General features: G+C 45.0%; 3 protein-coding genes, 1 non-coding gene and 1 pseudogene across 7 annotated transcripts; 3 read left to right on the plus strand and 2 right to left on the minus strand.

The window, feature by feature from the left end:
• The first annotated feature begins 17250 nt into the window (after positions 1-17250).
• On the plus strand, positions 17251-465020 carry FNDC3B (fibronectin type III domain containing 3B). Of its 3 annotated transcripts, XM_053308093.1 has the most exons (27): positions 17253-17467; positions 120735-120873; positions 156549-156624; positions 272623-272699; positions 286860-287103; positions 291425-291712; positions 293806-293856; positions 326218-326276; positions 339952-340109; positions 342519-342578; positions 349816-349954; positions 351864-351917; positions 357041-357165; positions 359620-359794; positions 361542-361628; positions 364487-364625; positions 365345-365416; positions 369380-369498; positions 370274-370379; positions 371643-371818; positions 373282-373395; positions 376905-377054; positions 384778-385058; positions 398411-398623; positions 426552-426718; positions 429229-429356; positions 459951-465020. In XM_053308093.1, the coding sequence occupies exons 2-27, from the start codon at positions 120763-120765 to the stop codon at positions 460260-460262; spliced, it is 3681 nt and encodes a 1226-aa protein (XP_053164068.1). In that variant the 5' UTR covers positions 17253-17467; positions 120735-120762; the 3' UTR covers positions 460263-465020. The 3 variants fall into 3 exon arrangements, with proteins under 3 accessions (XP_053164071.1, XP_053164068.1, XP_053164069.1); XM_053308094.1 differs by lacking the exon at positions 293806-293856; XM_053308096.1 differs by lacking the exons at positions 426552-426718; positions 429229-429356; positions 459951-465020 and adding an exon at positions 405438-406089 and having other exon boundaries at positions 17251-17467.
• TRNAA-UGC (transfer RNA alanine (anticodon UGC)) lies at positions 177780-177851 on the plus strand. Its single transcript has one exon. It is a non-coding gene; the product is annotated as a tRNA-Ala (tRNA).
• Positions 465021-469961: 4941 nt separating the features above from the next.
• On the plus strand, positions 469962-470080 carry LOC128352614 (uncharacterized; annotated as a pseudogene).
• A 12969-nt stretch (positions 470081-483049) lies between these two features.
• GHSR (growth hormone secretagogue receptor) lies at positions 483050-506114 on the minus strand. The gene is made up of 3 exons (XM_053310120.1): positions 505848-506114; positions 501972-502866; positions 483050-486382 (listed from the first exon to the last, which is right to left on the minus strand). The coding sequence occupies exons 2-3, from the start codon at positions 502735-502737 to the stop codon at positions 486075-486077; spliced, it is 1074 nt and encodes a 357-aa protein (XP_053166095.1). The 5' UTR covers positions 502738-502866; positions 505848-506114; the 3' UTR covers positions 483050-486074.
• Positions 506115-522089: 15975 nt separating this feature from the next.
• On the minus strand, positions 522090-552313 carry TNFSF10 (TNF superfamily member 10). 2 transcript variants are annotated; one of them, XR_008319672.1, is made up of 6 exons: positions 551972-552313; positions 534355-534495; positions 530793-530838; positions 529340-529441; positions 524307-527134; positions 522090-524245 (listed from the first exon to the last, which is right to left on the minus strand). XR_008319672.1 is itself a non-coding variant. In XM_053310639.1 (5 exons), the coding sequence occupies exons 1-5, from the start codon at positions 552095-552097 to the stop codon at positions 526674-526676; spliced, it is 876 nt and encodes a 291-aa protein (XP_053166614.1). In that variant the 5' UTR covers positions 552098-552313; the 3' UTR covers positions 522090-526673. The 2 variants fall into 2 exon arrangements, 1 of the variants encoding a protein (XP_053166614.1); XM_053310639.1 differs by having other exon boundaries at positions 522090-527134.
• Positions 552314-576716: the final 24403 nt, after the last annotated feature.

Here is a 576716-nt window from a genome sequence, read left to right on the forward strand (position 1 = left end):
TTTTTAAAACAATGAAGGAGGGAGCATGGCGAAGCTCTTCAGGGAGGGCATTCCAAAGCCGAGGGGCCACCACCAAAAAGGTCGTGTCTCTAGTCCCCACCAACCGGATCTGTTAGTGGTGGGGCCATGAGCAACTCCTGAGATGATGTATGCAAGGGCAATGCAGAAGAGTGGAATCAGGAATGTTAATAGTTTAATGAAGTAGATATAGATAGATAGGCTGGTCTCTGGGTCATCTAGGAGAGACCATATTACTCCTGTATTGAAGGAGTTACACTGCCTGCCGATATGTTTCTGGGCAAAATACAAGGTGTTAGTTATAACCTATAAAGCCCAAAGCAGCTCGGGCCCTGGGTATTTAAGAGAATGTCTTCTTCGTTATGAACCCCACTGCCCATTGAGATAATCAGGAGAGGTCCGTCTGCATTTACCACCAGCTAGTCTGTTGGCTACTCAGGCACTGGCCTTCTCCGCTGCTGCCCTGAGGCTTTGGAATGCGCTCCCTGGTGAAATAAGAGCCTCCCCATCTCTGACAATTTTTAAAAAGTCTTTAAAGATGCATCTGTTCACCCAGGCTTTTAACTGATACTGTTTTGATTGTTTTAAATGTTTTAGAATACTGCTTTAAAAAATTTAAATGGTTGTGTTTTAAATTTCTTGGTTTTGTTTTTAATTAATGTTTTAATGTTGGTTTTATCTTCTTGTAAACCGCCCAGAGACGTAAGTTTTGGGCGGTATAAAAATATGTTAAATAAATAAATAAATAAATAAAATTAATATTATGTACAGAGAGGCAAGTGTGGTCTGCTTTTCCACACTCTTGCTGAAGGCTGTTTTGTTAGCCCCACCTCTACTTCAGGACAGGAATACAGGTAACTAAAGCCCCATTCAAAAGCTGGCCTGGATCAAGGAATGAATCAACCAAAAACACCACAGGTGGCAGTGTTTTTGCCGGTGTGGGGGGCTGGACCAGAAAAGGGGGCAGGACATCTCATTGCCATTTGAATCAAGTTGCAAATAACAGCGAGCCAGTGCTGAATCTCCCTCTATCATGTATATATTTTTTTCTGCCTATTTGATCAGGAGAAGCTTCCTTTCATAGAGGCTGGCACAATTTATTCCATTTTTTCCTGTTGCTTGCTAGATAGAACTAATAACTGCAACAGGCAGCCAGTGTCAAAAGAAACATTTTTTTAAAAAACCATGGAAGTGATGAAAGGAAAGATGGCAGCTTGATCACAGGTCTTATTTGGTTTGTGCTGGTTATTAACATGTTGCTGAGGTAGATGTTGCGTTTACTCACCATTTTACTCACCAGTCTTCCATTTTCCAGGGCCAGGAAGCAAGGCTGAGTCATGCTGTTGTTTCTGTGGCCTACCGCTGCAGAGCTTAGTCACCATCAGAATTTTGGATTCCACGGCAAGATATTCGGCATGATGAGTCTCTATATACCACCAATTCAGGCCTACCTTTGATCCATCTTCACCACTGCTGTGATGCCTTGAACATAGAATGGAATAAGAAAATAAAACACTTTTGGAATTATTACATTGAAATATTGACTACTGAAATATTTTTAGGGCGTGGGGGATTTATGCAAGCACAATTAGACATGAAGAGGACAAGTGTAAGAAAAGAATGTGTGTATTTAATTTCCAGCTGCTAAATAGATAAATCTTCACAGTGTGATGGCTGTCCAGCAGTGGGAATAGTAGCCCACAAGGGAAATTGCATTTCCCCTGATATCATCATCAAAGTGCTAGAGTGCTAGAAGCAGTCTCTCTCTCTCTCTCTCTCTCTCTCTCTCTATATATATATATATATATATAGAACATTATCCTAAATTATTTTTTTAAAGGTTTTGTAAATTGTGGACGATGCAAGTCATTTAATGGTACTAGAGAAAGACATGCTGTTCTGGTAGCTCCAGGTCTTAACACTCACATCAATTATGGATGATGAATACAACTGGAGGAAGCCCGGGCAGGTGTGCAGCTGGGGGAGTCAGTCATGTGACTTGCCTCGGGGGGGGGCAAGGCAGTGGGTCCCCAGACAACTGTCTCCCCTTGCCCTATTATAGTTATGCCTCTGCCCCAGATACTGTAGCCTAAAGGCTTTTACGGCCCTTATGTGGTTAGAATGTTGGACTAGGAATGGGGAGAGCTAGGTTCAAATCCTAGTTCAGCCATGAAGTTCCCTGGGTGACCTTGGGCCACTGCACAGTCTCAGCCTAAACTACCTCACAGGGTTGTTGTGGGGATAATGGGGCCAGGTATTCTATATGTGCTGCTCTGAGCTCCTTGGACTAAGAGTGGGGTATAAGAAGTCACCAAGTAAGTCGGGCTCCAGAGGTTTCACCCTGCCTGACTCAGAACTAAATGTATCTTTTTCATTGCTGCAGCACATGTAAATTGATATTTTGAGTGAGCTTTTTATTTTGACTCCAAGATTACAAGCTATTTTGTCTTTCAGATAATTTCCCCTCATTGTTTGGCTCAGAATTATTATCCTTGGAGCCATCTTGGAGAGGACCTGGGGAGAGGTAAAGTGGCATGTAAAAGTGTGTGTGTGTGTGTGTGTGTGTGTGTGTGTGTGCGCGCGCGTGCGTGGATAGATAGATAGATAGATAGTTAGATAGATAGATAGATAGAAAATTTATTATATGCATACACTGCCCCAAACCTACATCACTGGGCGGTTTGCAACATAAAACAATAATTTAAATATTAAAATAATTTAAAACCATAAATCCAGTTTAAATGTTTGGGTGAATAAATTCATCTAAAGACTTTTTAAGAGCTGTCAGAGATGGGGAGTCATGGAGCACATTCCAAAGTGTGCGTACATACAAATATTTATTTTTACATACCTCTCTTTTCCCCACCTCCAGATAGAAATAAATACACACAACAATCTTGAATAATATTTGAGATATTATTTCAAAATATATTGTGTTGATAGGGAGGGCTGTCACTCGATTATGCTTCATTTATTTAACAGATTTGTATCTTTCTTGTGTACTGGAGTACCCAAAACAGCTCACAACACTCTAAAACCCAAAAGACACATTAAGAACATTTTTTTAAAAAACCTGTCCAGTTGCAGCAGGAGCAGGTATATGATATTGTCTCTGCCTGCCTCCGGCTCTCATAGGTTAAATAAATCCTAGCTGTGATTACTCATATATGTTCAAGGTGAGCCCATTCATGAGGCGTTGTCAGGCAGTTTCCTCTGGTGGCGGATTGGTGGAAGTGGCAGACTGGCTACCTCCACAAATCTTCAGCCACCTCTACCTATCTGGGCCCACTCGTCTAAGTATTATTTCATTGCAGTGCACTATCCACGGCCAGTGTCCTCCTCCTCCTCCTGCCCTGCCACACTCAGCCCTTGGCCTCTTCAGGGCAGAGGGTGGAGAAGCTGGAGCAGCAGCAAGGGATGAAACACACTTCCTACCACCCAGGGGCAGAGACACCATTGGGCGAACGGGTTCAAAGAACCCGGGCCGCCACCAATCAGGGGCCATGAGCGCAGCCCCAGATACGTGCCCCGCATCTGACATCAAACATGGGGGGTGTTATTTTGGTCCCAAATGGGGCTGCACGGTCCCGTTTGGAGCCCAAATTGGCCCATGCTGCATTGGCAGTGCAGCCGGAGTGACTCTCCCTGAAGGCAGGGAGAGCCACTCCTGGTCTTGCTGCCAACGCAGCGGGGCCGATCGATCTCCCTCCCAAATGGGGTCATGCAGCCCTGTTTAGGAGAAAGATCGGCCCACACTGCACTGGCAAGCATGGCCGGAACGGTTCTCCCTGCCTTTACAGCAGGGAGAAAGTGGTGTGGGGGGGGGGGCGGGGGGTGGATTCAGATCACGAAAAAGGATGGAGGGGAGGGTAAAAAAAATCAGGATTTTTTTTGTTGGTGGTGATGTCACAACTTTGGAACTCCATCCCTGGGGGAATTTGCCTCAAACCCCTCTTCTCTTTGTTTTCAAACACATTGTAAAGACGCTTCTGTTTCTTAAGGCTGGCTGGCTGACATCCAGAGCAATGGAGTGTGGATGCATCCATGCTGCAGAGAGTTTTCCCATTACTGTTGTATCTGCACGTGCAATGGGGAAAGTGAATTTTGATGGATTGCTCTGACTCTGGAAGTGGTGCCCTGTGTCACCTGAAAATATGTCCCTTAGGGCAGTGTAACTCTCAGGGACATATTTTCAGGTGATACAGGGCACCACTTCCAGAACCAGAACAAATTGTTGAAATAAGCTTTCCCCTGCTCCATGCCTGACCCTGCACCACTCCCTGCAGCATGGGTGTGTCTTCCTGGTCCGTCCATGCTCTTTTGCTCTGGATGTGTCAGCCACTGATTTTAACTGAGTCTCCGTTCTGGCTGCTGTTTTTAGTTGTTCTATTAGGGCAGGGGTGGCCAACCTAAGAATCTCCAGCTGTATTTAGAATGCAACTCCCATCATTCCCAGTTGCAATTTATATCGGTTAGGGATGATGGGGGTGGTAGTCCAGCAACAGCTGGATGGCCTCAGATTGTTTTAGGGAGTCTTTATTCTGTTATTGCGTGTTTATATATTTTGTTATTTTTATCTTATTTTGTCAACTGCAGTGGGAACACCAGAAAAAACTGAGGTGGGGGAGGTGGATTCAGAAGGGCAAAGTGCATTTCTAGGCGGGTGAGCCATGTCCCACTTTAGATTTCAGAAATAGGGAGTTGGTGGAGGTGATTGTACCCCACCTTGTCCCCACTCTGGAGCCGCCCTTGGTTAAGTGCCTTCTTTTAAAAAACTGTTTCTGTTTTTATTAAATAAGATTTTTTAAATAAGAAGTTTCAATAAACAGAGGGTTAATTGCCTTCTGAGGAGACGCTCCTCAGAAAAGAGTGTAGCACATTTTACAGTTTTCTAAAGAAAAAGAAAGAAAGAAAAAGAGAAAAATATATATTTCAGGGGTGGCCATCGTGAGGTTCTCCAGCTGTTGTTGGTCCACAGCTCCCATCATCCCCTGCCTCAATGGAAGATGATGAGAGTTGTAGTCCAACAACATCTGCATCAGGAGGGTCACCCCACTTTATTATCTCTCTATATTTATCTAAGGCATACCTGTCGCTAATCCCATGTGTGGCAGCTCTCGCAAGAGTTCGTGAGCAAGCTGCTGGCAAGGTGAGAGGGAAGTGGCGGTGCTGGTGGAAGCAAGGCAAGAAACAAAATGGGGTGGGGGGTGGCGGTGGTGATGGCGATGGCGATGGTAGCAGGCGGGCAGGTGGGGAAGAAAACGGCAATGGCGGTGGGGGCGGGTGGTGAAAGAAAATGGCAGCGGGCAGGTGTGTGGGTGGGAGCACTAAAGGCACAGATGCTTTGTGCCTGGCCCAGCTAGTTATTGTTATTACATTAAAAACAGCAACAACAACACACTTTCAGCAAATTCCTGGGGCACATTATCAATCCGGAAGTGTGCTTCAGCCCCTTGGCGGTCTATGCAATTGGTCTTCAGACTTCAGCTGCCAGGCTGTGACCTAAAAGTGGGTTATACACTCATTCAGGTTGCTTAGCAGAAGCAGAAAGACTGATGACATACACAGGAAAACATAGAGAGGGGATCCCCTGTTGCAGGTTGTGGTTAAATTTTAGTGTATCACAGGTCTGAAGACCACATCTTCTGGTCTGTAAAGTGTGCTGTCGAATTGGTGTCAACTCGACTCCTGGAGACCACAGAGCCCTGTCGTTGTCTTTGGTAGAATACAGGAGGGGTTTATCATTGCCATCTCCTGCACAGGTTGAGATGATGCCTTTCAGCATCTTCATATATCACTGCTGCCCGATATAGGTATTTCCCATAGTCTGGGAAACATATCAGCAGGGATTCAAACTGGCAACCTCTGGCTTGATAGTCAAGTAATTTGCCTGCTGCAATGTGACTAAATGTTTTAGCAAACAAGCTGGATGGATCAAGGTATATAAGGCAGCTTCCTATCTTCCTGTGTACTCAAGTCTGCTTTAATAGAGGGAATGCAATGCACAGGTGGGATGTGGCATTCGTAGGGGCGAAATAGCAAACGGGAGAGAAAGAGTACTTAACCTTCTTCTTGCATGCTAATTCTCCTTCAGCCTGTCCCCCGCCCCTTTGTCAGGCATTTGAGGTCGCTAGTCCCAGCTGAGGGCGCAATGGTCGAAAGGGCTGGATAATATTTCTGGGGGGAACTGAGGAGGGAAAGGGTTGAATATACCCCAGGACTGTCCTCAGAGAGTCTTGGCAGGGTGTCCGGCCTGGGGCAAATCAGCCAGTGTGGGGTGGCGGCGGTGGCTTTCAGTTAATTTTAATGGGGATTAAAAGAGCGGGGCCAGGGGTGGTTGCCCTGCTCGCGCTGCTCCGCTGACTGATTTCCCCCCTACAAATGTCCCTCCCCCCCACATTAGTGTTATGGGGGAAACACAGAGTTGGGAATCCTCCTGTTTCCCTGATTATGTCTAGTTCCACCCTTAGTTATGCAGATTTGAGATAAGGGCTGGTGGTGGGGGGGAGGAAATGTACAAACAAGAGCAGAAGTTGTAAGGGTGGGAAGGAGGCCTCAGGGGTGTGCTTTCCTTATCTGTATCCCCTTTAACCTGATTCACCATTTGAAAACCGTAAAACTAATCTATGATGCTCCTAGACCAGGCCTGCACAACATAAGGCCTGGGGCCGCAGAGACTATTTTACTGGCCCCTCAGGTATTCTGCAGCAACACAAGAGCTGGAAACTGCCTTATAGCACCATCCTGTGCGTGCGTTCTCAGAAATATGCTCCATGATGTGTCCAGTGAGGCTTACTCCCATGTAAGCATGCCTAGCATTGCAGCCCGAAAGCAACAACAACTAGGGAGAGAAGAGGACTTGGCATTTGTTTGGGGCTGACATGCACTCTAGAGGCCCCACTCATTGAGCACAAGGACAGCACCTATTCTCTGACCACCATCCTTGGTTAAAAGAGGGCACGCCCTCAACTCCTGCCTGTGGCTTCCAGTGGCATCTGGTGGGCCACTGTGGGCCACTGTGCGAAACAGGATGCTGGACTAGATGGGCCTTGAGCCTGATCCAGCAGGGCTGTTCTTATGTTCTTATGAGTCCATTGACGGGGGGATAGATCCACAAGTAACTAATATATTAATTTTAATTTTAATGTAATAATGTGCTAAAAATTTGATCTCGGCCCCTGCACTCCATATTGTGGATGGTTCCGGCCCACCAGGGCATTTGAGTTGTGCAGCCCTGTCCTAGACTCTGGCAGTAGCCCGGGTTGGTTGCTCCCTTCTCTCCCGCCCCGCCTGAGAGCCATTCTGCCTGCTGGCTGGCCATTCATCAAATGTACAGCTCTACCTGCTGTTCATCCGGTTAACCGCATAGCTCTACCTGACAGATGGCTAGCCTACAGACAGTGTGGCTCTCAGGAGAGGCGGGAGAGACAGGAGCAACCAACCTGAGCTGCTGCCAGGGAGCAGAGGCACCTGCACCCCCTGGCTCCTTAGGATGAGCCACCACTGATGAGCCACCACCGAAGCACCTTTTATGTGGATGGGGTGGTTTAATTAATTCTTTATAGTTTTAACCTGGCTTTCAAAAATAGCCAGTTACTAGCTGGGCCGGGCGCAGAGCATCTGAGCCTCCGACTGGCGCACCACCTTTTTCTTCCCCCTGCCGCCCCTCTCTCCCCTCCCACTTTCTGGACAGCCAGCCCGCTTCCCCACTTATCCTCCCCCGCCCACTTCTCCCCCGCCCACTGCTTTCTGGGTGGCTGGCCCACTTCTCCCCCCCCTCCTGCCCACTTCTCCTCCCCTCACAAACTTCTCCCCCCCCGTGCTTTCTAGCCGGCTGGCTGGCTTCTTCCTCTCTGCCCACTTCTCCCCACCCCCGCCGATGCTTTCTGGCTAGCTGGCCAGCCTGCTTCTTCTCTCCGCTGCCCAGGTGGCCACACCCCCCCCCCACTGCTTTCTGGTCAGCCGGCCGCTGTTTTTTTCACCGGCCGCCGTGTTCTTCCCTCCCACCCATCCCGTGGCTATCCGGCAGCTCTCCAAACTCTCGCGAGAGTTGCCACACGTGGGATTAGAAACGGGTATGCCTTAGAGAATGAAATATATAGATTCTCCGAAGGCAAGCTAAAGGAGGAATAATACTACATGAATAAAAAATAAATTAAAAGAAGGTAACAATTATTCAAATATTCTGATATTGTAGATGTGGTAGATTAGTTTGGCACAATACACACAACACCTTATGTCTGTTAAAGAGCCAGCATTGTGTAGTGGTGTTGGACTAGAACCAGGGAGATCCAAATTCAAATTCCCATTCAGCCGTGATTGAACCACTGGGTCACTTACCTCTCAGCCTAGCCTACCCTCCCCCCCGCCCCGCTTTTTATACATTTATATCCTAATCTTCCTCCAAGGAGCCCAGAGCGGTTTACTACATACTTGAGTTTCTCTTTCACAACAACCCTGTGAAGTAGGTTAGGCTAAGAGAGAAGTGACTGGCCCAGAGTCACCCAGCTAGTATCATGGCTGAATGGGGATTTGAACTCGGGTCTCCCCGGTCCTAGTCCAGCACTCTAACCAGATTGTTGTGAGGATAATCATAACCATGTACACTGCTCTGGGCTCCTTGGAGGAGGAGTCGGATATAAATGTAAATGAATAATAATAAATGAAAAACAAACCTAATTATCATCGTATCGACCAATCTAAAGGCAGATCAGTATCTCGCTCCAAATTCTGTTATCTGAATAAATGACACATGCTGAACAAAACTGCAGGTTATATGTGTGCCAATTTTACTTTTGCCAGCCACAAGGGAGAGTAAATATGCGGTATAGGTCACTGTGGCTACAGAGGCCTCAGGAGTACTAGTCATACTTTTTCTTTCCCTGTCTGTCTGGCTCCTGAGCATCCACAAAACACTTGCTGAATGATTTCAGGCTTTTCTCTGCAACAAAGAGGGCTAGAAATGTATTTATTTATGTTTATTTATTAAAACCCTTAAAGCACTTTTTATTAAAACTTTTTTTAAAAAAACAGGACTGCTGAGGTTTGTGGGACGCTGCGTCCTATGCCACAGAGCAAATTCTGTTTGTGTGATCAGCCACAGACATAAAAACCACACTGACAGATTGAAATGCGCCAATTATTTGTTGTAGTAGCCAGCGTGGTGTAGTGGTTAGAGTGCTGGACTAGGACTGGGGAGACACGAGTTCAAATCCCCATTCAGCCATGAGACTTGCTGGGTGACTCTGGGCCAGTCACTTCTCTCTCAGCCTAACCTACTTCACAGGGTTGTTGTGAAGAGAAACCTAAGTATGTAGTACACCCCTCTGGGCTCCTTGGAGGAAGAGCAGGATATAAAATGTTAAAAAAATAAATTTTAAAAAAAATAGTGCTGTTGGGTAAGCTATACTAATAGGTAAGCTGATGTATTGCAGTCGTTCCTCTTCTTGTTAATGAAACCGTATAGGCACACATTTGAGTTGCACAGGACTCTTCATCAGGCTCAGGAGTTAAAATATTTCTATAGTCACAGGCAATGACACTATAGTGTTGATTCCTTCCACGGCACCAGTTTTTCTTGTAAAGATCAATGTCTCTGATAGCAGTCTTTAACTCAACTGCACAGCTTTCAGAAAGGGCCAAATGCATATTTCGTTTCCTGCCAGCCGTGTGAATGGCATTGGCAATCCTCACAAAACGGTGTTTACATTAGCGTGGTGGCTAGGGAACTTATTAATTAATTATTATTATTATTTTACATTTATATTCCTCTCTTCCTCCAAGGAGCCCAGAGCGGTGTACTACATATTTAAATTTCTCCTCACAACAGCCCTGTGAAGTAGGTTAGGCTGAGAGAGAAGTGACTGGCCCAGAGTCATCCAGCTAGTATCATGGCTCAATGGGGATTTCAACTTGGTTCTCCCTGGTCCTAGTCCAGCACTTATAACTGCTTCCCTTGTAAATACAACACAATTTTAGGTTTGTTTATCTAAGATTGTATTCCAGAAACAACTCAATTTTCTCCTTCCCCTTCCCCTCCCATTTCCTTTCTGACTCTGACCCCCACACCCTCTACATTACAGGATCACCTCCGGGACAAACTTGTAATTAACAAAACATAAAAGACTGCTCGATAGAGTACATCTCTCCCTTTTATAACAAACAGACTTGAATTGATTAAAATTTGGTGACAACATCCTAAAATCTTTTAGGTGGCCTCCTGTCAAACACACTTATCCTAATTCTTGGGGTCTCTGGCACTGAAGCTGTTAGTAATTTGTTTTCTGGTATAGAGGATTGACCATCACTTTCATCAGCTTCATCCATGAGGTCAAAACTGGAGACAAGATCAAATTCCTCTTCAGTTCCTCTCTTGAGATCAGAATCCCTTCCCTCTTGTCTCATAGCATGCATGCTTGAAAGTCTCAAATTGTTTCATTCATTTCCATCATCCAATATGACAGTATCTCCTTGGATTTTGATTATTTGTTTTGGTCCAGAATATCGGGAACATCCCTTTCTCACTTTATAAGGCAGCCGTACTCAAACAAAGTCACCCACTTGAAATGTTCGCTGTTTTGCAAGCCATTTCTGATCCACATACAAGAATTTATATTTTTTTGTTGTTTCTCCCTTACCTAGTCACGTATTTCTGTATCCTCAGGGTAAGATGGTATGGAAAGCCCTATCATTAGTTGCTATTGGGTAAGTTTGATGGTAGCTTTGCTTCCTCTCAGTAGTTCAAAACGTGATTTTCCTGTTGTAGAATGAGGAGTAGTTCGATCAGCAAATAGAGTTTCACGGATCGCCTCTTTCCAGGGTTGTTGTTGCGTAGTAGCCAGTTGTAAACTTCCTTTCACTAATCTGTTCATTCTTTCCACTGAGCTATTCCCTCAAGAATGCTACAAGGAAATAGTCTTGTATTTTATTCCATGGTTATACAAATATTGCTCCATTTCAAATGAGGTTAGCTGTGTCTCATTGTCAGTCACTAGTTCTTTAGGAAGACCTTGAGGCGCTTCACACGATTGCTGTGAAGCACCTCAATGTGGTCTGCGGGGAGAGTGGACTTAGCAGACGCTCATAGCTGGGCAGCTGGATTGGCTGCCCACACGGCTGCTGGCTCCATCATGGAGCCAGCAGGGGCTGCGGGGATCGGGGGCCGCAGGAACAGGGATCGGGGGCTGCAGGGTATCAGGGGTCGGAGGCCGCAGGGGATTGGGGGAACCAGAAGTTCCAGGATGCCCCACGCAAGCGCACAGGGCATCTTGGAGAGACCCTCGAACCTGGGAGGCTGCTTGCCTCAGGGGTCAACTTGTGTGTTGCTGCGTGCTGCGGCGACTCATGAGCAAAAAAAAAAAAAAAAGGTTAATGGAGCGATTGCTATGAGGCTAGCTGCTGGGAACTGCATGGCTCCCATTTCAGCACACGATTGCCCCAAAGCGGGCTGGGCTCCCTTAGCCCACTTTTGGGCGATCGTAGGAATAGCCTCTTTATCTCACAAAAACTGCAGCCACAAACTGGATCACCTTGGTTGTAGTAATGTTGTCAGTAAATGAGATTTCTGGCCACCTGGAATACTAACCCACCATCACTATAACAAATATTTGTTTTGTGAGTTGGTTATCAAAAGGCCCCAGTTTATCCAGAGCATGTTTTCCCCAGGGGCCATTGCGATTCTCTACTGGAGTCAAGGGGGTGGTAAAATCTTCTGTGATTCATCACATACAGCACAAGCCATAAAGTGCTAGATTACATCTTCAATGTGTTTCTCAATACCTGGCCACAAAAAACTTTCTCTGATTCACCTTCTAGACAAGCTCAGGTGACCTTTGTGGGCAATTTTGATCACTTTTGCTTGTAAAGATGTTGGTACCACCAAACGATCAGTCCTCAGCACCAACTCATTGAGAAGAGACCGCTTACTCGCTACGTGCATGTGTGCTTGAAGATGTTCAGGTACCTTGTTGTTGCATGGTGATCCTTTAGTTATGTAAGGTTTACGTTCAGTAAGTACTTGATCAGCACTGAGGGCCGTTGTCTACTCAGAAGACATGATCATTCCATGAGTGGATAAAGCTATTTGCACAATGACTACTCTTTCATCCTCTTCTTCTGTGATCTCCTCTTGGACTGGAAGTGGAAGCTGAGATAATCAATCTGCAGTTGTATTCCAATTACCTGGCAGATATTCCACCTGGAAATCAAAGTCCAGAAGTCTGATGATCCATTTGGCTATTCTTGGGGTCGCTCAGTTTGATGCCTGGAAAGAAAATAAAGCAGATAGGGGTTTATGGTCTGACTGTAAAGTGAATTTTCTGCCCCACAAGTAAGTCCTGAAGTGCCTCACCCCGCAGAAACATATTAGAGCTTCTTTTTAAATGACACAATACATCTTCTCTGATACAGTAAGCACTCTGGAAGCAAAGGCAAATGTAACTTTGCTATCCCCTTTTTCTGGGTCAAGACAGAACCCAACCCATATTCAGAAGCATCAGTGGTTACAATAGTGTGCCTATTGGTGTCAAAAGAAGTGAGAGCAGGGCTTTCAGCAATGGCTGATTTGATAGTCTGAAAACTAGCCTTGCAGGATGAATCCCAGTTGAATGCTACATTCTTTTTAAAAATAAGATGCAATAGAATAACTTTTGAAGTGAACTGTCTAACAAATAGGGATGTGCATGAAATGTGATTCAAGCTCCGAATCGTGGCACATTCCCTGCACATTTAACAGGGAGAAGAGCAGGTCCATACCTGCTCCTGCAGGACGTTTGGCAGTGCTTCCCCCAGGCAAGATGACGTGCAGGTGGGGTGTCTTCCAGCTGTCCTCATGTGATGCTGGCATGCACATGGCCTCCAGCATGCATTCTTAGCTGTGGGGAATGCTGCCAAAATTCCTGCGGCTGTGAGTGGAATAGGAGCAGCTCTCCTCCCTATTAAAGGTGCAGGGAATGTGCCATGATTCGGAGCTCAAATCGCATTTCATGCACATCCCTACTAACAAATTTGGAGTAATACTCACAGAGTCCTAAGAATGAGCAAAGTGCATCCTTCTTGTGTGGCTCTGGTGCTTCCCGAATAGCTTTCACCACGTCTGTCTTGGGATGCACGCCACTCTGAAATATTGTGTGTCCCAAATACATCACTGAGTGTGTTCAAAATTGATATTTCTCTGCAGAGATAGTAAGTCTGTGTTGTCAGAGTTTTCTGAAGACTTATGTCAGTTTAGCATCATACTCCTCAATGATTTGACATGCAATAAAATGTCATCCTGAAAGTAAGTGATGCCATCCATAGTCCCAAAAATTGTGTGCATCATTCTTTGAAATACTGAAGTTGCAAAGGCTATTCCAATGGGCAGTCTTCTGAATGGAAAAAGACCCTCTGGGGTAATGAAGGCTGTGTATTTGCAAGAACTTTTGAGCAGAGGAATTTAATGGTAGGCTGAAGACAAGTCCAAAGTTTTGAACACTGAGGCCTCTTTCAGAGTAAACAGCATTTCATTCATACTGGGTAGTGGAAGACAATCCACTACCATATTGGGGTTCACATCTCTTAAATCTATGCACACTGAAAATGTAGCATTTGATTTTCATACAAGAACAATGGGAGAGGCCCAGTCTGATGAATCAACAGGTTCTATGATGTCAGCATGCTGTAGTCTTGAAAGCTCCTCTTTAAGTGGTTGGTGTAATGCTATGGGTATGTTCCTCACTTTGTGTTGTACAGGTATTGCATTTGCCTTCATCTGAATTTTATGTTTGAAATGTATGGCAGTAGCAGAAGTATCAGCAAAAACATCCAAGAAATCAGCAATCCTATCAGCATATGGCTGCTCCATCATCTGTAATAAAGGTTCTGTGCTGTTTGGATCTAACATTATCTGTAGATCTTTCTGATGTTTCCAGCCCAATATACCCCCCCCCACCACTTTTCACTTTATTGCAACGAGATTACTAATACATTGCATAAAACATAATCGAGGATAGTAATAATATATGTGGGTATAACTAAAAAAGAAAAAGAAAGACCCCTTAAACATAATTTGTACATAATAAGATACAGTAAACACAGGAGAAAGAGAAAGAAAGTGTGGGGGGGAGCCACACCTTCTTCTAAAGATATATATCATATGTTTCAAAGCAACAGAGAGCCAGTGTGGTATAGTGGTTAGAGTGCTGGACTAGGACTGGGGAGATCCGAGTTCAAATCCCCATTCAGCCATGAGACTTGCTGGGTGACTCTGGGCCAGTTACTTCTCTCTCAGTCTATGTAGTCAGAGGCGTATCTAGGGAAAATAGCGCCTAGGGCAAGCACTGAAATTGCACCCCCTGTCCAAACATCTGACACCCATCTTTCAGATAACTTTACTATAATATCAGCTGAAAAATACAAGTCAAGCTCATTAATCTTTTAATATTTCAAAAACTATTTAGCAGTGGATGTAGCCAGACCAAAAAATGCTGGAAAACTACAAATTTCAGGATGCTGGGGCTCATGAAATACCCAAATACTATGTGGAGGTGTACTTGGAAAACGAAACAGAAGTGCCTGTCTAATTCTCTGCTATGAATTGTAGCATCACTATTACATAAGTTTTAGAAATAAATGGAGAATTTGACTTTCCCCAGATACTCTGAAAATAAAGGATATGCAGAGTAAACTGTGTCACTGCTTGGAATATATTCTAGTATTTCAGAAAGATAGTTAAAATGAGAGAAAGAGAGCAAGAAACTCCCAGTGGGCCTTAATACTAAGGATTTCACACTGATTAAAAAACAAACTCACCATTAATAGCCATATTATTAAGATATCACATTTAACTCACTTATCACAAGAAGCAAAATAAGAGCAAATGAATATAGTCCTAGCTCATAAGTTTCAGCTCAGTATTCACAAGCCCTGATTCTCTGTACTTAGTGCCAATCTGAATATGTGTACAGTGACTTATATTAAATTAATTTAAAAAAAATTACCTGTAGCCCCTTTGGGGGGCCTTCCTAAAGGCTGGGGGGGGTCTGAAAAGGTTCCCCCTCCCCCCACTGGCCTCTAGGGCCTCACAGGGACCATTTGAGCATGTGTGGTGGCCATTTTAAAAAATATTTTTTTAAAAAAAACCTGCTCGCTGAAAACAAAATGGCTGCCATGCATGCTCAAATGGCCTGTGAGGCATGGCATGGCCTAGGGCCTCACAGAGGCCATGTGAGCATGCATGGTGGCCATTTTGTTTTGGGCAGCCATTTTTAATTTTTTTTTAATTTAAAAAATTGGCACCCCCCTTCAAGTGGTGCCCGGGGCACATGCCCTGCCTGCCCCACCCTAAATACGCCCCTGGAAACAATCATCAGCAGCAATAGTAGAATGCAGCAGTTCAGGAATGTACGCCCAGTGCTGCAGTGAAATGAAGATGCAGGAACATTCATAAGCTTTGCAAGCCCACATGCATAACTGGTTCAAAATCTCATCGCCAAATGTTTTATACCCAAGCAATCTTATGTTTGTTTAACTAACACTTTCCGTTCCCTTCCTTTTCTTTCTGATTCCACCCTCCACACTCTCTATGATCCCCACTGGGACAAACTTCTGATCAACAAAACATAAAGGACTGCTAGATAGAATACAACAAGAACCCAATTGCTTTTGAAAGACCTGTTTTCATATAAGAACACAAGGCTCTGTGCTCAAGATATGGAAAGTGATTGGATGCACAGGCCTTTATTGTCTCAGACCAATCATATTTTGTTTCTGGGTGTTCATAGGCCACCCTCCTGGAAATGATTTTGAATATCAGAATATCAGTGTTTCCTTTTTAAAAAATATTAGAAGAATATAAAGTATAGTATGTCATTAAAGCTTTTAAACAACCCTTTAGAAAGTTAACTTAAGAGTGCCAAGATATTCACACTTACCTGACCATAAGCACCATTAAACACCATGGAATTGCTTCTGAGCAAAGAGGCATAGGAACTTGCTACATTACTGCTTCTCAACTTCCTTGGGTTTCCCAGATGTTGTCAGACTACAACTCTCATCATCCCCAGTGTGGTTGGGGATGATGGGAATTGTAGTCTGACATCTGGAGACCTAAGGAGGAGGAGAAGCTCTGGGCTACAATATTATACACACACCTAATCAAACTCTTTGGGATTAATTATTTTGAAAGAACTATCACAATCTGGTTCGGCAACTGCAATCACTAATGCATATGAATGAATCCTAATTTTATCTCTAGAATCCTAATTTTATCTCTAAATTAAGGCACTGACAGAGGGATGGATGGGAAAGAGAAATCGATCCTGTTACCACCCTTCACTCACCTGCTTGGGATTTCAGTAGGATGATTAAAGAGTGTTAAGAGGCATAACTAACCTCTGTTAATTGAGCTTGCTTATGTTTTCTCAGAGGAGTATTATGAGATCAGCAGACAGGGTGTGGGGAAGATATACAACTTCAGCCCCCAACTCATCACTAAGGAGAGAAGAAAAGATTTCTGGCTAGATCTTCTCACGGTTTCCTCTCGTTGCTTACCGTCTGATCCCATGCACGTTTATATGATGGAAGTAAGGCTCAATAGCGCTTACTCTGTTATGTAATATAGGATTGCAGCCCGATCCTATAATATTCAGAAGTCCCACTCCCACCGATTTCAATATGGCTTACTCTCTAGTAAGTGCATTCTAGGATTGCAACCTTGCAGCGCGAGCATATGCATGTTTACTCGGAAATAAGTCCAACCTATTTCAAATGGGGCTTACTCTCTAGTAAGTGTATTAACGTCGCAACCTTGCAGCGCGATCCTATGCATGCTTTCTCGAAAGTAAGTTCTACTGAGTCAAGCAGGACTTACACTGCACTCTAGCTAAGAGTGTTTAGGTTGTAGCCGTGCAGTGCGACTCTACGCATGCTTACTCGGAAGTAAACCCCATTAACTTCATTGGGGCTTACTCTCTAGTAAGACGTTAGGATTCAGTCTAAAAAGACCGTCAGAGTGCCTTGGTCCTAGAGCAGCTGATATTAATCCTCCAGCCTTAAAGAGGGAGAAAGTCGGTATAAAGTGGGCAGTGTTCTGTTTCGTGTAAAGCTAATTTAAAATGTAAGACTTTTGAGGGACATTTTTGGGTTTTCCTTCTCCCGGGTCTGACTGTGCGGCTGCCTTCGTTCTCTTCCTCCACCTCCGCCCCACCCCCCCGCTCCACTTCTCAGCTGATTCTCTTTTTTTCCACAGTAGCTTCTAATCCAGGCTGTATGGTATGTGGGCTGGTCACATATCCCCATGTGGTCCCGACATCATTGACATGGCGGAATCCCCCTCCAAGCCCTTCTGGTAGTTATTCCAGCTAACTCGCTAGCGAAGCTAGGCGGGGATTTACCGGACTGCTTCCTTGATTGCCTCCCTCCCTGGGAAGAACAAGCCCGGCTCTTCTCTTGGGTACCCCGTTTCCAGCACAAGGTACGCGAATCGCCTTCTCTGTCTTTTCCCACCACCAAACACTGAACTGGAAAAAGCCATGCATAGAACTGGATTTCTCTCTTTCTCTCCCCCCGCCCCCCCGCCTGTGGAAATGCAAAGAAAAAGGATTCGTATTTGCTTCTAACTCAAGACTCTCGGGTTAGCATTTTGGTTGCAGATCGTAAGTTAGTCTGTGGCTTTAAAAGATCATACTTCTCCCCTTCCCATTTCTCTCTCTCTCTTTTAAAGTCGTTCTCTCTCTCCGCTCCCTCCCTCCCCGTTTTTCATCAATCCGGATTCCTTTTGTTTCCTAGTGTGAACTGGGAGTAGGGGGTGTGCGCGCGCCTAATTCTGCTGTCTGGATCCACACGCCTATGGTTTGGAGAAAGTGGGGAAGGCGCATCTTTGCGGGGGGGGGATGTGGGCTAAGGGGTTTTTGCATGTGTGGGTGTTAGAACTGCTGACCCGAAAGTTTTTGAGTGTTCTTCCTCTTGCTCCTTCCTTGCCGGTGCCTTAAAATCTAGCAACCCCCCCACTCTCGACTCTTTCTCCTCCTTGATTCTTGACTTGGATCCAGACGTCCCCCTTCTCCCCCAATCCTGAATGCTTCCCTCTAGCTTCACGTCGGGACTGAGGCAGCCGTGGGGAAAGGAAATCCTTGCCTCTCTAGCCCCAACCGTAGGGTGCTGCTGGGTCGCAAGTCTGGGGTCGGCGAAGACGAAAGGAGGGCAGCAAGAATGGAAACCCTAAAAATGCAGAGGCTTCTCGGTTGCTCCGACGCGCCAGGCTGGGCGCTGTGGGCGTCCAAAGCGGCGAGAGAAGTTTCCCCCCAATTTCCTGGGCGCTTGGCTGGGAGGGAGGTGGGGCTGGCTGCAAGAGATGCCTCCTGTGTGGGGTGGAGTGGGGGGCAGGAAAGGGCTCGCTGGTGTCGGAGCTCTACTGTAAGGGAGCCAGGCGGAGAGCTGCGGCAGTTGCCTCTCTCTGGGAGGGAAGGCGGGCGGAGAGCCATACACCATCATAACCTAGTAATCCAGGCAGGCTCCTCTCCTCCGGCGTCCCTGCCCCGCTGCTCTGCCCTTTCCTTGACACCTCCCAGCCATGCTCGGCAGAGGCTCCCATCCCCGCCTCTGCCGGGCTCATGTGGGGCTCTCCTGCTCCTTGCTCAACCTTAAAGGTTGCGGGCAAAACCCTCCGAGGAGGATTCGGAGCGGAGTTCTATTCTTCCAAGGAACGGTGGGCGAATGCGAAATCTCGTCCTCTCTGCTCTCCCGGCCAACGCCGGTCGGTTTCCGTGGGGCCGGGAGGGCCAGCGAGCCGCTCGGGGGGCGAAAGGAGCGAATGGATAGGCGCTCGCAGTCGGAGGAGAGAGAGCTCTGGCGGGGAGGGCCGGCAGCACGTACGGCTGTCTAGCTCCTGTGACCGGCTGGCTGGTGGGAAGGATGTCGCTCAGGTGACGGGAGAAGCCGCAGCCTTCGCCGTCGCAAGAGAGCCGGAGGGCTCGGCGAACTATTTCCAAAATGTCTGGATCCAGGGGGCACGTTGGAGAAAGGAGCGCCAGACACAGACGTTCTCCTCCTCCAGCCCATCCTCCGAGCGCCCCTCCCTTCCTCGCTGACGCCACTGGGAAGAAAAAATGTTGGAAACTTTTGATTTCCCTTGCCAGACACTCTTTCTCCTCCCGCCCCCCACCATCCACCGCCGGCCTGCTCCCCCCCCCACGCCCCATGGCATATTACCAGGAAACGGAATACTCTTTAAAAACACACGCACACGCACAACACCCAACCTTTTAAAGTGAAACTCCCCCATCTCCGCTTTTTCTTTCCCCCTCTTTTAAAAGATTTCACTTAATTAGAAAAATATTTGAGAGATTTTTGCTCTCTGGTTATGTGTCCTGTAACTTCGATTAAAGATAAATTCATTCCACTCAGATAAGTCCAGAACGGGGGGGGGGGGAGAGGATGAGGCATTTTCTCTGAAGGCAGAATACTAATTGCTTAACCCCCACCAGACACACCCAGTTATCTGCTGGCATTTATTCAGTGGAGATTTTGTCTTTTGGATGGAAGGGGTCGGTTGGGTTGTGGCTTGGAGGGAAAGAGAAGACTCCAGTGTCAAGAATGTGCTTTCTCGAAACCACATACATCGGAGGCATGTGATGCTGCTGAAATCTAGGAGAACCATCTGTGTTGGAACGGATTCCTATGGCTGTAAAGTTGGAAGCTGCTGCCTTCTCCTGAGTCAAGCCATTGCTCTGTCTAACCCACTATTATCTGCTCTGACTGGCAGCTGCTTTCCCAGTGCTGCTACCTGCTAAAGGAACTTTCCCAGTATTGCTACTGGAGAACCTCTTAAACTGGCAGTGCCAAGATTTAAACCTGGGACTCTTGGAATGGAAAGCATGTGCATCAATATTATGATGAATATTTTAGGGGATGGAGCTGTGCTTCGGTGGTAGAACATCTGCTTTGCATGCCTAAAACCTTGCAGAGTTGCTACTGAGACAATGCTGAGCTAGATGGACCAGGAGTCTGACTTGGTATGAGGTGGTGTCCTATATTCCTCTGTAATATTTATATACCACTTTTCAGAAAAATAAATAAAATCCTGAAGCAGTTTACACAGAAAAAGAAATAGGACGGCTGCCTGTCCCCAGAAAGACTCGCAATCGAAAAAGAAACCCAAGATAGATACTAGCAACAGCCACTGGTAAGCCATAGCGGTGACCATAACGTTAAAAGGTGTCGCTTTGCCCAGTTAGCAGGGGCATACTTACCACTTCTATGGGCCATCCCCATAAAAAGATTTCCCAACCTTGTTTAGTACCTCTGTGTGTTGGAGCATAATATCAACTCCTTTTGCTCTGCCCAGTATTATCCCCAATTGAACAAATAATTCGAAGTGCACTTCTATTAGAAGTTTACCACTAGGATACTGCTGGAACAAATGCTGTTGCCTCTAAAGCACACCTTGGAAGCCTTGTGCTCAGTAGCAGCTTCTAAGGGTTAATTCACACTGGCAGATTTGTGTGCATCACAATCCTTTCCATGTTTACTTCCAAGTTGGCCCCATTGGCTTCAGTTGGGCTTACTCTGAAGTCGGTGTGCATGGGATTGCAGCTTTAAAGGTTTGTCGTAGTTGGTTCCAAACATATCAGTGTCGTAGGCATTGAGTTGGACCTGGAACTAGATTTAAATCCTATCTCAGTTGTACACTTGCTGATTAAGTTACTTATTTGTCTAACCACAAGTACCCATTTTTAAAGATACAAATAATAGGAACATGCCTGATGGGAATGTGGTGAAATAACCATAAAGAGCTGTATAGAAATTAAGCATCCTTGTGCAACTGATGGTGTTCTGCTTCTGTCTGCTGTACAGAACCATTGTGGCTGGGGATGATGGGTGTTGGAGTCAGACAACATCTGGGGACCCAGGATTGAGAATCTCTGGCATAGAGCATATTCGTTAAATGTGGCACCTTCCCAATTCACTGCAAAGGAGCTTGGGAAAGGCAATTTCAATGGGAAATGGGAAAAGTAGCGACACTGGTGTCAATTGGAAGTAATTGCAGCACGTGGACAGGAAGCAAAGTAATAGTAGAGAGGTAAATCTATTGGGGATTGATGAACTGAGCAGGAGGGGTGGACTAGAAGATCTCAGTGGTCCCTCTCAGCTCTAGGACTCTTAAGTGTTTCAAACCTAGCTTTTCTTGATGGTCATGTTGGTGAAAGGGGAATGTCTCTGAGATACTAGTGCTATTATTTATATACTGCTTTTCAACAACAACAACAAAAAGGTCTTAAAGCGGCTTACATGGAGAGAGAGAAAATGCATTCCCTGTCCCTAGAGGGCTCACAGTGAAGTCTAAAAAGAAACGCATAGTAAAAGCCACTGGAAGGATGCTGTGCTGTGGCTGTATAGAGTCAGTTGATCTTGCCTTGCAAAATATAAGATATCTATCCACTTTGAAAGGTGATTGGATTAAGAATTGCTGTTTTAAGTCTAATTCTCATTGAGGTGGTAAACTAGTTGTAACAAAGGAGGGGGATACAAAAATACAAAAACACTCCTCTAGCGGTGAGGAGTCCTGTGTAGGCTGCCACCATCCACTTTTTAGCCTACTTCTCAGGAGGCTTATGAGATCACCTGGCATATTGTGTGTGTGTCCCTGTGTCTCCCACCCCACCATCAACTGTGCAACACCTGGACCAATATGAACCAAATCAGGTACAGTTGTAGGGACACATAGGGACACCTCAACAGTGTAGTTTGTGATGATGTCATCCACCCCAATCCAAGATGGTGGACATGTGAACATTTGAGGCGCAAGTGGGCTAACTTGTGGACTGTCTAGCTGATTTGAACCAAATTAAGTACAGTTGTAGTGAGTGACACACAGGGACACCTCAGTGGTGTTGTGTTGCTGATGTTATCCACCCTGATTCAAGATGGCAGAACCATAAAATTTTGAGGCACAAGTGAGCTTACTTGTGAACTGCTTAACTGATTTGAATCAAATTTGCTACAGCTGAAAGGACACATAGGGATTCCTCAATGGTGTGGTTTGTGATGATGTCACCCACCCCGATCCAAGATGCAGATGCATAAACTTTTGAGGCACAAGGGCACTAATTTGAGGACTGTCTAACCAATTTGAACTAAATTTGGAACAGCTGTAGCAAGTTACACACAGGGACACCTGAATGGTGCAGTTTGTAATGATGACTTCCACCCCAATCCAAGATGGCGGACACATGAACATTTGAGGCACAAGACATGTAACTTGTGGACCTTGATTTGCACCAGATTTAGTCCAGATGTAGAGACAGTGAAAGGAAAGTAGGCTGATTAGTTCTTACTAGAACAACTTATTTTATATGAGCAGATTCACCCTTCTGAGGGAATATTCTGGGAGAGTAAAGTGGAAAATCCCTCCCTACTGAAAGGCTTGAGCAGTCTTAGGCCTTCAGGAGCGTGTGACTAGGGTAGGACCCAATAAGGAGTGACACTTTATAATGGGGCTACTCAGCTTTGGCCCTCCTGCAGATGTTGGCCTACAACTCCCATAATCCCTGGTTATTCGTTACTGTGGTTGGAGATTATGGGTGCTGTAGTCCAAAAACAGCTGGGGCCCCAAAGTTGAGCAGGCCTGCTCTATAACAACAAAGATTTATTAATAATTGGATGATAAGGAAAAGTATAGAGGTGTCAACAATCACTGTTTCCATTCAAGTAAAACCCTTCCCCCCCAGGAACTACAAGAAACATGCTGTCAGATCCAAGCATTTAAACAATAATAAATTCCCTGATGTGTCTAGCTAAACTGGCTCTTACCCTTCCTACTTACTTCCAGGTAAGGAGATTCCAGTTGATTCCCAGCCCAAGGCTGTTGACTCCCCTTTTCTTACAGTACTGATCAGACCTGACTCTGAGGCCTCTAGAGAAGAACTGAACTCACCCCTCCTGTACTCCTGTATAGGCCATAAACCCTGCCCCTCACTCTGGATTGGGGCACAGGCATTTGATTATCCCGGGCTTCCTTTGTTAATTTAGAGAGGCCCACCTTCCAAGCAGTTATTCTTAATTGAGGTCTCGTCCTCCCTCAAGCCTGACTATGACTACACTACTGTATGGACTGTACTGCTTCAGATGATGGCTTATATGGTGGGGATGCTCCTTAATAGAAGGGAGGGGGGAACCCTGCATGAAGCAAACTAGAGGTCGGGAGAGAGATTCTAGCCCGGCCACCACCGCTCTGATATATTACTTTTTATTTTTGTTTATGAGAAGGCATTCCATCATGTGAGTGTCCGTCTGCAACTGGAGAGTTTGCAATCCAGATGCAGACTGGTGGGCATTGGGCCTCAGTCAGATTCTGACTTGCAGGCAGAGGGAGGAATGCTCTGCGGAATTCTGAAGAGGATTGTGGAATAACTTGTGCATTGTAGGTGGTGGCCCCAAGGAAGGTTTTGTGAGGCAGGCAGTGCTTTGTGTGAGGTAGACAGGAGCTGGGTTTGGAGTAAACTAAAAATATGCTATGACGGCATGTTCCTATGTTACTTAAATTATTCTCCCATAATATTTGTGGGTGGCTGCTTCGAGAGAGTGTAAATGCATGTGCGGTAGCAGCAGGGATATCACTATTTTGCATATGGTGGGAAATTGTCTATGTCAACCTTTAATGGAGTCCTTAAGTCTTACATGCTAAAATAAATTTGGGCATTGTTTTTCATCGGAGTTTTCCTGTCTTGCAGTTAGGCCAGTTAGGGTGATGATAGCCTTACGGCATGTTGATTGATTGGACTCCTTACCCTCCCCACACATGGTGTTACACACTTTCTGAGATAAGAGGGCAGGTTTGATGGGGCTCAACTGCACCCTTGTTTCCCTTCCAGGATAGTGTTTCCAGGTTTCCTCTGGCCTCTCCTAGTTCCAACAGGCAATGTCCAAGGAGGGAAGGGAAGGGGCCTTGGTGGTGGTGAAAGGTGGTTGTGTGTTGTTGCACAAAGACGGTTCCAAGGCTAGAAAAAACTTCAGATTGAGTTAACCTCAGTGCCTGGGAAATTAAAACACTTTTACATGAGCTGGTTTAGAACTTGCTTTGCATAGAGGAAAGTACCTGTTGCTAGTAAATGGCAAAGTGATAGTCTTCTTGCGTTAAAACATAAGATCACCAAAACATGGTGGGTAGACAAAATGGTGCAAGAAACAGAGTGCATTGCGAAGAACAGCCCTGCTGGATCAGGCCCAAGGCCTATCTAGTCCAGCATCCTTTTTCACACAGTGGCCAGCCACATGCCTCTGAGAAGCCCACAGGCAAGAGATGAGGGCATGCCCTCTCTTTTGCTCTTGCTCCCCTACAACTGGGGAGGCATCTTGCTACTGAGGCTGGAGGTGGCCTATAGCCATCAGGACAGTAGCAACTGATAGGCCTGTCCTCCATGCATTTGTCTAAGCCCCGTTTAAGGCCATCTAAGCTGGTGGCCACTACCACATCCTGTGGCAAAGAATTCCATAGATTAATTATGTGCTCTGTGAAAAAGTACTTCCTTTTTTAGTCCTAAATGTTCCAGCCCTCAGTTTCACGGGATGTTCCCTTGTTCTAGTGTTGTGAGAGAGGGAGAAAAATTTCTCCCTGTCCACTCACTACTCAGTGCATAATTTTATACACCTCGTTCATGTCTCCTCTTAGTTGCCTCTTTTCCAAACTAAAAAGCCCCAGATGCTGTTGCCTTGCCTCATAAGGAAAATGCTCCAGGCCCCTGATCAGTTTGGTTGCCGGCAACCTTCTGCTTGTTAGTCAAGCATTTCCCCGCTGCGCCATTAGGTGGCCACTATTTAGCATTTAGCAGTCTAGAAATTTGGCCTCTCTGTCAATACCTGAATGTGAATTTGCCCAGTCTATCTGTGGGTGATCGAATTCACTCATTATTTCAGCTCTGTCTCTTTGACGCCTCTCAACTCCAGGTCACTCTCGGTGTTTTGATCTGGAGGGCGATAGCATGTTCCTAGTAACACATTTCCTTTCAGTCCTTGTATTGTCATCCATATTGATTTTGTGGAGGACTCTGGTCCTCCTAGGTTTTCTATCTTGTTGGATTCTACCCCTTCTTTAATATACAGTGCTGCTGCAACCTCAATCTCCCGCTCCCTGTCCTTTCTCTATCCAGAAACAAGTGTCCCAGTGGTTCACACAGTTCCACCAGGTTTCTGTTATGCCCACTATATCTATGTTTTCATAGATAGCAAACAAGCACTCCAGCTTGCCCATCTTGGCTCAGAGGCTTCATCTTGGTATATACACACCTAAACGCTGGTGTATATATACGTTGGTATATACACCCCTATACTCTGAGTCTCTTACCTGTCGTTAGCGTCTCCCTTACTGTCATTTGACCTTTTTGACCAGCTGTCATGTGCTAATTCAGTTGAGGCATGGTAGGAGAAATAGAGACATTTTAGGAGGCATGGTCCCTTATGGAGATAGAGATCAAATTTACTTTGGAGATTTATTTGTATTGGTCTTTTGCTCTAGTTTAATGTGTTCTTTAAATGTCTGCATTTAACATGCCCTTCACTCCTCTTTGATGAATTAAATTATTACAAAAGCCTTGTCTGTTACAACTGGGAGCTGAAAGTCCATAGCCCTATTCACACATTATGTATAATGAGTGTAAAGTGTGTGCAGGTACAGATCTGTACAGAGGTACCCTGTTGAACATGGATACAACAGTGAACTTCCTGTCTGTACCATGCCCTTGAAAGACCTGTATCCAGATTCATTTTTAAAATGAATGTGGGTGATGGCCACAGGAACTAATGGTGCTCTACAGAGGGGTGAATTTGGCCACCTAATGGCACATTGGGGAAATGGCTTGACTACCATGCCAGAGGCTGCTGGTTCAAATCCCTGCTAGTATGTTTCCCAGACTATGGGAAACACTTATATCAGGCAGCAGCGATATAGGAAGATGCTGAGATGCATCATTTCATACTGTGCGGGAGAAGGCAATGGTAAATCCCTCCTGTATTCTACTAAAGACAACCACAGTGCTCTGTGGTCACCAGGAGTTGACACCTACTCGACGGCACACTTTACCTAATCAGACCTGCATAGAACCTGTTCTGGATGAGCGGTAGCCTGGTTGATTCCCTTCTGTTTTGGGGATGTGGGAAGTGGTAGCGAGAAAATGCAGAGTCCTTCTCAGAAATGTATGTGTGTTTACTCTGGTCCCTTTCCTGTGCTCCCCCAATCCAACACCCTTTCCAAAAATTCCAAGAGTCAAGTCCATTTATTGTAATACAACAATTCACCATTATACAAAGTATACCCTAAACCACGGAAACAAAGCCTACATGTTGAGCATTTGGAGGCATTGCAAATTATTATAAAAATATGACACCAGGGAAATACCAAAAACTATAATAGTCCACAGTTATCCATAGCATTTTCTTTAGCCCTAGAATGCAATAACAAGTGCTCATCCTAAATGTTGACATGCTTGAACAAAAACATTAACCAACTGCTGATTTTATTTTATTTTATTTTATTTTATTTTATTTTATTTGGTTAAACATACCTTTTAAAGAAGAACAGGTAACCTGTTCTTACAGGCTAGTCAGCTTAACTTTGGTGCCGGGTAAATTGATGGAAAGTATACTTAAGGACAAAACTGTTAAACATATAGAAGAAAAGGCCTTGCTGAAGGAGAACCAGCATGGCTTCTGCAAGGGCAAGTCTTGATTGACTAACTTTTTGGAGTTCTTTGAGAGTGTCAACAGGCATGTGGATAAAGGGGATCCGGTTGACATAGTCTATTTGGACTTCCAAAAAGCTTTTGATTTCACTAAAGGCTCTAGAGTTAACTTAGCAGTTGTGGGATAAGGGGACAGGTTCATGTGTGGATCGGTAACTGGTTGAAGGACAGGAAACAGAGAGTAGGAATAAATGGACAGTTTTCACAATGGAGGGAAGTAGGAAGTGGGGTCCCCCAAGTATTGGTACTGGGACCAGTGCTCTTGTTCATAAGTGATCTAGACGTTGTGGTAAGCAGCAAAGTGGCTAGATTGCAGATGACACAACTATTTAGAGGAGTGAAATCCACAACAGATTTTGAGGAGCTGCAAAAAGATCTCTCCAAACTGGGGGAGTAGGTGACAAAATGGCAAAGGCGGTTCAGTGTAAGCAAGTGTAAAGTGATGCAAATTGGGGCAAAAATCCAACTTAACATATAAACTGATGGGATCTGAGCTCTAAGTGACTGACCAGTAGAGAGATCTTGGGGTTGTGGTGGACAGCTCACTGAAAGTATCGGCTCAGTTAATGGCAGCTTTGAAAAAAGGCTAATTCCATGCCAGGAATCATTAGGAAGGGGATTGAAAATAAAAATGCTAATATGATTATGCCTTTATACAAATCTGTGGTGCGGCCACATCTGGAGTACTGTGTCCAGCTTTGGTCACCGTATCTTAAAAAGGAAATTGTAGAACTAGAAAAGGTGCAGAAGAGGACAACCAAAATGATCAGGGGCATGGATCACCGTCCTTATGAGGCTAGACTACAGCATCTGGGGCTCTTTACCTTAAAAAAAAAAAAAGACAACTAAGGGGAGATATGATCGAAGTGTATAAAATTATGCATGGAATGGAGTGGGTGGTCAGAAAGAAATTTTTCTCCTTCTCTCACAACACTAGAACTAGGGGTCACCCGATGAAACTGAAGGTTGGGAAATTTAGGACCGACAAGAAGTAGTACTTTTTCACACAGCATATAATCTATGGAATTATTTGCCATGGGATGTGGTGATGGTCAACAGCTCGGATGGCTTTAAAAGGGTCTTACACAGATTCATGGTGGATAGGTCTATCAATGGCTACTAGTGTGGTGGCTGTGAGCCACCTCCAGCCTTGGAGGCATGATACTTCTCAATACCAGTTGCAGGGGAGCAACAGCAGGAGAGAGGGCATGCACATACCTCTTGCCAGCAGGCTCCCCGGAGGCATCTTGTGGACCACTGTGTGAAACAGGATGCTGGACTAGATAGGCCTTGGCCCTGATCCAGCAGGGCTGCTCTTATGATCTTATGCCTTGAGGAAACTATCCCATATTTGAAGCCAAGACCCTTTCATGACTCTCGAGGGACCAAGGGCTGAATGTTCACTTGTGGCCCTCTCTTCTGTTCCCACTTAGGGTGTGATATTCATCAAGTCTCTTTCCCTTACTCAGGTATGTACACCATGGTTCCATACAATAAACTTGTAGCATGTGGTAATGTGTTTAGAACTTGGTTTTCTAAGGAGCTTTGACAAATTCATAGAGGACAGGTCTGTCAATGGATATTGGTCTCTGAATACCAGTTGCAGGGGAGCAACAGTAGGAGAGAGGGCATGCCCTCAGCTCTTGCCTGTGGGCTTCCCAGAGGGAGCGGGTGAAACAGGATGCTGGACTACTTTGTGAAATGGGGCTGGACTAGATAGGCCTTGGGCCTGATCTAGCAGGGCTGCTCTTTTGTTCCATTTAAAAACAATAACAAAAGATCAAGTTCCTAGAGCTCGTCATTGCGACAATGTGTTCAAAATGTGTGGGCTTGTGAAATCCTGAAAGTTGCTGAAGGATCACCTTCAGAGAATGGAAGCTCAGGTCCCTGTAGAACTCCTTGCTTCTCTTTGCGACACATAGAAACAGCAGAGAAATGATGTATAGGTGAGTCATTTATACATATGTGCAGCAGAGGAGCAGGCTGCTATCACCTTGATCCCAGCCTTTCTCTAAATATCTGCTTCAGCGTTGCACTTTTCACCATCTTCTTTTCTTGAGGGCCTGGGTATTTGCCAGTGTTTACAACATAGGCCTATTCTGGTAAAACTCACAGACAGTGATCCAGAAGCACCATGCTTAATTCTTCCAAGTGTGTGGTTGGATAGCTAACACTTCTAGCATAGCTCATGTCTGGTCCCTGATGGAAACTGAGTCACTTGCCATTTTTAAAATGGGTGAGCTCATTCATTGGTCTGAGGTCATTGCTGGGACACTAATGAAGCTGTTCTTTAGAAAGTTATCCAAGCCCATACCTGAAATATACATCTTTTTATAGGTTTTTGTCTTCCTTGCATAACTGACCTGCTTATTGAGGTCTTATTAATAGTGGCTTTTGGAGAAGCTTGGAAGAATTTGTGGTGTATTCAAGGCAAGACGCTTCTCTTCTTCAGCTAGCTACTTTTTAAACTGAAGTTTTAGGATCAGGGAAGGTTCTTGGCACTTCTCACAGGAGCAGGGATTCCCAGATGTCGTTGACTACAATTCCCATCCCCGGCTGTGATAGCCTTTGGCTGGTGATTATGCAACTTGTAGTCAACATCTGGAAATCCCAGTTACAGGGAACACTGCACAGGAGTGAAAAAGGCCACCCAGTAACTATCTTGCAGACAAAGTTAATACAGATTGAAAGAAACTGATGTATTGGAAAGACTTGACACCCTATTGTTATCTCCATACTATTATGAAAATCCTGTGGCTCCATGGCAGCTTATTGGGATTTTTCAATGGGAGGACAAATCATGGCAGACAAGCTTCCCTGGAAGATAGCTTGCTACAGTAGATAGCTGCAACTGAACATAGTAGGGCTGTAACTTAGGGGTAGAGTGTCTGCTTTGCATGCATAAGGTTCCAGGTTCAGTTCCTGGTAGGCGTTTAGCAATAGCAATAGCAATAGCACTTACATTTATATACCGCTCTATAGCTGGAAGCTCTCTAAGCGGTTTACAATGATTTAGCATATTGCCCCCAACATTCTGGGTACTCATTTTACCGACCTCGGAAGGATGGAAGGCTGAGTCATCCTTGAGCCCCTGGTCAGGATCGAACTTGCAACCTTCTGGTTACAGGGCGGCAGTTTTACCACTGCGCCACCAGGGGCTCATTTGAGGTAGGGCTGTGCGTGATTGCAAATTTCAGATTGGATCAGGCCCGATCCAGAACCACAAAAGTCAGTTTGGGGTCCTCTGGACCCTTCAGAATGTTGGGGTCATCTTTGGAAGCCAATTCTTTTAATCGGTGAAATTCCGATTGAAGTCTAAGGGAGGAAATTTAAAAATCACGCCCCCCCCCCATCAAAGGTTGGACAGGGTGTTCTGAAAGTTGCCCCACAAGTAGGTAAGGATGGCTGAACTCTGTAGCTAATTACAGGAGAATCTGACCATATGTTGTATTTAAATGGTTTTTTTTAAAGTAACCCAGAATTGTATTTGCAGTAACATCAGAATTTTTGGGGAAGTGATGTAACATCAGAAAAGCTTCCAGGTTATTCTGTAAATTGTAAGTAAAATAATCAGCGTAAAACGTTAAATAATTTTTTAAAAATGCATGTGTGGGCAGATAGATGCCAGAAGGTGTGCCCCCACCCCGGCTTTGATGGGGGTGGATGGGGAGCGGACTGCCACTGTGTCTTTCCCAGGCAGACTACACAAAACTCAGGTTGCATAACTAGACCAGGGCTTCACAAAATCTAGGCGCGGGGAGACATGGTGCCTAGAAAAGTGACCATGGGATCTAGACTAGGATATTCAGAGGCAGGGTTGTTTAATAACGTCTATATTTGACCCAGGCAGCCCTGTTTCTGTTCTATATATCTTACTTGTAGGGGGTATAAAGAGAAGCCAATTTACTCTCCCCTTCCACAATGTCTGTCACTAAGCCTGGTAACATTATCAAGTGTCAATTGTCTGGCTGGCAGATTTGGGGGATGGCTCCTAGAGTTTTTTTTTTTTTTTTAAAGTCAAGGCTTGGGCAAGGCTATTTTTGGTTCAAATGGAGACTTGCCTTCATAGAGCAACATAGGAAGCTGCCTTATACTGAGTCAGACATTGGTCCATCTAGCTCAGTATTGTCTACACCAGGGATTCTCAAAGTTGGGTCCCCAGATGTTATTGGACTTCAGCTCCCATAATCCCCAACCTTTGGTTGGGAATTATGGGAGTTGAAGTCCAATAACATCTGGGGACCCAACGTTGAGAATCCCTGGTCTACACAGACTGGCAGTGGCTTCTCCAAGGTTTCAGACAGGAGTCTCTCTCAGCTGATCTTGGAGATGCCAGGGAGGGAACTTGGAACCTTCTGCATGCAGATGTTCTTCCCAGAGCAGCTCCATCCCCTAAGGGGAATATCTTACAGTACACACACATGTAGCCTCCCATTCAAATGCAACCATGGCAGACCTTGCTTAGCAAATGGAACAATTAATGCTTGCTACCAGAAGACCAGGTCACCTTAAGTGGCGCAGCGGGGAAATGCTTGACTAGCAAGCAGAAGGTTGCCAGATCGAATCCCCACTGGTACTATATTGGGCAGCAGCGATATAGGACAATGCTGAAAGACATCATCTCAGACTGTGCCGGAGGAGGCAATGGTAGACCCCGCCTGTATTCTACCAAAGAAAACCACAAGGCTCTGTAGGTGTCAGGAATCGAAATTGACTTGATGGCACACTTTACTTTCATTACCCCAAGACCAGCTCTCTTCCCATAGATCAGCTCTTCTCTGCTTGCCACCGTACTTTTGTCTGCAACCATCTCATTCAGGGTCGAGATTCAATTCCCAAATGGGGGCAAGTCTGTCTCATAGCAACTAGTAACTGGTGAAGCTTTCGCAGAACAGTGGACCAAAGCTGTTTCAACACTGTAGCCAGATTGGAAGGGATGCAAAAAATTGGTTTCACCTGGACCTGAGCTGCCACCACATGCTACTCATGCTCAACTGCTGGTTTTATTAACTTGTCATTTGTTTTGATTATTTGTGTATCTATGCTTGGTTGCCTTGAATTCCCCTGTGGAAGAAAAAATGGAAATTGATATTTGAACAATATGACTTTTATTGGGTTTTGGTCCTACTCATCTTCTTGTTTGGAAGTTAAATAAATTCCATTGTCATCTGTGGGATATCAAAGTAAAAGTCTTCTAGGTTTGAGAGATAAGGTGGCAATAAAATAACATTTACTCACAAGCAACTCCCACATGAAATCAATAGGATTTATGAATAATTGTGGGGGTTGCGGCCAGCAACCTGTCGCCCATTATCCAAATGACGTAGAATAAAATCAATTGGTTCTGACAGAACTTTATTCTGTGTGGGTGTATTTAAGGTGGCAGCCTGTGTGGAAATACGCCCGAAATGCGTACAGAGATGCTACTGGCACTGGAAATGCCACTGGTGACCAGTCTTAATTAAAATCTCCTTAGAAACCTGCACAATGTAAATTTGTGAATTGTTTGTTTTTTAGCAAGTGATTTATGCCTTTTCTTAAATGGTGATCATTGAATTGTTTTGTGTAACTCTGCAAATGTGCTTCTTTGCTTAAGTTGTGTTAAAGTTACCTTAATTTTCATTTGTTCTTTAAGAGGCAGATTGTATGTAAACACATACAACGTAAAGGATGAGCTTTAATGTTTGAAATACTAATTTAGTGAACAAAATGCCCAGTTTACCTCTGTTCATTTAAGTTGGGCTTACCTGGGAGCAATCTGAGGTACTGTTGAAGCACTGATGTGAAAAAATCTAACTAAGTTCTTTGAGCAGACTACATTCACTAATTCAGGATTGCTCATGTTGTGTGAAGATCGAGCAATGTGGAATCCTTTCTAATAAGAGTCTAGTGTATCAAAAGCTGGGTTGTTTATGGCTGAAGTTTAGTGTCATTGTGTGATCTGCCCCTAGAGACCAAAGGTATGTGGGAAGATGGAAGCTTTTCAAACAACAAAGGGAAATAGGAGCCGATAGATATACAATAACAGGCCATCTACAGGCAGGAGTGTTTGTCTAGTTGAAAACAGATAAAGTCTTTCAACATCCTCTCTCTTCTCTTCTCCCCGACTGCAGTTTGGTAGCTGACAACCTTTTTTAAAGCCTTTACTGATGTATGAGTTTTCAAAATTGTAAATTCTTCAGGGAGATGGATATCCAGGAGAGAGAGAAATTGCGCACACACACACACACACACACACACACACACACACACACACACACACACACATTGCATTTGTTAACCTGGCAAAGAGGCCCCCTTTAAAAGTAGTGGCTTTCTTAAATTCAGCAGGGGGAGAGAAACCCCAGTGCAGTCTGTTGCTGATATCTCCCTGGTCTGTCTTTTAAATCGTGAGCCCTCTTGGGAAAGGAAACCAACACCACTTTGAAAAGTGGCAGTTGAATATTCATGATGATAATTGTGTTCCTGAATTTGTCACATCACCCAGGAGGAAATGCTCAAGAAATCATACTTATGTGGAAGTAAGTTCCTCTGCAAACTGCAAGACTCTATAATGGGCATGGTCTACTAGGAATTCCTGTGAAGTGGTGCCCAAGGATATGCTTCCATGCAAACTTTGTTTATTTCAGTGGGGCTCAGGGCTTAAGATGCTCTTAGTGGGTTCTGGCCAATGTCCATAGCAATGGTTTCAAACTGGTGAACCTAGGGAGCCTTCTACTGAGTCAGAGCATTGGTCTTTCTAGCCCAGGATTGTTTACACTGATTGGCAGTTGTTCTCCAGGATTCAGACAGGAACTTTTTTTAGCCTTACCTGGAGATGGGCAGGGATTGAAATGGAGATGACTTAACACAGTATGCTTACAGCTGTTAACCTTTCTTGCAATGTGCACTTTCAGAGGAGTGTGTGAATGTACTTTCAGGGTGCATTCTGATATGAAGTGACAATGAAGCCCAGCATGGGTTGAGCAGGGAGTTGAACAGAGGGTGCGCATATATATATATATATGTGTGTGTGTGTGTGTGTGTGTTCCAGTTCACTGGAACTGAACCTACATCTCTTGGTTGACCAGAACCAAACTCCTATGGGCTCTGATAGTGGATTTTTAAACTGAGATTGGAAACTGCTCATGTTTCCTTGACATTACAGTTCCTCCATTCATCCTAAACAGAATATTTTTCTGACTTTTGCTTTGTTATGTATATGTTGTTTCGAAATACCATTTAAAAAGAAAAGAAAAGCAGTTATGTTTTCCTCAAGTGAAATAGTTATGTTCAATACTTTGCATTGACAATATGTTCTGTATTCTGTATAATATGTATCTAACAGGCTTTAAGGTGGTGGGATGGACTAGCATTCCTTCAATGGCCCTTCCAGCATGAGGATTCTAGGAACATAGGAAGCTGCCTTATCCCAGTTCAGACCATTGGTCCATCTAGCTCAGTATAGTCTACCCAGACTGACAGTGACTTCTCCAAGGTTGCAGACAGGAGTCTCTTTCAGCCCTATCTTGGAGATGCCAGGGATTGAACCCGGGACCTTCTGTATGCATAGCAGGTGCGCTAGAACTGAGCCACGGCCCCATCCCCAGACTGATCACTGACCAAGACCTGCTTAACTTCAGCAAGGTATCATGTGCCTTCAGCAAAGTATCATGGTCCCTGACCATGCTCTGGGGCCTCAGATGGCAAATCGCTTATGTTTTGCCCACTGAACATTTGAAAGTTCAGACCATGGCACGGGTTCTTAATTATGCTGAACACAAAGCACAGTTCCATATTCTGTCTGAACTCTGTATTTGATCCAGTGACCGAGCCTGGATCAAATTAAATATTGATGAACATGATCCAGAACCAAACCCACCTCTTTTAAGGCTTCAATCCCAGGTATTTGAGTGTATGCGCATGCCTAGAACATACCCAAGAATCTCTGCAACTTGTAGAGGTCCCATGTCCAATGTGCAGGAGTTCCTCGGGAAGCAAGTTTGTGTGGAAGGAGATCTCTGTCGGTTGAAAGTCTGAAAGTGACCAGTCTGTAGGATCAGGCTGCAGTACTAAGCAGACTTTCCGGGAAGCAAGGTCAGTCGAAATCAGGGGGAAATCGGTTCCAGGTAAATATTTGTGGTGCTGGTGTACTGTAATTGGAACAAACTGTTAGATATGCATGAGGCTGCTCCAGAAGCAAAAACCAAAAACTTCAGTTGGAGGAACTGTGCACATTCCTGTCTCTTGCATAGGTATGTAGAATTTTCTAATGGCATGGTACAGAAGGATAATTGGTAGCCTTTTGATCTGTAAGAATGGATTGCTAGAATGTGTGGTGCCGGGGGATTTTAAGGATTTAAATGTGCTGTTATTTGAGCGACGTGTGTGTTCTATGTTTCGGATGGTTATTTTACCAATAGGGAGTCTAAATATGCCCAGAAAAGCTGGTGCCAGAATAACTTGGTCTTCAGGGTGTCACAGATCTTTGTGTATGTGTATCTGCTGTAACAAAATATTGGGACTACCTCTCTGGCATGTGTGTTCTTTTTCGAGCAGTAACCGCAACAATGAAATCCTATGCATATTTACTTGGAGCATTTCCCACTGTGTTCAGTGGGGCTTACTTCCAGGAAAGTATGCATATGATTGCAGCCTAGGAAGAAAATGAGAAAGTGTTGTTGGCTGACATTCAGAATAACGACGCATACATGCAGAGATGCTGTGTGCATACTGCAGCGAGGGGTAATTTTAGCCTATCTTCTCTTCTCTCTTTGTAGCTGACTGTGGCTCCCAAAAATATGTCCCTGAGGGTCGCACAACCCTCAGCAACATATTCTTAGTAGTTGCAGTTGGCTATAGAGGGAAGGGGAGATGATGAAAATTGCTTCTTTCCTGGAACGTATTCACTCCATGCATGCTTAGTTGTTGTATTCCACTAGAGCAGGGCTGCACAACTTCAGTTCTCCAGCTGTTTTTAGACTATAACTCCCATCATCCCCAGCCACAGTAACCAATAGTTAGGGATGATGGGAGTTGTAGTCCAGCATCTGAAGGAGGCTCGAATTTGTGCAGCCTTGCATTAGAAATATCTCTCTGTGTCTTCCTCTGCTTCTGTTGCCTATGAGCAATTCACACAGAACTTCACATTTATCGGCAGTTAAATGGTGTCTAAAGTAGTAATCAAGATTATTTAGAAAATTTATTTTATTTTTATTTTTTACATTTATATTCTGCTCTTCCAAGGCGCCCAGAGCGTTGTACATAGTTAAGTTTCTCCTCACAACACCCCTGTGAAGTAGGTTAGGCTGAGAGAGAAGTGACTGGCCCAGAGTCACCCAGCAAGTGTCATGGCTGAATGGGGATTTGAACTTGGGTCTCCCCTGTCCTAGTCCAGCACTCTAACCACTACACCTGTTGCACTTTTAAATCATGTTTAGTGCATGTAGTACATAGCTAGTAGATTCCATTCTTGTTGCTCGAAGTAGGCCTCTTGTGTCTGAATGAAACTGGTAGAGATCTTCTGTTTCCCGTTCAGGGATCTGCTACTCCAAGCATTCCCAACCTGTTGTCCTCCAGATGTTGAAGAAGCTCAGCAACATCTGGAGGACCACAGGTTGTGAGCCCCTGTTCTACTGCAAACCTCATTTTCTTTAATGTCGTTGTGTCTGTCATCATGCTAATGATTATCCTGCTTTATTGTATTTAGCCACAGGCCATCACAATGCATCAAAATCACAGTATGGGCAATCTCTGTTTGTCAAACATGTGTAATAAATGAGATACGTCTGCTTGGTGGGTTTAGCACATCCTAAAAACGCAACCAACATTTCCCTCCACACATTGGGGAAGAGCAGTAATAATGGCCAGTTCTTGATTTCAGGGAAAAATTCTCTTCCCATTTACTGAACAACTTCTTTAAATGTAGTTTTGAAAACCGCTGCAATAGGTGAATGTGCGAGTGCACGTGGCATTTTGCAGAGTATTAGGGCATGCTTGTTTTCTGGCATAATTTATCAGTAAAGCATCAGTGCATCCCTTCCCTCATGTTCTGCATGGGGCAGGAGTGGGCAAAAACACCTCCAGCTGTTTTTGAACTACAACTCCCAGCATCCCCAGCTATTATTTATTGTGGCTGGGGGAGATGGGAGTCAGCCCTCCAGCTTTTGTTGAAAAAACAAGTTTGCCCATCCCTGGCTTAGGCACCACAGTGATCATGCTACTCTGTGTGTGTGTGTGTGTGTGTGTATAAAAAATATTAATTTACTACATTTCTATTCCCCTCTAAATCCAAGGAGCCCAAAGAAGTGCACATGACTATCTTTATCCTCACAACAACCCTGTGAGGTAAACTAGGCTGAGACAGAAATGACTGGTCCAGAGTCACCCAGGGAGTTTCATGGCTGAATGGGGATTTGAACTTGGATCTCTCCATTCCTAGTCCAGCACTCTAACCGCAACACTACCCTGGCTCGTTATATGCTGTGGCTTTTTTTAAAATGAAGGTATCATACCCTTCCTGCACCATAATATGCAGCCCTTGCCTTTATTCTAGTTTTGTAGATGAAAACCAACTGAATGAAAACATTTGATTAATACAGTGGAACTGTAGGAAACTAATCTATTGGGCTGCAAAAATACCATTTGCTGATGTCTTCTTAACTTGCTCTGCCTGAGTGGATGTATTTGAGACAGCAGTTTGAGGCTTTAATGGAAGGTGAGAAATTTGCTCCTATGCAGGAACGACAGCAAGATTTTCATCTGCCAGTTTCCACTGAGTCATTTGTAGAGTTCAGAAAGGGAGCGCTTGCTAACTGGTGTCATGCACTGGCAAGCTGACTAGGAAATCTTTGTTTTTAAAGTCTGTCTTTTTTTCCAAGGAAGCTCAGGCAAATCATATTCTGTAAGGTGTTATCTGGAAATAAAGGCATCTTGAACACTCTAAAGCAAGTGCAGGGTGATTAAAATGCCTGAGTGAGAAAACATGGATAAAATGTCTCTGTGGGATTATCACTTGCTTCCTTATAGAGCTTGCTTAGTCTCTGCCCTACTGAGGTTTATGCCTCCATTGCAACTCAGGGTACTTAACTTGTATCCTAGATATTCTTAACCTTGGTTCCCCAGATCTTGTTGGACTTCAACTCCCATCATGGCCAAATATGATGTGAGTTGCAGTCCAGCAACATCTGGGGAGCCAGTTTGAGAACCCCACGTATCTTTTCCAGTGCATGCACTGAAGAAGGATCATAACCAATCCCCTGCTCCTGCCCTGCCTTACATATTAGGACTGGTTCTAGTGTTAACGTTTCTTTATTTGCATATTTGATGTGATTATTGAATTGGGGGCAAAACTGAAAAAGATGAGAATGAGTGTGCATCCTGCAAGAAAAAGCCAGATGTGGGCCAGGCACGCATGATATGCTGCAGCTGGATAGAAATGCAGTGTAAGAAGGGGCTTTTTAAATTAAGAATACCTACTATTTACAAAGATTAGAGTGGCCAAAGTGCTTCTTTACACACATGAACTTTCTAGGTGGTCTTAGGGAAACCATTTTCTCCTTGCTTCACTTCTAGAACATGGGGACATGGGCCTACCCAGCCTGTAAGCAGGGTGGATTTGAATTAAATCAAATCGATTTAAATCACTAGTCAGTAAGACTAAATTTAAATAATGGTTTTTTACATAAAGACTCATTCTTGCTGGTATAATCTTAATATTTACAACCAGATGGAGGTTTCATTTTTGGTCCTCTTCTAGATAAAAAAATTGCCCAAAATAATCTTATAGAAACCTCTGGAAGAACATGACATAGTGAATGGATTAATGGATTCATTTACCCAAAAATTTAAACATTGCATATATACAGCCTCATGCTACATAATTAAAAATGAATCCTTATTTCATGATGAATAACCTTTGGACTATAATCTTAAATAGAAAACTATCTTTAGATTGATTTTTTCCTCAAAAAGCATTTTATTTAAAAATCTGATTTAAATTTTTAAAAAATCATTGATTTTTATCCACCCTGCCTGTAAGGTAGGACAGTGTTCCCATATTACAGAGGTCCATTCACACATTGTGTTCAACACTCATCCAATGACTGTACAGTGTATCCAGGTACAAATCTGTGCACAGGTACAGTCATTCACATGTTATGTTGAATGCAGGCGCAGAAGTATGCTCCTTATCTGTACCACGCATTTGAAGGGCCTGCATTCAGATTCGCTTTTAAAATGAACAGAGATACAGTCATTCCCACAAACACTTGTACAAGTATTCAGACATCTGTACACTTGTACAGCATAATGTCTGAATCTGGCTCAGAAGTGAGGCTGCGAGAGAGAGAGAGAGAGAGAGAGAGAGAGAATTATTTCCCCAAGACTACCTAGTAAGTTCATACATAAGACTACTCAGTGTTAATAACTTTAGCCCACAGCCTGCAACTGGTACTTGGCGATACAAGTCAACCCTATCCTTATTAAACAGGGGGCAGGAAAGAAAAAGAGATATTAAAAAGAAAGTGGGCTCCCCCCCCCACCAGTAAAGCCTTCAGGTGCTTTTTAAAAACTAGGGATATGGTGTAAAGGGGAACCCATGCCTAGTTCAGTGGTCTGCTGGTGTTGTAAGTTGCTAGAAACTGTAATCACTAGAGTAAGATTTCCAGAGGAATGCAGGTGATGGGGCTGTAGCTCAGTGGGAGAGCATGTGCTTTGTGTGCAGAAGGTCCCAGCTTCAGTCGTTGGCCTCTCGGGGCTGAGAAATATCCCTTTCTGAAATCCTGAAGAACTACTGCCTGACACTGTGGATGGTAAGGAGCTGACAGACCAATGGTCTGATCTGATATAAGGCAGCTTCCTATATTCCTAAGACTATTAAATATTGCATCTACATTGTTAATGGTTATAAAAACAACTGGCACCACCTTGAACCCAAAGTAGCAAAAGTCTTCATTCAACTCATTCTGCCAAGTTAAGCCTGGTTTCTAATATTTAGCTCCCAGATATAGAGGACAGGCAAGCAGGAGGCTTGTGGTATACCTAGTCAAGTTATCTAGGTACATTGGCTGTACCTAGTCAATCAATGTTCTCCCCTGCTTCCTTAGTGGGCTGAGCCATATAGGCTAGTAATGGGATTGTGTGTGCCACACAGAGTTACTGAGAATGAAGGAGAGGCAAATCCGCAAAAGCACACAGTAACCAAGCAATCTATGTGTATTGTGATCTTAAGCAGTTCCTTCTCGGAAAGAGTTTCCAAGTTGCCCTTGCGGAAGACTCCACTCTTTGGGCCTTAATAAACTGAATGGTTTCTTGTGGGCCCAACTGGGGTTTTCCCCCTCTTTCACCTATCAGTTGGCCTTGGTTCTGTTTCTTTTTGACATCATGCCAAATCATAGCAGATGAAGTTTTCCCCAGCATAGAAACAAAATGATTTATTTCTATGCTGATTCCCAACATGTGAAGACAAGCCTTGATGGGCTGGTCCTGTGAGGCCTCATGTTGCTTCTCTCCATGATGATTTTTGACTAATAACTTTGCTACACTATAGCTGTAAGTTCTTATACAATGCCAACTATGCAAATCTTCACTGGAACAAGCAACTCCCCCTCCCCAAAATGTTCTATTTATGTATTAGTGAACTAATAGTGAATTCTGGTTGAGTGCCTATCAGATGAGAAGCAAAATGGGACCACCTCCCACAAGTTAGGTTGTGGTTTCTATGTTCACTCCCTCCTTAAGTTGTGGAGACTTCAAACCAAACTCACAAACCAGTTCAGAGAGGTTTTTTGAGTGAAGCAAAACTGAAATTGAATCTAAAAATTTCTTGATTGACTTAACCAGTACTGAATGTAAGTGTTGTGAGGTCTGAGGTGGTTCCTGCCCTTGCCTGCAAAAGAATTGCAAGGCCCCTGTTCTAGGTTGGCCTCAGAATGCCAGGTGGGGGTTTCCCACCTAGGGCGATTTCACAGCCTCCTTTCCTTGTCTCCCCTACTGGCCTTGTCTCTGCTTTCCTGGGCTTCCTCTCAGATGGTTTGCTAGCTGCCTTCTTGTGCTCCTCGGCCCTCTGTCCATCACTTCTCTCTTCATTGTCTGGGGCTTTAAATGGTTCCTGACAGTTGCCTCAGAGTTTGTGAAAACCCGAGACCCATTTGGGGGGACTCATGCTCCTGCAAGACCATCGCACCCCAGGAACCTGTGAGACTCTCCCTGCTTCCCCCTGGACTCGGCCAGCCAGAGCAATCACCACTGTATTGTCAGTCTGCTTCTGGGCTGCCCCTGGACTTCTGCCTTCCAACCATTGGCAAGGACACACATGGCCTTTTTTCAGACGCCTCCCACCTGGTCAGTTCTGTTGAGGGATCTACAGGGCCCCTGTCTACTCCAGGTATGCTTGGATAAACTATATTTCCCAGTGAGCCATCTGACAAGAGGAGCAGCAGGAGAAATTGATAGGAAGGGGCAAGGACAAGGTAGTCCTCAAGCAGGAACTCGCCCACCCACAGTCAGCAGCAAAACAGTGTGGAGAATTCTCAAACGGAGGCTGGAAGCGGCTTGGGTTTCCTTGGCATTTCAGTTCCTCCTTGCTGCCATTCTGCCATTCATCTTAAACATCCTTTTTCTCTTTCCCCCCTCCATATTCCAGATGTTTGTTTTTTGTGGAGATTTTTTTTCTAATTTCAAAAATAAACAGTTCAAGTGAATTGGTCACTCTGTTCTTTCTATAGGGCTTCATTGCAAGCGAAAGAGTTTGTTCTTCTTTATGAAATGTAGCTGAATCGGTTATTGAACAACTTAAAGTTAGCATCTGGATGAGGAAGTTAAATACTCATGAATCCGAACAGGAGAGGGTGGAATTGGCCTACTTGAGCCTTTTTGAGTATCCTGGAGTATCTTCCCCACTATGGTTGGGGAGATAAAGTATTTTGTTGCATGTCCCATAATTAAATGTGACTATATAAAATGGCCTTGCAGTGAGCTAGACCATTGGTCATTCTTAAGAACATTAAAAACAGCCCTGCTGGATCAGGCCCATGACCTATCGAGTCCAGCATCCTGTTTCATACAGTGGCCCACCTGACGCCCCTGAGAAGCCCACAGGCAAGACGTTGAGGGCATGCCCTCTCTCCTGCTGTTGCTTCCCTGCAACTGGTACGGAGAGGCATTGTGCCTCTGAGGCTTGCCCAGTTTTGGCCACTCTAGATGGAAGGTGGAAAGCCAGAGGCTTCCTAAGGCCTGGTAGCTGAGATCCTTACCCCTGGCAACACTGGTTCCAGGAGGACTGAACCTTCCACCTTCTAAATGCAAAGAAGTTGCTCTGCTAACTTTTGTGTCTGAGACTGTGCAGTCCTTCCAGCGTAGAAGTTAAGGACATAAGAAACTGCCTTCTGCCAACTGTTTCCTCTAGCACACTGTTGTCTACATTGATTGGCAGTGGCTTTCCAAGGTTTCAGGCAGGAGCCTCACTCAGCCCTGTCTTAGAGATGCCAGGGATTGAACCTGGGACCTTCTGCATGCCAAGCATGAGCTCTACTACTGATCCACGACCCCATCCTCAGTTCAAGTGGAGGAAATGTAGACCATTGTTGTTTAGCTCTAGAATATGGTTTTGCGGAAGACCATGTGCAGGAATTGACAAGAATGCCCCCTGCTATATCAGTGCTCCAGTAGCAGAGGAAAATCCTACTTGCGCTCTGTGGGTGGAGCTTCCAGCTGAAAGTGGGCAAAGCTGCACTTGCTTCCTGCAATCCTAGGCACTACCCTGTTTATTCTACTGTTTGCACCAAGCTGAATAAGTGGGTTGAGGCTTACTATCTTGCCCCAATGGCCCTGCCTTAGTTCTTCACAGCTCTCTTCTTGCTGCTGTAGTTGGCTTTCATCCATGTGGTGAGGGGAACTGGAGTAGAAGAATAGGACTTTTGCAGTAAATAGCCAAAGATGTATCTTAGATGACCATCCTACCAATCTAATTTGTATCATGCTTCTCTTTGTCTAGAGACTGATCAAGGCATTTGGATGCTTGAGCCTGAAAACTGAAATAGTGTTTTGTTATCACCGTGGCCAAGATATAATTATAAACTAGCAGGTCAAGTTTTCAGTGTTGCCTTCAAAACCTGCTACCTGAGGTGGGCCATTTCACCCTGCCTAATGACAGGGATGGCCCGCCTTCAGATGCTGCTGAATGCATTCGCATTTTCATGAAATACTCTGGGTAACCTTTGGTGCTTTTTGCTCTTGCTTACTGAGGCATGGTGCCCACTCGACTGCCTTCCTCTCTTCCCCCGCATTGTTGTCACAGACTGAAGCCAGTTTCTTGTGCAAATGCTCAGTTCTGCAGAACTGTTTACCAGCCCTCTCGCCCGTCCTGTCCGCCCACCTGCTGAAATCTGCAATATGTTAAAAGTCATGGACACTGGGAAAAAAGAGACCGATGGAAAAACCAGGAATCTGATCACAGACTTGTACTGCCTGTGATGAAATGCATAGCCTTGGATCCCATGCATGTAATATTGTGGGCAGGGGAAGGAAGATAATCTCTGTGGTGCATACATCCTTGAGAAGAGAGGGGCAATGCCAGTGGAGAAGAGAGCAAAGCCTCTAACTGGTTCTCTAAAAATAATGTGATTTACCATATTTAATGGAATACCTTGAGAGCAGTAAATAGTCTTTTTATTGTATTGTCTTTTTCAAATAAGGGAAACTAGCAGAAGTTCATTCAGGCTGCAGTTCTATTCATGCTTACTTTGGAATAAGCTCTATTTGATACAGTGAAGCTTGCTTCTGAGTAAATGTGCCAAGGATTGTGCTAAAAGAACCTGTCCTTTCCACACCTTCCTTAACCTCTGGCTCTAAGAATCCCTAGGCTGTGAGCAAAATAGCTTTTGCAAATTTAATATCTTGTGCATGTGTTGTATTGCTGTCATTGTGCTTTCAAGATTCAGGGGTTTTTAGATATATATATGAGAGAGAGAGAGAGAGAGAGAGAGAAATGAAATGGGGCTGGGTAGTATTCCCTTTAACAGGGATTCCTGGATGCCATTGACTACAACTCCCAGCATCTCCAGCCAAAAGCCATCTGCCCCTGCTTACTGAGCAAAGAGGCATCTTTTAACGTGGTGATTCTCTTTATTTATCGGGGGAGAGTAACTGGCCGTATCCACCCCCAGCACAGTACCCCTCCAGTGGCTGTTGCTGGTATCTGCTCTATGTTTCTTTTTAGACTGTGAGGCCTTTGGGAACAGGGAGCCATCTTATTTTATTTATTATTTCTCTGTGTAAACCGCCCTGAGCCATTTTTGGAAGGGCGGTATAGAAATAGAATAAATAAAATAAAATAACAACATCCGGGAATCCCTGTTACCAGGATCACTGATGCTGGGTCTGTTTCTTGTGTGGGGAAAAATCCCATCAAACCCGCGACAAGTTTCAAACTGTGATGAAGCCCCTCATGAGAGGCATTATAAAATAGCACACGAAGCATTGCAGCATGTTTTGAAAATGTCAGCATTTATTAAGATGTATGTGCAGCTTGTCAAAACACGTTCTTCAGATATAAAAAGGTCTATAATTAGACTAATTTCCTCTAGAATAATGGTGAATGAGCCGGGCTTTTCCTAGAGGTGTGTGGAGCCCAGGGCAGATCAGAGTGTGCAGAGGTCCTTCATATATTTCCTCCTCTGCCTTGCCTTTAGGCTGGAGGACTCTCTCGCTTCCCCACCACACCTCTGTGTGTGCTCTTCTGCCTCTCTTGCTCTGGCTGAACTGGTGACGGATCCACTTATTAAAGTCTAAACGGGAGAGTTAAACAAAGAATAGTGGCCGACATGCCGCACAGTGTCAAGTGTGTGAGTTGCAACACAACATTTCCGTAGTTGTGCAAGAGTGCTCTAGTGAAAGTGCAAACCTTGCACAAATGCAGTTGTGTGATGGTAAAGCCATTTGGAATAATGGCCTTACCATCGCACAACTGCATTTGTGCAAGGTTTGCACTTGCACTAGAGCACTCTTGCCCAAGGCCGTGCCATTGCACAACTCCGCCTGTACAATTTGTGCCCTTGCGCAAGAGCGTTCTTGTGCAAATTCAATGTTAATAGGCACATAACATGGGTCCCCAACTGCTGTTGGATTACAGCTCCCAACATTCCCAGTCATGTGGCAATTGTGGCTGGGAATGGTGGGAGTTGTAGCCCAGCACTGTCCGGGGACCCAGTTCTGAGAACCCCTGGGCTACACCAGCTCAAGACTGCAGGGGAAGGGTGTTTTTTTAATGCTTCTTTATGAGGGAAAACTCCCTGCAAAAGGAAAACTAGCATGACATGGAAAGAGCTGGGTTAGAATCTTCCTTCTGGGTGTGACATTTTTACTGCCAGGGAGGTATTTACTTGTGGGGGGCAGGTGCATTCAAAACTGGTGCTTTTATTTGTCACCTGAAATTCTATGGTCCACTCTGCCACCTCAGAATTCTTCCTACCCCATTCTGCTGCACACATGGCTGGCTTGAGACCTGACCTGTACCTGCAGTAGAATGGGGGCGGGGTGTCCAACCTTGGCTCTCCAGCTGCTGTGGCCATCAGTTGGGCATGCTGGGGCCTGGCAACCCATAAAGGGTAAACAAACAAAAAGATCTTTAGTTGTGTTTTTTTTAAAGCAACCACAGATGTCCAAGAGCAAACATTCACAGGGAGAGCATTCCAGAATCTGGGGGCAACAACAAAGAAGATCCTGTCCTGTGTGCTCAACAATTTTTCCTGGCAGCTGCATTCTGCACCAACTGAAGTTTCCAAATATTCTTCAAGGGCAGCCCTACCTAAAGCCCATTGCAATAATCCAACTGCGACGTGGCTAAGGCATGGGTAATTGGCTAGATCTGCCTCCTTGAGAAAGGGGCACAGCTGGAGCACTAGCCAAAGCTGTGAAAAGGCCTCCACTTGAGCATCCAAAACACAGCTGAGTCCAGCAACACCCCCAAGGTGCACACTTGCTATTTCAAGGGGAGTACAACCCCATCCAGAGCTGGTTGAATCGCTCTATCCTGATTGGCTTTTTCTACTGACCAGCCGCACCTCAGTCTTGTCTGGATTTAACCTCTGTTTGCTAGCCCACATCCAGCCCATTACCGCCTCCCACCCCTGGTTCAGTACATCCACTGCTTCCCTAGAAATTTTACTTTCCAGGGAATGGAGGGACAGGACAGCAGAGGCCCGGAGTAGTCATCCAATATAGGCAAAGCGGTGGGGTGAAATAATTGATAGATTTTGCTAGGCTCCTTTTTAGCCTTGGTCTTTCTAGGGCTCCTATGGTTTGTACGAATGGGTTGAAACTCAATATATAAAGAATTATATATAATGTAACCTTAGTGCCACGGTGACATAATAATGCTGTCAAACGGAGCCTGCAGGGATTTGTATCATACAGTGGAGTGAAACCCTGTAGGGGGGGAAATAGCTTACTGTGCAAATACCGACAGATGTTAGTCAGCTTAGGACATGCTGTGTTTAATAGGTATTCTATTAGATGTTCATAGAGCAGTTATTGTGTTAGGGTGTTAAATCATGTTAGCCAGCGAAGTACTTGTGGTGAATTCAGTTTTTGTCAGGATTCAATATGTTCCAGCGTTTGTTCATTCACAAACGTCTAGAACCTTAAATTCCTCTAAATATGATTCTTAGCTGCACACATGGTGGTGAAGGGGCTGCTTGATAACTGATGTACTGATGTTATACTTTAAAAGCAGTGTAGGACAGTAAACCAACAAAACAAATCCTCTAGGATTTGTTCTGAACTCAGCAAATCATATGTTTAATCCAGCACAGAATGAAAAGGAGATCTGAGCTGCTGGGTAAATAACTGTTCCCTTTGTGACTTTAAACTTGGAACTCAAAAATAAAAACATTTTCACCTGGGCTATCATTTATTATTAAAACAATCCACCATATGCTTTATGAAATATTATTGATGCTCATGTTGCCGCAAAAGCCGAGGGAGCTACTTTTTAAATTTATCTACCTATTTCTGTCTGCCAGCAAGGAGTTGGTTATCTGGATCCTGAGAAGCATGTGTGGAAATCTGCTTGTGCTAGAGGGATTTCCTGTCCTCAACATCTGCTTGCACAAGGTGCCTCTGCCTGGTTCTTCCCTACCTGCTGAATGTCCTCACCCCACCCCCATCCCATCCCATGTCATTTCAGAAGGTCCCACAAACAGATTTTGGAATCTAACCTGATCGTTTTGGCTTGACCAATAAGACTTATAGCTATCAGGGCCTTCTCTGCTCCTAAATAGGACAAATCAACAAGTGGTGAGGAAAATCCTCAGTTGCCTCACCACCAATCCATCACTTCATAAGAAAAGCCCGCTGGGTCAGGCCCAAGGCCCATCTAGTCCAGGATCCTGCTTCACACATTGGCCTACCAGGTGTCTCTGGGAAGCCCACAGGCAAGAGGTATGTGCATGCCTTCTCTCTTGCTGTTGCTCCCCTGCAGCTGGTATTGAGAGCAGAGGTCTCTTGCCTTTGAGGCTGGAGATGGCCTATATTCATCAAACTAGTAGCCACTGATAGACCTGTCTTCCATGAATTTATCTAAACCCCTCTTAAAGCCATCCAGGCTGTCACCACATCTTGTGGCAGAGAATTCCATAGGAAGCAATATAATCCTTAAATCGGCCGTCTCAAAATGCAGAAGGTTTCTGGCAAAAGGGCCATAAAACATCATCAAAATACATTACCTGGTTTTAAGATCTTCTTCTCAGGCATGCGTAAGCATAGATCACTGTCTGTGATTCACTGCAAGTGGATTCATCTGGGTGAGCAATGCAGTGAATGGCCATGATTTTCTTCATTGGGCAAACATCCTTTTCTTCAGATCTAGCCTTGAGAAGCTTTACTGGGCCTCTCTCCTTTGATTTCCCCCCTTTCTCTGGCTTTAAATCGCGTTTTGAAGCAAAACAGCTTTCCGACAGCCAAGTTTGGGTGGTTTTGTTTCTTCCCCTCCCCCAGCGATCTCGGCGTGATTACCTTCGAGGGCTGCGAAACTGCTTGGCGCAGCAGACAGGAAATGGATCTGTTTGTATAAGTTATGCAACCCTGTTTGAAAAAAGGACCTCAGAGCCACGTGGGTGATGGAGCCAAAGGGATATCTCCGATAGCTTGAGCAGGGGCTATCTACTGCAGGAAAATAGCCTGAAGGAGGTGGGGAAGGAGAGGCAAATTGTTCAAAATCACTGCAGCAGTGGGAATGGCTTTAGAACAGTGGGTCAGACATCACCCCCATCTTGCTGGGGGTAACCATGTAACTATGTAACATAGTCTTGTATTACTGCATCACTTGCAGCTCTGAAATTTGGCTTTGGGGCAGAATGTATAACAGGCGTTAACTTCAAGATTGGGGTGGATGGAAGTCTGCCTTGTGCCTTTAAGGGCAGCTTAGTCTGCAGAAATCAGCAGGTAGAACTTTTCATGGCATGCATAGAGAAGAGCACTCTCACCTGCTAATGCTTGAAGATCAAGCTGCAGTTAAAGGCATGGGAGGGAGCCCGTAAAGAAGTTGGCAATCCTAGATGGAGGCAAAGAAAGGCAAGGTTTCTTTTTCAGCGGGGGGGGGGCATGATTCACAGCAAGGGTCAAAGGGCCACGCGTTGACGTATATTTCCAGAAAGCAGTGGCTAACGTTCTAGCCAAGTGCTTGCGGAAAGGCAGTGCACTAGTGCCAGGTTTCCCAACCTGTGCTCCTCCAGATGTTGCTGAACTACAACGCCCATGGTCCCCAACCACAGATGATGGGAGCTGTAGTTCAGCAACATCTGGGAACGGCAGTTTGGGAACCTTGGCACTAGTGGAAAGGCTGGTGGGCAAGCAAGAATTGCCCCTTTGCTAAGCAGGGTCCATCATGGTTTGCATTTGAATGGGGAACTACATGTGTGAGCACTGTAAAATCCTTAAGGGCTGGGGCCGCCCTAGGAGGAGCACCTACATGCGTGCATGCAGAAGGTTCCAAGTTCCTTCCCTGGCTTCTCCAAGATAGGGCTGAGTGAGATTCCTGCCTGTAACCTTGGAGAAGCTGCTGCTAGTCTGTGTAGACAATACTGAGCTAGTTGGACCTATGGTCTGACTACGATAGCTATAATAAATATGATATGATAGCTTCCTAACTCCTTAGCAGTGCAACGCTGTGGCACTTCTGAATTGTCTGAAGTGGAATGTTTCTAAAACTGCAGTTCCCTGGTTTTTTAGTGCAACTATGCAATCATCTTGCTCTATCACAACCTTGCTTGATGCAGAAACCCTTCATTAGTTTGTCAAGCAGTGTGTGTTAAGAGTCTTTGCACAAAAAGAGGTCTGCCTTAGTAGGGGTGCCCTATCTTTGGATGATGTTTCATGCACCCATCCTTATGTCCTTTCCATGCTGCACAGCATCTCTCTTATTTTCTCAGGATTTAGCATCAGTCGACCTGGCTTTTACACTGCTTGCTTTGTGCTGCTGTCAGACTTTGTTTGGGTTCTCACCTGTTTCTATTGTTGAAAACTGTCCTGAGAGCAAATATTTAATTAATACTTTTAAATACCACCCCATACAAAAAAAAGTCCCTGGGCAGTTGACGTTCTAAATATTTATTACATTTCTATAGAGGGACACCTAATGGCGCAGCAGGGAAATGACTTGAATAGCAAGCCAGAAGTTGCAGGTTTGAATTCCCGCTGGTATGTTTCCCAGATTATGGGAAACACTTCTATCAGGCTGCAGTGATATGGGAAGACGCTGAAAGGCATCATCTCATACTGAGCAGGAGATGGCAATGGTAACCTCCTCCTGTGTTCTACCAAAGACAACCACAGGGCTCTGTGGGCGCCAGGAGTCGACACTGACTCGACGACATGCTTTACCTGTGCATTTCTATACCGCCCCATCCAAAGGCTCTGGGCAGTGCACAAAAGGTAAAATACTACAACAAACAGCATTTAAAACAAGCAGGTTAAAACAATATAAAAACAAATCTAATTAAACATACTTTAAAACAATTTAAAAACCTTGGAAGGCCAGGCCAAACAAGCAAGTCTTTAGGGCTCTCTTGAAGGCCAGCAATGAGCCCACACTAGGAATATTTGCCAGGAGTGCATTCCATAGGTTAGGAGCTGAAGGCCCGTCTCAGAGTCACCAGCAGACATGCTGGTGGTAACTGGAGACGGACCTCTCCAAATGCCCTCAACATGCAATGGGGATCATACAGAAGAAGGCGCCCTCTAAGGTAACCCAGACCTAAGCCATTTGGGTATTACCTTTAAAGGTAATAACCAGCACTTTGCATTTTGCCCGGAAACATATTGGCAGCCAGTGCTACTGTTTGATACACAAAGACAACATTTTAAAAACACACAAAATTGGCTGTAACTTAAAAAAAAAAAACACCCTCAAAATTTGGGCTCATGAATAGCTTGGCTTACTAGCCAAGGATGCTAAACACAGTACATATATGCCATCCACAAGAAGAAAAAAATCTTGCTGCTCAGTTAAGTTTGGCTTCCAGGGAAGGCATTTTATCCATTTGTGTACCTTTTGGGGATGAAAGTAGAGGCAGATTAGGATTGCTTGGTAGTATCAGGGTGGAAGAGAGAGGAACTCTCAGCCTTAAGCCTACCCAGCCATCCTGGAATCTCCTGTGGATTTGCTGATCTGCTGCCCTGGCTGAGGCCAGCCCATTGGCACAGACAGGAAAGAGGGAATGGTGCTGGCACACACAGGAGAGCTGTGTGTCTTGGCACCCAAATCATGCCGGGGCTGATGGAAAACAAACGTGTGTGTGTGTGTGTGTGTGTGTGTGTGTGTGTGTGTGTGTGTAGATGCAATGGGGCCTTCTCTCCTAAAGAAGAGAAGGCCGTCCACCTTTTCTTCCCCAGTTGTCAGTGAAGAAAAGGAAAGGTAATTTTCTCCTTTTCTCTCTGGCTGGACCTTTGCAGGAGAATACGTAACTGGGGAACACAGATTCCTTCCTCTCTTCCCAGAATCCAGGCCTGGTTTTTTCCAGCTCCCATCCAACAGTAGTGAGGACATTTTCCTCTTTCCAGAGAAGAGAAGGATTATTGCCCTGGGAGGAGGTGACTGAGTTCATTGAAATCAGTCACCCTAAATCTAGGTGTTCCAGAGGGATAATTACATACTGGCTGAGTTCAGACAGAACAGGGAACTCAGCTTTGTGCTCAGCATAATTAAGAACCCATGGCATGGTCTGAACTTGCAGATGTTCAGTGGGCAAACCCATAAGCTATGTGCCTGCTTTTGTCTTGCCATCTGAGGTTCCAGAGCGTGGTCTACGGGCACATGATACTCTGCTGAAGTTAAGCAGGTTTTAGTGTGCTCAGTGCCTGGATGGGAGACCCAAGTATGCCACCTTTGGGGATGGGACCATAACTCAGTTCTAGAGCACCTGTTGTTCACGTAGAAGGTCCCAAGTTCAATCCCTGGCATCTCCAAGGCAGGGCTGAGAGAGATTCCTGTCTGCAACCTTGAAGAAACCATAGCCAGTCTGTGTAGACCAGGGATTCTCAACGTTGTGTCCCCAGATGTTATTAGACTTCAACTCCCATAATACCTAGCCCCAGTAGGCTTTAGTTGGGGATTATGGGAGTTGAAGTCCAATAACATCTGGGCACCCAATGCTGAGAATCCCTGGTGTAGACAATACTGAGCTAAATGGACCAGTGGCCTGCCTTAGTATAAGGCAGCTTCCTATGTTCCTGTTTGCTCGATACTCTTTCCATATGTTCTCTCCTTTCTCCATGGTGCAGCAGTCTTCAGTGGGGTGTGTATGCGTGTGTGTGTGTGCGCAAATGTTCAGAACTAGGGTTTGTCCAATAGTCTGTAAATTCAGACATACAGCCAACCCTGGTTTGCAAATCTGCTTCAAACTGTGGTTTCAGGTTCTGGTTTGTCAGCCCCAAACAACTGTTTGTGGGGGGGCTTGAGTCCAGCCAATAAACCCAAACCATGATTTCACATTATATCTGAACCCAGCTATTGTATGACACTTGGTGGTTAGAGGAACAACTTCTTCTTAAAACCCTTGTCCACTGCGTTGGGGTAGATGTGTATCCCAGAGGCATATCTCTTGCAAAAGCTTGCAAGTTAGTAGCTGTGCAACTTTGCCTTTTTAAGTCGGTTGTCATGAGAACCTTGTTACACAACATAGCCAAGTGTCACTGATTTTCTGAGAATAAAAATACACTCTCGGAGCGAAGTGTATCCTGACAATAGAAGAAGTAAATTCTGTATCCCACTCAATATATAAGTCATTGGCTACAGAACAACCCTAGCTAATTTTTAAAGTTTTATTGCAAACTGAAGCGGCCTTGAAGGGTGCTGCTTACAGTAGCCTCATGATCATCTACCACAATAGATTTGGGGGGTCTTTAACTGTGTACCTGGAGGGTTGCAATTCACCCCACCTCCATTTCAGTACAAGACGCAAATAGAGTCTATGAGTGTTTTTATATCGCTTTTCAACAAAACGTTCTCAAAGTGGTTCGCACAGGAAAAGCAAAAAAGGATATGCTTCTGAGTCCCCAAAGGGCTCACAATCTAAAAATAAATGTAAGTGAGACACCATTAACCACCACTGGAAGGATGCTGTGCTGGGGTTGGATAGGACCAGTTGCTTCCCTCCTGTTAAACATAAGAGAATTGCCACTTAAAAAGTGCCTCTTTGCGCAGTTGTAACATTGGTTATGTTCTGACAAGACTATAGACTGATCCAGACTATACTTTTCTGACCCATGCAAATAAAAAAAGGATGCTCTGAGAACATGTCCATCCTGGTCTTTTGTTGATGTTTTGACATCTTTCCGGCGTGTTCCTTTATCCCATGGGGGTGGGTGGGTTAGAGTTGCCATGCCCCCCAAAATTCTGGGCTTCACCCAGATTGCTTAGCCCACCCAGATTCACCTGGATTTCAGCTTTCATTAAAAAAAGAAAGAAAAGGGGAGGAGAAGCTAAGTTCTAGCCCCTGTAGAAGCAGACTTTTGAAGCAAAATGTGCAGTCACCATCTTGCTCAAAAATTATTTTCAAGCCAATTTACATAATATGTAAATTAAGTCCTCAGATTTGGAAAGCCAGAATATGGCAGCCCGAGAGTGGGAGGAATGGTTAATCCAAATTGCACTCTATACATGATCCAAATAAATATTTAGGTCATGTGTAGAATGGAGATTTTGAACCCACCCCACCCCCATAATAGAGTGCACTTGAATGATGTCTATGAAAAATGTCAGGCTGGATGTGTGGTGCTTTCAGCACAATTTCTTTTTAATTGTGAGGACTGGAAAAGTATCAGCAGAGTGAGGTTACTCAGCCATTTCTTTCCTGCAGTAAGGAGGGCTAATGTGCATGCCTTGGGCCTTCCAAAAGTTCGACGCAGTGCTTTCATTTTCTCAGATCATGGGCTGTTGCATAATCTTTTTTGACACTGGCCAAGTCTGTTGTTTTCACAGTGCCTATCTGAGCTGGCTGTTCTGTCCTCTTCATCCATCCATCCGTTCTTCCTTCCTTAAGCTTATTTGTGAGGCTCGGATTTGAATCATGTGATTTCTCTTTAAAAGGTCATTAACCTTGAGAAGGCAGGCCAAAGGAGGTAGCACTTCCTGATCTTTCTCTGTATGCACTGGAGAAGGCAGAACAGAAAACTGAAAGGACAGCCGGAATCGTGCTCAAAGTGGAGACGTTCTGCAAGGAATAATAACAATAAAGCTATTATGATGCCCAATTATAGCAGGCCTTGACAAATTTTCTTTGGATCTAGGAGCCAGCCCAAAAGCTTAGGAGCCAGACAGTGGATGCTTGACAAAATTACTGGACTTAATAATGGATTGTGGAGGGAGAGGGTAAATGATCGTCTCTTCATTCCCTTTACAAGTAATGTACTTAGAACAGATACAGGGCTGCCTGGGACAAGTAAATATTTTATTTAATTACCTCTGAATATCCCAGTCTAGGCACCACAGTTAAATTTCTAGGTGCCATGGCTCCCTGGTGCCTGGGATTTGTCAAGGCCTACATTACAGAGTTGGCTGGATCTAGATTGTGTTGCATTTCCTAGAATTGGTACAATGTAAATAGATGTTGAGCACCAGCTAAGATCTCCTCTTGTAATAGGTAAGAGCCCGTGTAATAGAACAGCTAATGCCACACTGAGCTCCTTAGAGGGAGGTATACAAGAGCGGAGCCATCGAGTCTGGCTTTCAAGAACCCATCGTGTCTGGCTTTCAGGAGCTGCCGGGCTGTCCGCTCCCCTGACTAGGGGTCCTGCCTCCAGACACCTCCTTCCATGGTTTGCCTGGCTTAATCCATCCTCCTTCCATCAGCTGGGAGCCCAGCCTATGGAAGGATGAGGAGCAGTGCCAGGCAAGCTGTGAAGGAGGTGGCTGGCAGCGTGTACCCCACTTGCCCAGCTCTGTTCATCTGGCCAATGGACGGACCATGGGCAGAACTGGGTGAGCTGCCAAAGGAGGTGGCTGTCAGCACCCTCCATGGCTTGCCTGTCTCTACTCATGGTCCTTCCATCAGTCAGGCTCCAGGCTGATGGAAGGTAGGCATGCATGTGACCCCTGCTAACTGGGCAAAGAGGCACCTTTTAAATGTGATGATTCTCTTTATTTAGCGGGGGAGAGTAACTGGCCCTCTCCACCCCCAGCACAGCACCCCTCCAGTGACTGTTGCTGCTGGTGTCTATCTTATGTTTCTTTTTAGATTGTGAGCCCTTTGGGGACAGGGAACCATTTTATTTATTTGTTTGTTTATTTCTCTCTGTAACCCACTTTGGAAACCATTGTTGAAAAGCGGTATGTAAATGTTGTTGTTGTGTGTGTGTGCCAGTGTTCCCTCTAATAGGGATTCCCAGATGACGTTCACTACAATTCCCAGCACCCCCCATCTGCGATGGCCTTGGAATGGGAATTATGGGAGTTGTAGTCAGCAACATCAGGGAATCCCTGTTAGAGGGAACACTGGTGGTGTGCGCCCTCCTTCCATTGGCCAGGAGCCCAGCTGATGGAAGGAGGGTGGGCAGAGTTGGGGGAGCAGGGGTGGGTGCTGCCAGCTGCTGCCTCCGGTAGCTCTGCCCATTGTCATTCCATCGGCTGGGCTGCCAACTGATGGAAGGATGATTGGCAGGGCCTGACAAGTAGTGGTGCGCATGAGCCCATGTGCCACACAGGGGAGGCTGCCCGTGCTTGAACACGGGCAGCCTCTTCCCCACCCCCCCGCACCCCTGGAGATATAATCAAATGCTGGGAGTTGAAATTCAACAGAGAAAGCTTTCCCGATTGCCGTATCGCCATGCTCAGAATTTCCAGCTATTTACATTCTGCTCCTTTAGAATTGTTGACAGCCCAAGAGCTCTGCTCAGCCAAAGATGGGAACCTAGAATTGTAGTGTGCTAACTAAAATATAAAAAGTGCTTGACCTGCCTAGCAGATAAACGATGCACACTTTCAGAATCCACAGGTCATACTCAATCCATTGAATGAAATATGAATAAACATACTAATATCCATGACTCATGGACTCCTTGACCATAGAGGTTTGCTAATGTTTTACAATACATAATTAAAATCTAAAGCGTTAGTCTACATGGAAGAACCTTAAAACTTTCTCTTTTGGGCGGGGGCATGTCCCTGCCATTTATATGGCCATGATTAAGCTTAATTTAGCTGAGAATATTTTTATCATCTATATTTACTTTATTGTTTAACAGTTGTTACTCCCCCACCCACCCCTGGAGCCTAATAGCGAGGTAGGAAGGGGCAGGATCCAGACCTAGTTAATCATGACTAAGCACCAATGGGGGAAAAGAGACAAGTTAGTAACGACTACTTTCCCATTAATTGAATAGCACTTAGTCATGCCTACCTTAGACTGTCCAATGTCTTTAGTTCGTTAAAAATCTCTTCTACGCATTCGTTATTCAAAATGGATGTTCTCACTGGTCAGCTTTAATACAAAGAGGGCAAACTTAATTGGAAACGCTCTCTCTCTTTCTTTTTGACAGCATCTGTAAAAACTCCGCTGAAGAGTTTGTTTTGTATTGCTCGTTTGTTAGTGAAACTAGCATTGTGGCATGTAACAGATCTATCACTTTTTTTTCTTGGAGATGTGGCTACAATGTCCCAACCTGATGATCTCCAGATGGTCAGAAAATAATTTTGCACAAGGGGAAGTAAGAATGTGTAAGCCACCTAATGGCACAGCGGGGAAGTAACTTGCCTAGCAAGCCAGAGGTTGCCGGTTCTTTGGGAAACACCTGTATCGGGCAGCAGCGATATAGGAAGATGCTGAAAGGCATCATCTCATACTACACAAGAGGAGGCAATGGTAAACCCCTCCTGTATTCTACCAAAGAAAACCACAGGGCTCTGTGGGTGCTAGGAGTCGACACCGACTCGACGGCACAACTTTAAGGTCAGGATAGATGGGATTCCCCTTCCTTTCTTTTCCTGTCTTCCAGTGTGAAAGACAAACTCTCTTGAAACAGCTTTGTAGTGTTGGGGAAAAAATATTCTACAAAAAAGGGACCTGAGAGAACACTTACGAAAAAAATAAGGAATTCCAGAGTGTTTCAACCACACACCCTTTCTGGGGGCTCTTGGAGCATTGCTCTTTCTCTAGGGAACTGTGAATTTGACTCAGTAAGGATAACGGCCCCACTGTGTGCAAGACTACTTATTGTGGAAGAGAGGCAATATGAGAGCCTCTGATCTTGCCAGAGGTTGTTGAATTTTAGTTCACATTAACCTCTGATTCATCCCTTCGACATGCAAACAGAAGGAAATAAATTCAGAAGTTGCTGTGTCATAAACCGATGGTAGAATTTCAGCCAGCAGATCAGTGCCTCTCTTCTTGGCAGGTGTGCCATAAGCCCCAACTGAGAGACTATACTTTGTGTGCATGTGTGTGCGCATTGAGCTGGGCTTGTGGTAGCAAGCATAAATTGTCTCCTTTGCTAAGTGGGGTTTACCCTGCTTTGCTTTTCAATGGGAGACTAAATATGTGAGCACATTTAAGATATTCTCCTTAGGGAATGCGGCCACTCTGGGAAGAGTAGCTGCATGCTTGCATGCTGAAAGTTCACACCCTGGCATCTCCAAGACAGCGCTGAGAGAGACTCCTGCCTGTAACCTTGGAGAAGCCGCTACTACCTGTAGTCTGTGTAGACCATGGATTCTCAATGTTGGGTCACCAAATGTTATTGGACTTCAACTCCCATAATCCCTAGCCCCAGTGGCCTTTAGTTGGGCATTATGGGAGCTGAAATCCAAAAACATCTGGGCACCCAACGTTGAGAATCCCTGGTGTAGACAATACTGAGCTAGATGGACCAAGGATATGATTTAGTATAAGGCAGCTTCCTATGTTTCTATGTATATGAATATGCGGTATGTTGTTTATATCATAGTGGTGTGGCAGAGGTAAGTTGGGTGTTGTAGATCTGATACCAGGTCAGAGCCAGGGTTGGGGGGTCTTTACTGCTACCATCAGAGCTGTCTCTAGCTTTTGCTGAGTGAGCAGAGTTTCCCCTGAAGAATCAATATTGTTTCAGCCCTCCTGGAACCAGAAACGTCTCTGTTGCATGGGGGCCCTGTAATAGGAGGATGAGTGAGAGCTGGAGAGTGAGATGGAATCTTAGGCAGGGTAGAATCGGCCTTGGCAAATCTTCTTCAGATCTAGGAGCCAGTCCTAAGATTTAGGAGCCAGACAATGGACACTTGACACACTTACCAGGCTTCGTGACGGACATGTTCTAAGTAATATACATAGAACAGAAATGGGACTGCCTGGGACAAATGAAGATCTTATTAAATACCTCTACCTCTGAATATTTGAATCTTATTTATTTGTTATTTGCCACCTCTGAATCTTATTTATTTGTTATTTCTCTGTGTAAACCGCCCTGAGCCATTTTTGGAAGGGTGGTATAGAAATCGAATGAATGAATGAATGAATATCCTAGTCTAGGCACTACAGTTAAATTTCTAGGTGCCACGGCTCCCTGGCGCCTGGAGTTTGTCAAGCCCTGAAGTACAGTGAGTTTATTTTGTAATTTTTTTTATTTGTATACCTACCACCCTTCCTAAAGTTACAGGTGGGAATGACAGTCGAGCGTGGTAGTTGGAGAGAGGTTGACTGAAAGAAGCTGGTGAGAAAGATGGTTGATAGAGGAAGAATAATGATTATAGTATGAGTGTTAATAACTTTATTGTCTTTTATTAGTTACGTGACACCAGGAACCAGCAGTCAGTTATTTTGAAGTAAAACAATTTATTCGGTTAAAACATTGTGTGTTCTGGCCTGGGTTATCTGGAGTTCCATCCCAAGTTCCTGCCTTGCCTGTGCTCAGGCAGAGAGATTACAAGAGATTTTTATTTTATTGATTTATTTACAATTGTATATCCTGCCCCTCCAGTACAATATGGCTCTGGGCGACTCTCACAACATGCGGCGGGTGCATGCATGGTGGTGCGTACACGCACAGCTCTTACTTCCGGTGTTTCCGGGCAACAAAGGGGGCAGGGGCAGCAAGGAGGAATGCTGCCGCCCCAAAAACTTTCTTTAAAAACAATGCCGGCAGGGGAAAAGCAGTGGGAGGGGTAAGTGCAAAACCCCCCCACCCTTAAAGGGAGACACACACACCCCGCCGGCATCGAAGTTCGAACTGGCAGCAGGAGGAACCATTTCGAAGGCCTCTTGCATGGCCTTCAGACCAGTTCGTGCACAACCCTAGAATGCGGTCTGACGAATACCCCAGCCCAATGCCGTTTAGGGCTTTAAAGGTCAAGACCAGCATTTCCCATAGTTTCTTGCAGATTCCTACTGATCTCTAATGCAATTGGTGCTGTTTGAAGTCTTCATTGACCCCTAGAATGATGAGCAAATAGATAGCTGATGTTCTGGAAGTGTCAGTAATACATTTATTCTGAGTCTTGGATAGAAGGCTGTTAAATCATAGCTGGTCGTGGAATGTCATTTGAATGAACTTAATCAACTTGGTTCAATTCTGCGGAAGAAACAGCCCGACAAGAGCTTTGCTATGGTGTCAAGTTCTCCTCAGAGTTCCAGAGCCGGATAATCACTGCAAAAATATATTTTTCACATCCCCACTAATTGCACTAACAAATGCAGCCTTTGATTCTTTTTCCGTTGTGCTGAACTGAGCCACCCCACTGTTCCTTTGAATGGAATTAGTAAGGTGTGGAAGAACAAGGTTACATGAAAATGCTCTTAGCACTGTGTTGTGTGCGTGTATGGATGTGTAATAGAGAAACCATAGGCTGTCCAGCACCAAGTCACACAGAAAAGGGACCCATGCTGTTAAAGGAGCAACATTTCATCCATTGGTCCTGTTCTCAAAACTGCTACATAACTCTTCTAATTAATTCAGGTTTGTTTGTTTTTTAAAGTGAAACTACGTTTCAAGCAATTTCCTTGTCCTGTGATTTATTTCCCCTTTTCAGATTGGAACAAGATCTCTCACTTCTAAGCTTGATCTAATTGTGGTGAATATTAATAGAATTATGTAATGCAAACAAGTCAATATTTATTGACTCATTGCAAAACAGCTGGTAAATGGCACTAAAGATCTGAAATGCATTATAGTTCCATCAGGCTGGAAAGGAATAAGAAGCCCTGCTGGATCAGACCAAAGGTCCATTTCATCCAGCATCCTGTTTCCAAGCAAATGTTTCCAGGAAGTCCACAAGTGGAGTCTAAAAGCAAGAGCCTGCCCTCAGATCTTCAGTGAGCCATCTCTCACGATCCGTGAGAAGGGCTTAACGGGTGAGGGGAGGAACCCTGGAAAAGCTTACCTCCTCTGCAGATGATCGTCTCTTTGTTGCTGGGTGAGTGGATCGCCTGCCCAGATGATTACCACTTTCTGCTGACAGCAGGGAGGTTTGGGGGCAAGAGGACCCTGGAACTCCTAGTGCACAGTGCATTATGGGGAGTTGTATGACGCTGAACAGGAGGCTGCTGGTGTGTGGGACCGACACATGCATGGCACCGGCACATGATAAGTTAGCCAAGGTGAATGGTGCATTTGCACCTTTTTAACCTGGGTTAACAGCTGGGGGTCCCTTTCGGGTTTGTTGCCATGCCACTGTAGGGAGCTGTGCGCTTCCCAGCGTTTCTCATGTGCAGGCAAAACCAGGCTGGGCTAGCCCAGTTTTGCCTGTGTGTGTGAAAACAGCCTCTATGTTAGAGGCATTCTGCCCATTTACCTATCATAGTTGTTGCTAGGCTGTCCTCCCATAAACCTATCTAACTCTTCTTATAAAACAACTACTAAGATAGGGGCTGTAACTGTAACCCGGTTCAGACACCATGCAGAGCTAGGACTGATCTCTGGCTGTGTGTGTGTGGAACACTGGCTGGTCTGTTGTGGCTGACTTGCTGATTCAGCTCCAAAAGTGGGGAGTTTAAACCTGTCCTTTCCAGTGCATAAGGGAGTTTAAACTTCCTTAAGCACCAAAAGTCATGCATACTTCCTGGAGCATTATGCGGTGAACCGCCTCTGGCTGGGACAAGAGGGGTGGATATGAATAAGAATAAAAAATACAAAAGAATAAAGAGGAAGGAAACTACAATAAAAATTGCATGGCAGCTTTGTTGGCACACAAAAACAGTACGGTGTATTCGTTAGTTGCCTTGGATTTTGTTTAAAAGGTGGGATATTAATCTTTTAAATAAACAACTTCTTGAAGTAATATACTATTCCAAGTATATAATGTCTACCTATCCATGTACTTGCTGATATTCTTAATAACACTATTCAGATATTGTTGTATGAGCGTACACTCCTGCATGGTGTTTGTGTGTACCTTCATTCATCTAAAAGTGAGCTACTGACCCAGATAAAACTCATTAAAAATCCCCTGATTGCTTTGGGTGATAGGTAGGTAGGGTCATGCCTTACCACACAACCCACTTTGGTGTCTCTAGGGCCTACCCATGGAGAACAATGGGGTGATTCAAGTTCCCCATTGTTCCTTAGGGGCTGAGCAGTACACATTTTGCAGCCCTGCCTAGTGCCTTAAAAACAACACCACAGAACAGATCACCACATTTTGGCAAAAAATGCAGTCCAAAGATGGCCAAAAAAAGAGAATCCACTGCCTGGCAGCCGCAGTGTGCCTGCGCAGCAGTAACATCTCAAGTTTGCTCTCACAAGAAATAGGACTCCTTACAACAGCTGCCGCAGCAGCACCCTTAGCAGCCGGCAACCAAGCTCAGCTAGAACAACCTCTTCAGCCGCATTTTGACTGAGCGAATACACCTTACCATTAGAAGATGTATTCTAGGGATGTGCGCAAAACATCTCTGTGGCGAAACAATTTGGGTTGCTGTTGCCTAAACGTTTTGCCTAAACGTGTTGCCTAAATGTTGCCTAAACGTTTTGCCTAAACGTGTTGCCTAAATGTTGCCTAAACGTTTTGGCGGGGAGTGAGTGAGGTAGCTTTAAGTAGCAGGTCTGCAGGTCCTTACCTGCTCCCCTGCCCTACTGGTGTTCCGGCCGTAGCCCTGTGATTCTCAAAAGGGAAACACACACAGCTGCTTCCGTCTCCCCAGCAGCCTCTGCGTGGTGTTGGCATGTACATGGTGTTTCGTGCATGCGCAGGTGCCATTTGCGTGGTCAGCAATACCATGCTGACCAACAAGATGAGTTTGGGATGCAGATGAATCTTTCCACAAGTGAGCTCGGCATACCTGAGCTACAGTGAGCAGCAGGTCCTGCACAGGATTTGGTCCTTTATTCAGGCCTTGACCATTTTTCTTTTGAAGTTGGCTCCAGATAATGGATACTTGACAATATTACCTGACTTAGTGATGGATGTCAGGTGGTGAGGTAGATGGTAAATGTAGATGATAGATGTTACTTTTACAAGTAACATATTTGGAACAGAAACAGCTGCCTGGGACAAAGAAGTATTTTATTAAACTACTCTCTCTCTCTATCAGAATAGTCTCTTTTTATGCTATTTTTCTTTTTCTGATTGTCATATGTACCACTGTTTTCATGTTATTCACATCCAGAAATGGGTGTCACTGACGTATCAGCTGAAGCTGATAAAAGCACTGCTGGCCACTGCCACAGTCTGAGAAACCAGAGAGAGTCTGGGACCCAGGAACACTCCCAAGCTGTGTACTTGTCCTTTCTGGGGGAGTGCAACCCCCTCCAGAACAGGCAGAGCCCACTGACACACTGGGGGGTGTGGTGTTTTTGTGATTAATATGAGTCTCTTTTTGCTACTCTTCTAATATTAATCTAAGGCTTAATCTATTAATATTAATCTATTGGTCTCTTGACCCAACTATTTTCTGATCAGTCAAATGCCTAGCTGTAGGTGATGGGATCCCCTCAGATCTTTTGTATTTTAAATCAGCAAATGTTCTTGTAGTATACATTTTTTTTAAAAAGCCCTTCTTAGCTGAAAAGCATGCCAAACTGTTAATGCAGCATAAAGTGATGCAATTATTCCACTGGCTGAATGACACTCTGTTACACAGGAAATATCTATTGGAGACAAAAAAACATATTATGTTAGCTGATTGTGTTGAACTAATTGGTTGCACAGTAAGCAGTTGTCTTTAATTCCAGCCACTTCTAACTTTTCTGATGTTCTGCTGCTGGCTCTGTGAGTGGTGGTTATGCAGGCTCTTTGGGAACCCCTCTCGTCATGTACTACACTGCCCCCCCCACCCCCCAAACACACAATGCCCCCATTTGCTGCTGTTTTGTTTTTTCCTGCCCCTTTACTTGTGGACAGGAGACCTCCTCAACTCCCTGTGCTTCTGTGTAGGGAACTAGGAACATGTATACAAATGTTATGCTAGTCCCATGTGCCAGGGACACATTTTGGGTTTTGGAAGGGCAGAAGGCAAGACTCTCTGCAGCGTTCAAAGCTCTGCTCTCCAATACATGCAAGCAGAAATTGCAAAGAGTGATGGTTTCATATCTAATGATGATGATTGAATATTTATATGCCGCCCTTCAACCAAAGTTCCCGAAGCAGTTTACATAGAAAAATTAAAAAGACATAAATAAGATGGCCCCCTGTCCCCAAAGGGCTGACAATCTAAAAAGAAACATAAGGCAACAGCCACTGGAGGGATGCTGTGCTGGGGATGGATAGGGCCAGTTGCTCTCCCCCTGCTTAATATAAGAGAATCACCACTTGAAAAAGTGTCTCTTTGCTCAGTTAGCAGGGGTAGTAGATGATTGGACCACACGTAATTTCTATTTTTCAAAAGACGCGGGATTGTTATAGAACCAGTTTGGACGATACAGTGCTGAGGATGTGCTGAGAGTGCGCCTGGCCCAATGTCCTCTGTGGATGTCTCAGTGCCCACTTGGCATGCCCCATTATCTTGTGGAGGGGCTATTCATCCAAACGGCTCCTACGCAGGTGACTCAAGCACTTCTTTAAGCCTTCCAGGCTCTTCTGTAAAAGGGGAAGTATCCCCATCACTTGAGGGATGGAGCTATGCATTCTCTCTGTTTTGATCTGGTGGCTATTCCCTCCATCTGGCCTCATATCATTGTTGGGGCAGCACCGGTGTGTCATGTTGCTGTGTGCATATCCTCTTCAATGGAGACCCACAGCCTTGCCTCACTGACTTCAGATGGTGGCAAAGGAAGAGTGGGGCTGGCACGTTTCCTCACGTATTATCCAGCACTCTTCAGTAATATGCGTGGTGTTTTACAATTCATCACCAACATCGTAAGCACATCCTTTGGAAACTCATCCCATTGACTTCAATACAGCACATGGCAATATATTGTGATTAAAAAAAATAAACTTGTGCAAGTGCCACCCAAATTCTATGGGTTTTGATGGGAGCACGCACTACAATGAGGTGGTATTGGCTGTTCCTCTTTTATGCATATTATGATATCCTTTTAACCTTGAATACATTGGTGTGTGCAAAAAAGCGCAGTGTATAAATAGTGCTGTTGCTTCTGCTTATATACTGTGGCCAGCAAAAGCCATACAGTGCATTGTTATGCAAACTGTCTACATACCATATGCTAGTGTTACTTTCAAAAAGACATGTTGCAAAACTAAATCTAAAAATACATTAACTACTGTTGTTCCTGGTGTCAGGCATGAGTAGAATGCATGATCTATATAAAGCTTTTTGGGGTCTCCCTGTACAGTTGGGATTATTAAGGCAACTGCATAACAGAGAAGAAACTGAAATTTGATGTGCACGTAGCTCAGAGCAGTCTGGAAGTCTTTAATGGGGTGTTTTTACACATCTTGTTTCAAACTAAACACATGAAGTTACCTCTGAACAATGAGTATGTCAAACCACATATGGGGGGGGGGATGGAGAGGGGAGAAGGGTTTTTGCTATGTGTTGTGATTTGCAATGGTAGCTAGGGATGTACATCTGAAACCTGGGAAAACATTAAATAGTGAACACCTTGGAAATTTGTGTTATAAAATCTTTGAAAACTTCTACAAAATGCAGTAGGTAGTTGGGAATCGGATGGGTTGTTGGGGCTGTGCTTGACCTCCATCAACAAAGCATTTGACGGGGTGCATTGGGCCAGCAATCAGTGGATGGTAGTGTAGGCCAGGGCTTGATGAATCCTAGGCGGGGCGGAACTGTGGTGCCTAGAGGAGGATAATCAGAGGTAGACCTATTTAATAAAATCTCTGTATGTGTTCCATGTATGTTATTTGTAAAGGGGATAAAGAGAAGCCCATTTATCCTCCCCTTCCACAACGCCTGTCATTACACCCAGTCATTTTGTCAAGTGTCCATTGTGTGGCTTCTAAAGTTTGGGCTGTCTTCTAAATCCAAATAATATTTGTAGAGGCCTGGTGTAGGCCATGGCATCCCCATTGCAGGAGCATTGAAGCCACTCTCTCAAGATTCCTGGCTCTGAGCGGTCTTGCAAGACCCGTAACAACTGGCAGATGCTGATGATGAAGGGGTGATTAACATGGAGGGCATGGGTTGAGGCGATGCCTTCCCCTTTTTGTTCTCCTCCTTCATAGTGTACAGAAGGGCCAAGAGAGAAAGCGCTTACAGGGATAAATGCAATGTAAATTTTATTCAATGTGCATAACCATAGGCCATAGCACCAAACAAAACCAATCCATCACAGTCACATGCAGCTCAATACAACGCCAGGTTACATATAACTTAATATATGAACCACTAAATAAAAAGGTCCCTCTTGCAGTCAATTGCCGTTGTCATTTGGTAATTAGCCTGTATCTTTCAGACTACCAAGGCATATGATGCTGCACATTAAGGTCGTGCATACGACCGTTTCTGCGGCAGGGAGGGCAGGTGGGCAAGGTTGAAACTACCTTGCCCCCAGTTACGATTGGTGTGTGTGTGTGTGTGTGTGTGTGTGTGTGTGTGTGTGTGTGTGTATGGTACATGGCCCTCAAGATCTCTGAGGGCCGGGAAAATGAGTTCCAGCCTCCAGGTATTCCACAGTGCACTGTATGATGAGCACAGTGCATTAGGGGAATTCCCTGTGAGTTGTGCACTCTCTAGGTGCCTGACTCTGTATGTGCTCAGGCTGTGTGCAGCCCAAGAACACTCACAACTCTGGCCCTGGGGTTAAGGGCACACTCATACCCTCTAAACCCAGTTAAGGGCCCAGGTTAAATTTTGGGCTTGCAGCAGAGCACCGGAATAGGCATGCCCTCGCCTGGGTTGGGCTGCTCATGTGCACAGCCTCGTTATGTTCTCACATCATGATCTGAATCTGATGACAGAAGAAGCACTTTACCCCCCTTGGAATCTAGCTGGTAGAAAGACAACACCCTATCAAGGTATTTCTCTCAGACTGAAAGAAATAGAGTGGAGCAAATACAGTAATGGGGCAAGTCTTCAATCTGAGATGGTCACAAATACAAAACCTTTGCACCAAAGGAGTTTGATGGTATCTACCATCAATCCCTGGCTGTTGGCATAGTTTGAGATCTTAAAGCTGTAAATGCCTGGTGCAGTTTGTGGGAGGTTTATATTAAGCAGGTAGCAAGCTCTCTGGTCAGTTTTCAGCTTGTCATACCATGTAGAGCAGTGTTTCTCAAACTTTTTGGAGTCAAGGACCGCTAAATTCTTCGTGCAGAGTTTCAAGGACCGCTACATTCTTCATGCGCAGTTTCCCGGACCAGCAGTTAGTAAAGGGGTTTCAAGTCTGTCTCTCTGTCTGTCTGTCTGTCTGTCTGTCTATCAGACTTCTATACTGCCCAAAACTTGCATCTCTGGGCAGTTTAGAATGAAAATAATATAAGCATTAAAATAATTAAATTTGGAATCTTTTGCAAACATGGAATATTAGGGGTTCTTAACCTTGGGTCCCTCAGTTAAACTCCCATAACCCCCAACAACAATGGCATTTGGCCATTATGGCTGGGGATTATGGGAGTAGAAGTCCACCAACGTCTGGGTACCCAAGGTTGAGAACCCCTGAATCTAAAAGCCTGGGTGAACAAATTTGTCTCCAGTATGTCTGGAGTGGAGGTGCTTGTGATTACTCAATGGAGAGGGGATGTTGGGCCATTAGAAAAATTCAAAAGCTACATGGGGCCAATGAAAACAACATACAAGCAAGCCCCACTGATGCAAGAGGGAAACAGCGTTCCCTCTCAAGGCGCCTCGACCACAACAGGCAGCTGGGTTTCAATCAACCAACCTTTGGCTGCAAACAATGAGCATGCAAGAACCAGCAGCCCTTCAAGTGGCGCCCACTGCCATACTTTTTCCTCCATACCCCCACATCGCATACAGTTTGAAGCTGTAAAGATAGGGAATAAGATAGCTGTAGGAAGATCTCAGCAGCACGTGGAGGCAAGGCACAAGAAGGGTCCCACGCCTCCGTGATACTCTTCCTCTTCCGTGCCATGTGCAAAATTGAGTAAGTGAGTGCCTTGATTTCAGTTGGCGGGGGGGGGGGTTGACTCCCAGTCAGGGACCGGCACTCAACCCTTAGGGGACCGGCAGCGGTCCAGGGACCGGTGGTTGAGAAACACTGATGTAGAGAATATGGTGGCTGTGATAATTCTCTTCTTTGCTTTGTCATCATGGCAGAAGTACAGGGGTAGATGGGGACCAATGTGAAGGAAGTTCCCTTCTCCCTCCTGCATACACTGACTGAGGCTATAAAGAAGGCTGGGTTGTTGTCTTGATGCATGTTTATTCCAACAGGAATGTTGATTTCCACAGGGGTTGTTGTGCTGCATCTCAGCTATGCACATCCCATTCTACTGTGAATAGCCCTCAACTGTGTGTCAAAAGTAGAGTTAAACATGATGTGTTTTTTAAAAGTAGAGTGTTTTGTCTAAAAACCACATCGTGTTTAACTCTACTTTTGATGTACAGCTGAAGGCTATTCATGGTAGAATGGGACGTGCATAGATTAGATGCAGCACAACAACCCTTGTGGAAATCAACAATCCTGTTGGAAGAAACGTGTGGCTAGACAACTTCTGGGAAAGGCCAGAGAGGGACTCTATAGAGGGGCAAGAGATTTCCCCTCTACTTTTCATGTTTGAGAACAACCTCTTGGAGGGGAAATTCCCAGTGGGACTAAAGGATGCCATCTATGCGATGCCAAGGGTGTGTGTGTGTGTGTGTGTGTAAGAGACTTGTTAACTACACTTCTGACATTCTATGATGATGATGATTGATGATAAAATCCATTTTAAGGCTGAGGCAATAAGCAGAAAATAAATGTGAATAATGTCTGCAGAAGATTTTCATCTTTCCCTGCTTCATTAGTTAGACTTTGTGTCTAACTAATGTGTGGTAACAATTAAAGATGGAAGTGATCCTTTTCTACTGTTCCATAATTGTTTTTAGTCAAGCATTTCCTGGAGCATTTTGGGTGCAGTCTGTTGGTACCATCTTCTGTGGGTGGAAACTCATTCACACACACACGCAGGTGGTCTGGTAGTTCTCTTTTATTGTCAGTGAACTCTGAGCCCTCCCTAGTGTATTATTAATCTTATCTTTTTACATTTATATACCGCATTTTTGTCCATAGACCCCTGAGGTGGTTTACAACTCCATAAAAACATGAAGGTTTTATGATGTGTTTATGGAGTTTGTAAACTGCCTTGGGGTCTATGGACTACTATGGCTGAACTGTCTGTCTTGAAATACCAGTTGGAGGGGAGCAACAGCAGGAGAGGGGCCTGTTATAGCTGCTTCTCTCCCGCACACAAAGTAATCTTATGTAGATTTAACTAAGGGTTTATTCAGAAACAACCCCGTTTTCTCCTCTTCCTTCCCCCGCTTGACTCCACCCCCACACTTTCTACAGGATCCCCTTTGGGACAAACTTCTAAACACAAAATATAGCATTTTTTAGAATACAAGAGGGCATGCCTTCGTCTCCTGCTTGTGAGCTTCCCAGGGCATGTGGTTGGCCTCTGAATGCTGAGACCCATTGAATATATAAATATCTAACTGAAGGAATGGTGAAAATACAGTTAAAAGGTTCTTGGACAGATAGGAAATATCCACTCCCTAGGCCTCTGATGTTACTTCTGGTAACACAGATGAGCACTTCTGGGGGAAAGAGTGATGATGGTGCAGTGAGGAGAGTGGTGTCAAATCTTGCCTAGGGCACCTTTCCCCAAGAACTCTGCAACACATGGAAATAGGTCCCCGAGGGTTGTGTTTCTACTCAGGGACATATTTCTACCAGTTACAGGGCAAACTAAGGGGAAGGTAGGAACCCTGAAATTAGGTCACCCCACTGCACAGTGTCAATGCACAACTAGTCCAGGTCCTCTGAAGTGGGCTCACAGCTCATATTATGTGTCCACTTTGGTAGTCCGGATCTGAGTCAGTGCTTTTTTGGAAGAGATAAAACATCTGTATACCAAAGTGTAATGGCTTTGTTTTTATTTTCCTGGTGCCCAAGATCCTAAAGCTTTGTTGGTTCATATTATTTGAGGCTGACTTTCCGAAGGGAACTTTCTCTCCCTTTTTTCTCTTTTGCTGTCTTCAAAATATATTTAAGGTGGCGGAGGAAGGAAACTATTTCATAACTACTAGGCATACAGAACTTGGCAGTTGCCGGCATCTATTAGAGCCAAAGTCACATGAAATTCCTGTTTCTTTTTTGCGGTGGGACCAACTGGATAGCAAAAATGAATTGCCTTGCAGATGTGTCTCTGGTACACTGTGTGACAGGGAGAATGACTGAGTCAGCCGCAGCTTTTTGTCAAGCCCCCTCCTCCCCACTACAAAGAGAGCTTCAGATGCTGGCCCCCTCCCCGCCTTGAGTCATGGAGTGACAAATGAGCTCTGTGACCCCGTCACTTCTACTTGTGTTCAGCAGCAAAACAACTTCCTGCTTCCAAAATTGTTCTAAGTCTGGAACACTCTCCACTCTTATTTCCTGTGCCCAAGGAAGGAATGTTTTTGGAGTTTAAAGAGTGGAAGTAGAGAACATTGGCATTTATACTGAGCTATTTGTGAGCATCTGTGGCCCAGAGTGTAATGCAGGGACAAGCAGTAGTTCAGCCCTAGTTCTTGCAGTCAGGATATGAGGAGTTAATTCTATGACTTGTGCCTTGGCTGTCCCATGGTGCCCCCGCCCCCATGTTTGAATGTTCCTCTACAAGAAAAAAGCCCACTATACATAGAAAAGGAGCAGGTTGGAAAGAAAGCAGAGATATAAGGCGGATTCACATGATCGCCGCCAAGTCTGGGAACCAGAAGTTCCTGGCAAAGCACACACTCCTTGTGGGTGTGTCATGCGGACGTGCCAACCACTGGTTCCCAATTCATCTGTCTGAGAGTCTGCTGGTTTCTGTCTGACATTTGTAACCAAGATTTGAAGTCGAATGGAGAATGTCAGTAGAATCTTGGGTGGACAGGTTGGGAACCAACGGCTGGGTCTTCAAGGCACGTCACCAGGGACGGCACACTTGCTAGGAATCTCGGGTTCTTAGCTTACTGACTAGGTAGTGATCATGTGAATCCACCCGGAGGCTAAACCCTAGATGTGGGTTTGAATTATATCTATGTTGGATTTCTGGCCGGTTTGTTATTAAAATGTTGTATTTAACTCTTGTTTAATTGGTAAGTGGCAGGTAAACATTCAGACAAATACGACAAGTGAGAATTTTCACTGATAAAATCCAGGCTTTTTTTGGTTGCCAAAAGATACTACCACCCAAAAAACAAGCTGAAGGCCTGACATTAGACAGGCTCAGCTGAGATTCCTCTTCTTGCCATGTTAAGATCCTTAGCATGAGCTCCTACTGGACAAATAACTTCTCTAATAATCTCTCTACATTCACATTTTATTTATGTTACTATGTCTATACTGCCTTTCTGCGATTTGCAATAATAAGAATTTTTTTAAAATTGCAACATTTGAAAACCCAAAACAAACTCATCCTGTCGGTGCACCTTTTGCCTGCCACATGGAGGGCACATTTTGTCTAAACCACTCCTCTTAAATAATGTCTGTAGTACATTTAGAGCAGGCCTTGGCAAACCTTTTTGGGGTCTAGGAGCCAGCCCAAATATTTAGGAGCCAGACCGTAACAAAATTACGAGACCTTTTGGGTCTAGGAGCTAGACAGTGACAAAATTACCAAACTTAGTGATGGACATTGTGGAGGGTGGAGGGTAGATGGGTTTCTCTTCACCCCAGCCTCCCTCAAGTAATGTACTTGGATCTGAAGCAGGGCTGCCTGGGACAAATAAAGGTTTTATTAAATAACTCTTGCTCTGAATATCGTAGTCTAGGCACCAAAGTTAAATTTCTAGATACCAGGAAGAGAGTTGGTCTTGTGGTAGCAAGCACGAATTGTCCCCATTCCTAAACAGAGTCTGTCCTGGTTGCATTTGAATGGGAGACTACTGTAAGATATTCCCCTTAGGGGATGGGGTCACTCTGGGAAAAGCACCTGCCTGCTTGCATGCAGAAGCTTCCAAGTAGTGATGTGCACAGACCGCGGAGGCGCGGTCTGACGCCGTGTGTGTGTGTGTGTTCCTTTAAGGGGGGGTTGTACTTACCCCTCCCACCACTTTCCCCCCTCCGGCACTCTGGTATTCAGCAAAATCTTTGGAGCGGCAGCGTTCCTCCCTGCTGCCCCTGCCCCCTTGTTGGTGCCCAAATCTGGAAGTAATACAGGTGCATGCGTCTGCCGCCGCACGCACCATGACCGTCATGCTGCTGCCACTGCGCGCGCCATGCACGAACCGGTTCGCAGGCCTCCAACATGGCCTGCAAACCGGTTCATGCACATCCCTACTTCCAAGTCCCCTCCCTGGCATCTCCAAGAATGGGCTGAGAGAGACTCTTTCCTGTAACCCTGGAGAAACTGTCAGTCTGTGTAGACAATACTGAGCTACATGGACCAATGGTCTCACGTGGTATAAGACAGCTTCCTGTGTTCCTACATTCCATGGCTCCTTGGTGCCTGGGATTTGTCAAACCCTGGTGTAGAGGAGCAAATGGGACAATCTTCCCCTCCCCCAAAGTGTGCACACGCGCACACACACACACATACACGCACATGCACGGGAAAGGTCCCCTGGCACACCAGAAGAGTGGGCAGATGTACACACTCATAAGAACTTGTGTGCTTGGGACAGTTATAAAAGAATTGTCCAACCTGGCCCAAAGAGAATAACTGGCTGCAGCAACATACAGAATAACACATGACAATACAATAACTAAGAGAGCAATTCAAAAACCCTGTGGAGCATCTTCTTCTTATCTGTGGGCTGTGGTGGACCGTGAGTGTGTGAGAAAGAGAAACACTGAGAAGAATACTGACCCCAGCCATCAGAAGAGTGCCAGATGAAATCATGACTATTTAGTAATGGTCAGATTTTGAGCTTCTGCATGGGAAGGCAATTGCTAGAAAGAGTGACTTTAAAATGTTTCACCAGATGAACCTGCAGTTTCGTTTGGGTGGCTGGAGGATAGAGCTTAAAAAAGCAATTCAGCGGTTTGTAAAGATTGGGATAGGAGGCAAGTCGTATTGTAAAGTATAACCCGCTCCTCACAAAAGCTCTGGATGGGGAATGATAAATAACGAATATTTAGCCAAAATTGAATTCTTCCCAGAAGGTTGTGGGGGAAAAGGCTGAGTATGGAATAAAAACGTAAAGTCAGCTCTGGATGTAATGATTTCATTAAAAACCTTTTCCCCCTGCATGATGTAAGATTTGAATTGAAGCAGAAAGTCCTGTCTTTTGCTACTGCCTTTTGGGGTTGAACATGCTGGTGCTCAGTCACAACAGTGAAATCCTGGATCTCTCAATGGATTTCTATAGACAGCTCTCACATCTGCCCTGCAAACACATTTTTTTTAAAAAAAGGCTTCTCGAGAACCCAGAAATCTCCTATCCAGACAGTAAGAAGCATCACAATAGTCATCTTACATCTTTGTGCCTTTTTCTTCTTTTAAAGCAATACCTGCTTATTATGTATGTTATTTATATACTGTTTCAAAGTGGTTTATGTGGAAGTGGTGGTGGGGAATAAAATTGTTTTTTGTCCTCAAAGGGCTCAAAGTTTAAAAAGATACACAACATCAGCAACCTCTGCTGGAAGAACTCTGTGCTGGGGTTAAATAGGGCCAGTTGCTTCCCCCTTGTTAAATATAAGAGAATCTCCACTTCAAAAAGTACGTCTTTGTCTTGTTAGCAGGGGAGTGCTCTTCTGCCTTTCCACTCCAGGTAAATCACTCAAGGTGACGAACTTCATTGGCTAGCTGCAATCTACATAGTGTTTTTTTTTTTTTAATTAAAGACAGAAGCAATTCACAAATAAAACTGGGAGGGAGGAAAAATTCAAAGAGGGCCAGAGGCATGCCAAAGAAAAACAAACAAAGAAGGCTTTAGCCAGCAACAGAAAAAGCTTTATTAAATTCTACCCTTAAAATGGGCACAAGGCGGTTTACCGTGAACAGAATTTAATTAGAGTATCAACATAACAGCCATACGTAAGCAATGATAAAAAAATAATGAAACTAGTGTAGAAGCAGCATCAAATAAAAAGAGGGCCAGATGCATCTACTTAGATAAGGAGTTCTACATCCTTGGTGCCACAACAGAAAAGGCCCTTCAACCCATGTCATATGGAAGGCAGGGCTTAAAAAACAACGGTAGTGTAAAAATCCTCCTTCCTTTTAAAACTGCCTTTCTCTTGTCTCCCAGGTGCAAGGAACCTGTTGCTTCTTTGGTCCCAGGACATGGTCTGAAAGCACATGACACAGCAACCTTGCTGAAGCTAAGCAGGTCTGGGTCTGGTCAGTGCCTGGATGGGTGATGGCCTGGAAACTACTACCATCATGGGTGGCGGGGGGGGGGGGGAGCTACAAAATGTACTGAATGACTATTGCAAATTTGTGGGGTGCAAGGGATAAGCCTTACCCTTCAAGTGATGCTTCTCAGCAGAGTGGCATGCATTGCAGTGTAGATGAGAACTGTTCTGAGAAAATGGGACTTAAAAAAAAAAAGTTGTCACTTAATTCAGTCACTTCTCTCTGCTATTATTTTGCAGCACTGCAGATGAGAAGCACGCTTCACAAGAAGTGTACACTTGTCCCATGCCTATTGCGTTTTTCCCAATTGTGGATTTGAGTATTGGCGACTGGGAAATTGTGACCGCCCTCGCCAACTGTGACCTGAGCATCCGTGTATTATTATTATTATTATTATTATTATTTATTTTTACATTTATATCCCACTCTTCCTCCAAGGAGCCCTGGGCGGTGTACTACATACTTAAGTTTCTCTTTCACAACAACCCTGTGAAATAGGTTAGGCTGAGAGAGAAGTGACTGGCCCAGAGTCACCCAGCTAGTTTCTTATGGCTGAATGGGGATTTGAACTCAGGTTTCCCCGGTCCTAGTCCAGCACTCTAACCACTACACCACGCTGGCTCTCCATTGGCGATTTAAAATTTTTGGGATTGGGGGGGTAATTTCAGGGGTCAGAGGGTCATTGGGGGGTTGGGTGATTTTGGGGGGTTCGGGGGGGACATTTCCAGGGGTCAGGGTCATTTTCAGAGTTCAGGGCGTGTTTTTCCCCCTATTTGGTCTTTTTTGTGAATGAAATTCCCCTAACTCCATTTCCCATTGCTTTCTATGCCTTGTCTACCATGAATTCGCCAACTGCTAGGCTTTCCATTAACGGAACCCGTGCGGTTGGCAAGACACAACTGTAGTGGGTTTACCACCCTTTTTATTCAAAAAAGCTAATTCTCTGGTTTTCCACCTTGTACCCAAGGCAGTTAACAGCAAAATGTAAAATGCTTAAAAATAGTATTCAGTAATAATGTAACTGATAACTAGCATAATGGTTAAGTAGAACATAAGAAGAACCTTGCTGGATCAGGCCCAAGGCCCATCTAGTCCAGCATTGTGTTTCCCGCAGTGGCCCACTAGATGCTTCTGGGAAGCCTGCAAGCTGGAAATGGAGGCATCCCCCCGCCATTGTTGCTCCCCTCCAACTCTTATTCAGAAGCATCCTGCCTCCAAACCTAAGGTAGTCTATCGATATGAAGACTAGTAGTCAATAAGCTAAGAAGAGTTTTACTGGATCAGGCCCAACGTCTATTGGAACCTGCATCAACAAAAAGAGATAAGTAAGCCAGGCAGAATCCACCTTAAGTGGCACAGTGGGGAAATGCTTGACTAACAAGCAGAAGGTTGCCAGTTCAAATCCCCACTGCTACTATTGTGGGCAGCAGCGATATAGGAAGATGCTGAAAGGCGTCATCTTGTACTGCTTGGGAGGAGGCAATAGTAAACCCCTCCTGTATTCTACCAAAGAAAACCACGGGGCTCTGTGGGTGCCACGAGTCGAAATCGACTTGATGACACACTTTACCTTTACCTTTAAACCAGGCAGAAGGTTGGAAAGGAACACATTTATATTAGTCCCCCAGATGATGGGGTGGTCATGGTGATGATTAATTGGGGTGGGGTGGGGAACCATGCTGTCTCCTTGGCAGCACAAAAGAATACTAGCAGATCTGTACACTCTGTACAGCTGTTCATTTTTAAAATTAACCTGACTACAGATATCCTGTGATATCCACCTAATGTCAAACTAGGTTTAACACCAACATCAAAAAAGTGAAACTGGAAATGTGTGTCAGGGTTCCAGCCAAGGGGAACATCTGAGAACTTTCAAGGAAATCAAAAGTGAATTTCTGTTAAGACAAATTACATTTTTCAGGGGATTTCTTCGCATTTCTAGGCTTAGTGCACAAACTTTGCACAATATGAAAGTCAAAGTAAATTTCAGGGTTCTTCCCAAGATTAAACATCTGAGGATTTTCATGGAAAGCCAAGCAAGTTTCTGTAAGACAAGGGAAATTTTTGCAAACCCCTATATGAGAGGAGTTCTCAAACTTGGGTCCCTAAATGATGATGGACTACACCTCCCATAATCCCTTCCCACAATGGCCTATAGCCACTCAAATCTTTAATGGTAAATCAATCTGTATATGTACTGGAAGGTTTATACGTCTTGAAGGTCATTTCAGAGGCAAATGATGTTTCTAATATTGCACATTCCCTTTAATGTTTTACATTTCGAGTAAAGGCTTAGGTATGAAGCTGTGATACTAGGTTTCTGTTTCTTGCTCTTTCAGAGTATCCTTTCACCCTACAGGGCCTGAGAGGCTGGAAAGGGGTTTAATTGCCCCTGGTGGCACAGTGGTAAAACTGCCGCCCTGTAACCAGAAGGTTACAAGTTCGATCCTGACCAGGGGCTCAAGGTTGACTCAGCCTTCCATCCTTCCGAGGTCGGTAAAATGAGTACCCAGAATGTTGGGGGCAATATGCTAAATCATTGTAAACTGCTTAGAGAGCTCTGGCTATAGAGCGGTATATAAATGTAAGTGCTATTGCTATTGCTGTTGCTAATTGACTCAGAAGTGTTTCACATCCTTAAGAAAATTGTGTTAATCTGTTGTTCATTTTCCACCTAGAGTGTTGATTAAAATGTTCTTTGACATGGTCTATGTCTTTTACACCAATGGACTATGCACCTGAACAGAGACCTCGTCGGAATCTAACAATTGGTGTTTTGTATAAAAAGAGTGATAAACCCACTATAGTTCTTATGGATGATTACGACCAACATGTCTGAGCTTGGTAGGGGGGCACACTTGGACGGGTTTCACCTAAGCGGACATTGGTCCCCCAGGGAGAAGACCTGGCACATCAACTATTTGGAGTTGGCCATATTCAATGCACTCAAAGGGTTCTTGCCCATGATTGTGGGTTGCTCGGTGACAATCCAAACGGACAATACAATGGCGAAAGTCTACATCAGTCAACAAGGTGGCATGTCTTCGAGGAGCCTTCTGTTCCTGTTGCTGGACCTTTTGGCACTAGTGCATGGCACATGCGGTGTCGCCTCATGTGGACTACATCCAGGGTTCCCTGAATGTCCAGGCGGACACGTTGAGCCGGATGACGACTGTCTCCCACGAGTGGACCTTGGACCACGGTGTACTCAGGGACATATTTGTAAAATGGGGTGTTCCAACTCTGGACCTATTTGGTTACTGGGACAATGCTCGATATGCCCTCTATTACTCCAAGGGAGAGGAAGGTGAGGGCTCTCTAGGCAATACCTTCGTCTTACCTTGGACGGGCCCTCCATTATACATGTTCCCCCTCATTCCGAGAGTGCTGCGCAAACTGAGAGTGGATTGGGCCAGGGCCATCCTGATAGCCCCATGGTGGCCCAGGAGGCCTTGGTTTCTGACCCTGAGGTGGCTGGCAGTGGCTTGGATGTGCCTTCCCGCCCTACCAGACCTGTTGTCGCAGGAGGGGGGACAGGTGCTCCACCCAGATGTTCAGCCCCTGCACCTGACTGCCTGGAAGGTCCTATCAACTTCCCACTGAGACTTAGGGGCATTTTGCTTGCAGCCAGGAAGCAGTCCACAAGAAAATCCTATGGCCATAAGTAGACTTGCTTCTGCTCCTTTGCTTCTCTGCATGGGTTTAATGCATTTAATCCCTCTGTGCAGGATGTCTGTACATATCTGCTCTCCCTTAAAAAGTCTGGTCTAAAACTTTCATCCCTTGAGGTCCATTTGGCTGCCATTGTGGCGCATTCCCCGACAACCCGGGTTTCTTGGTTTAAGTACTCGTTAGTTAAAAGCTTCCTGAAAGGTTTGTCCCATGTTTTTCTGGATGACCCGGTTATGTCTCCTGCCTGGGACCTGTTTCTGGTTTTGGCCTGTTTGCTACGGCCTCCCTTTGAGCCTTTGGCTTCAATTGACCCCCATGTCCTGACCTGGAAGGTTGCCTTTCTGGTGGCAGTCACCTCCGTTTGGAGGGTAGGTGAATTGCGGGCCCTGAGGGTTGATCCACCATACCTTCAGTTTCACAAGGACAAGGTTGTGCTCAGGCCAGATGTCCAATTCCTTCCTAAAGTGGTCTCTGTTTCTCCATTCTTTGGCACTCACTTTGCCTAGGTTTTCCCAGAACCCTTCCTCGGATGCGGAGCGCAGGTTACATCGTTAGGAGGGCCTCTATGTCCAGAGATCTGCTGAGTGGAGGAAAACTCATTCCCTATTTGTTCTCTGTGATGGGCCACGTAAAGGTCTCCAAGTTTCTGCCCAATCCATGTCTAGATGGATAGTCTCCACAATTGAACTTTGCCATCAATTGTCTCATAAGCAGTTGCCTACAACTGTTAAGGCGCACTCAGTTAGGTCCATGGTGGCCTTTGTTGCCTTTGATCATGCGGTCCCCTTGGATGCTATCTGCCAGGCAGTTACCTGGGCTTCACCCCACTCGTTTATCCATCATTATGCTATTGATGCCAGGGCACGGAATGATGCTGTATTTGGCAGGAGTGTCCTGCAGTCCATTTCCGGTTGATGTACTTGTTTCTGAAATAAATGCTTCTGGCAGATTAAATATTGCTTCCGTTTCTTCCCTCCTCCTTGGGTGCTAGCTTGTTAGGCGCCCATTTGTGTGAAAGACGGAGACCACATTGAAGAACTACAGGTTGCTTACCTGTAACTTTGGTTCTTCTAGTGGTCATCTGTACTTCTGCATGCCCTCCCGTCCTCCTCGCGGTTCTACTGAAGCTGGACTCCCTGACTGAGGGAATGAGGAGTGGTGCAGCCACATATAGCAGCGGGGGGCAGAGTTCCCGCCGCAAGCAGGAGAATTGAGCTTGTTAGATTCCAACAAGGTCTCTGCGCAGGCGCATAGCCCATTTCTATAAAAGGAAAGATGACCACTAGAAGAACCAAATTTATAGGTAAGCAACCTGCAGTTTCTTTTTCTGCTCTCCTTTGGGTCAGAGTTCTTCCCAGCTGGTGCATACTCTGGATTTGCACATGGGGGGTGCTTTGATATTTGTGGTGCCTTGTAGTGTTTTCAGGTCAGGTTTGCCTGACACTGAAACATTCTCCAAGGTAAATTAAAGGATCAGATGTTCTTGGGGAGAATGTCAACAGGGTGTTTCTTGTACTGTGTGTGGAATTAATTGACTGTTTTCTTTGATTAAAAGATCATCTTGAAGCATATAAATCAGAATTTGTAGCAGGCTCCGTACCCAAAATGTGATATGGTTACCCTTTTACATTTAGCAGGAAAGGAAAGCTTGTGCCATCGAGTTGGTGTCGACTCCTGGCAACCACAGAGCCCTGTGGTTTTCTTGGTAGAGCACAGGAGGGGTTTATCATTGCCTTCTCCCACACAGTATGAGATGATGACTTTCAGCATCTTCCTATATTGCTGCTGCCCAATATAGGAGTTTCCCATAGTCTGGCAAACACGCCAGTGGGGATTTGAACCGACAGCTTCCTGCTCTCTAGACAGGTTGCTTCCCCGCTGCACCATTAGGTGGCATACATTTTGAAGAGAGTAGGGTTATTCTCATGATCGGCAATAGGGAGGAGAAGCCTCCCTTCCAAATCTGGAGCCATGCACACTCCTATTTGACCATTGTGAGAATTCTACAAGTAAGGTAGGAGAAGGGAGAAATGCTAGTCAGTAAGCAGAGTATGGCGGTGGGAGGCAACAGCGAACTTGTCGTGAGCCCAGACCAAGCACCCCTTGTGTCTTTGATCTCCATAACCAGCTTGCAGACAACCATTTCTCCCCTCCTCTTATCATACTGGCAGAATTTTCACAATGGCCAATCCAGAGCAAGCTTGGCTCCCGGATTAGGTTGGGAGGCTTCTTCTACCCCTAATGCCGATCATGAGCACAGCCCTAGAGCCTGGTATAACCTATTCTCACCATCCCACAAGTTGTGTTCGCTGAAAGCATAGAGGTGGGGAAGAGTAGAACTGTATCCACTTGGGCCATCCCACATGTATATAGCACAAGGTATGGACAGGGCTCCGCACATGTGCATCTGTACATGTAGGAACATAGGGAGCTGCCTTATACTGAATCAGACCATTGGTCCATCTAACTCAATATTGTCTACACAGACTGGCAGAGGCTTCTCCAAGGTTGCAGGCAGGAGGCTCTCTCAATCCTATCTTGGAGATGCCAGGGAGGGAACTTGGAAGCATGCAGATGCTCTTCCCAGAGCAGCCCCATCCTCTAAGGGGAATATCTTACAGTGCTCACACATGCCATTGTTGCATGGGGACCCATGACCCAGTGTAGCTGTGGGTGGGGGATTGGGATTGAGGCTTGGGAGCACAATTTCTGCATCCTCTCTCAATGTTCAGTTTAAAGATTGAGAATAGGGATATATTTTAGGCTTTGCTTCATACATAGCAACTCTCTCTCCTTCTCTTTATGCCTTTGCCTGTGTAGGTTAGGCAGGGGACTATGGGTTGGAAAAATCTCCTCTTGGTTGCAACCCAGTTTTATTTATTTATTTATTTATTTTTGCATTTTTATACCGCCTTTCGTTAAAATATAGCCCCAAGGCGGTTTACAAAAGTTAAAAACATACAATAAAAACACAATAAAAACAACATGCTAAGAGTATAAAAACATATAAAAACAGGCATAAAACAATACAAGAAATAAATAAAGTTGGGAACTATTCCTCCCCAGGAGAGTACTGCTGCCTCTGTCACTGTCATTTTCTGGCCAATAGCCCATTTTAATAAGTTGGGCTTCTAGTGATTTGTTTTTATATGCTATATAGGGTGTCCATCCATCCCTCACCCCTGTCATCTGAGCATCTATATATATAATTCTCCTGGGTGTGCCTTGGAATGTGTGTCCCAGCGCCCAGCTGATTGGCTGGGCGGCGGACATGCCTGATTGGCTGAGGCGCACCCAGGAGGATTGGTTGCCGCAGCAGCGGGCCTAGCCCGGCTGCGGAGGCAAGGCCCAAGTGGCAGGGGGGCAGAAGTGGCGGTGGGGAGGAGAGGCGGCTGGGCCCAGAAACAGAGACTGGGGCAGAAGCGGGGGTAGAGGTTAGGGATGGGCCCGGACCGGTCCTGAGGCCATTGAAAAAGCCTCCGGACAGATCCGGACCTGGGTGGTTCAGTTCGGGGTGGGGGGTCCCTTTAAGAGCGGCGGGAGAGACGAGCACGCATGCACAATACACTCCTGGGAGGTTTTGCAAGCAACGTCGGGGAAGGGGCGGCAGGGAGGTATCCTGCTGCCCCAATTACTCGTGAGTTTATGGCGCCAGAGCTGGAAAGCAGCGGGAGGGGTAAGTAAACCCTCCCGCAGCTCTTAAAGGGACCCCCCACCCCAGTGCCGGACCGCAGTTGGCTGTTCCGTGCACACCCCTAGTAGAGGTAACCGCTGGTCCCAAAGAGCGCACAGATGCTCTGTGCGGGGTCGGCTAGTTATTTTTAACTGCTGTATTCATAATGGTATATAATGGTGTTTCTTTTGATTTGTGATTGTGTTCTTGCATTCATTGCCTCGACGTTCACTACTCTGGATATCAAAATTGGTAGAGAGGTGGTGTAAAACCCCAAATAACTCCATGCTAACTGAGCAAAGAGGCACCTTTTTAAAAAGTGGCGATTCTCTTATACGTAGTAGGGGCAGGCAACTTTCCCAAACTGCCCTGAGCCAGTTTGGAAGGGTGGTATACAAATCAAATAAATGAATAATAATAATAATCCTCATCATCATCATCTGACCTCAGAACAGCATCCCTTTAGTGGTGTTGGTGGTTGATGTCCACCTTTTAGATAGTGATCTTATTTCTTTTTCTACGTAAAATGCATTGAGAATTACTTTTGTTGCAGAGCAGTATATACATATTCATAATAATAATAATAACTGGTAATGCTTCATGATAAAATGTCTGTCTCATAGGCCCTTAATTGGGGAGGGGCTGCTGTCATTCCCCCCCCCCCCCCGCTTTACTATCTGGACTGAAACATCTATGACCAGAGGTGATGGTTTTTTCTCTGCACCCATACTCTCAAAATTTCCAGTGGAATTGGAGAATTTGAAAATAGGTGCAGGTTCGACAGATCTCGTGTTGCTAGCCAGTATGCAAATGCAAGGTGGCCTCCCTACAAACTGGTAGCTGGTCTTAGGAATGTACAAATGTCTAAAGCAAGCAGAGATATGAAGTTTATGCCGCATTTTTCTAACATAGCATAACTGCATGGTGAGCCTCATTAGCATATATTTTTCCTCCTAGAACTTTGATGTGTACTATGGCATCGGCCTAGAGGCTTGTCTTTCTCACAGGGTCCAAGTGAAGCATGACTGGGTTGTACGGGTGGCATTTGAGTAATCTGATTATGAACTGCTCCTAGCTGATGCGGCAAGATGTAAAAGTTAGCTTCTGGGGATGTTGCATGAATGAATGTGACCCCTACAACTTGAAACTCATGTGAGTTGGCTTATGTGAAATACTGTTTAATCTGTAAATGAACAACTTCACAACTGGACACCCATCAAAACTGGGTGTTACCTTTTTAATACATACTTGATAAGAAAAAATGAACTAGGATATGGTTTTGCTATTAACAAGCATTTCAAAAAGATCACCATCTGCAAGGACGCTCCGCCCCAACATTCTTGGGTTCTGTGTTCCGTGACTTTGATCTTTAGTGAGTGTGTGTTCAGTTCAGAAATATAAAGCCAACTCTTTGAAATCTGCTCAGAATTTGTTAAGACTATCCATGTTCACTCATTTTTATTATATAAACATGATCCTGAAGGGACTCTATAACACCGATTCTGAAAGTATTGTACTGGTTGCTGATATGGTTCCAAACGAAATACAAAGTGCTGGTTATTTCCTATAAAGCCCTCGAAGGCGTGGGTCCAGGGCACTTAAGGGAGCACCTTCTCGATCGTAAACCCCGCCGCCTATTAAAATTATCTGGAGAGGTCCGGTTGCAGTTGCGGCTGACACGGGACTGAGACTTCTCTGTGGCTGCCCCAGGGTTTTGGTATATACTCCATGATTAAATAAGAGCATCTCATTTTCTCTTTGGTTTTTTTAGGAGGACCCTGATGACATACCTGTTTTCCCAGGCTTTTAATTTGAATTATAATCTTAATGTTTTTTACTCATTGAGATTTTTTACATGTTTTATGAATTTTAACTGTGTTATATTTTTATATTTGTTATGCTTTTAATTTGTACACTGCCTGGAAATTTCTATCTCAGGCGGTATAAAAATATGATTAAAAAAAAATATATCGACAACTTATTCATTATTGCCAGTAATACATATACAGTTAATATGCAGCTGAGGTTGATGGGAGTTGTAGTCCAGCAACAATTTGGGAACCCCCAGTTGGCCACTCCTGGTCTAGGTTATCCTTCTGCACTTCCATATTGTGGGCTGGTCAGTCTCCCTGCTTGCTTCTTGCTCCCTCTGCAATAGTTTATTTTAACTTAACTTGTGATTGATTGATTGATTAAGTGCCATCAAGTCGGTGTCGACTCTTAGCGACCACATAGATAGATTCTCTCCAGGTTGATCAACTTGGCCTTTAAGGTCTCTCAGTGGTGCATTTGTTGCTGTTGTAATCGAGTCCATCCACCTTGCTGCTGGTCGTCCTCTTCTTCTCTTGTAGGAAGTTGGAAATTGCCAGCACTTGGGCCTGCATGTTTGACAGATATTTGGACAGATCTATTTGTTGACTTTATACTCTGAAATCAACAACAGGAGCAGGCATTTGAGGGGAGAAAACTCATTGCAAGTCTCTGACCTTTTGTAAGGCAAATGAATAAAATTGAGTTAGATTTGTTCCCCCACTTTTATGATATTAAGAGCCAAAATGTTATCGGACAGTGTGCTTTGACAAGATGTTGACTTACTGCCACAGAACCTCTTAAGCTTTTAAATGTATGATGGATCAGTGGAAGTCACGGACAGAAAATACCTTGCATGGGTTAAAAACTGCTAGTTTACTCATCCGTGGCTTTACAGATCAAGCAAACTTTAATCAGACTGATAGCTAACCTAATCCAACAATCTGTGTCTAGAGCTTCCCCTTTTGAAGTATGTCCCTACTCATTTCAGTGGAGGGTTTCTCTCTCTCTCTCTCTCTCTCTCTCTCTCTCTCTCTCTCTCTCTCTCTCTCTCTGTGTGTGTGTGTGTGTGTGTGTGTGTGTGTGTGTGTGTGTGTGTGAAGGAAACCCTGCATGTCCAGAAATACCCATGTTTGAATCTTGAGCAGCAAGGGAATCTAGCTGGGGATAGAGATCTGCTGTTGAGAGTTCTCAAACTAAAGCTCCCATCACCAAAGCCCTTTGTGGCTGGAGATAATAGGGGTTGGAGTCCAAAAACATCTGGGGACCTAAGTGTGAGAACCCCTGGAGCAAGTGATCTTCTATAGCAACACAGTACTCCTTTTCCCCCTATAGTATGAGTATTTATATCCATGCTATGTAACTTATAAAACTACACTCTATTGTAAACAACTGAATTTGCAGTTATGATTCTGAACTGTTTGAGTTGGCTGTGTGTGTCCCTTTTTTGAGCATTTTGTATTCTGAATGTAGATTTGTCACCGTGTATCTCCCCTGCCCCCTTCCCTGAATTGGGCCCATTTCCAAATCTGACTTGTTTGGCATCACCTCAATTGCTTTTTTTGCCTGTGCTCTGTGGAAATTGGCTTTTCTCGTCATAATAAAGGACAGGAAGCTGCTTAAGGGGCAAGGATGTCTTAATAAAAGGGTTTTAATCCCCTTGGATGCAGATGGACCTTGTTAAGGTTACTGTGTGGCTCATTGAGAAACATGAGCTGGTAGCTGTTCGGAAAAAATGTCAGAGCTGTGAAGTCATCAGTTTTAGATAACAACAAAAGAGCTTCAAGGCTTGAATTGATAGCAGATTTAATGAGTTCATAAGATCAGCTGATGAGTCATGCCCACCAAGACATTACGCCACTGCTGTAGCATCTGGATTTGTTTCCTGCAACTTCCTGGGTAAATGTGATGCTGATTTTCCACTTATAAACAGGGCTCTGTATATGCCATAGTTCTGGATAAGGACAGGAAAACACAGACTATGGTACTGGGGACAGAATTGGGCTTGCTGAGGACCTCTGTTTTCAGAACATGTTTCTAGTCCTTCTGGCTGTAAAAGCCAGAAAGTGTGTGAGCAACGTCTGCCACAGAAGCCAGCAGGGTGGCTGGCTAAAACTGTGGGCAGAGTGAAGTCTGAGCAAGTTGAGGCAGTGCCCTTGGTTCTCCATGATATGCTGTATCATGTAACCAGCTTTGGAAACGTTAACAAAGGGAACGTGACTCCGTAGGTACCTGCCCTTTTCCATCTCAGTAAAACCAGAATGCCTTATGCAAAAGTCCTTCCCACAACAGAGTTGCCACACTTCAAACCTGAACACCTTCCTGAAGTACTGTAAGACTTAGGGTGGCTTTTAGGACTCAGGGTTAAATTGAAATATCCCCACCTTTCCCAATGAGTTTAATGGAATAGTTTGTTTTGCTGGTTGGGGGGAGTGTTCTCTTGCTTTCATACTCTGCCCCAAGGCTTTCTGGGTGAAACATGGTGCTGTTTCTTAAACTGATGTAACTGTTTTTAAACCGTAAAGGTTTGGCCTAGTTTTCCAGAATTTTAAAAATGGTTTTAATTGTTTTAATAATGGTGTAATGAATTTTTATTGCTGTTTTTATTTGTTTTTATTTTATTGTACTGGTCTATGACCGAAATAAATAAATTGCTTAATAATAGTTTTATGTTGTTTTTACAGTTTTTGATTTTAACAGTTAATTGATTTTCATTTTGTTTTAATGTAAACTGCCCTGATCCATTTTTGGAAGGGCGGTCTAGAAATCAAATAAATAAATAAATATTTACAAATCATGCATCAAAACCGACAAATCCATGTTTACTTTCTTAGCCTAGACTGAGGCAGGCTATACACTGAATTGAGTTCTACCTTAGATCAGTGGCTTAGACAGTCTAAAGAGCATTGGGGGACCCCCCAGGAGGTGTGGAGGTCCTGGACTTTGGGGCCAAAGTCCAGGGCCTCCACACACCCTGGGGGTCCCCCAATGCTCTTTAGACTGTCCCAGGTGATATGGTTGCTGCAGGCCTGCACTGTGTTGGGTGGCCGAGTGTGATTATGATCTGTGCTGGGTGCTTTATAGACAGAGTGGGGAGTGGGGAAAGAAAAAGGTGGGATGGGGATATGTTAAGTTGAAATGTGTTGAAATGTTTCTGCTACTGTATATTTGCATAAATATACTCCATGTGTTGAAAATACTGCATTGTGTGTGGGGGGGGCAGTGTGATGTAGTGGTTAGAGTGCTGGACTAGGACTGGAGAGACCCGAGTTCAAATCCCCATTCAGCCATGAAACTAGCTGGGTGACTCTGGGCCAGTCATTTCTCTCGCAGCCTAACCTACTTTACAGGGTTGCTGTGAGGAGAAACTTAACTATGTGCACTGCTCTGGACTCCATGGAGGAAGAGCGGAATATAAAATTAAAAATAAATTAAAATAACTAGGGAGATGTTGCTTAACTTGCAGCGGGAGAGGGGCCTCCAAAGGTCTTTAGGTCCAGCCTCCAAAATTACCTAAGTGCACCTCTGCCTTAGACTATATCTTATTATTGATATACATCCAGGTAGATTTGGCAAGAGAGTGCCGAGAAGTATTCCTTTTTTCCTGGGGGATTTCTTAGTCAGAGTTTTGCATTTTTAAGCCATTTAACAAGGCCATTCCGTATTTAAGCAGGAAGGAGCTTAAGCCATAAAGACACCTCAAATATGTATGTGTATATAATACATTCTTTAGTAGGAAATGAGGCTGGTGTTTAGGATAAATCTGAACTTTTTCACTTTGGCGAAAGGACAGAGAGAATTCTTCAGGAAGGGTATTGGGAGAAAACTGTGTGTCCTGTGGCTTACATGGCAAACAAGAAATGTTCAAGAAATGCACACATGAATTGGTTTGCCTCTAGTGCCTTGCAAACTGGACAGAAATGTAGGACTTGAGATAGACATGTCACAGTTACGAGAGCCACAGACACTTCTCTTTATATAGGATATTACAATGTAAATGCAAGCAAATGGACAACTAATGTCCTATATTCCTCCAGTTGTCTTCCTTCCCCTCTTGAATGCTTTGCTGGCATGAGTGGAAGACAGCGGTCCTGTCTGAGTGGGAGGGGAAGCATGCTGACTGTTTCATATAGACTGTGCAATGCATCTTCCCTCTAGGAATTGCATAGCTGGAATGTGATATCACTGCTTTTCCTGTTTGGGGCAGGGACGGGGACCCAGGGCCTTTGTGATGTTATCAGCCATTGCAGCATTCCCTAGTCATAGTCTAGATAACATACCAGTGGAGATTCGAATTGGCAACCTCTTGCTTACTAGGCAAGTTACTTCCTTACTGCATCATTAGGTGGCTGCTGTGTCCAGAAGTTGAAGATTATCAGAGTTGTAGTTCAACGACAATAGGAGGGCCTCAGGTTGGGCAGACCTGGGAAGGAGAAAGAGGCCTAGCATGCAAAGATGTAGATGAGGTAGTAGAGGTGGGGGTTCCAAGGGGTGGAGGGAAGCTGACTGACTGACTGATTGATTAAGTGCTGTCAACTCAGTCTCGACTCTAAGCAACCATATAGATAGATTTGGTCCAGGATGATCTGTCTTCAACTTGGCTTTTAAGGTCTTTCAGTGGTGCATTCATTGCTGTTGTAATGGAGTCCATCTACCTTGCTGCTGGTCGTCCTCTTCTTCTCTTTCCTTCAACTTTACCCAGCATTATAGACTTCTCAAGGGAGCTGTGTCTTTGCATAATGTGTCCAAAGTATGATAGTTTGAGCCTGGTCATTTGTGCCTTGAGTGAAAATTCTGGATTGATTTGTTCTATGAGCTATTTGTTTGTTTTCCTGGCTGTCCATGGAATCCTCAAAAGTCTTCTCCAGCACCAAAGTTCAAAAGCATCAATGCTTTTTCTATCTTCTTGCTTCTCAAAGTCCAGCTTTCGCTTCCATAGAGTGTCATGGGAAAAACCATTGTCCAAACGACTCTAATCTTTGTAGGTGGAGACACGTCACAGCATCTAAATATCCTTTCCAAGGCCTTCATTGCAACCCTACCAAGTGCTAGTCTGTGGAAGCAGAGATTTAGGAAAAGGAAGGTTGTGCAAAGCCAGCAGAGAAGGGACGTGGGTCAACATGTCTACCTGCTCAGCCATAACCCATTGGGCTGGTTCATGTGAACTGTTGGGGCATCCTTGAATCACACAAGAGGGGATGTCCCCCCAAATGGCCTGCAAACACACATTCCAAAATACTGTTTAAATAGGGCTTTTGAGTGTGTGTTTAGGGGCTGTTTGAATAGTGCCCCCCCTACAAGATTGAAGGATGACTCATCAGCATGTTGGGATGTCCTTCAGCAACACAAGGGTGAGTCCACTCTTGATGCGTTGTCACCCTTTTCATGTGTTGTACCAGTGTTCATGTGAACTGCTCCTTTTGTGGCTACACTTTTCATACATGTTCCTATCATTCTGCAGACATTTTTCTTATAATTAGGGATAGCCAATTATAGGATTTCCATCTGTGTATAGAAATGTGTTCGCTCTCTCTGGCTCTCTGTCTCTGTGACTTTTTAGACTACATTGGTTCCCACTTCTTCAAAACTGTGTGGAATGAATTGTACCTCAGCTCCCAAACCTGCACTGACTGGTAGTCCAATGTATGTTGTCAAAATGACTGCAAGATGGGAGCCTGAAGGCACCTTCTGATGGCACCAGAAGCTTGCATTTGGAAACCGTAGCTTGGAGTTCATTGTGCCAAGGTTGCATCTTTTGAGATGGGCATACTGTACATTGTTGACATGTTAAAACAGAAACCTGGCATCAAAGCAAACATTGACACTGAAGGGAAAATACAACTTGGAATCCTTGGTATGTGTGTGGAGCTGCACTACCCAGAGTTGAGGGAGGGCACTTTGATTCTCTTGAAATTACTCACGAAGTGATGGATTTGGCTGCAGAAATGTCGCTTTACGAAAGGGAGCATGGCTTTTAACTGTGAACTAACTAAGGAGTAGTGCTGCAGCGTTGGTTTAAAAGCACTTGAAGTAAAAAAAGGTGCATTTGATTAATCAGGGAGCAGATCTTTTAAATGTGGTGATGTTTTTCATAAAAGTACTTACGACACTTGCCACCTGCGGCTTTCATTTTAGGAGAAGTAATCCCTCCTGTATATGAGAGGAGGAATATGAGGGATATGAATATGAGGAATATATTCTTCTTGTATATGAGAGATATTCCCTCCTGTATATGAGAAAAGGAATGCTTTTTTCTAAGATTCTTGTTTGCTGCAACACAAGAGCCCTGTTCAGACATTTGTTGTACATGTGTACAGGTGTCTTACACATTTACATGTTTTTGTAGGAATCACTGAACATGCTGTGAAACTGCCGCTGCCCCCGCCCCCCACTACACACACACTGGCCTGGCTGTGGTTACACCATTTGTCTACAGCAGGGATGCTCAACTTTGGCCTTCCTGCAGATGTTGGCCTACAATTCCAACAATCCCTGGCTATTGGCCACTGTGGCTGGGGATTATGGGAGTTGTAGTTCAAAAACAGCTGGTGGGTGGGGGCTAAATTGAGCAGGCATGGTCTGCCGAGATGAGTGCTGTCTGTGTTCATGGAGAGATTCTTCCCATGATATGTATATTGGGCAACTTCAGTAGACAAGGAGCAGTGCTTTTGAAAGCTAACTTTAGAGTCTTTTAAATAGCTGGGTCCCCAACCCCTTGCTTTGTCTGCTTTCCCCACATTATTTTAATTTTGACAACACTTGCTCCCCTTCTTTTAAAAATAAACCTTCAGGCTGTGATGGCTACCATGTGCCTAATAAGTACTTGATAATGCTGCGATAAGGGATATAAAGAAGCAAAAGATCTCTGTGTGTGTGTGTGTGTGTGTGTGTGTGTGTGTGTGTGTGTGTTTTCCCCCTTCTAGGCCATGGAAAAAAATTGTTTACCATTCACGAAGGACGAGGGCATTCCTTTAGTGACCGTTAAGAGCCTGAGGATGTGCACAGCTCTCTACGCAGGGTTGGAGGATTTCCCTGGCACGTGATACAGCCCTTGCATATCTATCAACAAAGGAAAGGGGGAGTGACTCTGGGATTCACTGGAAACAATTTATGTGTCTCTTCTCCCCCCCCCCCCACAGCCCCTCCATCTGTTTGAGGAACAAATGGATATTGAGGACCTTGAGAATAGCAGCCTTTCATTTAACTTGATTGCCACTTCATTTTTGAACTGGCTGCACACTGAGGTCACTGGAGAAATTTGGGCCATAAGCCACAGTTTATTGGCTCTGTGCGTCGGGGCCTGGAAGTCAGTGTGCAAGAGGTGGCTTGCAAATGCTGGGAAGGACATAAACAGAAGCAGCTGATTCCTCTGCTTTGCTCTTTTCACTTCTTGCTGCTCATCTGATTGTGCATCCTCCTTGTGGATCCCTCCAAGAACTCTGGCCTGTGCCTGAAGCTAGTTGCACTTATGGCAGGAGTAAATCTGTAGGGAAGATCCTTGTAACTGGATGCGCCCAGGCAAGGAGCACATCTGAAGGCCTTTTCACACACTAGGTGGTGACAAATCTGGGTTTGCTGTCAAATGTGGACTCCATCGTGAGCTGCAACCAATCCTGCTTCTTCTTTGAGGAGGCCATCTGTACAATGCAAAAAACAATAGGGTTGTTTTTTTTTTGCCTCCCACTTTAAATTTATGGGTGTATAATTAGGTCTGTTCCCCCTTGGATGTATGCCAATAAAAGCCTTCTGAAAACCCATTTATGCTAGCTGCCTTCTGGTGGCAACAAATTCAATAGACAACTTGTGTGTGCTGTAAAAGAAGTCTGTCCTTTTTTATTCCTATATATGAGGGGTTCCCAACACTTGGGTCCCCAGACGTCATTGGACTACAATATGCATCATCCCCAGCCACAAAGGTTATTGTGGCTGATGGGAGTTGTAGTCCTGTGACATCTGTGACCCCCTTGCTTAAAACGATCTACCTTTCAATTTGGGAGTCTCCATCATTGCCATGGCAGGCGGAGGAGGCAAAGTGGGTGTCTGGGTGGACAACATGAATGGCAAGCACCTGCCCCATCACCCACCCACCCCAGCATTGGGAGGTGTGCCTGCCTGTGGGGGTATAGGGCATGGCATGTGACTTAGGCTGCTGGCGCCCCCCCCCCCACTTGGCGCCCTAAGTGACTGCCTACTTCACCTAGCAGGTGAGCCGGACTTGCATTGTGTCTATGGATAATGGGAGTTATAGTCCAACTTCATCTGCAGACCCAAGATTGGGAGCTTTTGTGATAATGTACCAAATAATGTGCCTCCTAATTTCATTTCTCATCACTTTGAGATGAACTTGTCATGAAAAGTGCTTTTCAGAGTAACCGGCCCTATCGACCCCCAGCACAGTACTTCCAGTGACTGTTGCTGGTGTCTGTCTTTTGTTTCTTTTAGATTGTGAGCCCTTTGAGGACAGGGTTCTATCTTATCTTATTTTTATTTATTATTTCTCTGTGTAAACCGCCCCGAGCCATTTTTGGAAGGGCGGTATAGAAATCGAATAACTAACTAACTAACTAACTAACTATACAAATTTAACAATAACAACAATAATAAAACTTCTGAAGAGGTCATTGGCATGTGAGATTGCAGTTGTTTTGTCACCTCTCTGCCTCAACTAGGACAAAATTATTCTTTAAAAAAAATTAATTAACTGCTCTCATAGAAAAGAATTCTAATTCAACCTTCTGCTTCAATTGACTAGCATAATGAATCTAAATTAAGTTTAGATTGATCACACACTTGAGCCTTATTCACACATTTTGTTCAACTCATGTACACTAGTACATGACCTATTTGTACCCTGCATTTGAGGGGACTTGTACCCAGGTCCACATTTTAAAGTAATGCGTGTATATTTATTCACATGGAATCATGTACATCTGTACAGATAACTGAATGCACACACAGCATAATGTCCAGATAGGGCTTTGTTTTCTGCATGATTTATGAAACACTATAAGTTTGCCAAATGAAGTTACTGAACGTTGCCGACATAACTGATAATCGCTCATATGGAGAAAGGCACAGGCTTGGATTGACATTGCAGAAAGCAACTTTCTGTACCAGTTGCAGGGGAGTAACTGCAGGAGGGAGGGCATGCCCTCAACTCCTGCCTGTGGCTTCCAGTGGCATCTGTTGGGCCTTGGGCCTGATCCAGCAGGGCTCTTCTTATGTTCTAACTTCATGGCAGGCCTTTGATGTTCCGTGAAGGTGGAAGTAGGAATGAGATGGCAAATATTTCACAGTTTCAATAGGTGGTCCTGTTTCTCTCCAGCAGCAATGGTGGCCTTTCCTGGCCTTTACCCATCCTTCTTATGCTGTTTACTGTGAGAGTCGGCATGAGTCTCCTTCAAGCAAAAGCAAGCTTTAATTTCTAGCTGTAATTACTTTGACAACTCAGCTTTCAGAGCAGAGGGTCGAAGCCCAGGAGGCTGGAGTGAAGTCCTTGCAACATGCACGCTGCACTGGTGGCTGCACATCATTGCCATGTGCAGCAACAACAATAATATCCAGAAAACCTCTCAGTGGGGAATGATTGTCATGACTTCATTCCCAATTGGAGAATGAAGTCTCTCCTGGATGAAGTCTCTCATGTCAGTGAATCTCCTGGATTCATTGACATTGCAGGTTAATAGATTTGAGTTCAGTGGAGAAGGAGAAATCCATTGGGTGCCAATGCAAGCACTCCTCCTCCCCCCACCAGCCTTCCCTCCTTTTCCCAACTGTGAACTTATTTCAGGGTGTCCAGTTCAGTGCATCATACTTATGGGATTATTTTTAACTTGGAGAAGTAGTAGCACATGGTTCTGATGAAAGGCATCATGTTAAAGATGGTGTCATCTCTGGATTAAATATTGCTGATGGAATAGGATGTGGGAGACACTCATGAAGCTGGGCCTTGTTGTTCTGTCACACACTTCTTGCACCTAACCCTAATAGGCATGTTAATGCCCTCAACAGGCCAACAAACAACCACGAGTGATGAGTGACTAAGTGTCTATCTCCTTACCTGTCCCTCCACTCCACTCCTGCAACAGTATCTCTTCATAGGAAGCTGCCTTGTACCGAGTCAGACATTGGTCCATCTTGCTCTGTATCATCTACATCAAAGGTTCCTGACCTTGTGTCTACAGATGTGTTGGGCTACAGAACTCCACTATGGCCAAAGGCCACTGTTGAGTTGTAGTTTAACAATATCTGGAATCCCAAGGTTGGGAATCCCTGGTCTGTTGTGATTGACAGTGGCTCTCCTTTCCTAACTGTATCTGGAGAGGTCAGGGATTGAATCTGGGACCTTCTGAATGGAAAAGTATGTTCTCTACCACTGAGTTATGGCCTCATCTCCTCTACTTGCTACCCAAGCCACCAGACTCTGTTCTGCATTGGCACTTACTAGTTTCTGATGCGGATTGGCTTCCTACGATTGAGTTTCTGATCAGAACTCCCTCTGCTGTTTCTTACCTTCTAATAATCCAGTGACACTTATCCATGCTCTAGTTCCCTATATTCTGGGACTTAACTTCTTAGATCAAGCGTGAACTTATTCATCACAAAGCAATAGTTCTGCTGTACAAATGTGCCTATTTTTGTGAGTCCCTTTATACTAATTATGCTTTCTGTGCTTTTCTGAGGTGAAAATCCATATAGTAAACTCTTTGAGGTCATTCACACAATCAAAAACTGTGTTCTATGCAGGTTTGGGAGCTACATGTGCTCCCAATTTTCGGTTGTGTGGAAGCAAGGTAGGAGGAAAAGCTACCCTGGTTTTCCTTCTACCTTGCTTATACACAATCACTTCTACCCCGGTTTTCCTCCTGCTTTACTTCAACACAAGCACTTCTACCCCAGTTTTTCTCCTAACTTGCTTCCACACAACCAAAAAATGGGAGCACACACCCGGGTAGAACACAGTCCTCGATTGTGTGAATGATCTCTTTGTGTTTTTCGCCAAAATAATGTTACTGTTGGAACATAAAAGGATGTGAACAAGGTGCTAATCTTGTGTCTGTGGGGGATGATAAATGGTATTTTTTCAAGCCACCAATCTTTCTCTCAGACTACAGTTGTTGAAAGAGTTTGGGCGGCTTCCTCATTAGAAACATTGATTCCTTTTCTAGTTCTGCTCACCTTGAAAGTTCCCAACTTCGAAGTTAAAATTTGAGGGAAAATATTCCTTTTACAAAGAGGCCATTCATGACATGGTAACCGGTAACTACTAGGGGAATGTTGCTCCCAGTAATGCAAAGTGGGCACACGGATGGAAGAGCATCTGTTTCCCCTGGCTTGCTGCCACTCGGTGGCTTTTCAGCTAACTAACAGTGCTTGGTTGTATGTGCATTTTTCTTTCACTCCAGTGGAGTTGGTTTTCTAGTTTAAATGTCGCAATTTACTCATGAAATGGTCATGCTGCTGTATCACTACTGGTAGTCTGAACACGTTTTTGCAAATAATAGTCTCCTCTGGTTGATCAGCACCTCGGAAGCTGATCAGCAAAAGGGTTTCCCAATCATATACATGGCTATTTACCCCTGCTAACTTGGCAAAGAGGCACCTTTTAATGTGGTGATTCTCTTTATTTAGCAGGGATAGAGTAACTGGCCCTATCCACCCCCAGCACAGTGACTGTTGCTGGTGTCTATCTTGTGTTTCATTTTAGATTGTAAGCCCTTTGGGGACAGGGTTCCATCTCATTTATTTATTATTTCTCTGTGTAAACTGCCCTGAGCCATTTTTGGAAGGGTGGTATAGAAATCAAATGAATAATAAATAAATAAATAAATAAATAAATAATTTTGAAAGGCTAAAGGTGGAGTTATCAGTCCTATAAGATTGTTGTTAAGACTGAAGCCCTCTTCAGAAGATGTATTGCACAAGTGTATAGATGTCTGTGCACTCGTACATGTTTTTGTGTGAATGACTGTACCTGGGTCCATTTTAAAAGTGAACCTTGGTACAGGCCCCTCAAATGCACACTACAGATAAGAAGTGTACTGCTGTTACCTGCGTTGAATATAACCTATGACTAACTCTATCTGTGTATACTGTACATTCATTGTACGGGTGTCGAATGTAATGTGCGAATAGGACTAAAGAGAGAGGGATAACTGCTGAACACTTGCTACATGAGTTTCTTGTCTGAATCTGAATCCACGTTTCCTCAGTTTAAAGTTCAGAGTTCTACCCACTGCACTATTGGTTTTTCAAGTGGTGGGTTGGGACACTTACTTGTGTCATGCCCAGATCTACAGTAATTGGCACCTGTAGAATTGTTTGCATTTGCTTTCCTGTTTTGGTATCCCCCCACCACAAGAGAAAAATTGAGAGTGAGAAAAGGAGTATAGGAAGAAGAGGAGTGGTGGTAGTGAGAGAAAGCAGACATGTGGTAAAACACTGTAAAAGATTTGTAGGGGGGAAATTGCATTGCTTTAGTTTAATATTCTGCCCATTCTCCAAGGCACTTAGCATGATCCATGTTGTTTCCTCCCCACTTTTGCCTTGCAACAGCACTGTGAGGCTGGTGTGGCTCAGTAGTACTATCTGGCTCAAGGTCACCCTCTGAGTTTTGTGGCAAAGTGAGCTTTTGAATCTAGGTATCCACAGTCTACCTCCCTAGCCATTTGCACCACAAGGGATGGTGTTATAGATAGGCCCCCAGGTCTGAAAAAAATTTAAAACAATGACACTTTTCTACACGGGCTTGTCCAGAATGACATCCAGATTGGTTATCCTTTTCTCTAGCATAGATTGGTTTTTTAGAAATGAGTTGCCTGTCCATGTACTCTGATTACAGGGAGACCAGAGTTCAAATCCCCATTTACCCAACTCACTGGGTGACTCTTGGCCAGTCATGTGAGTCTCAGCCTAACCTACCTCACAGGGTTGTTGTGAGGATAAACATAACCATGTATACCACTCAGAGCTCCTTGGAGGAAGAGTGGGGTATAAATGTAAAAAATAAAAATAAAAATAATAATAAGTAATCTCTGTAGTATAGTGTTGCTGAAATTGACATGGGAAAAAAAACATTTTTCTTTTTTGCTTTTGATTGTCCCAAACTAAACAAGACAAGAGGATGTTTCATCTTCTCTATCCCCAGCCCTGAAAGGAGTTTGTTGTGTGTTATCCTGAAATCCAGGCAATTAGAGCCGAGATGAACGTGGCATTTACAGTGATTCCACATTCCCACTGTGTTCAAAATTCCTCCATCTAATAGCCAGAGGTGCTCTATTCTAGTGGCTGCTCTGAAATCTCTGTGAATGGCTATTGTTGAATGCCTGGCTTGAATGAGAGACTTGTGTGAAGTGGTTTCCCACAATAATACAATGTGCTACTCACTGTCAATATGACTTCAGCAGTGGGTCAGGTTAACAGAGGCTAAATTTGTACTTGGGGAAGAAAAACTGTGCTGTGAAAAACTCTGCCATTTGATGTTAATAAATGTCATTTCTTCTACCTTTAAATCTTGTTTTCCTGCAAAGACATACAAATATCCAGCCTTGTCAGGAAGAAAGGTGTACACTCTTTCACATCTAACACAGTGTGTAGCAGACCAGTTATGACATGGTTGCAAGAGCAGATGGTGTGAATTGGAATCTTCTTTATATATAATCCCATGCATGGCAGCTCTCGTGAGAGTTTGCAAGCAGCTCCCAGATAGGATAGCGACGGGAAAGGGAGAAAATAGCGATGCCGGCCAGAGACGGAGGCAGTGGCCGTGGGCCGGCCTGGCCAATGGGAGCAGGAGGCAGTGGCGGGCTGGCCTGGGCGCAGGGAGGAGGCGGCTGCTGCCGGGAGTTGATGGGTGGGAGGAGGTGGCGGGTTGGCTAGCTGGCCAGCCAACCAGAAAGCACCAGGGCACACACGGAGAAGGTGGGGGAGAAGAAGCGGGCTGGCCAGAAAGCTGGGCGGGGGGGGGGGGGAAGCAGTTGGTTTTCTTTTGGTGTAGAATACAGGAGGGGTTTACCATTGCCTCTTCCCACGCAGTAGGAGATGGTGCCTTTCAGCATCTTTCTATATTACTGCTGTCCGATATAGTACCAGCGGGGATTCAAACCAGCAACCTTCTGCTTGTTAGTTGAGTATTTCCCTGCTGCGCCGCTTAAAATAGGGGCCCCCAATAACCCTAAGTGTGGCTCTTGGACTAATTGTTTGTTGGGCCTTGTGGAGCTTCAGCCAAAGCTGAATACTCTGCACAGTCCCTTGGCACCATGCTGAGGTGACCGTTACCACTGTGCCCAGCGTGGAAGTGAGACATTTTTAAGGGAAACCTCTTGAGTTCCTCCACCATCTTGGAAGGTGTGCACTGAATGCTGGGAAGTGTAGCTCTTCCCAGTTCTTTTCTCCTAGAGCTGTTAAGAGAGGACTCTGTCTCTCTTAAAGGGCTCTCTCAGCACTGAGAAAAGTGCTCTCCAGTGCAGTGGTCAGCGCAGTGGGAAATGGCTGTCACACTGAAGGTTTTTGCCAAACTGGAGGTTTTTGCTCACTCGAAAAAGAGTCAAGTTGACTGCCCTATGTAGAAGGCAAGATGTGTTAACCTTGCATCTCGTTTGGCACCTGACTTGCTGCTGGCCTAGTAGCATGTTTAGTTGTGGTTATTTTCTATTAGTGCTCATTATGTTGGTTTTAACAACAACAATTTACATACTTCTTTTCAACAAAAGTTTCCAAAACGGTTTACAGAGAGAAATAATAAATAAAAAAGATGGACCCCTGTCCCCAAAGGGCTCACAATCTAAAAAGAAACATAAAATAGACACCAGCAACAGTCACTTGGAGCAACTGTGCTGGGGTGGATAGGGCCATTTGCTCCCCCCCTGCTAAATAAAGAGAACCACCATGTTAAAAAGGAGCCTCTTTGCCCAGTTAGCAGGGTTTAATGGTGGTTGGTATAAGCAGCTCATGAAAAAGGATAAAAATGGGTGCAAAAAATGCACTACTAAACCTCGCTTTTTATATCTGGGCTTAGTGCTACCTGCGTCCTTTTAAACAGACACCACAAAGCCTTCTGAGGGAGACAAGTAAGCCTTTGTCTTGGGAGAGCCAGTGGAATGCAGACACTCCAGGAGGATGGAGGTCAATAACTTTGGAGGAGTTCAAAAACTGAGGGTTTTTTCTTTCTTGTTTTCTTTCTCAAAGAAAATTCTCATCCAAAGGTAGCGTAGCTCTTGATTTATGTGTAAGCAAACAACTGGTTAGGGGACCCCTTGAATTTCAGTCCTGTCCTGTGCCAAATTGCAAAAGGAATATATAGCCAGGGTGTTATGGCAAAATAGACATAGGAACAAAGGAAACTGCCATATACTGAGTCAGACTATTGGTCCATCTAGCTATCTTGGAGATGCTAGGGAGGGAACTTGGAACCTAGATGCTCTTTCCAGAGCGGCTCCATCCTCTAAGGCAGGGCTGCTCAACTTCGGCCCTCCTGCAGACGTTGGCCTACAACTCCCATAATCCCTGACTATTGGCCACTATGGCTGGGGATTATTGGAGTTGTAGTCCAAAAACAGCTGGTGGCCTAAGCTGAGCAGGCCTGCCCTAAGGGGACTATCTTACAGTGCTCACATGTAGTTTCCCATTCATATGCAACCAGGACAGACCCTGCTTAGCTAAGGGGACAAATCACGCTTGCTACCACAAGACCAGCTCTCCCCCAGACAAAATATCTGGGGTATATATTTACCCATTATCTTCATTTTTAAGAATAAAATGTGTGTCAAATGTGACTTTTGTTTTCCCTGAACAACTTGGATAATTTCATATGTTACACAGCAATACTTCAGGGAGAGACTTTTGCAAAAGAAAGAAGTTTAAAACAAAAAGCAGAATGACAAGCAATGTGTCATTCCACCATTAAATGCTACTGCTTATGCCATTTTAAATGAGACTAATTAGACATAATGCTAAATCTGGGTTTGATATCCTGGTTTAGCTATGGTTTGAACGAACCACAATTTCTCATATTTATTTTTTGTTTGTTTGAAATCACAGATGGAAGCTTTAAATTTTGTCCCCTCCTGAGCAGAGGAGAGGAGTATATGAATCAGAGGCTTATGCACATAATGCTAAACCATAGTTTAATGTTGTGTCTGAACTGGGGCAGCAACAAAAAAAGTGACTTGCAATTCTGACAAATTCCCCACAATTTAATCTAGGTGAGATAGTATTCTCATTAGCAAACTTTAAAAATATTAATTCTATTATTTTTTAATTGCGCACACTTCACCCTTTGTAAATCTGTGGCCCTGTGTCCTACACATTTCATTTGTCCAGCAGTACGCATGCCTGTTGAGAACCTACTTATTAGTGTCCTGTGCACAGTAAAACATACCAAAAACCTAAGCCAGGGCTCAACAAATCCCAAGAGCCAGTTTGCCATGGCATCTAGAAATTTAAGTGTAGCACCCCAGCGATGAACAGACACAAGCAGGATGTGGCAAGCAAGGTGGGGGTGGGTTGCTCTCTCCTCATCCTTCTCCAGGTCATGTCCATCCATCCCCTGGCTCAGGCAAGTGATAGTTGCATGTGAGCAGGAGGAGAAGGGGGCAACCAAGCTACAGAATTTGTCACTCTACAGAGCAGAGGGCATTGCTGGCGATGAGAAGTGAATCTGCCACCCCTGCCCTGAGCAGAAGGTGTTGCTGGCTAGCCTGATGCCACGCCAAGGCACACACAAACTAATGGAAACATAATGGACACACTCACACACAGAGAGCTGTGAATGAAAGAAAAATGTAGAATGAATGAAGACTGTCAACTCATGAAACTCATGAACACACAAAACTATCAGGGAGGAAGCGAGAGAAATCCCGGGCTCCAGGAAGCCATGGTGTCTAGAAACTCAACCAGGGTGCCTAGACTAGGATATTCAAAGGCAGAGTTGTTTAATTAAATATTTGTGCTATGCAGCCCTCTTTCTGTTCCTAGTGTAGATGAAACCCATTATCTGCGTAACTTCCGCTCTACAGGGAAACGGTGGATATCGAAACCATGGATAGCGGGGCATTGCTGCAATGGGAATGTGGACCCCCCCCCCACAAAAGGAAAAAGATCTGCAAATTGGCTCCTGCTCCCAAAATGGTGGCTGGAAATGAGGTCATTTCCGGCCACCCTGACACTGCAGATACACGGAACCTAACTCTATGTGTTCCACGTATGCTAGGATCAAGTGCCTATTTTGGGACCAGAGGACCACAAATAGTGGTACCATGTATAGTGAAGTCCAGCTGTATGTTACTTACAAAGGGAATAAAAATAAGCTCATTTAGCCTTCCTCTCCATAATGTCCATCACTACGTCGTGTAATTTTTGTGAAATGTCCATTGTCTGGCTCCCAAATCTTTGGGCTGGGTCCTAAATCCAAAGAAAATATGTTGGTGCCTGTCCTATGATTGAGAAAAGTCCTTTCTTTAACCATCAGGTTACTGATGTAGCACCAGGTTTTGCTGTGTCTTTGTTTCCCCCTAGGATCCTATGTGCGGTGTCTTACCGTGATTAATTTGGCTGCCTCCTGAGACAGGACACCGCTGTCTAATGCCACTTAAAACTAATCTCCTCATTCCTCAGATTCTCTTCTCCTGATGTGCTTGCTGACCTCATGTTGCAAGTTTTCTGCTGCTTCGTTTTCCCGCCTCTTGGTAATAGAATTTATTTGAACGTCAGCTTCTCTCCTAATTACTTTGACCTTTTAAACTAAACTCCTGGGAATATTAGACCTGGAATAATCAGGGGGCGAAGTGATGTGCAATATATCCCAAAGCTATTGTAAAATGGGCCATTGGCTAAAAGAAACTGGGGACTAACAACCAGTGGTCTCGTGGCCAGATCTGGTCTCTTGAAGTTATTGGACCCACCACCCCCAGCCCATAGAGAGCGGTAAAATTGTTGCAGTCAGTGCGAATGGTTGCTGTTGCAGTAGATTGTGAGGCTGTTCTCACAAGCAGCCTAACCCAGCCTGGGGTAGCCCAGCCTGAGTTGGGCTGGTCATGAGAAGTGGCGGGATCTTTGCGGATTCTTCCACTTCCCATCGTCCTAAATAACTCGGCTGTTAGTCGATGTTTTGGGTACGTTCACACCTTTAACCTGGCTGCCGGGTATCGTGTGTCTCCTCGGGCTGGATGCATAGATGGATGCATAGAGTGCCCATCTGATGGGAGAATCTCCCAGTGCAACACATGTGGTGCCTTGTGGGATGCCCGGACGGAGGCCAGAACAACAAGTTCAGGCCCCAGATCCCTCCACCCTTCTCTGTGCTTCACAGAGCAGAGCTGCCCATGTGGGAGCACCAAGCCCTCTCCGACCACCTTCACCTTGCTCATCAGTGGGGAAGGCAAGGTTTACCCTGCTTTCCCCACCAACCCATGCACTTTGGCAGTTGTGAGAATCGCCTCTGTAGCTTATCCATCAGTCTGTTTAGATCGTAAGCATGCTTGCAGGAAGGGCTGTGATCCTTAACACTACATGGAAGTAATTAATACAATTATTTCATTGATTATTGGGTGTTGAAATTTGTGATATTAGTCTTCTGAATCTCAGGGCTTTTAATTCAAATCTGCATCTTGGGGTCCAGTATGTTTTAAAATGTTTGCACCATGTTTATTTTGGGCATTTGATACTTTGCTCTTGAGTCAAAGGCTCTTGGAGCACCTGACAGTAATTTTTAAAAGCACAATGAAACTGCAATAGGAACAAACAGAGCAGCCAAAAAATGCAAGACACTGTTAAAGCACAGCACAACTGCTAAAACATCTAAAAGGCCTGGTCTTTCAAAAGGGCTTTACATGGTGCTGCAAATATGTCAAAGTTGGCACCATATCTCTTTTGGCGAGAATATTCCTAATTCAGGGTGCTGCAGCTGAGAAGGCCTGAACTTGAATCATCACAGCATTTTACTTCTGAAAGGGTCTGTGGGGGGTGGTTCAAATAATACTGACTGCCAGCTTCACCCACCACCAATTTTCCTTGTAACAGGGATTCTCAGATGCTGTTATCTACTACTGTCATCATATCCAGCTGCATGCCCTTTGGCTAGGAATTATGGGAGTTGTAGTCAACAACATCTGGGAATCCCTGTTACAGGGAACACTGTCCATCACACAGTTTATAAACAAAGGCTGACCATCTGACCTATCTCTTTATCGAGAAAAGAAAGTGGTGGTGGTGCTGCTGCTGCTGTTGGTGCATGACCCAATTCTGAGGGGAAAGGTGCGGTTCAGTGGAAGAGCATCTTCTTTGTATACAGAAGGTTATCATCTCTGACATCTCCAGGGAGGGCTGGGGAAATATCCATCTAAAACTCTGGAAGGCCACTGCCAGTGTAGACCATACCAAGGTTGATGGATCAATGGTCTTGACTCGCTAGAAGGCAGCTTCCTACGTAATCCTATGAGTCCCAATTCTCCATCTGAAGCCTATTGGCTTAGAGCAGAGCTGCACAACTTGGGCCCTCCAGCTCTTTTTGGTTTATGACACCCATTGTTCCTAGCCACAGTGGCCAATAATCAGGGATGATGAGAGTTAAAGTTCAACTCTAAGCCTGCAGGATGGCTGAAGATGTGCAGCCCTGGCTTAGAGTCAAGATGTAAGACTGAGTTAACAGTTAGTGTTCATATTCTTACTGGTATAATTTTGGAATGGGAGTAAACTGTAGACACAGGATATGGAGGGAGGGCTGTACTGTCACTGACATGCACTTTCCAGGACTCCTTTGTCAAGAGAGAGTACTGCTTCCTCAGGTTATCTGCCCTGAAGCGTTCAAAATGGGAACAAGGTGACTTTCTCATAATCAAGGGTGTCTGCAGTTTCTCGACTTCATATTAGTCAATTTTATAATTAGGAGAACTAAGAACAGAGGAGAGTGAGCCAATTTTGGCTAAGATATGTATGCAGGATACAGAAATTCCAAAGACTTGCATGACAGTGTTTTGCTATATTGCACAGGTGTGTGCAATGGTACCCCATTTGAGCACAGGCTGGCTTGGGAAATCTCAAAAGACTGCAAGCCAATCTTTATTTGGTGATGTGCCTTCCTGAGCCACCTTTTGCAAAAACCTTACCCCTGCCATCTTCTGTTCTGTACCCAGTGGTAGAGTGAGCTAATCACATGCTCTTTTTTTACAGTTGCCATGTGCTGGATGTTGAGTGCAACAGGGTTGTCGAAAGAGATTTATTTTATTTTATTTTATTTTATTTAACTTCTATACTGCCCAAACGTTTGTCTCTGGGCGGTTAACATAAAAACAATGCATGTTCAAACCACACTTATTGGAAAATATGGTTTGGGCTTCTGCACATGTGCAGAGGCCCTTAGGGTGGCCTCTGTGCGTGCGCAGAGGCCATTTGAGTCACTATGCAAATTGTGTGGGGATGCAAATCTAAGGGTCACCGAGGGCGTCGCCATGCAAATCATATGGTGATGCAAATGGCAGGCCCGAACCAGGCTGCAGCTGGCCTGAACTATCTTTTGGGAGGCTGGCGTGGGATGGGGAGTGGAAGATTGGTGGAGCCCCTGCTTCCAGTGTGTCCACCACTATGGCCACCTTCGCCATCCCCAGCACCTTTATTTTCAAGGTAAAGGATTTCCCTTTTGCTGCCCCCCACTTAGGCTAGAGAATCCCCTGTACTTGCAAAGGGGACTCATAGCTGGATTCCCCTTTACAAGTATGGCCCCCAAGCCAGCTCAGCTGGCTCAATGACCGAACTGGACTGGAATCGAATTGGCCGAATCTGTGCCCAGACCAGGCTGGGTCAGCTTGAATTCAGTCTGCGTTCAAGCCAAACCGGTTCCGTGCACACCCCAGTAGTAACTGTAGGTTGGTAACAAAGTGGTTGTCTGCAGTCCTTATTTCTCTCCCTCTTAGGCTGGAGTTTGATCATCTTTTCATTAAGTTGATAGTAGCATAAAATAGGCATCCTTGCCCTTTATACTGTTGTCTCTGTTAACAGGTGTTTCGGACTTATGAAGTGCTTCCAAAACCTGCTTGAACAAAGGCATGGGGTCTATTCATATAGCCACACTAGTCATGCGTAGTCAAGCAGGTGGGGAGGGGGAGGCAGGGTTCAACCTACCTAGAGTTTCCATGTCCCCAGAAATTCTGGGTTTCACCTGGATTTGAAGCATCTCACCCAGCTTGTCTAGCATACAGATGCTCCCAGATTTCAGATTTCATTTTTTTTATTAAAAAAAATAAAATTAAGCTCCAGCCCTTGTAGAAGCTGAGTTATGGAGCAAAGCGTGTAGTCACTATTCTGCTCAGAAATTATTTTCAAGCCAATTTACATAATATGCAAATTAGGCACCTGGATTTGGGAAGCCAGAATATTATTATTATTATTACATTTTATATCCCGCTCTTCCTCCAAGGAGCCCAGTGCGGTGTACTACATACTTGAGTTTCTCCTCACAACACCCCTGTGAAGTAGGTTAGGCTGAGGGAGACGTGACTGGCCCAGAGTCACCCAGCAAGTGTCATGGCTGAATGGGGATTTGAACTCAGGTCTCCCCGGTCCTAGTCCAGCACTCTAACCACTACACCACGCTGGCTTTCCATATGGCAACCCTAAACCTACCTTCCCACAGACTACTGCACTGACTCTCTGCATCACGCAACCGATAAACAGAGGCCGCGACTCATAGTCTCAGGCTCTGTGAATCCCACAGTGCACTGCGTAAGATCTTCAGAGCCGGGTTTGCACCCTCAGACTCGGCTAAGAACCAAGCTGAGGCGCTCGGTTTAGCACCACAGCACTGCTGGGATCCGTGCAGATCCCGGAGGTTCTCACGGGCAGCCAATCCTAGGCTTGTCAGCTTAAACCTGGGCTTGGCTCAGTAATCTCTGCGAAATGAATTTTTTTCTGGGCGGCAGTATCAAGGCAGTGTGTGTGCACGTGCATTCAGAATGGGGCCTTCCTGATTCAATCTGAGCGGGATCTAAAATGAACTGAGCGGACATCCAAAAACTTCTGAGCATGCATATGTGTGCACGCCTTAGAGGGAACAGTGGCTTGGGTGCTCGTGAGAACAGCCTCATGGACTACTGTTGAGTGCAGTCTGCTCCTGAGTGCAGGAGACTCTAGCAGTGGGTTGAAGCTACAAGGAAGCAGATTTAGAATTGACATTAGGAAGGATTTCCAAACTATAAGATTTGCTAGACAGAGGAACAGTTTGCCTCATGTAGTGGGAGGCTGTCCTTTGCTGGAGTCTTTCATACAGAGGCTGGATGGCCACCTGCCAAAAATGCTATAGCAGTTTCTTGCACTGAGCAGGCAGTTGGATTAGAAGATCTCCAAGATTCCTTTAACTCTTAACATTTCATGATTCTAGGCAATAGTGGGACCAAAAAATGTTTGTTCATTGCACGAAATGATCCCTTAGCCTACTGTCATTTTCTACCTTGACTTCTGTGTTTCAAGCTCTGTTTACAGTATTGTTTTTAAATGCTTTTATGTAGGCCTAGATCCTATTGAAGTCTGGTACTAAAGCTTACACACCTGTATGCAAGTATGCATCTCTTTTTTCTGTGTCTTCCCCAGTGCTATTACAAAAAGCACATATTTTTTGTGTATGACTGGCTGTTCCCCTTTTGATTATGCAAGTTCCAATGGAATAAAAGCAACCAGTAGCTTTAATATTTGTGACCCTTGGGTCCAGAATCCATCTATTTTAATGTTGTTCCTAAAAAGTCAAGTGATATTTCATTCTCAATTTTCTGCTGTGTTTTTTTTTTAATATTTAAATCCCATTTGGAGAAAATATCTTATCAGGCTAGTTATTCTTTATGCTAATAGGCACAATTTACAGAAGACAAGTTCTTTTATGTGGGATTGTTACAAATAAGGCTGTCTTGTTTGGATGCTTTCAGACTAATCTGACATATTTGCAATTAGGTACACAAAGAATTCTTTTAGGGTTAAGGAGGCTTTGAAGCAGTTGTGATGTAACCATGCTAATGAATGCACACCAGACAAGGAGACAAATTCCAGGCTCTGTATGCCTTGACCATCCAGCTGTGTACATACCTCCAGTCACCATTCCTGTCTCAAGAGCTTTTTCTACATGAACAATTATCGCCACCCCTCCCTGCATTCAAGCGGCAAGCTGTTGCATGCAGTTTCCTTGTACACAGATGTGCTTTTTGTTAAGCTAATGCATGTATAGATGCTAGAGTCATTCCTATATTTGCATTTATGGAGAAACTAAATATATGCTGGCTAATACACAGAAGGTCTGGCTTGCTGGCAAACTCCGCATACTGGGATCAAAACATACTCTGGATTTTGCAATTTGTTGAGGTTCCTTCCCCCTCCTTTTGTTACACCAGTGACATTGCACCTCTTTCATTGTTATGTGCGTGATCTGTTCCTTGTAGTTCTTTTCTATAGCTCCACAAGCAAGAATCAGGGTAGTGATTTGGAATAAATTACCACTGCTGGTACAGGATCAATACTAACATATCTAGCTGTTGATATAAGACTTGACAGAGCACTTCTGTCCCTCTTCTGAGATGTTATGAACATAGTGTTCATAACTAGTGTTATATTTTTATAACTCCCTAGTGTGCTAGGGAGTAAAAGTTCCTTTCCCTAAAAATAATGGGTAGCATCCATACTTAGTCAAGGCTAAGCATCATGAAATCAATCACATAAGTAAGTCATTACTAACTTGTCCTATTAATTTCAGTGAGATTTAGCCATGCGTTCCTCTGGAGGCTTCTCAGTGGTGATGGTTTCACCCTGTCTTGGTTAAATAGGGAAGTATCATAGCTCAGTGTTGGAGTATCTGCTTTGCATGAAGAAGATCCCAGGTTCAATCCTTGGCATCTCCAGGTGGGGCTGGGAAATAACCCTGCCTGAAACCCTGGAGAACTGTTGCCAGTTAGTGTACTGTAGACAATCCTGAGCTAGATGGACCAAGGGTCTGACTTGGTAGACCTTGGCACTATAAAAGTTACATGCAACACTTTAAAAAAACAACCCAAAACCTTCAGGGGATTTTATCTGACGAGTAGTACTGTATGTATGGGGAGGGAAGCAAAACCTTCTCCATGGCTTGGTTCTTGTTCTTCATTCTTTGAAGCACTTTCCTGCCAAACTGAACTTGATACCCAGAAGGAGCCAGACTGGGCAGAAAAAGTTCTTGAAGCAATCTGGTGTGGAGAGGTATGGTAGGGGATAGGCAAGCGTTCAGCCCAGGGCTGCTCAATTTTGGCCCTCCTGCAGATGTTGGCCTACAATTACCATAATCCCTGGCTATTGGCCACTATGGCTGGGTGTTATGAGAGTTGTCGTTCAAAAACAGCTGAGGGGCCTAAGTTGAGCAGGCCTGGTTTAGCCAGACATTTGGCCGGGCTGCCAGCATCTCTTTGAGAAAATGTCAGCAGCAACATTTTCATTTCAATGTGATTTATAAAAAAACTTCTGTATCACGATTCATAAAATTCATAGTGTTGAACAACAAATTAAAACAAACAAACAAACAAATATAAAAGCAGTGGCACATGCATATCCAGCACAGTGCAAAAGAACTGATCAAAAGCTTTCTGAAAGAGGATGGGTTTAACTTGCTGTTAAATAGCAGGGCGGAGGTTGTTCATGTCTATCGCAGAAGATAATTCTGGAGCATTGGGGCTGCCATTGAGAAGGACATGCTGCTTGTGGAGGTTAACTTGGCTTCCCTGTAAGGAAGAATCTAGAGCATGGCCTCATTAAAAAGCCTTAAGTGTTAGGGAGGCTCCTACAGGAGGAAACATTCCCTGAGAGAATCTCATCCCAGGGTTATCTAAGGTAAAGCAGCCCCGAATTGGGTCTGGAAATGATTTGGTCATCTGTATAGATGTCGTAAAAGAATGTTGATCTACCTGTGCTGCCAAGTAGGCAGATCCATTCCGCACTGGAGCTCCCAAACTGGAAGTCATCAGAGCCTGAATTGACAGGAGCCTGGTCTCTATCACATAATCAATCAGTCTTAATTTACGATCAAAGATCAAGTACAACATTTAAGAACCACAACAAGAACAAAAGTTTCAGGAGCCAGGTCTCCAGCTGTAACGAACCACATCTGTACCAGGTTCTTTGAGCCCAGCCCAAGTGCATCATTTTAGGTACTTTTATTTATGTATTTATTTAGGTTTATATGTCACCCTACTCCCATAGGACTCAGGGCGGCTTACAAGCAATAACATACACAGCAACACAATTTCATAAAAATATATCTTACATAACTTCATAACCCACAACCCCATACAATACTTCCACATGACATAATAATCATGGATTACAGGATCACTTTATGACCAGCTATCTCAGCGACCGAACACTCGGTGGACCATTTCACTCTTACATGCCTTACGAAAGGCCAACAGATCATGGAGAGCTCTGATGTTATCCGGGAGACCATTCCATAGTTTCAGGGCCACCACTGAGAAGGCTCCGGCTCTCGTTGATTTCAGTTTAATATCCCTAGGGTCCGGGATCACTAAGGCATTACTTGTGGCTGATCTCAGGACCTGGCGAGGGACATATTGAACAAGGTGGTCTTGGAGGTATGGAGGACCCATACCGTGTAGGGCTTTAAATGTTAAGTTCTGCTGCATGTGAGACTGCAGAGTGGCTTTGTGGGATCTCTAGCTCTATTGAGCCGGGAGAGGTAGGGTGCGATATGGTGGCATAGAAAGCAGCAGTAGAATAGGGCGGTACCCTGGTGGAGAACCTGCTTTGCATGCAGAAGTTCCCAGATTCAATCCCTAGCATCTACAGGTAGGCCTGGGGAATACTCCTGCCTGAAACCTTAGAGAAGCCACTGCCAGTCAGTGCAGACCAGGCCTACTCAACTTAGGCCCCCCAGCTGTTTTGGGGAGGCTGCTCAACTTCAGCCCTCCTGTAGATGTTGGCCTACAACTCCCATAATCCCTGGCTATTGGCCACTGTGGCTGGGGATTATGGGAATTGCAGTCAACAAACAGCGGTTGGGGGTGGGGGGCTAGGTTGAGCAGGCCTGGTGTAGACAATACTGAGTTAGATGGACCAATGGTCGGACTCAGTATAAGGCAGCTTCCTGTGCTCCTGCACAGCACCTGCTTCCTTCATGTTGTTTTGTCCTACCCAGGTATGAGATTGACAGCCCAGATGGTGATACCCTTCCTGGACCCCTAAATTTGCACTGGAGCTTGGTGTCGCCTTCATTCTGAGTGTGTTTTTTGTACCAGATTAGGTTATGTGACTTGGTTCATACACTGAAATGCTTTTGTTCTGCTGCTCCCGCTTGGGATTCAGGGCTTTTCCTTGTCTGTCCTTATCGGGATCTATTCTGAGCATCTCTGGGTGTGTCAGGAAGTGGTAAGTGTGTTTGGGGACTGAAATCTTAATGAAGAGGCTTGCTATTTAAAGGTGGCGGGGGTGGGCGGCTGTCTTGCACTCCCTGTCTTTATAGCCAAGGATACTGAATGGGGGTGGAGGGAATGAGTCTGTAAAGAAATTGTTAAAGAGCACTTGGGAGGATTCTGCCAAAGAGACAGAATTAAGAGCTTGGTGTGGGTGGGAAGGGCTGAGTATGAGAGGTTTTTGTTTTCACTGGAATCATTCAACCCTGTGTAGTCGCTGAATCATTAAGGCCAGATCATTAAGGCTGAGTTGGAAAAAATCGGTAGCCCGAAGGCTTCCGAGGCAGAGGGGGCCCTTTTCAATGTTGCATACAGCCCATGCTGCATGCAGCTGTTCTGTGAGTGACTCCTGCACAGCTGGTGTGATGCAGTGTTTAGATGATCCAATCAGAGAGACAAGGGCTAATCACACGGGTCTCTCCATGGAATTGGCACCCTGCCAGGTAGGGGTGTGTGTGTGTGTGTGTGTGTGTGTGTGTGTGTGTGTGTGTGTGTGTGTCTGTGTGTGTGGATTCCATGGGACAGACTCCTGTGATTGGGTCTTTTTAAAGATTCTGCCAGCTGCAGAGGAGTGGCTGGTGGAAAAGCAGCTCCCACCCTAGCTGCTCTGACGATGTGTGGATGCTCCCCAGACAGGAAATGGGAGGACAAGGTGAGGATTGCAAGATTGAGGAGGTCACAGGACAAGTTGTGGAGTGCACAGACACATAAAACAGGGCATGCCACAGCTGCGATGGGGCTCTTAGTCCACTGCAGCTCAGTGTTGGAGCATTTGCTCTGCACGCAGAAGGTCCCAGCTTCAGTCCTTCCCTGCCACCTCCCAGCTATGGCTGGGAAAGACTCCTGCCTGCAACCTTGGAGAAGCTGCTGCCAGTCAGTATAGAGTCTGACTGGCTCTACAACAATCGCCTGACTCCGAATTCTGATCTTCCTTTGTTCCAGTGGCCAGAGTAGAGAGAGCTAATGCTTAACCTGAGTTAAGGCTCTGCCAGGGGCGTAGCTATAATTGAGCGAAAGGGTTCAAAGAACACGGGCCCCCAGCTCCTGAGGGCCCTCCAGCTCCACCCCTCCCTATTTTCTTCATTATCTCCCTCACTCTGGGGGGCCACTAGGGAGAGGGACGAACACGAGCCCCCTCTCCCCTAGCTACGCCCCTGGGCTCTGCTAACTGGGCAAGGGGGCACTTTCAAAGTGGCAGTTCTCAGGAGGAGAGCAACTGGCTCTATTCAACCCCGGAACAGTGCCTCCAGTGGGCTGTTCTCTGTGTGTGTGTGTGTGTGTGTGTGTGTGTGTGTGTGTGTGTGTGTGTGTGTGTACGAGAGAGAAAGAGAGAGAGAGAGAGCGTGCTTCTTTGGGATAGTGAACCATATCTTCCTTGTTCTTTATGTAAACCACTTTTAGAGCTTTTGGACTGTAAAGCAGTATATAAACAGTAGTATTAGAAGTTTGCATTAAGAGCCCAAATGTAGAGTGAAACCATGGTTTAACTTGCCTAGGGGAGACAACTTGCGAGATAACAAGCAGGTCTTGCCACTAAGAGGCTAGAGAGGCAAGGCAACTGCCTTGATGCTGTTTTGCTCAGTGCACTGCAGATGCTTACAAAACTTGCTTCAGGCCATTGAGTCACATCTGGGCTGACAGTCAGTCAGCCTTTAACCATAGTTTTAGTATTCGGATGTAGTACAAGAGAGAACATACGAGTACAGAACAACCAAAGGAGATCTGATCTCTTGCCATCTCGGCCAGTTTGGACTCCTGCTATCTCATTTAGTTGAGTTTTAAGGTGATGACTGTTGCTGTATTTTAGGGTAATGAATCCGATTGTTAGCTAAGGGTAAGGGTTTTGTGATCTAGTTCTCCCTCCATCACTGTTAAACCTGCTGAGCACAGATTACCAGCCATGATAATTGTGGCTCAACAGGTACTTGATAATCCTGCCTGTATAATTCCCAAGCAGGCAGCAAAAAGAAAAGGCTTGGGAAGCCCTAGTAGGCTGTTCTCTACATCAGCAGTGCTTCTGGGCAACATTTTGCTTCATGGTTTTCCAGCTGTGGACACCTGCATTGATCATTTTGTAGCTTTAGTAAATCTCAGTAATGATGTGTATGGTTGCTGTTTCGGCATTCATGCAGCCTAATAATTTCATGTGTATTTAGACAGAAGTTCAACTGGGTTTGGTGAGAATTACTATGAAGTAAGGGTGCATCAGGATGCAGCTTAAATTTGAAATTGTGTGAGTTGCAAGATATTCCCCCCCCCCCACCACCACCACCAGAGCTGGTAGAAAAGAGACATGTGTTAAGGACATAAGACCAGCCCTGCTGGATCAGGAACAAGGCCCATCTAGTCCAGCATCCTGTTTCACACAGTGGCCCACCAGATGCATCTGGGGAGCCCACAGGCAAGAGGTATGTGCATGCCCTCTTTCCTGCTGTTGCTCCCTTGTAACTGGTATTGAGAGGCATCGTGCCTCTGAGGCTAGAGATGGCCCACAGCCATCAGACTATCAGCTATCAGCCATTGATAAACCTGTCCACCATGAATCTATCTAAGCCCCTTTTTAAAGTCATCCAAGCTGGTGGCCATCACCACATCCCATGGCAAGGAATTCCATAGATTAATTATGTGCTGTGTGAAAATTAGCTTTTTTCACAGCTGCCGCACACTGAGACGACACTTTAAATGAGCTGTCTACCACGACCTCAAGGTCTTTCTCCTGGTCAGTCACCGACAGCTCAGATCCCATCAGCCTATATGTGAAGTTGATGTTTTTTGCCCCAATGTGCATCACTTTACACTTGCTTGCATTGAACCGTATTTGCCATTTTGTCACTCAGTCACTCAGTTTGGAGAGATTTTTTTGGAGTTCCTCACAATCCGTTGTTGATTTCATTACCCTAAATAGTTTATTGTCATCTGCAAATTTGGCTACTTGGCTGGTCACCCCAACTTTTAGATAGTTTATGAACAAGTTAAAGAGTCCCAGTACCAATCCTTGGGGGACCCCACTTCTACCTCCCTCCATTGTGAAAACTGTCCATTTATTCCTACTCTCTGTTTCCTGTCCTTCAACCAGTTACCAATCCACACATGAACCTGTCCCCTTATTCCATGACTGCTAAGTTTACTCAACAGACTTTGGTGGGGAACTTTATCAAAAGCTTTTTGGAAGTCCAAGTAGACTATGTCAACCGGATCACCTTTATCCACATGCCTGTTGACACTCTCAAAAAACTCCAAAAGGTTAGTGAGGCAAGACTTTCCCTTGCAGAAGAAGCCATTCTGGTGCTACTTCAACAAGGCCTGTTCTTTTATATGCTAAACAATTTTGTCCTTAAGTATGCTTTCCATCAATTTACCTGGCACCGAAGTTAAGCTGACTAGCCTGTAATTTCCTGGATCCCCCCTGGATCCATTTTTGAAAATCAGAGTTACATTGGCTACTTTCCAGCCCTCTGGTAACACAGCCTGATTGTAGGGACAAGTTATATATTTTTGCTAGGAGATCAGCAATTTCACATTTGATTTCCTTCAGAACTCTTGGGTGGGTGCCATCTGGCCCTAGCGATTTAATTTTTAGTTTTTCAAGACAGTTTAGAATATCTTTCCTTGTCACCTCAAATTGGCCCAGTTCTTCAGCCACTAAACCTGAAAAGCTCAATTACGGAGAGGGTATATAGCAATAGCAATAGCACTTACATTTATATACCGCTCTATAGCTGGAAGCTCTCTAAGCGGTTTACAATGATTTAGCATATTGCCCCCAACAATCTGGGTACTCATTTTACCAACCTCGGAAGGATGGAAGGCTGAGTCAGTATCCTTCACCGTGAAGACCACTGAGAGACCTTAAAGGCCAAGTTGAAGACAGATCAACCTGGAGAGAATCTATCTATCTATCTATCTATCTATGTGGTTGCTAAGAGTCGACACCGACTTGACGGCACTCAATCAATCAATCAGTCAGTCAGTCAATCCACTGAGTCTCTCACCTGGTGTTGGCATGTGCTATCCCCCTTACCATCATTTGCCCTATTTGGCAAGCTGTCCTGTGTTTCCTTCTGCTCAACTCCCGGCTCTACTCTGTCCCCTTCTGGTTATCCAAAACATGTTCACCCTCACACCTTAGGGGATTTTGCCAGCCGAAGCAGTTACCACTCTGTTCCCGCCAGCAATCCCACAGGCGTCATTTTAAAAGCTGCTCTGCGACCTTCTTGATTTTTAGCTCCAGCAGTCTGGTTCCATTTTGGTTCAAGTGGAGCCCGTTTCTTTTGTAGAGGCTTAACTTTCCCCAAAACGTATCCCAGTGCCTAACCCCTGCTAACTTGGCAAAGAGGCACCTTTTAATGTGGTGATTCTCTTTATTTAGCAGGGGGAGAGTAAATGGCCCTATCCACCCCCCAGCACAGTACCTCCAGTGACTGTTGCTGGTGTCTATCTTATGTTTCTTTTTAGATTGTGAGCCCTTTGGGGACAGGGAGCCATCTTACTTGTTTGTTATTTCTCCGTGTAAACTGCCCTGAGCCTTTTTTGGAAGGGCGATATAGAAATCGAATGAATGAATCTAAACCCCTCCTCTTGACACCACTGTATCATCCACTCATTGTGAGCCCTCAGCTCCGCCTGTCTCGCTGTCCCTGCGTGTGGAACAGGTAGCACTTCAGAGAACGCTACCCTGCGGGTCCTGGATTTCAGTATGCTACCTAGCAGCTTAAATTTGGCTTCCAGGACCTCCTGACTGCATTTCCCAACTTTGTTGGTGCCAACATGCACCATGACAGCTGGCTCCTCCCCAGCACTGCCCAACCGCCTACCTAGATGTGGTGTGATGTCCACAACCTTCGCACCAGGCAGGCAAGTGACTGTGCGATCTAGACACGGGTCACAGACCCATCTCTCTATGCCCCTAATGATTGGATCACCCACTATTGGATTGGAGGCCCCCACCCCCTGGAGGAGTATCCTCTGTGTGAGAGGATATGGGCACATCACCCAAGAAAAGGGTCCTTCCTAAGGGAGTGGTTCCTTCTTCCTCAGACCGATGTCCTCCTTTCCTGAGACCCTCATTCTCCATGACAGCAGTGCTGTCAGCATGTGAGTGGGATGCCTCTACCACATCCCTGAGGGTCTCATACACACCCACACCCACACACCTCTCTGCCCCCCTGAGCTTCTCCGGGTCAGCCACCTTGGTTTCAAGGGAACGAACTTGTTCCCTGAGAGCCAAGAGCTCTTTGCACTGAGCAAACACCCACGACTTCTGCCCCTCAGGCAGATAGTCATACATGCAACATTCTGTGCAATACACTGGGAAGCAGCCCCTCCCCTACTGGCATTCTACCTTCATAACTAGTTTTATTGGCTATTTCGAGTATATGGGGTTTGCAGCTAGGTACTGGGTACAGTTGTCAGCTAATTAATGGTTTTTAGTTTTGTCTTCCAAGAAAATTAAAAAGGCTGGGTAGTACTTACCTTATTCTTGCCTTGTATGTCTCCCCACAGCTTTTCCCGCCAATCTCCCACAACTCCTGCAAAACTCCTTTGTTATCTGTTTTCCAAACTCCTGGGAGCAGAGCTCCTCTGGTCCAAGCCTTGTATTCAACACCAACAGTCAAACTGACTCAGCTCAGGAATGTGGGGCCTCCCACAATCTGGGGCCCTCACCTGGAATGAATGAATCCCCGACTCAGGCTTCTCCTCTTGCAAAGACACAAACACTGCCAGCCAGGCAGAAATCCAACCTCAGGAGGTTCCCAGCCCTAGCAGACCTAGCTTCTCCTTCCCCTCTTGTTTTCTTATTTATTTTATATCCTTGGAAATGTTGCTACAAGCTTGTTGCTTCCTTCCTCCTCAAGACCAGCAAGCAACTGCCTCTCCCTGCTGGTTCAGGCCCAAGGACCATCTAGTCCAGCATTCTGTTTCACACAGTGTCCTACCAGATGCCTCTGAGAAGCATTGTATTCAAATGTGAAATTTCAGTGTCTTCTGGGGGGGATAAAGTATTGTGCTTAAAAGTTCTTCTTAGAACTCAAGCATAAGCTGTGACTTAACACACTGTGTCATGTTAACTGGTCATAGATGGAAATCTCTTAGAGAAGTACTGCTTTGGTCTGCTCTGTGACTTTATCGCACTATAGGCAACCAATATATGTATTGCTTGTTGACATCTTGATCTAATTTGTGTGTGTGTAACCCCAAATTATTTTATTATTATAGAGCTGTAGGATATTGCATTATATATTTGATATGCAGGTTGATTACAGTAAGGGTCAAATGACTAGTTTAGCATGGTTTTTGTTTTCAAAGGTTAGAGGCATATCCTTACTTCCTGGAACTACAGCTTGAGCTGAAAATATAGTGAAATTTCCTGGACTGAAGTGGGCTGAGAGACAGTGGTGTTAATTAAAACTGGCATTTGTGTATCCCATTTCAGCCAAACACGGGGCATGCTTTTAGCATCTGAAAGCGAAACCCAAGCTTTCATTAGTATTGATCTTTGAATAAAGAATTTGCAATTCATACTTATAACCAAAGTAGTTTAGTCTGTACGACGTTGGGTTTGTTTTCCCTTTGCCCAAAAATGCAGTGTCAAATGCCTTCTGCCCCTAGAGACTCTGGCTAGCCTCCTGCATTCTTAATTTTGTTTATAAACTTGCACTCAAATTGACAATGCTGTTAGCAGATTGTTTGTTTGATGGTTTTGCCTGGAGAAGGTATGCATCTATTCGACACTCAGTCACTTATATTTTCCTAGCTTTAAAAATGTATCACAGTGCGATTGGAACTATAAAAATGCTCCTCTGGAAGTTCCAACTTCTAGATTAAGGCTGTCTGGTGTTGTGTTCTACAGGAGAGTATTTAATCCATTTACAATATCTCTTGTTAGTCTTGTAATCTTTTTGAATTTCCTTACTGAACCTTTGATAGGAAAGCCAGGAGTGAGTTGAGAATGTCTGTGGTTTTGACCAACCAATAAAAAGAGGAAGCCTTAGCCCTGTTCTCTGCATGATTGATAGACTATCACAAACACACCAGTGTGCTCTTGAAGATGTAGCTGGTGCCAAATTTATTTTTCTAAAGCTAGACAAATAGAATTGTGCTTTTCCACATCAGCCCTGGAAATCCATCAGTTAACATGTCAAAAGTTAAATCAAGTCTGAAATGTCAAAGTTACATGGTTAATCTGTAAATTTGCAGGAGGATCTTGTTAAAGCAAATCCAGGGTGGTGCGGGGGGGGGGGGGGACTGTCTTGGATAGTCTCCTTGTCCTTTGTGCCTATGAAAGTTGGACATTGTGGGTGGGAAGTATAGGAAGTGTGAAATAACTTAGAGGTTCATGGAGCTGTGGGCAGTTGACGGGTGGGTTGAGTGAAGAAGATTGACATTAGCACAAAGAAATGTTTGTTGATATTTGGAGCAAAGACAGAAGCCGGTAGAAAATATGGGGTGCTTAACACATTTGGGGATATAGCAATGCAAGTCCATTCTGCTGCCTATGAAGACCAGTTTTGAAGTGCCGTATTTCTGTTGGTTCAACGTCATTCTATATTCTCTCCCCCCATTATGTAAACCTAACCTTTCCAGTGCTGCATCAGTCCCTACTTCGGTGTTTGGATAAATCTCTAGTGGTCTTGGGCAATGTTTCTTTTCTGGGCTGTTGTTCATATAACAATATCTGTGAATGAGTGATTGCAGTTGCTACCTCCTTGAATTTTTATGCAACTTTCAACCTTTGTCTCGAGTCCTGACTTTTTGTCCAACTACCTTCCTGTCCAATGATCAGGATTTGTAGCTCCTGATTTTACGTCTATCCTTCAGGTTCTAGTCTTCCCCCTGGCCTGCATACTTTATCCCACTGTCATATGATGACTTGGGCCTGTTCTGGAGAAACAGGAGTAAATCTTTCCAGGGAAATCTCTTGGATCTCCAGATGTAGTCTCTGGAGCATGCATTGCCAGGGAAGAAACCTGGAATCAAGGTTGTCAAATATACACATGATGTGCTAGAAGTTTATACAGCAAATTTCTCACTTTTTGCTGAAATGCCTGTTTCCTTAACCTGTGAAAGGACTTCAGGTTTTTGTTCCCACGGAGTATTTGCTCTCTAGCAAGGATTATTGCCTTACAAATTCATTGCTATGAATGCAAAACCAACAACACTTTCTCTGTTTGTTCTTGACATGTTGGTTAAGGACACTGTTTGCAGCTGACAAAAATGGTATAGAGCATTCATATGTTGCTGATAAAATTTTATATATAAAATGTATCAGGTGAACCACCTCCATGCCATTAGGAAAAGGAGTCTTAGCCTGCTGGGATGGGGAATGGGACGATAGGTGTGCACGTGTCCTTATGGTGTGTGGTCAAGCTCGTGGCAGATGTGTTGTATGAATCGGCCAACATTACCTTAAAGAGCACGGTCTTCTGCATGATCCCCGCCGCATGTTAAGGTAATCTGAGATCTGTCTCCAGTTACACCAGTATGTCTGATGGTGACTCAGAGGTGGGCCTTCTCTGTAGCTTCTCCTGGGCTGTGGAATGCACTCCCTGTAGAAATTTGTCGTCTGAATTCTTTATTGGCCTGGAGAGCCCTCGAAACCTATCTGTTTGGTTTGGCCTTCCAGGGTTTTTAAATTGTCGCAAATGGTTTTAACGTTGTAACCTGGTTTTTCAGGATTTTTAAACTGTTTTGAATGTTTTAACTGTTAGAGTTTTATGGTGCTTTACAACCTTTGTTTTTAACTGCTAATTGATTTCAATTGTTTTGTTTTAATGTAAACCTCCCTGAGCCATTTTGGGAGGGTGGTATAGAAACATCTTATCTGTGTACTACTGATATAGTGTGGCAAGCAGTCCTGTGGATGGTGGTACGCACATGCTGAGGTCATTCACACAATCAGAAACTGTGTCCTACTCGGGTTTGGGAGCTGCGTGTGCTCCCAATTTTTGTTTGTGTGGAAGCAAAGTAGGAAGAAAACCTGCGTAGCTTTTCCTCCTACCTGGCTTCCACACAATCGCTTCTACCCAGGTTTTGCTTTCAAACAACCAAAAATTGGGACACGCATACAGAGCTCCTAAACCCGGGTAGAACACAGTTTTTGCTTGTGTGAAATCTCACTGTCTGAGAGTTACGCTATATTTTATTTACTTTTACATGTACACCTCACTCTCCTTTCAGGACACCCAGAGCAGTGTACATGGTTATTCTCACAACAACCGCATGAGGAAGGTTAGACTGAGATATGTGACTGGCCCAGAGTCACCCAGTGAGTTTTATGGCTGAATGGGGATTTGAATTCAGTCTCCCTAGCCTTAGTCCAACACTCTAACCACTCCACGACGCTGGCTCTCAAAGGTCATGCAAAGAGGGCATTTAGCCTCCTACAGAAGGTCAAACACTTTCCAGATGCATTCTGACCCATTTTTGATGTACATGTATATTATGTATAGTGAGAGTGTGTACGTGTGTGCATAAATATAAATAAATAAGGCAGGCACTTTATTTATATCTACACACATGCTCACTATACATAATATACATGTATATCAATAATGGGTCAGAATGCATCAGGAATATGGTGTAGAAATATGCAGAGGTGTAACTATAGGGGGGGCACGTGCCCCGGGCACCATCTTTTCTGGTCACATGGGGGGCGCCGCCATGACTAATTTTTTTAAAAATTTTTGTTAATACAAATGTTTCCTGCTCAGTGCAGCAGCGCTGCAGCAGTCAAGGGAGCGCGTCGGTGCCCCCTTCCCCACAAGCGGTCCCTTCCGCGCTGCCTGCGTGCGCCCCTCCCCATTGCTTTGCTGGTGCCTGGCGGCCAGTCAGTGGCCTGGCTTGGCGGCGGCGGGCGATTGTGAGGAAAAACCTAAGTATAATGTAGTACGTTGGGGGGGGGCGATGGGGGGGCGCAGTGGGGGGGCACCATTTCTAGTTACGCCTCTGGAAATATGGCATCTCTCATATAGATTTGTTTCTGTGTCTAATTTAAGGTGCTGGTTTTGACCTTTAAAGCCCTTAATGGTTTAGGCCTTGGATATCTGAGGGACCGCCTGCTCCCAAGGGTTGCTGCCCGCTTAACGAGGTCATCTGAGGGGGCTCTGCTCCAGGTGCCGACAATGAGGGACGCTCGGTTGTTGTGCACACAGGACAGGGCCTTCTCTGTTGTTGCCCCCAGACTCTGGAATGCTCTCCCGGTGGTTATTCACACCTCAGTCTCTATCACAACTTTTAGAAAGCATGTTAAATCCTGGCTTTTTACCCAGGCTTTTATATGACTGTGTCTGCTGCTGCTCTTTGTACTTTGTATTGTTTTTATGCTTGTGTTTTAAATTTTTAAATCAGATTTGTTTTATATTTTTAGCTTAATATTTTAATTGTGTCATTTTTACAAATTCTAATTTTGAATTCTGCTGTAAATCGCCTTGGGATTGTTTTAATGAAAGGCGGTATATAAATGTAACAACAAACAAACAAACAATAAATTAAATAAATAGATATAGTATTTATATAAATAACAATAGTATGAGCTATTAAAATCCTAGTTATAATTACCAGATCTAGACTGTGCGATCCACCCTGATCCCTAGGAGAAGGAACTTGTTCTGTATCTAGTCTGGTGGCTATGGGCCACCTCCAGAGTCAGGCAAGATGCCTCTGAATACCAGTTGCAGGGGAGCAACAGCTGGAGAGAGGGCCTTCCCTGGCCTCTTGCCTGTGAGCTTCTCAGAGGCATCTGGTGGCGTGAAACCGGATGCTGGACTGGATTGGCCTTGGGCCTGATCCGGCGGGGCTGTTCTTATCTTTATGAGGTGTGAAGTAGGGGCATCTTCCCATCTCCTGACTGCAACACAAGTGAGAAGGAACTCTGCCCTTGTTCCAAGTACTTTGCATGCGTCCAGGCTCAAGGAAGAGGCAGAATCTTGTCTCTCATTCTGAAGAAGTTTGAGTAAGATAAGAAAGATCAGGAAAGCTTATCTAAACCGCCCCCTTAATGAGATGGCGCTCAGCATTTCTTCCAAGCTCCCTATACCTGAGGATTTGGGATGGAGACAGGTTTTACTCTCATGTTCAGCCATCTGGAGAAGCTTAGAAATGCAAGTCTCTCCAGCTGCTTGTTCTCTTCTCTATACTCCAACACACATAAGAAAAATCCCTTCTTCACTACCGTGTCCTCTGCACATGCCAGAGGATTTGGACCTGGGAGTGGGAAGATTGGTAGCACAAACAAATAAGGACTTGGCTCGTAAGGCAAGCTGATATTTGTAGGCTCCGGGCCAATATGGTGGTTCTGGCAAGGAACTGAGACTTTAGACTAGCTTGACTAGGTTGCAGTTGTGAAGGACTATGAGGCAGGCCTTAAATTTTCTTTGGGTCTAGGAGCCAGCCAGACATTTTGCAGACAATTGACACTTCACAAAACCGACGTAGTGATGGACATTCGGGGAGATGTAAAATGGGCATTTCTTTTCCGCCTTTACAAGTAACACACTTAGAACAGAAAGAGGAGTTCCTGGGAGAAATAAATAACTCCGCCTCTGAATATCCTCGCCTAGGCATCACAGTTAATTTTCAAGGTACCACAGCTCCCTGGTGCCTGGGATTTGGTGAAGCCCTGTTATTAGGCGGGGGAGGGGGGAGTGAATTTATCTCATAATCAGACAGTGAGAAAAATCTGTGCACAGCTTTTGAAACTACTTAAGAACATAACAACAGCCCTGCTGGATCAGGCCCAAGGCCCATCAAGTCCAGCATCCTGTTTTGCACAGTGGCCCAGCAAATGCCACTGGAAGCCTACAGGCAGGAGTTGAAGGCATGCCCTCTGTCCTGCTGTTACTCCCCTGCAACTGGTACTCAGAGGCATCCTGCCTTTAAGGTTGGAGGTGGCCTATAGCTCTCCAACTAGTAGCTGTTGATAGACCTCTCCTCCATGAAGTTATCCAAACCCCTCTTAAAGCCATCCAGTTGTTGGCTGTCACCACATCTTGTGGCAGAGAATTCCACAAGTTGATTATGCGTTGTGTGATCACTTGATGGAAGTGATAGAATCTTTTCAGTTACTGAAGCAAGAATGAATTTTCCAAATGTTAAGCTTTAAACTAAAACAAACATCTATACTCCTCCCACCCTTTGGTTTCTTTCAGGAGGCCCGCCGAGGAAAATTCTCCATGAATGTACGTCACAATGATGATGACCGACCAAATCCCACTGGAATTGTCATCATTGCTGAATGGAGAGGTAGCAATGTTGCCTCACTTAGTCAATGGAGATGGAACTCAGCAGGTCAGTATATTCTGAAGGCAAAATAGGAAGAACAAATGGATTATTTGGAATATGTGGGACTTGAGAGAGAGAGAGAGAGAGAGAAATTCTGCTACAATGTTGTTTCTTTCTTTGCATGCATTGCTTAAGATGTGCAACTAGCTTTTGGAGTAGAATCTCGGATTTGAACTCCAAAAGATAGAAAAATGAACTAAATATCCTTTATGGTACTTTGCTTGCCGATTTGTCCAGATTGTTGACATTTGAGAGGTACAGTCATGATTGCCTTTCATTTCTTCCCTGGACAGCTTACATACAGTTCCCAGGAAGGCTCCTTATGCAGGCAGCGGATGGGACTAAGTCTGCCTAAAATCAGCACAAGAACTCTTGCATGCCTCCAGATCACTCTCTGTGAAGATCTATTTAATGCAGATGTGATGTACTTCAAAACACTTGTAATACTGTTTTAGTGGTAGGGGCTTCAGCTACAGAGCCAAGAACAAGTTTTTTCTTGGCCAGTTCAGTATGTGGATCACTCTCATGCTCTCTTTCTCACACACACTTGTATATTGCCTGTAAAAAAAAAAAAAAGGTGGTTTACAATCAGATAAAATAACCAAGGATTACCATAGCCCTATTCAAACATTATGATGTGCAGGTGTCCTCACACATGTACAGGTCCTTGTGAACCTGGGTACAGGCCCCTTCCAATGCAGGTACAGATAGGAAGTGTACTACTGCACATGAACTGAACATAATGTGTGAATAACTGTACATTTGTGCAGATCTGTACATGCAGACACAGTGCACAGATTTTTGTGTGTTGAACATAACATGCTAATAGTTTTCAAACACTCCATATCAGGCTAGAATGATATGGGCTGTTTTGGTTCTAAAGCGTTCATTCACCCTGGAGATGCCTTACAACTTCAAGACCTTGTTGTGGGTAAGACTTGGACTTAACTTGCCTAGTAGAAATTAGACAAAACTAATTGCCATCCTATACCTGGTCATGTTGTGATGTGTTAGACTTCATTTGCAGAAGTCTGTGCATTGTTCAGTGTTTCACAATGACCACTGGGAAATATTACCTTTTGAGGCTATGCAATAAAAGTGCTGTTTGATGTGCAAAGGCTGTTTGACATATGCAGGTGATTGCTTGATGTTGGCTGTAATTTAAAGATAAACTAGGGCTGTGCAAAATATTAGAATGAATCTATTTGAATTCAAATCAATTCAACTTGAAACTGTTGGGTAGTGGAGGAAAGTGCTGCTCAGCAACCCAGTATTTCCAGGTTCTCAGGAAACACTGGGAGCCAAACTTATTATTATTATTATTAACAACAACAACAAGTAAAGAACCAAGCAGAAAAATGGAAAAATAAGCCACTGAATGGTCAATATTTGCACAATATAACCGGAAAACCAAACATCATCAGTGGCTTAAGAATGGCAACTTGAAGAAACAGAGGGTTTAATACTGGCTGCACAAGAACAGGCACTAAGAACAAATGCAATAAGAGCAAAAGTCAAAAAAACCAACAACAAACAGCAAGTGCCACCTTTGTAAAGAAGCAAAGTAGGTCTTTGTTGAAACTGTTTAAGATGAAACAGTGGCCCACTTAATCAGCTGTTGTAAAAAGATCACATAGATTGACTACAAACAAAGGCATGCCAACATAGCAGGGATGATACACTGGAACATCTGCAAAAAAGACATAAGTTTTAGGCGATATAAAAATGTTAACTAAATACATAAATACATACATACAAGCTACCTGTAGCCAAAAATTGGTGGGACCAAAAAATTGAAAACATTGTAGAAAATGAAGATGCAAAAATATTATGGGACTTCTGACTACAAACTTCTTGACTACAAGAAGACCAAAATAATCCTAGTAGTAATTGGCACCCTAGGTGCAATTCCAAAACACCTTGAAGAGCACCTCAACACCATAGGAGCCACAGAAATCACCATCAGCCAACTACAAAAAACAACTTTACCGGGAACTGCCTATATTTTGCAATGATAGCTATAATAACAACAATAATATTGATAATAAAGGACTCGATGTCTAGATAAAACAAACCAGTCAATAACACCTGTCTGACTGTGTAAACAAGAAATAATATATAATAATAATTGTCACACACTTGCCTGTGGCCACAGTCTCCAGCTGTCTCTCTTCCCCATCTCCTGTTCAAAGTCTATTGAATTGGCCTCAAGTGCTACGGTGGGGATTAATTGTCACCCTAGTCCTCTGCCAGCCATCAGGAAGAGCGGTCAGACTGCTCCTCACCAGGAATCTCTAGGGCTGGCCAAGTCACTCCCATCTCTCCTGACCTCCTCATCCCTGGCCATCCAAACTTTAAATAAAGCCCTGCAATCAGAGCAATCACAATCACCCTCTCCAGACTCTGCCCTCTCCAATTTAGCTGCTTCCCTCCTCCCTCCTTCAGCTGTTGCCCATCACACCAGCTGTTGAGACCCTGCCTTCTCCTCTTTACAACCAGGAGGCGACCTGCTGGCCCACCCATGGCCCGCCAGTTCCTGAGTCTCCTGGCTCTCCCCAGCAACCGAGGAAAGTCCAGGCTGGCTTTGACTGTACTCCGTATTCTTGGCCCTATGACTGGGTGAGTAATCAGTCCTTCTCATGGCCGGCAGTAAAGCCCAATGATGATGATGATGATAATTTAATATAAACTTTTTAAATACACAAAACGTGACTAACAAATCACAAGCACAAAACAAAAAAATACAATGCAAAACATTTTAAAAACTTAAAATCATCAAAATCAATTTTTAAAAGTCTGAGAGAACAGAAAAGTCTACACCTGGCACCTAAAAGAACAAAGTAATGGTGCCAGGCAAGACTCACTGGGGAGGATATTCCATAAATGGGGTGCCACCACCAAAAAGGCCCTCTCTCTAGTAGCCACCCACCTCATCTTGTTTGACAGGGGCACTCGGAGCAGGGCCTCCGAAGAAGATCTTAAGGTCCAAGTTGGGACATATGAGGCAAGGCGTGCTCCCAGGTAACCTGGTCCCAAGCCTTTAAAGTCCCTAGGGCTTTAAAGGTTAAACCCAGCACTTTTAATTGGGCCCAGAAATTGATTGGGAGCCAGTGAAATACAATAATGCATTTCACATTATCCACTGCATTTCTATTCCACCTTTCATCACAGAATTCAAGGTAGCATATATAGCATTCCCAAGTGGTCTCTCATCCAGACACTGACCAGACCAAGTCCTGCTTAGCTTCCAAGTCCTGCTTAGCTTCAGCAAGGTGGCTGCATCATATGTGCTCAGGCCAAAGCCCTGGTCATGTTATTAATGTTACATTATATTAATGTTACATGACAGGAAAGGTCACCACTTAATTCTCACTTAAACAATCAGGCTGGGAAAGGAGAAATAAACAACAGAGAGAAAAGGCAGAATGGAGGGATGGGGGAGAAGAGGGTGGCACATCTGCACTGCATGTTTCTCTCTACAAAAGCAACTTGCCAGGCAGACAAATGGCAGATGGACATTCTTCGTTATACAGAGAGGATCAAAGAGATTCTGTTCAGTCTGACCAAGCTTTGTTTAACAGTACCTGACCAGAATATTGTCTATATTGCATAATCATAAATTAAGAGAATGAACCACAGAACTGGTATAAACGAAACTGACCTTACATGACTATGGCAAGGCCTGCTCTGTGCTTCTGCCATGTTGTAGTAATATGTTTTTCAGGTCATTTTGTCTTCCTCCTTTTCAGACTCCTAGCCAACTCCTTGAAGTAGCTTTTTGACAACATAGCCAAGAACTCTGTCCTCTAAATGGCAAACAGAAGCTACATTTGCTGGCAAATCTCCCCCCACCATTTTATTTTTATTTTTGTTACTTTCTGATGTGAAATTCTATATTGCACAAAGCTGAAAATTATATTTATGAATATGCTGCATGTATAGTGTTAAATTAAAAAAAAGTAACTGTATTTTCAGTTAGGAATATAAAAAGGTGGAGGTGGAGAGGAAAAACAATATATATATAGCCACATCTCCACTCCACAGTTTCTAAAATTTCTTGCCTTAGGAACATAGGAGGCTGCCATATACTGAGTCAGACCATTGGACTATCTAGCTCAGTATTGTCTTCAACAATACTGGCAGCGGCTTCTCCAAGGTTGCAGGGAGGAATCTCTCTCAGCCCTATCTTGGAGAAGCCAGGGTGGGAACTTGGAACCTTCTGCTCTTCCCAGAGCGGCTCCATCCCCTGAGGGGAATATCTTACAGTGCTCATACATCAAGACTCCCATTAATATATAAACCGGGGTGGACCCTGCTTAGCTAAGGGGACAAGTCATACTTGCTACCACTATACCAGCTCTTCCTAGCTCTTCCTACCACCAGACCAGCTTCTTCATAGTTCACAATTCTATCTCTCATTGTTTCTCAAAGAAAAAAAACTTTTTGTTGTAAAATTGGATTTTTTTTAAAAATATATACATGATATGTAATTTGTTTCTTAATAGGTATGTTTTAAAACCACGGAAAACCCGTCTGAAAAGAAGCCAAATTTGTTAGGGAGATATTGTTAATCCTTGCAGCTAGTCTAGAAGAGTGTGTTCAAGGGTCTTCTTTGAACACCTGAAGCTCTCTTTTATATTGATCCACATAGAGAGCAGCAAAACAGGGCTGGTTCAGCATTGCCTGTGCTGCTGCATGTGTCTAAATACACTGTTGCGGAATAGGGCTCTTCCGCTCTGTCTTAAAATTCTGCAGTTGCACAGTGCTGCATCCATTATGCTGTGTAACTGTGATAGGGCAATTTTAAGTCAGAGAAGAACCACCCTATTCTGCAGCACTGCAGAGACTGGTTTAGAGATACACAGCAGCATGGGCAGTGCTAAACTGTGCTGCATGTCAGCCTTTGAATCAAACCATTCTAGCTTGGTACCGTCTCTTTTGGATGGCAGCTGCTCCTCAGGATCTCAGCTGCTGGATGAGATACTTTCAGTGGAGATAGTCCTAATTAGTACCTAGAGTAACTGGCCCTATCCACCCCCAGCACAGTACCTCCAGTGACTGTTGCTTGTGTCTGTCTTATGTTTCTTTTTAGATTGTGAGTCCTTTGGGGACAGGGATCCATCTTATTTATTTATTATTTCTCCTGAGCCATTTTTGGAAGGGGGGTATAGAAATTGAATTGATGATGATGATGATGATGATGATGATGATAATAATAATAATAATTAATTGTTTTTATTAATTATTAATTCAATTTCTATACCGCCCTTCCAAATATGGCTCTGGGCAGTTTACACAGAGAATGTACACAATGCATTTTTAGTGTATTGTGCATTTAAGTAGCGTACAAATGAGGTGATAACAACAACAACAACAACAACAACAACAATAATAATAATATAGTCATCTCATTTGTATGCTACTAAAATGCACAATACACTAAAAATGCATTGTGCACAAAGCATCTCACAACAAGTAAGACAAAACACCAATATAAATGAACCAATGGTGATATGTCACTATAACAATTTCACAATATCGACATTTCAAGACAAATAGTTAAGGAATTTACTTTAAATACACATAGAATCCACATTGCAATGGGCCAATCAGAGCATATAATTAATTCAATCCAACAATGCATACAAAGTCTAATACTAAAAATGCAAGCACAATCCAAATTATCAGCTAAAATATCATTCCAGAACTAAAATTTAGCACAACCAGAGAAATCCCCTTCCTATCCCAGGTGGGATTCCCTGCTTACTGAAGCCCCAACTTAAGTTAAAGGAATGTTCATAAACCCACAAAATAATTCAATCCAACACACCCTTTCTCTTGGGAAAAGATCTACCTTTCAGTAAGGTCCCATTTTCTGGACCAAAAACAAGGAAGGGGTACCCTCAACCATATAAAAACCTGTAGGGATTCAATCTGGGAGTTTTGGTATGCAAAGTATCTGCTCTGCCACTGACCCATGGGGGGCCCACATCCTGATCTCAGCCATCTTATTTATCTCCTGACCTTTTGTAGCTGCTTATATGGCATATGTTTCTGAGCTCTTTCTGTTTCTCCTAGCATCAGATGGATTTCTAACAAAGCAGCTCAGCAACTTCCTGATGTCTACTGAGCTGGATATTGTTCAAAACAAAATCCAGAGGTTAGCCAAAGAAAACAACACAGACTTGCCCTCCAGAGGGGAAAATAGCAGAAATTGCAAGCAAGAGAAGAGAAATACCAAATAGTCGGGTTATAGCTTCTTCTTCTTTTTACTAGTTGTACTATGCTTCAATCTCCCATCTAGTGTAAAAGGATGAAGTGGATGTTTCTGGAGGAAAGCAACAAAGATGTATAATTCTAGCCAACCTCCTTCTTTGAGAGGCACTTCAGAATTTAATCAGTCCTCCTGAGAAGGTCCTAGTAATTCAAGACAAGATTTAGAAATCAATGTGTCTGAACACGGTCATTTGAAATGGTTCCATTATGCCATGGGGTCCTGGAATGGGGTCTCTTGTATGGAAAAGCCTGCCTGTTTAAAACATACCTATTTAAACTAAAAATGGCTGCAGTCCGTCTCAAAGTAAAGGTTGTTGCCTATGGAGATCCATAAGATTTCTATCTCGCATGTTTTTTCTTTGATTATGTTCAACATTTGTACAAGTATATAGTGTACACAGGTAGTGATTCACATATTATGTACAGCAAGCTACTTCCTCTCTGTACCATGCATTTGAGAGGCCTGTACTCAAGTTCACTTGTAAAATGAATGCAGGGACAGAAACATATACACTCATTCAGACACGCATACACTCGTACAACATAATGAGTTTGTTCACACACCCATTGCGGAGTGGGGAGAATGGGGGAAGGCAGGGATGAACCTACAGCCCAAGCACACACATGTCCCCGGCCATGGGGTGGAGGGCAAGCCCACACCCTCGAGCCCTGATAAAGGGCCGATTTAAAAGCTTGGGCTTAGGGCAGTGGCAGCACCAGGATTTGGACCAATCGCGGTGCTGCACACAAGCAGCCCAACCCAGGCTTGGCTTCCTTCGCCTGGGTTGGGCTGCTCGTGCAAACAGAGCACGAGCAGCCCAACCCAGAATAGAGCTATACTGGTATTGGCTTTTGATTATCCTTATGGGATGTTCCAGTTCTCTTTTCCGTCCTGCTCCCCTGATACTCACATTCATAGACTTAGTCTCTAACAAATAGCAGAGGGTAAATCTGTGTGTGGGCCCTACCATTTTAACTTGCACATTTAGGGGCGTTTCCATGATAACGGGGTTATCTCCTCATCTGCTCTGAAATATTTCTGAAGTTAAGCCATAAACTGCTGCAAGATGAACTTGACTTGGTCTTCTCCCTGCCCTTTTCTTCCCCCACTTTCCTTTCCCTTTCCTTTCTTTTCCTAAGCCAGAAGCTTTTCACCCCTTGACTCTGCTTTTTCCCTCCCAAGCCGAGGATGCTTTCAGATAAGACAAAATAGCTGAGATGACTTCTTCTATCTAACATCTAATGTATGCTAGAGATCTAGCGGCACAGCTGCTAGAGTCTTTTTGCTAGTTTCGTGGTCTTGATAACTGTGAATCGCTGTGATTTTGCCAAAGAAAACTGGATGATCAGGCAATGGACAGATGTGAGGAGGAGGAGTCAAGCAACGTGGGGTGTGTGCATTGGTTGCTAAGTCCACCCTTCTAACTTGTTCCTGGTTGGCTGGGTGCTGTACATGGGTTCTGATAGGTCTCAGTGATCCTGATGGGGCAGACTATGGTGTGGCCGATGCTTCTGTAGTGGGGCACAGGTGTGTTCTGCCCCCCCTCCATCCACCACTTGAGGTGACTCTCCTTGTCAGGGAGCTGTCCCTGTTAGAGTTGGCTAAAATGGAGGTATCCTTGGAGTACAATTGCTCTCTGAAGATTTAACGAAGGCAGTGGTTGTGCTGCCTGCTGTAAGGGTCTGCCTGCTTCCACTGTGCTCTGCTGCGTATTTGTCAATAAATATATATATATATATTTCAAAGACACTGTAAGTCTCCGCTGAGCACTCAGCCAAAGGAAACACAACTGTGTAGCACTGCTGTAGGACTTCTTGCTGCCTGGAGAAGTTGAGAACATTATAACTAGAGACTCTCCATCATTGCCCTGAGTTTTCAGTTCATTTATGGGTATTCTGACACATGCATAATAATGCTGGGATTTTTGGAGATACCATTAGTACACTTTTACCCACTGCATGTCATTTTCTGCCCTGTATTACTGTTTCCCTCAATATACCTAGTAAGTCTGTATCTGAAAGGAAGGATGGGTTGTCTTCCCTTAAATAGTATGGACTAACATCGCTTTCTCTCTCTCTTTCTTATGTATAAGTGCATCAATTCAGGCTCTGCACTGTGAATTCTCCTAAACTACAACTCCATCCACCATCTTCTTTTTCTCAAACATGTTGCCAATCTATAGATAAAAAAGAAAATGTCCCCTTTCCTTCTTTGCAGGCACATGATTAATCCTGCTTTGCCTAGGCCCTAGAGGCTTAGATACTTATAAGTGAAACTGCTGGGAGAGATCATCTGGGGACTTGGACTGGGTTGTCAGCAATATGCAGATGACACTCAGCTCTGTCTCTCCTTGTCACCTGATCCTAGGGAGGCAGTGGATGACCTGAATCAGGGCTTGGAGGCTGTGACGGGCTGGATGTTGGCTAGTAAACTGAAACTGAATCCAGACAAGACAGAGGTGCTGTTGGTCAGTTAGAGAGCCAACCGGGATGAAGGGATTTGACCAGTTCTGGATGGGGTTGCACTCCCCTTGAAAGAGCAAGTGTGCAGCTTGGGCGTACTGTTGGACCCAGCTCTGCTTTTGGAAGCTCAGGTGGAGGTGGTAGCCGGAGGTGCTTTGCACAGTTTCGGCTAGTGTGCTAGCTGCATCCCTTTCTCGAGAAAGCAGATCTGGCAGTTACCCACACCCTAGTTATGTCACGGCTGGATTACTGTAATGTGCTCTGTGTGGGGCTGCTGTTGAAGAATATTGGGAAACTGCAGCTAGTGCAAAATGTGGCAGCTAGGATTTTATCCAGAGCTGCCCGTTGGGATCATATTATACCCATTCTGAAAGAGCTGCACTGGCTACCAATTTGTTTCTGGGTCTATTTCAGGGTGCTGGCTTTGACCGTTAAAACCCTTAACGGTTTGGGCCTTGGATATCTGAAGGGCTACGTACTCCCAAAGGTTTCTACCCATTTGACAAAATCGTAGGAGAGGGCTCTGCTCTGCATGCCGATGGTGAGAGAGGCTCGACTGCTGACCATGCGGGACAGGGCCTTCTCAGTCATTGCCCCCAGGCTTTGGAATGCTCTCCCAGCTGGAACCGCTCCTCCACCTCCATGACAGTTTTTAGGAAACATGAAAAGATGTGGTTCTTCACCCAGGCTGTAGAATGAAAGTTTTTTTGTTGTTTTTTAAACTGCTGCTGCTTTGTGTTTTATATGTTACTGTTTTATATAGATTTTTAATTTTTTAAAGAGAGATATTATTTTTATATTTATATTAACTGTACTTTTGTATTTTAACTGTGCATTACTTTAATTATATTGTAAACCACTTTGAGATTATTCTAATGAAAAGCGGTATAGAAATAGACAAATAGGTTGGATAAAGAATTGGAAATCTAAGCTGTTGGTTACACCCCGTCGCAGTGGCTTACATACATCACCAAAAAGGGGATGCAGACATACTGCTTGCATGGCACTCACCAGTGCACTGCCACTCCTAGCACAGGCAGGGGATGCTCTGTGCGAATGATGCAGTACATCGGAGGACAGTGTGATCTTGGCTTTTTGTTTTACTGTTGAATAAGCTGCTGAGTTGGGATCATGGTGAATGGGAAGCATCTGATTTTAAGCTTATCTTTGCAGTCTGAATTAAAGGTAAAGTGTGCTGTCATTAACTCCTGGCGATCACAGAGCCCTGTGGTTTTTCCTTGGTAGAATACAGGAGGGGTTTACCATTGGCTCCTCCTGCGCAGTAGGAGATGATGCCTTTCAGCATCTTCCTATATCACTGCTGCCCGATAGAGGTGTTTCCCACAGTGGGGAAGATACCAGCAGGGGTTTGAACCAGCAACCTCTGGCTTGCTAATCAAGTCATTTCCCCCCCATGCCATTAGGTGGCTTTGGTCCAAATTAGGGCTTCTCTTATGTTTAGTATTTTTACGAAGGGGTGAGAAATGTTATCAGTGGCACCAGTGGCAACATTTTTTCCCTTTGCAAGTAATAGAAATGAGACTAGGATGTTGATGGTTGGATTGAAACCACTCTGCCTTATTGAAACCCCCACTCCACAGAGCAAAAACTTATTTTACATACAAGCTTTGCAACATCTAGTTGGACCCTTCACTCCAGTGTAAATTCAAATGCTGAACATCTCTTCTGGGAGATGCTCAAACCCAACGTGATGGGGAATTCAGTAACATGTCACCATGGCGGCTGTTGACTGAATAGGAACCTCACATACAATAGTTTAAACAAATGATTGCATCTTTACACACTATAAACACAACCTAATTCATGTTTAGTTTTAAATGCTTTAAATTTTTCATTAAGAGCCTAGTGCTTGCCAGTAAAACCAATGCCTTGGTCCCAGCCGGCAAAACATTGGAAGGGTGGAAGAGGGTTAGGAACATAGGAAGCTGCCATATACTGAGTCAGACCTTAGGATAGCTGGTCTTGTGGTGACAAGCATGACTTGTTCCCTTAGCTAAGCAGGGTCTGCCCTGGTTGCATTTGAATAGGAGACTAGAAGTGTGAGCACTGTAAGGTATTCCCCTCAGGGGATGGAGCCGCTCTGGGAAGAGCAGAAGGTTCCAAGTTCCCTCCCTGGCTTCTCCAAGATAGGGCTGAGAGAGAGAGTCCTGCCTGTAACCTTGGAGAAGCCACTGCCATTCAGGGAAAACAATACTGAGCTAGATAGACCAATGGTCTGACTCTGTATATGGCAGCTTCCTATGTCCATCTAGCTCAGTATCGTCTGCACAGACTGGCAGCAGCTTCTCTAAGGTTGCTAGCAGGAATCCCTCTCAGCCCTGTCTTTGAGATGCCAGGGAGCGAACCTGGAACCTAGATGCTCTTCCCAGAGCGCCTCCATCCCCTAAGGGGAATATCTTGCAGTGCCCACACATATAGTCTCCCATTCATATGCAACCAGGGTGGAACATTCTTAGCTAAGAGAACAAGTCATGCTTGCTACCATAAGACCAGCTCTCCTCCTGATTGCTTCTTAGGGAGCAATTTGTCAGAATCCTGCCTGCACCCTTTTAATAAACAGCTTAAAAAAGGAATGCCACCACTGCAAGGCACTGGCAGAGGCCACACTTCATTGTTTTTATAAGTAAAAAGTCTAGAGACTTGCTTCATCGTTAGAAGCTGAAAATTAAAGCGTGCAGCCTGAAATATCCTTGAGGCAGGCAGGACCCACTGTTTGTTTGTTTTAATATATTTCTGTCCTGGCTTTCTGGCTGAAGACAAGGCATGATTAATATACAATAGACATAACTTTAAAAACAAAAACCAGTGGTGACTGATAAAAGGCTCTGATGGGAACGATGACAGAAGATGCCCTCCACTTCCCAAGCCTCAGATGTTCCTTTTCCTTTTGCTGTGGCTGTGCAAATGTTGCATTTCAGATTTTCCTTGGCAACCATATAGGAAAAAAATATTCACCCCTTCAAGCAATCAGTACCAGGTAGCACTGGAAGATCTGGTACCTGTGGAGGACAGACCTCACTCAGGGACTGCACAGTCTGAGCAATGTGTGTGCGCGTGTGCGTCCGTGCATGCGTGCCCATGTGCCCCCCACTCCAAGTGATCTTCACAGAGCAGAGAAGTGAGTGCAGAATGAATTATCCTGAGAATCTTGGTGTTTTTCTAGAAAAGAAATTTATATTCCTCATGGCTACAAAAATGCCTGACTGTGTCTGAGAAATGCCTGCTGAAATGTCAGCAGCCAGAGAGTTGGATGGATAAGGTTAGGGGTGCCGCTTGAATGCCCTTCCACCTCTTATCACTAGCAAAAAAGTACAATAAGGAATCATGCAAATTGGCTCATTGTTTTGCTCCATCTGGGGAAAAAAAAACATATTTCCATTTAGTGAAATAAAGTTACAGTGTGCATTCCAATAATTTACAAATGGCAATCATTTATCAACCAGAGCGACCGAGCTAGCATATCCATTTCTTCTCTGGAAGTTGTTTGTCAGTCTATCAATTTCTGCAGTTTCCAGGGTTTTTAATTGGCCATTCTGTTATAGATGGCCACGCAGCTTCCCCCACAAACGCTTACCTAATATAATATTTGCAGCAACCGTTAAGTTCATTATTAATAACTATAGAGAAGACCGAAGTCTAGAATACAAATTACTCAGCAATGCTACAGATATCTCTTCTAATTTATATGGCAGCAGGATCCATTTTCCCCCTAGTGCTGAATGTTTCCTTCCTTTTATATATATGTATTAGATTAGGCTGGAGTGCAGACAGCCCTGGTTACAGCTTCTGTTTGGATGAGAGAGAGAGAAACTCTAGGCCCCTTTTTAAATATTCAGCATGAGTATAGTGAACATGTTTTGAACCCCTGCTAACTGAGCAAAGGGGCAGTTAGAAGTGGTAGTTCTCTTATATTTAGCAGGAGTAGGGCAACTGCCCCAAATCACCTCCAGCATAGCAACCCAGAAGTGGCTCTTGCTGGTTTCTACCTTGTGTTTGCTTTAGACTGTGGGCCCTTTGGGGACTCCCTTGTTTATTATTATTCATTTTTCTATGTAAACCTCTTTGAGAACTTTTGTTAATAAGCAGTATATAAATAGTCATCATAGTAGGTTTTTGGGGCAGGAAATGATGGCGACAGGCTCTAAGGCTATCTGCACATATTCATTTAGATGTCTAAAGAGAAGGGTTCAAGTTTATACCAAAGCGCCCTATACTGAGTCAGAGCATCTGTCCCAATAATAAAGATAAAGAAACCAGCTAGGTTGATATTCCACCCTTCAAGTTAAAAACCTCATATGTGGCTCACAATAATAGTTCGAATGCAGGAGAGCAGCAGAAACAGGAGGATAGATATCACAATAAAAAACATAGCCCCTAAGAGGATACAGTTAACAAACTTTCAACTAAAAGCCTCATCAAAGAGGTTAAGTTTTAACTGCACACTTGAAAGCTAAAGTGGGGATCTGATCTAGAGGAAGAGTTTGAAAGCTATGGTGCCACCATACAAAAATCTCTTGAATGTGTCTGTCACGGAGTTCTCAAAGTTGGGTCCCCAGATGTGATTGGGTTGTAACTTCCATCATCCCCAGCCACAGTGGCCTTCAACTATGATGCCAGTTGTAATCAAACAACATCTGGTTGAAAATCCAGATGTTTGAAAATCCCTGATCTAAGCCAACTGGCAGTTCTCTCCAGAGCTGGTGTCTGTCTGACAGCCTCTTCCAGCACTACTTGGAGATGCCCCCATTAGACCATCATTCCACCCCCATATGGAGGAATCTGTCCTTTGCCTCCGTAAAAAAGGGTAAAACCCTGCTTGGCAAAGAGGCACCTTATAACGTGGTGATTCTCGTTATTGAGCAGGAGGAGAGTAACTGGCCCTATCCATCCCCAGCACAGCTTCCCTCCAGTGACTGTTGCTGGTGTCTAGCTTATGTTTCTTTTTCGATTGTGAACCCTTTGGGGACAGGGATCCATCTTATTTATTTATTATTTCTCTGTGTAAGCTGCCCTGAGACATTTTTGGAAGGGCGGTATAGGAATCAAACAAAAAAAAAACCCACTCCCCTTTCTCCCCACACTTTAGATCTCCTGTAATGGCTTGGTATAGGACTTTGATATTGAGCATAGATGTAGGGCAGGATGGGAGGGCTCTGAATATTTAATTTGAAGTGGATTGGATAATTATTGATTTTTATCCATTTTTCCCAACTGCAATAAAGGTGGCAGAGTTATCTCTATCCTCAGTGTTCTTCACACCTAGTGAAAGTGGAGCTAACTATTAACATCTGCATAAACATATATATTGTAAATGCTCTATGCTCAAGTTGGTTTGCAATCCAGAAGATCTGAATGAGAACTGTGAAGCAAGGGGCATGTGTTTCTGTTAGGACAGGAGAGCTGGTCTTGTGATAGCAAGCATGACTTGTCCCCATAAGCAGGGTCTGCCCTGGTTGCATATGAATGGGAGACTTGATGTGTGAGCATTGCAAGATTCATCCCTCAGGAGATGAAGCCGCTCTGGGAAGAACAGAAGGTTTCAAGTTCCCTCCATGGCTTCTCCAAGATAGGTCTGAAAGAGATTCCTGCCTGCAACCTTGGAGAAGTTGATGCCAGTCTGTGAAGACAATACTGAGCTAGATAGACCAATGGTCTAACTCAGTATATGGCAGTTTCCTATGTTCCTGTGTTCTAACCCTTTCCCTTGCAAATGCACTATACGTCCAAGCTGACTTTTGATCCAGGTATGTGTTTGAACTGTGGAGCAAGGGACCCATGTTGTGTCCCAGTTGGTTTGTGAATAGTCAAGAATCTATTGGACGTTGCATAGTCTTTTCTTTTTTTTTTACAAATGCACTTTGGCAGGAGGGGACTTTCTCTGGGTGGGACATGTGCTCTTTCACTGAGCTATGATCTCTGCCTGTCGTAAAAGTTGTGGTTGCTCTTTTCCGAAGTCCATAGTAGGGCTAGTCAGCTTTGGTCCTCTAGCTGTTTTTGGACTACAGCTCCCAGTATCCCCAGCCACAGTGACCACTAGTCAGGGATGATGGGAGTTGTAAACCGACACCTGCAGGCAGGCCAAGATTGAGCAGCCCTGGTCTACAAGTGTGTCTGAAAATTGAATCCAAAATGTCTTGCACCCAAAGAAGAGAGAATAGTACCCTTAGGGCAACAAATCAGGATGCACATAGCCAAGGCCCTACCTGGACTATAAGAACCATCTTTGCTGACTATTGGCCTCCGTGGTTGGTGATGATGGGAGCTGTAGTTCAAAACAACTGGAGGACCAAGGTTGTACAGGCCTACCTTAAATAAAAGTCTAGCTGGAAGGAAGATGTGTATCCACACATCTTCCTTCCAGCTAGACTTTTTATTTAAGGTAGGGCTTATTTTTCCTTCCAGCTAGACTTTTATTTAAGGTAGGACACAATGTCCTTTAATCTGTTGCTACAGAATTCTTCTTAATTTTCAAGGGAATACTGCATCTTTGGGACTAATTAGAGTTTTCAGAAACAATGAATTCTCTTAGAATGAGAGCGGGGAAAGCCTCGCTTCAACTCACTATCTTGGAAAGTGAACTTGAGTCCTAGAGTGGTTCCAGGATGAAAAATATTGTTTTGGAAGACTTGAGAAATAAATCTTCTGAGCAAGTTTGCTTACCACCAAGACGTTCACAGTCACTGTGTATAAACAAAAGAAGGCCCACAGTGCCTCCGACATTATTCGTCCCAGATGAAGTTCTAAACTTGGCTCCTTCTCCGGTACTGATGTCATGGTGCATCAGCAAAGCTCTGAAGTCGAGGCGTGCATAGCATCCATTTTATTCCTGTGTGATTGGTGTGGGAGGGGAAGACTGAGGGGGTGTTGGCTGGAAAATGTGCCTCATGGCTTCCCCCCACTCCCTTTTGCTGTTCTTGTGGAGGCCAGTGATAAAGAATGTGGAGCTGTTGCCAGAGAGGCAACACCATTGGTTTTTGTTTCCCCTGTGTACCTGCGGCATATAAGAAGAGCTGACCTCAGGGCTTCTGGGTGAATAGTAGGGGGATGTGAATAGTAGGGGGATGTGAATAGTAGGGGGATGTGAATAGTAGGGGGATGTGAATAGTAGGGTGTGAATAGTAGGGGGAGGAGATGGTTTTCCAAGTGTCTCTCTTTCTCTCTCTCTCTCTCTCTCACACAGACACACACACCTTCCCAAAAGTGAGTGAGAGAGAGAGAGAGAGAGAGAGAGAGAGAGAGAGAGAGAGTCCTGCTTTGTGAGCTTTTTATTCAGTGTGTCTTTGTTGGAATTTCTTCTCTCATCCATTTCAGTGCATAGCACCAATCCAGAATTCCAGGGAAAGCTCCTCTGCAAAGAAGGCCCATATCTTGTGCTGGAGCCAGGCCAGGTCTGTGGGTGTTCATCGCCAAAGCTGGGCCTAGGATATCACCGGTTTTGCCTTCTCAAGGTCACTGGCTTGAGCGGGAGCATCTAGAGCAGGGTTTCTCAACGTGTGGGTCTCCAGATGTGATTGGACTTCAGCTCCCATAATCCCCAGCCCCAGTGGCCTTTGGTAGGAATTATGGGAGTTGAAGTCCAATTACATCTGGGGACCCACACGTTGAGAATCCCTGATCTAGAGCCTGAAGTGCAGAAAGCAATGCTTTAGGAACCGAGGAAGCTGCTTTAAACCAAGTCAGACCGTTGGTCCATTTAGCTCAGTATTGTCTACACTGACTGGCAGCACTTCTCGAAGGTTCCAGGCAGGAATTTCTCTCAGTCCTACCTGGAGATGCCAGGGAGCAAACCTGCAACCTTCTCCATGCAGATGCCCTTCCACGGAGCTATGGCCCCATCCCTTATGGGGAATATCTTAGAGTGCTCATTTTCAGTCACCTTTTCAAATGAAGACCAAGGCAGACCCTGCTTAGCAAAGGGAACAATTCATTCTGGTTTCCACAAGACTAGCTCTCCTCCGCTAAAAAAAGTATTATGACTGTGGGAATGCCCAGAGCAGAAGCAAGAATGTCTAAATGCTTAGCTACCCATTACATAGACGCATAGGAAACTGCCTAATACCAAGTCAGACCACTGGTCCATCTAGCTCAGTATTGTCTACACTGACTGGCAGCAGCTCTCCAAAGTTTCAGGCAGAAGTCTCTCCCAGCCTGGCCTGGGGATTGAACCTGGGACCTGTTGCAAAGCAGGTGCTCTACCGCTGAGCAAGAAGCAGGGGTCATCCAGGAAAAATAGTTTGGGTGAGCAAAAGTGTGGTCAAAGACCATTATTATGGGAGGGGTTATACTGGCACAGTCGTGCCCCTATAGTTCAGATGGAGAGTAGTTTCAACATGCCACTATTATAAGCCCTGAACATTCTATTGCTTAAGGTTCTGGAGATGCCAGGGAGGGAACTTGCAAGCATGCAGGTGCTCATCCCAGAGTGGCCCCATCCCTCAAGGGGAACATTTTACAGTGCTCACACATGTGGTCTCCCATTCAAGTGCAGACCAGGGCAGGCCCTGCTTAGCAAAGGTGTCCCAACCCCTTTGAGACCTCAATCAAAGGGGTCTCAAAGAAGGTGGCAGGGAAGGGAAGATAAGGGAGAGGACTGGGTTGGTAGGCAATACTTTAAATGTCTTAAGGCTCTTTTTGTGTGTGGTGTGTGCTTTGTGCTAGGAATGGCAAACTTTAGCCAAAAGAAACAGAGCAACATTGTGGAGACTGTATAGCCAAAACCTACGTTCTTAAATGGTACTGAATAGCTTAGCCATGGTTCTTATTTGGTGGACACATGGTGTGGGATGGACAGCGTGCAAGGAGCATAAGGTGCTGGCTAGTCTGTTGTCATTGCGTGATGGGAGAGGGTTAAGTGAGGAGTCTCCAACTCTCAATTGTCGGTGGTACTGCGGCCTTTCCTCTTGCTGCAGGAAAATTCCACAGTGGGGATTGTGGTCGGCTGATTAGAGCGCTGGAGCAGAATTATGTTTTTAGTAGCTCTTCCAGCATTTTTCAATTCCCCTCCCCGCTCCCCCCCAGAAATGTCAGCTTTTGCATTTGGGAATAAAGCCGTTCCTTGGTAGATGGAAAGCATTTGTAAGCAACTGGAAGAAATCTCTGCAAAGGCAGTCTGGAAATGTGCATCTAAATGTTCACAACTCCTTTGTCTTTACTTTAAGATTTATATCCTGACTTTCTTCAAAACTGAATTCAAGGCAGGTGATTGTCTTTCATAAGTCTTGCAGTCCTAAGATGAAAGGCATTACCGTGGCTTTCTTGGTGGCAGCACCATAAAAAACACCTATGGAATTGGACGGGGAAAACTCGCACCAGCAACTCTTACGCTCATGTGACCGTTGGAATTGTGGTAGCTGCAGAAAGAATACTTGAAAATCCTGCACGATATCTTCCTGTCTATGGTGAGCAGCATAGAAATTAGCACATAACCTCCATATATAGATGTTCAGTTTTCATGAAATCAGCTCTGAATTGGGTTTTCTGCTTCATGATGTCAAAAAGTAATGAACATGAATTGGAGGAATATTCACTGGGTGATTGGCAAGATGACTAGATCCTATCCTCATTCCGCACACCCCTCCCCCCCCCCGCCCGCCAGTGAATGAGGTTTGCTCAAGGTTTCATGCAAAACTTGTAATGGGGCCTGTACTTAATCTGCAGGGCTAAACTTTGTACACTGTTCTAGTATGTCACAGAGCAACAGTTTGGAGTGAAAGATTGAAGTGAAAAATCCAAGAGTTGCAACTCTTCTCCCCTCCACCCAACATACTTAAGAGCTGAAACAATTTTCCCCTGCCCCTGCCCCTCAGGACACGTGTGTGTTTCCATGGGCCTGGTCATTGAGCTGCAAATCAGTTCTACAGATGGTAACACTTGTCACTGTAATTGGTTGGGCTTGCCGTGCGAGACTTAGAGTTCTCTAGTGCTTCCATTCCCAGGCATTGGACTAACTTGCCACTCTGTGCTATTCTACTCCTTGGTGGTCATGCACCACATAAAATGATGCTGTGATATCCAGTGTCATGAAATTCTATATATTTTATTTGTTTGTTTTTACATTTATATTCTGCTCTTCCTCTGAGGAGCCCAAAGGATTGAACATTACTTATATTTATCCTCACAAACACCTTGTGAGGTAGGTTACAGAGGACAAATTCCTGGAGAACAGGTCTATCAGTGGCTACCAGTCAGGTGGCTATAGGCCACCCCCAGCTTCAGAGGCAAGATGCCTCTAAATATCAGTTGCAGGGAAGCAACAGCAAGAACGAGGGCATGCCCTCACTTCTTGCCTGTGGGCTTCCCCGAGGCATCTGGTGGGCCACTGTGCGAAATAGGGTGCTGGACTGGTCTAGCGGGGCTGTTCTTATGCTAGGCTGAGAGATAAGTGGCTGGCCCAGAGTCGCTCAGTGAGTTTCATGGCTGAATGGGGATTTGAATTTGTGGGTCTCCAGTCCTAGTCCAGCACTTTAATCACTGCATCATACTGGTAAGTTCCACTTGACTGTCTGTAAACCTGCATAAAAAGCAAGAGAGATTAGGGATGGATTTGAATTGTCACCAGTCTTGACTTTCTCCTGCCCCCCACCCTTTTTCTTCTCTTTATTGCAATGAGATTACAACAACAATGCATAAAACATGAACGAGGATAGTAATAATAACTGAAAAAGAAGAATCCCTTAAACACAACAAACATAATAAGATATAACGAACACAAGAGAAAAAGGAGGGGGGGGGAACCAAACACCACCTTCTAAGGATATATATCTTATGTTTCAGAGCATAAACAATTCATTAAAAATCAAAAAATGGCTGAAAATTCCTCCTCTCTACCTTGCCGTTGGGGGAAAAAACCAGTTTCTTCTTCAAATGCTGTCAAGGAACACATGTCGGTTATCCAAACTAGTTAAAGTTGCAATTCAGGAGTGAATTTGTCCTTCCAGTGTTGTATTATAATCCTTTTGGTGACCCCCTCCCCAGCACAAAGAATCCACAATTCTCCATATAATAGCTAGATTCCATATGCTGGGGATGTAGCCAAGCAAAACATGCACGTCCTTGACAGGCAGTGATAACTGCAATGTCATGTTAACAACCTTGTGAATTTTGAGCCAAAATGGAGCAATAACCGGACAGAACCAAACTATATGCATGGGTACCCTCGTACAGATTACACCTCTACACCTCACCAGTCTTGACTTTGTATAAAATTTCTCCCCACCCCTACAGAATGCTCACCTGTCCCACCCCTACCCCACCCCAAGAGAATTGACAAAACGTGAATGGTTCGATTTTGTGCATGTTTGAGGTCCTTGGTTGCCTCCCTGCCCCCACAAATAATGCATCCCCTCATGCTTCCTTAAAGACACAATTGCTTTGCTAGGTCCGACTTAACTAATTCCAGTTCTCTGTCTCCATCAATAACTGGCCAAATATAGACTCTCATTAGTCCTGCCTGTTTAGCAGAAGGAAATCCGCTGTCAAATATGCCAAAAGGCTGCTTATTGAGCACCACATATTCTGGTTGAAGGTCAACTGGGGCTGCGATATCTGATACAGTGGAGCAATTCCAATGAGTATGTATAGATATTCACTAAGAAGAGTTCTGTGCAAAGAACGGACATGGTGCCATAGCTACAAGAAAGATGTGCTTCTCATTTCTTGGTAGACTTCTATATCTGGAGAATATACAGGAACAGTTAATCCTGTAGTAAATAGGAGCAGGAATAAAACGGCTTTAGTTGCATATTGCTTGGATGCATATTGCAGTGGGCTGAGGAGTAGCGTTCACATCCTCCTGTGCAACGAAGAAGCGAGAGTGTAGCCTCTGTTGGGTTAGACAGATGTTGCTCTCATACCTGCTTGAGGATGATTTTCTTAAAACTGTTTCTTGCCAGATAAAACAGTGAGCAGCCCCATGTGACTGATCTGTTTCTGGACTGTGCCATTTCAGACTTCAGGCAGGCAAGGAGAGCTGGTCTTGTGGCAGCAAGCATGAATGTTCCCCTTTGCTAAGCAGGGTCTGCCCTGGTTTGCATTTTGAATGGGAGACCACATGTGAGCACTGGGAGATATTCCCTTTGGGGATGGGGCGCTTGCTTGTTTGCTTGCATGCAGAAAGCTCCAAGACTCCTGCCTACTACTTCTACTATTATAACTACTACAAATATTTATATAACACTTTCCCACAAAGGTTTCCAAAGCGGGTTTACGTAGAGAAATAACAAATAAATAAATAAGATGGCCCCCCTGTCCCCAAAGGGCTCACAATCTAAAAAGAAGATAGACATCAGCAATAGTCACTGGAGGGGTACTTTGTTGGGGGATGGATATGGCCATTTGCTCTCCCCCTGTTACATAAAGAGAGCCTGTAACCTTAGAGAAGCTCCTGCCAGTCTGGGTAGACAATATCAAGTTAGGTGGACCAGCGGTCTGACTCAGTATATGGCAGATTCCCATGTTCCTGTGATTGAATGTTCAAATGGTTCCCCATATTGGGAAAATGCTGTGTGTAGAAATGGACATATTGTGGAGAAAATTCTAAGTCTTCTTCCTCCAAAGTCTGGTTTTAAATGTGCAAGAAGGGTCCCCCCCCACTTCATGCTGGACTATTCAGATGTGTAGCCCTCCTCCTGTAATTTTAAGGGGTACATAAGTTAGCTAGTAACACATATGTTAGGGTTACTGGTAGTATGTTTTGTTTTCAAGCTGTTGATTTCTTGCAGTACAATTGAAAAGTTTTTTTGTTTGTTTTTAAATGTAAAAATAAGCATGTCCTAAATTTAGGGATGAAATTTCAAACTAGCTTCTAGATCTAGTTAACCAGTGTTTAGCAATAGTGGCTTGCTGAGAGAAGAAGAGGGCAAGGGCTCTCTTCTGTTCTTCTGTCTGGAATATAGGCGAACCAGGGTTTGAGGGGGGTGGGGGGAGTGAGAAGGGATTTCTTGGGGTGCAAGAGTTCATGAGCAGGCAACTGAGTTTGGGGGGGAGTGATGACTGTGTGTAAGGTGCTAGGGGATCTTGAATTGGGGACAGTAGCACTGGGATCGATCATGGCTGCTTGACAGAGAAAGCTTCTGTCTGCTCTGCAGCACCACCATGGCAGATGGTTGGTAAGTGGTATTGCAGCTCACAGCACACCTAAAAAACTGCTAACTCTGGCCTGGCTTCTGAGTCTGAGCAACTTTGGGGAGAGATTGTAGCTTAGTGTTGGAGCAAATGCTTTGCATGCAGAAGGTCCCAGATCCAATCCCCAGAATGTATAGGTAGAACAGTGAAGGCCTCCTGTCTGAAACCCTGGAGAACTACCACCAGTCAGTGGCAAGAATACCGAGCAAGATGGACCAGTGGTCTGACTCAGTATATGGCTGCTTCCTAGGTTCAGAGCTTTCTGACTGTCCTTTAGGCACAGGCTGAGCTGCTTATGGGCTCCCCATCCCAGACTGCCTACTTGACCACCCATTTACACCCAGACCACCAGGCAGTGTCCCTTTTTATTTCATTATAGCTGCCAAACTGCTATCACTTGTTGTGATGCCAAAGGATAGATGGACTATTAAAAGGGTGTGGTTTTAGTATTCATTCATTCATTCATTCATTCATTCATTCATTCATTCATTTGATTTCTATACTGCCTTTCCAAAAACGGCTCAGGGCGGTTTACAGAGAGAAATAATAAATAAATAAGATGGATCTCTGTCCCCAAAGGGCTCACAATCTGAAAAGAAACATAAGACAGACACCAGCAACAGTCACTGGAAGTACTGTGCTGGGAGTGGATAGGGCCAGTTACTCCCCCCCCCCCCCGCTAAATAAAGAGAATCACCATGTTAAAAGGTGCCTCTTTGCCACGATCTTAGTGTTCTCCCAACATTAAGGTCTGCATTGTTCCAAAAAGTGGTAGGCTTGTGTTTTATAACCATTAATAACAATAGTAATAACTAGCTTACCCTGTGCAGAGCATCTCCGTGCTAGCACTTGAGTGCTCCCCTCATCCTCTGCCACAGTCCCCTTCACAGAGATTTCTCCACCCTCACCTGAGCCACACTCCTGTTCCACCTCCTCAATCTGGTTGCTTCCACCCCCCTCACCCCTCTTGGTCACTCCTCCATCCCCCTCACCCCTCTTGGTCACAGCTGCAACGTTGCTGGCGCCTATCGTCCAAGCTGCAGCCCCCTATCCCCAGAGACCTCCCCACCCTCGCCCAAGCCCTGCTCCTTCCCACAGGAGCAGCAGCAGCGGTTGACTGGGTCCTTCCTCACTGCTGCCATGGCTGCTCGATCCCCTCAGGCCACTGATAGGCCCGGGCCCATCCCTTGCCTGCCTCCCCACCCCCTCCGCTAATGGCCATGGTAGCCCCAAACAGCAGCAGTGGTTGACTGGGCTCTTCCTCGCTGCCAATAGGCACCACGATGGCCGCTCGTTCCCCTCAGACCACTGACAGGCTCGGGCCCATCCCTCACCCTTCATTTTTTCTCTCTTTCCCTCCCTTCTTTTCTCTCTCTCTCCTCCATTCACTCTTCCCTTCTGTCTTTCTTCCCCTCCCTTCTTTTTTTCTTTCTCTCCCTATCTCTTCCTCCCTTCCTGAGTTAACAGATCTTGTTCATCTTATTTCCTCATGTAATTCACACAACGGAAGCTTCCTTCTCCTGAAGGGGCTCTTTCCTCCATCACAACCCCTCTCTTCACAGACCCCTGCCTGATATCCTTGTGTGTATCTATAGATATAGATATAGATATAGATATAGATATAGATATAGATATATAGATTCCTCTCTTCTACAATCAAGAACATCCCCCGACCAGTAACAGTTGCATTCCAACTGACCTTAACCATCACAGACTCCTCCTCCTTATCTGCATATGGAATCTCCACTGCCCAATCACCACGGTGCTTCTACTCACGAACTCTCACGAGAGCTGCCATGCATGGGATTAGCGACGGGTATGTCTAAGAGAAATAAATAGATAGATAGATTATACAAAAAGGAGTGTTAGGTGTCAGAGAATCTGCCACTTGCCTCAGACTCCTACATCACATCTACCTGATGTGAGAATGTATTACTGTCATGTTGATGATGGTTGTCAGGGAAGAATCATGAGATTCTCTCCTCCACTCCCAACATTCGATTGCAACCAAGGAGTGGAGTCAGCGAGGTCTCCTGCCTGCCCTCACTAAAACAAATAAGCTGTCTCTTCTTGATGGAACCTGGTTGGCATTACAGTGCAGGGAGGACTGGGCACTTGTGAAGGATAATGATTTTTTGCATCTGTTAAAAGTGGAAATTGAACATTAGGATGCTGAAGCCAGTCCAATGTCTTGAGGTGACTCGTTAGATTACTGTCTGGTTGTCATAGCGACTCAGCAAGCCTGAATCAACGCAAGAAGTAAAAGCTTGAAAAATCCGCAGGAGATAGAACTCTCTTGCAGGGTTTAATGCATTGGAACCAGGACTTGCTAGTCTTATCCCTGAAACATTTGGAGGAGCAACTTATAGGAGTAACTACTTATAATACTAATAAAAGCATTTAAAAACAACAACAACAACAAAAGACCAGTGAGTAGAGGTGTGCATGAATCAATTTTTGCAATTCGGTTTGACCTCAAATCAAATAGCAAAATTCAAATTGACTCATTGAACCAGCTGGTCATTGCCGGCTGGTTCAATAAATCAAATTGAAAATTTGCCAAAAACCCCCAGCAATTTGCCAATAGAGAACAAATGGTGGAAATCGAATCATAGTCATAGGCACACCAAAGTGGGTTGGGTGATAGGGCATGATGGGTGCTACCTACCAGCCAACCCACAAAAGAAATGGGCAAGTGGGCAATTTTTAATTTTTTTAAAACTTCCTCCAAACAACCCATAGTATTCTAGTGCGGGTTAGGTTGTTTGTTTGTTTTTAATCACCCACTTGCCTGTTTCTTTTGTGGATTGGTTGGTAGGTAGCACCCACCACACCATACGAGCCAACCCACTTTAGGGTCCCTAGGACCTACCTATGGGGAACAATTGAGTGATTCAAGTTCCCCATTGTTTCCTATGAGTGAAACAAGCAGAGTGCAGTGCACACATTTTGCAATCCTGCCTTGAAAAGCAACACTGAAGAACAGAAGCAGCACACACAGTCCCTCACAACACACTTTTGCCAATCACACAGTCCAAAGATGGTTGAAAAAGAATCACTGACACAGAATCCACTGCCAGGCACAGTGCCTGCGCTGTAGTAACATCATTGGCACAAGTTGTTCACTTATAGACAATTATGACTCCGCCCTTACTTGCAACAGCTGCAACAGCATAGCAGCACCCTTAGCAGCCAGCAATCATAGCCATATGCTCAACTACAGCAAAGTCTTCAGACACTTTTTGACTGAGTAAACACATATTGGAATGCAGCATGAAGCTTATAGAGCAGATCAGAGCAGTGAGTGAAGCAGAAGTTAGTCTCAAGGCCAGACAAGGAGCTTATCATAGCAATCATCAAGAAATATCACACACAAACAGCTCAGCTGAGCTGCCACTGTCCATTTCCCACCACAACACCACCTCATAAACAGACCAGAGCAAAACATCAGGCAGGCACCCAAGTTCTGCCTTTGTCAATCTGAGATCCAGAAAAACCAGATAGTTACAGCAGTAATAGATAGCACAGTATTATACTCAGTGCTGAGAAAAGAAAACCCAAAATCAAACTTTCCTTGATTCCTTCGTCCTCTCCTGATGTAAGGGCATTCTCTCTGCTTCCCAGTCCCTTTGAATACATTTTGAAATTTCCTCCTTTTTTGTTGATCTGAGATCCAGCAAAACAGTTATAGCAGCAATAGCACATCATATACTCAGTGCTGAGAAAAGAAAACCATAAAATCTAACCAACCTTCCTTCCTTCCTTCCTTTTGTCATGATGTATTCTCTCTCTCTGCCTCCTAGTCTCTTTGAATGCATTTTGAAATTTCCTCCAAAAGTGTTCCCCCTCCCTTCTCCCAGACAATGCCAACACTTGATTTGAATGACAAGAAGCCAACCAAGAAGCAAGCAGATCTCAAGCCAATCAGAAGCCAGTGACAGCAAACCAATCAGCAAGGGGGAAACATCCCCCAAAATGGCTGCACAATCGCGCAAATTGATTCGTGCCATATCAGGGCTGATTTGATTCTACCTTATAGGAACATAGGAAACTGCCATATACTGAGTCAGACCATTGGTCTATCTAGCTCAGTATTGTCTTCACAGACTGGCAGCGGCTTCTCCAAGAATCAGCCCCTTCATTTAAGGGGTGATTCGATTTGTAGTCAAATCTGCAAATTGAACTGCACATACCAGAGAGTGCACATAGAGCAATGTTCATGGAGTGCTGGGAAGTGTAGCCCTTCCTTGTGGTTTCCCCATAGAGCTCTTAAGACAGGACAGAGGCGGACACAGTGGGAAAGCGCTCTCACATTGAAGGATTTTTTTTGCCCCAAGTGGCCTCTGCTTGAAAACCAATGGAGATCACTGGCCTAGAGAGTAATAGACCTTGAACATGTGCAAAGTTCATTTCCCCTCATCACTGAGCAAGCAATGCCAGCCTCCATGGGTCTAGGATTAGGAAAGTGTTTCTAGATCATATGGTGTAACTCCAGGGTAGGTTTGAGCTTTGGCATCTCTCATATTAGAAAATATGCATTCATTTCCATCCTTTGAATTACGAAATTGACAATGGGTTTTTTTTGGTCAGAGTGTGGGATAGTCCTGGTGTTCATTTTTTTTAAAGTCCAGGAACTAAATATTACTGAAGTAATTTAAATGATGTGTCTTTAAAGTGCGCTTGGTCTCCCCAGCTCATACCTTGTTTTGAGTTGTATGTTTTATTTGAAGGAGATTTGACCCCTGTGAATAATTCATGGGCATTTGCAAGCTGGAAGGCAGATGTCTTCCACTGCTGATTGAGCTGGGGTCATGGATGGACTGGCTTTTGTCAGTTTATTTTTATCTCTTCTGGGGCTCTGATTGTGGTATCATTGCTGTCCCTGTCTGTAGTAATCAGTGTCTTATGAATATCTTACTGCAAACCTAACATAATCATGTTAGCATTTTCCCTGCCTAGAACTTATAATTTAACCGTGACAATGGGCTCTTGCAGAATTACTGTTATTGTAAAGCTTATGTATGCAGTAATTTCTCCCATCTCTCCTTTTTTAAACTTCAAACATCTTGATGTTATTTCTGAAATGGGGTCTTTGTCTTGCTATTTATGGAAAGGTTGTTGCGCTCGTACTAAGGATAGCTTAGCACCTTCTGGTACTGTGATAGTCCCAGATGGATTTCAGGAATTTTGAGGGTTGTTCTCGGGGCTTTTAGCACTCCATTTTGGGAGCCATGTGGCAGAAGGAAGGGAGCAAGCTGAGGCTGGAATGAGAGGCGAGCTGTCAGTCTCTGGCTATGGAGTTTAGATGTGGCTCAACCATTGATCGCTTCTCTTTTAATGAAAGGTTTGGAAATCATACAGTCTATCAACTTTTGGAGAATAAGGCCAGAAGCCGACATTACCGCCTGGCTGGTGCCAAAAACAGCAGTCCTGGCTGCTGCCACTGATCTGCAGTAATGTTTTGTAAAGCAAAATGGTTTGTATCATGGTCAGGGTTTGTGTATGCCCCTTTTGGTTGCCACATAGGGAGGCTGGGAAAACTGGAAGGACACACATTCTACTTTCCCACATATTACTGGACTGAGGAGGAGAGTTGGTCTTATGGTAGCAAGCATGAATTGTCCCATTTGCTAAGCAGAGTCCACCCTGGTTTGCATTTGAATGGGAGACTACCTGTGAGTATTGTGAGATGGTCTCCTTAGGAATGGGGCCACTCTTGGGGAGAGCACCTGCATGCTTTGCATGCAGAAGCTTCAAAGTTCTCCTAGGCATCTCCAAGATAGGGCTGAGAGAGACCCCTGCCTGTAGTGTTGGAGAAACTGCTGCCAGTCTGAGTAGACAATACTGAGCTAGATGGACCAACGGTCTCACTCAGTATAAGACAGCTTTCTATGTTCCTATGATGGAGAAGAGGGCCACCATCCATCTCTGTGGACCTGGAGATTCAGCCTGTGGAACATCTTGGAACTATGGTCTCTGTTTAGTGCAGGGGTTTTTAACCTATGGTTCAGGGGCATTATTAGGGGACAGCCCATAGAGCATGGGCCTCCATCAAAGTGCTCAAAGCCTGTCGTTGCTCTCAATCAGCTCCTGCTTGCGAGAGGGTGATTGGGTTGCTCCTTCTCTTACTCATTTATGAGGGAAGAAAACCTATCTGTCCACTCGCTGGCATGAGGTGGGCAGCAGAGGAGGTGGCGGTGGAGAAGGCACTGGGGGTGGCAGTGGCAGCAGCACAGCGGCTCTTGCTACTGAGCTTTTATTTCATCCCAAACCCCTGACCTTTGACTGGCAACAAAAGAGGAGGCGACAAAGCAGAGGGTGGTGCAGAGGGGCCAGCCACACCTCCATCTCTGGGGTCTCTCCATACAGCACAGCACAATTGCCATAGCATCTGGCCTTGCTGTTTTCAACACTCTCTCAAAACGCAACTTTTAGGACATGCTTATATCACTTATTTAGGGCCAGTCGTCATGAAAAAAGCAGTTTGCTGTATGAATGGCACCTTGCTGCTACCGTGTTGAAGCTGTACATTCCTCCCTCGTATGAGGGATGAACTTCCCCCTACCCTAAGGGTAGCACAGGAGGAGTGAATTGCCATTTGGAAAACCTCCTGGTGAGCTCATCCATCGGGACTAGAGTCTGTCACTGCCTGCGTAGTGTTACAGCCTTATTCAGGGTTCAGCCACCAGTATTCCCCATAGCAGGGATTTCCAGATGTTGACAGATGTTGAACTCCCATCATCTGCAATGGCCTTTGGGGATGATGGGAGTTATAGTCAACATCATCTGGGAATCCCTAGTGCAGGGAACACTGATAAATCAGCTCTTGGGGTTTGTGTGTGTGTTTGCTAAGAATTTATTTAAAACCTTCTGAATTTAGCATTCAGAATAATACAGTATACAAAAGCAGGCAATAATAACAGATTGATTTACCTTCACACAATGCTTGACTCAAATCATACAATTTATGAGCCTTCTGTACTATAGTCTACATATCCTGCACGTGGGTTACCTAAAGACTTCTGGTTGGTCACTGCGGGAGACAAGATGCTGGGTGAGATGCGCCTATGCAGGGCTGCTCTTAAGTTTATTGTGGCATACTTGTGATAGCAAGCATGGTTTGTCCCCTTAGCTAAGCAGGGTCCACCCTGGCTGCATTTGAATGGGAGACTAGAAGTGTGAGCACTGTAAGATATTCCCCTTAGGGGATGGAGCCACTCTGGAAAGAGCATCTAGGTTCCAAGTTCCCTCCCTGGCTTCTCCAAGATAGGGCTGAGAGAGATTCCCGCCTGCAACCTTGGAGAAGCCACTGCCAGTCTGTGAAGACAATGCTGAGCTAGATGGACCGATAGTCTGACTCAGTATATGGCAGCTTCCTATGTACCCCTTCATCTGGCCCCCAAATACCACATTCCTTTTAAAACACATTGATTCTGGGGGTGCTGATGTACTGAGCACTTCAGCTACTCTGCAGGATCCCTTCCCTGAACTCTTTCTCGCTCTGTGCCAAGTAGGATACAACCTTTTCAGACATTGATTAAAATAAACTCAGACAGGCTCACACTGTGATCAGGATACTGCTGCTTGCAAAGTTGTATAATGTAAACAGTCACTATAAATAACCCTCTTTTTCGCATTTGTGTTTGGGAGCCCTTAATACAGGAAGATGCAGTGTGCTTTGAAATGGCTTTTCGGTGTGGTATTTTCTTGTGTAATGAAAAGGGCGACAGCTGTGACTTTTTTTAGTCTCTCTCTATAGCATTGCCAGGTTGGAAAACAGTGCACAAAGAATGGATTTATCTTCTCATTATAGATATGAAACACCCCTCCCGTTTCAGTTTGTATATTGACATGTTGCTTTAAACTATAACAAAAAGATGCTTTCAAGCGCCCTGAAACGGGTTGATGCATGTTTGTTGGTGCAGATGTTACTGCAGCTGGCTAACTTTTGCAACTAATTGCTCATAGGAGAAAAGAGTTTTGTGTGGCTTTCATGTGGAACAGAAAATTTGGGTTTGGATGTGCTAAGTGTGGTCAGGGAGTGAGCCTAGACACCTGGACACCACCCACTGGGCGTAGTCTCAGGCATTAATTGAATTGCCAGATTACTAATGGCTGCCTCTTGCAGAAATGACCTCTCATGAGATCAGAAGCGCTTCACCATAACCAGGAAAATTGCACATTGTGATAAAGGAGATGCCATGACTTCATCTGAGTTAGCTCTTCTGATGTTCCGTTGCTCGTGCAAGCAGGCCACTTGAATAAGCCGTTTGTAGATGGAATTAGCCTGCTGCAACAAGGTCTGTATTGGGATGTTAGTGGGTTTTGTACCATTACCTTGCACAGCTGTTCACAAAGTATAAGAGAATGGGTCTCTGCCCCAAGGAACTTACAATCTAAAACTTGACCCAGAGGAGGCGACTGAGAAGCAGGAGGATGTGGCAGAGACAGGAGAAGAATAGGCGTTGGTCTCAGTTACTTGCACTTAGGCTGACTCATGGAGATTATTTATTTATTTATTTATTTATTTATTTATTTATTGTTAAATTTATATACCGCCTTTCATTAAAGCAATCTCAAGGCGGTTTACAGCAAAAAAGGCCAAGTTAGCAGGGGAGAAGTTGCATGCAGCTGAGGGGAACAAAGTGTGATCCGGGAAGATAAGATAAGATGGCAGAAGTTAAGGCCGTAGATCAGGGCTGCACAACTCAAATGCCCTGGAGGGCCGGAACCATCCACAACTTGGTGTACAGGGGCTGAAGTCAATGTTTAGCACATTATTACATTAAAATTAAAAATATTATTAGTTACTTGTGGATCTATTCTCCCTGTCAATGGACCCATAGTTTCAACCAAGGATAGTGGCCAGAGAAAATGTCTTGTCCCTGCTCAATCAGTGGGGCTGCTGGAGTGCATGCCAGCCCCAAACAATGCCCTCTCCTCTCCCTAAACTCTTGTTGCTAGTTTCAGGCTGCAGTCCTAGGCATGCTTACATGGGAGTAAGCCTCACTGGGCACACCATGGAGCATATTTCTGAGAACGCCATAAGGCAGTTTCCAGGATGGCGCCATAAAGCTGTTTCCAGCTCCTGTGTTGCTGCAGGGTACCTGAGGGCCAGTAGAATAGTCCCTGTGGGCCGAATCTGGCCCCTGGGCCTTATGTTGTGCAGGCCTGCCATAGATTAATAGGACATTCCTGATGGGCCATAGAAGAAAGACAATATTCTTGCAGAGTGGAGTTACATGATTTTGCAAAGGGAGTGAATATGGGGAGCAAATGAGGGAGAAGATTTAACCCCTGCTAACTTGGCAAAGAGGCACCTTTTAACATGGTGAAACTCTTATATTTTGCAGGGGGAGAGTAACTGGCCCTATCCACCCCTAGCACAGTACCTCCAGTGACTGTTGCTGGCGTCTATCTTACGTTTCTTCTAGATTGTGAGCCCTTTGGGGACAGGGATCCATCTTATTTATTTATTATTTATCTGTGTAAACCACCCTAAGCCATTTTTGGAAGGGCGGTATAGAAATCGAATTAGTAGTAGTAGTTTGTTTGTTTGTTTGTTTGTTTGTTTGTTTGTTTGTTTAATTTTCTCTCCCGCTCTTCCTCCAACAAGCCCATAGCGGTGTACTACATACTGACGTTTCTCCTGACAATAACCTTGTGAAGTAGGTTAGGCTGAGAGAGAAGTGACTGGCCCAGAGTCACCCAGCAAGTATCATGGCTGAATGGGGATTTGAACTCGGGTCTCCCCGGAACTAGTCCAGCACTCTAACCAGTATACCACGCTGACTCTCTCTTTATCTGAGGATAAAGCCAAGGTTTTACTTTGCTCAAAGTGGCTGATGAATTCCCAAACCTTCTGAGTTCTCTCTCTTTGACTGCATTATCAAGTGATAACTTGCTTCTCTAAATCAGGCTTCTTGCCCCAGCAAGGAGGTATGGGGACTTTGGATTGAACATACTCAGGAGTGGGTGACATTCTTAAGGATGGGAGAATTAGACAGCATCATGGATTAATTTGAATCAGGGATCCGTTTTCTGATGTTTCAGTATTTACAGATTAAAAGTTGAATTTTAATAACAGCAAGGAATTCTCATATATAAACCCCAAATGGATTTTGAAACTCTACAATAGGACCTGGATAATCAGAAGAGAGATTATTAGCAAAGCTATGTGTTCTGATCTGCAGGAAGCTGAAAGTGGTTTCAAAAATAGACAGGGGAAGATGTTTTTAATTAACTCAACAGAGGGACAGTGTGACCTTATTTGTAGGGACAGGTCAAAATACAGTACTCAATGGACACAGCAGCCATAGAGAGTTTTTATACAATACTTTATTTATGGAGTTATATGCCATTTAGACAATAAAAGATCCGTTGCGCATAGTTGGAGATGTAATCAAGACCAAACTATCCTATATAATAAAAGCCTAGACCGTGATCCCGTGTGCCCGTGTCTTTTGGGGCCGTTCTGGGTATGCGCGGAGCTCATGCGCAGATCGGCCCAAAAAGATACGGCCGCCCAGAGACAGGCAGCCATGTTGGACCAGGCCGCCAGAGAAGAGGAGTGCGGGCCGAGGTGGAGGTAGCCGCGGCGGGGCGACTGGCCCCAATGGTGGTGGCTGCCGCCACAGCAAGACTGGGAGGAGCAGAAGCGGCGGGCGCAAAGTGTGGCCGAGGAGTGCGGGCCGAGGCGGGTGAGGCGGCAGCGGGCAACCCCCCCCCCCACTAGAGCCCGTTATTACAACGGGCTTACACATACTAGTCTCAAATGCTTATGGTGGGAATATTTGACTATACAATTTTGGGATGAGGAAAGATTGAACTAGGAATATTGGAGAAATAATAGGATGCAACTTTTCTTTGGACCCAAGAGTTCTTCTTTGGGGTCAACTTAAAAATGTGTTGAATGTCACCCTCTGCAAATTTGGTTGGAAGTCTGTTCACAGTGGCCAAAGTATTGGTGACAAAATGTTGGAAACAGCAGCAGATGCTCACAGTGGATAGCTGGAGTAAGACTATGTGGAGAGGGTTCTCATGTATAAAACTACATTTTAAAGGCAACTGTTGGATGATACTAAATCTGTGCACAGTGTGGGCATATATAGTGCACATACAGTTATTCACATGTTACATTCAGCTCACTTACTGTATTTAGCCAAATCCAAGACTAAGTTTTCCCCAAATTCTTTTATGTTAGAATTTGGGGCATCGTCTTAAATTCAAGGTCTTCATACATTTGGGTATATATTAGGGCCTGTGTTTAACCCGTATTTTTAAAATATGGGTGATCAGGTTTGTCTCCCAGGGGCAGGGGCGTAACTATAATAGGGCAAGGGGAGACAGTTGTCTGGGGGTCCACTGCCGGGGGGGGCCCTAGAGGCAAGTCACATGACTGACTCCCCCAGCCGCGCACCCGCCCGGCCTTCCTTCAGTTGTATTCATCCTCCAAAATTGATGTGAGTGTTAAAACCTGGAGCTACCAGAACAGCGTCTTTCTTAGTACCATTAAATGACTTGCATCATCCACAATTTACAAAACCTTTTTAGAAATAATTTAGGATGATGTTCTGTTGTGGCACATAGGCTATCTCTCTCTCTCTCTCTCTCTCTCTCTCTCTCTCTCTCTCTCTCTCTCTCTCTCTCAATTTAACTATGCTTTTTGTTACCGCTATTCAGCCTCATTTAAGATTTCTTTACTTCATGAGCTGAGCTTCTTCAGTTGGGGGGGGGGGGCATTTTAAAATCTTGTCTCTGGGCCCACTCCAACCTTGCTACGGCCCTGCTCAGGGGCATCTTCTGTTTGGGTAAATATGTCTTTTATTCAGGTAAATACACTTCCTATCTGTGCCCTGCATTTGAGGGGGTGGGGCTGTACTCAGTTTCACTTTTAAAGTGAACTAGCCAACCCCGCACAGAGCATCTGTGCGCTCTTTGGGGCTGGCGGTTACCTCTCCCCCCCCCTTCTGCCCCAGTCTCTGCTTCCAGGCCCAGTCGCCTCTCCTCCCCACCGCCACTTCTTCCCCTCCACTTTCTTTCCCCCCTCCTGGGCCTTGCCTCCGCGGCCTGCTGCCGCCGCCGCAACCAATCCTCCTGGGTGCGCCTCAGCCAATCAGGCCCACCTGCCACACAGCCAGTCAGCTGGGCGCTGGGATGCACATTCCATGGCACACCCACGAGAATTAATATAATAGATGCGCATACAGTCATTCACACAATGGGCAGACATTGGTATGTATGTACAACATAGTGTCTGAATAAAGCTTGAACGTTGCCAAGATTTATTCTTTCTGTGTTATAAACTTATTTGTGACTAATAAGTGATGGATGATGGATTGAACACTATGTGAATGTTGTTTCAATGTAACATAATAAAACTTTAAGCAATATTTTTTAATCTATAAAAAGGCTAATTGCTACAGATAGAATATTCAAATTGCCTGATGTAAACTCAAAAACTGTGCTTTTCAGTGGAGACAGTTGGGGTGTGACTCAGCATAACATCTTTAGTAACCAAGGAATGAGAGATCAGTGGCGTATATGCATATGCAAATCAGCCCTGCTGATTTGGGGATTCAATTGGAAAAAGGCAAGATGGTCAGTGTGCATTGCAATACAATACAAAAGCTTTTTAAAAACTTTTTAAAAAACCAATTGTAAAAGGCAGGCCATAAACAGAAAGGTAATGACACCAGCGCTTAACTGGGGAGACTATTCCATAAATGGGGTGCCAGCACTGAAAAGGCCCTCTAATGCCTTGCATTACACATTCAGTATCTCTGTGTGTGTAGATTGTCTTCTTTCTGTATGGACTTTTGGGCTTATAGGGAAGGTTCTTTCTCTTAAATAAAAAGTATAAGGGCCTATCGATAAATTAGTATGTCCAACATCAGGAAGTGGGGTAGCAAAACTGGGATCACCAATTCAAAAAAAAAAGGGGGGATTGGTCCCGTTCTTCAGAGTGAGCCAGATGGGAAAGGAGGGTTTCAAACTGCCTATCCAAGGTGAAATATGCTTCATGAATGGGTCCCTAAACTGACACTGCATCTGCGGCATTCACAGTGGCTGACACAATGGAGTGTCAACCTAGTTGCGGTGCATACCCACAAGTTTTACAGTTGTGCAAACATAAAAATTGCTTTATTTGTATTACACGAGAATAAGGCCACCATTTCTGAAACTTCTGATGCAACTGGACTGATGTAGTGTTGTGCAGTATGTCAGCCAGTGTGTTCTGGCATCCTGAGCTTTGTTGGCTTAAAATCTATGCTAACAAGTCTGTCTTAAATGCGCTTTTACACTGTGTTTTCAAGCACTGTAAAATCATAGATTCACTGGTGGTATTCAGGTGAAACATTCATTTTCAAAATTTGTAATTTTCAGTTTCTCTTTCTCTCAGTCCCACCTCCCTCCAACATCATAAGAACAGCCCTGCTGGATCAGGCCCAAGGCCCATGTAGTCCAGCATCCTGTTTCACACAGTGGCCCACCAGATGCCACTGGAAGCCTACAGGCAGGAGTTGAGGGCATGCCTTCTCTCCTGCTGTTACTCCCCTGCAACTGGTACTCAGAGGCATTCTTTAATTTAATCCCTTTCTGGGTTTAAATATGGCATAATTCAATAATGCAACAAATTTCAAAACTGTATTAATTCCAGGACTTAATTGGCTGAATTAACTAGGCGTATCAGTTTGAGCTGTATTTATATTCTGCGAAATGTATGGGAAAATGTAATTGAACAAAATAATCAATTGTAAATGAACAAGAATTTGAGATCAGCATTTTTATTTTGGCAGGTCATTTTTGTTCAAGTTAATCCAGGTGAAACTTTTACAATAAGAGGTGAAGATGGAACGCTTCAGTGCATTCAAGGTAAGGAAGCCTTTCTAAGAATCCATTTCTGTTAATATCAGAATACATTTTCCCTGTGTGAGATCTTTGGTTGATCATCTTTGCTGTCCTTTCCTTCTTTATTAACACCCCACCCCCGCAAAACCTACCATTATAGTGTCTAGCATAGCCAGTCTTTTAACATTTTCACTTTGCAAAAGAGCTGGTGCAGATAATTTTCAGCTCAATGTTGCCATTTCCAAGGAATCCATATATTTAAAACAGAAGCATAATTCCAAAGGAGGCATCTCCCCCTAATAAAGATGCAGCAACTTTGAGAAGTACCTTCTGCTTTTTTGCCTGACTTCAGATTGCTTTTTTTGCTTTTTTGCTTCACCTCACGCTATTGCTTTGCATATCTTCAACACAATGCATCATTCCTTATGGCATCAGATGTGGCCACGATTAGAGACAAGATGTTGGGTGTCATGAGTTACGTCCAAATGGAATTTCCATTTGGTCAAACTTGGTGTTCTGGTGATCAACACATTACAGTCAGGAAAGATACCTTCCCTGCCCCTGGAGATGTCTTTGCTTTCCCTTCTACTGTTTGGTGAAATCTGCCTGCTTATGTCATCTTGAACTTTCTGCTGTGCATTCCATGTCTACATGGCACCCATTTTACAATTTTTGGGAGTGTGTTGTGGATTGATGGATGGATAGTCCTGTTTCTGGTAAGGGTTCGCATATGTGTCTCTGGAGCCGCTCTGTGGTCTCTGATTTCCTCCCAGTACAAGACAACACCAGGGTGGTGCAATGGGTGGAACCTGATATAGTGTGACAATATTGACTAGTCCAGTCCAAGGTCTGTGATGTAGCAGAACTGATTTTGAGTCTCACTAGAAAGAAGAGGAGCCTCGCTGATGAGCAGCTGCTTTACTGACAAGAGTGGAAGGACAGGCTATTCATTCTCTGAAAGTAACTCTCTGGGCCAAGCCATCACTGAGTGATGACCTGGAATGAGTGTTGACCACGTGCTTCACATATGTTATCTTGATAATCTGTAAAATAGCCCTGTAAAGTGGTTCAGGGAGATGTAATGGCTAGAGTGTTAGACTTCAGCCACAGAGACCTGGGTTCAAATTCCCATTGAGCTGTGAGGATCACTGAGTGAGTGACCTTGGACAGGCATAGGAAGCAGCAACTCACCAGTATTTTCCACGTCAAGTTATGTGTAGACATAATGGCCTATACGTTAGTGGCAGGCTCAGTATTGAGCTGCAAATGCCTTCTCTTCTTTTTCCTCTCCTCCAATTCTTAATCATGGTTATGGCTCATGTCAGCACCAGCTATAACCATGGTTAGGGCCAATGGTCTGACTTACACTGAGTCAAATCTAGGTCCGTCTAGAGCAATACTGTATACTGACTTAGTAGTGGCGCTTCAAAGTTTCAGGCAGGAGTCTTTCCCAGTCTTACCTGGAGACTTCAGGGATTGGAACTGGGACCTTCTGCATGCATAGGCTGTTATAACCCCATCCCTAGCAGCCAGATGTCCTCCCATTCAAGTCCTAACCAGGCCTGACCCTGCCTAGCTTTCAAGATCAGGAGAGGAGAGCTGGTCTTGTGGTAGCAAGCATGACTTGTCCCCATAGTTAAGCAGGGTCTGCCCTGGTTGCATATGAATGGGAGACTTGATGTGTGAGCACTGCATCCCCTCAGGGGATGAAGCCGCTGTGGGAAGAGCAGAAGGTATCAAGTTCCCTCCCTGGCTTCTCCAAGATAGGTCTGAGAGAGATTCCTGCCTGCAACTTTGGAGAAGCCGCTGCCAGTCTGTGAAGACAATACTGAGCTAGATAGACCGATGGTCTGACTCAGTATACGGCAGTTTCCTATGTTCCTATGTGATTGGGTGTGTTCAGGGTAGTATGACTGTAGATAGTCACAGTTGCTCAGCCCAACCCACCTCACAAGGTTGTTGTAAATATAAGGAAGAGTTGTGGATTACATATAGCCATCTTAATTGTCTCAAAGGAACGGCGAACTAAAAATATAATATGTGGCATAATATTTTCTCTATATTCAGAGGCTGAGAGAACAGTAGCTTGCCTAAGACCACCTAGTGAGCTGGTAGATAGGGAACAGTATGAAAAGGAAACATTCTTGGACAATCACTGCAGTACCAAATCCCTGCAAATCTCTACCTTGTGAATATCTTGGGCTTGTCCAAAGAGAGACACGGAATACCAGAAAGTAAATGTCAAGTTAGATTTTCCTTGCTTTGGCCACATGAAAAGTGTAACATCAATATATAATTCACGAGGAACATTGAAGAAAAGCGTGCTTGTGCTGCTTACTGGGACGGAGAACCTTTTCAAGTAAAGCTCACACCTTAAAAAATTGCTCTCTGTAACATTGCCAATTTCTGGGAAAGGTGGTGCTAGCAGCCATGCATACTGTGTGTGAATCATTCATGGTAAGGAAGTCTACCCCAAGGCAATGTGGTGATGGTGGTTGTTTTCCTTGCACTGCTTGAAACGACTGATCATGAAAGCAAGAGACTAATCGTTTGAGCTCCACATTAAGAAAGGCGCAATTCAGTCGTGACCTGCCATAGAATCCTCTCATCAGATGTGTAGGCTGACTTGCCCACCCCCTCTTTCATTTAAAGTAGAAGTGGAAAGGAATGAATGAAGGTGACTTGTGCTTGGGACTTTCTCTGCTGACTTCTGGCTTCTTGAGAAGCAAAAGTCCGAGGAGGGACGCATAGCTTCAGTTGGTGCATTTTAAAATGTGCTATTAAGGCAATTGCCTGGGGCTTTGATTGTAAAGGAATTGGCATGAATTATGCCAACTCTGGACCTGTGCACTGATTTGAAAAGCAAATAGCAGTTTGGAGGCCACTTGACTGTCTCATATCTCCTTGTGCAATTCTAGTTCTGGCTCCAGATCCCATTCCCAAGGCCACTGCCATGTTTATGCCAGTATAGCAACCGTTTAAAAATGTACAGGAGAACCTTGTTACTCACGAGGGTTCCATACATCACCTACTACCGTGAGTAACGGAACCCCGTGTAATGAGACATTAGGTCTATGAGAAAAGGGGGGTTAGGTTCCAGAGTGGAGGAAAAGCCCCCAAACAGTCCCCCAAAAGGTCAGAACTTACTCTGGCATGCTCCACAGGTCCCCCATGTGTTCAGGAATGCCCCTCCCAACCATGAAAAATCAATTTTCCTCCAGAAATGAGGAAAAAAGTCAATTTTCCTCCAGAAATGAGCCACAAAAGGGATCCTCCTGTCTTTTCCTGGCTTCCTAGACACAAAATGGTGGCCGGAAGTAACCTCCATGGTCACTTCCAGCCCTCTAGGAACTGCGGATACATGGGTTTTAACCAATTAGTATCCGCAGATACTGGAAATGGGTGTCAATAAGACACCCCGTGGATACGCAGAACTGTGAATAGCGGTTCTGTGAATAATGAGGTTCTCCTGTATATGATGACAATACAGTAATGGTGGGGCAGCTCAGGCATAGGGCTGTACAGATAATTAGAGGCATCAGAAGGTATCTCTGAACTTTCCCTCACAAGTGGGAGGGTTCCACATTTCAAATTCTGCCCCATGTATAGCCCCAAATCAAAATGTGTGGATATTCAGTTTATGCACATGTGTTCTAAGATGGACATTGCTGTATAGAGTGTTTTGAGTTTCTCTGTACTCTTTGTAGTTCTCAGTCTTGAAAGCTGGTGACACTCTCAGATCAGTCAAATCCGGGTTTGGTTGGTATTCTGACTGTAGTGCTGATTGAATTTTAATGAAAAACATTTGTGTTAATGTTTTGGATTTTCATGTTCTCCCCCTGTAGCACTCATTTCCTTCATGAAGAAAGGAAACAGTGTGTTGAAATATGCGCACAAGGGGATGCTTCTTTGCTAGTTACACACCAGCCTGACGGACTGCTACTTGACAAGTTATTTTTCTTGTAAACCTGGCCTTAGAATCAGACAGTTGACTGATTTTAAATATATGCATATTTCAGATATATTTATTATATTTTATGTACTCCTTGTTCCATTGAACTCAAAGATGGCATATATCATGGCTGCAAATATTTAATAAAGAGAAACATTTTAAACTGTTTTTAAACCACCTGTAATTGCCAAAAAAGAGAAAAAAGTTTCCATTTGTTTTATACTTAAAATCCACATTAAAAGGACCTCTGCTGTGCATGTTAAAGAGATCTGGAGCTCTAGCTCTGTAAGTTCCATTCCACTGCTGTTGCTGTGGAAATGGCATCACAGTTTGGTAGCATTAGCAATATCATTAAGGTTATCACGACTCTTGGAAATGAACCACTAGAATCTGCAGGCAGGAAGATGGAGCAATTAAACTAGGTCATTTAAACCTTGCTAACCAGTAACACTCACTCGTTGAATGTTGCTCACATAGATAGAGTTGCCAGGCAATCTGGAATCCAAAATGAGCAGTTGCCTTTCCCCGCTTACATCTATACTAGGCTGAGCCCTTTGGATATTGCAGTTCAAAAGCTTCTCGAAAAATAAATATCTTCTCTTTGTGATACGTTGCAACAAACCTGCTAGATGGGAGATGGTGAAACACATCTTTGGACTATGGACTGTGCTGCCCTCAGGGACATATTCTTGGAGGAGCACTTAGGCAAGCAGGGGAGATCTGCGAAAAATCCTCGCATATGATTTGCGATGGCTATGAACATGTTAAGAGCAAACCTCTTGGTGCAAGGGCACAGCTCCTGCTGCATCTTCAGAGTGCATGTCAGCCACTGATAAAATCAAAATTAGGGTCATTGCTGTCTCAAGAGGGCTGCTGCACTATGTAAATAGGAGTGAATTTATGGCTTTATAAAGCTGTCCTGAGCAGATGGGAAACAAAAGCAGACAAAGGAGCTCTAGACCATGGTTTGCCTGGAAGCTCAAACCATTATGTGGATCCTTAAGTATGACTGGCACCAACTGTGGCTTCATGTTGCATCTTTATATCCAAACTTAGCCTGATGGAAGCAGAGCAAGACAAGATACAAAAACCAGAGAGACTGAGACAGACAGTAACATAAATTGCTTGATTGGTTTGGGTGGCAACCAGTGAACACAAGAAACTGAATACACTTCTTGACCTAGAATTCAGACTAAAGACGGTTGGGCCCATTTCTATACACACACAGCCAAGTATATCAAAATAAGGAGGAACTGCTTACCACATGAGCCCAAGGCCACACCCAGACACAGAGCCCAGGAAAAATGGCAGGAAGTTGCCCCTCTGCTCTCTTCACAACACAGAAGGGAGATCAGGATTCCTGGGTGATTTGCAGCAGATCTGATCAACAAACAGATCTGCAAGGGTTTCCAGCTCCCAATTCCTTAGCAGCAGCAGCAGCAGCAACAAAAGGTCCCTGCTGAAATGAAGAAAGCTTGGGGGACGTAATTCTGGAAGGCAAAGAGCACTTACAGAGGCAGGGGAGAGCAGTGAACAACCCTCCCTGACACACGTATGCTTTGCTGCTCAGGAGGCCTCTGGCTGCAAGGATGCAACCTGTTGCTGTGTCCTTGGAATGTTTCTCTGCATGTCAGCCAGTGTTTAAGCAGTTTTTTGTGGGCAGGAATATGTTCAGCTATAATGTGGAAACATGGTTCAGCTAAACAAACCATGGTTGTGTATTATGTCTGAACCTAGACTTGGTGAGTAAATAAAAGGTAAATAAAGGCAAATAAGTAAATACATAGAGGTAAATAAGTTAATATATAGATCAGGGGTAGGCAACCTTGGCTCTCCAGCTGTTGCTGAACTACAGCCCCCATAATCCCCAGCTGCAATAAATTATGGCTGGGGTGATGGGAGTTTGCCTAGCCCTGATATATAGACGAATAGGCTGTTCTGCACCCCTATCCCAGAGAGGACAACCTAGGGAGCTTGATTATATCAGGAGTTCCCAAACATGCGTTCCCAAATGTTGTTGGACTACAATTCCCATAATCCCTAGCCACAGTGGCTAAAGGGCATTGGGGAGCTTTTGGACTAGATCACGACCCTCTTGAATGCAATTCAGACTTATTGTACTGTCCCTGTCATCTGTTCCTTTACAGGAGGAGATTGTCCTGTGAGATGCTAAATAAACCATCAAGAGAGGCTAAATTAGGGTTCATTGGCAGCATATAAATTTCAATACAATACATAAATAATTTAGAGGCCCTCATGCTCCCCCCGTTTCAGTACAAATTATATAATTTTGTTTCGGTATCTAGTCCTGTTCTTGAACTCTCAAGGTGAGTGGCAATAATTTAAATTCAATAGAATGGAAAATTTGTTCTCATAACAGAACATACTATTGAAAAGGTCATTTCAATGCTCTGATTGGAAGGTTGTGATATTTACAAAGACAATTGCACTGAAGTGGTCCAATATGTACTTTTCTGAACCTACATCCCCAGTCTGCTGAGCTGAGGGACCGTCATATAGTTTTCTTCAGTACTGTAGTCTTAAGTTTTTTGAGCCAATTTGCATTGTGCATAGCAGGAAAATGTTGTTAAGAGTGCTGAGGGAAAAGGAACTAAGAAGCAGTGTGAATGCATTATGATAATCACCTTCTCTATAAATTAAAAACTGACCCAAGATTGCCAGGAGAGCATACTGACTAATTAGATAGATATAAGTTTATTTGATCGTTGACCAGCAAACATTTACAATAAACCAGTACGTATTTTACAAATAATATAACAAAACCTGGCCACAACAGAGATAATATCAGTGTCCACATTAGTCAAAAGATAATTTAAATAAAATTCATCAGACCGGCCAGGCAAATTATCTAACATAGGAGATATAAGTCTTAAACAGGGTTCACTATACAAATCACAGTAAAGAATAACATGCGAGGCGGATTCTATAACCCCTTTGCCACATGGGCAATGTGGTAAAAATAGTGGAACTCCCTTAAACCTGCCATCCAGTACCTCTGTAGGAAGAACATTTATAACAGACCAAAAGGGGAAAATGTAATATAAAATACTATACAAAACAATATAAAAATTCTTTTAAAATCAGCTAAAAATCAAATTTGAAAATCAAAATTTAAAAGGCCTGAGTGAATAAAAAGGTCGTATAAAAGAACAAAGTGATGAAGCCAGGCGAACCTCATTGGGGAGGCTATTCCATAAATGGAGTGCAACCACCAAAAAGGCCCTCTCCCTAGTAGCCACCCACCTCACCTCATTTGGCAGTGGCACTCAGAGCAGGGCCTCCAAAGTAGATCAGAAGTATTTCTGTCTTGTCTGGATTGAGTCTCAGCTTGTTCACCCTCATCTAGTCCTTTACTGCATCCAGGCTCTGATTCAGGACAGTCACCGCCTCACCTGTGCCTGAGAGATACAACTAGGTGTCATCCGCATACTGATGACACCTCAGGCCAAATCTCCGGATGATCACTCCCAGAGGGTTCATGTAGCTATTAAACAGCATAGGGGAAAGAATGGAACCCAGCGGAACCCCAAAGCACAATTGCGAAGGGGTTGAGCAGTAACCCCCCCCAGGACCACCTTTTGGAAATGGGCTTCAAGGTAGGAGCAGAACCATCTCCAAGCAGTGCTTCTCACATCCATCTTGGCCAATCTATCCAAAAGGATACTATAGTCAATGGTATCGAAAAACCGCTGAGAGATCCAAGAGAATTAACAGGTTTGCACTCCCCCGTCTGTCTGTCTCTGCACAGGTCATCCCACAGGGTGACCAAAGACGTTTATGTTCCAAAGCCAGGCCTAAAGCCTGATTGAAATGAGTCTAGATAGTCTGTTTCCTCCAAGAGTGTCTGGAGGTAACACCAGAGATGCGGAGGAAATGATCTCACACCCATTTTCACTTCAAATGCTCTGCACTTCCTTCCAGACTGATAAGTGCCAAGCTAAGTGGAGATTGTTCCTTAATAATCTCTGTCTCCATAGTTAACCCTTTTCTGTCCCATTTGTCATTAAGAATCAGTCAACCTGTAGAAAAGCTGCTTCAAAGCTAACCTGTAGAAAAGCCTGCTTCAAAGGTAATTTTTCCCTTTAGGTGGTCTCAGATCTACAAGTGACACACTCTAAGCACCAGATTTGATTGGCCAAAAGACACCAAAACAAAATTATTCCCCTGAAGAGAGATTTTTGTTTTGGGGTGTGTGTGTCTGCATGTACCTATCTTGGGGAAATAATGTTCGTCATATTGATGAAATCATGTTCATCATATCAAGATGCGAATGTGTTGGAACACAAGATGTGAGTGTGTTTTCTATCTAGCCAATAACTTTCCAAATCTTAGAGCTGGCTTAGCAAGCTTCTCACAGTGCAGAATTGGAATAGTATCTCTTTGTTTCTAAATTACCTCCATGTATTTTATTTAATTATATTTAATAGACTGGTATCTCATCATTCAGTACACATGCTTTCAAGGCAGCTTACCATAAAAACGAAACAGTAAAAGAATAACACAGTAAAACATAACACAGCTAAAGCAAGCAATAGTAGTTTGAGGCCTGGGTAAAATAATGTATTGGATTTTGGAATGGCATCAAAATAGGCACCAGGTGGGCCTCCCCGGGGAGAGCAGTCCATAACCAGGATGTCATCACCCTCTCCCCGGTTGCTCCCACCTTCACTCTGAAAGCAGGGACACTTAAAGGAGAACTGTTGATGGCCTCTTGCACCAGATGTGGTGCAGGCCACCAATCTGGATGGTTTTAAAAAGGGATTGGACACACTAATGGAGGCTAGGGCCAAACAGTCTCTATTAGCCTGCGTAGCTGTATATCTCCGTCAGAATTGGGGGCATGCCCCCCAAACACCAGAATCGGGGGCATGCCCCCGAACACCAGGTGCCAGGGAACACTAGCTGGAGGGAACACTTGCCCTCTCTTCCCCGCTTCTGGACTTCCTGGTTGGCCACTGTGTGAAGCAGGTTGCTAGACTAGGTGGGTCTTTGGCCTAATCCAGCAGGGCTGTTCTTATAATGTTACTGCTATATCCAGGCAGATTGATATCAGGAGAGCCAGGCCCTCGGTTACCTACGTCCTAAACTGTACAACACTTTTAAGATCAGCGGTAATGCTTTTCATTGTATTTTGCAAGGATGATGTCTGATGAGATGTGGGTACTTGGTGAGGTTCAAAAGGCCCCAGGCATGCAGTGAGTGGCCATCAGACCTGTACCTAGGCTATATGTCATGACTCTTGCTCTGAATAACATCTTAGAGTCTGATCCTGAGGAACAGGAAACCATCCGGCTGGAACAGCCAGACCCAACTCCAGACTCTCATACATAGGTATAGGGGAAGCTGCCTTATACTGAGTCAGACCATTGGTCTATCTAGCTCAGTATTGTCTACACTGACTGGCAGCAGTTCTCCAAGCTTTCAGGAAGGAGTCTTTCCTAGACCTACCTGGAGATGCCAGGGAGGGACCTTGGAACGTTCTGTATGCAAGTGCTCTCCTCAGAGTGGACCCATTCCTCAGGAGAATATCTTACAGTGCTCACATATAGTTTCTCATTCAAATGCAAGCCAAGGCAGGCTCTGCTTAGCAAAAGAGACAATTCATGCTTGCTGCCACAAGTCCAGCTCTCCCCTCCAAACAAGACGAGAGATGCTAAAGCCAGAAACCCTAGAACTGGAGATCCTGGAGCCTATTAAACTGACCCCTTCCACCCAAAGCCTGCACACTTGGAGACAATGGGACATAGGGACATAGGAAGCTGCCATATACTGAGTCAGACCATTGGTCTATCAAGCTCAGTATTGTCTTCACAGACTGGCAGCGGCTTCTCCAAGGTTGCAGGCAGGAATCTCTCTCTCAGCCCTATCTTGAAGAAGCCAGGGAGGGAACTTGCAACCTTCTGCTCTTCCCAGAGCGGCTCCATCCCCTGAGGGGAATATCTTACAGTGCTCACACTTCTAGTCTCCCATTCATATGCAAGCACGGCAGACCCCGCTTAGCTAAGGGGACAAGTTGTGCTTGCTACCACAAGACTAGCTCTCCTCTGATGGACCAGGAGGGATGTGATGGAGTGAAGGAAGTGTGCAAGACTCCAGGCCAGAGCGCCACCTTTACATCGCTCTTTTGTCCAGGCAGAGAGGTGGAACCTGAGAGGGGTAATCTGAGTTTGGAGATATTTTAAGAGCTTGTTTCTCTTCTGGGCCATGTCTGAGCTCACTCTGAGCTCTCCATGGTTCTGCAACTCTGCCTTTCCTTCTGTTGGACCTTGTGGGTCCTTTCATGCAGGATGGGACACTATACCTAAGCAATCCCTCCAAGGATGATTCCTACTTTGAAGCATGAATGAAGGGCCTGGGGACAGTGAATTAACTCTGTTGTAAAACTCAGGAAAGGAGATATTTAGCCAGAATTCTCAAGAGTCTGTGTAATTGCCTCCGATAAGGAGGTTTGTGACAAGCCAGCACGGCAATTTTGCTCCATTAGTGCCCCCCCCCCCACCCCACTCTCAGATCCATAAGCAACTACTTGTGGAGAATGCTTGAAGAGTGCATGAAATGACCCTCTTCTTGAGAGATCCAGCACATGACTTTATAGTCCTGGGCATAGCTATTACTGACTTAACAAAGGCTTCCAAGGCAGCACTGCTTGCTCTGTATTGGGTTTGAAGTATTTTTTATAAATCATATTCATTCTGGATTAGCTACTGTTCAGATTATGAGAGTTTGCTTTAATGAGGTTAGATTGGTGCAGGTGGTTTTAGAGATGCATGAGGAAATATAGAAGCAGAACCACTGTAACCTGAATGCACCAAATACTTCAGTCTTTATTTATATTGAGTCATGTGTCTACTCTGCAGCTGTATCTAATTTTTTCTTGTGTAGAGTGGCTCTTACCTAATGGAAAACATTTTTGCATTGCTTTTTGAGGCGATTGGATTCCTCCACATAAACGTTAGGAACTTTGGTTCAGGAATGGCATTCCTTGATGCCGTTGACCAAAACTTGGAACGGCATTTGGTAAACCACTGGATCTGCCAGTCTTTCCCCCCTTTTTAGCATTAATCCAAAAACTTTCAACTGAGTTCAATAGAACAGACTGTATTTTCAGAGTAGTGGAGGAAAAATAAACTGTTGTGTCAAAGCCTCCATTTACGAAACTTAACCCTTATGTATATGTATTACCTATTGACATCAAGTAGCTCAACTGTATATACCAGGCCTGCTCAATTTTAGCCCACTAGCATTTTTTGGACTACAACTCTCATAATCCCTAGCCATAGTGGACTACAACTCCCATAATCCTCACAGACAGTATCCATAGCCAGGGATTCTGGGAGTTGTAGGCCCACATCTGCAAGAGGGGAGAAGTTGAGCAGGCCTGGTATTATGCCATACGTATAACATGTGGCATAAAATGGCTCATACGTCAATCATTGGCTCAAGACTGGGCTGTAGAATTGCATGATCTCTCACCTTTTGGGAGCAAATTTCCACTCTGCCAATCCTTAATCATGGTTATTATGGTTATGCTTATGCCAACACCAACACCATCTTATGGTTAAGAGACATGATTCTTAGGATACTGTCTGTAAGTCTTGTAGGATCTTGATAAAGGTAAAGTTGTGCCGTCAGGTTGGTGTCGACTCGAGGAGACCACAGGAGCACGATAATCTTCCTGGTATGCGAAAATGTCCATATAGCACAGTGAAATTTTTCCCTTAAGTAACTGACCAGCAGGAGTTTATAGAATGTAGTATAATGAACCAGCTATGTGAAATACCCACGATCCTGTCTTTAAATGAAAGTGAATCCTGAATTTATATGTATATACATATACATATGTATATGTGTATATACATGTATATGTATGTATGTATATGTATATATGTGTGTGTGTGTGTGTGTGTGTGTGTGTGTGTGTGTGTGTGTGTGTGTATAGATACACACACAAACATGTATACTGGTGCCTTTGATTTTTAAATGCAGGTCTTAGAAAAGGAAATTACTTCCCCGAAACTTTTTCAGGAACAGTTTATCAGCTTACTAGGTTTTCTCCTTGAGGCTTTTCCTTATGGTTACAACAAATAATTTTACAAAGTAACTAGCATAAATATTGCTGTTAAGTTCAGATCAGTTGCAGTGCTTTGGAATAGAAAAGGGTTGTAAAAGAAAGGATGCGAGATCCCAGGACAGAAATAAGCAGAAAAAATAATGCCTTGTATTAACCGGAAACATATTGAACAAGTTGTAACATGATGTAACACCAATACCTCTATAGCCCATGAGGGATAGTAAACGTAGCCCAAAAATGATACTATTTGAGATTCTCAAAGAAAATAGATATTAACCATGTTCCACACTGAAGGGTTCTCTAGAGTTACTTTTCTCATTCCCTTATGATCATCAACTTTGTAACTGGCCCCTGTTTCTTTTTCTTTAGCAGTAGCTAAATAAATAGTAGGCATGTGTATTAATCATTTGGTGGGGTTGGTCTAAATTTGGACCAAAGCAAACCAGTTTGGTTGAACCGATCGGCTAGTTCGATGGCCAGTTCGATGAACCAGCTCAAAGTGGTTCAAAGCATTTCGCATGTGAACGAGCCTGGTTCACAGCAGTCCAGTTTGCAAGGGAACCAGCTGTACACATTAGGGATGTGCACGAACATGTTCGGAGGCCCTTTTACAGGCGGTTCGAAGGTGAGGGGGGATAACTTTTAAGGGCAGGGGAAGGTGCATTTCACCCCCACCACGTGTTTTCCCCGCTGGCGCTCGTTTAAAAACCAGTCCGGCGGGGCGGCAGCATACCTCCCTGCCACCCCATCCGCTCCTCAGACCGGAAATAGTGCGTGTGCACAGCAAGAGCAAGTGCGATGTGCATGTGCTACTTCCAGTCACTTACGGTCCGAGGAGCAGACGGGGTGGCAGGGAGGTACGCTGCTGCCCCACCAGACCGCTTTTTAAGCGAGTGCTGGTGGGGGAAACATGTTGGGGGGATAGTGTACCCTCCCCCACCCTTAAGGTTATCCCCCTTCACCTTTGAACTGGCCCAGGCCGGTTCTGTGCACATCCCCAATAAATAGCATTTATGTAGGACTTCTTTAGTGTCCCAAGTACTTCTTCACATGTGTGATTGAGTTAAAATCCATACAACAAAATTGTAAGTCAGGGATTCTCAAACTTTGGTCTCCAGATGTTGTTGGACTACAGTTCCTGCCATCCTCAGCCATGATGGGTATGGTGGGAGTTGTCGTCCAACAACATCTGGGGATCAAAGTTTGAGAATCCCTGCAGTACAGTAAGTAGGTATTATTATCCCCATGTTGTGGCTGAGAGGAAGCAACTTGCTTAAGGCTACCTAGTGGGGTGATGGGAAACAGGGGAGTCCTGATTGATAGTTTAGTTGCTTATCTTTGTGCCATAAAATGTTTCACCAGCCAGTTTCTGCAGATCGCATTGCTGAGTAAGCCCCACTGTGTGATTCTGGTTATTTTGGCAATCCTAGGTTCGGAGCACAAGTAAATAGGACTGGCAGTAACAGCACAAATGTGATTTATGTTTGCAGGATTATTAGGGATCTCAATACTTTTGTATCAGGGGCATAGCAATGTTGGAGTGGGCCCTGGGGCAAGAAGGGAAGATGGTGTGCCTTTATCTCCTGCCCTCACATCTCTTGGCTGCAGAAGAACTGGAAGGACATGGTAAAAAACAAAGCAGTATGAACATGCCCCCTCTCTCACTCCTGAGCAAATAATATCACATGCTTCCAATGTACGCAGACACTGATGCTATTCTCACGATGGGGGGAAACCGGGCTAAAGAAGCCCAGCCTGTTTCCCCCCCCCATCATGAGTGGTGGCTAGCCCGCCAAAGTAGCCCTCCCCTTAGCCCAGGTTAGCAGAGCGAGCGCTCCGCTAACCCCGGTTTTTTGATCGTGTGCTGCCACAGCGTGGCTCTGTGCCATGGCGACACATGAGAAGACCCCCACCGGGAGGCTGCAAGCAGCCTCCCAGGTTCAGAGGTCTCTCCAGGATGCCCTACATGCCTGCACAGGGCATCCTGGAATTTCCGGGGGCCCCTGTCGGCTCTGTGATGGAGCTAGTAGTCGTGTGGGCGGTTGATCCGGCCGCCCAGCTACAAGCGGCTGAGTGTCTGCTTGTCTGCGGAGAGAGCGGGCTAAGCCTGCTCTCCACACAGAACCCCCTCCGGCACTTCACACCGATCGTGCAAAGCCCTTCACTTTCTCACACAAACTTGTACACATACATTCCCTTGAATTAACATATGTTACTACGACAGTCCCCGCCATATATTCATACAACCAGCAGTGAAGAGCAAATTGTCACCCTGACTGAAGGAAGGTGCATACCCTTGCTTCAAACGCCCGGGAACATTTGTCCATGTGCATTTGCGCATGTGAATGAGGGGCCTCTCAGGCCAAAGCTTTGCTTCAGTGCATGGTTAAAAAGAGAGAGAGAGAGAGAGAGAGCACAAACAACAGTCCCAAAAGTAAGTGATACCCATTTTGGAGCTCCTTTAATGATTTCCTAGAAGATATGTTCTGTGTAGCTTCTTTACCACAGATGTTCCTGTCCAACTGTCGACTCAGTGTGCAACAGCTGTGAAAAAGGCCAATTCCATGCTAGGGATCATTAGGAAGGGGATTGAAAATAAACCTGCTAATATTAGAATGCCCTTATACTAATCTACAGTGTGGCCCCATCTGGACTACTGTGTACAGCTTTGGTCACCCTATCTTAAGAAGGATATTGTAGAACTGGAAAAGGTGCAGAAGAGGGCAACCAAGATGATCAGGGGCCTAGAGCACCTTCCTTATGAGGCAAGGCTACAACACCTGGGGCTTTTTAGTTTAGAAAAAAAGATTGCGGGGAGACATGATAGAGGTCTATAAAGTCATGCATGGTGTGGAGAAAGTGGATAGAGATAAATTTTTCTCCCTCTCACATCACATTAGAACCAGGGGTCATCCCATTCAGGACCAACAAACAGAAGTACTTTTTCACACAACGCATAATCAACTTGTGGAATTCTCTGCCCCAAGATGTGGTGACAGCCAACAACCTGGATGGCTTTAAGAGGGGTTTGGATAACTTCATGGAGGAGAGGTCTATCAATGGCTACTAGTCTGCGGGCCATAGGCCACGTCTAACCTCAGAGGCAGGTTGCCTCTGAATACCAGTTGCAGGGGAGTAACAGCAGGAGAGAGGGCATGCCCTCAACTCCTGCCTGTAGGCTTCCAGTGGCATCTGGTGGGCCACTGTGTGAAACAGGATGCTGGACTAGATGGGCCTTGGGCCTGATCCAGCAGGGCTGTTCTTAGGTTCAGCTTTGTGCTGAACAGTTTATTCTCACTACCCCAACTTTTTTCTCTTGTTTGTAACTTTGATGTGGTGTGAGACACAAAAATGGATCTTCAGTTAACTTAAACCAGGGTCCCATGTATGCTCCAGGTCAGGGGCAGGCATTAGGTAGCTCATGAGTGACAGGTAGCTCCTAGGCTTGCCTGAAGTAGCTCTTCAGGCATTTGGGCTTGCTTTTCCCTCCTTACTCTTCCACCAATACCAATATAAGAGGCATGGCCATGCTATGTTGAATTGTGCTCATGCTTGCTCGCTCTCGCTCGCTCTCACGATTGCTATGAAGTTCTTTCTCATTTCTTTTCCCACAAAGCAGCCTCCCTTGCTTCCCTCCTGCCCTACAACAAAATTCTCTAGGAATTCAGTGTTTAATTAATACCTACCTACAGACCCACCTCGCCCATCCAGTTACATCCCGTCCAGTCAGATCATCTCAGATGGCCCTTCTGTCGGCCGGTCCCTGATTTCCGAGAGGTTTGGGGCACTAGGACCCGTGAAAGGGCCTTTTTGGTTGCTGCCCCACTTCTCTGGAACTCCCTTCCCCTTCAGATTCATTTAGCCCTTTCCTTACTGATTTTTAAATCTCTGTTGAAGATTTTTCTTTTCTGTCAGGCTTTTGCCCTGTAGTTTACCAATTTGGTTTTTTTCTTTTTTTGTTAGTTACTTTAGTTTTTAATTTAGAATGTAATTTTAATGTTGTCTTGCTTTGCATGTTTTTGTACACCACCCAGAGTCTTCGGAGTGGGCGGTATATTAGATGTTTCTAATAAATACATAAATAAATAAATTCCCTTATTCTGTCAAAGTAAATTCTTGTAAAAGCTCCCCTTCTCAGTGGCTCAACTCCCCAAGCTACCATTTTGTGACTGACTCTACCTCCCAAAGCTGTGATGCTAGCTTCCAAAGCTCTGGCCAAAAAATAAAAAGTGGCTCTCCAAAGCATAAAGTCTGGCCATCCTAGGTCTAGGTGTGCCAGATTGCAGCTAATCAGGTATGGACACGTCCATAACTCTGAATGGGCAATTACTGGTTGGAAATAAGTGTAATCTATTTTCTAAAAAATAAACACAGGCTATCATTTTATATTAGCTGGATAGACTAATTTCTTTGCATCTGCATGCACAGTTGTGTGTATATCCATTTCTCCTTCAGTGCTGATCATATTGCCTGCTACATAATTTGGCTTGCTGCGAATCTCCCCTTCGTTGTACAAAGCAAGGGTCAATTGGCCAACTATTTGAATGCATCAGATTAGGATGGAAAAAATAGACTCTCTTTGTGAATGCTGTGCCCCAAGCCAGCAGAATGGCCACCTAAAAATCTAAAGCCTACATCCTGACATGCCAAAATGCTCGAGCAACCTGATCTTAACTGTTCCACCCAGCTTGTGGGCATCATTGCAAATACTTGGGTACGCAGACTATTCCAGGTACATGCCCAGATGCCACTCATGCTCTTTTTTCCTGAATGCTTCTGGTACATTCAAGTGGCCAGCTGGATTTGGGACAATATTAACAGACTGGCAAAAGAGCAACAGCTGCAGTGGAAGGTTTGGGGTGATTAATACGCTCATGGATTTGATGGACAGTGTTATGATTAAAGTGACATTTTTGGCCTTTTCAAAACCATTGCCAACCTTTTTCAGACTGATATTTCATCCCAAGCTTTCAACAAGTCATACAGGTGTACAGGTGTGCCAATAATTAACTATGCACCTGCACAGTAATGGAAACATTTTCAGCATGTTACCCTTGCGTAAAATTTCCACAATATTTCTTTCCCCAAAGCCAATTGACAGTTGCCTTGAGAAACAAGTAGAGGCGAGTTAGAGTTGCTTTAGTTTTAATCCACTTTTGAAAAACTAAAAACCATCAGCAGCTTGTTCCATCATGCATCCTACACCTTCTGCTTGGAGTGACCAGGTGCAGTGGCGGACAGGGCTCCTGTACCTTCTGTAGTCCTGTGGAAGAAAGAGTTTTATCTTACACTGGCAGATTTTCCTTCTTCTGTACAACGATGAGAGATGAAAGAGTCTCCAGAACACCATTAGGTTGTTAACCCTCTTGATTTGCAGGCTACAACAATATCTGCAATATTTACCTCTAGGTAGCAGCTGGTCTTCTTCGGAGCACTAACTAAAGCAGTGTTCTTTGTTGTAAAACCTGGGGGCCAGTGGCAGCCCCCATCAATCAAAAGTGCAGCCCCCTGACAAATTGTTTTTTGGACCTGTGTGATGCTTCAGCCAAAGCTGAATACTCTGCACAGTCCCCTGGCACCATGCTGAGGCGACTAGTCTCACTGTGCAGCGCTGTTCTTTGCCCAGTGCTGGTGTTGGGAGGCTCCTTTAAGGGAAACGGAGCCTTCTGGAGGCCCTGCACCATCTTGGAAGGCAGGCAAAGAAAGCTTGGAAGTGTGGCCCTTCACAACACTTTCCTCCTCGAGCTCTTAAGAGAGGGCTCCATCTCTCTTAAAGAGACTCTCTCTCTCTTAAATGGACTCCGTCTCCCTCCCTACACTGAGGAAAGCGCAGAACTGTGTGGAGTTCAGCCTAGTGGGAAATGACTCTCGCAGTGAAATGGCCCCCTTGTGAAAAAGAGTGAAGGTCACTGGACTAAAGGACTAAGTGAACATCTACCCAGTGGTTAACTTGAACTTTCTACTTTGGTGGGGGGACGGTCCATAAAGAAGGCAATCATTGGGGGATAAATCTGATTATTCTTATGTCATCAAGGTAGATTTTGTATGTGTAGAGAGAATCACGGACATAGTATAGCTTCCTATTCTGAGCTGCTTATATGGGGGGAGATACCAAAGGGAAAAGGAGTAAGGAAGGAATGAGGAGATAACTTAGAAGACTAGTGGAGTGTGTGTGTGCACAAATGCACATTCCTAAGCTTTAGTTTTTGTTGGGAGTGAAGATGAAGAGTCAGGTTTTGAGCTGAGGGTTGGAAGGAGTGGTGGTACCATATAGGTATTCTGGGATAATATTTGAGACCTAGAAAGCAGCAAGGGGGAAGCAAAGTAGTTTGAGAGCTAGAGATAGCTGAGCAGCTGAGAACAGTAGAGTAAGGGAAGCATACAGGCAGGCATATAAGAGGAAATAAAGACAGCAAGATATGGTAGACAAGGCCCTGGAGAGCTTTAAGGATTTGTGTGGGAGGAGAGCTGGTCTTGTGGTAACAAGCATGAATTGTCCCCTTTGCTAAGCAGGGCCCACCCTGGCTTGCAATAGAATGGGAGATTACATGTGAGCACAATAAGATATTCTCCTTAGGGGATGGGGCTGCTTAGGGAAGAGCACCTGCATGCTTACGTGAAGAAAGTTCCAAGTTCTCTCTCTGGCATCTTCAGGTAGTCTCTTCCCTGCAAGAGACTCCTGCCTGTAACCTTGGAGAAGCTGCTGCCAGTCTGGGTGGACTATACTGAGCTAGATGGACCAATGGCCTGACTCAGTAGAAGGCCACTTCCTGTGCTCCTATGTGTTGGTGGAAAAGGGTGGGAAGTCGCTGTGTGGTTTGAAGAGTGATGTTGAGTGATCAGAGTGACAAGAAAGGAGTAGTTTTGGCGGGAAGCTTATAAATAAAAGGATTGATGGGCAACAAGGGAAGACCAGAGAGAAGCAGCTTGCAGTGATCAAGGTAGGAGAAAACTAGAGTTTTAGCCGAAGGGCAGAGAAGATGTAGGGGGTGAAGATCCCCCCTCGCCCCCCACTAAGCATTTGAGGAGTTCCCCTCTCATGTTACTGGTCTCTGCCCCCACCCAAAGTATTCTTCCTCCCACAAATATGCAGGCAAGGAGTTGCTCCTCAGGCTTTCCCTTCATCAGCACCCCTGCAAGGAAGTGAGAGTTTTCACAACTATTTACTTCAGGGTGTGTGTGCACCCTATATGTTCTTGTTGGTCTTTGCACTGTACAGCTTCTTTGTGTCAAGTTTTCTTACCTTCAAGTTAACCACTGGTAGATTTTTACTTAGTCCAGTGACCGTCACTCTTTTTCAAAAAACAAATGTCATTGCAAGAGCCATTTCCTCCCACTTTCCCATTGCACTTTCCTCCGTGCTGGGAGGGAGGGCCCTTTAAGAGGGATGGAGCCCTCTCTTAAGAGTTTGAGGAGGAAAGTGCTGGGAAGGGCTATGCTTCCATGCTCTCTTTGCCTGCCTTCCAAGATGGTGCAGGGGCTCATGAAGGCTCCATTTCCCTCAAAGGAATCACTCTGGTTCTGATTATTGTTCAAACTGGCTAGTTAGGACTTGATACCTGCTGACAATTACCCCGGACTGCCTTCTCCTTGGATATTTTACTCGTGCTGTCCGACACACAATAACACAGCAAGGGGACATTCTTGATCCTTTTGTGTCCTTTGTGCTCATCAGTTTCATTAGTGAATATAAACTTCATAGTGACTTTTCAGAAGAATATATTTGTGTGGGCATGTTAGTCAAAATGAAATGAAGTCTTGTTTATCCAAAAAGCCTTAAGAACCAAATGCAGAGTATCTAAATCACCCCTACCTCCTCATAAAAGATTTCCCTTTATCTTTGCCTTTGGTTGCATTATTATCTAAATGAGAAGAAGCGGTTTGCTTACTACAGCTGGAAGAGCAAACTTGCCCTATTTATCATGTGCCATTTGGGTGACTGATTTTGCGAATGCAATTAAATGTGAGCTTTGTTGATCAGACATCACCCTGTATCAGCAGGGCTTCCCCACAAAGCTATCTTGGAGGTCTCTTGTTGCATCCAAACATTTGACCCGTGTTCCTGTCCAAATGGCCTCAGTTGTGTTAGTCAAAATATTTATGTCTGTTCTCTCTTGCAGACTCTATACAATTCTTTTCCCACCCCCACCAGACCTTGTGGTGTGTGTGTGTGTGTGTGTGTGTGTGTGTGTGTGTGTGTGTGTGTGTATATATATATATATATATATATATATATATATATATATATATATATATATTTTTTTTCCCCTCTGGTGTGTTTAAAATTCCTATCCCCCCCACCCCAGCCAGATCTATCTCATTGCAATAATCACACTGAGATGCTGTCTTTAAAACACACGCACGCACACAGAAATGAATTCTAGCTCTGAATTGGCTATCTTAACTACACATAGTTCTTGCTGGAAAGATTATTCATCTCAAAGCCTGGTCGTGAGACCTGCCCCGTCAGCAGATTGGAGCTTAGTTTGGGGTGGGCTGACCACTGCCTGAACGGCAAGGTTTATACAACATGATCTTACACGGATATTGCATTACATAGCAGAGTTTCCTTTCAGACCGATTAGATTTTCCAGTAGCATTTGCCCAGTTTTGCCCACAGCCATTCTTGCCACCTTCCTACTCCTTCACAACACTTCCACACCAATTAACTCTGAAATTGCAAACCTTGTTGAAGGCCATGGATCTCCTCTGCCTCTGCTTACATATTAAAAGCACCTATTAGTTTACCTGGAGGGAGCTGCTGTTTTGTGACTAGGCAACTGTGATTAATGATTGAGCAAGGCAATCTGTTGGGTAGATGCTTCGCTAGTGGCTAAATTGTGCCTGAGTTGTGGTTTTAACTGTTCTGATTAGATGCTCAGTGTCCTTCCCTTGAAGGAGAACACAGATGTTCAAGCTATGTCAGAAAATCGGAAAGCCAATTTAATTTTCTCGCACCTACCAGCTTTGCTTCCTCTTCATTATTGTGTGTGGTGCAGCCGCCGTAGCACCTGTATCTCCTGATTACTTGGTTCTGGACTCATTCAAAGGGTTTCTTAATCTCTAAAGCCCAAAACAGCTCCAGACCAGGATGCATACAAATCTTCCTGACCACTGAGGTCCACTTCAGAGGATGGGGCTGTAGCTCAGTGGTAGAGCATCTGCTTTGCATGCAGAAGGTCCCAGGTTCAATCCCTGGCATCTCCAGGTTGGGCTGGGAAAGACCCTGCCTGAAACCCAGGAGAACCAGTGCTAGATAGACCAGGAGTCTGATTCTAAATAAGCTGCTTCATGTATCTGATATAGATCTACAAATCCAGCTAAATCTAAATTTGGTGACCTTTAATGATGTTTTTCAGTTCTCCGTTCAGGAACCTCTCCCTGCTTTTAGAGCCCTGTGAAAGCATCAGCACCTGCTCAATTTTTGTTCCTGAAAATTGAGAAACAGCCCCTGCTCCATTTTTGTACCGTGATTGGAAAGGATGGAGCATAACAGTCATGGCTACGGTCTGTCAAAAGACCATTAAATGTTCTTAAATATTTTTAATTGGTTTTAAATTTGTTCTTATATTGTTTTAAGCTGTTTGTTTTAAATGGTGTTTTGTGTTTGTTTTTTACTTGTTGTGCACCACCTAGAGCCATTGGATGTGGCAATATAAAAATGTAATTAATTAATAAATAAGAACAGCCCTGCTGGATCAGGCCCAAGGCCCATCTAGTCCAGCATCCTGTTTCACACAGTGGCCCACCAGGTGCCACTGGGAAGCACACAGGCAAGAGGTATGTGCATGACCTCTCTCCTGCTGTTAGTCCCCTGCAGCTGGTACTCAGAGCCATCCTGCGTCTGAATAGACTCCAAGAATTTATCCAAACCCCTCTTAAAGCCATCCAGGTTGTTGGCTATTGCCACAGCTTGTGGCAGAGAATTCCACAAGCTGATTATGCATACGAGCCCCAGGTGATGTAGCCTTGCCTCATAAGGAAGTTGCTCTAGGCCCCTGATCATCTTGGTTGCCCTCTTCTGCACCTTTGCCAGTTCTACAATGTCCTTTTTAAAATGTGGTGATCAGAATTGTACGTAGTACTCCAGGTGTGGCCGCACCAGAGTTTTGTATAAGGGCATTCTAATATTAGCAGTTTTATTTTCAATCCCTTTCCTAATGATCCCTAGCATGGAATTGGCCTCTTCCACAGCTGCCCACCACAACCCCAAGATCCCTCTCCTGGTTAGTCATCGACAGCTCAGATCCCATCAGTGTATATGTGAAGTTGGTTTATTTTGCCCCAATATGCATCATGTAATGCCCTATCCTTTCAGTTCATGGTAGGCTCTGGCAAGATGGGAGTCTGTAAACAGGTGATTTTCAGGGAAGAATTGAACTGGAGGAGGGAAAAGGAACTGAGGTAGGTAAAAACAGAGATGGTCCAAATCTGAGCAACACACATGAGGCTTCATTATGATGAAGCAGACCATTGGTCTACCTAGCTCAATATTGTTTGACAGACTAGCAGTGGGTCTCCCTGGAGATGTCAGGAATTGGACCTAGGATCTTCTTTGTGCAAAACATGTGATCTGCCACTTAGTCTCATCCCTAGTTGCTTTGGGAGCTATTACTCCAATTGTAGGAGTGAAGAAACAGAAGCTTGCTTGTGAGAACAGCTTTTGGAGGAAAAATTCATTATCATTATTGGATTAACTCACGCTTGCTATTTTACTGCTAATAACACCTCAGCACTTGCCAATGAAACCTAAAATGTAGGCTGACTTGTAATAAGATGACTGTAAACAGAAGGATGCTTTTCTTGCCATGAGGATAAAATGCCTTTAATTTTGTAGGATCTGATTTTGTTTCGAGAGATGCCTACAAGATACCAATTTGATTTTCTCGAGCCCAGTTACTTGGTCCCCTCCTCTTTTAAAGTTATATTTTTGAGAGGCATATTAATCACACTCTTCACTTGAGGCAGTTATCCAGAGCCAGTGCTGGAAGGGTGGGGGACTGCAAAGTTTGATTTGGCTCCTATTAATCTTTTCCAAATATCTGTCTTTGGCTGCTCTACAGCATATATTCGAAGACGGGGGAGATTCTCTGTGTGAATGGAAATATTTTTGGAACTCTGAAATATGGAAACTTCAAGCACAGAGCTGATGTGAAACCGTATGTTTTCTGTATGTACATAGTAGCGATCTGCACATTCATTGCATTCGGCTTTTTTCCAGGAAGTTCACAGCCTTTTTTCGTTTTGTGGAAAGACGGGGGGGCGGGGAGAGCGTTCTCTATACTGCATGTGCTGTATGCCGACTGCTCCAGACAGTCATGTATGTGACCTGGCAACAGGCACAATTTCCTGCTGACGTGGCCTCCCATAACTGGAGCAGAACAGAGTGGCTACAGTGTGCTGTGGAGGAAAGGGGCAACAGGATTAATTGCCCACAGGCTGAGACATAAATGAGACTCCAAAATTTCAGATTATCCTGGTTTAATAAGTGAGAAGGCACCTTCCCTTCTCCCTGGGAGTTGGCGGGGGGCGGGGGGGGGAGACAGTCTAGCAAATTGTGAGGAATTGACTTAGTGTAACTATGCCTGCTGAATCATTGTTTGTGGGATCGTGGCTTACTCTTAGTAGACAAATTGGGAGTCGTTCCCGCCCCCCGTTAAATTGGTGGGTCATAGGGCTAATGACCACTGTTAGCAAATTCAGTGAATCTCTGTGTATTACCAGTCATGACTTGCTGAATGTGCAGGTATAAGATTTCACTGGTCTTGAGCTGGGGACTCCATACCTGCCAACGTGTCCCTATTACCCCATCCACCTGAATAGGGAAATAGGGACATGTTGGCAGGTATGGGACTCTGGCAGCACAGTTCAGGTGCTTGACAGAGAGAGCAGCTTGTAAGCTGAGGGAAATGCTGGCTTAAACTCTACAGCACTACCACTTCAGAGGGTAGGTGGGTGTATTGCAGCTTTCAGGCCAGTAGGGATTAGGTGACCAAGGGAGCCATCCAGCCTGTTGCATAACTGCTGGCTCTGGCCTGGTTCCTCAGCTTGAGCAACTTGTTGTTCCATGCAGGCGGAGCTGCTCTCAGTATTGCTTGGAGTTTTGCTTGAATTTCTGCTGAGCTGCTGGCAGCCCTGAAATCAGGCCTTTTTCAATGACCACTAGGGATGTTTGTATATAACCTGCTATCAGTGTGAAGATGTCCCAATAAATATTTTGCTGGGCATAGGCAAAGTTAAGGCTCACATTGAACATAAGGACAAAAGAACAGCCCTGCTGGATCAGGCTCAAGGCCCATCTAGTCCAGCATCCTGTTTCACACAGTGGCTCACCAGATGCCTCTGGGGAGCCCACAGGCAGGTGTTGAGGGCATACCCTCTCTCCTGCTGTTTGTTTCTCCTCTGCAACTGGTGGTATTCAGAGGCATACTGGCTCTGAGGCTGGAGGTGGCCTATAGCCCTCCATAGACTTTTTCACAGCTCTATAGACTTTTTCACAGCTGCCACACATTGAGTCGACACTTTCAACAAGCTGTTCACCATGACCCCAAGATCCCTCTCCTGGTCATTCATGGACCCCTCAGATCCCATCAGTGTATATGTGAAGTTGGGATTTTTTGCCCAATATGAATCACTTTACACTTGACAACATTGAAGTGCATTTGCCATTTTGTCACACACTCACCCAGTTTGGAGAAGTCCTTTTCGAGCTCTTTACAATCTGTTTTGGATTTCACTACCCTAAATAGTTTGGTGTCATCTGCAAATTTGGCCACCTCACTGCTTACCCCAACTTCTAGATCATTTATGAACAAATTAAAAAGCACCGGTCCCAGTACAGATCCCTGGGGGACCCCACTTCCTACTTCCCTCCATTGTGAAAATTCTCCATTCATACCTACCCTCTGTTTCCTGTCCTTCAACAAGTTAGCAGTCCACACATGTACTTGACTGCTAAGTTTCCTCAGGAGACTTTGATGAGGAATTTTGTTGAAAGCTTTTTGGAAGTCCAGGTATACTATGTCAACCAGATCACCTTTATCTGCAAACCTTTTGACACTCTTAAAGGACTCCAAACGGCTAGTGAGGCAAGATTTACCTTTGCGGAAGCCATGCTGGTTCTTCTCCCCTGGAAGGGCCTGTTCTTCTATGTGCTTTACAATTTTATCTTTGAGAATGCTTTCCATCAATTTGCCTGGAACAGATGTTAAGCTAACTGGCCTGTAATTTCCCAGATCTCCCCTGGATCCCTTTTTGAAAATCGGTGTTACATTGGCTACTTTCCAGTCCTCTGGTACAGAGTCTAAATGAAGGGATAAGGTATATTTTTTTTTGCAAGGAGGTTGCCAGTTTCACATTTGAGTTCTTTAAGGACTCCTGGATGGATTCTGTCTGGCCCTTGCGATTTGCTAGTTTTTAATTTTCCCAGACAGTTTAGAATGTCATCTCTTGTCACTTCTTTCTGACTCAGTTCCTAAGCCTCCATCCCCAAAAAGCCTGGTTCAGGAACAAGTATATGCTCAGTGTCCTCTGCTGTGAAGACAGATGCAAAGAACTCATTTAGGTTCACTGTAACCTCCATATCCTCCTTAATAATCCCTTTCACTCCCTCATTGTCTCACAGTCCAACCATCTCCCTAGCAAGTTTCCTGCTTCTGATGTATTTAAAGAAGTTTTTGTTATATTTATTTATTGGTATGATCTGAAGCAAGGGTTTCCTCCTCCTTTTATTTTAATTATTTAATTACTTATTTCTATTTAACATATTTATATACTGCTCAGAACCTGAGTCTCTGGGCAGTGCACAACAAAAACAATACAAATCAAACAAAACTAAAAATGATTAAAACATTAAAACCATTTAAAACCCAACATTAAAAACTATAAATCTAATTAAAAGCCTGGATGAACAAATGTGTCTTTAGTGCCTTTTAAAAAGTTGCCAGAGATGAGGAGGCTCTTATTTCAACAGGGAGCGCATTCCAAAGCCCAGGGGCCGCAACGGAGAAGGCCTGTCCCCGAGTAGCCACCAGAAGGTGGCAACTGTAGATGAACCTCTCCAGGTGATCTCAATGGGCGATGGGGCTCACGGCGAAGATGATGTTCTCTTAAATACCCAGGGCCTACAAAGCTGTTTAGGAATTTATAATATGGTCTCTTCGAGATGACCCAGACACCAACCTGGCCGCCACATTCCATACCAACTGCAGTTTCTGGACTACGTACAAAGGCAGCTCTGCATAGAGTGCATTGCGGTACTCCAGTCTAGAGGTTAAAAGCATATGTACCGCCACACAATAATTACCTCCATCTTATCTGGATTCAGCCTCAGTTTGTTATCCCAAACTGCTGTCATCCTACAGCTCCTGACTCCCATCATCCTTGCTACTGGCTATCACGACTTGGAAAGATGAGAGTTGTCATCCAGCAACAGCGGGAGGGCTGCAGTGAAACCCCTGATTTAGGCCCTTAAAGATCATTCGTTTGAACTTGGCCTGAACACAGGCTGACAACCAACACAGCTCCATGAGAATCAATGTTATGCTGCCTCCCACCCAGTTAAAATTGGGTAGACTCTAGCTTCCCAATTACTGTGCTCTGGACCAACTGTAAGTTGCAGACATTTTTCAGAGCCAGTCCCATGTTGTGAGTCTCCTGATGGGTGGAGTAACATACACATTTAACAAATGAGTAAAGGAACAATCCTCCTCCTTTGGGAGTATATTCTTTTAGATAAAAAGGTGAACAGTGCCAAAGAAAGGTCTGTTCTCCTAAGAGAGAATATGTAGTGCTGTTTGACTTTTGTCTTTGGCCCAAATGTATTTCTAAGACGTGCAATGGGAAAAGACTAGTTAAACATTGGTTCTAGTTGTGTCAAACAATTCCATTTTCCAGTTCTCTATATGACTGAGAGCAGGCCACCTAATGGCGCAGTGGGGAAATGACTTGACTATCAAGCCAGAGGTTGCCGGTTCGAATTCCCACTGGTATTTCCCAGACAAAAATATAGGAAACACCTATATTGGGCAGCAGCGATATAGGAAGATGCTGAAAGGCATAATCTCCTACTGCGTGGGTGATGTCAATGGTAACCCCCTCCTGTATTCTACCAAAGACAACCTCAGGGTTCTGTGGTCGACAGGAGTTGACACTAACTCAACGACACACTTTACCTATGTGACCAGAGAGGTAAAATGGTGAGACAATAGTGCTTAATTTCTTTACATCTCTTTTCTGCCTTGTGGTGGCAGCCAGCATCACAACTCACATGGCATCCAGGCAGAATCCACTTGGGTGAATCAATGTGTGGCTTGCCATGTCAAGAAGCTGAGTGTACCCTTCTTATGAGCACCACAGACCATTTACTGGCCAGTATTGTACTTGAGGTACATGTCTAGTCCAAACAGAGTGTATCCACAGGATTACGATGAAGCCCCTTGCTTAAGTACTCTGCTGGTAGAATTCCAGAGGGAGCCTAGTACCTTACAGGATGGAGCCCTTGGAAAAGCAAGTTACACCTGCAAGTTGACTAGCCCCACTGTGCTTCAGGCTTCTGTTCTTTAGATTAAGGTTGATCACAGCTTGCATTATAATAAAAAGCACATGGATGTGAACCCTGTTCTGAAGAAAGTCTTTTTATCCAGACATGAGGAGCAGTTCAGTCTTTGCAGTGGGCCCTTCCTGGCAACCTTGTGCTATACCACTGGCTTATTTGTAAAAGGGTCTGCTTCTGTCCACTAGGATTTAGCTAAAACCATCAAATTACAGTAAGCAGAGTCTTGGGACAATCATCTATTTGTGTTTAGCCGAGCCCTGTGGTTCCCAAATTGGGAGCCTCCAGATGTTGCTGAACTATAGCTCCCATCTATAGCTCCTGGAGAGGAGAGCTGGTCTTGTGGTAGCAAGCATGACTTGTCCTCTTAGCTAAACAGGATCTGCCCTGGTTGCATATGAATGGGAGACTAGAAGTGTGAGCACTGTAAGATATTCCCCTTAAGGGATGGAGCCACTCTGGGAAGAGCATCTAGGTTCCAAGTTCCTTCCCTGGTATCTCCAAGATAGGGTTGAGAGAGATTCCTGCCTGCAACCTTGGAGAAGCCACTGCCAGTCTGCGAAGACAATACTGAGCTAGATAGACCCATGGTCTGACTCGGTATATGGCAGCTTCCTATGTTCCTATCATCCCAGGCCACAATAAATTGTGGCTGGCGCTGATGGGAGTTGTATTTCAGCAACATCTGGAGGCTCCCAGTAAGGGAACCACTGGCCTTGCCTCTAGTTTAGTGAGTTGCTGTTCACAGACAATCATGCCTAGTGAATGTCTTTGCTAGAAAACAGCCCTCCTGAGGGATCCTATGCAAGATCCCCATGGTGGAAGAAATCCTTCCATTATCAGGAACATACATTGGTTCCTTCAGGAGGGCTGTTTTCTGGCAAAGATGTTCTCCAGGCATGGTTGTCTGTGAACAGCCACTCGCTGAAGTCATGACTAATCATTCTGTATTGTGAGGCTAATGGTAGGATTTCTGTATTCCTTATCGAAGGTTAAAGACGGCTGCCTCCTTGAAGTGAAGTTTCATCTTCCTCATGTCTTCCAGCTCCAGGACTCTGATTAACTTCATATGTCTTCCATTGTGCTGCTTGTCTGCTGCGAAACAATTATGCTGACCTATTTTTTATTTTTATATAAAATGATTCAGGCAGCTGTTTCCTCATCGTATAGCTGGATGCTAATTCCAGCAAAGTAGAGATATTTAGATTCCTACTTTTGAAATTGGCCTTGACAGCAGTTGAACTGCAAGGGGGTCTTACTCAGGCCTGCCCAACTTGCATCCTCAGCCATATACTGTGGTCTGCCCCCACCTCTTTTTCTCCCCCACCCCTGCCAGATGCTGGCAAATTTCAATAATCCCCCTGCTGACACTCCCCACCCTCACCGAGGATGTCGGAGGTCAACACAGTATTGGGAATTGGGGGGTTACTGCCCAGCATCTTGTTCCTATCTGAGAAAAGAGGAGATCTTATTACTGTTGGATTGCTCCATACAGAGGCTCACAATAATGGGGTGTAAGAGTCCCATTGATGAATGCAAGCAAATAGCAATAGAGATGATTTGGGGGTGGGGAGTGTTCTGGACCAATAAAACATCTTTTGTATTTTTTATTATATCTATATGTATCTTCATATAAAGTAGCTTAGATGCACTGACAAGTGGATTTCAAGACTTTGGTCTTTGCCATCTTCTAATTTGGAATGTGTCAGTGGGCAGTGAGATGGCCATGCAGGTAGAGTATTAATTGGTTTTGTTTCAGGTTTTTCCCATCTTTCTTCCACCATAGAGCTCAAAATGTAGCTCACTACTACTACCCCATGCTCATGAAGTCTTCAGGCTCTTCCTTTTTGAGAACAGAAATGAACATAAACTCTGGCAAAGGAAATGCAAGGAGACAATAAGGGATGCAAAAAGAGAGTTTGAGGGGCATATAGCTAGAAGTGTCATGGGGAATAACAAAAACTTATTTAAATATATCAGAAGTAGAAAACCTGCCAGGTAGGTGGTTGGCCCCTTAGATGATGAAGGTATGAAAGGGAATATTAAGGAGGATATGGAGATTGCAGAGAAGCTGAATGAGTTATTTGCATCTGTCTTCATGGCAGAGGATACTGACCATATACTGACTCTCCAGTATTGAGCTTTTCAGGTTTAGTAGCTGAAGAACTAGGCCAATTTGAGGTGAGAAGGGAAGATGTTCTAAATTGTCCTGAAAAACTAAAAATTAACAAATCGCCCGGGCCAGATGGCATTCAGAATCCAAGAGTTCTGAAGTAACTCAAATGTGAAATGGCTGATCTCCTAGCAAAAATATGTAACTTGACCCTACAATCATGCTCTGTACCAGAGGATTGGAAAGTAGCCACACAGGACATAATTAATCTATGGAATTCTTTGCTATGGGATGTAGTGATGGCCACCAGCTTGGATGACTTTAAAAGGGGCTTAGACAAATTCATAGAGGACAGGTCTATCAATGGTTTCTAGTCTGGTAGCTGTGGGCCGCCACCAGCCTCAGAGGCACGATGCCTCTCAATACCAGTTGCAGGGGAGAAACAACAGGAGAGGGGGCATGCATATACCTCTTGCCTGTGAGCTTCCCAGAGGCATCTGGTGGGCCACTGAGTGAAACGGTGCTGGACTAGATAGGCCTTGGGCCTGATCCAGCAGGGCTGTTCTTATGTTCATCTGGCCAGTGACCAGACTTAGACTTGCTTCGCTTCAGTATGGTGGCTGTATCATGTGCCTTCACACCATGCCCTGGGGTGATAAAGTGCCATCTAAGTAATATACCCTCAAAAGTTAGGTCCTATCTCCTGCCCCAAGGAGCTTAACAATTAAAATGCTGACGGTGAGAAAAGGACCATATGGGAGGGAGAAAACATCAAGGCAAGGGTCTCAGGGTATAAATATGCACAAAATTAGGCCTTGTGTTGGGGTGACATTTAAGGGATTAAGCCAAGGCTTCACATAAAGAAAGATTTGAAGCGAGTGGTGGTGAGAGGGAGGCAGCATAGATGTACATGACCCACTTCCCTTATAAAGGGTGATGGGAGAAGAAAGCCCAGGGGGCCTTCTCTATAATTTTAACATGTGGCTAAAAGACGGGTAGAAGTTCATCGCCTTTAGCTAAAACGTGCTCTTCACATTCAACCAAGGCTGGCTTTTCTACTGCTGACTATTTCAATCTATTCTTTGGTACAGCTAAAACATTCATTCCAGACGTGATTTATCACTGAAGCTCATAAAGATACTGCCAGAAAGCACATTTTTAAAAAAATCTATGGAAATGGACTCAATTGTATCCCAAAAAAGTTTCAAGCGTTCTTCCCAGGGGGCATATTTCTTCCCTTATTATAAAGTTCCTGCCGCACATTTGTGTGCGGTTATAGTACATTGCATATTTCATAAGCACACATTATATAAAATTGTGGGTTCTTCTAAAATCTCAGCATCATTCTTATATAATTCAGTTTTTTTAAAAAACGTTTTGTGCTTAGAGAAACTCTTATTTTAAGCTACTACTGAAAATTGAGTGGTTGACGTGGATGAAGTTATTCATGAATATTTCCATTGAAATAAATGGGATAAATTAGTAATAACGAACTTGTCCCATTCATTTCAATGGAGCTACTCATGAGTAACTTAGTCTGAATCTCCACCAGTAAAGGTTGGTTTTGAATATTGATTGAAATGGAAATTTTCTGGAACTTTCGGTGCTAATTCATTTGTCCTACTTGCGCCTAACTCAGCAGTTTGCAAACTGCTGTGAGAAAACTTCTTATGTGCTGCAAGAAATAAAACTAAAAAGTGTAAAGTCTTCTGTGATCACAAAGTATTGATCCACAGAGGAAGTTGCCTCCAGCATATCTCTGAATTATTTTTAAAGGCAACCTTGGCTGATGGTGGATAATTTTTGTTTGCTTCTCTATTTCTGAATTTGTGTATCAATTGTGGTTGGGGCCGCCATAAGCATGTGGCCTCCTTGGGCAGCTGCATCCTTGGGTACCTAACTGCTTGAAGGGAGCCCACTGTTGGCTTTTCCACTACACACCTGGAAGGATTTGGCCTAGCCAGCCACCATCTCAACCAGGGGTCCGCAACCTTGGATTCCCAGGTCTTCTTGGACTACAACTCCAATCATCCTTAGCCACAGTTACTGAAGGCCATTGTGTCTATGGATGATGGGAATTGTGGTTCAACAGCATTTGGGGACTCAAGGTTGCGAATCCCTAGTCTGGATAGGCCTTCTTGCTTTTTATGTTGGAGCAGGAGCAGTTCTATAATTGGATAGATGTGTTTGAAGAACGCAAGTGGCCCCCTCCCCCTGAAGAGGGGCCACCAAGGTATCCTCACCTGCTTGCTCCCCTGGATTACCTGCCACTTCAATGACTGCAACAGTAACTTGACAATCATTGCATAGGTCCAGCTTGCTCACCTTTGCTGGATGTGGTGCGGTATAATGACATGGCCAGGTACCTGTTGATGGGCTGTGATGTCATCATACCATGCTGCAGTCAGTGCATGTTAGCAAGTCAAGCCCTGCACAATGAATGTCAAGGTAGTGTTGCAACCACAGAGATGGCAGGTAATTAGTAGGGGAAGGCAGGTCTGTTTGTGGCGAGTGGTGGGGCTGTCCCTCTGGTGGTAGTGATCCAGGCAAAAATTTCCACACGGGCTGCCATCAATGTCACTACCAATGCCTTGGAGGTAGTTGTCACACCGATGAGAGAAATTTGCGCAAATCAGACATTATGCTGTACAGGTCTGTCCACATGTCTTTACACTCATACATGTGTTTGTGTGAATGATTGCATCTGTGTAAGTAAACCTGGATACAGGCCCTTGAAATGCATGGTACAGATAGGAAGTATACTCCTGTACCTGTGTTCAGCATGACATGTGAATAACTGTACCTGTGTACAGATCTGCAGTTGTGTACATTGTGTGCTCATATGTAACATGCGAATGGGCTTATAGAAACCAGCATCTGTTGTTCGATCACCGGCAAGATAAAGGGAAGGGGCCCACCAAGAGCACTTAATGAAGGACCCCTTCATACCTAGCCTGATGCTGAGTTTAATGGGAATTACTCTCAAGTAAAGCATGCATAGGATCGCATCCTTGGCCTACATTCTTTAAATTCGTGGACTGCTAAAGAGCATCCCCCCCCGCAGCTGTAATTACTTTTCAAAGATGCTAGCTAGGCAAAACTGTGTGTTTGACACAGACTAGATCATTTTCCTTGGCGGATGGCTCATATATTTGATTTTTGCCAACTTCTTAAGCTTTTTACTTTATATTAAGAATGCAGAAGCAGCAAGAAGTGTTTTTCTTCCCCTGGGGGTGAAACGTCATATCTATCTTATAATTCAACTGCCAAGTGGAATGAGCTTAATTGGTGACTAATTAGTTGGAAGAATTGTGAAATGAAATTGCACAAAAGCAGCAAAAGCCGAAACCTATTTTTCGACAAATATAAAATCCTGCATTGCGTTTGCACGACTGTATCAAGTAACATGGGCTGTAAAATAGAGAGTATCGTGTTATAGTTTTCTTGGCTGTTTTCACCTCTTTACCCCCCCACCTTCCCCTAAAATAGCTGGTACAGACTTTGCCATCCTATTCAGTGGTGCCTTCTGCATTTAGGCCTAGGGAATTATAAAATTACAGTGTTTACTTCTGGCGCCTGTATGTAGGAGGGCAAGAAGGATGTTTGACTGGGAAAGGCTTAGAACTCCCACAGCAGCAAGTGTCTTTTGAATTTAGGGTAGCTGTTTGTATGCTCTAGTTTTGACAAACACCTTTGGTCTTGAGTAGGGGATGTGACCCCAAACATATGACTGCCTGGTGGTAGTGGTGGGGTGTGTGTGTGCACGCTCTTCTTGCTCGCTGTATTTCTTTTCAGCTCAGTCCTTTTGGGACCACCTCTAGGTTCTCAAAAGGTTAATCGTACCAGATTTTCCCTGTCTGAAGATACTGGTGATTGAACCTGGGACCTTGTACTTGCAAAGCACATGTTCTACTACTGTGATATGGCATATTCAAGATGCCAGGCTCCTGCTGCTGGCATGGTAGAACCATTTGTTTTATTTTTAAATTACATTTTCCCCACCCTTACTCCAAGGAACTCAGGTCAGTGTACATGGTTATTGTGCCACCCACTTTATTTGCACAACAAGCCTGTGAGGTAGGTTAGACTGAGATAGAATGACTAGCCAAATGTGAGCTTCATGGTTTAGCAGGGGTTCAAATCCAGCTCTACCAATTTGAAGCCTCAGGCTCTAACCATTTAACCACATTATCTTTCATTCATGCACCATGTAGATTTTTGTGTGGTATATTCCCAGGGCCAAGGAATTGCAGTTGTGGATATCTGTTCAGTGTTGCAGAATTGTGACTGCAGAACTGAACAATGAAAGGTCCTCACAAATTATAACCTGGACTCGGATCCAGACTGCCGCAGGTAAATCACATGAGCTGAATGCCCACTTCAGAGGATTGGAACTAGTTTTGTGTTGCTCAGCACACAGTGAGGAGTGCAGATTTTGGGGTCCCTATCTTCTCAGATCACCCAGGAGGGGTATATCATTGTCTCCTCCCGTGCAATATGAGATGATGCCTTTCAGCATCTTCCTATATTGCTGCTGCCTGATATAGTACCAGCGGGGATTTGAACCGGCAACTTTCTGCTTGTTAGTCAAGCATTTCCCTTCGGCGCCACTTAAGGTGATGCTTTGAAGGTAAAGACTTTTACATTTGTCTTCCCCATAGCGTGCTGGGTATATAATCTTAATAGGGAAGGCTGCTTCAGTGGCTACACAGCTCTTGGTTGTGCGCCCACTTTGGTAGTCTGGATTGGAGCCAGCCTGTTTCCTCTGAAGATGCTGAAGCGAAATTTATATAAACTAGCAAAAATGCTCTTTGCATTTTCTCTTAGTCTTCACAGCACATTGTAGTTAGCCTAAGCACACGTAGCTTAAAGAATTGCATATTCTTTTCCATTTATTCCTGCCGCCATTTCTACCCCATACTTCTGTTCAGTGGTGCACCGAGGTCCAAAATCAGCCCAGTTCTAGAGGACTTTGGAGCCCCCCCCATGAGGCCCCTCCTTAATTCCTCCCCCAAAAGATACCTTGCCCTGCCATTGCTCCTGCCTCCTGGGGGGCCTCCAAATGATCAGGGGGGTCTCACCAGAGCCCCACTGCTGCCCCTCGCTTGCCACTGCCCCGCCATGCCAAAATTTCCCATCAACACCAGGGGTGGGGGGAGCCAAGCGGAGTAGGCCACACACACACCCGTGACAGCGGTGGCACACAGGTTTCTGCATGGACTTCTTCCCACTTGCTGGCCAAGCAGTGGGGAGAAGCCTGCATGCAAGCCGATGTGCTGCGCCATGGGAGGTGGCCTGCCACACTCAGCTCACCCCCCCATGGGGAAATATTGGCGTGACAGGGCACCAGTGGGCGCAGCACAGCGGTGGGGCTCCGGTGAGGCCCCCAGATCATTTGGAGGCCCCCCAGGAAGCCAGAAGCCATGGACCGGGTCCCCATAGCTAAGTACGCCTCTGCTGTTGTTTTCTCCCCTGGGTCAAATTTTAGTTTGTATGCTTCTCAAGGTAGGGACCTGGCCTCTTACAGTTCGCAAAGCACCATGCATATAGATGGTGCTGTGTAAGTAATTAATAAAATGCCTGCTGTCACAATGGCAGGGGTATGTGTGGGTGGAGAACTTGTATATTGCAGTGACCCTGGGGCCTGTGCACAGATGGCTGCTTGCATACTCCCATGGAGTCTCTGCTAGTGGAGGAACAACCTCCCAGTGGTTGCCATTCATTCCTGAGGAGAAAAGCAAAGGGGTGGTTTCAGGGTCTACTTTAGGGCTAAACATTTCTTGGTGTTCTGAGTTTCTGGGACAGGCAGCTGGGCTTTGTTCCCACCCAATTATGTTCCAAATGATGGCCTGATGGGAATTAGCTTTCATTTATAAAGATGGATAGATAATATTTTTACTCATGGTTGTTTCCTTCTCTTGATAAATATTGGTAAATAATAGTAATAGGTGAGTGAATAAGGTATACAGAACTGGCATGTAGTTCAGAAATTAGTAGGTACTATAACTTTCTTTAAATAACATTTGCATATATCTGGGCTCCAGACTATCTGGGGGGAATTGACCGTACTTAGATTCTTGGAATAACCAAGCTGATGTTTTTGTATTCCACTTCTGCAAGGGTATCCCAACAGTGGAATGTTACCCTCTGTTTAAATAAGATGACATAGTGGCAATGATATATGTCTGATTATTCCAGACAAGATTTTTCAGAACTGCCCAGAGACGAATGTTTTGGGCATCATAAAAATATGTTAAATAAATAATATAAAATTTTAAGCAGAGGTAAAACAAATAGAAACAAAAGATCTTACAAACCTGAGCAAACGCATTTCAGTGTTAAAAGATCATTGCCAATGTTCTATCTCAAACAGCTGGAAACTCTTGCGATTGAACACAGCAACTGAAATTAAATAACCAATCCGAAAACAAGGGAGAGGAGGGAGGAGGAGATGGCTGCAGAACAAAATTTTAACCCTTTTATAGACCAATAAATTTCATTGCCTCTTTCATATCTTCCTTGACATTAACAGTTGGTTGCAGCTGTTCAATATATATGAACATGGGCCTCTGTTTAAAGCTGATGTGTTCCTTTGCTGCAGTGTTAGCATCCTATGACAGACACACAAGACCTTTACTGTTTGATGCACAGCACGGGCATTGCCCTTGCTGCTGAGACTTGGAGTCAGACTGAGGGAGTAGGCTCAGCCCGAGCCAGTTATGTGGAGAGATGGAGGGAGAGGTGGGAACAGGTCAAGGAAATGCTGTGGAGCCCTGGTAATGAGTCTCCAGGGTACAGGAGGAGGAGGAGGAAGAAGGAAACCACAGTGTAGAGAAGGGGTGCAAGAGAGCCAGTGTGGTATAGTGGTTAGAGTGCTGGACTAGGACCAGGGAGACCCGAGTTCAAATCCCCATTCACCCATGATACTTGCTGGGTGACTCTGGGCCAGTCACTTCTCTCTCAGCCTAACCTACTACACAGAGTTGTTGTGAAAGAGAAACTTAAGTATGTAGTACACCTCTCTGGGCTCCTTGGAGGAAGAGCGGGATATAAATGTAAAATAATAATAGATACACAGCAGGAATAATAGACTGGACCCAGGCAGAGCTAGAGACGCTAGATCGTAAGACCAGGAAAATCATGACCATCAATCATGCTTGGCACCCCCGCAGTGATATAGATAGGCTATACCATCCTTGCAGCTCAGGTGGAAGAGGAATGCTGCAAGTCCATCAAACAGTAGAGGAGGAGAAAAGAGGCCTTGAAGAATCTATCAAGAACAGTGAAGAAGATGCACTTATAATGGTCAATAATGTGAAACTATTCAAAACCAATGAAACAAAGCAGGCCTACAAGAAAGAACAAGTCAAGAACCGAGCAGAAAAATGGAAAAATAAGCCACTGCATGGTCAATATTTGCACAATATAAGTGGAAAATCAGACATCACCAAGACCTGGCAATGGCTTAAGAATGGCAACTTGAAGAAAGAAACAGAGGGTTTAATACTGGCTGCACAAGAACAGGCACTAAGAACAAATGCAAATAAGAGCAAAAGTCGAAAAATCCACAACAAACAGCAAGTGCCGCCTTTGTAAAGAAGCAGATGAAACCGTGGACCACCTAATCAGCTGTTGTAAAAAGATCACACAGACTGACTACAAACAAAGGAATGACAAGGTAGCAGGGGTGATACACAGGAACATCTGCAAAAAATACAAGCTACCTGTAGCCAAGAATTGGTGGGACCACAAAATTGAAAAAGTTGAAGAAAATGAAGATGTAAAAATATTATGGGACTTCTGACTACAAACAGACAAACATCTGCCACACAATACACCAGATATAACTGTAGTGGAGAAGAAAGAAAAACAAGTCAAAATAATCGACATAGAAATACCAGGGGATAGCAGAATAGAAGAAAAAAGAAATAGAAAAAATCACCAAATACAAAGATCTACAAATTGAAATTGAAAGGCTGTGGCAGAAAAAGACCAAAATAATCTCAGTGGTAATTGGCGCCCTGGGTGCAGTTCTAAAAGACTTTGAAGAGCACCTCAACACCATAGGGGCCACAGAAATCACCATCAGCCAATTACAAAAAGCAGCTTTACTGGGCACAGCCTATATTCTGCAACGATATCTATAATAACCGATAATATTGATGATAAAATTCAGCCATCCCAGGTCCTTGGGAAGGACTCTTATGTTGGGATAAAACAAACCAATCAATAACACCTGTCTGACTGTGTGTGTAAATAAATAAATAAATAAATAAATAATAAATACCCCAGTGGGCCGGAACCAACCATAACTTGGTTTGTAGGTGTCAAGGTATATGTTCAGCACATGAATGATTACATTAAAATTATTATAAATATAAATGAAAGCAGTTATTAGTTACCAAGCCTTGAAGGCATGAAGAGAGAAGAGGAGACTGCTAGCAACCTTTCCTCCTCTCTGCAAAGCTTGCAAAGGTTAATTTTGAAAGGGGGCTGACCCCTACCTGGGCCATGGGGCAAGGCAGCATTTTGCACCTCACCTCAGGTGCCACGAAACTTTGGGTAACCCCTGGGGCCAGCAAGAACAAGTCCCCGTCGGCCGGTCCCAGTCCCGGTTCCTGTGCTTTACGTTGTGCAGGGCTGGTGTAGAGTTAGGGAGGTTGGGTTTTATTTTGTTCTGGTCTTTTTGCCTGTTTTCAGGGCAGATTCACTGGTCTTGTATTTTGTTTCTACCATCTTTGGCAAGATTTATTTTTTTGGGGGGGCACAATTCTTGACTGCTTATATGGGGTACTTGAGCTGAAGCTTTGAATTAAAAGGGGTACACACACACAAAAGCTTGAAAACCTCTGACCTAATGCAAATAGGCAATCATATTTTAATTTGCCTTCATTTATGTCATAAACAGTGGATCTAAAAATAATTAATGTTTCACTCCCCCTGAAATAACGCCCATAGATAATTCAGTGGGTTCCCAAGAGTAATTATCCTAGAGTGACAAGTAACTAACTTTCTTCTCTCACATTGGTAAGCAAACTGCTTTCAGGAAATTAATTGCAGGCATGGTTCAGAGAGTTCAGATGTGTGTGATGTTGACTCTGCCCTACATATGGGATAATGGCTTTATTGAGCAACAGACTAGATGTATAGTGATAACCCTAGCTCCTTTAATGCAAAAAGTTGCTCTAGTAGTATGCAAGCATGCCGTAATAACAATTTGCATGCAATTAGAGAATAATTCACATGCTTTCCTTTGATCGCTATTTAAGCTTATCTCTTGGGTTTAGATAAACCTTTTTAGACTGGATTTGCGATATTGCTATTTGGGAACACACAAGAAGAGTTATATGTCAGGGCATAAACTTTAATCAAGTTGTTCTGTTTTTGATGTATGTGTGTGTATATACATAAGGAGGATTTTATTAGTGCTGGGGTTCTCTCTGAACTGTGCAATGACAAGAAAGCAGGCATAACGGGTAAATATCCTTTTAAAAACAATATTATGAGTGAAGATCACTGAACTGATTCTCAGCGCGCCATTTCAGCGGTGGGGAAGAGAATCGTGGCAAAGGTCAAAAGCCCTGCAGTTAGTTATATTACAGATGAAATTGCCCCAAACCAGAGAGTTTTTGTTGAGGTTATTTCTTATAGCTCATAATAACCAGAAATAAAAGATGCTCCGGTTACTTGAAATACTGGTCAGGAGGGTGGGAAGACGCATGGGAATGCCCATGGCAAGACCATCTATATATTTAATTTTCTTAGCCAGACGGATGCGTGGTGATGGGTGGCGGTGCTCTCGCAAGAGCGCACAAGAGTTCTGAGACGGCTGGGAGAGGAGGTGGGCGGCCGGTGGGCGAAGCCCCGCCAGCCTGAGGAGGAAGCGGAAGTGGAGGTCATGGCTGCGAGATGGCCTAGTCCTGGCCCGCCTGGATGCCGTGGTGAGGAGGCAGTGGCAACGGGGGGCCCTGGCCTGGCCACAGGGAGGAGTGGGGAGGTGAGTGGCTGGCGAGCGGCTGGCGAGTGGCCAGCGGGCAAAGCCCCTTTGGCCTGAGGAGGAAGAGGAGGCAGAGGCGGTGGTGGGACGGCCTGGCCCTGGCCCACCCAGCTGCCGGGGCGAGGAGGAGGAGACGGGCCCTGGCCTGGCCACAGAGAGGAGAGGGGAAACGGGCCCTGCCCGGCCTGGCCACCGGGGTGAGGAGGTGGCAGCAGCGGGCCCTGCCCTGGCCCTGGAGAATATGCAACAGCGGGGGGGAGGGAAGAAGAACCCGAGGCTGGGGGAAAGGGAAATGGGGCAGAAGGCTTGTGGGGAGAGCAGGCTGGGGGGAGAACCAAAGGGAGGAGAACTAGGGGCACAAATGCAAGCTGGGGCTGAAGGCTGGGCAGGAAGCAAGCTGGCCCTGAAGGTTGTGGGGGGAGACCAAACGGGCAATCAGCAAACGGCAAGTTTAAAAGTTTTAAAATCAGTTTTAAAAGCAGTTTGGCCCCAACTAGTGCACAGATGCGCTGTGCGGGGTCAGCTAGTTGTAAATAATGCCCTGCTGCTGATGCTGTATTTCTGCTTTTCATGATTGGTTTGAGTTCTCTCTGTAAAAAGGGCTTCAAGATAGGAACGTAGGAAGCTGCTTTCTACCGAGTCAGACTATTGGTCCAGCTAGCTCTGTGTTGACTACACAGACTGGCAGCAGCTCCTCCAAGGTTACAGGCAAGCGTTTCAACCCTAACTGGAGCTCTCAGAGAGGGAACTCGGAACCTTCTTCATGCAGATGCTCTTCCAAGACTACCCCCACCCCCTATGGGGAATATCTTACAGTCCTCACATGTAGTCTCCCATTCAAATGCAAATCAGGGCAGGCCCTGCTTAACAAAGGGGACAGTTCATGCTTGCTACCACAAAACCAGCACGCCTCCCAAGCTGTGTTGTATCTTAGACTTGCGATGTAGGTCTAACCTCCTCTTACTTCACTAGAAACCCAAAACATCCTCCATCTTCTTCAAACAAGTGCAGACCAAAACATTTTGGCAGAAAGGAAAAACAAAGGGGCATCTCCCCTGCCCCCACCTTCCCAAGATTAACCTGGGGCACAATCCCCTTGGAAGTTGTCCTGCACAAGTTGCAATGAAAGGATGGGCCCTCTGCAAGAACATGGGCAGGGCTATGAATGCTCTGGTGCAGGGCTACACAACCTCAGCCCTTCCTGCAGATGTTGGACTAAAACTCCCATCATGCCTGACTATTGGTCACTGTGGCTGGGGATGATGAGAGTTGTAATCAAAAAACAGCTGGTGGGCCCAAATTGTGCAGCCCTGCCCGGAAGCAGGATTTTTGCCTGGTGGATCATAGCTTTATATATGCTTGTTAGATCATGTTTATTATTTATTTTATTTTATTTTATCAAATTTGTACACCGCCCCAAACTTTTGTCTCTGGGCGGTTAACAATAGCATAAAACCAGTTAAAAACATATACAAAAAACTTTAAAACAATTTAACAATTTAAAAATAAACCAGAGATTAAAACTCCGAAATTTTAGGAAGCTGAGAAAGAGACCAATCTGGCTGCTGCATTCTGAACCAATTGAAGTTTTTGGACTATGTACAAAGGCAGCCCCACATAGAGCACATTACAGAAGTCAAGTCTGGAGATTATCAACAGATGTACCACTGTCTTGAGGTCATTGATCTTGAGAAACGGGCACAGCTGGCGTATCAGCCTGAGCTGATAAAAAGCACCCCTGGCCACCGCCTCAACCTGAGAAACCAGGGAGAGGTGTGAATCCAGAAGTACTCCCAGACTGCAAACCTGTTCCTTTTGGGGAAGTGTGACCCCCATCTAGAACAAGTAGATCAAAATCATCTCTAGAGTTCTGACCCCACACAATAAGTACCTCCGTCTTATCTGGATTCAGCTTCAGTTTATTCTCCCTCATCCAGCCCATTACTGCTTCCAGGCAGGCATTTAGGGAGAATATGCCAGCTCCTGAAGAAGTTGACATGGAGCAGTAGATCTGGGTGTCATCAGTGTACTGGTAACATCCAGCTCCAAATCCCCTGATGATCTCTCCCAGCGGTTTCATGTAGATGTTAAAAAGCATTGGAGAGAGTATGGAGCCTTGAGAGACACCATACTTAAGATCAGATTTTGAAGAGCAACAGTCTCCAGTCAACACCACACCATCTGGAATCTATCCAAGAGGTAGGAGCGGAACCACTGTAAAACAGTGCCTCCCACCCCCAACACTCTCAGACGTTCCAGAGTGATACTATGGTCGATAGTATCGAAAGCTGCCGAAAGATCCAAAAGGACCAACAGAGTCACACTTCCTCTGCCAATTGCCAATTGAAGATCATCCATCAGGCCAACCAAAGCAGTCTCCACCTCATAGCCTGCCCGAAAACCAGTTTGAAATGGGTCTAGATAATCAGTTTCCTCCAAGACCACCTGGAATTGAGATGCCACCACCCTCTCAATTACCTTGCCCCGCCATGGGAGGTTGGAAACAGGCCTATAATTGCTCAACTCTGAGGGATCTAACTCAGGCTTCTTTGGAAGAGGTCTAATGATTGCCGCCTTAAGACAGGAGACATCCTGCCCTCCCTCAGAGAAGCATTTATGATTTCCACCAGGCTGTCTACAACAACCTCCCTGCTAGATCGAACAAGCCATGTTGGACAAGGGTCAAGAGAACAAGTGGTAGGCCTCACCGCTCCAAGCAGCTTGTCCACATCCTCAGGAGTCACGAACTGAAACCGATCCAGTCGAATCGCATAAGAGGAGTTGTTGAGCACCTCCAGCTCAGACATCAAATTAATTGTGGAGTCTCCATCTAGGTTGGCCCGAATCCGAGAGGTTTTATTTGCGAAAAACACTTCACAGCGGGTAACTGATGACTCCAAATTCTGGTTCAAGAGAAGGGGGGGGGAATATACTAGTCCCCTCACAACCTTCTCCCAATGCCAGAGAGGGGAGCAATGGGGGCATGTCCGCTCCCAGGGCATGTCCCCTCCTATTGCGCCCCCCCCATTGCTATGTTAATTTCAAGGAAAGGTATTCTTTGCGTCCTCTGAGTAGTTTTATTTATCATCATCCAAGCACATGTGTGTATGTATATATATAAAATGAGCTGTTCCCCATGGGCTCACTTTATATTGAAATACACTGTTTTGATCAGTCCTCCCAACTGAGTTCCACTCCTTTCTTTTTGGCTTGCATTTAAGAGAGATTAATGATTGTGTCAGCCACTCTTGTGCACAAGCAGTCATTAAATACGAAGTCAGCACTTTGCAAAGATGACCATTAGAATATTTTATTTTGTGTGTGTGGCAGGGAAGAACCCACCAGCAAGAGTAATAATAATCCCACCCTTTTGGAAAAATTCTCTTCCTGTGGTATGCCAAGATTCCTCAGATGGGAAACTGTAAGAAATGCATTCCATCACAAAACTAAATAACCTCCCTGTTTTACTGAGAAAAACTATCTTTGCGCAGAGGAATCCCTTGAAGTTGAGCTTGTTTATGAAGATGGGTGTTTCTTCATACTTCTTAAATCTAACCTTATTTAGGAATGTGTCAAGAAGCATAGATCTGAGTGATTCTGATGCTGGCATGTTGTAATCTGGGCATTCCAAAAACCTTTGAAAGGGGTTCTCACTTCTGTACTATTTAGCTTTGCTGCTGTCTAACATTCAGGCCCAAGTGAACACATACAGCTAAGTGAGACAGGGCGGCAAAGACCCCCAGTTGGATCTCCAACTGGGGGTCACTTTGAATGTTTGTAAAAGTTGTAGCCATTTGGAAGCCCAATAATGGCAGTCTGGAAACTGGGAGCTGGGTTTTTAACTATTTCCTCCTTTAAAAAACTTCTGTCTGCCACCTTTCTTCATATGGGATTCAAGGCAGCTTACAACAATCTTAAAAATGATAGAAATATAAAAAACACAATGAGGTAGTTCTCACAATGGGGTGGGTGGTGGGGAAGGCTGCAGAAACCGACCTTCCTCGAATATGATCAACGAGGACTGTCTGGGCATGCGGATTGCACACTCAGAGGGTCCGCTACTGCGCCAGGGAAAGCAGAGGTTTGGGGGCTATTATGCGTTGTCCTGGCCCCCAGAAATCCCAGAATGCATTGCACGAGTGTGCTGTGCATTGTGGGGATTCTCCTCATAATGGCTGGGAGCCTGCTCCTGTGCCATTGCTGGCTGGGAGCAGCCAGCGCTAGCAAAAGAGCAGTTAGCCTGAGTTAAGGGTGCACTTGTCCTCCTAAGTAAAATTTAGGGATGTGTATGGAACAAATAGCAGCTTGTGGGAGACCATTTTCGGCAAGGAAGCAGCATGGGGGAAAGGGTTAAGCCCCCTCGTATAGTATTGTGGTCCTGATCTGAATTTTATTATTTATTTATTTATCTATTTATCTGTTTATTTAACATATTTTTATAGTGCCCAAAACTTACATCTCTGGGCGGTTTACAAGAAGATAAAAACAACAATCAAAACATTAGTTAAAAACAAAAACAAGAAATTTAAAATATGACAATTAAAATTTTTTTAAAACAATATTCTAAAACAACATTTAAAACAATCAAAACAGTATCAGTTAAAAGCCTGGGTGAACAGATGCGTCTTTAAAGACTTTTTAAAAATTGTCAGAGATGGGGAGGCTCTTATTTCACTAGGGAACACATTCCAAAGCCTCGGGGCAGCAACAGAGAAGACCTGTCCCTGAGTAGCCACCAGACGAGCTGGTGGCAAATGCAGATGGACCTCCCCTGATTATCTCAATGGGCAGTGGGGTTCATAACGAAGAACAAATTTTACCTCCCAAAAAGTGTGTCTCAGCAGAAATTTAAAGAGATGTGTGAATTGACCACCGATCCCTGTTGTCTCATCTAGTTCAGTCCCAATGTTGTACTGAACATGAAAACGACTGTGTTCGTACCCAGGAGTTCTTTGCATATGACATGACTCCTCAAGGTCTTTTTGTATCATGAAGGCAGCCTTGTAGTCTAGGGACTGGCAACCAGAGGTTGCAGATCCAAATCCATCTCCCTGAGGAATGCCACTTCTTAGCCTGGAGACATGAGATGGGCCTGGAAAGGCTGATAGCTTTTGTCAATGGGACTTTCTGGAGGGAGAACATACAAGAAGTTCTCCAAAATGTGTGCTACTATTTGCAACAGGGACTTCAGTGACGTCTTTGTACCCCTAACTTGGAAACAAGATTAAAAATGAGTCACACATTTTCCTGGCTGCCTGACCAAGGCAAAATAATTAAAAACAACTTTGTGGGTCAGCCAATTAAGACTGAGATTCTTCCCTGGGAAAATCCTTTGTATGCCACCCACTTGTTGAAGATGTTATGGCTAGATTTTATTAAAACATTCCCATTAGAAAAAACACTATGAAAATAACAGATAAAGGAAAACCTTGTGGTTTCACTAAAAGATTAGCTGATGATTCACAGTCCCAAATTTATGGTCTATCTTAAATGGTTGAACCCCCAAACATTGGTGGAAATTTAGATTTCTCATTGGATGCTAAATTAAATGTAGAATTCTGTGTTTCTCGTGTCTCAAACACCTTTGTTTTAGGGGAGAAATCTCACAGATTCCAGTGAAAGTAATACTTCTAGGAAAGTGTATTTGGAGTCACAGCCTCAGGGGAACTTCTTGTAGAGAGTTCCTATTATTTTAATGTAAAGATGCATAGGCACTTCTCAGTTATTTCAGATTTTTAAGCAGGTAACAATGAAGCCATGAAACAAGACAATTCATAAAAGCACACAAGTTGATAAGTTGGTGAAGCTATGGCAATCCAAACAGTTCTGTCTATGAAGACCTCTTTATTTGTGCTAAAAATAAATAAATCACCAGATGTTACAGGTTAAAAGCAGAAATGTAAAATAAAGGAGGCAATGTATATAGAGAATTTAAAGCCATATATAAATGTTGAGGAGATGGTTCTGGCTATGAAATTCATTAGTCTTTGAATGGTGGAAGCTGGGTTAATTGTTCCTTCATCTGCAGCTGTGATGTTTGTCTCCCTCTTTTCTCCCCTGCCTATTGCTTATTTCCTGGGAAAGAATCTAAGAACCACTGAGACATTCAGTCTGTATTAGCAACTGAAGATGCCATATTTTACACTGAAACTGTTTTGCTTTTAACTGTAAAATCTGGTGAATGAAATTTTATTTTGGGGCAAATAAAAAGATCTTGGTGGACAGAACATAATAGCACAACAATAAAATTTTTAAAGTTCTATAATTACAGGCTACAAAAGAAGTAAAATCAAAACCAATATCTTAGTTTCACTGAAAACCAACTCCCCAGTTTCACTGAGACTAAAAGCTTGTCTAAAAAGGAAGCTCTTCATAGCTCTCCTGACAAGTCAAAATAGTTGGATCTGGTGTACTTTAGGTAGAAGAGAGTTCCATGGGCAGAGGAGCCACCACTAAGAAAGCTGTGCTGTGTTAAAAGGTTGTTTCCATTTCCTTGTGAAATTCTCTCCCTCAGCAGATCCAGCTTCCCCTCTCACTGTGGCAGTTCACAGCATGTTGAAAACATACTTGTTCCACCAGGCTTCTCCAACTTCTGTTTCTTGAGAGGTTGTTTTAATACAGTTTTAGTGGTGTTTTAGATTGTGATTTAGTTTTAAGTTGTGTTGAGTACTTCTGGTTTGTTTGGTTTTTTTTAATTCTGCTTCTGTTTGTGAGCTTAGAATTTTAAGGAAAGTCAGGAGATACATTTTTAAATTTTTCACCTTTTGACCATGGTGGAACTCACAATAGGTCTAGTATTCAATGTATAGGTTGTATACCTTAATGTACAGAGCCCACAAAAAGTCTAATATTCAATGTTTAGAGTGAGTTTAGCCGGACACCAATGAGTAGTGCTCCTCCATGTACAGCAGGGGTGGACAGCCTGAGGTTTTCCAGTGTTTGTTCCACAGGTTCCGTTGCAGCTGAGATTTGTCGTCCCAACAATATTTTGACACAATCAGGTTGGCTGTCATATAGAAATAAATAAATAAATAAATAAATAGCCCTGTCTCAGTTAGTTAGACCTTCACTGGGCTCTTGGTTATTGGCACACAGCCAGGTGGAGAACAAAGGATGGGAGCATTCTTCACCCCTCACCTGTCACCAGGGGAGGCTTGTCCATGAGGCAAAGTGGGGCAACTGCCTCAGGCATCAGTGTACTAAGGGGTGGCAATTCAGGAGCACTGAGTCAGGTATCTAGAGGTGGGGCCAGTGAGGCGTGGGTGGAGTGGCATCACCGCCCGGCCCACTCAGGGGGTGGGGCAGCCATTTGGAAGCCACCCAGGATAGTGACTGGGCATGAGTCACCCCTGCCTGTTACTTCCCCCTCTTGCTGATAAACTCACCCAGTCAGCTGACATCCCTCCAGGCAGAGGGAAATGACTGAAGAACAAACAAGCACACTGCCTATAAAATATGGAAAATGTATCTCTTCCCCCCCCCAAAAAAATCTGTGCTACTTTAAAATGCGGATGAGCAGGTGTGTGTGTGTGTGTGTGTGTGTGTGTGTGTGTGTAGCGAGCCCTTGGCTGGCTGTTCAGCTCTAGACTCCTGGGGTTCATGAGGGTGTGTTGTGGTGGTTTGTTATCTTTTCTGTACTTCAGAGTTTTATGGTAGTAGATAAGTCATGGAAACTTAAATGTCACATTTGGATGGAGTCAGTAAGATAAAGTGAAGGACGTTTTCAAGTTATCGCTGACATTTAGGTGAACACGTAAGCGAACAGGGCCAGGAACCCTGTGGTAACCTCCTGCGCTGCTGATTCATCTTTGATTTCACAAATTGCCTCTCTTTTTAATGTCTCTGTTTGCAGTGTGCAAATTAAAATGGCATTAGCAGTGTCATATTGCAATGGCAAAGCACCTGTATTCTAAGAAGGGCTTGTGCAGATTTTAGACATCTACATTGTTGAACCTTTGAATAATTCCTCTCTTCACAGCTTTAGGTCCTGTGCATTATACATGTTCAGGGCCACTGGGGTCTTTTGCAAGGGTTCCCAACTTGGGTCCCCAGATACTGTTGGACTATAACTCCCATCATCCCCAGGCACAAAAGCCGGTGTGGCTGGGGATGATGGGAGTTGCAGTCCAACAACATATGGGGACCCAATTTGGGAACTCAGAGAGGCTGTTCTCACAACTAGCCTAACCTTGCCTGGGCTGCCCAAGGCAGGGTTAAGCTGGTCATGAAAAGTGGCGAGATCTTCGTGGAGAGTCTTACTATGGGCTTCCCATTCTGGGTTTTGGGATTCATCATTTGTAGAGCTGTAGGGCTGTGAACTTCTGCATCAATCCCATCCACATCTTTTATCTCCTGGCTCAATTGTCTCACATTCACCAATTGTAGCTTCCTCAGGGATTCTGTTTCATGCTTAGAGCTTCTCTCCACAAACTCAGCAGGTTCCAGAAAGCCCTCCCCCACATTTAACTGTTCATTAGCAGACATATCTTCTAGGATAACTAAACATTCAGTGAGGGGGTCTATCTGTATAAATTCAGAGTTCAAAAATTCTGTCAAGTCCTTGTCTAGGGAGACATTGGTTAAAGCAAACTGATCATATTTCCCTACAACCTCTGTTTTGCCAGGAGTTGAAATTCCAGAGTTATCAAATAGCTTATACTCAGAGTTCCGTTGACCAACTTTTGCAAGAGGACTCACAATTGTTTGAACCGAAGACAGAGCCCGTTTGAGATTAAGCAGATTTGTATTGATTTCATTTATTCCTTGTTGCATCTCCTTCGCCGAATCATTTGAGGAGAAGGTTAAGCTATCCTCTCGAAGGCTGTCCAGAGTTTCAGCTGCAAGGCCTTGTTTATGAGAAACTATCTCAGCAGCTGGCTGTGGGAGCACATTTTCCACAGTGGGCTTATCAATGTTATACAAATTCAGACTGCCTGTTGAATATCTTGCAGTATTCACCCTTGCCGGTAGTAATGAGAAAATGGAGGTGTTTTGAAAAACACGGACAGGAAAGATTTGATAGTCAGCTAGAGAAGCTCTCATTTTGAAAAGCATCAAAGGAAAAGTAGATTGACTGAAAGTTAACAGAATTCTTTTGCACTTCCGGGAGGAGGGCAACCATTCAATTTATAAGATATCAACACTTTGAGGGTGACAACGAAGTAATTGACCTAAAGAGAATTTAATAGCCTTCTGGTGGACCAACACTTTCCCATTTTGTATTTATTAATAATTATCTGAAGTGCAACCTGTTTAGTCTGAAGAATTCTGGTATCAGACATCTTGCCAGAGTCACTCCCTGTGCCCACCGCATTTCTTTTCACAGAAGTCTTTGTGATAAAGCTAGCTGTACTAAATGAGTGTTTTTGCATAAGGGTGTCAACTGAAGTCATAATACAATCGACCTTCTGGCTAATCGGGTTCCCACAACTAGCCTAACCCTGCCTGGGCTGCCCAAGGTAGAGTTAAGCTGGTTGTGAAAAGTGGCGGGATCCTCAGGATGCCTTTGCTCCCCACCCGCCTAACCCCCTTAATGAGCCCAGCTTTTAGCCAAGGTTAAGTGTACTCTCACACCCTTCACCAAGCTACTGGGTGTTGTGTGACTCCTGCGTGCAGCCCAAGGAGCCACAGAGACGGGGACCTAGAGCACCCATTTGAAGGGGGAATCCCCAGTGCAATGCGCGTGCCACCCAATGCATCCACACATTGCATTGAGGGATGCCCAGAGGCTGAAACCACAAGTTCTGTCCCCAGATCCCTCTGCCCTGCTCTCTCTCTGTGCTTCATGGAGCTGCACAGACCAGGGCTGCCCATGTGGGTGTGTGGGAGCTGTGCTGAAGCTGATCTGCTTGGTTGTCTATGGGGAAGATAAGGTGAAAGCAGCCTTCCTTCCACGCCCACTTGGGGCAATCATGTGAATTGCCCCAGAATGTGATGGATAGAACTTTGGGCTCCCTTCTCAGCCATGAAACTATTTATTTGTCATGTTTTTATACTAGCTGATATGTACATCTCTAGGCGGTGTACAAGATTTAAAATATTTAAAAATCAACACAGATCAAAATACACGAGACAGAATAAAAGCAATAGTATAAAACAGTTATTAAAACAAATGATTAAAATTATTATTATTACTATTGCTCAGTCTAGTTTACCTCATAGTTTTTTGTGTGTGAAGATAAAATGTGGCAGAAAGGAGGGTTGCAACCTTTAACTGGTAGATCGGTTTATTAAAACAGAAGACGGTCCAGTCAGATCAGGTCAAAGCCCATCCAGTCCAGCAGCATGCCTCTTGCAGTGGCCAGCCAGGTGCCCTTGGGATGCCTGCAAGTGAGAGGAAAGAGGGGAACCACCCCCCTCTCTTGGTGCTCCCTTGCACCTGGTTTTCAGAGGCTTGCAGCGCTGTCCCTTGGGGGGTGCGGGGCGAAGGGGCCCACCCCCTGCGTCTGACGTCAGCAGCATCTGATGTCAGATGCAGCAGGGGGCATGGCCTTCCACCGAAATGGGGTCGCACGCCCCGTTTCGGAGGAAATGCCAGCCAGCACTGTGTACCAGGAAAGCAGCTCCTGGCCACGCTGTGAGCACAGCGCTGCCGGTATTTGCTCTGTAACGGGGCGCACGGCCCCATTTCAGAGCGAAGCCACGCCCCCTGCCTCAGGTGCCTGGAGGCTTGTCCCCTCTGATCCTGATGGAAATATACAGCTACCAAGGCTAGTAGCCTTTGATATATAGCCTTATCCTCCATGAACTTGCCTAATCCCTTTTTAAAACCATAGTTTGATTGCACATTGTGTAAAGAAGGCCTTCCTTTTGTCTGCCCTGAATCTCCTAGCATTTCGCCTAAACTGGCCCTGGGTTCTAATATGATGTAACAGAGAGAAAAATTTCTCTCTGTCCACTTGATCCGCACCATGCATAAAATTGTATACATCTCTGTCATGCCCCCCCACTTACCTGATGGGGGGTAGGAACTAAAAGGGCCGAAATAATGTTGTGTTTCCTCATAGGGGAGTCACAATTTAAACACTTTTAAAATTAACTAAAAAGGCATCCCGGATTCATTGAGCAACATTTTTAGTTATTTTTAAAATACAATTGTTGCATATAGTGGGCTTTAGCTTAGCAGAGGCATTTCTGCTCCGGTCTCACAGAGGGCGGAATGTCAAAATGGTATGCGCAATGACACAAACATGCACCATCTAAAGAAGAAAGAAAAGAACTTTTCCCATCAGAACCATTAATTTAGTAATTCGCTTTTTAATTTTATAATATAATATAACGGAATTAGTATGTGTGTGTCTCTTTAGGAAAAAGTGGGGTTCAGTGAGAAGCAACGCTCATCGATGTCTAGTCTTCCCTTTTACAATATCATACTATCTCTCTCCCACCACCTCCACAATGGGTTTTGCAAGGATGGGGAGAAATCAAGAGATTGTGAACTTGCCACAGGATCCCTTTTAGCAGACTGAAGATGCACTCCTCTTCCTTCCTCATCAGAATGCTGACCGGTGGGAAGGAAGGAAAGTGGGAGTCACTCCAGGTTTGTAACTGGACTCCTTAGGAAGAACAGATTTTGATTTTGATTTTGAAGAGGGGTTGCTTTGTGGACATTGTTTGTCTAGGAATGTATTTATCAAGCTATACTTCAGCGTGTGAAGCTTGCACCTCTTCGTAATGAGCTCCTGATCTCGGAGTGTCTGGAAATAAGATTGGAGTTAGTGAGATAGTTTCTGTATAGTACACTCAGTTATGCCTTTCCTAAGACTGCAGCAGAATGGGATGCCTGGATCACACTGAGGCAGCTAGAGGATGCATTTGACACAGTGATATTGGGAAGCAGGTTGGAAGAATATCTTGGCTCTGTATCTGTCCTCCAGGTGAAACCAGCTGCATATTACTTGACTGTAATTTGTCCATTGCTGTCTTAACTTTTTTTTTTTTTTGGTGTTCAGCAAGGGTGCTTTCAAAGGATTTGTGCAAAGCACTGCTTTGCACAAATCACACACAGGTTTTGCAGTGCTAATCACATGAGCATATTCTTGTAGCATATTTAGTAAGATAATACTACTTGTTGCATTTGGTCTATAAAGAAAAAGGCGCTTCGGAGGCCTCTGCCGGCAGAGAGACAACCATCTGGAACAGAAACACAAAGGGCTTCTGTGCTTGGTTTTGTATACTTCTACAAAGAGTGTAAGCTGAGCTATGAGTTGGGGGCAGTCCACTGAAATTGGTCCTGTCTTAGATTGCGGTTCAGGTATGTCAAAGGGTGGAGGAGCGGTTTACTTACTTAAACAGTTCAAAGTCAGAATGCGATTTCCTTCTGATTTGTTTAAAGGAATAAATTGGAAAGTGTTGTTAAAGATATGTTGAATAGAATTCACCAGGGATTTGGACCACCATTTTAAAAAAGCTTATGAAAGTTTTCAAAGCATTAATTAAAATAACCGTAAAGGTGCCATTGGACAAGACTTTCCCCCTGTAATTAATGAAAATATATATTTTAAGTTTTCTCTGTTCTTTTATCCCACTGAGAAAATTCACAAGGCGATGCTGTTTGGGGGAGGAGTGATAGCTCAGTGGTAGAACATCTACTTTGCATACAGAAGGTCCCAGGTTCAATCCCTGTCATCTCTAGGTAGGACTGGGAGGGACGTCTGCTTGAAACCTTGGATAGCTGCTGCCAGTCAGTGTAGATAATTCTTAGCTAGATAGGTCAGATTCCATAGAAGGGAGCTTCATATGTTACCACTAACACAAATTTTAACTGTACATTTCTCTACTCTAGAACTTTACAAAGGTGGGAGAAGATCACAACTTGTCCTTTTGTATTTGAAATAATGAAAATGAAGTGTTGTTGTCCAGGGGTGTAGAAGGCTGTTATGGCGGGGGTGGGTGGGGCCTTGCCAACTGGCCTGCAACCACTTACTTGGAACATTGACCTCTCAAGCAAACAAGACTATGGGGCTATTCTCAGGAGCAGCAAAAATCGGGCTAGGAGAGCCTAGCCCGATTTTTGCTGCTCGTGTAAACCACCAGGCTCGCAGGCGAGCCCGGTGGCTTACAAGCGGCTAGCCCACTTTTGTAGCCCTCCCCAAGCCTTGGTTTGCAGAGTGAGCTCTCTGCAAACCTGGGCTTCCACATCGTGAATAGCCGCGGTGCAGCTCCGCGCCGTGGCTACTCACGAGTAGACCCCTGGAGGGGAGGCGAAAAGCCGCCTCCCGGCTCCGGGGGTCTCCCCAGTATGCCCTGCACACTTACACAGGGCATACTGGAGCTTCTGGGGGCCGCACGGCCCCCGAGCTCCCCAGCCCCCACCAGCTCCGTCATGGAGCCGGCAATCATGTGGGTGGCTGATCCGCCCGCCCAGGGCTCCCTCCCTGATTGTGAATGGGGAGAGCGGGCTTATCCCGCTGTCCCCGCTCTGCTGCAGGAACCGGGTCTCACTGATCATGAGACCTGGCTCTGTAAATGGTTTAGTTGATGGTTTTCTTAAGTACTGTTCAAATTTGACTTTTTGCTTTGATTTTGATTGTTATCATACAGACTGTATTTGTGTGATAACAAGCCAACCAAGAAGCAAGGAGGTCACAGGCCAATCGGAACCCTGCGCCAAAAACAGAAAGCAAGGGAAAAACAGAAATGGCACTTGGAACACTGAAAACCATCTGAGCTCATTCCGTCGGAACCACCAGCTCTGCCGGTTGTTCCAAAGGAACATTTTGGGGATTTGTATTCCATTCCGGGCTTGGAATGGAACGCAAATACCATACTGTGCACATCCCTACCAGTGTTCCCTCTAACAGGGATTCCCAGCTGTTGTTGACTACAACTCCCAGAATCCCCAAGCAAAAGCCATTGCAGCTGGCGATTCTGGGAGTTGTAGTCAACAACAGCTGGGAATCCCTGTTAGAGGGAACACTGATCCCTAATGTAGATCAGAGCTAGTCCAAGAGCTATTCCCTCTCTCTTGTTTTGACTTTATCTTGAATATTTCTCTCGAATCGAAATAGGGCAGAGGGCTGTTTGCATTGGAACGTGTATGGGCACATGAAATTGCTTTGCACAGAGTCAGACAATTGATCCACCTAGCTCAGTAACAGTATATACGTTTTCTAAATAAAACCAGTTTATAGGGCTAGGTATAATCTCCTGGAGTTGCAGTACCACTTCTAGCCGTCTGTGGTGATGGTGAAAGCGTGCAACAGGGAGCAACCCAGCAGCTGCAAGAGTCCCTAACCACTCTGGGGACACAGAAAGTAGAGTGCCTGGGTGAAACTGTCAAGAGTCTGCAGTTCTAAACCCCCAGCATCTGACAATGTTTCACCCAAAGAAATGAGAGCTTCTTACTTGCTTGCTTGCTTGCTTGCTTGCTTGCTTTCAACATAAACAGTTGTTGTCCTGATGCTTCAAGCAATGTGACATCTCCCTTGATAAAATATGTTGCATCTGAGTAGAAGCAGTGTGGCATAACTCTGTCTGGAACGGTTTTGTTTTGCAAAATGTTGCAACACCAAACAAAATAGCTGTATTCATTTATAATAGAGGCATTTTGACAAAACACCAGCAAGGATATTTTTCCCACAAGGAACAGATGTGTACAGTACGTTGCCATTTCTCCCTTCCTCCCCTGCCATTTTTATTTTATTTTATTTTTTTACTGGCTACAGCTGCAAGCCGTGTCATTCTCTTTAGAATAGTGTAGGTGTGGTGTTTGCAGTATAGCTGTCAAGAAGGATGAATTTCTTAGAATGGTTTGATGGAATGGTTATGTTATGACTCAGTGCGATCTGTCAGCTGAAGAATCTTCTTTTAGGAGAGAATGTTTCTGCCTTGGCACTACCTTTCCTTAAAAAAAAAAAAAAAAAGACACACACAAACTTTGTGAATGCAAGCACATGATTTTGTTTCTAGCTTTGTAAATCATGCCATTATTGTCAGCTGGTAAAGAGACTGAAAGTGTTGACAATCTGCTACCTACCTCCCAGCTGTCCTGTGGGAATGGAATGCAGAGCTTTCACTTTGTGATTTCAGATGGGAATTCTACAAAGGAGTTTGTAAAAAGGCATTTTGAACAGAAACTCATTTATCTCTTCCCCGTTATTTATTATTATTCCCCCCACCACTCCAAGTTTGTCACCCGTCCAAGAATTTAAAGTGGGGACAGGAGGTGGAGTGAGGATCTACAGGCTATGGGAAATAAAGGGACTGCTGCAGAAAATGATGTTCCTGTGCAGTCTTTTCCATGTAACATGTGTTATCACTTTTTGCATGCGGAAACAACATAGTAGAGCATCTGCTTTGTATGCAGAAGGTCCCAGGTTCAGTTCGTGGCATCTTCAGGTAGGGCTGGGAAAGACTCCTGCCTGAATCATTGGAAAGCTGCTGCCAGTCAGTGTAGACAATACCGAACTAGATGGACCAATGGTCTGACTCGGCATGAGGTAGTTTCCTATGTTCCTAAGTTTAGGAGGGGCAGACCTGGCTTGGCAGCAGTACATCTGGAAAAGATCTAGATGTCTTAGTGGACCACAAATTGAACATGAGCCAGTGGTATGATGCAGCTGCTAAAAAGGCTAATGTAATCTTAGGCTGTATTAACAGAAGCATAGTGTCTGTTATAAGTTTATTTTATTTATTTAGTACGTTTGTACAAAAACGTACTCTGAATAGCAGTTGCCTTTGAATACCAGTTGCCGGGCAGCAACAGCAGGAGAAAGGTCATGCCTTCATTTCTTGCCTGTCGGCTTCCCAGAGGCATCTGATGGGCACCATACAAAAAAAGGTCCCTGGGCAAGTTCACAATATAAAACCAATTAAAACATCAACACAACTAAAACAATTTAAAATGCAATAAAAACTCTAAAACCAAAGCTTTAAACTATAAACCAAAAGCCTGACTGAACAAGTATGTTTTTAGGTCCTTCTTAAAAACATTCAGAGAAGGGAAAACTCTGATTTCATTAGGAAATGAGATGAGAAATCTACACACGTGTTGCTAAAGGGGGAGAGCAAAGCAAATTGTTACTGGCACCAACACCAGGAGAAGGGTTATATGTCCGTTCATCTGTAGGGTCTAATCAGTGGGAGGTCAGTGATAGACCTCATCTAGGAGGATGTGGTGGCCGACTAAGAATTTGGGAAGGAAAAGAAAAGTAATGGCTTACTGCATTGCAATGGCTCTTCCTTTAGGTGATGCTTGCTGAACTTGAGGTGGTAAGTGCATGTACTATACTTCAGGGATAAATGCAGTAGCAGCAGCAGTTCGGGCCCAGCACGTACTCCACAGCACGTACTCCACATGTAACTCCCACCCTCAAGGCACACCTCGCTGTCTGAGATTCATAGGAGATGATTGGTGATTATCATATTAAAATGTTGGGGGTTGGTGCATTTAAAAGGGTTTTTAAAAAAAAGAATTATTGGAATATGCATTTTAAAAACCAGCTCTTTGAGAATTGCCTGTTTTTAAATAGTTTGCTTCAGTCAAATAGCTTTTAGAAGTTGGTGGAATACTTGAAAATCCATGAGTTGAAAGCTGTCTTGCTTTCCAGTGTTGATGGAGTCATCTGCTTCCCAGCTGTATCCCCAGCTAACAATTGCTCAACTTTTATATCCTGCATTTTGGGAAGGGCAGGATTTTTTCTTCTTCCAGATGTTTATCCTTCCAACCCATGAGGGAAATGTGAGAAGTTTAGAAGTGTCAGTCTTGCATCTTTCAGCACACGTCACTGGATGTTACTTATACACTTATACAATGGATATACTTTCTGGAAGAGTTGAAACTGGGACTGGAATGCCTCACAAGGAAAAACCGCTACCAATACAAACATTTTGAGGGAATTGCAAGGGAGATGAAAGCATCATGAGAGATTTTGCTGTGTCAGGGGAGGAGCACAGCCTTGCCCATATGAGCACCGATGCTTTGGGCTACTCAGGGAGGTCTGCCAGAGGTTGACTTTGCAGGTTTCTAGGAAATCAGCATTTCTTTTTAGACAGATCTTCAGTGATATTTTGTAGTATGGCTTTATAAGCATTTGTGTTATCATCATGTATTGTGTGTATGGTTTCTCTTTTTTTATTCCAATAACAAATATGTTTGTGACCTTCAGTTTTCAGAAGGGTAGTGGTGTGTGTGTGTGTGTGCCAGGGAACAATGGCCCCAGAGTGGCCCTAAGTGGTACATGTGTCGCTGGCCTAGGTTGTTGTCACACAGCCCTTGGAGACATATTTCTTACAGCAAAAAGGACTTTTACAGGCAGAGAAGAGAAGCGAAAATTGCTCCCCCCTCCTTACATGCATAACAACATCCCCTGCTAACTTGGCAAAGAGGCACCTTGTAATGTGGTCATTCTCTTTATTTAGCAGGGGGAGAGTAACTGGCCCTATCCACCCCCAGCACAGTACCTCCAGTGACTGTTGCTGGTGTCTATCTTATGTTTCTTTTTAGATTGTGAGCCCTTTGGGGACAGGGATCCATCTTATTTATTTATTTCCCTGAGCCATAACAAACAAACTGTGGAACAAGCCTTCACCGCAGCTAGGCTTCATGCTCTCTTTGAGCACAGAGCACATAATTAATCTGTGGAATTCTCTGCCATGGGATGTGGCAGTGGCCTCCAGCTTGTATGGCTTTAAAGGGGGCTTAGACAAAATCATGGAGGATAGGTCTATCAATAGCTGCTAGTCTTCAGGAGAATTAGACTAGTATAGCCTCTAGCCAGTACCGGACCCAGAGGTACGATGCCTCTGAATTCCAGGGGAGCAACAGCAGGAGAGAGAGCATGCCCTTGCTTCTTGCCTGCCAGCTTCCCAGAGGCATCTGGTGGGTCACTGTGAGAAACAGGATGCTTGACTAGATGGGCTTTGGACCTGATGCAGCAGGGCTGCTGTTATGTTCTTATGAAGGTGGAGTCCTTCTGCCGTTGTACTGCTGTACAACATATGGGCCAATGATGTGGGGTGGAAACAGTTGGTAGTGAAGATTTGTTCCATTTTAGAAAGTTTTTCCACCCAACATCACTGGACTGAAAGCTAGAGGGGAAATCAGATTGTACATTTCTAAGGTGAAAGAAGCTGAGCTAGGAGAGGACCTAAGAGGCCCAGGATCCAGATGCTTGGAAAAAGCCATTCAAACACTCGTTTCTAGTGTCTGAAGGCAACTTTTTACTATTAGGGAAGTGTGAGCCAGTTCAAATTTGAACTGGTTCTACATCAAACAGGCCCGATGCGAAGGATCAACGTTGAGCCAACCTCAAACTAAACCTGCCCCGGTTCGGCTCGGGATCAGGCCCAATACCCTGGCTGGTTCGGGGTTTTAACTGTTATTTTTAAAAAAACAAACCCACCACCTCTGGGGACACAGCAGCCACAGGGTGATATCTGGAGGTTCCCCCTCCCCACACTGGACTCCCCCAGTATCATAACAGCCTGGTTCGGGTGGTTTTTGGCCCATTCTGGGCCTCTGTATAGTTGCATTGTGCATGCATGGCAGCCTCCAAAATGGCTGACGCAGCTACACAGAGCCCTGAAATGGGCCAATAACCACCTGAACTGGGCCATTATGATACCAGGGTAGGCTGGTGGGGGGAGGGGGAACCTCCAGATTCCCCCCCCCCCGGTGGCATTTAGTTTGTTTTAAATTTTTTTTTTTTTTTACTCCTGAACCGGCTCAAATTCAAACCAAACCATGGGGTGTTTGGGGGTGCACAAAACCAAACATGCCTGGTCCAGTTCGAGTCCAGATCAGGCTTGAATTGAACTGGACAAACCGGTTTTGTGCATACCCCTATTGACTATGACTATAGATATGTATACTGCTTTTCAACAAAAGTCAAAGTGGTTTGTAAAGAAAAAGAAATAATAAAGATGCTTCCCTGTTCCCAAGAGGCTCACAATCTGAAAAGAAACACAAAATAGACACCAGCAACAACCACTGATGCTGTACTGGGGTTGGGAAGGGACAGTTGTTCTCCCCCTGCTTAAATACAAGGCAATCATCACTTTTAAAAGTCCATCTTTGCTCAGTTAGCAGAGACCTTGCAAAGATGGTGGCTGTGGTGGCATGAATCAAGTGTTCTGGGTTTTGCACATTCCATGGAGCTCTTTGAGCTCTATGTCGCTGGACAACTGACACACCATTTCCGATACTGGGGGAATTTTGAAAGCTTAGCACGAGGAGCTGCAGTTGGGGATGGGGGAAGTGAATGGCCTTGGCTTGTGTTGACAGAAGTCTTTTGAAAGGGGTGCTCTTGGAACAGCACCTTGGAAGGAGAGCAGAGAATACCAAGCTTTGTTTTACTGAACCAGCATAGTGGATGTTGGAGATGCTGGTCATGGTCATTTGAGATATTAGGAAATTAAGAAGTCTTGACAAAAGTTCCAAAAAGAGATGGGTGCTCCTCTTTCTCCTGCTCTTTTCAGAAAGGGGTTCCCACCCTTGGGACCCCAGATGTTGCGGGACAAAGGCCATTGTGACTGTGGATGATGGGAGTTGTAGTCCAACAGCACTGGGGACCAGTGTTCCCTCTAACAGGGATTCCCTGATGTTGTTGACTACAGCTCCCATACACCCCAAGCAAAAGCCATTGCAGCTGAGGATTCTGGGAGTTGTGGTCAACAACAGCTGGAAAGCCCTGTGAGAGGGAATACTGGTTAGGCCCCTGGGATACAGGTTGTTGCTTTCCTCGCACCTCCAAGCATGCAGCCGTCTCTCAGCAGTGGGACCAAGTTAGGGAATCTGTGCTTTCAGGCCTGCTTCTTAAGGTGGCTGTGTCAGCCTTGTGTATGGTCAGCACTGTATCAGACTGCAGGTCATGGAGGTTCCTCAGAAAGCGGGAGAGAGATCCATCTGCAGAAACATAAATTGAAAACACCTGTCATGACAAAGCAAAGGCTAGCGTAGAAGCCTGTCCTTTGGCATACCGATTCTTATATGGAGCAAATTTTTTGTTTTCCAGTGGGCAGGCACTCAATCTCTGAATGGGTATGTATCAAACATCTCAGTGAGTTTCCAGTGGGTGGAGGCAAAAACAACAGCCACCCTACACCCGTACTGTACACACCCCTTCTCCAGAAAACAACTAGCTAATATTTCCATGTAACCAACTGGGAAGACTCAATAGGTTATAATTGATTTATTATGGATGTGGTGTATGAGAATTGCATGCAGCTGCTTTTATTCTTGTTTTTTTTTTAAAAAAAACAACAACAACACATGTATTCCAGAATACTGTCCTAAAAGTAAAGGTAAAGTTAAGTTGTGCCGTCGAATCGGTGTTGGCTCCTGGTGACCACAGAGCCCTGTGGTTTTCTTTGGTAGAATACAGGAGGCATTTACCATTTCCATCTCCCGTGCAGTATGACATGATGCCTTTCAGTATCTTCCGATATTGTTGCTGCCCAATATAGGTGTAAGTAGCTTCTTCATAATGGGAACACAGCATATTTATAAAGTTTGGAAATTTATGTAGGATCTGTGGTGTCGAATGGAGAAATGTGGTGACCAGAGTAAAAATGAAACCTATCTGAACCATTGAAAACAAACCAACCATTTGTTGGGTGCAAATCTTTGTTACTGTACATATGTTGGCGACAACATAGAGAAACCTCAAGGTTTCTCCAGAAATATCACTGATGACACCACATCAAGCTGCCGTTTAGGAAGGAAACCTTCTTCCTTAAACCACTAATTTTAAAACTAGGAAAAAACAATAAAGGAAAAATTAAGAAGGGGTGGCACCTATTTGCAGTTGTTTGCTGCACCCTGCCAGACTGTCAAGGGAGAAGATACGATGCATTTATTTCAGTCCCTGGTTGACAAAACATCTTGCCAAGGCTGCCTGTGTTTTCCCTTTTCGGATGCAACTCTGATGTTCCACAGTCCTAATTCTAATATATCTAGATGTCACACCCACATACAGTCGAGGGCAAGGGCAACTAATGACATATATAACACTCTTACTATTGCATGTAAATAATTCATGGAACTGATATCCTTTTAAGTCACTGGGATTACAGAATGTTTTCAATTTCACGCTATTTCTACCAACTCAGTATCCACCACAGGCATATTGTCCCACGGGAATTTGTCCATCAAGGATATTGACCCTCTGTGTCGATACCTCCTTCAGAGCACTGTACTGTGTACCAAGTAAATCTTGTAACGTGTCTGCTCCGTCTTCTAGCAAGAAGAGGTATCTCTGCACACACCTAGGAATATCTTGCAGCAAATATGTCAGTGTTTTCCCTAAGGCGTGTGTGTGTACACACATTTTTGGATGTCCGCTCAGTTAATTTTAGATCCTGCTTCGGTTGAATTAGGAAGACCGTGTTCTGAATGCATGTGCACACACACTGCCTCGATACTGCCGCCCAGATTTTTTTTTTTAAAGGGAAAATTAGAAGCTGAGGTCTTAATCTCACTGTTTAATACCCCAGCCACCATGCCATCCACTGCTACTGCCCATCCTCACCCCACTGGAGCACACCTCTTCTTCTCCCCACAACTTAAACAGGGAATGCCCCTGCCGCCCCTGCCTGGCTGGGTGGCATGGGCTGAGTGCTTGCATGCCGCCGCCACTGCCTCAGCAGCACACCATGAGAACGCTGAGCATCAGCCCACAGGTGGGGTGGATGTTAGATTCTCCTTCACTTCAGGCAGCAAAATATCTTGCCTCTGGCACCCAGGCAAGGTAACACACATACTGCTGTGCACAAGAGCCTAACATGTCTGGCTGGTATAGGATCGTGTTGGGGCAACTTTCGAAGTCTCCGAGAGAGAAGCTATTCACACAAGCATGCAAAACCGAGCTATGGGAGCCCAGCCAGGTTTTGCACACTCGGGTGAGCTGCCGGGATTGGGCCCAATCCCAGCGGCTACGCAGCGGCTAACCTGCCGAAGTAGCTGCCCTCTTAAATGAGGTTAAGGGACTGAGCGCTCCCTTAACCTCATTTTTGTAATTGTGTGTCAGCCGCGGCTGCTTGAAGACTATATTGTGTGACACTTGGGGAGGATCCCCATTATGGATTTCCCATTATCGGAACTCCAGGGGGTGGGGCGGCGTGGTGGATTTGACCTGGCACCCCAACCCCCAGAGCTGCTGAGAGCACAGCCAGTCATCTGGGTGGGTGATCCTCCCACCCAGGGAAGAGAGCTCGGTCACCTACAGGGAGGGTGAGTCAAACCCTCTTTCCTCGCAGACCTCTATGGAAGTCTTCTCACTGATCATGAGAAGAAGAGCTCCAGAGACCGCTATGGATGCATGTACTTAACTTGGTCAGTTATTCCCCCAAGGGGGGTGGGGGTACCAGAAATATTTCCCACTCTCCCATGCACCAGACAGGAACTTTATAGCAAAGTGTCACACAGTATAGTCATAGTCTATTAGGGTTCTATAGCTTGACTTGATTATTTAAAAGGCCTCCATGTTAAAAAGAGGGCTCCTTCACTCCCTCCACTACTCCAGAACAAGCAGCAGAAGCCAGTGCAGCCAGGTAGGGAGGAGCCTCCTCCAGCCTCTCAGGAGCCAGAGCAACCCCTTCACATCCCTCCTGATCAGGAACTGGGCTGGGTGAGACTGTGTGTGGTGGTGGTGGGGAGTGGGGGCATGCAAGGCCTTCTCTCCTGCACATTTCAACTGCTGGCACTGACCGTTCTCCCAACGCCAGTCTTTCCTGCCACACAGTGCAGGAAACTTGTTGGTAAAACAGACGGAAGCTTTTCTCATGATCTGTGAGAAGAGCTTCTGTTGGGTCTGCGGGGAGAGCGGGCTTAGCCCACTCTCCTTGCAGACGATCAAAGAGCAGCCCTGGGGCAGCCGGATCGGTCGCCCACGCGACTGCTGGCTCCGTCACGGAGTTGTGGGGATTGGGGGCCACGCGGCCCCCGGAAGTCCCAGGATGCCCCATGCAAGTGTGCGGGACATCCTGGAGAGACCCCCAAGCCCGGGAGGATGGCTGAAGCCTCCCAGCCGGGGGTCTACTTGTGTGTTGCTGCACGCTGTGGCAACACCCGAGCAAAAAAATGAGGTTAACAGAGCGCTCACTCTGTTAACCTCATTTAGGGGGAATTAGGCGGGCTAGCCGCCTTGGGAGCACTAAGCTCCCTTAGCCCGCTTCCCAGTGATCATGCGAATAGCCTCACTGGAAGGTGGGTCTAATCCAAAAAGACCAAAAAAGAAAGAAAGGCCTCCAAGGGCTAAGAAGAGGAAGCCTTTAAAAGCTTACCTCCCCCACAGATGATCCATTCTATTTTGCTGGGTGCACAGATTATGCGCCCAGACAATCCTCCACCAGCATCAGGGAGGTTTGGGGGCCCGGAGGCCCTTAGAACTCCCACAATGCACTACACGTATTATACATTATGGGGATTCCCCGGCACTGGCAGGAAGCTCTGTAGCAAGCAGCCAGGGATGGCAGGCGATTGAAAAAAATGAGGTTAAGGGAGTGTTTACTCCCTCCATCTTGTTCTGAAGCTGGGCTCTGGACATGGATTTGCCACTGTGCCACCACTGGGAGCCATGGTTCTCATGCACCAGCAAAACCGGGCTGGGCTTCCTTAGCTGAACTTCTTTAGTCCGTTTTCACATGTGCATGAGAATAACCCCAGTATTTTCTAAGAGGAATCTGACCCATTTCTGAATAAATTTGAACATGTCAAGCAAGCTTCATTAATACTAAGGTAAATAAGCAAACAACATTGATTACCTTGCCTCTGTAAGTATTTAATGTATAGCAAAATCTTCGCTTCCCTAATAATGTTCTTTGTCACCCCTTTGCCCCCCAAACTAGTTTTTCTAGAGTTACCCCCATTTTTTTAAAATACTGGCAGTATCTCTTTTTGATAAATAGCTTTTAAGCTTTTCTTTCCTTTTCCCACTCCCTCCCTCTGCCCCATTTCAGGGCTGCTTTTAAATATTCTGTTCTTATCTAGTGCCCTGTCTTTCGGCCAGCTCCTTAACTACTAGTTAGCAAAATGGGTCACTTATGCCCAGTGGTTCAGATGTTTAATCCTTTGACTTGTGTGCAGTTCTGCCCCAGTTAGCAATGATTCTCCATTTCCCCACATGCCAAACAAAAACCCACTTTGCTTCTCCAGAGAGCAGATTGAATGTCCTGTGAATTTCAGCTCCAAACAAGAGGTGGTGTGGAATCCTCAGTGAAATGCTTTACAGAAGACATATTGATTAACAAAAATGTAAATGGTTGTGGTCTGTCAGGAGAAAATGTCTTCCAAGTAGACCGGCCTTGGAATACCAGACATTCAGTTAACGCTTGTGGTTTCTGAACTACCTTTGATTTCCCCCCACCTTCATTGCAGGAAGCTAATTATAATTTCATTTAAAAAGCATTCCCAATTGGATGCCAATAAATGCTTTTTTGATAGACATTGAACTATGCTGTTGAAGTAATAAATTGGCAAATAAACATCACTTTACTGGAAGAATGCCACTGTTTATTCCTTATTTGGTTGTCAGCTAATAAGCTTTTCATGAATCTTCTAGGAAAAGCCAAGATGAAAGGTGTACGGTCATGTCCATGGGAATGTTACCAGCATTCCCATACATTAGCAGTGCCAGTTTGTCCCCAGGCCCTTGAATGGTAGAGCACATTCCCCCCCACAGTTCCTCAACTGTTAGGAACATAGGAAGCTACCATATACTGGGGCTATTCCCACGATCTGGAAAAATCGGGCTAGGAAAGCCTAGCCTGATTTTTCCCGATCGTGGGAACCACTGGGCTCGGCTGCAAGCCCGGTGGTTCCTAGGAGGGGTAACCCGCCTAAGTACCCCTACCTTTAGCCCGGGTTTGCGGAGCGAGCACTCCGCAAAACTGGGCTCCCTGATAGTAAGTAGCTGCGGTGTGGCTCCATGCCGTGGCTACTCATGAGTAGATCCCCGGAGGGGAGGTGAAAAGCCGCCTCCCGGCTCCGGGGGTCTCCCCAGTATGCCCTGCGTGCTCGCGCAGGGCATATTGGGGCTTCCGGGGGCCATGCGGCCCAGCCTCCGCCAGCCCCTGTCACAGAGCCGGCAATTGTGTGGGTGGCTGATCCAGCCACCCAGGTCTACTGCCCTGATCATCTGTGGGGAGAGTGGGCTTAACCTGCTCTCCCCGCAGTTTTGGCAAAAACGGGTCTCACAGATCGTGAGACCTGCCTCACTGAGTAAGACCATGGGTCTATCTAGCTCAGTATTGTCTTCACAGACTGGCAGTAGCTTCTCCAAAGTTGCAGGCAGGAATCTCTCTCAGCCCTGTCTTGGAGAAGCCAGGGAGGGAACTTGGAGTCATTTTTGCACAGTTGGAAATGGTAAGGGTTTGGGTAGGGATAGGGTAAGGGTAACAATGAACAAATTGTTGGTCTCTCTCCATGGAGTAATATTTGGAGACATTCCTGCCAATTTTCATTTCCACTTCTCTGACAACATCGATAAAAATGTTATGCTAGTTTTTGTGTTTTTCAAACTTTTAAGAGCTTTTAAACACCATTGCAAATTTGGCTGCCGCAGGCCTGATGAACAATACAAGCATGAAAATGCACTGAAAGCTGAAAGTACTGTAATGCTATCACCGCTTTTCGATCTCTAGGGGTGTTTTGGTCATAATGAGCATTTCCCCCCTGAGATGGTACTGATCACCCAGCTGGTTAATATACTATTCTAGTCTCTGTGTAAAAATACAGAGCTAGATGGACCTATGATCTGACTCAGTATATGGCAGTTTCCTATGTTCCTATGTACCCAGCAGCCTCCCAGATATGGCCTGCTTCACATGATCACTGGCAAGTTGGTAACGAGTACGGCAGAGGGAACTGGAGCTTCATGGCAAGTGCACTTTCTCAATACTCCCAGCTTCTCTGTATCCAAACCCGCCAATATCAAGTGGAAAATGGCAGATCCCCTCTGCTGCCCGTCACTCTCCCAACATCTGTACTCAACATTTGTATTTCTGCAGAGAATGGTCGGTGGTGGAGGGGACCCGGCATTCTCCATTCAATATTGGTAGGTTCAGATGGCCCGGAGAAGCCAGAAGTATCGGGAATTTACACTCACTGGGAACCCAGTTTCCTCTTTACTTTTTACTGACGTGCAGGTGATCGTGTGAAGCAGGCCATAGATTGCAAGATCTCTGGACATTTGTCTCCTGACTCCAAGAGAGTGTTGGTAGTGGCAAGGTCAGTTCCCCTTGATAGAATTCTGTCACATTTCGTTCTGGGGAGAAGAGGCCATAGCTCAGGACAGAGCACATGCTTTGCCTCTAGAAGATCTCAGAGTCAATCCCTGGCATTTTTACTTAAAAGGATCTTGTACAGCAGACTGGGAAATCTTTACCTGAGGCCTTATGAGTCTTCTGGGCATATATACCCCATATATTGAACATTTGCAAGTATGAGACTTCACACATCCCAATTCCTACTGACTCTTAAACATACGTGCCACCTGGAAATGCTGTGGGAGATCACAGACTTACATTTCCTGCCATGTTGAAATCCCCAATGCCATAGCCATGCTGATATCACAGTCAAGTACCCTAGTCCAAAATGGCAAGAAATGCCTTTCTACGTGTAATTTTGTTGTAACCAGGGATAAAGAAGCTGCTCCCATGAGTGGAGAGAACCCTGCATCCCTTATCAGCACAGCGTCACATGCTCACTGGGTGAGTGGAATGGAGGATTTCTTAGCTCAAGACCTTCTGTCTTACTACACTAGCTAGTCTGTGCCTCACTAGATTTTAGAAGGGACTTTGGTAACCTGGACTGGATTCAGAGGAGGGCAGGCAAGAAGGCGATGGGTCTGAAAACTAAATCCCATGAGGAACGATTGAAGGAGCTGGGTATGTTCAGTCTGGAGAAGAGACGGTGAAGGGGAGGTAAGATTGCAGTCTTCAAATACTGGAAGGGTTGTCATGTCGAAGAGGGAGCAGTCTTGTTTTCTGTTATTTTGGAGGGCAGGGCTAGAAGCTGGCCTCTGAAATTACAAGGAAGTTTGAAATGACAAGCAAGCAGATAAAGGCTAGACATGAGGAAGAATTTCCTAACAAGCTTAAGTTGAAACATCTTAACTTGCCGTCTCTTTCCCCGCAGGAACCAGAAATATAGATGGAGGGTTGGTTCCTGAGCCTAGGCCAGATTTCCTATTCTTTGCTGTCAGAGCTGGTGGGGTGTCAGTCACTGATATACATTTATGCAGTTGAGAAGTTGATGGTAGCAGGCTCCTATATTGTTGGCTCCTATATTTAAAGAAAATTGACGAAGGCCTGCCTCTCCTAGATGAGGTGGTTACAAGTAGCAGATGCTCTGCAAAACCTCTCCTTAGCTGAAAATGACATGGAAAGTGTCTATTCCTACAGGAGTTCATGGTTATAGTTCATAGTTTTTCTAGTTATCAGAATGGTTTGTGGTAGGCTGCAAGATAGAAAATTCAGGCAGTGGACGTCCTGAATTGGGGGCTGGAGGCAGTGATGGGTTGGATGTGGGCTAACAAACTGAGACGGAATCCAAGCAAGACGGAGGTACTGTTGGTCAGTAGGAGAGCCAATTGGCATGAAGAGGTTCTACCAGTTCTGGATGGGGTTGCACTCCCCTTGAAAGAGCAAGTGCGCAGCTTGCAGGTACCGCTGGACCCGGCTCTGCTTCTGTAAGTTCAGGTGGAGGCGGTGGCCAGGGATGCCTTTGCATGGCTTTGGCTAGTGCGCCAGCTGTGTCCCTTTCTCGAGAAGGCAGATCTGACCACTGTTACCCACACTTTAGTCATGTCACAGCTGAATTACTGTAACACGCTCTATGTGGGGCTGCCCTTGAAGAATATTTGGAAACTGCAGCTAGTACAAAATGAGGTAGCTAGGATGTTATCCAGAGCTGCCCACTGGGACTATATTACCCCATTTTGAAAGAGCTACATTGGCTGCCAATCTGTTTCCAGGTCCAATTTAAGGTGCTGGTTTTGACCTTTAAAGCCTTGAACGGTTTGGGTCCTGGATACCTGAGGGACCGCCTGCTCCCAAAGTTTTCTTCCCGCTCAACAAGGTCATCAGAGGGGGCCCTGCTCCATGTGCCGATAATGAGGGAGGCTTGCCTGTTGTGTACATGGGACAGGGCCTTCTCAGTCATCACCCCCTGACTTTAGAAATGCTCTACTGGTGGACCTCCACTATACATGGTCTTTAAACCTTTAATTAGATTTGTATTTTTATATTACATCTAAATTCTTATTGTGTCATTTTTATGGTTTGATATTGTTTTTAAATGTCTTGTAAACTGCCTTGAGATTTTAATGAAGCAGTATAAAATGTAAGAAATAAATAAATAATAAAATGAAGTAGAACAGAAAGTTGTGATCCTGTATTATTTTTTGAGTGTTTGACAGGAACACTTGAAAGGCCCACTTGATTTGTAGTGTGAGCCAGCAAAGTCGGGGGTGGGGGCATTCAACAGTGGAATGGTCTGGCCTCATGCAGTGGTGGGCTCTTTCTCTGGGGGTGTTGAAACTGGGGCCAGAAACCCATCTCCCAGGGATGATGATGGAGATTCCTGCATTGGCCTAGAAGACCTCCAAGGTACCTCCCAACTCTACCATCCTGTGATTCGATTCATGGAAGAGAGTTGGTTTAGATTTGCCTGGGTAATAATCACAGTGCTGATCCCTAGGAACACTGGAAAGAGGTGGCAACAAGTGATCGTAAAAGGCTTCACTCGGAAACCTTCACTGTGCCAACCTGCAATTGGCCTTGCACTTCTCTTCCCTGGCCTCAGAGCTTAGGGGCAACCATGGTCCCTCAAGGCTTCTGTTGCATGAGTGTGTTTAATAGGAGAGGAGAGCTGGTCTTGTGGTAGCAAGCATGACTAGTCCCCTTAGCTAAGCAGGGTCCACCCTGGTTGCATTTGAATGGAGACTTGATGTGTGAGCACTGGAAGATATTCCTCTCCACTCTGAGCCACTCTGGAAAGAGCAGAAGGTTTCAAGTCCCCTCCCTGGCTTCTCCAAGATAGGGCTGAGAGAGATTCCTGCCTGCAGCCTTGGAGAAGCCGCTGCCAGTCTGTGAAGACAATACTGAGCTAAATGGACCAATGGTCTGACTCAGTAAGTGGCAGCTTCCTATGTTCCTAATAGAACAGTCCCATGAGATGTATAGTCTTTTGTTTTGGAGGTCTCATGGGCAAAGTTTATTTCCTGCTCCTTATTATCAACTGAAGTATTGTACAGTGTTTAAAGTCTGCAGTGGAGGCCTTTTTTGTTCTGTATTTTTAAAAATGCATGGGAGTTGTTACTGTTTCCATGGCACTTTCCAGACTGTCCAAGAATTCTTGGAATCCAAGATATAGCATAAGCATTGTTTCTGGATCCTAACATTTCTGCAGTATGAAATAATGACACAATGAAAAATATGTACTGTTTAGCTGAGTTACTGCATTCATCTTGATTAACTTCCTTGACAGTGCTGCAGCTTTAGTAAGTACCTCTATGGAGCTCAGCCGTTGTCCCCTCCCCACAAAATGTGGCCTGGTTTAAGGAGAAACAAAAGCAACCTTATCCACAAATCAGTAAAACAGACATGCTTGCTCTTAAATCAGCTTAGTGCTTGTTGCTTTAATGGGGCTAAGTCACTTTCAGTGCCATTACACCTGGCTTATATCCTACAGTATCGAGATCTGCTTTGTACATTACAGATTAGCAAGTACACTGAGTGCAGGTTAGGAATGGGGTGGGACTTCAGTGTAGGGGGCCCCTCAAAGTCTGGCCCTGTTTCAAGCTGGCCCCAGCTTTATTCAAGGTGGGTGTGACTCAACATGGGGTTCACACCCACTTTGTGTCCTGCTCTCTCTGTTAGTCCCTATTACCTTCCTCAACTTTAGTGCTTGTCAAATCCCAGGTGCCTGGTAGGCATGGAACCTAGAAATTTAACGGTGGTGCCTGGAACAGGATATTCAGAGGCAGCGTTATTTAATAAAATATTTGTCACAGGCAGTCCTGTTTCTGTTTAAGTATGTTACTTGTAAAGAGGCTAAAGAGAAGGCAGTTGACCCCTCCCCCACAATGACTGGCACAAAATCCGCTAATTTTCTCAAGTGTCAATTGTCTGGCACCTCTATTCAAAGAAAATTGATGAAGGCCTGACTCTCCTAAGTGAGGTCCTTACAAGTAGCGGGGGACTGGATTCTCTATGAGAAGCTCCACAAAACCTCTCCTTAGCAGAAAATGACATTGAAAGAGTCCATTCCTACAAGAGTTCATAGGGCGAGTAGTTTTCTAGTTATCAGAATGGTTTGTGGCAGGTTGCGAGATTAAAAAATGAAGTAGAACTTGCAAGTTGTGATCCTGTGTTGTGTTGTTGTTATTGTTGTTTTGTTTTGTTTTGGAGTGTTTGACAGCTAACTGGGGAAAGAGGCACCTTTTTAATGTGGTGATTATCTTTATTTAGCAGGGGGAGAGTAACTGGCCCTATCCAGCCCCAGCACAGTACCCCTCCAGTGACTGTTGCTGGTGTGTCTATCTTAAGTTTCCTTTTATTTATTTTAATTTTATTTATTTTACATATTTTTATACCACCCAAAAATTACGTCTCTGGGCGGTTTACCTACAAGATAAAAACAACATTAAAACATTAGTTAAAAACAAAAACAAATTTAAAATATGACAATTTAAAAATTTTAAAACAATATTCTAAAACAACATTAAAAACAATCAAAACAGTATCAGTATCACTTAAATGCCTGGGTGAACAGGTGTGTCTTTAAAGACTTTTTAAAAATTGTCAGATGGGGAGGCTCTTATTTCACTAGGGAACACATTCCAAAGCCTCGGGGCAGCCATGGAGAAGGCCCATCCCTGAGTAGCCACCAGGCGAGCTGGTGGCAAATGCAGACGGACCTCTCCTGATGATCTCAATGGGCGATGGGGTTCATAACGAAGAAGACGTTCTCTTAACTACCCAGGGCCCAAGCCGTTTAGGGCTTTATGGGTTCTAACACCTTGTATTTTGCCCGGAAACATATCGGCAGCCAGTGTAACTCCTTCAATACAGGAGTAATATGGCCTCTCCTAGATGCCCCAGAGACCAGCCTTTTAGAGTGTGAGCCCTTCAGGGACAGGGACCCATCTTATTTATTTATTATTTCTCTATGTAAACCACTTTGGAAACTTTTGTTGAAAAGCAGTATATAAATATTTGTTGTTGTTGATGATGACAGGAACACTTGAAAAGCCCTCTTGATTTGTAGTGTGAGACAGCGTGGGAGGTTTGCCACTGTGTGAAGGGATACAGGCAGTCCTCAACTTAAGATGCTCTGAGTTAAGGTGAATGGCACTTTAAAAGTTGGTGAATTGCCAACTAGCTTCAACTTTACAACACATGCCATAGGAGGGGAGGCTCCACTAGACATTTGCTCACATTGTCAGACAGGTAGTTCTGGCAACTGCTGTTGCGGCTTCTGAGAGTATGGAGGGGTTGACTGACTCACCTGTCCACGAGGTTCCCCCTGAGGCCTCTGCTACTGCTTCTCTTCTGTAGTCAACTTCTGTGATATGATATGATAGTGAGAGGGAAAGAGCCTGGCCCATTCCCAGACCACACATGGTGTGCGTTTCTTGCTTCCCTGTCTAATCGTTGCCAAGGAGGTAAAGGCCAGCTATCGTTGTCTCTCTTCCTTCCACAGAAACATGGAAAAGGGCCAGGAAGGGGCTAAGAAGGGAGTGGGGGTCGCGAGGAACTTCTCATTTGCTACCATCAGCTTCTCTGCTTTCCCCGGCTAACTGAGCAAAGAGGCGCCTTTTAAAAGTGGTGATTCTCTTGATTTAGCAGGGGGAGAGCAATTGGCCCTATCCAGCCCCAGCACAGCATCCCTTCAGTGACTGTTGCTGGTTGTTGTCTTGTGTTTCTTTTTTTATATTGGGAGCCCTTTGGGGACTGGGAGCAATTTTATTTATTTATATCTGCGTAAACCGCTTTGGGAACTTTGGTTGAAAAGCAGTATATAAATATTTGTCATATTTTATTCTGCTGCATGAATATATATCTGTGACTGACACCCCACCAGCTCTGACAGGAAAAAAAATAGGAAAACTGGCCTGATTTAATACTCTGGTTCTTGTGGGGAAAGAGACTGCAAGTTAAGATGTTTCAACTTAAGACACAGTTTTTGGGAACCAGTTGTGTAGGTCTGGGGGTACTTCTTGACACAGAGGAAGTGGCCAGAAGTGCCTTCTATTAGCTTTGGTTGATACACCAGCATCTGCTGGTCACCTCCAAACTTGACTACTGCAATGCATTCTATGTGGGGCTGCCTTGGTACATAGTGGAAACTGCAGTTGGTCCAGAATGCAGCAGCCATGTTGGTCTCTAGGACAGCTCGGAGAGACCATATCACTCCTATCTTAAAAGATCTACACTGGCTGCTGATAGGTTTCTGGGCAAAATACGAGGTCTTGATTATAACCTGTAAAGTCCTAAACAGCTTAGGCCCTGGGTATTTAAGAGAACATCTTCTTCATCATGAGCTCCACTGCCCATCATCAGGAGGGGTTCGTCTGCAGTTGTTGCCAGCTGCTCTGGTGGCTACTCCGGGACGGGCCTTCTCCATTGCTGCCCGGAGGCTTTGGAACGTGCTCCCTGCTGAAATAAGAGCCTCCCCATCTCTGACAACTTTTAAAAAGGCAGTCAAGACCCATTTGTTCACCCAGGCTTTTAATTAGATACTCTTTTAATAGTTTGATGGTTTTTAATAGTTTTAACATTTTAAATTTTAAATTGTTGTAATGTTTTAACCTCTTTATTTGTTTTAATTTTGTTGTAAACTGCCCAGAAACTTGTGTTTTGAGTGGTATACAAAGATGTTTAATAAAGAAATAAAAACAAATAAATAAAAGGAGTCTGAGGATTTCTAGTACACAATCATACTTTTGCATGGCCACATGTTGGAAAGCTGGGACCAATTGCAGTTCCCTCCCATATATACAGGAGGCCCTTGATTATTGCAGGGGTTACGTTCCACGATAGCACAGTGACTGCCAAAACCACAATAATTGCAGCCTTGCACATATAAGAATGATGGGGTCAGGTTCCTTGGTACAGAAAAAGGTACAAATTACCAAAGAAAGGCAAAAAAGCAGAAATGAGAGAGGACTACTGCACTGTACCATGGCCTCTCCAGCTCCTTCAGTAATGAGCTAAAGAACAAACAAATCCTCCAAATTCCCCAAAAACACATCTCAACATAGCTCCACACTGCCTCTAGAAGGTGTCTCCAAGCTGGAAATACCACCAGAAATGCAACTGCAAGTTTGAAATGCATGCACAAGAACAGTAAATGGCTGATTCACCTCCAAGATAATTGAAACCGGGTATATAGAGCTGAACCGTGAATTCAGAACAATAATTCAGGGCCTCCTGTGCATGCAGCACAATAAATGCATAAACCCATGTGTTGCAGTGTGTACAATACAAGTGTCTGAAGTACACAACTGCTCTTATTGGGACTAGCAATGCAGGCCTTTAAGCCCTTGACTATAACCAGAGGGCATTTACTGAATGTAGCAGGAATCGCCATTGCTACTTACTTCCAAGCAAACATACACTTAAGAAGGTGATACGTCATCTAACTGTGCATTGGTGCGACTCGGCATTTCTTTTGATTAAAGAGAGCCCTTGAAAGAGTTTTATGCCTGAAGTCTTCCCTTGGGTTTGGCTGAGTGATTTATGGATGCAGAAGAGGGACCGGTTCTGCCTACTGGATTGTACCTTTGGGGAGCTGAAAATCAGTGGGGATGTCATTTTATGATAGAATATCCCAGTTATTCCTGGCTAATTGCAGTGTTTTTGATAACGGGTATGGCATTTTTCTTTTCCAGAAACTTTCAATACTATTAATTTTATTTTAGCAGCGGTTCTTTCCTTCTTGGCAGTGGTCTGGTTAGGATTTTAGGTTTTTCTATAGCGTGTTGAATGAACATCACTGCTGTGAGAGGAAGTACAATCATGACCTTTTCTGCTTTGTTTCTTCCTATGTATTCTTCATACCTCCACTGCTAAATTCAGAAGTTTTTCTGAACTGTATTTTCTCATTAATATTTGGGGTGTGTGTGTGTAAGCATTTTGACCAATTGCATCTGTTTTTATTGACAATGTATGGGGTACATTTGAGAAGGATTGCTCAATGTTTTTGTACAAGCAATTTGGATAGTTTAGCATGGCTGATGTAACTGATGCATTTTAGATGTATCAAACCAACTTAGCACCACCACCATCAAAGCACTGTTCAGGCTGTGTGTGCATGTATATGAGGCTGAGCAGAGGGACACCTTTTAAAGTGGCGATTCTCTTATATGTAGCAAGGGGAGAGCAACTGTCCCTATCCAACCCCAGCACAGCATCCCTTTAGTGTCTGTTACTGGTGCCTACCTTATGTTTCTTTTTAGGTTGTCCCTTTGGGACAGGGAACCATCTTCTTATTTATTTAATTTTCCTATTTAAATTCTTTTGAGAACTTTTAGTTGAAAAGCAGTATATAGCTATTTCTAGGAGTTGCCCTAGTAGGTGTGCCTGAGTAGTGAACTTTGTGTGTGAGAGGTGGGTGCAAGTGTGTGCAGAAGAGGTACTACAGCCACAGTTCTGTGATTTACAGTGGTCTCAACTTGTTCTATTGGGCAGCTTCCCATTGAGTTTATTGGTGCTGAACATGCACAATAGGATAGTTTAGAGTTGGGGAATCAAGATGCACTGGTCAGCCTGGGGGTGTTGTCCTAGGAGATCCTCTCTCTCTCACCCTTCTAACACACTTTAGAGAGCTTTCATTTCCTTAGGAAGTTAAGCTTGCTAAGCAGCTTGGGACAGGACAAAGTGGGAATTTGCGGATGGGGCCGTAGCTCAGTGCTAGAGCATCTGCTTTGCATTGCCGAAGGTCCCAGGTTCAATCCTTGCCATCTCCCGGTAGGGCTGGGGGAAACTCCTGCCTGAAACCTTGGAGTGCTGCTGCCAGTAAATGTAATAATAAAATGATAAACTTTATTTGTTATCTGCCCCATAACAAATTGTTCTCTGTAATGTAGACATTACTGAGCTTGATGGACCAATGGCTTTGCCTTGGTATAAGACAGTTTCCTATTCCTTAGAATTCCAAATTCTAATTTGGGGATTAGCAGCAAGACCAGTCTGAACCTCGGGCAGTGGAGGGGGAGTATAACAGTATGCAAGGCAAATAATCTCCAGGTGCTTTCCACCTGACATCCTCAGAACCTTTGGATTCCTTTCGTACTTGGCATGTGTCTAATGGAACAATTGCTGCCAGAGAAAGTAATTATCAGATAGCAAATTGTCTTAGAAATAGTCTGTAGAAACCACATGTAATGTAAGCCTGTTTTGTAAGTGAGTTTGTATGATACTGCTGTAAACATCAAATTACTAGAATTACTTTGCACATTTTTCTTTATGGGGCTTAAAAAGGGCCCCGAGATAAAATTCTTAAAACCTGGATTCTATTCATTATTATCTAAATAATCTCTACTATGGAGTGCTATCATCTTCTCTTCCACCTTTATCAGATGTTTCTTCCCCTTTACTATAAAAGTCACCTTGTGCGTATGCACAAATGCGTAGATCATGGTTAATTAGGGGACCTGCTAGAGAGCTTAAACTTTACATTTAGTGGTTACAAAATATGAATTAAAGACTTGAGATTTTGCTAACACTGTCAGATTATTTCTGAAGAATAGGGCACTGTCCCAGATAATGTAGGTTAACCCAACAAAATGTAATGAGACTATTCTACAGAAGACTGAAAATAGTTTTAAAATATTCATTCCAGTAGACTTTTAAAAATACTTCTTGCCCCTGTGAAGAACACAAGAAGTGGTTTATATTAAGAGAATGATTTTATGCTTTGAGTTCAGATTTGTAGGTTGCCTAGAAAAAATTGCGTCTTCAAACCAGCAAGCAAATTAATCCTAGAGCTTTAGCAAAAAGAGTTCTGTTGTGTTGCCTAGCAACACTTTGCATTATGTTACTGCGTTGTCATGGAGAAAGAATGGCTGCTCTCTGTCCTTTGCACACTATGGAGAATCTACTGCTCCTCTCCATGGAGTTCCTTTTCTCTTAATACCTAACTTTCCTTTAGAAATGGCAAACACTAGTTACAAAAACATTTTTAATGACATTATAGAGCCCAGTATTACAAATATTAATTAGTGTAATCTTGGCTCAGAAGAGCAGCCCTGGTAATCTTTATCTGTGAGGGCTACACTTTTGTGTTTAGTTGTTGTCTGCAGGAGACCAGTGTGTGTATGTGTGGAGTGTTTCATTTTATCTGCTTGCTTAGGAAGGGCATGCCACAGTTTTCACTGGTGCTTTTGAGTAAGATATTCCCCTTAGGGGATGGAGCCGTGCTGGGAAGAGCAGTAGGTTCCAAGTTCCAAGCAGAAGGTTCCAAGTTCCCATCTCCAAGATAGGGCTGAGAGAGACCCCTGCCTGCAACCTTGGAGAAGCCGCTGCCAGTCTGGGTAGACAATACTGAGCTAGATAGACCAATAGTCTGACTCAGTATATGGCAGCTTCCTATGTTCCTATGCGTGTTGGACTCCTCATATCTATATCACAGCTGTTGGCATGCTCAGAAATACTGGCAGACATCCTGACTAATGAAGTAAAGGAGTAAGGAGGGACTGCAGGGATGCACTGGATGCCGTCAAGAAACTCTCCCCATTGTCCTGTGTGGACCATTCCGGACATTGCTCATGCTCCGGAGGCACTCTGCAAACCAGAAACCTGTCGCTGACCTTCAGGGATGTGTGTCCAGTCTTGCAGAATGCCTCTGGTTTGCGAGCTGCACTCACAGGTTTTGGCCCTGTGGCACAACAGCATATGTGTAGGGCAACTGGGAGGAGATCAACCAAGATGATCAGGGACCTAGAGCACAAGGCAAGGCTACACCACCTGGGGCTTTTTAGTTTAGAAAAAAGACGAGTGAGGGGAGACATGATAGAAGCCTATAAAATCATGCATGGTGTGGAGAAAGTGGATAGACAGAAATATTTCTCCCTCTTGCATAATGCTAGAAGCAGGGGTCATCCCATGAAACTTCTTGCCAAGCAAGTTAGGACCAACAAGAGGGAGTACTTTTTCAAACAATGTATAATCAGCCTATAGAAGTCTCTGCCACGAGATTTGGATAACTTCATGGAGGATAACTGGGTTTGGGTAACTTTATGGAGGAGAGGTCTATCATCGGCTACTAGTTGGAGGGCTATAGGTTATCTCCAGCCTCAAAGGCAAGATGCCTCTAGCACCAGTTGCAGGGGAGTAACAGCAGGAGAGAGGGCATGCCCTCAACTCCTGCCTGTAGGCTGCCAGTGGCATCTGGTGGGCCACTGTGAAACAGGATGCTGGACAAGATGGGCCTTGGACCTGATCCAGCAGGGCTGTTCTTATGTTTTAAGATGCAGTGATAGCCAACAGCTTGGATGGCTTTAAGAGGGTTTAGATAAATTCACGTAGGACAGGGCTATCGATGGCTACTAGTCTGAGGGCTGTAGGCCACCTCCAGCCTCAAAGGCAAGATGCCTCTAAGTACCAGTTGCAGGGGAGTAGCAGTAGGAGAGAGGGCATGCCCTCACCTCTTGCCTGTGGTTTTCTCATAAGCATCTGGTGGGCCACTTTATGAAATAGGATGCTGGACTAGACAGGCCTTGGGCCTGATCCAGCAGGGCTGTTCTTATGTTCTTATGAGTTGTGAGAGTCCTCCCAGTGCATCCCTGCAGTCTCTCCTTACACACATGCTTCATTAGTGAAAATGTCAGTCACTTTTTTTTGGTCATTCCAATAATGAATAGCAATAATAACATAAAGAAGCAAAAAACAGTGGTTGTATGTCTGTTGGTCTGCTAAAATCCCAATAACTTTCCACCCAATGCATTTCCACAATGGATGCCTTCAAACAATAAAATGAATACATTCAACAATGCAAAACAAAAGAAAATAACAGAGATAACGGATAAAAAGAAAGAAGCTATAGAAGAGTCTAGGAATATCCCCCAAACCAGATTATTAAGTGAAAAGCAATGAGGAAGCAAGAGTGTGTATTATTTTTGTGTCTTCATCATATCAAAGCTAAAATGTTGGGACAGTTCCAGGATACATTCATGTGGTTCTCTGCAGTGCTAGCCAATGTTATGGGTGATTTGGTTATGTAGGTATATATTTATTTTAACGTTAAACACTCTGCCCACAATTTTAAAAATAAAGGAATCAGCCACTCAGGCCATGTTTTTGTATAAGCTGCTTTCTAAAGAGATGCCAGAAGAGCAAAAAGACCCATTGGACAACAAGACAGCTGTACCATTGGTCGGATGGGACTAGATGCTGAAGAGGAAAGAACTTTCCTCTTCAGCATCTCCCCTCTCATCCTGCCTCCCCTCTCATCCTTTTCTCATCCCTGCACTAGAAGCTGTACCTGCAAATTGCCCTCTTCTACACAAATATCAAAGCTACAGGGGCTTTGTCCTCCTTTGCTTCTTCTGATCACCTTCGCCATTGGTCTTCTGTACCATCCTAACCCAAGTGGACAACACTCAGTCCTCTGTACTGCACTGGTTGAGGGGATGAATCAGTCCTGAATCTTCTGGCACCATCGAGAGAGAGTGTGAATTTCACATGTTTCTAGGAAGATCTAACTTGGATGTCATAACTCATGGGTTCAGTGAATCTTTCCACAGTGCATGAGGTTGAATACATGAACTTGAGTATCTTTATTAATCTTGACCTTCAGTTCAACTACGAATATTTATATACTGCTTCCCAACCAAAGTTCTCAAAGTGATTTACGCAGAAAAATAGAATAATAATTAAGATGGTCCCCTTTCCCCTAAAGGCCCACAGTCTAAAATTAACTGTCTTTGCTTAAAAATCAAGGTGAATACCTAAATCTGAAAAAATTTAGTGTGAAAACATTGTCACAAGGAAGACCTGGATACTTCAGGTGGTTGTGTCTGCAACCTGTGGCTAGCATTACTTGAGTACTTATTTATTCATTTTTACATTTATATCACACTCTTCCTCCAGAGAGCCCAGAGCAGTGTACATGATTTATGTTTAACCTCACAACAACAACAACAACAACAACAACAACAACATCAACATCTCAGGTTAGGCTGAACCTGAGATAAGCAACTGGCCCAGAGTCACCAGGGAGTTTCATGGTTGAGTGGGAATTTGAACTTGGATCTCCGTGGTCCTAGTCCACCACTCTAACCAGTACACCACAGGGCAGTTCACATGTGCAGGCAAAACTGGGCTAGGAAGGTCCGCCCGGTTTTGCCAGCACATGGGAACTCCTGGCAGCAGCATGGCAGCAAACTCTGTTGGGTGCCCCAGCTGTTAGCCAGAATTTAGGGAGCAAGCAAGCGTGCCCGAAACCCAAGCTAATGGATTGTGTGTTGGTGCTGTGCAGCTCCATGCGACACCTACACATGAGTAGCCTCCTGACTGGCATTGGGAGGCTCCCATAATGCACGGTGCACTTGCGGTCTGAGAGAGTGATCCGCTCACTCAGCAAGGGAGAGAGGATCATCTGTGTGTGTGTGGTGGGGGAAAGCATTTTGAGGCTTCCTTTTGCGCCCTTTCTCCGATGGTGAGAAAGGGCTCCATGAGTAATATTTGCTCATGAGTGCAGATAGGAAAAAAAAAGGCAGGAGTGTGGAGAATGGTAAATTTCAGTAGTAACAGGGGTGGGGTGTTCTTCTTTGTATTGTTCATAGGGCATAAAAGTGGGATTAGGTTTTCTCCCCCTCGCCACCCCTTGCTGGAACTGTCTTGATTATGTTTTTACTGCTTCATCAGAGATTAAGAATGTTTGCTTTTATGTTGGTTTGTGAGGTCCAGGTGAATCTTCTGAGGCTAGATTATACAAAGGAAGAAAATTAGCTGTGTGTGTATTCTGTAATAGACCTTAAGTTGTAACTTGTTTTAAAAGGCAGCTTTTGGTGCAAATGATGTCAGTGTGTAGCCTATGGTTTGTTTAAATAGAGAGCTGAAGTCACCCTGAATAAAAACTTGGCTAACCTGAGTATCTTTATTCACATGAGCCATTTTGACATCATTCCAAAGTTTATGTAGAAATAATTTTTGTGTTGTGCTGTAGGATCAAGGATATACGTTAAATCCCACATTTTGATGGAAACATTATTTTGCTTATATTGGTGATATTTATTATGATTTGAACATGGACCTTTTTGTAAATATAGTTTTTTATGAAGTCGATTGATGCCTACAAATAGTGACTCAGCTGCTAAAAGGCCTCTTAGGTTATATAAACTGGAGCTGTGTGGACTGGAGGATTCTCCATTTGAGATTTTCAAGTGGAAACTGTTTTGGTGGGTTATTTCCCTGAAAAATACTTAGATTATGTGAATAAATCTCTCTCTGGTCCTGCTAGGTGCTATCCGTGCCCTGGGCTCCATCCATATTTTCCCTGCCTGATTCTTCTTTCTCCTTCTTGGATTAGTCACATTAGTAGTGCCAGCCAATCAGAGATCAACGAATGAACAGAATGACTCTGCAATATTGTGTTGCTAATAATATTTGGAAATGTGATTACATCACTTTGGGCAAGTGAGGGCAACAAAACTGAAAGGAAAAACTGCACATAGATCAAGAGCCAACAGAGATACAGGAGAACCCCATTATTCATGGGGGATCCATTCCGCGGGGTGCGGGTCATGGATAGCAAATCTGCAAATAATGGGGCATTAGCGCAGTGGGAATGGGGGGGGGTAGGTTTCCAGGTGCCAAAACTAGGTTGAAAATTGGCTGAAAATGGTGGGGGGTTTCCCGTTGCCGCCCATCACACCCAATCACTTCCAAATGGCCCCTCAGTGTGCCCTACCATGCCCTGCTGTGCTGCACCATCACCCATGGGGTTGAAAATTGGCCAAAATTCACTTTTTCGTCTCCGTATTGAGCCATAAAATGGATCCCGATCTTTCCGGAAATCAAAATGGTGACTGTAAATTATCTCTGAGCTCATTTCCAGCCATCCCTGATCCGCGGATAGGTGGGTTTAACCATTTTTTCTCCACTTTTTCCCACATAACCCGAGGTCAGGCGCTAATTACCCATCCACGGATATGCGAAACTGTGGGTGCTGGACCCGCAGATAGCAGGGTCCTCCTGTACTTATTGCACAGGGATAAGATGCCCCTTCCCCAACTTTTTTTTTAAACTTCAAACATCACTAATTTCATTGAATCATTACCAAACACAGTAAATTTGAAACATAGTACATTTTAATATGAGAAAGATCTTCTACTTCTCTTGAGCATAATGTCATTTTTTGAATTATTTCGCCCCCCCCCTTAAGACACAACATGCACATAACGAAGTAAATAAAGGGTAGATCTGCCATTGTGTGGTGATGCATGAAGTCCCACCATTTGCTGCCTTTGCCATGGCCCCCCTCCCATTCACTGTCTCTTACCTCTGCTGTGACCCCCCCGCCCGCCCGCCTGCCCACTGTGAGTCTGTGGCCCCATTAAGGACTACAGCAGCTGCCGTTGGCAAAGGGAAACCAGCCAGCCATGGTACGGTATGATGATATTGCAACCTGATGCTTGTTATCCCACATACACAGAAGCCAGCATAGTGTAGTGGTTAGAATGTTGGACTAGGACCGAGAAGACCTGAGTTTCAATCCCCATTCAACCATGGGGATTACTGGGTGACTGGGACTTACTGGGTGACTCTGGGCCAGTCATGTATCTCTCAGCCTAACCTACCTCGCAGGGTTGTTGTGAGGATAAAAATAACCATGAGCTCCTCGGAGGAAAAGTGGGATATAAGTGTAAAAATAAAATAAAATAAATACATTTCTTGTGCCTGGGCTGCATGGTGTTTTTGTTTCCTGCTTGCTTTCCTATCAGCCCCAGTTGTAATTCAAATCCTGTGTTACTCTTCCAGTCTAAATGAAACCAGTGGGCTCCTCTGGAGTTAGCAGGCTGTAGATTACATCGAAGATCAATCGAAATGATGAACATGTATTCATAATATTGGCTGAGGATATTAACACAGTTAGTTGTACCTCAGTGGAATTCCAAATTATTTCCCCATCTCTGTGCTCACTTTTTTGAGTGAGTTAAAATCTGGGTCTGAAACTGAGGAGAGAAAGAGGCACGTTGAAAGCTGTGAGGCTTCTTGAACTGCAAGCTTCCAATTTAAAGGCATGTTTGTTCTGCCTTGAGGCCTATCCCGATGGTTTACTAGAGGCCCACAGTGTCTGGTTCTCCTTTCTGTGGACTTGCAGGAATCCTGGTGTTTGCCAAGTGGATGGCTGCACTTACTGTCCAAACAGATCTCTGTTTGCGAACTGTGAACATATTGCTTTTTCTGTGAGGCACTCCATTATAGCCTGAATAGTTCCTCTTGTTCTCAGGGTATGAGACTAACATCTTTCAGGTTTTACTGAGCCAGCCACAGCCTGCTAAATCTTATAGCAACCAAACAAGAACAGAAAAGTTGCTTCTTCCTAATCTTCCTTTGAATGCCCCTAATGCAAAGGGTGTGCTTTTCTTCTGTCTCTAGATAGAAGCTGTTTCTAATCAGCTCAAATGATAGCCCTGTTCAGACATTACGTTGTACAAGTGTATGGTTGTCTGTACACTCATACACATGTATGTGTGAATGACTGCACCTGTGTTCATTTTAAAAGTGAACCCTGGTACAGGCCCCTCAAATGCATGCTACAGATAGGAAGTGTACTGCTGTACCTGTGTTCAACGTAATGTGCAAATCACTGTATCTGTGTACAGATCTGTACTTGGGTACCGTATGCACTCATTTTACCATAGTTCCATATAATGTCTGAACTGAGCATATGATATAGCAGATTTGGTCATCACCAGTTAATTCCAAATTAAGATCTCCATGGATTAATTTTTCTCCAGTGGGGAATTCTTGAATCCCCGGGCCCCCGGAAGCAGCCCCCGGAAGCTCCAGTATGCCCTGCGCAAGCGCGCAGGGCATACTAGGGAGACCCCCAGAGCCGGGAAGCGGCTTTTTCTCTCCCCTCCGGGGGTCTCCTCATGAGTAGCCATGGCACAGAGCTGCGCCGCAGCTACTCACGATTGGAAAGCCCGGGTTTGTGGAGTGTTCACTCCGGGGACGGCTAAAAAAGCAGGTTACCCGCTTGTAAGCCACCAGGCTCGTCTGCGAGCCTGGTGGTTTACACGATCAGCCAAAATCAGGCTAGACTCTCCTAGCCCAATTTTGGCTGATTGTGAGAATAGCCCCCTTATTCATTGTATTTATACCCTGCTTATCAACTGAGATTGATTCCCAGAGAGGTTTCGTCCCATGACATGGTACCAATGGTCAAAATTTGTGCACTGTGGGCAGTCTCTCTCTCTCTTTTAGAGTGCAAGTGACCTTGTAGCAACTTGCCCCTGCTAACTTGGCAAAGAGTCACCTTTTAACATGGTGATTCTCTTTATTTAGCAGGGGGAGAGTAACTGGCCCTATCCACCCCCAGCACAGTACCTCCAGTGACTGTTGCTGGTGTCTATCTTATGTTTCTTTTTAGACTGTGAGCCCTTTGGGGACAGGGTTCCATCTTATTTATTTCTCTGTGTAAACTGCCCTTAGCCATTTTTGGAGGGGCATTATAGAAATCGAATGAATGAATGAATGAACTTAGGATGGTTGAGTTAAAGGAGTAAGCTAGCCTCATGGTGGTGGTCCACATACCTGTTGCTATAAAAAGTTTGCTGCCCACGCCCATTATGAGCCTTTGATAAGCTTAAAATTAGGTATGCCCTTCCTTCCAGCATTTTGGCTTGCTTGTTTGAATAATCCAGGGCTCTTAACGACTGTTCTCTCAGTGGCATACATCATCAACTGGATTGTTGCTGTTTTGTAGTGGGAGGCTTCAGTGTTCCCTCTACGAGTGGTTCCCAGATGTTGTTGACTACAACTCCCAGCATCCCCAGCTGCAGTGGCATCTGGGAATAGGGATGTGCACAAACCTGTTTGGTGTTCTATACTTAGAACCCCGAAAAAGTTTAGAAACCTCACATTCAAACCAGTTTGAATGTGGGGCAGGGGTGGCTTTAAGGACGGGGGAGGGTGCACTTCCGCCCCCCCCCACACTTCCCCCTACTTTGCTCTGAGTACGAATAGTCTGGCCGTGTGGCAGCGTACCTCCTTGCCGCCGCATTGTCTCTGTGACTGGACATGACCCTAACCCGTCGCACACACGCACACGTGGCGCTTCTGGTCAGGTCCGGTCACGGAGACAACGGGGCAGAATGGAAGTATGCTGCTGCCCCACCAGACTATCTGTACGCAGAGTGCTGGAGGGGGAAGCGCAGCAGCGGGGGGTAAGTGTGCCTTCCCCTGTCCTTAAAGCCACCCCCGTCCCACTATCGGCTCGAAGGAAGCCAGTTCCGTGCACATCCCTATCTGGGAATCCCTATTACAGGGAACACATTGCGGGCGGGGACTCGATTTCCTGGTGATTTTGCCTTTTTGGATGGCTTTGTTACCCTGGGATTTGAATACAGGAGCATATGTTAATGGCTTGAGACTGGGTAGTACATGCCTGTCTCTTGCATATTAGCCTGTTGAAAGTAATCACGGGTGAAAAACTAGTGTTGTGGGAATTCACTTAGAGAGGAAACGCAAGCACCGTTGATGGATCTAGGGTCCTCCATAAAATATTTGGAAGTCACTGGTTGATATATTAAAGCTTAAGAATTGGGAAGGTGTATCAGAAAGGTGAGTTGCTGCATTACTGTATTAAACAGCTTCATTCTTTTCAGGGACAGGATACAAGGCTAGATTGATCACCAGTCTTACCCAGTGAAGGCTGTTCTGTTTTCTCAAACTTTCTCAAATCCAGCAGGGAGGAGTGTTACTTGGATGGGTTTAAACACAAGAGTTTATAGAGTTAGAACTATTTTTAGCTAATAGGGTAGCCAGCCATTTTCAAAAATAGTGCAGTTCATCACAAATAGAGCACCATTCCTGTAAATGTAGATGTAAATAGAGGTAAATTACATAAACAAGTTTTCCCAGTGTATTGCTTGCCCATTTTTAAAATGCCTTTGCTTTCCTGCAAGTTAAGTCTTATAAAGATGCCACTGAGGCGAATCTCTCTTCAGTTGATGGGAAAACAGAAGCATGGGGATGTTATGTGAATCCCTCCAAAGCCATGGAGGAAATTGGTTTTAAAACCTGGATTAGCAAACACTTGAATCTGTGTCCTGGTCTCCAGGATCATAGTTCTTCCCATGGCAGAGAAGGGAAAACAAGGAATAAATTGTTGCAAAGTATTGGCTGGAAGAAGTCACTGTGCAGACAATTCTATTGTTTCTATAGTAACAGCCAGTTGAGACAAATTCTGTTACAGAGGACAGTGGATTTTTTCTAAGGGTGGGGGGAGACACAGATGCACAATTAAGTGGAGAAGTGCTGAAATTTCAGATGCTTTCCCCCCTTCCTAGTATCAAGGCTTGATTGTCCCATCTGTAGCCACAGTTTTTATAAGCATTTCACAGTACATTATAAATTGTAGCTGGATGTTAATTCAGTTTCTAAGTTTCCCATAGCCATACTGGCTTAGAAATAATTGGTGCATTACTTTGGTATAGTGTGCACTTTAAAATGCCTGTAAATTAAGTGGATTTCCAAGTTCACCGAATATAAGTGACACCATGAAATGGTTTGATCTCTGGCCACAGCATGGTTTCCCCCCAAAGACATTCCTGGAGAGAAACTCTGTTTGCATTGCAAAGCTGTTTCTCCATGGAATTGCAAAATTGCATATATAGGCCTGATGCAGACATTACATTGCTTACATAGGAATCTGCCATATACCAAATCAGGCCATTGGTCCATTTAGTTCAGTGTGTCTACATGGACTGGTAGCCGCAATTTGGGATTCCAGATGGGTATTTCCCATTCCCAGCCCTACCTGGAAATGCCAAAAATTGAACCTGGGACGTTCTACATGCAAATCAGATGCTCTTCCATTGAGCTGCCATCATTCCCCATTGCTTAGGTGGCATGGGGAAACATGCACTCACATAGTTCAGGGCTTAGCACCTGCTTACCTGCAGGACCGCCTATCCCGGCCAGTCCTGTCCCATCCTGTGAGATCTTCTCAGGTTGCCCTTCTTTCAGTCTCTGGTCTCAGAGAGATCCATAGTACTAGGGTCCATGGAAGGGCTTTCTCTGTTGCTGCCCCTTCACTTTGGAATTCTCCCCCCACCCCCCACCCCAGATTCAGTCTGCCTCCTCCCTTTTAGCATTTAAAACCCTATTGAAGACATTTCTTTTCCACCAGGCATTTGCCCTTTAATTTTTGTAAATTTAGGACAAATATTTTAAACTTACAATAAGCAATCACCCTTTCTCCACTGAGTTTGTACAGATATCAGGCTACCAGTGCTGGATCAGTAAGGGGTTTGGCACGGTAGTGGTAAGGAGGAAGACTCTCCTCCTTCAAAGAGATGATAATCGGTATGCAGCCTTAATAACCTTTGGTATGAGGAAATAGTTCTAATATGCTGACATAGTAATGTCTGCAATGGCTCCCCCCCCCCCACTAAAAGTATGTATTGAAATAATGCAACTCAGACATTATTGAAAGTACTACTGTACTTGCATTGCTAAGCAGGAACAGTAGCCATTTCCTCTGTTAAGTCAGGCATTACAGTGAGGAAGTTCAGAAAAAAGCCTGAAGATAAGCAGAGTTTTTGTACTCTTTGACTTATTTTGATGAGAGGTGTATAGTTAGATTAGACTTAGTAAATGTATAATTTATCCATGCTTTCACTCTTTATATCATGTTTTAATGGTAGCTGAATGTTTATGGTTTTAATTTTTGTCCATTGGTGGTTTGAGGCAGTAAAAATGTAATAATAAAGGTTAATTATAGTTAATAGTAAGTTGATCTAATTATGTAATTGTTGATTAAAACGTGAGTCAGGATTTGAATTGGAGATTTACACAGTTAGTCACTGCACCATACCAGGTCTGCTGATGTTTAATGTTGGTTCAATACAATTTGGGAGCTACTAGTGCAGGAAGGAAGTAAAGGAGCAGTGCAGGAGGGAAGTCAAGGGGCATAGTGAAAAAATGAGACTACACCTAAATGTCAAGAAGACTAAACTAATGACAACAGGTACAGCAACCAGCCTCAGAATTGACAATGAAGACATTGAAGTGGTGGATAGCTTCTGCCTTTTAGGATCGGCCATCAACAGTAAAGGATCCAGCAGTCAAGAAATATGCCACAGACTAGCACTTGGTAGGGCGACAATGAAGGTCTTGGAAAGGATATTTAGATGCCATAACGTGTCTACACCTACAAAGATTAGAATAGTTCAGACAACGGTTTTTCTTGTGATACTCTATGGATGCAAAAGTTGGACTTTGAAGAAGCGAGACAGGAAAAGTATTGATGCTTTTGAACTTTGGTGCTGGAGAAGACTTTTGAGGATACCATGGACAGCCAGGAAAACAAACAAATGGATCATAGAACAAATCAATTCAGAATTTTCCCTCGAGGCACAAGTGACCAGGCTCAGACTATCATACATCAGACACATTATGCGAAAACTCAGCTCCCTTGAGAAGTCCATAACGCTGGGAAAAGTTGAAGGAAAAAGAAGAGGACAACCAGCAGCAAGGTGGATGGACTCAATTACGACAGCAATAAATGCACCGCTGAGAGACCTTAAAGGCCAAGTTGAAGACAGATCATCCTGGAGAGAATCTTATCTATGTAGTCACTAAGAGCCAACACCGACATGACAGCACTTAATCAATCAATCAATTAAGATATGCCAAAAAGAAAAAGAAAAGTATTTTTATGAAAAAAAATAAGTGATATGCCATCTTCCAGAAAGATGGACCACACAAAACAGCATACACTAAAATAAATACACATTTAAAATAATAAAAGCATAACTCATGTAATCGGAGAGAGGCCAAATAAATTAAATCGGTACTGCCAGAGGTGTGTTGAAATAAAATGGACTTAACTGGTGAAGTGCCATGAGGGGTGCTTAATGGATCTCCTCCAACAAAGATGTTGGGGATTGCAAATGCTGGAATAGAGAACGTTTCCTCACATATGTCTGCCAGCCATTTCTCAGGTGGGTGTGGCATAGAGGTGGGCGTGGCAAGAGGCCTTCCTCTGGTGGTCTCAATGGTAGCAACAATAGCTTGTCTACTTGCTTGTATTCCTGCCAGGTTTCAAATATATATATTGATACTTCAAACATACTTTTAAACTCATTTAGAACCTGCTTAGAAGCCACCTAATGGCATAACGTGGAAGTAACTTGCCTAGGGAGCAAGATGTTGCCGGTTCAAATCCCCACTGGTATGTTTCCCAGACTATGGGAAACACCTATATTGGGCAGCAGCAATATAGGGAGATGCTGAAAGGAATTATCTCATACTGTGCAGGAGATCGCAATGGTAAACCCCTCCTGTATTCTACCAAAGACAACCACAGGGCTCTGTGGTTGCCAGGAGTCAACACCGACTCGACAGCACAACTTTACCTTTACCTAGCTGACTTAGACATTATGACTTAGACAAATGTCCCAGACATTTGAGGAGTTAAGTCCTTGTGAGGATGCTGAGAATGGCTGGAGATCTCTGAAACCTTAGCTAGAAGGACTAGCAAAATGTGATGCAGACCTCACTTTTAACAGCCCAGCTGCTATATTCTAAACTAACTGAAGTTTCCAGCTGGTCTTCAAAGACAGGCCCACACAAAGGGCATTGCAGTAATCTAATCTGGACATTATCAAGGCGTGGGTAACTGTGGCCAGATCACAGACAAATAGTCTGGTTGCAAAACCTGGATTGTTAAATTGGCTGTGAAGTATGAGCCACCCAATGTGTCCTGATAAGTTTTGTGTTGTAACACTGTGGAACAATGATTTAAGTTGTGCCATCTTGCCTTGGCACTCGTGATGTGAGCAAATTACCTTGGTGGAACAAAAAAGCCAGAAAGTGTTATCTATTCAAGGTATATCCTTAAAATAAAATTAAAAAGCTCATTCATATTTGTGATGATGAGTACACCTGCAATGTAACAAGAACCTCTAAATATATGGGGTTGATTATCTTCCTTTTTGCTATACTGCTAGATTATGAAGATGGGGCTATAGCTCAATAGCAGAGTATCTGCTTTGCATGCAGAAGATCCCAGGCATCTCTAGGTAGAGCTGGGAGAGACTTCTGCCTGGAACCTTGGAAAACCACCTGCTGCCATTCAATGTAGACCAGGGGTGGACAAATTTGGCCCTTCAACTGTTGTTGACCTACAACTCCCATCATCCACTGCCACAATTTATTGTAGCTGGTGATGATGAGAGTTGTAGTTCAGCAACCGCTGGAGGGTCAAGTCATCCCCCACCCCCAGGGTAGACGATACTGAGCTAGGTGGATCAATGGACTGACTCCATACAGTATAAGGCAGCTTCTTATGTTCCAAGTTGTTTTCAGTAGAAACAGTTCATTGGATAGCAGCTGCTAGCTCTTTGGTTTTCTCAATATCTCTGGAGTATGCAACACAGGTTCATTCAATAATATTTCAGTAATAAAGCTTGACGAAACTACACGTCTGTCTATAATAATTGTGCATGTGATCTTTAAAGCAATTCACTTCTTTGTCAAGTTACTACTGTACCAATAAGCAACCTTATTGAGGGAGAGGAGAGCTGGTCTTGTGGTAGCAAGCATGACTTGTCCCCATAGCTAAGCAGGGTCTGCCCTGGTTGCATATGAATGGGAGACTTGATGTGTGAGCACTGTAAGATATTCCCCTCAGGGGATGAAGCCGCTCTGGGAAGAGCAGAAGGTTTCAAGTTCCCTCCCTGGCTTCTCCAAGATAGGGCTGAGAGAGACTCCTGCCTGCAACCTTGGAGAAGCAGCTACCAGTCTGTGAAGACAATACTGAGCTAGATAGACCAATGGTCTGACTCAGTATATGGCAGCTTTGTATGTTACTATGTAACCTATTAATAATAATAATAACTAGCTGGGCTGGGTGCAGAGCATCTGTGCCTCTAGTTCTCCCCCGGTCCGCCTGCCCGCTGCCGTTTTCTTCCCCTTCCCCTGCCGTCGCCATTTTCTTTCCCGCGCCATCTTTCTCTCCTTGCCTGAAATCCTGTCCGTTGCTGCTGCTGCTTTCCTCTCCCTCTGCCGGAAACTTGCTCGCAAACTCTCACAAGAGTTCCCACGCATGGGATTAGCGATGGGTACGCCTTAGAGAAATGTGTATAGACTAGCTGGGCTGGGCGCAGAGCATCTGTGCCTCCGGCTGGCCCACCAACCACCACTGTCCCGTCCCCCCACATCGGCATGCCCAGCTTTCTGGCCAACCGGCCACCCCCCCGCCCGCTTCTCCCCCCCCATCGTTCTGGCGGACACACTTCCTCTCCCCCACCCCACAGTTTCTGGCTTGTGGGCTGGCCGTAAAGCTGGCCCGCCACCTCCCACCTCCTCCTGGCAGCCGCTGGTGGGAGCAGTCTGCTTCTTCTCCCCGCCTCACCCCCACCCCCAGCCTGGTGCTTTCTGGCTGGCAGTGCTTTCTGGCCTGGCCTCCTGCTCCTGCTCTCAGCGGTCATACTGGCCTGCCACCGCCTCCTGTTGCCGGCGGCCGGCCTGCCCCACCTCCTCCTCTCAGCGCCCTGGCCAGGCCGTCCTTGCCTGGGCGCTGGGAGGAGGCGCCCACTGCTGCCTCCTTCTCCTGGCTCCCTATTCCGGGGTCTGTCCTGCCGCCGCTGCCATTGTTTCCCCGTCCCTGTCACACATGGGATTAGTGACTGGTACGCCTAGGAGAAATAAATATATAGAAGATATAGATATAGATAATAATAATTAATAAATAAACTTTATTCTTTGGTGAATGGTGTCTGGACATTCTATTTCTTGACAAATAGTTTCATTCAACATGGTTCTGCTGGGTTTCCACAACCTGGTGACTGCAAAAGTCAACATGTAGTGTGGGAAACAGTGGCTATCTGAATCCATCTTCAGGTGATTAATTTGGCCTATATTGTAGAGTATTATGAAAAATGGAGGTGTTTTGAAGTATTTGCAGAGTAACTGCCCTTTTCAAATGATAGGATTCTAGAGTTGAAAAGGGCCTTGGAGGTCTTCTAGTCAGGCTTCCTGGCCAGTACAGGAAACATCTTCTACAGCATCTTTGACAGCTGGCAGTCCAGCCCTTAATTGATAAACTAGCCGACCCCACACAGAGCATCTGTGCGCTCTTTGGGGCTGGCGGTTACCTCCCCCCCCTTCTGCGCCAGTTTCTGTTTCCGGGCCCAGCCACCTCTCCTCCCCACTGCCACTTCTCCACACACACACCCCGCCACTTTCTTTTCCCCATCCTGGGCCTTGCCTCCAAGGCCGGGCCCACCACCTCTGGCCTCCACGGCTGGGCTGCGGCGGCGGCAACCAATCCTCCTGGGTGCGCCTCAGCCAATCAGGCACATCCACCACCAAGCCAATCAACTGGGCTCTGGGACGCACACCCAGGAGAATTATTATGATAAATTCTAGCAAAGAACCTTTAACGGCAAGAGGCAGACTGTTCCAAAATCAAACAGCCCTTACAGTTAGGAAATGCTTCCTTATGTCTAGCCTAAATATGATCCCTTATAATTTCAACCCATTGGTTCTAGTCTTGCCCTTAGGATAGAGAGAGAACAGTTCTGTTTTCTTCATTTATTTGTTCCCATGATTTTAGTTTCATAGACCTGCAGTCCTCTGGGAAGTTCATCAGTGTTTGGAGGCCTGTATCAACAGAAGTCCTTTGATAACTGGACTTTCAAAAGGCTTCTCCAAGATAGGGCTGAGAGAGATTCCTGCCTGCAACCTTGAAGAAGCTGCTGCCAGTCTGTGAAGACAATACTAAGCTAGATAGACCAATGGTCTGACGCAGTCTATGGCAGCTTCCTTTGTTCCTATGACAGTGCTGACTGAGTGACTCAAGCAAAGGCGAAACTGCAGGAATATAAGCCCTTGCCACCATTTTTGTGCTCTTTAAACATAGTACATAAAACATTGTGTACATAAGTACATAATAGCTGCGTGTATGTACGCCACAAAAATCACCATCTGCCTTTAAATAACTAAACTAAATCATGTGCTCCTAAAGACACTCTCTTGAGCAGTAGTCTTGAATCCTCATTGCCACATCACTGTTCCTTTCCCAGGAGGATCAAGGTTGCTAGGATCTCTTGAATGGCAGGGAGATGTGCCATAGCACTGCATTTTCCCCCTTTTACTGTGCTTATTTAATTTCAGCATCAGCCACCAAATGGCTATGTATGTATTCCTGCAGGGTGTTTGCAAAACATTTGGAAGCAGTCAGTAGAGAACTTGAGGATCAATGCTGATAAACTGGGATAAGTGGTTAAAAAGCGGGGAGGGGGAGAATAGGAATAAGGGAGGGAGGGAGCAGAAAGTCCTTCCAGAGCAGAGACAATTGTGAAATTTATATGTAGTGCAGCTGGAGTAGGCTTCGAAGCCATAACATCTGTGGCTGTAGAACACTAAATTGTTTGTTTCAGTTTTGAATCTTGGCTTTGCTGTTCCTCTCTCCCCCCACCAACCCCGATCCCACCCCTGGACTTAAATAGCCTTCTTGTAAGAACATACATACAAGATGGGCAGTGACATTTTGGAACTGTGTTTTGACTTCTTAGAAAATCCACATCGCCAGGCAGCAAAATGTGTGTGTTCTTTGAAAAATGGTAATTTGCCTCATAATCTGGTGTTGCATTGCGGCTAAAAAACTTTCATTATAAATCAGAAAATAATCTGGTTCAAATTGATCTCGCCTCTGCCACAAAGTCATCAAGTGGCCTTGGGCAGACTCCTCCCTCCCAGCACCAGACCTTCATCTGCAATACAGGGATCCAACAAATTTAAATTTAGGACCAAACAAAACAAAGCACTTTTCCAGACAGCACATAATCAATCTATGGGATTCTCTGCCACAGGATGTGGTGATGGCATTGGCCACTAGCTTGGATGGCTTTAAATGGGGCTTAGACAGATTCATGGAGGACAGGTCTATCGATGGCTACAGGCCACTTCCAGCCTCAGAGGCAAGATGCCTCTGAATACCACTTGCAGGGAAGCAACATCAGGACAGAGGGCATGCTCCCTTACCTCTTGCCTGTGGGCTTCTCAGAGGCATCAGGTGGGCTACTGTGTGAAACAGGATGCTGGACTAGATAGCGCTTGGGTCTGATCCAGCAGGGCTGTTCTTATGTAGGAGCAATACTCACTGTGCATGGTTGTCATAAGGATTATTTCTTTAAAGCAGGGGTGCAGAACTTCAGTCCTCCAGCTGTTGTTGGATTACAACTCCCATCATCCCTTGCTACTGGCTACTGTGGCTGGGCATGATGAGAGTTGTAGACCAATCACAGCTGGAGGGCTGAAGCTGTGCGGCCCTGATTTAACATATGTATATAGTGCTTTTCAAGATAAACTCGCAAAGCAGCTTACATATAAAACTTAAAATGTTAGCTATCCATTTAAAACATACAGTTAAACAAACAAGAAGCAGCAGAAATGCATTGGGTATGCTGTAACACAGGCATCCCCAAACTGCAGCCCTCCAGATGTTGCTGAACTACAACTTCCAGCATACCCAGCCACAAAAATTTGTGTCTAGGGATGCTGGGAGCTGTAGTTCAGCAACATCTGGAGGGCCGCAGTTTGGGGATGCCTGCTGTAACAGATTCCTGTACTGAGGAGGGGGTTAGACCAGAAGGCCACCAAAGTCCCTTCCAGCTCTAAAATTCTCTGATTCTAATTTTCATGCTGCAGTTTTAAAACATATTCTTGGTCTCCTCATCTTCCCTCAGGGCAATGTAATGCATAATACTAAAACACTACCAAGGATGTGATCTACAGGTGTCGTCATCATCATTATCACCATCATCATCAGCAGCAGCTTAAGCATTGGATCGTTTACATCAGGGGTGTCCAACTGCAGTCCTCCAGCTGTTTCTGGCCTACAACTCCCATCATCCCTGGCTACTGGCCACTGGGACTAGGGATGATGGGAGTTGTAGGCCAGAAACAGCTGGCGGACTGCAGTTGGACACCCGTGATGTAAACTATCCAATCCTTATGCTGCTGCTGCTGCTGATGATGATGATGATTTTATTTTCAAATTAATTTTAATGGACATATTGCAGGAGGGTTAATTTTGGCTGGAATTAGGAAAGATTTCTTAATTATGAGAGCAGTTCAACAGCAATGAAACCAGTTAGCTAGGTAGGGGTGGTTTTCTTCACTGGAGATCTTCAAGCTTTTTGGAGGATAGCTTTTTGCTGGAGATGCTCTAATTCTGGATTCCCTACGTTGAGCAAGGAGTTCAATGTAGATAGCCTACTAGATAGCCTTCAGGGTTCTTCCAACTCTATGATTCTATCACTTGATTATTTTTTATACAAACCACTTTGAGAGGCATCAGCCTGAAAGGCGATCTACACATAACTCAGAGACCAGGAGAGAGAGGCAGACACCCAGTATGGGCAGACTTCAGGATTGCAGGATCTACCTTGGTTTCTAAATAAAAAAAATAAAAAACCAGTCAGTCAACCAACAGGAGTCAGGTGCAAAATGATGGCTGGGGTTATTACCTATTGCACCCCATTAGGCATACCCTGAGATTACCTGCATATGCAAGTACAAATAATACTTTTGAGTTGCTACTTATATGGGATTCAGACAGCCTAAAAAAAGAAAGCCTTTGGGTTACTGGGAACAAGAGGACCAACCTAAAGCAGACTGGCAGAAACATTTGCCAGTCTACTGCAATTATACCACGATCTACCTTATGGCCACCTTTGCACTACCACACACTGGCTTCGCTTCCGGACTGTGCTTCCTCTTTGGTCGAAGACAATGGTGCATTATAGGCCACTTGGACAAGATTGCTTTACAAGATCATTCTGTGTAGGTTGGTTACCCAATGCTGTGAAACCACGGAACTGTTCAAGCTCCCCCAGGACAGGAACAAAGATAGATGGAGCAGCTGGTGGAGCTTATTCTAGTAATAAATGCTAAGGCAAGCAGCTGAAGCCATGTTTTCCTGAGTGATTAAAAGCTCCAGCACATCTTTTAATCTAGCTTGGGAACCCAGCTTGGTGATTTACAGCACAGAAGGATGTCAGCTGATGTAAAAATTCCCATTTAAAAAATAAAATAAAGCCAATGATAAAACCACCAGTAGAGAGCTGGTCTTGTGGTAGCAACCATGAATTGTCCCCTTTGCTAAGCAGGATCTGCCCTGGTTTGCATCTGAATGGGAGGCTACATGTGAGCACTGTAAGAGATTCCCCTTAGGGGGTGGGACTGCTCAGGGAAGAGCACCTGCATGTTTGCATGCAGAAGGTTCCAATTCCCCTCCCTTTTATCCCCAAGATAGGGCTGAGAGAGACTCCTGCCTGCAGCCTTGGAGAAGCCACTGTCAGTCTGGGTAGACAATACTGATATAGATGGGGCTAGGTCTGACTCAGTATATGGCATTTTCCTATGTTCCTACGATCCTAACAAAAAAAGAATATATCCAGTAGGGATGTGCACAGAACCGGTTCAGAGGCCCTTTATGGACCTCTGAACTGGTTTGAAGGTGCGGCAGTTCGGCTGGTTTGAAGGTGTGAGGGGGGGATAAATTTAAGGACTGGGGAGGGTGCTCTTCCCCCCGCCCCAGCATGTTTCCCCTGCCAGCACTGTCATTAAAATTGGTCCCACGGGACAGCAGTGTATGTCCTTGCTGCCCCGGTACATCACAGACCAGAGGTGTCTGGAAGTGTCTGCTGCTCATGTGTACGTTGTGACATGCACGCACACAGTGGACACTTACGGCCTGTAATGTACTGGGGTGGCAAGGAGGTATGTTGCCGCATCATGGGACCGATTTTAATAGCAGCACAGGCAGGGAAAACATGGAGGTGGGTGGGGGAGAGCACCCTCCCCGGTCCTTAAAGTTACCCCCCCACACACACATACACACCTACCTTCAAAGCAGCGGTTGCCGGTTCCATGCACATCCCTAATATCCACCTCCTCCCAGATGCACCCACCTGAGCACTGCTAAGATCTTGCTTCGGGTACCACATGTGTGGCAGATGGACATGAGAGATGGAACCTTTTCTGTTGTGGCACCCAGAATGGCAACATCCCCCAGGGGAGATTTGCCTGGTCCCATAACTGCTCATTTTTCTCCAGTTATCAGACTTTGCTTTTTAGAACATAAGAACAGCCCTGCTGAATCAGGCCCAAGAATGCCCATCTACTCCAGCATCCTGTTTCACACAGTGGCCCACCAGATGCCGCTGGGAAGCCCACAGGCAAGAGCTGAGGGCATGCCCTCTCTCCTGTTGTTGCTCCCCTGCAGCTGGTATTTAGAGGCATCCTGCCACTGAGGCTGGACCTGGCCTATAGTCACCAGACTAGTAGCCATGGATAGACCTATCCTCCATGTTTCAGTGGGCTTTTAAAAATTGATGCTATTCAAAATAAATAAAACTTGTCTGTTGCTGCGTGTGTAGTTTTAAGATTCACTCTACCTTTATTTGTAAAACCTCCTTGAGAATTTTGTTTGAAAGCAGTATATATATTCTCTAAGTAAATAGCTTAAAGGTTGAAATTGTTGACCTGTTTTTGGATTACCTTGATAATATGTTGGATTAGTGTGTGTATGTGAGTATGTGTTGTGTATATGCTCAAAGCAAATTTAAATAGTAAGTATAAATATAAGGAGCTTTAAAATGAAATAGGATAATGAAACACAGGAAATCATATACACAACATTTGCACACGAAAAGTATAATAAAGATTACATGAGAGAAAAAATAACACTGTCAGATGCATCATTGCACAAGAATATTATTATCATTACATCAAGAAAAATATCTAGTCATTACCTCTAAATTGCTTAGGTTATGGTACAGCATCCAATACTGTACAAGGAGTTCCCAGATTAAAAAGGAACTGAGCAGCATCCAAACTAGCATTCCTCTTGAGGAAATATGTTCCCCTCGGGCAAGGGGGAGGGGAGATTTTCCTGAAACGCCTTCCATCTGCCGTCCCTTGTGTTCCCCACCTCACCCCAAAATATGTCCTTGAGTGTGTTGAAGAGTTCAGATCAGAACTCGAAAAAGGACACCTTGATGCTTTATTCCCCTTGCCACTGCTGGTTGGAGGAAGGAACAGCATGCAGTTCAAGCCAGAGTACAGATGTTGCTGACCAGAGCTGTATAAACCCATAAAACTGCCGAACGCTGAATCAGAGCCTTGGTTCGCCAAGCTCAGTATTGTCTACAGCAGGTTTGCACAACATAAGGCCGGGTCTGGATTCGGCCTGCAAGGGCTATTTTACTAGCCCCCAGGTATCCTGCAGCAACACAGGAGCTGGAAACTGCCTTCTAGCGCCATCCTGTGCATGCTTTCTCAGAAATATGTTCCATGGTGTTCCCAGTGAGGCTTACTCCCATGTATGCATGCCTAGGATTGCAGCCTGAAAGCAATGACAATTTAGGGAGAGGAGAGGACTTGGCATTTGTTTGGGGCTGATGTGCACTCCAGGGACCCCACTGATGGAGCAGGGACAAGACCTATTTTCTGGCCACTATCCTTGGTTGAAACTATGGGTCCATTGACAGGGGAATAGATCCACAAGTAGCTAATAATATTTTTAATTTTAATGTAATGTGCTAAAATTGACTTTGGCCCCTGCATGCCAAGTTGTGGATGGTTCCGGCCCACCAGGACATTTGACTTGTGCAGCCCTGGTCTACAGTGACTTGCAGCATCACTAGGGTAGGGTTGCACAACTTTCTCCCTTCAGCTGCTGTTGGACTACAACTTCCAGCATTCCCAGCCACAGTGGCCAGTAGTCAGGGATGATGGGAGCTGGAGTCTAACGGCGGGTGGGCCAAGGGGTGGTTTGTTTGTTTGTTTGTTTAAAATTAGCCTTTTTGCTGCTCATAGGCAAAAAGTTTTTTTGCACCCCCCCCCCAAAAAAAGCCACTGTGCAGTGGCAGTAGGCTGCAGGGATGGGGGTCGAGGGGGAACTTTCCCTCTTTGCCTGGGGCACGGCGGCTGCAGTGAGGATGGGGGTGAGGCAACTGCCCCCCATGGCAATTAAAAAAACACCAAAAACCCGCTGCTGTGCAGCAGCGGCAGCAGTAGCTGTGGTGAGAACGGGGGGGGGGGGGGAGAGGAGGGGAGAGCTCCCTTCAACAAATTCTTTACCGGGGAGGGAGAGTGGGATGGGGCGCGGTGCTGGTGGTGGAGGCTGCAGGGAGGTGAGGGCGAGGAGAGGATAATTCCCCCTTTTACCGGGATGGGGGGCTGTGAGTTCCATCCAGCAGCCCGTCCTCCTTCCAGCTGACTGCACGGACCTCTCGCCTCTCTGCTGAGCAGCCTGTTCCCTGCTTTCCTCCACGTGGAGGAAGCAGAGAGGCGGGACTCAGGAGGCCCATGCGGTCAGTTTCCGCTGCGCCCCGGGCAAAGAGGGAAAGTTTCTCCTTGACCCCCCCCCCACCAGCTGCTGCTGCACAGCAGCAATTTTTTTAAAAAAAAATTCACGGGGGAACTTTCTCCTTGTCCTTGCCCCCGCCCTCGCTGCAGCTGCTGTCGCCGGAGGCAGATACCTCCTCTGCTTCTCTGGCAATCCGCCATTGGGCGGGCCGAGGATGTGCAGCCCTGCTCTTGGGTCTGAGGCAGGGTTTGCAGCCAGCCTTCCCTAGAGCTGCTGGGGATTGAACCCGAGGCCCTGTGCATGCAAAGGAGGCGCTCTACCGCTCAGCTGCAGCCCCTGCTGCTGATCCCGTGGGTCGGGTGATTCCAGAGCAGCAGCCCCATGTCACTGCCTGATTTGCATCATCAGTACTTCCCTTCAGCAGTTGCTGAAGGAAGCTGCTAGGCTACGTTTTTGCTCGTGCAGCATCTAGGAAAGAGTTGTGGTATGCAAGGACAAGGCAGTGGAGTAAAATCAGGAATATGAATGGTTTGTTGGAATAGATATTATTTACAGAGAGGCAAGTGCAGTCCGCTTTCAGTGCTCAGACTGTTTGTTAGCCACGCCTCTACTCCAGGACTGTAATAAAAGGAACAAAAGCACCATTCAAAAGCTGGCCTGGATCAAGGAATGGATTAACCTCAAACACCACAGCTATGTCTGGTGCTTTGCTGAGGTCTCCCATACCAGTTCCTTTCCTGGCCCTTCATGGCATTGGCTTGGCCATGAAGTCCAATATGGAAGAAAATGGCAGGGAGGGAAGCAAGACAGCTGCTTTTCAGAGAGGGTGGGGTTAAGGTTCTGGGTGCATCTTTGGGAAAGCTTTTCCTTTTCCAGAGCTCGTTTTGCTGAGGAATCTTCCTTGCAACAGGTTGGAAGCAGTCAGTCTGCTCTGACCCAAGCTGACGAGTACATTAGCAGCGTGAAGCTCGTAGGAGAAGTGAAAGGGAAGCACTGCAGAGAAACTGCACACATGTGACTCTCATTGACTTAAAACTGGTTCATTCAGTAGGTTGGAAGTGAATGCACATACCATGCATATCTGTTGGGAATACAAACATTAAATGCAGACGTTACGTAATCCATGAATGCTTGATAGGTACTCTTGATACTGTGGTTGTGAAAGGTCACATGAGTACTAAGAGATGGTGACTCCTTCTGCCAGTACCTTTGTTCTAAATGTCCCTTTCAGCCTATATTTAACAATTATTCTGTAATCAACAGTTTGTGTTTCAGTTTTCTGAGCAAAGTTTGGCCGCATGTGATAGTCAATTAATTTGATGTAGTTGATTCTTCAAACAGCACGTTTGTGGGTTTTACCCCGGCTTGCGTCTTCCAGTTGCTGATCTGATTTCTTCAACAGTATTTGCTATCCTGGTTAGCTGATTTTAGACAGATGTTTGTCTCTTGTCTTAGTCTAGACAGATGTGATTTACAAAGTGCAGCCCAGCTGGTAAATTGCCATGGGGCTAAGCCTTATTTTCAATGCATAAAATATTGTGAAATAATTTTTTGCAAGTGCTTTTGCAGCAGCAGATGCTGAGCCAACAATTGAAAAAGGTTTTATTGTAGCAGCTGGAAATGTCTTAATCCCCCCCCCCATACACACACACACACACCACACACACATACACACACCAAAGTTTGGGTAAGTTTGGACTGCAAAAGCCTTCTCTGAGAGGCTCTGTTATCTTGAGCTCTTTAAAAACCAGTTTCTCGCATTCAGTCACATTGAAGTGTGACCAAGAACAGAACCCAGGATGGGGCTGTACTCAGAGGAGCAGGCTTGATTCTTAATGCCTGGGCTTAGGAGCAGTGTCCCCTATAACAGGGATTCTCAAATATTGTTGACTACAACTCCCATAATCCCCAACCAAAGACCATTGCAGCTGGGGATTGTGGGAGTTGTAGTCAACATTTGGGAATCCCTGTTACAGACAACACTGGTTAGGAATACACTGGAACAGGTTCATCTCTACCCAATGGTGTCCTTGGATTGCTCCCTTTACTTTCTCCCAGTCAGTGAGTCATTGCTACTCACACCTATAAGGATGAAATTCTTTTAGAAGATGATGTTGCCTTCTGACCTTGATGCCAAATGGCTTGTCACCCATGGATAGGGATGCCACAGAGGGACGCAGTGTGTGTCTGTACACCTCAGGTCTTGCAGTATGGGTGTATGTACAGGTCTTGAAAAAAATTATTTGGATCTAGGAGCCAACCCAAAAATGTGGGAGTAGGACAAGGGGCACTTGAAAAGAACTACCAGACCTGGGGGCAGGCATTGTGGAGGCAGGAAGGGAGAGGGTAAATAGGATTCTCTTTATCCTCTTTACAGGTAACATACTGCTTCTGAATACCCTCAACTAGGCACCATAGTGAAATTTCTAGGTGCCATGACTCCCTAGCACCTGGGATTCATCTAGTCCTATGTTCAACACTGGAACAGTCTGCCTGATGCAGTGGTAGGCTCTCCTTTGCTGAGATTTTCAGACAGATGCTGTAGCAGTTCCTTACAATGAGCAAAGGGTTGAACTAGAACAGGGATTCTCAACGTTGGGTCCCCAAATGTTATTGGACTTCAACTCCCATAATCCCCAGCCTCAGTGGCCTTTAGTTGAGAATTATGGGAGCTGAAGTCCAATAACATCTGGGGACCCAACACTGAGAATCCCTGGACTAGAAGGTACCTTCTAACTCTCGAATGCTGTGAAGCTGGAATCTTGAAGCCAAGGTGGAATCAGACCATTGGCTTCAGTGATCACTGACTGGCAATGGTTCACCCAGTAGATCCAAGATCCTTTTTGAAACTGCTGATCCCAAGGACTAAACCAGGGACCTTCTGCATGTAACAGATATGCTCCATCACTGGGCCACGGTCCTTGCCCTTTACAATAACTTTGTGCTCTACCAATAACTGGATAACCTTTTCTCTCTTTTTAAATCATATGCCCGAAACATTGTTGTGATGATAGGAGAGACATCTGGCTTCATTATACGACTCACATTCAGTTCTTCTGTGCTGATATCTTTTCTAGGTTTCATACCTACCCACCAAAGTGTTTATATGCATTTTCAAGCTAAGCTGGATGGAGGTGCATAAAGGGAACAACAACAAATGACCTCAATAAAGTGAAATTGAATTACTGACTGACTGGAGCTCAGCACTTGCATTTTCAGACAGTGTTTGGCATGCATAACTAGTACACGTAGGACCATCTCATTCTGTCTGACAGTCGTCACTCAGTGTGTAGAACTGGCCGGATAAATAGGGGCCTCTAATAATAATCCGATGTGGACTGCTCAGAGCTGGAGGTGGTAATAGGGAAAAATACACACACACACCACCATGGTCGCTCTGCAGCAACACTTACAGAGTCACATGTGGCTTTGTTTTTAATAATGTGTATAGGAAATCCCATGTTCTCACTAGTCACCCTCTATTCTGCAACACTGACAAATTTCCTGAGTTGCATCCTATTAAGTGATAAGTGCATGTCTGACAAACAGGAAGATGGATAAATGACGGGGAGTTGCCCAAATAGGCTAGTTAGTGACGAATATTTGCTTGATCTAGAACAAAATGAACTTTTTGTAGCCTGCAGCTTGCTTTTGAGGTCATCTAGACCTTGGCTGCAATCTGAGTATTTTTCAGTTTTCACATGGCAAAGCAGCTGCTTTAGAAGAAGAGTTTTTCCTTCACAAAGCAAGCCCTTGACTATGCTGTCCTCATCTTTCTACTTAGTCATTTTTTGTCAGCTGTTTCAGTGGATGGTGCAGAGAGGCAGAACTGCTTGCCCATGTCTAGGGCCATCTTCCAGATGCTCATGACCAGGGACAGTGGATGAAAGAGAACTGTTCTTGTCTGACATTGTACCTTTGCGTGCAACACATACCTAAGAGGACTAGCTGGTGCTACTACCTGGTTTTCAGACTTTGCTCCAATGTGCTGGGGTTTCTTGGCAAACAAACCAAATTCTGGAATTTGTTCTAGGGCATAAGAACATAAGAACAGCCCTGCTGGATCAGGCCCAAGGCCCATCTAGTCCAGCATCCTGTTTCACACAGTGGCCCACCAGACAAGACCACAGGCAAGAGCATGCCCTCTCTCCTGCTGTTTGTTTCTCCCCTGCAACTGGTATTGAGAGGCATCGTGCCTCTGAGGCTGGAGGTGGCCCACAGCCACCAGACCAGTAGACATGTCCTCCATGAATTTGTCTAAGCCTCTTTTAAAGCCATCCAAGCTAGTGGCGATCACCACATCCCATGGCAAAGAATTCCATGGATTAATTATGTGCTGTATGAAAAAGTTCTTCCTCTTGTTAGTCCTAAATTTCCTGACCTTCAATTTCATGGGATGACCCCAGTTCTAGTCTTGTGAGGAAAAAATCTCTGTCCACTCTCTCCGTTCCATGCATAATTTTATACACCTCAAGCATGTCTCCCTGTAGTCACCTCCTTTCCAAAGTAAAAAGCCCCAGATGCTGTAGCCTAGCCTCATAAGGAAGGTGCTCCAAGCCCTGATAGGCCCTGAGTTGCTGGGCAGAGGTCGGTAACCTCGGCTTTCCAGCTGTTTTTGAACTACACTTCCCATCATCGCTAACTTACACTGAATCCTGCCCAATAATTGTATAGATCCTAATTTTAAACAGAATACTATATGTACAAGAACATGACAGGCCTCTTTAAAGGAAGCTTCTGTAGAATTCTCTGTACTAGAGGAGAAGTTTTCATGGGTTAGATCAGTGTCGCAACCTTTTAAAAAGCAAGTACACCCTAACATCTGAAAAAACTAAGTCCCACCTTAATTTTCCAGCAGATTTTATATTTAAAGTAATGTGTGCCATGTTGGAAGGAGGACTATGTCTATAAGGCTGTGGTATGACAGATGTCCAACCTAACTGGGTTGCCACCAGGGTGCAGAGCCTGAGTATATACATGGTAGGCTAGAGACGTGGGCGAAAACTTAGGATTGCTTTATCCAGTGCTGCACAAATTATTGCTGGGAAATAGAAGGTGCTGTGTATTGCATGTTGCACCAAACATTTTGTGAACAATTTGAGAGCAAGAAGAGGCACAACAGAGAGATGGGGAAAGAGAACAAGGTGGGTGGAGGGGGGGAGAGAGAGAGAGAGAGAGAGAGAGAGAGAGATGAATTTTAGGTAGTAAGACTTGGGTTTGAGTAAGAATGTGCCAAGTAACCCAAATTACTCACGGCAGGGGGGGGAATTGCTATATGTTGCCTCTGCTATCCTAGAAGTTGTAAAGAAAGTAAACGAAAGGGATTTAATTAATGTGTACATAAAAGGTCATGCACGAACAAGAAAATAATGTGGTTCCTGCCAAAAAAGAGAGTTGTTGCAGTAATTATTTCAAAAAGGAGGAGCCGTGGATTAAAGCCGAGGGGGTGATTAATCAGGGAGAATTTCCTGAAACAAGACATTACTTCACTGGAAAAGAGAAAGGAAACATAGGCAGGGGATAGGGCCATTTTCATCATGGCAGAATTGAGTTGACTTCTGAGAAGCAGTGGAAGTGCTGAGGATGTGGTTGTGCTGACCAGATGAAACCTGCAGCTTCGCTCAACCAGACTGTGTAATTATTATGCTGCGACTGCCAGGGTCACAAGAATAATTGATTTGTTGTTGTTTGGGGTTTTCTCGAGTACTTTTAAATGTGTGAAATATTGTGCCGTCTTACTATCTCATTCATCCTTGCTGCAATTCCATGAGAGTGAGAGTGACCAGATGCACATGGACTACCTCAGGATGTCCTGATGGCCAGTTTAGATGAATTTGTCTAATCCCAAACTATTTTGGAATTAAAGATGTTTCCTCTTTCAGAGGAAATCAGCGGCCTAGACTGGGAGATGGCACAATATACATTGCCGAGAGAACCCAACTGTGCCATGACCACCACAGAAAACTATTAATAATACTTATTGGAGTATTTATATACTGTCTTTCAACAACTGCAAATGTTTACAGAGTGGTGTCCATAACACAAGAAATGAAGAAAATGCTTCTCCTGTCCCAAAGTGGCTCACAGTCTTAAAAAAGGCACAAGAGAGACACCAGCAAACAGCCCCTGGAAAAGATGCTATGCTGAGTTGAATATCCCCCTGTTAAATGTAGGAGAACCATCACTTGACTATGAAATACAGATATGTCCTTCCCACTTCAGTATGAGGGCCGGGGGATGATTTAATCCTTGGGTAACAACTGCAAAATACTAGATGATGAAAGGAAAACTAAAATGAAAACAATTTAGATACTGACAACTTGAATAGTGTTGTGATCATTGGGGAATTTTGCTGCAGCAGCAGATAAATATGACTCAGTGGAAAGAGTTTTTAAGCTGGAACCAGAATTAAAATGCTATATTTTTGTGTTTGTAAGGAGAAGGCAAAATGTTATAAATATATTGGCTGACATGATGTGCAGTGTCTCAGTGATCCTGCAAACCACACTGGGGCCTCTGCAGATGCACAAGGCAGTCCTGATGCTGTTGAGGATGAACAGTTGTGCAAGCACAGCTGCAGTTACTCCCATGGGCCACAATGGGAATAACTCGGGTTGTGCGATGTGCAACCACTCGTCCTCAATAGCATCGGTCCTGCTTTACACATACGCAGCAGCCCCAATGTGGTTTGTAGACTCTGCGCATCATGTCAGCCAGTATATTTTTGATGTACTATATATAAACGGCAGTATTGTATCTCTTTGCCTGCCACATTCCAGAGAGATCAAGAAACGAAGTGGGGCTATATAAATAGGACTTGGCTTGGTTCTCCAGGCCTTCTTCCCCATGGGCCCATGGATATCTATCTCACCCCTACCCATCAAATATTATTAGGAACATAGGAAGCTGCCTTATACCAAGTCAGACCATTGGCAGGCATCAGACCATTGGCAGGCAGGCATCTTGCCCAGCCCTACCTGGAGATGCCAGAGATTGAACCTTGGACCTTTTGCATGCAAAACAGATGCTCTACCACTGAGCAATAGCCCCATTCCTAATAATAATAATTATTTATAATTTAATTAATTAATAAATATTAGTTATTAAAATATTTATATGCCACTTTTCAACAAGAAGTAATCAAACTGGTTTACATAGCAAAAGAAAACAGAAGACTTTTTCTTATCCCATAAAGTTCTCAATCTTAAACACACACACACCCCACAAAGGAGACACCAGCACCACCCATGGAGAGATGTTATGCTTGTTTGAAAGCATATTACTATCTTGCTGCTATACAGGTGGCCCTCATTATTCATGAGGGTTCTGTTCCCACAAATTTCAGTGGACAACAAAACCGCGGATAAAGAAACCCTATGAGGATTGGGGGCTTAGGTTCCTAAGCACAAAGAAGTGTGCTGAAACTCACAAGAAAAAGCAGGAGGAGCAGAGATAAACACAGTACCTTGCCCTCCAGTCATGTCCTCAAAATGTCCAAATCCTGTGATTTTTGTTCCTTTTTTTTGCTTGCAGAAAAGAGCCACAAAATGGCTCAGCACAACAAAATGGCAGCAGAAAATGACATCAGAAGTGATTTCCGGCCACTCAGTAACCATGGATAGGCAAAAATAACCCTATATTCACCCTGCGAATAAAGAAACTGGGCCCCTACAACCCAACTGCAGATACATGGAACCGTGGGTGCTGGGACCATGGGTAATGCGGGCCACCTATATATAAGAGAATCACCACATTAAAAGGTGCTTCTGCTTAGTTAGGAGGGTAAATTTTTATGAGCATACTACTAGTTACTTTGAAATGACTTGATGGGCAGGGCACAATCCTTCCCTGCCCTAGATCTCTCTCCTCAGTCCCCAGCCCTTATAGCATGCACTGAATAACTTGCAAGCTGATCCCCTGAGCAGCAGAAGGGAGGCTGGATGCTGGTTCACCACCTTGCATACTAAAGTCCAGCTGGAGAGAAGACAGAAGGGAAGTGGGCTCCATTAAATTAGTTGGTCATTAAGAGCTCCTCCGTTAGGTTCCATGCCAATAGATCCCCCAGCAGAAACCTCCGCCCATTCTGGAAAGTGATCATGAGCTTGATGTTACTATTCTTTTATTTTTATTCTTTTACTTTGTAAGGTGCCATGGACAGATCTTAGTTTAGCAGAGTAGAAATTAAAAGTATTTCCTTGAAACCCACAGTAAATAGCTTAATGTATTTAGCAATAGCATGGCAATGTTTCTTTTCATTAGCCTGAGCGTTCATTTACGTGAGCCCTGTTGCTGAAAACAGTCTCTTAAGAGCCCTGTGGAGTTGTCCCAGGCAAGAGACGGAGTCAAACTCTCATATGCAGTTACCACTTGAAGTTGTTTTGATAACAGCAGCAAGGGACGGGAAATAAAAGGTATGTTAAAGTCATTTGACCAGCTCTGAATCCGAGGCAGCGAAGAAAACATTGTATAGCAGTAAATCATTTACCTGTCCAACATTCTTTTAAACCCTTTACCCAAATGACTTTAACAGTTTGAGGGTCATGCCTGAGGTTAAGAGTCTGCCTGCACTGTGCACATTTGATGATAAAACGCAGTGTGCTTTTATTGAAGTTGAGGCATTTACAGACAGCGGCGTCTGCTGCGTGCAAGTTCCAATTTCATCCCGGAAGACGGCTGTTGCTCTGCATGACCGATTGACAGATGTTTGTCGAACAGGTTCCAAATGAGGGCAATTCAAATGCCATAAAGCAGTTAGCACCTGCTTAGGTGTGTGGAACTCAAATTGGAGAAACATTTTGCAATATGTATTTTAAGTCTGCTTTTAATTCCGCCCCCGCAAAATTTCTGGGACGCTTTGAAATCTACAGCACCTATAGCAACTGACAGATCCTAATAGAGGCATGTTTAAGAATGAGTGCAATGTGTTTGGGGTCCTGCTGCCCCCACCTCCACGTTGGTGGTTACTGTATAAAGTAATATTGATGTAGTGCAGTATGGCTTCTGAGGAGTTGATCAGTTAAATGCTATGGTCCCAATCCAGCGAAAGGGAGCTGTGGCAACCTCCTGTGAAAACTAATGTAAGTTAAACCCAAGTAACATAAACCCCATTGACTGATATCCAGAGCAAAAGAACAGCCTTGCTGGATCAGGCCCAAGGCCTATCTAATCCAGCTTTCTGTTCTCACAGCAACCCACCAGAAGTTTCTGGGAAGCCCACAAGCAAGAGACGAAGGCATGCCCCCGCTTCTACTGTTGCTCTCCTGCCACTGGTATTCAGAGGGGACCTACCTGTGAGCCTGAAAGTAGCCTATAGTCATCAAGACTAGTGGCCATTGATAGACCAGTCCTCCATGAATTCGTTGAAGCCTCTTTTAAAGCCATTCAAGCTGGTGGCCATCACCACTTCCTGTGACAAATAATTTTGTAGTTTAATTATGTGATGTGTGAAAAAGTACTTCTTTTTGTTGCCCCTAAATTTTTTAGGAATCAGTTTCATGGGATGATCTCTGTCTCTAGCAGCATTGAGAGGACTCGGTAAGAGGCTGTGCCCTTGTGGGCAGAATCTTCCTGGTCAGCACACATAGGGAGAGGGGTTTTCACTACTCTCCCCTGCCTTCCTAAGTGCTCTTTGTCTTCCAAGAATATGTCCCTGAGAGTTGTGCAATCCTCAGGGACATATTCCTGGATGGCAGAGAGCACTCAGGGAGGCAGGGAAGAGCAGCAAAAATAATTTTCCCCTCCCTCCACGTTTGGGAAGTCTCTGGCTGAGTTGGGAGCAGCCTCTTCTTGTGAGAACTGCAGAAATTAGATATTTGGTGTCTTTGTTGTTTGTAAACTGCTCTCTCTCTCTCTCTCTCTCTCTCTCTCTCTCTCTCTCTCTCTCTCTCTCTCTCTCTCTCTCTCATACATTGTTTAACATACAGCAAAAATAAAAATGACATCATACAATCAACTAAAACAGTATTTTTAAATGCCATTCCCTGTGGATATTCCTATTTCATGTAGACTCCTGTAGCTCAGATGTACAGGATCCTAATGCTTATGGCACATGTATTGCTGTCTTTGCATTAAAAGAATTTTTCACATCCAAGGTTGGAGTTTTGAATGGAAACTTTAAGCCTCTTGCTTATATAACCACATTCCTTGGTTAATCTGGACTGCTGAGGTAATGAGTTTCATGGTCTTCCTATGTTCCTGAGATACTTCTTTACATATGTAAAACTGAGTGTGATTGGAAACTTGACTCTGCTCTCAAAAAAGAAAAGTTTATCTAGGCCACCGAGCGAGGAACTGCTATCCTTGCAAATGGTAGTTGACATTGCTACTTAACCATATAGTACCTGTTCACTCAGGTGGTATCAGTGCAAACTCCACATCTCATGCTTTTCAGAGATGTGCATAGCAAAAAATATGTTCCCAAAGCCAGAACAGCAGCCGTCTTGGTTGCCCATGGATGATAACTTTATGATAAATAATGCACTGTGCATAAATTGCAGCATTATACATGTGATTCTGGGTATTGTGTTCATTGCAATTGTTGATACATCTGAATTACATCTTCAGATCTTTGTGAATGTCAATCAAGTGGAGAATCTCTAAATTCTTTCAAGAAATGGGGTAGCATAGTGGCTAAGATGGGTAGGCAACCTTCGGCACTCGAGATATTGCTGAATTACAACTCCCAGCATCCCCAGCCATAATGAATTGCTGTAGATCAGACGTGGTTGGAATCATACCTCTACAGTGAGCTCACTAGATTGCTTTTAGACATGATACTCTCTTTCATTCACTGCTACAACCCTCTGTAATACATAAATTCAAATATTGAACTACTTTCAAGTGTTGTAAGGATTACAGCAGCATAAGATCTAGATCAGGCTCATAAGATCTAGATCAGGCCCTTCTAGATCAGGCTCAAGGCCTGTCTAGTCCAGCATCTTGTTTCCCGCAGTGGCCAATGTTGCACTACTGGACTTCAACTGTCTTTCCCAGGGCACGGGGGTGCTTCACCAGGGTGCCAGGGGTGGGTCTGCCTGGCCCAGATGATTCCCAGAGAACTTTACCAGTAATGCTGATTGAACTGGGTTTTTATCTTGTTGTAAACCGCCCAGAGACATAAGTTTTGGGCGGTATAAAAATGTAAAATAAATAATAAATAAACAAACTATAGTCCCCATTCAGGAGGCATTGGGGTGCAGCACCCAGCAGGAGTGCTTCTGCCCAGCTTCAAGACGCGGGCGACTTCACCAATTCACTATTGTGTGCGCTCTTTGGACTATAGTCCCCATTCAAAATGCACTGGGGTGCATCACCCAACAGGGATGGTTCTGCCTGGTTCTCAAGACCCAGGGGACTTCACCATTTGGGGGGCTATCAGTGGTTTGCAACCCACTCAGGATACCAGGGGTGCTGCACCCAACAAGGGTGGTTCTGCCCTGGTCTGAGAGTCTTGGGCTGGGGCTGCCCTGTCGTGGGAGGCACAACCATTAGAAGTGTGAGGAGACACAAGGAACCAGACCAGGGATGTCTTTTGTAGTTTTACTTAAAGAAGTAAAGAATTACAATGGGTATTTGATACTGGCAAGCAAAGGCTAATCCTCTAACTTAAATACAAGCAAGTTTGTCTAGCAAAGGAGAGGGGAGAGGGAAAGGGGAGAGGAATGGGGAGAGTTATTTACCAAAAGGGGCAGGGAAACCAATGAATGGCCAGTTCATGGTTTCCCCCATCAACTGAAGATGCTAGAGTTCAAAGAAAAGATGGGGTGCATGAAGCTGGGGTGCGAAAAACACTGCAGCTTTGGCGAGAGTGAAGACATGCCTTCTGGACCTACCCTCTGGTGATCTGGCCTGAACTCCAAGGTCTTATACTCATCATTTTTGATGGTCGGGCGGGCAGGTTGTCAGCCCTCACATCTGTCAGGATGGATGGCTTGAGCGCAGGATACTTTAGAGAGCACCTTCTTTGTCATGAACCCTGTCGCCTATTAAGCTCATCTGGAGAGGTCCAGTTATGGTTGCCGCTGGCTCATTTGGTGGCGATCCAGGACTTGGCCTTCTCTGTGGCTACCCCGGGGCTCTGGAATATGCTCCCTGTTGAAATAAAAGCATCTCCTTCTCTGTTTGCTTTTAGGAAGACCCTCAAGATGTACCTGTTTTCCTAGGGTTTTAACTGAAATTTTAAATTTGTAATATGTTTTTATCTTCTGAGATTGTTTTTACTTGTTTTGTGAATTTTAACTATTTTTATATTCACTGTGTTTTTATGCTTGTACACCTCCTAGAGAGGTATAGGCGGTATAGAAACATGATAGATAGATAGATAGATAGATAGATAGATAGATAGATAGATAGATAGATAGACCATCTTCGACGCCATCCTTCTGGGCTCAGAGAATGTTGTTATAGCTCTGTATTATAATCCTTATCTCCTGTACCCTATGGCTTGGTATAGAAACTTTCAGATGAATTGTTGCTGTTCTCTCCCTTGCTCTGGTTTTCGGCCTTGATTGATTGAGCACTAGTTGTTCAAACAACGATTGCTTTCCTCCCTGGCTCCTTGGCTATCAAACCTTTTATTGACACTTCAAAGTGGGGAATTAGGAGGGAAAGGGGAGAAGGGTAAGGTTACAAATGGGCTCTATTCCCATATAGGGCGAACATGCCAAGGCACCTAGAGCAATGACACAATGACATATATCAGAGATACTAGAGTTATAGGTTTGTGCTCATCCTTTCCTAGAGGATGGCTCAAATACATAAATATAACTAACATGGGACTCGGGATTCTACTAATCTAGCTTTCAGGGGTACGGTTACCATCAGTAAGACCACTCATGAATCTTTCAGCAAGTTTGGTATTCAGCACTCTCGGCGCTGAATTTCCTTATTCACAGCTGCTGGTATAAGCAATGCCTGTATTCAGACTGAATATACGTATACAAAAATTATAACAGTTGAAATGGCCATGAGGACTGGGGTGCATGTAACACCCAGCAGATGCATCCCAGAAGCCCACAGGCAAGAGGCGAGGGCACACCCTTTCACCTGCTGTCCCCACCCCCCCGCAACTGGTATTGAGAGACATCGTGCCTCTGAGTCTGGAGGTGGCCTATAGACACCAGACTAGTAGCCATAATAGGCCTGTCCTCCATGAATTTGTCCGAGCCCCTTTTAAAGCCATCCAAGCTGGTGGCCATCACCACATCCTGTGGCAGATAACTCCATAGATTAATTATGCGCTGTGTGAAAAAGTTCTTCCTTTTGCTGATCCTAAATTTCCTGGCCATCAGTTTCATGGGATGATCCCTGGTTTTAGTGTTGTGAGAGAGGGAGAAAAAGGTTCTCTCTGACCACCCTCTCCACTCCATGCATAATTTTATACACCTTGATCATGTCTCCCCTTAGTTGCCTTTTTTCCAAGGTAAAGAGCCCCAGTTGCTGCAGCCTTCATATGGAAGGTGCTCCACGCCCCCTGACCATCCTGGTAGCCCTCTTCTGAACCTTTTCCAGTTCTACAGTGTCCTCCTTAAGATAAAGTGACCAGAACCGTACACAGTTCTCCAAATGTGGCTGCCCCCTTGATTTGTATAAGTGTCTTATCATATTAGTATTTTTATTTTCAACCCCCTTCCTAATGATCCTTAGCATAGAATTTGCCTTTTTCATCGCTACTGCTCACTGAGTTGACACTTACATGAGCATAGTGTATGTGAAGCACTTTGCAGACTTTAGGGCCATATAAACACTTGCTTACTTGTTAAATATTGTTATTAAATAACTGAACATTATCATTAGTATTTTAGGATGGCTCCCTGTGAGCTAAGTTCTCCACATTAATTAAGTTAACAGGATCCCACATTGCTCCCCAGTGTCCACTTGAGGAATATCGTGCCAAGCTGCTATCCTGGAAAGGGCTGTAGCCCTCAGCGGTAAAGGTAAAGTGTGCCGTTGAGTCGGTGTCGACTCCTGGTGCCCACAGAGCCCTGTGGTTTTCTTTGGTAGAATACAAGAGGGGTTTGCCATTGCCATCTCCCACGTAGTATGAGATTATGCCTTTCAGCATCTTCCTATATTGCTGCTTCCCAATATTGGTGTTTTAGATAAGGGAAACATACCAGCAGGGATTTGAACCGGCAACCTCTGGCTTGCTAGTCAAGTCACTTCCCTTCAGTGGAAGAGTGCATGTTTTGCATGTAGAGGTTCCAGAATCAATCCCTGGCATTTCTGTCTACGGCTGGGAAACAGCCTTGTCTGCCTTCCTGGAGAGCCTCTGAAATTGATGGCTCAGTTGTAGAGCATCTGTTTTGCATGCAGAAGGTCCTAGATTCAACCCCTGCCATCTCCAGCCTGAAACCTTGGAGAACCACTGCCAGTCAGTGTAGACAATACTGAGCTAGATGGGCCAATAGTCTGACTCGGTATAAGAAAGCTTCCTATGCCACATGGAGCTGGTTTCGATTTTCATTGGCATTTTCACTGGCATTGGCATTCTGATTTCCATTCCACAGGATGGAGTCATGCCAAGAGCACACCCACCATGATGTCTCTTAAGGCCCCAACATACTGCCGGGACATTCTTTAATCACATGAAAGGGGTGTTTATCCAAATCACCAGTGTACACATGCCCATAATCCCTATTTACATATTTTAAAAAGGTGACACCAGCAACAGCCCCTGGGAGGGATGCTATGCAGAGCTGAATAGGAACAGTTGCTCTTCCCCTACTAACTATAAATATACAGGTTGAGTATCCCTTATCCGGACATCCGAAATCTGGAATGCTCCAAAATCCGGACACCACGCCGTAACAAAAACAAAAGACAAAACTCCTCAGCTCACTCGCTCGCAGATTCCCAATTTTGCTGCTTTTAAACATGCTGCACACATCTTATCGCCCTCATTGCCCACCTGGGACATTTCTCCCCTGGTTCCGTCATCCCAAGCCCACTCCCTGCTTTCCTCCCTTGCATCGCCTCCCCCTGCACCTCTGACCCCAGAGCACCTCTGGGGTCCCCACGCACCCCACCTACATTGGCAACTATCAAGTTCTCTTCTTCAAGGGGGGCCTGCAGATCCCGCGGGCAGGAAAAGGCACAAAGGCTCCTTTCTCGGGGGAGGAGCCGGAAGGGAAGGCGCCCGTGCTGAATGTTTCTTCCCAGTCGCCTCTCTAGGAACCTGGACTCCCTCAGGTTAACCCTTAAACTGGCCTTCCCCAGGCAGGAGGTGACAAAGGGGAGCCTCCATCCCTGCCTTGCAAGAGAGAGCAAAGAGTGCATGCTCAGTTTGGCGCCCAAGAGATCTCATTATGCAAATATTCCAAAATCCGGAAAAATCTGAAATCCGGAACACTTCTGGTCCCAAGCAGTCCGGATAAGGGATACTCAACCTGTAATGCTAAATTCATCCCCCTGCCAAATAAATAAATATATATTGATTAGGGGAACAGCAACTATTCCTACCTAGCACAATATCTCTCGTAGTAGCTTTTGCTAATAAATAATAATAATAATAGTAATAATAATAGAAAAAATAACAAAATTCAAAGATCTACAAATTGAAATTGAAAGGCTGTGGCAGAATAAGACCAAAATAATCCCAGTAGTAATTGGCGCCCTAGGTGTAATTCCAAAACAACTTGAAGAGCATGTCAACACCATAGGGGCCACAGAAATCACCATCAGCCAATTACAAAAAGCAACTTTACTGGAAACAGCCTATATTCTGCGACAATATCTATAATAATAATAATAACAACAATATTGATAATAAAATTCAGCTATCCCAGGTCCTTGGGAAGGACTCGATGTCTGGATAAAACAAACCAGTCAATAACATGTGTCTGACTGTGTAAACAATGTTAATAAATAATAAAACAACTTTTTTTTAGCCACTTCATAACAAATTGTCCTCTGGGCAGTTCACAACCACACAACATTAAAGAACATCCAGTAAAAACACAACAAATGAATTACAATACAAATTTTCTTTTAAAAAAAGAATAAGATACCAAACATTTTAACAGTTGTTTTTTAATCAATTTTTTAAAAGCTGGGTCTTCACCTGGCATCTATAAGAACAAGGTGATGGCACCAGGTGAGACTAACTTGGGAGGCTCTTCCATAAACAGGGCAGCACACCAAAAATGTCCCTACTAGCTACCTACTTCACCTCATTTGGCACTTGGAGCAGGGCCTCCAAAGAAGATCTTGAGTCTGAGTCAGGATATGTGGGGCAAGATCTTAAGGTCCGAATCAGGACATATGGGGCAAGGCTAGTGTCGCCTTGGTTTAAACAGGGTTTGGCATGTAGAGGGCTGATTTGGATCAACACCCGCCCCCCCTTGCGTGATTAAAGCACATCTTGACTGTGTGCTGGGATGTCCTTCAGTGGTCTCAGGGTGGGTGTGACATGTCCCCATCCAGCAGATGATCATCTGAACCTGCTCACTAGCTATATTACATATATATTCTGATGCAACAGACAGTGATGGATATAGTGGGAGTACCAACATCTGGAGTTTTAGTGTGAGACTGCAGATACCTGGTCTCAAATTCCCGCTCAGCTCGGAAATTCACTGGTTGGCCTTGGGTGTCACTGTCTTGCAGTGTGACCTATCTTGCAGGATTGTTCTGAGGATAAAATGGGATAGCTAACCCCAAATTAGGCTAACTAGAGGGAGGGTGGGATAGCAATGTGGTAAATTAACCTAGTTGTTCAAGGTTGACTCCAGCATGTCATGTCCTGATAGAGTCCTGGGATAATGAATGTGGATCGCCATGGCCGCTTGTTCAGAAGTGTTAACGAAGATGCAGTTGCACCTGGAGCTGGCATGGTTGCTACTGCCTCTGGGTTTGCCCTCACATTGTCCCAGGAGCATTTTTTTTAAAAACAACTTTCACTTGAAGTTTCTTGCTTTACAGCAGTTATGCAGCACCCAGCATACCTCATGTGTTACGTAAACATGCAAGTGAGCTCAGCCATATAGGTCCAAGTTTTTTCAAGATTCCTGGAGTGATAGGAGAGCAATGCTGGCAAGAACCACATTCTACCAGATATGTGTACAAGAGGTCAAAGTGCTTCCCAAAGTTCCTGTGACATCACAGTCCTCTCTCTTCAAGTAGAAAAAGTATAATACTGTATATCAAAACCGGACCAGTTCAGATGAACTATAGCCCATTCATGGGATAATATCAGGACCACAACGAGAATGTATTGCCTGCCCTAATTTCTCTAAAGGACTTGCTGATGCAATCTCAGTTCATATTGTAATCCCCTGTTTGGGTGTTCATCAGAATCATCCTCTACACACTCTACAAGACCTGTTTAAATAGGGGTAAACAGAGAGGTGATTCCGAAGAACGCATTGTTCCTACCCATTGCTTAGAGACTTTAGTCTTATTCAGACATTATGTTGTACACGTGTACAAATGTCTGTACATTTGTACATGTTTTTGTGTGATTGACTGTACCTGTGTTAGTTTTAAAAGTGAACCTGGGTACAGGCCCCTCAAAGGCATGGTACAGATACCTGCACCTGTGTTAAATATAACGTGTGAATAACTGTATCTGTGTACAGATCTGTACCTGCTCATCCTGTGATGTAATGTGATTTTAAAATGGTCTTAATGGTATGTATTATGTTGTATTTATTGTAAACCACCCAGATATGCCAGTTTAGGGCAGTATAGAAATACACTAAATAAATAAAGTTTAGGAATGTTGAAGAATAGGGCTTTTTACCACAGTGCATATAAGCAGAAACTATATCTTAATTTTCTTTATTTCCCTCATCTCATCTTCCCTAATAGGACCCGCAGAAGTTCCCATGATGTCACCCAATGGATCCATTCCTCCTATACATGTGCCTCCAGGTTATATATCACAGGTATGCTTCTTCAGCAGAACTTTGGGTACATGGCAGGACCGGATGCATGCCACAACATTCAACCAGGGGTGTAACTACCATTAGGCAAGGGGGGGCGAATGCCTGGGGGCCCCCACACCTTGAGGGCCCCCCCAGAGGCAAGTCACATGAGGCAAGTCACATGACTATATATTGTGAAGTGTGTGTGTGCATCAGCGAGGGGCCCATTTTAAAATTTTGTCTCTGGGCCCACGCCAGCCTTGTTACGCCCCTGCATTCAACATTCTGCTTTTAATTTGTCTTTTACAAAATGTTTTTAGTCTTTATGGCTATGAAAGTAGGCTTGATGGCGTATGTGGGCAATGTTTGGTGAAGTGGCAAACTGAATTTCCACAGGGTACAGAATATAACTGTTCTTATAGCTCCCAACCCATAGTTAACAGAAGCAGAACAATCTTGCAAAATAAAATAGAGGAGGAAGCATAGTCCCATGATGGAACAGGTGCTTTTCATGCTACTCTCCGATATCTCCAGCTAAGAATATTGAGTGACGAGGTTGGGAAATGACTCTGATGAGCCACCGGCCTGTTGGAATAGACAGAACTGGGCTAAATGAACTGATGCTCTGACTCTGTATAGGGCAACTTCTTCAATTCTTAAGCAGAAATATGCAGTTTTGTGAGACGTGCCTGTCGTCGGTTGGTTGGTTTGGCAGGTCAAAGAATTAAGCTTCTCTTGTTCTAGAAATTGTCTTATTGTTGTGCTGAATGTTTATCCACTGCATTAAGCTGAGACTACCCAGGCTTGGTACTGGTTTGTAAGATATCATTATTTGCAATAGTGATAGTTGCATCTCTGTGTTGCGACACTGGGCTTCACCAGGCATTAACGCAGGGCTGCACAGCCACAGCCCTTATGCAAATGTTGGACTGCAGCTCCCATAATTCCAGACTATTGGCCACTATGGCTGAGAATGATGGGGCCGGAGTCCAGAAACAGCTGGAGGGCTGAGGTTATGCAGCCCTGCATTAAGCTGCTCATTACATGACCCCTCTGACTGAATGTTGGGTGCATTTCCACAGCAGAGGCCATTTCCCCTCTATTTCTTCCTCTCCATCTTCAACTAAAAAGTGAACAAATTTCATAGAAAGATGATAAATTTCTAGTTGTCTCAATGTCTGGAGCAAAAACACCCCAAAGCTTCAGTTCTTCAGTGGCTATGTTTTCCAACAACTTGTTTAGGGCTGTGAGACATCTTGAACCTGGAAGATAACCAGGAGGCTCTGTCTATCTTGTGAAGAACCTCCCACCTCCTACTTGGAGGCTGTGGAGTTTGTTGCGGTTCCTGTTGGCTTGTTCCCTATTCTGTGAGCCAAGGGAGAAATGCACTGTAGTCAATCAGTCAGATTTTAAAAGGCACTGATTTAATGAGTTAAGGTAGCTCAAAGGCTACAACAATATTGCTGATCCCAGATGTTACTCTCACATCTGGGAGTTATCACTTGGATAGAACATGATCAGGCATTCCATTAGAAATAAAAAAATAGCTGTATTTCATAGTCATAATAAATAGAAACACTGTTCAATTTAGACCAAATTTGTTACATTTTTAAGTAGAAACAACACACTCAAAATGGTACTGTGTGGAGGAAGCTTCTTAAAATATTTAGCCGCAAATCATATATTTTCCTCCACCCCCCCCCCCAGAGGAGAGCTGGTCTTGTGGTAGCAAGCATGACTTGTCCCCTTAGCTAAGCAGGGTCTGCCCTGCTTGCATATGAATGGGAGACTTGATGTGTGAACACTGTAAGATATTCCCCTTAGGGGATGGAGCTGCTCTGGGAAGAGTGTCTAGGTTCCAAGTTTCTTCCCTGGCATCTCCAAGATAGGGCTGAGAGAGACTCCTCCTGCAAGGTTGGAGAAGCCGCTACCGGTCTGTGAAGACAATACTGAGCTGGATAGGCCAATGGTCTGACTCAGTATATGGCAGCTTCCTATGTTCCCCTCCCTCCCTCCTTCCCTCTCATAAATGCAAACATCTATAGTCAAATAATATGAGGTTTTCATTACATTTTTGTTTTTGGCAATGCATTGTATGGAAATATTTACCATATCTGGAAAGAGATGCTATATGTAAAAAAGAGGACTGCTTGATCAGATCAGTGGTGTATCTTGTCTAGCATCATGTTTCTGACAATGGCTGATGAGATACCCCCAGGAACACACAAGTAGGGGTCTGGGTCCCACATATGGGGAGCTGCTCACAGCAACTCAAGTAGGTACTGGATAGAAACAAAGGGGTCTATCCAGTATCCAAAGCAATTTATTTAATGTATATACTGCCTGACTCAAAAGGCTCTAGGCGGTTCACATATTAATGACTGTCAAAATTATTATTTGTTATTGTTACTGGAAAACCAATAAGATGCTAATATTTAAAAAATAAGAAGAATCCTGGAGAGAGAAGGTTATAGAGCTGGGAGGGCCCCGTCTGGCAGGATGGCTGAAACAGAAATGGTTAAGAGATGGAACCAAGAAGCCTCTGGCCTCCTCCTGGTATTACTTGCAGGGATGTGCGAGTAGGTTTGGAACCAAACCAGTTCAAAGGCTTGGGGTCGAGCCAAACCACCCAGGTTTTGCCTCAATCCCAGACCGAAACACCCCCTCGGCCCATTTGGGGGCGGGTGGTCACGGACCTTTTAGTTAAAATTAATTTTTTTAACTTACCTCCTCTGGGGGGGCTTCTCTGAGGTGGAGGGGGTCCCATGGAAGTTCCCTCTCCCCACCGACCTTCCTTCTCTCAAAAATAGCCTGTTCAGGCATTCTTTGGCCTGTTCATGCCTTTCCCCCAACATGGCAGCCATTTTGGAGGCCTCCATGCCTACACAATAGGCCACGCAGAATCCAGTTTGGACTCGAACTGGACCAGCCGGTTCCTGCACACCCCTAATTACTTGGCCTCCTTCCCTATACCTGTGTTTGTGCCTGTCTCCTCCTCCCGATATGACCCCTCTACCTCACAAGGGAGATTCTTGTCTCACGAGGATGAATGAATGTGCTTTATTTTAAACCAGAGAAACATATGTGTGCCTTGCTGAAGTTCCACTGATATCAATAATGGCACAGATAAGTGTTTCAAATCCCATTTCATCTGAGTAAATTTTTTTTGGAGTGGACACTGTTCCCCTGCCACACCACCACCACCACCAAACCAGAAGCTGCTATTAACTGAGCAAAGACACACTTTTTAAAGTGGTGATTTTATCTTACACTTATCTGGGGGAGAGCAACTGTCCCTATCCAACCCCACCACAGCATCCTTCCAGTGGCTGTTGCTAGTGTCTGCCTTGTGTTGCTTTTTTAGATTGTGAGCCCTTTGGAGACAGGGGGGCATCTTATTTCTTTTTCTGTGAAAAGTGCTTTGGGAACATTTTTGTTGAAAAGCAGTGCAATAGTATAGCCACCTAATGGTGCAGCGGGGAAATGACTTGACTAGCAAGCCAGAGGTTGTCGGTTCGAATCCCCGCTGGTATGTCTCCCAGACTATGGGAAACACCTATATCAGGCACCAACGATATAGGAAGATGCTGAAAGGCATCATCTCATACTGCGCAGGAGGTGGCAATGGTAAATTCCTACTGTATTCTACCAAAGACAACCACAGGGCTCTGTGGGCACCAGGAGTCAACACCGACTCGATGGCTCACTTTACCTTATTATTATTATTTCTTGTTTACACAGTCAGACAGGTGTTATTGACTGGTTTGTTTTGTCCAGACATCGAGTCATTTCCAAGGACCTGGGATGGCTGGATTTTATTATCAATATTGTTGTTATTATTATAGATATCGTTACAAAATATAGGCTGTTCCTAGCAAAGTTGCTTTTTGTAATGGGCTGATGGTGATTTCTGTGGCCCCTATGGTGTTGAGGTGCTCTTCAAGGTCTTTTGGAACTGCACCCAGGGCGCCAATGACCACTGGGATTATTTTGGTCTTCTTCTGCCACAGCCTTTCAATTTCAATTTGTAGATCTTTGTATTTTGTTATTTTTTTCTATTTCTTTTTCTTCTATTCTGGTATTACCTGGTATTACTATGTCGAATATTTTAACTTTTCTTTCTTTCTTCTCAATTACAGTTATATCTGGTGTATTGTGTGACAAATATTTGTCTGTTTGTAGTCAGAAGTCCCATAATATTTTTGCATCTTCATTTTCTACAACTTTTTCAATTTTATGGTCCCGCCAATTTTTGGCTACAGGTAGCTTGTATTTTTTGCAGATGTTCCAGTGTATCATCCCTGCTACCTTGTCATGCCTTTGTTTGTCGTCAGTCTGTGCGATCTTTTTACAACAGCTGATTAGGTGGTCCACGGTTTCATCTGCTTCTTTACAAAGGTGGCACTTGCTGTTTGTTGTTGCTTTTTCTACTTTTGCTCTTATTGCATTTGTTCTTAGTGCTTGTTCTTGTGCAGCCAGTATTAATCCCTCTGTTTCATCATCATCATCATCATCATCATCATCATCATCATCATCATGATTACTTCTACTTTTTTTTTATCCCGCTCTTCCTCCAAGGAGCCCAGAACAGTGTACTACATACTTAAGTTTCTCCTCACAGCAAACCTGTAAAGTAGGTTAGGCTGAGAGAGAAGTGACTGGTCCAGAGTCGCCCAGCAAGTTTCATGGGTGAATGAGTATTTGAACTCGGGTCTCCCCGGTCCTACTCCAGGACTCTAACCACAACACCATGCTGGCTCCTTAGTAGTAGTAGTAGGTCTCAAGTTTCCAGTCCCACTGAATATCTAAATATCCCATAATGCACCTGACTCTGCACTCCTCGGCAGGAGTGAGTATTGCCCAAAAGTCAGACTCCAGAAGAAAGTTTACTTCATCCAGCAGGAAGGTCTTCACAGTTGTGGAGCTCAGCTGTAGTAAAGCAGGGTATACCTAGTGGCTAAGGGACTGCATTGTGCATTAGGAAGTCCCTGATTCGAGTCTTGCCTCCTCCTTGAACGCTGTAGGTGCTCTTCAGCAAGCCACTGTCTTCCTGCTTCGGTCTCTCAGAGGGAGGATCCAAAGACTAGCTGCTTTATAGGGTACTCTGTTTATTATTTAATTTAAAAACATGCATGCCTCTCTTGAATTAAGAACTTTCAAAGCAGCAGTAAATATTACAGTAAAATACCATCTTAAAATTAAGCATGTATGAATCACACTCAGCAGCAGAACAAAAGAAACGTAAATTCAGCAGTTAGAATCTGTAAACTGACATGGCTGGGCAAATATAAGATTTCTGCCTGGCTCCAAAAAGAGAGCAGGTTTTGTGTCAGGAGATCCTTTCTAGGAAGGGCATGCCAGGTAGGGAATTCTCAGTCCTGTTTTCTTATATCCCCCACCACTACCCACCTAGCCCCCAATGTACTTGAGGAAGGGCCCCCAAAATTGAACATAAATTAGGCAGGCTCCTGTTAAAGCACACTGCACACTCAAAAGCACGACATAAATGCTAAGTATTATGTTCTGAAACATTGCTAGGGTGTTGCATACAAAGTCTGGGTTCACACACAATCACAAGGATCCTGGTTAAAAAGCGAATCAGCATTAGTGTTCCTGATTGTGAGAACTCAGAGCATTTTAGCCTAGATATTCTGATTAAATACAGATTCAATAGAGCACTTTGACCAGGATTGCCCTGAAATTCTGGATTTTCACAACCAGCTCCATAGGGGTCACTAATCCTGATTAACCTTTTAGCCAGGATTCTTGTGTTTGTGTGAATCCAGCCAGAATTTCACAGGATGATGCAAGGTTAATGTATTGCTATGCCCTTGGCTCCCAGCCTTGGGTCCCCAGATGATGTTGAACTGCAACTCCCATCATCCCCACAACAGCCTTTGACCGTTATGACAGGGGATAATGGGAGTTGTACTCTAACGACATCTGAGGATCCAAGTTAATTTGGTAACATTTTTCTTTTCTGTATGAATAAAACTGTAGGGAAACTATTTGCTATGGTTGCCGGAGACCAGAGTAGCCATGGGGCCAGTATAATAGCCCTGGCTGTCTGTTGCCTACTCTAAACTGTCTAGTGGAGCAAGTTTCATGAAATCAGCCTTTACGCGGCTTTTAAGAGAGTGAGAGGGCTGCTTCTAAATAAAGCAGCTGGTAGCGTAGTCGTAGGAAAACCTATATATTATCTTTTTTGTGTGTTTTGGTTGAAATGTACTTCCTGCCATGTGGAAATTGAATGTTCTGCTTTGCAAAATGACTTCATGCTAAATAACAGCTTGAAGCACGTAGTAGTCACTGGCTTTCAGTTCCCTGTTGTTATTTGTTGGTGCTGATGTTATAATAGCTGTGTTTGCTTTATTTGCTCTTGCTGGTGCTTAGCGGTGTTGGTAATTAATAGGATTATTGAGTGATTATTTAATTTGTCTTCTGTTTATTTTGGCACGGGGATGACAAGGATGTAAAGGAAATAAGAACATTCCAGTTGGTGAACAAAAACACATTTTTACTTCGGTTTGGTCGGCCCTCCAAAGCCAATGTCTCCAGAGCTGGCTTGAAAGCAGATACCCCTGTGGAGAAATAACAGGGCCTATTAGGTGACAGCCATAAAATCCATTTCCCCCCCATTTTGTTATGCCAATCCTTTGGATTATTTAGCATGAGCCTTGAACGTTACTGCTGCTGCCCATTGATTGCAGCTCAGGATGGAAGTGATGCTTCATTACCACTTCAGTTTGGTGAAAATTATCAGCAAAAAGAGGAGCTGACCAGGTGTTGGTTTGTGTGGTGAGCGGTAGGCTGTATTGTCAATAGTGGGTGAACAGCTGGAGTGCATCTTTAGGCTCCAAGGACCCAATCCGTACTTTGCAAGGGTGCTGGATGGGGTCTAGTTCTGCATCCTTTTCTATGCCCCCTGCTACTTTTCAACACCTCGTCAGTACTTCCACACTTCCTCATAAATCTTCCTTCCTTCAAACCTGTCTTTGCATGAACATAGGGAGCTGCATAAAACCAAGTCAGACATTGGTCCATCTAGCTCAGTATTATCTATGCTGACTGGTAGCAGCTTCTCTGGGGTTTCAGTTAGGGAGCTATCCCAGCTCTATTTTGAGATACTGTACTAGGGTTTGAACCCAGGACCTTTTGCATGCAAAACTGCTGTGCTACTGCCAAGCTAAAACTCCCTTCTGAAACCCCACTTTTTCTGGCTAGCGTGCTTGATTCTATTTATTTAATCTCTTTTTAGCTTGCGCTTTAGTCATGTTGATTCCCCAAATGTTAAAAATCCACAGTATAGATAAGATCACAAAACAAGAAAACTGAATTGGGGGAAAAGAAAACCGATAGCCAGCCTAAAAGTGAAAGAACGTTAATTGTTGAAGCTGAAGTTAAACAAATTGTTTAAAAGCCTGTCCAAAAACAAAGTTTAAATGGCCTGTTTCAAATGGGGCACACTCAGTAGTATGCCACGTAGTGATGGGAAGTCGATTTCAAAGCTTGGGGGCCAGCCCAGAAAAGACTCTTTTTAGTCTTCAGCTGAAACAAGTTGAAATGAGTCGCTTTATCTATTAAACAATCAGGAGTTTGCAACCTTGGCTCTTCAGCTGATACTGAACTACAACTCCCATCATCTCCAGCCAAACTTTATTTATTATTGTGGCTGGGGATGATGGGAGTTGTGGTTCAGCAACAGCTGGGAGAGCCAGGGTTGCCTACGCATGAGCTAAAAAGTTACTGCTAAGTTACAGCTCAAAAAATAATACCGCTGAGCTGAAAGTGATAGAACCTTAGCTCTAAATTTAGAGGGGGCTGGTGAGGGACTGAAACCAGCCCCTGGCTATTCCCTTATTTTGCTGCCAGCACAGCCTGTTTTGAAGTAACAGTGCTCCTGCCAGTGGGTGCCATTTTCCCTCACAATCCCCCTCTCTGAGAAATGCTGTGTCGTCCTGCAGGATTCTTCTGAGGGGGGATTGCAGAGGTAAAACAGGTGACCATCAACCAGGCACTAAGAGGAAGACTCAGCAGTTACTGGTACCCCCAGGAGTTTTTTATTCTAACTAGCCGACCCCACACAGAGCATTTATTTTATTTTTATTTATTGTTAAATTTATACACCGCCTTTCATTAAAGCAATCCCAAGGCGGTTTACAGCAAAAAATTTAAACACAAGATGGTAAAAAAGACACAATTAAAACATTAAGTTGGGAAAAAATTAAACAAATCTGATTAAAAATTTAAAACAAAATCATAAAAGCAATACAGACTATAAAGAGCAGCAGCAGAGAATCAAATAAATGCCTGGGCAAAAAGCCAAGATTTTATACTTTTTCTAAAAGCTGTGATGTGCTTTTTCTAAAAGCATCTGTGTGCTCTTTGGGGCCAGCTGATACCTCTCCCCCCCCCCTTCTGCCCCAGTCTCTGCTTCCGGGCCCAGCCACCTCTCCTCCCCACTGCCACTTCTGCCCCCCACTTTCTTTCCCCACTAAGGGGCCTTGCCTCCGCAGCCGGGCCCACCACCTCTGGCCTCCATGGCCGGGTCACCACTGTGGCAACCAATCCTCCTGGGTGTGCCTCAGCCAATCAGGTGCGTCCACCACCCAGCCAATCAACTGGGCTCTGGGACGCACATTCCAAGGCACACCCAGGAGAATCTATTATATTAATTATCCTGGGTATGCCTTGGAATGTGAGTCCCAGAGCCCAGCTGATTGGCTGGGTGGTAGACACGCCTGATTGGCTTAGGCGCACCCAGGAGGATTGGTTGCCGTGGTGGCAGCCCGGCCATGGAGGCCGGAGGTGGCGGGCCGGGCCCAGCCACAGAGGCAAAACCCAGGAGGGGAGAAAGAAAGGGGGGGCAGAAGTGGTAGTGGGGAGGAGAGGTGGCTGGACCCAGAAGCAGAGACTGGGGCAGAGGGGGCAGGGGAGAGGTAACCACCGGCCCCATAGAACGCACAGATGTTCTGTGCGGGGTCAGCTAGTTAATATAATAGATTTTGCATCCAAGTCACTCCTGAAAACCCATCAAAATCATCCTCAATTGTTGCTGCCTGTAAATGGGATGGCAGTTCAGCCCTAGATACAAAACACATGCAATGCAGTAGTTGCAAATTACATGCAGCATGGGTTCCAGTGTGAGCAATTGCCAATGGTTTCAGGTTAACTCTGCTTCTGTCTCTTTTTAGCCTACTTTCCAGTAGGCTTATGAGATCACCCAACATTCTGTGTGTGTGACCGTGTGTGTGTCCCCACTACCCCCCATTTTGCAATGCCTGGACCAATATGAACCAAATCAGGTACAGTTGTAGGGACACATAGGGACACCTCAACAGCCTAGTTTGTGATGATGTCATCTACACTGATTCAAGATGGTAGACACGTAAACTTTGGAGGCACAAGTGGGCTAACTTGTGAACCACTTAACCGATTTAAACCAAATTTGCCACAGCTGTAGGGACACATAGGGACTCCTCAACGGCATAGATTGTGATGATGTCATCCAACCCAATTCAAGATGCCGGACACATAAATTTTTGAGCCGCAAGTGCACTCACTTGTTGACAGTCTAACTGATTTGAACCCAATTTGCTACAGCTGTATGGACACATAGGGATGCTCCAGTGGTGTAGTTTGTGATGGTCATCCACCCCGGTCCAAGATGATGGACATATGAACTTTTGAGGTGCAAGTGCACTAACTTGAGGACTGTCTAACCTATTTGAACCAAATTTGCTACAGCTGTAGGGATACATAAGGACGCCCTAATGGCATGGTGTGTAATGATGTCATCCACCCCATCCAAGATGGCAGACACATGAACATTTGAGGTGTGAGAGATCTAACTTGTGGACCTCGATTTGCACTAAATTTAGTCCAGTTGTAGAAACAGTGAAAGGAAAGTAGGCTGATTAGTTCCAGTAAGAACTTGTTTCTTTCTCAATTGACTTTTAGAGGTGTTGGTCTTTGGGTGTGTGGCTCTTATGCTCTCTTGTTTTGAGGAAGAGAGTGCTGATGCTGTGATTTTTGTTTCTGTGGTTTGGTGAACTTGGCTTGTTGCATGGCTGCAGTGTGGCTGTGCTTACATGACTTAATCATGGGAAGCTTGGTGTGGTCTTCTGCATTGTACTGTATGGGACCTTTTATGAAGAGATGTCACTACTGTTCTAACGGCATATTTTGGAACTTGCACAACATTTCTTGTTTTTTGCAATATTTGGGTGGTAGCTTAATCGAGATTCCTGGATTGCTTAATGTCATGCAAAAAATGTTCTGCATTTGTGTGTGTTGTACTGAGGTCACACTTCAAAAAGTCATCCCTGTCCTCTTGGCCAAGGCCAGCTGTCAATCTACAGCCCGTAGAGTCACTCCTTAGGGATGATTGATCAACACCCCCAGTTCAGGTGAATGTGGGGAATTTAGCTCAAAAAGGGTGAGAAAGTTCCAAGCAGTTTTAATTTGTGCAAGCACCTGAACTCAAGAAAATTGGCTTGAGAGGTTCTAATTAGCAAAAGGAATTTATTGCAAGAAAAACAAATAAAAGCAATAAGACTAGGTTACTAGGCAGTCCTAGCATAAAAGTACTACAAATATGTTTAAAACAGACTATTGTAAGGGACGTTTAGCTTAAAGTTCCAAATTATGTGTAAATTTCCAGGAGGGCTAGTGAAAGTTTTAAGATAGGGGGGTAAGGTTTCAGAAATTGGAGAGAGGGAAAGATTCAGCCCTGAAGGAGCCAGTCAAGAGGCTATATCACCTGTCCTCATGAAGGTCCAACTCTGGCAGCTGGAGACTAGCATCCATCCAAAGAGGTGAAGTGGAAAGTTGTCGGAATTAGTGTAGAGGGATGCCCACGATAATGTCTTCTCAGTGGGCCCAGCTTCCTGCTCCTGCTAGGTAAGCTGGATTGGTACACGGACAACCCAGGTAGTGATTTCAGCTCAGGTGGCCTCAATAGAAAGGGGCACACCAAGGGGGTCTGCTGGAGTTCTTGTTGCAGTGGAGTCCCAAGTGTATAATAAACGAGGAAGCACACTGAGTAATGGGGTTAGGGATACTTATATCCCAAAAAGTGCCTTGGGGTCACTTTGCTGTTATGCTCTGCTGAATAGGGGAGTCCAGACAGGCTTTTTTGGAATGCATGGTGTCTGGTTGTCCTTCCTGGGCGGGAAGGTGTGTGAATTGCCTATTGTATTCAAGGCTGATTGTGAGGACAACTGGAGTGTGCAGGTGCAACCAAGAGTATCCTGTGCTGGGAAGGGCTTGCCAATAGTTCTATCAAAAGTTTTGATATGTACCTCTTCAAAGTTATGTCACTGACTGATCCCTATTGTGAGGGAGTTTGCTGCTGCACTCGTCTCTATCTGCTTTCCCTAAGAGGCCTAATTGTTTCATTTGCAACAGGTGCTATCTCCCTTGTGAGAGGATGAGGGGAGTTTTAGAGTTCATCATCCTAAATCCAAAATGACCTTGGATGCCAGATAACTCACAATTGCTAGTTCTGGAGTCTTCTTAGCCGGGCCACCATGTAGGGAGAGGAGAGCAAAGCTAATCCCCTTTGCAATTTGTGTTACTTGCAGCCCAAGTCTAGGGGCAACCAGTCCACTGCCAGCTATAAGCGACTTGCCCCCATATATAACCTGGACTGGGAGCTCACTTTGCGGTGCAGCTCCTGAGTGCAGTCTCCAGATCTGGGGATGCAGTTGCAACCAGGGAGGCTTCTGGGAGCTGACAGAATAAGCTTAGCTGGTAACTCCTGGGCCAATCCCCCAATGCACTGTGCTCAGAACATGGCGTATTGTGGGAAGCCTAGAGGCCAGGTCATGCCATCCCAGCTCTCTGGAAATGCGTCCTGAGGGAGTGCGGACGGCTCTCCCACTAACAGTTTGCCAATTGTTGGGCAGCAAGAAGGTGAGTAAAGCGAAGCCTCCCCACCGCCCACCCGGACATGTGGATGACCTCGGTGAATATTTTCTGTTTCTGTGGTGACCCTGAAACATTGCTGAATGGACATATAACCATAAAAAGCACTCCCCCTTTCAGCTCAACCCTATTTCAAGAACACTCCTAACAGTTTTCTTGAGACAAATGGTAGGGAGAAATCATATCATTTACACACTAGAAATATTTGACATCAGGAACCTAAAAAGCTAAATATAATACTTTCTGAGATTGAAATAAGTGTGACTATAAGTCTTTTTATATAGTTTCTGATAAATCTGTTCCAGTGAGGAAATGTATGGAGTTCTTATCCCCAAGGTAACAATGAGAATAAGATTTACCTTATAAACAGGGCTGTAAACTTTTAATCTGCCCATGGAGGATTCCCCCCTCCCCCGCCAAATACCCCAAATAACTAATATAACAGTTATTTGTCAAATCTTTGGGTATGATCCAGTGAAAGTTTAAACACTTTGAAGATGCAGTGGTTGCAATGGGAAAGTTGAGCACGTTAAGAAGAAGGAGAAGTTGGAACTGGGCAGCCTTGATGAGCCAAACTAGATCTGATGGCCACAGTTCCATCTGCTTTACTGCACAATTGCCTCATTCGTATACAAAGAGGCAGGTGGAGGGGAGTGTTCCCCCCCCTTTTTTTTTACAAAGGGATGTGCACGTGAAATAAACAGAGTAGCCAGGAGCCTTGCCCCTTTGAGGATCACAGGCTGGCCCCAATAAAAAGCAGGCACTGGAGCTGACCTCCTCCTCCTCCCAAGTAGACCTATTAGGAGGGAGGTCCTGAGCAGCCAAGTGAGCACACTGTCTCCAGTGCTGGAGCTCAGCCCTAGCTCAGTGTTGCCTCAGCTCCTGGGGTCCTGGAGGTGATGGTGGGGTTCTAGGAATAGGGCAAGATTCCTAGATGGCCCCTAGCAGGGCTCCTCCAAGGAGACAAATGAAGGAGAGGCAACAAGCTCTGGCTGCCTTTTGGATCAAGGGGGCTTTTGTTGGGGAAGGGGGTCTGGTATCAGTTGGGGCGAGCTCCTCCTCTGCCAGGCTTTCCTCTAGGTTGCAATCAGGTGGGTCCTGATACCACGACAATGGAGTGGGGTTCCTTTCATTCTTGGTGGGCCAGTAGTAGCAACCTTATCATCATTTAGCTGACAGTTGTTAGTAAGCCATGTTTTTTCATCCAAAGTGCCCTATGTGGAGTCACCAGGTTACATTGGAAGCTGCCTTCTACCAGACCAGTGGTCCCGCTAGTTCAGTTTTGACAGATGTTAGCCCACAACTCCCATAATTCCTGGCTATTGACCACTGTGGCTGGGAACTATGGGAGTTGTAGTCCCAAAACAGCTGGAGGGCCAAAGGTGAGCAACCCTGGTCTGCACTGACTAGCAGCTGCTCTCCAAGGTTTTAGGTAGGAGTCTCTCTCAGCCCTATCTTGGAGATGTCAGGGGCTGAACCTGGGACTTTCTGCATGCAGAGCAGATGTTCTGCTCTGAGTTATGCCACATTCTGCAAATAATACATGTAGGAAAAATATAATGGCCCACCTACATGCAAACCAGGGCAGACCTTGGTTAGCACAAGGGACAATTCATGCCAGCTCTCCTTCCCATGTTATATGGGGCATTGTGTGTTGCGGGGGATGGGGGGTGGAAGATGGCACTAGAACATTGGTGGTTTCTGCCCGCCCACCAAGAATGAAAGAAACTCACATAAGAGGAAGAATCCCGTGGAGATCACTTAGTCAAGTTGCTCCTCGAATTTGGAGCTGGCTTTGCCTACATTATAGCTTAACTTCTCACTTGCCAGCATCCCTGCAGCATCCCGAATGATTGTTTTTAAACCTTCCGCTTTTGTGCAGCAAAAGCCACTAAAATATAAACATTGTTCACAGTTAGTCCAGTCCACAGTGTTGCTGTTTGTGCATAAGGCAAGCCTGGCCCCTTCCCTGGACCACTAGTTGATGCATTTTTGTTTGCTTTGATCTCCATTCAAAATCTCATTGTTCAAGCAATTACAGAATGCCTGGCTATAATTAGTGTGGCTGCCTGACTGTCTGCCGTGAGCAACATTACTACCAAAATTGCTGGCACGGGGTATATTTAGACGCAATTCTTCCTACACATGAAAAGCTAATAGTTTTTGAAACGGGAGGAGAAAATGTGTGTGCTACAATTATTTAGTGGGCAAATTTCTGCAGTTATATTAACTTTTGCTGTCTTGCTTTTACAGGTAATAGAAGACAACACGGGTGTTCGCCGGGTGGTGGTCACCCCCCAGTCTCCAGAGTGCTATCCTCCGAGCTATCCCTCCGCCATTTCACCAACCCACCACTTACCTCCGTACCTTGCGCATCATCCGCATTTCATTCCAAACTCCCATGCGGCTTTCTACCCGCCTGTCACTGGGCCCGGGGACATGCCACCGCAATTCTTTCCTCAGCATCATCTTCCCCATACAATCTATGGAGAACAAGGTAAGCCCAAACGCAGCATAGGAATTCTTATATGGCTCCTACAAAAGGAGGAGAAATTCCAGATGCCTTTGAATTGTACTTTAGTCTTGGCCCAACACATTTTGGCAAGGCTCTTTTTAAAAACATATTTCAGTTTTCAAAAACAAACTCTCTCTTTTTTTTAAAGGAACAAGTATTTTCAATTTGTATCAGATATACAGAAACAAAAAACTGAGAATTCTTAGGTAATTCACTAAGGTGCATCAAGTCTACCTATTTGTTTGTTTGTTACATTTATATCCCGCAGAGCAGCTTACAGCATTCATTAGAATTAATAATCCTATCCCAAAAGGGCACACAGTCTTTTAAAGCTATAAAGCTCTTTATAAAGCTTTTGAAAGATTTAGAACTAGACTCTTTTAGTTTATAGTTTTTAAAGTTTTAGAGTTGTTATCTGTATTTTAAACTGCTTTAATTGTGTTAATGTATGTATTGTTGTTGTTATTATTATTATTATTTTACATTTATATCCCGCTCTTCCTCCAAGGAGCCTGGAGCGATGTACTACATACTTAAGTTTCTCTTTCACAACAACCCTGTGAAGTAGGTTAGGCTGAGAGAGAAGTGACTGGCCCAGAGTCACCCAGCTAGTTTCATGGCTGAATGGGGTTTTGAACTCGGGTCTCCCTGGTCCTAGTCCAGCACTCTAACCACTACACCACACTGTTGTGTTTTTAGATTGCGAACCGCCCAGGGACTTGCATATGGGGCGGTATAAACAATGTGTTAAATAAATAAAATAAAATTTAAAAACCAAACAAAAGTTTAAAAGGAGTGGGGTGTGTGTGTGAATACTTACCAGTGAATAAGGTAAAGTGTGCCATCAAGTCGATTTCAACTCCTGGCACCCACAGAGCCCTGTGGTTTCCTTTTGGTAGAATACAGGAATACCATTGCCTCCTCCCGTGCAGTATGATGATGCCTTTCAGCATCTTCTTATATCGCTGTTGCCTCTGGGAAACATACCAGCGAGGATTGAACCGGCAGCTTTCTGCTTGTTAGTTAAGCATTTCCCCGCTGAGCCACTTAAGGTGAATACAGACATAAAATAAGTGATGGTAGCAATAAGGCTCTAATAATAATGCATTTTACCCATTGTCTACCTTATGACGTATCACTATGATTTATGAATATCAGACTTGGAAGGGAGTATTGAATTAAATCTGTCAAGTCTTGAATATGGGAGATTATTTCGATCTATGAAAATCGAAGGATAACCATCTTTCAAGAATAGCAAGGCCATTGTTCCAATATCTCTCAAAAGTTGGAAGAGGTTGAAAATAAGCCTGTGCTGCCAGGTGTGTAGCTATAACTGGACAAGGTAAGACAAATGGCCCTGGGCCCCTGCGTGAGAGGGGCCATGCTGGTGGGTGACAGATCACTCTTTGCTCTTGTGCATGGGGAGTGTGTGATGATATTTGTGTAGAGGCAGGAGAAAGGGTGTGCCGAGAATGTTTTGTTTTCTGCCATGTCCTTACAGCTCTTCTGCAGCAAAGATATAGGGACAGAGAAAATGAAACAGGTGGGGGCCAGGAGTGGGGCAGGGGGCCATCTTCACTACTTGTCCCAGGGCTCACTTCAGTCTTGCTATGTCCCTGTAGGCCGTTCCTTGTAACCGAAATCTATTGCCTATGGATAAAGGCCTCACCAAAATGTGTCAGGCCAGGAATAAAGTTTATTTTGGAGGTATTTGGGGTTTCCTCTCCTTTTTAACCTGATTTGGGGCTGTCTACCTTTTATTGCTGCTTTTAATTTGGACCCTATGGATTTAGGTTTGGGGTTCCCCCCCCCCTTTCAATGCAATGGTTTTTGGAAAAGGATAAATTGTGGATAAATTGTGGTTTTTGGAAAAGGATAAATAAATTTTTGGCTGAGGATGATGAAAGTTGTCATTCAGCAACAGCTGGAGAGACAAAGTTGCCTATCCCTGCTCCTGTGTTTGAAAGAAGAAATCCCTCCTAAAATGGCACTTGCCCTTTGCAGTTTTTAATTTTAAAAATTAAAAATCTGATATATGGGTCTACATTTTTAAAAGTCAAAATAGTTTTAAAATCAATTAATCTAGATTAAATTGTTGTAGCGCTAGTGTTTTGCTAGCTCTAGTGTTTTGTTCTGTGCAGTACAAAGTTTGTTGAGACTAGAGGGATAATATATATATCTTTGTGCAGTGTTTGCTTTGGTGAGAAATGCCAAATGTTCTCTCCTTTGGAGTTTCTGAAGTATGATAATACCTAAAGCAGATGTGCCCAAATGTTGTTCTGAGCAGGTGGCTCTGGCTTAGCATCAGAACTGTGGATCTGTACCCAGATGGCAAAAGAAGAATGGAGAAATGTTGGAAAAGATTCCGAGGACAGCCATCCACAATATTCTAGCAGGATTGACTCAAGGAACCGAATATATTTAGCCAGATAAAAATGATGCAGCACAAGGAGGGGATATGTGAATTGTGCTTTAAAGTGTGGCATTTAAAGTACTGCTAACCATCCGCCCACCCCAGCTGCTACTGAGTAAACAAAACTAAGGGCCAAGCACATTATTAACATCAGGACATCCTGACTAAAACACAACTTTGTGCATAGTGCAAGTGCATTGTGGGAATGCCAGCCTTCCTGCACAATTTCACCCTCATGTTGTTTTTCTGCTGCAAATTCCACCCAAGGTGATACTGGGAATACACTTCATGCCTTTGGTCCACATCCCCTTCTCTGCTCCCCTCACTACAATGAATTAGCTAGAAGATCTCACAACAAGAGTCCCTGCTAACTTGGGAAAGAGAATTTTAACTTCCAATCCAGTGAAAAGGTTGTGACCTATTTAGCAGGAGGAAAATAACTGTCCCTGTTCAACCCAGCATAGTAACCATCCAGTGACCACTGCTGGTGTCGTACTTGTGTTTCTTTTTTATATGATGGGTAGTGATGGGGTTAGTGAAGAGAATATGATCTGACAAGCCTTACCCAGAGGCAATGGCCAATGTCAGAAGCCAATCTGGGGCTCTGCTTTTCACTGATGACTGGAGATGAAGGACCTTTATGTCCTTTGTCATGTTAGTCATGCAACGATTTCGCAAAAACAGTGGGGAAAGAGAGAGGAATTGTTTTGTTTTGGCTTAGCCTGCTTCTTGACAATAATTTGCAACTGGTCATTGCAAAAACTCTATCTGGTCCCTGAAGATAACTCTACAAGCCTTAATACTCTCCAGGGGTATAAATAATCCGAAGCATAAGAGGGAGAGAAATGACTGATTTCCATCCAAACTACATTCTGTTATGCCTCTCCCAGCCTTGAGCGGAATCTGTTGTTTGGTCTGTGTGAGCAAAAGAAGGCAACATTTTTTTTAAAAAGTTGTACCTACATCAAGGGGAGAGAAAAGAACTCTTTCTCAGAAGGTGCCTAACATGGCAATCCTTCACTTACGATTGTTTTTAAATGTATTGCCAGTTTGGACGAAAGCTTGCTAACAAACGGCACAATCCTATCCCCTTCTGCAACTAAAGCAGCACCCAGTGCAAAACAGACCAGGCTTTCAGCCACAAGAAATGACTTGCTGCACAATTGTACACTGCCATTAAGGGAATGGAGCTGCTTAGGTTACAGTCGAGCACCTGTTTCTATCCCACCTTAGAGCACAGCTAGATACATTGGTGGGAAACCAATTTTTGTCTCTCCCATTTTTTTTGAACTGTAATTGGTGCTACGAGTAATGGGGGTGGTGGTTTATTGGGGATAATGCCATTGGTCAATCAACTTGAACACAAAGGTATTCAGTTAATCCAGGGCTTCTCAAACTTGGGTCCCAGAAGTTGTTGGATTACAGTGCTTATCATCCTTTGGCCATTGTAGCTGGGGGAGGATGGGAGCTGTAGTCCAACAATATAATCCACGGCTGCGATGGCCAAAGAATGATGAAAATGTTGTAGTCCAACAATGTTTGGGGACCCAAGTTTTGAGAAGTACTGAGTTAATCTGTGTTAAAATGCAAGCATTTGCCTCTCCTCTCTCAAGTAGCAGTAGTTTCCTTCTGCAATCCTCAGTAAAGAACTTGTCTTGTATAGAGCCTTCCTGCTGCCTGTACTGTACGGAGTCTGTCTTGTAGGGTGTCCCAGCCTACTGAGATGAAGCACTTTACTGCTGGAGTAAGCTACTGCTGTTTGTGAGACTAAGTGCAAACATACCCATTAACATAATTATTTTGGGTGCACAAACAGAACATTGCTATGGTAAATCAATGCAAGTGACATTCCCATGGGAAACTGAACTGTTCTAATTGCTTTAATTTCAGAAATTATACCACTATATGGAATGTCCAGCTACATCACCCGGGAAGACCAGTACAGCAAGCCCCAGCGCACAAAAATCAAAGACAGACAGATTGATCGCCAGAACCGTTTGAACAGCCCTCCGTCGTCCATCTACAAGAGCCATCTGGGAAGCTGTGCGACTGTGTACAATGGTACAGTCAAGACTCACAACGGAGCTGCAAATGGGGGAGGCGGAGGAGCCCCTGCAGTGAAAAAGATGGAACGCAGAGCAAGAAGCAGCCCCAAAGCGAACGAGCAGGATATACATGGTAATGGTAGTTGGTGCTTCTTAACGTTCGTTCATTAGTTTGCAGGGGTTTCAAAACAAGTTTGTGGGTGGAATAGATGTATCAAGGAGACACAGACACCATCTGCAAGACATGTAAATCAACTGATGCACAAAGGGGCATAGCGAGAGTCTTATGGGAGGAGAGCTGGTCTTGTGGTTGCAAGCATGATGTCCCTTTAGCTAAGCAGGGTCTATCTACCCCAGTTGCATATGAATGGGAGACTTGATGTGTGAGCACTGTAAGATATACACCTTAAAGGGATGGAGCTGCTCTGTGAAGAGCATCTAGGTTCCAAGTTGCTTCCCTGGCATCTCCAGGATAGGACTGAAAGAGACTCCTACCTGCAACCTTGGAGAAGCTGCTGCCAGTCTGTGTGGACAGTACTGAGCTAGATGGACCAATGGTCTGACTCAGTATATGGCAGATTCCTATGTTCCAAGGTTTAGTTTAGTTTAGTTTGTTTGTTTATATTTATTTTTTTAAACCACTGGTCTATCTAGCGCAGTATTGTTTTGTTTGTTTGTTTGTTTGTTTGTTTGTTTGTTTGTTTGTTTGTTTGTTTGTTTGCATTGAGAAAATCTCAAGGCAGCTAGGTTGGAGTGGGCCCTGAGACAAGGAGGGAAGATGGGCCCCTGGGTTCCCCACATACCTCTCCACCACCCCACCCCACCAAATCTTTTCCTGCAGAGGAATTATAAGGACATGGTGAAAAGCAAAAAGTTCTCAGCATGACCTTTCTCTCATGCAGGCAGAAACTTTCACACACACTTTTGCATGTGCACATCCCCCTGGCTCATAGATATGTACATTTTTAAACATATATACCTCCTGTAGAGGGCTTGACTTTTTTGAAGCCATGGTGAGCCCTCTGATCAGGAGCCAACAGTGTGCCGGTGAGCTAGGGCGGTGGGGATGAGAGAGAGAGAGAGAGAGAGAGAGAGAGAGAGAGAGAGAGAGAGAGAGAGAGAGAATTGAACTGTAGCCCTCCCTCAGGGGTCCAGGACATCTGTCCTTCTTTGTTCAATTATATTTGCACCCCTGGATGCATATGCTTTAGTTGAGTTAGCTCATGCTTTGAAATGCTTGTCCGCAAGACAATAAAGTTCTATATTTGTGGTATTTGTCTGGTCAGACCAATGAGGTCACCTCCACCTAACTCCCCTCTGCTCTCTAATGTAGCAAAATAAAATGTTAATTGTTCATTCATTTCATTGGATGGGGTTTGCAATAACAGTGAACAATCAGATTCAGATTTAATGCATGCAAGATAACAGAGAAGAAGGTTTAAGAGGTAACTTGAGGTTCAACCACATAGCATATTTTCATATTTATAAGTAGTATCATTGAAAATATTTGCTAGTTGGCAACATTCATGCATATAAGGCTTAATGGTGACCAGAGAAGCCTTGTCTCTCTGTCTGTTAGACTTGACTCCCTCTTTCAAAGAACCAACATCCACAGGTATATTAACATTGTAAAAGATAATGGGGTCTTGAATGCGGTGGTTTCTGGTGGCCACCAACCTTGTAGTTCATATTGTCAACAATGCTCTAAGTAGTCAACTTAGATGTCATTCCTGACTCCTTACTCTCTGCCTCAGATGCCACCTGGACATCTAATGACAATGCAAGATGAATCAGTTCCCCCAAACATTTGGTCAGAGGGACCATTGGCCGGCAGTATCTCTGTCTTACCTGGATTGAGCTGTAGCATTATAGCATGTTCAGTATTAAAGGTGCTCTATACATGATAAATAGTGACAGGCATTATTTAATTCATAAAATCCTCATAAGCCTGTTGCTGTGTTGTAGGCATGCAATGTCCAGTTATGGTATTAGGATCACTTAAGAACAAGACTGTGTTTTGTCCACAAAGACTTTGTTTTGGGTTGTGCAGCTGAGATAGATGTTACAAGTGTGTGTATGTAATTACCAAGTTGGAGGACAATCCTGCGGTCTTAGGGTGCTGCTATCTCAAAGGTCGTCTTTCCTTTCTGACGGCGCAGCCCCAGTGGGGTTTATGAAACAGCACACCTATGCTGTGCCTACAGTACTTCTCTTTGTTCCCAACAGTGGTGATGACTCATGTCAATGGGGTCCAGCATGTCAGCATTACAGACAAAGGTTTGTCTTTCTTGTCTTCTCCCCCGTTCCCGCGCCTCCACCCCCTCCCAGGTTTGGCCTCATCCATTGACTCCAGCACGTAATGTCTAATGCTGAAGTTTCAAGTAGAAAATGAAAGCATTGTTGTTAGTTCAACCTGGCAGGAAGGATAGCTATTCCTTTAGAAAAAGGAACATTGTACTTGAGCGTTTGTTCACTCAAATCTCACACTGCTGTTAGTGTCTGCAGAGGCTGCCTTTTGAAACTCTCTCACAAGGAGCTGATGCCAACAACCGTTACCCTGAAATTATTGCACAGCACCTCAATTCTCACTTACCTATCAGCAGACCTGGGTTCAGCACTGATGTGGCATCAGATAGCAATTGCATCTGTTCTGTGAGTTGGCCAAGCCAGTCTTCCCATAGGCCAGCTGGGCATTTTGCATGGGTCACCAACCCGTTGAAGTTGCCCAATGGCCAGCTGTGCAGCTTCCCAGACACTCCAATATCCCCGGGCATACTGATTGGCCATTGGCCATTGTTTGGTTGGCCAATCCCCATTGGCCATTGTTGCTAGATATGGCTTAACCACTCCTAAACTGGAATTGAGTCTGGTTCTTTTCAAAGGTGGGGGGGACAGGGCATGTGGGTGATATATTATGAACCCCCATATGTACAGTGAAGTTATCTGGCAATTGCCAGCCACTTCAGAAGTTGGCTTCCAATTGCTTTCTGAAATCTCTTCTCTCACCCATTCCCTTCTCTCCTTACCATGTCCAGAAGCTGAGCCTTGGTTTTGAAGCAGTAGCTTGGGGAAAGGCCAAGAGAGGAAAGAGAAAAAGCAGCAGTGGTAGACTAAGGGAGCCGTGCTAAGTATAGTCCACAGTGTGGGGCACAGAGAGGCATCAAGCCTCCAAAGGGACTGGCAAGAGGAGGAGAAGCACCAGTCCAGTGTCCGGCAAGGGAAAACTGGGCTCTCCCAAGACTCAGTTTCTGAAGTGGATGTTTGGTGGTGCATTAAGTGTTCCATTTATTGGGGGGTCTATACATGTTGTATAGTGACAGAGCAGAGTCAGGTGCAGCGGGGTGGGTGGGAAGCTTTGCTGTTTGTTGTCTGGGAGGAGGTCTGCTCATGTCGTGGCTGTGAAGTGGTCCTTGTCCTCAAAGTGAATAAAGACGCCGTTGCATTGCAGGCAACCCATGTGTATGCATCAGAATGAATGGTGCAAGGTGCCACTGCGCCGGATACACTCGTCCTTTGTAATAGGAGAGCGTGTTGTGCCCCTCCCTCTTCTGGGCATCCTGGCCATTGGAATTTGGTGATTGGATGCCGGTTCTGGAGATGAGCCAACACTTTCCAGAGAACTATTTTGGCATCCTTTGTATGTGTTGGGACTTTAGGAATTCTGAAGGAATTTAGGGGGTGGAGGTGACTACAGAGGACACGATAGAGGTTGATGAAATCATGCAGTGTGTGGAGAAAGTAGAGTGGGAAGTTTCTCCCCTGTTTTCATAATACCAGCACTTGTGATCATCCAGTGAAGTAGATTGGTGGTAGATTCAGGACAGACAAAGACAATGCCTCCTTAAGCAACACATGCAATTTATGTCAGGGGTTCCCAACCTTGGTTCCCCAGATGTTGGACTGAAGGCCATTGTGGCTGGGAATGATAAAAGTTGTAGTCCAACAACATCTGGGGACCCAAGCAGTGTTCCCTCTAACAGGGATTCCCAGATGTTGTTGACTACAACTCCCAGCATCCCCAGTGGCAAAATATCCTTTGCTTGGGGTTTATGGGAGTTGTAGTCAACAACATCTGGGAATCCCTGTTAGAGGGAACACTGGGCCCAAAGTTAGGAACCCCTGATTTATGGAATTTGCTGCCATAAGAAGTGATGATGTCTACTGGCTTAAATGGCTTTAAAGTGGTGTTAGAATACTGGTCTATTAATCACATCATGGATATATGGAACCTCCATACTCAGGAGCAGTATGCTGCTCAGTACCAGGTGCTGGGGATCAACTATGGAAGAAGGTTGTTGCCTTCAAGCCCTGCTGGTTGACCCCTGTGGGAAATGCAGTACTGGGCTAGGTGGCCCTTAGGTATGATTTAGCAGATATGTTCTTATAAGAATGGCTCTATTTTGTGAGTGAGACATCGTGAGAATACAGACAAGAAATCTAGTTGCATCTAAGTACAAAAATATGCTTGGGGTTGTATTTGAAGTTAACACTTCAAAGGTTTTTGGCAGGTTATGCTACCAGCCTCATGGAAGTGACCTGCTTGTCTGGCTGGTTTGCTGTCATGCTTAACCTGGAAGAAGTGAACCTATGTTTTTTCTATCTGTTGTAGGGTGTGGATCTGATTATGAGGCATTTTGCAGCTAAATTTTCTGGGAAATTCTGCAGGCCACACAGCTGTGGAGCATGAGCACGGCTGAAAAATGCCAAGAAAACGAATGAAGTCAAGTCCCTGGAACGCTCACTAGGTCAGCCAGGGAGTACTTTTAGTTAAAGTTGCACAAAGCAAAGGGTGAAAAATGTTGCAGAAAGTCTGAATCAAATGGGTGGAGTGAACTTGGGTTTCTTGCACTTCAGTGGTGCCTTTTCAGATGGGGGCTTCACAAAGTCTCAAAGTTTGAAACTGGCTTGCAGAAAGCTGGTTCCTTGTCAGACTGCAAAAAGAAGAAATGCAAAAATGCCTTGAGCTCCATAACGCAGGTTCTCTGCAAACTCTAAAGGGGGAAATGGAGAAGAATTTTCCACTGAGGACTAAGAATACACATTTCCAAAGCCATGGAAGTCCTTCCGCTGAGGCCTAGAGCCAAGTACACCAGAACAAGAATGCTTGAAAAGCCTCTTGTGGGCTGGAGAGCTTCCCATGGAATAGACTTTGTACGCCTTGCCACTGCACCTGACCACTGTCTCAGCAGGCTACTAGAGATGGAATTCTTCGATAAGCCCCATTAGAGCATGAACTCATTTGTCCAAATAGCCTATGGACTCGGGGTGGGGGAGTCAGCCAAAGCATTATGACCCTCTGAAGGTCACAGGAACGAGTGGGCTCTTTACTGAGAGCCACACTAGCAACCTGGCCAATTCTGAATTAACTGGGACAAGACTGGCTAATCGGAGACTCTCCTGCTGTTCATGGACTACAACTCCCATCACCCACAGCTGCAATTGACTCCTTGAGTAGCAGCAATGATGGGTGGAGTGGGTTGGGACAGCATCATTGGGCAGGCATGGCAGAGTATCAGGCAGGCACAGGTGGAAAGGCAGAGGGTAACTCTTTCCGTTAGTTCCCTCTTCTCCAAGGGGGGCCAGCCTCTGTCCTCTATGGACACTGCCTTACAGCGCCCTCCTATGCATATTTACTCAGAAATCGGTCCCATGGTACCCAGTGAGGCTTACTCCCAAGTAAGCATGCCTAGAATTGCAGCCTGAAAGCAATATCAATTTAGGGAGAGGAGAGGACTTGGCATTTGTTGAGGGCTGTCGTGTACTCCAGGTGCCCCATTGACTGAATTTTCTGGCTGCTATCTTTGGTTAAAATTGTGGGTCCATTGATGGTTAAAATTGTGGGTCCCAAGTAGCTAAAAATGGCTTTCATTAGAATTTGGTGGGCCAGAACCAACCATGGCTTAGTGGGCAGGGGCAGAGATCAATTTTCAGTACATTATTACATGTAATATGCCTTGAAAATTGATTAAAATAATGTTAATGTCTTAATGCACTGAAAATTGATCTCAGCCCCTGCCCACCAAGCCATAGTTGGTTCTGGCCCACTGGAACTTTTGAGTTGAGCAATCTTGGCTTAGACGAATTCTTGGAGGGCGGGTCTAACAATGGCAATTCATGGCTACTAGTCTTGATGGCTGTAGGCAACCTCCAGGCTCAGAGATCGGCTATCTCTAAATTTATTTTATTTTATTTTATTGATTTATTTACATTTATATCCCACTTTTCCTCCTGGGAGCCCAGAGTGGTGTACTACATACTTAGGTTTCTCCTCACAACAACCCTGTGAAGTAGGTTAGGCTGAGAGAGAAGTGACTGGCCCAGAGTCACCCAGCAAGTATCATGGCTGAAAGGAGATTTGAACTCAGGTCTCCCCGGTCCTAGTCCAGCACTCTAGCCACTACACCACGCTGACTCTGGAATACAAGTTGCTGGGGAACTACAGCAGGAGAAGTGGCAAGCCTTCATTTCATGCTTGTGGGTTTCCCAGAGCATCTAGTAGGAAACAGAATATTGGACTAGATAGACAGGCCCTGGGTTTCATCCAACAAGACTGTACTTTTATGTTCTGGTATCAGGTTAAAAGATGGAGCTACAGATCAGGAAGCCCTTGGTCTGAATCTTGCCTTTGCCATGAACTTGGTAGGGGGGCCCTTAGGCAGTTCATTCGATTCTAGCCTGAGCCCCATATAGGCAACATGAGGATAATATTCACTTACCTTACAGTATTTTTGCAAAGATTGCAGACTTACATATGCAAAGTGCTTTGGACATACAAACCTTATATCTGTTTCTGAAAGAGCGGAAAATGTTACAATCCTTGTGGAAGCTTAACTGGAGCATCTGTGGGGAGAAACGGTGACACCAGCAAGCTTGAGGTAACCTGCAGATATATTGGTTTCACAAAAATCTGAAGAAGAAAAAGTAAGGGGACAAATAAAACACAAAACTGCCCAAAATGTAACTCAGTGGAGTAGAATGTTTGGGGACACAGGACAGTTAATGGACAGCCAGGAGGGTGGAACTAATGGAATTCTGTTGTGGATCCATACCTGTTCTGCTTCTTATTTATTCGGAGCCCTTGAGCAAGTCAAGTTCTGAGCCTGAGAGTGGAACCTCGGCATACTGGAACCTTGTACCTCAGCAGATGCTGGGTGTGGAACCTCCTGAGTTACTCAGGAAGCTCACAAAGCAACCCCTGCTCCTAAGCAAGGCAAGGACAACGCTCAGTACTACAAATCCACATTTCTTTGCTTACCATAATATTTGTGTGAGTCAGTGTCGCATACGTGAGTGACTCCAGTACAGTATTCACCATGGTTTGGATCTGTGCAATGGCAGAAAATGGGCTCTCAGAAAACAAAAGACCTCAAAGAAGCTCATCCCTCAGTAGAAACAAGAGCAAAATTCCAAGAAGGACGTATGGGGCGGAAGCCAAAGGGGGCATCACCCCCAGTTCCTCCAGCCTCTTCCTCTATCATTTCATTTTGTAATAACGTTCCTCCTGCCAGGATTGCCTGCCCTCTATGTGGGCAGGCGGTACCAAGGTTTGCAGTCAACAACCTTATTGATGAGATTCTGCTAGGGATTGAACCTGAGACCTTCTGCATGTCAAGACTCTGCCACTGAGCTATGGCTTCATCCCCCCAGTGAGAGGCAGAGAGCTTAGAGCAGGTCTGGTGGTGGAACCAAAGGTTGGGAAGCCAATGATCCGGAAGTTAGTCCCTGGTTTCTTTCCATCATGCATAGCAGAAAGTTAGCACTTTGTCTCCGTGGTCCGTGCATGCGATCTCCCTTGCGCAGGGGGTGGGGGGGACCCTATAAACCAACCTGCTGCATTTAAAGCAAGTAAACCTTTTTTAAAAACTGGCTAAGCCTAAACTTGGCAAGTATTTGATAAATTATTTGCATTTTAGGACACAGGAAAAAAGCTCTCTTGCTGTTTAAAATGTAACTGTGGTGGAAATAGATAGAAAAAATAAACATATAGGAGGCAATAGGTGTTTGCCTGCAGATCCACAAAAGTACAGTTTGGAGTGTGTGTTTCAATCCAGCAAACAGTATTTGGTCCTCGTCGGCGAGGTCCACAGTGTAGCTGACATGTGTACGAAATGGCAGCTGGCAGCCGCCTTCTAGATCTCCAAAGCAATCTGGAGAGCCAGCTTCTGCGATGTGATTTTGGCAGGCATGTTGCTGTCAAACAACAACAGTCTTGTTGCCACACAAGCTGCAGAGGAGGAATGGTGCTTCAGGATCCCTATACATAGCTGGTGCTGAAATCTCCGGGACGGGATTCTGCCTGCAGTGCGAGGAGGAATTTGAGTGTAGTAGCAGTGGAGGGACTTGAAAGGGAAGAGGCCAGCTCTCTCTTCAGAATCTCCCTGGGATTCTGAAGAGCAATTGCAGCGTTTTATAGACTTTTTCCAGATGACCCTCCTTTTGCACAAAAAATGTAGTGTTATTCAGTTGTTGCGGAAACCTCTTTTCTCTCACAGGTGGTGCACCTGTTAATGGGGCAAATGCATTTTCCTATCATTCAGGCAGAAATATGCTGTCTCTGGGCAGACATAATTTTCTTCCGGGGGGGGCAATCCAATTGCACTCACAAGTTCCGCATTAGCTGTGGTTATGCAGGTCACGGCTTTCTATCAGATAGTGACTCCATCATCATGAGATATACAGAACGTGACTAATATTCTTCTGTATGCCTTTTGTGTCGAATGTGATAGATAGATAGATAGACAGATAGATATGTCTCTGTGTGTGTGTGTACGTGTACACACACACACACACACACACACACACACACTCTGTAGAAATATAGTGCTCCTCTACTAAAAGCACTCCATTTATTGAGTCCATTTTGTTCTGTTAGTTCTTCTGACAGTATATTTTTATCGAGCAGCATTCAAGCCAAGTTTACAATCAGATTGCTGATCTGAATGCTTGTACAGTTATCCATATGTTACATTTAGTGTGTGTACAGCAATACGCCTCATCTCCATTCTACATCTTTGAGGGAGTCAAATACTTGTGTTGACTTTCAAAGTTTACACTTATGCAGTCATGCAAAAAAACTTGTATGTGCGACATCCTGTGTGAATAGCTTTTGAAGGAGAATAAGTTTTTGGTGAATTTTCCTTTTTTTATATCGCACCCTTACAAGTAATTAGTAGGACTGTGCATGACTGCAGATATTGGGTTGGGTTGGATCCAGAGCCCCAGATGTCGGTTCAGGTCCTTTTGGACCCTTCAGAAGGTTAGGGTCAGAAAAAAATGGACTTTTTTAAATTGGCAAATATCGTCCTAGAAGTCTGTGGGAAAAGAAAGAAAATTGCTGGCCGGGGGATTGGGTGGTGGGGGTGGACAGCTAGCCCAGGAGCTCTGAAAATGGGCATACATGCTGATGCTAAGGGGCAGTGGCTGCTCCCCCCCCCACCACACACATATTAAGTAGGTATGCATAAGCTTATATTCCATAAGTGGTCATTTATTCATTCATTTATTTTTTTACATGTATATCCCACTCTTCCTCCAAGTAGCCCAGAGGTTGTTGTGAAGTAGGCCAGAGGTTGTTGTACATGGTTATGTTTATCTTCACAACAACCCTGTGAGGTAGGTTAGGCTGAGCGATAAGTGACTGGCCCAGAGTCACCCAATGAGTTTTATGGCTGAATGGGGATTTGAACTCGGGTCTCCCCGGTCCTAATCTAACACTCTAACCATGACACCATGCTGGCTCATGCAAGTTGGGGGTTGGCACCTGGGGCCCCTCAAGCCATATGTGGCCCTCAGACTGATAACAGTCACCTCCCAACTTCAGTTGCCAATCCAGTGACTTTTTCTGGCAGACCACTTTGGGGGGTGTGTGGTCAAGGCCCTGCCCTGCCCTCACTTTCTCCGTGAATTGGCTGCCTAGGAAAACTCATTTGCTAGTTTCCTAGAAAACTAAACTCAGGCAACGAATGATAAAACACAAAGGGGAAGAAAGTGCATTTGCTCTCTCAGATTATTTTGAACATTTAGAGCCAAGAATGGGTGTATTGGCAGCGGCGGGGGTGTGTGTTGTACATAGAAAGAAGGAATTTCCCTGTTGTAAATAAATCACTAATCTTGCATATAAAAGCAGCGGGGAGGGGGGCTCACATTTAATTCTTTAAAGATGTGTTGCAGTTTCAGGTGGGGGCTCCAAAAGCAGCATTGGGGCTCTTCTGTGTGACGGTTCGCATCCCGCCAAGGGTGTGTATGTGTGGGTCCTGTCAAAGTGTGTCTGCTTATCTTGTGTTAAGAAAGCTGAAATTACATATAAGAATTGTTGGCCCAAGATACCCTAATGGCTGAAGCAGAAACTCCAAGTGCCCATGCCAGTGCTAAATGATGATGATCAAATAAATAAATAAATAATGATGATAATAATTAATAATAAAATAAATATAATAACATGAATAGACAATTCACTTGCCACGATACCCCCAAATTGCATCACCTTGCTTCATGGTAGGGTGTATTCCTGCATTTTTAAAATATTCATTGGGGGTGAAAACAGCATGGTCTATGGTGGGTGGGGTAAGCTCAATGAAAGAAAGGAGTTCTTCTCAAGCTTGGATTATTATTTGAACCAGAGGAAATGCTCAAGTACCATAAAGCTCATCTCATGGCAGAGGTAAGCCTTATAAGTTATTGAAGTTCCTGTTTTGTACCAATGGATTATGAACTTTGGCAATGCCACTGACAGAGAGAGACCTTGATTATTTTTCTCTCCATCTGTGAAGGGTGAGCAATTGTGCCATTAGGTAGAATATTTCTTGTAGTGACCACAACAGTGTGGAACGATTCATTTAAGAGTTATAACTCTCCTGCAACTCTAACAGCAGGCATCTAAGGTAGTATACAATGGACATAGTCCATTGCTGTGTGATTATGCGTCACACAATGCATAATGAACTTGTGGAATTCTCTGCCATGAGATGTGGTGACAGCCAACAACCTGGATGGCTTTAAGAGGGGTTTGGATAACTTCATGGAGGAGAGGTCTATCATCGGCTACTAGTTAGAGGGCTATAGGCCACCTCCAGCCTCAAAGGCAGGATGCCTCTGAGTACCAGTTGCAGGGCAGTAACAGTGGGAGAGAGGGCGTGCCCTCGGCTCCTGCCTGTGGGCTCCCCAGAGGCATCTGGTGGGCCACTGTGCGAAACAGGATCCTGGACTAGATGGGCCTTGGGCCTGATCCAGCAGGGCTGTTCTTATGTTCTTATAGTATACAGCCAGGCTGCACAACTTCGACCCTTCAGCTGTTGTTGGATTACAACTCCCATCATCCCCACCCACAGTGACCATTTGTATACCACCTTTCGTTAAAACAATCCCAAGGCGGTTGGGATGTGGGAATGATGAGATTTGTAGTCCAACATCTGCAGGAGGGCCAAAGTTGTGCAGTCTTGTGCAGTAAGCATTAGAGTTTTTAACCCTCATCTGAATATTGGGGTAGATTTCCACACCCAGCTGTGTAAAGGTGCCTAAACAAGCAACCACTGCACTCCAGCTATGCTCTTCTTGTCAAATCTTACCTGCACTCTGGTACATAGTGTAATAAAACGTATGGCCCCTCACCAGTTATGATATTTAGGCTGTTAATACAAATATGACACAGGGTAGAAAACCACCCCCAAATGGATGGATTCCCTACGATGGGGTGGCTTCTATCTCATTCCCATGTTAAGCCATTTGGGAGAGGAGAGCACCCTGAGCCCTTTCTCACAATCGGTAAGAAGGGGCTCAAGGGAGAGCGGGGAAGAAAGCTTCTTGCACATACCTCCCTGCAGAGGATCCCTCATGGCTCCCTGGATGGGCGCATTGCCCGTCCCCCTGATTGCCAGCAGTCGCCGGCAGCACAGAGGGTCAGAGGCTAGGACACTTTGTCCTAGCCCCTGGAACTCCCATAATACACTGTGCAAGGGTGTGGTGCATTATGGGGATTATTTATTTATTTGTTTGTTTACATTTCTAGCCCACCCTATACCCAAAGGTCCCAGAGCGGGTTACAATAAAACCAATATAAAACATAATTAAAATTCAGCATCATAAAATCAAAAATACAGTAAAAAGATTAGGGGTATACACAAAATCGGCTGTCCTGGTTCGGTTCGAGTCCAAACTGGACCAGGCCAGTTCATTCCGGCACCCCCTTGAACCCAGCAACCCGCCCCCCATTTGATTTAGGGGGTTTGTGAATAAATTTTCTAAATTTTCCCCCCAAGTTATTTACTCCCTCTAGGGGTTGCTAGAGCAGCTGCGGGAGGGCCTCTGGAGGTGCCTCCCCCCCTCCAACTGGCCTCCGAAATTGCCCCCCTCATCCGGGTTGGGCGCTCTTTGGCCTGTTCTGGGCCTCACCCCCATCGCGGTGGCCATTTTTGAGGCTGCTGCACATGCCTAATGGGCCTCTGCCTGCCCTGTGAGTGGTTGCATTTTGCTTCAGGTCTATATTTGGGTACTCTGGCCCTGACATCCATGTCAAAAGGCAGGTCCTGTATCAGCATGAAGCTTCTGACCAGTTATCAGGGGCAACTTATGTGTTTGTAGCATTCTGTGTGTGTGTGTGTGTGTGTGTGTGTGTGTGTGTGTGTGTGTGTGTGTGTGTGTAGAGAGAGAGAGAGCGCGTAATCCTGGGAGTGAATGGGAAGAAAGTTTTGACGGGCTCTGGATTCTCATGGTGTGCTGCAAGCTGAAGTTATTAAAGAGGATTAGAGCACACAGCTGGTGAGCAGATGGAATGTTTGCAATTTCAAAGCCTCACTGAGCCATAAACCAAAATTTGCACAATACCTATTAGCTTTTTTTTTTAATTACAAGTAGCTCAGTTCATTTGTTCATACCTGGACCATAATACAATTCAAATTTGAGGTTCTGTGATGCTCTTAAACCAATATCTAGCTTTGTAACAAGCTTCTTATCACCTCAGCTGCACCCCAGTGTGGTTTGAAGTCAAAATATTAATTTTACCAAGCTCTTAATAAACTCTGATTTTCCCTTAGCCTATATGTGTATGCCTTCTGCTGCGTCTCCCCCCCTCCCCGTTCCCCCACTTTTTTCTCTGAAAAAGCCAAGTGGTTCTTGTAGTGAATGAGTGAGGAATCGAGAGAGACTAGCCTGGATTGTTCAGCTTCCCTTTCATTGACCCTGATAATATGTCTACTTTTAAAGATTTGATCTTGTCGCTGGAATGGACAATTTAAATTCCTTCTGCCACCAAAAACCTTCCCAAGGTTCAAGTCTGCTTCTCACCAGGTTCAAGTCTGCTTCTCAGCTTACTGGCTTTTCATGGTCTAGTAACACTCGGGGATCCTCAGGCAACCCTGCATCCCAAACCTGGATTCAGGTTCCGTTTCCCAGAGGACATGAGTATTTATAATGAAGAATGGAGTATTTATAATGAGGAATCCCAATGGAGTGGGAAAAAATCCTCAGCAGGGATGACAACTTCCACAGGCCTCTGAGAAATACTGCAGTGGGGATCATGGATTTGTCTCAACAAAAACCTTCATTAACATCAAATTTCCCAATTATGAGGAAAACCTTCACCTGAAAGAGGCCAGAAAGCACATTGGGTGCAGATGCTCATCCTCATTTGCAATGCACATCCAGATGCAAAGATTCAACATGCCCCTCATCTGCACTGCAGGCTGTGGGTAGAAATGTGTATTCTGATATGTCTCCCAATATGGATGTGTCAGTGTGATGCTAACTTGCACTGAGTCAATCCATTGGTCCATCTAGCTCAGTATTGTCTATCCTGCTTATAAGTGGCTCTCTGGATCTCTGCATAGGAACATAGGAAGCCGCCTTATACTGAGTCAGACCAATGGTCCATCTAGCTCAGTATTGTCTTCACAGACTGGCAGCAGCTTCTCCAAGGTTGCAGGCACGAATCTCTCTCAGCCCTATCTTGGAGAAGCCAGGGAGGGAACTTGGAACCTTCTGCTCTTCCCAGAACGGCTCCATCCCCTGATGGGGTCTTTCCCATTCCTACCTTCTGCATGCAAAGCGGGTGCTTTACCACTGAGCTACGGCCCATCTCAAGCTGTACATAGGAAGCGGCTTTACACCAAGTCAGACAATTGGTCCATCTAGCTCAATATTGCCTACACTGATTGACAGTCGCTCTCCAAGGTTTCAGGCAAGAGTCTTTCCCAGCCCTACCTGGATATGCCAGGGATTGAACCTAGGACCCTCTGCGTGCAAAACAGATGCTCTGCCACAGAGCTACAACCTCTATCTTATCTGCACACTGCTGCCTTGGGTTGCTAATTGTGCACACAAGTGATCCCTGGATCAGGGCCATTGTATGTTTAAGGTTTGTTGATACAGTTACATGGTATTGTAAAAGTTTGTGTGTCCTATTAAGATAGGAACATAGGAAGCTGCCATATACTGAGTCAGACCATTGGTCCTTCTAGCTCAGTATTGTCTTCGCAGACTGGCAGTGGCTTCTCCAAGGTTGCAGGCAGGAATCTCTCTCAACCCTATCTTGGAGATGCTGCCAGGGAGGGAACTTTAAACCTTCTGCTCTTTTGTATATAATAGTTAAGCAAAGCTGTCCTTGTGGCTTGTTTCTCAAACCCTGCAAGCTCCAAACAAGTTGGGATTTGGGTTCCTGAGAGAGGCAGGGGAGAGAGAGAGAGAGCACGCACCTGTGTGCTTTGTCGTTTACAGTTTTCCACTCTCAGTTTTGCAATGGGCATCCAGACATGTTCAGTACTTCTAACTACTCGAACACTCATTGCACAATGGGAAATCTGGAACTCGGCCCAGATTGAAGTCAAATTAATCACTCTATGAATGTCAGTTAAGACAGCACGGGTAAGTGGAGGAAGAAACAAATCTCACGTATACTTTGAAAGGTTTTCAGGCTGTTTTTTATGGACGTCTCTTTTTTTTTGCCCTGCCGTCTTTCATGTCATTGTCTTAAACTCAATGGCTTTGTGAGGGTCTCTTTTGCCAATTAGACTTTGACTGCAAAGTTCTTTCTAACTCACCCCTTGGTTTCATTTTCTATGGAACTCATTTAAACTTGGTAGACCAATTTCTTTCTTGTTCAAAGACTGCTTGGTTATATGATTGAAAAGTGTGTCCATTGTGAGAACTCACTTAAAAAAAAAAATTAGCTGCAGGACATAATGCAGACTATCCAAGTCCTCCATTCAGCTCTTTATGACAGGTTTATTTTTCAGAAGGTTAAGAAAGGAGAACTGTGTCAAGTCCAGTGCAAACACTCCTATGCTTTTATACCTCATTGAAATCTTGTTTTACAGGCACACCATTTCCTTTTGGAAGGCTAACTGGTGTAAGGCAGTGTTAATGAAACACAGCGGTAGAAAGTCACAAGGCTGACACTTACCTCAGCCAATTACAACCAAAAGCCCTAAGCACAAAAGGTAGCATGTGTGAATTGTTGGTCTTGGTTCAATTCCTAGACAGAGACCATAAAGGCCATCACAATTCCACTTTTACATCTCAACAGAAGAAACGGATATTTTTATTAGTTGCTTGACTTGTGATCTACTCTATCCTTGGAATACATCACTGTACTTTTAACACTCCCTCTGTCTCAAAAGGGGGGGGGAGTGAAATTACTGTCCCTGTGTGTGTTCCTTTTTACAGAAATTCCTCAAGTCCTGGACTAGTGACCCTCTCTTAAACAGAGGACGTTCCTTATGATATCACACAATTTGTGATATTATACCCATTTGCAAACTGTCGCTCTAAGCACACTGTTGGTGTGAAATAAATGTTTAATAGCCACCACAGAAATTGCTAAGAGCTTGCTAAATACCAGGCTTTTATTTCTGACATTCAGAGGTCTCATTTCATTTAATAATTATCACATTTCTATAGTACTTTAGAACAATTCAAAACATTTTACAAATGTTATATAAAAATTATCTCGGTCATCCTCACATCTCACACACATTATCTCAGTCATCTCTAGCTGCTTTAGAGTACTTGAGAATATTCCTCACACATTATCTCGATCATCCTTACACCAGCGATCTAAGATAGGTCACTATTGCTCTCTCCATATTGCAGATTAGGAGGACAGGGCTGAGGCAGGTAGGTAGCAGTTTGCCTATGGCCACCAGTGAGCTTGTGATCAAGGTACAATTTGAATTGGGGACCCCGCAGCTCACTCTCTTAGCCATGAAGGTACACCAGCTTTTCAGCAATCTAGACAAGAATTTTGTCACTTCCTGCTGCAGACAGCAGGGGACTTCCTAGCTATCCCAGCTGGTGTTTATAGTAAGAAGGGTTGTGTTAAACCAACCCATCTGCACTTGCTTTTTATCAATTTGTGTGGTTCCTGTATTGCTGTTTAATTTGCTGTTCCTTCAGAACTAACCAGCTGTAGCTGTGTTGTACAATGTATCTGTCAATGTTGGCTCAAGATCTCTTTGTATCAGGGCGGGGGGGGGCACCAAATGCTTCCTCCCCTTTTGCACACCCTCCCCTCTTTCCTCCTTTGCTTAAAGTGGGGGGAAGGAGGCCATCTTGCTGTCTCACTTGTGCCCCAATTATCTGCTGCCTGAGGAAACTGTCTCATCTTGCCTCATGGAAGAGCCGCCCTGGTATCTGTTGCTCCCCTTTGACAGGCCCAAAGCACTCTCTTAGGGAAGCAAGCATCGGTAGCCTCACCTGTGTGCACCCACCAAGTTGTCACAGGCTAGAACAGTTTACCCAGAAGGCTCTGCCTGCCACAATTCAGCGTGTGTGTCTCTTTCATAGTACGGATTCACTCCAACCTTGAAGTGGTAAAATAAGGAGACAGTTGTGCGGGCGCTTTCCAGACTAGACCCTACAACGGGGTCAGGACTTATCTCAGAAGTGTGCTTCCTCACTTCCTGCATCACGACACCACAGTCCGTACGGGGACAGCAGAGTGCCATTCATATTTCCAATGCCTTGTTGCAAATTCAATAGTGGCGATATAGAGCAAGGACGTCGTACATCCGGCGTGGAAAAGTTGCTGGTTTTTTGGGTTCTTAGCTGCTGCAAGACTGCTCCCCCGGTTTACATTCCGAATGCGACTTGCCCGCATTCTGCTGTTCCAGCAGCTAGTCTGGAAAGCGCCCTGCTGCTGCTGTATGCAACAGTTGTAAGACAGGGGAAGAAGACACTAAATCCAAGAGAAACACACACTTAATTTATATATGTATTTGTTTTACAGCAAAGCCCTCAAAACAGTATACAATCGCAAAATCATCACAAAAGTAACACCATGCAAAACAAAGGGAAATATCTGCCCCCTAACGTAGGCTCCATCACCTTGCCTAACAGTTGGACAGGACCAGCTAGTGCTATCCCATACTGCGTGGGATGCAGTGGAAGGAGGGTTTTTTTTTGTAGAATCATCTGTGCTGAGGCCAAAACTGTGTTCCAGTCAGCTGGTGGGCGGCTGGACTCCCATAACCGTCAGCTGTCTCAAGAGTATGGAAAGATGCGAGGCTACGGTTGAGATCAGTCATAGCATGATACCAGCCTCTTAGACAATCCCTCTTCTTTTTCAGATGGGTGGCTGCACTCTGCATGACCAACCCCAGGTTGCTGCCAGTATTAGAGATTGTCATGGCCTCTAGAAATCTGGAAGAAATTCCAGGAGAGCCAATTATGTTTTGACTGGCACATCTGCAGGCCGGGGGGGGGGGCTGCGCTTGAGAATGAGCCAGGCCATTTGCAAAGCCCCAGTTCTGATGTCACCTCACTGGAATGAAGGGGCTGTTGAAATAGTAAATACTTGCTACAGCCAGCCACTAAGTGCCTAGCTGGACCTCGTCCTCCTTGCTGCGAAGGGAGGGATGGGTGGGTCAGTCCAAGGAGCCCTCCAGGCATGTTTACAGGGGAGATGCTTGAATTAGTTTTAGGGCTTGCAATTCAAACAATTTGCATAAAGCAGCTGCTGTCCCAGGCAAACATGAAAATCGCTCCTTGTGGGAACTTGAAAATCTAGTTTGTGATACATTTTTCCCCTGTGCATGTGCATTAAATCTTTTCCTTGCTTTGTAAAGGATTTCAGGGGTGGGGAGCAGAGTGGAGGGACTGTGTTCCAGTTCAGGAAGAGCTGAGACATATGGTGGTAGCTGACATTTCTCACAAATGACTCTTTGGTTTGCCGTGGTCCTGGCTCCAACATAATTAACTCCCATGCTGCGGTTTGCAAACTTCCTTACTGTGGGAACCTTCCCCATGTTGACTTGTCTGCGGAGGAAGCCTTGAATGTATGCTTGTGCATGCCTCCTCCCTCAACAGGGGGAGTTCCACATCAAAGGGACTTGGCACATTACCTGGGAACCTTGAGCAACAAAGATGCAGATAGACCAGAAGGGATGCAGCACCGTAACTCCAGGAACATAAGAAGACCATTGGTCCATCTAGCTCAGTATTGTTGTTGCTGACTGGCAGCAGCTCTCCAAGGTTTCAGACAATGGTCTTTCCCAGTTCTACCAGGAGCTGCCTTGGCTTGCATTTCTATAGGTCGCTACATGTGAGCACCTTCTGAGGTAACACATTCTCCTTAGGGGATGGGGCTGCAGCTTAGTGGCAGAGCATTTGTTTTGCATGCAGAAAATCCTACATTCAATCCCTGGCAACTCCAGGTAGGGCTGGGAGAGACTCCTGCCTGCAGCCTTGGAGAAGCCACTGCCCATCTGTGCAGACAGTACTTAGCTGGATGGACCAGTGGCCTAATTCAGTAGAGCAGTAAAGTATTCCCAAAATATGAAAGCACATATGATATTTCAATAATATGTAAGTACAACAGCTTTCCGGTAACATTTGCTGTTTCGGTAAACTTTTTCTAGTGCTCAAAAAAGTTCAGTGGTTCTTCAAAAGATATTAGTAACATCTTCTTTATACTTCTGTGTTGAATAATACATCATTTTCCATGGGAGTCTATGAATCTTCTCCCACCATATGTCCATTCAATGCAATGTTCTCACAGCATTCCCACAGGGTTATCAAGGACCTACCTTCTCAAAGGTTCCCAACAGAGATATAGTGGGAGAAGATTTGTGGACTCCCATGCCAAAGACACCAGCAACAGCCCCTGGAAGGATGCTGTGCTGGGGTTGGATAGGGCCAGTTGCTCTCCACCTGCTTAATATAAGAGATTACCCACTTTAAATGGTGCCTCTTCACTCCGTTAGCAAGGGTAGCTTCAAGAGCTTGATCCTTAGCAAACGTATATGGAATTAATTCCCACTGACTTTAATAGAACTTAACTACTGTGCATTGCATCTCCAGTCTTTGCAATAAGATGCTCAGTTTTCAGCAGTTTTTGTGTGTTTGGGGGGAATTTAACCCCCCTCCCACTCAGTACGCCACATATAGTTCCATCTCCTTGTTGTGAGCTTTCAGGGGCCCTATGGGACATCCTCTCAACTTTATCTTGGGGTTTGACTATCTGAGCTGCTTTCTAGAAATGACCTGAAACTTTTGTAGCACTTAAAATGTGAATGTCACTTCTGTTGCATTTTCATTGTCACTTTCCCCCAAAATAGGCATGTGCAAAACACTTTGCCGGTGAAACATTTGACTTGAAATGGGTTGTTTCGAGTGTTTTGAGCTTGAATCAGAACACCCTTTAAATAAAGAGCCTGTTGAACAACCCCTGTTTTGATTAAAACATTTTGGTGTTCTGAGCACCATTTTGGATTCCTGTTTTCCCCCTTGCTGATTGGTTTTCTGACACTGGCTTCTGATTGGCTTATGATCTCCTTGCTTCTTGGTTGGCTTGTTATTATAGAAATCAAGTATTTTCATGGGCAACTGTGCCCCCATTGGCTGGGGGGAGGGAGGAGGGAACACCTTTGGAGGAAATTTCAAAATATATTCAAAGGGACTGAGTGTCAGGGAAAGACTTTATGCCTCTCTTGAAGAGGATACATCAAGAGGAGAAGAAGGTATGTTTGATTGGTCTTCTTCTCTGAGCACTGTGTGCTGTTTCTGCTATAACTACTATAACTATCTGGTTTTGCTGGGTCTCAGATTGACAAAGGCAGAACTTGGGTGCTTGCCTTGAACCTTCCTTATGTTGTGGTTTGTTTTGTTTGTGAGATAGTGAGGTCATTCACACAATCAAAAACTGTGTTTTACCCTGGTTTGTGAGCTGTCTGTGCTCCCAATTTTCGGTTGTGTGGAAGCAAGTTAGGAGGAAAATCTGGGTAGCTTTTCCTCCTAACTTGCTTTCATACAATCACTTCTACCCAGGTTTTCCTCGAACCTTGCTTCCACACAGCCAAAAATTGGGAGCGCACACAGCTCCTTATCACCCAGCCCACAAAAGAAATGGACAAGCAGGCGATATTTAACAAATTTTTAATCTTTCCATAAAACCATAGGATCCTATAGGGGGTTTGGGGGAAAAGTTACAAATTTATTTAAAATCAAATGTTTGCCCGTTTCTTTTGTGAGTTGGTTGGGTGCTAGGGAGCACCCATTGTGCCCTACCACCCAACCCACTTTGGTGTCCATAGGAGAACAATGGAGTGTTTCATGTTTCCCCATTGTTCCCTATGGCCAAAATACTAAACATTTTAAGTTGTTCCGTCGAAACAGCTGGCTCGAGTGCTGTTTTGACGGAATGTTTTGGCCATTTTGCATTTTGTTTCAAGCTCTCAATAGAACACAAAACCCATTTTGTGCACAACCTTACCCCAAACCCATATGTATTTAGGGATGGAGTGTGTGTGTGTGCATGCGTGCGTGCGTGCAGAGGTGCTCTTATGGCATCCAAGGTCCAGGGGGGCCTCCAAAGACCCAAGGGGCCTCCTGCCACCACCCCACCCTGCCACTGCCCCGCAGCACCGAAAACTTCAAGCATGCTAGCCTCACCATGTCCGCAGCCAGGAGGTGTGTGGGGGTGCCAAGCAGGCCTTCCCCACCCCTGTGGTGGCGGCATTGGCAGGTGGAGCGGCCGCTAGGCTCGACCATTTGGCCCAGCGGCCCTTGAGAACTGCAAGGAGGAAGCTCTGCCTGCTCACTAAGCGGGTGCAACAGTTCAGGGCAGCAGTGGGATGGGGTGGCAGCAGAAGCCCCCCTTGGGTCTTTGCAGGTACAGGTTTAACTCTTTAAAAAAATTAACTTCTTAATTTTAACTTGCGGTGAGGGGGCAGTGGGGTGGGGGGGAGGGCTCCAAAGCCCTTCAGGCCCGGCCACCAAAATTACCATCCGTGTGTGTAACGCTTGTTAGCTATTTTGAGTTATTTCTTTTCAGACAATAAAGCCGGGATAATGAATAATCTTTCTTGCCACTTCTCTACAAGGAAAAGCTTTAAAATTCCAGACTTTTCAGATTAGAGAACAAGGTTGCCAAAAAGAAAGGGGAGAGGTATGTGAAGAGCTGCCTCCCTCCACCTGATTCTGCCTATCCACTCAAGACTTCAGTGGGGCCTCTTCTCGGGGTCCCATTGCCAACTGAGGCTTGGTTGGTAGGACAGGGCCTTCTCTGTTGTGCCACCCAGGCCTTGGACCTCTGCCCTGGGAGGTCTGGCTGGCTCCGTGAGTGGTGCAGTTCTGCCCTCTTATCAGATCAGTTTCATTCTGCTGTGTTTTTAGCCTAGAGACCGTAAATCCATTTTGCTCCTGTTCTCCTTGATGTGGTGGTGGTAGTTATCCATTATTACACTTGTATCCCATGCTTCCTCCAAAGAGCTCAGTGCAGCATTCACGGGATAGCCTCATAGCAACCCAGTGAGCCACATTTATCCTTGGAGAAAGTGACTGACCCAAAGCCAGCCAGTGAGCTTCATGACTAATTCAACAATCCTAATACAACATGCTAATTGCTTGACTGCCCCTCTTCTAATGTTGCCTTTGTATCACGTTGTGTTACTGTACAGCAGGGCTTCTCAATCCTGGGACCTCGGATGCTGTTGGACTACAACTCCCATCACCCCTTTCTATCCATTCTGGCAGGGATGATGGGAGTTGTAGTCCAACAGCATCATCTGAGGACCCACATCTGATGACCTTTGCTGTTCTGTTTTTAATAGAATAGTTGCCAACCACCCTGACAGTTTCCTTATGAATTTGGGTTACACAGGAACATGGGAAGCTGCCATATACTGAGTCAGACCATAGGTCCATCTTGCTCAGTATTGTCTACACAGACTGGCGCAGCGGCTTCTCCAAGGTTGCAGGCAGGAATCTCTCTCAGTCCTATCTTGGAGATGCCAGGGAGGGAACTCGGAACCTAAATGCTCTCCCCAGAGTGGCTCCATCCCCTGAGGGGAATATCTTACAGTCCTTACACTTCTAGTCTCCCTTTCATATGAAACCAGGGCAGACACTGCTTAGCTAAGGGGACAAGTCATGCTTGCTACCACAAGACCAGATCTCTTCCTAGGTTGCAACCCTATACACCCTTACTTGGTAGTGAGCTCCATTGCACACAGTGGGGCTTGCTTCTGAGTAGACAAACATAAAATTGCACTGTTAATAAATAAAAGGAGTATAAAATGAATGCCAGACATTCCGCCATTTCTCTTGCTTTCTTTTGCCCACTTTTCAGAAGCCAACTCAACTTTGCATTTGGGGAAGGTTTCTTTATATCTCTAATTGGCGGCAATACTTTTCTCAAGTGACTCTACTCACAAGTGCCATTCTAAACTTGCTTTCACTTTAAGCACTGCTCTTGTCTGTCTTCATGGCTTTCTAAAGTTCAAGCTCTTCCTTGTATCTCTTTGGCCCCTCCAACCATTAAGGGCTCTAAGAACAGATGGGATTTTCTCCTATTCAGAATGCCCCCTTACAATGAGGGATACTTGGGGAGTATGTAACAGAACAATCCGGCCCCTAGGACTTTGGATAATCCTTTTCTATTTGTTGTTGATCCAGGCCAGCATGTAGGCATCCTATAGGCCTCATAAAAGCCCATCTGGTTCATAAAACAAACTTTAAATCCAAGAAACGTGACAAATCAGCAAAAGGTTCTAGCAGGCTCCATTTATTTTTCCTTCTTTACTGAAAGCCAACTGCGCTAAAAAATAAATGTCAGCATCCACTTCCCTTTACTCATTATCTAACTCAGTTTTGCCACCTTTATTTTATTCAAATTTGGACTTGGGTTGGGGGGAGATGATATAAATCTTGCTATTCCCATGATCCGTATTCATCCCACTTTCTTAATTTTCTCCCTAACTGAAACGTGGTGCCCCATATTTGCATAACACAGAATTGCATTAGGCAGACAACAACATTTTCTCTTCAGGATATATATCTTTGAATATATATTTTATGATGAAAGCCTGCATGATTTGCAGTTGTAGTCGGGCATGAGGCTACCTGGGGTTCAATGTAATTTGTTTCAGTCTTGGGTGCCCAAGTAGTGGAATGCGCTACATCTTCTGACAAGGCTTAACCCCTGTGGTTCACTGTGTGCTAGAGTCACAATCTGGAAGGCTCTTTTAGGCATACCAAAAGAGCTCAGATGTTTCCAGCTGGAGTTTAGACCTAAAAACAATTATTTTGAGTGGTTGCCCTGGACGCTGCATCATGAACAGTTGGGCTGGCAGATCTATGGATGCGCCAATAAATGTATTTATTTTTTGTATTTATATGCGGCTTTTCTGCAGCAAAGTTCCCACATAATAACTCAAACATGGCACATAAAACATACTAGCCATTGTAATAAAGAGTGTAGCAGTCAGGGTGGCCTTGCCATGAGGCAAGGTGAGGCGGTTGCCTCAGGCAGGAGATTACTGGGGCACAAATAGGGTAGCAAGACACCATTCTGCTCCCTGCTTTTTAAAAAGAGGAGATTTATACCCTGCCTCAATTTCACAGAGGCATGAATTGCCCTCTTTACCAAACAGAGTCCACCATAGTTTGCACTGGAATGGGAGACTACATGTGTGATCATTGTGAGATATTCCCCTTAGGGGACGGGGCCTCTCTGGGAAGAGCAGTACATGTTTGCATGCAGACGTTTCCCTGGCATCTTCAGCTAGTATCTTCCCTGGGAGATACACCTGCCTGTCACCTTGGAGAATCCACTGCCAGTCTGGGTAGACAGTTCTGAGCTAGGTGGACCAATGGTCTGACTCGGTATAAAGCAGCTTCCTGTGTTCCTATGTTCGCTGTAAACAGTACAGCAATCTGAGCAACCAACTGCACTTTGCAACAAGGGCGTAACTATAATAAGGCAAGGGGAGACAGTTGTCTGGGGGCCCACTGCCTTGCCCCCCCAGAGGCAAGTCACATGACTGACTCCCCCAGCCACACACCCGCCCGGGCTTCCCTCAGTTGTATTCATCCTCCAAAACTGATGTGAGTGTTAAGATCTGGAGCTACCAGAACAGCGTGTCTTTCTCTAGTACCATGAAATGACTTGCATCGTCCACAATTTACAAAACCTTTATAATTTAGGATTATGTTCTATTGTGGCACATAGGTGTTTTTATTTATATATATATATATATATATATATATATATATATATATATATATATATATAAAATTTTTACTATGCTTTTTGTTACCACTATTCAGCCTCATTTAAGATGTCTTTACTTCATAAGCTGAGCTTCGGGGGGGGGGGGTGCATTTTAAAATCTTGTCTCTGGGCCCAGTCCAACCTTGCTATGCCCCTGCTTTGCATTAAGCATGTTGTTGGAGCTCACATGCTTGTTTTTGCTCCCCCACCCACCCCATATGTGCCAGAGGGGGCAATCCAGATCGGAACCATGACATAGCAAGAGGGAGGCTTTAATCCTTTGCCTCATCCATAGTCCTCATCCGAATTGGGGGCCCCCATGACTGCTAAGTGACACCCAGGGCAGTTTTTATCCTCGAGCAAATAGCAGCCATGTGGTGGGCAGGGCTGTTCCAGATCAAGAGCATGCCAGGGGCCAAGCAACCCCCACCCCCGTGTCTCCTACTTCCCATTAATGGTGGGCTTAAGGCAGTATTTGGCCCATAGAGTCTGGCTGACAACTGATCAACAAGTTGGTTGTATTGAAAAGTCAGGCCAGAGACAGCAGCTTTAAAGGACCAGGTGGGATCCTGTTTGTGATATCTGAGCTTTACTGAGCTGGTAGCTGCAATTCCATCTGGCTTTTAGACTGCACAGCATTGGCCCTCTAGCTGCTGCTGTTGGATTACAGCTCCCATCATCACCAGCCACAGTGGCCAGTAGCCGGGGATGGTGGGAGCTGTAGTCCAGCAAGAGCTGGAGGACCAAGATTGTGCATTCTCAAACTATATACCAAAGGTGGCCAAACTGTACTCAAATTTATTGAGGCTGGGGATTATGGGAGTTGTAGTTCAACAATAGAGAGTCTCAGGTTGGCCACCCCAGAACTATACACAGTGCTGTCGCTGAGTGCTGTAGGGAGCAGGCCAGCAGCAACCATCTCTGGCAAGCTCCCTGTAGTAGTGCAGAGAGTGTGGTACTTGACCTGGGTGTCGCTGCTAGACTTTCCAGCCCAAGAACCCTGGGCAAAATCCTACACAAAAGTGCTCTGGAAATGCTGTGTTTTAAGTAATTTCCAACATAGTGCAGGGGACGCTCTTTGTGATTAAAATTAAAATGTTCAGCTGGCCTCGGGCCACAATTGTGTAAATTGTGGCTTATGTATCATTTCTGCATGATCCCAACAGTTCCACAAGTAGGACAGTAAGTCAGTGTTCAACTCAATGTTGTACATATTCTATACATCAGAGAAGAATGTTGTTGTTAGTTTGTAAAAATAATGGTTCCTGGAGCGTAGCAAGGTTGGAGTGGGCCCAGAGGCAAGATTGTAAAATGCACCCCCCTCACTGAAACTCAGCTCATGAAGTAAAGAAATGTTAAATGAGGCTGAATAGTGGTAACAAAAAGCATAGATAGATAGATGGATAGATAGATAGATAGCCTATGTGCCACAATAGAACATCATTTTAAATTACTTTTAAAAAGGTTTTGTAAATTGTGGATGATGCAAGTCATTTCATGGTACTAGAGAAAGACATGCTGTTCTGGTAGCTCCAGGTCGTAACACTCACATCAATTTCGGATGATGAATACAACTGAAGGAAGCCTGGGTGGGTGTGTGGCTGGGGGAGTCAGTCATGTGACTTGCCTCTGGGCCCCCCCCAGGCAGTGGGGCCCCAGACAACTGTCTCTCCTTGCCTTATAATAGTTATGCCCCTGACTGGTTCTGTCGTCATGGTTTTCAAAGTGCAAGGAAGAGGATCTGGCAGTAGTTAGGCAAGACAGAAGCTGCTGCTCCTCACTGACATCTTTGCCTCCAACTTTCTGTTAGCGCCCTGACTGGGCCAGGGGACAAGTTATTCCCTCCCAGTCAGTCCAACTTTCTTGTTGTGAGCTGGCTGACCTTGCGGGGGGGGCAAGGGGCAGGATGGGAACACTTCTCATCTTGAGGCTTGCTTATCTGAGCTCCTTTCTGGAGCTGAACAGAAAGTTGCACTTTCAATGCCACTGTCACTTTCCGCAAAAGTCATCCTGATAGTTTGTGTGTGTGTGTAGCTTCTACAGAATTATTTTGACCACTGCTTCAATGGCATGATCCTCCAGTGACATCTTGACAGAGTGCACCTTGATTTAACATGATTCCGTGTGTCAAGTTAGGGTTCACACACACACACACACACACACACACACACACACACACAGGCTCATGTTTTCCTGGTCAGTTGACTAGCCTGTGTGGACCGCATAGGAACATAGGAAGCTGCTTAAAACTGAGTCAGACCATTGGTCCTAGGGATGTGTACGGACCGGTGTGGAGCCCATTCTAAGGACCTCCGAACCAATCCAGACCTGGGGCCGGTTCAGTGGTTCAATGCGGGGGTGGGGGTGGACCTTTAAGGGTGGGGAAGGGTGTACTTACCCCTCCCGCTGCTTTTCCCCCTCCAACGCTCCCGGTTTTTAAGGCATTTGGGGCGGCAGGGTATCTCCCTGCCACCTGTTCCCCTGTTCCTCAGCTAAAAGCTTCAAAAGGTGGACTGCGCATGCACACGCATGTGCATGTCACGTCTGTGCATCCCGTGCATTCGTCCCATGCGTAAGATGTACGCACACATGGCATGCACACGGATAGTCCACCTTTTGAAGCTTTTAGCCGAGGAATGGGGGAAGGGGCAGCAGGGAGGTACCCTGACACCCCAAATGCCTTAAAAGCTGGGAGTGCTGGAGCGGGGAAAGCGGCAGGAGGGGTAAGTACACCCTCTCCCAGCCTTAAAGAGTCCCCCTCCCCAGTGCCAGACCACAGAGGTGTGGTTCCATGCACATCATTAATTGGTCCATCTAGCTCAGGATGGTCACTGAGACTGTTCTCACAACCAGGTGGGCGGGGCAGCAGGGAAGGATGCTTAAACTTACCTTCCCTGCAGATGATTTCCGGGTCCTTGCTGGGCACGCTGACCAGGCGCCCAGATGGTCACTGGCTGCCCTAGGCAGCTCAGAGCTTTGGGGACTGGCATGTATAGTCTTGACCCCCAGAAATCCCACTGCGAGTGCACACTGCAATGTGGGGATCCTCCACAGTGACAGGCAGGTATCCATCAGGGTTACAGCGCTGGCTAAAAGCAGCCAGCACTGCACACAGTCGGGGAAATGTGGTGAAGGGAGTGAGTGCTCACTCCCTTATCCCCACTGAAGAGGCGGGCTCCCTAGGCAGGTTTGCTGCCAGGCGCCGCTGGGAGCCGGTTGGCTCCCGCAGGTTCCCACAAGCAGCCAAGCCTGGGCTTATCTGCCTTAGCCCAGTCTTGGCTGCTCGTGAGAATAGCCTCACTGACTGGCAGTGGCTCTCCAAGGTTTCAGACCGGTGTCTCTCCCAGCCCTACTTGGAGATGCCAGGGAGTGAGCTTGGGACCTTCTGCATGCAAGCAGATGCTCTTCCACTGAGCTACTTCCCATCCCCTGAGGCAGGGCTGGAGCCACCATTGAGCAAATGGGTTCAAAGAATCTTGGCTGCCACCCTTCAGGGGCTGCACCTCACGCCGCAGCCACACACCCCACATCTGACGTCAGATGCAGGGGGCGTAGCTTTGCTTGCAAATGGGGCCACGTGACCCCGTTTGTGAGCTAAGCCAGCACCACGTTTGCAGCATGGGCGGGAGTGACTCTCCCTGCCTTTTTGGCAGGGAGATCTGCTCCGGCCGCACTGTGAACACAGCTCTGGCTGGGGTTTTTGGCTGTAGATGGGGCCGCATGGCCCAGTTTGCAAGCAAAGCTACACCCCCTGCGTCTGATGTCAGCTGCAGGGGGCGGAGTTTAGCATCTGCCATCAGATGCAGGGGGTCGGGCTAGGGGGCCACGGCGGTGGGCTGAACCCGGGCCACCCCTGGTCTCCCTCCTCTCTTGCCCTGAGGGGAATATTTTACTGCAGACAGTGCTCCCATGTGCAAACCAAGATGAATCCTGGTTAGCAAATGGGACAATTCAAGACCCAGCTCTCCATCCCATAGATCCATGTGCCTTAAATTCTGGAAAATGAAGAGAAGTCATGATGTCACATGTTGTTGTTAGAACTGTTTGCTAAGTATTTGTGCTGAAACAATTCAGTTTTTCTGTTTTTGTAACCTGGTGCCTGATTCACCAAAGCTAGTGAATTCACCAAAGCTTTTTAGTCACTTTTCAGTTGGAGGCTGAGGTTCCCCCAACATCTGAGGTCAGGCAGGTGGTTGCCAGAGAAGGGCCTTCTCTGTGGTTAGCCCTCTGGATTTCGAACGCTCTCCCGAGGGAAGTTTGACTAGCACTATTGTTGCTATAAGTTCAGCACCATCCCAGTTTCCTAAACTTTTAATTAGCAACAATAGTTGTCTGTTATCTGTCTTTTTTAATTTTGGGTTGCCATTTTATTTTTGTGTTTAATGTAAGTGGTAGTTGTGGTGGTATTTTGTTTTGTGAATTTTTTTAGAAATCTACCTCATGAGGTTTTTGTAAATGGAACAGCAGGATATAAATACTTTAGATAATGCTTGATTGTCTAACTGTTTAATTGACAAAAGGCAAATCAGTTCCCAGTGCTTTCTAAGTGTGAGTGTACACATAAAGCTTTTACCAGTAAATCTCCATGCAAGATGAGAAGTCCTTGTATTACTCCATGTTTCCTTTTGATTCCTATATGTTCTTATAGCCTCTGAGGCAAGTTGCCTCTAAATACCAGTTGCGGGAGAGTAACAGAAGTAGGGAGAGCATGCCTTCAGCTCTTGCCTGTGGGCTTCCCAGAGGCATTTGCTGGGCCACAGTGCAAAACAGGATGCTGGACTAGATAGGGCTTGGGACTGATCCAGCAGGGCTGTTCTTATGATTCTTTTAAATATAAATGTGTGTCCATACTACTGAATGATGACAGACTTTCGAGGATCTTCTGTTAAACCTGAATTGTCCCCTGTCCATAGTTGCATCTGAATTTCATCACAATTGGATGCATTTATAGCAACAAACAATTCAGGAAATGCTACGGAGCTTTCTGTGTTTTCACTTTCAGACCTAAGGCTTAGAATATGAAGATAAAGTCCATGAAGGCATTTCTCAGATGGGTGCCTCGTTCTTCTAAGCCTTTATGGAATGATCTGAACTCTCTTATTTGGCATTCTGCACTTTCTGCACTGGTTCACTGTTTTTAACACTTCAGGATGTCATTCTGGCTCTCAGCTGACCTCTGCTGGCTGCCGAGTTCTCAGCAGACATTGCTACTGAGATAAATATAAGCTTCTGACACTATCCCCATCCACCTGTTGAACACGCCTGAAGCCTTGGCTTTCTCTTTGGCTCCTCTTTCTCCTCTATTCCGCATATCCAATCTATTGCCAAATCCTGCCGCTTCTCCCTTTACAATATTATAAGAATAACCCCCCTGCCTCTTGGCACCCTTAGCAAAATGTTTAATTCATGCCCTGATCGTTGCTTGCCTTAATGACTGCACCCTCCTCTCTGGACTACCACTGGCTTGTCTCAGTCCCCTCACTGCGATCCAACACTCTGCTGCTAAAATAATTCACCCCTCTCATTCTTCAGCCACATCCCTCATACTCCTCAAATCCCTTTGCTGGCTCCTTGCTTATTATCCTGGATCCAAGACAACCTTCTTGTCCTTACCTTCCAAGCCCCCCCACCCCCGCAACTCTCTGATCTCATAACATGTTATGCTCCTGCCTGTAAGCTTTGCTCTGCCATTCTCAGGAAGGTCTCCTGCTCCTTCAGTCTTCTCCATCCTTTCTCCCTTGCTACCCCTTATGTTTAGAACTGCCTCTTGAAAGACCTGCATGATGCCTTCTCCCTTACCTCATTCAGACCCCTTTTTAAAGCCCCTCTTTTCCATGAAGGCTTTGGCACAATGCCGTGTCTCCATTATCTGTTGTAACGAAGCTCAAGTATGTGTAACTGAAACATTCACATATGCTTCCCCTGTTTATCTCCTCCTCCATTTCCTTCCTCTGTTTCCCCCTGGTCAGTATCTAAGTCAGTATCTTAGTCTTGAAGGAGGCTACAAGGTTATCTGTCTGCACTGCCATCTTGCCCGTCTCCCACTTGCCTGTCTACCCCAAGGAATTTGCCCTACCCATGGGCCTGAACCCCTGGCACATGTATGACCCTCACTGGCCTGGGCATGTCTATAAAATTATTATGTTATTAAAAGAATCTGTAACTCCCTGTTGCTCAGTATGTTTCCAGTTCTGCGTCGGTTTTTTGAAAGCTTTCATATAGCCACCATATTTATTTCATGGTGCCTGTATCTTATTACTCCTGACTAGTGCTTGAGGTGGAGTGTACTAGTCATCATTGATTTGGAAAGGGTCAATGTGAGGGTTAGTTACTGTAGAAAGCTGTCATTTTTCACACAGAGAGGGAAATGAAACTTCATTTTGCTTTGTGGGTTTATTTTTATCTCCGCTCATTATGGTGCATGACTAGAGGCCTTGCCGCAGTGCAATCTAAGAAGAGAAAATGTGCTCCACATGTTGAGGATTTAAGGTCAAGAAGGATTCAGGTTTAGCTTCTGGCAGCTAAGGTGACGTAATAACTATAAAGAATTTTGCCATCGCTTAGTAGGGAGCTCTGAAAACCCCTCTGTCTGTAGAATCAGTGTCAGGCCAAGTAGGTAGTAATTTACCTTATATTGAGCCCTGCTTAAAAAGTATCATTACCTGCCCCAATCACATGGGACTGGGCTGATAAACTTCTATAAAAGAAACCCATACATGAATACAAAGAGAATATCCCTTATGCAGCTAGAGTGGAGCCTGAACTGCGTGAGCTCAAATTATATGGGTTGGATCTGCCTTTATAATGGCCCAGAATGATAATACTGAATCTTAAGTTGGCATGTGCAAAACCACAGGCAGAATGCCATTTTTCAGTTCTGTTTTCCTTGTCCTAAATGATGACTTTTCCATGGAAAATCCATTTTATTCAGATTTCATCTGGTTTTGCTGCTGATCCTCTGCTATAGTCCGTTGCTTGTGTTGATAAAAGGCCTGGCCTTTTCATGCATGTGTGTTTCTTTCATGGTTGCACAGCATCATGGATTTTGTATTTGCCAGGCTGCAAAGATCATTCTAAATGCATGCATGTTTCCTTCACAAGAATGAATTTGGCTTTGTATATAAGGCGTTTATTGCCCAAATGCAGGTGACTTGGTACAAAAATGTTGAAATAATGTAAGAATATAGATGTTGCAAGAACATATATCTGTATTAGTCAAAAGCATGGCAGAGTTAATAACAGCTTTTGGGATTTTCAGAGGGGAAATTGAGAGCTGTGGCTTTTGCCCCAAGTGTTGGTACTGCAAATTTCAAGGGCAACACTAATCTCAAGTTTATTCCTCTTGGAAAGAAATTTGAATTTTATTTTCTCCAGGTGTTCATCCAATAGCCCCTTTGCATGTGCTCCAAAATCCAGGGTTTGGAGTACATGTAGAGGGGTGATTCAGAGGAACGACCCTCTCACACGATAAAAGTGCATCGGTATGTTCGCCAGTGATGTCAGGATGGGCGTGTTCTTGGCACAGCCCCAACATTGCATGTAGAGAGCTGTGTTAGGAGCATAGGAAGCTGCAGTATACTGAGTCAGACCATTGGTCCATCTAGCTCAGTATTGTCTACACAGACTGGCAGTGGCTTCTCCAAGGTTCGTCTGAGCTGGACATCTGTTTTGGTTTTTACCACCTTGAATAGCTTGGTATCATTGGCAGACCATCTAAACACGAGGAGAGTGAGCTTTCTTTAAACCTTGTTTTCATCATATACAAATGTATGCAGGATTAATCTATTTAAACTCAATAAGCTAAGATTTATTTAACTGGCTGATAGCCCTAAAAATACTCATGAGTACTGACTACAGAGAAGTCTCAATATGAGGTGCGTAAAAAGCAAGTAGACTCTTTCCACCAGGCACTTTAGCTGTTGTTGGGCCACAACTCCCATTATCCCCATGCACGATAAATTGTGGCTGGAGATGATGGGGGTTGTAGTCCACTAATAACTGGAGGGCCTCATGTTGGCCATCCCTGCTTTTACTGAATCACCCTGTGTAGAAACAGGCAGATAGATGGCTGTGGTGATATTTGTGCTCCAGAGACGTTTGGTGTTTTTGCCGGTGGCTGAATAATCAGCCTGTGTTCCTTCCTTCCAAAGGAAATTGTCTGAAGCCGACTGCTCAGCTTAGTACAGTCTGCCTGTCTCTGAGCACAAGACAGTCTCCACGCAGCATCATCCTGGATGTCACCTTCTCTCTTTCTTTAATATGTTCCTGGGCAGGAAAGGTGACTTGCTGCTTGCTTGCTAGACTGCAAAAGAAAACAGGCAAGCGTCCAAGTTCCACAAATGACGAAATTGAGATATTTTTGGCTAGTCTACCACTGTGGAGTCTCACCAGTGGAGCTAGAGGAGGCAGCATGAGCCCCCCCCCCCTCTCGTAGAAGAACTCAGAAGATTTTGCAGATACCAAATATTAATCTGCTCCATTATTTATCATAGTGTGCTATGATAGGGGGAGAGCTGGTCTCTCTCAACCCTATCTAGGAGGCCTATTTAAATAGCCTTAGGCCCGATCCAGCAAGGCTGTTCTTATGTTCTTACTAGAACCAGGGGTCATCCCATGAAAATGAAGGCTGGGAAATTTAGGACTGACAAAAGGAAGCTCTTTTTTAACCAGCACATAATTAATCTGTGGAATTCTCTGCCATGGGATGTGGTGATGGCCACTAGCTTGGCTGGCTTTAAAAAGGGCTTAGGCCCTTTTTTCATGGAGCACAGGTCCATCAATGGCTACTAGACTGGTGGCTATAAGCCACCTCCAGCCTCAGAGGCAAAATGCCTCTGAATACCAGTTGCAGGGGAGCAAACACAGGAGAGAGGGCATGCCCTCACCTCTTGCCTGTGGGCTTCTCTGATGGGCCACTGTGTGAAATAGGATGCTGGACTAGATAGGCCTTCAGCCTGATCCAGCAGGGCTGTTCTTATGTTTTGGTCTTGTCGTAGCAAGCACAACTTTGCTAAGCAGGGTCCACCCTGGTTTGCATTTGAATGGAAGACTACATGTGAGCACCGTGATATTCCCTTTAGGGGATGGGGCTGCCTTGGGAAGAGCGCCTGCATGCAGAAGGTCCCAAGTTCCCTCCCTGGCATCTCCTAGATGAGGTTGAGAGAGAATCCTGCCTGCTACCTTGGAGAAGCCGCTACCATTCTATGTGGACAATACTGAGCTCGATGGACCAATGGCCTGACTTGATATAAGGCAGCTTCCTGTGTTCCAGTTCTTTGTTTCTTGGGTGTTCTACAATACAATTTGTTATCTAGATCAGGCATTCTCAATGTGTGGGTCCCCAGATGTTATTTGACTTCAACTCCCATAATCCCCAGCCCCAGTGGCCTTTGGTTGGGAATTATGGGAGTTGAAGTCCAATTACACCTGGGGACCCACACGTTGAGAATCCCTGATCTAGATGTACCACAGGCCTGCAAGGTCCTCATGCTGCACAAGAGATTAACTCAGAAGAACTTGGGCTCAGTGGCAGCTGGTATGGGCAGATTGGGGAGGCAGGAAATGAGCCTCAGGTGAGCTCTTTCTCCCTCCTCTCACCCTGTCCTGGCTGCCTCACTCTCCCTTGCCATGCTCAGCCATGGCATTAACTGCCTGTTCTCAGGCTGGCCCTTTGCCCGGTCTCCCAAACCAGTGAACAGCCAGCCTATGGGCACGGAGTTAATGCCATGGCCAGGAACAACAAGGGAGAATGAAGCCACCAGGATGGGGTGAGAGGAATGAGAATGAGCCTCATTGGGGCTCACCCCCCACTCTTGGTTCACTCATACTGGCTGTCAGTACTTGCTGGGCTTCATGTCCAGATGAGTGCATGAACACAGACAGAGCTGCCAACAGGGCCGGGGAGAAAAGGACCTTCTGTACTGGGCCCAGAGGCAACAAGAGGTCTTGCTGTCCAAAGATGCCTGTGCCTGTCCACCCTCCACTATCCCTCCTCCTCTCTGCTGTAAGGAGGCCGGTAAAGTGCTGTTAACAAGAGCATTACGCATCCACTATCTCTTGGATTCTGAGTTCTTACGTGGAGACCTTTAGAACTGGTTGACGCTCTTCCACAAAATGTTAGTAACTTACGATTCCCTCTCCCTTTCTCCTCTTTTGCACAGAATGTGACTCGGAAACAAAAAGGGTTCAAGACGTTCTTTCTGGGATCGAGAAGCCGCAGGTATGTGATCCGGAAGCATGTGGTCTTTACACAAGAGTGTAACGTTGAAGAGATACTGCCTCTGTGTATTTTTATGTTTGCATGCAAAAAAGATTCAAAGGCCCTGAAGTTTGCAGGCAGTATGAAGCCTCTGAATTGCTCACACCTGTCTGAATACTGGGAACTTTGGATTTCTGCCTCTGCCTTGTCAAGAGACTGTACCTGCAGCCTTTATGCCTTTGGTGTCCCCTACTTCGAGCTTTTCCAGCAGAAGTGCCTGGCTCCAACCACTGGCCTTAGGGACTGAGCCAGAGTCCCTAAGGCCAGTGGTTTAGGTTCAATTTGGTTTAGGCTCCCGGCCTGACAAGGCCCTGTTGCAGCAATAGCCCTGATGCTGTCTTGGCACAGCTGTGCCCCCCCCCCAATCTCAAGCTGCTGCTGCAACAACAACAAATATTTATATACCGCTTTTCAACAAAGGTTTCCAAAGCAGTTTACATAGATAGATAGATAGGACATCTCCCTGTCCCCAAAGGGCTCACAATCTAAATGGAAACAAAAGATAGACACCAGCAACAGCCACAACCACTGGAGAGATATACTGTGCTGGGGATGGATAGGGCCAGTTGCTCTCCTCCTGCTAAATAAAAAGAATCACCACTTTGAAAAGGTGGCTCTTTGCTCAGTTAGCAGGCAGCAAACATCTTGCTGCTGTCGCTGCAGCTCACGGAACCACCAGACCATTAGTCATCTGGCTTTCCAAAGCAGCGGATGTGCAGAAATAGTCCCTATAAACACATGAAATGCTCTAAGCAGCATTCCTGGCATATTGCTGGTAGCTTTCCTTTCACATGCGTGGCCTGCAGAGACTATGTAATAGGACAGATTGGTAGACAGCTTTTACTGGCGTTGGTTTCAGATGACCTGCATGCTTTGCTGGTGACTTCGGCACATATGTAAGTAATATGGCTACTCGCAATTTCTTGCTGGTATTAACTGTGCACTGTAGACTGTCCTCCAACATTTCATGCGTTCAGGTCTAAATGAGAGCGCTATGCGCATAATTTAATCATTTAGTGTTATTGAATTAAAAAATTAGTACTGGCTGCATTATTTTAATTATATGTTTCAGTTAAGGGGAAGGCAAAAGAAGCAAAATGATAGTTTAGGGAAAGATATAATTTGGAGCCAGTGAGTCAAGGAAGCAACTAGGTTTATAATTAATTTAGATATTACATTTATATCCCACTCTTCCTCTAAGGAACTCAGGGCAATATAAATGGTCCCCTCCCCAAACACATCCTCACAATAGTCCTGTGACATAGTGAATGACGCAAAGACACCACGTGAGCTTCATGGCTGAGTGGAGAATTGACCTTGGGTCTCCCTTGTCCTAGGCTGTCCTCCTTCCATCATCAATCAATCAATCCAGTCAGTCAGTCAATCATCACATTTATGTACCGACCCATAAAAAGGCGCTGGACAATTTACAAATTCATATCATGGAGAGGAGAGCTGGTCTTGTGGTAGCAAGCATGACTTGTCCCCTTAGCTAAGCAGGATCAGCCCTGGTTGCATATGAATGGGAGACTTGATGTGTGAGTACTGTCAGTTATTCCCCTCAGGAGATGGAGCCACTCTGGGAAGAGCATCTAGGTTCCAAGTTCCTTCCCTGGCATCTCCAAGATAGGGCTGAGAGAGAGTCCTGCCTGCAATCTTGGAGAAGCCGCTGCCAGTCTGAGAAGGCAATACTGAGCTAGATAGACCAGTGGACTGACTCAGTATATGGCAGCTTCCTGTGTGATTAAAATCTTAGATAATTTAAAACAAATTAAAATAACCACCAGTAAAACTTTTAAAACCCATGTATCCATACATAACAAACGTTGCATACAGAAAGATAAAGCCCCATTTGTTCTAGTCTGTACCCTGACTTTAAGGCAGGGCTGCACAACTTTGCCCACCCCCCACCTGTAGATGGTGAACTGCAACTCCCCTCACCACTCACAATTGGCCACTTTGAATGGGGATGATGGAAGCTGTAGTCCAAAAACCGCTGGAGGGCCAAAGTAGTACAGCCCTGCTCCAATGGAAGGGGATGGAAATATCAGGGGAGGTAGCATGCTGACTTACCTGCTGGTCTCCAGATTTCAGAGTCACTAGAAGCACAGGTGTGGCATTAATTGATTGATTGATTGAATTTATATACTGGCTAATATTGAAATCTCTAGGTGGTGTACAGAATTAAAACATAGTACAAAATATAACACATTTAAAATTCATTAAAAGATAATTATAATAGATAAAAACACATTCAAATTTTAAAAAATTGGTCTCAGTTGAAGGTCTGGGAAAATAGGTACGTCTTCAGGGTCCTCCTAAAAACAGAGAAGGAGCAGGGATTTCAGTAGGGATTGAGTTCCAAAGCTTTGGAGCAGCCACAGAGAAGGCCCGGTTCCGAGTTGACAACAAACGAGTGGCATCTCATTTGGAAAACGAGTGGCACCTTGTTTGTTCTGTATGTCTTGAAAAGACATGGCATCTTTTCAGCTTGTTCAAAATTTGGAATTGCATTGAGGTATTATCTGAAATGTTTCTGGATTTGAATTTGGGGATGTGATCCAAGATCCCCTTTTTAAATCACGTTCTCCAAAACAATGCCTGCCTATTGGGTGAGGCAAGTGGGAAATGGCATCGTTTAATGCTTTCTCCAAGATGCTCTTGATACAGGAATGTAGGGAGCTGTCTTATACCAAGTCAGACCATTGGTTCACCCAGCTCCCTGTTGCCTACAGTCACTGGCAATGGCTCTCAAAAGGTTTCAGGCAGGAGTCTTTCCAGCAGTGTAGCTATTATTGACCAGGTGGGTTCAAAGAACCCAGCCCCCCCTCAGCTCCTGAGGGGCCCCCAGCTCCACCCCTCCCTATTTTCTTCATGATCTCCCTCCCTCTGAGGGGCTGCTGGGGAAAAGGGCAAACACGAGCCCCCTTTCCCCTAGCTACGCCCCTGAGTCTTTCCCAGCACTACCGGGAGATGCCAGGGATCAAACCTAGAACCTTCTGCATGCGGAGCAGTTTTCTTCACACTGAGCTACAGCCCCATTCCCTAAGGGGGATATCTTACAGCAGACAGCTCTCGCATGTAGTCACACGTCCCAATGCAACCAGGTGAGACCTTGCTTAGCAAAAGGGACAATTCATGCTCACTGCCGCAAGACAAGCTATCCTCCCCATCCTCTGGATCGACTTTTCTCTCCCCTGTTCTTATTCCTATGCACAATTTTTGTGCCACAGCTGTACCTTTCCTGCTGACTCAAAGGCAGAGCTGTATGAATCATTCACACCCTAAGGCAAACTCTGGTCTCCCATATCCTGATGAATCAGTAGCATATATGTATGTATTGGTTTATTTTGGCCCAAGGCCAGCATATAGTAGCATATATACCCTGGGCAGTATATCTGCGTTAAAGGCCAAAGTTTACCTTTCCCCATCATCTAGAAAACTAGCCAGGTAGTCTTGGTTGTTCATTATTTACCACTTTTTATTTAGTTAACCCCCTAAGAGCACCTTGATTAAATTAGCCCCATTTGGGCATTTGAAGTAGCTAACAGTATATCTCATTAATACAATAAGTGGCATTTTGGAACAATTTGAAAATTGCTTTTCCATTTTTAAATATCACAATATACCCTATATCACAAAGCTGTCATGACCCTTACTCTGAGCAGTGAGCTGCCCACTGATATGCGGGTTGCAGCAGATCGTGGAGGCACAAAATCAGATCAGATAGATTTTATTTGCATTAGTCATCAGCCCATAGCAAAACAGCAAATAAGCAATTAAAACCCTGATAAAACAAAGTAAAATAATATCATACGCATCTGCGGAGGCCAGTTCAGCTTAGGAACTGTGGCATGGCACAGGTGGGCTGCTGGGGGAAATGCTGGACCAGTAAGTACTCCAAAACTACTTTTAAAGGTGCCTCTTCCCCCCACCCCACCCCACCCCACCCCACCCCACCCCACCCCACCGCTCTTTAGAAGCCATTTAAAGCCACAATTCCCCTTTGTTTGTAAAAGGAAATCCTCACCAGATTCCCCTTTACAAGCATAGCCCTTCGAACCAGGCTCGGTTCGGTTTGGTTGCAGACCAGCCCGCCACCTCTGGAAGCCAATCTGGTTTGTGATTGAACCATCAAAGTGGCCCAGTTCATGATGGACTGGTTTGCGATCAAACGGTTTGTGCACATCCCTAGCTGGAACTATTTCATGGAAGATTTTATCTCTCTTCTCTCCCTGCAGTAAACTTTGTTCAGTTACCTTCTGAGGACTGCTTAAAGCAGATATTTTAACTTCTGCATTGCAAAGTGTACATGCTTTGGTTTTCTGATACATGCACATAGAGCTCCTTGTGACACAAGTATGTGCTGTAATGTGTGTGTCTGAGTAAGAAGGGATGGGGGGACCAAGTAATCGTATACGATAACTTGTAGAATTGGATGACTTGGATTACCCAACCAACCTAAGAATGTGCTCTTTATGTTATTATGGGTGTCCCATCTCTGTAACTGTTACTATACAAGGGGGAATCATTTCTCTAAGCTAAAGAAACTTCAGTCGTTTGAAGTATTTTAGTTACAAAGGGCATAGGCTCCATTGAAATACATCCAAGTTGTGCAAGTGTACAGATATTCATTTCAGTGGAAAAGTTCCCAGTGGAGCGCACATAAAATAAAGCAGGTCCTTACCAATAAATAGCCTGTGTGGTGGTTGCAGCTGGTGAATGGTGGCTTGCTCTGACTGTCTGGAGTCTTACAGTCCCATTCAAGGTGTTCAGCTATGCACAGATGGAGTTGCCTTCTACTCGGTTCATCTGTTCCTCTGTTCATCTGGCTCAATCTTGTCTATGCTGGCTGACAGAGGCTCTCCAGGCTCTGACAGGAGTCTTTCTCAGTCCTACCTGGAGATGTCAGGGACTGAACCTGCAAGATCGCCTGCATGCACAGCTTTTTAAAACTTGTTTTTTAAATTGTCTGTTTATTTAATTGTTGTTTTATGATGTTTTTAAATTGTTAATTATTATTTTATGTTATATAATTTTTGTTTTAATTAATTGATTTTAATGTTGTTTTAATGTAAACCGCCCTGAGCCTTTTGGAAGGGTGGTATAAAAGTTTTTAATAATAATGATGATGATGATGATGATGATGATGATGATGATGATGCAATAAATAATAATAATAATGAAGCAGATGAAACTGTGGACCACGTAATCAGCTGTCGTAAAAAGATTGCACAGACTGACGACAAACAAAGGCATGACAAAGTAGCAGGGATGATACACTGGAACATCTGCAAAAAATACAAGCTACCTGTAGCCAAAAATTGATGGGACCATCAAATTGAAAAAGTTGAAGAAAATGAAGATGTAAAAATATTATGGGACTTCTGACTACAAACAGACAAACATCTGCCACACAATACACCAGATATAACTGTAGTCGAGAAGAAAGAAAAACAAGTCAAAATAATCGACATAGCAATGCCAGGGGATAGCAGAATAGAAGAAAAAGAAATAGAAAAAATCACCAAATACGAAGATCTACAAATTGAAATTGAAAGGCTGTGGCAGAAAAAGACCAAAATAATCCCAGTGGTAATTGGCGCCCTGGGTGCAGTTCCAAAAGACCTTGAAGAGCACCTCAACACCATAGGGGCCACAGAAATCACCATCAGCCAATTACAAAAAGCAGCTTTACTGGGAACAGCTTATATTCTGCGACGATATCTATAACAACAGCAACAACATTGACAATCAAATTCAGCTATCCTAGGTCCTTGGGAAGGACTCGATGTCTGGATAAAACAAACCAGTCAATAACACCTGTCTGACTGTGTAAATTAATAATAATGATGATGATGATGATGATGATGATGATGATGCAAAACGTATGCTTTATAGCCCAGAGCTATGGTTGATGCTTCGAGTCTGCTTCTTTGGCCCTCCATATAAGCATATGAAGGTGCTTTATACTGAGCATGACTAAAGGTCCCTCTAGTCCACCCCTGCTAACTAAGCAAAGAGGCATCTTTCAAAGTGGCGATTCTCTTATATTTAGCAGAGGGAGAGCAACTGGCCCTATCCAGCCCCAGTACAGCATCCCTCCAGTGGCTGTTGCTGGTATGTGCCTTGTGTTTCTTTTCAGCTTGTGAGCCCTTTGGGGACAGGGGACCATCTTCTATACATATTATTTATTTTTATGTGTAAACCGCTTTGAGAACTTTGGTTGACAAGCGGTATATAAATATTGTAGTAGTAGTAGTCCAGGGCTGTACCACTTCGGCCCTCCAGCTGTTTTTGGACTACACCTCCCATCATCCCCACCCACAGTGGCCAATGGTCAGGGATGATGGGACCTGTAGTCCAATATCAACAGAGGGGCCAGAGCTGTGCAGCCCTGCTCTAGCCCCAGGGTGTCTACTCTGATCGGCAGTGGCTCTGCAGGGCTTTGAGTGGAGTCTCTTCTAATCCCACTGCCTGAGATTCTCTTAACTGAAGGTGGCAAGGATTGAACCTGGGATCTTCTGCATGCAAAGCACGTGCTCTGCCTCTGAAGCAAAAGAACCTCCCCTTCGATATCTTAGAGTCTGCCTCCTTTCCCCATGTTCCATCAAGTGTGACCAGTGGAATCCGAAGCCCCCCTCTTCGTGGCATGTGGGAACTTGTCTCCTAGCTCAGAGTATCGTGGACTTGGTAGATGGATCTCGGTTGCTCGCCATTTTTGGCTGAGGACAGGCCAGTGTCAGCACGCTCTGGTGGTAAAAGATAGGGATGTGCACAGAACCGGCAGGGGCCAGTTTAATGGTGGGGGTGGTGGCTTTAAGGGCGGGAGAGGATGCACTTACACACACACCCCATGTTTCCCCTGCCAGTGCATGGTTCCCTCCAGGCCCGTTGGGCAGCAGTGTACCTCCCTGCCCCCCTGTTTGGGCATTGTCCTTAAGTAACCGGAAGTAGTGGCTGCGACTGCTCACATTACATGCACACACACCCGACATTATGTATGTGGCAGTACAATGGGTATGTGTAATAGGATGCACATGATTAATTACATGCCCTTTCCTAAATTGAAGTGCTTTCCAACTCAGTCACAGGAGGTTTGTTCTTTATTGTGACTCATGGGTGGCCACTAGAGGGGGTGGCAAAGGCTGCAGCCCTATACCCCCTTACCTGGGAGTGAGGCTCAATGAATTCGATGGGACTCATCGGGTGGGGGGTGGGGTGGGCGGGAACGCCCCCTCTTGCTCCCCTCCTCTAGACACCCATGTTGCAACTGGCTCATTTATAAAGTCACTGTGCTGACTTAATAAATATAAAAAGCAATAAACATTTGCAATGTACATTGGCCTGGTTCACACAGTTATCCAAATCAGAGTAGGAGGCAGGCTGTCCTGCTTTGCATGATGGTGTGAACTCACAAACATCCCTCCAGCCCAAGTTGCTTTTAAAGCAGGGTAATCCAGCTTTCCTGTCCTAATCTCAACCAAGGTAGAAGAAGAGAGCTATCCTGCCTTGATTCTCTGGTCATGTGAACCCACTTGCCTCTTCTAACCGACTACCAGGACCCAGCAGGCATGGAAACAATAGAGAGCTGTGACTACAGGAGCTGCAATCCAAGGACATGCCACTCTGTAAAGTACACTCTGTGGTTCTGTAGCTGGAGCCGCTTCAGGAGGACTGGGTTCATGGACAATCAGAGGACAACTGCTGACGTCATGAGGCTTCCAGTCTTCTGGCAGTGCAAAGCATGCTGTGAAGGCATGGAGGCTGTTAGAGGACTTTCAGCTCCCAATTTCCACAAAGGACTCTGCACCGGGCTTAATTGTGTGTCCTGAATTTCTTGATCCAAACAGAGGTTCTGATCATGTGCTGAAAATGGAGTAGATGCTCTCCAACCCACCCCCAAATGGTCATGTGAACAGGACTATGATCTCAGTCTTTTTTTTTTTTTTTTAAAAGAACAATCTGGAAGGGAGGTCCATAATAATATCCCCATCTTGAAGAGAGCTGGGGATTTGAATTTAGGACTTCCTGAGAGACAACTTGCTGAGAGATCCACTAGCTGAGAGATCATCACTTGCCTTAAGACCACTAGTGTAGAAAGTCCTAGTTTTAATCTCTGGCATCTCCAACATAATCTCTCGCATCTCCACCTAATGGCGCAGCAGGGAAGTAACTTGCCTATTGAGCAAGAGGTTGCTGGTTCAAATTCCCACTGGTATGTTTCCCAAACAATAGGAAATGATATAGGAAGATGCTGAAAGGCATCATCTCATACTACACGGGAGAAGGCAATGGTAAACCACTCCTGTATTCTATGAAAAGAAAACCACATGACTCTGGTCACCAGGAGTTGACACCGACCCAACAGCACAACTTTACCTTTACTTTATTTCCACATAGGGCTGTCTGAATCACTGGAGATTTTCTTTGAGGGGTCTCTAAGAATGTTTATTTCTTTACTATCTGGGTTTTACTAATTATAAAAGTTCATAGAAGGACAACATGTTTTTGTTTTTGTCTTTAGCCATATGTTCTACATTGATGCATGTGTCCTAGCTAGCGATCATAAAGGAAAGAACCCCTTCCAATAGAACATTGGCTGGATATGGTACATTAAGTTCCAAGTCCCTGTCTGAATTTATGCAAAACAGTTATGCAAGCATGTGTATATAATAAAAGAATTGAATTTTGAGAGGAAACCCTCCTTTTAGTTAGCTGCACTGGTTTATCAATCTACCCGTAGAAGTTTGTCTTTGTTCCTCATTTTTTTGACCTGTATAACATTCCTAATTGATATCAAACACAGAGTGCATTTTAGCTGTAAATATCTTTATTCTTGGCTAGCATTTCATCCCATTAGGATACCTGAGTCATTTTAATTACACCATCAGATCTGAGACAGTGAGCTTTGCTACAGACGTCTGGCTTAATTTGATGTCAGTTTTAATCAGTCCAGGTGTTTGAGGCAATTGCTCTTTACATAAGCTCAGAAAAATGTTAATGCTACAAGAAATCCTCCTCAGCCTGATAAACTTTGCCTGCTTACAAGATCTATTTTTTTAGAAGCTGGATCTAAATAAGATCAAAAAGTCATTATTGAAATGTTTAAATGTTGCAGATGTTGTAGTGCAAGATGAGAAGATTCACCAAGTTTACAGAAAACTTCTCTGCTTTTGCTGTCCTGTCTGGGTGATGAAGGATTTCAGAGTTTGAGCTTGGCACAAAATCCATGTGCTTGTTATGTTGGAGCCAAACCAGATGCAGGAGGTCCATAATTAGGATCTCCCACAGGTCTTGGATGTGGTCTCTGTGCATTACATGTTTGGGCTTTGCACCTGCACAGAGACCACATCAGGAACATTCCAAGCTTCTATCTTCTTATAGTTTTGGCGAGATCATAGGAACACAGGAAGTTGCCATATACTGAGTCAGATCATAGGTCAATCTAGCTCAGTATTGTCTACACAGACTAGCAGCGGCTTCTTCAAGGTTGCAGGCAGGAATCTCTCTCAGCCATATCTTGGAGATGCTAGGGAGGGGACTTGGAACCCAAATGCTCTTCCTAGAGCGGCTCCGTCCCCTAAAGGGAATATCTTACAATGCTCACACATCTAGTCTCATTCATTTGCAACCAGGGTAGACTCTGCTTAGCTAAGGGGACATGTAATGCTTGCTACCAGCTCTCTTCCCCATGTCCCTTCCCTCAATATGTGCATGTGTCCCCCTTTCCCTGGGAACTTATGGAGCCCTAGTTTCCATAGAATCAGGGGGCATCCCATGAAACTGAAGGTTGGGAAATTTAGGACCAAAAAAAGGAAGTGCTTTTTCACACAGTTCATAATTAATCTATGGAATTCTCTGCCATGGCATGTAGTGATGGCTACTAACTTGGATGGCTTTAAAAGGAGCTTAGAAAAATTCATGGAGGACTGGTCTATCATCAGCTATTAGTCAGAGGGCTATAGGCCACCTCCAGCCTCAGAGGCAGGATGCCTCTGGGTACCAGTTGCAAGTGAGTAACAGTAGGAGAGAGGGAATTCCTTCATCTCTTGCCTGTGGGCTTCTCAGAGGAATCTGGTGGGCCACTGTGTGAAACAGGATGCTGGACCTGATAGGCCTTGGGCCTGATCCAGCTGGGCTATCTTTCTTCATCTGCCGACAGATCGACTTTGTCTGGAACGCTGCAAGCTTCTGGGAAATTTTTTGTTGTTGTTCATCCTCCTCCACCTTTTCTTCTTCCTATTCTAATTCAGTTTGTATATTCCTTTTTTCTTATTTAAGTGTGATTGATGTATGGCCCGCAAAGTCACTTTCAAATAGTGCACAAGGTGCAGGGCAAAACACTCCTCAACCAATAGCCATAGGCACTGCTTTTTTTAGCCTCAGCAAGGCACATATAACAGATTCCTGGATGCACTGCCTAAAATGTACTTTCTGGTCTTTGACCCATAAATAAATTTGACTTGGCCTAAAATATACGAAGCAAGCCTGCAAAAACAGCGCATCCAGGCTCCATTCATGGTTTAGGAAACAAGCCCTTCTCTCCTCAAAAGCTGCTTTGGTTCCCTGTACTATGCAGTGCTCCATGGAAGAGAGTATGCCATTAATACTGGCTTTGATACTGACCACCATGAGCCCACCAAGCATTCCAGTACCGGGCTCATCTCACAATCTGAACATTGAGTCTCCTCTTGCATTGACCGACTTCTTCGGCTCCAATGACTCAGTCCACACTCCTAAAAAAGAAAAAGAAGAAGCGACAACTTCACCCATCAGGCTCTGAAACTCAACCCAACAAGAGCCTGCCTAAACTACCAAAGAAGAGGAGCCAAACCAGACCCCTCGGCACCTCTTTAGTCGAAAAAGAAGTTGATCCTCACTGCAGAAGCAATCTCCACTGATCATCCCCCGATTCCAGCAAAAAATCTGGCATCATGGGCACAACAATCCTCAGGTTCCATTATACCAGCAGATATGGGACAATAATCTCCCCAATTGACATACTCAGCACTGACAATTCCTTTGGTTCCAAATAAACAAAACCCAATTTTCAAACCCAAAGAAGATCCCCTCGTTGAGCCCAAGGAACCCAATGAGCTAACGTGTCCTCTCTCAGACACTGAAGCTGTTTACTCTGACCATGAGGAACCACCCTCGGAGAAAACCAAAGGCCTCCACTCCAAACCTGAAAACATTCGTCCAGACCCAAGAATTACGTACCAGGAGTCAAGGCAACACTGCTACCCACTCTATGAAGAGTACTACCACCCTGACCAAAACCACAATGAGCAGGATGCCTGTCAACCTTATTATTGATATCAAGAGACAGGACAGGACAGACACTCCTGTTTCTGATTATAGGTACAGCCAGGGGCATAACTATAATAGGGCAAGGGGAGACACTTGTCTGGGGGCCCACTGCCTTGAGGGCCCCCCCAGAGGCAAATCACATGACTGACTCCCCCAGCCGTGCACCCGCCCGGGCTTCCTTCAGTTGTATTCATCCCCCGAAACTGATGTGAGTGTTAAGACCTAGAGCTACCTAAAACTATGCTTTTTGTTACCACTATTCAGGCTCATTAAGATTTCTTTACTTCATGAGCTGAGCTTCAGTGAGTGGGGGGCATTTTAAAATCTTGTCTCTAGACCCACTACATCCTTGCTATGCCCCTGGGTACAGCTTAGACTGGTACTGACACAGACCACTACCCGCCTTCATGGAACACACCTGCAAATAGATACCGTGATCCATACCACACATTTGGCCTTGCAAGGGTGGATAGATACCAGGAATCCTATGAGGACTCGTGGGAAGATCATTACTAACTCATTACTAGTGCCAAAGAATCTAAACACCTCAAAAATTCCTAAAATATAAACTCAGTGGCTTGAGCCACCTAATGGTGCAGCGGGGAAGTAACTTGCCTAATGAGCAAGAGGTTGCCGGTTTGAATCCCCGCAGGTATGTTTCCCAGACTATGGGAAACACCTATATTGGGGAGCAGCGATATGGGAAGATGCTAAAAGGCATCATCTCATACTGCACAGGAGATGGCACTGGTAAACTCCTCCTGTATTTTATGAAAAAAGCCCACATGGCTCTGTGGTCACCAGGAGTCGACACCGACTCGACGGAGCAACTTTACTTTACTTTACCCAGTGGCTTGCAGGTTGGCACATGGGATTCCACTAATTGCCCACCTCCACCCACAAAGCAGTGGGGTCAAAATGAACAGAAGAAATGAAGGTGTGTAATGAAGACACCAAAGAATCTAAACACTTCAAAAATTCCTAAAAAAATAAATAAATGGAATATCCCAGTGTGTGGGAGGGAGGGGGGGATGGTGTAGTTGGCACACAGCAGTTGACAGGCACTGTCCAATGACAGTCAAAATGAATAGAAGAAATGAAGACGTATAATGAATCCTCATAGAGATTCATTATGAGGAAAAGTTATTAGATACAAAATAATCTAAACATTTCAATGTTCTTAAAAACAAACAGACTGAGTTTGTGTAGTTGGCACAAATTAAAGCTGGGGATCCATGTTAGGGTTAGGATAGGGCAACTTTGAATCCCCATTATTTCCTATGGTGGAAATGTACAAAATCAGTTGAAACTAAATAAAACAATTAAAAATCAACCAAGTGCCCCACTGCCTTGATATCTGGGTGGTAGGTAACACCCATGGGGACCTACCCAAATTGGTACCACTAGGGCCTTTATAATTGGTCCAAATCAATCAAAATCAAATCTGGGCTGATTTGGGAGGACAGATTCAGACACAAAACAAATCGGGTGATTCGATTCAGGCACAAATCAGATTAAAAAAATTGATTTGTGCACATCCCTAATTTCTATTTATTTGGTATGTGTGCTTTTGCACAATCCTGATACTGTTCTATTATTGTTTACCTGTAACATAATTAAAATAAGAAACACGAGCCTACGTCCATCCTACCTGGGGCATTGCAGAAGACTATAAACATTTAAGCGTGCATATAGACAACCTATTTTTGTTACTTACGAAGTATTTTTAACTGTATTTAAAAGCTGAAAAGAGCAGCCCTGCTGGATCCAGCCTATCTAGTCTGTGTGGCAGTGGCCCACCAGGTGCCTTTGGGAAGCCCATAGGCAAGAGGTGAGGGCATGTCCTCTCTTTTGCTGCTGCTCCCCTGCAACTAGTATTCAGATGCATCTTGCCTCTGAGGCTGGAGGTGGCCTATAGCCATCAGATTAGTAGCCATTAATAGACTTGACCTCTATGAATTTGGTCCACTTGGCATGCACTTTCCAGAACAGACCTGAAACCCTCTGGAATGCAGCCAGTCTTGGGTTTGTTCTGAATACCCTTGCATCTCAAGTGGGAGTCTGGAAGTCTGATTATGGCAGAACTCAGGCTGCGAGTAGCAATAGTAAAAATTCAGCACAATCATGGAGTGCAGCTCTGTTGGTATGGACAGTACTGCTTTTATCCAGCACCATTTTTGTTCCGAGTGTGCCACTGATACCTTTACTTTTTCCTGTTTGCATATGTTTATAAATGTTGCATGCAGACAGGTGCATTAGAATTCCAATATGCGTATTCACATTTGCACTAACTAAAGCTTCTTTCCCTTCTCCCCACCCCAAGGTTTCAAATATCCAGGCAAGAACGGTCGTGCTCACTTGGTCTCCTCCAAACGGCCTTTTAAGTGGGGATAGACACAGCAACAGTTTGCCTTACACGTGTACTTACGAAGTTGCCTTATCAGACAAAGGGAGAGATGGAAAGTACAAAATGATTTACAGGTAGATGTATATTATGCATGTGCTATATTTTTACATATATGTGTGTAAATCCCAGGTTGTGAGTGGGGGGAGAGACTGGAGAGGACTCGCTGTCTTTCTTTTTCCAGGGCTGAGCATGGTGTTCCTTCCACTTTCACAGTTGTTGCCATTTTGCCATTTCCTCCCCCACCAGCAGCTTTTTCCATAGTGTTCACCAGCTGGAAAAGCTGCCTGTTTAAGTATTTATATACATACCCCAATGACTTCCAGAGTGGAATTTTGGTGACAGGCCAACTTGACTACTGTGTAGTCCACACATTTCACTTAGAAAGAGGCCTTTTAGCAGAGAAATCTGTGAAATTGCCTTTTGTATCTGAGAGTGTTCCATAATCTGGATATCATCTGATGTTAATAAGCAGCAATAAAGCTTATGGGGCTGTAGTCTTTTTCATTTTATGAGAAAGTTAAAATAGAGCATTTGAAGTAGGGTTCTCAAAAATGTAAGGCACCCCCCCCCCACACACACAGAGTGGTGCACAACCCCTTTTGCACAAGGCTTGACTCTGCACCTTGAACACTCCTTGCCCTTTTTTGGTGAGTTTTCCTTCACGTACCTAAAACAAAATCCTTACCCAATGGGCAATTCCAAGGGTAATGGAATCGGGCATGTTACAACTTTTTTCAAAGCCTGTAGCCATAAGCAGTTTTTCAAGTTAATGCTATATACACCCACTGGCAAGAGAAAATCTCTTGTTATAAGACCAGATCTTTACAAAACCCTTAAATATTATAGATAGTGTCTGAAACTTGCAAGATGCATCAGTAGTGGAATCAGAAATTATGTCCAAAAATACTGATTCCATTGCCAACGTATTTTGCATGTTTCCGACACTATCTATAATATTTAAGGGTTTTGTAAAAATAAGGTCTTATGGCAGTTTTGTAAAAAAATATGGCAAGAGATGTTCTCTTGCCAGTGGGTATGTATAATCTTAATTTGCCCCCTGTGGAGAGGGAGTAGCAGATGGTAGGGGGTTCCATCAACAAAAAGGAGGCCCCTCAAGGCCTCCTGTTGGCTGAGAATTATACCTGGAACCATCTCTTCCTGGTGGGGATCATGTGGCTTACAATCATGCCCAAGCAGGAAAAGATGTTTTGCAAGCAATTTTCTGCTGTGAGGAGGGCTTGTGGGGTTTATCCTGTGTTACAGGAACTAGTGCTGCCTTCTCCCCAAAACGTTACTGTATTTACCTGAATCCAAGACTATGTCCCCCGCAAAGTTCTCTGATATTAGAAATTGGGGGGTTGTCTTAAATTCAGAGTCTTCTGCCTTGAGGGGCAAATACAGGTATAATCTATATGTAACCTGTATATATAAAGGGGTTTTTCTTACATTCAGAGTCATCTTTTATTTGGGTAAATACGGTAGGCTCTTTTAGCTTGGGGATGGGAGAGCAGTAGCTGATGCATACTGTATACCAGGCGGATTACAAATATATTAGACCCTGGAATGAATACATGTGGCCTTCTGAGCATTCCTGTCAAACTCAAAGACAACAGTTTATCCTCAGGTGCAAAAAGGTGGAGCATCCCTAAATTAAATCTGTAGCTATCACATGTAGGAGGAATCTGTCTGTATCTTATCCCTCGTGGGTACCTTACTGCACAGGACTTGCAGCCAGTTGCCATGACCAATTTAGCACCTAGAGGATGGGCAAAATGAGTGGGCATTTGTCATGCACATTATGACTTGGTCAGTGGAGTCATACAATTGCTCTTCGTTTCGTGGTGACCCGAGAATGCTGCCTTTTGCGGCCACACTATTGGTGTCTTCCTGCGGGGCTTCTACTTGGGATCTCTCATGCTATCCCAGGATGCTTCATGGTAGAATTATAACCTAATACCCAAGTAGAAGAAAGGCCAGGCCAAAAAGGATTCGGGCCTATAGCCTCCATGAGCCAAGGTGATCCTTTTTACTGTTGTTCTTTTGCTCTCTGGCAGCAGCAAGCATGTACATGACTGGGCTGCATTAGACATTGTTTACAAGGTTGCTGGGTTGTGTTTTGTTGAATATTTACTCTTAACTGGAATCAATAAAACCTCTAGCATCAGTTCTCTGGTGTTTAATTACATTTTGTAGGCCTTCGAGTTACATTAAAAGGTAGCTTCAGGGCCTACAACTTCAAGGTAACTTAATACACATGTAATTAGATGTTTGTTTACATTTTGAAGGCTTTGAAGGTACCTCCAGCAAATCCCTTCTTATGTTTTAGGGTAGGGATTCTCAACCTTGGGTCCCTTGGTGTTGTTGGACTACAACTCCTATCATCCCCAAAGGCCATTTTTAGAGAACTCCTGTTTGAGGGCATACAGTACATATACCTAACGTTGCTTGTGTTTTTCAATACAGTTTTGTTATTTCATTTTCAGTGGCGAAGAGTTGGAATACAAACTGAAAGACCTTAGGCCAGCAACAGAATATCATGTCAGGTGAGCTACAATATTTGGGAAGGTTTCATGCTTTTAATCTGTTCCATGTTAGATGTTCCAGCAAATGACCAAAAACTGGTGGATGTCAATGTTCATGCTGAAAATAGATGTGTTTCTCCACATCTAAATGCCTGGAAAAAGATGGGTTTCTCCACACTTTCCAGAGACAGACAGACAGACAGACAGACACACACACGTAAACTGGACTCAAAGAGTAAATAAGGAGCAGAGGCAGGAATTCAGAGAAAATCAGGTAGGGGTAAAAATCCAAGAGAGCAGGGGCTTGAGCAGAATTCTCAGTGGTGGAACTATAATTAAGTGGATATGTTCCATGAACACGGGCCACCTGAGAAGAGGGGCTGCCAAGAGCTGTTCACATGCTGCTCACCTGCCACCACTTCCCCTGCTGGGCCACTGCCTCTGAAGTGGTTTGCTAAGGTGAGCCGACTGCAACAGGTGCTGGGCTGTGACGTCATTATTAGGAATGTGCGAAATGTCTTGAAGTTGAAATGTTTCAACTAAAAATGGGTCATTTTGAGTGTCTTAAGCTTGAAACAAACCACCCTTTATCAGAGGCACTCCAACCCCCAGACCGTGGTCCATGGCCTCCAAGGTCCTGGGGGCCTCCTACGGCCACCCCACGACTGCCCACCACAGCGAACCTACGTGGTTTGTTTGGTTTTTTAAAAATCAAAGCCGCCGCACAGCTGAAGGGTGGTTGCTGAGGGTGTGTCTGAGCAGTCGACCTCCTCCTCCCTCTCCCAAGGACCGCGGAAGCAGCGGGGGGAGTGATCGCTGGGCACACGGCCAGAGGACGTGCCCAGCAGTTGCTCCCACTGCCACTGCCGGGGGGGAGGAGGAGGTTGACTGCTCAGCTAACACACACACCCCAGCAACCACCCACCGGCCCTGCAGTGACTTTGATTTAAAACAAACAAACCACATGGGTTTGCTGCAGGAGGCCCCCAAATGTAGGTTTCAGGGGTCTCGTGGCGGTGGGGGGTGGCCTTGGTGAAGGGCTGGTCCGGGTGCCAAAATCACCTAGGTATGCCCCTGCCCTTTAAATAAAGGGCCTGTTTCGAACTTGGAACAAAACAAACCTCTTTCGATTTGAAACATTTCGACGTTTTGAACACCATTTTTGGAGGCCTGTTTTTTCCTTTGCTGATTGTTTTTCTGGCACTGGCTTCTGATTGGCTTGCAATTTCCTTGCTGATTGGTTGGCTTGTTATCATAGAAATCAAGTGTTGCTATGGGCACTGTTCTCCCATTGGCTGGGGGGGAAGGAGAAAGGGAGCCCAAAAAGAGTTTCAAAATGTATTTAAAGGAACTGGGAGACAGAAAGAGCCCTTATAGTGTGACCCTCTTGATCCTATGGGGGTTTGGGGGAAAGGTTAAAAATTTGTTAATCACCTGCCAGCCCGTTTCTTTTGTGGGTTGGGTGGTAGATAGCACCCATCATGCCCTACCACCCAACCCATCTTGGTGTCCGAAGGGGAACATGGGGTCTTTCAAGTTTTCCCCATTGTTCCCTAAGGCCCACACACTAGAAACTTTTTGAGGTTTCTTCCAAAGAAACAACTGGGTTGATCACTGTTCCAATGAAACATTTCGGCCATCTGCATTTTGATTCGAGCTCGAAACAAAATGCAAAACATGTTTACTGCACATCCCTAGTCATTATACTGTGCTACAGCCGGCCAACCTTAGCAAGCAAGCCTTGGCCACTGAGGGCTTAGTGGAGCCGTTGTGGAGGTGGCAGCTGAATGGGGGGAGAAGAGTGGCATATGACTGCATCTGGGCTCGGGGAGCAGCAGTAGCAGTGAGTGTGGCAGTGGTTGCCCACCCAAAAAATGTGAACATGGGCCGCTGCCAACATCACTGCACCACTGAGCATCCTCTTACCAGAAAGAAGTTGCTCAGGCTGAGGAGCATCTTTGAAGCTAGGACTTTATGGGGACTACTGAACTGGGATCAGTCCTTGGGGGTCAGCTGATGGAATATTCAGGCAGGCTTGTACTTCAGCCAAGAAGCCCAAAGCCCAGTCTACCAGGCTTACAATGGAAACACGACCCTGATGGCACAGGAAGTAAGGTATCAAAATCTGACTACTGGGAACCCCACACATCCTGCACCCCCCCACCCCCCGTTCCTTACAACAGGGTTCCTAACCTTGGATCCCCAGATGTTGTAGTCCACCATCTGGGAATCCAAGGTTGGGAATCTCTAGCTTACACAGTCAGAATTCACTAATGTATCTCTGTCTTCTCAAACTTCTCAGAATTTGTCTGGAATTGTTGATGTGCACACATGAACACTGCCACTTTATCTCAGACATTCACTATAATTTAGACAAGTCAAAATATTGGAGAAGTCAAGGACAGGTGATAAGTTCAGTTGCTTTTCCATAGTTCACAGTAGGGCTGTGTATGGACCGTTTGGTGCGGTTCAGTTCTAATTCGGACCAAACTGTGCCAAAGCAAACCCGTTTGATCGAACTGATGGGCTGGTTCCAAGCCGATTCTCAGTAGTGCAGTTCATGAGCAAACTGGTTCTGCACATCCCAAGTGCCCAAGTATGCAAACCTAATTTGTTTGGCTGCATTTTTAGAAAGCCTTTTTCTGCTTTTTGTGTGTGTGTGTGCAATCATTTATAGGGTTGTCATTTCCAAAGTAAAACAGAAAATGGCTTCTGGTACTGTTGGATGGTGAGAATAAAGTGACCTAGATGTTCCTATGAACATCTGGTGTCTCAGGCTTGCCAGAATGTTTAACTAACAAATAGCAACTGTTTGTAGATTTCTCAGTTTGTTTGTATGGGATGACTCCGTTGTACATGGAGATAGCAGAATTGCATTTGGGACACACATTCAGAACACAAGTCTGTGTCAAGTTTGACTACCCACTCTGTCGTCCTACCTGTTTTCAAAATGCTGCTGGGGTAGCGCAAAGCATAATGTAGTGTGATAACCTCCTGAAATATTGGAGTAAATATTGGTTTGCACATTCAAGACAATCTTCTGCATTTCAAGGGAAAATTGCAGCCAATTGAGCCAAGAAACACCCTGTTAAAGTGACGGTTCTCTTATATTTAGCAAGGGGAGAGTAGCTGGCCCTATCTGATTCCAGCACAGCATGCACAATCTATCAAAGACTTTTCCTGCTTCTAATGATGATATTACCAGTGGTTCGTGCAGATTAGTGAAGTGTGTGTACAGAGGAAAATGTGTGTGCATTTTTCAGCATTTCAGATTAAAGTAGCATGGGCACTTACATGAAGGGGTGTTTTTTGCTGATATCCCCTTCCCTCAGTACTTTGAAGGTTGAGCAGCTCTCAGGGACATATTTTTGAGTGGCACAGAGTGCTTCAGAGGCAAGAGGAGGTTGGCAGAAATGCCCTTCAGACTGCTCAAGTCTGGGAGGGAGCATAATGTGCATGTGCTTCATTAGTCTGGATGTCAGCCTCTGGGTCTGCACGCCAGTACTGGGGGTGACTGATAGATATATAATGTAGATACCATTATTAATGTATTTAAACAAGGAAAATTGCCAGCAGTGTTCAAGTTGGATCCCAGATGGCACCATACAAATTGTAAGAGACAAACAAGCATAATTAAGATTTAGCTCTTGCAGCTGTTTTTCGTCTTTTTCTTTTTCTTCCCTTTCCTTTCCTTCCCCCCACCCCCCTTTCCCCCCGGTGCACAATTTAAACAAGTTTGAGCAGTAAAACATGCCACCCCCACCCCCCAAGTCAATGTCATTCTGGGTCTAGGTCTTCTCAACCTTGGCAGTGTTACCAGAGGTTTACATTTTCGCTGGGATAAACCGTTCCTGATTTTATTTTATTTTATTTTTTGTTTGTTCTGATGCATCAGATAGCCATGGTAATTTCTCAGCATCTTGCATAAGTAACCTCATTTTGGTGTCTTATTTCTTCCCAAGGGGCCTTTTGTATGGGGCCGTTTCAATGTTAGGTGGTTGTTTAACAACAATCATCATCATCATCATCATCATGATGTATATATAAGTAATAAAAAAGTATTGAGCTTTCTTTTTCACCGGATCCGTAAAGAAGCACTCTTGCTTATGACGGCAGTTCAAAGATCACTTACAGTGTATGTGCATTTGACTCAACTACCCTGAGCAGTGGGAAATTCTGGACAGCTCCTCCATGCTTAGTTTTTACAAGTGCAAATCTGTTTGTGCGGTCCTCCTCCTCCTCCTCCTCCTCCTCCTCCTTCAGGGGAACAGTTTCTGTCCAAGTCTACAGGTTGAACAACTACTAATGCATCAATAATAATTGGCATAGTGCTGTACAGTGTGCCAAAAACACTCCATATGTATTATCTCAGTAATCCTTGCAATCATATATTATCTCGGTGATCCTTGCAAACAGCTCTGTAGAATAGGTCAGTATTATATGCATATTGTACATGGGGGAAGTCTTCCAAACGACTGTTGCTATTTATTTGTTTAAAATATTTCTATCCTGCCCCTCCAATACAACACTGCTTGGGCTGGCTCACAACAATAAAACAAAACAATATAAAGTAAATAAAACTCAGGTGAAACGATACCTAGTTAAAACCAATTATACGTGAGACAAGACGTGAATAGGCTCCTGCTCCTGGCCATACCAGCTCTCGGGCAGTGCTAGTCCCAAAGCACAATCAGTGCATGTTTAACAAACCCAGATCACATGAAGCTGTGCTTTGCAAGCTTCCATAGCTAGTACCAAACTTGACCAGTAAGCTAATATGAAGGTTTGGGGGTGTATTTAGAATTGGCCCACTTCAGCCTGAAGCAAAACACCATCTGGTTAGAGTCCAAGGAAAGCAGGTCGAACCAAATGCTTTGCTTACCAAAACTACTTATGGGGGACTGGGCAGGAGACAAGCCACTTTCCTCTACCTTTGCTTCTGGTAGCAAGCAAGCAGGCAGCAGTCTTCTGCAGCCTGACTTTTAAAATGATTGGCTGACAATCTGTGCAAGGGAACATCAGTGTTAGATGTCCACCAGGGCTTCTGTGCAATGTGGAAGCATCCCCCCGCCCCCAATGGTGTTTTCTGACAAGGCAGCTGTGGAATGACCTAAAACATTTTCCAGGCATTTGCACAGGGCTTCTTCTTCTGTTCCCAACTGAAACAGCACTGCACAACTGCCTGCAGGCTGTTTCAAGTCATTCCGCAGCTGTTCTGTCACACAACACCATCACATTGTGCAGCAGCCCTCGCGGGCCTCTAATGCTGGCATTCTGCTGTGTGGAATGTTGGCCACATTTTCCACCTTTCCCTGGAGTCCTGGGAACAGCATGGGTGCTTCTGGGAAACATAGTCTTTTCTGAGGCTGCAGCAATGAAGTGGTAAGGGGCGTCTCTAGACCTGAGGCTCTTGGTTTCAGGTTCTGACAATTCCGGTTCTGTGGAAGCTCTCTTTTTGGTAGCTGAGTGCACTCCATTTCATCATCTAGCCAGGATGCAATGGATCTAAACAGGAACAGGAGCCCTAAGCAGTGATGCTCTTGACTCCCAACCAGGGTGCATCTCCCCTCCATCCCCAATGCTTCTATTTTGTATTGCATTTGTGCCTTTGAATTTGCACTTGCAGGACTATCCTGCAAAGGCTGACTATGCCCTAAGGCAGGGCTGCACAACTTTGGCCCTCCAGCTGGTTTTGGACTACAACTCCCATCATCCTCAGCCCCAGGGGCCAGTAGTCAGGGATTATGAGAGTTGTAGTCCAACATCTGCAGGAGGCTGAAGTTGTGCAGGCTTGCCCTTAGGGAAATGAGATAGCACAGTGATAATTGCTTTTCTCTTTGTATTGTGAAACTCTGTCTGATTTGAACTGCTGCCTACGGATGATACTGAAAATCTTCGAGTGTTGGCCACTGTCATGTGCATGCTGTTCATGGATTCTTAAGCCAAGTCTCCAGATGGGGGAGTTCATAAATGGATTCAATTTGTTCTAATTTTCACCAGCCAACAACTAGGAAATAAAAACTAGCAGTTCTGGAAGGTGTGTGTGTCAAGCTTGGAGACATTGTCCTTGACCAGAATTGAAAATATTCTGTGCCCCACTCCTAAATCAAGGAATCCTGTATCAAGGAATCTCATTCTGGACATTATCACACACCTTGCCAAGGAAAGGCTGCTTGTTCACTTCTTTTTATTTTGCTGTCTCCTGGCCTTTGGTGGAGGCTGATAGGACTATTTTTTTCTGTTTTAACCCCATTATTTCCCTGTTGTTGTTTTTTAGTTGATGATGATGATTTGTTAGCTACTTCAAATTTTCTTTTTTCAAAGAGGGTATGGAGCAATATGGTGGCAAAAAGAGGCAGGAGAGATAAGATATGGGAGGGAAACACATCTGCAGAGAAGAGCAATAAGTGAATCCTTCAAGCTGACTTCTGTTGATGTGCCCAGTTAGTTGAACCTGGGGTTTTGAAGCATCCTAGTATGATATGGTCAGCTTATCATCCTAGTCAGCTTGAAGGATTCACTTACTGCTCTTCTTCCATTTAGACATAAAGCCTACAAGGGATGGGGCTGTAGCACAGTGATGTGGCATCTGCTTTGCATGCAGAAGGTCAAGGTTCAATCCCTGGCTTCTCTCCAGGTAGGGCTGGGAAAGACTCCTGCCTGAAGAGAAGCTTGGAGATAAGGCAGTTTCCTATGTTCCTAGCATATCTGTACATCTTCTATATAATTAATTCTTGTAGAGGGGATACGTGGGGATGTGGCAAGCTCCGCCCCCGCTGCAGCTCCAATGGCAGGCCCAGAGGGGGCGACATGTGCAAGGGCGGGAGGGAGGAGCGCGTGCCAGGAGCCGGTTGGGGCACCAGGTGAGAGGACTACGGGCGGCAGGAGGAGGACGGGTGGCGGCCAAAGCCCCACCGCCCCAAGGAGGAGGACAGTGAGGCAGAGGGAGGCAGCGGGATGGCCTGGCCCTGGCCCCCCAGGGTGAGGTGACGGTGGCATGGGGGGCAGGATGGCTGGGCCCAACTAGAGGCACAGATGCTCTGCGCCCGGGTCCTCTAATTGTCCCTGTTGCTTGTTAGGATCCAGATGTGCTGCTTTGAGACCCTTCAGTGGGCTCCAAGAGCACCCCCAATTTAAAGAATGTTACAGACAAATCTCCCCAGTCTTAAGGTTGACAACAGGCATGATGAACCTCTCGTGTGTCAAAATATAAACAAATTAAGGATTGTGGGTTCTCAAACTTTGTTTCTGGTTGCAGGGTTTACGCCATGTACAATTCAGTCAAGGGATCCTGTTCAGAGCCGGTTAGCTTCACTACTCACAGCTGTGCCCCGGAATGCCCTTTCCCACCCAAACCTTCCCACAGGACCAAAAATTCCCTAACTCTTCAGTGGAAGGTAAGTGGAATAAAAACTCATGTAAGAAAGAGAGGAATATATTAACCTTTTAAAATACGATGGGTGGACAGTTTTTAAAGCATCTGACCAAAGCAGTAGAAGGAACGGTTGTGTTTAAGAGTTTTTTGTTTTTTTAAAAAACAGCCTCTAGCCATTGGTGAGCTGCCCTTCTCTTCCTCAGTTTCCCTTCTCCTCTGCCTGCAGATAAGGAAGCGTTGCACTTGTGAAGGAACATGACTCAGCAAACAGGAATAGCTCTGCATGCCTCTTCCCTGCTCAGTTTTTTTAGAAGAGGGAAGGAAAAAATCAGATTGTCCAGTCTGGGGTGGTTTCATTCTTATTCAACATTTTTTTAAGAACACTGATACTGTAGACAGCCACCTAATGGTGCAGCGGGGAAGTAACTTGCCCAGGGAGCAAGAGGTTGCCGGTTCGAGTCCCCGCTGGTATGTTTCATAGACAATGGGAAACACCTCTATCGGGCAGCAGCGATATAGGAAGATGCTGAAAGGCATCATTTCATACTGCACGGGAGGAGGCAATGGGAAACCCCTCCTGTATTCTACCAAAGAAAACCACAGGGCTCTGTGGGCACCAGGACTCAACACCAACTTGACAGCACAATTTTACCTTGATTTTTAATACTGAAGAAGGCTGGGCATGTGGATTGCAAGCAAGGAAGCTCAGGATCAAACTCCTGCATTTTGTGGAGGGGGGCAGGTAATTGCCTGCCACCCCCGCCACCCAATGATCCAGACCAAAACAGCAGCTCTTTGCTCTGGTGGAGGGGGAAGATCCCATTAGAGGAGAACCTGAATCAAGACCATAGCATGGGGAGGGAGTTAACCCCCTCCCCTGTGCCTCAGTTGCAATCTGAGGGGGGCAACCTAGCTCAGTGGTGCCCAACCAGGGTTCCTCCCGATGTTGCTGAACTACAGCTCCCATCATTCCTAGCTACAATTTATTGTGGCTGGGGGTGTTGGGAGTAGTAGATCAGCAACATGGGGAGGAACCCTGGTTGGGGACCGCTGGTCTAGCTATTTACGGAATAAAAATAAGCAGTTGGTCCCCAATCACATGGTCCAAGTAATGTCTAGCTTGCTGTTGATTAGAAACTAGGGGAGGAGAGCTGGTCTGCTGGTAGAAAGCATGAATGCTAAGCAGGGCCCACCCTGGTTGTATTTGAATGGGATACTCCATGTGAGCACTGTAAGGTATTCTCTTTAGGGGATGAGGCCACTCTGGGAAGATCACCTGCCTGCTTGCGTGCAGAAGGTTCCAAGTTCCCTCCCTGGCATCTCCAAGACAGGGCCAGCTGAGAGAGAGACTCCTGCCTGCAACCCTGGAGAAGCCACTGCCAGTCTGGGTAGACAATACTGAGTTAGATGGACCAGTGGTCTGATTCGGTATAGGGCAGCTTCCTATATTCCTAAACTGGAGTTTAAAGGGGCAGCCCAAGGTATTGCAGCACTTGATTATTCCACCTCAGGTGGAAGGTTCCCAAGGTTGGGAATCATTGCTCTAGGGCTAGGCCAAGGGTTCCCAACCTGTGGTACTCCAGATGTTGCTGGACTACAATTCCCATCATCCCCAGCCACAATTTATTGCGTTGGTGATGATGGGAGTTGTAGTTCAGCAACATCTGGAGTACCACAGGTTGGAAACTCCTGCTCTACGCTACTACTCACGCCCAAAAGAGGGCACAGATGGAACCTATAAACATGTGAGTGGGTTACATACACTCACTTTCCAAGTATCTAATTTTCCAAGTATTTAGTGTCTTAGTACAGGTTTCAAATTTTCAAGTATTTTTCTTTGTACTTTCCAAGTATTTATTACAGAAATGCTTGATTTCTGCAAAATTCTTCCCCTCCTCCTCTTCCTCGCTCTTCCGTTTTTTTTAATGCAGGGCCCTGTTGACAATGGTTCAAAAATCACCAGCTACCTTTTAGAGTGGGATGAGGTAAGTAATAATGCACCTGTTTTGTTTTCTAATGTGCTTTTAAAGAAATAACCATTCTGTTTTACCATAAATATATTGAGGGAAGAGAAGGGATCCCTTCAAACATAGAAGAATGAGATTGTGAAAATGCAGAATCACATTTTGGTCTTATGCTGTATAATTAGGTTAGACCATATGTAAATTACCATTCAGAAAGAACCATAAGGTGCCCAGATTGGTTATATGACTAATACGACGGGGTTACTGGGTGGAATTAAATGACGATTCTTTGACTTCATAAGCATTTTGCTTTTCATCTCTTTTCAATTCATTGTATCGTATTCAGAGAAAGTTAGTCATGACTACGTCCCATTGAAATTAATGGTCCTTAGTAAATGACTAACTAGTATGGATGTATTGTGGTGATCTTGTTAATGATCTGTGTGTGTGTGAGGGGGGTTTTTCATTAGAACAACTTACGAATCCTCTTCATCATACACACAAATACACCTACAAGATCTTATGTTTTTTTAATAATAATTTTTCAGACAGGATGAAAGACAAATAAGACCACTAAATAAAACTGATAAAATTCTTCTTTCAACATAATACAATATTTCCCTATCTCAATTTTATATAGTATATAAATACTCATCCCATTTCTCAAAACCCGCCCCTGTTTAAGCAAAACAAAATAAACAATAAACAGAATAAAACAGTAAAAAAAAGAGCCTACTAACGGAATACCTCTGACCACTAATTTCTACAAAAATATCTTTCCTAATGAATATAGTTCCAAGAATGTTTTTCAGATTACCTGGAATTTGTTCTGAACCTTTTTCATAAAATAAGCCATTTTTTCACAAGCAACCCAAAGCGATACATCATGTTTTATTGTTAACCTATGGATTACAAAAATGTGCTACCAACTAAAGGCTAAATCTGTCACTGATGTGCATTAATATATGCTCCTATGCAGGGGCGGAGCCACCATTGTGCGAACGGGTTCAAAGAACCCGGGCCGTCAATGGAAAGGGCTGCCAAAGCCCACAGGAGGGCGTGGCTCGGACTCCGGAAGAGCCCTGAGTGAACTTCCCACACCCGGGCTCTGGAGAGCCCCGAGTGAGTTCTCCCCTGTCTTTTTCAGGCAGCGTTTGCAGCCTGACAGCCTTTTATTTCCCTTTCTCTCCTTCCAGCGAGGGAAAGAAAGGGAGATAGATGTTGTAAGGCAGCAAGTGCTGCCTGAAATGACAGGGGAGAGCTCGCTCGGGTTCTCTGGAGCTCAAGACCACGCCCCCTTTGTGTGCGAAATCATGCACAAGGGCGGCATGGCCTCATGCTCTAGAGAGCCCAAGCAAGCTCTCCCCTGACATTTCAGGCAGCGCTTGCTGCCTGACAACATCTATTTCCCTTTCTCTCCCTCGCTGGAAGGAGAGAAAGAGAAATAAAAGGTGGTCAGGATGCAAACACTACCTGAAAAAGACAGGGGAGATATTGCTTGGGGCTCTCCAGAACCCGGGCATGGGGAGTTCTCTCGGGGCCCTTTCGGCACCCATGCCTCGCCCTGTGCACGTGACGTCATGTGCACAGGACATTGCTAGAGGGGCCACCGGGCGGGGCTGGACCCAGGCCCCATTGCGGCTGGTTCCATGCCTGCTCCTATGTGTCATTCTATAGGCCCTAGGACACTGGCCTTAAAAAGATAATAGCTAAGTATTCTGTAATTTGGGACACAAGGAAAAAATTCCAAGTTGTACTATCTATCTATCTATCTATCTATCTATCTATCTATCTATCTATCTATTTATTTAAAAATTTATACCGCCCTTCCAAAAGGCTCAGGGCGGTTTACATTAAAACACCATTAAAATAAATAAATTAAAACAAAAATTATAAGCTGCATAAAATAATAATTAACAATGAAAACATCATAAAGCACCAATTAAACAGCCAAAACCATTTAAAAACAAGTTTTAAAAAGCTGAGAAAGCTTGGTTGAAGAGATGTGTTTTCAGAAATTTCTTAAAAGTTGCCAGAGATGGGGAGGCTCGTATCTTAGTAGGGAGCGCATTCCACAATCTTGGGGCAGTAGCTGAGAAGACCCGTCTCTGTGTAGCCACCAAACGAGTTGGCGGCAACTGGAGACAAACCTCCTCAAGTGACCTCAATGGGTGGTGGGGCACATAGCGAAGAAGACATTCTCTTAAATACCCAGGGCCTAAGCTGTTTAGGGCTTTATAAGTTATAACTAGCACTTTGTATTCTGCCCGTAAACCTATTGGCAGCCAGTGTAACTCCATCAACAGAGGAGTAACATGGTCTCTCCGAGATGACCCGGAGACCAACCTGGCTGCCGTATTCTGAACCAACTGAAGTTTCAGGACTACATACAAAGGCAGCCCCACATAGAGCGCATTACAAAAGTCCAGTCTGGAGACTACCAACAAATGTACCACTGTTTTGAGGTCACTGATCTCGAGAAACAGGCGCAGCTGGCGTATCAGCCGGAGCTGATAGAAAGCACCCCTGGCCACTGCCTCAACCTGAGAAACCAGGGAGAGGTGTGAATCCAGAAGTACTCCCAGACTGCGAGCCTGTTCTTTTTGGGGAAGTGTGACCGCATCTAGAACAAGGAGATCAAAATCATCTCTAGCATTCTGACCGCGCACAATAAGTACCTTCATCTTATCTGGATTCAGCTTCAATTTATTCTCCCTCATCCAGCCCATTACTGCTTCCAGGCAGGCATTTAGGGAGGATGTGCCAACTCCTGAAGAGGTTGACATGGAGCAGTAGATCTGGGTGTCATCAGCATACTGGTAACATCCAGCTCCAAATCCCCTGATGATCTCTCCCTACTATTGAATTTTATAAGCTACCATCATTGGTTTCCAATCCCTGTAGAGTTTGAGGACATGGGAAGTAGATTGAAAGCTTGCTTGCAAAAACATTCTCTATAAATGTGACATCACATTAGAAGAACTATATACAAAAAACAAAAGAACTCAGGGTTCTTATGGACTACCTTGCCTCAAGTTCTTGTCTAAAATGACAGCAACTACTAAAACATTTGTTGTTTTGAACATAGAAAGATTTCCAAACAATTAATGCCTGGTTAATTAAAAATATCAGCTTGCCTCTGATGATGATGCCAGTGGAACGTGAAATATGAGCTACTGTGAGGCATTTGAAATATCAGCCAGCCCAAATGGTGCTTGGGAAATATGCCAGGCCAGTTGTGGCAACAACTAAGTATGGGCATGGATTTGCTTTTTAAAGTAATCAAACGAAAGACGATGGTCTGAAAAAGCTGATAGAGCCTTAAGCAAACAGCACTACCTGCTACAAATGTTTACCTGAATGTTTATGTAAATGCCTTTGGGTACGATAAAATGGCAGGGCCTTGTGGAAGGGGTTCCTAGCCTACTAATCCAGCAATGGGAGCAACTGTGATGTTTCCATGTATGTATTTTGGTAATGAGTCTGCCATTGGCACACCACAGGTCATAATAGATGCTTGAATATGCATCCAAGGCCTGACTGTTTTATGTTGCTCAAAATATTAGAATTTGGAAACAAATGTGAACCCAAGAATTTCCAAACTTTAAAAAAAAAAAAAGCATATCTCTTTTCTCACCATAGGGCAACATAAACTTGCTTACATTAAAAGAAGCAAAAGCAAGGACAGAAATGTAATTTCAAGCAACTGTAATTGAAATGCAATTTCAAGTTGAACCCTTGGTGAAAGAAAACCAGTCCTCATTGAAATCATAATCAAACTACCAAAACAAATGCAAAGGATCACCCAGCCTTGAATGCTTTTTGAAGTAGCTACTGTAGTTCTTTACTTGGCACTTGAAAATGAGGGTAGGGGGCCATGTAGGCCTCTCGCAGGAGGGAGTTCAAAATGTTGAGCCACCACTAGAAAGACCCTGTCCCTAACGCTTCCTCCAAGGATCCTCCCAGAATTAAGAACAAGAGGAATTCTTTATTTAAAACGTCCATCCATTTTCCTTCCACAAGAAAGAGCCTTTGGAGTCAGGTGGTATATAAATACAATAAATAAATAAAAACAATAGCAACAGGAGTGTAGGTGTAGTGCTAAAATTAAAGCTGCTCCCAGTTGCTATTCTCAGGGGTGTAACTATTAGGGATGTGCATGGAACCCGTGGGGGCTGGTTCGACAGCGGGGTGGATAGCTTTAAGGGTGGAGAGATACACTCCCCACTGCTGCGTTTCCCCCGCCGGCGCTTGGTTTCCTAAAAGTCTGGGGAGGGGGGCAGCATATCTCCCTGCCGCCCCCTTTCCCCCTTTACCGGCAGTAACCAGAAGTACTTGACACGCCTGCATGCTTCAGGTGTTCATGCAGGTTGGGTGCGTGTGCAGGTGCGTAGAGTACTTCTGGTTACTTCCAGTAAAGGGGGCAACGGGGCAGCAGCGAGGTACACTGCCGCCCCGACGGACTTTTAGGAAACCGAGCACCGGTGGGTGAAACATGAGAGGGGGTTCATTCTCCCCCAGCCCTAAAAGGCCGACACCTCCCCTCCTTTGAACCGGCCAGTGTTCAAACCTGTTCAGAGGCCCGTAAAAGGGCCTCCAAACAGGTCCGTGCACATCCCTAGTAGCTATAATTGAGCTGAGGGACCCCCAATTCCACCCCTCCCTTTCTTCATTATCTTTCTCACTCCAAGGGGCCTCCGGGAGAGGGGCAAACATGGGCCCCTTCTCCCCTAGCTACGCCCCTGGCTATTCTGCCATCTGAAGTGAGGCAGGGCTTCTTAAGGTAGACCTCAAAAGATGACTTGCATGTACCAGCAGGCTTGTGTTCAAGGAGATGATTGGAGACTGAAACTTAAGACTGGTGCAGGCACCACTTGGAAAGAACTGTGCGTATGAGCAGTTTGTAATGAAGATGCACATTTGACCAAGCATCCAGTCCGAAACCCCCGCAGATTGGTTTCAGAATATTCCCACACAACATTTTGTTCTTCATGCTTTGCTTGCATGCCACTAAATTGGCCTTATGTGTCCCCCAAAATGTGACTCAGAAATGGACTTTACCCCGCTGCAAAGTCCTTTCAAAGGATTTTCTTTCTTTTAAAGTCTTTAAGAACTTATAAAATTGGTATGCCATTTTATTCCAGGGGAAAAGAAGCAATGGTTTCAGAGAATGTTACTTTGGGAGCCAAAAACATTACAAGGTGACGAAACTCTGTCCAGCTGTGGGCTACACATTCCGAGTAGCAGCTCAGAACGACATAGGCACTAGGTAAGTCCTTGCTGCTTTCTGGACAACCCAGAAGTTATGTAAAGAGCTGCCGTATACTGAGTCAGACCATTGGTCTGTCCAACTCAGTTCTGTCCACCCTGACTGGCAGTGGCTCTCCAGGGTTTTATGTTCAGCACATGTACAGCAGTACACTTCTTGTCTGTATGCTGCATTTCAGTAGGTCTGTACACAGGTACACTTTTAACATTAACTTAAGTGCAGTTGTTCACATAAAGACATGTACCTGTGTACAATTTATTGGGATGTAATATCTTTGTCACATGTATGTGCAGATACTATTTGCAAGATAATTGTTATTGTTATCTATTCATTCTAAACTATTAATATAGCATCTTCAGTTATAGACAAAACGGATATATGTGTTTTGTTTATCTCCTCCACATAGATCCTTAGATCTTTAGATGTAGCACAGTTTGTGTTTTTGCAATTATTGGCAACTTTTTCATGGCCCCTCTGTCTCTACATTTTGCACGGTTCCTTTTTTGTTTTTCCTGTTGATTCGGCATGCATCCCGCTTTTTTTCTGACATCCTGACGAAGGCAGCATGGACATGCCGAGAAGATGCATCCATGCTGCAAAAAGCTTCCGCACCACCATTCCACCCATGTGCGCTGCAGGGGGGATTTTTATCACAGTGCTCTGTGTCACCTGAAAATATGTCCCTGAAGGCTGCATAACTCTCAGGGACATTTTTGGAAAGTGTATAGTATTTCTTGGGGAAGAGTAGATTGTCAAAATTCACCCCCGCCCCCAACCACTGCACACCTGGGGAAGCTCTAAGAAGCTGCCATCTACTGAGTTAGACAACTGGCCAATCTTCTCAGTCCTGTCTAGCTGACCAGCAGTGACTCTTCAGAGCTTTAGGCAGGAATTTTCTCAGCCCTGTCTGTAGATACCAAGGAGAGGAGAGCTGGTCTTGTGGTAGCAAGCATGACTTGTCCCATTAGCTAAGCAGGGTCCACCCTGGTTGCATATGAATGGGAGACTTGGTGTGTGCACACGGTAAGATATTCCGCTCAGGGGATGGAGCCGCTCTGGGAAGAGCAGAAGGTTCCATGTTCCCTCTCTGGCTTCTCCAGGATAGGGCTGAGAGAGATTCCTGCCTGCAACCTTGGAGAAGCTGCTGCCTGTCTGTGTAGACGGTATTGAGCTAGATAGACCAATGGGTCTGATTCAGTATATGGCAGCTTCCTATGTTCCTATGAACTTGGGACCTTCTGCTTGCAAAGCAGATGCTCTGAGCAATGCATCATGATGCATCTTCCTGATTCATCTGTCTTAGGATATCAGCCTAAGTCTGAATGGTGCTTCAGAGAAAGCAGGGCTAGAGGGAAATCGCACAAACCACAGTTAGTTTTTGTGTCTGGAACACAATTCATGGTTTGGAGCCTAAACTATGCTTTGTGCATCTGAACCAACTCAAATACTTAGAACCAGTAGTTCACATGATCCAGGAAAGTCATTTAGAACTGTCTGGCCAAACAGGGGATTGGAACTTTTGACCAGTTTCGTTTCTTTGTTCTGACTGCATGGTTAAACCTTCCCATACAGCATCTGGGTTCCTAGCTTGTGCGATCCAGGAAGTAACATTCTTCACCACTTTTTGAGCTTGACTTCCTGTCTTGGGAAGTGCTGCCACAGCTGAGAATCAGCATTGTCGCTTTTGTTCCTCTGTGGTCTCAGCCTGCTCTGCAGCTTCTGATTTGGAGCACTACAAGTGAAGCTCATTTCTGCCAAGGACCTAAGGCCCATGTACATGTTATGTTCCACACTTGTACCATGAGTGTGCAGTGTACACAGTTGCAATCATTCAGATGTTATGCTGAACGTAGGTACAGCCGCACATTTCCTATCTGTAGCATGTATTTGAAGAGCCTGTATCCAGGATCAGTTTTAAAATGAACACAGGTGCAGTCATTCACACAAACACATGTACGAATGCACAGACATCTATACATTCGTACAGCATAATCCCTATCTCTGGCAATTTTTAAAAAACATCTAAAAACCCATCTTTTTAACCAAGCTTTCTCAGCCTTTTAAAAAAAATTGTTTTTAATTTTGTGATTGATTTTAAATTGTTGAATTGTTTTAACTTTTTATGTGTGTTTTAATTGTTTTATGTTAACTGCCCAGAGATGAAAGTTTGGGTGGTATTTAATTTGATAGATAGATAGATAGATAGATAGAGAAAGAAAGAAAGAAAGAAAGAAAGAAAGAAAGAAAGAAAGAAAGTCTGAATCAGGCTCTAATACCTTATCCATATCATATTGAGTATAATTTTGAATACATGGTATTTGGTGTCTCTACTAAGCAAGAGAATTGTTGGTTTGAAAAAGCATGCCTTCTGCATTTCCTTGATGTTTTGGAGAAGGGTGTTCTGTAAACTTTGCCTAAGGGTCATCTGTTGCCCTCGTCTCTGTTGCTTCATAGTGGCTTTAGCCAAGAAGTGGTATGCTACACATCAGGGAATATTCCTCAGACCCCTTCTCCACCGAAACTTGTTCGTGCTGGAGTCACATGGATCACTCTGCAGTGGAATAAAGCAGAAGGCTGCACACCAGAAGAAGTCATTAGCTACACCCTGGAGATTCAAGAGGATGAAAATGTAAGTTCTGAGTTAACACAGCAAAAGACCGAAAGCCACTGCCATGTTCCATCTCTGTACCTAAAGCACTTTCCTTACGAGGCAAGGCTACATCATCTGAGGCTTTTTCGTTTCGGAAAAAGACGACTGAGAGGAGTCCTGATAGAGGTCTATAAAATCATGCATGGTATGGAGAAAGTGGCTAGAGATCAATTTTTCTCACTCGCTCATATCATTAGAATCAGGGGGTCATCCCATGAAACTGATGGCCAGGAAATTTAGGACCCCAAAAAGGAAGCACTTTCCCCCATAGCACATAGTTGATCTGTGGCATTCTCTGCCACAAGATGTGGTGACGGCCAACAAGATGTGGATGACTTTAAGATGGGTTTAGATAAATTTCTAGAGGACAGGTCTATCAATGGCTACTAGCCTGAGGGCTATAGGCCACCTCCAGCTTCTGAGGCAAGATGCCTCTGAATACCAGTTTCAGGAGAGCGACAGCAGGAGAGTGGGCATGCCTTCAGCAATTGCCTGCGGGCTTCACAGGGGCATCTGGTGGGCCACTGAGTGAAACAGGACACTAGACTAGAAAGGCCTTGGGCCTGATCCTGCAGGGCTTTTCTTTTGTTGTTATGTACTGGCAAAGGCGATGAGGGCCCTGCACTACCTGGGTGTTGCTCTGAATGCCTCAGCAATGCAGCAGCTGCACAACCCCAGTCTTTCTCAAATTTAAGGGGGGGGGGCTGTCCTCCCTCTTTCCTCCACAGTTTCAAGGATGGGAAGAAGGCTGGCATTTGCTCCTCATAGTTGCCTGATAGCAATGCTCTCCTTGCCAAAGTGAGCTAAAACTTGGAACCCTGCTTCAAATTATAGGAAGTCTTTCCACCTCTGGCCCTCCTATAGGTGTTGGACTACAACTCCCATAATCTCTGTTAGCCACTGTGCCTGGGAATAAAGGGAGTTATAGTCCAAAAACAGCTGGTGGGCCACAGTTGTGCAGCCCTGAATTATACGAATGATCCTTTTTATAGGTTAGTGAAGTCAGGAACCAATTAGATTTCCTAACCTCCATTCAATATTATGGTGGATTCCCAACATACATTTTTTTATAGGGCATGTCCACCATGAACAAATAATGATTGCCGTACAAGAATGACCTTTCCAACGTATGCTGCTGTAATGCTGCTTTGTTGTGTTGAGTTTATTAGGCACGACATAGCATTGCATCCTTAACTTGAAAACCGTTTTTCCAAAATGTGATGGCCAAAGAGAAGTCATGACCTTTTGATTGTAAACTTTATTACAACCAATAAACTGTAAGACATAAAGCTTTCATGTTCTGTGCCCTTTTAATTACAGAAGTTTTAATTTGTCCTGGCTCACACTTTTAATTTCCACAGGGTCTTAAATACTTTAGATCAGGGGTAGATCAACATTTTGCTGAACTACAACTGGCATCAGAATGTATGTGATTTAACCTACTTTAGATAATTTGTATCTAGTTGTACTTTTTTTTTGAAGTCTGCTTTCTTGCATGCCCTTTTGCTAACCAGCCAACAAGTGGTAACACTTGTTGATATTTGAACCCAAATCGTTTCAACAAACACTTTAGCTTTAATTCTATCAAAAGATAAGATTTCAGTGCAAGCAAGGCAACTTTTAATGCCCGCATGACAGCGATGCATTGTTGCCTGACAAAATTATGCGCTGGCAGTGAGGTTTCTTAATTTATGTTGTTTAACTTGTACCCAAATTTATATCTTAGGATAGTGTGTTTCACTCAAAGTACACTGGAGAAGACCGAACCTGTACTGTGAAAAATCTCAAAAGAAGCACACAATATAAATTCAGGGTAAGTGCCTCCTTTGCTTTTTCACCTCACTTTCTCTTGCAGGGATTAACTCTGAGAACAATGATGGCACATCCTGCATTTATACTACTAATATTATGGGGGACAAGGAAACTATGCTGTTTCCTTTGTAAGAATTCTTAATGGCTTGGCATACAATGTTATCACTGAAGTTAATATGATTTGGAATTATTTATTATTATTTATTTAATACATTTATTATAGATGAGCAGTCTACAAATCTGGTGGTATACCAATAACGTTTAGTAAGCTGGTGTATATATATAACCAACACCCTTACTACAGTGCCAATGATTAAATCTTATTTATTTATTTATTACATTTTTACACCAAACTTTCCCAAACTTTCATCTCTGGGCGGTTAACGATAGTATAAAACAAGTTAAAATATATACAAATCTTAACAATTTAACAATTTAAAATCAACCACAAATTAAAACCTTAAAATTTTTAAAGAACAGAATGGCATTGGGTTGGTTAACTGTGTGCTGCAGATTTAATTTTTGGTGCAAGTATAGTGTTTTGCCACAAGGTGGCACCCAAACCTCTTTTCTTTTTGCAGGATCATTGATCCTGCATGCAAAGATTCTTAAGTTAATTGAAATGTATACACACAATGTTTATTTAACAACGTAGATAACATGAAGGAAGTGCCTTGAGTTTAACATTCTGTGTGATTTGCTCAAAGGAAGTAGAGATAAAAATACTGGGAAATGTTCTGAATGAAAAACATGGTATAGATATCCTCTTGATAATTGTGTAAGCACCTGTCATTTATTGTGGGGATGTAAAGTTTGGAGGCAACAGTTGACAGGATTACCCAATACTGTAGGTACTTATATAATAGAAGATTTGCTTCTTGCATGGATTTCCCTTCCCTGGTGAAGGGTTATCAGCACACACTGGGCATAGAGAGATGATATCTCCACGGTAAATCCCTCACGTCATTGGCTAGCCTGTTTGCCACCTCTTTTTCTTTTGCTACTGTTTGGGCACCACCTTTTTGCTTTGCATTTTGAATGCATCCAAAAAGGAGCTGGCTATAAAATGAGGAGCCTTGATGAAAGGCACCTCCCATCCCAAGAGGCAAGATGCCTCTCAAGACCAGCTGCAGGGGAGCAACAGCAAGAGAGAGGGCCTGCCCTCATCTCTTGCCTGTGGGTTTTTCCGAGGCATCTGATGGGCCACTGTGTGAAATAGGGATGTGCACGGAACCAGGCAGGGGTGGCTCGAAGGGGGGGTAGGACTTAAGGGTGGGGTAGGGTGCACTTACCCCTCCCTCAGCTTCCCCCCCACCGGCACTGGAGTTTTGTCAAATCCCTCAGGGCGGCAGCATACCTCCTCAGCAGGGAGGTACACCGCCGCCCCAAGGGATTTTATAGAACTCCAGCGCCGGTGGGGGGAAGCGGGGGAGGGGTAAATGCACCCTCCCCCGCCCTTAAAGTCCTACCCCCCACCGAACGTTCGAACCAACCAGTGTTTGAACCTGTTTGGAGGCCCGTAAAAGGGCCTCCGAACAGGTTCGTGCACATCCCTAGTGTGAAACAGGATGCTGGACTAGATAAGACTTGGGCCTCATCCAGCTGGGCTGTGCTTGTGTACTTATTTTGTTACTCTGCTTGCATTGGCACTGCAGAATACGGAGGAAACAAGATAACAGGGTCGGCTGTAAACTTGTACTGACTGAGGGCTTCCACCTCCAAGTTCTCTAGGGCAGGTCTGTGATGGATGATACTTCATTTCACAGCCTTCACCTTGCAGAGCTCTGAATTGTACCTTTTCGCTGCATCCCTGGCTAACATCCAGACTTGCATTGCACACCAAAAATGTTTAGCATGGGCAATGGAGGAGGAGAGATCTTTGCCATTCTCCGTTTCCCTCTGCAGCCCACTGTGCCTCCTGAAAATATGTCCCTGAGAGTTCTGTAGCCCCTCAGGGACATATCTTCAGGAGGCACAGTGAGTTGCATAGAGGAGGAGGAGAGAGAGAGAGAGAGAAACCAGGCCTCCCCTATTGTGCATGCAAAATGCTTTTAGGTATACACAGTTTTAGTCCAGATGTCAGCTCCTGAGATTTACACTGTGATCCCTAAGTGCACCGCTTGGAAATAATTATCACTGACTTCAATAGGACTTGGAGCCAAGTTACATATGATGCTAAAAGCATCATTGTCATTCCATCTTTTTAAAAGTAGCCGCTACAGTGGAACCGTTTGGGTCCATGGTACAGAGGGAGGGTACTTAACCCTTTAGCTTCATGCTGTGCTCCTGACAAAAAAACAACCAACCAACCACACTTCTGCTATTTGCCCTTTCAAGGAAGGTGCCATTGGCATCAGTGGTGAATTCCCTTTGGAAACAAATAGCAGTGTGGCAGGGGGTGGTTTTTGTTGGGACTCTGGTGCAAAGAAAAAAGATTAAACCTCTTTCTTTCATGCCATGGTCCTAATCAGACTTGCCCCTTGCAACTGTTACTTGAAAAGAAAAACAAGGACAACGCAGTGCTTTCTTGACTGTGTGTCGTTTGACTCTTATTTCAAAGTAGTGGGTGCACTCAAAGGAAGGCATGCTAGATTAAAGTTCACTGAAATCAACAAACTGTGAAGCACATGGCTGTTCCCTTCGCTTCAATGAGATTAACGTCTCGTGGTTGGTACCCAGGGTTTTTCAGATCTTGGAATTGGAGCGGTTTGTGCCTGCAAATTTCTGAGCCTTAAGCTCATGCCTCTCTGTGTTCTTGCACAAAGTGTATTTTATCAAGAGATCCGTTTTCTTTGGAGTCAGCTGTGCAATGCAGCTCCATCATCTGACTCTCAGATTATCTCCTTCTTTTTGTCCCAGCTCACTGCCTCCAACGCAGAAGGGAAGAGCAGTCCCAGTGACATCTTGGTCTGTACAACAAGTCCTGACAGGCCAGGGCCTCCCACCAGGCCTGTTGTTAAAGGGCCAATAACGTCTCACGGCTTCAGTGTCAAATGGGGTAAGAGTTTTCTTCCATGTCTGTAGACCTCATTGTCTTGCATTTCAGACCCCTACAATCAAGAGCAGAGCTGTACAACTTCAGCACGCCTGCTGCTGTCGGGCTACAAATCTCATCATCCCCAGCCAGAGTGTCCAGTAGTCAGGGATCATGGGAAATGTAGTCCAACAAGATCTGGAGGGGTTGAAGTGGTTGCAGCCCTGATTGAGGGGATATCTGGAATTCAAGAGCGAGAGGCATCTTGGTTTTTAAAAAAAGGAAAATTGTTATTTTCCCAATTTTGTTTTAAGATTGCTATTACTTATCGTGTGGCTGTGGGTGTGCATGTGCATGCATGTACGTGCATGTGGCACAATCCCTTTCTAGGGGGAATGCAGCAAAGAAAGTGGTTGACAACCGCACAGCAAAGATGGGGATATGGAATAATTGGACAGGAGTGGAGGACAAGTAAGGTGTAAGAAGAATGGTCCAGGAAACAAACTGCTAAGCTATAGCAACCCTGACTCTTCTTAACCCCAGCCAGTTTTCCTGATTAAAGCCAGCATTTAAGATGGGGTCTGATGAGTTTTCCTTGAATCAGAAGCTAGTACTAATGTCGTTGGGAAATAAATACTGACAGAAGGACTAGATTGGGTTCGGAATCACTTAATTGTAAGTGCTTTCTTCCAATTTTGTTAATAAGATCTTCTTCTTTTGTTGTTGTTCTTTTTTTTTAACAGATCCTCCTCAGGACAATGGTGGCTCAGAAATCCTAAATTATCTGTTAGAAATTTCAGAAGGAAACTCTGAAGGTAAATTGAACAAGTATCTCTTGGTCCTGTTATTTGTAATTATACATGTTCTTCCGCTAGAAAGCTTTTTTAGGTAGCCTCGATTGAAAATAATGCTATTACAGTCGTCCAAAGAAGGTTGTATCAAACAGCTTAGCTCAGAGGTAGACAACCTTGAATCTCCAGCTGTTGTTGAATGACAGCTCCCATCATCCCCTGCCACAATAAATTGTGGCTGGTGATGATGGGAGTTGTAGTTCAACAGCATCTGGAGAACCAAGTTTGCCTGCCATTTCTTAGCTAAGTTGTTTTAATCTCTGTACTTCCCCACCCCCCCGCCCTGAAGTCATAGGAACATAGGAAGCTGCCATTTACTGAGTCAGGCCATTGGTCTGTCTAGCTCACTGTTGTCTACACAGACTGGCAGCAGCTTCTCCAAGGTTGCAGGCAGGAATCTCTCTCAGCCCTATCTTGGAGATGCTTCCAGGGAGGGAACTTGGAACCTAGATGCTCTTCCCAGAGCAGATCCATCCTTTGGTTGTCCATTTATTTACCCTTGAAAAAAATGAACATGGCACTTTGTATGTACAGCAAAAAAATAAAAGGTCCAGCAGCATTTCTTTCTGAATCAGGGTACTCATTTAGTGATTTCTCAGTGAAATGATAGATTGTTAATTGGATTCTGGCCAATGTAAACCCCTCTTCTCAAATCAAAGCATCAAATATTGGCTTGCTTGTTCATACATACCATTGTTTTATGCCGAAATTAATTACTTTATACATGTGAAGAATTTTCCTGCATCTTTCCTGAATTTCACAAAACTTTGATTTTGGAGGGCAAAGTGTGTATATACCCTTACTATTGTGAAGGACAACATGAGCAAAACCCCATATCAAAGACTTAACAAGGCATCCGCAAAGGGCAGAAGCAGAGACAAAGTGGGAACAGTGATGTACCAGGAACAGAAACCAGGACGCGGGAACTGTCTCTGGTGGAGAGCTGGTGTAGCATCTTGCCAAAAAGAGGGGGTCTCAAACTGCAGCCTTCCAGCTGTTTGTTTGTTTGTTTGTTGTTCAATTTATATACCACTTTTCATTAAAATCATCTCAGAGCAGTTTACAACATATAGTTAAAAATGATACACAGTTAAAATACAAAAAGTAGAGCTATTAATATGACTATAAAAATAATTTCTATTTAACAATTTAAAAACCTCTATAAAACAATGATACATAAAACACAGAGCAGCTGCAGTAAAAACTAATCTCATTGAAAAGCCCGGGTGAAGAGCCACGTCTTTACTTGTTTGCTAAAAAAAATGTGGTGGAAGCTGAGGAGTGGACACCAGCCGGAAGAGCATCCCAAAACCTGGGGGCAATGACTGAGAAGGCCCTGCCCCGCATGCTCGACAGCCGAGCTTCTTTCACCATCAGCACGCGAAGCAGAGCCTTCTCCGATGATCTCGTCCAACGGGCAGAAACCCTTGGGTTTCTGTTGCTGGCCTGCAAGCAGGGGCGGCCTCTTCATGAGGCCAGGTGAGGCAGTCATCTCTGGCAGCAGATAACTGGGGCACCAGCAGGGCAGCAAAATGTCCCCTGCTGCCGCTGGCATTGGATCAGCTCTCCAGGACTCATCTAACCTTTGACAGCTCTGCAAGGAGCCAGCTCTCCTCCCACCCCTTGCATAGTTCGCCGAAACATAGGACAGAAGAGGAGGCTGCTGGCAAACTTCTTTTTCCCTGCCACTTTCAAAGCCTGCGAAAGCTGGCTTTGAAAGGGAGCTGCCCCCTACCAGCGCTGTGGGGCATGGCTTCGTTTGGCACCTTGCTTCAGGTACTGCAGTACTTTGGGCCATCCCTGCCTACAACTCCCATCATCCCTGGCTGCTGGCCTTTGTGATGGGGATGATGGGAGCTGCAGTCCAGTAACAGCTGAAGGATCACAGTTCAATATTGAGAGAAGGAGCTGTGAAATCAGGACTTCCTTGGTTCAACTCTCGCCTCTGCCTTGGTGACGTAAGACAATTTTCAGCCTGAACTCCTTGTCTGCAGTATGGAGATGATCATCCTTCCCTTATAAAGTGCTGCAAGGGTTACAGCAAAGTACAAACTACAAGGTGAAGCGCATAAGACAAGCCCTGCTGGATCAGGCCCAAGGCCTGTCTAGTCCAGCATCCTGTCTCACACAGTGGCCCACCTGATGCCTCTGGGAAGCCAAGAGGCAAGGGTGTGCCTTCTCTCCTGCTGCTGCTCCCCAGCAACTGATATTTAAAGGCACATTGCCCTTGAGGCTGGAGGTGGCCTATAGCCACCAGACTACTAGCTATTGATAGAGCTGTCCTCCATGGATTTGTCTAAGCCCCCCTTTAAAACCATCCAAGCTAGTGGCCATCACCACATCCCATGGCAGAGAATTCCATAGATTAATTATGCGCTGTGTGAAAAAGTATTTCCTTTTGTCAGTCCTAGATTTCTTGGCCATCAGTTTCATGAGATGACACCTGGTTCTAGTGTTGTGAGACAGGGAGAAGAATTTCTCTCTGTCCACTCTCTCTATTGCATGTATAATTTTATACACCTCTATCATCTCTCCCCATAGTTGCCTCTTTTCCAATCTAAAAAGCCCCAGATGCTGTAGCCTTGGCTCATAAAGAGCCAGCATGGTATAGTGGTTAGAGTGCTGGTCTAGGACCAGGGAGACCCGAGTTCAAATCCCCATTCAGCCATGATACTTGCTGGGTGACTCTGGGCCAGTCACTTCTCTCTCAGCCTAACCTACTTCACAGGGTTGTTGTGAGGAGAAACTTCAGTATGTAGTGCACCACTCTGGGCTCCTTGGAGGAAGAGCGGGATATAAATGTAATAAAATAAAATAAAAAATAGGAAGGTGCTCCAGGCCCCTGGTCATCTTTGTTGCCCTTTTATCCATCTTTCTCAGTTCTACAGTGTCCTCCTTAAGATACGGTGACCAGAACTGTGCATAGTACTCCAAATGTGTGTACCTCCCACAGTTGTTGTGAATTATTATCATTAAATTGGGGCAGTTCGACTGTGGTCTCATAAAAGAATGAACCTACAGCACAGTGAAATGTGGGACGTTGAACACCACTGGCACTGCTGTGTGTATAAAACCTTGCCCATGCTGTTGCAGGACAGGACATTGATACCCACGGGAAATACCACTGCTACAAATCTCTATATGCTGCAGTTTACATGGAAAAATAAAAAATATGGTTTCTTGTCCCCAAAAGGGGTCACAATCTGAAAAGAAACACACAGTAGATACATAAATTTTATTACGGTCATAGACCAGCCGATTAAATTTATATATTACATTTACATTTTAAACACTTTGTGAATGAGCAATACATACGCTACAAAATTTGCAAACAATAAAGCAAAACTTGGCCACATGAATAGAAATTACAGGTTTAAAATTGGACAGCAGGTACTCTAAATAAAAATGATCGGTGTGGCCAGGACCATTCTTTAAAAGGGGTAAAATACCAGCAACATCCATTGGAGGGGTGCTATGCTAGGGCTGGATGGGGACAGGTGCTTTCCCCCTGCTAAAAATGTGAGCTAAAAGTGGGAGTCACGTCACAAAAATATATTTACAAAACTTTAAGTTGGAGCAGAACTGCTCTTCTCTGCAGCAGCGCAGCTGGGCTGGGCTTTTCCACACCTGCAGCAGTGCAGCCCGTGCAGAACTTGTGTGTGTCAGCCACAGCCCTTTCTACAGGGCGTATCGAAATCCAGCAAAAAGGAAGCCTCTGTGCCTTCCTAATGGATAACGCCTCTAAGCAGACCTTTTCAGTGGGTAAAAAGGTCATCTTGGTCTCCAACCACTGGCTAACCTCTTCCCATAATGCACTCATTGACATTAATCGGTGGAAGGCCTGTGATTTAATGACAGCTGAACAGTACACTCCCTCGACGGAGGTGGTTTGTTGGTTAACCTGAGTGAGTCCAATTAACTTTGCAGCAAATCAATGGGAAGTGGCATTTAGAGGATCGGCTACAGAATGTACGTGCACACGCTTGAAACCAGGCACTTTGTATAAGCTCCGGGCATGCTGTATTAGCACTGGTGGACATAGTCAGGTCAGTATTAGTTCATAGAGCAAAGCACCTTACCTCCCCCCCCTCTCCTCCCCCCTCTTTCACCTCCCTCCACGTTTACTTTTCTAAAAGCTTCTCTTGTGTCCTGCATGATGGCCTTGTTGCGAAATAGTCAGGTCGTTTTCATGACCTTTGTTGCAGGGCTGGGGAAGGCACCACCACCAGCAGTGGCCATCTTGGGCTCTGCCTGCACCGTGCAACCACCAACTGTGGTTGGTGCCGTTACAGAGTCCCCAGCTGGGAGCAGGAGGAGGTAGCAGCCATGTGTCTTCATGCAGACGAGGGCTGATCTTAATTGTTCAGGCTTAAGATTGAGATGCAGTTAGAAGCCACCCTGCAAACTCTCAAGGGGCTGCATAGCAGGGAGGCTGAAATCCATTATCTGGCCTGCTTTGCAGTGAAAGGGCTGAAACATAAAACTGCCTTATGAGGTGTGCAGACTATTGGACCATCTTGCCCCAGATTGTCTACTCAGGTTGACCAGGAATGAACTTGTGACCTTCCTGTGTCCCGTTGCTGAACTCCAGCCCCTCCCTTCCATGATCCTGGCTGGTGGTGGTCCTGGAAGGACAGTGAGGTCATCTGCTACTCTTTAGGAATCCATGAACATCCAGCTGCAGTGCTGGGCTGACAAGGTCCCCGTGGGAATGTGAGATGGACGCTGAGATGTTTCCCTGCTTCTCGCATTGTACACCTCAATTTAGATTTTGTCTAATTAGTAGAGTCACTAACTCTTCTCTTGGATTTCCCCCCATAGTGTTCTGAAAGTTTACTTGCTCGTACGTTAAGCATAGCACCGCGCCAGTGTCAACCACCCCGAGTGTTGGGGAAACCAAAGCATAAAGAAGTACAGCTTCAGTGGGGTGAGTTTTGGGGACCTGACTTGAAATCATTGGTTTGGTTTATTAAGAAAAAGGTAGTAGAAGTCTGGGTTTTATTTTATTTTATTTTATTTTATTTTATTTTATTACATTTATATTCCGCTCTTCCTCCAAGGAGCCCAGAGTGGAGTACATGGTTATGTCCCTCCTCACAACAACCCTGTGAGGTAGGTTAGGCTGAGAGATACATGACTGACCCAGAGTCACCAGTGACTTCCATGGCTGAATGGGGATTTGAATCTGGGTCTTCCCGGTCCTAGTCCAGCACTCTAACCATTCTGCCATGTCAGCTCTCCACGCCATGCTGGCTGTGTCACCATACATTTTATGAAGAATAATGGAGAGAGAGTCTTGGCACCTGACTGTGTATGTCAGGACTGCCCTACTTTGGCCCTCCAGCTGTTGTTGGACTACAACTCCCATCATCCCCAGCCACAGTAGCTATTAGGGATGATGGAAGCTGTAGTCCAGCCGTAGTTGGAGGGCCAAAGTGGTACAGCCAGTGTAGTGTAGTGTAGTGGTTTGAGTGCTGGACTAGGACCGGGGAGACCTGATTTCAAATCCCCATTCAGCCATGGAACTCACTGGGCGACTCTGGGCCAGTCACTTCTCTCTCCGCCTAACCTACCTTACAAGGTGGTTGTGAGGATTTTTTTTTTTTAATGTGGACACTGCTCTAGGTTCCTTGGAAGAGCCTTCTTCTTGGAAGAAGAGCAGAATATAAAGGTACAAATAAATTTAAAAAATTAAAAATAAGGCAGAGAATGAATGCACCCAGTGTGAACGGTGCATGGACAAAGCACCAACTAGATTTGGTGGAAGGGCAGTGTGGCCTGTCTTGCCACTAGTGGCCAAGCCCCCTTCATATAATGTCATGTGCCGGGGCATGGCCAGCACGTGCACAGACCAATACAGGGCAGGGGGCCACTGGGAAGAGCGTATTCCATGGCTGCCGGTACGCTCCCAATGAGATCTTATTTATTATATTCATACCCTGCTTGTCAGCCAAGATTGGCTCCCCAAGAGGTTTGCAATTAAAATGCACATGAATGAAGGTACAATTTATAATAGGGAGGATACGCATGTGTGTTGTATATAGTATTGTTGATTATCTGCTTTAACTATGGTGTTATTGGAGTAGTGTATGGTAATTACGGAACAAGTGTGTGCGCATGCATGTAGGTAGTTTTGGTGCCTGGATCAAGAGCAACTGATGATATAATCCTTTTTATGTCCCTTTTCAAGATGCACCCCCTGTGTCAGAAAGCAGCTGTCACATCTCGGCATACAGTGTAGAAATGACTGGACCAGAGGAGGTGGTTTCTGAGGTCTATGATGGTCCAGACCTTGAGTGCACTGTCAGCAACCTCCTGCCTGGCACAACATATCACTTCAGAGTGAGAGCATTGAATGATGGAGGGGTAAGTAAGCTATATTCAGCCCAAGGGGAGGCAGCCTACGGCACACCTGCCAAAAGTGGCCTGCGAAACAGTTTTGAGTGGCACTTACATTAACTCCTAAGAGGAGACTGCACCAGTGGCCTCAGGAACAACATTCAGACCAACATTGGTGTTTCAACAGTGGATCTTAAAAAGTAACTTGGAGCTGTGTGAATTCAATATTCCAAATGTAAACGTAAGATCCTCAGGAGAGATCCGGTTGCAGTTACCACCAGCTCGTTTGGTGATGTCCCCAAACCGGGCCTTTTCTAGGGTTCCCCAGATGAATGGGCCTTCTCGAGGATTGCCCCAGTATGTTACTGCTCGGGGCTGCTCACTACATTTATAAAACAGGTTCCCAAATGAAATCAGAACCTCCCCATCTCCGGCTGTTTTTAAGCGACTCTTGAAAATGCACCTATTTTATCAGGAGTTTATAATATTTTTAAGTTTTACTGATGGTTATTTTAATTTGTTTTATATGAATTAATGTTGTGTTTCAATTTGTATACTGCCCAGAGATTTTATATGGGGCAGTATATAAATGTGATGAATAAATAATAAAATAGCAGGCAGCAAAACAGCATTATAGGTAATCGCAGAGTGCAAAAGTTAAGTTTCAGCCACAGATTCAGAGTAAGGATTAAAGATTCAGTAATCCAGTGTCACTAAAAACTGCATTGATTTAACTGAGAAGATTTACATTTTAATAATTTAAACTTATTAAGCATGTCACAAGCATCATTTATTTTTCATAGAACAATAGTTTAATTATATATAGGGAGAGACTTTCTACACTAAAATGTATTGGTGGCACACAATACCTTACTTTGGAGCGAATAAATGAAGACTTGGCACACCACTTTAGGAGTCTGCAGAACTGGTTCTGTTGGTGGGGTTCCCCCCTTTGCTTGTAAAGGGGAATCCTCAGCGGATTCCACTTTACAAGTATGCCCCCTCAAACCACCGAACCAGTCTGACACTCAGACCAAACCAGGGGCCGATTTGACTTGAACCAGCTTGTGGGCTAGTGGTCCAGTTCAAGTTCAGCTCAAACCAAACCACCAGAATCTGTTCTGTTCACACCCCTACACCACTTCTGAATGGTTGCTGACCCATGATATAGCCAGTTTGTCTATAAATGGCCAATAATGTTGGAATAAGCCTTTGGAGGATCAGAGGTTGAAGTCCCAGCTATGCCATGAAATGTATCAAATTATTTGTAAGGTGCTGAGGAAGAGTTATATCCCTACCTCTCAGCTTTAGTTTAATAAAGTTGTGTACTTGGTGACTATTCAGTGACATTTGCTGGTCTGTCTTTGTATTTTCAGACGTCTATTGTCATTATAAGATGATCACCATAATAAGTTGTGTGTGTGTGTATAGATAGATGAATAGATATTATTGCATGGCATATACCATGTTTTGTTTTGTTTTTTCCTTAGTATGGACCATATTCTGAAGTGACAGAAGTCACAACCACTGCTGGACCTCCAGGGCAATGCCGAGCACCTTGCCTTGCCTTCCTTTCCAACACAAGTGTGCTTGTCAGCTGGGAAGTAAGATGAGCTCTTTTCTGTATTTCAGATTGCCAGCCTCACTGAGGTCTGCGCTGTGTATGCCATCCAGGCTGCAAGTGGGAGAATTCTTTTTTAAATTTCTCCTTTGCATAAAACATTTCCCTGCAAGCAGAATGCTAGCATGGCATAGAGAGGATGAAATTAGAACTTTTCTTCCTGTGATGCTAGTCTTTTACATGCAGGGAGTTTTTTTGTTTGCTTGCTTGCTTGTTTACATGGCAGTGCATTCAAAAATGGCACTTTCAACCTGAAGTGGTTCAGTCCATTTTACCACCACAGGCTCTTGGCCAAGGCTGATATGAAAAACGCTATGCACTGATAGTAATTCGAAGGGAATTCAACTGCTCAAACCACTTGAAAAGCTGCCTACACATGATGGCCCATAATGGGCTTCCCATCTCTCATTTTCCAGTAGAATTTGGGCTAGGACATGCATGTGTATTTGCCACTTGATTTCTCCACCATTAGCGACAAGAAGGTAGGTGAATGTGTGAAATGATTCCATGGAAAATAATGGGATGAGATCCATATTTCAGCTGCAGTCTGGGAAGCCCATTTTCGTGATTTATACACCAAGGAAGTAGAACGGTGGAGTCTTTGAGGTGGAGTTTGGGTCTGCTTCTCTCCCTGAGTGACCTCCATTTATGGCTGCAGAGATAGCCAATTTGATGACTCGGTTAAAAACAGGTAAAACCCCTGGGAGCGATCTCATGCCACTTGATTAAATTAAAAATAATTTAGAATGGTGGGCCCCTATTTTAGCCTCTCCTTTTACCTTTCTTGATAATACAGGTCGTCCCGTATTCTCGAAGAATGGGGATTGGCCATAATAATGCCCATATTTTAAAAGGGCAGGAGAGATGATCTAGTCAGTTATCACCCCGTAAGCTTATTAAACATCATTAGTAAGATTTATGCCTGCCATTTATATGAGAAATTGCTCGACTGGTTTGAGAATGAACTGATTCTAGTGGAGGAGCAAGCCAGATTCAGGTCTGGTCGTTCACCCAATTCAACTGTTATAATCTAGGATGAATTGTTATTAGTGTTTAAAATTTTATCTGTCTACTTTGCATTGCTGGTCAGAGACTGAACTAAAACTGAACTGAACTGACCCAAATGTCTCTCTTATGCAAGTGGGAAATGCTTCAGTTTGTGCATGGAGGGAAAGGCAAAGGTTTTCCTGACAGCAGCCCCTCAGAACCTATGGGAAACTGCACTGGATGGGTTATCAAGCTGGGCAGTGCATTTCGGCTACCACTTCAAGGGAAGAGTTTAAATGGTCCTGTGCAGCTGCCCGTGCTTATCTGGATCCCACCCACTGTAACTGAGTTGACATGGAGTAATAGGAAAGTTCTGTCTGTGACGTTTCATCTAATGGCTCACCCATACATGCAGATCATTTCTGTCAAGTGTCTGAACACGCATGTGTCAACCTGCCCTCAAAGTCATACACATTACACAGAACAAGGTGTTAGACTGAGGTGGTTGAATCCTGACTGTACTACTTCAGACTGAAAACCTTGGAGAGGTTTGGGAAGCTGCCTTATACCAAGTCATTATTGAGCTAAATGGACGAAAGGTCTGACTTGGTATAAGGCAGCTCCCCATGTTCCAGGATCTGGAACAGGGAGTAGGGTGGGGGGAGAGAAGGAAAAGGCATAAGGGTGAGCACAGAGGTGCTGTAAGGGAAGCTGTCCACAGGGGCGTAATGATAGGGGGCGAGGGGGCATGTGCCCCGGGCGCCACCCCGGCGGGTCACGTGGGGGGTGCCAAAAAGTGGCTTCCCCCCCCCCTGGATCGCCCGCCGTATGGCGGCGTGCGTGCGGCGATGTGGCGGTGGTGAGTGGCGGCGGTGGCTGGCAGCGATGGGCTGACTGTAGCGCGGCCCGAGCGGCGGCGGATCGCCCGCCAAGGAGTTCAGGCAGAGAGACGCCGAGCCTGCCTTCTGGCCCGGCGTCGCTTCCCGCCTGCGCAGTTGGGAAGCGACGCCGGGCCAGAAGGCAGGCTCGGCGTCGCTCTGCTTGAACTCCTCGGCGGGCGATCCTCCGCCGCTCGGGCCGCACTACAGCCCATCGCCACCAGCCAGCCACCGCCACACTCGGCGGGCAACCCGCCGCCGCTGCCCACACCACCGCCACATCGCCGCCACCACACCACCGCCACATCGCCGCCACCACACCACCGCCACATCGCCGCCGCCGCACAGCACGCCGCCCACACCACCGCCGCGCCGCACGCCCGCGGTACTCGGCGGGCGACCCGCCGCCGCTGAATCGCCACCACCGCGATCTGCCGCCTGGGGGGCGCCGCCGCGCCCTCACAGGTATGTGGGGGCCGGTGGGGGGGTGCAATTTCAGGGCCGGCCAGAGCTTGCCCTGGGCGCCGTTTCCCCCCGATACGCCACTGGCTGTCCTCACCACTGAAGAGGCAGCTGCCTGATCCTCCCACTAGCTGTTTCCCTTGACTGGTTGTAAGAGGCCATAGTAGCCTGCTTGTAAGGACCTAGTCACAAGCAAGGAAGAGGAGCCTGGAAGCAAATACTGCTGGAGCGCCACATTTAAAAGGCAGCGGGAGGCAAGCAAGCAAGAGCTCTGGTTAGCCAAGTAATGTGTACCAGGAGTCTGGAAGGATTAAGAACAGTGTGGGGATGACCCTTCCCCTTGACTAAAGGGATCGCCACTTGGGGGCCTAAAGCTTGCCCCGACCTCTTACATGCATCCTGGATGTATGTTTGTTTGCCAGTATGTATATGAAGTTAACTATTTGCAGAACCTATACCTCCTTGTTCCCTCATTAAGTAGATCAAGTTGGTCATGCAGAATTTAGCTTGAAGCATACCCACAAACCAAATGGGATGATTTACAGTTGCACTACTTGCAGTTTCATGGTTAGTTCAGTTTAGAATATATATTTATATACCACTTTTCAGCAAAAAGTTCATAAAGTGGTTTTACATTAAAAAAAAAAAAGTTCCCTGTCCCAGAAGGGTCTCATGGTATTTTTCAAAAAGAGAGTGGGGGAGAGAGAGCACAGCAGCAGGCACTGGAAAGGACCCTCTGCTGGAATGAATAGGGATAATTGCTAACACCCTACCACCTGCTAAATAGAAGAGAATGACCACTTGAAAAGAGCCTCTTTGCCTAGTTAGCACAGTTAATTTGACTGAAGAGCCTGGGGACTCCTGCATCCTTGTGAACTGCTTTTTGTGGCTTTTGTCTTAATTTGAAATTTGGCCATGGTGGAGCATAACTTGTCAAGGGAACAGTTCTCTCAGCCAGTTTTTCCCACGCCTTCCTGATTTTAGAAGTCTGTACCGAATCACAAGAGAGGCTGCTCATCTGCCTCAAAATGGGGCTGCCAGGTATCTGGAAAATGTTATCTTAACCAGTGCTTTCCTTTCCACTAACCTTTGTGAGACCACGAGCAAAGAATTTCCTATTTAGATTTGGATAACACCCACATTGTTGTGTTGTGTTGTGTTGCAGAGTCCCGAGAGCTTTGGTGCTGACATCTCAGAGTACAGACTGGAGTGGGGAGAAGATGAGGAATCTCTGGAACTGGTATATAGTGGCACAAGCAACTCATTCGAGATAGGTCCATTGTTAGCTGCAGCGCACTATGTCTGTAGACTACAGGTAAGTCTGTTGACATCATTCTCATCTTGGCTTGCAGTCTTATCCTAACTTCTCACTTCTATTCACTGTTTTCTTTCTTCATAACCTACCTGACTATGAAATCCTTTATTTGTTATAAGCAAGTTAGGATCTAGGTAGAGTTAAAGGAGAAATTTAGACCTTCAGGGTTAAATACTGAAAGCTTTAATTCCCTGAATAGTGATAGAAATGTAAATCTTCAAAGATGTCTTCATAAAGTTTGTTGGCCTCATATTATGTAACTAAAAAACTATCCGTCTATCTAACAGATTTATATACCACCCAAAACTTGTGTGTCTGGACAGGTTACAATAAAACAACACAAATCAAAACAAAATTAATACATTGAAATAATTTAAAATTTAAACAACATTATATAAAACTTGCATCACTTATAATGGAAATGTCCGAAGTTTTAAAGATCGTGAGCACCATTGCTATAAATCACTTGCTTTTATTTATTTTATTCATTTAGTTTTACACTTATATCTCACTCTTCCTCCAAGGAACCCAGAGCAGTGTACATGATTATGTTTCTCCTCACAGCAGCCTACAGGCAGGAGTTGAGGGCATGTTCTCTCTCCTGCTGTTAATCCCCTGCAACTGGTAGTCAGAGGCATCCTGCCTTTGAGGCTGGAGGTGGCCTACAGCCCTCCAACTAGTAGCCGATGTTAGACCTCTCCTCCATGAAGTCATCCAAACCCCTCTTAAAACCATCCAGGTTGTTGGCTGTCACCACATCTTGTGGCAGAGAATTCCACAAGTTGATTATGCGAGTTTAATGGCTGAAGGGGATTGAACTCAGGACTCCCCAGTTCTAGTCCAAATCTCTAACTACTACACCACGCTGGATGTTCTGAGGCAGAAGCAGTCCAAGCCATGCACAGTTCTTTGCTGGGTCTCCTGTTAGCAGCTGAAATGATGTTTCTTTAATAGTCTCCTGATAAAAGTTGACCAGTGAGCAGAATGCATTGCACCATTTTTTTTGTTGTTTTTAATGCTCTTTTAAGACAGAAATAAAGTTTTTCACCTTCTTGTTTTTGTTCATTGTTTGGACAACATGTTTAGATGACAAAAATCTTCCCTCAGTCTCCCTCAGTTTAGTTTCCAAATCAAAAGTATTCAGATAACTGAGATATGGGTGTGAAACAAGCTCATTGATGGAGTCTCATTGGTGGAGTCTCATTGCCCCTTCCAAAGGCATCTCTCATTTGCCAAACCATGAACATACCCAGCTTTGCTTTCTTCTGCTGGGAAAGATTCTTCTAGTTTCGCTGTAAAATAAAGATCAAGCTCTTAGTGAAAAGCGTTCTGCATGATGTTGAGGTTCATAGGTCTTCACCCTCCTGGGCCTAAGAGGTCTTCAGAAAAGACTAGAGGTGGAGTGAAGGCACCAGAGCAGCAACCATGTGAGAGGCAGCCTCAGATGCACTCAAATTTTATGATGTATAGCAGAGGCTGCACTAAAAAAAATATCCAAACCACCAATACAAATGCAGCTGAGGAAGCAATGCATTCAAATGGCAGGTGAACAGCAAGTTTAACATAGTTTTTAACATTGTGTTAAACTTTAAATTATTTTAATGCTTTATCACAGCCTAATAGGTGCTTGGAAAACTTTTATAGAGTGCAATTGCAGGATGACACCTCATTCTTATGGAGTCATCCCACCCCTAATTCCATCGTTGTGGAGGTATCTCTGCAAAAGACCAGGGGACATGGCCAGTCGGCAGAAAGTTGGACTTCTTCAGGAGAAGGCTCTATTCAGCCTCTGCTCTTCACATAAGGGTGGCTAATTATTAGGCATATAATCCTAGGTATAATCACTTCATGTGGGAGAAAATAGCCCCCTTTCTGGATCTAGTTTCTCAGGATAAACATGACCCTGCCAAGGCAATCCTGCGGGAAGCGATACAAGTTGCCAAGGAAGAACTATACTCGGCCAAACTCTTGGTGGAGTGTGCAGCCAAAGTGATGGCCACGTCGGTGACCCTCAGGCGACATGCCTGGCTGCGTTCCTCTGGACTGACTTACAAGGCACGCGCTAGGGTGGAAGATCTCCCCTTTGAGGGCTCTAGCCTATTCGTGGAGCAGACTGATGACATGCTTCAGAAAGTCCCGAAGCTACGGAGCATGGCAAGATCCATGTCCTATTCCTCTCCAGCTTCTAAACAACAGACGTCTGCACGATGGTTGCCTTATCAGCAGAAGGCTTCCCCACAGCAGCGATCCTCGTCTGATCAGCCATTTCGTGACAACAAGTTCCAATCCAGATACAACTCAAACCCTCAACCTGGCAAACAGTCCTTTCAGAAGCATCGGCCTAGTCCCTTTCCAAAGAAGCGATGACTCAGGGAGTTTCCAGACAGCATCCTATCTTAGATCTCAGGGCTCTGAACTGACATCTAGTGTACAAACGATTCCAAATGCTGTTGGTACCAACCATCATGACCATCCTAGAAAAGGATATTTGGATGGTGTCACTGAACTTAAAAGACACATATTACCATGTGTCTATTCACCTTCAGCATCTGTGCTTTCTGTGCTTTCAGATGGGGGGGGCTCCCTACCAGTTCAAAGCCCTGCCGTTTGGTCTCACAACGGCTCCCAGAATATTTACAAATTGTCTAGCCCCAGTGGTGGCTTTCCTGCAAGAACAAGGCCTACAAGTATTGCCATACTTGGACGATTAGATAGCAAAGAAAAAAATACCACCCAATGAATAAAGCGTAAACAAATCCAAAAAACAATGGTGACCAGTATACATATCAAATATCACTTCATTAATAACTTCATTTTTGACAAGGTTTCGCGATATATCCTCGTTTCACAATAAGCTTCATCAGAAGTACATGAACAATTATGTAATACAATCGTGATAAACTCCACAGCTACTAAATATAAATCACTTCTCCCTGGTGTATGGAATTATTCATTACTTCCTCCAAACGCATTTCTTCAATTCCTCCAAAGGAGTGTGAATTATTTCCAAAAATTCTTAAATTCCTCCAGGGGAGTTTGAAAAAGTCCTTGTAGATGTGAATTGCTACAAAGCACACATTAAAGAAAAAAATTTATACAAAATAATACAAACTACATATATAAACATCAAAGATAATTACCCAATGAGTGCAACAATTCATAAAGCTGCTGCCGAAGCCTGACACTTAGTCTTTATCACACCAACTTGAATAAACTGACCAAACTCTCTTCCTCCAACTTTATAGCACTCTCAATTATTCACAGCTGTTGAACCTCCTACATCTGCTGCTGTCTGGCAATCATCACACATAATTAGGTCACCAGTTACAAAAAGCAAGATACTGTAGATCCAAATTTGTATTTAAACCATAGGGTTGCAATAAGTTTAATCTGTGTATATAAAAAGATTCCTGTCTGTGTAACCATCTCACTGCATCTACGTTACACTGTCTGAATCTTTCCTTCCTAAAAGTGGAGATCACCAAAAACTTAAAGTCATCAGACTGATGACTAGCTTGCAAAAAAAGTTCAGTTAGTGGTGCCTCTAATATGCCGTATTTTATTCTGTAATGATGTTCAAGAATACGTTTTTATACTGGGTGTATAGTTCAGCCAACATATAACGTATGTTGTTATAATGTAATGTATGACCTATAATGTAAATACGTGCTACGATCAGTCTCCTTAGTGTAAAGTGATACAAAAATGCAATGATCTGATCCAATGTGTACATAAACATCCAAAAATGAAACTCTGGATGGGCTTATATGACTCTCAAATTTAATCATTTCATGAATGAGATTAATCCATTCAATAAATGCCTGAACCTTCTCTCTATCAGAAAAAATAATAATGAAGTGATATCTGATATGTATACTGGTCACCATTGTTTTTTCTATTTGTTTATGCTTTATTCATTGAGTGGTATTTTTTTCTTTGCTATCTTGAGTTAGTACCACTCTCCTCTTACATATATATATATCTACTTGGACGATTGGCTGGTCCTGGCAAACTCGAGGTGGATGGTTCTGGACACCCTCGAGATGGTTGTAGATACCCTGCAAGGTTTGGGTTTCCAGATCAACATCATGAAATCCCAACTGAAACCGATCCACAGAATCCAATTCATTGGGTTGATCTTCGACACAACCTTGGAGATGGTTTTTCTGCCAGAGGCATGTGTACATACCCTATCGAGGCTAGCCGCAGCATTCCTGGCCGGAGGTCCCCAGACTATGCATTCAGTGCAGCGCTTGTTGGGACACATGGCAGCCACCACTTACATGCTTCCTCTGGCACACCTTTGGATGTGGATAATCCAATGCTGGTTCTTGGATGTATTTGACCCACTTCAAGATCCAGCACATTTGGAACAAACTCCCCCTCAATGGGTCCGAGAAACCACAGCCTGATGAGCCAAGAGTCGCCATCTGACAGTTGGTGCTCCTTTCAAGGCTCCTCGGTCTCATTGGGTGATTGCCACTGATGCGTCGGAGCTTGGTTGGGGTGCACACCTGGACGGGTTTCGCCTGAGCAGACATTGGTCCCCCATTGAAAGGACTCAACACATCAACTATTTAGAGTTGATGGCCATTTTCAATGCACTCAAGGGGTTCTTACCTGTGATTACGGGTTCTTCGGTGATGGTCCAAACGGACAATACAATGGCGAAAGCCTATGTCAATCATCAGGGCAGCACGTCTTCAAGGAGCCTTTTGTTCCTGTCAGTGGATCTTTGGCACTGGTGTGTGACACATGCAGTGTACATTCAGGGGACCATGAATGTACAGGCCGACACATTGAGCTAGATGGTGTCGGTCTCCCACAAATGGACCTTGGACCAGAATGTTCTCCAAAACATTCTCACAAGGTGGGTTGTCCCGATTCTGGACCTATTGGAGTCCAGGGAAATGCTCGGTATGGCCTCTATTGCTCCAGAGGAGGGGAGGGTGAGGGCTCTTTGGGAGATGCCTTTGTACTGTCTTGGACGAGTCCTCTGATGTACCTATTCCCTCCATTTCCTCTCCTTCCAAGGGTGCTGAGCAAACTGAGACTGGAGCAGGCCACAGCCATTCTGATAGCCCCTTGGTGGCCCAGGAGGCCTTGGTTTCCAGCCCTGAGGTGGTTGGCGGTGTCCTGGATGTGCCTCCCTGCTTGGCCGAACCTGCTGTCACAGGAGAGGGGTTGGGTGCTCCACCCGAACATTCAGGACATTCACCTCACGGCCTGGAAGATCTGGCCAACTTCCCACCGAGACTGAGGGACATTTTGGTTGCAGCCTGGAAACATGTTGTAAATCTGTTAGCTCGGCTAACCCAACAGGATTTACAACTGCTTCAGCTCTCCCCTTGTGAGTTAAACAGAAAATAGCAGCGAAGCTGCATGAGGGAAAATGAAAGGCTCACAAAGAAAATATTAGTAAACGAATCAAGTCCCCTGAACTGAACTAGGTACCCCCCTCTACGATAACTGAGTAATAACTGGAAAGAAAACAACAGAGCAAGGAATGAAATAGAACAAAGGACACCAGAGCAAGGAATTAATGGAACAAGAACACAGAGCAGGAAAGAACAGAACAAGGACAAACTGAAACTCGAAAAAGTTGAGGAATTCAAAATAGAAACATGGTCAGCAATAGTTGCTAACATAATATATGGCTTCATATATGCCTCAAGAGAACCAGCAGCCAATCAGGCTTCCCTGAGTCAGCACTTCTGCTTCCTCTCTTGTGATTTCCTGTGCCTGCGTGTCTCCCACTGAGCTTTCCTCTTGAGACGTCTTCTCAAGAGAGGTGAAATCCCAGCCTCCTCCTGATCAGCCTCCATGTCTGGCAGCTGTTCCGATTCCTCAGCTCCAAAGTCTGGTCTCCCTGCCGAATCCTGTTGCTGTGCCTCTGAGCCCTCACTACCAGGCGAATCCTCACGTTCCTCTTCTGACTCTTCTGAGTCAGAAGTCAGAGCCATGACAAAATAGTCCACTAGGAAATCCTATGATCATAAGTGGACTCGTTTTGGTTCCCTTGCTAGCCTGCATGGGTTTGATGTGTAAAACCCTTCTGTACAAGATGTTTGTAATTATTTTCTGCCACTTAAGGAATCTGGCCTCAAGCTGTCATTCCTTTAAGTACATTTGGCTGCAATTGTAGCTCATTCTCCGGCATCCCGGGTTTCATGATTTAAGGACCCAGTACTTAAGAGTTTCCTCAGTGGTCTGTCCCATGTTTTCCCTGATGATCCTGTAGTGTCACCAACCTGGGATCTATCTGTGGTATTGGCCAGATTGATGAGACCTCCATTTGAGCCTTTGGCTTCAGTTAATCCCTGTCTCCTTACCTGGAATGCGGCCTTCCTGGTGGCCATCACCTCCGCTAGGAGGGTGAGTGAATTGCGGGCCCTGAGGATTGATCCACCTTACCTAATCTTTCACAAGGACAAGGTAGTGCTTAGGCCTGATATACAGTTCCTCCCTAAGGTGGTTTCTGTGTTCCATCGTTCTATGCCATTAACTCTGCCGGTATTTTTCCAGGATCCTTCCTCCAATGCCGAGCGTTGGTTACATCGCTTGGACGTTAGAAGGGCATTATCCTTCTATGTCCAAAGGTCTGCTGAATGGAGAAAAACTCCTTCCCTGTTTGTTCTCTATGATGGGCCTCATAAAGGCCTCCAAGTTTCTGCTCAATCTATGTCCAGATGGATAGTTTCTACAATTGAGTTATGTTAATGAATTGGCTCATAAGCAGTTGCATGCTTCTGTTAAGGCCCACTCAGTCAGGTCCGTGGTGGCCTTGGTCACTTTTGATCATGCAGTCCCTTTGGACACCATTTGTCAGGCAGCTACTTGGGCTTCGCCTCATTCATTTATCCGACATTATGTTATCGATGCCAGGGCACAGAATGATGCTGTATTTGGCAGGAGTGTCCTGCAGTCTATTTTCAGTTGATGTATTTGTTTCTGAAATAAACAATTCTGGTTGATTGCATATTGCTTTGTTGTCTTCCCTCCTCCTTGGGTGCTAGCTTGTTTATGCGCCCATTGGTGTAAAAGACAGAGACCATGGCAAAGAACAACAGGTTACTCACCTGTAACTTTGGTTCTTCTAGTGGTCATCTGTAGTTCCACATGCCCTCCTGTCCTCCCCGTGGGGTCTCCTGACAGCAGACTCCATGACTTTGGGGGTGAGGAGTGGCGCACTGCTGGTAAGCTTACACAGTCCTTTTTGAATCTGCAAAGAATTTAACACCTTAGGAGATGAGTGTTCCTTTTTGCAGACTGGGAACTGGAGCAGAGCTGGTCTTGTGGTTGCAAGCATGAATTGCCCTCTTTGCTAAGCAGGGTATACCTTAGTTTGCATTTCAATAGGGAGACCACATGTGAGCACAGTAAGATATTCCCCTTTCAGGATGGGGTCACTCTGAGAAGAGCATCTGAGGTTCCAAATTTCCTCCCTGGCGTCTCCAGATAGGTCTGAGAGATACTCCTACCTGTAACTTTGGAGAAGCTGCTGCCAGTCTGTGTAGGCAATTCTGAGCTAGATAAACGAATGACTCGGTATAAGGCAGCTTCCAATGTTCCTGAGGTTGTGAAATAATGATTTGTCTGAGGCAAGCCAGTCAAGTTTCAGGGGTGAGCTTGCCTTTCTGGTCTTTTGCATCTTAAGCCCATTGTACATGCACTGAAATGAAGTGAAAATGATAGCAAATGAAATATATGTTTTCTTCTGCAGGCGATAAACCATGCAGGAGCAGGACCTTACAGTGACCTCGTCACCTGCCGAGCCCCGGCATCTGTGCCTGATGCTGTAGCCACCCTCTACGTGACAGACGATGAGCACTTAGATGCCTATCCACTGTCACCCTCTGTGTGCCTTGTCCTGAACTGGGAAGAACCGTGCAATAATGGGTCTGAGATCATTTCTTACAATATTGACCTTGGCGATATTACCATCCCAGTGGGTAACGTCACGAGTTACGTTATTGATGACCTGCTTCCAGAAACCATGTTCCGGTGAGTGTGATCTAAAACTATAATGTTCTTCAGTGCGGTCCTGGAAGGTTATGATCACAGAGCACACTTTAAGCACTGATGTTAAGATTCATTCGAGAAAGCGTGGCAAAGGGCAAAAATAGCGGGGTCAGGGTGGGGAGAGAACCTTAATCACTAATATAATAAGTAAATCATTTTTTAAACTTCTTTTAAGAATAGATTTCTTCACAATGCAAACAGTTCATTAAAATTAGACCAGATTGCTGAAGATTCCTTCTCTTTTCCATTCTGTTGAAAAAGGGGGCGTTCAAATGTTGACAGGGAATACTTACAGTTATCCAGAGTTACAGATCAAGAGTAAATTTGTCCTTCCAATATTGCAATTCCCCATGCTCCAAAGTGTTGAAGATAATTCAACCTGTGTAGTGTCGGATCATTTGGAAGTCCTGAGTTTCTGTATTTTGCTGGTTATCAACCCTACTAGTTAATGTGGGACAAATTTCATTCTTGTGATTAAAATTTGAGATGATTGCACTGAATTAGCTGATTAACATTTTCAGCCCTATCAGTTTATACAGTGATCACTATACAGTGATCACTGTATAAACAGTAGCCTGAGTCACCACAACTGGAAAACCTAACCCTGGTGAAGGGGATAGAGCCAGAAGAAGAACTGCTTCCCATTTTCTCTTAGCACCACGCGTACAGCCTTTCTGTACCTCCAGCTCCTTTTGGGTCTAGGATGGATTCTTGCAGGCTTACCCAGCTCCCAACCTCTTCTATATCCATCCATGTTCTGCCTTTCACAGAAACGGCCTGAAGCAGAAAATCTAAAGGATGGGGCCCACAAATGTGTGGTCAGTGGCATCTCTTTCTGGTCACCTCTTGTCTCTGGATGTCTGACACAAAAGCTGAATTCAGACATAACTCAGCACTGGGACCCTCAGTTCCGCTCTCCCCCACCCACTGCTTGCACTTACCTGTCCAAATCCAGATGTAAGTGCTGGCCTCCTCTCTGCAGTCTGCGATACTGCTGAGAGGAGGGGGGGCTGGCTGCTGGGCTTCCTCCTTTGAGTGATGGACAGCCACGGCAACCATTCAGGACAGAAAGGAGGAGGAGGTTCCTTCCCTCAACTCCAGTACCAGGGAAGGCTGCCTCCAGTTCTGCATTTAGACATAATGGAGACAGCCACAAAACAGAGGCCCAAGCAGTGAACCTCACTTCAAACCGAGGGTTCAAATTGGAGCTTGGTGAGTGAACCCTTGGTTTGAGTTAGGGTCCAAACTGCGGTTTCACACATTGGAACACATTGGATCTGTTGTCTTGTTTTTATGCTTGTTTTATATGTTTTTAGCTTGATGTTTTTATTGCTTGATGTTTTTATTGCTTTTATTGTATGTTTTGATTTTTGTAAACCGCCTTGGGGTTTTCTTTTAACGAAAGGCGGTATAGAAATGTAAAAATAAATAAATAAATAAACACGCTGTTAAATGAACCCCAGCTACATGTAACTCCGGTTTCATGTGATGTCCGAATGTGGCCAAAGTGAAAAACTCCTCCAAGTTCTTGCTACCTTGTGTCAAGGGCTGAACAGGGTTGGACTGACCACATTTTTAGGACTGATCATGGTTGATTTGATTTGAATCAAATTGATTTTAAATCATGATTTAAATCGTTTCACAGAGGGACTCAGTTTTAATGATGTTAATCACTAGTCAGGAAGATTCTATTTAATCAGCCTTTTCTAGTAAAAGTACATTCTTGTCTAATATAACCTTAATACATATTCAGGGTTAGATGTAGGTTTCATTTTCAGAAGGTATAATAGGTACACACTTCTCATAATGCAGTTTCATTTGGGCAACCAGGCCTTGCATTTCTTTGTTGCACTGTTTGCATTTCACACACATGCCAGTCTTACCCACAGGTACAAGAACATCATTAAAATATTCCCAAATGAGGTCTCTCTTACTGCTGCCATGATAGCTGTCTCCCTTCTATAATGGAGGATACACTCGGAAAATGTTTCCTCAGAACTTCATGAATACGTTCTGTGCACTTTTATTTTTATTTTTACTTTCTGTTTCCCTCCCTTATCCCTTGCATTTATATCCAGACTCTTCCTCCTTGCTCAGATCTTCTCCATCCCCCAAATAATTTATTGGTCTTCTTTAGCCTGATTCAAACATTATGCTGTACGAGTATACAGATGTCTGTAAACTCGTACACATGTTGGTGTGAATTACTGTACCTAGGTTCATTTTAAAAGGCCCCCAAATGCATGGTACAGATAGGAAGTGCGCTGCTGTACCTGCATTCAACATAACATGTGAATGACTGTACTTGTGTACAGATTTGTCCCTGTGTACACTGTACACTCATTGTACTAGTGTTGAACATAATGTGTGAATGGGCCTAATAGCTTTACACTAATAGAGAGGGGGTCAAGGACTTGACTGTGTGTGCGCGCGCTGCTTGTACACCACCTGCAGAATAGGACTGATCAGGTCTGTTATCTCTCATCCCCATAATCCCCATATACTGCTGTTAACATGTTCATAGAATATAATTAGAAGTTATGATTGACATTCATGATGCTATCAGTTCAAGATTTATTACAGTCTATGACCAGCACAACAAGGAAATAGAATAGAACATATAACACGGTTATAAAAACGTAATACCACTTATATCACAATACCCTAGGGTATATAAATCAAATAAATAAATAAATAAATAAATAAAATATTCCCGAAACCACCAAAAGCCTCCCAATCTTAAGGAGGGAGTTAATTACTAAAACTCAAAAATGTATAAATAAGACAGAGTGAATATGCAGTTGAAATAAAAGCATAAATAACAATTTAAAAGGTAACAGGTCAACAGTCTCAAAACCCACCAACTATACTATAAATAAAAAGCTATAGGGCAGCACTGGATTTATTAATTAGAAGCCAACGCAATCTTTGAGCTGCCGCACAGAAGCCCACCACTTTCCAAGTAATGGCAGGAATACTGTCCTCAAGCAGGAAGGCCACTTGTTGGCTAGGCAAATTTCCTGGGGAACGAGCCAGCAATGGAAATATTAATTCTAGATGTAAGTCCCATAAACAGAGCAATGAAGCAGAACATGTTCGATAGATTCAACTTCCCCATCACCACAAGGGCATAGACGCTCCGCATAAGGAGTCCCACTGTAGCGACCTTCAAGAACAGCAGAGGGAAGGCATCTACATCTAGCCTGTGTGAAAGCCAACCTATATTTGGGGATGCATGATGATATCTTTGACCAAGGTTCTTTTTTCATGAATTTTTAAAAATTAAAATCTGATTTAAATTTTTTAAAATCTGATTTTTAAAAAACCCATCAATTTTTATAAACCCTGGGACTGACCCTTTAGCTCTCTGCACCAGCCAAGGCCACACAAATGGCTTTCAGTGACAGTGCTATGTTGCTGGAGGGAGGAGGGCATGTGTGGATGAAGAGGAAGTCCTTGCTTGCGCTGTTGCTCGTGTGCACCCTTGGTGGTGAAACACTGCAAGCTCTGGGACAGCATTGCACTGGTGTGTAGGGATAGCACCTGATCCCATATATTGCATTGCTGGTGCACCTGCCCATAGAATAGTCTTTAAACTTCCCACTGATGTCTTTTCCTTGCTCATTGCCATTTGTTCACTATGTTCTTTGACCTTCTCTTTGTCTCTAGATGTCTGAAAACAATGATGGCTGGTCTAGCATTGTAGCATGAATAAGTAAAGATCAAACTAATTACAATGTGCATTCTAAATATAGGAAGCCATTAAGGGTTTCTACGGAAGAAGGCTGCTTCATTGCACCGTGGAACACACTCATTTTTTAGATCCTGTGATTATTAAATGTGCATATTAACTCTGTTAATGTGCCTATGTGGATAAATAAGTGACAATTGTTAATTATTGTGATTTTTTTCCCCCTGCGGATGTCTGAGAAAAATGAATGATCATTTGTCTAAAATATCGTACCAGAGCTGCAAAAAGATCTGTCCACTGACAAATTCATGGTGGAGAGGTCTGTCAGCAGCTCTTCACCATGATACTGCTCTCCAAGGGGGAGTATCTCTTAGTACCAATTGTTGGGGAACAAACCATGAGGAAATTGTTCATTCTCTTTCTCTCTCTCTCGTTGGCCGCAGGGGGAGGAGAATGTTGGACTTGATATTTGATTGATTGATTGATTGATTTTTACATTTATATCCTGCTCTCCCTCCAAGGAGCCCAGAACAGTATATCTGGTTATGTTTATCATCATAGATACCCTGTGAGGTAGATCAGGCTAAGTGATTGACCCAAAGTCACCCAGTGAGTTTCAGGACTGAATGGGGATTTGAATTCAGGCCACTCTGACCCTAGTCCAATGCTCCAACCATTACAACACACTGCCTTCTAATCCAGAGCTCTTTCCTTTGCAAGGCACAGCTTCCAGGGCTTCACCTTGCCATTGGGTCCTGTGGGATGTCTCTGGCACATGGCACTTTTCAAGTAATTCTGCGATGCAGTGCAATGGCACATCATCATCAGTGTATCGATCCCATAGCCCTGCAGAAGAGCTGGCTTCCTTGCCACTTTCTGGAGCAGGAGCAGAGCCTCCTTGAGTCTTTCCATGGGATGTGCTGGTCAGCATCACAGCACAGTCGGCGACTTGTCCTCCTCCCTTAGCCTTTTGTCTCAGGTTGATCCCAGCACCAAGAAGGCTAGCCCAGTCCTCTAAACACCTGAGGCAGCAAGGTGCTGTCCTCCACCCACTCCGGTGGCATGTGGTGTTGTTTTTATATACAGGCAAACCTCATGACTCATGGGGGTTTTGTTCCTTGCCTACTACCTCGAGGAACAAAACCATGAATAACAAGGCATTATGCCAATGGGAAATGGGGCGGGGAGGTTCCAGAATGGAGGGAAAACACTTTAAAACCAGCTAAAAATATGAAATTGCTTACTGTACCATGCTCTATGGGGTCTGCATGTGCCCAGGAATGCCCCCACAAAGCGCACAGTGCCCCCACAAACCACGGGGAAAATCAGTGGGCTTTTTTTAAAGTAATGAGCCACAAAATGGCCCCGGCAGACAAAATGGCAGCCAGAAGATATCTCCACTGTCATTTCTGGCCGTCTAGGAACTGAAGATTGGTGGGTTTTAACCCTTTTGTATCTGCAAATAATGAAAATGGGTGTCAATTAGACACTCTTGGATACGCGCAATGGCAGATGTTAAATCTGCGAGCGAGGTTTCTCTGTACCACTTTTCAGCATAAGTTCACAAAGCGGTTGTGATGGTCTGTTTCATTCTCCCCTCCACCCCCGAAAAGCACAGAGTGCACCGCTCTTCCTCCCCTAGTGACATACAACATCCTCTCCTTACCTGGGATTACACAGCAGTAGGAGCTGTGGCAGTGGTGAGTGGCAAGATACACCACTAAAACACCACTGGGTAATGAGTGGTGCTGGTGGGGGGGGCAGCCAGAAGTAGGAAAGAACATGTGGGTGAGTGGGGAGAGGGAAGGAGGAGAGGTGACGCAGCGGGCAGGCTGGTGGGCTGGCATCTGTGGTGGGGAGAAGCAGATAGCAGCACCTGACACTTCTCCAGCCCACCACCTGAGGTAACTCGGCTCATCTCGACTCATATGTCCAAATACAGCTCCCATCATTCCTGACTACTGGCCACTGTAGCACCTGAAGGGCCGAAGTTGTGTAGCCCTGTAATAGAGGAAGCTGCCTTATACTGAGTCAGCCCATTGGTCAATCTAGCTCAGTATTGTCTACACTGACTGGCAGTGGTTCTCAGAGGTTTCGGGCAGGAGTCTCTCCCAGCCCTACCTGGAGATGCCAGAGAGTGAACCTGGGACCTTCTGCATGCCATCATGCTCTTCCACTGAGCTACAGCCCAGTCTCCTAAGGGGGATATTTTACAGTGCTCAAATATAGTCACTCATCCAAATGCAAAGCAAGGCACACCCTGCTTCACTACAATAAGGCCAGCTCTCCTCCCCATTATTAATTAATTCATTTATATATCACCTGACTCCAAAGGCTCTAGCCAGGGTCTTAGGAGTCTTGGTGGGGTCATAGAAGGGCTGACCCTGAACCCCAGTTGCCAACAGCCAGAAACTTGCCCAAGGGGTTTCTACAACCTATAGACGGTTACTGACACAGAATCATTGAAGCAGAGTATTGGAGAGGGTGTGGGCAGTGCTATAGGCCTTGTTGACATACATAATCTGATCTGTCGATGTATACCATGCATTGTTAGTTGCCTTGTAAAGGTAAAGTGTGCCATCAGGTCGGTGTCAGCTTCTGGCAACCATAGAACCCTGTGGTTTTCTTTGGTAGAATACAGGAGGGGTTTATCACTACCATCTCCCGCATAGTATGAGATTATGCCTTCCAGCATCTTCCTATATTGCTGCTGCCCGATATAGGTGTTTCCTGTAGTCTGCGAAACACACCAGCAGGGTACAAGCAAGCACATAATTCAGTATGAGTCTCGGCTTTTCATTTGGCTGTGCATGTGTTTTAAAAAGCAAGTTTCCACCCTGTATATCTGCAGAAACTTGCAGAATATCTGCAGAAATAAGCTTGAAAATATGCCAGAAGCCATTAGGAGGCTGAGCAGGACTTCATCAGTAAAACAATTAGACAACAATGCTTTTTGTACCTCCATTTCCTTGTCTGTGACAAGCTAAACCTGAATAAATTAAGCAAAGCACGCAAATACATGCTTATTTTTTATAACTCAGCTTGCCGGGTTGACCTTTTGAGGGGGGTGTACAGAATTGGGGTAATGAATTGTGCACAATCTGATTTATAATACTAATCTTTAAAACTTCCCAGCTCTGTGCGGAGAAGTATTTTGGAACATAGCAATCTGCCTTATTCTGAGTTAGTGCACGGGTCCATCTAGCTGAGTAACGTCTGCATTGAGGCTCTCCTAGGTTTCAGGTTGGAGACTCTCTCAGCCCTACTGGAGCTGCTGGGAATTGAACCTGGGACCTCCTGCATGCAAATCAGATGCTCTACCACTGAGCTACAGCCCCATTCCCTGAGGGGGATATCTTACCACAAACAGTGCTCACAGGTAGTCACGCATCTAAGTACAAACCAGAGTGGATCCTGCTTAGCAAGTGCTCACTATAGCAGGACCACAAAACACTTATTTTTTACGCCTTGGCGTCTGTATGACTCTGCTATGAATAATTAAAAAAACCTTAAACCTCATAAGCGTTAACTTTACTATATGGCCAATTAAACACCGAATAAACAATTTTGCTTCACTGAATAAGCTTTGGAAGATGTCTAGTGAGAACAATAAAAGATAAGTGTTGAGGCAGAAAAAATAACCTATGACAAGGCTTCTATGCCTTCCGGGAAAAATACTTTTCATTGACTCTGTCTTGAAAGCCCAACAGGGAGTTGCAGACATTTCTCATGAAATATTGACTCAGCTCTAAGCCTTTGATCCTCCTGTGCAAGTCAAAGGAATTCTCACATTTTAACAGAAAATTTACATTATGAAGATCGGCTGCCAAAGCATTCTGTCAGTGGCAGATCGATAATGGAGCAAACTTATTCAGTGAGCATTGGCCACCACTAGGAGAGCCTGAGTTTTTGATTTAAATCATAATTTCCTCATAGGATTTCCCATAAGTCAATGGGAAATTCAAAAATATTAATAACTCCTAAATGGCTGGGCAGAAAACTCTGAAATGTCATGTGGTTTTCCTAAATGACAATAGCATTGAATGTTGGGACATTCAAGGAGATCAGTCCACCTGTTGATTTTTAATGAATTTGTTTAAAGTTTTAAAACTTGTAAAAATGTATTAAAAATCCTCAGGTGGACTGATATATTTATATTTTTTTAATAACATGGTCTTTGTAGTACTTAAAAAGCAAACTTATTATGTTTTAGAAGCATGAAGAGGTTTAGACGACTGTTCACTTTTTCAGATGCTGAAATGAGAAATAGCTTATGCTATTTCATTTGTGCCTATAGAATAAGATCTTGAAAAGTTGCTAGGAGAGGCTGGGAGTTCGTCATCCACTACCACACAATACTAATATGTCAATGTGACTTCTTATTCCAGCATCCAGGGACTAATTGGGCACAAATTTTAGACAAGGATTGGCATAATTTATACACTCTGTTCTTTTGCCATTGGTGACATTTGAGGGCCGGTTTATTTTTTCTTTGGACAAAATAATTCATCTCTCTTTTTTCTTCTTCAGACGACCAATTGGCATGCATGAAATATGGCAAGACGTGCAAAGTTGTCTTCCACCTTTTTCATACTGGACTGATGTCTGATATATGCATTTTATTACACGTGGATTAAGTGTTCCTCTTTAGCCCTTTACAGATCCGGGAGATTTCTTCCTCCACACAAGGGCACACCTAGGTCCAAAACAGCCCAGACCTGAAGGGCTTCAAAGGCTGCCACCCTGCCACGGCTCCTGTCTCCAGGGAGGAGTGGCTTCACATGATTGGGGGGCTCCCAAGTGCCCCATTGCCCTGCCCGCGCCTGCTCCGACACTGTGCTGCTGCCCTGTGCCAATATTTGCCATCTTCACCACCAGGGGTGGGGGGTGAGCAGCAAGTGGAGCAGGCCTCCCCCCTTGGTGGCGGCCTGTCAGTGGGTGCACCTGCACAGTGTGGATATGAAATGTTGCATGTCGGTGACATCACAGCATGCTGTGTGCCATAGCCACACTGCACAGGTCTGCCCACCAGACAGGCCACCGCTGTGGGGAGGGGGAAGCCTGCTCTGCTCACCACCCACCCCTAGCAGTAAAGATGGCAAATATTGGCGTGGGGCAGCAGAACAGCATCGGGGTGGGGCTCTGGGGAAGCCCCATATCATTCAGAGCCCCCCCCAGGAGGCCACAAACCTGGTCCCTGAGGTCCGTGGCTAAACCCGCCTCTGTCTCCACACATCAACCAACACAGTGTACTTAATGAATGGCAAACTCCTGTATATTTACAGGCCCAGCCTTGTGGGCTGTTAGCTTTTTGAGCTGGCTGTGGCACAAATAATGGACTGTTTTAAATGACAAAGCAAAGTTGTGCGACCTTGTCATTGCACAGAGGCATCAAATGCAGTGGTTTGGCCGCTTTTGTGTATGAGGCGATGCTTCCTGTGTTCTTGAAAGAAGGAGCTTGTCTAATTGGGCAATTAATCGGTGCCACCAGGGATGTCTTCAGTTTCTCAGTGCACAAAGCATTGGGCCAAGTCAGTCAGCAGTAAAGTTGATGGTGCTTGTTCTGGCTGAGCAAATCTGGTGATTAGGTTGTTGTAAACAAAATAAACGGCAGGAGGTTCTTGCTGTCAGCACCAGCAAAATAGGAAGGCTTGATGAAGATGAAATATTTTGGTTCTGAGCTTTTGAAATCATTGGCTCTTTCACAGTTGCTGTAGTTGTCCTTTCTGGCAGAATTGGCCTGGGACATTTTGGTGTCTGAGAGAAACATCCAAACAAGGCTAGTCTGTCCACTCGGTGGTTGCCTAGGGCTCCAGTTCTTGGAGGGTGCCAGGCTGACCTCTCAAATAATTGGGCAGTGGCACAAGGTGGCAGCAGTGGTCTTATGAATTTTAAAAGAAATAATCTCCTTCCTCACCATCCTGCTGGTCTAGGATTGCCAGGTCCAGATGGTGAGAAAAGTCAACATCCATAGCCAAAAAAGTGGAAATAAGAGGACACTTCACCCAAGAAAATCTCCACTTTGCATAAAATGTGCTTATGTTTAATGGTGTTATATATGCATATTTTGATTTTTTTTAAAAAATTGGATAATTTGAGAATATATACAACTCACCCTGTGAAACTGATGCTCAAGTGAGCTGTATGTCTGCTCAGTCAGCATGTCAGCTCTGCAACCTGCCACTGAAGCAGAACCTCCCCTCTAGCTTCCCCATTGGGTGATGCAGGATGTTGGCAAGGGGGAAAGACAGAGGAAGAGAAGCTGCTTGTGAGAGCAAAATGTTCTGAGCTCATGAAATGTTCCAGCTGCTCCCCAGAACTTTGGATACCTCAACAAATGCAAAATAAAGTTGCTTTCCTTCTGAATGCAAAAACAAAACAAAACAAAAACAAGTCATTTGTTACCCAAAATAGTTCACACTGGGCTGATGTCTGCTATATGCAGTTCAACTTTAGTGCCTCCCCCAACATTCAGTTAAAAATATGTTTTGTCAACTTACCACAGGGATTCCCAATCTGTGCTACCCCAGATGTTGCTGAACTACCATCAACCCCCAGTTACAGTTTATTATAGTACCACAAGATTCTGCCTTACTGTATATAATTTTAACTGGAAGTGAGGGGGAGCATCCAAGTCATACTTCAGTTAGGCCCGTCCTTGAATCCAAATTGTACCACCCAGGATGGGGGGAAATACAATAAACTACTACTACTACTACTACTACTACTACTACTACTACTATAAATATGTATATACCACTTTTGAACAAGTTCTCAAAACAGTTTATATAGAAAAATAAATAATAAAGAAGATGATTCCCTGTCCCAAAAAGGCTCAGTGTTGAAAAAGAAACACAAGGCAGACACCAGCAACAACCACTGGAAGAGTGCTGTGCTGGGGTTGGATAGTGCCACTTGCTCTCCCCCTGCTAAACGGAAGAGAGAACCACCACTTTGAAAACTGCCTCTTCGCCCAGTTAGCAGGACAATTTGTCCCCCTTTAATGGCACCCCCCAAAATCTCCACCTGCCACAGCCCATGTCAGGGGTCAGCTTTATTGAGGAGCTGCCAAAGGCCCTCAGAAAGGACCACTGCTCATCTCCGAGGCCACTTCTGTGCCCAGAGCCTTTATGTTGGAGTGGCAGACTGACTCTCTTGGGGCCCATCCAGGTAGGAGGGCGCTCATGGAGGGCACTTTGCTGAGAGCCCCTACAAACCTGCAGACATCCCTGTGGGCTGCCTCACACTATCTAGTGGCTGAACCATCCTACCTGCAGCTTGTTGAAGAGAAAGGGTGGGGCATGTAAAGCATCCAGAAAGAGAGAGAAGAGGGTTGCCTCAACTGGAAGGCTTATTCTTGTGGAAAGAGAATAATCAAAAATCCAGTGTGTCTATTTTACTTATTTTATTTTTACTTTTATATCCCGCTCTTCCTCCAAGGAGCCCAGAGTGGTATACATGGTTGTGTTGATCCTCACAACAGTCCTATGTGATAGGTTAGACTGAGAGATAAATGATGGTCACCCAAGGAGTTTCATGGCTGAATGAGGATTCGAACTCTGGTCTCCATTGTCCTAGTCCAGCGCTCTAACCACTGCACCAACACTATGTCATTTAATCACAATGTGTTGTGATTAAAATCTTCCTCAGAGTCAACAGAGTCTGATTTTCTTTCTTTTTTTCTTCAGTGAGAACGGTATTCTTCTTCCACCTTTCATTGTTCTAGCCAGTGAGGGAAGTCTCACCTAAGGATGCACAAGAATCCCAGCAGTCAATCTGAAACGGATTAAGTTTTTTTGCACGTGTTCCAAGCAAACACCTACAAAAGCTGAAATCTGTGTGCATGGGTAGATTCAGTAGTTCACAAAAGACTTAAAGGCATCCACAAAGACAAGTGATTGCATCGACCAATCGCAAAGGCTCAGATGCAGAGCACCCATTGCATTGAGACCACCAACTCCTCATTTCCCTTCCCCCCAAAATGGAGGGCTTCCCTTTTGGCACTGGGAAATGGGGGGAGACCCAGTAATATGCTTAACTAATGCTTCTTGTGTTGTTTCTACTGGGGAGAGGGCAGAAGAATCGGATAAACTGACAAAAGTTATCATTTCTGTTCAAGTTGCCCTCTCCTGTAGTTGGTACATTTTATAAATGGAAAAATTAGGCCATGGTGTTCCAGCTAAAATTAGTCCAGTTTTAAATATACTGGGGTTCTTTTTTTTTTCTTTTTTCTTTTTGGTCTTTGTTTATTTTGAGGATCAATTTATGGTTGAGCTTCGTTTGTACATTTTTGACAATTAGTTACAGAGGCTTGTGCTATATGGCAAAAATGTCATTTATCCAGTACTCCACTTGAACTGGCCTAACTGCGCAGAATACAGAATCAAGAGAGCTGCACCCAATGACAACAAAATATCTGAGGGTATTGCAAGAGGTTATTTGAATTCAAAGATGTATGGCAGGACATTTTCCACTAGAGATACACAGCTCTCATCCCTGTTCAAGAGGTCCAAACGCCAGTTCCCCAAAACTATCACTACAATTGTCCTCTAGTAAGAGATTTCAATAGAGGAGTCATGAGTTGAGAGTAGGTCACTCCAAAAAAGCACTTGAGAAAGTGTCTGCACTTAGGTTCTTACTTGATGCACGTTGATATGAACAGTCCTGGAACACAAACCATAATGGTTTTCTGTCCCATCTGGGAGTCCTCTGTGACCCCGTTACATGCCACAGATGGGTGGGAAGCAGCTGCCATTATTCTCTAGTCTTCCTCAGATCTCTTTTTCCTAGTGATTGTGGGCCAGTTCTGAAGCAGGTCTGTGATTGCTACATGTCAGAAAAGCATCCAGGCATTTCAGGGTGCTGAAGATTAATGTCTTCTGCCATTTGTATCCGCTTACATGCCCTTTGATAGGACATTTCTCGTTTTATATTTTGTACTTAGGTATGAAATATTGGAGCACAAAAAAGAATTCACATTGCATCTGTTGACAATGGCACATGCCTGTTTAAATGACAACTTTTCTAATATATGGAAGCCATGACCAGAAAAAATGGGACCCCATTTCCTTCTGTTTTGCAAGGAAAATAAAGTATTGCTTATTGCTTCCAAAATGCCTTAACTCAGGGCATTTAACTCCCAGGGTCACTTGAGTAAAACATTCTGGCTCAGTTCACACAACATGCCATATCTTGGCTTGCACTAGCCATAGTTTAGAACTCAAACCATGTTTCCAAATGTGCAGGCAAGTCATGGTTTATAGTTGTGGCGTTCTGGGGTAAAAATGGTAATTGCCAGACAGAGCACTGGTTACCTTCACTTCCCCACACTCCAGAGATTGCTGAAATGATTTGGTTCCATTTTTGCTACCTGCGACTGGGTGGGGGGTAAATGGGGAGGGGGCATTTCAAGATAGCAGTAGTTTGGACTCCTCCTAGTACTTCTTCTTTGTGTCATTCATTTGAAATCTATTTTGAACCTTTTGCAGAGTTTTTAAACTAAGTTGACACTCTTGTGTTCTGGGACTTTCAGTTTAACTTTTTGAACACATTATTGGTTGCCTTCTGTGTAACTGCTGCAATGATGGAGAACCCAGTGGATTTGAAAAATGATTTTGGTGTTGTGTTTTTTCTCCAATCACAGGATCCGGATTCAGGCTGTCAATGCGATTGGAGCTGGACCTTTCAGCCACTTCATTAAGGCAAAGACCAGGCCACTGCCACCCTTACCTCCACGGCTCGAGTGTACTGCAGCAGGTCCTCAGAGCCTGAAGCTGAAATGGGGTGAGAGTAGCTCCAAGCAGCACGCCACTGATGACATGGTGTACATCTTACAGATAGAAGACAGGAACAAAAGGTGAGAGTGAGCACCGCTCTGTCAAACCAGTTCTGAAATGCAGCTTTATACATGTGTCAAGAACTGCAAAGAGGTCTGTTTGTCTGCTTAATTAATTGTAGGTTTGTGCGCACTAGGGGAGAAGACTAGTTGCATTGGCCGCTGAATAGATTGATCTTTTCTGTTGGCACTCTGCTACTGGAGAGCCTACGCAAGGGTGCAGATATCCCATGGTGGATATCCCACAGCAGTGGCAAGGCATCTTGCTGTTATCCCAGCTTTTTCCAAAGTCAGTACAATATCTCAGAGATGCCTGCACCCTTCACTCAATCCTGGAGAGTGAGAGAATCTCCCAGATCTTACACTGAGCTTCAGAGAGGGAAAACAGTGAGATCTTGGTGATCTCTAAGGTACATAGGAACATAGGAAGCTGCCATATACTGAGTCAGACCATTGGTCTATCTAGCTCAGTATTGTCTACATAGACTGGCAGTGGCTTCTCCAAGGCTGCAGGCAGGAATCTCCATCTGCCCTATCTTGGAGATGCCAGGAAGGGAACTTGGAACCTTCTGCTCTTCTCAGAGTGGCTCCATCCCCTGAGGGGACTATCTTACAGTGCTCATACAGGTTGTCTCCCATTCAAATGCAAACCAGGGTGGATTCTGCTTAGTAAAGGAGACCATTCATGCTTGCTACCGCAAGACCAGCTTAATAGGGTGAGGCATGTACACACACACACACTCTTACTTGAAAGATGTCCCCACAGTTATGCTAGGCCTGAGGCCCTGATGTCACAAAACCCCAACCTGTCCCCTTAGGGGTGCGGGGAACCTGGTGTGCACAAATTCTGACTGTCTACCAAGTCTTGGCCATAACTTTGCTTATCCAGATAATAAGTGTTGCTGACTGTGTTTTGGATTTCTGCTGTTCTGTTGTCATGATGGCAAGCTGCTGGACTAAATTTTCCATTAGATATAAGGGTTAAAAAAACACACAACCAGCCTGAGAGATCAGCAAAAGGTCTCTCTTTCCCTGCCCTCTGAGGCTCAGTGTAAGACCTGGGGGATTCCCCCACCTTCCAGGCTGGAGAGACGGTGGGGACATCTCCCAGTTGGCTAGCACACCTGCTTCCAAAGCCAGTGCAGTGCAAATCCTTATTGCACAGAAACCGAATACAACAGAAACCTGACAGAGAAGGGCCTTCAGCATGGGAGGTGGGAGCAGGCTCAGAAAGTGGATCCTTGTTGTGAGAATAGTAGTGTTGCAGGTACACAGTGCAGGTGTCCCCACTTTGGTCTGGTCAGTGTTGGAGGCTATGTGTTGAATTTCACCTGCTGCAAGGTCTGGACCCCACAGCCATGATAGCAAGCAGGAAGGCAGGTAATAGGACCATATCTGTCATCTGACTCCCCATAAAGCCCGAAGCCTGCTGTTGTTTTTCTTCTTCTCAAGAAACACCAAGAGAGTTCCAATGAATATAAATGCCCCTTGGAAACAGCAATGAATAAAATATCCGCTTGGTTGCAGAGCCATGCCTGGCAGATGTATGGTCCCTGCCGCCATGTGTAATTGGACAGGATGAAATGAATTTAATATCTGGCAAGCTCTTTCACTGGCCCACACTTTGAGCTGCTAGTAAAAATGATTGGGGGGGTGGGCAGTGTGAGGGGGGCCGGAGGCAATTGTTGGATCTGTTATGTAAGACTGTAAGAATTGCTTTCCTAGGTTAGGCTAAGATCCATTGGCTCACATACAGCGCAAGCATATGTGCACATTGCAACATGTTATGCCATTTTTGCCGGTGTGCAAACTTGCACAACTGTGTGCACACTGTGTTACAATGTGCACGGAAGCTTGTGCTGTCCAACATTCTAGCCCTATTCAGACATTATGCTGCAGGAGTATACATATGTCTGTATACTCACATGTGTCTTTGTGTGAATGACTGCAGCTGGATTCCTTTGAAAAGTGAACCTGGACACAGACCAGTGTTTCCTCTAACAGGGATTCCCAGATGTTGTTGACTACAGCTTCCAGAATCCCAGCCAAAGGCCATTGCAGCTGGGGATGCTGGGAGTTGTAGTCAACAGCATCTGGGAATCCCTGTTAGAGGGAACGCTGATACAGACCCCTCAAATGCATGGTACAGATAGGAAGTATAGTGCTGTACCTGTTGTGTTCAATGTAACTTATTAATAACTGTCTGAATAGAGCTTCTGTTTCCAGCAATGGCCAGCCCAGAAGCATCTGGGATGCCTCACAAGTAGGACATGAAGGTAGTGTGCTTTTTCCACAGCATCAGATATGCACAGATACACTGCCTTGGCATATGCAAATTCCACTAAGCTATCAAAGGCCTTTCCCAGACGGCGGGCTTAACCACTGGATTGAGTGGGGTAAAGTAGAGAGACTTATGAGGTCATATATTAGCCACATATATGCCAAATAAAAATAATTCAAAGAAACTTGAGAGCTGTTCACATAGGGCTGCTTTAATAGGGCTCCTCTCGGTTCCTTCCAATTTTCCCCATGCCCCGTTCATACCACTTGCTCCCGGATCTTTCTCTGGTCCCTTCTGGATTCATCTCTTCTTCTTCTGCTTCAGCTTTGCAGAAGGCCGACCTCTTGACTGGTTTGCTCCTAAAAACGGTAGATCTGGTTTTTGGCATATACGTGCTCTAATCACTTCCATGCTGAGTTACTGAAATGCGGTTTTACATGGAGACCATCCTTGAAGACAGCCCAGAAACTGCCATTGGTTGAGAATGTGGCTTTTAGTCTTGTTTGGAACCAGCAAATCAGCTTATATTACACCAGTTCTTTGTCTGCTTCACTAGTTGCCAATTTGTTTCTGGGCTTAGTTAAAAGTGCTGACTCTGACCTTTAGTGGTTTGGGATCAGAACATCTTAGGAGCCGCCTGCCCCATATTAATCTGCCTGCCAGTTCTGCCTTATATATGAAGCCTTTTCTTGGTGTTACCTCTTGTCAGATAGTCAGCTGGTGGGTGTGAGGAACAGGGCCTTTTTGGTGATGGACCCATATTATGGCATGTAGACATACACCATATTATGGCAAGAGACATACACCTGGTCTTTTCATTGCCCATTTTTATTTCAGTGGACTATTTTTAATTCTGGTGTGTGTTCATGTGTACGTGTGCATGTGTGCATCTTTAAATTAATTAAATTCTATCAGAATCTGATTCCTATAATTGATGCTTTTAAATCATGCCTGTTTTCCTGCTATAACTTCTTTTATTGTTGTGTTGTTTGTTAAAACCCTTGTGAGTTACCCTGGGTGTATCTTTACTAAAGAAGGGGAGTGGGAGATGGTTTAGAAGAAGAAGAAGAAGAAGAATGAAAACAAGAAGCAATATACCAGCCAAGGCTCAGGAATAGCTTGGGTGCAGTGTTTCCTCTAACGTGTGCGCATTTGCCATGCTCACAAGTTTTTGGATGTCCACTCGGTTCATTTTAGATCCTGCTCAGGTCAAATCAGGAAGGCCCCACTCTGAATGCAGGTATGCATACACGGTCTTGATACTTCCACCCAGAACAAAACTCATTCTGCACACAGATTTATTTATTTTTTTAAGTGGTGAAATTTTGGGTTTCTGCTTGGGTTTCTGCTTGAACAGAAATATTTTTAGCTGGTCCCTAAAAATTAAGTGTAGACACTTGCCAAATATTGCTGGGGATGCAGCAGTGAAAAGGGCACAGTTGACATTCGGGTTGCCTCTGAAGATATGAGCACCTAGAACAAGTCCTCAACAGAATTTCTGTAATCGACTTTCCCATGTTCCTTTGAGGAGGAGAGCTGGACTTGTGGCAGTGGGTACAAATCAACACCTTTGCTAAGCAGAGTCCACCTTGGTTTGCAATTGGTTGGGTGACCACATGTGAGTACTGTAAGATACTCTACTTTGGGGTTGGGCCATAGCTCAGTGGTAGAACATCTGCAGGCTTACATGCAGGAGGTCCAGGGTTCCCTGGCATCTCTAGGCAGGGCTGAGAGAGACTCCTGCCTGAAACCAGAGAGCCGATGCTAGTCAGTGTAGACCAGGGCTACACAACTCAAATGCCCTGGTGGGCCGGAACCACTCACAACTTGGCGTAAAGGTAAATATTATTAGTTACTTGTGGATCTATTCCCCCAGTCAATGGACCACTGTTCCCTCTAACAGGGATTCCTAGATGTTGTTGACCACAACTCCAAGCATCCCCAACTGCAGTGGCCTTTAGGGATTGTGGGAGTTGTAGTTAACATCTGGGAAATCCCTGTTAGAGGGAACACTGCAATGGACCCAAAGTTTTAACCAAGGATAGTGGCCAGAGAATAGGTCCTGTCCCGGCTCAATCAGTGGGGCCCCTAGAGTGCATGCCAGCCCCAAACAATTGCCAAGTCCTCTCCTCTCCCTAAAATGTTGTTGTTTTCAGGCAGCAATGCTAGGCATGCTTTCATGGAAGTAAGCCTCACTGGGCACACCATGGAGCATATTTCTGAGCAAGCATGCACAGGAAGGTGCTATAAGGCAGTTTCCAGCTCCTGTGTTACTGCAGGGTACCTGGGGGCCAGTAAAATAGCCCCTGCGGGCTGAATCTGGCCCCCAGGCCTTATGTTGTGCAGGCCTGATGTAGACAATATGAACTCGATGGGCCAATGGTCTGACTTGATATAAGACAGCTGCCTGTGTTCTTTTTCTTCTCCATAAGTTTAATCCACCTCTCTTCCTCCAATGAGCCTGATCGTCCAGGTTCCAAAATGAGAAGATAAACTTACTGTGCATTCCATGCTGCCCCTTGCAGACAAACACACGGCCTTCCTTCCAGGGGCATGGCTAGCAGGTGTGTTCAGTGGCATGGCTACTCCCCATCCCCAGTGAGCACAGGGAGACAGATTTCAGAAGAGGGCTACTGAGACAGAGTGCCCATCCACCTAGGGAAGTTTTGTCTGTTCTGACTGGCAGCAGCTCCTGAGATCTTCTCAGCCAAGCTCCCTAAGATCTGCTTTCGACTGGAAATGCCAGGGATTGAACCTGGGACCTTCCACATGCAGAGCAAATGGCTGTACAAGATGCCTTATGGCAAGTCAGCCCATTGGTCCATCTAGCTCAGTATTATCTGCAGTGAATGCCACAGCACTCCAGGGCTTCAAATAGGAGTCTTTCCCAGTTGGAGATGCCAGGGATTGAACCTGGGACTATCCGCATGCAAAGTATTGGCTCTACCACTCAGCTACAACCCCTCCAGACTCTGTTGAGTTTGGGGGCTTTTTGTGTTTTGCAATTTAAACTTGAATATGTTGCCCACAAGACCAAAATTTCTTGCCTTCTTGACTACTGACACCTCAGCAATAAGGCTTAATACAACGGGCTTCACTATAGTTGATGCTTCATCGATCACAGAGATGGCAGATTTGGAAACCTTCATTAACTAGGAAGCTTGACAGAGTGTGAACATAGCAAATATCTGGACTAGGGTCTCCATTGACTCTCAACTTAACACCCTCTCCCTAGGGAGATTGTTAGCATCTCTGGTTTCAGTTTTCTTTTTGTTTCCTCTGGAAATGAAAGGTCTGTCTCTTTTAACCTCAAGTACATTGAGAAATTTGTTCAGAGTGAGTGTGTTCTCTTTTTGTGTGACGTTCTTGGTCCTTCCTTCCTTCCTTCCTTCCTTCCTTCCTTCCTTCCTTCCTTCCTTCCTTCCTTTCTTTCTTTCTTTCTTTCTTTCTTTCTTTCTTTCTTTCTATGCCTTTATATCCTGCTCTTCCTCCAAGGAGCCCAGGGTTGTGAACGCAGTTTTATTTATCCCCACAACCCCCAGGTGAGGTGAGGTTAGAGATAAGTGACTGGTCCAGAGTCACGCAAGAAGTTTCATATCTGAATGAGAACTTGAATGCAGGTCTCTCCAGTCCTAGTCCAGCACTCTAACCATGTACCAGCAATAATGTGGAAGAACCATGGTAGGTAAACTGGAAATGGTTTTCCAGAGCACAGTAGAGATCAGTGTTCCCTCTAACAGGGATTCCCAGCTGTTGTTGACTACAACTCCCAGAATCCCTAGCTACAATGGATTTTGCTTGGAGATTCTGGGAGTTGTAGTCAACAACTGCTGGGAATCCCTGTTAGAGGGAACATTGCTAGGGAAGTACATGTTTGGTAATAACCATAATTCAGGTTTGCCACATCAGCATCAACTTTGCCACATCAATATGTAAAAGGATGTTGGATATGGAAGAGACGTAGAAGGTCTTTGGGTCTTGCCCCTGTTTGGTGCAGAACCTGCTAACTGGGTAAAGCGGCACCTTTCAAAGTGGTGTGTCTCTTATATTTAGCAGGGGGAGAGCAACTGGCCCTATCCATCCCCAGCACAGCATCCCTCCAGTGGCTGTTGCTGGTGTCTGCCTTATGTTTCTTTTTAGATTGTGGGCCTTTGGGGACAGGAAATCATCTTATTTATTATTTATTTATTTTAATATGTAAACTGCTTAGCAAACTTTTGTTGAAAAGGTATATAAATAGTAGAAGTGGTGGTAGAGATTTGCTACAATATCCCTGTTTGAACACCTCCCGTGAAGGAGGACCCACTACTGTGTGAGCCAAACTGTTCCACTGTCGAACAGCTCTTATGGCTAGGAAGTTCCTCCTAATGTCTAGCCAGAATTTGTTTCTTTGCAGTTTTAGTCCATTGGCTGTAAAACTGCTCTCAGGAGCAACAGATAACATATCCACTGTTCCTATGTGTCATCCCTTCAGGAACCTGAAGGCTGCAATTGTACCTTCCCTTTGTCTTCTCCATGCTAAACATACCCACTTCTTTTAACTGTTCCTCACAGGACTTGGTTTCCAGACCCTCACCATCTTTGTTGCCTTCCTCTTCACCTGTTCCAGTTTACCAATGTCCTCTTTAAAATGTGGATCCCCTCCAGTTCCATGATGATGATAATGATAATGATAATGATAATAATAATAATTCGATTTCTATACTGCCCTTCCAAAAATGGCTCAGGACAGTTTACACAGAGAAATAATAAATAAAATTTGTCCTCTTTCAAATGTGGATCCTCTCCAGTTCCATGTTTTTGTCATCCTCAAAATCTGGATCCCCTCCAGTTCCATGATTTTAGCTACAGAGCCCAATAAGTGTTCTAAGAGAGCAGATGGGAACAACTCTAGCTTATGGTTATTGCCACGGGTATTGTAAATGCTATAATTCTTTTATCATTATTATGCAGCTTTATAAGAAAAGTGCCTTCAGCACCATATTCATAACATATTTGCAATAATCATGTTGTGCTCCAGAAACGCAAGGAACAAATTGGATTGTGCTTGGTGAAACATTGCAAACACTTTGCTTGATTGTAGGCATTTGATCTGTTTAACCACTGCATTATTTTAAGAAATAGAAAAATGAATAATTCATCCCAATAGAGTATATTTGTAAACTATATAAGCAATGCTCAGTGCAAATAAAGGTTGTTACCATTGGCCTAAGTACTTATTTTATTTATTTTCTTGGTACTTAATCTAGTGTCAGGATGTGCATATTCCATTATGGTAAGTATATACCTTTAGAAGGATTCTGTGACTGGGGCAGAATTACACTTCCGGATGTGCAAACCATTAATTAGCTTGGTTTGAATAGCACTGAGCAGAGAAAAGGAGAGTGAACAAATTTGCAGTCTCTTCTAATAGGTTTTCTTTGACCTTATGGGAGCCAGGCTCATCAGGCCACGTGGTTACATTCATAGGGAAAGGTCAAAATGTTGTTTGAGTTCTCTCTATGCCCTGTAAATAATATGTGCACTGCAGTTGTTTGGTAAGATAATACTCATTACTCACCTCCTCTTACCTCTAATGTTGATGTTCGCCTCTGGAGGGGCTTCTGACCGTTTGGAATGTCATTAATGATTTTTGGATTAGCTTTGGAAAGTGATGACATGCAGACTTTGGCGCTGTTGATCAGAAACTCAGTTTTGATTTCGATTTTTTAAACAATGTAGCCATCCTGACTAGACACATTTGCCCTTAAAAAAAATCTAAATCAAAACTGAGTTTCTGATCAACAAACTCCAAAATCTGCATGTACTCGCTTTCCAATCGCGAATCTAAATATAATATTTCTCATGCAAAGGCTTTTGTTTGCCTGGTGTGGAAAGAGCGGTGAGACCCCTAATGCAGCAGCAACTGCCATAATGCTGACAATATTCCTGCCATTACCAAAATCCAAGATTAACACACCATCTATACATAGTCTGGATATTAATAGTTAAGCTTGATTATTGTATTGTTTTTTTTAGTTTTATTCCTGTTTTATGCAGCACATTTGCTATTCAGTTATTTTGTTTTCATTTTCATGTATTGTTCAATTTTTATAGTGCTTTTCATAATCCATCATGAGATGGTTTACACAAGTTAAAACACAATAAAGTTCCATAAAATTGACATGTAAAACCTTAAAATCAGTGAAACAGTAAAAACCATAAAACATATTTAAAAACAACAACACCACCATAAGATAAACAGAAACAGAAAAGCTGAGAAAGCAGGCAGGCCCTAAGGGGTAAAAGTCTGAACCAAAAAAAGGTCTTTCGTTGTTTTTTAAATCAGCCACAGATGTCAAAGAACGGACATTCACTGGGAGAGCATTCCAGAGCCTGGGGGTAGCATCAGAGAAGGCCCTGTCCTGTGAGCATGACAATTTAGCCTCTCTCAACTTCTGCACATGGCACAAAGGCCTCCTCAATGACCTTGCTGGGTGGGCAGAAACCCTGGGGAATAGGCGGTCCTTCAGGTATCCAGCACCTTGAATTGGATCCAGAAGCAAATTGGCTGCCAGTGCAGCTCTTTCAAAATAGGTGTAATATGCTCTGAGTGAGCAGTTCCAAAGAGAACCCCAGCAGCTGTATTCTGCACCAATGGAAGTTTCCAAATATTCTTCAAGGGCAACCCCACATAAAGTGCATTACAGTAATCCAGCCACGATGTGACTAGGGCATGGGTAACCGTGGCTAGATCTGCCTTCTCGAGAAAGGGATGCAGCTGGCGCACTAGCCAAAGTTGTACAAAGGTCCAGCATGCTGTGCACTTGCTCTTTCAAGGGGAGTACAACCCTGTCCAGAGCTGGTTTGACTCACCCTGCCCTGAGTTTATTTTCTACTGACTAACAGCACCTCCACCTTGTCTGGATTTAACCTCAGTTTGCTAGCCCACATCCAGCCCATCAATGCCTCCAGCACCCCCGCTTCAGTACATCCACTGTTTTCCCTAGGATACAATGTCAGGGAAAGGGAAAGCTGAGTGCATATTAACACTTCAGTCCATACCCCCTGATGTCCTCTCCCAGCTGTTTCATGTAGATGCGAAACAGCACAGGGGACAATACTGAGCCTTGCAGGCAGGGGCATAGCAAGGTTGGAGTGGGCCCACAGACAAGATTTTAAAATGCCGCCACCCCCGCCCCACTGAAGCTCAGTTCATGAAGTAAAGAAATCTTAAATGAGGCTGAATAGTGGTAACAAAAAGCTAGTAAAATGTATGTGTTTGTGTGTGTGTGTATGTGTGTGTATCTATCTATCTATCTATCTATCTATCTATCTATCTATCTATCTATCTATCTATCTATCTATCTCCTATGTGCCACAATAGAACAGCATATATATAACCTATGTGCCACAATAGAACATCATCCTAATTTTTTTTTTAAGGTTTTGTACATTGTGGACGATGCAAATCATTTAGTGGTATTAGAGAAAGACAGGCTGTTCTGGTAGCTCCAGGGTTTAACACTTAGATCAGTTTTGGAGGATGAATACAACTGAAGGAAGCCCGGGCAGGTGTGCGGCTGGGGGAGTCAGTCATGTGACTTGCCTCTGGGGGGCCCCCAGGGCAGTGGGTCTCCAGACAACTGTCTCCCCTTGCCCTATAATAGTTATGCCCCTGCTTGCAGGACCCCAAAGGCCGTTGAGCCGAAGTTCCCTCAACACCACCTTCTGGACCCCCCCCCCCCAGAAAGGACTGGAACCACTCCAATGCCCAACCCCTAATTCCTATACCTGAGAGGTGGTCCAGAAGGATACCATGGTCAATGGCATCAAATGCTGCTGAGAGGTCCAGCAGAACCAACAGGGACACACTCCCCCTGTCTAGTTCCCAGCATAGGCCATCCACCAGGGCGACCAAGACAGTTTCAATCCCAAACCCAGGGCGAAAGCCAGATTGAAAGAGGTCTAAATAATCCGTATCATCCAAGAACCTTTGCAGCTGAACTCTATCACTTTGCTTAAAAAGGGAAGATTTAAAACAGGCCGATATTTATCAAATAGAGCTTGATGTTTTTAACATATTGGTTTTTAAATTTTAAAAAAAAATCAGCTAGTTTGGATTTTTAAAAAATTAAAAAGTAAGTTAGAAAAGTCTGAAATAAAATTGTTTTAATTGATTGCAATAAAACCACAGTAAAACTGGGTTGGAATTTCCCCCCCAGAGCAATCTCAAATGCTTGCAGTTCTTTCTGAATATCTATAAGGTTGGACTCTCAAGCAGGGTTTGACTACTTAAATGTGCCTTCAGCATAGAGATACTCTCATGCACAATACATATGTACAGATAAATGTCTCCTAACAGAAGAAAGATCTCTACCTCTTCCTCTGGTCACTCATAGATTCTTACAAGCGCCCTCCTTTGAAATAACACAGAGATGGCTCCTTGTGAAAAGCGCTGTTTTGCCTGGAAAAATATCACTTGGCTGATGATGATTAATAATCAGCTACGGGATGCTTAATGCAGAAACAACCATGGTGTGACCGTAATTATTATGTATCATTACTGTTTGTTCAGTGTTGATCCTGCCACCCCCAGAGTTCAAGGGGTCCAACAAATCGTCCATAAATATATAATCTTCCTTTAAAAATATATATAAAAACAGATACCTGTTTTTAAAATGCAGTAAAAACAAAGTATAATGAAACAGTTTTCCTAAAATCAGAAGAGCATCAAACACTTAAAAGGCACAACTCAGTTAATATTAAGTGCTTTTAAGCCCTATTTATTTCAGTAGGAGAGAGCTAACCCTTTAACTCCCCCATTGAACTCAATGGGATCCTGAAAGAGCTTAATTTTAACACTGGGCACAATTCAGTTAAAGCAATTCACATATGCTGAACCCGCACAGAGCATCTGTGCGGTAGTACACTGAGCCTGTGGCATCCCCCACCCTCTCCTCGCACAACTCACTCTCTCTCCCCACCACAACTTGCTCTGTCTATTTGTCTCCCCCCACAACTCTCTCCCCCAAAACCCTCTCGCTCACATGCTCTGCCCCTCCACAACCCTCTTGCTTGCACGCTCTGCTCCCCACAACCCTCTCACATGTGCGTTCTGCCCACTATAACCCTCTCGCTCGCGCGCTCTGCCCCCAAAACCTCTCGCTCAGGTGCTCAGCCCCCCACAACCCTATCGCTCGCTCGCTCTGACCCCCACAACCCTCTCGCTCGTGCACTCTGGCCCCCACAACCCTGTTGCTCATGCATTCTGACCCCCCACAACCCTCTCGCTTGCGCGCTCTGATCCCCACAACCCTCTCGCTCATGCGCTCTGACCCCCACAGCCCTCTCGCTCATGTGCTCTGACCCCCACAACCCTCTCGCTTGCGCTCTCCCCCCCACAACTTGCTTCACTCGCTTCCCCCACACACACAACTCCTCCCACCTCCTCCCTCCTGAGGCGGGTGGGGCTTTGCCTGCCAGCTGGGCTTCTCCTGAGGCCAGCGGGGCTTCTCCCCCCTTCCTGCCAGGCTGCTTCTCCCCCCGCCACCACTGCACCTCCTCCTAAGCCCGTCAATGGCCTTCTCCGGGCGGCAGGGCTTTGCCTGCCACCCGGATCCCTTCCTCCCTCCCTTCCTGCCAGCCAGGGAGCCATTTTTGGGTGGCCGTGCTGCTGCCGCATTCCCTCCTAAGCCTGTTGTCTGTCCCAGCGCTGAGCAGCAGCTCCTCCCCCACCTTTTCATTGGTCGTGGCTGCAGCAGGGGCGGGGCTTGCCAAACATCCACACACATCACCACATCCCTACGCAGTTCTCTCCTCAGTTGGCCGTAAGAGAATTAAATATATAGATTGTGTACATCAACCATGTAAGATAGATAAGCAGGCAGAAAGCAACTGATCCTATCCAACCCCAGCACAGCATCCCTCCAGTGGCTGCTGGTGGTATCTACCTTGAATTTCTTTTTAGCTTGTGAGCCCTTTGGGGACAGGGAGCTTTCTGCTTTCTTATTCTGTGTAAACAGCTTTGAATTTTTTTGTTGAAAAGTGGTATATAAATAGTAGCAGTAGTAGTTGTGGTGTTTTCCCTTGTATTTCAGATTTTGGATCAGCGGGCAGACTGCAAGATAGTAGCTTGTTTAAAGCCACCTACTGAGTTTCTGATAAAGCCAAAATTTGAACCAGAGACTTTCTGCATCTTGGTGTCTTAAGAACATAGGAAGCTGCCTTATACAAAGTCAGACCATTGGTCCATCTAGCTCAGTATTGTCTACCTAGACTGGCAGTGTCTTCTCCAAGGTTGCAGGCAGGAATCTCTCTCAGCCCTATCTTGGAGATGCCAGGGAGAGAACTTGGAACCTTCTGCTCTTCCCAGAGCAGCCCCAACCGCTAAGGGGAACCCATAAGTGCTCACACATGTAGTCTCCCATTCAAATGCAAACCAAGGCAGACCCTGTTTAGCAAAGGGGACAGTTCATGATTGCTACCACAAAACCAGCTGTCCTCCCCTACTCTGCTGCTACCTATCCTGCAGTACCTGTGCAATCCTTTCTTCCAAAACCTCTAAGACAAGGAAATTATATAAGCTTTCTAGGCAGAGTATTCATAAGAACATAAGAACAGCCCTGCTGGATCAGGCCCAAGGCCCATCTAGTTCAGCATCCTGTTTCACACAGTTGCCCACCAGATGCCACTAGAAGCCTACAGGCAGGAGTTGAGGGCATGCCCTCTCTCCTGTTGTTACTCCCCTGCAACTGGTACTCAGAGGCATCCTGCCTTTGAGGCTGGAGGTAGCCCATAGCCCTCCAACTAGTCGCCGATGACAGACCTCTCCTCTATGAAGTTATCCAAACCCCTCTTAAAGCCATATATTCCACTGGTGAATTAAATAATGGCAGCAATTTTTTCACAGTGTCTAACTTAAATCAGCTTTGTTACGATCTATGTCCATTTCTTCTTGACCTCGTTACCAGCAGAAAGAGTAAAAAATGTTAGTTTCTGGGTGTCCTTTGAAACAGCCCACATAGCTGTCATCACCCTTTCCCCTCCAGAACCCCACTCCTCCATAGAACATGGATTCATCTGGGTTGTGCACTAAGGAAGCTTTGCATCTGAAGCCCATTCTACTTTGTAAGGCTGGCCTAAATTTTATTAAGATTCGTCGGGGTGTGTGTGGAATCTTCCCCCCAGTGTTCCACACAAGTTTTTTGATGCCTGCTCAGTTAATTTCAGATCTTGATCAGGCTGAATAAGAAAGGCCCCATTCTGAATGCATGTGTGTGTGCACACTGCCTTGATACTGCCACCCAGAACAAAACTCATCCTGTGCACAGATGGCGGGAGGGGGGGAAATAGAGGGAACACTGTTCTTCCCCATAGTGGTAGAACAGGGGTGACCACCTGAAGCTCTCTAGCTGTTGTTGGCCTACAACTCCCATCATCCCCAGCTGTAATACATTGCAGTTAGCGATGATGGGAGTTGTAGTCCAACAACTGGATGGGCCACCCCTGCACTGGAATGTAATCCATGATCACCTGTGTTTGTGGGGAAGGGGTATTTAATAGAAGCAAGTGATACAGACGTATCTATTCATGCAAGCTGGAAGTGGCTTAACCCTGTTGCTACTGAGATCCAATTCTGGATATCAGCAGTTTGGATGTAAAAATGTAAGCCGCACAAAGCACACAGCCTGCTTGGCCTGCTGATGAATACAGCTATTACCCAACCACCACAGATTATGAGGCGCCTAATTAGAAAATGGTTTACACTCTTAATTGAATCAAGACCATTAACACCCACTTTAGCAGTGGTGCTTGGTTGTCATCCAGCTTGGAGAGCTCCAGAACTGGATTTGAAAAATACAGAAATAGGCACATTAGCATGTTCATTGATAATTGGCATGCAAATAGTTTAAAGCTCTGGCTAGCAAAGAAGGAGCGGAAATTGACAATTAAGACTGAGCCATGTGGTTGCTATAGTGTGCTGAAAGACCCCAAATCATCAGGAACCAGAGAGGAAACAAAAATAAAATTAAGCTGACATCCTAGTTGGCGAAATGTATTGACTGACATCCAGGCTAAATTTCTCATGGATAGTCCCACTGAAATTAATGGGACAAGTTCATCACTAACTTGTCCCATTAATGTCAACTAGTCGACCCCGCAAAGAGCATCTATGCGCTCTTTGGGGCCGGCAGTTACCTCTCCCCTGCCCCATCTGCCCCAGTCTTTGCTTCTGGGCCCAGCCACCTCACCTCCCCACTGCCACTTCTGCCCCCCCCCCCCCGCCACTTTCTTTCCCCACTCCTGGGCCTTGCCTCTGCAGCCCGGCTGGGCCCGCCGCCTCTGGCCTTCATGGCTGGGCTGCTGCCGTGGCAACCAATCCTCCTGGGTGCGCCTCAGCCAATCAGGTGCGTCCACCACCCAGCCAATCAGCTGGGCTCTGGGACGCACATTCCAAGGCACACCCAGGAGAATTAATATAATAGATCATACCACTCATGAGTAACTTTGGATTATATTAAGGATTTGCATTATAAAGTTACATAATGGACCAATACCACTATGCAATATTTGTCCATATCCATTTGAATGGTTTTCCTTTCTTTTCCGGGTCACATTCTTAGGCCGTAGCTGAGCGGTACAGCATCTGCTTTGCATGCAGAATATCCCAGGTTCACTCCCTGGCATCTCTAGGTAGGGTTGGGAAAGATGCCTCCCTGAAATTTTGGAGATCCCCTGCCAGTCACTGTTGCACAACTTTGGCCTTCCTGGAGTTGTTGGACTACAACTCCCATCATCCCTTACTATTGGCTACTGTGGCTGGGGATCATGGGAGTTGTAGTCCAAAAACAACTAGAGGGCGGAAGTTGTGCAGCTCTGGTGTAGACAATACTGAGCGAGATGGACCAATGGTCTGACTCAGTATAAGGCAGCTTCCTGTTTTTCTTGGTAGTGGCTATTAACTGAGATTCTTTGTGTCATCTGACTAATAAGAGAAAAATTCACTTAAAGCTCCTGCAAATAAAGATCTGCAAAGGATTATTCTGCTCTCTCTTGCACTGAGAATCCCAAAACAACCAGGTCATAGAACAAAGAAGGATGGTTACATAAGACTCACTATGCTGTGTCAAGTCTGAAATAACCGTAGATTCTAGAGCCCACTGTGGGTACCAAGACACTTGCTAGATGCCCAAGGAAGCATCTAAAGACTCTCTTACTAGCAAATGTCACTGCAAATGTCCTAAAAGACTCTTGGACTACCAAAGGTCACAGTATATCCCATGGCAATGAATTTCATAAGTAATATAAACACAGATACGATGGATATTTATAGACCACTTTTCAACAAAAGTTCCCAAAGAGGTTTACATAGGAACATAGGAAGCTGCCATATACTGAGTCAGACCATTGGTCTATCTAGCTCAGTATTATCTTCACAGACTGGCAGTGGCTTCTCCAAGGCTGCAGGCAGGAATCTCTCTCAGCCCTATCTTGGAGAAGCCAGGGAGGGAACTTGAAACCTTCTGCTCTTCCCAGAGCAGCTCCATCCCCTGACGGAAATATCTTACAGTGCTCACACTTCTAGTCTCCCTTTCATATGCAACCAGGGTGGACCCTGCTTAGCTAAGGGGACAAGTCATGCTTGCTACCATAAGACCAGTTCTCCTCTCTAGACCAGTTCTCTTTTATAGATATAAATAAATAAAATGGCTCCCTGTCCCCGAAGGGCTCACAATCTAAAAAAGAAGCATAAGATAGATACCAGCAACAGCCACTGGAGGAATGTTGTGGTGGGGAAGGTTAGAGCCAGTGGCTCTCCCCCTGCTCAATAAAGAGAATCACCACTTTAAAAAGGTGCCTCTTTGCTCAGTTAGCAGGGGAAACATAGAAATCTGTTTTCTGTGCCTTAAATGTAGAGATCCTCACATTTTTCAAGTGGGGACCACTTTGGTAAAATACCTTCAATGCGAGAGCCATTTCCCACTTTGCTGACCTCTGCACAGTACTGTGCTTTTCTCAGTGCTGGAGGGCTCTTTAAGAGAGAGAAAGCCCTCTCTTAAGAGCTTGAGTAGGAAAGCACTGGGAAGGGCTACCTTCCCAGCATTCCCTATACCTTCCAAGATAGTGCAGGGGCTCAAGTTGGCTCAATTTCCCTTCAAGGAACACCACTGTCCCTGAGCAAAGTGCAGCAATGCGCACTGGAAATGGGTGCCTCTACGTGGTAGAGATGTGCACAGAACTGGCTGGCCCGGTTCAGTCTGACACCCCCTCAAAACGCCCCACACAGTTTGGTTCGGTCCAGGGTGGGTGGGTTGTGAACTAAAAAAAAACAAAACTGGATTTTAAAAAAAAAGATTTTTAGAATTTTTTTAAATTTTTATCCCCTCCAGGGAAGTTCTTGGAGGTGGCGGGGGGGGGGGTTCTGTGGAGGTTCCCCCTTCCCCCTCCGGCCTCAATGCAGTCCAAACCAGCCCGTCCGGGTCCAGGCCTCTCAGAGGCCAATTGCGCAGACACGGTGGCCTTCAAAATGGCCACTGCGCTAAGAGGGAAAGCCCGAAGAGCCGGCTGAATGGGCTGATTTGGGCTGCATTGAGGCTGGCAGGCGGAGGGGGAACCTCCACGGACCCCACTAACGCCTCCAACAACTCCCCCAGAGGGATTAAGTGCCTTAAGAAACAATTTTCTTCAGTGTTGTTTTTTTTTAAATAGTGAACCCCCGAACAGTCAGGGGGTGTTCGGTCCGGGGTCAGACCGAACAGGGGATGGTTCATTTCGACCCCGAACCATCGAACCGAATCAGTTCAACGTCGAACTGGCTCAACGTCGAGCCTGTTCACACATCCCTACTACATGGTGCCAGAAGGACTATGTAGAGCAGGCTTCGTAGAGCAGGGCTGCTCAGCTTTGGCCCCCAAGCTGTTTTTGGACTACAGCTCCCATGATCCCCAGACACAGTGGCCAGTAGCCAGGGATTATGGGAGTTGTAGGCCAACATCTGTAGGAGGGCCAAAGTTGAGCAGACCTGATGTAAAGTACTCGGCTTCAGCCAAAGCTTTACACAGGCTCAACAAACAACTAAAGTTGTTGGGAGCCAGCATCTGCTCCCGGGCCTTACAGTGAAGGACACTGCATGAATGTTTCAAAATGCAACGCTTGTTTACATTTAAGAAAAGTACTTGTTAAATGTACATTTAGGAAATGTACTTTTAGTACTCCAGAATTGGATCCACAATTATTCCATTTTTTCTGCAAGCAGCCAGCTGACAAATGCAATAATTAATTTTATTATTATCTAGTTCAGTGTTTCTCAACCACCAGTCCTTGGACCAGTGCCAGTCCGCGAGGCATTGGATACCAGTCCGTGAGACATCAGTAATAAAAATCACCACCACCCCCAAATGGGGCCACTGGGAGCTCTCTGGGTAACATTCCTTCATTCATTCATTCCTTGAAATGAACATTATCCAGCAGAGAGGGCTGCCTGGAAATGAGCTCCAGAGAACTGCCCAAAATTGTTTTTTGGGAGGTGCCTGGGGGTGGGAGTGAGTGGGGTTGACCCCCTTACTAACTGCTGGTCCAGGAAACTGCACATGAATGATGTACCGGTCCATGACTCCAAAGACGTTGAGAAACACTGATCTAGTTCATTGTATCAATCTTATAACGGAGGGTTCAGGAGGAGGCCAGGGTGTGCTTAGCCCGCTCTGCCCGCAGCCGAGCAGACGCTTGTAGCTGGGTGGCCGGCTCCGTCACGGAGTCAGTGGGGGCTGTGGGGATTGGGGGCCGCATGGCCTCTGGAAGTTCCAGGATGTCTTGCACAAGTGCGCGGGGCATGGGGTCTACTCATGTGTCACCGTGCGCCGCAGTGACACACAAGCAAAAAAATGAGGTTAACAGAGTGCTCGCTCCGTTAACCTCATTTAAGGGGGGAAGGAATTAGGCACCTGCGAGCCCAGTGGTTCCCACGATCCCTGGAAAGCGGGCTAAGCTCCTTTAGCCCGCTTTCCAGTGATTGTGGGAATAGCCTCACTACCTCTGAGCAACTCATTTATGTCCGGTAATGATTTGGCCCCTGTTTACTTTTCCCTACTGAAGTGTTGCTCAATCAGAACTTCATGTTCTTCAATCCATTGGCCAAATTATCTGTGGCTGTTTTGAAGTTTCCTGGGTGCCATTTGCACAACGTGTGGAATGGGGCGGTGGTGGGGTGGCGGGGAGAGCTGGAGTTTTTAAAATGTTCAGTCAACTGGACTGAACAGTGTTTTTCCCCTAAGACTGGGAGATCTGAAGCATTTATTGTCTGTCTAAAAAACAACCACACACAAAGTCACTTTTCCTGTGGTGATAATCCCATTTAATTTAGCTATTAGCAGCTGTTGCTTGGCAAGATGTGTAAACCTTGGTTTCAGATGGTGTGGAGAAAACAGCCTCAGGTCAGCAGTTTAGCTCATTAGTGTATTAATGATATATCTCCCTTTCTCATTTCCCTTTCTCTGTTACTTACATGTGGACTACAAATAATGGCTGCATTTGCACTGAGATAGCAAAGCATCACTCATGCCTTCGTTGATGCCGCCATTATATTTTCTCGAATGTTGCCCATTTATTTAATACTGTACATTTTAGGTGGGGTTTTTGGGAGGGGAGGTTATTTAATACTGCACATTTTATTAAATACTATTTATTTAATATTGCACATTTTAGGTGGGGGTTTTTTAAAAGTGGGAAGAGGAAAAACTGTTCTTCAAAAAAAGCAGGGAGGGAAAAACCCCAAATGAAAGTTTAGACTCAAGATTGCAGAACAAAGGAGGTTCATTATTCTATACATAACTCCTACGCGTGATTTGGTATCTTAAATGGGTGACAGGAAATTCAATATGGTGACATACAAATTGTTTCCGAGAAGACCCCTATGAAAGATGAAAATATATTGATGGCAAATTGCATCCCCTTTCATCTGAACATTCTTTCTAGGAACACCATGTTCTTTGGGTAATTAACCTATTGCTCTGTTTGACATCAGGATCCTGGGGAGTGAAACCTGGTTCACGCTGTTAATGTAAAAAAGATGGGAGGGGGGTTAATTTTCTAGGGACTGTCTTTGAGCTTCCATGAAACTGCAAAGTGGAGTGGCATTTGGATGAGGTGTGACTTGTTTGCTTCATGGCCTTAGCTTGCTTTAAGAAATATCTGAATGTTTTGTTTCCTTGTGGTATGGCAGTACATAGGTGCAGTTGTGGTATTTATTTTAACCTTGCTTCATGAAAAGCAGATATGGTGAATAGTGATTCCTGGACTTTGAACCTAGAGTCTCATGGCCTGATGCTGGAACCTACCTTGGACAGTGTGTGTCTCCTGAGGCACAGATGGAAACATCCTGGATGGGTGAAGCACCCAAGGGCCTGTCTAGTCCAACATCCTGTTTCCCACCAGATGTCTCTGGGAAGCCCGCAAGCAGGAGATGAAGGCATGCCTCCCCTCCTGTTGTTGTTCCCCTGCAACTGGTATTCAGAGGCATCCTACCTCTGAGCCTGGAGGTATCTCATAGCCCTCAAGACTAGTAGCTATTGATACACTTGTCCTCCCTCAAGAGATATTTGCAGGTGTAGCACAATGGCTATGAGACCAAGCTGTAAGCCAGGAAGTCCCTGGTCTAAATCTGACTTCTGCCACAAACTCAGTAGGTGAAGGGTTCTCGGCCTGTGGTTCCCCAGATGTTGCTGAACTACAACTCCCATCATCTCCACTACAATTTATGGTGGCTAAGAATTATGGGAATTGTAGTTCAGCAACATCTGGAGGACCACAGATTGGGAACCCCTGCACTTGGTGATCCTAGTCAGGCCACACACTCTCTGTCCCAAATTCCCCCAATCTGTTATATGGAAGCAATAATACAAACCTGCTCAGCAGGATTATTGTCAGGAATACTGAGACAATGTGTATGAAGTGTTTTGAACGCACCAAAGTGTGTAAAATATAAAATATTATTTCATGATTTTAAAACTGTGCATATTACCTCCGTACATCTCATCCTTGGGGGCTAACCATCCATTCCAGAAATATAAAGGGGGGGGGCAAATGGAGCATGCTGTTACCCCTTTTCATGAAAGCCAAGGGCAAATTCCTCCACATGCTTGTGGAATGATGGTCCAAGGAGAGTGTTAAGTTTCAGAAATTTTTGTAAAGTTCTGGCTTGAAACAAACCACATTTCACAATTTTTAGCTATTTTTACAAAAATTTCAAAAATTCACAAAATATCAAGTTGTTGACCAATTCTCTTCAAATTCAGTAGAGAGGGCCCTGACCTCTTTCCTCACATGTTTGGCTGTAGAAACAACCAATGATTTTAAATGATTTTTTAAAATTCCCCCATTCATCTCTATACTTTGATATTTTTGAATTAATTTTGTTGTTTGGGAATTAATTCCTACTTTACCAATCCAATTTTTTTTTAAAAAAAAAATCAGATTTGGATTTTACAGATTTTTGCTGATTTGAGGCAATTTCAGATAAAATTTGAATTTTTGAATCCAAATTTTCATAGGCCTACTAACCACTGCTTTCTGTGCACAATACTTTTTCAAAATATACTTTGTATCTTCATCACATTTGTTGAAATCAAATAAACTCTGTTTGAAAATGAGAAGGATGTTCTCAATGTTTGCAAGCAATCCTGTAGACAATGGAAAAGGAATACTTCCTGCCTCTCACCCCCAAGATTCTCACAACAACAAAAGAAGTGGATATTTTTGGTCCTTGGGGGCACTTAACTGTCCAATATTAACATAATTATGTCTTTTAAAAATACAGTATGATCTTTCTTGTCCAAGAAGGGGCAAATCTGTGCTACTCCGAAATCTTACTAGGAGATACTCTCAGCTTATACCAAATACCTACTTCAAGTCTTAATTAAACTGTACATTTTATTAATATACCAACTCAAGTTTGAAGTTTAAATGTTTGTAACGAAGATGGAACCTCTTGTTGCCTTTGCTTAAATCACAATGTGATTTTTTTCAGACATAACCGATATTCATTGCTGGAGCTATTAGGGCAGTTCATACAACTGTAAACTAAGTAGGAGATCCTACTATCCCATATCATTGTAAACTGCCCTGAGCCATTTTGGAAGGGCGGTATTAAAATAAAATAAAATAAAATAAAAATCAGGAGCTGGACATGCTCCTCTTTTGTAATTGTGTATTGAATAAAAAGGAGGTAGGGAGCTTGATTGTCAAGTCTCAGCAGGGTTGGATGAGAATCTACCCAGATTCTCTTCCCCACCTTCTGCATGAGGTAGACACAGCAAGGACTTGACAGATAATCAGACTCCCCGATTCCTACTTGGTTTTTATCTAACACACAATTGCAAAATGGGAGCATACCCAGCTCCCGAAACTAGGAAGGACTCCTCTCCTCCTCACTTCATGGTCATGAGAACTGCCCTGTCTTCTTGTTTTCTTCCGATGCAACTGGAGAAGCTATTTCCCTAAGACTATCTATTGTAACATGCCAAGGATGTAAAAGAACCTCCATCACTCTCTTGAGTATTGTAGGCACGTGTAGACACAATGTGGTTCTGGTTCACTGGCTAATGTGTTAGGGGAAAGGTATTTAGCAGAGAACTATCATTAACTATGGTCAGATAACTATAGTTTGTATGGAGGAGAGCTGTTCTTGTGGTAGCAAGCATTAATTGTCCTCTTTGCTAAGCAGGGTCCACCCTGGTTTGCATTTGAATGGGAGACTATGTGTGTGAGCACTGTAAGATATTCCCCTTAGAGGATGGGGCTGCTCTTGGAAGAGCACCTGCATGTTTGCATGCCCTTCCTGGCATCTTTAAGATAGGGCTGGGAGAGACTTGGAGAAGCCACTGCCAGTCTCGGTAGACAATCCTCATCTTGGTGGACCAATGGTCTGACTCAGTAGAAGGTTCCTAAGAGCACCCTAAGGGACAGGGTAAGCAATTGTTCTGAAGTCCCATAACTGTGTGACATTATTTGAGCCCACACTAGTGGCACAGTGCTTCCTGATGAAAAGTAGCCATTGCAGTTCAGTTGCAACCCAGCTACCAGGTATTGTGTGATTCCTCAGGCTGTGTGCAGCCCAAGGAGTCACTTTATGTGCCTATCTTAGTGGGGAATCTCCAGTGCAGCGCACGTGCCATGTGTTGCATTGAGGGATGCCTGGAGGCTGGAACAAAAATTTCTGGATCCCCCTGCCCTGCTCCTTGCTTCACGGAGCTGCACAGAGCAGGGCTGCCCGTGTGGGCATGCAGGAGGCACACTGAAGCCCAGCTGCTTGATTGTGTTCGGGGAACCCTGGAGCTGGTCTTGTGGTAGCAAGCATGACTTGTCCCATTAGCTAAGCAGGGTCTGCCATGGTTGCTTATGAATGGGAGACGATGTGTGAGCACCGTAAGATATTCCCCTTAGGGGATGGAGCTGCTCTGGGAAGAGCATCTAGGTTCCAAGTTCCCTCCCTGGCATCTCCAAGATAGGGCTGAGAGAGATTCCTACCTGCAACCTTGGAGAAGCCGCTGCCAGTCTGTGAAGACAATACTGAACTAGATAGACCAATGGTCTGACTCAATATATGGCAGCTTCCTATGTTCCTATGTAAGGTAAGGTGAAGACAGCCTTCCCCCGTGCCCTCCCCGCCTGCCCAGGACAATAGTGTGAATAGCCTCGTTGATAGGTTAAGAGCTGAGAATTGCATATGGAGTTTATAAGAACAGGCTTGCTGTGTCAGACCAAGCTCTATCTAGCCCAGCACAGGGTTTTCAGCAATAGCTAGCCAGATGCTTCTGGAAGCTCACAAACAGTAAACCCAAATTTGTTCTGATAAATATTAGTATTCAGCTACTATATGGTTTTATGTTCCTGCTGTTGCTAATTAGAAGTGCAGAAAATTCAAAGCACTGGCTGTCCATGCCCGAACATCAGTACACAGTATGTGTTGAAAAATTATCAGGCTGTGAGATTGAGGAATCGGACCACATCATTATGCTTTGAATTTGCTGTGCATACAGGGCTAATGTTTGGTTGCCTATCAGTCTTCAGTCAAAGAGTCTACAGGCCCAAGCACTGGTCCATAAAATGTTGTATCTTAGCAGCATGGATGTATTATATTTGCACTGGATTCACACGACATTTGATGCAGCAGGAGAATAGTTAAAATTTTGAGTCAACAGATGGAAGACGGGTGATGCATTCTTTTCCTAAATGCATTTAAACCAGGGGTTCCCAACCTTGGGTCTCCAGACAGTCATTGGGCTACAGCTCCCATCATCCACAGCCACAATGGCTGAAGTCCATTGCAGTTATGTGTGATGGGAGTTGTAGTCTTCCAACATTAACTCCTGATTTAGACTATTTGCAGTGCCTGTTTCTTACTAGACAGATAGAACTTTATTATACTAGCCATCAGCATGACAGAATAGATCAATATGTATATGGTAAACCTTACAAAAACTTAACAGTGGGTAGGTATTCCAGCCTCTATTTTTTTGTGATCAGCAATCTTGTCCAGTTTCCTTTCCCTGATGTTCTTGGCTGCCAAACCAGAGAGTATACAAAAACCATAATATTACTCAATAGGAAACACAGGATTTCAACTGTGGAGCTGGTTGTTCCCATATTTAATAGAGAAACTTTATGAGCCCATTCTTGATGGCAGGGAAGGCAGCAGAACCTCACCTTCCCCGCAGACAATCCCTGGAGAGTTGCTGGGGGCGTGAATCACATGCCTAAATGGTCCGCCATGGGCAGCACAGAAGTCAGGACCAGTGCCCCTGTAACAGGGATTGTTGACTACAGCTCCCAGCATCCTCAGCTGCAGTGGCTGTTGGCTGGGGATTATGGGAGTTGTAGTCCACAACATCTGGGAATCCCTGTTGCAGGGAACACTGGACAGGACACATCATCCCAGCCCCTAAAAATCTCACATTGCACTATGCAAGTGCACAGTGCATTGTGGGCATCCCCGCTGGCAACAGCCAGAAGCCTACTCCTGTGCCAGTGCTGACTGGGAGCAGCCGGCACTTGCACACTAACAGTTAGCCCGAGTTAAGGACGCACTCACGCCCTTAACCTCGGCTGACTGGCAGACTTCTTTAGTGGGTTTGCCACCAGGATCTGCATGGATCTCAGCGCTTCTCACGGGCAGAACTGCTCGTGAGAACAGTCTCTATGAATGATAGATAGAGCCGTATTTATTTGTCAATTGACAATAAATGTGTTAGATTACCTTCGTACTTGTTGATCTTTTAAGACTGAGATTGAAAGAGACCCCCCCACACACGCACACATTCTGCATTCATGCATGCACGCACACACACTCCAAATAACTTCTGTATGTGCACATCTGTTCTTTTCTTCCCTGTAAATCCTCAAAATATATCAAATAACCTCTTGAAAAAGTTCTCACGTTTTGAGAGTGTTTGTCACATTCTGTTGGGAGCTGTGATGGAAAGCATGTTGTCTCTCAATCTATAGGTACAGAATAAGGAAAGGGTTTTTAGAAAACTGCAGGCCAAATAAAGCACTTTATGGGGCATTCAGCATTCTTCGGATTAGAAATGACAGAAATGTCTTGCAAATTAGAGTCTGATGGTCAAGATTGTGCAGAGATGGGAATGAAGATGGAGTTTGGAAAGCTGCGATGAACTGGAAGAGATGGAGAAACTTGGTGTGTGAGTGGAAGTTAATGAGTGTAAAAGAAGAAAGTAGGGGAAGGACATAGGGAAGAGAGGGAAACAAGAAAAATAGAGCAAGAACTAACAGACAAAGGCATTTTTCTTCATGAAGACTTGCCTGTTATCTAGCTAGCAAAGGACATCATTGTTAAAAATATCTATATAAACGAGTGTTCATTTGTGTGTCAGTTTTCTACAGTTGTTGCTTAGTTCTAGGTTTATTGAGTGAATTCATACAATAAAGAAATATGGCAGCTTACTCCAGAGATTGATTACCAGGCTACCTCTCCTTGTATCTATAATGGAAAGAAAACAGAAAGAAGCACTCCCATGCTGTGTTTTTGGATCCTAACCTAAATTGTGTTAAATATTGTTACAAGGCATTGACAGTAATATTGCCCCAAACCAGGAATCTGTTTTACCTGCATTTGCTCTAGGGCACACCCCAACTGACTAACAAATAAAATTACTTATGATTGATTGATTGATTAAGTGCCATCAAGTCAGTGTCGACTCTTAGCAACCTATTATGAATATTTATTTATTTATTTATTAGAGACATTTAATATACCGCCCACTCCGAAGACTCTGGACAGTGTACAACAACAGGCAAACAGGCAACATTAAAAATCACATTACACTAATAATTAAAAATTATTAGAGAACTAAAGTAACTACCAAAAAACAGAAAATGAACTACAGGGCAAAGGCCTGGCGGAAAAGAAAAGTCTTCAATAGCGATTTGGAGATCGGTAAGGAAGGTGCTAGCCAGATCTGTAGGGGGAGAGAGTTCCAAAGGAGCAGGGCAGCAACCGAAAAGGCCCTTTCATGGGTCCTAGAGCCCCAAACATCTCGGAAATCAGGGGCCGACAGAAGGGCCATCTGAGCTGATCTAACCGAACGGGATGTAACTGGATGGGAGAGGCGGGTCTGTAGGTAGACAGGCGCCAGGCCCCGCAAGGCTTTGAAGGTCAGAACCATGACCTTAAATTGAGCTCAAAAGCGAATAGGCAACCAGTACAATGACTGTAGGAGAGGTGTTACCCTGTCATATTTTCTGGCACCCATGAGTAGGTGAGCTGCTGCATTCTGGACCCGCTGCAGCTTCCCGATCGTCCTCAAAGGTAACCCTAGATAGAGAGCGTTACAATAGTTTAAACGGGAGATAACAAGGGCATGGGTCACTGTCATTAATGCCTGCCGATCAAGGTAAGGGCATAATTGGCGAACCAAATGAAGCTGGGCAAAAGCACTTCTGGCCATAGCTTCCACCTGCTGCTCAAGCAGGAAGCGCGACTCCCAAAGGACCCCCAAACCACAAACAAGCTCTTTTGAGGGCAGCGCCACCCCATCTAGAACAAGTTTCACATCCAGCTGTTGGCCATTGCGAGGGCTGAATAAAAGTAATTCAGTCTTAGTGTGATTCAGTCTGAGCTTGTTTTGATTCATCCAGACCTTAATAGCTTCCAGGCAGTGAGTAAGCACAGAAACAACACCCCCAAAATGGCCTGGGATGGCAATATATAGCTGAGTATCATCAGCGTATTGATGAAATCTCACCCTAAACTGGGAAATGACGTGACCCAGCGGCTTCATATAGATGTTAAAGAGGACAGGGGCAAGAACTGAACCCTGGGGAACTCCATAAAGGAGTGGCCATGAGTCAGAGCACCTGTCCTCAGTGCATACCGACTGGACATGCCCGCTAAGGTAAGAACGGAACCACTGTAAAACAGTGCCCCCAATACCCAACCCACGCAGGGAGTCGAGAAGGACAGCATGATCGATAGTGTCAAAAACCGCTGAGAGATCTAAAAGGACCAAGAGAGGAGCACTACCCTCGTCAAGGTCCCGAAGAAGGTCATCTACCAGAGCGACCAGTGCTGTCTCTGTGCTATGCCGAGGCCTGAAAGAAACCCGACTGATATGAATTAAGATAACTAGTTTCTTCCAAGACCCTCTCAAGCTGGGCACATACAACCCTCTCTGACACCTTTGCTAAAAAAGGGAGGTTGGAGATCGGCCTATAGTTGTCAAGGACCTCAGAGTCCAGGGAGAGTTTCTTCAAGTGAGAGTGAACTATCGCCTCTTTAAGAGCTGCTGGCACGAAACCCTAATGTAACAAGGAGTTAACCAACTCCCGTAGCCAATAATTAACATTCCCACCAGCTGTTCTAACCAGCCAGGAGGGGCAAGGGTCCAAGCAACATATTGCCGCACCCATACCCGAAATTACTATGTCCATGTCCTCGACCAACTCAAAGGTGTCCCACAGGGCGGAATCTCCTCTATCTGATCTGATCCTATAGAAGTAGAGTCCAACTCTAGCTGAAGGTGGGTGACTTTATCAGCAAAGAATCGACCAAATTGATCATAGCGGCCAGATTGAACATCTACTGGATCCACTTTCCTAAGAAGGGAGTGGGTAATTCGGAATAAGGCAGCTGGACGAGAGTCAGCTGATGCAATAAGAGCGCAGAAATAGTGAGATTTCGCCGCTCTTATCATCCTAGAATACTCCCGAATATAAGCAAGTAATCGCATTCGGTCAACCCTATTGAAATTAATGGGGCAAGGAGTAGCCCTGTTGAAATTAATGGGGCAAGGGAGTCATGACTAATTGTCCCGTTAATTTCAGTAAGGCTACATATAATTTAGTCTCGTTGTCAGCACCACCACCAGGAGCAACTTCCCCATTCATTTCAAGAGGAAGCTGATTTGCACATGCTTACTTTTGAGCTTCAGTGGAATGTGTTTCTTAAAAAGAGGATTCCATTCAGATGAATTGTTACCTCAGTGCACACAAGAGTCGCAGTGCACTTGAATGTGCATAGGGGTCTCTGGACTGAGATTGCCTTAACATAAAATTGTTGGATCAAAGTGGCTTGCCTCTTACTTAGCTGAGTGTAAAGAGCATACTTTGTTAATTACACACGCTGTAGCAGTGAGTAGTTACTAACCTAGGCTTCTCTCCTCTTGTGTTTAGGTTTATTCCAATTTATAGGGGACCAAGTCACACTTACAAGGTACAACGGCTGATGGAATTTACCTGCTACGCATTTAGAATACAAGCTGTAAACGATGCCGGGGAAGGACCTTTCTCAGAAGTGTTCACCTTCAGCACAACCAAATCTATTCCCCCCGTCATCAAAGGTAAATAAGGTGCATCTCCCAACCTGGAGGGTGGGTTGAACAAAGAACAGTTTTCATTGTTTATTACAATTGAAAATAGCATGATCCCTGCTTCTAGTGTTGCGTGAGGCGGGGAGGGGGGGACCTCCCTATCCATTTTCTCTGCACCATGCATAACTTTATAAGCCTCAATCATGTCCCACTTTAGCTGCCTCTTTTCCGAACTAAAATGTCCCAAACATTACAAGCCTTTGCTTGTAAGGAAGGTGCTCCAGCCCCCGATAATCTTGGTTGCCCTCTTCTGCATCTTTTCCAGCTCTACAATGTCCTTTTGGAAATTATTTATTTATTTATTTATTTATTTATTTGATTGGTTGATTGCTTGATTTCTATGCCGCCCTCCCAAAAATGGCTCAGGGCTGCTTACACAGAGAAATAACAAACAAATAAGATGGATCCCTGTCCCCAAAGGACTGCAGCAGCCAGAATTGTTCACAGCATTCCAAATATGGCCACACCTTCGATTTGTAGGAGGGCATTATAATATTAGCAGTTTTCTTCTAAACCCCCTTCCTAATGATTCCGTAGCACGGAAAATGCCATTCTCACAGTTGCCACACGCTGGGCTGTGCCTGGAAGCCCCCTACACTCATAATTTACCCAGCTGCCATGTCAGGACAAAATTATGATGCATGTGGCCATTCACAGGTTACTTTGTTCACTCCTTTTTGTGTGTTTCTCTGTTTCGAAAACTGACACAAAAATTCTCACGTGATAAAAAGATAGATTAAACATCACATGATTGTGGCTTCTACTATGACTAATTTCACTGGCCTGTGGGACAAGTTGTCTTTATCAAGCACATGTTCAGCTGTGTGTGTGTCTTCTTAAATAAACATTTGTTCCTGTTGCCATGAACCAAGTTCACATCCTCTTCCCCCTCTCCTGTTTCTCCCCCCCAAGGGTAAAAAAGGATAGCCTAAGGCTGACTGCAGTTGGTTTGATCATTGTCATGAGCACGGATGCTCAATTGCACAACTGCCATCATGTGACTCTTGCTTAAAGCTTTATGTTTTATTGATGGACCAAACTCCTGTAGCTGATGAGCCTGAAGTGACATACAGTGGCTTTTGGCTGATGATATTTTTCCCTCCCGAGAGTGATACTCGGCTTGCCGGCAGAGTTTGAGCTGATGACAAATCATGCATTCCTCCAAGGCCAGAGTGCCTACTGTGAATCTGAATAGCAGATTCAAATGGAGACATTCCAGAAAGATGGTTGAATTAGTCTTATAGTTGTCACAAAAAACAAGAGTCGAGTGCCATCTTCTCTGAGTGTATCAAGTCGATCAATCTTAAACTACTCTCTGTTTTTTTCAGCAAGGGAACCAACAACAACAACAAATATTTATATACCGCTTTTCAACAAAAGTTTCTAAAGCGGTTTGTTTATTATTTTATTTATTCAATTTCTATACTGCCCTTCCAAAATTTACAGAGAGAGAGAGGCAAATACATTAATTAATTAAGCAAGCTAGATCCCTGTCTCCAAAAGACTCACAAAAGAAACATAAGATAGACACCAGCAACAGTCACTGGAGGGTACTGTGCTGGGGGTGGATAGGGCCAATTACTCTCCCCCTGCTAAATAAAGAGAATCACCACGTTAAAAAGGTTCCTCTTTGCTCAGTTAGCAGGGGTCAACCCAGATTATTCTGCAAACAGACTGCAGTGCACACGCAAACTTGTACATATATTTACTTTGGATAATTCTGCCTCTGGGAATCAGGCTGTCTCAATGATTTTTAGCAGGAGTTTGGGTAGAAAGAAAGCAAAGAGGGAAGGGAGGAAATAATGGTATGGAGTTTGGGAACTGGTGAGGAGCTGGGGCAGTGGGACCGGTTACTGGAGGCTGTGGAGTTTCACCCAATGAAATCTCCATCATGGGTAGTTTTCTCATCTCTGGGGTCTGGCTGATTACCATGTTTGGGGTTGGAAGGGATTGTCTCTCTGTACCCTTCCCACGTTCAGGATCAGTATATCCTAGAGAGCAGATGCGAGAATGAAGATGAGAGGGGATGTGAGTGTACATATCAATTTCTTTTTAAAATATAAGCTTGGTCCTTCTGTCAGCCGGGTCTGCTTCTTATAAAATGTTTCAGCATGCCTATTATAGAGCTGAAATTTAAAGCACCTCTCCCCCGCTCTCTCTCTCTCTCTCTCTCTCTCTCTCACACACACACACACACACACACACACACACACACTTTCATTTTTCTTCCCATTTGGCTAAGTTCTTACACCTGCTTGATTTGCCTTTCATTTATAGCAAGATTTCCATTGCAATAGCAGGTTTCTGTCACTAGTGTCTTCATATTATTCTCATTTATGCTCAGGCCATAGTTCTGTGAAACCAAATTCATCATCTTTAATGTACCCTGGAATTTTAAAAAGAAAAGGTGGAAAATCATAAACAATTGATTGCAATATTTTTTTGCCTTCTTTGATTAAAATGTGGCATCTTTATTTTAGCACCTCGAGTGAGACAGTTAGAAGGAAACGCCTGTGAAATTACGTGGGAAACAGTATCCCCGATGAAAGGAGACCCTGTCAGTTATGTTCTGCAGATCCTGGTCGGAAGAGAATCGGAATACAAACAGGTAGGAAAAGAGTGTGATTTTACACAAAGTTAACATAACCAGTTTAGAAATGTCCTTTTGCTAAGTTTCTTTTCTAGAGCTGGAAACTGCATAAACCTTAGTCTGTGGTTTACATGGGAGAGGTGGGAGAAAACAGAATATTTGTTGTGTCTTATTCAGGAATGAGAGATTGAATCATAACAATTAAAATGCGGCTACTGTTTGGATTGGCGTAGCTTTATGTGTTAGTTTCAGATGCTATGTAGCTTCTCATCAGGACATGTGAAGAACAATGGCTCACTTCAGATAGCACACTGTCAGTGTTTAAGGGAAATTCCAGCTGCTGTGTCAGGAGCACATACAAGACGTTTTAGGTCAGTAGAAAATATTCCACTGTAATGCCCTGTCAGAAAGGTAGGAGGTATCCATGCAAAAGGCCAGTACCTTTTTCTCTCCAGGGTACCTCTGTGCCAATGAGAAGCCCACTGTGGAATCTGTACTGATCCCAACAGTCATCTTCAGCTGTAGTACGAATGGGGACAAGAGCAATGTAAGATGCTACCAGGGGCGTAGCCACCATTGTGCGAAAGAACCCAGGCCGCCAATGGTAGGAGCCGCTGAAGAAGCCCCCGGGGGGGAGGGGGCGTGGCCTCGAGCTCCGAAGAGCCCGAGCGAGCCCTTCCCTTTCATTTCAGGCAGCGCTTGCTGCCTGAAAGCATCTATTCAGAGGGAGAGAAAGGGGAATAGATGCTTTCAGGCAGCAAACGCTGCCTGAAAAAGATCGGCAAGCACTCGCTGGCTCCCAGTAGCCCGGGCAGGGCGGTGTGGCACACAGACGTCAGCAGAGGGGCCACCAGGCAGGGCTGGACCCAGACCACCGCTCAGCTGGCTCCGCACCTGTATGCTACATGTAACAATGTGATATGTTACAGCCCATATGGAATTTGTTCTGAATCCAGTGCTGATTTTTGCCTCTCCGCCCATGTTGTGGGCAGGCTTTTTCTTTAGACATCTTCAGGCACCTGGCGTGGTTATCTGGTTAATTATTTGTTTTCAGGGCTTTTCTGTTCTTTTCTTGAAGCCACTATGTACATTTGGGGTTGTTGTTTTTAAAACTGGAAATATTGCTTGGTGGTGCAGGGAGTGGGGGAGAGTAGGGACCCATGGGGACCCATAGGGACCATGGAGCGAGGGGGAACGATTGTCCCCTAGCTGCCAGGGTTTGGGGGAGCTGCCAAGGCTCTCCCTTGGCCAGGGCACCCCCTTGCCCCTCCTGCACCCAGCCGGAGAACAAAGCGCTTGCTGACTGGGAGTGCGAGGCATACCCCTCTCCTCTCCAGCCAGTGAGTCACCAGCCAGGGGAGGCCCAGCCAGCCATAGGAGGGATGGGAGAGGGTCCAAATGGACCCTCTCCCGGGTCTGGCCCTGCCCCTGCATCTGATGTCAGAAGCAAGGGGCGGGGTCAGTGTCAAGAACAGGGCCCATCAACCCCGGCAGAGCTTCCCTTCCCCAGTCAGTGGTTCGTGGAGCTCCTGGGAGCTCCTTTCCCTGCCTCCTGTACGCAGATGCCATTTATATGTCGACGCCACCCGCAGGCTGCTGGGAGCAAGGAACTTCCTGTTCCCAAGCAGGAAGCAGCCGTGTGGTGTGGCTTTTCAAATCAGGCTGTTTAATATAGACAGCACCGTGGTGGGGCAGTGGAGGAGTGAAGGAGGGGCAGGTAATGGTAAGACCTGCCTTCCGCCTTTTAACGCACCCGCTCTCCTCCACTCCCCAACACATGAAATGCTTTGTGCACATCCCTGCTTTTTCCTTTCAGAAGTAGAGCTTGTTTCTATTCTGTTCCATATCTGTCTGAATGCTGTACTCTGCTCCTTCTTTTAAACATGGTGTTATACTGCAGAAAAGCCCTTGTTTGAAAATAAGTCATCTGTAAATATTCGTTCAGAGAAATCTCAGAAATCTAGCCCTTTCTCCCATAAATAAATCCTGTGTGTACTTAAGTGATCGCAGTTCCGTGGCAAAGCAAATACTTTCCATTCAGAAGCTCCCAGGTTCAGTCTGCGCCATCTCCTGCTCAAAGCTGTCAAAGCTAGAAAAAGCCCCTTTCTTGAGACCTTCATATATTCATAATGAATCCTGTGAAGACAGCGGCAGACATGAAAGCCAGCCCTGTTGGAAACCATGGAAGTAGTGCAAGTGAGCAGTGCAAATTGTGCAAGTGTGCTCTTGTGCAACACCACAGGAGCAGGGTTTCATGAGCACAGCACCTCGGAAGATTGGAAACACCGACACTGCATTGTGCAGCATGTCAACAATTGATAGTTACCATGCCTAATTCCCTCCATGAACACTGGTCAATGCTTGAATATGATGAACCCAGCATTCCACATAATATCCCTTAGAATAGTCATGCAGAGGAAGTTGTCTGCAGGATGGCTGTTTTCATAATGTTGTTGTTTCTGTGGGTTTTTTTGCTGCCCAGTTCTCTCTCTGATGTGCCTGATAGATTGTCCATTTCACAGCAGTGCCTGAGCCATTATAGAGTGCATTTACAGTTGCCTGCTCTCCCAGAGCAATTGCCTGATTCTAGAGTGATGGATGCTGGAATGATTACTTCCCATTTGCACTGGCTTCTGGCTTTCCACATCCATTTGTAGCACTGCTGATTACATGACCATGACTGACTAACTGAATCCCTCAGATCCTTTGCAAAGTAGACCTTGCAGATTGCTTTGGGAGCCAAAATATGCAAGGGATTGTGGAAGTGCAAACTGCTAGGATATTCCCATTTTGACACCTACTCCTAAAGGGGCAGTGGCTGACTTACTGCACAACATTCCGTGTGCCTTTTAACGCACCATGCGCACAGTTGTGCAGGAGCTCTGTTGCACAAATACAAAAATTATACAAATGTGTGCAATGGGCGACTTTTTCCAAGGGCCATCCATCATGCAACTCTGCTTGCACAAATTTGTACATTTGCAAAAGCGCTCTTGTGCAACTGTGCACACATTATGTTAAAAGGCATATGGAACATTGTGCAGTGTGTCAGCCAATGTGTCTAGATGTTGTACCTCTGAGAATTTTCCCAAGCAAAATACACAGTGTATTTATTACCTGAATAGCCCTTAATGGCTTGGGTCCAGGGTATTTAAGAGAGCTCCTTTTTTGTCATAAACACTCCTGCCTGTTAAGATCATCTGGGGAGGTCCGGTTATGGTTACCAGTGGCTCATTTGGTGGCTGCTCAAGACTGGACCTCTTCTGTGACTGCCCCAGGGCTTTGGAATGCACTCATTCTCAAAATCAGACCTTCTTCATCTCTGGCTGTTTTTAAAAAGACCATTAAGACACACCTGTTTTCTCTGGCTTTCAATTAATTGATTCTAAATGGTCTGTTTAATATCATTTTATCCACCTAGGGATGCACATGTCAGGTGGTATATAAATATGATAAATAAACATGAGAGTTGGAGGCAGGCTCTTCCTGTGGAATTGTGGATAGGTGGTAGGACAGTGTCATAAAGGATTTGGGCAAATGGTGGAGAATAGAGAAGAATTTGTGGGGCAGGGACATGGAGGAAGAAAAACCTGTATTTTGGGACGGGGAACAGAATGAGGAAAGAGGCTGTAAATAAATAGTCTGAATGCACAGGGTCTCCAATGCATCTTTTCCCTTCAGCAATTCAAAGCCCCAAATAAAATAATCGTTAAAAGGTAAACCAGCTTCTGAATGAAAGGGTTCTCATCTAAAGTTGCAAGTAATAAGGGAACCAGCCTTAAGATGGCTGAAACTGGCAGTAGAAGTTGGTTATAAAGATGTCATCCAAGACCTCTTTCCTCAAGAGCTTGTAGGCTCTACAGTCTTTAAATTAAAAGTTCTGGCCGAGATGGTGATGGGAGAAAATTCAGAAATGTACCTTGAGTTTCCAAAACCAGGAGGCAGGAATACAAATATTTCCTAATTTATTTCATTTATTCATCTAATGATTTCCATGTTCCCTTTACAAGTTTGAAGGGCCGGATTGACATTTTTGATCAATCTGGTGTTAGCAGCGTTAGGGGTTTTGATGATCTCAGCAGGCTAGAAGACTCTGTGAGACTTGTTGCACTTCCAACCAACAAATTCTACAAAGAAAAGGCTTGCTGAAATTGAGGTTAATTCTCAACATTCATTTTAGGGTGAAGATGAATTCTAGGATGTTAAGAAGGGTAACTGTGTGGGTCTTCATATCCCGTGTGAGTCTGTCTTTGCAACATGTGTGATAAACCTGCATATGAATACAACAAATATTTATATACCACTTTTCAACAAAAGTTCCCAAAGCGGTTTAATAAATATAATAGCTTGCCTGCCTCTTCTGTACATCTTGTACATATCTTGCTTTCCTCTTCTGTACATCTGGCATTTCTCCATTCAGGTTTACCCACTTGACGTGGGATGAGGCAGGGTTGTCACTCAGTGGTAGAAAAACCGCTTGGCAGGCAGAAGGTCACAAGTTTAATCCCTGGCAGCATCTCCAGGTAGGGCTGGAAATGGCTCTTGCCTAAAACCTTGGAGAGCTGCTGCCAATCAGTGTAGACACTACTCAGTTAGATGACCTCAGTTAGTGACCTGATTCCCAAGGCAGCTTCCATGTTCCAAATACAGCCAAGCCATTGTTTCCAGAGCTTGTCCTTTGTTTCGAGAACTCTGGCACTGCTGCCAGAGATGACCCAGATAACACTGCACATTTGTAAGTGAAAATTTCTATCACTGAATCTTTCTAAGAGTTACTTGGCAATCTCATTGTACTGGTGACTGCCTTCGAGCTGCCTATTCTATTCTCACCCTGGAAATTATACAAATGGTTTCACAGAAGGAGTGCATGATCGCCAGCTGTGGGCCTGGCTTCCAGCAGTTTCATACCAACGTTATGCAAATAATGAGTGCTGTGAAGAAAATATGCAGATGAGTTGGTCCCTTGGGCTGCAGTTGCAGACATTTATGTGTGTGGTCCTCAGTGCTGACGGAAATGTGCATCCCTGTTTGTGAAGCAAGTTTCTAAACAACCAAAGCCTGTGTCAAGTTTAGCTGTTTGCTCTGCACCATTATAAGAGCAAGCCCACATCAACAGTGGATGCATGCTGCAGCTTTGCTGCAAGGGTAGAGTATAAAAAGACAGTACTTTTATTCTCGTTGTGCTCTCACTTAAAATTTGCACCAATTTCTAGCCCCAGACCAGGAGCTCTCCCCAAAATAGACACACAGTACAGCAGGCCTGTTACAGACATAAGAGCCCTGCTGGATCAGGCCAAAGGCCCATCCAGTCCAGCATTCTGATTCCCTTTGTGGCTAATCAGATGCCTCTGGGAAGCCTTCAAGTAGGGGTATGCACGAACCATTTGAAGTTGAACCAGTTTGCATCGCAAACCAAGCCTGGTTTGAGCAGACTAATTCGACTTTGAAAGCAGCAGTGCAGGGGTAGCAGTGGGAAAGGTAATCTAAGGTTCTTACCGTTCAGCATGGCTGCCGGTGCTGTTGCTAGACCTTTCCCCTAGTACAGCTCAGTCGCTGCTGCATCTGTTTTTAAGCAGGCTGCCCACGTGGTGGTGGCGCAGTTCCTCCTCAGATGCCACCTCCGCAGATGCGGTTCCTTGTTTTCCTTTTCCCTTTCTTGTTTCTCCTAACTTTTGTGTCGTGTCTATTAGATTGTAAAGCTAAGAAACATCCATGGAGGGCAGGTCTATCAATGGCTGCTAGTCTTGATGGCTGTAGGTTAACTCCAGGCATCCTGCCTCTGAGCCTGGAGGTAACCTATAGCCATCAAGACTAGTAACCATTGATAGACTTGTCCTCCATGAATGTGTCTGAGCCTTACAATCTACTAGTAGTCACGACACAAAAGTTAGGAGAAACAAGAGAGGAAAGAGGAAAACAAGGAACTCCCGACTCAGAAGTTTTGTAATTAATGTTACATACAAAGTTACATAAAGACCATGTAGAATGACTACTTGACTTAACAGTTCTGGGATTGGGGGCGGGGCTGAAATGACAGCTGACCCAGCCAGCCCAATGGATACACAACACTGTAATCATTCCCTCTATTGAACATTTTTATGAGGAGTACCAATTGATCGCCTGGAGGTGGTGGCGGCTAATTATCATATCTGCAGGAATCAGCCAGTGAACCATTTTATGACATGAACATCAGCATCACTAGCTGCTAATGTTTGCAGAAAATGCTGTTGTTAGCCACAGCAGGGGCCAGCTAGAAAAGGTGACAGTTCTAGCATCTTAATATAAAGATGACATAACCTGAAAGTTACAAAACCATTCTGATGATACTGACCAAAAAAAGACAACAAATAGTGTAAGAATTAGAAAAGGGGGGCGGGGGAACCATTACATCAAAAATTAAAATTGTGCAAAAAGTGGGAAATGGTTCTTTCCATTTTTCCATTTTTGTGTGCAGTTGGTAACTTCGGTTAATAAGGAAACAGCAAGGAAATGGTAGTAGCAATGGCTGTGCTAACCTGAAGAAGAACTAGGTTTTTCTAGTACAAAAATAATGGTGCCTGTTGGTTTTGGGAAATGCGATATTCCTCACAATAAAGGTGCAGTGTCAAGAGAAGGTATTTGCATGGCGTATGCCAAATGGCTCACAGCTACGCATTTATTGCATTTTTAAAAAATGACCTAGAAAGCCTCTCTGTTCAATTTGCAGCTGTTTCTGGGAATCTATTTACAGCCAGTGTCTGCTCAGTATAATTGGTAGATTCTACTTGTTGCCACTTACAGACCAGAGGGACAGCAGTGCTACAGCCGAGCTGGCTGACTTTCTCTGAATGACTGTTGCTTGCTGCTTTGCACATTCACCGCTGAGCTTCGGCTTTTGTTTTCCGATGGGGGAAGGAGTCAGGAGGCTCGAGTATGCGTGAGTTGAGGGAGGAAAAGGCCTTTCTGCAAAATAGAAGCAATCAGCAAAACCCTTGTTCCCAATAAACAGACTGAAACTCTTGACTGCATCCCAGAGCAACTGTCGTGTTAGTGGTGTTTAGTGGTGGCCGCAAGCAAGCTGGAGACCTGCCGAAAGCACTTTGTGACGAATAGGGTGTGGGTAGTATGCTCTCTTCACCTCCAACCAAAGCTGAGTGGCTAAAGAGATCAGGCTCACAGTTCTGGAGAGTAAAGGTAAAGTGTGCCGTCAAGTCAGTGCCAACTCCTGGCAACCACAGAACCCTGTGGTTGTCTTTGGTAAAATACTGGAGGGGTTTACCATTGCCTCCTCCCGTGCAGTATGAGATGATGCCTTTCAGCATCTTCCTGTATCGCTGATGCCCAATAAAGGTGTCTCCCATAGTCTGGAGAAAATACCAGCAGGGATTTGAACCAGCAACCTCTGGCTTGCTAGTCAAGTCAGTAGACAGCTCTTATAACCCCTCAGAGGGAAGAGCGGGACAGTAACCAACCGCTCTCTCAGCTGCAGACCTTCAAGTCTTCTTAGGGACATAGAATGCTGCCATATACTCAGTCAGACCATTGGTCCATCTAGATCAGTATTGTCTACACAGACTGGCAGCAGCTTCTCCAGGGTTGCAGGCAGGAGTCTCTCTCAGCCCTGTCTTGGAGATGCCTGCAAGCAGGCAGATGCTCTTCCCAGAGCGGCCCCTTCCACAAAGGGGAATATCTTATACATGTAGTCTCCCATTCAAATGGGAGAGAGCCAGCATAGCGTAGCGGTTAGAGTGTTGGACTAGGACCGGGAAGACCCGAGTTCACATTCCCATTCAACCATAAAACTCACTGGGTGACTCTGGGCCAGTCTTGTATCTCTCAGCCTAACCTACCTCGTAGGGTTGTTGTGAAGATAAACATAACCGTGTACACCACTTTGACCTCCTCAGAGGAAAAAGTGGAATATAAATGTAAATAAAGAAAGAAAGCAAAGCAAAGCAAAGCAGGGTGGATCCTGCTTAGCCAAGGGGACAGTTCACGCTTGTTACCACAAGACCAGCTCTCCTCCCATCTTCCTTCAAGAAGACAGTTTCTATGCCTTGCCTCAACTCAGTTAGTAGGAAGACCAGAAGAGATGGACCACCCTTGGCTGAGGTGGCAGTGCCCTTCACTCAGTTTTCAGTATTGACTGCAATGGTAATCTCCTGCCATGGGCTAATATTCACAGGTCAGAAGCACAGGGCTGGGGGCCCTTAGGCTCACCTCCAAGGTTCACACCTCAAGCAGAATAAGCCACCTTAGACCTGCAGGGGAGAGGAGTAGACATCTTCAAACTGGAGCCCAGACAAAATAGATTACAGCCACCGTCAATCTTGCCCCTTTCTCGCCTATTTAGACGAGACAAATTTGTAACGCACCCAAGTTTGGAGTGGTTCTTTTTTAGTTTTGTTTAGCCCTTGTCCATTTGTAGGATAGGTCATACCTGTTGGAGATGAACTTCCAGTGCATCGACCTTTTGCACCAACTGTCCTAATGACCACTAGGGGCATTGGGAGTAGAGACAGTGAGTCAGGGTCTCCTTATCTGTCCCTACTCTATGACCCCAGAACTGACTCTGCAGCACTTCCTGTGCTGAGTCACAATCCTTCCTTTCCTCCTAGAGAGCAGATGGGAACATCTCTCTCTCTCTCCTTACCTATCCACTATGTAGTCCTTTAGATTAGAAATAGGTCTTTCCTATCTAAGTGTATTTAACCAATAAATATTTAGTGTTTAGTGTCATACAAGGATCTCCATAGCTGCAATATCCGAATTAAATAGCTGCAATATCCAAACCATCCTCTGCTACCTACTCTGTAACTGGAGTGTGTGCTCATTCCTTAGTGCTCTGCTGTTTTACCTATTGTGGGTAAAAATCAGTAACCTCTAACAATACCGTCAAGCCAAGCCAAGTAGATCTGTTGTTAGTTTAGCAATTAGCCTTCACAACGTGGGGCAGAAGAACCGGTCACATTAGGGCAAGGAGGTTCAGTTCCATTGACTCTGAAGGAACCTCAGTGCCTTTGAGCAATGGATGGCTCGGGAGGTATTTCCCCCCTGCACGGGTGTAGGAAAAAAACACAAGCAAATCATTAAATCTTTTGTGTGGACGTTACACAAGTGTCTGTGTTGCAGGTGCACATTTGGAAATTGCCATTAGAATTTCTGCTTGCATTTGTCATAAATGAGAGTTGGGGCAGAAGCAGGGATTGGAGGAGACTTGTGTTCTCCAGAGATTCTGTGGAGTTTTTAGCTATTTGAGTTGCTCTGAACAAGCAGGTCTTGTAGTAGCAAGCATGGATTGTCCCAGGGCGGAGCCAACGTGGCACAAATGGGTTCGAAGAACCTGGGCCGCACACACCCACCCCTCAGAGGCCAAGCATCACACCCCTGCATCTGACGTCAGATGCAGGGGCATTATTTTGCTTGCAGGTGGGGCCACACGGCCCCGTTTGCAAGCAAAACCAGTGCCGCATTCGCAGCATGGCCGAGAGCGACTCTCCCTGCCTTTAAAAGGTAGGGAGAGCTGCTCTGGCCATCCAGCAAATGCACCGCTGGCCAGACTTTGCTCGCAAATGGGGCCATGCAACCCCATTTGCAAGCTGAGCTACACCCCCTGCGTCTGACATCAGACGTTTCTGACGCAAGGGGCATGGCTAGGGCCACAGCAGTGGGCTGAACCCAGGCCACCTCTGGTATCCCTCTGCCCCTGAATTGTCCCCTTGGCTAAGCAGGGTCTACCCTGGTCTGCATTTGAATGGGAGACTACATGTGTTAGCACTCTAAGATATTCTCCTCAGGGAATGGGGCCGCTCTGGGAAGAGCACCTGCATGCCTGCTTGCAGAAGGTTCCAGGTTCCCTCCCTGGCATCTCCAAGACAGGGCTGAGAGAGACTCCTGCCTGTAACCTTGAAGAAACTACTGCCAGTCTGGGTAGACAATCCCAAGCTAGATGGACCAATGGTCTGACTCCGTAAAAGGCAGCCTCCCTATGCTCCTAACATACCTGAACTTGCCTTTATAGTGAGTCAACATTTCTTCACTTTTACTTCTCCTACTTGTCTTCATAAACTTTGCCAGGTAGAGTATCTTTGTTGTCACTGTAGAGAAGTACCTTTTTGAAAGTCACAAGCAGCAATCAGTGAATGTATTTTAATCAACTGCAATGCTGAGTGGGATAAAAACACTTCCTTTCTGAGCACTGTGTTATATAAATGCCCCCTTTCTACAGCAGATTGTTATGGGTGTGATTTTTGCCTTTATATTGAGTGTAGACTCCATGGGTATTCTTTTGCCAGATCTAATGGTCAGTATTGATTCCAGCTCTGATCTATTGCTGTGTGTGTTTCTCTTTAAATCAAACATCTCTCCAGGCTTGTTTAGCTGTTTGGAGGGAGAGTAGGCAAAAAACGTCATTCATTTTATTTTCACACAGCATTGCTGATGTGCAAATTTAGTCCTTACGTTCATAGAGGAGGAGAGCTGGTCTTGTGATAGCAAGCATTAATTGTCCACTTTGCTAAGCAGAGTCTGCTCTTGTTTGCATTTGGATGGGGGACTTCATGTGAACTCTGTAAGATATTCGCCATAGAGGATGGGGCCATAGCTCAAAGGTAGAGCATCCCTGCAGATTCACTCCCTGGTAGCATCAACAAGTAGGGCTGGGGGAGACTCCTGCCTGAAACGTTGGAGAAGCCACTGCCAGTCAGTGTAGACAATACTGAGCTAGATGGACCAATGGTCTGACTCAGTATAAGGCAGCTTCCTGTGTTCCATAGTCATGCAAAATGTTTTTGCAGTGATCATCAGAATTGGAACTGTGTAGTGGTGTGGTGGTTGTGATTATGATTGCAGCAGGCCTTGACAGCTTTTCTTTGGATCTAAGAGCCATCGCAGAAATTTAAAAGCCGGACGGACAATGGACACTTGACAAAATTACCAGACTTAGTGATGGTCATGTGGGGTCTGGATAAAATGGGCATTTATTTATCCTCTTTACAAGTAACATACTTCGAACAGAAACAGGACTACCTGGGACAAATACAGATTTTATTTAAGAACTCTAGCTCTGGCTATCCTAGTCTCTACCTCTGAATATCCTAGTCTAGGCATCACAGTTAAGTTTCTAGGTACCTGCGATTTTTCAAGCCTTGTATTAATATTAAAGATTACACCACTTTGCAACAAATAAGTTAACATAGGATGTTCCCGCCTTATACCAATTTGGACCATTAGTCCATCTCACTCAGCATTGCCTACACAGGTTGGCAGCGGCTTTTCCAAGGCTGCAGGCAGGAGTCTCTCTCAGCCCTATCTGGAGATGCCAGGGAGGGAACTTGGAACCTTCTGCATGCAAACAGATGCTCTGCCTCTGAGCTACAGTCTCATCCCCAAAGGGATTACCTTACTGCTGCAATTTTCACATGTAGTCACCCATCTAATGCAAAACAGGTCAGACCCAGATTAGCAAAGGGGACAATTCATGCTTGCTACTGCAAGACTGTGTCACCTTAAGTAGTACAGCAGGGAAATGCTTGACTAACAAGCAGAAGGTTGCCAGTTTGAATCCCCGCTGGTACTATATTGGGCTGCAGCGATATAGGGAGATGCTGAAAGGCATCATCTCAGACTGCGCAGGAGGAGGCAATGGTAAGCCCCCTGTATTCTACCAAAGAAAACCACAGGGCTCTGAGGGCGCCAGCCAGGAGTCGAAATTGACTTGACGGCACACTTTACCTTTACTGCAAGACCAAATCTCCTCCCCCTGTTCTCCAAGTGGTTTATATTACAAAAGAAAATAGATGATTCCCTGTCTCAAAAGGGCTGACCTTCTACAACAAAAGTACAAATAAGCACTGGAAGGTATGCTATGCTGGGATGAATAGAGACCGTTTATCTCCCCTGCTAGATAGGGCAGCCACCACTTGAAAAAGTCCTTCTTTGCCCTTTTAGCAAGGGGAAATAATGCAGATTGTTTCACCAAGCAAGCAGAGTTGTTGGTGAAGGGTGAAGAGCTTGACAATCTCTGGATGTGTGTCTGTGTAATACATTTTACACGCACATGTGATACTGCTAACTTAAGTTGGTGTACATAAGCTTTAAAATGTGTGAATAATGTCTGGAAAACCCGGAGTGGGGGAGCAGAATTTCCAGAATTTGTCTGTGTAGGGTGGAGAATCAGTGTTCTTTCTAATTTTTTTCATATGTGTCTGGAATGAGTTTTGTTCTGGGCAGGAGTATCAAGGCAGTGTGTGCACACCTGCATTCAGAGCAGGGCCTTCCTGATTCAACCTGAGCGGGATCTAAAATTAACTGAGCAGACTTCAGAAAATGTGTGAGCGCAGGCATGGCGCATGCCTTCGAGGGAACACTGTTTGGGAGTGGGTCTTAGCCTGTACACCATTTCATTCTTCCCCACAACTACAGAACTTCTACAGAGGTGCGAATTTGGATTGGTGGGTTATATATGGATGGATGACGTGTATCTATAATATCACAGAATTCTGCTTTTTGTGGAACACGGTTTAGATTCTTTTTAAGAATTCTTTTTAAGAATTTTAGATTCTTTTCATGTGCCATATTGCCATAAGAACCAGCATTACAAAGGAGATGTAATGTGGAGGAGAGCTCGTCTCATGGTAGTGAGCTTGAATTTCCCCCTTTGCTAAGCTGGGTCCATCTTTGTCTGCATTTGGCTGGGTGACTACATGGTGCTCCAGTAAGTAAGTAAAGTAAAGTGTGCCGTTGAGTCGATGTTGACTCCTGGCATCCACAGAGCCCTGTGGTTTTCTTTGCTAGAATACAGGAGGGGTTTCCCATTGCCTCCTCCCGCGCAGTCTGAGATGATGCCTTCCAGCATCTTCCTATATTGCTCCTGCCCAATATAGTAGCAGTGAGGATTCGAACCGGCAACCTTCTGCTTGTTAGTCAAGCATTTCCCTGCTGCGCCACTTAAGGTGCTCCAGTAGTTTCTCTTTATCTGATATGGCCCCTATTTTCAAGTACCTTTCCTGAAAAACGCGTTCCTTGCTTTTTGCTTTTGTGGCGGAGAGGATGCATTGTTAGAATGTTAATAACGGTGGTCAAAAGCATTAGAAGGTAGAATTCAAGAGCTGGACGGGATCTTGCAGAACTTCTAGTCCAACCCCCCACACACACACACACACACTCAGTGCAGGAAACTACAACTATGGATATTTATATATCGCTCTTCAACCAAAGTTCTCAAAGCGGTTTACACATTAAAAAAATAATAATACATAAGAATCCCTGTGCCCAAAGGGCTGACATTCTAAAAAGAAACATAAGGCAGATACCAGCAGCAGCCACTGGAGGGATGCTGTGCTGGGGTTGGATAGGGCCAGTTGCTCTCCCCTTGCTAAATATAAGAGCACCACCACTTTAAATAGTATCTCTTTGCTCAGTTAGCAGGGAAAACAGCATCCCTGTCAGATGTCTTTTCAGCCTCTGAAAACACCAGTGAGGGAGAAAGCACCACTGCACAAGGCAGAATATTTCGCTATCAAACCGCCCATTGTTGTCCTTCAGTGCCCACCTCCAGGGATTTCTAGAAATTAAATCTCTGGTGGGGGTTGGTGACTGCATTTAGTCTCTTGTGCATATTCAGGCAAGAATATGCACCTGAACATTAAGATACTGCATCGTGCCCCACCTACACATTCATACCTGCAGCCAGGCTTGCCAACCTGTTGGTTTTGGACTATGACACCCATCATTCCTTGCCCAATGGCTGAAGGCTGGGAATGATGGAAGTTGTAGCCCAAAACCAAGACATTACCCAAGACTGCCTGTAGCTTCTGAGGGATAACTTGGATATCTTGGACTTTGGATCCAAAGCCCGGCTCGCCTCTAAAGCTCAGTGATGTCCTTGGGGAAGTCACTGTCTCCAACCCTCAGTGCCCTGTCTGTGAAATGGGAACAGGGGTAAGAACAATGAAGGTTTTGTAACTATTTGCAAATGAAGTGTATATGAATGACAAATACTAGATGTGCCATTCTGAATGATGAAAGAGCCTAATTTTGCATTCTGTCCTTTGTTTTACATAGCAACATAGGAAGCTGCCATATACTGAGTCAGACCATTGGTCTCTCTAGCTCAGTATTGTCTTCACAGACTGGCAGCGGCTTCTCCAAGGTTGCAGGCAGGAATCTCTCTCAGCCCTATCTTGGAGAAGCCAGGGAGGGAACTTGAAACCTTCTGCTCTTCCCAGAGCAGCTACATCCCCTGAGGGGAATATCTTGCAGTGCTTACACATCAAGTCTCCCATTCATATGCAACCAGGGCAGAACCTGCTTAGCCATGGGGACAAGTCATGCTTGCTACCACAAGATCAGCTCCCCTCCCCTTTTCCTTAACTGTGCTGTGGTTGCCTGTTCGGATGATGTCCAAGATAAATTTCATTTGCATAAAATCACAACAAACCAATAAGTTACAATGAATCCTTAATTATTTGGTTAAAATTCATATCATTGCAGCTAATCGGCTCTGGCTTATTTTATATGTCAACATAATTGCCCGACAGCCACTTAAAGCTCTTGCTATCACTGTTTCCTCCCTTCAACTTCATGTAATGAGACAGAAAAGTTGATAATAGGATAGCAAAGCAGTTCCCCCCTTTTAACATGTAAAAGTGGCTTATTAGTTGGAGACATTTTCCAAAAGGGTTGGGGATTAAATCGCTGCACTTTCTGAGTGTGGAAAACGCTTCACACGAATCCCCTTGATGTGATCTGCATAACAGCCCTTGAAGGCAGGGCTGAACAACTTCAGCCCTCCAGCGGTTGGCGTTCAGCTCCCATCATCCCCTCGTCAGCCGCAGTGGCCAGTGGTAAAGGATGATGGGAGTTGTAGTCCAACAACTGTTGGAGGGCTGATGTTGGGCAACCCTGCTTTAAGGCAAGGAAGTATGATTATCCACAGGCAGCAGCTGGAGAGCTGAAGCTAACACAGAGTGACTTGCCAAAGGCTACCGTAGCTAGTGATTAGTGGCAGAGCCAAGGAACCAGGAACGTCCCGATTCGTGGCTTAGTAGTCTTAGTCCCTATACTAGCTTTCCGATACAGATGGAAAACCTGGAGCCCTGTGCAGACATTGAGGCTGTTCTCACGAACAGCCAGGGCTTAGGTGCCCGTGAGAACCCCCAGGATCCGCGGAGACCCCTTCAATGCCAAATCCAGCACCGAAGCCCGGCTCTTCACCAAGGTTAAGAGCGCAAAGGCAACCTAACTGCCTGTTAAGAGCATCTGGAGCGGTTCGTCTGCAGTTGCCGCCAACACGTTTGGCGGCTACTTGGGCACGGGCCTCCTTCGTTGCTGCCCCTGGACTTTGGAATGCGCTCCCTGTTGAAACAAGAGCCTCCCCATCTCTGGCAACTTTTTAAAAGGCACTGAAGACTCATTTATTCACCCGGGCTTTTAATTAGATTTATAGTTTTAATACTTTTAATGTTGGTTTGTAACTGGTTTTAATTGTTTAATTGATTTTAATATTTAAATGATTTTAATTGTTTAATTGATTTAGTGTTTATTTTAATTGTTATTGTTATTTTGATGTAAACCGCCCTGAGCCATTTTTGGAAGGGTGGTATAAAATAAAATAAAAACCCTGCTCCGGGGATCATGTGTCAACGCGGGCTGCTTGCAGCTTGCGCTGACACAGAGACGAGAGCCTAGACTGCCCGTCCCCTGGGGAATCTACCAAACCCGTGCAATGCACTGTGGGATGCTCAGAGGCTGGGATCACGAGTCTCAACCCCAGAGCAATCCACCCTACTCTGCACTGCACGGAGCTGTGGGGATTGTGTGGGAGTGCTGAGCACACCCCCACCAAGGCCAGGATGGGAAGGGAAGTTTTGTGAAGCCTTCTGCCCACCTACCCACCCAGTAAATCATGCGAAAGGCCCTATTACGTTGTGCCTGTGTACTGGTATCTATACACATGTACATCTTTGGCGGTGAATGACTATACATGTCTTCTTTTTGAAAGTGAGCTTGAGTACAGGCCCCCTCACACACAGGGTACAGATAGGAATTGTACAGCTCTACATGAACTAAACATAATGTGTGGATAACTGTACATGCATAAAGATCTGTACGTGTAGACACTGTTTGTAGACTACAGGTGAAACTTGGAAAATTAGCATATTGTGCAAAAGTCCATTAATTTCAGTAATGCAAATTAAAAGGTGAAACTGATATATGAGACAGACGCATTACATGCAAAGCGAGATAAGTCAAGCCTTAATTTGTTATAATTGTGATGATCATGGCGTACAGCTCATGAAAACCCCAAATCCACAATCTCAGAAAATTAGAATATTACATGGAACCAAGAAGAGAACAATAGAACAATATCGGACCTCTGAAAAGTATAAGCATGCATATGTATTCAGTACTTGGTTTGGGCCCCTTTTGCAGCAATTACTGCCTCAGTGCAGCGTGGCATGGATGCTATCAGCCTGTGGCACTGATGAGGTATTATGGAAGACCAGGATGCTTCATTAGCGGCCTTCAGCAATTCTGCATTGTTTGGTCTCATGTCTCTCATCCTTCTCTTGGCAATGCCCCATAGATTCTCTATGGGGTCAGGTCAGGCGAGTTTGCTAGCCAATCAAGCACAGTACACTGTATACTTTTCAGAGGTCCGATATTGTTCTATTCTTCAATCCTTGTCTTCTTGGTTCCATGTAATATTCTAATTTTCTGAGATTGTGGATTTGGGGTTTTCATGAGCTGTACGCCATGATCATCACAATTATAACAAATTAAGGCTTGACTTATCTCACTTTGCATGTAATGCGTCTGTCTCATATATCAGTTTCACCTTTTAATTTGCATTACTGAAATTAATGGACTTTTGCACGATATTCTAATTTTCCGAGTTTCACCTGTATATGGGTCTTGACCATAGTGTGAATAGGGCTCGTGCCTCTAATTTCTGAGGCTGATTCTCCTATTGTGAATTGCAGACACGTATCCAGATTTTGCTTGGCAATATCTATGGCTATAGCAAAAATAATAATAATAGCACATCTGCGGTATGTTCTTATAAAGATGCTTTAAGAGCTTCCACACATTTCTGATTCACAGCAGGATACAGGTCAGGTATCCCTTGTCTGGACACCCGAAATCCTGCAAAATCTGGACACTACGGCCTTAAAAAAACAACAACCACGCCTCAGCTCACTATAAAAATGCAGTCAAGCCACCTTCCTCAGGGCCAGGGCCGTTCCTCCACTTCCCTCAGGCCCGGCCCGGGCAGGCTAGGCCGTCCCGCTGCCTACTCACCCACCCACCCACCCACCCACCTCCTTCGTCGTCAAGAGCACCTCCCACCTCCTCTACTCGGCCACCTCCTCGCTGCCACCGGCGCCTCCCACCTCCTCTGCTTGCCCACCTCCTCCTCTCCGCCACCATTTATTTTAAATTTTTTGGCCGGTGGAACTCTTGCACACTCTCGCAAGAGTTCCAACTCACTGTTTATGGCCGACTCCAAAATCCGGAAAATTCCAAAATCCGGAACTTATCCGGTCCCAAGCAGATAAGCGATACTCAGCCTGTAATGAAATTGGGTTTAAGATTCCCAGTGGCCACCACTACATTTGCTACCTCTATTGAATAGGAATATAGGAAGCTTTTGTATACTGAGTCAGAGCAGAGCTGGATCGACCATTGGCCCACGTACCTCAGTATTGTTGACAGTGACTGACAGCAGTTCTCCAAGTCTGCAGAAAGGAATCTCTCCCAGTCCTACCTGGAGATGCCAAGGATTGAACTTGGGACCTTCTGCAGATGCTCCATGGCCTCGGATATTATGAGTTGTTTGGGTTAGAACAGGAATCCAGAGTGGTGTAGTGGACATGGGGGGGGGGCTTGGACCTGGGTTCAAATCCCTGCTCACCTATGAAGCTCACCGAGAGACGGTCATCCTTCCTCTACTTAACCTACCTTCTCGGTTAACATGGTTTAGCCCCCATGTGCATTACCCTGAGCTGCCCTGAGGAAGGGCAGGATAAAGAGTGATAGCTAAATACATAAATAACAGCGAAATAAGACATTTCCAATGTTTTTCACACATGATGGTGAACACAGTTGTACAGGAGTGTCTCCATTCAAGGAAGACGTGCTGTGAGAATGCTGTGCATTGAAGCACTTTTGGAGGAGAATGACAGTTCATGCTGCGTCATCTTGAGATCAGCAGCATTTTGCTGGAGAGGTGACTGTACTGTCTCACTGAAAAAATAATTGGAGAAGTAACTATATTGTTGTTCTGCCACCAGGTCCCATTATCTCATCAGTACCTCTTGTGTCAGTTCCTTTGAATGACTTTGGGGGATAGGATCTGAATCAAGTAAATACAGTGTAGGTTAGACACAAAACACATTACGTGAAACATTGCTAGTGAAATGCAAGGGAAATATTGCCCTTCTAGAGAGCAGTGTTCCCTCTAACAGGGATTCCCTGATGTTGTTTACTAAAACGCCCAGAATCCCCATGCAAAAACCATTGCAGCTGGGGATTCTGGGAGTTGTAGTCAACTACATCTGGAAATCCCTGTTAGAGGGAACACTGAACAAGAGCTATTTGCAGCATACATTCTCTGTAGATCCCTTTGTTTTTAGTAGCCCAGGGCAAGGAAAGACAATGGTTGACCCTGCTGTCTTTCCTTAACTTGACCTGGCTCTCTGGCCTTGCAGTCTGGCCATGCTGGATGCACGTGAGGCTTCAAGAGCCAGGCAAGACTGAAATACAGGCCATCTTTGACTAAGACATGTGGAGACATAGGGAGAGGAGAGCTGGTCTTGTGGTAGGAGGCATGACTTGTCCCCTTAGCTAAGCAGGGTCCACCCTGGTTGCATATGAATGGGAGACTTCATGTGCGAGCACTGAAAGAGATTCCCCTTAGGGGATGGAACCGCTCTGGAAAGAGCAGAAGGTTTCAAGTTTCCTCCCTGGCTTCTCCAAGATAGGGCTAAGAGAGATTCCTGCCTGCAACCTTGGAGAAGCCACTACCAGTCTGTGTAGACAATACTGAGCTAGATGGACCAATGGTCTGACTCAGTATATGGCAGCTTCCTATGTTCCTATGAGTAAAGACTAAGAGCACTAAAGACATTTGTAAATTGCCACCTTGTTTCAGCTTTGCAACCAGATTTAGGATTCATTCAAAAACCTAGGATTCTACAAACGATGAAATGGAGTTACTTTGGCCTCCAAACCTACAGTTTGTTTTATCTTAGATGTTTTCTAGGTGAGAAGAACTAGGTGAGAAGAACACATATATACTACAGATGGAAATGGAGTCCATATGCTTTCAGAGAATATAGCAATTCTATATATATCTTAAAAAAATAAAAATAAACAGATGCTGCCTGCATTTAGACCAGGGTTGCACAACTTATCCCTCCATCTGTTGTGGAATTACAGATCCCCTTCTCCCAGATGATTCGCCACTGTGGCTGGGAATGAGGGGAGTTGTAGTCCAACAAGAGCTGGAGTGCTGAAGTTCCACCACCTTGGTTTAGATCAGGGCTGCTCAACTTCAGCCCTCCTGCAGATGCTGGCCTACAACTCCCATAATTCCTGGCTATTGGTTACTGTGGTTGGGGATTATGGGAGCTGTAGTTCAAAAACAGCTGGAGGCCTAGGTTGAGCAGGCCTAGTTTAGATTATCCATGGTTTGGAACTTCAAAAGCAATGCTCTCCTCCCCTCCCCTTACATATGAGGCTTAATTGATGTCTTCCTGGTTTAAACAGATTGTGGTTGCAAACAAGGATCAAGCCCTGATTTGCAATCCTGAGTTAGGGACATAGGAGGTTGCCATATTCTGAACCATTGGTCCATCTAGCTCTGTATTGTCTACACCAGGCCTGCTCAGCTTAGGCCCCCCAGCTGTTTTTGGACTACAACTCCCATAATCCTCAGCCACAGTGGCCAGTAGCCAGGAATTATGGGAGTTGTAGGCCAACAACTGCAGGAGGGCCGAGGTTGAGCAGCCTTGGTCTACACTGACTGGCAGGAGCTCTCCAAGGTTTCAGGCAGGAGTCTTTCCCAGCCTGACCTGGAGTTGCCAAGGATTGAACCTGGGACCTTCTGCATGCAAGCAGATGCTCCCCCACTGTGCCGGAGCAACCCCAAGGTTGCAAGCCAACTATGCATTGATTAAAACCAGGGAGTGATGCATGAAGCCGTGAGCAGGAGGGGGAGCACATGAGCACAAGGCTTATATCCAGAACTCCCACTCATTATTTGGAGCCTGTATTTTGGAGCAGTAAAACCCCTGCTAACTGAGCAAAGAGGTACCTTTCAAAGCGATGATTCTCTTATATTTAGCAAGGGGAGAGCAACCGGCCCTATTCACCCCTAGCACAACTTCTCTCCAGTGGTTGTTGCTGGTGTCTACTGTTATATTAAGACCCAAGTTCAAATCTCCATTCAGCCATGAAACTCACTGGGTGACTCTTGGGGCCTGTATTTTTAGCTTGTGAGCCCTTTGGAGACGGGGGACCATCTATCTATTTATTATTTATTTGTCTATGTAAACCACTTTGAGAACTTTGGTTTAAAAGTGGGATATAAATACAGTAGTAGCAGCAGGCAGCAGCAGCAGCAGCAGCAGCAGCAGCAGGAGGTCTGTAATACTTTATAGTGAGGTAATGTTGGGTATGTTGCCATTTTCACTGCTAGGTCTACTGTATGTATCCATGAATTTTCTGTATAACCACCTGTCTCTGAGATTTCTTCCCTTTGGTCATTCACACACTGTGCCCTCAACATACTGTCTGAATTCCCCCGGAATCCATTTTATTATTTAAAATCCAGAGGTTTCAAACTTGTTGCATAATGGTTGTAGCATCGTCCCTATTTCTTTTTCCAAATCTCCAAATCACTGCAAGGCATCTCCAGAATCATTCACAGCAGTCATCCTGAGCTGACAGAGAGCAACGCAATAAAATAAATGGAAAGGGAGTAGCCGTTTTCGTCCAGCACAGTCCCATTTTGCATTTGAAAAATAAAATAGTTTTCTGGTTGTAAACCGCCCAGGCACATAAGTTTTGCGCGGTATAAAAATATGTTAAGTAAATAAAATAAACAAACAAACAAAATGGCTGGCTTCAAGGAAACTGTTGTTCGTCCTACCAGCTAGATAGAGAAAGGGATACTCCAATGGCAGGTGTGTGTAGAAAGCGAAGGTACCTTTGGCACTTCCATGCGCACAGATGCACATGGTTTGTTTTTGTTAGCACCGTAATTATCCAATGGTCATGCTTTTAGTTGACATCGAGGGTGTGTGAAGAGCAAATGTAACCAAGCAGTGAAAATTAAAAGGGCATGCATTGAGAGGCTACTTTACCTGAGCCTAGTAACCATCGTCAGCTGTTCGTTTTTTCTCAAGACTACTCTATACCCAAACACTAGAGTTTTATAAAATGTTGTGTGAAGTGGATAAAGTAAGTAAAGAGGTTTTTCTTCCTCTCTCATAATTGTAGGGGTTATTGAATGAAATTGATTGGCAATAGATTTGGGACAGGCGAAAGCCCTGCTCAGATGCCGATCTCTGTACCATTCATACATGTTTTTGGTGTGAATGACTCTACGTCTCTAGGTGATTTACAGACCAATTAAAACAAACTAGTTAAAATACACAGAGGCGCTCTGATCCCCGGACCTTGGGGCCCCGACCTGGGTCCTCCAAGGATCAGAGGGGCCTCTAAAGGCCGGGGGGGCTCCTGCTGCTGCTGCGAGCCCCCCCACCACCACCATGAATCCTCCCCCCGATATTCCAGCTGCCCATGTGCGTGGCCAGGGAATGGGGGGTGAGGCGATGTCATGGGCTTGCGATGCTGTATTCAAACTGCACAGGCGCACTGGAGCGCCTTGCAAATCTAAAAGGCCGCTGAGCCGGAGGGTCGACCATTCCCACTCCACCCGCCACCGCAGGCAGGGAGTGGCCTGCTCACCTCACCCCGCAGCTGTGCATGTGGTCAGCTGGCATATCGGGTTGGAGGGCTTGTGGGGGAGGTCCTTATGGCTGGGGGGTCCGGGTGCCCAGTTTGCCTGGGTGCACCACTGAAAATACAGAAATAAAAGCCTAGTTCTACAAAGTCAATTAAACAGTGAACAAGCTGGTTAAAAGGGTGTGTCTTTGGGCACATTCCAGAGCTCAGGGGTTGCTACAAAGAAGGTCTGCATGGTGTAGTGGTTAGAGTATTGGACTAGGATTGGGGATATCCAAGAACTTACAGTGTCTGCACTGACTGGCAGCAGCTCTCCAAGGTTTCAGGCAGAAGTATTTCCCAGCCCTACCTGGGCGTTTTCCACACAGGTCTTTTTAATTCGCATCTCCTCCGGAATGGAGGGTGCACATTCACCTATTGGCCGGATTTACCCCCAAGTCCCTGCGTGCTATCGGGGAGCACTTCACGCACGATTCGGGTTTTTCAAATCACGGGCTTAAACAACCTGTGAAACACTCAAAGGCAAGGATAGGCAAATATGACTCCCCAGTTTGTTGTTGAAATACAACTCCCATCATCCCCAGGCAAAATAAATTGTGGCTTGGGATGATGGGAGTTGTAGTTCAACAACAGCTGGAGAGAGCTAAGTTTGCCCACCCCTGCTCTAATGCTTCATGGTTAAAATGAAACTTTGAGGCTTTCCTCACGCGCAGGCAAAAATGGGCTAAGAAAGCCATGCCCAGGTTTAGTCTGCGCATGAGAACCACCAGGAGCCATGCAGATCCCAGTGGCGCGCAGTGGTACACCCACTTCCAAAGGCCGCCTCCAAAATGAGGTTAAGAGAGCAAGCACTTATTTTCCTGCTCATCTGCCAGTCTCGGCTGCTTGTATCCGGCTAGGAGACTGCGGGGCTCCAAGCTGGCATTAGGGAAATCCCCACAATGCACTGCGCACTTGCATGATGCATTATGGGAGTTGAGGGGGCCGGGCAATGCTTTCCAGCCCCTGACCCTCCGCGCTGCCAGTTTATTTATTCATTCATTTATTTATCAAATGTGTATACCGCCCCAAACTTTCGTCTCTGGGCGGTTTACAATAACAGTTGCAACAAGCAATTGTCCGGGCAGGCAATCCACCCGCCCAGCAAAGACAGAGGGATCATCAGTGGGAAGTAAGTGCTAGCAGCCTTCCTCCCCACTCTCCCTTGAGCCCTTCTTCACTGATCGTGAGAAAGGGCTCATTGATTACTTGCTACCTAAATTGTTGGAAGTGGTTCATTGTTTGCAAAGATTGTTGCGAACTCCCTTTGGCTTTTTCTTCCACCTGAATCTGAACACCCACTGCCAGGCGTTTATGCAGATTCATATTTTCTCCCACTTACAGTGACTCATATTCACTGAGTCATAAGTTCCCTATGTTTTATTGGCACGAATCAGCGAAATCGCAGCTACATGCTTAATAATAATAATATGGGTAAATGCACCCAAGAGAAGCACTTTCTCTCTCTTGTTTTCTTAGCAGTCTTGTGTATGTAGGGAGCCATCTCTGTCCCCTTGCTGCTCTTTGGAGACTATAGAAGGGAATAATTTACCCAACAAAATACTAAGTTTAAAAATGAATAATGCCTCATGTTCAATTTGGATGCATATAATGTGCGTGTTTGTGCATGCTTATCCCCTGTCAGTAATTATGGAGATTATGTATGTATGCATGCATTGCACATGCAAATTACTAAGCAGCTCATTGCACTGGAGGGAGTATTACTGACTACAAACTCTACAGTGATGGGACATTGAGGGGGGAAATAATTTAACCTTTCTGTGCTTCAGAGTCCGCTAAACTGGGCTATTGCTGGCTCTCATGACAATATAGCACATAAATAGGCCAAATATTTTGTTCCTATCTCTGCCAATGTTTGATCACTCTTGCTGAAGGACAATCATCCTTCCATCTGGCAGAAAATAACCAAGTCAGCTTTTGAAGTGTTCATTGATTACAGAGATAACTATTGTGTCATTGTAATAAATGTCATGTCATCTTTAATGTAAGAGGTTATGGATTACCACTGATCCTGCAGAAGTCCAACTAAATGAGCCAGGTCTGATTGTTGGCAGATACGGGTAAGGTAAATGACTGGGAAGGAAATGATATCATAACAAAGATGGGTTGCCATATTGGTTTCACTGTTTTGGGAGGTAGATTTTTCCAGAATGTCTAGCTTCATTGCACTTGTGTTGCCTCCACTCCCAAACTTAATCTCTACAGAAATTCAGAAACAAGCTTCTCTCCTTTTCCCCGACATGATTGAGGAAATGCATGCTCTAATCTCATCACATAATATGTTCTCCCTGCTTTCCCTTGGCATTTACATCACTACATGTTATATGCAGAGGAGAAGGAAGGCTATGGCCGCATTTGCACGTAACACCAAACCGGAGTTGAATAGGGCAGAGGTTTAAATTTGTATACATCCAAATGTGTGAAGCCACAATTTTGCAGCAAAGGCAACCTGTAGTTTCCCTCGCCAGACTCCAGTTTGAACCTTAGGTATGTAGTGAGTTTTACTGCTCCAATCTGGGATTTGAAGGTGGCAGTGTTGTTTTCGAATGCAGACACCACCATAACTGCAGATTTTGTGCTGTTTCTGGAACCAAGATCATAGAGAGGACGGCCCAGACCTGCCCAGGAATATACCCGCTTTATGCCTGCCGCGCTTCTCAGTTACTGCCTCTCCAAGCACTTGCCCCATCCCGCTAGTCTCTGTGGTGCTCAAGCCATCGCCCAGCAACAGGGATGCTACCTTGTCCCATCCCAAGTGTCTTACCTGTCAAAGGGAAAAGTCCCCTTCCCACTCTTCTTCCCCACTCTGGCACTCAAAGGAGAAAGGGGATGGGATGGCACAACAGGCACTATGTGTTTTGTTCACCAAGAATAAAGTATGAAAAAGTATGTTCACGAGCACATGCAAGTGCAGTCACACCATAAACTATGGCAAGGCAGCGATACCCAGGGTCAGCATTAAAAGGCTGGCCCATCCAGGAATTCTCTAATGGCTGTGCTCTGTTTTTTGTACAATACAGTTGGGGAAGGGGGCCCCAGCCCCTTCCCCTTGGGTCTCTGGCATGCAGTCTCTGGTGGTACCTCATGAGAAGAACTGTCCAGCAGGAGCAGCATTGCCTCCAGTTAATAGAGAAATTTGTCTTGTGTGATGCTGCTGCTTCAGAGCTGTCCATTCATGAGAGTGAAAGGCCATGGAGACATGAATGTGGCCGTACGGCAGATGCCGCCCAACCTAGTTGCTTGACACAAGCGGGGATGAGTAACCTGGCACCTCTCCCTGTCCTGGTGACTGCCACAAAAAAGCAGTCCAAGTAGTCCCTCTACCAGTGCAGACGTCCATTGGCACATATCCATTTTTGGTTTTACTTGGTACAGCAACCCTGCTTTCCTAGGATCACTGATCATCAGGGCTCCCCTCTCCTGTGATTCTCTCTGGTGGCCAAACTGCATATTCCACAACATAGGTCAAAACCCGGGAAATTTGAGTGAGAGTAAATATCTGTCCCTGGTCCAGGCATTTCCCTGGTCTGCCCACCCGGACACATGGAGCAGCAATTACTCCTTGGGAGTATGAAAGGGTTGCCTGGAGAGGAAAGGGTCACAGAGTACAAGTTCTGTTATTTACCATAGAGAACAGGGGCCCCACACAAGTGGGGGGCCTTTGATTTGTGTGGCCTAACTTGTGAGAGCGCAGTCCAACAGAGGACCAAAGGCCTTGGAGCCTCTGGTCCTCCCCAGTGGACTGGCCTCTCATGAGAGGGCTAATCCCCAGCCGGAAAGCCGACATGGAAACAGGAGTGTGCTTGGGTGTCCCTGGATTGCTTTGCCAGGTTTAGGGTTGTGCACAGAACCGAGCAGTTCTGCCAGGGGGTGCATCTTTAAGGGTGGAGAAGGGTGCTGCACCTACCACTCCCTCCGCTTTTCCCCCGCCAGCACTCCGTTTTTACCAGAAGTACCTGACATGCCTGCATATGCATGTCACACCCACCACGCACATGCACCCACCGTGTGTGCCCGCAATGTACACACACCCGCGCCACACATGCGCAGGCGTGTCAGATACTTCCAGTAAAGGGGGCAATAGGGCGGCAGGGAGGTATGCTGCCACCTCGATGGACTTTTTAAAAATGGAGCACCGGCAGGAGGAATCTGGAGGGGTAAGTGCACCCTGCTCTGCCCTTTAAGATGCATCCCTCTCCTTCAAACCACCGCCGCCTGGTTCCGTGTACATCCATAGCTGGGGTCTTACCATCACAGGATCATCCTTGGTCACAGTGGACTAGATCCCAGGATCCTTTGCCTTCCCACATATACATATTCGCTCCTAGGAAGTCCTCATAATCCCTTCCCAGAGTAGCAGAAAAATCATCCCCCTCACCATCTCTCCCCGCCCCCATTGCCAGAAATTGTGCTTGTGCAAGACAGTTTTGCTGCAGGGCTCTTATGAGGGCAGTGGTGCAACTGCGGTCAGAAGAAGGCCTTTAATGCCATTTAAAGGGACTTACATGCCCTTTCCCTGCCAACAGGGGCAGTCCATTCCGAAAAGGTACAGTCACGCTTGGCATGCCCCCTTGAAGATCGTGGCCATCTGTTTCTGACCTGAGGGGCAAACTACACCTAGCAATAAAAGTGAATTTGTGACAGGCGTAAATTGACTTGTGAGTAGCAGCTGTACAGGGCCACAGTTTGGATCAGGGCTGCAGTCCAGAGTTAGGGATTGTTCAACCCTTCCCCTCCACGCTGTGTTCTTAAGGAAAATTGCACCCCTGAAGTGGCTGTTTGACCTGAAAGTGTCATTCACTATAATGGCACTTTTGGGATCAATTTGCTTATTTGGGGGAGTGCTTAGTTTGGCCCTAAGCCTCCCGTGTAATTTCTCTCTAAATGCACTGAAGAGTTTCTATGTTTCAGTATTTGTTAGGAAGGATTCAATCAAACAAGGTTGCACTAACATGGGATTTTTTCCCTTTTCTTTGCAACCTCTGTGAAATACCATCATTACGTTGTGGACTGCAGGCTCCACAACTGACTCACAACTCATTTGCCATCCTTTTGGCAAGCCTGGGTGGTAGTGGTGGTAGAAATATTTTATTGTTGTTACTGAAAGCATAATGCTTTCGTCAACTATGATGTGTAGGAACCCTTCATATGATCCAGTTTATAATAACCAATACCATAAAGCAAAGTCACTAGAACTGTTTTGTTTCGCAGATCACGAAGTTTGCTCAGAGTGTTGGTGGACCACTTAGACTCAGGGGTGTAGCAAGGTTGGAGTGGGCCCAGATACAAGATTTAAAAATGCCCCCCCTCACTGAAGCTCAGCTCCTGAAGTAAAGAAATCTTAAATGAGGCTGAAAAGTGGTAACAAAAAGCAGAATACGTGTGTGTGTGTGTGTGTGTGTGTGTGTGTGTGTGTGTGTGTGTGTGTGTGTGTTTTAAAAGGTTTTGTAAATTGTGGACGATGCAAGTCATTTAATGGTACTAGAGAAAGACATGCTGTTCTGGTAGCTCCAGGTCTTAACACTCACATCAGTTTCGGAGGATGAATACAACTGAAGGAAGCCCAGGCGGGTGCGTGGCTGGGGGAGTCAGCCATATGGCTTGCCTCTGGGGGCCCTCTAAGGCAGTGGGCCCCCAGACAACTGTCTCCCCTTGTCCTATTATAGATACTCCCCTGCTTAGATGACTTCTTCTTCTTCTTCTTCTTCTTCTTCTTCTTCTTCTTCTTCTTCTTCTTCTTCTTCTTCTTGGTTCTACAAATCAAAGTGCTTCACTCATGCAGGCAAACCTTGATATCCACGGAGGTTCTGTGGTGGGGACAGGGCAGATGCTGAAACCATGGATAGTGAGGCATTGACTTTCTGGAATGGGGGGGGGCGTAGATTCCTGGAAGCTGGAAAGGGGGCAAAAAGGGGCAAACACATGAACAAAACCACAAAAAAGTCCCCTACCATGCTCTGCGGGTACCCAGCTGTCCCGGATTCTCTGGACAGAGCTACCATGCTCTGTGGGTGTTCAGCTGTCCCCCCAGGCCCAAATTCCCCATTTCCCCCCACAAAAAAATTATAGGAAAATATGCTTGGGGGCGCGGAGAAATGAGTGGCACAATGGCTCCTTCTGACAAAATGGTGGCCAGAAATTACCTCCATGGTCACTTCCAGCCCTCTAAGAACTTCAGATTAGTAGGTTTTAACCCTTTCGTATCTGTGGATATTGAAATCGGGTGTCAATTAGACACCCATGAATATGCAAAACTGCAGATATAGAAATTTGCCTGCATATAATTCTTCTTCTTAAAAAACCAATCAGTTTCTGGGTGAATTACTAATATTTCAGACTGTTCTGCAACCTTTCTGTGGACCACCTGGATGAAGCTTGCAGACCATTAGGGCTTCACAAAGCACATTTTGAGAACCCCCGCCATAAAGTAGAGACATCCATAGTTCAATGAATCCATGGAGGACACACTCCTTAAGTTTGTCTAGAGTGTGAATTGTCCCAAAAATGGCAGACATTCTACCCAGTGATTCTTATGGAATGTCTGCTCTTTGCCTCCTGACATCATTGGACAAGGCCCTGATCTGTATTCCACCCATCTGTAAAATGTGGTCTGTGGGTGAAGACATACAGTTTGAACATACATTCTGGAACGCATTTTCTGAACAATGAATATAAGAACATAAGAACAGCCCTGCTGGATCAGGCCCAAGGCCCATCTAGTCCAGCATCTTGTTTCGCACAGTGGCCCACCAGATGCCACTGGAAGCCACAGACAGGAGTTGAGGGCGTGCCCTCTCTCCTGCCATTACTCCCCTGCAACTGGTACTCAGAGGCATCCTGCCTTTTGAGGCTGGAGGTGGCCCACAGCCCTCCGACTAGTAGCCATTGATAGACCTCTCCTCCATGAAGTCATCCAAACCCCTCTTAAAGCCATCCAGGTTGTTGGCTGCTACCACGTCCTGTGGCAGAGTGTTCGACAAGTGGATCACGCGCTGTGTGAAAAAGTACTTCCGTTTGTTGGTCCTAGACCTCCTGGCAATCAATTTCATGGAGTGACCCCTGGTTCTAGTGTTGTGTGAGAGGGAAAAGAATCTCTCTCTCTCTCTCTCTCTCTCTCTCTCTCTCTCTCTCTCTCTCTCTCTCTCTCTCTCTCTCTGAAACACATCCTGAATGTGTTTCAGACAGTAGCCCTATTCAGACATTATGTTTGACATGGGCACAGGTGTCTGTACAGACATATTTTTGTGTGAATTACTGTGTGTTACTTTAAAAAATGAGCCCAAGTATAGGCCCCCTGAAATGATAGGAAGGATTCTACTGTACAGGGGTTGAACATGGTGTACAAATAACTATGTGTGCTTACAGATCTGTGTGAACACTGAACACAGCTTGTACATGTGCTGAACATTATGTGTGAATAAGGCACACCCCAAGTATGGTGAAAGTAGTCTTCCCACACATTCTCTGCCATGAAAACAAATGCAGCAAATCTGGTCAAGGCCACTTTCACCACACCTTGAGACAGGAATGTTGCCTTTTTGATCATGGCCCTTCAACCACATAGTTTGTTTTGAAGAAAGGCCTACCTTTGCTTGACACTTCAGACTTTTGAGAGGAAGGGGAAGACCTTATTTTTCCAACAAGCCTTTAGATAGTAAGGATTTCAGTGAGGCTACAGTTGTTGAATAATTTTTTTAATCTTTTGATTTTAGAACAATGTCTATGCACGCACATTCTATAAAGTTACCCTTCCCATGGCCACATCCATTGTGGACTGCTTGAATTCATTCCATGTGGGGGCATTGAAGCATGTCTGGGAATTGCAGCAGACAGAAGCTACTTTCCTGCCATTTATTTGTTTGTTTGTTTGCATGTTTTTATACCACCCAAAACTTAGGTCTCTTTGAATTACAGTTCAAAGTGACTTACAATTAAACATAAAACCCATAATATTGAATATTGTCCGCTCATTTTTGTTCTTGGAAGGAAGCGAAAAGCCAACTAAAAGTTTTATAAACCAGTAGTAAATCAGTGGAAATATACAGCTCTTTGTAAAATACTCCTTCAGATTTTTAATATAAATGTGATGTCCATTGGATCATTCCACAGTATTTTGTCTCTGACGGTTCTATATTTAGACGACTTTTGTCCTTCATTTTGAAATCCAAGGATAAAGGTTGTCATCAGAACATTCCAGATGTCAGGGGCAGCCCTATCATGAGGCAAGGTGAGGCTGTCACCTCAGGCAGCAGGAGGGTGATGGGATGCCTCCCCTCACTACTGTCTGTGCAGCTCTTCGAGACCAATCTGACTCTTCCAAACCCTGCAAGAGGAACCTCTCCTCCTCACACTCCTTGCAAAGCTTTCAAGGGAGCATGAGGAGAAAAGAGGAGGCTGCTCACCTCCTCCCTGCCCTCCATGCACTTCCAAAGCTTGAGAGGGTGGATTCTGGAAGTGGAGGTGACCCTTACCAGGAGATTGTGGCATGGCAGCATTTTGTACACCACCTCAGGTACCACAATACCTTGGATTGCCCCACCAGGTGTTCATTGATTTTGTTCCAAACTTAACTCTGAACTGTTTGTTTTGTTTCAAAAGGTATACAAGGGAGAAGAGACGGTGTTCCAAATCTCAGGCCTTCAGACTAACACAGACTACCGATTCCGTGTGTGTGTTTGCCGCCGGTGCTTGGATACCTCACAAGAACTTAGCGGACCTTTCAGCCCATCTGTTGCCTTTCTGCTTCAGCGGAGTGAGCTCATGCTTACAGGGGAAATGGGAAGGATAGACGATCCCAAGACGAAAAGTATGATGCCTTCTGACGAACAGTTTGCAGCCCTCATTGTCCTCGGCTTTGCAACTGTCTCCATATTGTTTGCCTTCATACTGCAGCATTTGTTTATGAAGTAAAAATGTCCGACACAAGGGTCTGAGGTATCGTTTTATCTAATGCTACGCATTATAATCTACATGTTTTAATTCAGATATTCCTCTTTATTTTCATTTTCAATTTTATTTTTCCAGTACATTTTATACATTTTTCCTAGGGTTAGGTAGGGGCAGGGGACAATCCTAGACCATCCTATCTAGGAAATAAACATTGGTGTTTGGATGCACCTTTTTGAAATTCAAGACTAGGAAACATCAACCTTCAGAAATATTCAAGCCAGAAACCAAAAGCAAGTATCCTCCTTTGGTGTGTGTAGTTTCTTTTTTCTTTTTTCTATTGCAATCTGTATTTGATAATTTTCCAGGATTCAGAATTGTAACCAATTTGCCTTCATATCTTGTTTTTTGCTGAAATCATTGCAGTCTTTAAGTTGCAGTTTATTACACTAGAGTAACCATTTGCTCTCCGCTCTCCTGCATCTGCGAGCCTTAAGTACCAGTTTGTAATAGTGTTGCAGCTAGAGTGCATTGTTCGGGAATACACAGTGTTAGACGAACAATAATTATCAATGTTGCATATTATAGTTACTACATTTTCCCCTTCCCCCTGCATTATTTTTTTCTCCATGGTAAAAATAAAATAAATTAAAATCTCAGTTATGTTTATCAACTATATATTTAGCACATTTCAATCCAAATAATTTATCCCGCAACCTGAAATCCTTTTTCCATAATCTCTTTTTATTCCAGCTGTTTGCGCACTATGAACTGCCTGTATAACGGATCCGATAACCAAATAGCTTTATAAATGACAAAGCATTACAGGTTTTTTACCATTTCTTTATTTTATAGCTGTAATTTTAAGAGGGCATTGTGCAATAGTTACTCCCATGTCCAGCTGTTTATTTTTAAAGCTGCTTTTAACTCATTTGCCTTTGTATATAACTTACTCTTAATCCAATCACTAGGTATGATATATTCATCTTGATGTTTGTGTTTAGAACTGGTGAAAGCTTGCCGCTTTTGCTGTTTATATTAAGTATTACCTTTGAGATAAGTAACCTTTCGCAGTCAATCAGCCACTAAGAGGAAGCAGAACCCATCTGCTGAAAAAATGGAGATTAGTCATTTGAGGCATCTTGCAGCTAGACATTACGGAGCACCAGTGGAGTGGCGTTCACGTTTTTGGTGCACCACTGCAGCCACCCTGCTCTCCTGTCACCTCACCCCACTCACCTGCAAGTGCCACCTCTCCGCTCCCTCCCCCAGGCCCCACTTCCCCGCCACCTCGGCAGCGGCTCCACTAAGCATACAGTAGCCGCAAGATGCAGCTAGCTTGCTAAGGTTTACCGGATGTGTACCTGCATAATGACATAACAGCCCATCGCAGGCCATCCCCAAAGCATGAAGTGAGAAGCAGGGCCTGTGGGGGAGAGGCGGTGGAGGAGAAGCAACCAGTGAGTGGGACTCAGTGGCCTCTTTTCTCAAGTGGGCCTGTTTTCTTGGAACATGTCAGCCCAATTGTAGTCATGCCACTGCAGAGCACATGTGGCTGCTGCTGGTATCTCAGCCTTGCATCTCCTCCTCCTCCTCCTCCTTGTATCTCTCCTGTAACATCGAGCATTTCAAAATACATAATGTGGCACTTGCCATTTTTTTGTGTGCATTGCCATTTTTTTCCAGCCCCAGTCAGCTTCAATGTCTGCCGCTTGCAAGAGCAGCAAAATTTATATTTTTGTAGTAGTGGACATTACCAGGGGTGTGGGAAGAAGAGAAGGAAACACAGGGCTGTTGATTTCAATGACAGTCATGTACACTCTGTAATATCTACCTCCAGCCTTAAATTGGTATTCTGACCACCACATATGTGATCCATTGCAAAAGCCAGTCCCCTTTTCCCTTCAGAGTTTTGTGTCTGTCCTTACATCAGTGGCCCCAAACTTGCATATTAATCCAATCCATTGAAACCTTTGATATTCTTTTTTTTTTTTTAACTTTGAGTCATTGGATTATTTATATGATGTCAACGACGTTTAAGTGCCTCAGGGATATCAATGAGCAGGAGGTGCATTTCCAAAAGGGTGCAACAGACACAGGGTGCACTCCACTGGGTGCTTCTCCTGCACATGCTCTGTTGGAATGAACTGGAACTCCATCTTTGCACAATCCCCGTTCATTTCTGCACAGCACAGGATAAAAGCTGTTGTGCTGCTCTTGTTTCTTCTAGCAGCGCATGCGCTGGAGAAATCCCAGGGATTTGCACCCCTTACTTTGTATATCCCCTGCTTTTCTTTATAAAAAACAGTTTTGTATATTTTTGCTATTTTGGTTTTTGCTTCCGTCATGGCTCTTCTTGTCCTCTGTGTTTGCTATGATGCAGCGTCCTGTACTAGCCTATATTCCCATAACCAAAGCAATGGGGAAACCAACATTATTTTTGTTTTAGGTTTATTTATACTATATACTGCATACAGTACTTTAAATGCCAATTACAGTGCAATCTTATTATTTATTGTAAAAAATTTAAAAAAATAATAAAAAATGTACTTATGTACTAAATTTTTCCCTCCCTTGTAGCATGTTGTATCTCTGTTTTTGTTTTATACGAGCATAAAATGTTTTCACCCCTCCCTACAGCAGCATTCCTAGTAGTATTAATCTTCTTACCGTTTCTTGTTGTGTGTAAAAACTGGGAGTGTCTTAGTGCATTAAATGCCAAAAAGAAGGAACCCCGCCTGACAGTGGGTACAATAATCCAAGCCTCCAAGCTGTGTGATGGCCGTTCAGTCTGTGGGATTTGCCTGGCAAGAGAGCTTGTCAGCTTCTGCTCTCAGTCAGTGACTGAAAAGTTTACATATAGCCAAAAAAAATCATGACCATCTCTTGGAAGAAAGTGCTAAAATGGATGAATTATTCTGTGTGCCTCTGTAGATGTAGCAAAATAGTGCAAAGGTTCTGTATTTTATTACTGACTATTGTTAGTTTATACATTTGCCTTGACAACTAGTGGCATTGAGCTAATTCACTGCTTCGTTTATCTTTCCCTCCTTTGGCCAAAGTTGTGGCTTGTCAAATGTTTCTAGTACCTTAAAAAAATTTTTTAATGTGTGTGTTCTACAGAACTTGGGTAGCCTTTTACATTTGGATTTTGAGAGCATAACAGGTCCAAAATGATTATTTGGTGAAACTGTGTTTTGTTTTGTTTTTAAATAGAAAGATAAATTGTCTTTTAAAAGAAAGAAAAGGAAAAAACACTGCTCCATCCAGAGAAAGTTAGTTGAGCTTCATTGAAATCTGTGGCTAACACGTTGTGTAGCATAACATGGGTATTTCTGAGCCGCCCGCTCTGCTGTGGACTCCCAAGGAACCACCTTGTTTTGCACAAGAGCACGTATACTTAAAGATGCATGCCCACAGTCTGGGAGTGCTACATGGTTTCTAATGTAAGAAGGGTTCCCCACTGAGTGCAGGCGTGCTGCTTTAAGTATTTGTGGTCTTACACAAAAGTGCAAGTGGCTGATGATTCCTTAGGAGCCTGCAGCAGCACAGGTGGTTCAGAAACACCCATGTTACACTGCACAAGATGTAGGCCAGTGAGAAAAGTAAGCATGACTCCCTTAACCCCATCAGTTGCAATGGCTTTAAGCATGAATAGCTTCCTCTGGATCAAAAGCAGCAAATTTGGGAAGTCGGTCATTGGGAATGCCACAAATTTGAAAAGACCTCCTTGCCTCCGAACTTTTGGCCTACTGTAGTAGCTTCTCTGTGACAATAAAAATAGAAATATCTCCTGAATGCTTCTTAATTCAGTGGGAGATTAACTAGTGCAAACTTTCTAAAGCGCTCTCTAAATCCAAATTTATATATTTTGCATCTTTTAAAAATATGGAGCAGTTTTACATAGGGGTGGATAAATGTGATGTTGAGAGAGATCTGTAACACTTTATTTTAATATATTTTCTTGATACTAATTTGTTAGCCATTTTTATTTTCGCTTCAGAGTCCAATGCCTGTCTCTAAACTGCCATTCAGGCAAAGATACAGTTATCTCAGTAAGACATCAGTGCTTACCCTGAATATGCTGCCACTCAAGTCATGAGGATTCAATAGAATTCACTTCCAGTCCAGCCATAAAATAAAGTGTTACACGTTCAAACCATTCCTGTTTCTACTTCTGTAACCAGCAGACACAATAGTTTCATTGATTATTTTGTATTTTCATGTATGTCTTTTCTGACCCTACTAATGTCAGCTCAGCAGTGTACAACCAACTATACCCTCCTCCCCTGCTCCCTAAAAACTCCTGTAGGCTCTAAAGAAAATGTAAAAATAGAAAGTGGGAAGAGTATTTTAAGAAACTATTTAAAAGGAGAAGAAACCTTTTTTATATTATATCTGCCTTTGTCCTTTATGAACTTGAAATGTTGTAGTTTTCTAATCCTGTTTTGTCAGCAACATTCAATCAATATTCACAGTATTCATGGAAAAGTGCCCTAAACTGAGTATTTCTGAACATTATCCTTGCACAATTGGGGGGGGGTGTTTTTTCTTTACCTCACTTATAGGACATACATTCCAAGCTTTCAACTTTGAGAGAAGTAATCATACGTTTTCTTGCATTGTAAATTTTAACTATTTCATATGCATTGTATTAAAACTGCCATATCAATTTTAATGTATAGATTTTTGCAAATATTACGCTATGTATGTATGACTTAACTGTATCTGTAGTGTATATGTAATATATTTATGCCCAATAAATGTTTAATTCTTTCTTGATAGCAGAGATTTTTTTCTCTATTGCATGATCTCTGCCCATGAAAATTCATTTATACTTTGGGCAGTACGTATCTAGTATGTCTATCAGCCCAATCAGAGCCGCTGTTAGTCACGTCTATGCCCAGTGCAGCATAGAAGCATAGTTCATCCCAGCTATCATATTTCTACACAGAAACTGAGACTAGTTAAATATGGTTGTGGTTCTCTAAGAATACTATTTCTGAAATCTCACTATTTGGATAGACTATACTTATTTATGTTTTATTTATTTTTACATTTTATATCCCGCTCTTCCTCCAAGGAGCCCAGAGCGGTGTACTACATACTTAGGTTTCTCCTCACAACAACCCTGTGAAGTAGGTTAGGCTGAGAAAGAAGTGACTGGCCCAGCATCACCCAGCTAGTATCATGGCTGAATGGGGATTTGAACTCAGGTCTCCCCGGTCCTAGTCCAGCAATCTAACCACTACACCACGCTGGCTTACTTGCTCAGAGGTTTTGATAGTAGGGGGGAAAAACACCAAACATCTAGTTGATATTTGGAGAGTTCAAACCATATAGCTAGCACTACATATGAAGAAGGGGGAATGCCAAGGGTTCACCTTGCCAGATGTCCTGATGCCCTCCCACTTAATCCTTTGATTGTATGTGCGGGGCTGTTCATCCAAATGGCCCCTAAACATCTACTCCAAGTATTTGTTGGGGGAGCATGTGGGGCATGGATTGTGTGTACCCCCACAAACAATCGAGGGATGTGCCAGGAGGGAAGCAGGAAGTCCATAGAAGTTGTCCTGATGGGCACACACCCAATCTGCCCCATTCTTCTTCCTGTGTGCTGCCAGCTATATTGTTAGAACCACCCCACTGTCTCATAACACATCTTTGATTCTCCTGTCCCCACCAGAAGTATTCACTGGCTGAATGTGCTTTAATAGGTTGAATGACAGGGCAAGGCCAATGAGATGCCACAGTGGTACCAATCCACTTGGCCTACTTCCCTCACAGACCATCTCAGCAAACCAATAGTTACCTTTCCAATTACCACCTTGAAAACATTCAGGATAGTGTGTTTTTACAGACTAAGCACATGTTTTTCTCTTAATATTATGTAATCTTTGCAGATGTTGTCTCCCCTGCCAGTGTCTTGCCCGTCCCCTCATCCTTACTATACTTCCGAACTCCATGGTCACAACCATAGTAGGAACACCACATATCTTATATTGGATGTGGTACTAAAGCTCTCAAACTGGAATAGGAGGAGCTGAATCTCTCAGGTATCCATCCTTATGTAGACATGCCCTTCTCCATAAGAAAGGGGAAGCGTTCTGCTATGGCCTTTGGCTGATACAGCAGTTGCATAAATCTAATTTGTAATCATTATATCTGCTGGGGATGATTGAAGGTTGGAGGGTTTTGGAGGGCACTTGTACAAATTAGAAGGAAGCATAACTCAATGGTCAAGAACATGCTCTAGAGCAGTGTTTCTCAACATCTTTTGAGTTATGGACCAGTACATTCTTCGTGCGCAGTTTCCTGGACCAGCAGTTAGTAAAGCCCCCTCTGCCCCTGCCCTCACCCCCAGGCACCCCCCCCCCAAAAAAAACCCCAAATTTTGAGCCAGCAGGAGCTCTCTGGGGTTCATTTCCAGGCAGCCCTCACTGCTGGATAACCTTCATTTCGAGGAAGCAAAATGAACAGTATCTAGCAGTGAGGGCTGCCTGCCTAAAAATGAGCTCCGGTGAGCTCGCGGCGGCGGTAGCCCCCATCTGTCCAAAATTGGTTTGGGGGGATGATTTTATTAGTGATGCCTTACGGACCAGTACCCAATGCCTCGTGGAGCGGCGGTTGAGAAACACTGCTCTAGAGCACATATAGAATGTCCCAGGTACAATCCTTGGTATCTCCATTTAAAAAGATCCTGGGAATCAAGATGAGGAAAGACCATCTCCCGGGGAACCACTGCCAGAGCAGAAACTGTTGGCTACATGGACCAAGAATCCAACTCAACATAAAGTGACTTCATATAATCATACACATTAGTACTGGGCTACCTAGAGACCTGTTGGTCATTCTTTTAGGGTCTTCAAAAGAGTTTGTCTTTGCAGGCAAATGTGTATTTGGGGGGGAATTTACCCATTGCTGGTAGAATGACAGTTGTAAGATTATTTTTTTTAATAAAAAGAAAATTGCCTAAAGTCTGGGATGTAGCACACGTATTTAGCAAGCAGTCTAAATAGCAGTCCAGTTGTCATACTGGAAAACAAGAGACTTGTTGTCACACTGGAAAACAAGAGACTCACTTTCATGAACAGCTGACCATGCCTTTGATTTACTCGATGGAAATGCAGGATATGAAGTACATGTCTATCTGTGATTTGTAAAGTATTGATTGGTTATTGGTAAAGTATAGTTGTTGGTTATTGGTAACATAGAGTTATTAGTTGGCTTGGGAAGATGGTTCAAGTATTACGAAGATAGACTGAAAGTGATATGGAGATGCTATTGGCTAAAGTATTAGGCTTCAGTCTCTGTTAGACTTGGAGTTTAGAGTTAGGAAAATTTGGAAAATTTGGAAATAAGCATAGAGTAGGATGTGGCAACTGGTCAAAGAGACCAAAAGCCTGCAGGGGGGAACAAACATGCCAGTGACACTTGGGAAGGTTCACAATATATAGATATGTATATGCTAGAAACCTCCAAGCCAAGACAGGAGGAACTAGGATGCTTGGTTGCAAATGAGAACATAGCTATAGCAAGTATTATGGAAACCTGGAGAAATGGAGAGAACCAGTGGGATTCCTGGGTAGGAACTGTATAGAAAGGATAGGGAGGGGTGCTTTGGCGGCAGGGTGCAGTGCTGCATGCCAGAGAAGACATGGGATCCAACAACCTAGAAAGGTTAGGAGGACTGGACTCCATAGAATTGCTGTGGGTGATATTACTAGGGGGGTGCTATCACCCTCCTGATGAAACTGCTGAGGGGATCTTCAGTTTTAGAAATCAGGGAGGCATCCAAGGGAGAAAAGTGGCATAATAATGGATGACTTTAATTACATTCATATAGGTAAGTTCATGTTACAAAGAGACCAAATATCTAGATGTCCTAAATCAGGGATTCTCAACATCGGGTCCCCAGTTATTGGACTTCAACTCCCATAATTCCCCAACCAAAGGCCATTGGGGCTGGGGATTATGGGAGTCGAAGTCCAATAACATCTGGGGACCCAACATTGAGAATTCCTGCGACTACATGACTGAGCCTTAGAACAATCATGGAACCTACCAGAATGGAAATGACTCTGGACTTAATCCTAAGTGGCTCGCCAGCACCTGATGCAAGATGCAATCAATAAGAGGCAACTTGTTTATATATCTACAATAAAACAGAGAAGGAAAGCAGTTGCTTACCAAATTCAACATATTTGCAAGTAAGGAATTGCCAAAATAGTCCAATGCAGAGCAATTTGGCTTCAAAGGAGGAACTTATTTTTTAAGGGTACTGATGAAAAGAAAGAGTCATATCTTTCCAGAATGCATGAAGGGTATTTTTTTAAAAACCCAGTAACAGAAATTCAGCTAGAATGTATACCTGAAGCAGGTAAGATACCACCAAGTCCAAGAAGATGCCAGAATTGCTAGTAGGTAATGTCAAGGTAGCTATAAAAAGCAAGACCTCCTTCAGAAAATGAAAATCTGACCCAGATGAGGATGAGAACAAAAAAAATACAAACTCAGGTAAAAGAAACTGAAGCTGACAATAAGGGATGTGATTAAAGAATTCGAAGTGTGAGCGGTTAAAAACATCAAGGCAAACCATAAAAACTGTTGGGAATTCTCTCTGGTAAGAGAAACCCTTCTAATATAGCAGAGTGCACAGAGGCACAACACAGCAGAGTCTGCCCAGGCATGCGGGTATGCTGAGAGCAAAATAACTTGGAGCCACTTCATAGTTTCAAATCAATATAAGGAGTATTTATTAGTGAACTCCATTCTAGACAGTAAAGTGGAGAGATAGGATCTCTAATCTAGCTAGCTAGCTGGATGCACATGGATTCTGCATCTCTGCACACATGGTGCAGGGGGAGAGCAGCTTGCATGTTGCAAGGGAGAGGGAAGGAAAGGAAAAAAGAAGTGGCAGGCAGGCAGGCAGGAAGTGTCCCTGAGAGTAGCAATTTACATATCAAAGGGACTGTCAGAGCAGTAGAGAAGGGATAACCAATGTCTTGACCTCTCTAGCCCTCTGACTCACTAGTCTGTCACCCTCTGTCATTGAGACATGAGACAGCGCAAAGTCCTTCACTTCCAACAAAAACTGCATACACCAGAAGCAGAAATGTGCCAGGGAGATGGTTGATGACAAAGGCGTGAAAAGGATTCTTATGGATATGAAGACTGCAGAGGAGCTGGGTGAATTATTTCCACCTGTCTTCATTACAGAAGATATAGGGAAGCCCCATACTTGAATCCTCCTTCTCAGGGAGGGAGGAGGAAGCGTCCAAGCACTGGAAATGCTGTCTGTATGATCTTCGGAGCGATTCCTAGCCACTGCTTAAAAGCCATGGTCTCCCTTTCTTCTCTCTTGAGTGTGTGATGATTCAAATCTCCTTCACTGTATGCTGGGGAAGAATAGGAGTGATTGCTTTCAATGCCATGTTACACTTTTTATCTCAGTAACTGCTTTGGGGGTGACTTTCTAGGTCAGGAAAGCAGGGTATGCATAGGTTAGATCAGTATTCAGCATTTAACACAATGTGAAAATCAATCACCAAGAAATAAAATGGACAGATCATGTTTCCTTCATTGTCAACCTCTTGTTGTTTACTGGGAGGTTGTTTTCTCTTTCAGCACTGAAGCAATGGGGATGAATGCTTATGAGCAAATCAAGCAAGTGGAAGCAAATACCAGTCACCAGGATAAAGGGCAGGGAGAGCTTTTAGTGAAATCTACACCCATACTACCCTGAACACACCTGATCTCATCTGATCTCAGAAGCTAAACAGGGTCAGGCCTGGTTAGTATTTGCATGGGGGCCCAGCTGGGAATCCTGGCTGCTGTAGGCTTGGAAAGAGAGCTGGTCTTGTAGTAGTAAGCAGGAATTGTTCCCTTTGCTAAGCAGGGTCTGCCTTGGCTTGCATTTGAATGGGAGTCTACATGTGAGCACTGTAAGATATTCCCCTTAGGGATGAGACCAGTGTTCTCTGTAACAGGGATTCCCAGAGGTTCTTGACTACAGCTCCCAGAATTCTGAGCCAACTGGGATTGCTGGGAGTTGCAGTCAACAACATCTGGAAATCCCTGTTACAGGGAACACTGGAAAGGGCCATCACTCAGTGGTAGGGCATCTGCTTGCAAGATCCCAGGTTCAATCCCTGGCATCTCCGATAGGGCTGGGAGGAGAGAATTTTCCTGACCTGATAACTGAGCAGGAGCCCAGGGGTGGTCTCAGGTCCCCAGATCCTGTACCAGGTTCAGCATGTGGTTCATTCGCAGAGCACCTGCTTTGTAGGCAGGACAGGAGGTCTCGGGCTCAACTCCTGACATCTCCAGGCAAAACTAGGAAAGATCCCTGGCTGATATCTGGGAGAGCTGCTGCCAGCCAGTGTCAGCAATACTGAACTAGATGCACCAAGGTTCTGGCTCTGTAGGAAGCAGCTTCACATAGTCAGAAGATATTTGGATTTGGTCAGCAATTGCAAATGGGGACCACTGGGGCCTTGTGTAAGAGCAGGAAATGTATAAAGTTTCACTTGTGGCGTGTGGAAGAAACATCGCTCAAAAGAGCCTACCCCTGTCTTTCTGCACTGAGTCATTCATTGATCTGGACGTGCCTCAGCCATCACGCCCGCTCTTTGGTGTGCCCTCTGCTCCACCTTCAGCTCATGGCCAGTCTCCCTCAAGGAATGGCTGACATGCAGAAGCTTGTTTGATAGCTGCTTCCCTCATCACCTCGAAGCAATCTTATGTGTATTTAACTAAGCTTTAATCAGAAATAACTCCCTTCTTCCCCCCCCCTCCCTTTCTCCTCTCTTTTCTTTTGGCTCTTCCCCCCACACTCTCTACAGGAGAGGAGATTTGGTCCTGTGGTAGCAAGCATGACTTGTCCCCTTAGCTAAGCAGGGTCTGTCCGGGTTTGCATTTGAATGGAGACTAGAAGTATAAGCACTGCAAGATATTCCCCTCAGGGGATGAAACCGCTCTGGGAAGAGCAGAAGGTTTCAAGTTCCCTCCCTGGCTTCTCCAAGATAGGGCCGAGAGAGATTCCTGCCTGCAACCTTGGAGATGCTGCTGCCAGTCTGTGAAGACAATACTGAGCTCGATAGACCAATGGTCTGACTCAGTATATGGCAGCTTCCTATGATCCCTATCCCCACTGGGACAAGTGTCCAAATGACAAAATGCAAAAGATTACTGGATAGAATACAACAAAAGTCTTAGGTTAAATCCCTGCCACCACCAGATACAGAGTCCTGTCTGAAACCCTTGAGAGTTGCTGGCAGTCAGTGTAGGCAACGGGTGGGGCACACATAACACCAAAACATGGGTCCAATGGACCTGTGGTTCTGTGTCCCCACCTCCATCTCAACATAATGCTCCAGAGGTCAGCAAGACTGCAGAGAGGCGGGGGAGCTGGCTGTGCGGGCTTCCTTCTTTCCTGAAGGACAGCCTGCACAGCCAATAAGGTGCCGGAGTAAGGGAGGAGTGTCCTCCCTGAACGCTGGTTTTGGAGCAGTGAAACTGCGTGCCAGTATTCACATGTCATGCTGGCAAAGGAAAACTGGAGGCAGAGCAAAGGATACCTAGAACAAACCGAAGGTGACAAAATCCAGTTTGGGAAGGGAAATCGCAGGTACATTTTTAAAAGCTTTTTTAAAATTTTAAACCTGCAATTGCCCAGACTGCATGTTCAGGTTTTGGAACTGGAGGTGAAAGGACCTCCCAGTTTCCCATTACGTGTGAGCCAGGCTATGCTGGACTAGGACTGGAGAGACCCGAGTTCAAATCCCCATTCAGCCATGATACTTGCAGGGTGACTCTGGGCCAGTCACTTCTCTCTCAGCCTGACCTACTTCACAGGGTTGTTGTGAGGAGAAACTTAAGTATGTAGTACACCGCTCTGGGCTCCTTAGAGGAAAAGCGGGATATAAATGTAAATAAATAAATAAATAAATAAATAATTGACAACGGTGGACCAATGCTCTGATTCAGTAGAAGGCTGCTTCGTATGTTCACTTCCACCTCCTGTAGTGCAGAAGACTATTCAAAATGGTGCCAGGAACGCAGTCTCATGGTAAGACTGCCCCTGACTCCCAGGTCCGGTGTGTCTAATTTTAGGGGTAGGCTTGAAGATGGGTGCCTCTCCTTTTAGAAATTAAGCTGACACCACATAATCACTTGGCAGGATACATTCAACAACACTGGCTTTGGAAAAATGGCTAATCCAGGGACATCACTATAAATCCAGATTGCTTCTCCACCACTATATCCTGGAGATGTTCAGTAATACTACAGAAAAACATTTGCATTCTGTATCCAGGTATCTAAATTCTGTGCCCAGAAAAGATGGATTACATGACGTGCCTGAATTATGCAAATTGAGCAGATGTGCATAATTTATTTTATTGCAGAATTCCTTTTACTATTATTGTACTTTTATTGCAGTTTTCCTTTTACTATTTTGCATAATTTTTTTTCTGGTTTTGCTACCAATACATACCAAGAGCAATACAGAACACTGAAGTCCTGCTCCCAGTTCCAGCTAGGAATCTTCTAGTATGCAGCCACCACTGTGAAACATTGGCAGTCATTGTCCATATAGGAACATAGGAGGCTGCCATATACTGAGTCAGACCATTGGTCCATCTAGCTCAGTATTGTCTACCCAGACTGGCAGCAGTTTCTCCAAGGTTGCAGGCAGGAATCTCTCTCAGCCCTATCTTGGAGATGCCAGAGAGGGAACTTGAAACCTAGATGCTCATCCCCAGAGTGGCTCCATCCTGAGGGGAATCACACATCAAGTCTCCCATTCATTTGTGACCAGGATGGACCCTGCTTAGCTAAGGGGACAAGTCATGCTTGTTTACCACAAGACCAGCTCTCCTCTCTTTCAAGTATATCTCCATAACCACAACAGCTAGAACTCTGAAAAGCACAGCTTACAGTTCTGACTACATGCATGCTGCAAATGGAAAGCAGGTAATCAAGTGTGTGCAGAGCATGTTGTTTCCCGGGTACCAAAGCAGATAATCAGCCAAGCCCATACCCTTGCAGATGAACATAGGGATGCCCTTGCAACAACCCATTCTCCTACCAAGGATTACTGTCCAAGCCTACACCCGTGGCTTTGCATACAGAAGGTCCCCGGCCCAATCTCTAGCCCCTGGAGAACTACAGCCACTCAGCAAAGGCAATACTGAGCTATACAGACCAATGTTTTGACTCAAAGTAAGGCAGCTTCATACGTTCCAAGATGCCATTTGCACCAGTACCATATTCTGGGATTTGATTTCCCATGGATTCCTAGTGGCAGGCACATGGCCATAGGTATGCTTATGCCAGGGCTTCTCAAACTTGGGTCCCGAGATGGTGTTGGACTACAACTCTCATCATCCACCACTCCCATGGCCATCTCAATGCTGTTGAATGTGAGATGCTGATGCTGCAACCTTTGTACACAGAGGCGCACCTATGTAATTTTGGAGGCTGGGCCTAAAGGCCTTGGGATGCCCCCCCCCAGCAAATTAAGCATTGTCATGCCCCACCGGGAAGCACACTACTCGAAACAGACTAAAGAGGATTGCGGGGGGGGGGCAGGGGCTGTAAAGGCCCCAGACTTTGGCCCTGAAGTCCAGGGGTAAGAGCACCTCTGTTTGTGCACTCATGCTACACTGATGTGCTAGTGCAGGGTTTCTTAACCTTGGTCCCCCAGATGTTGTTGGACTACAGCTCCCATCATCCTCAGCCACAAAGACCGTGTCTGGGGTTGATGGGAGTTGTAGTCCAACAACCTCTGGGGGCCCATGGTTAAGAAACCCTGTGCTAATGCATATATATTGTGGCTAGAGATGATGGATGTTGCAGTTCAACAGCAGCTAGAGAACTAAGCTTGCCTCCCCCCGTTCTCATGGGCGCAGCAGTTCTTAGAGCCCGACTCTCAGGATTTCAAACTAAATATTCAGAATTAAATTTTTAAAAGGAAAACATTGTCCCTGTGGAGGTAGAGAGGTGCTGTGCTGTGTGTTGTACAAGTCTTGAGTGTATTCTTCTGTTTACTCTCCAATAACAATCAATTTATTCTCAGAAGAGGTGAGAAATAATCAATCTGGTTTCTTTAAAAACTGGAGGGCCAACATAAAGCGAGGACTCCTTCTTCAAACTGAATGATGGCCAGTGGTGTTGTAAAACCAGAGGGAGTTTTAAGAGATGAACTGCTTGCTTCATTTTCACCTGCATTGAGTGGTAGGGGGGGAATTTCAGCTTGGCATCTTCACCCATCAAAGTCTTCTAGACGGTTTGTCAGTGACAGTGAAGGATAGGCGCTCCAGTGCGTTTTCAAGTGGGCTACATTGCCAGAGGTCTGAATCACCGACAGCCTTTCTAGCCTTGCTATCAGCTGGTTTAGGCTAGGTTCTCACATGACTGAAAAGGCATACAGAGCTTCAACTTGACTGATAGTCTTTGTGGGGAACAATGGCATGATGGGAAATTCACTCTTTGCGGCTCATTAAGCCCTCCAGCTCTTTGCTGAAATTGGCAGCAAGGAGGCCAGTTGTAGAGATGGGTCTTGCAGCAGAGAAATGGGACCAGCCAAGTTCACCTTGAGCAGAAGTACTTTGAGTTTACAGGGAAAGAAAGCTAGAAGTCAAACGACTTGATCACTGTAAGCAGTGGGCGGTGGGGCGGAGGGGAGACGGGCAGGGGTTGGAGGAGAGATTCCTGGTTGGAACTACAACACTCTTGGAAAGAGAAAAGGGATTAAAGATGAAGACTTTCTCCCTGTCCTGTTTTCCCACAGAAAATCCCTTCCATCAAAGAAGAGATTTGCCTTAAACTAAAATTTCTGTACCATGGGCAGTGGGATTTTAGTGGGGAACTAGCACGTGGGAAAGAGTGAATATCTCCCTCCCTGCATGCTGCAGCCTCAATCAGGCTGATTACCCGCAACTTCATCCTCATCCATTTATTTATGTACATGCTGGCCCCACCTCCACATCTGATGTCCGATGCAAGGGTCCAGCTAGCCATGCCCCGTAGTTGTAGGTCATTGGAAAGTATGACCTTATTTTCGCAAAATCCAGCCAACCAACCAATTATTCAAAATATCTAATAGATATCATGGCTGTTCTCTCACACAGCCAAGACTAGGATAAGGTTAGGCAACCCAGCCTGGTCTTGGCTGCTCATGAGAACCGTGGAGATCACGCCCGATCCTGGTGGCACTTTGATGGCAAACCCTCCTGTGGAGCCAGCCTCTTAAATAAGGTTAAGGGCTCACTTAGCCCCATTTTTTTGTAATCGTGTGCAGTACTGGCTGCTTTTAGCCAGTGCTGCAGGGATCCCCACAACGTACCGCACAGTACGGCCCCAGTCCTCTGCGCTGCCTGGGACAACAGAGGATTGTCCGAGGGTGCTATGTGCATGCCCAGCAACAGAGGAGCAGTCATCTGAGGGAAAGTTAAGTTTCAGTAGCCTAAGCCTTCCCTGCCCCCGCCCCGGTAGCCCTTCTTACTCATTGTAAGAAACGGCTCATTGTTTTTCAACGGAAAAGTTCTCAAAGTGGTCTACAAAGAAAAAAGAATCATAAGATGGCTCCCTGTTGCCAAAGGACTCGCAGACTAAAAAGAGAGACGCCAGCTACAGCTGCTGGAAGGGCACTGGGTTTGAATAGGGCCCGTTGTTCTCCCCCTGCTAAATATAAAGAAAATCTACACTTGGAAAGGTGTTTCTTTGCCCAGTCAGTAGAAGGCTGCGAGGCTAGGGGTTTTATTTAATGAAAAAAGGCGCTTTCGCTTGGAAGCATGTGTCTTTAGCATGTGTTCCTGCAAATGTGTTCTGACCCTGAGAATCTCAAGAAAGAAGTCTGTAGGTTATAATTTCTCAAGGGGGAAAAGGCCAGGACTGTTGCCTGAGAGCAGTTCCTAATCCCTGCTCAGTCAAAGTTTACCAGCAGAACTTGGACCAGGCAGTATCTAAGCTACTCTACAAGGTGGTTGTAACGATAATAAAGGACATTAGATATGCTGCCTTTAACTCTTTGGAGGAAGAGCACATTCCTTGTACACTCTTTCTTTCCCTGCAGTAACTCCTGAAGAGGAGTATTGTCTAAAATGGATACAGAGTTATCCTACACCATCCTACAGATGGGACCCTAGCCTAATGGTAGAGCATCTGCTTTGCATGCAGAAGGGTCCCAAATTCAGTACCTGGCATCTTCAGGTAGGACTGGAAAAGACTTCTAAACCTGAAATCTTGGAGAGCTGTTGTCAGTCACAGTAGACAATACTGAGCTAGATGGACTAATGGTCTGACTAAGTATAGGGCAGTTTCCTATGGTCCATCACGAGAGCTCTGCTTGCTGAAGGTTAGGACCATCTTACTCCATTCCTTGCAGCATCAAGTGGATTTACATATTTTCGGTTAGGACTCCATCTCCAACTGATTCTCATTCCATCACCTTAGAGAGTGATTGTGAATCTATCAGAATTAACAACCCTTGAAAAACAGTATTCATGCTAAGCAGCAAATCCAAGCAAGACTTATATGGTAATTTTAGTGGTTCTGATTGTTTTGATTTAAAAAAAAATCAAAACGTTATGCTTAAAACAGATTTATTACATTTTTGTCCACCTATAATATTCTGTGGTCATTAAATCCTGAGACTTTAATGCTCTGAACATATTCACACTCGTATACACTGTCATTGTTACTAAACCAATAACCTTTACATTTTCCCTTCAATATTCCCTGCCCACTTAATCAAGGTTCTTCTATTCTTTGAGTTGTATGAAGTTTCTAACCAGAATCTAGTGAGTCTTTTAAAATTGATGGAATCAGTAAGCAATCAGAAGTATTGGCAAGAGATCCTACAGTTTATGTGGAAGTTATTGGATGCAATGGGAGTTGGTAACAATTTTATCAGGGCCATCAAAACAATATATTCAGAGAAATATGCCAAAATTATTATAAATGGGGAAGTATCAAATAACTGTAAAATACAAAAAGGAACTAGACAAGGTTGTCCACTTTCCCCATTACTTTTTATGTTAGTTCTGGAAGTGCTTTGTAAAAACCTTTAGAGAAGATGACCAAATACAAGGACCAAAAGTAGGGAAACAGGAGTATAAACTCAGAGGCTTGGCAGACAATGTGGTGTTTTTTTCTAGAAAATCCATTAGGAAAGGTTGGAAGGCTCTTGGGGAAAAAATGAAACAATTTGGCCAACTGGCCGGGTTTTATATTAATAAGAGTAAAAGGAAGGTGTTGACAAAAAGTATGGACCAGAAATCAAATAATAGACTTTATGAGATAAGTGAATTGAAAGTGGAGAAGAAAATAATAATATTTGGGCATCTGGCTGACAAATAAAAACTCTTGGTTGTTTTCAAATAATTATATTAAAATATGGAATACAGTAAGAATTGATTTGCAAAAATTGACTAGAATGGACTTATCTTTAATGGGAAGAATTTCAGTTGTGAAGATGAATGTTTTACCTAAAATGTTTCTTTTTCAGACTATTCCTATAATTAATATGCTAACCTGTTTCAAGCAATGGCAAAAGGATATAACTAAATTTGTTTGGCATGGGAAAAGACCAAGAATTAAATTTAAAAATTTAACAGATGCTAAAGAAAGAGGTGGTCTTACCCTGCCTGATTTAAGGCTGTATTTTGATGCTGTTTGTTTGATGTGGTTGAAGGAATGGATAACATTAAGAAATCCCAGAATACTTGATCTGGAAGGATTTGATAGAAGGTTTGGCTGGCACTCATATGTGTGGTATGATAAAAGCAAAGTGCATAACGACTTTCTTAATCACTATGTAAGAAGGGAATATGGGTAAAATATAAAAAATGGTTGGAGGGTAAAACTCCACTATGGGTATACCCGATTGAGGCTTTAGCACGTAAAGAGATAAATATGCAATCTGAATGGGGTACTTATAGGGATCTGTTATGTTTTCAAGAGAAGGGTTGTAAATTAAAAAATTTAAATGAAGTACAAAATTTGGTTAGTAATTGGTTTCAGTATCATCAGCTAAATGAAATTTATAAAAAGGATCTTAAGGTTGGGTTTCTGGATCAAATGTTGAGAATTGAGAAGGAGCTGGTGAAAATGATGAAAGATTAGTCTCTAAGATGTATAAGTTGTTGCTTTTGGAGGAGACAAGAGATGAAGTGGTTAAAATGACTATGATAAAATGGGGTCAAGATGTGGGTCATAATATAGATATGGGTGCTTGGGAAAAATTATGGAAATAATTCCGCCCTTAAAGCTAGACATCTCCCCAGTGCCAGACCGCACTGCCATGGTTCTGTGCACATCGCTACATGAAAACACTTGGAGAGATCAACAGGAGGTTTGATGCTGGGTGTTATCAATATGCTGATGACACCCAGATTTACTTCTCCATGCTGACCCCATCAGGAAATTGCATATCTTCCCTAAATGCCTGCCTGGAGGCAGTAATGGGCTGGATGAGGGATAACAAACTGGTTAAATCCAAATAAGCTGGAGGTACTGACTGTGGGGGGCCGGGACCTGAGAGATGGTAGATCTACCTGCTCTGGATGGGGTTATACTTCCCCTGAAAGATCAAGTACATAGCTTGAAAGTGCTCCTGGACCCAAAGCTCTCCCTGGTTTATCAGGTTGAGGCAGTGGCCAGGAGTGCTTTTTTCCAGCTTCGGTTGATATGTCAGCTATGTCCATTTCTAGAGGTGAATGGCCTTAAAACAGTAGTACATATGCTGGTAACCTCCAGGCCTGACTAATTGCTGTAATGCGCTCTATGTGGGGCTGCCTTTGTACATAGTCCAGAAACTACAATTGGTACAGAATGCAGCAGCCAGATTGGTCTCTGGAACAACACGAAGGGACCACGTAACACTGGTTCTAAAAGAACTGCACTGACCGCCAATATGTTTCCAGGGGAAATACAAAATACTGGTTATTACCTATAAAACCCTTAATGGCTTGGGTCCAGGCTATTTGAGAGAGTGCCTCCTTTGTCATAATCCCGTCTGTTAAAATCTTATGGAGAGGTCCAGTTAGGGTTGCCACCGGCTCGTTTGGTGGTGACCTAGGACCGGGCTTTCTCTGTGGCTGCCTTAGGGCTTTGGAATATGCTCCCTGCTGAAATAAGAGCATCTCCTTCTCTGTTTGTTTTCAGGAAGCGCCTCAAGTCCCTCCTGTTCTCTCAGGCTTTTAATTAGAATTAATTTTAATAATTTTTAAAAACTTGTTTTAATAATTATTTTATTCTATTGTTTTTATTGTCATGTATTTTAATTTGTGGCTTTTAAATATTTTAAATTTTGTACACCGCTTAGAGATGTACATATCTGGCAGTATAAAAATATGATAGATAGATAGATAGATAGATAGATAGATAGATAGATAGATAGATAGATCCCAAAATGGCTGAGAGAACACTTTGCTCCATATGTCCCTGTGCAGAAGAAGAGAGGCAATCTTCCTTCCTAGCCATGCCCCACACCACTCTCAACACTTGCAAAGGTTGGTATTGAAAGGGGGATTTATTTTAATAATTTGTTTTAATAATTTAATTCTATTGTTTTATTGTCATGTATTTTTATTTGTGACTTTAAAATATTTTAAATTTTGTACATTGTCTATATATAGATATATAGATATCAGGTGGTACAAAAATATGATGAATGAATGAATGAATGAATGAATGAATGAATGAATGAATTACTAGGATCGGAAGTGTGTGGATACTGACAGATGAAATCCATGAAAGGGGGGGCGGGACTGCAGATTTCCAGTCAGCAAGTATTGAAGCTTTAGTGTCCTGCAGTGGCATCGCTCCTTTCCACGATGAAGGAGAAGCAGAATAAATGATGCAAATAATGCAAATATACAAAAGTTCCCTAGAACCCACCTTTTCTCCACATGACTGAATACACACAGCCTTCCATAAAGAGTGTGAAGGCATAATGTACAGAACTGATCTCCCCAAGCATACTTTCATGTGGTTTGCTTTTGTTCCTGGGCCTCCTGAGGGTAAAGGCACATCTCCTGGATGCAGAGAACATTGGGGAAACCAAGTCCACTTGTAGGACTTTTTTGATATTTTTTTTAAAAATTCAAAAAATATTTAAAAATAAGCAATTTGTCCAATCCATTTCAATTTCAATATTCAGAGCCTTCCCACACTGTCTTATATCTGTGCCCGATATCAAAGCCCTATAGGAAGCCATTCCATAAATATACAAGGGGGTGGGGAATTATGAACAAAGGGAAATCCCATATCTTTTGTTGCTGGCTCTGAGAAGGAGGAGGAAGGCACAAGCTTTCTGTACAGCCCAGGGCTGTAGGGCAGGGAGGACAGAGGGTGTGCCCAGCGCTCTGGTGGGCAGCACTGGCCACTCTGCCTCCTGGCTGGAGAGAGCTTCAGGAAACTGGGAGACCTTCAGAGAGGCCTGCTCCAGCAGAGAAGCCTTTGGAACCCCCACCCACCCACCTAACAGCTGAGAGTCCATCCTGGGAAGAGAGCTGTAGCAGCTCTTGTGCAGGGAGCCTTTGGATAGCAGGCTAGCCTGCGCATGGTTCCTGCAGGCTGCAGTTCTACGGATTGGTCAAGCTGGGAGAGGGGAGAAAGGTCACTTTTTTTGCAGGGCATGCTGCTCTCCTGCAGGGCCTGGGGTGGTCGCCCTGGTCGCCCCACCCTAAGGACATGCCTGACTGCAAGATTTTCTTGGTTTTTCTTCAGTGGCTGGTCTTCTAGAAGACCTTCCTATATATAGCATAGGGGTTCCCAGTACTGTGTTCCCAGATGTGGTGGGACTAAAAAACTCCCATCAGGCCATTGTGGCTGGGGATGAAGGGAGTTGAAATCCAGCAACATCTGGGACCTCAAGGTGGAGAACCACAGTTATAGCAAAAGCCTTCCACAAGGCACACATCTGAGGAGGTGCCGTGAAAATGCATTCCACTGCTGTGTCCATGAGAAAGGAGTCTAAGGTTTAATGCTGAGTAGAGAGCAGGGCCTTAGCAAAGAGGGTATCACATGCAAACTGCAAATCTCATATCCCCACAAAAGCCCAGATTTCTGCTCTCTGTTATTATCTAATATGACCAGCCAGTAGTTTTCACTTCCTTCTTCCTGCCTATACTTCTTGTTGAAGTCTCTTCCTGTTACACAATAAAGTAGTCTTCGCCCATAATGGCTGCCTTCTTCTGAGCTCACGTTACATCCAAACAGCCACATTATCTAAAAGTTCACACAGCCAATCCTCTTAATCAGAAATTTCAGGATCAAGGGTGTACTGGACCACATAAACCATCAATTCAGGACCAAAAAAAGGGTGTGGGGCGGCTGGGGGACCAGTAATACAAGTAAAATATAATGCAGAGGTTGCTCAAACTGCATGGATTTAGATTTTTAAGTCATGTGTTCACAAAGACTGCACATTGAGAAATCAGCCATTTTTATTAGCCTGAGCCATTTTTGGAAGGGCGGTATGTAAATCGATCAATCAATCACATAAATAAATAAATAAATAAAATTGGAGGCCTGATGTGATAGACAATTCCAGTTGAGATACTCCATACTCATGGAGAACAAGTCTATCAATCGCTACTAGTCTGAGGGCTATAGGCCACCTCCAGCCTAAGAGGCAAGATACCGCTAAATACCAATTGTAGGGGAGCAACAGCAGAAGAGGGGACACTAGGGATGTGCAGAACTGGTTCTATAGTGAACTGGACTGCCATGAACTCGGCCAGTTTGAGAGGTTCTGTCGCGATCTGCTCCAAAAATTTCAAGCTGGTTCATTGTACCAACCGGACCAGCTGATCAGTTCGACTGAACTGGTTCAAATACCCGCATTTCGGTCCAGATTCTGTTCCAATTTGGACTGAACTGCTCCAACCAGTTTGTGCACAGCCCTAGAGGGCACGCCCTCAGCTCTTGCCTGTGGGCTTCTCAGAGGCATCTGGTAGACCACTGTGTGAAACAGGATGTTGGACTGGATAGGCCTTGGGCCTGATCCAGCAGGGCTATTCTTATGTTCACAAAATTACATTAAATTATAACATAATGTTAGTGCAGTTGAACAATGTTGTGTTCCACACTAAGGCTGTGGTGGCAATGCAGCGGGGGGGATGATCTCCCCTTGCTTCTGCAGCTGCCTGGGCCACCCAAAAATATGTTCCTGAGCCACAATAAATCTTTTAATCTTTAACAGTCTCTTATGTGAAGCAAAGTGGTGCAGCAGAAGTATGCTGGTCCCATAACCTAGAGCAGGGATGCTCAACTTCGGCCCTCCTGCAGATGTTGGCCTACAATTCCCATCACCCCTAGCTATTGGCCACTGTGGCTGGGGATTATGGGAGTTGTAGTTAAAAAAACAACTGGGGGGCATAAGTTGAGCAGGCCTGACCTAGCGGTTGATGGACTGAAACTATTCTCTGCCAATTTATTATTTCAAGTCCCAGAACATGATCTAAGGGCACATGATACATCTACTTTGCAGAAACTGAGCAGGTCTTGGAGTGGTCAGTACCTGGATGAGAGACCCATGTATGCCACCTTTGGGAATGGGCCATAGCTCAGTGATAGAGCATCTGCTTTGTATGCAGAAGGTTCCAGGTTCACTCCCTGGCATCTTCAGGTAGGGCTGGGAAAGACTCTTGCCTGAAACCTTGGACAGCCTCTGCTGGGCAGTGTAGACAAAAGTGAGCTAGATGGACCAATGGTCTGACTCAGTATAAGGCAATTTCCTATAATCCGAACAAGAGTCTTCCTTGGTTTTGCTGTAACAAAGTAACAGGCTAACCCTCTGGCAGATGTTAACAAAAACAAATACTTTTATTGAAATACAAAAAGGGAATGATGACATGGGGGGAAATGGACCAATTTGCCAAACACAAGCAATGTGACCCCACAAGTTCAAGAAAGTTTGCCCAAAAGCGTAAGTGCACAGCTAAAGGTCCATCTCTTCAGGTTTTCCTCACAGTTCTTTAGGTGCAATTGATTCCAGTTGTCCTACATACCTGCTTCTGGGGTGACCCAAATTAAGACGGTTGCTCTTGGTAGCATTCACTTCTTCTGGCATGTGTACTTCATACATCAATGTACATTTCAATGTATCATCAGTATAGTTTCCCTGCAATATTGGAGTGGCATCAGGTTTTGCAACCTTGTGCATGCTTAGCTATTGGTGTGCCTCATCCTTGCCACTTCCACCTGCTGGAAGGGTGAGATTCCACATGCATGTTCATCACAGCATCAAATAATGGCCTGTACTGTATTTACCCAAATAGAAGATGACCCTGAATTTAAGGTGACCCCCCCACTTTAAAAATATGGGTTAAAAATAGGGTTAGACTATTTACCCAAATGGAAGAGGACCCTAAATTTAAGGCAACCTGCCCCCCGCCATTTCTAACATCAAAGAACTTGGTGGGGGGAGGATTTAGTCTTGGATTCAGTTAGATACAGTATGTATAAATCAGTCAGCATAGAGCAAATACCATCAAGAGAGCTTTCCTATCATGTTGGGCCACAATTACCTTCAGAGACTCTTCACAAGTTCCCTGCAAGTCACCATCATAAAGAATCATCAGATGATGTACTTGTGTGTGTGAATCAGCCCTAAGTGTACCATATTTACCCAAATCTAAAATGTGGTCCCCACCACCCAGTTCTTTCCTCTCAAATATGAAGGGATCGTCTTAGATTCAGAGTCCTCTTTCTTTTGGGTAAAAAAGGGCATAATCTGTATTTAACCTATATTTTTTTAGGCATCGTCTTAAATTCAGAGTCGCCTTCTATTCGGGTAAATATGGTACTTCACAGCCACCTTTGCCTACACAGTCTTTAAAAAAATGTTTGTCCTGAGTAGAGGATTCTGCCCAACATCCTGACTAACTTTGTGCTGGTACAAATATGTTCTGCTAGCACAAGGCTGCTGCACTAACCAGTCGCATTATGTCTGGGCTAGAGCTAATACGTTGATCCTTGTGCACAACCTATGGAATGCATCAAGAATGCATGAGTACAGTTCTGAACATCTCCCTTATTCACAATCTTCTTGCACGGGGGCAACTTTATTTGTGATGCAAGCACAGTGTTAGCCTGGATGTCGGCCAATGGGCTTGAATACTCAACACATAATTACAGTCTTTTCTTCGTATCCATTTCTTCTCAACCATAATGATGGTGAAATCTACAAAGCTCGCTTCGATATAGCGATTTTAAAAACAAAAGCGGCTCTGCTAACACTCTTCCCTGGCACTTTTTTTAAATTCCATGGGCAACACCCAGATTAAGTCACAGCTAAGTCCCATCAATGGGACTGAAGTTAATCATGACTAATTTGTCTCATTGAAGTCACTGGAGCCTCCTTGACATGACTAACTAGACTGGATGTTGGCCCATTTTGACATTCTGTTAATCCTTACATTTAAAGGCAGAAGCTCTCTAGAGAAGAGCATTTTGGCTGTTGCATACAAGGTAGCTGCATCTCTTCACTATGAAAATTCAACAACAAATGTAGACAGGCAATGGGATCTCTTGATGTTCCTGAAGCATTTGTGTGAGCAGAGCCATCCTTGGACACTTTGATGACTAGGCAAGATATTGACATCTCCCTCTTCCCCCACCCCCTGCCACCACTGGATCCTGGACATCCTTGGCACTGCATCATACTTGTCCAATCCTAGCAAGATCTCCTTCACCCACTCATCCACTCACAGAGGTGCCTCACTCAACTTCTTCCATCTAGAGTAGATGGTGCATCTCCTTCACACCACTAGGTGATGTGTCTACACATCCTACCCTCATATCTAGCCCCAGGCACTCTGGATTCCACACACACATTTCCTGTTCCTTCAGTAGCTACATGTAGTGGGTCCTGATCCCACTCTGACTAATGCCAGATTAAAAGAGTTTGCCCCATAGCAGTGTGGAGAGGACAATTGGTCTTGTGGTAGCAAGCATGACTTGTCCCCTTAGCTAAGCAGTGTCTGCCCTGGTTGCATATGAAAGGGAGACTAGACGTGTGAGCACTGTAACATATTCGCCTCAGGGGATGGAGCCGCTCTGGGAAGAGCAGAAGGTTCCAAGTTCCCTTCCTGGCTTCTCCAAGATAGGGCTGAGAGAGATTCCTACCTGCAGCCTTGGAGAAGCCACTGCCATTAGGTGAAGACAATACTGAGCTCGATAGACCAATGGTCTGACTCAGTATATGGCAGCTTCCTATGTTCCTAAGTGTGGGTGAGAGTCTCCCTCTGTTAATGCCAGGATTCTGCCACCCAAATGGGGTCTTTCAAATGGGAAGAGGACATCTGTGTCACTCAAACCTTTCTCAACTCTGCTTTCGTCGCCTTCCCTCATCTATAGCATCACATCACATTTCCTTTGTTCAACTCCTGCAATACCTGTACAACACAAGCACAGTATACCAACATGTGACGTACAGAAGGGAGCATCCCTTCCATTGGTTGCTGCATCACAAGTGCTGCCGCTAGGGCTGCATAGCAGTAATGGCCAGCCCTCTTCATGAGCATTATGTTAGCTCATGTCCTACATGCTACGAATGGCAGAAGCAACTCCCTCCCCAAGGTCTATAGGTATAGAAACACAGATGCCAAGAAATGACAAAAGGGGAGCTATTTCATCTCGGGTGATGATTACTGAACACAGATCTCCTTGAATAGCATCCCCTCTGCTCTGCAGATTCTCTCTTCCGTAGCTGCCTGTATTTTAAATTTCAGCCACTTCCAGCCATGGGAAGAAATAACCTGAATACCTTTGCATTTTGGTTATGGCTTTTGTTTTGACAGCAAAGTCGTGACACTTATATTGTCATGTTGCTCTGATGCTGGACTCTGTCCAAGTGTGAGATCCACCCTCCTTATTCACTGAGAGCCTCTTTTTCCTGGTGGGCTTGATCCCAAAGAATCTGTAAGCTGCTTTCCGATATTTCTTTGACATGATGTTGTACAGGATTGGGTTGATGGCAGCACTTAGGTAGAAGAGGACGAAGGATACTAGATTGCAGTATTGGCTGATGACGGCTATTTCCAAAGATCCGGCCTCAAAAGATTTGGAAAACAGGTAACGTCCAATGTGGAAAGGCAACCAGCAGAGGATGAAAGCAAAGACCACCACCGCTACACGAAGAGAGGAGAGAAAGAAAGATGTGTATGTCAGGCAACTGGAATGACCATGGAATTTCCAGGAGATTATATAGATTTATATGTATTACAACACACAATACTGCAAACAAATAAAACAGAACTAAACAAACACACTTTCACTGGAGCTACCAAAAACCACAAAAGACCAAAAAAAGAACTACAGCAGAGGCAAAGAACTATGTTGAGAAAAGAGCTGGTCTTGTGGTAGCAAGCATGAATTATACCCTTTGCTAATCAGGGTCCACCCTGGTTTACATTTGAATGGGAGACTACATGTGGGCACTAAGATAATCCCTTAGGGGGATGGGGGCCATGCTGGGAAGAACATCTGCATGCCTGCATGAAGAAAGTTCAAGGTTCCTTCCCTGGCATCTCCAGATAGGGCCAAGAGAGATTTCTGCCTGGGAGAAGCCACTTCCAGTCTGTATAGACAATACTGAACTATATGGACCAATGGTCTGACTTAGTATAAGGCAGCTTCTTATGTTCCCATGTTGCTCCTTATTCCTAATTCCCCTTTAGAGATGGAAAATAGGTGATAGCTTTATTGGCACTTATAGCTTTCTCTGTATTATCAACCCTTTTTTACCCTAACCTCCAAATGATTAGAGTAACATTATAGCAAGGGTTAGGGTCAAGGTTAGAGTAACAATGAGTAATGATATTGTTGTATATTCTCCATGGAGTAATCTTTGGAGGACATTCTTGTCAATTGTCACTTCCACTCCTCTAACATCGATAAAATGTGATGTTAGTTGGTGTGTGTTTAAACCATCACACCATTGTAAATTTGGCCACTACAGGCCTGGTGATCAGGAAAATGAAAGAATGATAACTCACTGAAAGCTGGACGTATTGTAATACAATAATCTACTTTCCATCTCTAGAGATGTATTTCTGCCCGTTGTCTGTTCAACCCTTCCCAAAGCCCTCGGAATTCTGTCTAAATTGAAACACCTTCTTCTGTATGATCCCCATCGCATGTTGAGGTCATCTGGAGAGGTCCATCTCCAGTTACCACCACCGGTATGTCTGGTGGCGACTTGGAGCCAGGCCTTCTCTGTAGCTGCTCCTGGCCTATGGAATGCACTCCTGGAAGATATCCACAGTTAGGGCTTGCTGTTGGCCTTTATGAGAACCCTAAAAACTTACTTGTTTGGCCTAGCCTTCCAAGATTTTTAAATTGTTTTAAAGTATTTTAATAGGTTTTTAATGGTTCTGGATTGTTTAAAAATTGTTTTTATATCGTTTTAAGCAGTGTGTTTTAAATGGTGTTTGGTTTTATGTTTTTTAAACTTGTTGTGTACTGCCCAGAGCCTTTGGATGGGGCAGTCTAGAAATGTAACAAATACATAAATTATAAATAAATAATATTCCTTGTCAAAAAGCACAATGAGCATTCTCCCTAGTACTGACCACTCCATCTGGCTCATGTACTAAAATGTATTCACATTATATCATCTTGTTTAATCTGAGCAATTTTGTTTAATACAGCTAAAAAGGTACCAAGCAATCTCATTTAATACAGTTAAACCCCACAGTTTGTTGTACCATCTTCTCAAATGTGGAATTTCATTCTAGGTTTCATTCACCTTGTTGCAGGGTATTTAAAGAATCTCCTTCTTCAATATGCCCCTGTCTGCCCAGTGAGGTCACCAGTTCTTGTGCCTCAGAACCATCAAATCACAGATGATGGAGGACAGGGACCTTTTGGTTGCAGCACCCAGAATGTGGAGCTCCCTAATTTTTGAAGGCCCATTTGGCCCCTCTTGACTAGCACTTTGGCACATTGTTGGGATCTTTTTGCTTCACCATGTTTTGAGCTTAGCTCCATTTCTTCCTCCTTGTGGTGCTCTGTTGCTGTGTCTCTCTGTTTTGGTTTTTGCTTTTAATGCATTTTCATCTACTCTTTTTGTAATTTTAAAGTTGATTGATGTAAGCCACCTTGGAGGCCTCCTTTGGATTCACAAGCAGGAGGGCAAAATATTTTAATAAATAAGTTTAATAATCTTTTGCGTAGCTCATTTCCTCTAATGTTGTTGAAGTGCTAAAGAGCTGGCGTAAATTGGTGGGTAAGGCTCAAGTTTGATTATCAATGGCGAGGGGCCTGGAAACCAAGTCCTATGACGAATGGTTGAAGGAGCTGGATATGTTTAGTCTGGAGAAGAAAAGATGAAGGGGAGATATGATTGCTATAGAACCCAAGTGAAAGAGTTGCGCTATGCAAGGACAAAGCAGTGGTGTAGAATCAGGAAAATTAATAGTTTAACCAATTGACCCACACACAGAGCATCTGTGCGCTCTTTGGGGCCGACTACCTCTCCCCCCACCACCTGCCCCAGTCTCTGGCTGGGCCGAGTGCCGCCACCGCGGCCAAGGTGCTGCCTCCATGGCCGGGCCCACCGCAACCGCTGCCGCTGCGGCCTGGCCCACCACCACCACCACCGCAGTTGGCCCACCGCCGCCTTGCCTCCACAGCCACACAGCCACCAATTCTCCTGGGTGCACCTCAGCCAATCAGGTGCCTCTGTCACCCAGCCAATCAGCTGGGTGCTGGGACGCACATTCCAAGGCACACCCAGGAGAATAAATATAATAGAATGAAAGAGATATTAAGTACAGAGAGGCCAGTGCAGAGTCCTTCCTTTTCAGTGCTCTTGCTGCTGGCTGTTTGTTAGCCCCAGCTCTCTGCTCCAGTAACTAAAGCCCCATTCAAAAGCTGGCCTGGACCAAGGAATGGAATAACCAAAAACATCACCATTAGGAACAGAGGAAGCTGCCTTATACAGAGCCAAACCATTGGTCCATCTGCCTCAGTATTGTCTACACCAGGCCTGCTCAACTTAGGCCCCACAGTTGTTTTTTGACTACAAATCCCATAATTCCTAGCCACAGTGACCAATAGCCAGGGATTATGGGAGTTGTAGGCCAACAACTGCAGGAGGGCTGAAGTGGAGCAGCCCTGGTCTACAATGCAGATGCTGTTCCACTGTGGCCCCATCGCCTAAGGGGAATATCTTACAGTGTTCACAGATAGTCACCCATACAAATGTAAACAAGGCAGTCCCTGCTTAGCAAAGTGAGCAATTCATGCTCACTACCACAAGACCAGCTCTTCTCCCCAGGTTGCAGGAGAAAAATGATGGACAAGGGAAGGATTAAGCCTGGAGTTCTCAATCTTGGGTCTCCAGATGTTGTTGGACTATGACTGCCATCATCCCCTGCCACAATGGCCGAAGGACACATAACACTGGACTGAATATCAGCCATTGCCTTTAATGAACTGCCTAGAAAATATTTATATGCTATAGCAATGTATATACAAAAAAAATAAAATCAGAAACAGACAATAGATGCAATCACCATAAATCCGTTGGTGAAAGCCTTGGAGAATCAAAAGGTCTTTATCTAACTCTAGAAGGTGAGGCCGCTGTTGATTGGGTAAAGTCATTTTACATCTTAAAATGTTATTTACAGCTTTCCCCCAGCATATTCTAGTGTAAAGTAGTGCATTCAGCTACTTTTAAGTGGCAGGATTGTTTATACCAAGTTTGGTATTTGTAGGTAATTGTGAAGTGTGGCTTTATTTCGCACAAACCAATCCACAAACAAATTCTTCAAAATATATAATCAATATAAGTAAAATAATGTTGTATTAATGTGCTTGCATAACAGGAGTAAAACAACATTTTGCAATTTGTAGGATGTCAAGTTCAAACATTATTCATTTTATTGAATAATTACCATATATAGTCAATTTGAATTGTAGGAAATTTGAATCAGAGAAAGCTAATCTGCTTTGGGGGGCATGAGGTCATTTTTGAATTATTGATCTGATTATTGAGTCTAACAATTCTGATCAGAACAATAACAGTTAAAATCTGGTGATTGTATTCAGTATTTCTTCTTTAATAAATTAAACCTTTCCCCTTGCAAATTCCAGAGTAAAAAGTAGTTCATTCTGCTAATATCAGTGGCAGGATTGTGTATGTAAAAGTTGCTATCAGTAGATAATCAGAAAGCATGAACACACTCACAAACTCTTCAAAATATATAATAGATTTAATTTAATGGTAAAACCACTACCAGCCAACTTACCTGGAGAAGATATTCTATAGCCAGAATATCCCCACTAAAAAACAACAACCCTGATTGGCATCCAAACTATTTCTCCGTAGTTTAGTTACACTGAAGGACTATTTGATTTCAACAGGATTAAGCCACCTAATGGCACAGCAGGGAAAGGACTTGACTAGAAAGCCAGAGGTTGCCAGTTCGAATCCCTGCTGGTATGTTCCCCAGTCTATGGGAAACACCTATACTGGGCAGCAGCAATATAGGAAGATGCTGAAAGGCATCGTCTCCTACTGCGTGGGAGGAGGCAGTGGTAAACCCCTCCTGTATTCTACCAAAGACAACCACAGGGCTCTGTGGTTGCCAGGAGTTGACACCGACTTGATGGCACACTTTACTTTACTCAAGAGAAATTTGGTCTGTGTCTCAGGCCCTGTTGTCACCCATATAAGCTCTAAAGTAGAAGTAGAAGCATCCAAAGGTGAATCTCCAGTGCAGATAATTTCATCTTTTTGAAGAAAACCCATTCTTGCTCTGCCACCCTCCCTCCAAGCTAAAAAGCTGAGTGCACATTGGAAAAAATCAGACACAACACAAATAATGTTGAAACACACTTTGTTCTATGGATTTTTAAAGAGGCTGAGGGGAAAAAACAGAGGGTTGTTAACTTGCAAGTGTTTGCGAAAAACCCTCCAGAACATCCCTCTTTTAGGGTTACTTTAACATACGCCCCCTCTTAAGTACATATTTTCTGCAGTACAATTGATCATGAGAAGCACAGGGCAGAGTGACATTATGCCAGGGCAGAGGAGTGCAACTAAAGCACTCTGAATTGGATCTATTAGGACAAAGAACTGCTAACATCAGCAGAAGGGGTGGGGGGAAACAGGTGTAATAAAGAGATACTGTGCATTATATAAACCTTCCAGCCGTGGTAGCATCTGGAAAAAAATTGAGGGAAGCAAACGGAAAGGGCAAAGTACATTTCTGGGTGGGCGAGTTGTATCCCTCATGTTTGATTTCTGAAACAGAAATGGAGTCAGGTGTGGAGCAAACCTTGTGCGGGGGGGGGGGCTTGTCCCCCCTGCTCTGAAGACATCCCTGCCTTCTGGCTGGAATATTGTGTTCAAGTTGTTATAAGGAGCCCTGAAATGCATGTATTCCTAAGTCCTCCGACTATTTCAAGGACCAAGCCACATGGCAAAGTGCATGATGTGGAGTTCCATGATCAAAACTACAGGGTTCTTTTCTCCCCCGCCCCCTGCAAAAACAAACAAACAAACAAACAAACAAACAGAAAGAAAGAAAGAAAGAAAGAAAGAAAGAAAGAAAGAAAGAAAGAAAGAAAGAAAGCAGTCATAGGGGACAGCACAGGCAGAAGAGGACCTCACTCAATGTTCTTCATTGCAAAGCCAATGGCAGCTCCCATCGTTCGCAAGTTCATCTCCCTAATTATTAATTAGGCCTGTGCAAAGCTTCAGCCAATGCCACATGCTCCACGCAAACTCCCCTGGCACTGTGCAGAGGTGACCAATGACCATTCCCATCACCCAGTACTGTGCTTTCCCCTGCACTGCTGGAGCTCCTTTAAGAGTCCTCTCAGACCATGCACCATCTGGGAACATGTGCATGGAGTTCTGGGAAATGTAGTCCTTCCCAGGGTTTTCACCATAGAGCTTAGTGGGTAGAGCTCTGGGAAGACCTACACTTTCCAGCATCCCTAGTGCATCTTCCAAGATGGCGCTGGGGGTTTGTCAGGCCTCTGTTTCTCTTAAAGGGTCTACCCTCCACTGACCCCCTTCCCCAGCACAGAGAGAAGCACTGCACTGCACTGAAGATAATTTGGTGGGAAATTGTGTGCACGCTGGAGGATTTTTGCCAAAGTGGCCTCCAACTGAAAAACATCCTAACCATTTCCCCCCCCATGAGCCCTGGATCCAAATTGCTCCTCTCTGCCCTGAAGATGCTAACAGCCATGGATGAGAGAACGTATTGGCACAAAACATTTCCCTCTTTGCAGCGAAGCATCCATTTCAGGGGGCTGACTGGAGCAAAGTGTTAAATACCCCTCCCTCTGAAGTGGGGCTTTATCGAGCTCCTGCCCCACCGTGGCTCTTTCACGGAACTCCCATGTCAAGTCTCCTTTGACCCTCTGTGGTTGGGTTTTCATATTTCCAGGGGAAAGAGTCTAATCATTTCTGTTGTACCGCAGTACATCTGGGCGAAACAAGCCAATACACAAAATGCAAAACGATGAAAGGGGCGGCCTTTCATGAGGCAAGGTGAGGCAGTCACTGTCAGACAGCAGATGATCAGGGTCCCAAGAGGGCAGCAAGATGGGCCATGGCCGTTGGGGCAACTCTTCAGGGCCACCTGTGCCTCTGACCCAAAGAGCTCTGGCCCATGAAAGATGGAGCCACAATTTGTCTTTAAAGTGCCACAAGACACTCGGATGAATTTTAATACACTTATTAAATATTTTGTCGCAGCAATGAATTAATCCATGTGACTGATATCAGAGGTTGAGCCCAAGACAATGGGTGCTAGGCAACCATTGCCAGGGGTGGGGGGACCAGCTCCTGCAGTCTCCTTTTACTTTTCTTTTTATTGTGAGCCCTTTGGAGACAGGGAACCATCTTATTTATTATTTATTTTTCTATATAAAGCACTTTGAGGACTATAGTTGTCAACTGTCTAAGGGCTCCTTCACTCCTCCCACAAACAACTTCAGCCTTAGGCCTGCCATTTCCCCTTATATTTGGAACTCTCAGGACAGCTGCATGATGCCTCCTCTCTTTCTTACTTAAAATTCCTTCTTAACACCCACTTTTTCCATGAAGCCTTGTCCCAACCCTTTTGTCCCCACATCCCTACTGTAAGTTACCTTAAGTACATGTAACTGAAACATTTCCATATTCTTCCTCGATCCACCCTTTTCTCCATTTCCCTCTCCATTCTCCACGGCCCCTTGTGTCAATATTTAGATTGTGAGCCCCTTGGGGCAGGGACCTCTTGTTTTATAGCTGCTTCCCCCATAAACATAAAGTAATCTTATCTTTGCTTAACTAAGCTTTATTCAGGAACAACTCCATTTTTCTCCTTCTCCTTTCTCGCCCCTTTCTTTCTGGCACCAGCCCCCTCCACTTTCTCTCTATACAAGATCCCCACTGGGACAAACTTCTAATCAACAAAACATAAAGGACTGCTAGACAGAATACAACATATCGTTCCCCTTTATAACTACCAGAATTTAATTTATTTAAAATTTGGCGACAAAGTCCTTAAGTCTTTTAGGTGCTCTCCTGTCACACACCCTTCTCCTAATTCTTGGGGTCTCTGGCACAGGAGCTCTTAGTGATTTGTTTCCTGAAGATTCTCCATCACTTTCATCAGCCTCATCTGTGAGGTCAAAACTGGAGGCAAGATCAAATTCCTCTACAGTGATCAGACTCCCTTCCCCTTTGTCTCATAGCATGCATGCTTGAAAGTCTCAAACTGTTCCATTGCTTTCCATCATCCAATATGGCAGAATCTCCTTGGATTTTGATTATATTTTTTGGTCCAGAAAATTGGGAACATCCCTTTCTCACTTTACAAGGCAGCCATACTCAAACAAAGTCCCCCACCTGAAACGTTTGCTGTTTTGCACCCCATTTCTGATCCACATACCATTTATATTTTTGTTGCTTCTCCCTTACCCAGTCCCTGCATCATTAGGGTAAGATGGCATGGAAAGCCCTGTCAATTGACGCTATTGGGTAAGTTTGGTAGTAGCTTTGTCTCCTCTCAGTAGTTCAAATGGTGATTTTCCTGTAGCAGAATGAGGAGTAGTTTGATAAGCAAGTAGAGTTTCACAGATCGCCTCTTTCCAGGGTTGTTGTTGCGTAGTAGCCAGTTGTAAACTTTCTTTCACTAATCTGTTCATTCTTTCCACTGAGCCATTCCTTCAAGGATGGTAGAAGGAAATAGTCTTGTATTTTATCCCATGATTATGCAAATATTGCTCCATTTCAAATGAGGTTAGCTGTGTCTCATTATCATTCACTAGTTCTTTAGGAAGACCTTCCCTCGTAAAAACTGCAGTCATGGAACTGGATCACCTTGTTTGTAGTAATGTTGTCAGCACCTGGAATAGTAATCCATCATCACTATAACAAATCTTTAGTTTTGTGGGTTGGTTATTAAAAGGCCCCATTATATCCAGAGCATTGGGATACTCTACTGGAGTCAAGGTAAAATTCTTCTGTGATTTGTCACATACAGCACAAGCCATGCAGTGCCTGACTGCATTTTCAATGTGTGTGTCCATACCTGGCCACAAAATTTTTCTCTGATTCGCCTTTTAGTCAAGCTCATGTCCAGGTAACCTTGGTGGACAATTTTGATAACTTTTGCTTGTAAGGAGGCTGGCACCACCAAACGATCAGTTCTCAGCACCAGCTCATTGAGAAGGGACAGCTCACTCGCCACCTACAATGTATGACTGAAGATGTTCAGGTAACCAGTTTTTGCATGGTCTTCCATTAGTTCAGTCAGCACTTTATCAGCACTGAGGGCTGCTTTCCACTCAGAAGACATCACTCCACGAATGGATGAAGCTATTTGTACAATTACTACTCCTTCATCCTCTTCTTCTTCACTTCCTCTTGGCCTGGAAGTGGAAGTTGAGATAAACAATCTGCAGTTGTATTCCGAATACCTGACAGGTATTCCAGCTGGAAATCAAAGTCCATAAGTCTGGTGATCCATTTGGCTATTCTAGTAAATAAAGTAGATAGGGGTTTATGGTCCGACTATAAAGAGAATTGTCTGCACCACAAGTCAGTCTTGAAGTGTCTCACCTCCCAGAAACATGCTAGAGCTTATTTTTCAATGACAGAATACATCTTCTTTGATACAGTAAGCACTCTGGAAGAACAGGCAACTCTAACTTCGCTATTACCTTTTTTCTGGGTCAAGACAGCACCCAACCCATATTCAGAAGCATCAGTGATTACAATAGTGCACCTGTTGGTGCCAAAAGAAGTGAGAGCAGGGCTTTCAGCAATGGCTGATCTGATAGGCTAAAAACTAGTCTTGCAGGATGCATCCCAGTTAAATGCTACAATCTTTTCTTTAAAAAAAAAGAAAAGAAAAGATGCAATATGGCAGTTTTTGAGGCAAATTGTCCCTGAGACCTTGGGTTAGGGTGGTATAAAAATGCGCTAAATAAATAAATAAATAAATAAATAATTTAGGGTAATACAAAGTTCTAAAAACGATCCAAGTGCATTCTTTTTATGTGGCTCCGGTGCTTCCTAAATAGCTTTCAGCAAATCTGTTTGGGTATCTACACCACTCTGAGATATTCTGTGTCACAAATACATCACTGAGTAGGGATGTGCAAGCTGGATTGCTTCGATCTGGGCTCAACATTGAGCTGGCCTGGTTAGCACAGTCCAAGTTCAAACTGGACCAGCCCCGCTAAGTGGAGAGCTGATCCATGTTTGAACTGGACCAACCCACCGACTCACAGGGGTATACTTGTAAAGTATACAAGAGGTATACAAGGCTCAGGGGTATACTTGTAAAGGGGAATCTGGTGAGAATTCCCCTTTACAAGTACAAGGAACTCCTTAGCCTGAGGTGGGGCAAAAGAAAAGGTACTTTTTACCTTTAAAATTCAGATGGCGGGGCAGCAGGGGCAATGACATTGGCTGCAGCACCAGGGGCTCCTCTAACCCCTCCATCGGCCTCCCAAATGAAAACCTGGGTCGGCTGCAGCCCAGTTCAGGCCTCTGCACACATGCAGATGCCATTTCCTCTGTGCATGTTCATGCATGCACAGAGGCTATTTGCATCACCACAGCTCCCCTGCCACCTGAATTTTAAAGGTTAAAAGTACCTTTTCTCTCTCCGTCCCTTAGGTTAGGGAATCACCCTGTACTTGTAAAGGGGAATCTTCACTGGAATCCTCCCTGTTCGGCCCAGCTCATTGGTCAAACTGGACAGGACGGATTAGGCTGAGGCCTAGCCCAGGCCGGGTCGGTTCGAATCCAGTCCAGATTTGAACCAAACAGGGCTAATGGCCGGCTCGCACATCCCTGTCACCGAGTGTGTGAGCAGAGGAATTTGATGATAGGCCAAAGACAAGTCCAGCGTTGTGAACACTGAGGCAGCATTTCATTGATACTGGGTAATGGATGACAATCCACTATCAAGTTAGAGGTCACATCTCTTAAATCTACACACATCCAAAGTGCACCATTTGATTTAGATTCAAAAACAAGAGGAGAGACTCATTCTAATGAATCAATGGGTTCTGTTATGTTAGCAGGCTGTAGTCTTGAAAGCTCCTCTTTAAATGGTTGGCACAATGCTATGGGTATGTTCCTCACTTTGTGATATATGGGTATTACATTTGCCTTTAGCTGAATTTTATGTTTGAAATGTATGGCGGTGCCAGGAGTAACAGCAAAAACATCCAAGAAATCAGCCATCATATCAGCATGTGGATGTTCCATCGTCTGTAATATGGGTTCCGTGTTATTTGGGTCTAACATGATCTGTAGGTCTTTCTGATGTTTGCAGCCCAATACTGAAACTCCTTTTTGTGACACATACACTTTCCTTTCTGTAATACATCCTTTGTATTCCAGGACAGCAGTGAATAGCAATGGGGAACCTCCGTGTCCGTGTCTGAAGGCTGCAGGTGCAGATCTGATGCAGTTTCTTGTAAAGCAGATGTAGTTCCTTGTAGGGCTAGAGGCATCACCCTAGTCACTCCAGCCTACGGATGGCCCTGGCGACAGCTCCTCCTTTCTGGTGCTGCCATGTTCTGGGGCAGTGCCATACAAAAATATTGGGATTGGAAGGATTTAGACTGAATAGCCTGGATTCCAGGAATTTGGTTTGGGGTACCAAGGAGAGGGATTTGGCACAGTGAAGAGCATTTTCCATCCTCCTAGCCATCTCTCTTAAGTCAGATGTTGTTTATGTTTATTATGATTAGGTTTGTTTTACTAAGCTTTATTCAGACAGAACGCCATTTTTCCTCCTCCTCCTTTTCCTCCATTTTCTTTCTGGCTCCCCCCTCCCCCACGCTCTACAGGATCCCCACTGGAAAAACTTCTAATTAACAAAACATGAAAGGCTGCAAGGTCGAACACAACACCTGTCCTCCACTCTTTGTAAAGCACCATGTACATGTTTGGCACTATATAAATAAATAATCAATACCCTATACAGCAGGCCAGAGTTGTTATATTGAAGATTATGTCTGAATACTTTTCATTATGTCTGAAGCCATTCCTGGATACTTCTTCTTTTTTTCTTCTTCCAACTTTCCCCCAGATATTATTTCACAATAGCATAGGATCATAGGAAGCTGCCTTATACGGAATCAGACTATTGGTCCATCTAGCCCAGTATTGCCTACACTGACTGTAGCTCTCCAGGGTTTCAGGGAAGAATAATTCTCAGCCAAGCAGAGATGCCAGGAACTGAACCTGAAGCCTTCTGCATGCAAAGCAGATGCTCTACTACTGATCTGCAGCCCCATTCCTGCATCAAGCCATTAAAATCTCTAGGATTGTTTCCCAATAGTCACTTGGAGAGTAATGCCAGTTTCTGGAGACTCTAGGCCAATCCTTGAGGGATTCCCACCAATCAAAGAATAGGGTATGCACACTGGCTCCATAAGATTCCAAAGCCCGCCCGCCCTGCTAGTGAAGATGGAGAGGCTCCATGCCTACCAAGGATTGTGTCATCCCTGTAGCGATGACTCCCCCATTGGAAATGATGGGAGAATCATCACTACAGCGAAGATGCAGCCCTTAGTAGCCACAGAGCCTCTCTGCCTTTGCTAACAGTGAGGGTAGGCTGTGTCACAGCTGAGTCACACAGAACTAGTGTGCACACCCCATTCTTGGACTGGGAGGGCACTGTGCAGAATGTAAGCCTTTGTCTTGTCAATGGTTACCTGGTGAGTTCATGGTTGACATAAGAACTTCCCAGGTTCACAGGTGACACGTTTCAGCACTGCACTAGAGAGCACCTTCTTCTGCATGATCCCAAGCACACATTAAGGTCATCTGAGGAGGTCCATCTCCAGTTACCACCAGTACGTCTGGTGGCGACTCAGAGGTGGGCCTTCTCTGTAGTTGCTCCTGGGGGGTGCAATGCACTCCCTGCAGAAATCCGTAATTTGAATTCATTATTGGCCTTTGGGAGAGCCCTCAAAACCTATCTGTTTGGCCTGGCCTTCCAGAGTTTTTAATTTGTTGTAAATGTTTTTAACTTAAAACCTGGTTTTCCAGGATTTTTAAACTGTTTTGAATGTTTTAACTGTTAATTGTTTTATGGCATTTTAAAGTCTGTTTTTAATTGTTTAATTGATTTTTAATTGTTTTGTTTTAATGTAAACCGCCCTGAGCCATTTTTGGAAGGGTGGTATATAAACCGAATAAATAAATACATACACAGGCACAACAGCTTCTTGGATTAACATAACTTAATATATGTATAAGGCAAGGGCAATGTGTATTTCAGCTTTCGCCTTCTCCAGCTGCTCTGGTGATGATATTGGAAAAGTGAGGTATCTATAGTGACAGAAATACAATGTTTTTGATGGTGTATCCAGCACCGTTGGATGCTCTTGCTGAGATGATGTCAGGTATTATGCTCAAGGCGTGTGTGTGTGTATATACACACACACGCACGCACACACACACAGAGGGTTTTTAGTAGTATTGAAATGGCAAGTTTTACTTTCAGCTGCTCTTGCACCAAACTTTGAGACCGGTTTTCAAAACTCGGCAGAGTTTCAAAAACAGTGCAAGATGAGTCGGGGGACTGTTGAAAGAGAAAGAGGTGGTTGAAGTTCCACACAACAACAACGATAGCACAGCACTAATGTTCCGATTTCCCCCACCTTTGCAACTAGATTCACCGGCCCCCAATCCAAAGAGAGTCAATTTGCAACAACACGATTAGTACTGAGAAGGCAGAAGCTGCATGCAGAGTTCCCAGTTAGCACATGAGAATACACATTCTCACCAGGAGAGAGAGAGAGAGAAGCACCCACGGTTTCTTTCACAAGGCCAAGGCAGTCCTTCCATGAGGCGAGGTGAGGTGGTTGCCTCAAGGGGCAGTTTAATGGGGCCTCAGTGGCATAGCAAGATGGCTCCTGCCACTCCCTGCTGCCTCACCTGCCTCTATCGAAGCAGTTCTTCATAGAAAGGTCTTGGATATAGGGAAGAACACTGAGAGTTAATATCCTGCTGTATTCAAGCAAGTTCGCCCTGGGACAAAAAGTGATGTTTGACCCCACCTTCTTCAAAGAGGAGTGAGGAGGGAGAGCAAAGAGCAAGCTGTCGCCTGCCCCACAGGCCCCCCACCTTCAGCGGCCCACAGACATTTGTCATCCCCACCCCCACCTGCCTTGCTCAATGGCAGCTACGCCAGGTATTAAATGCTGCTTGGCAGCTACGCTTTAATTCCACTTGCAGTTCGCGGAGGGAAAACCATTCCACAACCGCACTAAAGAGTTCTTGTGTGTGGAAACACTCAGTGTTGGCGAGGTTGGACATTCTCATCAGAAAAGGGAGTCGCTAATCGCTTTTTTAAATGGAACAGCAACTGTAAAGCTCCTGCTAGACAAATAATGGGGAGTTTTTAAAATCCTGGATCAATTAGTTGCATTGTGGGGTGTCTATGTTTTTAAGCAACAGGAGAAATTCGCAATTGTGTTCTGTTATAAGGGATTTGTAAGGCTTTCCTTATGTGGGTTTGTGATCGTGATTCAGTGGCGGGGGGCAGTGGGGGAAGTGCAGGGATGGAGCGCAAGTACTTCTCGGCTTCTCTGGCTGTTGGGGTGGGCATGGCTGCATAGAGAGCGCCTGCCATAGAAAGCGCCTGCACTCCGGAATTTGCAACTACATCACTGGGGGGACTACATCACTGAATTTGCATTGACATCACTGTAGGAAACGTACAAAGATACAGCAGTGAAGAAAGCAGACTGAGCACTCTTTCCTTGCCAATCCTGGATCCCCAATTCTTAAATTCCATTGGCTGACATGAGGACATTTACTCAATGTAGTCCCACTGAAATTAAAAGGACCAGTAAGGCATTACTTGAGCGTGGCTACTTTGAGCAATTCTCCTCATGCCAGCCACTGATTTCTGTAGAAGAGTTATGCGCTTGCTTAAATGGCTTCCACTGAAATCAATAGGACTTAACAATACTTCGCTTGGCTGTATCGAACCCTGCCATACTACAGTCCCCTGCAAGCGACCAGTTCCCCAATACTTCCTTGATATGTGCTGCTCTTCTGCAGTGTTTGTCATGGAGGAGCCACGGCATTTCAGTCAGCACTGGGCCAGATCCAGGAGGGGTTTGGCTATGCGCCTATGTTAACAGCACATGCACACGTGAAGATGGCAGCTTCAAAAGACTGCATGGAAAAGGCTGATCCGAGTCCCGCCTGTCCTGATGGCCCTGCCCTGGGCTCTTCATGCCCCCTTCCCTTTCATGGTGAATAGCACAAATACTTCTTTAAAAGCGATCAGAGATCTTGCTGTTTGGGGAGGAGAACTGGCTTTGCAGCAGCCAGCAAGAACTGTCCCCTTTGCTAAGCAGGGTCTGCCCTGGCTTCCATTGGATGGGGGACTTCATGCGAATGCTGTCTGCAGTCAGATATTCTCCTTGGGGCAGGGGACGAACAACATCTGGGGACCTCCCAGTTTGAGAACCCTTGCCCTAAACAGAATGGGGCTGTCACTCCGTGGAAGAGCATCTGCTTTAGCTTCAGGTTTTTTACATTTTATATCCCGCTCTTCCGCGAAGGAGCCCAGAGCTGTGTACATGGTTGCTTTTATCCTCACAACAACCCTGTGAGGTAGGCTAGTATGACAGCTTCCTATGATGCTGTTCTGTAAGAATGTTCACTGACATGCTGTGCAGCAAAATGTAGGCAGTTGAGCACCACCCATGCGGCTACATGTGCCTACCACACCACTGGCATGGTTGCAGAACAGTGCTGCTCCACTCCAGCTTTAAACTGTGGAAGCGCAGTTGTGCAACGCTACCTCCATCCTAGAGAATTGTCTGTGATATTGTAAGAATATGCAAGCTGTTTAGCTGACACAGAATCCTTCATCTGGTAGAAGTGTTCTGTGAAACTCCAAACCTTGCATATTCCTACACCAACTGTAGCCTATCCAAAAGGAGATGCCATCATCACTCTTACCGTATTTACCCAAATCAAAGTCAACTCTGAATTTAAGACAATGCCTTAAAAGAGAAGTTATATACAAGTTATACCTGTATTTACCCAAAAGAAAAAGGAATCCAAATTTAAGATGACCTCCCCCCACCCCACCATATTTAACAGGAAAGAACTGGGAGAAAACCTCATTTTGGATTTGGGTAAATACGGTATTCCACACGCCTTGGATCCACAGAAGACAAGCAGACACAGGATGGAATAAGCCAAGATATCCTTACCTAACATTTTCACAGTTTGCCTGTTGTACTTGTCCCTGACGGAGGTCTTTGGCCCTATCTCCTTTCTCTTTCTCCTCCAGAGTTTCCTGACAATGAGGCTGTAGAGCACAGTCAAGCAAAAGACAGGGAGGAAAAAAAAGATGCTAGACGTCCACACCATAATGGTCAGCAGCCCGGACTGGATGGCGTACTCCGTGGCCCTGCATTCATTGGTGTCCCAGGGGTTTGTCCCATTCTCATGCTCAACCCCAACCAAGACAAAGATGGGCCCAGCGCTAACAAAAGACACTGCCCAGAGCACCAAGATGACTAGCCGGACTTTGCCTTTGGTGATCACCACCTTGGCCCGGAGTGGAAAGCAGACGGCAAAATACCTCTCCACGCTCAAGGCGGTGATGTTGAGGATGGTGGAATACGTGCAGCACTCGCTGACAAACTGGAAGAGCTTGCAGAGAAGGTCCCCAAAATTCCAAGGCCGGTACTGCCAGAGGCGGAAGAGATCCAGGGGCATGCAGAGAAAGATCAGCAGGTCCGAGAAAGCCATGCTGGAAAGGTACAGGTTGGTGGTGGTCCTCATGTCGTGGAACCTGGAGACCACCAGCATGGTCATCAGGTTGCCTAGGATCCCGACCACAAAGAGGAGCACGCATGTGACCGTGACGGCAGCGAGCAGCGGCACAGGGAAGAGGTGCAAGGGCTCGTCCGGCCATGTCTCGTTTTCGTAATCCATGACAAACCCGGGCTGCCAGCGGCTTGCGTTGTACATCCCTAGGAACAAAGTGGCCTCCTGGGCACGGGCCGGATTCAGATGCTCTGCTGCGTCAGTGGCTCGTCATGTCTGAGGTGTGGAGGAGTCAACTGCAGTGGCTCAGCATGAGTTGAACATCCAGGAGGTCTACATGAAAACAAGCCAATGACAAGCTGAGCTAGGTGAGACAGGCATGGATAAAGCCACGAGAAAGCAACACTCCAGGACAGAGCATGTTCGCCGAGGGTCACCTGTGCAGGGAACTAACTAAAAGATTCCAAAATAATCATCGCCCTCCTTCTGCGTCCACATTGCAGGTTAGCATTCATCATAGGTTAGTTTATGCTCGCATGAGATTATTTTGGTACACTCGGTGAGAGCTGTTGAATATGTTAATTATACACGAGGGGAAATTTCTATCTATGGTGACCCATTCATACATTGCTATTATTTAGACGATCGATACCCTGCTTTCCAGTCAACAGATGTCCTCAAAGTAGCTCACACAACAAAAAAGAATGCAAAGGTGGTTCCTGTCCCAAAAGGATTTATGAGCAACTCATACTAAAAATATGCTAGGAGCACTAATAAGGGTTTTGCTCAAGATGACTCAGGCAATGAAACCCAAGCCCATCACCACCATGCCCATATACACAAGGGAGACACTGCCAGCAGCCTCTAGAAGAGACAGTATACTGGACAGTTGCTCTCCTCTTGCTAAATATTAGAGAGCCATGAAAAGGCACCTCGTTGCCCAGTGAGCAGGAATAATTGATTCCCTGTCCCAAAGGGGCTCACAGTCCAAACAGAAACACAGAAGGGAGACACCAGCAACAGCCACTAGGAAGGCTGCTATACTGGGCTGGACAGGGCCAGTCACTCTACAGCCGCTGATTATAAAGAGAATCATTATTTTAAGAGGTGCCTCTTTGCCCCATCAGCAGGGAATGGCATGGGGGAAGTCATGGCTGAATGCTGCAGTCATCAGTCACAGAATTAGAGATTTGGAAGAATCCGTCCAACTTGCTCCCTACCACGCATGTGCACGCACGCACGCACAGCACAGCACAAAGGGTAAGATTACTTGTTTACCAAATCCACCTGCTCCACTTGTTAAACTCAGACCATAGACACGCTAGAAGCACACATAAGGGTTTTGCTCAAGATGATGCAGGCAAGCTGCGTGCAAATCGCTAGCACATAAAGCATAAACCACACTTACATGGGCATTCAAAAGACAGTGTGGCACAGTGGGTAGATGGCTGAGCTTGAATGGCGAAAACAAAAATTCAAATCTCTGTTTGGTCCTGAAGCTCACCGAGTACCCTTAGGTCAGTCACTCACTGTCAGCCTAACCTCCCTTACAGGGTTGTTGTGAGGCCGCTACAAAGAGAATAACCACAGGCATGACATCCTGAGCCCCTTGAAAAACTAAGGGTGGGGTAGAGATGTCATTAATAAGTAACTTAGAAAGAAAGCGTGCTTTTCATATTCTTTCACCACCCAGGCACAAGATCAAGGATCCTGATATTATTACCTGATTCTAATAAAGAATAATCCTTCTGCTGCTCACATCCTGTAAAGCAGAGGTTCTCAAGCTTGGGTCCCCAGATATTGGTGGACTACAACTCCCATCATCCCCAGTCACACGATGAGGATGATGGGAACTGTAGTTCAACAACTTCGTACCCTTGAGGACTGAAGCTTGAGAACCCCTGCTGTGAAGTCATTCAGAATCTCTTTGCTATTTCTTAATGAGAAGAGAAGAGAGAGTGGGGGAAGATGTGTACCAGTTTAACCTCCTTGGAGGAAAGATGGGATCAAAATACTGTATAATAAATCATAATAATGCCAGCTGTAATGCCCACACCGGATCCGAACCTGCATTTTTGCTTGGGAATAAGTACCTTTGAACTGGGTCAGTACAGCTCAGCCCTCTGTTGTGCTGAGAGCAGAAAGAAGGGGTTTGCTCGCGATGACTCGAGCAATTCAGCCAAGCTGCATGCAAATCACCACTACAAAAAACAATTCCTGTTTTTACCCAATTACATGGGTAATATAGGACGAGCTTGCTAATGTGCACTGAAAAGACTAGGACAGGAATTTCTAACTTTGGGTTTTCAGATGTTGTTGGACTCCCATTACCTCCCCGCACCCATTGTGGCTGGGGATGATGGGAGTTGTATTCCAACATCATCTGGGGACCCACAGTTGGAAACCCCTGCATTACGGGGAAGCCACCCCACCCTTAAACCCCTCTGACTGTGATTTATTTATTTATTTATGTTAAGAGTCTGTGATGTTGTAAGGGGTTGGTTATTCTGGATTCAGAAGAGGGCTTCTCCCCCAAAGAGCAAACAAAGGATTTCCAGTCCTTCGTCCCCATCAACCAGCGATGCCTTCCTGCTGCGTAGCTTTCTGCGTCTCCATCCATCTCTCTCCCTCCGTTTATATCAGAGCAGCAACTTTTCCCCTGCACACTTCTGGCCCTTCCACCAGGCAGCTGAGCATCAGTAACTAATTAACAGCAAAGGCAGACAAACGGTCCTGCAGATCAATTGGCCGTTAAGCCTGTGCCCGGCTGAGCCGCCGAAGGACAGTTCTTTCCAGGGCTCAGTTCCAGAACCTGCTTTTGGTACCAGGATAAAATGCTGGAAACTGTGCCACAATCATATCTAGGAGAAAAGGAGCCTCCCTTGGAGCATATGCAGAGTGCCTTTCCCTTCCCAACTATACCCCGCCCACATATCTAGAGTAAGTACGGACTCCCCTGGAGCATGTGCAGAGTGCCTTTCCCTTCCCAACTATACCCCGCCCATAAATCAAGAGTAAGCGAGGACTCCCGTGGAGCATGTGCAGAGTGCTATTCCATTCCCAACTATACCCCACCCACAAATCTAGAGTAAGCTAGGACTCCCGTGGAGCATGTGCAGAGTGCCTTTCTTGGGTCCACTGACCGAGAAATATCCAGCCATGCTCTTGAATTTGAAATCTAGAGAGGACAGAGGACTTTCGGGGCAGGCGGAGACTTACAGGCAGGTTTGAGCCCGGGCAGCTGTCCAATTCGCAATGAAGCAGAAGCAGCAAATCAGAAGAAAATGGTCATAAAATTTAAAAAAAAAAATCACCTGGCTGGAAAGGCGGGAGCCGAGTCGAGCCTCTCGCAGTCCCCGCAGTGGGCGATCAGCCTCTCAGAGCGCCGCCGCCAGCCTCCGCGCCCAGCGCGCCTCTACCTGCAGCGACTTCCCCTCCGCCTCCCTGGGCCATGCTCCGCAGCTGCCCGCCGCCGGGAAGGACTGCCGCGGAGTTCGGCAACCCGCCGGGCCAAGCAGCAGCCCAGGGCGCCCCGCTCCGCCCTCTGGTCGGCGCCCGCCCGGCTGTCTGGGCAGAGAGCAGGATCCCCCGATCACCGCCCGCTCTCGCGCATCGGAGCAGCAGAGTCCTCAGCAGGAACCGGGAGGCGAGTCGCCGTCTTGCTGCCCGCCTGCTGCCTCTCGACGCCAGGGGGTAGGAGGAGGCGAGTGCGCGGAGCGCGGCAGGGAGAGCCGGTGTCGGGTTTACGAAGCGGACTTGCCATGTGTTCGGAGGGGCTGCTGGGGGCGGTGCCACCGGGAGGAGTGTGTCAGGCGTAAGAGTCACGGCTTAGCAGGCAGGCTCCCATTCATTCAGGCAGTCTTCTCGCCTGCCTTGATCTCCTCCACTCCACCACAGATCCGATGTCGGCAAGAAGTTCAACACCATCATTAGATACTGTTTGATCCCTTGCCCCAGGGCTTTCTGACTGGCCAGGATGCGGAAGCCGAAGGCTCTTCGGTCTGATCCAGCAGGGCTCTTTTTAACTGCTACCTGAGCAAGGGCGAGGCACCTTTTTAAACTGGGCTTTAATTAGCAGAGGGAAAGCAACTGGCCCTATCCATCCCCAGCACAGCATCCCTCCGGTGACTGCTGCTGGTGTCTCCCTTTTGTTTCTTTTTAGCCTTTTGGGGACAGGGAGCCATTTTTATTCCTTCCTATGTTTTTTGTTGAAACCAGTATACAATTGTTTGTCGTATTTGTAATGTTCTCTTTCATTGTTTTCTGCAGCCAGCAACAGCCTATCCCTCTGGGGGTAGCCTAAATCTCCTGCCCATCAGCTTAGTTGGGCTCTAGTATCATGAGAAAGAGAAAGAAAACTTCTCTCCCATCATTTTCTTCATACCATGCATAATTGTATTATTTATTTATTTTATTTATCAAACTTCTATACCGCCCAAACTTTCATCTCTGGGTGGTTAATATAAAACAATTAAAACACATATCAAAAGTTAAAACAATTCAACCATTTAAAATCAACCATAAAATTAAAACAGACAATTTTTAAAAGCTAGGAAAGCTTGGGTGAAAAGATGGGTTTTCAGATGGTTTTTTTTTAGTTGCTAAATTGATTGTATCTCAACAGGGAGCGCATTGCACAATGCACACTATAAACCTCAGTTATGTCCTTCAATGATTATGATTGATGAATATTTATATATCACTTTTCAACAACAACAATAAAAGTTCTCAAAGCTCATAGAAAAAGAAATACAATTGGTTCCCTGTCCCCAAAGGGCTCACAGTCTAAAAGGAAACATGAGGTAGACACCAGCAACAGCCACTGAAGGGATGCTGTGCTGGGGATGGATAGGGCCAGTTGCTCCCCCTCTGCTAAACATATATGGTGCCTCTTTGCTCAGTTAACAGAGAACACTCAGTACTCTTGTTTCTAGATTACAATGCCCAGACACTTTAGCTTTCCTTGTAAAGAAGGTGGTCCATTCCCGTGATCATTTTGTTTTCCCCTTTCTACACTTTTTCCAACTCTCCAATATACGTTGGATACATACAGAGCCAGGATGCACTGCCACTGGTGCAGTGAGAGTACAGCCTGACAGAGTGCAGCCTGATTAACTGCAACAGTGCAGTGGGGAAGGGGCAATTTTTGATGCCCCCCTCTCCTTCTCCAGGAAGCCCTCTGTGCCACCCCAAAAAATGATCCTTGAGGATGGCACAACCCTTTCAAGTGGCACAGAGGGCTTCCTAGGGAAGGGCAGAGGGTCAAAAATTGCCTCTTCCCTACTGCACTGGTGCAGTGAGTTAGGAAACTCTGTCAGGCTGCTCACTCACTGCACGGTGGCCGCCAAAATGGCGGCCGCGCGCTCCTATGGAGGCCCAAAGGGGCCGAAAATGTTCATTTACCTGGCTGCAGCGGGCCGCGGCGGTGATGAAGAAGGCCGGTGGGAGGAGAGGGAACCCACGCAGACACATACACACACACCCCGCGGCCTCAGCAAGCCCCCTGAAGGGGCTAAATGTACTTTAAAAATAATTTAATTTTTAAAAACAAAAAACATGGGAGACTGAGTAGAGGTCTCATTGGCCTATTTTTGTTGATTATAGGATGATGATGATGATTGATGAGGATGTTGATGAGGATGATGTTTTATTAAGAATATTATATATACCACTTTTCAACCCCCCCAAAAATAAAAATTCACAAAGCAATTTATATAGCAAAAAGAATGAGAAGATAATTCTTTGTCCCAAAGGGGACCCACTTGCTAAAAAAGCAGCACATGAGAGATCCCAGCAACCACTATTGGGAGGGATGCTATGCTGGGTTGAACAGGGGCAGTCGCTCTCCTCCCGCTAAATATTTTGCTTCCTCAAGGACAGTTCCTTATCTAAGAAAGCCACCACTTTAAAAAGTGCCTCTTTGCTCAGTTAGTAAGAGTTATGGATGGGATGTGGTCTTTAAATGGCAGAAGATTTGGTGGATGAGAGCTCACTTCATCCGATGCATGAACACAAGGTGTTTTTCTGAAAAGTGGGGGAGAGGGCGGGGGCAGCGGGAATCGTGGAGCAAGAATCGCAGAGCAAGTATGTGACGGGGCAGCCCTTTCATGCGGCAAGATTAGACATTCTGCTCAGGCAGCGGGTTTTTGGAGCATGCACGGGGCAGCAGAGTAGGGATGTGCATGAGCTGGTCCAGCACCTCCTCTGGCTGAACCGGCTCAGTCAATGGTGTTCAAATTGGCTCAGCAGGGTGGGGAGTGGTTCCCTTAGAAAGGAGGCAAGGAGCTCCTTACCTGTTTGTCTGCTGCCCCACCACTTTTCTGGCTGTGGTGCCTGCTCTCCAAAAGGCCATGCGCAGCTGCAGCACTGTTCCCTGCAGCCTCTGCATGGCATTGGCACGTACACTGCCGGCGCGCATGTACACATGCAGGTACACTTCCTCCTGCTGTTGCTCCCCTGCAACTGGGATTTCGAGTCCTCTGAAGCTGGAGGTGACCTATAGTGCTCAGACTAGTAGCCATTGATAGACTTGTCCTTCATGGATTTATCTAACTTCCCCTTAAAGCCATTCAGGCTATTGGTTGTCACCACATCTTGTAGCAGAGAATTCCATAGGTTGATTATACGTTGTGTGAAAAAGTACTTCCTCTCATCGGTCCTGAATTTCTTGGCAGTCACTTTCAGGGGATGATCCCTGGTTCTAGAGTTATGCGAGAGGGAGAGAATTTTCTCTCTTTCAGTCTAATTTGCTGCGGGACTCCTTTCGGCAAGGAGTCGTCTGCTTGCCTAGATTGGGGACCTGCTGACTCTGAGGGCAGAGCAATGGCTGTTTGCAGTGCTGCAGCCAGCCAGGACCCCTTGATATGTATCTGGAAATGAACCAATGATTAAAGAAGGAAATGGAAATTAGCCTGTCTCAGGCATGACACATGCAGCTGAATGAGGTGGGAGAATTCAAAGATGGAGCAGACAGAATTGTACATTTTCCAGACTCCTGGTGAGACATCCCATTTTAGTGCCAATGCAGATACCCAGGTTTAAAATATCCTTGCAAGAAAACATTGAGGATTTTAGGGGAGAAAGGATTTAGCAAAAACTTGCCATCCCGTGAAAGTGTTGTCCTTGCAGAGTATATTTCGAGTCATAGGGAAACATTTGAAATGTGGTCCATTAATTCCAGGGTTCCCAAATCTGTGGTACTCCAGAGTCAATAAATTGTAGTGGATGGAGGATGTTGGGAGTTGTAGTCCTGCAACACCAAGAGTGCCCCAAGTTGGGAACCTCTGCATTAATTTCCTGCAAAAAGAGCATTAACACATCCGAGAGAACGTATCTAGCATGGCCTTTTCCTGATATACAAGATTTCTGCTCACTGGAAGTTTTCTTCTCTCTCTCACTGAGGAAAGCATTCAAAATATGATCCACTAACAGCAGTCTATGTTATCAGCTAAGCATTCTGCCATTAGAATCTGCTGCATCTGCAGATCTAGGTTCGCCCATCTGCAAAAGAGCACAAAGCTGAAATGCTGGCAGGTAAAGAGAAGAGGAACTCTATCGGCTGCCTGTTTTTGCTGCATAGTGCTTAGCCAATCAAATTGTTCAAGAAGGAGTCAACAGCCCTTGAAATTGCTTTCTGATCTTGCCATTGGGGTTTGCCAAGTTACCTGTGCAGCAAAAAAGCCTCTTCCCCAGTAGCTGCAGAAATGCTTCATTGCTTCAAAATGTGCTGTTTAAGACTGGTTTGTTTGGAAAGGAGAAGACGACTCAAGAATGGGCACAATATGGAGGGACAAACAAATAATTCAAAACTGAATGAAATGAAGCATTCAGGGCCAAATAAGCCTTCTCAAATAAGGGCCAAATAAGACTTCAGGGCCAAATTGCAGGGCCAGATGAATAGGAAAGAGATCTGGTCCTAGAACATAGAAAAATAGGAAGCTGCTCAGTATTGTCTACACCAGGGATTCTCAGTGTTGGGTCCCCAGATATTATTGGATTTCAACTCTCATAATCCCCAGATGTTTGTCTGTTTGTAGTCGGAAGTCCCATAATATTTTTTGCATCTTCATTTTCTACAACTTTTTCAATTTTATGGTCCCACCAATCTTTGGCTACAGGTAGCTTGTATTTTTTTGCAGATGTTCCAGTGTATCATCCCTGCTACCTTGTCATGCCTTTGTTTGTAGTCAGTCTGTGCAATCTTTTTACAACAGCTGATCAGGTGGTCCACTGTCTCATCTGCTTCTTTACAAAGGCGGCACTTGCTGTTTGTTGTGGATTTTTCTACTTTTGCTCTTATTGCATTTGTTCTTAGTGCCTGTTCTTGTGCAGCCAGTATTAAACCCTCTGTTTCTTTCTTCAAGTTGCCATTCTTAAGCCATTGCCAGGTCTTGGTGATGTCTGATTTTCCACTTATATTGTGCAAATATTGACCATGCAGGGGCTTATTTTTCCATTTTTCTGCTCGGTACTTGACTTGTTCTTTCTTGTAGGCCTGCTTTCTTTCATTGGTGTTGAATAGTTTCGCATTATTGACCATTTGACGTGCATCTTCTTCACTGTCCTTGATATATTTCTCTTTTCTCTTCCTCTACTGTTTCAGGGACTTGCAGCATTCCTCTTCCACCTGAGCTGCGAGGGAGGTATAGCCTATCTACATCACTGCGGGGGTGCATGATTGATGGTCATGATTTTCCTGGTCTTACGATCTAGCGTCTCTAGCTCTGCCTGGGTCCAGTCTATTATTCCTGCAGTGTATCTGATAACAGGTATAGCCCAGGTGTTTATGGCTTGTATGGTGTTCCCACCATTGAGTTTGGACTTGAGGATTTTTCTAACTCTCCTGATGTATTCACGTCCAATTTTTGTTTTCACTTCAGTGTGTGCAATGTTATCAGCCTTGAGAATGCCCAAGTATTTGTAATGTTCTTTCTCTTCCAGGTTCTTGATGTTGCTTCCATTGGGTAATTCTATTCCTTCTGTTTTTCTTATTTTTCCTCTGTTCATTATTAATGCAGCACACTTGTCTAGTCCAAACTCCATTGCTCTATCGCTACTGAATATACGGACAGTGTTTAGCAGTGATTCGATTTCTGATTGGGACTTTCCATACAACTTCAGATCGTCCATGTACAGCAGATGGTTGATTTGACTTGATGTTTTAGATGTTTGGTATCCGAGGCCTGTTTTGTTTAGTATTTGTGAAAGTGGAGTCATGGCGATTACAAACAACAGAGGGGATAGTGAGTCCCCTTGGAAAATGCCTCTTCTAATGCTAACCTGTCCAAGTGTCTCACCATTGATTGTTAACTGTGTACTCCACATGCTCCTTGCTTTTTTAAATAAATATCTGAATGTTTTTGCTGACGCCAGTTGTTTCTAAACATTTTAGTATCCATGTGTGAGGCAATGAATCGAAGGCTTTCTTGTAGTCAATCCATGCAACACTTAGATTTGTTTTTCTCCTCTTGCAGTTTTCTAAAATCATTTTGTCAATCAGCAGCTGGTCTTTTGTGCCTCTGGTGTTTGGGCAATTTCCTTTCTGTTCAACTGGAAGCTGCTTGTTAGTTAATAAGTGTTGCATCACTTCATCTGCTATTATTCCAGTTAATAATTTGAACATGGTTGGCAGGCAGGTTATCGGTCTATAATTACTTGGAACTGCACCTTTTGCTGGGTCTTTCATTACGAGATGAGTTTTCCCAGTTGTTAGCCATTGTTCAATATTACCTCCTTGCAAAATGTGATTGAACTGTTTTGATAGTTGTTTATGAAGGCTTGTTGGGTGTTTAAGCCAAAAGCCATGCAGTTCATCGTCGCCTGGTGCAGTCCAATTTTTAATTTTCTTTGCTCTTTCACTTATTAATTCTGGTGTTATTAGATTTTGCATTTGTTGGTTACATTTTTTGACCTCTTTCACCCAGCCTGCTTTTTTATTATAATCTATTGGATTGTCCCATAATTTCCCCCAGAATTGCACTGTTTCTTCTTTATTTGGTGTTTCTACGTTTCTTGTAGTTTCTCCTTCTATGCTTTGGTAGAAACGTCTCTGTTTTGATTGGAATTGGAGATTCTGCCTGTGTTGTGTAATTCTGGGTTCATATCTGCTAATCTTCTTTGACACTGCTGTTATTTGCTGTTTTATTATTTCCAGGACTGCTCTAATTTTCCTTGAATCTAGGTGGTATTTTTGGATCAGATACTGTTTGGTGTTTTCATTCTTCAGCTTCTTGTCTTTCATATCTTTCAATTTACTAGCATCTGATCTAAGCCTGGAGATTTTATTTTCTAATCTAATCTTCCATTTAGGTGATGTACTACTTTCTTTTTTTTACAAGTCCACTGATCTTATATCCGAGCTCTTGTGTTGTTATTGTTGCTGCACTGTACATTAGTTGGTTTGTTTCTTGCAAATTATTGGTTGTTATTTCAGCAAGTGCAGCATTGACATCTTTTAATGCCTGAGCAAGTTGTTTTTTGGCAACTGTTTTTAGAGCTGGAAGTCGAACCCTGGTGGTTGTTTGGTTCATGTGCTCAATTATTTTTTGCTTTAGTTCTTGTTGCTTTTCTGTTAAACGGCATTTGGTTTTTGAGGTGAAGGCAAAGGGGAGGTTGCCTGGTTTTGATTTTGATTTTGGAACAGTTCAGCAACAGTGGCATCCTCTATTTCCAACACCTCCTCCACCTGCGCCTGAGCAACTTCTTCAGTTGGTGGTAATTCTTCTTCCATATCTTGAGCCTGTGTTGCTCTTTGCAGTTCTTCCAGCTCAACTCCTGTGAATACTTTATTTCTTATTATGAATCTTCTCTGGTCTGCTAGCCTTTGTTCTGTTATTTCTGTATCTGGATGCTTCTCTTTCCAAGTTTGGTACGTTCTTTTTAAATAACCTCTTCTAGTTGGACTAGACTTGTAATAGCAGATCATTATTTCCTTGTTGGCATTTTTCGTATATTTTTTCTGGTTAAGCGACGTTTCTTCCAGTAACTTTGCAGTCTTCAGCCCTGGTTGCTCAACTGAAGATCCTGAGTCCTGTAGCCCACTTGCCACCAGATGTCCAGGGACTTTAGCACCTGGTGCGGTCCTTGTTGACCTGGGCGACGACCGATCCGGTATAGATTTATTAAAGTTACATCTCACTATATTGTTGATGGGAGAAGCACTCTTCATCTGGCTCCTCTGGTGAGACCTGTCCAGTATGGTTGGACCTCTGGCATAGCTCTCACCTTCCTCAGAGCACGCAAGCCCCACAACCACGCCAAGGTAGTGCCTCACTGGGGGCACTACCTTATTATCATTATTATTATTAGCATTAGCATTTATATCCCGCTCTTCCTCCAAGGAGCCTAGTACTACATACTTAAGTTTCTCCTCACAACAGCCCTGTGAAGTAGGGTTAGGGTTAGGGTTAGGGTGAGAGAGAAGTGACAAAGTGCAAAACAAAAGTTAAGTAAATATTCATCACGTCGTTTCCAACCATAGGATCTGGAAGCCAAGCCCTATGGGGAAGAGCTGAAGAAGTGGCACATGGAGCGTCTTCAACGCTGGATTGCCACTTTCAAATATCTGAAGCCTGGTCATATAGGAAGAGGACCAGACTCTGTGGCTACTGAGAGCAGGACTGGAACCAGTGGGTTGTAAAGGAAGCAGATTCAGCAGGCATGTAGGAAGCTGTCAGCAGCAGCCCCTAGGCACCCCAGCGACACGCCACGCCACCCGCATCTGATGTCAGATGCAGGGGACGAGGCCACGTGCTAGGAAGCCAGGGCTGGTCGAAGCTTCTCACAAACAGGGCCATGCTTCAGCCAGTGCTCGGTTTCCGGCCTGGCTGGGAGTGCATCTCTCTGCCTTTCAAGGCAGGGAAAGGCACTCCCAGCCAGGCTGGAATCCCAGCACTGGCCGAGGGTTTTGCGAACGGGACTTTGCAGCCTGACTCTGCATATGACCACAAACCCTGTGTCGGATGTCACGTGCAGGGGGCGTGGCTACATTGGATGTGACGGCTCCACAGGGGGTGGCAGCCGGGTTCTTTGGACTTGTCCGCACAATCGTGGCTCCGCCCCTGAGATTCAGACGAGCCAATAGGAGGGATTTACTAACTACAAGCGCTGTTCAGCAATGGAACAGTCTGCCTGGTGCAGTGCTAGGCTCTCCTTTGCTGCTGTTGGTTTTCAGACAGAGGTATGATGGGATGCTACTGCACAGGGTTAGGCAATCTTGGCTCTCCCACTGTTGTTGAACTACAACTCCCATCATCCCTAGCCAAAATAAATTGTGTTTGGGGTTGATGGGAGTCATAGGCAAAAACAGCTGAAGAGCCCGAGGATGCCTACCTCCACAGCAGTTTCCTGCACTGAATTCTTAGAAGACCTGCAAGGCCCCTTACAGCTCTAAAATTCTATAATTCTAATGTATGTACTCAAATGAGGTTTGTTTATTTCTCACTTTTTCATTCTGTTCCTCCATCAAAGAATTCAGAGCAGTCTAGAGAGTGTCCATCCCCCATGTATCATTACACCAACCCTGTGAGGTAGGGTGGGCTGAGACGCACCAAGTTTCTTAAAGAAGCATAGAAGTGGACTCTGTGTCTGAGGAGGGATTTGAACCCAGGTCTTCTAGGTTTGCCTGCTTTAGGGTTGCAGATGCTCTTCCACTGAGCCATTTTCAGCTGATCCTTACAGGTGTCCCATTAATGTCAATTGGAGCTTCCGTAGTAGATTATGCCATAAACAGTTTCACTTGCTGATTTCAGCCGATCTCTATTAAACAAACCACAGACCTCTATTAAAGGCACATGTCAACGTGCTGCCCAGTACATCACACCGGCTCTCACATAGGAAGCTGCCTTATACAGAGCCAGACCACTGATCCATCTAGCTCAGTCTTGTCTACACTGACTGGCAGCAGCTAGGGGTGTGCACAAAACCATTTTTGCTGGCTTGGTCCGGATTTGAACCGAATTCGAACTGGCCTGGCTTGGTTCAGGCTCTTGTTGAACTGGACCCGGTTCGACCTCCAGTCTGTTTCGAACCAGTTCGCGGACCGATTTAGGGGTATACTGGTGAAAGGGAATCCAGTGAAGATTCCTCTTTACTAGTAACGGGGGAAGGGGCGGGGGCTTCCCTAAGCCTAGAAGGGGTGGGAGGGAAGTCTGAAGTACTTACAAATAGTGGCGGTGGCAGCAGCAGTGACTCCCCCTCCTGCCTCTCTCAGATTAGCCTGTGGTAACTCGTAGGGATGTGCTGACCGGTCTGGTGGTCCGGCAGCTGTGTCCTTGCAGAGGGCATTGGCACATGCACGGCGGCCGCCAAAATGGCGGGCACGCGCTCATACGGAGGCCCGAAAGGGCCAAAAATGCTCAGTTACCCAGCCGCAGCGGAGATGAAAAAGGCCGGTGGGGGGAGAGAGAACCCGCGTGGAACCCCCCCCCCTTGGCTTCAGCAAGCCCCCCGAAGGGGCTAAAGGTACTTAAAATCTAATTTAATTTTTTAAAAATTCACAGATCGGTCCAGGACCGGACCAGACTGGAGGGGGGGAGGTTCGATGGGGGGCTGGACCGAACTGGGGGGTTGTTTCTCCCTTTCATGATACCAGAACATGGGCTCATCCAATGAAGTTGACGATGGGGGTCCGGCCTCGAACTGAACCAGGCCAGACAGTTCCATGCACACCCCTAATAACTCAGTTCAGGCCTTCTCCAGCCCAATTCTGGCCTCTGACATGCACAGAGAACAGAACTGGGCCAGATAAGAGCCAAACCAGGACACCACTGGCCCTGGCTACTCTGGGGGAGGCCAGCAGGGGTGGGAGGGTGCGGGTGCTGCCCCCCCCAACCCCCACAGCCACAGCCGCTGACACTATTTGTAAGTACTGCAGGGAAGCCCCCCTTTCCCTTTACCAATATACCCCCCAACTAGTCCAAACATGTTTGGTTTGAAATGAGGTCAGTCCAATCCAAACATGGACCACGCGAACCAGGCCGGTTTGATTTGAGCCATGGTTCGAATTGAGCTGGCTCACACACCCCTAGCAGCAGCTCTCCAAGGTTTCAGGCAGGCGTCTTTCTTCGCCCTATCTGGAGGTACCAGGGATTGAACCTAGGACCTTCTGCATGCCAAGCAGATGCTTCTCTGTTTTAGTTCTGAACTACTAAATCCATTACAAGGAACAGAGGGTTGAATATACAACATGTCCCCCTCCCCATTCTGAGTTTGTTTTAATCAAAGCTCTCCCTCTGACTTATTTATTTCATTCCTCTTACACACACACCCCCTCTCTCTCCAGGCTTTCCCTCTCTCTCCCCCCCCCCCTCTCTCTTTCTCTTCCCTCACCCTCTCTCTCTCTTCATGGCTTTCACTGAGCTTGTTGCATCACAATTTGTTGTCATGGAAATATTTTAAAACTCAGAGTAAAAAACAGATGACCAGCAGAAAGGGGGGGGGATCTATCAGTTAAAAAAGGTTACATGTTTCCATCATTTTACAGAAAAGCAAGGAGGAGTTGGATTATTTGATTAGTGGGTTTAACCGTTGTTCCTCTTTGCTTTTGCGAGGTTTGTTGGAGGGTCCCCTTTCTGTCATATAGCTGCATTATGGCCTACGCTCCTGCAGATTATGTTTCAATGATTTACGGTAACCTCGCATCACACAAGGACAGAGTGTACTTTCATGGCTTTCAAATGGTCCGCTTTGAAGACAACGTCCTCCCAACAAACTGGTCCTTTCTACATCCCCACTACGCATCCATCAGTTAGTGCTCCACAATAAAGGAATAAAGTGCATTACTTTGACTCCTGTGATTGTGGTTGAAGGTATGCGTGCACAGAAGAGAACCTTGCATACAGCTGGGTTTGTTATTCTTGTTTAATGTTTACTCTTCGTGGCCAAAGAGACAAGCTGCATTTTAGCTAAGAATGTGAGAATTTTGTTCCTGGATCAGACCATCCAGTCCAGTGGTTCTCAGTCTTGGGTCTCCAGATGATGCTGGTCTACAACTTCCATGATCCCCAGGTAGAATGGCCATAGATAGCACCCTGTTTATGAAATAACCTCCCTAATGAGGAGGCTTCAGCATCTGGGGCTTTTTAGTTTGGAAAAGAGGTGACAACAGGAGGGGAAATGACTTTACTAGCAAGCCAGAGGTTGCTGGTTCGAATCCTGGCTGATATGTTTCCCAGACTATGGGAAACGCCTATATCAGGCAGCAGTGATATAGGAAGATGCTGAAAGGCATCATCTCATATTGTGCATGAGGAGACAATGGGAAACCCCTCCTGTATTCTACCAAAGACAACCACAGGGCTCTGTGGTTGCCAGAATTCAACACCGACTCAACGGCACACTTTACAGATGTATAAAATGATGCATGGAATAGAGAGAATTCTATAAAAGCAGAACCAGAGGTCATCCCAGGAAACTGATTGCCAAGAAACTGAGGACCAACAAAAGGAAGTGCTTCTCACACAATGCATAATTAACCTATGGAATTCTCTGCCACAAGACGTGATGACAAAAACTTGTCTGGATGGCTTTAAAAGAGGCTTAGATAAATTCATGGAGGACAAGTCTATCAATGGCTACTAGTCTGATGGCTATAGGCTACCTCCAGTTCAAGAGGCAAGATGCCTCTAAATACCAATTGCAGGGGAGCAACAGCAAGCGAGAGAGCAGTTCCTCCCTTCTTGCTTATGGGCTCCCCAAAGGGATTTGGTGGACTACTGTGTGAAATCAGATACTTGACTAGATAGGCCTTGGGCCTGATCCAGCAGAGCTGTTTTTTGTTTTAATTTATTTTACATTTTATATCCTGCTCTTCCTCCAAGGAGCCCAGAGCGGTGTACTACATACTTAGGTTTCTCCTCACAACAACCCTGTGAAGTAGGTTAGGCTGAGAGAGTAGTGACTGGCCCAGAGTCACCCAGCAAGTATCTTGGCTGAATGGGGATTTGAACTCGGGTCTCCCTGGTCCTAGTCCAGCACAGGGGAGTCCAACCTAAGGCTCTCCAGCTGTTTTTGGACTACAGCTCCCATGACCCCACCACGATTAGTTGACCACTCCTGCTCCAAGCTCTGTTTGGACGTTGTGCTGTGCCTGCATGCAGATGTCTGTACATACATGTATGTTTTGGATGAATGACTGCACCTTGTATTCATTTTAAAAGTGGACATGGATACAGCCCCCCGAAATGGAGGGAACAGCTAGGAAGTGCCTTGCTGTACCTGCATTTAACTTACCGTGCTAATAATTGTACCTGTGTCTAGATCTGTACTTTTGTACACTGTAAATGTATTGAATGAATGCTCAACAAAATGTGTGATTCGACTGGAACTGGAGATTCTCTGCCTGTGTTGTGTAGTTTTGGCTTCATATCTGCTAATCTTCTTTGACACTGCTGTTATTTGCTGTTTTATTATTTCCAGGACTGCTCTAATTTTCCTTGAATCTAGGTGGTATTTTTGGATCAGATACTGTTTGGTGTTTTCATTCTTCAGCTTCTTGTCTTTCATATCTTTCAATTTACTAGCATCTGATCTAAGCCTGGAGATTTTATTTTCTAATCTAATCTTCCATTTAGGTGATGTACTGCTTTCTTTTTTTTACAGGTCCACTGATCTTGTATCCGAGCTCTTGTGTTGTTATTGTTGCTGCACTGTACATTAGTGGGTTTGTTTCTTGCAAATTCTTGGGTGTTATTTCAGCAAGTGCAGCAGTGACATCTTTTAATGCCTGAGCAAGTTGTTTTTTGGCAACTGTTTTTACATCTCGGCATTAATGCCACTGATTGCTAGGCAGCCCTGCCAGAGTCATGCCAGTTGTGATAGCTGGGACAAGGAAGACTCTGTTTCCCCCAGCAGTGCAAGAATCCTTTTGGATCAAACAGGCAGCTAGTCTGCTCCAGAATCCTGCTTCCTACATTGGTCCGTAAGAAAAGCCCTGCTGGATTTGGCCAAAAGCCCATCCAGCCCAGCTCCCTGTGTCATGTATGGGCCAGCCAGGTGCCTCTGGGAAGCCTGCAAGGGGGGGAAAGGGGAAAACCACCCCTGCCTTCTCGGATGCTGGTGGAAATATACACCTACCAGGGCTAGTAGCCATTGCCCTAGACTCCACGCATTTGTCCAACCCCTTTTAAAACACTGTGGAGGTCCTGAAGCAGAAGGCATTCTCATTTGAACAGTGTGGTCATTTTACATTATTTTTGTGTTTCTCACTAGAGTAAGACCTACCGCAAAAGTAAGACCTAGCAGTAATTTCTGATGTACTGCTAATTGCCCTAGTGCATTTTTGGGGGCTAAAATTAATATAAGACGCTGTCTTATTTTCGGGGAAACACGGGTATATGTGTGTGTGTGTGTGTGTGTGTGTGTGTGTGTGTGTGTATATATATATATATATATATATATATATATATATATATATATAAAAATTTTAAGTTCAGCAGAACACATTCCTTGGCACGGTATGTAGGTGATACAAGAAAAGTGTCTCTATTAAATTTTGCTAGCTAGAGAGTAAAAATAGATAATTCAGTAGAATGGGTATTATGTGAGTGTAATGGGGTGGGGGGTTTTTTGGCTGTTAATGAACAAACTCAATACATTAGAACAAAGAATTTGCTATAGTCACAAGACACACAGAGTTCTGTATATTTCATCTCTGAATAGAAGAGGGGACAGCAACCAATCACACTCCTGGTATCTTGTGGGTTGCTCAGTCTTCCCGATGGATAAGAACTGAACAGACATCCAGTAGGCTAATGAGCATTGACCCTTGCTCGTTTGAATGCCCTTCCCTCTGCACTGCTAGACGGGAAATAGAAGAGTTCCATATGCATTATGTCCTTGCCCTTGTGGCTCAGGGGATATAGAGTCAGTTGTTCATGTTATTCTGTATTGCCAATTTTGTAGGGATGCTTATATTGTTTATTGCTCCTCTCTTAAAGAATCATCCTGGCCAGATGGATCAATTTTACTTGGATTTTTCTTCATCCTATCTATTGTTGGGAACCCTGTAAATGAAATGTTTTGCTCCTATGAAGCCACTAGTGGATCTTCCAAGATAGAAACTCTATCTTCAGAAACTCCTGCCTGCAGCCTTGGGGAAGCCACTGCCAGTCATGTGTAGATGGACCAATGTTCCTGAAACTATCTAGATTGGTGGCCATCACCATATCCAGGGGCAGTGAATTCCACAGTTTAACCATATATTGTGCAAATAAACTTTTTGTTTGTCCTGGATCTCCCAGCATTGGATGACCCTGGGTTCTTATGAGACAGAGAAAAATTTCATTTTATTCCAGATGCTACTGGGAAGCCCACAAATCGGTCTCGAAGGGAACAGTCCTCCTATGTTGTTGCCCTGCCAACAGCTGGTATTCAGAGGTATCCTACCTCTGAACATGGAGACTCCCTTTAGCCATCATAGCCAATGCCTTGGATAGACTTCTCAACCACCAAAAATGTGTCTAATCCCCCTGTATAGTCACCCAAGCCAGTGGTCTTCTCAATCGCTTTTGGCAGTGAACCCTGTGAAATAATGATGCATTGTATGAAATGCTTCCTTTTGCCCATCCTCTGTTGACTGCCAGTCAACTTCATTGGATGAGCCCATGTTCTGGTATCATGGAAGGGAGAAACAACCGCCCAGGGTCTTTGGAGTGGGCGGTATATTAAATGCTTCTAATAAATACTCTCCAACCACACTCCACCCCAGGCATAACTTTACAGACCTCTATTATGCCTTTCCCTGCCCTCTTCTTCTTAAACCAGAAGTTCCTAACTTTGGGTCCCTAGATCTTGTTGGACTACAGCTCCCATCATCCCCAGCCACAATGGCCGAAGGATGATGGAGCTGTAGTCCAACAATATCTAGGGACTCCAGGTTGGGAAGTCTCGTTGAAAGAGCCCCACACGTTTTCACAAGCTCCAACACTCTGACCCTTTGGGGCACCTTTTCCAGCACTAAGATATCCTTTTGCAATTGCTTTTCAGTCGCAGGAAAATGCAACTTTTCCCCATGACAGTCACAACTGGGAGAAGCTATTTAGACCTAGCCTCTGCCCCTTTAGCAGCAGTTTGAGCTTCAGCAATCAGCAGGTGAATATCTTTTTCTCCCTGCCATGAAAAGCTTCACCTGCAGATTTCTGCATATCAAACTTCAAGATCATGAGGCTTAGCCCGTTTTCCCCGCAGACGAGCAAGCTCACCCTGAACGACCAGATGGGCTGCCCACACAACTACCAGATCTGTCACGTAGCTAGTAAGGGCGGTGCAAGTTGGGGGCCGCCAGAACACCCAAGAGTGTGCGGGGCATTTGGGGAGACCCCGCCCCGAGGCTGGAATGCTTGTTGGAGCCTCCTGGGGGTCTCCTCATGAGTTGCCATGGTGTGGAGCTCCGCTGACTCACGACCGGACTTCAAGCGGTCCTGTGAATAGTCTCCATGTCTGGTTTCTACCCCACTCCCAGTCTGTTCCCCCTCCCCCGCTTCCCCAGCCAGTTGGCAACCCTAAGAATGTGGTGTCACAAAATCCCAGGTAAGAAAATGCAACAATGAAAGGCTACATTAATGGTTAAAAAAAAGTGTCATTTCTTTTTATAAAAAAACAAATACAAAATTTGTAGGATCAGAAGTGGCAAGTAATGTACACTTTGGTAAACAAAAAAACCCAAACACAATTGTAATGTTTCTGCTAATTTGCCTCAGTTTCCCAATATGTGTGCTTGTGTTTAAAAAAAACCACACACATACACAAACACACACACACGATGTGCTACATGTGATAATCAAGGTGTTGAAAAATCTTAAGTCCACACAAATTCACTGCTGGAAACCAACGATTAACACTTTTCTACCATTCTGCTGTTTTCTTGAGATCCCAATGCACTCTCGGAAAAGATATATCTGTAGCTGCAATACATCCTCTGAGATGGATGTTATGGAGTCAGCCTGCCCTAATTTTCTGCTTAAGAAGGGTGGGTGTAGGAGGCCAGTATAGCTTTGGCCAGTTTAGTGAGTTGAAGTGACCCATGGAGAACATGGCAAGGAGCGATCACAACACGGACTTGCATTGGGTCGCTTTCCACATCCCCCCCCCCCCCAAACTTAAGTATGGTCAACAGATTCCTTGCAGTAGATCTCTACCAACTTCTTACATTCATGCAACATATTTAAAGTGGTGCCAAGTGCAGAATACCCAAGCCGAGCAGGCTTTCTTCTGGGCAGGTGTGCAGATCTGGATGGTTGTGCCTCCTTACCTTATTTCAGGGATCCCAACCTTGGGCTCCGGCGGTTGTTGGGTCACAACTCTTATCATCCCCAGTCACAACGGCCAGCCACTGTGGCTGGGATAATGGGAACTGTAGTCCCACAAGAGCCAGAGACTCAAGGCTGAGAACCTTGCCTTATTTCAATGGATCCAACTGCAACAGGAAAATTGGGTAATGTATGACTGGTACTGCTTCTCAGGTGACTTACCTGTTGCCATACAGGTGACTTACCTGTTCTCATAAAGGAATCCTCTAGCTCAGGTATTTTTCTTGCTGCAGTCTCCCAGAGTGGTGACTATCATAGCTAAGAGGGCTGCCACCTTTTTAAGGAGAGAGCCCGAGTTCTTATAAGGAGCAACAAAACAGGCTCCTCAAACAAACAATATTTCCATTACCACAGTTCCATATCATGAACACCTGTTGAATTTCTGCCTGCCACACAGCTCTTAAAGGCAGAGCCTCCAGACACAAGGCAGGCAAAACTCAAGAACTGCTCTAGAAGAGTAAAGGGTATAGGCGTGGTTTTACAATGCAGCTGGCAACTGAATAAAAACCAATAAACTTGCAATAGTTGTTTTTTTTTTAAATCTGATCATTAAGGAACCTGAATCAGAGCCTCGAACTACTATAAAGAAAAAGAGTTTGTCTAAACAGCCTCACAATATTCTATTGACAGTTCTTTATCTAGAGATGGTGCCTATCTCTCTAGAACAGGCCTGCTCAACTTTGCCCCCACACCAGCTGCTTTTGGACTACAGCACCCATAATTCCCAGCCAGTGGCCAATAGCAAGGGATTATAGGAGTGGTAAGCCAACATCTACAGGAGGGCTAAAGTTGAGCAGGCCTGCACTGAAGCACTCCACAAAGAAAGCGGTGTTTGCTCTTCCTGGTTGAATGGGTTTCCTTGTCCACCATCTTCTTCTTTCTCACCTCAAGTCAGAGGCTGGAGTCCAGGCTTGAGCCACAGAGCAGGCAACAGAACAGGCTAGTGGATGTGATCAGGGACCGCATTCCCATACAGTGCCTCTTAAAGGAACAGGAAACATCACCAGGGGAAACACCTGGCAACCTTCAATTCCCAAGCTCCTTTGCTCCTCGGTAATGAATAGAGGCTGCCCAATGGTGTGAAAATGCACCTGAACAGCCCATTCTTGCCTAGCAGTTGATTAGGCATGATTCTAATAGTCAATGTTAAGGTCGCCAGAGACAGGCTTTGAAACAGCTCTTGAACGGAGCCGCACAGAAGGGAGGACCTAGCTCGTGTGGCACTGACCAAAGAAGCCACACTGGCTGGAATGGTCCCTTCAAAGCAAGTCTTAAGATACAGAAGCCCTCTCAAAGACATCTGCCAGGTGACTACAAAAGAAAAAAGGGCCCAGCCTATTCCTGTGTCTTTAAATAGCAGCTTGATATACCCAAGGCTTGGCACAGCAGAGAACAAGGCTGCACAACTCCCACAATCTCTGGGCTCAATGGCCAAAAGGTCCAGGATTATGGGAGTTGTGAGCCAACATCTGCAGGAGGGCCGAAGCTGTGCAGCCCTGGCATAGATAACACACTCTCGCTGTTAGCCCACTAAGCCGGTGTTCGAGGCATAGTTACAAGAACCAGTCAAAAAGCTGTCAACCCTGAAGAGGGACATTAAGGGGGTGAACATTTTCCTGGCATCTCAATAAAGTGGTGGGAAAAGCTTCAACTTACTAAAGATGGTGGACAAGTGAGTAGCCAGAACTACTCTGTGCTGTGACCTTTCTATACCATCTCTTCCTTCCCCACTGCAAGATCTGCTCACCTCTCTGAAGCACAAACGTGCAACTTTTAAGTATCCCAGCAGCATCATGGACTTGAATCAGCTCCCATTAGGGCTGCCTTTCTTTAAAAGCAGCCCCTGCTGTTTAAGTGTGTTGTGCAGACATCAGAAGGTGACAATTCTTAACTTCCATGGTGCTTAATCTGCTGATTTCGGCAGCTCAGATTGCTGTGGAAGGCACCCAGGTCTCCAGTGTTCATGCTGAAATGCTTTGCGTTGCTAGATTTTTTTGTTTTCTTGTTCATGTATTATTTTGTAAAAGATGCTAAGGCAAGGCTTCTCTTATATAAGAGTAGGCTTGCTTGAAAGTTCAACGAGTAGATCAGTTTTCAGCCTCTAAAATGGGTCGCATAGGGCGTCTTTTACAACACTGAGGTAATCTGATCAATTTGATCATTACGATTCATGGTGCACATATCAAAAGGAGATGCAAGTTCTGTTTTCCAACACAGATTGCCCAAGGGTGAGTGACAGGTTTGGAAGTATCACATGACCTAGCCTTCCTGGGACTGTACCACTTCGGACTCTGGGAAGGGAAGCAACGTGTTCTAGCCTTCTGCTAAGCAGCTTCTTCAACCTGAAGTGACCCAGTCCCAGAAGGGATGTTCCATGTGGTAATTCAGAACAGGTAGCTAAGCTCTTTTCGGTATCACTCCACTACAAAAGGTTCTGGGGATCATCGTGGGTCAATGGAAGCCTACCACGACGTTTTTGAGCACCTTGATACAGAAGACCCTTTAATATCATGGGGTTAATGTTCCATGAAAGTTAAATTAGCAAATGTTAAACCCAGGCTATCCAACTCTGAAAAATGGAGTTAGGTTCCTGAGCGGTAGCACAGGCTCCTCAAAGAGGTGAAGGTACAAGCATTCAACCTCCCACGAATGACTTCATGGTGTGAGGGTTGATCTAGCGCAGAAACCAGATCTGCACAAAATGGTGCTCAGCAACTCGATGTGCGAGCGCCAAGCAGACGGGGATTTAACAAATTAAAGGAGTTCTCCCAGCTGCTTCTCAGCTGAGAAGCTGTGCACAGGGTTGAAAATTTAAAATCTAAACCTCTTTGAACAGCCCAAGTCACTTCTCAGCTGGAATAAGCCCTTTAATATCCTCAGTCACTTCTCACCTGAGCAGCGGCACAGGCAACTTCCTTGTACACAAATTTAGTTATGATGGGGGGGGGGCGGGTATCTTTGTTCATTCACAGGACTGGAATGTAGAAGTTAAAGAAGAAACCCCCACAAAAGACACAAAACGACCACTGTTGATAACTAAACTGGTGTCCAAGGAAGTTGCCCACAAAAAAGGAAAAACCATGAAAGACAACCCAAAAAATTCAAGGGTCACCTGTATCATCAGAGGCTGACATACCACGCGAAGGTACAGCAGCCCAGTAACACTGCGTGTATGACAGTTATGCACACTGCACAAACACAAAAATGGTGCAGACGACATTATGCAAGCGGACGCCCCCTCCTTTCCAGTGGGGCTTACTCTTGTGTAACACGGCACAATTTTGGCATTTGCACAATGTGTATAACTTGCATACACCCAGTCCCTGGGCTGACGTACCCTGGTGTGATGCATTAGCCAGATGCAACAGCCCCCAGATTAGCAAACACAGCCTGCTATTCCAGAAAAGCACATGCCTACCGCAAGTATAATTCAGGGATGCCAAGCTCCATGTCTTACTCCATCCTGCTCCCTGTTTTGCACTCCATCGGCAGATGCAGTGGGCGGCATGCACCCTGGGGGTGAGTGTGATTTTCTGGAACAGGGCTTCTGCAATTCCCCCCCCCCCCCCACTCCTTTCCAAAATTAACCTATCTGGGGGGAGAAAGATCTGGCAGGCCTGCTGCATGGTGCTACAACTTCTAACCAGGCCACTGCAATCACCAACACTGGATCTTCTTGACAGGCTATAATGGCTGTGGCTTGTTTGTTTCTCAGCAAGACCACCACTTCGTGCTGGTTCATCTGGTAATAAGGAGTCCTGCTCCAATTTTGCAGTGGTCTTCCTCTTCGCAGAATTTCAAACCTGCTTCATTTAGAAATGTGAGGGGCTTTATTCAGGAGATCAGAAAGGCTCCGAAGAAACTGGCTTCTTTATCCATGTCCACCAGGCTCTCATCATTGATGGAGACAAGAATCCGATCGTTGCTTTTTAACTGGAACACTCCGCCTTGGTATATGGAGTAAAGTCCGTAGCTTGCCTTTTTGGACCAGCAGCTCGTCCTTGCACTTTTCATCAGCAGGATGGGGTCTGGATAATCCGTATACTTGGAAATGTACTGAACCATTTGCTTGGGGTTGAGGACGCTGTCGGATTCAGGGTTGGGATCAAACTCTTCATTCTCAGGTTCACGGAACCGAAAGTAAGTCTGAGAGTAGATATAGTAGAAGCCTGTTTGGGGGATGATAAGCTCCCCATTCCTCAATCCTACATTGTAGAGGAAGGAATGTGCTCTCTTGGATGGCTCCCAGTTGCTGATTTTGTACCCAAACATTCTTCTGAATGACAGATCTGTGACTGGTGGGAGAAGATAAAAAGCAGCTTTTAGGCATACAAAATACAGAACAAGTCCCATACCCTTAAATACTTTTAAAAGAGAATATTTTGCAAGTAGTTTCAAACCCAACCCCAAGCCCACCCGTGACCAGTTTTGATTCCAAACCAGAGGATTGTGCATACTCTAGCACCTGGCAATTGTTCTGATCATGCATAAGTCCCTGTTCATTTGGGTGAAGGGACCATGTACAAATGCAGCACGAAGCCAGCGTTGAGTAGTGTTGGATTAGTACTTAGGAGACCCCAAATTCAAATCGCTGTTCAGCCATCACACTCAATGGGTGACTCTGGGCCAGCCACTTACCTCTCAGCCTAACCTACCTCACAGGACTGTTGTGAGGATAACCATAACCAATGTAACTGCTCTGGGCTCCTTGGAGGAAGAGCAGGATATAAATGTAAAAATAAATAAGTCTGAACAAGAGTGGAATGTAAAATTGTTGTTGAAAATGAAATGAAGAGAGTGCCATAGCTAAAAGAAGCCAGCCAGCTTTCCTATATGGCAGGCCAACTCTACCAGCCTGGGAACATATGGGGACTCCTGAAGGGTGTGGCTATCCAGTTGCTTCCAAGCTTCAGAGGTCCAATTTAATCAGAAAGCAATCTGCATCTACTAGATCTTCATGGATTTCTTGGGCTGCCCTTTTCTTTGGATTGCCATCCTCTGAACATTCTCTCTCTCTCTCTTTTTATACAGAGCATGTAGATTATGAGGAGGAGGATATCAAAATAAAAATGCAGTTTTCTGCGTTCCTCTCCTGTGTTTTTTCAGATCCGATTTGTGATCACTTTTGGGAGTGTAATAAAACACTATTGCAGCGTCAGCCTGTCCAGTGTGGTCAAGACACAATGCTAAGGCTGCTTTTTGGGGCCCCTGTGCCTTTAAATTAAACACATCCGCTTTGCTGGGTCACAGCATTTTATTGCTCCCTATTGACCCCAGCTGATGGATTAGGGAGTAATTCCCCCTGGAACGGCCTCTCTAAATTGCCTAAATGCCCACTGGGGAAAGGAATTTAGTTACAGATTTACTCTTTCCCCCCATGTCATTTATAGCAAAATAGCTCTATTATGTAGAAAAAATAATTAATCTGACAATTACAAATTCTCCAGCTGAAACCATTGAGAATGTTAAAAACAGCCTGAATTTATAAGCAACACAATTATATTTGGAGCTGCTAGAGAGCTATGGCGAACAGTGCTTCATTCTTATTTTGTCTTAGAGTTCTTGTTTTTTTAGTGTTTGCATTGGAACCCTTCTCCTAAAGAGTGGTATATAAGATACCTGTGAGTAAACATTTTAGGAGGATCTTCGCCATGGGGGGAAAGCACTGCTGGGCAATATGGCAGTGTTTTAAATTGACATGTAAAACTTTCACTTTAATTCTGCTTTCAGCAAATTGGAGATAAGCAATGCCATAAACAGAGGTCTTAGCATTGAAGTATCCTAGGATGGAGATTACCTGTGCATCATTTCTATGTGAGAATTCTTTTTGTTGAATGATCCATTTTTGGACTAACTAACCCAGCAAAGAATTAAAAGGACTATAACAACAAAAACAAAAAGTGCAACACTTTTTCTTACCTAAAGGCTGTTCCATATTTTCTGGTACTTTCTCATTGCAATGCTAGTTTCACTGGGCCAATGAGGACCGGACAGAGGTACGGTACCTATAAGCACTGTCTGTGTCTTTGCACCTCTAGGAAGTTGCCAAGTACATAAATCCACTAAACATGTGCAACTATCTTAAGAGTCACGCTAGTGGTCCATGCAGCCCAAGTATTGTCTACTCTGGCTGGTAGCAGCTATCCAATGCATGTAATAAAGCAATTCTTCCACCAAGACCTTTTTATTATGCAAAGATTAAATACCAGATGTTACAAGTTAAAACAAAACCAGTTTCAATGTCAAAAACACCATCAGTTGCTTACACAAACCAAATACTGCAGCAGTGCTTAAATCCCTTTCTTTAGAAATAAGCACTGCTGAGATATTTGGTTTGTATAAACAACTGATGATTATGTTTTTGACATTGAAACTGGTTTTGTTTTAAATGGTAACATCTGTTATTTTATCTTTGCATAATAAAGACGTCTTGGTGGAAGAATTGCATAGAGTTAATATGCGCAAAGCATCGCCAACTTATCCACGTAATAATGTATTACCTTGCGGCGTTACAGAACTCTTCCTGCTTCTATTTGCGGTTAGGTGAGCTGCCGCTCTGGGCACCACAGGTTCAGATGGATCTCTTTCCGTTGCAGCGGAACCTGCAGAAACACCATTGATGACAATGAAGAATCATCAGAATGTAATCTTGAACTGCAGTATTAATGGAGGCATTGCTGTGGCCATGGGGCAGATCACATGCTTTGCATGCACAAGCTCCAATCCTCAGCTTCTCGAATCAAAGGAATACAGATAGGAAAACCCTCTCCCTGTGCATTGTTCAGCTGCTGCCAGCCAGAGAGGACAATACTGAGGCTGCATGGAGCAATGGTCTGACGTGTCATAAGGTAGTTGCACATGTCCATTATTTTCTGTTTATGAAAAAGGCAAGAAGGGCAGTAAACACAACACAGGAAGCTGCCTTATACGGAGTCAGACCACTGATTCATCTAGCTCAATATTATCCACACGGACTGGCAGGAGATCTCTAGGGTTTCAGATGGGGGTCTTTCCAACCCTACCCGGAGATGCCAGGGATTGAACCTGGGACCTACTGCCTGCAAAACTGGTGTTCAATCTGGAGCAACCACCCTGCCCCTTAAGCACACTGAATATATGAAGCTGCCACACACCGAGTCAGATCATTGGCCCATCTAGCTCAGCATTCTCTACAATGACTGGTAGCATGTCTTCTCTCTAAAAAAATTTCATCTGTGTGCGAATGAATTTTGTCCTGGGCAGCAGTATCAAGGCAGTGTGTGTGTGTGTGTGTGTGTGCACGTGCATTCAGAGTGGGGCCTTCCCGATTCAACCTGAGCAGGATCTAATTAACTGAGTGGACATCAAGAAGTTTGTGAGCGTGCACACATGTGCGCTGACTGGCAGCAGCAGCTCTTCAGGGTTTCAGATAAAGTTCTGGTACTAGGGAACTCCAGCTTATGCTCTCTTCCATTCATTCAAAAGCCCATATATATGAATGTCTCACAGAGCTGATTTACATATCCAGATTCTAGTCCATTAGGCTTTTAACTGATTTGTCAATAGTTTTCTCACGGCTTTAGTAAGAAATTCATTCATCATAGGAAGCTGCCTTATACTGAGTCAGACTATTGGTCTATCTAGTTCAGTATTGTCTACACTGATTGGCAGCAGCTCCCCAAGGTTTCAGACAAGACTCTCTCCCAGCCCTTCCTGGCCAAAGAGTAAGCCTGGGACCTTCTGCAGGCAAACAGATGCTCTACCACGGAGCTACGGCCCCATCGCCTCAAGGAAATACCTTGCCGCAGACAGTGCTCACATGTAGTCACCCATCCAAATGCAAACCAGGACAGACTGCTTAGCAAATGGGACAATTCGTGCGCGCTACCACAGGAGCAGCTCCTCCCTTTACGAGTAATTCATAAAGTTACTCCAAGAGCAATATAATTCCTAGACATGTCACTGTGTCCATACCTTTCCCCGAGGAGGCTGCTTCTTCCACACGGTTCCTGGCTATCATCTGCAATTGCAAATATAATTGATTAGCTTTCCCCCTTGAGAAATCAGCATAGTTAAAGAAATGTACATGCAGTTTCATTCTAGTGGCTCAGTAAACAGTAAGTAAGGAGATCTCCAATAAAACCATTTCCCACCATGTAATTCAATTAAGATGACTTCAATTAAGAAGTCCCACTAAAGTTAACTTTGGGTCAAGCCATATAGCAACCCAACAGTTATTAAACCTTCGGCAAATATGCTTTCCTAGTACATGTTCTGACTAGCAGGTACGATTAAGAGTTCTAATATACCCTCAGCCACCTGCCAACAAATAAGAAAGATTTTTATAAATTCTATGTACTGCTAATGGAATTAGAACAGTTGGTTAATAATATCTTTCAGTGGGTTTAATACATTTCCTTCTAGGGGTACTAACATTTTTAAATGCTTCCTCGTCTTCATCATCACTAAAACAAGTCCAAATCCACTACTGAGTCCTCTCTGTTCTGTACTGGTCCATCCTTCTGGCCAGCGGGGCAACACTCTTAAAATTCCAAGCTCCACTAAACCAACCAAGATATTAATAATAGTTTCTAAAGTTCTTTTGAACTTTAAAGTTTCTTATGCAGGTCGTCTAGTTTACCAATCATCTTTTATGCTGTGATTTTAGATAGGAAAACATTGATTCCTCACGATAGTCCTGTAAAGTGGGAGAATTAGCAGCTACAGTTGTCATACCTCACCAACTGTGGATTTCTCTAAAGTATACGCAAACTGATTTTCAAAGGCAGTCTAAGGCGGTCTCTCCTACCACGACTGAATACGCGCGAGTTATCATGCAATTTGGGTCACGAGAAGCATGAAAGAGATGGAAATGGAGGAGGGAGGGAGAGGAGAGAAGCAGACGTGTGAGAGAGAGAGAAGTTGGAGAAACTCTTCATTCAGACTGATTGAGCCTCTTCTCATGAGCAGTGAGAAGGGCTCCAGAAGGGGCTACGGTGAAGGCAGATTAGAAGTACCTTCCCCACAAATGAGCAGCTCTTCCTCCTTGGGCGGGCGGATTGCCCAACCAGACAGCCATTGCAGGGTCAGGGTGCCCCAGAGCTCCAATAACGTACCGAGTGAGTGCACAGTGCAAAATTGGAATCCCCGTTCCCCCTGCCCCCGAGTCTGAGACACAATCGTAAAAACAGGGTTAGGAGAGTGCTCGCTCTAACCCACTTTGAGGGGCCAACTGGTGCCGCTGCGATCGGATGCAATCCTGGTGGTTCACACGCACATGCAAAACTGGCCTGGGCTTCCTTAGCCCGGTTTTCACATGCATGTGAATAGCCTCATTGTGTTTTGGCGATTTCAAGTGAATTTAAGTGATTTTTGGTGGTTCCAGATTTTTCCTGGGGTTCAATCTACTCATTCTTCTTAGTGATTCTTCATGGATAACTTCATGGAGGAGAGGTCTATCAACAGCTATTAGTCAGAGGGCTAAAGGCCACCTCCAGCCTCAAAGGCAGGATGCCTCTGAGTACCAGTTGCAGGGGAGTAACAGCAGGAGAGAGGGCATGCCCTCAACTCCTGCCTTTGGGCTTCCAGCAGCATCTGGTGGGCCACTGTGTGAAACAGGATGCTGGACTAGATGGGCCTTGGGCCTGATCCAGCAGGGCTGTTCTTATGCTCTTATTCTTTGTGATTCTTAGTGACTCCTAGTGATTTTAAGTGCCTTCAATTTCCCCCCCTTTTTTCAGAGGTGCATTCGTGACCGCAGGTCCCCTAACCCTCCAATTCCCCTGGTCTTGCCAACTGCAGGGTTTTGCTAGAACAGAACCGTTGGCAAGGGACACCTGTACTGTATCACTTCGAGCCCTACTAGGGCAATCGCACAGAGATCCTAAAATATCTTTATAAGCATATGCTAATATTACCACATCACCTTAAGTGGGGCAGCGGGGAAATGCTTGACTAACAACTAGAAGGTTGCCGGTTCAAATCCCCACTGGTACGTTTCCCAGACTATGGGAAGCACCTATATCAGGCAGCAGCGATACAGGAAGATGCTGAAAGGCATCATCTCATACTGCACGAGTGGAGGCAATGGTAAACCCCTCCTGTATTCTATCAAAGAAAACCACAGGGCTCTGTGGGCACCAGGAGCCAAAATCAACTTGACAGCACACTTTACCTTACTTTAATATTACCACTCTCAGTAATACAACGCTGTATTACTGTCAGTGGATGGCATCCTGACTAACGAAGCGTGCAAGTAAATTGCACCTCTGAACACTCAACAGGACCACTGTCACTTTCCTTTCGTGTGCAGATTTGCAGCATGGAGCCGGTGGGCACTTCCCACGGCTCACTCGCCTGCACTCCCAAAGCGCTCTATTGTGTATACTATGGCCCTCACTTTAACTCCCAATCAGGACGGCAAATGATGAGGTTTCCCAGTTTGGGTGCAGTGGATATTGTTAACCATGCTATTGACTAGAATTCAAAAATACTACAACAGGAGATAGTGGCCATTCTAAATTAAGCAGTGCACAAATTCCTTGTACTCTGAATGTGTCTGCACACCTAAAGCAGGCCTTGACAAATCCCAGGCGCCAAGGAGCCATGGTGCCTAGAAATTTAATTGCGGTGCCCAGACTACAGCAATGCCTCAGTGGTGATATTCAGGAGACTTATTTAAAATCTTTATTTGCCCAAGACAACCAAGGGCAGCTGCAAGGGCCCCCTCAAAGAAGTAGTTTGTCCCAAAAACACTGTTCCCTCTAAGGTACGCGCATAAGCACTCACAAGTTTTCTGATGTCCGCTCAGTTACTTTTAGATCCCACTCAGGGGCCCCATTCTGAATGCATTTGCGCACACAGTACTTTGATACTGACACCCAGAACAAAACTGATTCCACACAGAGATGAAAAAAATTAGATGGGCCACTGCCCCCAACCCCTTTTTCAGAAATCTAATATGTGGGACAAAGCTCACCCACCCATAAATGCACTTTGCCCCAACAGTTTTTTTCTGGTGCCACAGCCCTTTTTCTGTTCCAAGTATGTTACTTGTAAAGGGAGAAAAAGAGATCCAAATCAAATTAGTCAAGACCTGACTTAAAGCCACTTCAAACAACATGAAGAGTGCAATTTATAGGAAGTCTGCAGGCAAACATGCCCCTGCCCCGCCCCCGGCAAATGCTCATGTATATAGAACATGGAATGTTGCCAACTTTTGTACTGGCAGCTGGTCCTGCACCCTTAAGAGCAACTTTACTTTCAAGATAGTAGCAGATAATGTTTATCTTCATGCTATGAAGTGATTCCTCAACATCATCAAGCTGCTGTGGCACAGGAATAGGCCAGACTACTATTTCTAATTAGTCGGCTACCCTTGAAACGCATGCCAGCAAATATTGCTTATCACACCCACATTTTACATTCTGAGGTGTATACTTAAAACATCCCAAGTGCTCTCCAAAAATGTAAATGCGCGAAGTGGATGAGGTTCTACAGTTTGCATTTGACATGACAGCTGTTGATTGACAAGTACCTTCTTAATTAACCTTGAGAGCTGCCATCTGACTTGCCAGCAGGGGTCGCTATCTTCATTGTAATTTGGATCCAAGTCCTCTAGGTAAAGGTTTTCTCTGGTGAAGCAAGCAAAATTGCCTTTGGAATAGGTGTCACGGAGCTGTGTTAGAAAAAGAAAGCAGGCATTCATTAATTGACTCTGTGGGTGGGAAGATTCACAGTATTTCAGGTACAACACTGAAACAAAAACATCTTTATAGGTAGCAAAGACCTTTAGTTCTCAATGAGAAAGATAACCCCACTATTTTAAAAAACCCAAAAAAACCCACCTACCAGTTTGCTGTTTTTAATCAGACCTCCTATCTATTGATATCTCGTGATGATAACTTATTTTAAACATTTATATACTGCCTTTTTAAAAATAAAATTCAGAGCAGCTTACAAGGAAGTTAAATGCATTTTAAAAATTACAATTGTAACAGAAGCATAGCAACTACAACTAAGGAGGAAAACCAAGCTTTTCCAATTAAGGAAAGAGGCCAGCCTAAACAAAAGGATCTTAACAAGCTTGTGGGAAATACCAGCAAAGCAAGAGACAGCCAGATCTCCCGTGGGAGGGAGTTCCACCATTCCACTGACGCTCCCTCCCAGTAATATGGTTCTCAGATATTATTGTATTTACTTCAAAATGTACACTCCCCTACCCTTAAAGCAAAATTGACTTCAAGAAGCAGATAGACCATTTTTTAAAATCCAACAACATCAAAACAGTGATATTATTAAAACAGCAAAAGGTAAAAGCACCCAGACAGGAGAAGAAGAAAACCAAATTCAACAGATGTTCAGAAAAGCTTGGAAAAATAAATAAGTCTTTCCACAAGCCAAACAAAAAACCAGAAAGGTGTTAGGCAAACCGCCTTGGAGGAATGTTCCAAAAATGGGGTGCCACCACGGAAAAGGCAAAGAAATAAGGATTATACAACTGGATGAAATTCCAAATAGCAAGACTTCCCAAAAAGTTTAAAGAAGGATGTAGTTCACGAAGTCTATCAGTACTTACAAAACGGGCATTATACCAACCCCAAGAAGCAGCTGGGGCCCTAACAGTGGGGAGGACTCAGTCTGATCAAGAAAGGCACACGCAGCACTGGTCTCAGATCCAGGCGCCCAAACCTGGCCAGGACTGAAACCCAAATCTCTCAGCTGCGCTAGGGTGGCTCCAGTAGGAGAAAGCAAGGGCCCCATCAGCAAAGTAGCCCCTTCAGGTGTCCCCCATTTCTGTTTCAAAAATTGAACATGTCCGACACAGCTCACCCACCCAGAAATGCACTTTTCTGTGTCCCCCTCAATTCCCCCCAAAGCCAGAGTCCCAAACAAGGACCCCAAAGATGGCACCCTCCTGATCCAGATTCCCCGGAGGGACCAGCTCCCTCCACACCAGCGGCCTCACATTCCCCATTGCCAGCAAGACAAGAGGCAGAAATTGACACAGAGGTGACAGAGTTCCAGACTCCATGTTGGCAGATGTCCCTTGAACACTGTCAGGAAGCAGCTCTCTGGAGATTCAAGCAGGAGTCTCTCCCAGGTCTACCTGGAACTGCACCGTCTGCATGCAAAGTAGATGCTCTTCCACTGAGGTGTTCCTGAACCAAGTTGACACCAGGCCCTATTGGGAGGGAATGTGCAGCCTGATCCTGTGCTTGTCCACTCAGAAGCAAGTCCCACAGTGTTCCATCAAGCTTCTTCTCAAGCCAGTGCACACAGGGCTACAACTAGCTCAAGTCCCATTGTTTTCAGGAGATCTCAATCATGTTCCCTTTTTGCTAGATCATGCCCTGCATTTCTCCCGCAACAAGCTGTGAAAATTAACTGTGGAAATTTAGCCTTTATCTGCAGGACAGAGTTAAAGCAAAGGGAGGATTTTCTCAAGATACAATATCGCTCAACATAGAAGTCATAAGGTGCAACAGAGTTTTGGTTTGGGGGCCAGAAAAGCCAGATTAAGATCACTAGGCAAGAGCCACTTCCTGCACAACACAAATGCATCAGTGTTTCCAACTGGGTTTGCCACAGTACCCACCCAAGTGGAAACTGCATGGCATCGCTTCTAAGAACGGACAGTGGGGCTGTTTGCTATGGATAGCGCCGTGCAGAGGAGTGACGGAGGAGCAGGTAAGACCTGGCTCCCAAGGTTTAAAGCACTCTGTCCCCACCCTCCACTCCACCAAAACCTTTTGGATGGAGAAACTCAAATTGTTTTGGTGCCTCGAATTAGAGGCGTCAAAACTTGGAATGTGTGGACCAGCTTGAGCCAGTTCACCATCAGACTAAACAGGCTCAAGGCCTTGTCCTTGAGCTGGACCGGGCCTGGCTCAACTTTGAGCCGAACCCCGAGCCTAACATACCTCTCAAGATTGTTGTGAGGGTAAAAAAGCAGGGGCATAATCCAGCCAACATTCAGGACTTCCAAACCTCATTGATTCCAAAAGGGAGGGATTTTAAGTCAATGCTTAATTACCCCCTTGAACTCAATGAGATTTTAATGGGCCCAACATTGGCCAGTTCACGCCCCAACTCTGAATGAGAACCGTACTCTTTTCCTATTCCAATTTATCCAAAGAATCCCACTGTCTTGACCAGGATGCAAGAGCTCCAAGCTTGAGTAAGCTAGATGGGTCAAGAGTACTGACTGGAAGGGGGCAAGGGAGGGGTGCCTTCTCGGTCTCTGCAATGGCTCATTGTGCTGCTACTGAACCCTTGGACAATCCCTCCACAAATGGAGGGGTTGTCAAAGGGACTGTACATGCAGGGGACTGGATGCAAGTGGTGCACTTGGAGAGAGCGTTTATTTGTGTGTTCTATCATTACTTAAAGGTCATCCGAATTTCCCACTTGGCAAATGCAAAGAAACCAAACAAACAAAACTTATCTTCAAAAACCAAAAATAATATTTTATTAATAATATATATATATATATATATATATATATCTCCCTATCATTTCTTCTTCCTCCATCAAATCAAAACCCACATTAACAATGCTATGGATGTTCATATTGGACCTTTCGGATACTGAGAGATGGAGGAGCACCCAATGTTCAAAGGAAGCCTATTTCCGCTTGTAGATCTGGTTGGCGAGCATCTCTCTCATTTCCCCTGCTGTTCAGTCTACATGTAATCATCAGTAGATTCTTCTTCCTTTGGGTTACTTGTTGAAGCTTTTGCGGACCTGCAATTCATGGAGAGAAAAAGAAACTTGCTTCAAATAAATGCCGCCTCTGGCTTCTCCCCATCCCAGCTCTTTTCCTTACCCCATCCACAACCTCGCATCTCTGCCCCTTATTGCTTTCCCATATATGCATGTATACATACCCAGATTTATATTCCTCACTAGGATTGGGATATGCCACCAACTCCTTGGATTTTATCCTCCACAGAATTGGCAATGTTTGCACTCTTCTCCACTGAAGCTCTGTGGGAACTTGCACCTTCCTCTCTCGTTCTCTCTGTCCTTTCATTCCTATCCATCTTTTCTTTTTATTGCTCCCTCTTTCTCAGGGGATTTCAAGCAGTCACAAACACCTTGCTTTACAGACCATCCAGAGACAGCTCAAGTTAGCTGTGGCCACTGGCAAACACAGAATTATGACTTTTAGCAAGTATGAATCAGGAGTGTAGGGACCATGGAGAGGCAGCGGGGCGGGGGGGGCAACAGTCCTCCAGCTGCCAAGATCTGGGGTGTGTGCGCGCAAAGGCACCCCCTCTGGCACCCATTCAGCAAAGCAAGCGTTCGCCAGTTGGGAGCACGAGGCATGCCCCTCTTATTTATATTTAACATATTTTTATACCGCCCAAAACTTACATCTCTGGGCGGTTTACAACAAGATAAAAGCAAAAGTAAAACATTAAAAACAAAAACAAAACAAGAAATTTAAAAACAGAACCATTTAAATTTTTAAAGCAATATTCTAAAAACAACATTAAAACAACCAGAACAATCGCAGTTAAAAGCCTGGGTGAACAGAAGCATCTTTAGAGACTTTTAAAAAGTTGTCAGAGATGGGGAGGCCAGGGAGGGAGGGGAGGAGGTCCAAACCGACCTTCTCCCTGGCCCTGGCCCCGCCCCCTGCATCTTATGTCAGATGCAAGGTGGTGGGGCCAGTGCCGAGGGCTGGCAGAGCTCCCTTTCCCCAGTCAGCAGTTCATGGAACTCCTTTCCCTGCCTCCTCGAGAAGGAGCACCCAGGCAGCAACAGTGTTCACTCCAACAGGGATTCCCAGGTGTTGACTACAACTCCCAGAATCCCCAGCAGAAATGGCTTTGGTTTGGGGATGATGGGAGTTGTAGTGAACAACACCTGGGAATCCTTGTAAGAGGGAACACTGATCAGCGATTCCATGGGCCTCGGGACTGGCCCTGCTCCTTGCATCGGATATCAGCCGCAGGGTGTGTGGCTTGGGGGGCACAATTGTAAAGCTGAGGGCAGGGGAGCCACCAGAAGACTCCATCTTCCAGCCGCGGCCAAGCCTCTCTATGCCTCAGGTATGAATGGTCCCCACAATGCAGAATACACTGACTGCATGTGGCCCACGCAATTCCATTTCATCTACCAACCCATTCTCCTCTATGAAGGCAAGATCTTCTATGTATGCCTGCAGATTTCCCAGTGCATTGAGCAAGGAAAGGCAGAAGCCCGAAGCATGAAGAGACTTGCTTTAGAGCCGTCATAGGTCGTATTTCTTACTTAGCTTCATTCAACTCCACACTTCTTCCAAGGGATTCAAGGTGGCATACAGGGTGCCCCCCTCAAGTCTATCCTCACAACCACCCTGTAAAGCAGGCGAGGTCCAATGAGAGGGATTGGCCCAAAGCCACCCAGTGGGTTTCATGGCAAATGGGGATTTCAAGTCCTAATCTGACACTCCGAAGTCCGGGGTGCACAACTCCAGCCCTCCGGCTGATTTTCAACTACAAATCCCATCATTCCTAGCCACAGTGGCCAATAGTCAGGGATGACGGGAGTTGTAGTTCAATATCTGTGGCGGGGCTGAAATTGTGTAGCCCTGCTCGAAGCACTACGCCACCTTTTTTGCAAGATACCTCAAGCTCACTGGTTAGCCAATGCAACCGCAAGCACTTCAGAATCTAAATCTTTCTTTATCTAATTGTGGAACTAAGCCAGAAAAGAAGCAGCTGAACTCCTCTCCCCTCTAACCCAACTTGTTATGACTCAACTGCACCCCAGGAGAGAAGGGGTGGGGGAAGTTGACTACTCTCCTCTTTCTTTCCCACAACATATGAATCAGCAGGTTGGGCTAATACCAGGAAGAAAACAAGCACTGGATTGCAATAAAAAAGCAGGAAGAGCTCTTTTCTGGCAACAGTCACTTAATGTTAGCTGGTGGTGCAAAGCACTCTGGGACTCTACTTGCTCACACTCTCTCTCCCCACTCCTGACCCTTCAAAGCCAGTCTGCAGTCTGGGGCAGGAGTGGCTAGGCTGAGGCTCTCCACAGATTGCTGGACTACAAATCCCAACATCCCCAGCTGCAATATAGGAGAGGAGAGCTGGACTAGGAGAAGAGAGCTGGTCTTGTGGTAGCAAGCATGACTTGTCCCCTTAGCTAAGCAGGGTCCGCCCTGGTTGCACATGAAAGGGAGACTAGAAGTGTGAGCACTGTAAGATATTCCCCTCGGGGGATGGAGCTGCTCTGGGAAGAGCTGAAGGTTTCAAGTTCCCTCCCTGGCTTCTCCAAGATAGGGCTGAGAGAGATTCCTGCCTGCCTGCAACCTGGGAGAAGCTGCCGCCAGTCTGTGAAGACAATACTGAGCTAGATAGACCAATGGTCTGACTCAGTATATGGCAGCTTCCTATGTTCCTAATATATTGCCCCCGGGGATTATGGGAGCTGTAGTCCAACTATAGCTGGAGAGACTCAGGTCAGCCACTCCTGCCCTGAAGCACCTTTAAATCCTTAAGTAAGAGCCATTGGAACCTGTAGGAAAGCAACACAAAGCAGAGGAAAAGGAACACCTCAATAAGAAGACATCCTCACATTCTTCACCTGCTTCAGCTAATCAACCAATTTCCAAAATCCTGTTGCCTTTAAAGTCTCAGAAGGCAACATTCTTGGCTAGTCAGCATTCTTCAGAATCCTGAGACTGGCATAAAACATCTGAACTGAATTGTTAACCCATCATGATGCAACACATCCACAGAACCGGTGTTTTGTTAATGTTTTCTTCCTTGCATGGTTCAAGATGAAGTCTCCAATTTGCATTCTTCACAACTCTTGTGGAGCAACATAGTTACAATTTGAACAAATACTATAAGTGCCATAAGTTTGTAGCCTATCAAGGCAAGGAGTTCATTCACATTCTGTTTTGGACTGACCTTATTGGTAGTGTTTGTACCTTCTCAAAATCAACACTGGGCCTTTACTGCAGGATTACAACTGCTACCTAAAGCATGAACAGCTATGATCATAAAGTGTGCACAATCTAAAGGATCTAGATAATTATTATTCTTGATCATGCTTCTGACATCGACATGTGAAGAAGTCCTATCCCTACAAAATCCATGTGGTCTTCTATAAACGCCTTGAAGTTGTCAATGAAATTGTACAAGAGCCGAAAAGCGGAAAATACCAGTAACTGCAGTCAAATCTTTAGGAATGGCTGGTACAATTCCTGTATCTTTTGAAATTGTACATCTAGAAAAGAAACAAGGGGTCATACCAATGCATTCTCCCAACTCTCCAGGATAGTGCTTGGACATTCACAAGCACCACCTGACTAGGGTCAAGCATAAAAATGCTCCTCTCCTCCATAGAAGATCCATGCTGACAGAGGAATGGATGGTAGAAAAACAAACATCCCAAGAAGGAATGTACAATCGTCACCATCAAAATGTATGTAATGCCAAGGTGACCCAGGCCACCAGCAAGGAAGTCATTCAAGCTGAAAGCTGACACATATTTCACCATATTGTGACTGGTAATAGTCTCCCAGTATTTCTTGGAGGAAGCAGGAAGTTGAGGATTCAATGGACTAGTCTATGATTATTTCCAGAAAAACTTGCTGGGGAATCATTCCAGTTCAGAAATCACACTCAACTTGTTAGCAGAAGTAGCCATCCCCGGTTTGCTACCAGCAAGGCCATGGTTAACCCTTTACTTTCTACGTGGAAATACATGCAAAGTCATGGTTAACCCTTTACTTTCTAAGTGGAAATGATCTCCTCCTCTCGCTATTCCATTGTATGCACCACTCACAGGTTTCAGCCAACACATATTTTTGTTTCCAAATGCACAGGTAAACCACGAAGTAGAGTCACTTGTCTCTTCATTTTCCACCCGCTCAGCACTCTAGTTCCTACAGTGCAGGAGTCTATGGACAGAGAGCTGCAGCCATAACTGTGGTTTGTCTCCAGACATTTGGGGATGAGCTGATGCCCTGCCAGCCCCTGAGGTGCAGCTCCAGACACAGTCACCCTGCGGAAAGGACTCACTGGGACTGGTCTTATCATCCCTTACACAGGCTGCTCAGAGCCTGACCTTCTTTCGTTCTTTTTGCCCAGCCTTATGACGGGAAAGAAAAAAGAGCGGAAGCTGTTCCCACCGGCTGGGCTAAGGGTGGGAGAACTTGGCCTGCCAGCTGTTGGAACTACAACTCCCATCATCCCCAGCCACAATAAATTGTGGCTAGGGAAGTGATGGCTGATGTATTTCAACAGCTGGAAGGCCAAATTTGCCCACCCCCGGGCTAGGCAATGAATGTCCCTGCAAGTCCTTTGTCCAAAGACTTCATGGAGAACATGTCTATCCATGGTTACTTGTCTCCAGGGCTATAGGCCACCTCCAGCCTCAGAGGCACAGATGCCTCTCAATACCCATTGCAGGGGAGCCACCACAGGAGAGAGGGCATGCCCCCTCAGCTCAGGCCTGTGGGCTTCCCAGAGGCATCTGGTGAGGGCCACTGTGTGAAACAGGATGCTGGACTAGATCGGCTGTGGGCCTGATCCAGCAGGGCTGCTCTTCTGTTCTTAAAAGAACCTGCCTCCTAGTGCATGGTGTGGGGAACACCCAAGTCTAGACACTGGAGGGTGACAAGTAGGGATAGCATGGTTTCTCATCTCAAGTACCACCGCAAAATTCCTTGACAACAGATTGGTCATTTGAGTCATAGGGACTTCTCACTCTTTGTTTCTTCTTCACTGCTTTGCTTCAGACCTTTGTTTCTGCCTGTCCTGCTCACTCTCCAGTTCTTCCTTTTCTAGTTGCCAGGATTCCTATCGGGACCTGTCTGATGGCCTGCCTTCCTGCCTGTAGTGTTTCTGCATCCAAACACTCCTTTTCTCTGCCATGGTTCAGAAGCCATTCCAGATCTGATCCCGACAAGACAGAACTACTTCTCTGGCTGAGACCTGGCAAATGCCACTCAGAAGCCGGGCAGTGGTGGGGTTGAAAGTTTTCTGCAGAAAACTTTCCAGAATGGAAACTTTTCCTATACTTTATCTTTCCAAAGAAAATATTCCATTTCTAAGTGGGGTGCAAAATGGGGTGCTATACACACAAGCAGGTGTGAACGTTTTCACACGTGTATGAACTATGCCCAAATTGACTTCAACAGCTTACTTGAGGTCTCTACAGATCCGCTTCAAGGAGCAAGTTGCTATGGACTCAGAAATGGAGGAAGTGCTTGGGATTTGTGTGCGCATTTCTACTCTTTTTCACATCCTGCAAGAAACTCCCCTTGAACAACTTCCTTCACATCTCTCTTAAAAGCTCAGCAGATCTTGATAGTATTATCCATAGAACTGGGGTTGATCAAGACCAGAATAAGGCCAAATTCACTGGGGAGGAGGAAAGAGTTTCAATGGATCAGGCTGAAAAATGACCCAATTTTACCCCTTGTATCCTACAAAATCCTTCATAACCAATACAAAGGAGGTCTGGTGCAGGAGTAGGCAAGCCAGGCTCTCTAGCTGTTTTTTGAACTACAACTCCCATCACCCCATCCACAATTTATTGTGGCTGGGGATGATGGGAATTGTAGTCCAGCAACAGCTTGCCTACTCTTGGTCTAGTGGTTCTCTGCTCTCCAAAATTCCCACCAGATATCTTGGGAAATTCCCCACTGTGTGCCGTTTTTAGACTGAAAACAATACCCTGTGTCTCAATGCCGGCTATTTTTCACGGCTATTTTCAGCCTACCAGAGGACTGCTGCAATCAGTCATTCTGCTTTGTGTAGGAGTTAGCACTCTTGTGATAACCAGAGCTGTATTTAGGGTATGTGGTCTTGTCGTACGGCCTGACCTGAGATACGGCTCCAAAACATTCTAAGAAAGGCAACTACAGCAGAAACCACAGCCATGACTGATTTTTTTCATCCACTTGTTTGTGTCATTTTGTAACTTTACAGCCAAACATTGTTCATTACTAAAATACATAAAAGAGTCCCAACAGCCATGTCCCAACCCTCAATTTTGCCCTCCTTTCTTTTCTCTCTCTTTACTGTAGAAGTTATTCACACTACAATCCCTTTTATTGGATGCCAAATGCTCCTTTCCTAACAATTCCTCGTATTTAACAGCTTGTTAACCAGGGATATTGTTGAGAGAGAGAGAGAGAGAGAGAGAGAGATCCTTTTTAAACATAACTTTATATCATGAATCAGGGGTGGCCAACCTAAAGCTCTCCAGCATTTCTTAGACTAAAACTCCCATATCACCCCCTGCCACGATTTATTGTGAGGGGTGATGGGAGTTGTAGTCCAACAGCCACCTGAGAACCTCCGGTTGACCACCCCTGCCATAAATATAACTGCAGGTAAAACGTTATAGATTCACACTGGGTTTAAAATAATACTAACTATAGTCTGCATCAAGGTAACTCAAACCCCATGCTCAGACTAAGGTCCCAATCCTACGCATACTTACCTAAAAGTAAGCCTCCATTACCAGGTAAATCAAAGGGACTTACTTCTGAGTAAAACACACACAGGCTTCAATTGTAGAGACACAATGCTGTGTGCACTTACTTGGAAGTAAAACCTATTCAGCTCAGTAGCACTTTATTCCTGGAAATGCATGCATAGGATTGGGCTGCACAGCATGCAAATTAAGCATATTTGTCTCATTTGCATTGTTCAGTCTGCTTTAAAGCTCAAGCAAATTTGTCATGCACGAAGAACACGGAGACTGGGCATAGGGAAGCTAGTGGGTCAGCTGTCAGAGAAAGGTAGCCCAGTAGGATACTTGGAAGAGTATCCTAATTAGGTGAGATCTGGTCTTGGGGTAGCAAGCATGACTTTTCCGCTTAGCTAAGCAGGGTCCACCCTGGTTGCATTTGAATGGGAGACCACATATGAGCACTGTAAGATATTCCCCTCAGGGGAAGCTCTGGGAAGAGCAGAAGGTTTCAAGTTCCCTCCCTGGCATCTCCAAGTTTGGGCTGAGAGAGATTCCTGCCTGAAACTTTGGAGAAGCCACTGCCAGTCTGTGTAGACAATACCAAGCTAGATAGACCAATGGTCTGGCTCAGTATATGGCAGCTTCCTATGGTCCTGAAAACAGCCAGACCATGTTGCTGCACTGCTCCGCCGCCCCCCCCCACCTACCCCCGCTTTCTTTGGTTTCCAAGCATGACTCATCATCCTGTCTAGAGACCAACTTTAAGTGCTGTCTGGGCATGTGCAGTTCTTTCCCTTCCCAACACTGCACAACCCAGTGGATTATTTCCTGAAGCAAAACAGAATTTGCATGACTGCACCCATGCACCCCCACAAACTTCCCAGCAAATTATATACCAAGAAGAAACAAAAAAGTGCATGGTGAGGCGAAATTGGGATGTAGCTGCTTCCAAAAGACTGTGCTTGCAGTCAGGCTTACTGTCTGCTAACAGAAGTGAGCTGGCAAAATTAGCAACTGCAGCAAGGTAAGTGGAAGAAAATAATCCTTTTAGAAAGGACAAAACCAAGAGGAGAAAGAAGGAAAGGGGCAAACTGATGGCACAGAACAAGGGGGGCCAAGCCAGGGCACTGCAGCTGTTGTTGGGACTACAATTCCCATGATGCCCAGCCACTATTTACTTGCCAAATTCCATGCTCATATGATGTCCAAGGAGAATGTAAAAGCCCTGAAGTCCAAGACTATTAGTCATCCACTGTGAAGCATGATAGTTAGAAAGGGGCTTGAGAGATGTTCACAATGTAGTCCAGAGTATTATACCATATTCTGCGGGGAAGGGCAGAGAAAGATCAGTGTCTAACAACCCTGCAATGTAGGCCAGTGTTATTTCTCCAGTTTCCAAAGGTTGTTTCTTCCCCCCCCCCCCCACCACCACCCAAAGCGGAAAATTGCAGGCTGCGGATTAGTGCTACCAAGCTGATCACAGGGAGAGGAGAGGAGGGTGTGATTAGTTCTTTCCCAGCATGCCACCTTGGCAGTTGAAATCACTGAATCTCCCACTTCCTTTGCTATTCTATGAAAATCCCCCTATCCACCCCCTCCCCAGGAAAGCAGCCACGGAGAGTTTGGAATGCAAACACAGCCTGCAATTTTGATTGCAAAAACAAAACAAAATCCCGCCTCACCTCGTTCTCCAGAAATGCTATTGTGTAGTGTACACAATTTCACATCAGGGCTTTGTTTCATTTTTGGAAAGAAAAACTTTTAAAAAAAAATCCAGTGCTTAACATTGCAGTAAGGGAAGCATTCTCTCTTAGGGAAGAGAGCTGGTCTTGTGGTAGCAAGCATGACTTGTCCCCTTAGCTAAGCAGGGTCTGCCCTGGTTGCATATGAATGGGAGACTACATGTGAGCACTGTGATATTCCCTTTAGGGGATGAAGCTGCTCTGGGAAGAGCAGAAGGTTTCAAGTTCCCTCCCTGGCTTCTCCAAGATAGGGCTGAGAGAGATTGCTGCCTGCCTGCAACCTGGGAGAAGCTGCCGCCAGTCTGTGAAGACAATACTGAGCTAGATAGACCAATGGTCTGACTCAGTATATGGCAGCTTCCTATGTTCCTAATATATTGCCCCCAGGGATTATGGGAGCTGTAGTCCAACTACAGCTGGAGAGACTCAGGTCAGCCACTCCTGCCCTGAAGCACCTTTAAATCCTTCAGCTTAAGTAAGAGCCATTGGAATCTGTAAGAAAAGCAATGCAGAGAAAAAGGAACACCTCAATAAGAAGACATCCTCACATTCTTCACCTGCTTCAGCTAATCAACCAATTTCCCAAGTTCCAAAATCCTGTTGCCTTTAGACTTAAAAGTCTCAGAGGGCAAAATTCTTGGCTAGTCAGCATTCTTCAGAATCCTGGGACTGGCATAAAACATCTGAACTGAATTGTTAACCCATGATGATGCAATACATCCACAGAACCGGTGTTTCTGTGGAAGTGTGAGCAATGTAAGATATTCCCCTCAGGGGATGGAGCCGCTCTGGGAAGAGCAGAAGGTTTCACGTTCCCTCCCTGGCATCTCCAAGATAGGGCTGAGAGTGATTCCTGCCTGCAACCTTGGAGAAGCCGCTGCCAGAGACCAAAGTGCAATGGGGTTAGTACAGGCCTGCTCAACTTTGGCCCTCCTGCAGATGTTGGCCTACAACTCCCATAATCCCGGACTACTGTGGCTGGGAATTATGGGAGTCGTAGTCCAAAAACAGCTGGGAGGGCCTAAATTGAGCAGGCCTGTACTAACCCCACTGCACTTTTGTCTCTTGTTGTAGGCAATGTGTTTGGATTCCCAGAAAAGGTTACCCTACACTGAACACATCACGGGTTGCAGCAAAGGTCTAAAAAGGCCCCCAGAGACCCCTTCCTAACTCAAATCCAGCGCTGGAAGATGCAGCTGGGCTCCCTTGACTGGCATGCTGACAAGCTGCAAAGTGGAACACTGAACTTTCCAAGTCAAACCAGAATCTAGGCAGTGTTATGTCAGTCTAGGTTTTACTAAGTCTATGGTATGAGGGGACAATCTCCTCTTCAGAAAACAGAACAAAGGGTAACTCTGGGCTATGCGGAAATGATCTTATTACCCTTAACATTCTTTACAGGGAAGAAGGAAAATGGCCTCTTGAAGATAAAAAGCTGTGTGCAAAGTGCACCTGTAAGGCGTGCCCCTCCATAACCCATACAGAACTATTGCTTTTGTCATGCAAGCACAAATTGTGTCCATAAAGAAATGTTCCAGTATTGGCAGAGATGTTATTTATCACTTTGCTACTCTGGCCTTCAGCCAAGACATTGTGGGGTTATCCCATTCCATCCACACAACAACCCTGTCAAGTAGGCTAGGTTGAGGCATGGCCAAGCCTCACAGTGAGCTCAGGGCTGAGTATCAGTTTGAGAACCAGTGTGGTGCAGTGGTTAGAGTGCCAGACTCTGACCAGGTAGACCCAAGTTCAAATCACTATTCAATCTTGAAACTCCTCAGAGTTTCAAATTCTGGAACAGTCACTTATATCTCCACCTAACCTACCCCACAGGGTTGTTGTGAGGAAAAACAGAACCATGTATACTGCTCTGGGCTTCTCAGAGGGAGGAGGAGGAGGAAGAGGAAGCTAAAAATAGATAAATAAATAAAATCAGGTCTCTCTCCTCCAGATCCAACACAGTGCACACTGGCTTTTCCAGAACCGTTTTGAAGACACACACAGCACTTCTCTGTTTTGTCCACAACACATTATTGTGCATTGCCCCTTGTAGAGACAGGAGAGACCAATTTCAGACAAGATAGGAGAGACCTCCTTTCAGACAAGGAGGAAGCACAAATTAGGGAAGTGCCAAATTGGTTCGGGCACCAGCATTTGAACCGGCTTGACGGGGCAGGGATTGGTTCCTTTAAAAAGCAGGACCTTACCTGGAGATTGGAGAGACCAATTTCAGACAAGATGGAGAAGCAGGAAGAAGCACAAATTAGGGATGTGCCCGAACCGGTTTGGCACCTCCTTAGGGAAGTGCCGAACTGGTTCAGCAGGGTGGGGATTGGTTCCTTTAAAAAGCAGGACCTTACCTGCTTCTCTGCTGCCCCACCACTTTTCCAGGTGTGGTGTTCGCTGTTCAAAACACTGTGTGTGGCTGCAGCGCTGCTCCCAGCAGCCTGTGTGGAGCATCAGCACACACATGGCTGCTGCACATGCTGCATCTGCATGCCCCACACCCAGAAAGGCAGTGGGGCAGCAGAAAAGCAGATAAGGTCCACTTACCTGCTTTTTAATGGAACCGATCCCCACCCCACCCAAGCCATTCATATGCACATCCTTAGCACAAATCAATTGGGCTCATTACATCATTACATCCCAAATGGCCCTCAGAGTGTTATGCAACCAGGGGCTCCCAACCTTACTGATTTATTATTTATTTAAAATATTCATACTCCATCCCTCCAGTACACTACTGCTTTGGGGTGGCTCACGACCTACCTTGATTCCCCATGCACTGGGCTACATCCCCGAACATCCACAGCCACAATAGTGCAGGAGATAAAGGGAGCTATAGTGCAACAACTTCTGGAGACCCAGGGTTGGGAACCCCAGATCTCCACGTTTGTGTGTCCTGGGCACTTTCCAGATTACACACTACAACAGCAGTAGTTTACTTTGGCTTGGCAGGATCATATTGAAACCGTAAATACATGGTGTTGCACAAAGCCACCAGCAGGGGGAGCAGTCTTTATCAGCTTGCACAAGCCTCATACAACAGGAAAATACAGCGCTTTTTTTTTTTTGGCAGCCTTGTAGCACTGTAATGCAAAAGATAAAACCCAAAAGAAAGCATCAGAAATCTGAAGGGCAGTATGACACAGGCAGTATGAAAGCACACCTAACAGACATGTAGTGACACCATTGCAGTGTATAATCTGGAAAGTGCCCACTTCCAAGTCCCCACTAATTCCATAGTGTCAAGAGTGCAAACTTCAAATGAGAAACTCACTTCTAATTCACTCTACAAAATAAAGAGAAACGTGAGTAAAGATGCAAATGTTTCTCTTTATAATAACAGAATCCATCCAGTGGTCCCTCTAACAGGGATTCCCAAATGTTGACTACAACTCCCAGAATCCCCAGCTGCAATGGCTTTTGCTTTGTGAGCAGCACCGTAACCCTGAGGGGATGGGGCCTCTCTGGGAAGAACACTTTCATGCTTGCATGCAGAAGCTTCCAAGTCCCCTCCCTGGCATCTCCAAGATGAGACAGATTCCTGCCAGCAACCCTGGAGAAGCCAGTCTGGTTAGACAATACTGAGCTAGATGGACCAATGGTCTGACTCAGTATAAGGCACGAATACCACATACTTGAGGTACTTCTAAATAAGCCTTCCGGGTGTACGATTTCTCTACATTCTAGTGAGCAGGAGTAGGCAACCTTAGCTAGATTGTAGCTGAGGATTATGGGAGCTGTTGTTCAACAACAGCTGGAGAGCCAAGGTTTCCTCCCCCTGCAGTAGAGTAAATTTTTGCTGAAGAGAACCTGAGCAAACTCAAACACACTTCGATCAAAAAGCCAGCTCTTTTTGTTCACCAGAAAGAGAATGTTGTTCTATTCTTCAATCCTTGTCTTCTTGGTTCCATGTAATATTCTAATTTTCTGAGATTGTGGATTTGGGGTTTTCATGAGCTGTACGCCATGATCATCACAATTATAACAAATTAAGGCTTGACTTATCTCGCTTTGCATGTAATGCGTCTGTCTCATATATCAGTTTCACCTTTTAATTTGCATTACTGAAATTAATGGACTTTTGCACGATATTCTAATTTTCCGAGTTTCACCTGTAGGTGTTGGTTACAGAGCGATTGTCACTTGATTCAGAAGACCCCATTTCTCCAGCTCATATAGCTCAGCGGCATGGCGATCCTAAAGGTTTCCCTCCCCTTGGCATGCAAATGCATGTCCAGCACTCCGCAGATGAGCTGCACAAAGCCTGTTTTATTGGAGAATGTGCAAAAGCTTATTGCCTCCTCTTAAAACTCTTGGGGATGGCTGTGATAAAGTGACTAGACTACCCTGGCCAAACCGCTTTGTGTGTTTGAGTATCTTCTCCATTTGGGTCAATTCCCTGCATTGTTTCTCGAGGGCAATAAACTAACATTACCTTGTAAATCCATGAAAGCTGTTATCCTGCAAACCAAACAAGGTTTATCTCCTTCGAAAAATATCTGCTGAAATGAGGGCAGGGGACAAATTATGCAACCAACATTTACACACTGTTCTCCAAGAATTTTTTTATTTATTTTGCCAGTCAAAAGTTTATCATGTCCCCCTCTGTGGGGAGCAATAGGAATGCAAACAGAGAAAGCGATCGTTTTCTGCTTGAAATGCCACAGTTTAGTCAAGATTTGAAAACAAAGCTCCGAGAAGGAAAAAGCAGGAGGCTTAAACAAGAAGGAAGATAAAGCTCCCCCCACCCCCATAGAGGGTTATGGCTCCATGCAAGCCTCTTGCTGTTGTTATTGAGAAATCTGTTTACTCTTCAAGCACTAGCAACACTAGAAAGGAGCTAGATGCTGGAAGAAGGAGGAAGCACAGAAATGTTGGAGCAATGTATCTGCCACTTCCTAGGGGGAAACGCAGGCCCCTCTTTAATGTTTCCTGATGCCCGATCCTATGTTATCTTTACGCAGAAACGTCCCACTGAATACAACAGCACTTACTCCCTCTGCAAGTATCACAGGCGCGATCCTCTTACATGACTCTCGGAAATAAATGAAGATAGGATCGGGTTTCCAGCCTATGCCAGTCTACTCGGAAGTAAATCCCGCTGAAACCAGTGGAACTTACTGCCAAATAAGCTTGCCTACGCCCGCAGAAGTGGGCCGCGCGATCCTCTGTATGTTTACTCGAAAGTCAGCACGCAGAGGAGGACTGCAACTTTGCAGCCAGCCAGGCCTTATGCACGTTTACTCGCAAGTAAACTCCGCCGAGGTCGACGAAACTTGCTGAAAAGTAAACGCGCGCGATTCCGGCCGGCCTAACTTTTCCTATAATCTTTTTTCCAGAGTTGTCGCTGTGTTTCGTCTCTTGCAACAAAGACAACAAAAGGTCTGTTGGCAACTTCAGAATAACGCATTTGTTGTTGCATAAGCTTTTGTGAACTATATAGCCCACTTAATCAGATGCATGAAGTATGAAATTTAACAGAGAGAAATAGATACAGGTATAGAAAAAGATGTAAACATGGTCGTCAAATGGCCAGGAACTTTTCTGCCAACAAAATCACGTTTTTAATTCCATTGCATCCGACATGGAAACGAAATAGTTAATCAGATCTTCTTCTTTTGCAATGGAAGCATTCCCCGCTCCTTGCTTCCAGGCTCTCCGACCGTAAACAGCTTCTCCTTGTAACTTACTTCTAAGTAAGCTTACTTAGGAGAATAGTGCAGGGAAGGCTGCAATCCTGGAAGCCCACCGGCCACAGCCCATTGAGGCTCGGGGCGGACCTTCACCTATTCCATTTCCAACAAAGGATCTGAAAGGCCCAGAGTGATTTAGCCCTGCTTTGAGGGCGTGCGTGTGAATGGACGAAAAAAGCGTGTCACGGGGGCGGCAGAGTCGAAAAACAAAGCTGCAAAGACTTAAAGAAAAGAAAGACTCGGCAATCCTCTCCAATCGGAGAGCAACGAATCTTGCACTGACCTGTTGTAGTTCATTGGTGAAGTATAGGAAAGTAATAGCCACGCAGATGGATTGCAGCAGCACCGCAAAGATGAGCACCAGTCCGCACGTTTGCCCCGTGCTGGGGCCGCTGGAAGCCCAGGTCATGGCCGCGTACAAACAAAGGGCCGCCAGTGGGACCAGGAATCCTGTCTCCTGCCTGCGTGCGTGTGTGTGTGGGTCTGCGGGGCGTGTGTGGGGAGAAGGAGGGAAAGGGCGGACCTTGTTTTCTAGAGTGTTTTTTTTTTTTTAAGGTAGCAGACCTACTTTCTGGCTGCGCGTTTCACACTCTGCCTCCTTCCCACACCCCGCGCTGGGGCGTAAGCGAAGTTGCAGAGGAAGTTGGCATGCTGGGAGAAGCAAGAGAAAACTTCGGGGCAGCAGAAGCGCTTCTGGTAAACCCTCCAGGCGCTGGAGGTTGCTGACTCCAGACGCTTTCGATATAGGCCCGCCTTGCAGCAACCCACTTTATATTGCATGGCCGTTCAGACGTTATGCTGTAGGAGTGTACCGATAGCTGTACACTCATGCATGTGTTTTTGTGGGACGACTGTACCTGTCATTTTAAAAAGGACCTTTTCATTTTAAAAAATGAACCTGGATACAGGGGCCTTTCAAATGTGTGGTACAGCTAGGAAGTGTATTTCTGTATCTGCGTTCAGCAAAACGTGTGAATAACGGTACCTGTGTACAGATCTGTACCTGTATACACTTGTACCAGTGTTGAACATAATTTGAATTTCTCTCATATTTCAGAGAGCAGCAGTGTACTGGAGGGGCAGCGTGGTGTAGTGGTTAGAGTTTTGGACTTGGACCGTGGAGACCCGAGTTCAAGTCCCCATTCAGCCATGAAACTAGCTGGGTGACTCTGGGCCAGTCACTTCTCTCTCAGCCTAACCTGCTTCACAGGGTTGTTGTGAAAGAGAAACTCAAGTATGTAGTACACCGCTCTGGGCTCCTTGGAGGAAGAGCAGGATATAAATGATAATAATAATAATAATAAATATTCAAGTTAATACATTCATATACACATACATAAGAGAGACAAACAGGAACAGGTGTGAGTGCCTGAATATGCCTCTTAGTCTTTTCTATCTGAGGATCATTGCCTGAGATGGAAAGTTTGTTTATTATTTATTTATTTATTTGTGTACATTGCATTGTACACAAATTGGTATCCTGCTCTTCTTCCAAAGTGCCCAGAGTACATCACTATGTTTATCCTCACAACATCCCTATGAGGTAGCTTACGTTGAGAGAGAAGTGACTGGTCCAACTTCACCCACTGAGTTTCATGGCTGAATGGAGATTTGAATCCCAGTCCAACATTTAACCAATACAGTATTCCACTCTGGCTCATCCACCCTGCCTTTTGCCTAATACGTTTAGAGCAGTGCACAGAAAGGTCCTCTCCCCACACATTAATTTATTCCCACAACAACCTTGTGAGGTAGGTTAGGCTGAAAGAGTAACTGGCCCAAGGTCGCCCAGTGAGCCCAATGGGGATTTGAACCTGGGCCTCCCCAGTCTTATGCTCTAACCCAGAACTGCAGGATGTTGGCCCTCCAGCTCTTCTTGGATGGCAACTCCTCCCATTATCCCCAGCCACAGTGGTCAAAAGTCAGGTTGCAGCCAGAGGTGCACTTAGGTAATTTTGAAGCCTGGACCTAAAGGTCTTTGGAGGCAACCCCCCCCCCCGTCAAATTAAGCATCATCATGCTCCGCCAGGCTACCACACCACCCAGGACAGACTAAGGATTTGGGGGGGGGGCAGGGGCTGTGGAGTCCCTGGACTTTGGCCCCAAAGTCCAGGGGTAAGCACACCTCTGGCTGCAGCCCAAAATCTGCAGGCGGGCTGAAGTTGTGCAACCCTGTTCTAACCACTACATTGCACTGGCTCATTACCATTCTTCTCGGCTTCATGTATGTGAGAAAGCAGGTACTAGCCCAAGAAAGTTTGCTGCAGAGAGAACACATGTGAGGGTGGTGGTTGTTTCGCTAGAGACAAATGCAGGTATGAAACTGCAGGTGTGTGCAGTTCTGGTCACCGTATCTTAAGAAGGACATTGTAGAACTGGAAAAGGTGCAGAAGAGGGCGACCCAGATGATCAGGGGCCTGGAGCACCTTTCTTATGAGGCAAGGCTACAGCATCTGGGGCTTTTTAGTTTGAAAAAAGACGACTGCAGGGAGACGTGATAGAGGTGAATAAAATTATGCATGGAGTAGAGAGAGTGGACAGAGATTATTTGTTCTTCCTCTCTCACATCACTAGAACCAGGGGTCATCCCAAATTCAGGACTGACAACAGTACTTTTTCATATCGCGCATAATTAACCTATGGAATTATCTGGCACAGGATGTAGTGATGGCCACTAGCGTGAGTGGCTTTAAAAGGGGCTTAGACAAAGTAATGGAGGACAGGTCTATCCATGGCTACCAGTCTGGTGGCTATTGGCCACCTCTAGCCTCAGAGGCAAGATGCCTCTAAATACCAGTTGCGGGAGAGCAACAGCAAGAGAGAGGGCATGCCCTCACCTCTTGCTTGTGGGCTTCCCAGAGGCATATGGTACGAGCCACTGTGTGAAACAGGATGCTGACTGGATGGACCTTGGGCCTGATCCAGCAGAGCTGTTCTTAGGTTCTTATGAAGTAACACATTTGCATATGCAAGCAAATAAAAGCACATAGGAATAACATAGGAACATAGGAAGCTGCCATATACCGAGTCAGACCATTGGTCCATCTAGCTCAATATTGTCTACACCAGGGATTCTCAAACTTGGGTCCTCAGGTGTTATTGGACTTCAACTCCCATAATCCCCAGCATCAGTGGCCTTTGGTTGGGGATTATGGGAGTTGAAGTCCAATAACACCTGAGGACCCAAGTTTGAGAATCACTGGTCTACACACAGACTGTCAGTGGCTTCTTCAAGGTTGCAGGTGGGAGTCTCTCTCAGCCCTATCTTTGAGATGCCAGGGAGGAAACTTCTGATGCTCTTCCCAGAGTGGCTCTATCACTTGAGGGGAATAACTTACAGTGCTCACACATGTAGTCTCCCATTCAAATGCAACCAGGGTGGACCCTGCTTAGCAAAGGAGACAAGTCATGCTTGCTACCACAAGACCAGCTCTCCTCCCTTTGCACCAATCAGCTGTGCAAAGTGTGTGTGTGTGATGTATAAAAGCCACACCTCTGTTTGACCTTGCTGTATGGTTTTCAAATAATTTCAAGAAATCAATCCAAAGAGAGTTGATTTCTGGCTTTAAGCAGTTATTTATTATTTAGTCTGCTTTTTTAATTGTCAGCATCATGCATCTTCTGGTTCAATGAGCAGCCCTCCTTCCGATCAATATTTTTTCTGTATTCATTGGAAAAAAATGTTTCTTCTACATCCTCCTCAAAAAGGAGGAGTCTGTGGGTAAAGTCTCTGCTAGCAGGGTTAATTTCCTCAGCTGGCACCACTGAAATTGCTTCTGAGTGAAACGGGGGTGGGGGGTGGGGAATAGATCACAGTTGAACCTATAATGCATTCTTAAAAAACAAAATAGGTTGGTGAGTCTTTATAGTTGTGGTCCCGCCTCTCACCCACTCTTAAAGTGTGCTGTTGAGTCAGTGTCAACTCCTGGCGACCACAGGGTCCTGTGGTTGTCTTTGGTAGAATTTGGGGTGGAGGGTACCATTGCCATCTCTTGCGCAGCGTGAGATGATGCCTTTCAGCATCTTCCTAGATTGCTGCTGCCCAATATAGGTGTTTCCCATAGGGATTCGAACGGGCAACCTCTGGCTTGCTAGTCAAGCATGTTAAATCATAGCCCATACCTGCTTTGCAGGCGTAGGAAGAGCATAGAGGGCCTTTGTTCATGCCTGAACATGGGTGCCCCCCCCCCGCTTACCTGCCTCCCTATCCACCTTCTGTGCTGTTGCTCCTGCTGTCAGGCTCATTCCCACCCAGCCCACTGTGGTGCCAGCTAGCCAGGGTGGTTCGGAGCCTTCCTGCTTCCAGCTGGCCTTGGAGCCTGCTAGAAATGAAGGCCATGGGTCCTCCATTCCCAGCAGGCTTCAGGGCCAGCTGGAAGCAGGAAGGCCCTGAATCACCCTGGGGGAGACAGCTGGTATGGTGTGGGCAGGGCGGGGGCAGGCGTGAGAGTGGCAGCCGTGTCAGGGAGCAGGAGCAGCAGCAAGGCGTGGGAGTGGGGGGAGCAGCAGCAGGAGCAGGCGGCTGTTGGGGCAACAAGAGTGGCCAGCCCACAGGAAGAGGGGAGGGCAGGCAAGGGGGGCGGGGTTTGCAGTCCTCAGCGGGTGTGTTCCATGGACACATTGGAACACCAGGAGCTCCACCCTGGCCCGGAAAGAAATGCGTCGATTTTACTGTATGGTGCCGAGATGTTTTAGAACAGGGCTTCCCAACCTTGGGTACCAGAGGTTGTTTGCTTTACAACTTCCTTTATCCCTGCCACAGTGGTCAAAGGGTATGATGGGAGTTGTAGTCCAAGAATCTCTGCGGAGCCAAGGTTGGGAATTTCTGCTTTAGAATATCCAGGGCTTCCTTGATGGAGTATTCATAACGCAGTCTCTCCTTGCCACTCAAATACTCTACCTTTTTTTTTTTTACTTCATTGCATATGCTCTACTTTTAAAGTTCTTTTTACAGTTTTTAGAGTTGTATTTCACTAATGCTAACCATAATATAGCTACTATTTTATAGGTTAATTATAGCCATGGACTTTTTAGCTGTATCTGTCTGGTATAATTTTAACGAGCTCTAGTCCATTGTATTTGTACTATATTCTGTGCTGGTCTTTGACCGTAATAAAGGTGATTGAGTGATTGATTGATACTCTACCTTTGCTTGCTTGTTGGATTTATATCCACCTTCCCATTGCCATGCTGACAGAATGACTTCTCACAACAGTTCAGCACAAAGTCATAGCAAAGAATAATCATGGATAATCATTCTTGTTGGATGAGCTGAGCTGAGTTCTGGCGACTCCTTTACTGACTGTCCCTTAAAGCAGGAGTTCTCAAACTTAGGTCCCCAGATGTTGTTTGTTTGTTTGTTTCCCCTATTATTATTTTTTTACACTTCTATCCCACACTTTCTCCGAGGAGCCCGGAGTACATGGTTATTTTTATCCTCACAACAAACCTGTGAGGTAGGTTAGGCTGAGAGATACCTGACTGGCCCAGAGTCACCTAGTGAGTTTCATGACTGAATGGGGATTCAAACTCCGGTCTTCCCGGTCTAGTCCAACACTCTAACCACAATGCTCTGCTTGCTACAGTTCTCATCATCTCTGCAATCTCCAGCCATTGCAGATGAGGATGATGGGTGTTGTAGTCCAACATCATCTGGGGAGCCCTTTGAGAATGTCTGCATTAAAGATCTTTCAGAAGCAGTGGCAGGGGTGGAAAATGGAAGGGTAGAGTTTGCCTCTCTTGTTGCTCACAGATCGTGCTGCTGAAAGCTCTTCGGTAGCAACAGCTATTAAAACTGGGGCTGAAAAAGTGACTATTGTGTTGTCCAAAACATACCTTGAGTAGTCCAATGTCAGCAAGAACTTGCTGGTGATGAGCGGGTGGGGATTGTTTTTTCCCCTAAATGTTGTTGCTCAACATTTCCCATCAGTTTCCCATCACTTCTGTTCCTAACCTGTGTCTAGAAAAATGAAACCATTTACTCAGTGTGGTTAGAAACAAAGATAAAACAAGACAGAAACAGAAACTCAGAACAATTCCTTTATTGCCAACACATCTCATTCAGGGCATGTTTTATACTATCAGAGGTGTGAAGTAATTCTTCTCACAACTCTTTCAGTTTCGGTTTTACACTTTAAAGTCAGGTTCTAAATCTCATAGCTTTTGATGGAAACAGGAATTGCCGGCTGAATTGTCAGCCAATTGTCACCCATATGAACCTGCCCAGATCCTGAGATTCTCAGGAAGAGGTTGTTGTTTGTGGTCCACCACCATCAGAAGTGCATTTGATGGCAAGCCAGGACAGGACCTTTTCAGTGATGGTCCCTAGGTGGTGGAATAGTATCTTTCAAAGGCCCAGCCATTCTCCATTTTTCAGCCTACTGATTGTTCCATTTTTGATTGCTGTTCCTGTTGTTGCTGGCTTAGCTTTTATTGATAGTGGGGTTTTTTATGTTTAAAACTTGGGCAGGATTCTCTCTGTTATGGGTGCTGCGACCTGTAGCCTGGACCCTTGCCCCTCCTTAGCCAGTGGGAATGCAAGATCCTGGCTTCAGGAGTTGGTGAATTCTTCTCTTCGTGAGGGGTCTGTGCCGTCAGCCTTAAAAGAGGCTGTAGTGCGCCCTCTTTTGAAGAAGTATTCTCTCGATCCTGAGGTCCTTGATAATTATAGACCAATCTCCAACCTTCCTTTCCTTGTGAAGGTTTTGGAGAAGGATGTATGTTCCCAGCTTGAGAGAGCTCTGGAAGAATCTGATTTTCTAGATCCTTGTCAGTCAGGTTTCAGGCCATGGCATAGCATGGAAACGGCATTGGTCGCTCTGGTTGATGACTTGTATCATGACTTTGATGAGGGTAGCGCCCCTCTCTTGGTCCTTTTAGATCTCTCAGCGGCTTTCAGTACCATTGGCCATGGTATCCTTCTGGAACGCCTGCACGGGTTAGGTATTGGGGGCACTGTTTTGCAGTGGTTCCGTTCCTTCCTTAGTGGGCACTTTCAGTCAGTGTGTATGGGTGGCGAGTGCTCTGCCCTGTGGCCACTCCTTTGTGGGGTGCCTCAGGGCTTGGTTCTCGCACCCATTCTTTTTAACATCTACATGAAACTGCTGGGGCAGGTCATCCGTAAGTTTGGGGTGAGATTCTATCAATATACTGTTGATACTCCGTTGTATGTTGCCACCCCAGGCCACACCAGAGATGCCGTTCCTGTGCTTGCCCAGTGTCTGGTGGCTGTCAGGGTCTGGATGGGCCAAAACAGGCTCACACTTAATCCCTCCAAGTCTGAGTTGCTTTTGCTTACTCCTCGATCTGGCCAATTGCTAAGTCGGAGTCTCTCCCAGGACGCGGTTGTGCTGCCCCTGAAGGAGGTGGTCCACAACTTGGGGGTCCTCTTGGACTCGCGGCTCCTGCTCGAGCAGCAGGTGGAGGCCATGGCCAGAGGTGATTTTGCCCAGCTGCAGCTGGTCTGCCAGTTGCAGCCCTATCTCAACCGGCAGGCCCTGGCAACGGTAACTCATGCCCTCGTCATCTCTCGTCTGGATTACTGCAATGCGCTCTACCTGGAGTTGCCTTTGAAGACAATCCGGAAGCTTCAGTTGGTCTAGAATGTGGCAGCCCACCTGCTTATGGGCGCTAGAAGATATGATAGTATGACCAGGGGCGTAGCTATAATTGAGCGAAAGGGTTCAAAGATCACGGGCCCCCAGCTCCTGAGGGCCCTCCAGCTCCATCCCTCCTTATTTTCTTCATTGTCTCCCTCGTTCTGGTGGGCCGCCAGAGAGAGAGATGAGCACAGGCCCCCTCTCCCCTAGCTACGCCCCTGAGTATGACACCTCTCTTGCAGTCGCTGCATTGGTTACCTATTTGCTTCCGGGTCCAATTCAAAATGCTGGTTCTCACCTTTAAAACCCTTCAGGGCTTAGCACCTGCTTACCTTCAGGACTGCCTCTCCTGGCCAGTTCTGTCCCATCCTGTGAGATCTTCTCAGGTTGCCCTTCTTTCAGTCTCTGGTCTCAGAGAGGTCCGTAGTACTAGGGCCAATGGATGGGCTTTCTCTGTTGCCGCCCCTTCACTTTGGAATTCTCTCCCCTCCCCCGCCCGATTCGGTCTGCCTCCTCCCTTTCAGCCTTGAAGATCTTATTGAAGTCGTTTCTTTTCCGCCAGGCATTTGCCCTTTACATCTCTCTCTTTCTCTTTTATTTTTCCTTTCTTTCTTTTTTAAATCTCAGATGCTGTTCTTGCTTTGTAAACCGCCCTGAATCTGTGGATTGGACGGTATATTAAATCTTTTAATAATTAAATCAAATAAATAATGTTTATATTCATCTTTTGTTGTATACCGCTTTGATGACCCAGGTAGAAACGTGGTATAAAAATTTAACTAGTAAGTAGTACATATGCACTACTTACTTATGGATATGGATATGGATGTATATATCCACACATACATTATGGATATGTAATAAACAATATCCATAGAATTCTGTGGGGAAAGTGCTGGGAAGGGCCACACTTCCCAGTCTTCCGTGTGGATCTTCCAAGATGGTACTGGAGTTCAACAGGTCCACAATTGACATAAATTTGTAGAGCAACTACAGAGACAGCATCTTTCCAGTGGTAGCAGCACCTTGGTTGTGAAACTCCCTCCATTAGGAAGGCTTTTAATACTGTGCTGAATTGATTTCATTTCATCTTGATCTTTATGAGTTCTAATGCAGGATATTGATACAGTTGGTAATGTAAAAATCATAGTTTTGATTCCTATGGAAGAGCTTGCACAGATGCAGGAGAATCTTCAGGTTTCATTCCCCTTTTCTCACGCAGTGCTCGCTCTGGCACTGCTCTTCTGTGAGTGGAAGATAGTTTCCTTATGAGCCAGACTAGGATCTTTAGATCCAGCCCAGGAAATATATGGGACATGCTGGTGTCTATAAGTCCAATGTTCTGTCCCATTGGATTCTACTTTGACACTGATCCAATGTATATCAGTGCATCCTAACTATGTGGAGGAGGGACGTGGATGCCCACATCTCCTCTCCAATTGGTATTCCACCTAACTGCCCAGGAGGATGGTTCATCCAAATAGGCCCTCAACTCACACATTAAATACTTTTCTTTTTTTTTAACATTTTATATCTCGCTCTTCCTCCAAGGAGCCCAGAGCGGTGTACTACATACTTAAGTTTCTCCTCACAACAATCCTGTGAAGTAGGTTAGGCTGAGAGAGAAGTGACTGGCCCAGAGTCACCGAGCAAGTCTCATGGCTGAATGGGGATTTGAACTCGGATCTCCCCGGTCCTAGTCCAGCACTCTGACCACTATACCACGCTGGCTCTCACTTCATTTCATATGTGTGATCAGGCAGTAGTGAGATGGTGCACCAGATAGGGGGGATCTCCTATGTGATTAGGGTGTATCATCCATATTACAATCCCTTATCATATAGTCCATACTATTTTCTTTCTTTCTTTCTTTCTTTCTTTCTTTCTTTCTTTCTTTCTTTCTTTCTTTCTTTCTTTCTTTCTTCCTTTCCTTTCCTTTCCTTTCCTTTCCTTTCCTTTCCTTTCCTTTCCTTTCCTTTCCTTTCCTTTCCATGTTTATATCCCACTCTTCCTCCAAGGAGTCCAGAGTAGTGTATATAGTTAATGCTTATCCTCACAACCCTGTGAGGTAGGTTTAGGCTGAGAGATAAGAGTAACCAAGTGCGTTTCATGGCTGAATGGGGATTTGAACTCGGGTCTCCCTGATCTTAGTCCAGCATACTAACTACTACATCACACTGCTGTTGTAGGTCTTTAGTCCTGTGCATCTTCAGTGTGCAACCATTGTACCTGGGTGTATGGGATTTCTTTGCTGCAGGCCTATCTGATATCACAGTACATGGCAATGCAGTTTGGGCACAATGTTGGCATAATCTGAAGATGTCAAGAGAAGTATCACTGCAGGCATGGCATGTTTTAAACATTTTGTCCAACTACTGCCTTACACAAAATAATTTCAGCAAAGATCTTTTTCACACAAAGCAGAACTATGACTGGTGAGATCTGTGCCAGTAATAAGTGTAAATGAGCATCAGTAAACTTCTGAAGGTATTATAAATCGCAGGAGAGATATTAACATTGCTGTAGCCTACAACTAATTACTCAGTAAACAATGCTTAAATTAGCTTAAGGTAACCTGGACACTGGCTTAGGTCCAGGTTACCTTAGAGAACACCTTCTTCCCAGGGGCGGAGCTACCATTGTGTGAATGGGTTCAAAGAACCCGGGCCGCCAGTGGGAAGGGCCGCCGAAGCCCACAGGGGGGCATGGCTCAGGCTGCGTAAGAGCCCCGAGCGAACTCCCCCGCCCATTGCCCAGGCTCTGGCAAACTCTGAGCCAGCTCTGCCCTGTCATTTCAGGCAGCGTTTGCTGCTTGAAAGCCTCTATTTCCCTTTCTCTCCCTCCACTGAGGGAGAGAAAGGGAAATAGGTGTTTCCAGGCAGCAAGCACTGCCTGAAATGACAGTGCAGAGCTTGCTCGGGCTCTCGGGCTCTCTCTCAGATGCACAAGACATCGCTTGTGGGGCTGCCGTGTGGGGCCAGACCCCGGCCACCGTTAGGCTGGCTCCACGCCTGCTTCTTCTTTATGATCCCCACTGCATGTTGAGGTCATCTGGAAAGAACTATCTCCAGCTGCTGCCAGTGCCTCTGGTGGTGACTCAGCTTTCTCTGTAGCTGCTCCTGGGTTGGGAAATGCACTCCCCACAGAAATGTGTGGTTTAGAGACATTACCGGCCTTTAAGCAAGCCCTTAAAACTTATTTTTCTTTTGGTCTGGCCTTCTAGGGTTTTTAAAAAATGGTTTTAACTGTTTTAAACTGTGTTGGGATTGTTTAGATTGTAAGTTGGATTTTTATATGATTTTATTTTGGTTTGGTTTTGTAAATTGCCCAGAGCTGTTGGATCGGGTGGTATAGAAATGTCTAAATAAATAAATTAAATTAAATTCTACATGGTCTGTGCTAATGTTCTTACTGAGTTCCTTCATATATTTAATCCATAGGCCTGTGCAGTTATGTCAGTCCAAGGCCTCTGTTGAACCCTGTCGAAGGGAGCTGGGAGGAGAGCTGGACTTGTGGCGTGAGCATGCATTGTCCCCTTTGCTAAGCAGGGTCTACTCTGCTTTGCCTTTGAATGAGTGACTGCATATGAGCATTGTGTCCTGTGAGATGTTTCCCTTAGACAATGGGACTGCAGCTCAGTGATAGAGCATCTGCTTGCATGCAGAAGATCCCAGGTTCAGTCCCTGGCATCTCCCAGACCCTTAAAGGTAAAGTGTGCCATCAAGTTGATTTCAACTCCTGGCACCCACAGAGCCCTGTGGTTATCTTTGGTAGAATACAGGAGGGGTTTACCATTGCCTCCTCCTGTGCAGTATGAGATGATGCCTTTCAGAACCTTCCTATATCGATACTGCACAATATAGTACCATCAGGGATTCGAACCGGCAATCTTCTGCTTATTAGTCAAGCATTTCCAGACTGCACCATACACCCACTCCCAGGCCCTTAGCCAGCCTAAATGTCTGGGGTTTTTTAATTTTTTCTTCAAAAGTCATGGGGGGCGGGCAAGTTATTCAACCTTTTACAAACAATTTGCAACCTGAGGCACTTATACTGAAGTATTTCAAAAGTCAACAGAAATTGGAATTTTCTGAATCAGTGTCTAATAAATGCAATACAATTTCACATTTAACAATAACATTTCACTCCCCCCCTCTGTCTCACAAGAGTCCAAAAGTGCCCTTTTGCCTTTAATAAATAGGCATTAAAAGATAACTTTGGTAAATGACTTTTCCCTTAATACACTATTGCAAGGTTGTTTGGACAGTTAAATAGCTGACCATTACAGCTGAGACTATCCTAATAAACTATCTAATAAACGGACAATAAGCTCCCTAAATACTGTAAAGAGCCAACTAAAACAGTATGAAGATAGAAGGTCAGCAGGGGAAGGGGCACTTCCCAGTGTATTGCACAGAGTGCCACATGTACGACTATTTGCCCCATGGGCAGAAGTCATGGGTGTGTGCTCGGTGCAAGGAGCTCCTGGCTCTCAGGGAACAAATCCGTTCCCTCGAGACCAAGGTGGCAGATCTGGAGAAGCTCAGGGAGACAGAGAGGCATGTGGATGAGGCCTTCAGGGATGTGATAGAGGCATCCCACTCCAGGGCTGGTAGCTCCTCTGCTGTCAGGGAGAATGAAGGTCTTGGGCGAGGAGGACATCGGTCTGAGGAAGAGGGAAATGCTCCTTTAGAAGGGACCCCTTCCGTGGATGATGAGCCCATATCCTCTCGCACAGGGGATACTCCTCTGGGGGGTGGGGGCCTCCTTGTAGTTGGTGATTCGATCATTAGGGGGATAGAGAGATGGGTTTGTGACCCGCGTGTTGACCGCACAGTGACTTGCCTGCCTTGTGCGAAGGTTGCGGACATTACACAGCGTCTAGACAGGCTCCTAGGCAGCGCTGGGGAGGAGACAGCTGTCGTGGTGCATGTCAGCACCAGCGATGTGGGGAAATGCAGTTGGGAGGTCCTGGAAGCCAAATTTAGGCTGATAGGTAGCATTTTGAAATCCAGGACCCCCAAGGTAGCATTCTCAGTAATGCTACCTGTTCCACGCGCAAGTACAGTGAGACAGGCAGAGCTGAGAGGTTTCAATGCGTGGATGAGACGATGGTGCCAGGAGGAGGGGTTTAGATTTGTTAGGCACTGGGACACATTTTGGGGCAAGCAAGGCCTGTACAAAAGGGACGGGCTGCACTTGAACCAAGATGGAACCAGACTGCTGGCACTTAAAATCAAAAAGGTTGCAGAGCAGCTTTTAAAATGACACCTGGGGAACAGCCGATGGGAGCTGGGCAGTATCCCATGTGGCAAAAGCCATCCTTTAAAGTGTGAGGCTGCAAAGAATTCAAATAAAACAGATGGGGACGGAGCAGAACTGCATAAAGAGCAGACGGGAGGCTGTGCCAGCAGGTCAAAGAGTCAAAGGAATAGCATACATCAGGGGAAAGATTCAGTGTATAGGTGCTTGTATGCCAATGCCAGAAGCCTCCGAGCCAAGATGGGTGAGCTGGAGTGCTTGGTTGCTAACGCAGAAATAGACATAGTGGGCATAACAGAAACATGGTGGAACAGTGAGAACTGGTGGGACACTGTTATCCCTGGGTATAAACTCTATAGGAAGGACAGGGAGGGGCGCCTTGTAGGAGGGGTAGCACTGTATGTTAGAGAAGGGATAGAATCTAACAAGCTAGAAAACCTAAGTGGACTGGAGTCCTCCACAGAAACCCTGTGGGTGACTATACAAGGCTGGAAAGGAATCGTGCTACTGGGGACATGCTATCGCCCTCCGGATCAAAATGCCGACAGTGACTGGGAGTTGCAGGAGGAAATCAGGGAGGCATCAAGGAGAGGCAGGGCTGTAATTATGGGTGATTTCAACTATCCACACATAGACTGGGTAAATTCACATTCAAGTCAGGACAAAGAGGTCAAATTTCTAGATACGCTAAATGACTGTGCCTTAGAACAGTTGGTCATGGAACCGACCAGAGAGAAGGCGACCTTGGATCTAATTCTGAGTGACACCCAGGACCTGGTGTGTGATGTCATTGTCATCGACCCTTTAGGGAACAGTGACCACAGTGCCATCAAATTCAGCATACATGCGGGGAGAGAATCACCAAGGATGTCAAACACAGACATTTTAAACTGTAAAAGAGGAAACTTCTCCAAAATGAGGAGTATGGTGAAAAGAAAGCTGAGGGGGGAAATCAGGAGAGTCACTTCGCTCCAGAGTGCATGGCGTTTACTCAAAACCACAATACTAGAAGCCCAGTTAGATTGTATGCCCAAAAGGAGGAAAGGTACCACTAAGTCCAGGAGGATGCCAGCATGGCTAACGGGTACTGTCAAGGAAGCCATAAAAGGGAAGAAGACTTCCTTCTGAAATTGGAAGGCCTGTCCAAACGAAAAGAACAGAAAGGAACACAAACTCTGGCAAAAGAAATGCAACGTGACAATAAGGTAGGCAAAAAGAGAGTTTGAGGAAAATTTAGACAAAAGTATCAAGGAGAATAACAAAATCTTCTTTAAGTACATCAGAAGCAGGAAACCTGCCAGGGAGGCGGTTGGGCCATTAGACAATGAGGGAGTGAAAGGGATTATTAAGGAGGATATGGAGGTTGCAGAGAAACTGAATGAGTTCTTTACGTCTGTCTTCACGGCAGAGGATACTGAGCATATACCTGTTCCTGAACCAGGCTTTTTAGGGATGGAGGCTAGAGAGCTGAGTCTGATAGAAGTGACAAGGGATGATGTTCTAAACTGTCTGGAAAAACTGAAAGCTAACAAATCACCAGGGCCGGATGGCATCCATCCAAGAGTCCTCAAAGAACTCAAATGTGAAATTGCCGACCTCCTTGCTAAAATATTTAACTTATCCCTGAAATCGGGCTCTGTACCAGAGGACTGGAGAGCAGGAAATGTAACACCGATTTTCAAAAAGGGATCCGGGACGATCCGGGAAATTACAGGCTGGTTAGCCTAACGTCCGTTCCAGGCAAATTGATGGAAAGCATCCTCAAGGACAAAATTGTAAAGCACCTAGAAGAACAGGCCCTGCTGGGAGTGAGCCAGCATGGCTTCCGCAAAGGTAAATCTTGCCTCACCAACCTTTTGGACTTCTTTGAGAGTGTCAACAAGTATGTGGATCAAGGTGATCCAGTTGACATGGTCTACCTGGACTTCCAAAAAGCTTTTGACAAAGTTCCTCACCAAAGACTCCTGAGGAAACTTAGCTGTCATGGGATAAAGGGACAAGTACATGTGTGGCTTGCTAACTGGTTGAAAGACAGAAAACAGAGGGTAGGTATAACTGGAGAGTTTTCAATACGGAGGGAAGTAAGAAGTGGGGTCCCCCAGGGATCTGTACTGGGACCAGTGCTTTTTAATTTATTCATTAATGATCTAGAAGCAGGGGTAAGCAGTGATGTGGCCAAATTTGCAGATGATACCAAACTCTTCCGGGTAGTGAAATCCAAAAGGGATTGTGAGCAGCTCCAAAAGGATCTCTCCAAACTGGGTGAGTGGGTGACAAAATGGCAAATGCGGTTCAATGTTAGCAAGTGTAAAGTGATGCACATTGGGACGAAAAACCCCAACTTCAAGTATATGCTGATGGGATCTGAGCTGTCGGTGACGCACCAGGAAAGGGATCTTGGGGTTGTTGTTGACAGCTCGTTGAAAGTGTCGATTCAATGTGCGGCAGCTGTGAAAAAGGCAAATTCCATGCTAGGGATCATTAGGAAGGGGATTTAAAATAAAAGTGCTAATATTATAATGCCCTTATACAAAACTATGGTGCGACCACACTTGGAGTACTGCGTACAATTCTGGTCACCACATCTTTAAAAGGACATTGTTGAACTGGAGAAGGTACAGAAGAGGGCAACCAAGATGATCAGGGGCCTAGAGCACCGTCCTTATGAGGCAAGACTACAACACCTGGGGCTTTTTAGTTTAGAAAAAAGATGACTGCGGGGAGACATGATAGAGGTCTATAAAATCATGCATGGCGTGGAGAAAGTGGAGAGAGAGATTCTTTTCCCTCTCACACAACACTAGAACAAGGGGTCACTCCATGAAATTGATTGCCAGGAGGTCTAGGACCAAGAAACGGAAGTACTTTTTCACACAATGGGTGATCCACTTGTGGAACTCTCTGCCACAGGATGTGGTGATGGCCAACAACCTGGATGGCTTTAAGAGGGGTTCTCCTTTATGGAGGAGAGATCTATCAATGGCTACTAGTCAGAGGGCTGTGGGCCACCTCCAGCCTCAAGGGCAGGGTGCCTCTGAGTACCAGTTGCAGGGGAGTAATGGCAGGAGAGAGGGCATGCCCTCAACTCCTGTCTGAGGCTTCCAGCGGCATCTGGTGGGCCACTGTGCAAAACAGGATGCTGGACTAGATGGGCCTTGAGCCTGATCCAGCAGGGCTGTTCTTATGTTCTTATGTTCTAAGGTTGAACTTGATCACAGTAGCACTTAAGGCTTAATTAAAGCATATTAAAACATCTAGAAGTTCATTGTAATCACAACTGCCCCTCTCTCCTCATTGTCCTACCAATTTAACAACCACATGAACTGCCTTAGTATAAATGTAAGAGAAGATAGGAACATAGGAAGCTGCCATATACTGAGTTAGACAATTGGTCTATCTAGCTCAGTATTGTCTTCACACAGACTGGCAGCGACTTCTCCAAGATTGCAGGCAGGAATCTCTCTCAGCCCTATCTGGTAGTTTGTTGGTTCAATAAAAAAATCTTGTCCTATTTTAAAAAAATAAAAAATCTTGTCCTATCTTAGAGATGCCAGAGAAGGAACTTGAAGCCTTCTGCTCTTTCCAGAGTGGTTCTGTCCCCTGATGGGAATATCTTACAGTGCTCACACTTCTAGTCTCCCATTCAAATGCAACCAGGGCAGACCCTGCTTAGCTAAGGGGGCAAGTCATGCATGCTACCATGTTCCTAACTATCAGTGAGCTCTTTGGTGTGTCATTCCAGAACTGCATCAGATTTCCCATCATCTTTGTTGCACCCCCAAACCCATCCCTTGTGCCCTGCCTTCTCCACCTTCTCCCCCTTTACCAGTGACTGGTGAGGTGAAGAAAAGCTCTTTGCCCTGGAGGGAGCACTGCAGCAGCTGTCTCACCTTCCAGCAGCTGCACTGCAGATTAGAAGGCACTTCCCCTGCACCAAATTCTTTTCTAGGTTGCTGAGTGGTGTGTGTGTGGGGGTGGTGGTGGTCTGGAATTCATAGTTTTTTCTGAGACTGCAGCCCAGAAATCCTCAGGCTACTCAAAGACCTGGAAAAGAATTTAGGGGAGGGCAGTGCTTTTTCAACTGCAGATCAGCTGGCGGAAAGTGGGACAGATGCATGCTGTAGCAGTGCTCTCCCTCCAGGGCAAAGAGGACCTCATAAAGTCTTTCTCCTCCTACTCACAGATAAAGCGGGGGGGGGGGAGAGATTAGGGCTGGGCAGGGGGGTTGGGCACAGGGTCTGTCAGACAAGTTGGATCTCTAACTTGACACTGTACAACAGTTGGGAGGGGCCAATATGGCTCCTCCCAACCATGCCACCATAGAGTTGCGTCGGGATCTGACACTGTGGGCCATGCACAGGCCTATTAAGCCAAACTTTTAATTCAGGGGTTCCCAACCAGTGGTGATCCAGATGTTGCTGAACTCCAACTGCCGTCATCCCCAGCCACAATGTATTGTAGTTGGGGATGATAGGAGTTATAGTTCAGCAGCATCTGGAGTACCACCAGTTGGGGTCCCCAGCTTTAATGCACAGGTCACACAAGAGAGGAAACAGCCTATTTTCAAGTAATGGTAGAAGTAAACCAAAGGATGTCTGCATGGGAAAGTCCCTCTGGATGCCAGTTGCATGGGAAGGATCTATGCACTCCGACCCACCCGCATGGTTGCAGCGTTTATAATGCCTAGAGCAGTGTTTCTCAATGTTTTTGGAGTCACGGACCGGTACATTCTCCATGTGCAGTTTCCCGGGCCAGCAGTTAGTAAAGGGGTCGCCCCCACCCCCAGGCAGGCCCCAAAAGATAATTTTGAGCTGGCGGGGGCCGGTGGCAGCAGGAACTCTCCGGAGCTCATTTCTAGGCAGGCAGCTCTCACTGCTGGATAAGGTTCATTTCGAGGAAGCGAAATGAATGTTATCCAGCAGTGAGGGCTGCCTGGAAATGAGCTCCAGAGAGCTCCTGGTGGCAGGGGACCCCGCCGGACTGTGGGTTTTTTGTGGGTTTTTTTGGTGGGGTTTTTTTGTGGGGTTTTTGGGGTTTTTTGTGGGGTTTTTTGTGGGTTTTTTTGGTGGGGGTGATGCCTCACAGACTGGTACCCAACACCACGTGGACCGGCACCAGTCTGCGGACCAGTGGTTGATAAACACTGGCCTAGAGCGCCCATCTCCTGGGAGAATCACCCAGTGCAATGCACTCAGCACGCAGTTCCTTGGGGGGTACCTGGAGGCCAGGATGCATCATCCCAGCCACTGGAGCTCTGCACAACAGTGGATCGTCTGGGAGCACAATTTGCACTCCCAGCAATGTCCCATGGCTCACTGGGGGGCGGGGTGGGTGGGAAGGTAAAATTCATGCAGCCTTCTCCGAGCCTGCCTGCTCCCCTGCTCACCCAGTCATGTGAATGGCCACATTCAGTTTTATGCAACACTTGTATGGCTTCACACAACACACAGCAAGACTGGTTGCCACACACCAACAGCAGCCTTCCCTCTAACAGGGATTCCCAGATGTTGATGACTACAACTTCTAGAATCCCTATCTGCAATGGCTTTTGCTTGGGAATTATGGGAGTTGTAGTCAATAACATCTGATCATCCCTGTGAGAGGGAATACTGACCACCTGCTCCCTGTGACTGCACACTTCTGGAGTGAGCCACAAGTTCAGCTTCTAGCATCTTGAACCACCAACCACCAACGTCTGAACCACCAGTGTCCAGTTCCACAACCGAACCTCCCTCCACCACTCAGTGTTTGTAAACAGGCTTTGCAGTTGGGTGGCTGCTGCCAGATGCCCGAGGGAATCTAGGAAAACAGATAAAAATTCAGACGACATGGCAGGACTGGAACTCACAGCTTGTGCTGGAACTATGCACAGGCCAGAAACTGGTGGTTTGCAGCAACCAGACTTGCCATGTGTCACGTGAAACCGCCCTTAAAGAGGCAGGAGGGATTTTCTTGGGTCTGTGCAGGCGCGGAGCTTGACCGCTGGCGGCCTGTGTGCGGCCGTGGCAGCAGCCCTGCTGACCCTTCCCCCACATCTGACGTCACAACCTCGTGTCTCACATCAGACGCGCGGGGGGGGGGGGGGCATGGCTGGTCCTGAATGGAGCCTTGAGGAGTTGGAGGAGTTCAACTCCCGAAGGGACCACACGCCAGTTTTTAAATTCCTGAAGGGGCCGCGCGGCAGCTGTTAAAAGTGCTCAGTGCACGGCAGCTGTTAAAAAGGCTAATTTCATGCTAGGAATCATTAGGAAGAGGTTTGGAAATAAAAAATGCTAATATTATAATACCCTTATACTAATCTACGGTGCGGCCCCATCTGGACTACTGCGTACAGCTTTGGTCACCCTATCTTAAGAAGGATATTGTAGAACTGGGAAAGGTGCAGAAGAGGGCAACCAAAATGATCAGGGGCCTGGAGCACCTTCCTTGTGAGGCTAGGCTACAGCATCTGGGGCTCTTTACCTTGGAAAAGAGGCGACTAAGGGGAGACATGATCGAAGTGTATAAAATTATGCATGGAGTGGAGAGGGTGGTCAGAAAGAAATTTCTCTCCCTCTCTCACAACACTAGAACCAGGAGACACCCCATGAAACTGAAGGTTGGGGAATTTAGGACCGACAAGAGTAACTACTTTTTTACACAGCGCAAAATTAATCTATGGAATTCTTTGCCATGGGATGTGGTGATGGCCACCAGCTTGTATGGCTTTAAAAGGGACTTAGACAGATTCATGGTGGACAGGTCTATCAATGGCAACTAGTCTGGTGGCTGTGGGGCACCTCCAGCCTCAGAGGCATGATGCCGCTAAATACCAGTTGCATGGGAGCAACGGCAGGAGAGGGGGCAAGCCCTTACCCCCTGCCTGTGGGCCTCTTGGAGGCATCTGGTGGGCCACTGTGTGAAACAGGATGCTGGATTAGATGCGCCTTGTGCCTGATCCAGCAGGGCTGTTCTTATGTTCTTATACTCAATAAAGAGAATCATCGCTTTTTAAAGGTGCCACTTTGTTCGGTTAGCAGGGGGCATTACTTTTTATTAATTTATTTACTTATTTAGCATATTTTTATACCACCCAAAACGCAAGTTCTCTGGGCAGTTTACAAAACAATAAAAACAACCAATAAAAATGATTAACACATTTCAACAATTAAAAAATTTAAAAGTTAAAACTATTGAAACACAATTGAAACAGATCTAATTAAAGGACATAAATCAATAAGTTCTCAATTTAGAAATGAAAATCAAACCTATTGACATTTTTTAGATTTTGAGATATATGCAGATGCTCCGTTGATCTTGTGACTAGTTTGGTATCACAAAACCTTTCTTGCTTATCCTAAAATAAACAGCATTTAGAATCCCCAGTAAAAAAAGACAATGAAAGATATTGTCCTTCAGGTAAATGTATTACATGAAAAAGTGATAAGGAGACCAGGGGTAATCAGCCCTTGTAGTTCACAGCTTCCACACAAAGGTGGAAATTAACAAATGCTGCACAATGGAATATTTTATGGAAAAGGACAGATCTGTAGGTGGGGTGGACTGCAGAGGGGAGTGGTCCCCTATGCAAATGTCTAGCCCCGCCCCCTGTTTCTTCAGCATCCTTGTTTAAATTTCTTAGTCTGTAACTCTTTTGCTTACAGAGTAATAAGACAAAATGTAAAAGCAGGATTCGACCCAGCTGTTCAGTAAGATGCACATTTGCTTCATCTGTCCAGGGTTCTGGCCAAGAAGGCAAAGGCACTGTGGTGGTTGATGAAAAACCAGGCAAACAATCATTACAATTTAATAGTAAGCAATTCAAATTATTTAATAAATCAAATAACAACTTGGTAGACTGGGACTTCTTCTTTTTTGCAAGTTTATGCATCAGTGACTTGCATACTACATCATCAGTGACATGCATACTACACAGACCAGCATTGTTCTATGTGAGGTGCACACACGCTGCTACGTTCTGCTCAAAAGCTTACGAGTGCTGGTTGCGGAGGCGGGGTGTCTCCATGCCTACTAAGCACAGTGTCATTGTATGGGAGCAGAGTCGGAACAGTGATGACACTGTGTGTGGTTAGTAGACATGGAGGCATCCTGCCTTCGCAATCAGCGCCTGCGTGCCTTTGAGCAGAGCACAGCAGATATGTGCATCTCGCTTAGAACCATGGTGGACTGCACAGTATGAACGGCCATGTGCTCTTGGGATTCCTCACTATGAAATATCTTGCTGAGGGCGGGTCTGGGGTGAGGGGTAGGGGTCACTGTTCCCTCTAAGACATGCGCGTGTGCATGCACTCATAAGCTTTCTGATGTCTGCTCATCTAATTTTAGATCCCGCTCAGGTTGAATTAGGAAGGCCCCACTCTGCATGCATGTGCACACGCAGTGCCTTAATATTGCCTCCCAGAACAAAACTCATTCCGCACAGAAATAAAAAAAATTAGAGGGACCACTGGTAGGGGTGTGCATGGAACTGAGAAGCCCGGTTTGAATCAAACCGAACTGGGTCTGGTAGGTTCTGTGCACGTCAAGCCAGGCCCCAGTTCAGCTCAAGGCTGAACCGGTTCAGGCCCAGCTCAAGGGGGGGGGGTTGAAAACAACAATTTTTTAAAAAACAAAACTTACCGCCAGGTCTGGCAGCCTCCAGGGGGTGCTGCTGCAGAGGAATCTCCAACAGTCCCTGCTGTCCCACTGGTCTTCCTCCAGTCTTTTTAGGGCCAGTTTGGCCAGTTTATGGGCCTTTTTGGCCATCTGACTGCTCGTGGTGGCCATTTTGAAGGCTCCATGCATGCGCACTAGCCATTTGCATGACTGGGTCAAAATGGCCACTGCAATTAGGCAGAGGGCCAAAAAAGCTCATAAATGAGCCGAACTGGCCCTAAAAAGACCAGGGGGAGGCTAGCAGGGGGAGCAGGGACCATTGGAGATCCCACCCTATGGCCACAGCAGCACCCGCTTGAGGCCACCGGACTGGGCGGTAAGTTTTTTTAAAATGTTGTTTTTAAACCCCAGAGCCAGCCTGAGGAGTTCGGCTCGAGGTCGAGCTCAGCCAAACCAAACCGGGCCCAATTTGGCTTGAGGGTGAGCCACTAAATAGACCCAGTTTGATGGGGGAACTGGCTCAACCTCAAGCCGGTTCGCACATCTCTAGTGAGGGGTCACCATTGTTGGGCAGCTCCTGAGGGCCCACAGCCCTCAGAGGAGATTGCTCTGTATCCATTGTCTTTGTGTGGTGGGGGCAGAGAGAGTGATTAACACAGCTCTTTGCTCTTGCATTCATTCCTGTCTTGGCATCTTGTAAGGACATGAACCAGAACTGCTTGAAAGAAGATTAGCATGTCATTATAACTTCTGACATGTACATTACTCAAACTGCTCTTGCAGAAATCCATTGAGAATGAAGCAAATCTCCATCCTTACTCATTATGGTACAGGGCTGAGGCACTGAATGTCAAGGTGATGCTTCCGCAAGTCTTATCAGATTTTTTTTAGGGAGGTTCAGCATAGCTTCTGTGTCACACCCTTCAAATAAACTTATTTTAAGTGTGCACTTGCTTTCATTATGTGTACCCAAGGTTGTTGGTGTATCCCTAATTTGTGTTGATTATTAGAACATATCTCTAGAATTAGTTGTTTGGGTGGTAGAATACCAGATGGTTTGCATTTTTTAGTGGCTAAGAGGATGTTGGTAAAGGAGAATGAATGATGAATCAGCAAGTTCTTAAAAATCTTGCAACTCAGCCATCAACCCACTAGATCAGTGGTTCTCAGGTGTGGGTCCCCAGATGTTGCTGGACTACAGTTTCCATTATCCTCGCCATAATGGCCTTGCACTGGATGAAAGCCCACATCTATCTGAATCAGCCCTCTTTCTGTAGTATTGAGATCTTAATGCTGGCTTTGTTTACTAGGATTCTTGTGAGGACTTCTGGGATTATAGCATGGATGTCCACAGGACATTTTCTAAGGAGAGAGGAAGTAAGCCCATGGGAGTTAGCCCCATTTAATTAAATGGGGCTTACCTGGAAGTAAGCCCCACTGAATTCAATGGGAATTTCTTAAGGGGGAGCAACTGTCCCCCTTGCTCCTCCCCTGGATGCCCAAGGATTATAAAATATTTGGAACACTTGGGAAAGCACCAGATACACATCTTTGATATGTCCACCTTTGTACTGTAATTCTAAACATTGGAAATATTTTAGAGATAATTTGTGACACACACTGGGTGCTTCTACACTAGCTCTTTTCTTTGGAGTTGCCATCCATTGCCCACTTACTTTATTGGTCTTGTGGCAGCAAGCCTAAATTGCCCCCTTTGCTAAGTAGGGTACACCCTGGTTTGTACTGGAATGGGAGACATGTGAGGAGAGGTCTATCATCGGCTACTAGTTGGAGGGCTATAGGCCACCTCAAGCCTCAAAGGCAGGGTGCCTCTGGGTACCAGTTGCAGGGGAGTAACAGCAGGAGAGAGGGCAAGCCCTCAGCTCCTGCATGTGGTTTCCAGCGGCATCTGGTGGGCCACTGTGCGAAACGGGATGCTGGACTAGATAGGCCTGGGGCCTGATGCAGTAGGGCTGTTTCTTATTTTCTTATGTTATGTTCTTATGAGAGCACTGTAAGATATTCCCGTTAGAGGATGGGGCCACTCTGGGAAAAGCATCTGCATGTTTGCATGCAGAAGGTTCCAGGTTCCCTCCCTGGCATCTCCAAGATAGGACTGAGAGAGACTCCTGCCTGCAGCCTTGGAGAAGCCGCTGCCAGTCTGTGAAGACAATACTGAGCTAGATGGACCAATGGTCTGACTCAGTCTAAGGCAGCTTCCTACGTTTCTAACTCTTTCTGTATCTTTGACTACCAGTTTGCTGCATTCCCATTTCAGGGTTTTTCAGATGTAGTTGTGTTTATTTCCTTTGCAGTAAAATGCAATAATAAAAAGCAATACATACATTCATTTGGGGGGCAACAAAATGCAATAGTACAATGAGGCACTTCAAATGATTAGCGTGAAGCACCTTGAGGTGGCTTGCTGGGAGAGCAGGCTTAGCCTGCAGATGATCGCCCGCGGAGCCCTGGGCGGCATTCTGGGGGACCCGCGTGCCCAGGAGGCTGCTTGTAGCCTCTCGGTCAGGGTCTCCTCATGTGTTGCTGCGCGCCGCGGCAGCACACAAGCAGAACAACAAGGTTAACAGAGGGCTCGCTCCGTTAACCTCATTTAAGGGGAGGGGGAATTAGGCGGGCTAGCTGCCTTGGAACCACTGGGCTCACTGAGTGGTTCTGACGATCACCAGAAAGCAGGCTAGGCTCCCTTAGCCTGCTTTCTGGTGACTGTCAGAATAGCTTCAATCAATGTTTAAACAGGGTTTTGTGGTGCGTACAGAGGGGGCAGTTCAGATGATCACCACTCTCACACTGTTAAAGGGCATTCCAACACCACATCAGGGTCAATGGTGTCAGAGTAGAGGTGCTCTTGGCAAATCCCTGCCCTTATGGTGCAATGAGCCAGGTGATGATCTGAACCAGCTCAGAGGGGAAATAGACAAGTTCCTGGTCCCAAGGAGATTACAGTCTGAACAGCCAATGGGGAAAATAGCAGAGGAGGGAGAGAAAAGGAGATGTAGGGATAGATGTGGGCAAGTGAAGTTACATAAAGCTTAGTTACATTTGGGAATAAAGGGTTAAACCAAAGGAACCCCATGGGAAAAGTTGATTTTGAAAAGGGCATTGAAGAAGAGAAAGAGGTGGCTCTGTGTACATGTTTAGGAAAGGTGTTTTCAGCAAGGGAGAAATAATGCCAGAGAGCAAGAGACATTTTGGTGACTGAGAGTGCTGGAGGAGGAGGAGAGAAGGCCATGGGTGGGATTTAATGATGAAACAGAATGACTGATGTCCCACCCAGAGATCCATCCATCTAAGAGACAGGCACATGGATGCATCCTACAGCCTGGAACATAGGAAGCTACCATATACTGAGTCAAGCCCATCCAGCTCAGTATAGTCTACACATACTGGCAGAGGCTTCTCCAAGGTTGCAGGCAGGAATCTCTTTCAGCCCTATCTTGGAGATGCTGCCAGGGAGGGAACTTGGAATGTAGATGCTCTTCCCAGAGTGGCTCCATCCCCTGAGGGGGCTATCTTACAGTGCTCACACATCAGGTCTCCCATTCATATGCAACC

This window comes from Hemicordylus capensis, chromosome 3, assembly GCF_027244095.1.
Source record: "Hemicordylus capensis ecotype Gifberg chromosome 3, rHemCap1.1.pri, whole genome shotgun sequence".
Lineage (NCBI taxonomy): Eukaryota > Metazoa > Chordata > Lepidosauria > Squamata > Cordylidae > Hemicordylus > Hemicordylus capensis.

What these genes read in the sequence shown, in the direction of transcription:
- FNDC3B (XM_053308093.1), top strand. Translation starts at nt 120,763, where the DNA reads ATGTACGTCACAATGATGATGACCGACCAAATCCCACTGGAATTGTCA. An exon ending in CAGAACGACATAGGCACTAG is followed by an intron (nt 357,166 to 359,619) that starts GTAAGTCCTTGC and finishes GTTGCTTCATAG; the next exon opens with TGGCTTTAGCCAAGAAGTGG. An exon ending in CGGCTTCAGTGTCAAATGGG is followed by an intron (nt 364,626 to 365,344) that starts GTAAGAGTTTTC and finishes TTTTTTTAACAG; the next exon opens with ATCCTCCTCAGGACAATGGT.
- GHSR (XM_053310120.1), bottom strand. Translation starts at nt 502,737, where the DNA reads ATGTACAACGCAAGCCGCTGGCAGCCCGGGTTTGTCATGGATTACGAA. An exon ending in GCAAACTGTGAAAATGTTAG is followed by an intron (nt 486,383 to 501,971) that starts GTAAGGATATCT and finishes CTCTTCGTGTAG; the next exon opens with CGGTGGTGGTCTTTGCTTTC.
- TNFSF10 (XM_053310639.1), bottom strand. Translation starts at nt 552,097, where the DNA reads ATGACCTGGGCTTCCAGCGGCCCCAGCACGGGGCAAACGTGCGGACTG. An exon ending in AGCAGCCTCCTCGGGGAAAG is followed by an intron (nt 529,442 to 530,792) that starts GTATGGACACAG and finishes GTGTTTCTGCAG; the next exon opens with GTTCCGCTGCAACGGAAAGA. An exon ending in GAGTTCTGTAACGCCGCAAG is followed by an intron (nt 527,135 to 529,339) that starts GTAATACATTAT and finishes TTCTCCCACCAG; the next exon opens with TCACAGATCTGTCATTCAGA.